This window comes from Mytilus edulis, chromosome 6 (assembly GCF_963676685.1).
Source record: "Mytilus edulis chromosome 6, xbMytEdul2.2, whole genome shotgun sequence".
NCBI classification, from domain to species: Eukaryota; Metazoa; Mollusca; class Bivalvia; order Mytilida; family Mytilidae; genus Mytilus; species Mytilus edulis.
This window is the reverse complement of record NC_092349.1, coordinates 40,269,734-40,846,449: the sequence shown is the minus strand read 5'-3', so window position 1 is coordinate 40,846,449 and position 576,716 is coordinate 40,269,734. Positions and strand designations below refer to the sequence as shown.

Genomic DNA, 576,716 nt, shown 5'->3' with positions numbered 1-576,716 from the left:
GGAGGGGGGTGTCAATACACAACAGCATAGTATGTATTGTAGAAAAGCAAAAAATTGAATACAAATTAAAATCATATAACCAATTCTAAGTTCTTTGAAACCTATTATGTGTCAAATATTTAACTACAATCCAAATTAAGACCTGTATCAGGCGTGAATATTTTTTGGCCCATCTGTTTAGGGTTGGACCTCTGTGGTCAGCATAGCATTTCATTACGTTTTGTTCCTTTAAAGTATGATGTGCTGTTAAACCACTGTCCATGGTTTGGCCGGTAGGGGAGGGTCGGGCATTCACAAAAATGTGTAACCCTGTCACTTACTCTCAGACAGGTGTATTACTTATATACATGTAAGTTATTTTTATAGGACTGCAAATTTGTTTTTGGGTTCATAGAATGGTATGATGTCACTCAGGGATGGGGTCGATTACTGTAATCTCATTCGATTAAATTACAATGGTTTAGTTATGTCACTTAGACTTTCAGATTTTTTACTTATATATACATGTATATAGATGCACGTAAAAAAGTTATATCTTCTTTTCTTGAATTTCTCAAGACTTCTTTGCTCTAATAGAATGTTTATTGTGTGTCACTTGCAGATGTCTTTACTTATCATTTAAGTGTATTTTCATGGACAATGAGAATCTCATGTGTCTGTTATCTTCAGAACACTGCTCATTTACAAGCCTTAATGAGCAATTTTGAAGGGCTTGTGGAATTACTTAAGATTTTTGCACAATTAGTTTCTTTGTTGAATTAATGAGATGAAACCTCTAATGAAAAATTATGAGCTAAACAAAGAAATAGTGTTTAAGGCATGTAAATCCCAAAACTTTCAACAAATTTTGAATCTTCTGTGAAAAGAAATTGGAATTTAGGTTATTAATACTGAAAGATCTTTAAATTAGATTTTCTACATGTGTGAATTTCTTCCCTGAATTTACCCTGATCTCTTTGTTAATGACAAAACAAAAGGAAATGAATGATATGAAAACATAATCTGTCACAGTCACCAGTATTTTATTTGTTTGTATCACTTTAATGTTAACTGTTGTGATTTCTAGCATATGAATGATTTTTATCTCTTTTTCTTCTTCATAGAAATAAAGGCTGACATGCCTCAAAGTGATACAGATTTTCAAAGATCAAGTGAGGCTTCAGGGATAGACAATCCAAATGTTAACTCAAGGGCTTTGCTGCAATATGGATCTGATTTAACAGAAACAAAAATCAAAAGACTAGATGAAATAATTTCAGAAGTACGTCAAAATCTTGAACTTGATCCAAAATTTCCAAAAGACCAAGTGCCAAAAGCTTCAAAACTAAGTATTGAGATTAAGTCTAGTTCTAATCAAAGTTTAGATGAAAGTGGTTCCTCTGATGACGAAAAGAGTGAAAAGTATTCAAATTTGAAAAATATCATGGAGAAAATGACAAAAGAAAGCCTTCCCAGAAAACCTGGAAAGAAAGGTTCTATTTGGAGTGATGATGTGTTTGGACAACCAGGAGAAAATCGCTATATTTGTCCTTCTTGTGGAAAAGGATTTTTTTACATGAGCCACTTGAGAAAACATAGCATGATCCATTCAGAGGTGAAACTGTTTACATGCCCAACATGTGGCAAAGGCTTTAACCAGAAATCTAATTTAAGGACACATTTGAGAACACATGCAGATGAAAAAATGTTTACATGTAATCAATGTGATAAAGGCTTCAATCACAATGCATCTCTACAGATTCATATGAGAACACATACTGGCGAAAAACCTTTTGTTTGTAGTGTATGCAATAAAGGATTTAGTCGAAAAAACACTCTTAAAATACATGAGACCACACATACACCTGACAAACCTTATGTATGTACTACATGTGGTAAAACATTTGGGAGACGTTATGTCTTGCAGAGGCATGTACTAATACATGAGGGAGAAAAACCTCACATATGTGAAAGATGTGGACGTGGATTCAGTCAGAGTGGAGATTTACAGAAACATATTAGAACACACACGGGAGAGAAACCATATGTATGTACCATATGTGAAAGAGGATTTGCACAAAATGGGGATTTGACAAAGCACATGAAAACACATGTAGGAGATAACCCTCATGTTTGTTCTGTTTGCAAAAGAGGATTTGATAAGCTTAATGAAATGCTAGAACATAAAGAAAGTCATTCTGACCAATTATTTTTTGCTTGTACTAGGTGTGGCAAGGAATTTAGTCAAATCAAAGAACTAAAAAGTCATAGATTATCACAGGCATGCAAGACATTTGAAGATACAGTTATAGTTGATGATGATGAAGTTGATCATGATAGTGATAAAGATACAGACGAAACATTAAAAGGACAAATTGGTGATAATTATACCAGTATCACACAAACCTCAAATGAAAAATTGTTGTTTGCTTGTGTTAAGTGTGGCAAAGAGTTCAGTCAAATGGAAGACATTCAGGCACACAAAATGTCACAAGAATGCAATCCTGATATGTCACCCATACATGTAACTCATAAGAGCAGCTGTGAAGAACTTGATGATGGAATAAATCAAGAACCTGTTGATATAATAGATACGTCAAGTAGTACATCAGATAATTCAATTGACATGATTGGCAATTATGAAAAAAATGATGATAATAATGATCCTCAGAATTCTGTGAAAAAAGAAAATAACTCTTCATTATGTGAAGAAAAGGAAAATGTTTGTGCTACTTGTGGAATGAAATTTACTGAGCTATCAATGTTACAAGATCATTTGAAGCTACATTCTGAGCTGGAAAAGTTAACAAGTTCATATGTAACTGAATCAGAAGAACAGTCTAATACAGATGAAGCTGAAAAGCCATTTAAATGCCATTTATGTGAGAAGTCTTATCAGGGGAAAAGTTCTCTTCAGGCACATATCAGATCCCATACAGGAGAAAGACCCTTCTCTTGTGAGACATGTGGCAAAAGTTTTCGACTAAAGAGAGATTTACATCGACATGACCAGTCACACAGTGGTGATCGCCCATTTGCATGTACAGAATGCAGCAAAAGATTCCGCTGGAACTGGGACCTACAAAAACATATGCGAATACATAGTGGTGAAAAACCGTTCTCATGTACAATTTGTGGCAAATATTTTAGACAAAATAGTACACTCCAGGCACATATAAGGACTCATACTGGAGAAAAACCCTACACATGTACTACATGCAGCAGAGGTTTCAGTCAAAGTTCAGACTTAACCAAGCACATGAGAACTCATACTGGTGAAAAAGCCTTTTTTTGTGAAATGTGTGACAAATCATTCAGCTTAAGACACAATTTGCAGAAACATATGCAAAAACACAACAAGTATAGACACCTATATAGATCAGATGCACAGGAGCTTGAGAAGACAATTGAAAAAGAAGAACAAGTTGATTAACTTGGTACTGCATTTAGTATGAAAATATTAAAATGATTCTTCAAAGATCATGTTGAATTAGAATATTTTCCTGGAGATTGTGAAATAACTTTTGTGTTTTTATAAATGTATACACATTTATGTTTGAATACATGTTTATATGTAAGAGTCAACTCTATGTCCAGCCTCAAAGGAGTAGGGGCATGAAGGCAAAGTTTTGGCCCACAAAAATGAAATATTCATCAACTATTTCAAATTTGCACATATTGTATGAAAATGCATAGAGAAAGGAAATATATAAGAAAACCTAAGATGTTTTATCTATTGATGTCACAATTACATCATAATATGAACTGTTTTCATGAAAACCGTGAAAAATACAGAGTAAATTCAGTTTTATACGACAGCAAAAAAATTTTGCAGTCCTATATTGGTATCACGTCATCGTTGTCAAAAACATTTGGTTACCGGACCATTACTTTAGTATAAATAAATAGAAATCTATGTCATTTGAATAATTTAAATTAGGGGGCGTAAAAAAATTGCATCAGCATAGGGCCATAAAGAAGAATTGGTTTGTTTGCCCAAACCCTATCTACCCAGAAAAAAGCTGCCTACTCAAATTCTTTTATTGTCCTGATTTGAAGAAGTTTTTTTTTAATCAGATAAGCATGAAGACTTATAAACACCCGATACTTCAATTTCATTTTTTGAAATAAAAAGGGAAAAAATGCCTACCTACCTACCCACTATCTCAACCTTTGGGTAGGGTTTGGGTAAATCAAAATATTTTTAATTGTGGCCTCGTGTATTGCACAAATGCCAAAATATTGATTATAAATTCAAATCATATAACCAATTCTAAGTTCTTTCTAAGAGTTTTTTTTTGTGTCAGAAACCTATTATGTGTCAAATATTTAATTACAATCCAAATTCAGACCTGTATCAAGTGCCACTATTGTGTCCATTTTTACCCCAACTGTTCAGGTTTGGACCTCTGCGGTCGTATCTAGCTGCCCTCGGCGAAGCAAATTTTTCAATTTTATTTCCATTGCTGAAACATTGTGCACCTTCAAGAAACAACAAATAGTTAAGCGTAATTGTAACTATTGATAAAATCTCACTAAATATAAGTTTCTTGCATAAGCAGATACTTTGCCAATTTAAACTATACTTAAAATTTAATGAAAAGCAAGGAAAAGAAAGAGATTTTACAAAATATACTAATTTCATCATGGTTTGTTACCATGATAACTCGTTATATGTGAATTTTGTTTTTTTTAATTTTCTGTCTACCTGATAACTAAGTCTAGTTTTAAAAAAAATATAGGAATACGGATGAAAACTTTTAGGAATAGGGCATTCAGGCCGAGCTTTGGCACAAGAAAATTACAATTATTTTAGATTGGCACATTATGTTTGAATATGGGGTCAAGAAATATAAATTAAACATTAAGATTTTTATCTGACAACAAATGTCTGATGATGTCACAGTTATGACATAATATGTACTGTTTTCACAAAAGTGATGATAAATACAGAATTTATGCAGTTTTCCATCATTATGAAACCTAATCTAAAATCTAAACCGTATTGCCCAGGCCCTAATCCTGTGTGTCCTTTCCTCAAATCTATGTCCTTTGAATTTGTGATACTCAAATATGTGGCCCTTTGTAAATTCAAATCTATGTCCAATTTATCAGGTAGGCTTCAAGTAATGTGACTTGACTTGGGACTGTGAGGCACACATATAATGCAGCAGGATTTAAGAGCTACCCTAACCTTATCTGGGATACTGGTCATATGCTGGTACCGTAATGTAAAAACACTACATAATAAACAACAGTAAAATCAGTTGGAAAGGGCTGGACTTATCAGATCACACAAATCAACTCACCAAAAAAAACCACATTAATCTATTTTACTGTTTGCTTCAACTTGACACTGTACATAAAATACAATAAACGAATTACATGATTTATGACTATTGTTTCTTTTTTGAGAGAAAATGGTTTTCTGATTTATCACATTTTTTTTTTTATAAAATTTGATAAGAAGGCTAATTAATATATATATATATATATATATCTAGCTAATATAAAAGATAACAAAATGTAAGTATATTTTACGAGAAACAAGAAAATGTAACTGCATTTTTAAAGGAGGTGAACAAGGTGTCCAAGATTCCCATATCCCTCCTCCTAATACTCCATGATAAAGAAGTGGTCAAAAAGAATTTACCAGTCTCTATTAGATTTGATTACTCCTGATGAATTTTAATCCATAAAAGTGCTTCAGATGTACACACTTTTATTGTGTTAATACCTTTTTCCCCATGTAAAGTTTTTTCAGATCTGCCAGGCAGTCTTTTTCGTATTTGATAAAAAAAATTATTCCTGCTGAGCATGACTTTTTATTATACCTGCTGAGCATGGAATTTTATGAAATTATCTAATAATGAATGAGGATTTACTTTAAACAACATCGTGTGCAACCGCAATATCTTTTGAAATCTAAAAATATTACATTTAAGTGAACCAAAAATGATTCTAAATACAAATATAATAGGTAAAACATCAGAAATATAAATAAAAAAGCGTGCAGACATTTGAAAGAAACAAAGAAAAAACTTGGTTGTTTTATATATTTTTTTTAATTCCCTTGTTTTTGTCAACTTTTGAGTACTGGTATATTAAATTAAATTTGAGAAGCACGTAACAGTCAACAGTTACTGGAAAAACAACTTTATATATTTGGTGAGATTATTTAAATAGATATACAAAAGCTTTTCTGAAATTATATTATCGTCCTTGCAAACTATTTCTGCAAAGAAAATGCAGTTGGTAAGCATCATAAATCATCATTTCCAGAAAAAATATTCTTTGAAGATGATATTCTTGCCTTCATCAATTAATGTTGTCTTGTATGGAGTGGTTGCGCTTAAAATGAGCAAGCAAGGGTACTATTAATTAAATTGCAGAAAGGGACAGCAATGCATAATTAAATGCTGACTATTCACACATATAAGCCTCATCAACAACAGTTTGTTGGATGGATGACAGTAGAGAACAGAATCTTAAACCATCAAATTGCTGCATAAATGCCATTCATGTGAGGCAAGCTCCTTTAAATTTATTTTCCTTTAATTTAAAATCCCAGATGACAACCAATATTGCTTAAGGGATACATCTTACACACAACTACAAGTTCCAAAAGTCTAATGGAAACACAGTTATAAATATCTTTTATAAACATATTTTCAAAATCTTCGTTATGGAATAACGAAGATGCATACTAGTATATGTATATGTCACACTTGATTTAGATGTTTAAAGTCTGTAAATTGTTATGTTTATTAGAATGATGTCAATACTATAAGTATTTTAATAGTTTTGACTTTGTAAATGGTAGAATTTTTGACAATGTCTTAACTGAGTTTAGTATATATTCATTTTACTTATTATTTTATTTGATGTCCCACCTATACATTAGTGTTTATGCTTCTGATCTGTTCATCATTTTGTCCTCTGTCTGTCCTGTATCAGTTAACGTGTTGGTTTAAGGAAAGTTAAAGTTGTGGTCAAATCAACTTGAAACTTAGAAAAATTGTTAATTATGATTTGAACTTTATGGAATGTATGTCAGATTTTTAGATAAGCATAAGGAAAATTATTAAAACCTATGAAAGAAAATCAAAACCAACAAAATTACTTAAACAAGTAAACATTATTACTTACATCTTTACTTATATACTTAGTCGTCCGAGATTACTCTGACGTCCAACGGCTGTTTTGTCAGACAAGCTATTACTCTGACGCCCAACGGCTGTTTTGCCAGACAAGCTGGGGCCGTGGGACGTCAGAGCTCGTCCCATATCAAAACGTGGATATTTGCCCACCCAAAATAGATGCGCTGCTTCGTCGCTTCAGGTGTCGATTAAGGGTCTTGGAATTATATAAATCGGACATCAATCTGTTCATTTTTCATTTATCTCTTCATTTATGTAAGTTTCACCTACCTGCCAACCTTTATTTTTCCATATTTTAACAGAGACCCATCGATTTCTGCATTTTGACTCACTTTCAAATGGACGTCAAGTTACGAGAGAGTTCGTGGCCTGGAGACTCAAATATGCAAATATTTATATTTTTTTCACCTCCTTTATAAGAGATCGATGTTTAACATGTAGGAGCCAACCACGATTGTTCACCTCCTTTACAGGAGATCGGTATTAAGCATTTAGTTCCGACCACGATAACTCTCGGAAGCTCTCGAACATTTAGATTACTTGCATCGTAAATGAACGAGATGTTACATTATGGTCATTTGCACTGTTTTCTCGTGGTCACGTGATAATCTTTGAAAATGAAAGTCAAAATGCAGAAATCGATGGGTCTCTGTAAAAACTATTAAAATATGGAAAAATAAAGGTTGGCAGGTAGGTGAAACTTACACAAATGAAGAGACAAATGAAAAGTGAACAAATTGATGCCCAATTTATATAATTCCAAGGCCCTCAATCGGCACCTGAAGCGACGAAGCAGCGCATCTATTTTGGGTGGGCAAATATCCACTTTTTGATATGGGACGAGCTCTGACGTCACATTGCCCCAGCTGTCTGGCAAAACAGCCGTTGGGCGTCAGAGTAATCTCGGACTATTATATACTGTTCTAGATTTCATGGAAATGAAACAAAGTGATGGATCAAAGTGTCCTATTGACACATAATTTTGTTTATTTTTCATATTCATGGTATTTTATGATAACCTCAGGGAAGATCAGTAGTACACTTAAAAAATTTGACTCTCTATACATGTAGATGAATTATTATTATTATTATTATTATTTACCTTTTTTTTTTAACGAAATTTCAACATCTAATTCATTCACATATATATTTTTAATTTCTGCATGTTCTTTAATATGTACAATTTTGATTTTAAATTAAAATATACTCAGATCGCACTAAATTGCTTAACGATTCTCTTCAAACACAGGACTGTTTTATTTAAAATCCTTCCGTTATTTTAAATTCCTTCAATTGTTGGATATTTTGAATGTTAAGTTGCTTTACCATTAAATAAATAAATACACTTCAGATGGTCAGTGTAGTTAAAAATCTGTTTCATTTACCTCTGCAAAAATGGTAATGTTTAAGAATATTGTATTTCAAACACAAATATAGAGTCAAATTTGTACATACGTAAAACAGGTACAGAAATGTTTTTTCTGTTAATAGCTAGTAACAAAATAAAATATCTACTGAATTTTTATACGCCCATTTATGATTTTATAAATTTGATTTTTTACGTTTCAGAGTCATGTGAATGTATTCATAAAAAGGAGGGATTATCCAGTGTTCATACAATGCGTTGAGTAGTTATCATGAATTTTTGTGACTGATTTATATCTATTCAGATAATATCCCTTTAGTTTTTCATGTATTCTGATATGACTGATTTTTTTTGGTTTAAATTCATTCTTTGAAAAAAGTGACGTGTGATAGGTTTGATATAAACATCAGATCTACAGTTTAAAAAATTGTTTAAAATTTACAAGTGGATAAGTTGTTATAACTTATAAAATGTCTACCTACAAAAAAAAGTTTCATTTCAAAGGTCAACTTGGTATTTTTTATTTTTTGAATTGTTAACAATTATTATTATACTTTGCGTTAAAATGCCAGATTTTTATTGGCTTATATGAGGGATATAATTTACGTGTTCCATGGCTCATCTCATATGGTATACCTATGTTTGTCCTGTCAAAACACTACTTAAGGATTCTCATTAAATTTTTCTGTCAATGCTATTATAAACTTTGATTTATATGTCAAAACTCAAGACAGTAATACCTTAAATTAAGCTTACAAATAAACATCATATAGTTTTGCCAGCCGATACTTGGGAGTTCATGTATTTTTACCGATTTCTCATGGATTAATGCATTTGGAACACAATTGGAATTTGTAAGCGATAATTTTGGTTATTTATAAACATTTGGAAGATAATGCATTTTAAGGAGATAAATAGGTGTTAGAATAGATTTTAGGCTTGAAGAGAGTGTTACAGTTACTGAAATATATAACAATTAGATAAAACTAGTAGTGTACATACAAACACATCTCTAAATTCTCTTACTTTCAATTAAAGAAAAGACAAGAGATAAAATTTCGTATTTATTATGAATATTAAAATGGTCATGCAGTGTATTTAATCGCAGGATATGGAAAGGTATTTTATTAATAATAAACAGTTTTTCTTATATTAAGAAATAAAAATTGTTTATAGAATTCAATTGACATCTATAGTCTTAGAATTTGTATTTAATTTATCAAATTCTTACTTTGTACATTTAATACATATGTTTTGTGAACATGCTGAAGATATAATAATGTAAAATGAATCTTGTGAGTAAGTTTTTTCTTCAATTTTTTTTTTTACATTTCAAAAGATTTTATTAGAATTGTACTACATGCCCCATTCTAAGCATGTATATATATCTTATATAAACAACTACACATGTATATGTGTAGAGAATTTATGCTTTTTGATTTGATTATATATCTTAATAGCTAGCCTACTTACCTTGTTTTTATACGACCGCAAAAATAGAAAAAAAATTGGTCGTATATTGGTATAAAATATTTGTTTGTTAAAAAATATTTGTTGTTGGTATCATGTTGGCGTCGTCGTCGTTGTCGTCCGAAGACATTTGGTTTTCGCACTATAAATTTAGTATAAGAAAATAGAAATCTAAAAAAAAGAAATTTAACACAAGGTTTATGACCACAAAAGGAAGGTTGGGATTGATTTTTGGAGTTTTGGTCTCAACAGTTTAGGAATTAGGGGCCAAAAAGTGCCCAAATAAGCATTTTTTGGTTTTCGCACTATAACTTTAGTTTAAGTAAATAGAAATCTATGAAATTTTGACACATGTTTATGACCAAAAAAAAAGGAAGGTTGGGATTGATTTTGGGGGTTTTGGTTCCAACAGTTTAGGAATAAGGGGCCAGAAGAGGGCCCAAATAAGCATTATTCTTGGTTTTCGCACCATAACTTTAGATAAATTTACTGTTACAAAATGATAGAAATTATTATAAATTAAGGAATGTATCTCCCTCATGCAAAGCTCTGATTCCTTTCACGGATTTGGCTATACTTTTTGGACCTTTTGGATTATAGCTCTTCATCTTTTATATAAGCTTTGGATTTCAAATATTTTGGCCACGAGCATCACTGAAGAGACATGTATTGTCGAAATGCGCATCTGGTGCAAGAAAATTGGTACCGTTAATTTTATTTTTAGTATATGTAAATACAAATCTATGAAATTTAAACACAAGGTTTATTACCTTTAAAAGAAGGTTTGGATTGATCTTGCGAATATTGGTCCCAACAGTTTAGGAAAAGGGGGCCCAAAGGGTCCATAATTAAACTTTGTTTGATTTCATCAAAAATTGAATAATTGGGGTTCTTTGATATGCCAATTCTAACTGTGTATGTAGATTCTTAAATTTTGGTCCCGTTTTCAAATTGGTTAGATCTACATTCAGGTTCAAAGGGTCCAACATTAAACTTAGTTTGCTTTTAACAAAAATTGAATTCTTGGGGTTCTTTGATATGCTGAATCTAAAAATGTACTCAGATTTTTTATTATTGGCCCAGTTTTCAAGTTGGTCCAAATCAGGATCCAACATTATCATATTAAGTATTGTGCAAAAGCAAGAAATTTTTAATTGCACAGTATTCAGCATTAGCAAGAAATCTTCAATTGCACAGTATCGTGCAATAGCAAGAAATTTTCAATTGCACAGTATTGCGCAATAGAAAGAAATCTTCAATTGCACAGTATTGTGTGCAATAGCAAGTATTTTCAATTGCACAGTATTGCGCAATAGCAAGAAATATCTAACTGCACAATATTTCGCAATAGTATGAAATTTTCAAATGGAGTATCTTTCTTTGTCCAGAATAGTAGTTGAATCAAGTTAAATCATTGTTTAATACAATATACAATGTATATTAGCTTTTACTACCAACTGATAAATTAAAACAATCTTCACCATTTAGTGAAAACAAGCACTTTTTTTACATTTTAATATTTTATGATGTATTTAAACGAGTAATTATATTTGCAAACTCCATTATAAATTTGAATTGAGATCAGTTTTGGAATTTGGGGGGGGGGGGGGGTCATTCATTCTGTGTCAGAAACCTATACTGTGTCAACTATTTAATCACAATCAAAATTTAGAGCTGAATCCAGCTTGAATGTTGTGTCCATACATGCACCAACCGTTCAGGGTTCAAGTTCTGCGGTCGTATAAAGCTGCGCCCTGCAGAGCATCTGGTTTCTACCTGTGGATTTCAGGTTATTTTAATCTTGATTGCCTTCTTTCACATTGGTTGCTCATTTCAGTGTATACAGCATGTGTATAAGAGATGAAAGTACTGGTTTTATATTCCTTGTGCATATCTTCTCGTTGTGTTTAACATATGTGTAAAGTTACATAAATATTGCACTTACAATGCATAAAAAAGAAGATGTGGTTTGATTGCCAATGAGACAACTCTCCACAAGAGCCAAATGACACAATAATTAACAGCTATATGTCACTGCATGGCCGTCAACAATGAGCAAAGCCTATACCGCATAGTCAGCAACAAAAGGACCCGAAATCACAAATGAATAACAAATCAAACGAGAAAACAAACTATGTTCATGGTCAGATGGAAGGAAGGTCTGAAGTATAAGGTGATTCCTAGAAACCACCCATTTTTTTTAAAAGGGATATAAAAAAACAAAAAAATCATTATACTATAATAAAAGGGGGATGACACGATCTTGGAATTGGAGGTAAAAAAATTAGGATGTGGGAAAATGGATTAAAATGTTGAAAGTGGGGAAAAACAAATTTTTTGGGATCGTATAATTGTATGATGTCCTAGTCGTCTGTTTCGTCGTCAGAAGACACATTTGGTGTCCGGACAATAACTTTAGTTTAAGTGAATTGATCTCTATGAAATGTTTTAGAAGGCTCAATACCAAACAATGAAGGTTAGAGTTGACTTTGGGGATTATGGTCCCAATTATTGAGGAATTGGGGGCCAAAAGTGGTCCGAAAAAAGCATTTTTCTATTTTCAGAATAATAACCTGTGTATAAGTATTTCGATTGCTCTGAAATTGTACTGTAATGTTCTATAGCTCAAAAGAAAGGTTGTGATCTATTTGGGAAGGGGGGGGGGGGGGGTTATGGTGACATAATTTTAGGAATTAAGGCCTAAAAGAAGAATGTGTGTAGTGTCTAGACAATAACTTGTTTGTGAGTGTATGGATGTCTCTGACATTGTACCGCAGGTTTCCATATCACAAAAGGATGGCTGAGGTTGCGTTTGGGGGTAATTGCCCCAAACATGCAGAAATTAAGGGCCAAAAAAAAGCATTTTGTGTTTCCGGACAATAACTTGTGTGTCAGTGTATGGATCTCTCTGACATTATACCACAAGGTTCCATATCACAAAGGGAAGGCTGGGGTTGAGTTTGGGGGTATTTGCCCGAAACATGCAGGCATTAGGGGCAAAAAACAAGCATTTTTCTAGTTTCCAGACAATAACTTGTGTTTAAGTGTAAAAGAGGGACGAAAGATACCAAAGGGATAGTCAAACTCATAAATCTAAAACAAACTGACAACGCCATGGCTAAAAATGAAAAAGGCAAAAAAAACATACTTTGAAATGGAAAGTTCACAATTGGAAAGCTGAAATCATCTCTTTTGTCATAAAGTTTTGTTTTCAACCGACCCTCATTGTCAATTTCTAGATGTAAGTCAAGATATGAAGCCGACTTAACTGTATCTGTAGTATCCTTTATCTCCAATTCAATGGGATAGATGCGTTCCACATAGTCACCAAATTTTGAATTGTTTAGTGAAAGAACGTCATCTTTATAGCGGAAAGTAGAGTTAAAGGATATTGCTAACTTCTTCCTAAGAAGTTCCTGCATGAAATCAGCCTCATAATAATAAAGAAACAAGTCGGCAAGTAGAGGGGCACAATTTGTTTCCATTGGGATGCCGACAGTCTGTTGAAAAACACGTCCTCCGAACGTTACAAATATGTTATCAATCAAGAAATCAAGCATCTTGATAATATCGGTTTCAGAGAATTTTTTGTTTGAATCAGAGTGATTCTTTACAAAGTATGATTTATCCCTCCCTAAGACAAGATACTTGTATCTACGTTGGCCATTCTTTTTTATGAAGCAAAGTAATACCAACTCTTTCAATTTGTCTTTTAGTTTGGAATGTGGAATACTTGTGTAAAGAGTAGAAAAGTCAAATGTTTTAATACTGTTACAAGATGAAAGAGTGTTAGATTGTATGTACTCTAAAAGATCTTTGGAATTTCTAAGTATCCACATCTGATTCACGCCACCTCTAGAATAGGCAGTTTTACAATAATTTTGAAGCCCGTCTTTGATTGCTGATAAAATAGATGTTAATAATTTAGAAAGACGTTTCGTGGAGCACTTGGAAGACCCAGCAATATACCGTTGTTTGTAAGGACACTTATGTAGTTTAGGTATCCAATACAGTGATGGCAGATCCAGTTCTTCATCTTTGGTTGAAATACCAAAGGAACAAAGAACAGACCTATGATTATCCAGGATTTCCTCTTTGGTAAGTGTCGTGAGGGTATATGTTGAGTTTCCAAGTGAATTGTCTATACCTAATTCGTTTATCAAGCAATTAATGTAGTGACTTTTACAGACAAAAGCGATGTTATTTGGGACTTTGTCTGCGGGGACAACAACATATTTATCGTGGAGGTCGGATAAGTGTTTAGCAACATTTGGGTCTTTAAAGATTGACGTAGCATGGGCATTGATGGACCCATTCAGTTTCTTAATTCTGATTTGTATTAACGACCTCACTGCCTTAATCCATTCGGATAGAGTGTCTACGTCTTCCTTTTCACGTTTGGTCCATTGCCTGGCATAATCCTCGACTGAATCCATCAAAATTTTAAAGTTGTATTTCCAATTGATGGATTTAGGCTCACGATATTTCGGACCTTTCGATAACACATTTCGCAGAGAAGTGTTATTAACCATGTTAAGGTCACCAGTAATAACGTGGCCAGCAGGATTATATGTGAATTGGGAACTAGCACAAGTGCAATCAGGAGGTTTAGACTTGAAGTCGTCAATATCGAGATCCTGCAAAACGCGTTTGTAATTGAAAATTTTAGTTGCAATAGGTTTGGTATAGGTATAAGAAATTATTGGTACAGACTGGTCTTTGAAATAAGGAGGTATTTTCGAATGAACTAATTTATGATGAAGGATATTGCCTTGGTTGACGCCATCGAGACCTTTGTTGGCTAAGGAAAGATTTAGAAAAGATCTTTTCTCTTTTTCATCTTTTCCAATGCGAACTGGCTTGAAAAGTCTGTGACTTGCAATATCCGAAATTATAGCTTGAAGTTTGTATTGGTTTGAATGAGGGTTTGTAACAGTGGATTCCAAACATAAATTGAACAGAGAATGAAGTTTTGAAAGGGGTAATGAATAAAGTTTCGTGCGAATGTGATGAATACCTAACGGCTTTTGTAAATATGGCAGCAAGTCATTAATAGAGACATCATGCAGAGAAGGTGATGTATAATGACGATGACCATGACTGCGTCTACGTCGAGGAGTCGAGTTGAAAATATTCATCACATTCACCGAGTTACACGAAGGACTAGATAGAATACCTATACCATCAATTTCGTCATTGCAGCCATACGGTGTTCCCAATTGTCTAATCCAGTAGTCTTCTTTTTGTCTACGGAGAGTCGTTGAAAGATTAGGATTGTTAGAGATATGGTATATCTGTTCGATAATGCGAACTGTCATAGAAACGATGGAATGATCGGGCTGATTGAAATGCTGGTATAGAATGTCGTTAGCATTGAGGTTAATGTCTGATCTATGACCGCACATACGTTTGTTTAGCCTTCCTTTCGTTTCACCGACGTATACCAATCCGCAAAGGTTGCACTCTAATCCGTAGACGACATTTATCGATTTACAATTCAGATCATCGTAACTTCTGGTAAAATATGACTTCTTGGTCAAATTGCTAGTGAATTCAGCATCTGTAATTAAAATAGCGCAAGTTTTGCAGCCTTTGGTCTCACATTTTGAAATGCGACAGTGTTGCACTGTGTCATCAAAAACCAAAATGTCTTTAAGGAGAACTGAACATGGCTGTATATGTGTAATATTGCTATTGTCACTAGGACGATGATCTGAATGAGTCGTGTTTGAGATATTTATCATGTCTGGTGATGAGGGGACACCTGCCATATCAGACGACACCGTGTCCATGGTGACGTCTGTTTCGGACCTTTTAATACTGGGCGACGTCCGAGCCAGTTTCCTGTTTGATCTTCGTAAGTTCATGCAATTGTAGTTTTGCTACTGGGCGGATGATGTCCTCGGGGACAAAATGTCCACCAGCAGAGACATCGACCCAGTGGTAATAAAAGAGGGACGAAAGATACCAAAGGGATAGTCAAATTCATAAATCTAAAACAAACTGACAACGCCATGGCTAAAAATGAAAAAGACAAACAGAAAAACAATAGTACACATGACACAACATAGAAAACTAAAGAATAAACAACACGAACCCCACCAAAAACTAGGGGTGGTCTCAGGTGCTCCGGAAGGGTAAGCAGATCCGGCTCCACATGTGGCACCCGTCGTGTTGCTTATGTGATTACAAATCCGGTAAATAGTCTAATTCGGTAGGTCACATTCATAAAAGGGAAGGGGATTGTAGTTACGACGTAAGGAACATATCCGATATCATTTGTGAAACGGTTATTCCATAACGGTGTAAGGATCTTTCTAAAATTGCACTACAATGTTCCATACTACAAATGAAAGGCTGGGATTGAGTTTTGGGGTTATTGCTTCAAGGGGGATTTCTTTCCCAATGGTTTTGAGGAGTTCATATTTTTTTTCACAGTTTTTCAAATTTCAAATTTTTATAAAATTTCAAGAAGAAATATTCAATTGCACAGTATTGTTCAATAGATTTGTCAGACCTTTGACCACATTTATTTTTTGTCAGAAACCTATATTATGTCAAAACTTTGATCATAATCCAAATTCAGACAGTATCAAGCTTGAAAACTGTGTCGAAACCTGCCCCAACTACTCTGCGTCGTATCTCGCTGCGCTCAGCGAAGGATTTTATTATTTTTATTGTATACTTTAGCAACCGATGAACTTTCAACAATGTTTTGAAACAGGTTGTATAAGACATCTCTTTGAATGTTTCAGTAAAACTTATCCAACAAAAGTGATTGTGAGTGTTCCTTGTGTGTACCTAGTTCATAACGAAAGATTTATTATAACAATTTTATGTTCATTTTTTTTTATTTCCTGTTTACAAAACTTTAAATTTTCTTACCCCAGGAGTAGTTTACCTTAGCCGTATTTGGCACAACTTTTTTTTAATTTTGGGTCCTCAAATGCTCTTCAACTTTGTACTCAATGAGTCTTATGTAGACGAAACGCGCGTCTGGCCTATTAAAAGAGGGACGAAAGATACCAAAGGGACAGTCAAACTCATAAATCTAAAACAAACTGACAACGCCATGGCTAAAAATAAAAAAGACAAACAGAAAAACAATAGTACACACGACACAACATAGAAAACTAAAGAATAAACAACACGAACCCCACCAAAAACTAGGGGTGATCTCAGGTGCTCCGGAAGGGTAAGCAGATCCTGCTCCACATGTGGCACCCGTCGTGTTGCTTAAGTGATTACAAATCCGGTAAATAGTCTAATTCGGTATAATATTAAAATATAATCCTGGTATCTTTGATAACTATTATCCTAAATTCATCAATTGGAAACACAACTTTAAAATTTTGATGGATTCAGTCGAGGATTATGCCAGGCAATGGGCTAAGCGCGAGAAGGAAGACGTAGACACTCTTTCCGAATGGATTAAGGCAGTAAGGTCGTTGATACAAATCAAATTAGGAAACTGAATGGGTCTATCAATGCCCATGATACGTCAATCATTAAAGACCCAAATATTGCAAAACACTTATCCTACCTCCATGACAAATATGTTGTTGTCCCCGCAGATAAAGCCCCAAACAACATCGTTTTTGTGTGTAAAACTCATTACATTAACTGCTTGATAAACGAATTAGGTATTGACAATTCACTTGGAAACTCAATATATACCCTCACAACACTTACCAAAGAGGAAATCCTGGATAATCATTGGTCTGTTCTATGTTCCTTTGGAATTTCAACCAAAGATGAAGAACTGGAACTTCTATTACTGTATTGGATACCTAAACTACATAAGTGTCCTTACAAAAAACGGTATATTGCTGGGTCTTCCAAGTGCTCCATGAAACCTCTTTCTAAATTATTAACATCTATTTTATCAGCAATCAAAGACGGGCTTCAAAGTTATTGTGAAACTGCCTATTCTAGAGGTGGCGTGATTCAGATGTGGATACTTAAAAATTCCAAAGATCTTTTAGAGTACATACAACCTTACTCTCTTTCATCTTGTAATAGTATTAAAACATTTGACTTTTCTACTCTTTACACATGTATTCCACATTCCGAACTAAAAGACTAATTGAAAGAGTTGGTATTGCTTTGCTTCATAAAAAAGAAAGGCCAACGTAGATACAAATATCTTGTCTTAGGAAGGGATAAATCCTACTTTGTAAAGGATCACTCTGATTTAAACAAAAAATTCTCTGAAACTGAATTTATCAAGATGCTTGATTTTTTGATTGACAACATCGTTATTATTAACTCTCTAGGTTTTAGTGTGGTTCCTTTTTATATATTTTACTGTGTAACGATTTTTTATACTGTTGTCTGCCTTTTCGTATTTTTTCTTTTTTATTATTCAATACATAAACTTTGAATAAACATGGACTGATGGGAAAAGAGAGAAGCCCGCTGCCCGGGAATATGTTCTAAATCATTAATTGGAAAGATAAGACCAATTGTAAAAGCAAGGTTGAAGTCATGATACACGAAATTTAAGGATATTTAGAAACTAACCAACTGTGATATTTATGTACACAATACCAGGCAGCCATTTCGACAATATATATATATATATATTGAATGAGTAAATATTTAAAAAAAAAATTAAAAAACGGACTAATAGAACAAGCGGAAAACACAATAATACCATCAACAACTCATTAAAAAAAACACGTAATAGTTATGATATTTAACAAATGCCAAGCGCGGTTTAATAATATTTTTTTTGTAAAATAGCAATTTAGAAATTAATATCGTTTGGATAATATTGCATTAAGGTTAAAATCGCTAATTTGTATTTGTTTCAAAAATGTCAACACATTTTTAAATGTGCTAGACGTATATTCTAATGTTAAAAAAAACACTGTGTAAATTCTAGAAAAATGGGCTGCAAACAAAGTCATTATGAGATGAGGTAAATACAATTTTAATGTATACTCCATCTAATGTTGTCTAATTGTCTTTCGTGTCATTTTTAAATCTAGTGAAAAAATACTCTTCTACATTGTAAGAAAATATTAATCAACAAAAATGTATAGAATCCCATTGTATTTCGAATTATGCAAGTCATTAAAATCTGAATGTGTCATTTTGAATACGGGTATCCTTGTCGGTTGATAGAACATCTTGACTAAAACTTGTCATATCAGTAGTAGGTTAGATAGTTAAATAACTTGCTGAACTTTATAATTGTTAAAAAGGGAAGTTTTAACTTTTAGAACCTGATTCACTTTGTCTAATTATATTGACTACAAGCCTGATTTATTTGCAGTACATTGCCAATTAAAGTAAGTAAAAAGCAAGCAAGGAGTGCCTATTTCGAAAATGAAGATAGGAAAATGAAAAAAACACCATTATCATGCGGGTCAGATATCATACGTAGGAAAGAGAGAACAGAAGACAAATCGGATATCGATACTTCACAAAATGAAAGTCAAAGCATCCGAAGGAGTGGTTCCTGTACACCAGATGATACAACCACGTATAAGCGATCAGTTGTATCACAGACCCGACACAGCTGGCCAATTTTATCACAGGGATTCGCACAGGTATTTGATATAATTTAATTTCCTTTTATAATAAAACACCTAAATGATTTCGTATTGAAAATATTATTATTATTAGTTTTTCTTCACCTATTATAGGATTTTATAGGGAAGAAAATAGAATTGGTTTTCATTGTTTTAAATCCCCAATATAGATCATTTATCTTATTTTGACCCAAATGTATGAAAATTAAAACTTCTTTTACATAAGAAATTAATCTTTAATTTTGTAACCATTACACAATAGAATTGTCAGTGAAACAAGAAATAGCTATTCAGGTGTTTTCCAATTACAGTTTACAGATATATATGTTATGAATTTCTTCATATAGGCATTCCAAATTTTCATTTGGAATATTATCTAAAGCGTTTCAAATCTGTTTGAATCAATGACATAACAAATTGAGATATATTTTATTTGAATTTACTTCTCAGAAGTTTCCTGATAAAAAACGCGTTAAAACAATTTGCAATCGTTCAATAAAAAATATTTATCTTATCACCCAAAGACTTTATACAATGGGGGGGGGGGGAGGGGGGGGAAGTTGCTTTAAAATAAAAATAAAAAAGAAATACAAAATAAAATTTAACAACGTTATTGTTCAATCCTTGTGAAATATTCATCAGAAAGGAATTTAAAGGACCATTTAACTTGAAAATGATTTTTTTCTCAACAGAATAGAGAACACTTAGGGAAGGGTTGCGATCCCGCCAACATGTTTTACCCTTCCACATTCTGTTTGTATGTGCCTGTCCCAAGTCATGAGCCTTTAATCCAATGGTTGTCCTATGTAACTGTGTTAGATTTTTGGTTTTCGTCATTTTTTCCCTCATAAATTAGGCCTTTGTTTTCTCGTTCGAATTGAATAACATTTGTGTATTTCGGGGCTATTTATAGCTGACTATGCGGTATGGACATTGGTCATTTGTGTGAAGGCCGTAGAGTGACCTATAGTTTTTAATATTTGTATCATGTAGTCTCTTGTGAAGAGTTTTCTTGTTGATTATCACACCACATCTAATTATGTATATAAACAGAAATGATCAGATAACTCAAGCAAAAGATTGTTGTAAAGGTATTATAATTTGAAAAAAAAAATCTATCTCAAAGAGCACGAAAAAGCACTTTCTTCAACCCTTCAGTACAGAATAAAATTTGATGAATGGTTTTGTCTTATCACATTGGAACGTAAAGATTTAACACAGTAAAATTGATTAGTGTACAAATTATTTTGTGATCACCCCTATAGCTTACCTGTACGATTCGTAGTCGTACTCGTACTCAGTCTCGGAGTCGGGTAGTTATTGTAAATCTCTACTTATCATGTCATACCTTTAGAAAAGCTAAAAAAAGTATCATTCCGGAGAACATATGATAAGTTTGATTGCTTCAGTTGTCTGAAAGACAACAAGAATTCCAATACACAAACAATAAATATAATAAACGTTTGTAAACTATGAAGTGCCTCAAAGTTCGTGTTGGTGACCTGTTTTTTTTTTAATTGATAGCAATGATTTACTACTTCACATTAAGCAATCCGGATTGTTTTTCATACTGATTATTAAACATTACATTTTCATGATAAGAAAATTGAATGAAAAAATAACAGAACAAAGTGATTTAAATGCTATACAATATTGGTATAACAAACAACAGTGTGAAAATTAATGCACAAAAAAACAAAGTATATGAGCTATCAAAGATACCAGGCTTATAATTTGATACGCAAGACGCGAGTTTTGTCTACATAAGAATCATCAGTAACGCCAAGATCAAAATAGTTATAAAAAACTAAACAAGTATGAAATTAAGTTCTGAACAAACAATCACACAACTATAAGAATTGAGAATTACCATCAACGTAACCTGTATTCAGATTGTCCATGAAAATTTAGGCTTGAAATTACATAATGATTGTATACGTGAGATAATCTCATCTAAATATCACTACCATAATGATGACGATGATGATTGTAAATTTTACTATTAGCTCTGAATCAATGTTCATGGTCTTTTAGGAGCCTTTTGATATCGGTTCAGATGTACTTGCGTACTATAGAGAGGACAAAGCATGGTATCCAGCTAAAATTTTGGCAAAGAAACCTATAGGTATTGTTACGAATCTTTCTGCTCCTTTAATCAATATTTTGGTAGTTATAAATATGACAAATAAGTTAATTTTAGTAATTTTATGTTTTATAATTTTTCATTATTTATATACTATATGCCATCTATTTCATCTCATGTTATGCATAGATTTTTGTTAATCTAGGTTTCAATTTCATTGTGCTAATCCCATTTTTTTGTTAACAAAAAAAGACAAATTATTATTAAAGCCAAAAAGATTGATTCGTAATAGGAAATAACTCTGCATGAGCATTTTGTTTTCTAAATCGAATGGTATTGCATTTTATTTCCTTTATTATGTATCAAATTAACAAGTAAGGTGATCCCATTTTCTTTATCTTTTTGATATTTTATAAGAATGTAAGAGCAGTCGTTCCTTGTTCATTTCGAATTTTTATTATATGGTTTTGATTCAGCTGATCCTTATCCACGTAATCTGTGTAGGTAGTCAGAATCGACAAGTTTTTACCTAAGGCTTCCTGTGCGATGATATTTTCTGTGAACCTATATTCTCTGAGACAAGTGTAAATCTGAAGTGGATTCTAATAAAACCTGCACAAGTTTACTAGTATTAGAGCCCATATCTTCGTGCAGTACTTCAATATTTGAAATATTTACTCTTTACCCCATGATTCCTTTTTGCAAACTTTAATCTGCATGATTTTTAGTATTACATGTACTATAAAAAGTCATATAACACACTTGAAATTGGCCAAACATACTCTTATTAAAAGATAATAATACTAAGTAAATTCTTTATTTATAGAGGGTAACTCCATGCAACGACAGTGTTTAATTCTCAAATTATCTTAACTAGACATGCATTCTGTCCTCAATTAACATAGAATGACTGCCTATTGTTATCTATAGTCCGTTTCTATGTATTTTGGCGTTTGTCTTTGTTTCAGTTCAATGTTTCTGTTGTTCCATTGTTTTCCTCTTTAACTGGTAGTTGACGTGTTTCTCTCGGTTTTAGTTTGTTACAAGTATTTGTTTTTGCTTCATCGACATATGAATATTGAACAGTAATATACTATTGCTGCCTTTATTTACACAATGATTACACATGAATTATTATGGCATGACAAAATGGGGTGACACAAACCGTTAAACTTGACACATGTTCATGTCTTTCGTACACAATCTGGTGTGCATGTACACTTCACACATTTTATGGTCATCTCTTACTGAGTTTAGATACGCTTCTTCTCTAACACTTTTACTCGACAATGGTATGTGTATCTTGCACAGCCAACGATTGATGAGAACGTGAATAAATTCATAGACACAGATCCATTTATAATTCCATCTTTTGAGCAGATCTTACATTGGTCATTTGTCTGTTCATATTCCAAAACTACACAAACAAGATTTCCTTGATCCCCACTTCCTCTATCAGTACTAGGCATGGTAAAAGTTACGCTATTCATGACATAAACAGGTCGCAAAATTTGCATTACATTACCGTTGAAGCCTTCTGAAAGGATACACATGTCGCAACACAACTGTTTTGCTGAATCTGTCTGATTTTATACAGAACATTTGATGAAAAAGGAAACATTAAATGCAATTATCTATAAATATTTCGGATGAATGATATCCTTCATCTATATGATTATGATGTTAAATCCTAAATAGATAGCAGTTTGATAATAAAAACAAATTATTTTGACTAATGGAACATGGCTGCGTACTTTAATATCCCAAATGAATAGAACCCAGAGATTTAAACTGGTATGATTTAAGAATTTTTAAGTTGGCAAAGGTAAAGTAACAGAGACTGTAGTTATGTACTATAAAAATGTTAAGCGCGGTACGAATTAAAACTACACCTATTTATTGATCCTAGCTGGTGCCAAAGTTTTTTGAATTTTTTACCCAAAAAGTTTCCCAAGTGAGTCTATCCTTCCTAGACCAAGCAGTATGGGGGTTTATTATTGTATTGATCAGTCGATTGAGATATGCCTTGGTATGACCAGTGAATATCAAATGTCGACTGAGAGGAAGCTCTGGGTTGCATTTATATTCGTTTATTTCTTTGTGAAATGGCTGTTTTGATTCGCCAACATACTGTTTACCACATTTCGGTTTTGGTTTGTGACCCGAATTTGTTTTTTTCTATCGATTTATGAAGTTTGAACATCGGTATACTACTGTTGCCTTTATTTACACTGTAGAAGATACAGATCATTTGAAGTCTTGCAATTGACATTGCAAAATCTATCATATTCCGTACCAGTGAATTAAAAAAATCTAGGTATTCACTATTTGTTAGCATGTCAAACATCGTTTGCTTCCGCATCTCTTGCAAGAGCCCCCAGACGAAATATATATGAATTATAGCCTGAAATGGCAACAATTAAGGATGTCTGCTGCTCTAATTTAAAATAACAAGGATTTCATGTGATTGCTTAAAATGAAAACAACTTTGATATTTAAAAAAAATGAAGTAATAAAATCGATAGTCTCGTGTGTAGTTTTCAAAATACGAGACATTTAGAAAATGGCGGGAAAAGGGTTTTCTTCAGACTTTACTATTTGTTAACATTGGAATTGTTTTTTACCCTTTAAACCAAGAAAAAATAACAAGGATTTCATGACAAAAATTCAAATGGTCATCAATGATCTATTGAACAGATTTATGAAGACAAAAGTGGGGTCTCGTGTAAAAAATATTTTAATACATTTGTATGGATAAAACCTGAGAAAATCGAAAATATGACAAGAATTCAAAAACATGACCAGCAGACATCCTTAATAAAGTTTTTTCATATTCTATTCATAAAACATAAATTTTTTTATTTATATAAGGAAGACGCAAATATGGTCTACTTACTATCGAATTCCAATTATGTAATGTAAAGTATACAGTATATTATTAAGTTAATGACAGGCTGACATATTTGTCACTTCAGGATATGTAGTACAGTATAAAGATGATCAATTTATACAGACCGTACCAAAAAAGTACATGAAAACAAAGTAAGTTAAATTAAGCTTTTATAAATAACACTGCAAGAAAGTCAAGATTATACATAGCCTCCTTTAAAGTTTTGTATGGAACCATGATTCCTTTGGAAATCAGGCTAAACATCTACTTATTTAGAAATATTGATTTAATTAATATACCAGCAATTTTTAAGCTGGAGAATTTGCCTTGCTTTTTTATGTTTTTTTGTGTTTTGTGTGGGGTTTTTAACTACATATATATATTCTTTAACATACCAGTATACAAAATTTCCTATAACAGTTATCTCCCTTTATATGGCTAAGTTGAAATATTGAGTAGAACAAACAATAGCATTTAGTATTCGTTAAAACAGTATAAAAATGCAATTAATCACTTGTCAATCTTTATTTAAACGAACAGTCTTGCACATTAATTGTTAGTCGATCTGTCTAAAAAGTTGCAGATTTGTATACTGTTATTTTACAATCCGAGATGGCGGTATACATATATAAATGAAAGTTTACTAATAACAACAATAAAACGACGAAAATGATATAGAGATAAGAATATGTAAACTTCGGACGGAGTGGGTGTTAATTGTTCCGAATCGGTAAACTTCGGGCTCAGCGTGTGTTAATTTTAGGCATACATGTTGCTAATATTATCACAGGTTGCTATGAGTGGGCAGGGCTTATGAAATGTAACGTTAACAACTGCCGAGTGTCCAATGAAATGAATATGTTACAGGCATTTTCTAAATTTAGGCATTTTGTAAAATGCCTGAACATTTTAGGCATTTTCTAAAATGACTGCAAGATTCAGTCATTTTACATAATGCCTAATTTTTCTAGGCATTTTACAAAATGCCTAGAAAAATTGAAAGGCATTTAACAAAATGCCTGAAATTTGTTTAATAAAATAAAATGTTAAAAAAAAACGATTGAAAAATTTGGTCAACAAAGCAGTTTTATGGTTGATAATTACTGAATGTTAAGAGTTTACATAAAAATTTTTTTTACTGAATTATTCCAAATTCACACAAGCACAGAGCTGGACAATTATTTGTTATTTCAAAAATGTTTGGATGACAGAACTGAACTGTTACACAATATTTGTCCTGATTTTTTGCAAATACATTGTTTTCCGTAAAATCTGGGTTTTTTTTGCGAATTTTAAGATTTTTACCACAGTTAACTACTGTTTTGTTAATTTATCAGATTGCAAAGACCCACGAATTTCCTTGCGGCAGTAAGCCTGACAAATAATATGTTCTTTTTATTGAAACTCAGATACTTATATTTGAAATACAACCAAAAAAAAGGACCTTGAATGGCAAAACCCATGCTAAAGAGATGAAAATGTTTGGTTGTGGATGTATAAATTCTCATTCTTTCTAAATGGGAACATTAAATATATTGCCGCATGTCAGTAAATTGCAGCACGCTCTGCACATTGAGAACCCTATGACCAATTGGATTTTTTTTTGTCCTTATCCAAAACACCGTTATTTCAAAAGCAAGTGGCAGTTAGATTTCATGTTCTTTACCCGTGTCAATCCACTGCAGAAATAACCAAGATGAATTATAAACAAACGGTTCTGGTCTTTAAAAATGCATGAAATATTTGCCACTGAAACAAACAAACACCAATCAGTCAAATATAAACAAACTTGTTCTCTGCTTCATATGTTTCAATTCACTATTTTAAATCTAGATGTTCTAAAAATTCATTGTAAATGTTATTCTATTGAAAGAACAATTTGTCCTTATGTCGTTTTGACAACATAATGATAACTTTACTACTAGTAAATAGTTATCAAAAGTACCAGAATTATAATTTAGTACGCCAGACGCGCGTTTCGTCTACAGAAGACTCATCAGTGACGCTCAGTTACTTAATACAGAGTGAGGACATACTTAACTTAGTTTCACTAAAAGGACATATCATATGATATACAAACCTTCCAATCTGTTTTTTTGCAAAATGAGTTAATTCTCGAATCATTAGTTATCATGGTTTAACTATTTCCGAGATGTTGTGTTTTTGTCCTTTTTTTTTCTCGCATCCCAATGATATCTTTTTTCTACAAATTGCCTAAAACTGGACAGGCAATTTGTTGAATTTTGTTTTAAAATTTCAATCATTTTACAAAATGACTAGGTAAATTTAGTCATTTTGTATAATGCCTGTCAAGATTAGGCATTTTGTAAACTGCCTGAAAACTCAGTAATTTTACAAAATGCCTAAATTTAGAAAATGCCTGTAACAGATACATAATATAAGAAAATTGCATAAAAAAAAAAATGTTTTATGTTTTTTATAAAAAAAAATTATATCTTTTTTTGGATAAAAGGACTGTTGGACTTAGTTTTAAATAGTAAGCACCGTTCCCACGGACTTGTAGTCAAAGTAGTCTATATCAGTTAACTGGGTTGTTCATACTAGTTTTTGTGCTATCCTGTTAACAATTTGAATAACGTATCCTTATTCCAATGCTGCTTATTCATAAAAAAATATTTAGTCCTATTTAAGAAAGGATTTAGGAAGTATCCTGTTTATGCAATTTCAAAATATTCTCCCAACTTTGTCGAAACTTTGGAAATATGAAGGACCAGGGAATCAACTATTTTTAGTATTTTGGAAAGAGAGATTTCTATTCAATTGATTTGTAAGCGAAAATGGGTGATTTTTATTATCGATCTATCACGACCATCGCAGGTAAATGAATCGAAGTCCGCCACTAAAACATCATTAGAACTGAGACAAGGACACTCTGGACTTCTAAATATAATTTAAAATGATAATCATATTATAGATTTTTTTGTCTTTTGAAAAATGATGTTTGCGCTGTATTTAGACCCCTCTACCACGAAATTTATGTTACATGCACACGTATATATGAATTGCGGTTTTTATCCAACGCAATCATAGGTTTGAACGTTGTTTTTAAGACTTGTTTATATTTTTCCTTTTGGGCTTGTATTATATTTTCCTTCGGGTTTTTTATGATCCGTTTATTCTATTTCGACTCTGGAATTTTCTTCAATTTAGGTAAATTATTTGGCCATCCGAATACCGTTTCGATCCCTAACATCACTGAAGATACATTAATTGTCGAAATCCGGATATGGTGTACAAATTTCTGCGTCTCATGTTTGCGGTATACCATCTTCTACGCAAGTTCATTGTTTTCAGTTTTGTATTAAACTAATAATTAAGATCCAGGTAACATCCCGATAACAGTTTATTAGGCAATCGTCAATGGCAGTAGGCAGGGTTTAAGAATATCAGTTCCACCGATAAGTCAAATGCGTTCTGTTACATTATATGATTTTCCCTTTTTTTGTCTTTTGGAAAAGTGCTGTAACTCCTCTACCAAAAAGTTTGTTCTACATGTACACGTATAAAAATTGCGGTTTTTATCCAATGCAATCATAACTTTGGACGTTGTTTTCAATTAAAACTTGTTTATAAATACATGTATATATAAACAAGTTCAACTACTCTAAATATCAGCACAACGATGTCAAATCTACAAATTTGCGGATAAATAAATATATCATCGAGTACTTTTAGTTGCTTTTATTGAGCGATACTCGAGTAATTGCTATGGAATACATCTTAACCTGTTGGTGACCTTCTGCTGTTGTTTTTTATATGGTCGGGTTGTTGTCTCTTTGGCACATTTCCCATTTCCATTCTCAATTTTAAAACACTGAAACAACAAAAATACGAAAATTACATTCTGTTTTTTTTATGTTTAACTCACGAAAAGACATCTAGATGAGTTTCTGGGACAAGGAATTATATACCAAAATAAATACATGTAACTCATTACCACCAAGTAATAAAAAAATCTAATCATTACACATTAACGAACACATATTTAAACTAGAGGCTTCACCTGATATGTGTGTTTCCAATTGATGCATGAAATAATGCAATTATTATACATTTGCTTTAGTTTCAGAGATATAAGCCAAAAACTGAATTTTACCCCTATGTTCTTTTTTTGGCAATGTCGGCCATGTTTGTTGGCAAACCGGTCATCGGACACATAATTGGGGCAAAGTTTGGATAAATTTGTCTCAGTACTTTCAGAGGAGAAGATTTTTGTAAAAGTTTACAAAAATTACGAAAATTTGTCAAAAAATGACTTTGAAGGCCAATAAATAACTTCTTTTTCAGGGGGTCAATTGACAATTTTGGTTGTGTTGACTTATTTGTAGATGTATACTTTGCTGAAATTTATAACTGTTTACAGTTTATCTCTATCTATAATAATATACAGGATAATAAAAAAAAATCTAAAAAAATGTCTTAAAATTTCCAAGGCAGGGGTAGCAACCCAACAACGGTTTGTCTAATCCGTCTGAAGTTTATGGGCAGACAGATCTCAAAATTGAACCAGGTGAGCTAAAAATGAAACAATAGTATTTGGTCATGAATCAGGAAAAATCATTTAATGCTTACAAAGCCTTCAGAATTAGACGTTTTCACTATTCTCCGTGGGGACCATAGGTTGCTTCGAAATTATTTTATTTGGAAACATTTTCTTCTCAACTATCATTGGGGACTGTCGGTTTTGCAATTTTGTAAGTGACTGTCTTACATACTAAGTATTTGCTCTGACAGTGACGATGTGACATTTGTTAGTATAGGTATAGCCCAAGTATTTTTGGAGGCAATTTTTAAAAATGACCATTTAGCACAAACGTCAGACACATGTGTATTTAAATTTCCGAAAGAAGTTATCAAGATGATCAGTTTTACATAAAGCAGGCATCAATATTCTAACAGGAAACCGATGAATCGAGTATTGTTTTGGTATTGGATAATCGATACTACAGGGCGATACTCGAATATTAGAGTACTCGTCGACTTCCCTAATATATACAATTAGCCTCCGAAAGCTGATTTTTTTCGAGCCTAGGTGGTCGAGAAGTTTAGCGCGACGGGCGTAGTGCAAGGCGATTTGGTGCCACGACATCTCAGTAGCATGAGTTCGAATCCCGGCATTTGAGATCACTGGCCACACTAAAGCTAATACCAAACGACTGACCATTACAATCATAGACCACAACACTGTTTGGTCTAGGGAAGAGGATAGACTCTCTCGAGAAAGACCCTGGTTAAGAAAATTAAAAATGTTGTCAGCAAATGGGATCAATGAAAAGGTTAAGTTCGATTTACGGCGCCGTGCTTTTCTTTTGGGTTATATTTCATTTTACTACAAAGTCTCTGTTGCTACGGACATCTTGCTGTACATTTTTCAACTCTAAAATTCAAGAATTATACCAGTTTAAATCGCAAAGTTGCCGAGGAGTTAAGCTTAACGCCTAATTTCACTTATTGCCGCTAACATATTCAGTCACGTCCATTGAGTATTGATTTTTGTTTTATATTATGATATTCAAGATTTTGGAAAAAATCAATAGACCAAAACTTTCCTTAACTTTTGAGCTAATTCCACATGCAAATCGAATTTTTATAATTATTGAAACTGATGAAGGCTAATAATTCAGTTTTCTATGGCCTATTGTTACCTTTCCTCGTCAGTAGAATCTAGAATTGTAACACAGTTAATGTTATATTTGGCATGAAGATGGAATTGATTGCAGATCTGTCTAAACGGATCGTAAGATACAGTCACAAAAATAATCATTTGATCACTAGTGAAGGTGATGCACGCCTGAAATCACATATTATATTGATAATTACTTTAACTTTGTTGGGCTGTTTCAAGTTTACAGTTGAATTTGAACAATAAATCTCGTGCTTGTACATAATATTTCACCTGTCAATTTAATTCGACAGTTATAGATAAACAGCACGTTACGTTTGCGCGAATTTTCATAATTTTGCATAAGAAAACAATCCACGTTTGCGTGTCCAGTAAAGTATTATTGTGGCCCTCAATTTGAAAGAGTTTTGACATTTTTAAAACTCGTGTTTTATTAAAGGTTTGAACTTATTTGGTCATTGAAGACGCTCAAATTCAAGCTTGAATATGAAATATCTATGAAATATGCCATAAAACGTCGCTTTCAGATGTTTTTGTCTAAAATGTAACCGTTCTGTGCTCAGTCTCGACCTTTATATACATGTATGTTATGTATAATGTCACCATTAAAGTCATATGAAACTTTAAATTAAAAAACATTTGCATGTCTTTTTTATAACAAAATGGTTTTCAATATTAAACTAATGTTCATATACTTTTTTCTGAAGAAAATTCTTTGATTTGTCCACATTTAGAAGAAGTTTACTTTTTATTAATTGCTTGTTTTCAGGAAGCAGCTCGCCGACATATTTTACGCATGCAAGGGACCTTACCGTAACCCTTCTCGTAAAATTCCGGTGATCGTAATACGCATGGATCTGTCACTGAAATAATCTTTTATCTAATTGTATATGTTATACACGTGCCCAATAACCATGCTTCTATGTTGATTGTTTACTATAAGATGGCAATCGGTAAACTACGTCTTCAAAACACGGTAATATATGAGCTGCCATATTTTCACAATCATAACAGACAGAGAGAAAAAAAAAACATGACGGTTATACGATATGTTTCCATTTTATTGACATTGATGTGTGAAAAAAACAACCAGACATAACAGGTTGAAATGTAAAAAATACGGACACAGCAGTCAACAATGTGCTATAATTTGAATCACTGTAAAACAAACAAACACGTCAGCAAAAATACCCACAAAAATACTTATAGACCAAGCACATTAGCAATAATGAAAGACAAGAATACAAAAATTTACCATAGCACAATAACACAATGTCGGGATGTATAAAATGGATTTTACCAAGACTAGACTTAATTATATGTTCTCTGTATTTCTTTCAAATGTAGAAATAGTGATAAATTATCAAAATCAGCGACCATACTTTCCAGTATCAGTCCACTACGCACCAGAAAATTGCAGGTATTGTTATTTTTAATAAAATTCGGGAAATATATATATATATAACAAGTCAAAAAGTGTACAACATCACCATTAAATAACTATAAAATGAACAAATGAATCCAGGTGATCTCAAATGACGACTTACGGGTAGGTCGGACTTGCAAGTGTAGTCACTTCGATGACCATTCATGCGTTTGTTGAATGGCTGCTCTGTATCGCCAACATACTGAATGCCACATCGACACTGAAGGAGGTATACAACATTCTGGGTTTTGCAATTTACATTGTAAAATATAGTGTACACAGACCCAGTCGAGTGGCAAGTAAATGTTTGAGTATTTAGTATTTGTTGACAAGTCAGACAACGTCTGTTACCACATGACTTGCACCATCCTGCAATTGAACAGCTTTTATTTGAGGAGACGTCAGCTCTAACAAATAAGTCTTTGAGACTTGCTGGTCTCCGAAAAGCTAAGACAGGAGGATTGGAAAAGATCTTGGATAATTTAGGGTGTTTGGTAATAGTTTGCCAATTGGCACGGATCAAACGTGAAAGGTTAGTAGAGGCTGGATTGTATGTTAGAACAAACGGGACTATTTGCTGCGCCTCTTCCGTTTGTATTGTAAGAGGTCATTGCGGCTGTTATTGTTAGCGCGCGCAAACCCCTTATCTATGTCCAATTTCTTATAACCTCGTTTTGTCAAAAATCCGCGAAGTTCCTGTAACCGTTTCGTGACAGCCTCCTCAGAGGAGCAAATCCGCTTGACTCTGAGAGCTTGACTGTACGGGATACTTTTTGTACAGTGTTTGGAGTGACAGCTTTGGGGAGAAAGGTACTGATGTTTATCTGTGGGTTTACAGTAGTGGTCTGTTGATATGACACCGTTCTTTATAGATGTGGTTGTGTCTAAGAAAGATATCTTAGAGTCGGAAATTTCATACGTAAATTTAATTGAATGGTGGGCATTGTGTGCATGTCTGACGAAATCATCCATTTTTTGTTGGGATTGAATCCATTTCATGTCAACATCATCAATGAAACGGAACCAAGACAAAGGTTTGGATAAAGATGCTGCAATATTTTGTTTTTCTAATTTGCCAATGAAAATATTTGCGTAAGACGGTGCCATTTTCGACCCCATCGATGTCCTGTTTATTTGAAGATAATGATCACCATTCAAGGTGAAATTGTTGCATTTCAGGACCAGAGTAAGCAGCTGGACTAAACATTCAGTAGGTGGTTCTAAAATGTTGCGCGAGTCCCATATTTCCCTACAAGATTGTATGAGGACTAAACATTCAGTTGGTGGTTCTAAAATGTTGCGCGAGTCCCATATTTCCCTACAAGATTGTATGAGGACTAAACATTCAGTAGGTGGTTCTAAAATGTTGCGCGAGTCCCATATTTCCCTACAAGATTGTATGCCGTCCTCATACAATCTTGAAGGGAAATATGGGACTCGCGCAACATTTTAGAACCACCTACTGAATGTTGACTCTTAAAATTCAAGAGTTTATCTAAAAATGAGGGTACTTTTTCTCAAAAATGAGAGTACTTTTTATATGGCCTTCTAAATACCGTTTCGATCCCTAACATCACTGAAGAGACATTTATTGTCGAAATCCGGATCTGGTGTACAAAAAAAGTATTGACACCTTAAGTTTGTGGCATAACATCGTGGCCACATGTTAATTGTTTTCTGTTTAGTATTAAATTAATATTAAGATCCATTTTGTTACATCTTGTGATCAATTTTATTTGGCAATCGCCAATGGCAGTCAGCAGGGTTAAAGAACATCAGTTGTTCGACCTGTTAGTCAAATGCGTTTTGTTTAAATGTACTTTTTCACTTTTTAGGTCTTTTGGAAAATGTTGTTTGTTCTGTTTTAGACCCTTCTACAACGAAATTTGTTTTACATGCACACGTATAAAAATTGCGGTTTTTATCCAACGCAATCATAGGTTTGAACGTAGTTTTCAATTTAGACTCGTTTATATTTTTTTGTTTGGGCTTGTATCATATTTTCCCTCCGGTTTATATGATCCGTTCATCCTATATTGACTCTTAAAATTCAAGAGTTTATCTAAAAATGAGGGTACTTTTTATATGGCCTTCCAAATACCGTTTCGATCCCTAACATCACTGAAGAGACATTTATTGTCGAAATCCGGATCTGGTGTACAAAAAAAGTATTGACACCTTAAGTTTGTGGCATAACATCGTGGCAACATGTTAATTGTTTTCTGTTTAGTATTAAATTTATATTAAGATCCATTTTGTTACATCTTGTGATCAATTTTATTTGGCAATCGCCAATGGCAGTCAGCAGGGTTAAAGAACATCAGTTGTTCGACCTGTTAGTCAATAGTTATCAAAAGTACCAGGATTATAATTTTATACGCTTACATAAGACTCATCAGTGACGCTCAGATCAAAATAGTTCAAAAAGCCAAATAAATACAAAGTTGAAGAGCATTGAGGACCCAAAATTCAAAAAAGTTGTGCCAAATACGGCTAAGGTAATCTACTCCTGGGGTAAGAAAATCCTTAGTTTTTCGAAAAATTCAAAGTTTTGTAAACAGAAAATTTATAAAAATGATCATATAATTGATATTCATGTCAACACCGAAGTGCTGACTACTCAAATGCGTTTTGTTTAAATTTTCCTTTTTACTTTTTTGGTCTTTTGGAAAATGTTGTTTGTGCTGTTTTTAGACCCTTCTACAACGAAATTTGTTTTACATGCACACGTATAAAAATTGCGGTTTTTATCCAACGCAATAATAGGTTTGAACGTAGTTTTCAATTTAGACTCGTATATATATATATATACAACTCGTCTAAACATCAACCCAACAATGTTAGATCTGTAAATTTGCTTTCGCAAATTTTTGGTTCTTCCCTCGCCGGGATTCGAACCCATGCTACTGTGATATCGTGACACCAAATCGCCTGCACTGCAGCCGTCCCGCTAGACCACACGACCACCTGGGCTCTCAAAAAAAGAGCTTTCGCTGGCCGTGTGTTACCTTTCCTCGTCAGTTTTAATCTAGCGGCGTACTACAGTACGTGATATATAAGGCATGAAGATGTTATTGTTACAGATCAGCTAAATTATCTATAGTAAAGGATCCTACAAATTAATGTAATATACCGTCACAGAAAATAATTATATTTATAAGTACGTCTGAGTCAGTGACAACTCTACAACAGATGTATCCATCGGATCGCCATCAATGATGGTGATACATGGCTGTGTACATAATGTATATACAACTCGTCTAAGCATCTCCATTCCTTATATATCATGTACTGCAGTACGACGCTAGATTAAAACTGACGAGGAAAGGTAACACACGGCCACCGAAAGCTTTATTTTTGTGAAGCCCAGGTGGTCATGTGGTCTAGCGGGACGACTACAGTGCAGGCGATTAGGTGTCACGATATCTGAGTAGCATGGGTTCGAATCCCGGCGAGCGAAAGCAAATGTACAGATCTAACATTGTTGGGTTTATGTTTAAACGAGTTGTATATACATGCTGGTGATCCGATTGATAAATCTGTTGTAGAGTTGTCACTGACTCAGACGTACTTATATATATTTATATATATATATATATTAAAGAAATTAATTTGGCAATAATTGGTCTTCTGAAAACTGACAACATAGATTTTTCCTTACTTCATTATCTCTAAAAACTAAAGAATTTGTTGTTTTAGAAACCAAACGTAGACGCGAAATGAACAATAGATTTTTGAGTTAATCTCTTGCTAAAAAATGTATATTTTGACAGCAAACAATGCGTGAAAAGGCTATTTTATGTCAAATTCGGAATTTCCGATAATGTTTATGACTTCATGTCGACATCTTAAGTACCTCTCTGCACTAAAGTTTCAAGATTAAATCAACTAGTTCATGTATCAATTAAATAAAAGCAATAGTGAGAGACTTGAAAAGGTTTACTTTGGTTGTATATATATTAGAAGATATGGTATGAGTGTCAATGAGACAACTCTCCATCCAAGTCACATTTGCAAAAGAAAAACAATTATAAATCAAAGTGCGGTCTTCAACACGGAGCCAAAAAAATAAGCTATGAAAGGCCCCAAAAATGACAAGTGTAAATAAACTCATCATATATACCAGGATTAAAATTTGTATATACGCCAGACGCGCGTTTCTTCTACAGAAGACTTATCAGTGACGCTCGAATCCAAAAAATGTTAAAAGGGCCAAATAAAATACGAAGTTGAATAGCATTGAGAACCAAGATTCCGAAATGTTTGCTAAATAAGCTAAATAAAACCATTCAAACGGGAAAACCAACGGTCTAATCTAAATAAAAAACGAGAAACACTTATGAACCACATCAACAAACGACAACTTCTGAACATCAGTTTCCTGTGTGCATTTTCAAGAACCCCTTTTAATACCACCTCCTTCAAAACGTATTCCAATAACCAACGATCATTATATAACAGTAAAGTGCCATCAGACGTTGTTCAAAACGAATTTCATTACGAATGAAAATTCACATTATAATCGTCGAACTCATAGTTCTATAGCTAGACTAGAACAAACAACGCTTAAAGCATGCACCATGACAAAAAAAAACCTACCATCTGTACATGTATGACACAATTAGATGATATTTGTAATATAATTGGAACAAGAAAAGGCAGAAAATGATTGGGTTTAAAATATTATAAAGTGCTCAAAACATTAACAACTGTTTAACAGCACAACATAAGAATAAACATAAAAAATAAGTTTATGAAGGATTTTGAATCGTTTAAAATATAACAACTATAACAGTTCACGATTAAGTTTGGTCTTATTGTTGATAAAGTTTTACTTTCGAATGGGACCTGTCAGCTTTCAAAATCTGCATTGGATATGTGTGCAGTTTTTCAAAATGTTTAAAACGATAAAAAAAAATGAAGTAACTGTGAACAACGATACCAACTCATTATTGATGTTAGTGTTCAACCCCACTTTTAACACACTTCACTGACAAAAGAAGCAGGAATACATAAAGTAAATAACTATCTTCGACAGAAAATTAGGTTGTTGGGGTTTGTTTTTATTATAATTCATGTTACCCTTTCCTGTATCTTCTTCCACGCAGAGCCATCAGCTCTTTGATTCATACGTTGTCCTTCAAATTTAAATATGAAGAAAAGCTAAGGCATGTAAATAGAGAAATGTTCTCAATTTGATACGTATATACTTTTATAACTGCTTTTTTTCTCTTCAAAAATCAAATATGCCATTTTTTATGTTTTTGGTTTGTTACTTATAATATAAAGCAATAAATCAACATGTTTAGTGTATGGAATGGTTGTGATATGTACACATTGGTTTGGAAGTTCTATTTGACTTTGTATTAATTTTTTCATGGCTCATTGGTTTTTGCGGTTTTGTCTGTTTTCATTGTACGTTAAGCAATAGGCAAACTATGTTTGAGTATCAAGTGTTTCACTGTACGTTAAGCAATAGGCAAACTATGTTTGATTATCAGGTGCTTTTGTCTGTTTAGCAGGTATCATATTTTCTTGACCTGTCATAGCTTTTTTGTCAATGTTTAGTTGTTTTGCAGTTGTTATATCCTCTTCAAAGATACTATAAGCGATAGTTGAACTATATTAGGGATATAGAGTGATTTGAAGTTGTAAATATCTATCTGGCAGGGATAATCTTACCTTGACCTCATGTTCATGGCTCATCGGTTAATATCAAGCTTTTTAGTGGTAGTCTATTTCTAAAATACTTGAAGCAATAACTTTATATCTGATGCATGAAATGATTGTAAGGTGTACATGTCTGTCTGGCAGGATTCGTCTAACCTTGACCTCATTTTCATGGTTCCTTTGTCAATATTAAGTGTTAAAGGTTTGTCCTGTTTCTAGTATACTATCATCAAAAGGTCACCAATAACTTGTGTATGAAGTGTTTGTAAGATCTACATGTCTATCTATCTGACCTTGTTATAGATGATCAATATGAAATCAGAAATGGTTAGTAAAGAAGGCGAGACATTACATTAATCTTGTTCATTTAATGTGAGCGGAAATTCAGTTGCACAACAGCTTTCGCTTTTTGGTTTCGAAAGAGATCAAACAAATCCTGCATACATTTGATTTTTAGAGACATTCATATTCTGTCTGCTGGTGGAGTTTTAATTCCTCGAGGATTTCACCAGCCAAGTAGTCAGCACTTCTGTGCTGACATGAATTATCATTGATATAGTCAAATTTATAAATTAACTGTTAACAAAACTTTTGAATTTTTGAAATACTAAGGCTGTTCTACCTCAGAAATAGATAACATTAGCAATGCTCTTCAACTTTTTAACTTTTTGGGATTCGAGCGTCACTGATGAGTTTTATGCAGACGATACGCGCGTCTGGCGTATTAGATAATAATCAACAAATTGATGCAACAGGTCTTCTCATATTGAACTTATCTTATAAACTGTATTATGCACGATGCTTCTGTATAGTAAGAAATTGATGAAATAAACAGTATAAAATAAAACATCGCTTACAGTTGATCGGGCGGGGCGGCCTTTTCTAAGCATTTTTTCTGGACATGTTGCAAATATACTTTCTTGGTTTTTGGTTTAATAATATTTTACTTTGTATCACTCAAATTATAATGGAAACTTCTAAACCTTGAAATTTAAAGATTTAACTATAAAAATAATTGTCGCTAAACAACAGTGTTAGACTCATGTTCACCGAATTGACTCAAATTCTCATAGTTGATTTAAAACAATGTAAAACATGTATCCAAATTATAAAAAGACTAAAATAAACATACATTCGTTTCATGTTTATTTTACTCTAGACGTCATCTTATTAACTGTTGAGTTGACCTTCGAAATCCTCCGAATGCCATTTAAGCGATATACACATAAATATAGATATAAATAGATACCAGACTCGTTCATTTGAATTTTAGTAGGTCTGTTTAGTTTCATATTATAGATTAAAAATGTATGTTTATCGTCGTTTTTACCTGTGTGCACAATGCATGCGGTATCCAACTCCAGCTGAGGTTTTTTTTTATTATAAAAATTGAAGTTCACATGAATTCGGATTTAATGAGGTCGAATTAGTCATCTACAAGTTAATAATTCATCATCGATGTTTCTTAGCTTATTTTGACAAAATTGGACCATATTGGCTGCTAAAAGCGAATTATTATTTTACTATTTCACATTCATTGATGATTGAACAAAAAAAAATTATTTTATTCAAAATGTTTATATACACTTAAAGGGGCACTAGCTACGAGTTACATAAAATTTATATAAATTTTGTTTATGTATCTCGTAGCTAGTGCCCCTTTAAGTGTATTTAAAAATTTTGAATAAAATCCTTCCAAATTTAAGCAATACATTTATTTTCAAATTCATTTGCATGAGAAGAAAATAACAGATGATCAGTCCGTTTCCTTGCATTAAACCAAAGAAGTTACCGCAGTTTAGTACGAATACTTTAAAAGAGTAATAAGATTTACCTTTTACCGGTTAAAACAAGTTTATACTATAAACGGGCAATTTTAGGGTTGGTAAGGTTGTCCTGCAAGAGAACTTTCTGTGCTGGTGACTTGGCCCTGACTGGTGCTGTTGTTTTTGTTTCAATTGTATCAGAACAGCAATAAAAACAACCGTTCTGTCGCTTAATTTTTCTCTGATACTCCCGAAGTACCATTTGATTTTCTAAAAAAAATCTTGAATTTTCAAAAACTAAGGATTTTCTTATCCTAGGAATATATTACCTTAGCCGAATTTGGCACACGGTTTGGCCTTCAATGCTCTTCAACGGTGTATATGTTTGACTTTATAACTATTTTGATCGGAGCGTCACTCATGAGTCTTATGTAGACGAAACGCGCGTCTGGCGTAATTACACAATTTAATCACCAGCCGAGTAGTCAGCACTTCTTTTTGACAATGAATTATCATTGATATAGTCATATTTATAAATTAACTGTTAACAAAACTTTTGACTTTTTGAAATACTAAGGCTTTTCTACCTTAGGAATATATTACCTTATCTGTATTTGGCACAACTTGTAGGAACTTTGGTCCACTATGCTCTTCAACTTCGTACTTTATTTGACCTTTTAAATTTCTTTCGATTCGAGCGTCACTGATGAGTCTTTTGTAGACGAAAAGCGCGTCTGGCGTAATTTCAAAATTTAATCCTGGTATCTATGATGAGTTTATTTATTGGTGTCTTCATAATTGAATTTATTTCACCAACGACTTTTAACAGGAGTTTAAAGACGGTATTTACTAGTGAAAGAGGAACGGCTTGGGCTCTTTTCAACAAAAAAACATCCACTTTTTTTTTTGCGGTGTTCGTGTTGCTCTATTTTTAGTTTTCTAGGTGGTTGGTTATTGACTTGTTTTTGTCTTTTCTTTTTTTTGTTCATGGTGTTATTTTTTCTGACTTACTGTTTCCATTGTCCGATTCATTTGTCTCTATTGTCCGTTTTCTAATTTCAATACTCATACATTTAATTTTGCATTGACTTGCTTCCCTCCAATCAGAGATGGGCAAAGTAACGCTTATACAGAAGTTCCTGTTGAATTTATTTAATTTGTTTACTTTAAACTGCAAGAATATTTAGAAATCGAAAATGAAAATACACGTGACGCTGACAGTGTTGTTTTCTAAGTTAAGACACCTCCCTGATTATATTATTTGAACCAAATTAATTTTCAACATATTATCCTTCTGAAAGAAAGACTTACTTAGAATATTAAACATATTTGTTTTATCACTATCCATTTTAATTGAATAAATTTATATATGTGGTTTTTTTTTTAGTTTTTTTTTTAATTATAAACAGGATTTTTCAAGATTCTTTGATGAAAAGAAAACTTCTACTGATGATCGGGTAAGTGTTAGTAAACTGAATATTACGATTGAGGAAAGGAAAATTCGTTCTGTTTGTTATAAACAAATTCTTACAAAGATGTACAAAAAGGGTACCATTACTTTTATTGTTAGCAAAAATCATTAAATAGATACACAAAGGGTTTGGTGTATCCACCGATGACAGAAAATCAGTACATGCACAGCAATAAAAAACCAAAAACTCTTCTTTAAATGTTCAATCGAAAGGCATTAAAGTGTCATTAGGTGTCAAATTCATGTTCACTGATTTCATTCAAATGATCATTTTATTTTTAGTCTGTTGTGACGTTTTGGGTTGCAATAAAAGTATTAAGTATTATATTTTAAATATGTATTACTGGTACTTAATTGAAAAAAAGGATCTCGTTACATCAAATTACTTAAAACCTTAACTGAATTCCTTCATAGATACAAAGATTGGATTGGAAGTTTTGCTGTTCATGTAGAAAACTAATTTTATAAATGCGGTAACACATCCTAATTTTTACAGACCCGAAAATTTAGATACTATACGCGTAAACTTACCGATCGTTTGAATAATCTCATTCATTTTCTGTTGTAGGACATAATAAAAATCGGTGCTGAAGTAATGGCTTATTTTAAAGATGATAAGGCGTGGTATCCGGCAAGAATTCTGGCAAAAAAACCACTAGGCAAGTTATATACATATATCTATCTTTATATTGAACATTGTTTCTTCGGAATGTCTATTTGTCCGGCTAGCCGGAAGAATATTTAAACATACCTATTTGAGCATGCACAAACGTTCAATACCGGTATCAACAGTAGTGTCGTGTGATATTGAAATAGACCCGGGTGAGGTGTCAGATTGCTAACGAGAGTGCAATGGAAATTTTGATAGTTGATGATCGGAACATAATATTATGATGTCCTAAAGAAAGTTACAGAAAATGTGATTGATTAAAAAACAAACTTCTTAAGGGCAGACCCAAGAAAAATAGCGTGTGCACGTAAAACGAGAGAAACGAATCGTGGAATCAAACTCATTTTCCGAAATTGATGATTTACCCCTATCACCATGTACTTGTATCAATGAAGGTACTAGTAATACGAATAAAATCAATTCACAGGAAAACGACTAAAACGAATATACTTGTATGCATTATTTCTAAGTTCCACTACAACAGAGATATATGAACATGATACGATATGCCTGAACTCGGTATAGTATACCAGGTTTGGGGTTTAAACCCCCTTTTTACCTCATTATGATTTATTTATTTTCTCAATATATTTTTTTTACTATCATCAAACCAGCCTTTCTTTGGGGACAATTTAACATGTGCCTATCCCTTTCTCTTATTTCTACGTGTTAAAAAACATCAAACATGTTGAATAAAAAATCTTGCAAAATCATTTGACGACTTCATTCAGTGGAACCAAACGTCAAGGAAATGATGAATTCAGAATCTTCTTTAGGAATTATACATACCCAATGGCCATTGAAGCCATAATCCTGCACCAAAAAGGTGGAATATTAAAAGAGGAGAGTCATTGTTGTCCCTTTCCCCCTTTAAATGACAAATAATCACTTTGATGAAAGTGTATTTGCATGTTTATTTTTTTAATTGAATGGAAACTTTTTTTCCCCAATTAATTGCAAATAGCAAAATGACTTTGATTAATAAGTGTATTTGTTGCATATCAATCGATGTTGATATTCTTCTTTTGGTCTCATTTGACAAGCTTATTATACTAACGGGGAATCGGCGTGTTTCATAGAACGGTCAGTAGAAAAATCAAAATTTAAAGTTGATACTTGATGAGTAATCTTGGCTGTATTTAGAAAAATATTTAGGAATTGTCGGCCCTTAATGTTGTTCAACTTCGTACTTTATTTGACCTTTTAATTTTTTTTTATTCGAGTGTCACTGATGGGTCTTTTGTAGACGGAACGCGCGTCTGTCGTTAATATAAAATTTTAATCCTGGTATATTTATTCCCATAATAATTCTGGTTTTTTTTTCTTCGTTTGTTCATTATAACTATTTTCCTTAATGTTTATTTGAGTTTATGATCAGTAACGTGGGCGCGATGAATTTGCAACAAATGAATTATAGTTCTAATGTTTATGAGTTATTTTTTCATAAATGTTTACATTGAAGGAAATTATTTGCCACTACATTCTCCATTGGATGCTACAATAATCAATTACCCAACGCATATTCATTATTCATGGTCATGTTATACAGTATGGCCAGAATAAAAACATAATATCAAAAAGCTATTTTTTCGGATGGCTGGACGAATAGACATTATTCTATTCGTCCGGCTAGCTAGACGAATAGCCATTTTTTTTTCTTTTGTCCGCCATCATAGTATTCATTTTCGGGTACTTTGATTTGGTTATAATATGAAAGGTATCCGGTCGTTCCGGCCCCAAACCGATCCGGCCCTAAGTCAATCCGGCCCAAAGTCGATCCGGCCCAAGTCGATCCGGCCCACGTCGATCCGTCCCCAAGTCGATCCGGCCCCATAATAAAATATGAATTAACTATATTGATTTTGGAGGAATTTGTCACACAAACTTTAACAGTATAAATGAAATTTGAAAAAAAGTGTCCGATCGATGATGGATGACAACAGGTCAGTGAAGTATTGGAGTACCAGTTAAAAAACTATTTTAAATCGATACGAAAATTAGTGTTATTGTGTCTGTTTGTATCGCAGTTTCTATATTTTTAAATTATGAAGTTATTTTCCATGGTAATTTTTACTTTGAATTTCATGGCGATTTTTATTTTATTCAGTTCACAAACAGAATAGCTAAATAAATATTTACAGTCCAATGGACCTATAAAACTTAACGCATCATTATGACTTATTTAATCAAATCATTAGTCTATAATTGGTTTGTTTATTCAACAGTTGTCTGCTGATTATGAACTAAGGTAATGCCACTCGTAATCACTTAATTCAATCCAATGCTGATTAATTAAAGTTACGTAATCTGTTTTTCAACAAGGTCTTTATAGTTTGATCTTCTGGTTGGTGTATATATATCATAATAATTATTTGTGTTTTTTTTATGTTACATCATAGGCTTCTATAACATATAAAAATATTCTATTCTATTCTATAACACTTTTTTTTGTAACATCGGATATGGTCAATATATTTTTCTTATTTTGACAATATTTTGAATAGTTGTGTGTAGATAAAAAAAAAAAAAAAAAAAAGTCATATGAGTATCCATTATTCTTTATTGCAACTGAGAAAACAACAAAACAATGACATTGAATGCACGTTTTCACTCTCTAAAATATAATATCAGCACTCTTTTATAGAAAAGATTCGGCAAATCAAACAACATTTCTCAATTTTAGAAATTTAAGAACTTAAAAAGAAAAACAAAGTTTATATGTATCAGCTTGGGGATCGGCTTGTACCGTTCATGTACATTGTATGTGACTATTTGTTATTATATGTTACACAAGATGAAAGACTTGTTAGGATCACAGTCAATTAAAAGAAAATGCTAATTAATTACTGCTGATTAATGTTGATGTCTGAATTCGTTTATATACGTTTTAATATAATTATACCCAATAATCTTGAAAACTTGTAATAAAGACATAATCAACCTAGTTGTTTTATACTCATCTAAAGAAAATATTTTTCAAAGGCCTTTTTTACCTTTTTTTTTACCGTACACCTTTAACATTATAATAAAAATAATAAACATTTATGAATTACAATTAATATATATTTATTTTTATTCCTTAGAAATATTTTTTTTTATTGGGGCCGGATCGACTTTACATATGGGCCGGATCGACGTGGGGCCGGATCGACGTGGGACGGATCGACGTGGGCCGGATCGACGTGGGGCCGGATCGACCCGAAAGCTTAAGAGAAGATTAAGATGCAATCTTTCAGAAACAGATGACTTTTTATAACCACGAAAAAATGGAATATCTAAACGCCTTTTTTCATATAAAAAATAAAATCATTAAAGAGATCAAAGTTTTCCTTTTAAACAAGTGAACGCTCAACATCTAATTGATATATATTTTAATTTGTGTAGCACAAGCTTAGAATATATTGGTCATTATTTTATCAGTGTCTTCGATGTCATCTGCCTAATAGATAGCCAGGAATATGATGACTTTTTTGTACTTCTGAAGAATATATTCAACATATGCTGCCTGATTTTCCAGGCATTTTAAACAACTAAACACGAGCATTACCTCTAACTAAATTTTTTAACAAAAAGTTAAATATTATAAAATTACGCTCATATTGGAATAGACTCCTACCTAATTCAAAGAAGACCAATATTGCATTTAAGTTAGTTATTTTGATAACTATTCTATTATATTAAGTAAGTCGTGCAAATTTGCTAAACGAAATTGTTCTGACGCCACGCGATTGGTGCTTAGAAAAACGGTCCTAGTTCTGTGCACGTATGTCCTGCTTCAATGCCTTTATACTTTACTTAATAGCTATCAAAAGTACCAGGATTATAATTTAGTACGCTAGACGCGCGCTTCGTCTACATAAGACTCATCAGTGACGCTCATATCAAAATATTTATAAAGCCAAACAAGTACAAAGTTGAAGAGCATTGAGGATTCAAAATTCCAAAAGTTGTGCCAAATACGGCTAAGGTAATCTATGCCTGGGATAAGAAAATCCTTAGTTTTTGAAAAGTTCAAAGTTTTGTAAACAGGAAATTTATAAAAATGACCACATTTATTTATTGATATTCATGTCAAAACTTAAAAGTGGCGAATATTCTAGATTATTGATGCACAAAATAGTGTAATTGATAGAAAATATACCTAGCATATATTTGGTGGATATTCCATATGAGCAAATTTGAGTTTATTTTGTTTAAATATGATTTTTGATAGGGGCAAGATCTTTTCTGTGAAGATATTTTAGGCACTTTTAAACTTGTGTTTTAAAACTGTTATTTTGAAGATATAAGTGATGTTAACTTTCATTGAATAATTAGCTGGTACCTTTTTTTTCTAAAAATTGACATTGTTGTGAACTGTTATTGTGAAAAAATGAACCCTTTTAACTTTTTTTTTCGATTTTTTATTTTTGAATTCACTATTTTCTTTTTTTCTCATTTAAGATCAATATTAGAATTGCTGTTATCGGTTATTAATATTTTAAAATTACTGTTATCTGTTTTGAGCTAAATAAAACTTCAGATTATTGCCCTGTTAATGGAACCTCTCTTATTCCCCTTTTGAGATAAGAAAACATAAAAATGATTTGAGGGATTACGATCCTTTTGCATAACCAACAAAATACGGTGTAAATATCAAATACCGATATAAAAAAGATTATGTGGAATGCTTGCCAATAAACAAATTTCTATCGGAAACCAAATGAAGTAGGTGTTATCAACTATACGTCACCGTACGACTTTCAACGATGGCCCGATATATCAAAATGTGAAAGGTTTTGCATAAAAATGGAGAGCATAAATATAGAATAAAGGACTTTTTTTACAACGTATTAATCACCACAAACAATCAGGTGAGTCTGAATACTTCTAAGTTGAGTTTAGAAAACAAATTCAGTGTAACCTAAGCATTCTGGATATTTTTTCTGTGATAAATTTGTACGATAGTGTAAATACTTTTCTTTTTTATTTAGCCAACTGAATCTCAGCCTTAATTTGTTTCTGCACGTTAGAAATCATGTGTCAAGAGCAGTTAAAGTTAGATCCTTTGTGCCAATGAAGTGTTTATTAAAAGAATGACAATAAATAGTGTGGCTTTGGGTTTTTTTTAGGGGGGAGGGGAAGGGAGAGGGAGGTCACGATGAAAGTTGCTAAGGATGGAATTTTTTTGATATTCTAAAAATTGTTGATAAAAAATAATTCGATGCAGATGATCTAGAACGATATTATTACAGCAGATAATAATTTTAACCTTGAAAACATTTTTCAAGGGGAGAAGGCGGAACCCCGTAAGATGTTAAACTTGTACTCTATAAAAGTAAATTGTATCTATTAGCTATTAAGCATCATTTGCTATACCTTTCCGCCTTGTGTCAAAATGAAATCACTGTAAGAGTGAATAATCGAAAGTTCAATAAAACACTCAAAGAAAAGATTTGAATATTTCATACAAGGGAAGACTAGAAATTTTGTCAGAGAATGAAGGCTAGATTATAACCTAGATAACACACACAAAAAGGTTAAGTTATGCATTTTTTTTATTCATAAATACAGTCTGTTTTCAAAGATTTCGGATAAAGAATTGAAGCTGTCAAATTCATTATCACCGATTTATCTCATATAAGATTTATAACAATGTATAACATTTATCGAAATTATAAAAAAGTCTAAAATAAACTATTTACATGGCAGGACCTTCGTTTCGTGTGTATTTTATTCTAGACGCCATATAACCGAGGGTAACATAATACCATATAAACATAAGCATTAATATAGATAGATATATTGACCGCGTGCAAATTAATTTTTCTATGTCTGTTTGATTTCAATTACAAGGTTAAACAAATAATTAAATTTTCGATTATCAGTCAATTAAATGATTTACCTGTGTTTCACTTTCACTGTTGACATATCTTTCATTTAATAATAATTACATTAGATGTATGTTTCATTATAATATTTTATTCTGATTGGCTAACTGCACATCACGTGTTATTCCGTAAGCAGTTGCAATGCTCAATAAGCTTTTCATTCATGATAACACGTGCTCCAACAATAAAGTGCACAGGTGAATTAAATAATAAAATATATAAAATTCGTGTTTTCATGATCATAGCTAAAAAATGTAATTATAAGTATTGAATGCTTCTTTTTGTAACTTTATAGGGTTGTAAAAGCGTTGACCGTGCGTACATTTTTAGAATGAAGCGCTTCCGCGCTTCATACAAAATGTACTTCGGTCAACGCTTTTACACCCCAATAAATTTACAAAAAGAAGCATTCAATTCTTAAGTGTAACATGCACTTATCATACATAATCCATCTCTAGCTAAGGGATTAAATGGAAGTTCACACGTATACGAATTCAATGAGGTCGAATTATTAACTTGCAAGAAAATAATTCATCATCGATGTTGCTTAGCTTAGTTTGACAAAATTGAACCATGCTGGCTGCTAAAAGCGAATTATTATTTCACTTTCATTAATCATGTTTTTTTATGATTGAACAAAAAAAGATCATTATTAAAAAACAATTTATGTATCTTGTAGCTAGTGAACCTTCAAGGTAGATTAAGTGTCCTACTCTCCTTTTTCATTTGAAAATGAGTGAACGAAAATAAAATTAAAACAGTAAGAAATACACCTTTAGTTAAATATCTGTTATAGCACGAAGCTTCTTGTGTTTCAAACACACCTTCTCTGTAGTAATGAGTCAATTACTCATTACAAAGGTATTAACTTCACCCATTTATTTCATTTTTTTAACTGCGAGTTCTCAATATTATAATATTAACCTTGATATGTTATGTAAAAAAATCAAATCTAAAGCCAGATATTTCATACATTTTTATGCTCCACCTACGATAGTAGAGGGACACTAGTTTTCTGGTCTGTGCGTCCGTTCGTTCGTTCGTCAGTTCGTTTGTCTGTTCGTTTGTCCGTCTGTCCCGCTTCAGGTTAAAGTTTTTGGTCAAGGTAGTTTTTGATGAAGCTGAAGTCCAATCAATGTGAAACTTAGTACACATGTTCCTCATGGTATATATAATCTTTCTAAGTTTAAAGCCAAATTAGACTTTTGACCCCAATTTCACAGTCCCCTGAACATAAAAAATAAAAGTGCGAGTTTTCAGGTTAACGATTTTGGTCAAGGTAGTTTTTGATGAAGTTGAAATATAATCAACTTGAAACTTAGTACAAATGTTCCCTATGTGATATTTCTAATTTTAATGCCAAATTAGATTTTTTACCCAATTTCACGGTCCATTGAACATGGAAAAGATAGTGCGAATGGGGCATCCGTGTACTTTGGACACATTCTTGTTTATGTTATACGTACGTTTTCAGGAGTCAGAGATGCAAATTCATGCTTTCAAAGATCAATATATTATCTTTCCGTGTATTTTTTTTCTGTTGAATTTATGATTATGCATTTTAAAGATCCAGAAGTATTTGCACTTACCAAAATCGGCTGTTTTGTTAAACGTATCTTTTATTTAAAATTTTACAGTTGTTTCGTAGCATCATACTACAAGTTGAGTATGAACAAGGGCGATAGTTGCAATAGGATACCAACAGTTTACATGGCTAGTCAGTTGGACGCTAATAAGTTGACCAAAGTCTATGAAAATTTTATTTTAAACCTTTATCTATTCTAACATAGTTATTGAGATTTTGTTGAGGATTTTATCACTTACTGCAACTAGAAAACATTTAGAATTTAATTCAAAACAGTTTAAAGAATTTCGCCAAAAAATACTATAAATTTCTTCTTATCCTATGTTAAAATCCATGTAATCTCCCTACCTATAGAAATGTAACATTTTTCTTAGTTTCTTCCACATGACTTTATAATGTATGATGTATAGATATATTTATGACAATAACTGTTGTGAGCACAAGATTCACTGCACAGTTTTAAAATTCTGCTAAACCAAAAATTTAAATTTGAACTCAAATTTTGCGGAATGTAGAAGTGGAAGTAAGAGCTCAAACAAACATGTTAAGCCCTGTCACGAGTGCTTGACACCAGTGATTGTCCTTGGTGGCTATTTGACATATTTGTTTTTGTTGAAATTTGTATTTTAAATCAGGCTGAATGTCTTCATTTTGATAGTTAGTATTTGTTACGGTTTTTGAAGGTCATACTTTGACTTGCAGTTGTTCACATCTAGTTACATTCCAGTTTTTATTAGTCATGTATGGAAAACAAGTCTAGGTCAATTTTTTATCCAGTCGAAATGTATTTGAGACAATGTATATAGTAAGGAAGAAACGAGAGGCACTAGTAGTAAGATCACCAAACCTCGATTATTTAACTGAAATAAACAAATCAAACGTTTATTGTCGTTATAAGTGTTGCTTTACTTTTAGCACCTTTTCAAACTGTTTCAGCTTACATATTATGTCGAGATTCACCAATTTAAGAGCCTAAATAAAATGATTCTATCTAGATATATTTTCATCTGATATTGGACGGAATATTTGAATTTATTTGAAAACCCTTATTAAACAGCCAAATGGATACACAGAAGAGAAAAATAAGGATCACAAATCCGATTTAATGCAATTCTCTGTCCAATTTTATTGATTCTGTAACGTTTGTTTCAAATAGAACCTCATTACCAAAAATAACCAGGTCCTTATCAGTACCCCTCCGCACATAATTAGGACAAGTATAAAATGAAAAAATGCACAGGTTTTTTTCACAAATAATTTTGTTGTGTGGATTTTGGTACAAAAAGCAGACTCCAGGTGTTTTTTCTGTTTTATTTTTTCATTCCTAAATTTTTTTTAAATGGGCACTTTTTTATTACGCTTCCTGAAACAGTTTAGAGGGTCACATTTTTAATTGTTTGCTTATAACCCATAAGAAACATAAACATCTCAACTGTTTCCTTCCATTCTTTATTCGAGCTCGTCCATATTTACATATTTTCAATGATCACCAGCACCAGTCAGGACCAAATCACCAGAACAGAACGTTTTCTGGCATGACAACCTTACCCATTGTGAATCTATTAAAAGCTTTCAAGTGGGCTACGAGGCAACAGTATACACAATTTTGTATACTTTTACACAGTGTATTTTGAATAACAGAGTATAAAAAATGACATTAGTAACAAACATAAACTTTAAGCTACTTCTTTACAAGCAGAAACAAATACAATGAAAGTATTCACTAAAACACCTTACAAATATAGATTTATTTCGGTTTTAAGCCAATGTTCCACAACCAAACTGTCTGTTCTACTTACCAGAGCACTTTGTACAATGAACAACCTGATAATAAATTGTTCAAATAAGGTCTTTGAAAATATTAGATATCGTTGGAAGTACTTGATAAATTGCTTTCTTGTATTTATGATTTTGAATCTGTTTAAAGCTTTGATTTTTCTACCCTACCCTTTTATACCACTTTGCCTCATATCATTATTAAGAAAAAAAAATCACACACCTGATTAAATGGACATTAAAAAAGTGAGAGTGCGAATATACATGTTCAAACACTTCTAGGTCATTTTTTAGTAACAACAAACAAAAGAACTATGTCAATTGGCATGATTTGATACTATAATTACCTTTGAATTTTTACTAGATAACATTTTTGTTCGTTATGGAAAAAGGTATAATTACAAAAATACTGAACTCAGAGGAAAATTCAAAACGGCAATCAAATGGCAAAATCAAACGACAAAACACATCAAACGAATAGACAACTGTCATATTCCTGACTTGGAACAGGCATTTTCAAATGTAGAAAATGGTGGATGGAACCTGGTTTAATAGCGATAAACCTCTCACTTGTATGACAGTCGCATCAAATTCTGATATTTTTACAACCATGCGTGAACAAAAGAGACATAATCGGTAAAATAATCAAAATATAATTACAGCAGTCATTACTGTGTTACAATCTCAAAACAAACAAACATTTACAAAAAAGCACAAAAAGCAAAAAATACTCATTGTTTCGCGTGTTTGGCGTCAGAAAATATAAACGTCACATAGGAAGAAATTTTGTCGTTCAATGTAACTATATTCAAAACAGTTATAATTTCACATGGGGAATGGTGATGTGCAGGGTTAAAAAAACAAAAGTTATGATAGAATGAATTTACGAATCCATATATGGTTAATACCACTACGCGAGTAAAATAATTTTGACGTTTGACGTTCAAAGTATTATCAAATCTATAATAAAACAATAACATAATGACATATAATAGAACAATAACACACTGACGGGATCTTTAATAGTACAGAGTCACGTTATAAGAACCAAAGAAACACAAAAAGTCGCAAATACAAAACACACCAGCAAAAATGAAAGATAATACAAACACATTGACGGGATGCATAAGTACCGAGCCACGTCAAATGGATATCACATTAAACAGATCAAACAGTAAAAGTAATATTAATAAATGAACAAAGATGAATAAAAGAACAATATAACACGTAGTTAAGGTGATAAACATCGTCAGTACGCAGAATCTATACATCAAGACCATCATGTATTATTTGTGAAGTTGATACGAAATATTTATCAACCAGGTCTTGGTACCTTCCGATGAACTTTACATACCCCTGGTTCATCAAATTTCTGCTCAGACACTAGTGACGTTTGACAAAGATTGTGTAGGAGCTGCAAGCTCTTGAATATCGAATAAGTTGGGAAATGTAAAACCCATATGCAGGTGAAGTTGGTATATTGCTACTTAGGTGGGGAAAATTTATAATTTCAAAATAAAAAGCGTCTCGTTTGTCACAGATTCTGGTACTGAGATTACTGTGGATGTCAAATTTGAGATGCAAGTCTAAAAATGAGGCGGAGGAAGCCGTGTCTGTTGTCTAGCGGATTTATTAATGAAACCCAATCAGAAAAGTTCGGATTGTTAATGGAAAGAACATCATCAATATATCTGAAACTGAAATTAAATAATCTGACTTCTTTGATGTTCTTGATTTTGACAAGTGTCTGAAGGAACTCCGATTCATATAGAAATAAGAAGAGATCGGCAAGGAGAGACGTACAGTTCGTTCCTATAGGAATGGAGATTCCGTTTATCAACAGGTTATCGGAATGACTATGGTTTTATGACTGTGCATAACTTATTGCTGACCTGTATTGTTATTAGTTACATGTTGTGATTTAAATCAGCAAAGACCCACCGAAACAACATCTGATACAAAAAAAAAATAATAATTTCGATATCTGGATGATATTTTGGCTCTCAATAATGACGACTTCTTTATGTACACTAGATTTGTCCTGTTGATATAACTATAAATAAAACTAATACTTTACAACAAATAGTGATGTCAAAGATACTAGGGTTATAATTTAATACGCCTGACGCGCGTTTCGTCTTCATTAGACTCATCAGTGACGTTCAGATCACAATAGTTATAATGCCACAAAGTTGAAGAGCAATTAAGACCCAAAATTCCAAAAAGTGATGCCCAATACGACTAAGGTAATCTATTCTTGGGATAAGAAAATCCTTATGGTTCGACAAATCGTAATTTTGTAAAACAGGAAATTTATAAAAATGACTATATAATTGATAGTCATGTCTAAACCGAAGTGATGACTATTGGTGATACAATCGAGGACGAAACGTCCAATAGCAGTGCCATCGATTTTATGTGGTGTAAATAGTTATCAAAGGTACAGGCTCATCTCGTTGGTGGCCTTTGGCTGTTTTCTGCCCTTTGGTCAAGTTTTGTCTCTTCCCCATTTCCATATCTCAATTTTACTAACTGTTGAGATTTTTTAAATTAGCTATGAATATATTTGAAAATTGGTTACACAATAACGTCTGATCACGATAATGGAAAATATTTCCTTTTTAATGCAGTAACTGTATTCAATACAGTATATACATTTGGCATTATAAAATCGTAGAGAAAATAATACAGAAACAGTTATGAGAATAGCAGTAACAACGTTTAACTTTACTGTAACAACATATATACTAGTATCCTATTCATTATTTTTAGGTTACCTCGTTCAATTCCATGATGACCAGTTTATCCAGATTGTACCAAAAAAATACTTAAAATCAAGGTAATACTTTCATATTTTATTTAGCATGGTTATAAAAGTGAAGCTGATGCTAACATATTACTATCAGTATCATCAGAATTATTTAAATTCCCTGCATTGTAAGGGTTCCAGTAACCAAGGAAGTTTCAGTTTGTGATTTCACATAACCTTGTTCTGCAAAATTTGTCCATGTGCTTGAAGAGATGGTAGGGATAATATCGTATGTGAGTAAAAATTAAAATCACAAAAATACTGAATTTCGAGGAAAATTGAAAATTGAAAGCCCCTAATCAAACTCATCAAACGAAAGGACAACAATAATCATATTCCTGACTTGGTATAGAATTTTCTTATTTAGAAAATTGGTGGATAAAATCTGGTTTTTAGCTAGCTAAATATCTCACTTGTATGCCAGTCACATACAATCATTATATCGACAACGATGTGTGAACAAAACACATTATGTAAAAAAGACAAAAATAGGGGAACAGCAGTCATTGTGTTTTATCTTAATCACGATAAAAAGTTAACAAACATTAACCATGGCACAATTGGTCTCTTAAAATATGTTCAGTGTTTTGTATCGTCTTAAAACTTACATATTTCCTAGCCTTTTCGAGTACGACATCCGGTTATTTTCACTGTTACATTTCCGTTAATCAATCATCAAAACGATTCTAGAGCAATATACAATTATGGCCCGTAGAAAAATGCGAATATCCCAAATTGTCATCACGATAAGGCTATTTTACTGTGAAACAACATTTAAGGGATGACAATTTTGAATCTACATCGCTTTTAAGGGGCCATAATTGTTTTATTACCGAACTAACAGTAGAAGGGCCTTTTGAAGCATTGAAAAATGTTTAGACCTACCTTACTATCTCATACACAATTTCAAGTTCAAGTTAACGTTCAAATATATATTTGTGTCTTAGAAATTTTTGTTTGTACAACAAAGTTAGAATCTTTTTGCAATATATTACTGGCCCTGAAAAGGACCGTTTATAAGAGATATATCATTGTCAGTAGGTGCATATAATTGTCGGCAGATGCATGTCTAAAGCCATCTTCGCTAGCCCAGGGTTACGATCCACTCTTGTTCTCTTCAGAAGAGAACGGTAGTGGATCGTAACCCTTGGCTAGCGAAGAGAAGAGAACGGGAGTGGATCGTAACCCTTCGCTAGCGCAGATGGTCTAAAGCTTTATTTCCTCTTCTCTCGACGGCTTCCTGTACCGTAAACGTTTACATTATGTTTATTCAAGCCTGTGACGTCATGTTAATGGGAGGTAACTCGAGTACAAGACAAGAAACTCGAAAGGTTATTCGACGGTGAATAATAGGGTAATTAATCCCTGGTGTACATTTTTAGGGTTATTCGTCCTTCCTTGCAATGAAATGAAAATTAACTGAATTATCCCATGTCACGTGATAACGTTTTACCGAATAGAATTGTTTGTAATATATGTAAGATATAACAAGAAGAGTTAAACTGTCTTAAATATTCTTCCAAGCTATTTTATATTTGCTAGATAAAATATACGAGTCTCGGGTCCAATACAGCTAACCTCGAATCTAAAACAGTATTAAAACAGATAACAGACAATTAATAACACTATGAAACAAAGTCAGTACTCAGAATCTATACTTCGTGACATCGTTTATTATAGTATTGAAGTTGTCAATATTTGGTAACTTCCGATGAACTTTTTTTTTTAAAGGATGAGACGTTCTTTGGCATGCCTCTGGTTCATCACCTTTCTGTTCATACACTTGTGACGTTTTACAAAGTCTGAGTAGTTGCTGCTTGCTCTTGAATAAGTTGTGAAATGTATATCCCATAAACAGGCTTCACTTATTTATCGATTTCGCTTTCAATTCAAATGTAAATTACTCACAACAAACAGTTTAAACATGAAATTATGAAGACTATTGCAGATACTAGAGGTATTTCCCTTTTCAGACAGGGTTACGGTATAGCATTCAAATAAAAAATAAAAAAGAAATAAATATTTTTTCTCATATCCTACTAAAATTGGACATCTTACAAACTTCAAGCTATAATTTCGGATATTGCAAGTCACAGACTTTTCAAGCCAGTTCGCATTGGAAAAGATGAAAAAGAGAAAAGATATTTTCTAAATCTTTCCTTTGCCAACAAAGGTCTCGATGGCGTCAACCTTGGCAATATCCTTCATCATAAATTAGTTCAATCGAAAATACCTCCTTATTTTAAAGACCAGTCTGTACCAATAATTTCTTATACCTATACCAAACCTATTGCAACTAAAATTTTCAATTACAAACGCGTTTTGCAGGATCTCGATATTGACGACTTCAAGTCTAAACCTCCTGATTGCACTTGTGCTAGTTCCCAATTCACATATAATCCCGCTGGCCACGTTATTACCGGTGACCTTAACATTGTTAATAACACTTCTCTACGAAACGTGTTATCGAAAGGTCCGAAATATCGTGAGCCTAAATCCATCAATTGGAAATACAACTTTAAAATTTTGATGGATTCAGTCGAGGATTATGCCAGGCAATGGGCTAAGCGCGAGAAGGAAGACGTAGACACTCTATCCGAATGGATAAAGGCAGTGAGGTCCTTAATACAAATCAGAATTAAGAAACTGAATGGGTCCATCAATGCCCATGCTACGTCAATTTTTAAAGACCCAAATGTTGCTAAACACCTATCCGACCTCCATGATAAATATGTTGTTGTCCCCGCAGACAAAGCCCCAAATAACATCGTTTTTGTCTGTAAAAGTCATTACATTAATTGCTTGATAAACGAATTAGGTATAGACAATTCACTTGGAAACTCAACATATACCCTCACGACACTTACCAAAGAGGAAATCCTGGATAATCATAGGTCTGTTCTTTGTTCCTTTGGTATTTCAACCAAAGATGAAGAACTGGATCTTCCATCACTGTATTGGATACCTAAACTACATAAGTGTCCTTACAAACAGCGGTATATTGCTGGGTCTTCCAAGTGCTCCACAAAACCTCTTTCTAAATTATTAACATCCATTTTATCAGCAATCAAAGACGGGCTTCAAAGTTATTGTGAAACTGCCTATTCTAGAGGTGGCGTGAATCAGATGTGGATACTTAAAAATTCCAAAGATCTTTTAGAGTACATACAATCTAACTCTCTTTCATCTTGTAACAGTATTAAAACATTTGACTTCTCTACTCTTTACACAAGTATTCCACATTCCAAACTTAAAGACAAATTAAAAGAGTTGGTATTACTTTGCTTCATAAAAAAGAATGGCCAACGTAGATACAAGTATCTTGTCTTAGGGAGGGATAAATCCTACTTTGTAAAGAATCACTCTGATTCAAACAAAAAATTCTCTGAAACCGATATTATCAAGATGCTTGATTTCTTGATTGACAACATATTTGTTACGTTCGGAGGACGTGTTTTTCAACAGACTGTCGGCATACCAATGGGAACAAACTGTGCCCCTCTACTTGCTGACTTGTTTCTTTATTATTATGAGGCTGACTTCATGCAGGAACTTCTTAGGAAGAAAGATAAGAAGTTAGCAATATCCTTTAACTCTACTTTCCGCTATATAGATGACGTTCTTTCACTAAACAATTCAAAATTTGGTGACTATGTGGAACGCATCTATCCCATCGAATTGGAGATAAAGGATACTACAGATACAGTTAAGTCAGCTTCATATCTTGACTTACATCTAGAAATTGACAATGAGGGTCGGTTGAAGACAAAACTTTACGACAAAAGAGATGATTTCAGCTTTCCAATTGTGAACTTTCCATTTCTAAGTAGCAACATTCCAGCAGCACCTGCATACGGGGTATATATCTCTCAATTGATACGATATTCCCGTGCTTGCATTTCCTATCATGATTTTCTTGATAGAGGGTTACTGCTCACAAGGAAGCTATTAAATCAAGAGTTCCAAATGGTGAAGTTGAAATCATCCCTTCGTAAATTTTACGGACGCCATCACGAGTTGGTTGACCGTTATGGAATAACCATTTCACAAATGATATCGGATATGTTCCTCACGTCGTAACTACAATCCCCTTCCCTTTCATGAATTTGACCTACCGAATTAGACTATTTACCGGATTTGCAATCACATAAGCAACACGACGGGTGCCGCATGTGGAGCAGGATCTGCTTACCCTTCCGGAGCACCTGAGATCACCCCTAGTTTTTGGTGGGGTTCGTGTTGTTTATTCTTTAGTTTTCTATGTTGTGTCATGTGTACTATTGTTTTTCTGTTTGTCTTTTTCATTTTTAGCCATGGCGTTGTCAGTTTGTTTTAGATTTATGAGTTTGACTGTCCCTTTGGTATCTTTCGTCCCTCTTTTATTACCACTGGGTCGATGTCTCTGCTGGTGGACATTTTGTCCCCGAGGACATCATCCGCCCAGTAGCAAAACTACAATTGCATGAACTTACGAAGAACTAACAGGAAACTGGCTCGGACGTCGCCCAGTATAAAAAGGTCCGAAACAGACGTCACCATGGACACGGTGTCGTCTGATACGGCAGGTGTCCCCTCATCACCAGACATGACAAATATCCCAAACACGACTCATTCAGATCATCGTCCTAGTGAAAACAGCAACATTACACATATACAGCCATGTTCAGTTCTCCTTAAAGACATTTTGGTTTTTGATGACACAGTACAACACTGTCGCATTTCAAAATGTGAGACCAAAGGCTGCAAAACCTGTGCTATTTTAATTACAGATGCTGAATTCACTAGCAATTTGACCAAGAAGTCATATTTTACCAGAAGTTACGATGATCTGAATTGTAAATCGATAAATGTCGTCTACGGATTAGAGTGCAACCTTTGCGGATTGGTATACGTCGGTGAAACGAAAGGAAGGCTAAACAAACGGATGTGCGGTCATAGATCAGACATTAACCTCAATGCTAACGACATTCTATACCAGCATTTCAATCAGCCCGATCATTCCATCGTTTCTATGACAGTTCGCATTATCGAAAAGATATACCATAGCTCTAACAATCCTAATCTTTCAACGACTCTCCGTAGACAAAAAGAAGACTACTGGATTAGACAATTGGGAACTGCAACACCGTATGGCTGCAATGACAAAATTGATGGTATAGGTATTCTATCTAGTCCTTCGTGTAACTCGGTGAATGTGATGAATATTTTCAACTCGACTCCTCGACGTAGTCGCAGTCATGGTCATCGTCATTATACATCACCCTCTCTGCATGATGTCTCTATTAATGACTTGCTGCCATTCATACAAAAACCGTTAGGTATTCATCACATTCGCACGAAACTTTATTCATTACCCCTTTCAAAACTTCATTCTCTGTTCAATTTATGTTTGGAATCCACTGTTACAAACCCTCATTCAAACCAATACAAACTTCAAGCTATAATTTCGGATATTGCAAGTCACAGACTTTTCAAGCCAGTTCGCATTGGAAAAGATGAAAAAGAGAAAAGATATTTTCTAAATCTTTCCTTTGCCAACAAAGGTCTCGATGGCGTCAACCTTGGCAATATCCTTCATCATAAATTAGTTCAATCGAAAATACCTCCTTATTTTAAAGACCAGTCTGTACCAATAATTTCTTATACCTATACCAAACCTATTGCAACTAAAATTTTCAATTACAAACGCGTTTTGCAGGATCTCGATATTGACGACTTCAAGTCTAAACCTCCTGATTGCACTTGTGCTAGTTCCCAATTCACATATAATCCCGCTGGCCACGTTATTACCGGTGACCTTAACATTGTTAATAACACTTCTCTACGAAACGTGTTATCGAAAGGTCCGAAATATCGTGAGCCTAAATCCATCAATTGGAAATACAACTTTAAAATTTTGATGGATTCAGTCGAGGATTATGCCAGGCAATGGGCTAAGCGCGAGAAGGAAGACGTAGACACTCTATCCGAATGGATAAAGGCAGTGAGGTCCTTAATACAAATCAGAATTAAGAAACTGAATGGGTCCATCAATGCCCATGCTACGTCAATTTTTAAAGACCCAAATGTTGCTAAACACCTATCCGACCTCCATGATAAATATGTTGTTGTCCCCGCAGACAAAGCCCCAAATAACATCGTTTTTGTCTGTAAAAGTCATTACATTAATTGCTTGATAAACGAATTAGGTATAGACAATTCACTTGGAAACTCAACATATACCCTCACGACACTTACCAAAGAGGAAATCCTGGATAATCATAGGTCTGTTCTTTGTTCCTTTGGTATTTCAACCAAAGATGAAGAACTGGATCTTCCATCACTGTATTGGATACCTAAACTACATAAGTGTCCTTACAAACAGCGGTATATTGCTGGGTCTTCCAAGTGCTCCACAAAACCTCTTTCTAAATTATTAACATCCATTTTATCAGCAATCAAAGACGGGCTTCAAAGTTATTGTGAAACTGCCTATTCTAGAGGTGGCGTGAATCAGATGTGGATACTTAAAAATTCCAAAGATCTTTTAGAGTACATACAATCTAACTCTCTTTCATCTTGTAACAGTATTAAAACATTTGACTTCTCTACTCTTTACACAAGTATTCCACATTCCAAACTTAAAGACAAATTAAAAGAGTTGGTATTACTTTGCTTCATAAAAAAGAATGGCCAACGTAGATACAAGTATCTTGTCTTAGGGAGGGATAAATCCTACTTTGTAAAGAATCACTCTGATTCAAACAAAAAATTCTCTGAAACCGATATTATCAAGATGCTTGATTTCTTGATTGACAACATATTTGTTACGTTCGGAGGACGTGTTTTTCAACAGACTGTCGGCATACCAATGGGAACAAACTGTGCCCCTCTACTTGCTGACTTGTTTCTTTATTATTATGAGGCTGACTTCATGCAGGAACTTCTTAGGAAGAAAGATAAGAAGTTAGCAATATCCTTTAACTCTACTTTCCGCTATATAGATGACGTTCTTTCACTAAACAATTCAAAATTTGGTGACTATGTGGAACGCATCTATCCCATCGAATTGGAGATAAAGGATACTACAGATACAGTTAAGTCAGCTTCATATCTTGACTTACATCTAGAAATTGACAATGAGGGTCGGTTGAAGACAAAACTTTACGACAAAAGAGATGATTTCAGCTTTCCAATTGTGAACTTTCCATTTCTAAGTAGCAACATTCCAGCAGCACCTGCATACGGGGTATATATCTCTCAATTGATACGATATTCCCGTGCTTGCATTTCCTATCATGATTTTCTTGATAGAGGGTTACTGCTCACAAGGAAGCTATTAAATCAAGAGTTCCAAATGGTGAAGTTGAAATCATCCCTTCGTAAATTTTACGGACGCCATCACGAGTTGGTTGACCGTTATGGAATAACCATTTCACAAATGATATCGGATATGTTCCTCACGTCGTAACTACAATCCCCTTCCCTTTCATGAATTTGACCTACCGAATTAGACTATTTACCGGATTTGCAATCACATAAGCAACACGACGGGTGCCGCATGTGGAGCAGGATCTGCTTACCCTTCCGGAGCACCTGAGATCACCCCTAGTTTTTGGTGGGGTTCGTGTTGTTTATTCTTTAGTTTTCTATGTTGTGTCATGTGTACTATTGTTTTTCTGTTTGTCTTTTTCATTTTTAGCCATGGCGTTGTCAGTTTGTTTTAGATTTATGAGTTTGACTGTCCCTTTGGTATCTTTCGTCCCTCTTTTAAGGGAGGGGCGAAAAGAAAACTGTGGACTTCTCCTATTGCAAAAACATGTAAACTAAATCGTGAAACTGACTCTTGTAAATCTATGTATGACTCTTCGAATCACACATCAATGTACATACGTAGGTTAAAAATTCTCAGCAATACACTAAAAAATTGAAAGCGAACAGAAGTATATTTCTTTTTGTCTTTGTATTTGAACCAAGAAGAAGAGAGGAAGAAGACAGTATAACTCGTAGTGCTAGTAGAACTATATATAACACTCTAACCAAAAGACAAAGGTGTTCATCAGATGTATCATCTATTCATTCATCAGACTGGGTGGAGCAACAACCGCGTAGATTTTCAGTCCAAAAACAAGTTCCTGAAAAGGTTTATGTAAAACTTTGATATATTATGATAGTTTTTAATCGCATTTAGAGCATATAATTTACCTCATACTTAAAGGTGCACTAGCTACGAGGTATAGAAAAAATCTAAGTATAATTTTTTTTTTCAGCCATTAATGAAAGTGAAATAGTGAAATAATAATTCGCTTTTAGCAGTCAAAATGGTTCAATTTTGTCAAATTAAGCTAAGAAACGTTGATAATGAATTATTCACTTGCAAGTGAATAATTCGACCTCATTAAATCCGTATTCACATGAACTTCAATTTAACCCCTTAGCTAAAGATGGATAACGCATGCATTGTCCGTGTACTGGTTATTAAAAGGACAAAAAATGTCAATATTGAAAGTGAAACAAAGGTAAATCATTTGATTGGCTGATTCGATCCACAACAAATCATTCTTATACAGGTAAAAACGATGAGAAATATATATTTCAAATCTATAATATCAAATTAAACAGACCTATAAAAATCCAATTGCACGATTTGCTTAATCTATTTATATCTATATTTATGTAAATATCGCTTATATGGTCATTTGGGTGTTCAACTCGCTAGTTAATTAGATAGGGTATAGACTAAAATACACACGAAACAAAGTTACATATTATCGAACTGATGTTTGGTAAATTGTTTATTTTAGACTTTTACAATGTTATAAATAAAATATGAGAATTTGAATCAAATCGGTGACCATAAATTTGACAGCTAGTGCCCCTTTAAGACTTTTTGGTAGTTAAAATTTTTGAAACTAGTTTACTCTTGTGACATTTTTAATCGCAAATATTTAAGCTACGTGTTGTATCATGGTAAAACAAAATATGATACGGTTATAGTGCACGTCAATCAAAACAAAGACCAATATAAATGTGAACAAGTACAGGTCTGCCTTGACATGTTATTTTATTTTCAGTTAAATAACAAAACAGTTTATATATATATATATAAAAGGAAATGACGAACAGTACGAGGAATATATAATGACTTCGAAAATGTATTTTAATGATACATTATACATTTTACTAGACACCTGTGTCAATATTTAATTCATAGTGTGCATGTTCCATGTACATTATGGCCAATGGGAAATCATCGATTTCCATGTATATTAAGAAAGCAAAGAGAATCAACTGAAATTGAGGTAGGCAAGTCAAGTTACGTTACACCTACTATTAACTAGTTATACCATTATTTGTTGTAAGTTTCATTTTTTTCAATATATCTTATCCTCTTGGCAACATCTGCTACGGGATAAAAATTAAATTTCAAGCTTCGATATTGTATCAGATGTTTAATTATTTGGTGTAATGTGTCTTAATAAAAACAGAAACACCTCGGTGGTATCACAGCCACGTGCTCACCTCGGGTCGAGGAGGTCATGGATTCGATGAAAAGCCCAGTAGCAAATGACTTGAAATTTGATCCGCTAAGCCCATGTTATATGGAAGTATTAACAACACTGGTCGACTCGGTGTAAACATAATTGGTTTGAGAATGGTGGAATAGGTATTCCTACGGACTGTTAACTTCTGAACTAGCATGTTATATAATCCAGCTCAGCATGTCGAGATAGTACAAAACAAGGTCGGCCGTGACCATAATTCTACGTTGTTCAGTCTCTGATTGAAAATTTCCCCATTGGCTATGATACCAGATCTTCTTTTTTATACCCATAGTCATATCACAATAACATATTCTACCCGAAATGTATGAAATATTTGTGACTGAACGTTTAACACTAAACCAAACAACCACCAATATCTTGATTACACCTTTAATAGTTATAGAAAAGGCTATTGTATTGATTTCTCCTTATAAACTAATCGAGAAAATCCAGAGCAATATAACATCTTAGTTTTCGAGTACTCCGGTTTGCACTTTTCATGTTGACTATTTTCGCAGTATAGTCTGGAATTTTCGATCATGCATGATTCAATGATGTAAACTATGAAATGTCAGGTGTCTTAACTTTTATTGCGAATACGAGAAAAAAAATTCTATGTAATCATTGTATCCGTAGATATCGAACAGTTACATTCCTTTTATTGTATAAATTTTTGTATTGTCATAATCATTAATATCGCAGTCCCACTAGGCCACAATCGCACTACGATCTGTGAAACACAATGCTGTTCAAGACCATAGTACGATACTAGCACGCCTATGCCGTTTTTCCTTCAGTTTCCGCACTCCATCATAATATTGATGACTATGTGCCGTGCATGCGTGGGTAAAATTAACAATTATAATTTTACATCAAAAATTAAATAAAGAAATAATAACTTGTTTTTGATTTTCACTGAACATATAAGATAAAACTATTTACAAGATGTTACAATTACATGATGTAGTATTGGTTGAGAACAGATGTTGGAATCTGTTCTTTGAAGGCTTCAACTGTGGTGTATCGGACATCAGTAATTGGTAAAAGGTTCCATTGAATGATTGTCCTTTGATAGAATGAAAATTTATATGAGTCTTTTTTGCCTGCATGTGCCTGAATGAGTGAATGTGGGTGTATTGTCTTGTTCGACTGTCTGATGGTATTAACAAGTTCGTGGGGTATATTGCTACTTGGTGGTGAATAATTTTAAATAAAAATATTAGTCTTGTTCTTGTTTTTCTAAGTTAAAGTGTTGGCCAGTTAAGATGGTTAAGCATGTTTGTCACAGAGTTGGTGTTATGGTATCGATTACATGTATACCTGCACGTCTTTTCTATTTGTGATTTTTGAGATTTTGTATGTTTGTCCCAGATGCAGCTACCATACTCTAGCTTTGGTCTCACAAGTGAGATATAGGCCTTTTCTGTAACAAACTGTGAGCTGAATTTAATGTTTCTTTTGATAAAATTCAGTTGTTTAGTTGCATTTGCTGTGATGTTATTTGTGTGTTTGTTAAATTTTAAATCAGTTTGTATTGTTAAGCCAAGATATTTAGTAGATGTTTCGTGTTGCAAAGTGTAACAATGTAAGATGTAATTTTATGAGAGAGGGGTTTTCTTTGTTGTTACTTGGAGGACTGAACACTTGTCCGGATGAGTCAGTCCTCTTCACACTTTGCTTCTGTTGTTAGGTCTTCTTGTAATTTTTCTGAGACATGTTTATTCTTATGGTTTTGTAAATGATGCTGTCATCTGCGAAAAGTCTAAGAGTGCCATGTTTTATATAATCATTCATGATCGTTTATGTACACCAAGAACAGCTTAGGATAAGACCTTGTACCGTTCACAGAGGTACTCCTTATGTGACATGTATTTGTTTAGATTTGGTGCCTTCCAGTAATACTGTGTGTGTGCGAAGTGTGAGAAAGTCTTTAATCCAGTTTAATGTTTTGTCGTCGACACCATAGTATTTAAGTTTATGAAGTATTCTTTTGTGAGGGACTATGTCAAATGCTTTGGCAAAGTCCATCATAATTACGTCTGTTTGAATGTTATCATTACTATATTTTACCAGTTCTTGTATGAATGATACTAACTGGGTTTCGCAAGATCTTGAGGAGCGAAACCGATGTTGCAGATCGTACAGAATGTTGTTATTTTCTAGATGTGCCATGATGTTGCTTGCTAATATGTGGTCCATGATCTTGCATAGGATGCATGTTATGTAATAGGCCTGTAGTTGATAAGGTTATGTTTATCTCCCTTTTTGAATACTGGGGAAACGTTGGCATGCTTCCAGTCATTAGGTATTTTTTCCGGTGTTCAGGGATTTTTCAAAGATTTATATTATTATGGATGCAATACCAGTACTTAATTCTTTCAGCACACTCCCATATATGCCATCCTCCCTGTGGCCTTGTGTGGGTTAATGTTTTCTAAAAGTTTTAGTATGCTTTTCTCTGAAATTTGTATGGTGTTCATTTTTGGATGGTTAGAAATTCCCATGTCAGGTATTGTTTCAGTGGATGATTCTGTTGATAATGCCTTCTGAAATTGGTTGTTTAGCAAATTGGCCTTTTCTTTGGTGTTATCAGTAAGTATGCTATTTTTTCTTAGTGCTGCAATGCCTGAACTGTCATTTTTCATGTTTTTGATGTAACTGTATAAGTTTTTATGTTGTCTTTTAATTATGTTATTATCTGGTTCGTTTACTGGGAGATCTAATATCATGTTCTCGATGTAATTCCAGTAAGATCTTCTCATATCTGTTTGAATTGATTTATTGAGACTCTTATACTTTTTCTTCAGTTGTTCATTTCTTCTGCTCTTTTTATGAAGTCGTTTAGCTTTGTTATTACGCCATGGTAGTTTTTTCTTGTTGGTAACTATTTTGTGTGGGATATTTGCTTCTACTGATTGTGTTAAAGCTTCTGTGAATGTATTCCATAGAGTATTTGAGGTTGATTCTTTAAATTGCTCTTTAATTTGCATAAGAGTGTTCCTAAATCTATTCTTATTTTACTCCAGTCAGCTTTGATGTATTGTAGTACTTTATTTGTTTGTTTTTGTTTCTTTTTAAAGATACATTAAATTTAGAATAGACAATGTCGTGGTCCGCATTCCCAATAGGGGGCATGGTTCCGGTCTTGTTAACTCTGCTTGGTGTATTCGTGAGTAGGAGGTCAAGTATTCGGTCACCTCTAGTAGGCCTATTTACAATTTACTCTAAAGAGTGGTCATTTATGATGTCTAAGAGTTGTGTGTGTGCAATTTAATTTCTGGTTTGCCTAGAATAATGCATGGTACTTCCCAGTCAATGTGGCCGAGATTGAAGTCGCCACCTAGCATCACAGTGTTTTTGTATTATTGTTGATGCGATTGAGTGAGATGTTTAGATTTTCAAGTGATATGCCATTGTATGAAGATGGTCTATAGTAACAGCCTAGTATAAGTTTTCTTGCATTTGTCATGTTTATTTCTGCCCATATGCTTTCAGAGTCTGTTTGTAATTCTCTAATTTCATCTGATAGTAATTGTGTTGATATGGCGATGAGGACACCACCGTAGCTTTGGTTATTATTTGATGGAGGGCGGTCTTTTCTATACACTGTGTAGTCGTTAGCTGGAAAGAATTTAGATGATAAAATATCGGCACTGAGCCATTTTTAAGTGCCCAATTTTATATCTGGTTGTACAGATGAAATAATTTTATCTAGTTCAGTCATTTTTTTTAAAGACTGAAAGTTTATTGTTAATATTTTCAATGGTGTTTCTTTCTTTTGAGCTTTCTTGACATAAGTTTGTTTTTATAGGTGACGATGTTGCTTTAGGTAAACCAGGATTCAAACTGAATGTTCTGATAATGGTGAGAATGAGTTTGATGTTTAAGATCAAAAATGGATAAGGAGAAGTTTGGCATACCACATTGTATGCACGCCCAAGATATATTTGATGAACCCATACATTGATATATATTAGATGACATGCCTTGACAGTTTGCATGATACCAAGCATCGCATGAATCGCAATATAGTGATTTTTGTTGCCATGTGACAGCTTCTCTACATGTTCCACAGGGCCATCTAGGTGTTCTGGGGCCTCAGTTTATTTCAGTGTCTCCTGATAGTGCAAGTAGTAGTAAACATAGATATGTGTTTGATTGTTTGGTGTACCTTTGATGTGATTTATCTGTAATAGCTCTCTGGTTTGTAAAATACACTGATGATATGCTATGCATATTACCAAGATAATTTAGTAAGTCAGCTTTTGTGTTCATTTGTACAGGTTGGTTGTACAATTTATGAAATAGTATTGATAGTATGACTATGTGGAGTGTTAATACATAAGCCATGACTACTACTTTTGAATGTCAGATATAGATATAGTTATAATTTGCAAAAAGATAAAGGGTGCACGTGTCTAGAAGTCAAGAACAAGGACAATTTACACAGTACCTGTTAGCTCAAAGATGTGTTAAGTCTTCGTTCCATGGGCTCCTCAGGGCTACAGGTTAGGTCGACAGATAGCCATATTAGTAAGAACTGTTGTAAAGTTCGGGATTTTTTAAGTGCATAGAAACCGGAAGTTTTTATTAACCGGATGTTTACATGTTTCTAAGCTTGTTGTGTAAAAAAAATGTGATTATTATGTTTTGTTTCAATGTGATTTTATGTTATCATGTAATGGATTTATAATAAATTTGGGAGGTTTTATATATAAAAATTCAAAAGGTCGAAAAACGCTCTTTTAACGACCTGAATACATACATACTACGACCATCATGCTCATTGTAATTTTCACATAAAATTTTAAAAGCTCTTCAGGTTTTGTTTGTCTGTATGTTATTAGGACCTCTTGTCCTTTTTCTCCAAAGGCCAAACCATGCTTGACACGTCTGTGTCATCCCTGTTATCGTTCACTTAAACATCGTCATTTGAGCTTGATGGACCAGCAATAGGTTGTGATTCAGGTTTGGTTGGTCGGTCCGACATCTCTGTTGGATCAGGATTCGTTATTATCAGAGCTCACTCTGCCTCTACATCTACCCCTACCTCCTCGCCCATGTGTTATGATATATTGTGGTGACATGACTGTGTTGTTTCGTTTGGAGAAATCTACGTATATGAGAAGTAGAAGGAATGATACAGTATAGATATGAAATACGATGTTGACGTTATTGCTGAGAATGTAGTAAGATTACGGTATGAACGCAGTATAATTGTGGTAAGAATGTGCTATAATCGCAGTAGAAGCGTGTTGCAATCGGAAAACTCGTGGTATGGTCTTAGTGAGAACGTGATGAGCGTAGTAAGATCATGATAATCGTAGAAAAAGTGTAGTGTGAACGTGGAATAATCGTGGCGCGATCGCTGTAGAAGCGCAATGACGACGTAGTATCATCATGAAAGCAACAAAAATTATGATTTTCATGTCGCTCATACCGCAATCTCACCACAATCTGAATTTTTTTAAGATCGTGGTGAGCGTGGTGCGATCGTGTTCTAGTGGGACTGGGGCTTTAGTCCGGCATCAATACCAAGAAACGGTTTTTGCATTGCTCCGTGATGCAGGTTTCCAAACTATTTTGGTTATTCCTGGGCGGCGAATGTCTGTTTATGACGGGTATTCATATTATGATATTTCACATTTGGAATGGTTTTTTTAAGTATATAGGTATTTACTGCTATTATTGCCAATAGTAAATATTTATTTCTCACCAAGTTGTGTGTAATTTACTTAATATATATATTCCGGACCATATGAGTATTTGGACCATACAATCATATGGTCCGACCATACGCGTATGAGTATTATACTCGTATGGTTATTAACGGGCCGGACCATATGAGTATTTTGACCATATAGTTTTTTTTCAAATATGCACTACAAACGTTTCAATAATACAATAAACTTTATCTAAGAAAACATGATGGTTACATGACAATGTATTAATTTAAAGGCTACATTAAAATTAAATATTGAAGCCAAAGTTAATTTTTATCGCTTATTACATTCTTGCATGTAGGCTTATGGTGACATTTACTTCCACACAGCAACATAACTTTTTTCGCATTTGCACGTCATGGTTGTGCACGATCCTTTTCAGTTACACCTTTGTTTGCAAGTGAAAAGATATCCTTCTTTGCAGCTGCGTGCAGTGATGTCGAGGTTTTGTCGTTATTCCGATGTGTCTAAGGTGTTAATGAAGCTCTAGATTTCAAATATCGTATATAATATGACTACAGTACACCATATTCATAAAGCAACTTATATAAAATATGTTCCTTGTCAATGACTTTTTGTGTAACAGTTCATTTAGAAATTTTTTGGAAGTTATCTTTTCAAGTCGACATATTGCTATTCATTCGTAAAACAAATCTGTAATGGACATCGGTATAAAATGTGTTTATTACAGTCTTGACTAGGTAGTAAAATTAACTATGTGGAATTTTTATTTAGTTAATCTCTTTATTATAAGATGAATATAATACAATAACCTATATAAAAACGTATTTTTTAAACTAGCTGCCAAATTCATGTACACCGATTTGACTCAAATTCTCATATTTTGTTTATAACAATGTAAAACATTTTTCCAAACTATCAAAAGTATAAAATAAACAATTTACAGGACATGGTTTCAATAAGATGTAGCTTCGTTTCGTTTAAATTTTAGCCAAGACGCGATCTAATTAACTATCGAGTTGACCTTCTATGCCCATACAAGCGATGTAAACATAAACATGGATATAAATTGATTAAGCAACTTGTGTAATTTGATTTTTATAGGTCTATTAAATTTTGTATTATAGATTAAAAATTTATGTTTATCGTCGTTTTTACCTTTAAAAGAATAATTGTGTGTGGATCGAATCAGTTAAACAAATTATTTACCTTTGTTTCACTTTCAATGTTGACATTCTTTTCCTTTAAATACCCGTACACGGACAATGCATGCGTTATTCTATCTCTTTCTGTGGGGTTAAATTGGAGTTTACATGAATACATAATAATGAGGTCGAATTATCCACTTGCAAGTGAATAACTAATTTTTCAATGTTTATTAGCTTAATTTGACAAAATTGAACCAATTTAGCTAATAAAAGCAAATTATTATTTCACTATTTCACTTTCAATAATCACGGAACAAAAAAAAATCATACTTTTGATATTTTATATATCTCGTAGCTAGTACCCCTTTAAGGAACGGTCATACCTATATGAGGAGTTTAGAAGTAGTCAAAGTAATCTGTAACAGAATGTTAATGGCCCCGACCATATGAGTATATACCCATATGGTCATGACCATACGCGTATGGTCAAAATACTCATATGGTCCGGAACATATACAATAACCTTTAAATTATTAAGTTGTGTTTATGAACACACCAGACAAAATTGTAAAAGCTATAATGGGAATAAATTACCTTAGCTGAATTTGGCAAAACATTTAAGAATTTTGTCCTCAATGCCTTCAACTTCGTAATTTGGCCTTGTTAATTTTTTTTATTCGAGCGTCACTGATGAGTCTGTTGTAGATAAAACGCGCAAAATTTCATTCCTGGTTTCTATGAAGAGTTTATCTACACAAGTAATCATCTTTTATTTTAATATTACATATCCATTGATAAAATTAACTTTATCGGAATCAGATGAAGTTATCTTTATTATTTTACAGGATATATTTAAAATTGGTTCAGATGTCATGGCCTTTTTTAGAAACGATCTTACATGGTATCCTGCAAAAGTTTTAGCCAGAAAACTGACCGGTAAATTTCTTTGTAGTGGAAAAGATGTATATGTTAGCGGCAATAAGTGAAATTAAGCATTAAGCTTAAATCTTAGGCAATAAGCTAACGCCTAGGCATTAACTTATTGCCTGAAATTTTCAGGCATTTAGCCTATTTCCTGAAATCTTATGATGATTATTCATCCTATTGCCGAACATAATTTAAGGCAATAAGTAAACTCAAGAATTTATGCATATTTAGTGATTTATTCTTAATATGAGGTCGTTTCTTAAATATATTTCTAATATTACATTGATAAATATACATTCATTTGACAGATCTTTAAATTTAGTAAGTTTATTTAGTAATTTAAGCAGTAAAACAACAGCATTAACTCATTATTTTTTCATGTTTTTTGTGGTATTACAAAATATTAAAAAGATGTTTTAAAAAGTTATTGGATCCAATTAAAAAGGGAGAAGATTCTTAAGATACTTTCATCAATAGGCAAACTACATTTTGTGTTTGGAAAGAGTGTCCGTCTGGTAAGATTCACATGACCTTGACCTCTTATTCTTGTTTCATTGGAACATGTTTTTTTTGTTGTTAATCTAATTTGCAGATACTATTAACAATACGGGTATCATTGTTGGTGTATTAAATGGTTGTTGTGTTTAAATGTTTGTCGATCAGTGTTGATATGAGCTTGGCCTCATATTCGTGGTTCATTGTTCAATGTTCAGTCTTGGTTGTTTGGTATATATCTTAGTTACGAAAAACATGAGCACTTATTTGGTCCATGGAATGATTTTAAGGTGAACACCTTTGTCTGGCATGGTTCATCTGACCTTGATCTCTTTACAAGGATTATTGATGATAATGGATTAAGTTAAGTGTTACGTGTAGTACGTGTTTATATTATAGATTCTCAACATAAAGTACGGAAGGCGAGACATTTCGTTCTTTTCAAGCACAAACTAATGAAATATTAATAATAAATAAATAATAATAAATACAATATTTATAGAGCGCATTAGATAATAACAAAAATTACTCTAAGCGCTTCACATTTAAAAATATATAAAATACAAAAAAATACATAAAACATAGATTACAAAGCACTATCTTAAAAGAAGCAAACAAGCATATAAAAATTTATAATTATTTTTTTTTAATGTTACTTACCTCAAACAAAAAAACCTAAATAACCTACAAACACTTGTCCGTGTGGCAGTTTAAGTAAACTCAGTCGAAAAACTTGAAGCTGTTTCTGATATATATATTTAACGACGGGTGCCACATGTGGATCAGGATCTGCTTACCTTTCCGGAGTACCTCAGCTCTCCCCCAGTTTTGGTGTGGTTCGTCTTGCTTAGTATTTAGTTTTCTATGTTGTGTCTTCTGTACTATTATTTGTCTGTTTGTCTATTTATTTTTAGCCATGGCATTGTCAGTCTATTTTCAATCTATGAGTTTGACTGTTCCTCTGGTATCTTTCGTCCCTCTTTTAAAAAAGGGTATGTTTAGCACGCCTAGGATACGTGGCAAATCCTGCATTTCTACCCAGCTTTACAAATATTATTTATCCGACACAATGAATGTTTATCACATAGTAATGGGATATTAATATTATAGGTTATCTGATCCAATATCATGTCGACAAATATATGGAGATAGTACCTGCAAAGCTTTTAAGATTGATGTAAGTACATATACCATAAATTTATCATATATTTAATATTCTGTTATTTCTATTATTTTTCACTTAAAGCTACTTATTATAAAAGATATAAAATTCATGAAATTTACAAAATTACAATATGTGCTTTTTGTATTCTGTTCTTATGTATTTTATTTTATTTATATATACACTACTACTTTCATTATCTATAGACCGATTGCTCTATCTTTATGTAATATTATACATGATGCATGTCTTTGTCGAGCCTTCGACTTTTATCGAAAAAGCGAGACATAGCGATCCTACATTCCGTCGTCGGCGTCGTTGTCGGCGGCGGCGGTGTCCATACATATTTACTCTGTGGTTAAAGTTTTTGATAATTTTAATAACTTTCTTTAACTATCCTTGATTTCTACAAAAATTGGACAGACGCTGGTTTATGATCATATCCAGAAGTAAATTTTGTAAAAACTAATTCCTGTTTTTCTGTATTTTACATATAAATGGACATTTGATGAAACATTACATTCACTCTGGTTAAAGTTTTTAAAAATTGTAATAACTTTCTTAAACTATCATGGATTTCTATTAAACATAGACAGAAACTTGTTTTTGATCATAAGATAGTATCCAGAAGTAAATTTTGTAAAAGAAAATTCCTATTTTTTTCGTATTACACTTATAAATGGACTTAGTTTTTCTGCTATGAAACATTACATTTACTCTTAGGTTAAGGTTTTTTTCAAATTTTAATAACTTTCTTAAACTATCCTGGATTTCTATTAAACATGAACAGAAGCTTGTTTATGATTATAGGATAGTATTCAGAAGTAATTTTGTGAGAAAAAAAATGCTGTTTTTCTGTATTTTACCTATAAATGGACTTAGTTGTATTGCCGGGAAACATTACATTCACTCTGTGGTTAGAGTTTCTAAAATTTTAATAAATATCTTAAAATATCCTGCATTTGTACCAAACTTTGATAGTTCAGGTTGTTAAAAGACGGACGAAAGATACCAAAGGGACAGTCAAACTCATAAATCTAAAACAAACTGACAACGCCATGGCTAAAAATGAAAAAGTTCATGATCAAAACCTAGTATTTAGAAGAAAATTTCGTTAAAATTTCGTTCCTGTTTTTCTATATTTTACTGATAAATGGACTTACTTTTTCTTTCAGTTAACATTACATATAGTCTGCAGTAAAAGTTTTTAAAACATTTATTAGATTCATAAACTATCCTGGATGTTTACCAAACTTGGACAGAAACTTCTTACAATCAAAAGATAGTATCTAGAGGAACATTTTTATTATTTTTTCCTCATTTTTGTAGAGCCTGTGACTAATAGCAAAAGTAGGCGAGACATAGGGTTCCACGGAACCTTCACAATTTTTTTTTTATCATCAATTATTTTTGGCTTTATATAAGCTTTCAATAGCAGCGTATCATATATTCATGTTAATTTCACCTGTTGAAACAATTTGTAAAACTTTTTTTTTCAATGTTTAATTATTTTTTTAGATATTTCGTCTCACTATTTTTAATATATACCACCTTTGATAAGTATTTAGTTTGCCTACAAACTTCACTTATCATGTACTATTAACAAGAAATTTATCAAGTGTGTACCCCTTACAACATAGTTTTTATATTTATCTGAATACGTTTCTTTATTTGATGCCATTTTTCCAGGGTTATAGTTATCTTTTATACTTGTTTTTGTTACTTGTCTTTTGATTGGATTGAGCTCTTGCAATTGATATTTTATAGTTGTTTTTTTTATGTTGTGATGCTAAACTACTATTTCAGGTAAGGGTGAGAGTTGGTGCCTGTTAAAATGTTTAAACCCGCTGCATTTATTTACACCTGTCCTGTGTCAGGATTCTGTTGTACAGTGGTTGTCGTTTGTAGATGTGGTTCATAAGTGTTTTTCGTTTCTCGTTTTCATACCCCCTCAACTAAACTTTAGGAGGCATATTGTTTAACCCCTGTCCGCCCGTCCGATCGTCCGTCTTTCCGTCCGCCCTTCCGTCCGTCCGTCACATTAAAGGTATATAGCTATTCCGCATAACGTCTCCTACAGTTTGAAGGCTCGAAATTTTTCCATTCGCTGTCTGTTTGAACATATCTTGAATGGGTGCATGTGGTCAGGGTGCTCTTCAACTTTGTATTTGTTTGGTTTTTAACTATTTTGATATGAGCGTCACTGATGAGTCTTATGTAGACGAAACGCGCGTCTGGCGTATAAAATTATAATCCTGGTACTTTTGATAACTATTTTGATACTTATTGGTATTTGCTCTTTTGGGAGATAGTTGAACTTTGTCATTTTTTGGAGGATTTACTTGCATAAGAGGAACGTTTTCTGATAACTCTTCCTAAAGTTTGATTGCTAGTATGTTTTCACTTGGCTGGTTGTTTGAACATAAATTGAAGGTGTGCATGTGGTCAGGGCTTTGATTTTTATAAATATTTGCCGGAAATAGTTGACAATTTTGGTGTATAAGCAGTTAAATTTTAAAATATTTTATTTTAAAATACCACTTTGTATCTGCGGAGGCATCCATTGTGTCTCCCAGACACAATAATGTCTCAAAGAAAGTCATACATTGACTTTGTTATAATGTAGATATTTCAGAGTGGAGTGCAGCACTTTGTCTTATTTGTGTTGGTGTCAATATTATGGTTAATAAAAGAATAGGAATTTTATTTTAACCACTGAAATATTTTTTTTTTAATTTCACATCATAACAATATATTCCAGTGGAAAGTAAAATCACAAAATTACTGAACTCAGAGAAAAATCAAATGGGAAATTCCATAATCACATGGCAAAATCAAATGACAAAACACATACAAAACGAATGGACAACAACTGTCATGTTCCTGACTTGGTACAGGCATTTTCAAATGTAGAAAATGGTAGATTAAATCTGGGTTCTAGCGCTAAACCTCTCACTTTGTACGACAGTCTCATCAAATTATGTTATATTAACATTGATGCGTGAACTAAACAGACTTAATAAATAAAAGAGTCAAAATATGGGTAAATAAAGGCAACAGTAGTATACCGCTGTTCAAAACTCATAAATCCATGGACTAAAAACAAAATCGGGATAACAAACTAAAACCGAGGGAAACGCATTAAATATAAGAGGAGAACAACGACATAACACTAAAATGTAACACACATAGACAAAATCCCACGAGAATAACAAATATAACATATATATATAACATCAAAACCAAATACATGAATTTGGGATAGACAAGTACCGCGGCACGTCTTACCGCAATGTGAATTTACACTCAAAAACAAGTGAAAACAAACGACACAACGTTATAATGTTATTCTCCTTGAATGAAAAGTACAGAATATAAAATTCTTAGGCTTAGATCATCATCCCGGTCTGTAGATAATAAGGACTCTTGTGAGCCAAACTATCACGACTATTCTGATTATGTGTTTTTTGTTTTATTGCCATGTGATTATGGACTTTCCCATTTGATTTTTCTCTGAGTTCAGTAATTTTGTGATTTTACTTTCCACTGGAATATATTGTTATGATGTGAAATTAAATACAGTGGTAAAATTTTCCGATGATATTCCAGTGGAATCATCAATCTGGATTTTTTTGTTTTATTGGATTTAGCAGTGGAATTCCAATGGTTCACTGAAATCCAAGGAAATTCCAGTTGAATTAACTGATACTCCAGTGGAATGTCCGATGAAGGACGGAGTATGGACAGTCAGAATAGTCGTGATAGTTTGGATAGGCTGTGTGTACCTGTACGATATGCTAATCCAGGCATTCTTTATTCCTCACAAGAGTCCTTATTATCTACAGACCGGGATGATGATCTAAGCCTAAGAATTTTATTATCTGTACTTTTCATTCAAGGAGAATAAATGTACTTCATTGTGACAATGACTAAAAGCAGGTGGTATCTTTTTTGTACGATCTCAATGGGCTCGTATAATGCTATGTCGTCCGAGGACACGTCTGGTTTCCGGACAAGAACTTTAGTTAGGGTGAATGGATGTCTATAAAATAGCTAGGACCATTTTCCCCTGAGTTCTTTTCATTCGATAAGATAGGTAAATCATGTTTTAAATAGCCCGAAAGTGCGAATGATAGTACATGAAAATACGTCACATCATCTATTTTCATACCTTGAACTGGTATTCCTACAAAAACAAGGTCAAGACTATTGATTTTTTATATTGATTTTGTTTAATTGTTAACACCATTTATGCGCATAAGGTACCATATCACGTTACTTGTCAAGAAGCCAAATAATTTCGAACAATTTCAAATGGGATGCTGTTTTTCTCATTCTGAATAGATGTATATCTGTATTTATACTGGTCTTTAAGGTTTTATCGTCTATAAGATAAGACAAGATACGATAATATATATTTTAACCGGACGACATCTTACATCATTTGATCATAGGACACCTTGTGTTACAAACACATGTACTATGGCCTTTTTCTGGCATTTTAACAAATGGGCCCTTCGTTGTGATACAGATGCAACAGCTTCTTGCAGTTTTACCTACAATCATGATTTGTAATGTAATTGATTTGTTGTGTGGTATTGTTTTATTTTCGGATGACTTATGTACCGGTGTAGGGACGGTGGTAAACATTTAAGTACTATAGTATCTACACAGTTGGTGAATTGGCGACAAAATTTCTGTTGACTGCATTTGTTAAATATAATTCCATGTTCAAAAAAGGTTTCGAAAAATTGTTTGTGTTGTTTTTAAACTTTTGTACAATGGCCTTATTTATTTATGTGTATATTACACACGCAACATTTGGGCTTCATTGCTATATACTCAATTTTCGTGTTATTGGTTATGTGCAGGCACCTACTTCAGTTTGATGGCAATTGTTCCTTGCATATATGTAATAAATGTAAACACATGAATAGAAAGTAAGTCAAGAGTATGGATAGTCATCGTAATGAACACAATAATCGATACATTATTTTTTTCTTTAATAAAATGATATATAGTCAAAATGACCCATAATGACTCTATGAATTGAGCAAACATCCGAAAAATATGATAGAAACATTAAAATTTAATTTTTTAACACAAAAAATGCAAAAAATCTAAGCGAGATTTGAACCCTATTTTAAAAACAATCTTTCCTTTGTAGTTCTACGCCCTTTTTTTGTCTTGATAAAATTTTATGCTCTACTGATGGAGCAACAGCGATGCTTTACCATAATTTTCTTAATGAGAAGCTATATAGGTACAATTTAGCGATGTTACACTTTTTTCATTAAAAAGTTGATTTTTATGTATTAAGGACGCACTAAACCAATTTCATTTTTGAGGGGAAAAGTAGTATTTTTTATTTATATTGTAGTTCGTTTCTGTGTGTATTACATTATAACGTTGTGTCGTTTGTTTTCTCTTATTGTTGAGTGTAAATTGACATTGCGATAAGACGTGTCACGGTACTTGTCTATCCCAAATTCATGTATTTGGTTTTGATGTTATATATATATGTTAAATTTGTTATTCTCGTGGGATTTTGTCTATGTGTGTTACATTTTAGTGTTATGTCGTTGTTCTCCTCTTATATTTAATGCGTTTCCCTCGGTTTTAGTTTGTTACCCCGATTTTGTTTTTTGTTCATGGATTTATGAGTTTTGAACAGCGGTATACTACTGTTGCCTTTATTTCTTACAACAATAACAAAAAACATAACTTTATTTTGCTTTGAAATGTCCTTCTGGGGGGATTCCTTACTTTTCCCACATAAAAACACACTAAATTCCGCATATTTGACTTCATCCTTTTTGAAGGGTTAAATTAACTATTAATAACACATATCATGATATATGAAAATCGAGATATTGATCAAAAAGCCTTTTTATTTTTTGTTTTTATAGTAAATTTTATTCTGTCAACACTTTTTGAAATTGGCTCTTCTGTGAAAAAGTTTCAGGGGAAATTGGCCCTATATCTTTTACAAGAAGGTTCAATACCACAAAAGAGTGGTTGGGATTGATTTAGGGGTTATGGTACAAACAGTGTAGGACCGAGGGATTAAAAAGGGGTCGAAAACCAGCATTTTTGTAGTTTACGGACAATAACTGTGTAAGTGTATGGCATTGTACAACAAAGTTCCATATCACAAAGGGAAGGCTGGGATTGAGCTTGAGGTAGTTGCTCCAAACATGTAGGAATTAGGATAATAAAGGGACAAAAAACAAGCCTTTTTCTATTTTTTTTTTTTAGATTAGACCGTTGGTTTTCATGTTTAAATTGTGTTACTCTAGTTACTTTTGGGGTCCCTTTATAGCTTGCTGCTCGGTGTGAGCTAAGGCTCAATATAAGCCGCCGTGCTTTGACCAATAGTAGTTTACTTTTTACAAAATTGTGACTGGGATGGAGAGTTGTCTCATTGGCACTAATACCATATCTTGTTATATCTATCTAATTCCTGCGGTTTGAAGAATAGTATAATCTAATGTATTTTTATCAAAGAAGTACAGTTTGGTGAAATGCTTGGTACATGCTCAGGATTTGAATCAAGAGTATTTTTATAGTACACGTACTTAAAAATATAATAATCAAATCATTGAGACCTAAAACATAAAATAATCAAATCATTAAGGCGCACTGACATAGGTGCAAAGAGCTTTACATATTCCTTGATTGCATATGATAATTTTTGCACCTGATCTAAGAGTCGTGCAGATCACACAGGTAATTATGATCAATAAGCTTCTACATTGCTTGCATTGAAATGCCGTAATTTCACTGTCATAGGAAAACCGATTTTACATGGTGCCATTTTACATAGATGACATACATCATTCAATTTCTTCATTATTCGACCTTTCGGTTATATAGCTCCACACTTTTCTACGTCTGTATACAACGCTAGCATTCAAATGTTTGACTTTGAGTGTCCTGGTTAAGGTAAGCATTAAAAGGGCTTCGGACGCACGTAATTGACTAAGAATTATTTCCATTTACTAGCACTGGGTCGAAACTTCTCCGCCATGGTGTCATCAGCGAAGTCAGTTAATTTAAACCGACATGGTTTATAACATTATTGTTTTTAATTCCCCGTTGTTTAATTAATAGTTATTCAGAAACTTATGTTTAAACACTCTCAGGCAAAACTGTTGATCTTAGATAATTTGGCTATTACTTTGATGAACGTTTTGTCGATATTGTTCCGAACATTCTATTTATTTACACATCCTAAGCTGGCATTTACATGTTAAGTTTGAGTGTTCATGATAGAGTTTAGTCCAGAAAAGCGCATCGGATGCACGTAGCCCGTTTGAGGTCCGAAGAACAGTATAAGTTTACTCGATGCTGAAGATTATGATTTAGATATTTGTTTTGTTATGTGATTAAATAACTCAGGTAAAGTGTATGTTGACAATTCTAGGCGAGTGATATTTTTTTCAAAAGACGCTTAGTAAACGATCGCGACCTAAGATAGGGATCATTGGTTTTTTTTGTTTGTTTAGATAACACATCGATCATGTGTTTTTCAATATCACGGGAGAAAATAACTTGCAGTACAGTGCTTCCATGAATATACAAGTATCATGAAAAACACTTTTTTTATGTCGAAAGTTGACGACATGTTAAGTGGCAGCATTAGACATTGAATGTGAATATAAACGCATAATCATTTTTAATTATATTTGGATGTAGTTATAGGGGGTTCCTTTTAAATCTAGTTTTTAGTTAGAGAAAACTATTCATATCAAATATTTTTTTCAATCCACGAGACTTTTCTGATAAGAAAAATATAAAAATCGCCCCTCTTTTGTTATAAGACATATGACGAAAGAGGAACGAAATATACCACAGGGACATTTAAACTCATAGATCGAAAATAAACTGACAATGCCATAGCTGTTCTTCAGATTAAAAAAAATAATGAGAAAATCGACAAAAGATAGTTTCCTAAGATTCGTCGTAAGTCATAGATAAGACCGAGTTTAGGATCGACTTAGGATCGACTTAGGACATTCTTCAGTTGCGTCTCGAAGCTATCTCAGTCGCATCTTATGTTAGGACGTCCTAAACATATCATATGTGCGAAATCCTAAATAGTTAAAGTTAAACATTTATTAGACACGAAACCAATTAATAAAATTGATTACAAAATTTTGTAATAACAAGTATTTAATGAAATGTATGATTTCAAATGTAATTAAAAATTATTTCTAAATAGAATTTTGATATAAACTGTAAAACAATTTGTTTTGAAATATGAATATTGAATTCGTAGTGTCATCGTATCGTAAAAACACGAAGTTCAATGTTTAAAATCATGCACAATTTCTTTATACGAGTTAATAACCGATCGTCCGTCTCTTTTCACCTTCATCTTCACATAAAAAAATGAGAAAAAATCATGCACAAAGTTAGGATGAAGATATGATGATCTTAAGACACCTAATTAGGTGTCCTAAAGTTAGGACGAAGACTGTGATATATCTTACGTAAATAGAGCTTCGAGAACACGACTTAGGACAAAGACTTGTCATAAGATCCTAAGATAGCTTCGAGAACATCACCCCAGGTCAACAACAGAAGATTCAACGCCAAAATAAAAAAGCGTAACTTTATTGTTACCATATTTATCCTATATATCACCAGCCCAGTAGTCAGCACTTCGGTGTTGACATGAATATCAATTATGTGGTCAAATTTCCTGTTACAAAACTTTGAATTGTTCGAAAAACTAAGGATTTTCTTATCCCGGGAATAGATTACCTTAGCCGTATTTGGCACAACTTTTTGGAATTTTGGGTCCTCAATACTCTTCAACTTTTTACTTTTTTGACTTTACAACTATTTTGATCTGAGCGTCACTGATGATTCTTATGTAGACGAAATGCGCGTCTGGCGTATTAAATCATAATCCTGGTACGTTTGATAGCTATTATCATTATTTATAGTTTTGGCTTTCAACTAGCTGTCAGTAACTGCGAGTACTCTCAAATCGTACTTTCTTGTTAATTTGATCTGTTAATAATCTTCGTAATGCTTTTTTGTTATTTAATGACAACATGTATCTGGTCTATGTACCAGCTTTGATTGTTTGAAATAACTATAAACTGTTACTTCTTCGTATTATGAACATCAAAATTATTTCCTTTTCTCCTTAAATACGATCCGGCACCTGTGCATGAAGAAACGAAGTTTTATCGAGCACAAGTTATATATTTTTATTGTTGATATTCACCCCACATATACCAAGTTTAATTACTTTTATTTACATACTAGAATTTTCTTGGTATTCCTTAACTTTATTTGGGATTATATATAGACAGAAGTATACTTAACAACAACATTATTTTCATTTACCTGTGTATAATATAAGGTAATTGTTTTTCAAAGTTGGTGATTTTCCAAAATTGTTTAACATTCCACAGCAGTTTTATACTTTTACTTTAATAATATGATTTATTATTTGTCATTAAACATTTACAATGTTTGTGGCAATACAAATTTAAACAAACAATAAACAACAAAATAAAAAACAAAATAATATACGAAAGTTAATCCATTAGACACAAAACCATAAGCGATAAATTTATAATATTACAATATTCAATATCCATGTTACAATAAGACCTCTGTCCTCAGTTCTAATGACCTCTTAATAAAAGTCCTTCATTAATAGATATTTACATAAAGAGAAAAAAAAGATTTATGCCTGCTTCATAGATCTGAAAAAGGCTTTTGATTCAGTATGGAGAACTGCTTTACTTTATAAATTATGTAAAATGGGAGTTGGCAGGTCTTTTTACATAGTTATAAAACAACAATACTTAAATACTAAATCATCTTTAAAATATAAAGATTATGTATCAGAATAATTTAATATTGCTAGAGGGGTTAAACAAGAAGACACACAAAGTCCCACTTTATGTAATGTCTTTATAAATGATATTGTAATTTTTTTTTAGGGAAATGATTTAAGTCCTCTTAAGCTTATAAATAGTAAGGTTGGGTGCCTTCGTTTTGCGGATGATATTTTAATCCTGTCACAATCAAAAGAGGGTCTTCAAAACAGTTTAAATAATGTTAAATGGCAACTCTTTTTGAATACAAACAAAACTAAATCCCTGATTTTTAGTCAGTCAAAACATAATAGTGAAACATCACATATTTACTATGAGAATAGAGCCATAGAGAGTGTAATAGAATATTTATTTTTGGGAATTTTGATAAAATGTAATTGGAAATTATCACAAAGTACTTTAGAGCTGACAATAAAGGCAAAAAAAATATTTTTTCCAATAAAATCCTACACTAAATCATTGAATAATCTACCTATAAAAGTAGAAATTATCTTTTTGATTCTTTAGTAAAACCAATTATGGCCAATCATTCAGAAGTAACATATTTGGATACATATATTTCTTTTCATCGAGCCAAAAACAGAGCCTTATCTTTAGGAAAATTAATCAACTTGATTTTATAGACAAAACCCCTACTGAAAATACGCATCTTAAATTTTGTCAATCTACTCTAGGAATAAGAAAAAATGCATCCAATTTAGGAACAAGAGTTGAATTAGGGAGATTGCCTATAGAATGTTTTATTAAAACACATACCCTTTTATATTTAGCCAAACTATATAATAATAATAGTAATCCATTGACAAAGGAAGCTTTTTCTCTAGCACAGTCTCTAGATTTGACAGGAACTCACTCATGGTATACATATGCAAACAATATTGTTGAAGAGACCAATGTTGACCTTAATATTCTTTCTACTTGTAAGGACATAAAAGATGTAAATAAGAAAAAAAAACGATATAAAGTTAAAAAAGAAAAATAGATATGAAGATTTAATTCAAACTACATTTCAAAACATTGATGATAAAAGTAAATTTTATCTTTATAAAAAACTTTAAAAAGATTACAAACTAGAATCTTATCTAAATACATCTAATTTTCAGATAAGGAGATTAATCACTAAATTTAGAGTAAGTGATCACTCCCTCTTGATTGAAAAGGGGAGATATTTTAAAATCCCAAGAGAGGAACGACTTTGCCATAAATGTAAAATACTAGAGGATGAGAAACATTTTTACTCTATTGTGAGTATAATAAAACTTTAAGAAATGACTTTTTTCAACACATATGCTTGGAATTGATAAAACTACTGGTAATCCTACATATTCTTTAACATCATTTACCAAGGACGAAATTTTACAAAATCATAAATCTGTCCTTCTTTCTTTTGGTATCAACATCAAAGAAAACGAAGAAAACTTGCCTTCATTATACTGGTTACCTAAATTACACAAAACCCCATATAAAGAACGATACATAGCTGGGTCTTCAAAATGTTCGACTAAGCATCTTTCTAAAGTACTGACTACTATTCTTTCTACAGTTAAAGATGGGCTTCAAAAATATTGTGATGCGATATATTCTACCAGTGGTGTTAACCAGATGTGGATTCTCAAAAATTCGAAAGATCTACTGCTTAACCTTCGATCACAATCTTTGCAATTTTGCAGCAACATAAAAACTTTTGATTTTTCTACGCTATATACTACTATTCCCCATGCTCAGTTGAAAGATCGACTTCACCATCTCATAAAACAGAGCTTTTTCTATAAAAATGGGAATCGTAGATACAAATTTCTTGTTTTTGGGTTACAATAATGCATATTTTGTGAAGAATCACACTGAATCTTCCAAAAAATATACTGAAGATGATATTATCAAAATGCTGGACTTTTTGATCGACAATATATTTGTTGAGTTTGGAGGATTTATATTTCAACAGACATTCGGTATTCCAATGGGTACTAATTGTGCACCCCTGCTGGCTGATTTGTTTTTGTACTCGTATGAAGCAGAATTCATTCAGAACCTTCTAAAAGACAAAAAGAAAAAGCACCTTGCGAAATTCTTTAATTTTACTTTCCGATATATTGATGATGTTCTATCATTGAATAACCCATATTTCAGCCAATACCAACATCTCATATATCCCAGTGAACTTGAAATTAAGGATACTACTGATACTAGAAGGACTGCTTCATACCTTGATCTTTTCCTTAATATTGACGTAGATGGACGACTTCACACAAAAATCTATGATAAACGGGACGATTTCAACTTCCCAATTATCAATTTCCCATTTCTTAGCAGTTACATACCCTCTGCCCCTTCGTATGGTGTTTACATATCACAATTGATACGTTATTCTCGTGCTTGTTCACACTATACGGACTTTATATACAGGAGTGTGCTCCTTACGCAGAAACTGCTCAATCAAAGTTATAAGGAGGACAGATTAAAATTGACACTCCGTAAATTTTATGGACACCATCACGAATTGGTGGATCCATACGATGTATCTTTGACCATACTAGCTAAGGACATTTTTACCACATGGTAGATTGTTGTTTGTCATTATGTCGTCTAATCTTTTAATTACCAAACGTGACTTATTCCCGATTGTGACTGTTTTGCTGAGTGTGAATTCGCATTACTATAAGACGTGTTACGGTACTTGTCTATCCCAAATTCATGTATTTAGTTTAAATGTTTAATGTTATATTTGTAATTCTCATCGGATTTTGTCAAATGTGTTGACTTCTTTTCTATTAAATTTATGTGTTATGGTAAATAATATTAATCAGCTCATTCATTTATAAGATTTCATTTTGTTCAACGCAATCAGTGCGATATTTTACGTTTCAAGTGAGATTCAAAACAAACCGTACATAGCTTTATAATATAGTCAATTGCTGCCTTAGTTTGCTATTAATAAATATTGAAATGTGCATTGTTATTAAGTGCAATATCAGTATTTAGTTTAAATGTAATCTTGGGTCAGTCCTAGTTCTATCTTATTCATTCAAATGACGTCATTTTTTTTATTTTTCATTTTTTGATGATCTGTTTTACAAATTCAAATGACGTCATCATTTTTTTTGTCATTTTTTACAATTTCAAATATGACGTCACTTGGCGTTGAGGTTTAAACATATTCGGATGTGTCTACATATTGTGTTGCAAATGTCTGGTTATGTAATGTATTTCAGTTGTTTCCTGTAATTAGTTAATATTTCAGTTCTATCATGTACAGCTTTTGTTTATTAATTTTATAAATTTACTGTTTGCAAAAGTATTAATTATTCTAAATGATAAGGATGTTCTGGTAACTAACAGAAAACCCTGGCCGTTTTTGGCACAACTTTTTTGATCTTTTAGTCTTCGATGCTGTTCGACTTTGTGCTTGTTTCGGCTTTCAAACTTTTGTATCTGGGCATCACTAGTAGATCTTGTGTGGATAAAATGCACTTCTGGCGTATTAGAATTTTCAACTTGTAACCTTTTGTTGGCTGTGGTTCGTGTGTTTCTTTGTCAATTAATTATATTCTCCAATTTATTTATATTGTAGTCCTGTAGTGTTGAGTTGTCATCTTAATTGACTTTAAAAGGGGAGGTTTGGCATGCCACAAAACCAGGTTCAACCCGCCATTTTTTTCTTTAAAAATGTCCTGTACCAAGTCAGGAATATGGCCATTGTTATATTATAGTTCGTTTCTGTATGTGTTACATTTTAGCGTTGCGTCGTTTGTTTTCTCTTGTTTTTGAGTGTAGATTGCGATAAGACGTGTCACGGTACTTGTCTATCCCAAATTCATGTATTTGGTTATGATGTTATATTTGTTATTCTCGTGGGATTTTGTCTATTGCTTGGTCCGTTTCTGTGTATGTTACATTGCAGTGTTGTGTCGTTGTTCTCCTCTTATATTTAATGCGTTCCCCTCAGTTTTAGTTTGTTACCCCGATTTTGTTTTTTGTCCATGGATTTATGAGTTTGAACATCGGTATACTACTGTTGCCTTTATGTAGTGAACATGATAACTTTAATAATTTAAATGAAGGAGAAAAAAATCATTATTTACTGAATCCATCATCGCCTTTACAAACAAATAAGTTAGGATCCTTCTTGAAAAAGTCATTAGAACTGAGGGCAAGGGACTCTTAACAGCTTGCTTGTTATAAATTTTGATGCTGTTTTTATTGTGTATGTTTGATATGTATGTATATATGTTTTTTGTGTTAATATATGTTGGTCACAAACTGTAAAGTTTATACGACGATAAAATATTTGATTTGATTTGAATAAAGAAGCCAATAATTCTAACCTGTCTACTAAAGGAAGTGGGGTTCAATATATAAAATATTTTTTTATTATCAGGTAAATGAATAAAATATTCCTCATCTAATTGTATATTGTCTGATATTTTCGTTTACCTTGCAATGGAGAATAAAATGAAATTCATCTTCGATGACTTTGCATGTTTTACACAGTCTTTGTTCTCGGGGAATATTGATATAACGACTATTTTCTATTTCAAGACCATGGTCACTTATACGAAGTTAAGTAAAAATATTTCTAATAGAAAAATCATTATTAAACAATAAGTAAAAATTTGCTTCAAGTGAAGATGTTAAGTTTTTATACAGATAAAGTTTGTTACTTTCTTCATTTTTTTCTATTTGACTTTTATATAAATCTTTATAAAAGTCATTTATCTTATTTCTAATTTCTTATTTTAAATGACTTACATCTGTAATATTCTTAAAATTATTTCCACTTTGTCTTGGAGGTTATTAACTGGTTAGAAATTTTAAACATATGTGTACAAAGAATATACATCATTTAAATCAAGGGATTTTATAAGTTCAAATGGCTCTTTCAATAATGGGTTTAAATTATCAATATTTAGTCTAGCAAGGCATAAAATAGATTGGGTTGTAATACAATTTTCAACTGGAAGTCTACCTAGTTCCAATCTAGCACCTATACTTCATGAGGTTTTCTTGGTTCCAAGAAGGTATTTACAAAATGATAGATGGATTTTTTCAAAAGGTGATTCATCAAAAAAGTTGAGATGCTCAATGTCACAATTTCTTTGGACGACTCTAAGCTTTGTCCTATGGTACACAAGGAAATAATTTATAAAGGATATTTCAGAGTTGTAAGGCAAAATGAACTTGACCAACTTATCAAAGAGATTTTTTGACACCGAAATAGGTAAAGATTCCAGAGAGGCTGTCTTTTCTCTAAGTTAAAAATAAAGCTTTACTGGCCTTCTTTGCCAGCTCTTTGGGACTATGTTTGAGGTTACCATTACACTTTAATAACAACCTAAAAATTTATATTCGGTATCCTTCTGTATTATGTTATCTTTAAGTTTTATAACAGGGAGAATTACCTTAGTGTGTTGTTGGATAACAATAGTTTTTTGTCATTTTGATATTTAAGGTAAGTTGCCAATCATCACAAAAGTTGTTAACTTTATCAAGTCTATTTTAAACCAACATTTAAACCAATATTGCACAAAGCTGTACTCTTACTAAAAAGGAAAATGATAACATTATATCGGAAATTTGTATTTATTTTAATTTATGTTCTTGTTACTTTTTACCAGAAAGTTTTTGTGAATTTATGATAAATAACGTCTTTGCTAACATGAGACAAACATTTCTGTATCTATAGAGAAGATAATATTTTGTCACTAGATTTCCATTATAAGTGAACACCTGCTTTATCAAGTTTATAACTGTTTTGTTATACACCACTCTTTCAACTGTTTTTGATAGCTTCAACATTCGCTTTAAAAAAAAAAACACGAATGTGAAACACACGAAAGAAATATTATTTTATGAATAAATTAGCACAATAATCTATTATATCATATAAAATACCAAAGCATTATAGGGCTTACAAAATATTTAAATGTAAAATTATTGCGAAATCTAGTTACAAATCATTTTGCGTTTTTAACATAGGGACCCGCCACAAACAGAAAGAGGAGCATCTACTACATTAGACGCAATTAACATAAAAATGTATAAAGGAAGTTATATTCCTAGAGATCCTATTGTCGAACATGTAACCGCAAAAGTATTCAAGATAATGGACCATGTACAAATTGAGGATGAAAAAGAAAAGTCGTTCCGACGTCTTGAACATAAAGAAGTAAGTAGAAGGAAGTAAAACTTGTGAACGTTGTTGTACGCTAGTTTTTATATTAATCTATACGTTTAACAAAAAATCAGAATATTTTCCATTCTGTTGTATTTGTAAGTATTCATTTCTAATGTATTTCTAACATATTGACATGCATATACTTCTGATCATAAGAAATAGAACGCTGTACCAAATAATATTTACTCGGTATAATGTTTTTAGAAATTCATACAATTTTTTTCTGCAAAACTCCCCTTTCATATGGACAAATAGAAAGGTTAAAAAACATAAAATATTGCTTAACCACCGCAAACTAAAGGGATACTTACAATCACAGAGATAACTTGTTCTTAAAAGGGAAGGAAGGCATAAATACCACATGCTGCATCTGTCCTCTTATATTTAATGCGTTCCTCAGTTTTAGTTGTTAACCCGGATTTGTTTTTTTCTATCGATTTATGAGTTTCGAACAGCGGTATACTACTGTTCTCTTTATTTTTTGGTGTCGCCCAGGCAAAAATATTCTTAATATAAAGTAATGACTAAAATTCGAATTTAATATTGGAGAAAATTGCAAACAATTAACTTTATCTCCTCATATTTTGATAAATATATTCGTTAACACAATTTTTATGTTTTATTTTTTCATAAGGAAATTATCAAAGTTGGCACAAAAATACTTGCCTACTTTAGAGATGACAAGAAATGGTATCCAGCAAAGGTTATTGGCAAAAAACCATTTGGTGAGACGATGGGAAAACAGTACAACGAAAATATCGAACTCCAAAGCAAATTTCATTAGGGGAGTCCATAAAGCTGACAACATCAAACGCTTTTACCCAACGGAAGAAGTAAAAAACAACTGCAATATTGATTTGAAACAGGCATTTAAAAAACATTACAAGGATGCTTAATAATTCAAAAAATTATTACATTGTACCTCCACGGGATAAACAAATTGGTCCAAATGTCTCTGTCTGATGCGTACGACAGCCCCACAACGGCCAGCCGCATGACAAACAATTATTTGTGCTACCTCTTAAATGAGTTATTTTTGGTTCGTCAATAGTTCATACTGTATTTAAAGTGTTTGTCAGTGAAACTGAAATATTCTTAAATCTTTACACATTAACAATACAATATTAATAACACTTGATAGCAGTTAACGCGCGCACAAGATCTTTTTTATGCCCCACCTACGATAGTAGAGGGGCATTATGTTTTCTGGTCTGTGCCTCCGTTCGTCCGTGCGTCCGTCCGTTCGCTTCAGGTTAAAGTTTTTGGTCAAGGTAGTTTTTGAAGAAGTTGAAGTCCAATCAATTTGAAACTTAGTACACATGTTTCCCATGATATGATCTTTTTAATTGTAATGCCAAATTATGGTTTTGACCCCAATTTCATGGTTCACTGAACATAGAAAATGATAGTGCGAAGTTCAGGTTAAAGTTTTTGGTCAAGGTAGTTTTTGAAGAAGTTGAAGTCCAATCAATTTGAAACTTAGTACACATGTTTCCCATGATATGATCTTTCTAATTTTAATGCCAAATTATAGTTTTGACCCCAATTTCATGGTTCACTGAACATAGAAAATGATAGTGCGAAGTTCACTTTTAAGTTTTTGGTCAAGGTAGTTTTTGAAGAAGTTGAAGTCCAATCAACTTGAAACTTAGTACACATGTTCCCCATGATCTGATCTTTCTAATTTTAATGCCAAATTATAGTTTTGACCCCAATTTCATGGTCCACTGAACATAGAAAATGATAGTGCGCAGTTCAGGTTAAAGTTTTTGGTCAAGGTAGTTTTTGAAGAAGTTGAAGTCCAATCAACTTGAAACTTAGTACACATGTTCCGCATGATATGATCTTTCTAATTTTAATGCCAAATTATAGTTTTGACCCCAATTTCATGGTCCACTGAACATAGAAAATGATAGTGCGAAGTTCAGGTTAAAGTTTTTGGTCAAGGTAGTTTTTGATGAAGTTAAAGTTACATCAACTTGAAACTTAGTACACATGTTCCCTATGATATGATCTTTCTAATTGTAATTCCAAATTATAATTTTGACCCAATTTCACGGTCCACTTAACATAGAAAATGATAGTGCGAGTGGGGCATCCGTGTACTATGGACACATTCTTGTTTTTAAAGGAATACGTAGCAAACGGATAAACAGTCTATTAACTATCTCAGGTTATCTCAACATGAAGGAACATTAAGCTTTATTGAAGTACAAATACATTAACTTTAGTTAATTAACAAGAACGTTCTATCAATTTTATATGTCCGAAGGCGCATTTCTGGATTAACTTCAGTAGGAACGATCAACCTGGAAACGAGAAAGCCTAGGATGTATTAAAACTTTAATTAAACTACAACAATACTAATGAACTGGCCAATACAGAAAACAGTAAAATAAATTTGGTCTATGAATTACTGATGCACATGTCCAACTATTTCGAACTTAATTAAATGCACCAAAGAACATTTCAACTAATGATATTTATAAAAAAAAAATGTCTCATTATTCTTTCACCTGAAGGTGGTGTGGTATGGGTGTCTTTCGCCATCTTGGATTGTAAAAAAACAGAGAACGTATGGTCCTCATTTTCAATCAGAAAGATGTAAAATTTGACACAGGAATACGGGCGTATGACATTTGCGCCGATTTTTTGAATTTTCATGCTTTCATTTGCTCCAATTTCATTTTTCCATTTGCGCCGATTTTATATTTGCCCCTTATTGGATTTACAGGTAAGCTAATACGTGTACATACAGTTAAGGTATATTGGTAAACTCTGGTTATAAACATAGGTTTTAGTTAATTTTGATTCATATTGCTCTGAACTTTGCTGTAACACGATGGACATATTGCACATTGCAACGAGCCGACGAGTCAATACTTTAACCATCGACGGCTATACACATAATTACGTAAGCCAGACAAATATATAAGAGTCGAAATCACAAGAAAGGAATATATTAGATGTGTCGCCTATAAATACCCAGCAACAACAGATTGATGGTTTTAATGCATTCCGTTTTTATGGATTTGAATGCTGTAAATAGATTTTCAATTCGTCATTTAAGTATAAACCAGAGTGTTTTTATCTAAGGATTTTACGTTTTGATTTTAAAGTATGTGAATATATCGTACAACTGGCTAACGGAAGAGTTCTATAATGTTAAATGAAAAATAACATGACTATGAATAAAATCTTGAAAAAAATCTTGGATGAGAGTTGTCTCATTTGCACTCATACCACATATTCTTATGTCTATCCACCTGTAATTAACCTGTAATTTACCTGTAAAAAAATCGGTGCAAATGAAATGCAGATCGGCGCAAATGCAAAACGCAGAGGAATACATGCAGCTAATATTTTTTCTGGAAAAGAACAAATTTATAAGATTTTAAAAATGTTACAAGTATATATTAGTTTTGCTTGATTATTAATGTTTTTGAATTGGCATGGTAAGGGAAGTTAACTCTGAAATATGGCATTTTCTGAAGGAATCTACATGGAAGTTGGCTTTTTTGTATTTAAACCGACAAAACTTAAAGTAACCCTATCTTTTCTTTTCATATTCTCAAAGCATGTTTTTAAAAATATCTTTTCGTATTTTTTTTTTACAATTCTCAATTTAGTGAATTTGGCTTTTTTAGGATATGTTGGGCAAATAAAAGCTTGTATGGATGTCATGCAATAAAATTTATACACATGATAACTAAAATAAGAAAGAGATTCATCCCTATGTCTAAACTTTGTAGGGATGACTTATAAAAAAGAACCGTTTTATATTTCTAACGAAGACAAACATTCTACTTATAGCATGGAATGTTCCGGAATCCAATAGTGGAATGCTACACAAACGTTTTTCCCAATTCTTTCATTTTGAATTGATTGATTGATTGTTGGTTGCTTAACGTCCAGTGGCAAATATTTCATACAGGTTCAGGACGAGAACAAGTTAACAATAAATACAATAGGTAGGTCTTGTCATAATAAAGGCCATTTGGGATGATTGTCTGGGATATTTGGACTGCCACTGGAAAATGAGGGTATATTGGATAGGGACAGACATTTTGCCTTTCAACAGGCCACATACGGACCCCTCAAAGAGTTGTTGCAAGGGTTCTTAACGTGCAAAGAGCATGGCACTCTCTTTACACGAGGCATCGGTCATTTTGAATTGATGGAAGTCAAAAACAAATAGTGTATTTGAGCTATGCTCCGATTCCGAACAAAATACTGGTGTTTTTGAATATCGCTATGAAGAGGTTTTGTTCAAATACATACATTTCTTTCTTTTATTCCAGGATATTTAGTCCGATATGAAGATGACAAATATATGCATATACTGCCCCCAAAGTACTTGAAGATATGTTAGATTTATTTCCTCTTGAACAGAACACTTCGGTGACAGTTAAAGATATAGAAATAATATATACTTTTTCAATGTCATTTGTTAAATCATAGCACACATATGATATGTCTGTCCTTATATATTAATTACTAAACTGTATTTGTATACCTGTATATTCTCACTTCATCATGTTTTCATGTTTGTCAATATGATTTTTATTTTATGTCAATTGGTCCAATTGTAAGTGCTTGGAAAAAAAGTCATCGACTACTGAATGAAATTTTAGATCGACTTACATTTATCAAAAGCCATAAGAAACCTCAAATAAAAAAAAAAATAATGCATACGTTTTTTTATAACTCAATGGATAGTTTTCATTGTAAAACTTATGAACATATACTTTTTTTCTGAAGAAAATTCTTTAATTTATTCATTTTTAGAAGAAGTTTACTTTATTTGAATTGATTCCTTCTATACAAAGGAAGCACTTCCCCCGACATATTTTCCGTATGCAAAGTAACCTCAGTGTGACCAATCTCGTAAAAATCCGGTGATCACAATACGCATGGATGTCCGTAAAATAAACTATTATCTGAATTTACATGTTAAACACTTGCTCAATTTCCATGCTTTTTTGCTGGTTTTTTTTCGATTGTTGACAAACAGGTGACAATCGTTAAACTTTAATTACCTGCCATATTTTCACAACAACACTGACCGATTGAAAAATAAATTAACGATTATACAAAATTTACACGAAAAAAATGATAAATACGTGCACAGAAGACTAAGTTTATGATGTTTTATGCATTGGTTCAAGAATTGGAAGAACTTTATTTTTCACCGGTCACTCGTTTCTTATGACTTTAAATAATGAAATGTATCCTTTGCATACAGACCCGTAAGCAGTCATTGTGATAATTCCTTCCCTCTAGAAAACATTAGGAAATTACCAAACAAAATATTAAAATCACAAATAAGTGGACAAACAGTATGACAATATACATATAACAATACAAACGACATTCCATATAATAAATTAGTCAACAAAATTCCCACTTAATCGTTCATGTAATCAAGTTCTCCTCAGTGCTAGGTTTGACCAAATTTGGTCAAGAAAGCAATGACATTGTGTATTGAATATATTCAGGAATATGTAAATTAAGGCAACAGCAGTATATCGATGTTCAAAAGTCATAAATCGATTGAGAGAAAAAAAAATCGGGTGACAAACAAAAACCGACGGAAACACACTAATTATAAGAGTAAAACAACAAAACAATAGAACACTGAAGTGCAACAAAAAACAAACAGAGCCGCCGTGGTGTAGTGGTTAGTGCATCGGACTACTAACACAAAGGTTCCTGGTTCGATTCCCGTCTGGGATGAAAGTTTCAGGGACTGAATTTTCGGCGCTCCCTTGACACCATTTGCGAGTATGGTCTTGAGGAAACGATGATAGTCCGTCGGAAGGGGACGATAAATGGCTGACCCGTTTAAGAGAGAGCCATATCTCTTGCACGTTAAAGACACCCTTGTAGATTTCGAAAAAGAGCAGGCTAATGCCGCTACATGGCAGCACTCGCAACCGAAAAGTGGAAAGGGATTAATATGAGTTGCAAAACTTGTTTCCCAATCCACTATAATTAAATATGTTCAAACTAAAAAACAAACGACACTGCAACATACATAGAAACGAATATTAGATAACAACGGCCATATTCCTGACTTGGTATAGGACATTTTAAGAAAAAATGGTAGGTTAAACCTGTTTTTGTGGCTAGCCGAAACTCGCGCTTTTTAGCAATGTTGATTATACCGCTGAAATGATAACATTACATGACGGGAATACAGTACCAATAAATAACAAAATAATCTTAAAATATCTGTCATTTTCCCTACAAAGTTTAGCCCTATTACGCATTTTAACGGGGATCTCACTGCTAACCAGTAAAAGTCTGAAATGGCCTATATCTTTACTCGACTGTACTGATTTTTACTCGACCAGTCTGAATTGGTCTGAAATTTACTTGATAATACTCGACTGTAGTCTGAACCATACTTAACAGTGTGAAAAGAGGGACGAAAGATACCAAAGGGACAGTCAAACTCATAAATCTAAAACAAACTGACAACGCCATGGCTAAAAATGAAAAAGACAAACAGAAAAACAGAAAAACAATAGTACACATGACACAACATAGAAAACTAAAGAATAAACAACACGAACCCCTCCAAAAACTAGGGGTGATCTCACTTGTACTCGACCAGTAATTAACCATTTTATACGAGTCTGAATCATGCTCGACCTAGTCTGAACAATACTCGATCTAGTCTGAACCATACGCGACCTAGTCTGAACAATACTCGACCAAGTCTTAACCAACCTAGACCTGTTATTTGTATCTATCAGCTGAAATTGGTCAATTAGGGAAATGTCTTTAAAAAATGAAATTTGAACAACTTGGAATTAAAAATGTATTAAATATAGTATTGAAATTCAAATTTCACAATTGTCAATCATAATATAACTTTAATATTCATCAACCCTTACATAGTTATATATATCAACTTTAAAATGAAAATAAAACAAGCTGATCAAATCATCTGAAAAGTGAATTGTGACTTATATTTCAATGTTACTCGGATTTTTTAATGTTTCAGAAGTATTTTATGGTAGCTGGACTATTATCCCCATTAACTTAAGCCTAGTATAGATTTATGGTGTCAGTTGAGTTTAGTTAATAATGCAGTAAATATTTTTTATTAATATATAATATTAAATAAAGCAACTTAATAAATTTTATTTTAAAAAATGAGACCTTTGTTTTGTTTTGTTAAACCGAGAATTTAATATAACCATGCTAATAGAATTTCAATAGCAATCCTTGATAACCTTTTTAAAAGAGGAAATGTGTTTCAAAGTAACAGTAAAAATTTATTTCAATTAAATTTTAGCAGTTTTTGTCAAATTAAAGACATGGCATACACCAAACACTTTAATATGGTTTAATTACCTCAGTACATGTGTGTTTTAGAGGTAAAAATAAAGCCCTATTTTCTTATTCTCCTGTATTACTCTGGTTTATTTGAAAGGCCTTGTTATTAAATTAATTAGGATGTTGCCATTTTGAATAAATGTTATTTAGAATTTTTTAAATACCTCTGACCAGGTGTGATCTTATTAATGAGTTTGCACAAAGCAGAGGTAACTTTATATTCACCACTAATTTTATCCCTTTTTGATATAAAAGAGGGACAATATAAATTATATTCAATATAAAAAAATTATCCCAAATTATCATAATAGATATATTTCTAATGTAAGGTTAAACAATTCATTGATTTTGTTGGCTGTTATTAAATATGTCAGTTAAGAAGAATATTATGTTAACAGTTAAAAAAAGTAGAGGTTATATTGTAACGAGTTTTAAGTTTCACTGTTCCCTTCTATGTAATCACGTTTGTACTGTACAGAGTTTATGATATTATGTATAAATTTTTCATGTTGATTATGTATTGTTATTATTCCAGATGTGATTTAAAAATAGCAAATGACGTCATGCTACTTTCATTTTTAATTATACATAATATATTGTTCTGGTTTCAGAATATTTAGATTATTAAGAACAAAAGTTAATATATAGTTAGAAAGTGTATTTATTATTGTTTAAAAATGCTGATATTTTAATTATGTAAAGGGGATAACCTGAACAAGTATTAGTTACGTACACAGCGTTGATTGACGTTAATCAGCTGTTTTTCTGACAACCGTTGTTTTAGTCAAATAACCTTATTTGGTTTATAAATACATACGTTTTTGGTATAAAACATGATTACTAAATCATTTTCTAAAACACATGTGATTAACATTGGTCATTAAAGTTAAATTGTTGTATTTATTAAGGAAAACGTCATTATTACATTGCATTTTAAGGCTTGAGTCGTCGTTTTACTTACATTTTGAGTAATTCTTCCTATTTAATATCTACTGGATGGTTGTAAATAACGATGTTTGAATGAGGCATTTTCATTTGGTCCATTGCTCCGAGGCAAAGATCTTATAGTTTAATCATAGCATTCAATATTCATGTTGGCCAAAAGCACAAACGTAACGTCGTCCACCATTGTTTACTTGCCGTAAACCGTCTCAATGTCGTAAATGACAATTGTGACGTCATTAGCAGGTGCGTTGCTACTTAGTATAAATAGAGGACACATTATTGTGTTTCTTCAGTCGTGAGTTGACTCCCGAGGTACACAGTACACTCGATAAAAATATAAAGCAAACGCTTAAGTCTCAGACTTTCTTTCATTCCCTATATATACTGAATAAAGACACACGCTCTTTCAAGGTACTATTTATTAGTAGTGACTCAGTCAATATTTTGAAAGCAGTCACGAATTATTCTTTTGAAATAAATATAAACAATATTTGTTCACAGAAATAAGCGACTCAGTAGATTTATAAGTTACATTAAATCCATATTTGTGAGACGCACTTCTCAAGGTCAAAACATGAGTGTGGACATGCATTAATGCTATTTCGTAATAAACGATTCAGTCGGGCGATATGCCAATAAAGCCGTATTTTATGATGGTCTCAATAATGAGCATAAACACATCCAATAGATAAATTAATATCAAATTACATTTATCCGTATATTGTACTAATATTTTATGAACCGGAATGCTTGACCAGAGTTATCCCTACTGTATTATTTGCTTGCTTAAATTTTTTTATAAAGTATTGTCTTTTGAATATTTGTTACATTAACCAAATGTTTACTGTTAAAATAAATAGTTTATTTTCATACCGTTTTAACTTTCATTAATTTAAAGGATTTTAGAAATACACCTGGTATCTTGCTTGTGTCAATAATCAGTCAAAAATAGTTGAGAAACTCACTCCAGTCGTAACGTAGAAAAACGTTACATTGGTGGCCAATGTGGGGACCCTTTTAAAATAAAGAGGGTTCAGAACTTATCTGGAGTGAAATAAAAATAATAAATTGTAGTAGTTAGATATAATCTCAAAGTTATGTCTAACGAAAATACGTCTAGACAACCTAGTTTTGTAATGATTTCTGAGATGGGCGAAGAAATGGCTACGTCCTCGGGACTTGGCTCACGACTCCCCACATCTTCTCTTGACATAGATAATGATATAACTAACAAAAGTCTTATAGATCTGACTCCATCAGGAGAGATCAAGATGCGGGTTAAAAATACAAGAAATATGTCCACTACCACATTTTCTGACTCTGATAATACTAGTTTAAATGTACATGACTTACGGCAGGAACTCATGGAGCATAGGGAAGCAGAACGTAGGATTATGGGACGGTCCGGATGGATCAAAACGGGTGTGTAGGCACCACGACTCCCCAAGAAAGAATGAACACAAATTATAATGTGGGGCAAGGACGAAACAGTATTGAAAACTCCCACTCAATGATGTTCCCTAATAATAATTACCCAAATAGAAATCAAATTTCATTACAAACCAATACCCATAACAAAGATAAAAAGCCCCCAAATTTTGACGGTACAAGTAACTGGCAAGATTTTCTTGTACAGTTTGAAATGGTTGCCGCAGTTAATAAATGGGATGACAATGCAAAGGCATTTGAGCTAGCCACAAGCTTACGTGGTGTTGCACAAGGTGTTGTTACCGAAATTGAACCCTTAAGACGATTTGATTATAATTATCTAGTTTCGTCATTAACATCCCGGTTCGAACCAGTGAACCAAGAGAATATGTACAAAGTTCAAATGAACTCATTCTATAGAAAACCAGACCAAACTTTGCCCGAAATGGCGCAAGAAATAAGGAGAATTACACGTTTGGCTTATCCAACGGCACCTATTGACATAAGAAATCAGTTGGGGAAAGACTGTTTTGTAAGGGCATTAAATGACCCTAAAATTCAACTTTCTATATTTCAAAGAGAACCGAAAACTATTGACGACTGTATACGATTCGGGGTCGAATATGAGTCATTTACTTTGGATCAGAAACGGACCAATAATTCAAAACAAGGCCTACGCAAGATCACAGAGACTGAAGAGTCTGATGATGAGCTAGTAACTCGTCTCTCAAAAATCAGTGATCAGATAGGGAGCCTCGCTTTCAATATTAATTCAGACAGAATTATAACTTGCTATTATTGTAATAAGAAAGGGCATATGAAAAGAGATTGCAGGAAACTGGAGTGGGACAAGAAACACAATTGTGTTGTAAAATCAGGGAAAATAGAACAAAATGCTATTTTTCAAAGTACTAAAAGTACTCAAGGAACTCAAACAGATAGACATGTTAGTTTCATGCCTTCGGGAAACCGATAAATGCTGGAGATGAGGATCGATCACCAGCAACAGATTTTAATGACTCAAGGTCCATATATTTCACTAAGACAAATAAATCAGAAAGTTTATTTCTTAAATGTCTCATTTATGAAATTAATATAAATTGTTTAGTTGACACAGGTGCAACTATATGCATTTTGCATCCTAGAAAATATGAGATACTGCCAGTTGAATTTAAACCTGAAATAAAGAAACATAAGACTAAACTATGTTTACCTGATGGGGGTTTCATTGATACTTTGGGTTATGTTGAATTACCTCTCCAGATAGGAAAATTCAAAGTAACACACAAATTCATTATAGCTAATATTGATGTTCCAGCCGTAATTGGGTACGACTTTTTGCACAAATATGAGTGCATTCTTGAGTTAGGAAAGGGTGTCCTTGCTCTAGGTCAAAATAGAATACAATGTATTAAAGAGAGTCAAATTGACTCTGTATTCAAGATTTCAATAGCTGAAAAATTAATTATTCCACCGAATACTGAAATTATCACTTCGGGTGTGATTAAAGGAGATGCCAGTAGCATAATGAATGCTATGACAGAATCATTGCCCTCTAAACATACTAATAATATATTAATTGCAAAAGCAGTGGTAGATCCAAGTTGTGGACAAATACCAGTAAGAATGGCGAACATTACCGAATTTGAGCAAACAATTCAACCCGACACACATGTTGCTATATGTGAGGCAGTTGAAGTCAATATTGACTCTAATGAGACTTATGTAGATAAATTGAGTAAAGTTAATTCTGTTGAAGAATCAAAAGAAATTTCCAGTCATTTAAAAGACTTAAAAATTAGAAGTAGTGAACTATTGAATGAGGATCAAATAAAACTTTTGAACGATCTTTTAATAAAGTATGATCAAACATTTTCCAAAAATAAAAGCGATCTTGGTAGAGCAAGTGCTATAAAGCATACAATTAGCACAGGAAACGCCAAACCAATAAAACAGGCACCCCGTCGTTTACCCCTGTCCAAAAGAGATGAAGTAAATGACGAAATACAAAGACTTCTTGATTGTGGAGTCATTGAACCTTCTAAAAGTCCTTGGGCATCATGTATTGTGCCAGTTACAAAGAAGAGTGACGGCAGTACGAGAATATGCATTGATTTTCGTCCTTTAAATAACATAACAGTACATGACTCATATCCTTTGATTCGCATCGATGATGCATTAGATGCTCTAAGAGGTTGCAAATGGCTGAGCGTCATGGACCTCTCTAGTGGTTATTGGCAAGTGGAAATGGACGAAAAAGATAAGGAAAAAACGGCGTTTACTAGTACCAAAGGGTTATTCCATTTCAATGTAATGTCTATGGGCTTATGTAATGGTGTTGCTACTTTTCAGCGACTCATGGAGTATACTTTGGCAGGACTTAATTGGCAAACCTGTTTAATATACATTGATGATATCATTGTATTTTCAGATTATTTTGAATCACATTTGACTAGACTCGGAGACGTTTTGGACCGTATTTCAGCTCAAGGTCTAAAGGTTGCCCCTAAGAAATGTTTATTTTTCCAAAATAAAGTTTCCTTCCTTGGACACATTGTTCCAAAGGAAGGAATTGCAGCTGATCCCGGAAAAATTGAAAGTGTTAAAATGTGGCCTATACCCAATAATATAACAGATGTCAGGAGCTTTTTGGGCACCTGTTCTTATTACCGTAAATTTATTCAAAATTTTGCTAATATAGCTCGACTTTTACACAAACTTACTGAGAAAAATTGTTCATTTGAATGGACTGTTGAATGCAACATAGCTTTTCAGAAACTGAAAGATGTTCTCGTATCGTCCCCAATATTAGGCTACCCAGATATGTCAAGAACCTTTATTTTGGACACAGATGCCAGTGGTTTTGGCATAGGGGCAGTGTTATCCCAAATTCATGATGGCAAAGAGATGGTAGTTGCTTATTTTAGCAAATCACTAAGCCAAGCTCAACGGCAATATTGTGTCACTAGGAGAGAGCTTTTCGCTATCATTTTAAGCGTAAAGCATTTCCATCATTATCTGTATGGAACCAAATTTTTAGTACGTACAGATCATGGTGCTCTTTCCTGGCTACTTAGGTTTAAAAATCCTGAAGGTCAAATGGCCAGATGGCTTGAGGTATTAAACACCTACCAATTTAAAGTACAACATCGCCCAGGTAAACAGCATGGCAATGCCGATGGCTTGTCACGTCGTCCATGTGTTGACTGTATTTATTGTACAAAACAGATCAAAACGACTCTGAGCTCTCTCAAGTTAAGTCTCATGAATCTTACAGGAGAACCAAGAACGTTTTGAGTCCGGAAGACTTTTCAAATGAAGACGATGTCACAAATACTTGGTTTAAGCATAAAACAGATAAGGAAATATCTGATTTTCAAAAACAAGAGTCAATTATCTCTCAGCTTTACAAAATGAAAGAAAATTTCAACGAGAAACCAAGTTGGCCTGACATTGCTGTTCAAAATATTCAGCTTAAAAAATATTGGTCTCAGTGGGATCGAGTCATAATGAAAAATGACATTTTATATAGAAAGTGGATTCATTCCACTACCGAAGAAACTATTTTACAATTGATAGTTCCCAATGAATTAAAACAAGAAATTCTTGAAATGTTACATGATGATGTACAGAGTGGTCACCTTGGGATAAGTAAAACTACAGCAAGGGTTCAAAACAGATTTTATTGGTTGGGTTATAAGCAGGATATTATCAAACACTTGCAAAATTGTCATGTTTGTAATTCACGCAAACAGTCCCCTACAAGGTCGAGGAGTAGAATGAAGCGATACAATGTCGGTGTCCCATTGGAAAGAGTTGCCATGGATTTGGTTGGCCCTTTTCCACTCTCTTATAAGGGGAACAAATATGCTCTAGTGGTCTCCGACTATTTCACTAAATTGGCTGAGGGGTACCCGTTGCCTGATATGGAAGCTCATACCGTAGTTGATAGTTTTATTAAAAATTTTATCTGTAGGTTTGGTATTCCACGCCAAATACATACAGATCAAGGGGGCAATTTGAATCCAAGGTTTTTAAGGAGTTATGCGAAAAACTACGCATCCATAAAACAAGGACAACTGCTTTTCGTCCACAGAGTGACGGACTTGTAGAACGATTAAATCGTTCTATAGAAGACATAATTAGTAAATATGTCTGTAAAAATCAAAGAGACTGGGACGAACAGCTGCATTGGGTCTTAATGGCATATCGTTCATCGGAACATGAAACCACCAAATTATCCCCATGTATGCTCATGCTGGGTCGTGAAATCGAGCTCCCAATAGATTTAATTTATGGACCACATCCACAAAGGGATGAATTTCCTACTGAAACTGAAGCAGCAAATTCTTATGTTCATAACCTGGAAACACTTATGTGGAAAATACAACAAAAAGCTCGTAAAAATATTATATCCGCTTGTGAAAAGCAAAAACGTCAATATGACATTAAAGCAAATCAAAATGCCTATAAAGTAGGTGAACCTGTTTGGCTTAACATATTAGCAAGAGTCAAACACATAAGCCCAAAGCTACAAAGGAATTGGGACGGCCCTTATATAATAACTGAAGTTATATCTGATGTTATTTATAGGATTCAAAAGAATCCTAGTTCAAAATTTCAGGTCGTTCATCACGATCGATTAAAGCCTTTTTATGGAAAAGTAGACGACTGGTTCAAAATACCAGAAACTAAGTCCCATTGATTCCTTTATATTGGAAACCTCTCTGGTCTTATCTGAAAAATGATAAAATAAATTTTATACTGATAATAATAAAACAAATATATTAATATATATATATATATATATATACCTTGTTCACACAATTAATGTGAACTTGTTGAAAGAGAATAAAATAATAGCTATAAGCAAGCAAATCGAAACTCTGGGATCCTCTGGTCATGGTATTTCAATTGTTCTGTATAAACAGGACATATATCTTTTAAATAAGATACTTATTGTACATGTTATAATTGCAGATGAATTATCAATGTTTTAAATGTGGAGCAGAGTATAGGAATCACCAAACTTTGATGAGGCACGTGAGAAATCACCACCCCAAGACTGTACTCAAATGTAACAGATGCCCCCATGTCCTGTCTGCGTCACTGAGGTATAGGATGCATAGGCATCAAACAGCTGTTCATGGATTGAAAAAGATGGACATAACAGAGGTGACAATACCAACTCTAATGGGTAGCCAGAGAAGTAAACAAAAAACAGACCTTGTGTCTGAGATAGTTAAAAACCCAAAAGAGAGTCAATCTGTGCCGTCAAATGAAATATCACCAGTCAGGTCACCCACCAATATAACTCTTGGATTTGATAGTCATCCGTCCGTTACACCAGTTAAGAAAGACCTTCTGGAACTGTTTGGAAGTCCCAAGAAACTACTATCACCATTACCTCCCACTCCTAAGAAGAGAAAGCTTAACGCAAGCACGGAGAAGAAAGATAGTAGTCATCTTACGTTACCTGATACGAAGGCAGTTGAGGAGGGCAAGAAGTGGCAACGCTTTCTTGCTCCTCCCAGCCTTTTTAGTAAGGACAAGGTTGCCGAAACCATTAGAAGTGTAAGAAAAGAAGCTGTAAGTAGTCCGACGTATGTTGGTTCTGTTTTACCATATGGATACGGTTGTGTCAGGAAACAAGAGAAGGTTGTTTTTCCTGACGGGACGGTGTACTCCCTGACTGCTTCCTGGGTAGCCGACCCAACACTGGCAATGCTACAGGAAGCAGGAGTGCAGACGTCGCCAGAAAAAGTAGAAGTCAGCGAAAAAGTAGAAGTCAGCGACAAGGAGGTGAATACCCCTCCTTTCTATAATGCCTGGTCAATTGGTGAAAAGTGTGTAGACACATCCGATCTATTCTCATCACAGTCTCCCACTAAAGATACTAAGCCAAATATTTGTGTTCTTGAACCTGTTGAAGAAACAATCATAGATTTGACAATGTCAGATGAGGAAGATTCAGGATCAGATACGTCCTTCGAAACAGACACGGCAGCAGAATCCGATGAATCCCATGTAGAAACCGTTAGGGTAGTGATTGAATGTGAAGACTCAGACATTTGAATTTTAAATTGTTAATTATATATATGTTGTATATCAGGGTATAAAATTGTGATTGTATGTATGATAGGAGTATGAGTTCTGTGAAAGTAAATTTGAAGTGCTATGAGGTTTAGAGTCTGTTCGGGACGAACAGATTTTCAAAGACGGGGGCAGTGTAACGAATTTTAAGTTTCACTGTTCCCTTCTATGTAATCACGTTTGTACTGTACAGAGTTTATGATATTATGTATAAATTTTTCATGTTGATTATGTATTGTTATTATTCCAAATGTGATTTAAAAATAGCAAATGACGTCATGCTACTTTCATTTTTAATTATAGATAATATATTGTTCTGGTTTCAGAATATTTAGATTATTAAGAACAAAAGTTAATATATAGTTAGAAAGTGTATTTATTATTGTTTAAAAATGCTGATATTTTAATTATGTAAAGGGTATAACCTAAACAAGTATTAGTTACGTACACAGCGTTGAATGACGTTAATCAGCTGTTTTTCTGACAACCGTTGTTTTAGTCAAATAACCTTATTTGGTTTATAAATACATACGTTTTTGGTATAAAACATGATTACTAAATCATTTTCTAAAACACATGTGATTAACATTGGTCATTAAAGTTAAATTGTTGTATTTATTAAGGAAAACGTCATTATTACATTGCATTTTAAGGCTTGAGTCGTCGTTTTACTTACATTTTGAGTAATTCTTCCTATTTAATATCTACTGGATGGTTGTAAATAACGATGTTTGAATGAGGCATTTTCATTTGGTCCATTGCTCCGAGGCAAAGATCTTATAGTTTAATCATAGCATTCAATATTCATGTTGGCCAAAAGCACAAACGTAACGTCGTCCACCATTGTTTACTTGCCGTAAACCGTCTCAATGTCGTAAATGACAATTGTGACGTCATTAGCAGGTGCGTTGCTACTTAGTATAAATAGAGGACACATTATTGTGTTTCTTCAGTCGTGAGTTGACTCCCGAGGTACACAGTACACTCGATAAAAATATAAAGCAAACGCTTAAGTCTCAGACTTTCTGTCATTCCCTATATATACTGAATAAAGACACACGCTCTTTCAAGGTACTATTTATTAGTAGTGACTCAGTCAATATTTTGAAAGCAGTCACGAATTATTCTTTTGAAATAAATATAAACAATATTTGTTCACAGAAATAAGCGACTCAGTAGATTTATAAGTTACATTAAATCCATATTTGTGAGACGCACTTCTCAAGGTCAAAACATGAGTGTGGACATGCATTAATGCTATTTCGTAATAAACGATTCAGTCGGGCGATATGCCAATAAAGCCGTATTTTATGATGGTCTCAATAATGAGCATAAACACATCCAATAGATAAATTAATATCAAATTACATTTATCCGTATATTGTACTAATATTTTATGAACCGGAATGCTTGACCAGAGTTATCCCTACTGTATTATTTGCTTGCTTAAATTTTTTTATAAAGTATTGTCTTTTGAATATTTGTTACATTAACCAAATGTTTACTGTTAAAATAAATAGTTTATTTTCATACCGTTTTAACTTTCATTAATTTAAAGGATTTTAGAAATACACCTGGTATCTTGCTTGTGTCAATAATCAGTCAAAAATAGTTGAGAAACTCACTCCAGTCGTAACGTAGAAAAACGTTACAATATAAGTATGGTTCAGACTGGTCGAATATTGTTCAGATCCGTAGTTAAGCTATGTTCACACTGCCGATCAGACCAACTCGATCAATCCCGATGAAGGCGGATTAAGCGATCGGGAGACTGGTCTGAATCAATCGACAAGAATGTTCGGGGTGGTCTACCTTAGTCGTCATCGATCTGACTTTCTACCCGAGAGTTTTTGACATGTCAGAAACATTCGAGTAAGGATCGAGAAGCCAGTCACTCGAGAGGAGTACCGGTCGAATTGATCGGGAAACGATCGAGTATGGTCGGAATACAAATAATTTACCGATCAGTACGCGATCATCTCAACCTTTGCTCGACTAATATCTGATTTTTCTCGATCAACGACAACCTGTGCGATATCTGCTCCAGATTAACTCGACCAATGCCCAAATTCTGTATGGTCACTGCGACTTCTATATTTTTTGCATCCCAGAACAACTCGATTAATACCCGATCTTTATGCAAACACATTCGACCACTCTTCGATCTCTACTCGGCCATACACGAGTATACATGACTACTCCACGATTTTCTAAACAATTAAACTCAAAGGCCGAAAACGAACCCACACAGCCATAGCGAAAAACGAAAGCCGACGAGAAGACAAACAGAAGTCTACATAACACAACAAAGAAAACTAAAAACTTAGCAACACGAAACCCAATAAAACTGGAAATGATCCCACGTGTTTCGGAGAGGAAGAAGATCCTGCATTTTGGCCCCAGAGGATTTTTCAAAAATGAAAGTAATTGTGCATTAAAATTCATTATTAGAGAGCTAATGAATAATTTAGCCTTCAAAGTTTGATGGGCTTTTTTTGTTTGACTTTCCATGTTTTCCGTATGTCCAGAAATTTTTGTAGTATAAAAAAATAAAAAGATGTGGTCAAATTGCCAATGAAACAACTCTCCACAGGACACCAAATGACAAAGAAATTAACATATATTTTTCACCGTACGGTCGAATGTTTACAAACAAAATTTTTTCATACGCTTTTTGACACAATTTTATAAAAAAAAAATTGAAACGAAAGATAAATGATTTTTATTTGAATTCACGATAGATATATGCCAACAGTTTAGAAAAGGTATCCTCCAGGGGATTGAAATTTTGTATTGGGCCAAATTTTGGGGAAATGTTTCACATCTGTATCCCCTTTTTGCAATATTATTAGTAAAACAAGCAGGTTGTGCTCTTCATCTTTTATATAAGCTTTGGATTTCAAATATTTTGGCTACGAGCATCACTGAGGAGACATGTATTGTCGAAATGCGTATCTGGTGTAAGAAAATTGGTACCGTTAATTTTATTGTTGCCATGGATACACCAAAAAGAATTATCAGATCTTTGGAAAATGCTGATTACAAACATTTGCACATATGACGCAAAATGTATGCCTGATTTGTAAGAAAGCAAGGAAAAGGGGATGGTAAAATTTATGTATATTGCTATCTAACATCAGAACTAATCCAGTGACAAATGTTATTTTGAAGAAAAGAGCAGTATAATTCCCAATACTAATCAGCGTCCTATTTACTTTCAAGAAGTGTTTATAACCATTAGGGTCCTCTTGTTCAGCTCCTGCAATTCTCTCATACTTTCATTTTAACATTTAATTAGAAACTTTCCAATTTAATTTTTCCTTTGGTGTTCAGTATTTTTGTGATAACAATTTATACTTCCCACACAGTGATCGCAGTGTAAGCGACTGCATCACCTCAATTTATCGGCACCCTTTGCTTTCTATCCCTTTTTATTCGTCTTCTATGCTCTCTTCAAGCTCCATCACAGCTATTAACTTGTCTATCTGAGCTCTATCCACCTTGCCAAACAATCCAACGTGTCACGGTACTTGTTTATCCCAAATTCATGTATTTGGTTTTGATGTTATATTTGTTATTCTCGTGGGATTTTGTCTGATGCTTGGTCCATTTCTGTGTGTGTTAGATTTTAGTGTTGTGTCGTTGTTCTCCTCTTATATTTAATGTGTTTCCCTCGGTTTTAGTTTGTTACCCCGATTTAGTTTTTTGTCCATGTATTTATGAGTTTTGAACAGCGGTATACTACTGATGCCTTTACTTTACATCCATACATATATTTTGAATTTATAATTTAACTCAGACCTTCTGTGAACTACTGAATTTAACCAAATAAACGGAGAATGTGTCCATGCATAGAACGCAGATAATGCCCCAGCTTGCATATTACGTTATAAAGAGTCATTACCCAAGAACGGTAAAAGTGACGCCACTTAAATTATAGCACTTGATCTATGTTTTATCTGCGTTTCATAAAATTTGGTTGAGCCAACATAAAATTAGAGAACGGAAACTGATTGTTGGGACGTACGTATACGTATACGTACTCACGGACGGACAAGGGTAACACTTTTAACACATAAAAATGCCTCCTCCGCTGCAGCGGGTGATATTAAAAGTTAGACGTTTTTATACTGAATTGTACATTCCCGACCAATGCCCGACTATCCCTACACGATCAAGTCGATCTGGTCTGGCCGAGATCAGGTTGAGATCGAGTATAGTTGATTTGGTCTAGGTAGTCGAATAAGATCGTGTAGAGATCGTGGATTGGTCGGAATTATCGAATATGCATTCAAAAAGTGGTCGGGTTGGAGTCGTGATGCAGTCATCAATGAGTCGTGAATGGTTCTTGTATAGTAGGATAGCAGTCGGGTAGAAGTCGTTAACTGGCCCGATCAAGAATTTGGTCACGCTTGGTCGTGGAAATTTGGACAATCTGGATCATCGAGTTGATCTGATCGGCAGTGTGAACCTAGCTTTAAGTATGGTTTAGGTAGCACTCCACAGTTAGGTGTGTAGTTTCGCATTTTGGCCCCTGTGGATTTTTCAAATATGAGAGCTAGTGTGCAATAAAATTCATTTTTGGATAGCTGAGTATTAAAATAGCCTTTGTATTGGGTTTATATGAACATCAAGATTATGTAATGTATGTAATATAGGCTGTTTTCTGTATGACAGTCCGTATTTGCATGTCCCTACCATACATTGGTCCGGCAATTATTGTAATGTTTTTTTCCAACTTTTTATCGCACGAACTTTGTGATTGGATTTTACGAAAAAATGAGGCGAAAGACACCCATTTTTTATTTGATCATTAGGAAGATTTATGAACACAGTTTTAAAAAGGTATCACTCAAAGGCATTGAAATTCTAGTTTGATCCAAATTTTGGGGGGATATGTGACATGTCCACCCCCCTTTTTGCAATATTTTATGGTAAATAAATGCAGAATGTTGCCATGGATACACATAAAAGGAATTAATTTTCACTCTTTTAACTTTTGAAAATCAAATCTATGGAATATACTGATTACATACATATGCACATGTACAACACAAACAGTTAGGTTAATGCATTAGAAATCCAGGAATAGGAGATGATAAAACATTTTGTGGCTCATTTTTAATTTTATTTTCTAACTGTGGAGTGCTACCTTATGGCACATCAGAAAGCACAGAAATGCACTTTTAAAGATAAAATTTACCACAAATCTTTAGTCTTTTATGTTCTTGATTTAGTTCTGAAGGTAAAAAATCTGCTAGGAATGCAATTTATGTTTATTTTATTGTTTACTGTCCTTAGCAACCAAATATACACATTTTGACACTTAGACATGTTGCGGTCTTAAATTTGTACTCAATTAGCTTCGCCAATGTAACCAAAGATTACGCTTTATATGTAGCCTCAGAATGTATCGCTTTATATTTTTGAATGCGAATAAGTCAAATAAACATTTTTAGCAGGATTTTATATTATAATTTGGCATTAATTAAATTTAATGATGCCAGTACTGCTAGAAATTTATACCCTGCTTGAGAGCTTCTAAACCAAGGTAAGGTATGCTATTTACAGCAAAATTGACCTATCAGTGCTTTCAAATACCTAAAAATTGTACAATTTGTCCTCTTTTAAGGTAATTTTATGATTTTAAATAAGATAATGGGAAAAGTTTTAGAAATTGACCCCAAAAATGAGACAGACTTGAAGTTTTTCACTATGATCCAGCATTTATTTTTAAATCACTTTTTGTCGCGTTTCAACATCAACTGCTAACCTTCATAAAATCTTTATTACAGAACCAATTTTAAAAACCAAGGTACCATTTTCATGGTAACAGCTAGTAGAACATAGAAAATATAATAAAAATTGAGGCAGGAGGGGAAAAATTTCACCTTCAGGTAGCACTCCACAGTTAGGTGTGTAGTTTCGCATTTTGGCCCCTGTGGATTTTTCAAATATGAGAGCTAGTGTGCAATAAAATTCATTTTTGGATAGCTGAGTATTAAAATAGCCTTTGTATTGGGTTTATATGAACATCAAGATTATGTAATGTATGTAATATAGGCTGTTTTCTGTATGACAGTCCGTATTTGCATGTCCCTACCATACATTGGTCCAGCAATTATTGTAATGTTTTTTTCCAACTTTTTATCGCACGAACTTTGTGATTGGATTTTACGAAAAAATGAGGCGAAAGACACCCATTTTTTATTTGATCATTAGGAAGATTTACGAACACAGTTTCTAAAAAGGTATCACTCAAAGGCGTTGAAATTCTAGTTTGATCCAAATTTTGGGGGGATATGTGACATGTCCACCCCCCTTTTTGCAATATTTTATGGTAAATAAATGCAGAATGTTGCCATGGATAATAGTTCAGACTATTTTCAATGGCAAAGATAAGGGTTTTCAGTACAGTTGAGTATTGTTCAGACTGGGGTCGAGCGAGTAATGTCAAGTAAAAGTCAGACCAATTGAGAGTGGTCGAGTAAAAATCAATACAGTCGGGTACAGATATAGGCCATTTCAGACTTTTACTAGATTGTAGTATCTGTCATTGTTATTGAATCGTACGCAATTTGACTGGATTAAGTTGTTATTAGTTAACCTTTAACTGGACACCGGACAAGCCATATTATTTTTATCAATGAAACTGAAGGTATGAAAGGTAAGAATTGCCTTTTCTTATATTTTAATTCAATTTACCGCATATAAAATAGAACTTTATTTATTAATAGCCTATATAATGTTATATTGTCGTAATTAATGAACTTGAAGGAAGGAAAAATGGGACAGAAGTATACGGTTTTCAATAAATGAATTATAAAATAACTTTAATCGCAGGCTGCTAAAATTGCATGGTGCATATCATCTGTCATTGTAAATTTTTCATATCTTGATTCAACCCTAATACAAATATATCCGACACTCTGCAAGTAAATAAAAATAAAAACATATTTACCCTTGATTGAATTGAATTGAATTGTATTAAAAATTTGCTTGACACATAACTTGTCGAAATACAACCATTAAATAAAATTATTATAACCCGATCTTGAAAATTATTTTCCCAGTCATTTGAAGTTCCTTGCTTTTAAAATGTACTAATCTTCTCCTGAATCGTCCGTATAATACGGGGTTGCATTAATTCAATGAAACTGTTTTTTTCGCTGTTTCCGATAAGTCTTTCAGTTACCTCCGTTTCATGCACAACATGCACAAAATGCACCGTGGTTTTTTTTCGACAACCAGCAATTTTTTTTAAATTTCACCACGCGATTCGTTTTAAGTATCAGGAATATACAATGGAACAAATTTTACACATGTAACGTCGAAAAAAAAGCGTTTGTTTGGATTTTTCGACGTTTGGACAAAATGGCTACCGTTTTGTAATGTTTCGTAGCATTTTATTCCTGTAAGACCCAAACATGCAGTTAATAAAAAAAAGAATCTAGACTTTATGTTCTTTTTGTGTATCTAACTTTTGTTTTGGTAAATTATGAATTACTTATTGAAATATCAGGTCAAAAAACCCGCATTATTTGCATGGACAAATGAAATATCAACTTGGACAAAATGGCTACCGCTTGAAAAACGACTGTGAAGAGATGGTTTTATAGAATCTACAATTTTTGAACTCACGAACAATGAGGCAAATGTTTGTTCTTTCGGTAGATGTTATAATTATCTCACATTTTTAAGACATTTTTAGCTATGTCTACTTATAAAACTACCTTTCAGCCGTTAAGTCAACGAAAAACGTCATTGGACATTTTTCTTATTCCAGCTTAATATGCAGCCACCCAAGTCAAACGAAATTAGACAAAAGAACGGCTTTTATTTAACCAAGAACTGACACACTTCGTTGCTTCTGCCAAGTTTCAGGAAGATCAGAGAATAAGAAATAGGATCACTTTACATAAGAGATAAAACAGTTGTTCAAAAATGTAACGTTGGACATCCGTTTTTTTTTTCACAATTGCTTTGTTGTTTTAATCCTCAAATATACTAGATATTACTAAGCATATAACCAAGAGCTATAAGAACATAAAGGAAAACATATACTGAATTAGTTTTTATTGTGGTTAGTGTTTGTTAACATTTTATTTTGTTTTGCGGAGGAAATTTCGAAGATTCTTTTTTAAATCATAGGGGTTGTAGGAACAGCGTGCGTGACGTTACAGTAGTATAAAATTACAACATAATAAGACACATTATAAATTCGAAATGAAAGAGCTTAACTATCACAAAATGAAATATTAACAAAAACAAGTACAAAAACGGAAGTGAAAAATATATATGTAATTATATACCAGGCATAGCCCTTAGTCTGTGTGATAAGAACAGAAAAAGACAGTCAATACATCATATTGCTGGGGGAAATTGGGAGCTATTTGAGAAACCAAATTGAACGTTTGCAGATGAAACACAATTATTCAATAAAAATTTCTGTTAGAAAATCATTTAAAAATTCTACACTTAATGTGTTGTAAAATTAATTACGAAAGGGTAATCGAAAAAATACTGGCAAACAAACGCAAACAGCCTTCTTTTAAAAAGATAAACCGAACAGCAAGCTAAAAAGGGTCCTAAAATGACAAGTGTACAAGTTTACCTTAACGTTTCTTCATATTTATTCACACTGTAGGAAGCGTTTCACAATTGATTTCTTTAAATCGTACGATTTAGACCTTTAAAAAATATTAAGATTTAGACATTTTGATAAATAGTAAGATGTATACGTAGATTTTACACTTACGAGTGTAGAAAGACGCGTTCCTGATTAATGTAAACAAGGAAAACACTTCGGATGCAGGAACTTTAAAAATGGGTTAAATATTGTTATTTAATATATCATCAAATAAAAAAAAATAACCATCTATACATTTGTACATTTAAGTGCCAAATCTGCCTTAGAACCAGGAAGTGGTGAAAACATGACAAAAACCACACTTAAGGAGGCTCGCGGGTATAAAAAATTCAGCAAAGTCTTTAAACCCACGAGCCCCCTTAAGCTTACATTAATTTAAATTCAAAATTAATAATGGTGCACGTTCATTTCCCTTTTTATTGCAAGATACAATTTGGTTGAAATGCACTAGAAATTACAAATTAAGGGGAGCAAACTCTGTAATTTGCTATCATTCTTACCAAATGATATCTATATGATATCCAAAATGAAAGACCTACCATTTCTAACTCAGTATGAAGCTAAATTCAAAATAGAATGCTGAGATCAGTGTTTTTTCCGGTTATGTTTTGATTTTTTATATTATACGATTTTCTAATATAATTCAAATTCTTTATTACCTTGAACTTTACAGTTCATCGGTGTATAGTTGACTCTCGTTGTCTGGAACTCGGTTTACTTGAAATTCCGGATGAGTCGGCATTTTCCTCTGTTCCCAAACTTTGTTCTTTATCCTACGATAAGAATAAAAATTATAAAATAGAGTTCGAATTTGGGCAGTGAGTAACTTACGATTCTAGATGAACTCTTTTATAACATGGCAAATTGCATTTTTCTTCCGCATATTTTTCAATAACAGCATTTTGTATACTTTTCCCTTTCCTTGCACCCTTAACAATTGTCTTCATAGGCAATTTGTACATTTTGAATTTCGTCTTAATGACTAATATTTTTGAGATGTTGGACAGGACTTGATACTCGAAAAAATATGGAAATGACGGCTAATATCAACGCAGAATGTAGCGTGCTCAATTTCATCCGCGTCAATTTATTTATGAAATGCACACAACTTCATTCCTACAACTGAACAACTGTCCCAACGTTTTTACATGTAAATTGGTGTTTTTCTGCCCCACCTACGATAGTAGAGGGGCATTAAGTTTTCTGGTCTGTGGCTCCGTTCGTTCGTTCGTCCGTCCGTTTAGGTTAAAGTTTTTGGTCAAGGTAGTTTTTGATGAAGCTGAAGTCCAATCAACTTGAAACTTAGTACACTTGTTGCTTATGATATGATCTTTCTAATTTTAGAGCCAGATTAGACTTTCGATCCCAATTTCACAGTCCACTAAACATAGAAAATGAAAGTGGGATTTTCAGGTTAAAGTTTTTGGTCAAGGTAGTTTTTGATGAAATTGAAGTCCAATCAACTTGAAACTTAGTACATATGTTCCCTATAGTATAATCTTTCTAATTTTAATGCCAAATTAGATTATTACCCAATTTCAAGGTCCATGGAACATGGAAAAGGATAGTGCGAGTGGGGCATCCGTGTACTTTGGACACATTCTTGTTCTAACTATTTCATTTTACTTCATATACTCAACCAAAACAGTACAGTTATGAAAAATAGAATAATGACATTTTTGTACTGACTTCATCAGCTCGGATATCAGCTGTCACCCTAACGGGCGCGCTTATCTTACTGATAAAGTCTGGTAACTGGTTACAGGCACTTGTACCAGAAAAAATCATATCTCATTACCTGAAGGTTAGGTTAGGAACATAAATCTGATTTTTGTTTCCGAGACAAGTTCTTGTGTGGATGATGAATAAAAGATTGGGAATTCAACCTCACCGTAATAGTTATTATATTGTTATGATATAAACATTTGTTTTCAGTATAATTTTGTTCGTTATCATATATTATGTAGATAATCATACCAGTTTTACAGGCAAATTTTCATTTATGTTCATCGTTCTATTATACTTTTCTAATGATAGTGCAAGTTAATAATGGACACTCCTCTGAAATAATTCGTTTTTCTAAAGATAGGATTTGAGAAGCATTCATATTTCTCCCGCTGTTGCTGCAAAATGTCTATGTTTGTAAAAATATTTTCATAAATACTCATTAATAAAATTGATATATACATATAACAAGCGATAAATGTTCTATTGTTTTAGAAAATGTAAAATGAACTGAACACGTATAATTTGTTTTTATTAATGAACAAGATATTGTTTACGTTAACCTCGTCTTCTTTGTTTTAAATTCGATCCAAAACGAAGGACACATGTCATATTGTATCTTCATAACTTGAACAAACAAATCGAAATAACACGTCACAGGAAAAGTAGACAAAAGGACGAGAACAACGATTATATATGTTTTAGTTCAAAAGTGTAGATTTAAAACATTACACATCCAATTCGTTTAATATATGAATAAAACTAAATATTTAAATTGTATTAATGTGTCTTGCAAATGGCTTCAGAAAACTTTTTAACATAGACATAAACATAGATCAATATTTTTGAACTAAGAGTAGTAAGACATATTTCAAGATCAAATATAAGTGTTAAAAACTGCTTTAAAAATCACATAGATTCAATTCTTTAGGTAGCGATTGAACGCTTACTTAGTTACTTTTGTTTTCTTATTATCGTCTATTTATTTAGATGTTCCATTTCAATGAATTAGAAGCATTGGAAATTATCGCAGTGTGAAGGAAACTATTCAAAGTTGAAATTGAATTCAATATTTTGTAAATAACTAGTAAATTGTCAATAACAATATTGCGATAATTCAGAATATGGCAAACGAGTAAGTATATTTTAAACAAACCTGTTTTTAAACGATATGTGTCTGCTTATAAAATATTGACATAATTGTAAGAAAGGAAAGATGACAAATAATAATTAACGATGTAAGATGTATAAGATTAAATACAAATAAAAGAACACTTATAACACGTATTTTAGATGATAACCCACGTCAGTACCTATAATCTTTATTTCAAGACCATCATGTATTGAATGTATGTGTGTAGTTGAAACGGAATGGTGTTCAACAAGGTCTTGGTATCTTCCGATGATTTTATTTTTAAAAAAAACGAAAGTTCTTAGACATAAACCCTCAGCTTTCTGCTTTGACACTGATGACGTTTTGTAAAGTTTGGGTAGCAGCTGCAAGATCTTGAATTTGAGTTTGGAAATATATTTTTCTAATTTTTGTGCTATTTTCCTGTCCGGTGTGAGAAAAGTATTTCTCCTTACTAGTGAAAAATCTGTTCTCGGCAAATAATTGGTTAAATTTTCTTGTTTTCTTATGAATTTTTTTATTGTGACGTCATGAAAAAAGGCGACCATGCCTGATGATGTCACATTAAACGTACACAAGTTTCCTCAAATCTTTGAAAAGGAAGGATACAAATCATAAGAGAAACAGATTCCACCACTGTAACTCGTGTATTACGATATTTATCCACTCTCAACAGTTAAATTTAAGTATCACTTTTATATAAAATTAAAGTATATTTGCCAATACACACAAGGCAACTATTTTATAATGCATATATTCTACCATATATAGACTATTGTAGTTCAGTTTGGGGAAATTTATTACAAAAAGATTCAGATAGAATCATAAAACTTCAAAAAAGAGTAGCAAGAATTATACTGGAATGCGATATTTCTATTCCATCTAATTTCATGTTTTCTTCTTTAAAATGGCTATCTTTTACCAAAAGAATAAAATACCAACAATCAATTCTAATGTATAAAATTGTAAATGGGCTAACACCTGATTACTTAGCAATACTAAATATTGATGATGTGCAACGCCACAACTTACGATCTGTCTCTAATAATGATCTTTTTGTTCCAAGACCAAATACAAATTTTTATAAAAAATCTTTTCATTATTCTGCAACCAAAGTATGGAATAATTTACCACTCGAAATAAAGAAATGTCCTAATGTGGAATTATTCAAGAAACATAGTTATAATCATTTTCTTGAAAATTATATGCAAGTCAACTAATTTGTTTTCCTCTAACAAAACTATATCAAATATTGTCATTTATTACCCTTTGTATATTTCAATGATTGAATTGTGTATATACTAGTAATATATATTGTAAATTAATGTATGAATGTATGAATGTTAACTGTATGCATGTATTTTGTTTGAGGGCCTCAATGAAAATTAGACTATTTCTAATTGAGTTACCCTCTTTAAATAAAGAATTTATTATTATTATAAAAAAATTTTATTATTATTTAAAAAGATCGGCAAGCTTTAAATGTTAAAATTTAACTGTCTCGAGTGGAGAAATCTCGTAATACACTTGTTGCAGTTGTGGAATCTATTTATTTAGATGTATATCCCATATGCAGATGAAGTTTGTATAGTGCTACTAATGTTGGGAAAATTGAAAATTTCAAAATTGAAATCGTTCCGTTTTGTCTATAGATTCTGGTACTGTTATGACCACATATGACTAATACGAGGTATTTGAGCCATTACTCAATTAAAATGTTTTGTGCTGTTTCATATAAACCAGACTGACTATTTGGAATCAAACCTTTCAAAGATAAATATTCAATAAAGTATCAATAACATGTATTTCAATTATTTTGCTTATTTGTGATATTTCAGTCAGTCAATTGTTTTAACATGATAATCTCCAGATTTTAAAATAAGCCGTAACCCTGGCTTTTTTCCCTTCATTTTCCACAAAAACAAGTTTCTATTGAAAAATTCAAAATATTTGCCACATACTTTACGTTGACATCAAAATTTTAATTTGAGTAGAAATATTATCTAAACCACAACATAAAGGAAATCTCATTTTCTGACATTTTGGGAATAGTGAATGCAACTTAAAGTGTATGCATAAATTGTTTTACTTTATAGTACAGGTAATGAATCATCAAAATTACTACCAAGAGTATGCCCAAAATGGCAATACTGTACAGAAAAACTTGTTCGCAGGTTTTTTGTGTGTTGTGAAAGCTGATTCTAAGTGACGTTTTAATAGTCAAGTGCATGGGTTTATGGTAGAGAATGGTTTTATTTTTCGTGAGATAACCTTTCATTTGATATCTGGAATTACTATGAAATTATAATTAATCAACCAAAAAGTATAAGATCTTCTATGATAGTATTGACATATTTTTAATTTGTTAAATGATCAGAAAAATACACGAATGTAAATTTTTTTCAGAAACATTAGACATATTGATATTGGTGAAGGCTTGGAATTAGAGCTACCAAAACGTTTGTGGACTGAGGATGTTCAAAACTTTCGCGTGTTTAAATGGGATGCAAGAAAGATAGTTCGAGAAGGTAGAGTATTTCATCCAGCTGAAAATGACTATTTGGTCAGTTCAATTTACGATATCAGCAACCAGGCATTTCGCTTTCCAGATGGCGAGGAGGAAAAGATATGGGTAAAGGTTAAACTTGATGAAGGGAAGGCAGAAGAAAATAGAGTATACAAAGCTGTTGTGATAGCAGATAAACAACCAACGTATAAGAAAGCATGGCTTAAGGTTAGTAAAGAATACAAGAGTACCAAACACGACTATGTTTCAGGGAAATATAAAACTGATATGTATATAGTTATATTATAATGTACATTAATATTAGTCCAAAACAATCCCAAAAAAGACAAAGACTATCACACAATTTTTGTCAAAATCCCAGCTGAATGAACCTAATAGATAACACTAAATAAAGGCAACAGTAGTATACCGCTGTTCAAAAGTCATAAATCGATTGAGATAAAACAATATAAAAAAAAAGAAGATGTGGTATAATTCAATGAGACAACTCTCCACAAGAGACCAAAATAACACAGCAGTTAACAACTATAGGTTGAACGAAAAACAAATATGTTACACATAAACAAACGGCAACCACTGAATTACATGCTATAAATCCGGGTTACAAACTAAAACCGAGGAAAACAACGAAAAATCACTTATAAGAGGAAAAACAACGAAACAACAGAAACAGTTAAGTGCAACAAAAAAAAACGACAATGTAACACACACAGAAACGAACTTTATGATAATAATTGTCATTTTCCTGACTTGGTACGGGAAATTTTAAGATAATATGGTTAATTGAACCTGGTTTTGTGGCTAGCCAAACCTCGCGCTTTTATGGCAATGTTAAATATAACACTAAAATGACACCATTACATGACAGGACAATAGTACAAATAAATGCAAGAACACTGAGGACAACGAAATAAACAATACAATAATACATTTCGACATACTGATAGTAATCAAAGTTACCAGGCTTATAATTTAATACGCCAGACGCGCATTTCATCTAAATAAGACTAATCAGTGGGGCTCAGATCAAAATAGTCAGAAAGCAAGTATAAAGTTGATGACCCAAAATTAAAGTTATGCCAAATACAGCTTAGATTATCTATTCTTAGTTTTTAGAATAATTCATAGCTTTTCAAACGCTAAATTTATTAAAAAAAAATTTAAAAAAAAGAATGACCATATAATTGAGACTCATATCAATACCGAAGTGCTGACTAACCACAGAATAAAAAATAGTACACGCAAAACAACATAAGACAGCACATAAAATCAGATAAAACAAACCTGAAGATTGAATAATACGAACATGTATGAAAACTCTGGAAATTCAAATGGTTGCAAGAATCCTAGTACTCACGCAGTATAAAAGTATCAGATTGACAAATAATTTATTTTGAAAATGTTAGATGACTAGTTTAAAACAAGTTGGTGAAATTTATTTTCAATAACTTGTGTGTGAGACGGGCCTGGCGAGATCCACTAATTAACAACAATAAAACATATTTTCGATTACTACTAACTTAGTCTTAATTCGATATCGACTAAGTAGTAACTAACCCAAACGTTTTGCTTGTACTTGGCACGGATAATTAAGAAGCGATTAAAATCTGTAAAATGTAAAGAAGTCTTTTTTCTTAACTTGTTTGTTTTTGTTATTAATAGAATTTGGTAATATTGGAAATATTTTATAGCATTTGTTTACTTTTGTACAATTTGTTAGGCTTGTGACTATGAAAAGGTTGACATGTGACTTAAAATTCATTTTGTTCCGAATGCACATGTACATCTTAAATGAACGCAGACGATTCTTTTGGCAAAAATCTCGACACACTTGAAAAATCTTGAAACGCGTGCATATTCTAGTTTTCTCCTTCTACTGTGTGAATGGTGGAAAGTTTTCACTCTGCTGTCTGCTTGTATATACATTGAAGGTGTGCATGTGTTCAGGGTTTTGATTTTTATGCCCCACATACGATAGAAGAGGGGCATTAAGTTTTCCGGTCTGTGCGTCTGTCCGTCTGTTCGTTCGTCTGATCGTTCGTCCGTCCGTTCGTCCCACTTCTGGTTAAAGTTTTTGGTCCAGGTAGTTTTTGATGAAGCTAGAGTCCAATCAACTTGAAACTTAGTACACTTGTTGCTTATGATATGATCTTTCTAATTTTAAAGCCAAATTAGACTTTTGACCCCAATTTCACAGTCCACTAAACATAGAAAATGAAAGTGGGAGTTTCAGGTTAAAGTTTTTGGTCAGGTAGTTTTTGATGAAATTGAAGTCCAATCAACTTGAAACTTAGTACATATGTTCCCTATAGTATAATCTTTCTAATTGTAATGCCAAATTAGATTATTACCAAATTTCAAGGTCCATGGAACATGGAAAAGGATAGTGCGAGTGGGGCATCCGTGTACTTTGGACACATTCTTGTTTATTGATATTTTATCTTTTGGGAGAGTTGAACTTTGTATTTATTTAGTATGTACTTGCTTAAGAGGTGCATAATGTTTCTGGATAACTCCTCCTACAGTTATGTTAGGAATATTTCAGTTTTCTGGCTGTTTTTACATATATTGCAAGTGTGCGTGTGGTCAGTGTTTAATTTTTATGAATAGCTTCTCTTTTGGAATGTAGTTGAACTTTGTAATTTTTGGAGTATTTTCTTGCATAGGGTTTCCGAATGACTCCTCATACAGTATACAATACAAGACCTATATGTGCTCCTATGCTCACCTTTGTATATTTCAAAATAACAATGTGCATCTGTAGGGGGCATCATTTGTTGTCCCACAGACACAATAATATCACAAAGAAAGTCATACTTTGATATAATACAGTTACGTCAAAGTGTATTGCGGAGGCATTACCTTGTCTAGTTTTTCTATCAATACTGATAATTAAAAAAAACTCTGGATAGCCTTGGATCTTTACTCGCTACATAATCGGCAAGACTGACGCGGAGAAGAGGTTGTGCTAGGTGTCTGTTGTGTTTTGTTTCGTAAATAAAGGCCACACAAGTATTCCGTTTTACAATAGTCATAAATCGAGTTAGTAAAAGTTTTCCCAAATACAGCTAAAGTCATTTATTCCTGAGGTAGAAAAGCCTTAGTATTTCAAAAATGCAGAATTTTGTAGACAGTTAATTTATAAACATGACCATATCAATGATAATTCATGTCAGCACAGAAGTGCTGAATACTGAGCTGGTGATACCCTCGGGGAATTAAAACTTCACCAGCAGAGGCATCGACCCAGTGGTTGTAAATAAACTCATCATAGATACCAGGATTAAATTTTGTATTAACGCCAGACTCGCGTTTCGTCTCCAAAAGACTCATCAGTGACGCTCGAATCCAAACAATTTAAAAAGGCCAAATAAAGTACAAAGTTGAAGAGCATTGAGGACCAAAACACATTAAGGTTTTGCCAATTACATCGTTCTCAATATAATAGAATTTTATGTGACTGTCATATAAGTGAGATGTTTATCCAGCTATAAAACCAGTTTCAATCCATTCGTTTGATATGTTTGAGATTTTGATTTTTCCATATGATTCATTACTTTTCGTTTGGAATTTTCCTCTGCCATCGGTGTTTTTGTGGTTTTACAGGTCACGTATTAGATGTGATATGTCGTAGTGCTCTTCTTTTTCGTAAATATCTAATGTATAAATAATAGAAATGAAACTGTATGATTCATGAAATAGATTTGCATGTCATAAATTATGTCATCACTCTCCTTTGAATACATGTATAACATATGTCGTCTTTCACAGCTTGGATATGTGTGCTTCAGCACAACCGCCATCGACACGTGCTGTATCCTATCTTATCCACAAAAAACAGAGTTTACTTGCGGTCCGACCGGCGGAATCTACACAGCTAGTAATGACTATAGAATACAGATATTTGTACCGGAAATGGCGCTTACGCATGAGGAACTTATGATGGTTGAGGTATTTTTAAGTATAACAAAAGAGAGGGTTTTAACTCGAATAGCCTTATATACACACAACAAAAATACATCGTTTTCACTAGTTTTCGTTTATATGTCTTTTGATGAGTGAAGACATTTCAATTGATATTTCATAGTGTGTCTTTCTATGTTGTAATATAAAATTATTGTTTCAGGTAAGGGTGAAGGTTGTTACCTTTTAAAACGTTTAAACCCGCTGCATTTGTTTGCATCTGTCCTGATGTTCAGCGGTTGTCGTTTGTTGATGTTGTTCATACGTGTTTCTCGTTTCTCGTTTTTTTTTATTTAGATTAGACCGTTGGTTTTCCTGTTTGAATGGTTTAACACTAGTCTTTTTTTTTAGTCCTTTATATCTTTCAGTTCGGTTTCAGCCAAGGCTCCGTGTTTAAAGTCCGTACTTTGACCTATTATAGTTTACTTTTACAAATTGTGGCTTGAATGGAGAAATTATATAAAATATGATAAACGTCAACAAACGACAACTACTTTAAACATCAGATTCCTGACATCGGCAGGTGCAAACAATTGCTGCTGAAGCATACTTTTGAAAATGGATTTTCTTTTCTGTATTTTTCTGATCGATGGACCTATTTTTTATTACAATCAACATTTATTGACAGTCTGGGCTGAATTTATTGTGGCATGTTAAATTGATAAACCTTCATAGATTGTTATGAAAGAAGCTTATCTACAAGACCAAGAAAAAGCAACATTCTTTTTTTCAATTCCTTAATTTTTAAGTCAACATTAAACTTTTATATCGACATCGGCAATCGGCGAGACAAAGGGTTCCCTGGAACCCCTCATAATTATTTGTTTGTAATACCGACTGTATAAGCAAGAATATAAAACGATCTTGTTGGGGCGAGCTCATATTCGAACTAATAATTTGTTTTCAAATAGTGTTTTTTATTTGAAAAATATAAAATAAATGAATAAGGAAGTAAAACTTCTTTTCCTCTTCAAAAAAGCTGTGATAGTTGTTATGTTGTACACTTTCCTTTGATGATCTCTTATCTTAAAATATCTACTAGTGAATATTTGTTAAGATAACAAACAGGACTTGATACTCGAAAATATAAACAATGTCGTCACTAATTAGTGCAGCATCGTCGTGTGTTAATGTCCATCCGCGTCAATATGTGTCATTGTAAAACACACGACTTCATTCATACAACTGAACAACAATCTTCAATTTGTATATTTTCGCGTTTATCTTAATGCAAAATATTTTTCTAAATCGACATGGACAGGACTTGGTACCAAACTCCGAAACAGTGGTGTCATCTGGCTACGCTTTTTTGTAGAGAAAGGGAATTATGACCCGAAAGATAACGCTGTATGGAGTTTGGAGCTGTGGTTTTTGATACTTCTAGGACGAGCTGATATTCGAGCTGATGAAGTCAGTATCATCAACAAATAAAATATCATTATTCTTTTTATCTGCAATTTTCCGTAACTGATAGGATTTTGTTTGGATAAAAATATGAAGTAAAATTAAATTTATACTATTAAACGAGAAGACCTCATTTTGTGTGTCGCTTCTTTTCCTTCCACAATAAATTAATCATCATGCCTCTGTGTCCTATAGGTACCATGCATTGTCGCATTTGTCATCCATTCTTTTGATTATTCAGTCTGGATTATTTTGGGAGAAAAACGAAAAAAACTGCGTCCGGATATTTTTCCGTCATTGGACGAAATTTTAAGTCAGACTAGACATCCGGTTTGCGTTTTTTTCTGTACGAATAACGTGTATTTGCTATCTGCTATCATTTTCAAGTTTACTATCCACAGTGGTCACTGAGTTTATTAAATAGAGAAGATCAATATGATATGTCAATGACCGCCGAGGATCGATAACTAAATTGAAAGTTGATAGTAAAAGGCAAATACACTTAATTTATAATAATGTATGTTCATTATACACGACAGAAAAACGCTAACATTATTGAAATCAATAGAAAAAAAAATTATAAGAATTTTGGAGGAAAAAAAATAGGAGCCGGGCTAGAAAAACAATTGTCATGTCCCAAAGTACCTATAACTTTTGATACCTAAATTCTGAAATTCTTCAGTCATAAAATCTTTTACAAAAATTCATATTTTGGAGGAAAAAAAATTAGGAGCCGGGCTAGAAAAACAATTGTCATGTTCCAAAGTACCTATAACTTTTGATACCTTTTCTGAAATTCTTCAGTCATAAAATCTTTTAGAAAAATTCATCGGGTCACTAAGTATAATAAACATGATAAATAGAGAGGGTCTATATATAATCCATCGGGTCACTAAGTATAATAAATAGAGAGGGTCTATATAATATATCAATGACTGCCGTGGATTGATTAGTTAACTTGAGAAAAAGGAGAAGGGGTTGAAAAACAATGGCCCTCTCCCCAAGTGCTTTTAACTTTTATTACCTTTCCTGAAATTCTCCAGTCATTAATTGTTTTACAAAATTCATCCTACAACACTAAAACATACTTTCAATTACGCTCTGGATGCCCGCAATTTCGCGGGTATGTTCTGGCATTTATCATCCTTGCTTAAAGTATTTCAGTTTGGGTTATTTTGGGAGGAAAACGCAAATATAGGCTTTCATATATCCGTCTATTGTTCCCGTCATCGGACAGACTTTTTGAGAAATATAAACGACTTCCGCTGCCCTTTAGGCCTGTTTTGAAATTAAACATAATTTGCATATTAAGTACTTGGGACAGAACAATTATTTTTTTTAGTTTTTCTGTATACTATGATCATACATATAGTATAAATAAAGTGAACTTGCTATTTATATATATTATCAATTCCAATAGTTTTCTATCCACGGCGGTCACTGAAATATTTTTGAATACTACATACATATATACTATGAATAAATTGTATAAATTTGCTATAAATTCCAATAGTTTACTGAGGTGACTTTTAATATATCAGTGACCGTTTTATATAGTAATTATAGTATGTATATATGTATGTTCATAGTATACAGAAAAACAGAAAGAATAAAAATCGGTATTTGGAAAAAAAGGGGGAGGGCCAAAAGAAATGTGCCCAGTCCCCAAGTACCTTTGACTTCTGATACCTCTCCTGGAATCTCCAGTTATATTTTTTTTACAGTTTACATACGCTCTATTTCCCCGCGATTTCGCGGGTGTGTTCTAGAAGGTAATTAAAACTTCATTCACGCGTACAAAACGTTGGGAAAGTTGTATGAATTAATTCGCATACATTTCATTGATACATTGACATGGTCCTTACCGATTTGTTATTACGAGTGAACGGCAATATGTCGACTTAAAAAAATAAATTCCAAAAATTTCTTAATGAACTGTCACACAAGAATCACTGGAAAATAACATAGTTTATATAAGTTGTCTTGTGAATATGATGTATTACAATCATGTTACGATATTTGAGATCTAGAGCTTCTTAAAAACACCGTAGAAATATCGGAATGGCCCAAGACCGTGGTATCACTGTAAGCAGCTACAAAAAGGCTAACTTTTCACTCGCAAATAAAAGGTGTAAACGAAAAGGATCATGCACAACCAAGACTTGCAAATGCAAAAAATATATGATACCATGTGGAAGTAAATGTCACCCAAGCCTACATGCAAGAATGTAATTAGCGATGAAAACCAACTATGGCATCAATATTTAATTTTTACGTAGTATTTGAAATATGAAATAATACATTGTCATGTAATCATCATTGTTTTTTAGATAAAGTTTTTGTATTATTGAAACTTTTATAATGTAATTTAAAAAAAAATACCTATATGGTCCAAATACTCATATAGTCCGGCCCGTTAATAGCCAAACACGTATAATACTTATATGGTCCGACCATATGAGTATACGCACATGGTCGTGACCATACGCGTATGGTCCAAATACTCATATGGTCCGGAACAGTTACAAATACTAGTGGTATCTGCTTGTCTGGTTCTTGTTTAAAACGGAGTAACTCTGGTCGTTCGATATTGAGAGCCGATTCACAGTTACGAAGTATTTCATGGTCCTTATATCCCCTTTGCTTAATTAGTTATCAAAGGTACCAGGATTATAATTTGCCTTTGAATTTACAAAGTGTATCTTTTAAATATTCCGTGCTGCTGTTGTTTCGGTGGTGGCGAATAGCTTCCCCTTTATAAATCCGGAGAAGACTGTTTGGTTATGCATAGACGTCCTATCTAAATATTGAAACGTATTAGTAGGTTTGGTGTAGCTCTTTATATCAAGGATACCGGTGTTCCTGAACCTCAAACCTTTATGTACGACTGTACAAATTTCAATAAAGGGTGATGATCATCTGCTATTTTAAAAAACTCCTCAACCTCTTCTCGTGATGAATGAGCTATTATAAACGCATCATCTCTATACCTTCCGTAAAATAAGATCTTATTTTTTTACTTATATTTTTCAATAATTTCATTGATAACTTCGAATGCTCTAATATCACAAATTTCTGGGCTGCATTTACTTCCCATACTAGCGCATATTTTCTGTACAAAGTATCGGTCATTAAATTCAAAATAATTGTTTTTCAACACTGTGGCTACTAACGATTTAATTGTTTCACAGCTAGGTAATTTTATCGGATAATCTTCTTTTACTGCACTGTTAGCTGAATAACTGTCAATTTGGCTTCAGAGAAAACCACAGAACTGCTGACAGTATTTTCATATTAAAATCTTTAATTAATAAATATATACACAACAATAACAAAAAAATATATGCATGCTTCATTGACTTAAGAAAGGCATTTGACTCTGTATAGAGGACAGCCCTTCTATATAAATTAGGCAAAATGGGAGTAGGAAAGTCTTTTTACAGAGTAATAAAACAACAATATTTAAATACAAAATCCTCTTTAAAATATAAAGATCACATGTCTGACTATTTTGACATTACTAGAGGTGTGAAACAAGGAGACTCATTAAGTCCTACTTTGTTCAATATTTTTATAAATGATATCACTAAAGGTTTGGAAGATGACAACTCAAGTCCATTGGAGCTTGTAAATAGTAAACTAGGCTCCCTCTTGTTTGCTGATGATCTGCTTTTACTATCAGAATCTAAGGAGGGTCTCCAAAATAGTCTAAATAAAGTGTCCATGTTTTGTGAAAACTGGCAGCTTTCTCTAAACATAAATTAAACAAAAAGTATGGTCTTTTCAACAACAAAGCAAAAGCCTGAAATATCTATACTTGTATATAAAAACAAAAAAATAGAGAATGTTATGGAATATCCTTACTTGGGTCTGCTGATTAAATCAAATGGTAATCTCAGTCATAGTACAGCTGAATTAACAAAAAAGGCAAAAAAGGTTTTGTTTTCTATTAAAACATATACTAATTCTCTTGGCAGCCTTCCTATCTGACACCTTAGTGAGACCTATATTAACGGTTCATTCCCTCTATTCCCACTTTTTATAAATCTGGTAAGAAAAGGTATAATTTCATGTGGGAATAGAAGGAAAACTTGTGCAAACAAAGGATTATACTGTACAAACATTTTTTAATCAACTGTTAATTGACCAGGTTTTTTTTTTATTAGAACAGGTAATAAGTTATTTTTGCATCTGTTTAAATTCTGGGTTTTTTTTTAAACAAGATAAATAATGAAGTAAAGTTAACAGTTTTCACCCATTATTTTATATCTTGATTATTGGTCCAAGTAATTATATTTTAAAAGTATACTTTTATTCCACATCTTAAGCCAACAGGAATCACCAAAAGCATTAAATTATCGTTTATTTAACTTTGGAGTTTGAGAAATATTTATTTTGGATGACCGGCAGATATCCTTAATTCTTAAATTTGGAACTTTGAACATGAAATCTCCAATAGAAACTGGAAGATGGCAAAACATAGAAAGAGAAAACAGAAAATGTGTATTGTGTAATTCAGATGCCATTGGTGATGAATACCATTACATTTTTAATTGTTCAGCTTTCGATAATTGTAGAAAACAATGTATTGCATTTTACAATTATTATTATAGAAATAGAACAAACACATTGAAGTTTTATGACTTAATGATCATGAATTCCCCAAAATGTACAGAACTGAACGAACTTTGTAAATTTATTAAGGAGATCAATAACAAATTGAACTTTTCTGGGTGAACAATTGTGAATGCCTCTATCTACTTTCATACATTATTTATTTATGTAATTGTATTGAAATATGTATAATTATCTCTATACCTTTCTGTAATTTGGTTTGTGAGAATAAAGATATATAATATATACATATAAGATTATACTTGGTTATAATATTATTTATATCATGATTTATTAGTAAAGCAGACAATTTTTTAAAGTTACAAATTCAAAGATTTAAAAATAAATCTGACTCCAATCTATTTATCATAATTTTTCTTCATTTTTAAGTACAAATTCAAAAGTTTAAAAATAAATCTAACTCCAATCTATTTATCATAATTTTTCTCTATTTTTAAGTATCAATTTGATGAAAAAAGAAACATATTACAAATAAACAAGGTATTATACCTAAACAGTGTACCAAATATGTTATGCTTTAAAAAAAAAATACAGGTAAATCTTAGGTGAAATTCTAATTAACCCTGATTGTTATAAAAACAAATTATTTATCAAAACATCTATTGTTATTTGCAAGTGGGAATAGAAGGAATAGTATTTTTAAAAAGTGGGAATAGGAGGAAGACACCATATTAACTTATAATTCTGAAATAACATATTTGGACTCATATATAACATATTTCAAAGCTAAAAAAAGAGCTTTGGTTTCTGGAAAAATTGTGGACCCATTTAATTTTATTGACAAGACTCCAATAGAAAACTTGCATCTTGGTTATTGCAAGTTTACCCTTGGCACTAACAAGAGTGCCTCAAATTTTGGTACAAGGAACGAATTGGGAAGACTGCCTATTGAATGTCATATAAAAACCCAAACTATTATGTATTTAGCCAGGCTTTTCACCTCAAATTTGAATCCCTTATTACATGAATCTTTTCAATTAACAAAAACTTTGGATTCTAGTGGCTCCTATTCATGGTTCACTTTTGAAAAAGATATTCTTTCTGAATCTAACATTGATATAGATAGACTAAAAACCTGTGATAATGTAAAACAATTCAAAAATATTAAAAGCTATATTAAACCCCAAATATACTCATACTACAACAACCTGTTGATGGATAAGTTGAAATCTATTGATGATAAAAGTAAATTAAATTTTCATAAAGGACTTGAGCCAAATCTATTGATCAAACCTTACCTCTCTAACCCAAACTTTGAATTTAGAAAATTAATTACAAAACTGTGACCATTCATTATTAATTGAAAAGCATTTTAAAATTCCTCGCGAAGAGAGACTTTGCAAAAAACTAGATGATGAGAAACATTTCTTAATAAATTGTTCTCATAATTCAAACATTAGATTAACATATTTTAATTGCATTAACAGAGAAAGTAATTCATTTGCTAATCTCACTGACAATGACAAAATTATATTTATACTTAACCCATCAACACCAACACAAGTGAATAAACTAGGATCCTTTATAAAAAAGTCAATGGAACTGAGGACAGGGGACCCTTTAATATTTACCTGAATTTGTGTATATATATTGAGTAACTTAGTTATTGTCTTTATTTGTTTTTGTTATTGTTATATGTCACAAACTGTATAGTTTATATGGCAATAAAACTTTGAATTGAATTGAATATAATATATATCTTTATTACCAAAGTCTATATAAACTATAGGTATACAATTAAAAAAAAGCATGCTGAAACTTTGGGTTAGGTGAATAAAACTTTTTACAGGTGGCATCAAGGTAGATTTAAATCTAACAATACCAACTGGTCAATTTAAATGTCCCTATTGTATTGTCAATTTTAAAAACAGGTTGAGCTATAGGTAAACTTTTACAGTAACACCTATAAGCAACTCACTGTAACAATAATGAGATATAATGTATAAGGTGTAAACATAGATCACTAATAATACAGGTAAGTTTTGGTCGATTGATTTTAATCCAAAATCCTGAATATAACACTAGACTGTAAATTTAATTATTTCTGTCTATTGATTCCATCTGGATGGAGGACACCCAGTGTTTTTATCCAAAACCTCTCCCGATTTTCTCTTTGCCTATTTTGCCACGTACAATCCTGTTCGATCACAAGGATCTTCATGTGATCAAAATCTTTCAGATTGTGATCTGGTAACCTTAAATGTTGACTGACAGGAATATACGGTTTTTTTGTGAGGTCACTCCTGTGGCCATTGAGGCGTTTGTGAAATGGCTGCATAGATTCACCAACATATTGGAGACCACATCTAGAACACTCAAGAACGTAAATCACGTTTGAGCTTTTGCAGTTGACATTGTAGAAGATCTTGTATGTCTTTTCTGTGGTCTTACTGTGAAATGTTGATGAATGCTGCAATTGGTTGCAACATTTGCAGCGCTTATCCCCACAAGGCTGACAATTACCTACAGTATGGTTAGGTTTGGAAAGGTCAGCACGGACAAGTATATTTCTCAGGCTGTTAGGTTGTTTGAAGGCAATCATGGGATATATATATCCATCTTAAATGTGAAATAAATAAATCATTCATTAACAAGTTCTGAAGCTATAAATCTGAAACCGTGCAAGTTGCACCAAAGCAACCAAAGAGTTTGCTAACTTTCAATTTAATTTATGTTGAAAAACCACAAATTTTATTTTTGCATGAAGTTTGAGTAGACATCCAAATAGCTATTGGGATTGTGCTGCTGGCTTGCTGTCTCATTAAAGTTTATCCCAATGCTCATATTTGAAATACATAATAAAGAAAATTAGATTTATTTCAATTTCAAGCTAAATGTTTATTAAAATGATGACTCTCATTCTTTTTTCACTGTTGTTTCTTCTACTTCTACATCTGAAAAAAAACACAAAATACCAAAAAATAAAATAAAATTGTTGTAATTAGTGTGTGCTGTTCGGTTGTTTCTATATATTTAAATATATAAAGCTTACTGGTAGTTTAAAATCAAGACAATAAATATCAAATGGATTAAAAAAAAATGTTATAAGTAGCTGTTCGCTGTTTTCATAGATTCTGTGACTCTTCCATAATTGCTATCTTGCAATTTGTCTAGTCTGTTTTGTAAAACCTCAAATATTGATCATTTTTTTTCCAGTCAAATTAACTAGTTAATTGTTTCAGTACAACATACATGAATACATTTACCTAGTAATTGTTAAGGCCATTTAAAGTTATTTATTCAAATATTACTATCAAATTGTTTTTAATTTTGAATATATGATTATGTTGTTTGGTTGCTGTGTCGACAACATATGACTAATTTCAATGTTTTCTCTATACCATATTTGTTTCATGATATGTCTATATAATTAACCACCTACCTGATACATTTCCCAACCTAATCAAGATCTCCCAAGTTAGACATCGGCATATCTATCATATCAGTAGATCATAGTCAACTAGGCAAGAATAATTCTGCATTCTACTTCAAAATAAATAAAATACTCAATTGAAATAATTCATATGTATCAAATGACTTTTAAAAATGTATATGAGTATTTGTATGTGCATGATTGTGTGTGTTCTCATATATACAGGTCACAAAAAGGACGGGCAATAACCATATAAAAAAATCAATGATGGGTTAAATGATATAATACGTCAGTAATGAAGCAACTAAACAATACAAATCTAACAAGAATGTGTCAATAAGTACATGGATGCCTCACTCACACGATCATATTCTACATGTATGTTTAGTGAACCGTGAAATTGGGGTCAAACATCTAATTTGGCATTAAAATCATAGGGAAAACATGAACTATATTTTAAATTGATAGGACTTCAATTTCATCAAAAACTACCTTGACCAAAAACTTTAACCTGAAAAGGGACAGACGGACAATCTAACAAACGGACGAACAGACCAGAAAACATAATACCCTCTACTGTCTTAAGTGGGGCATATAAATTCTTGGTTTTCTTTCTTAGTCAAAAATATTGTACGTGCAAAGCACAAAATAAATTATTTAGTTTTGACACAATTAATCAGATTATTTTTATTTTATAACACTACCTTATTGTAATGGAAATGGAAAAATCAAGAAAAAAATCTGAGCATTCAGAATATTTTTTTCCCAAATTGGGGATCAGTATACATTGTCAAACAAGAAATAGAAAAATCCAATGACAACATAACAAATTTCCATTGTATTATAATTAATAATTATATGAATTGTCCCTGTATCTTTTCCTTTGGTCATGTGGCCCATTATGTTTTTCGGGTTGTTTGTAACGGATTGCTGCTTTGAATTCGGCTAGCTTATTGTCATTATGGTCCTTTAGTTCTCCTAATTTTTTGTACATAATGGATCATGCTGTACCTGCACTTTTACTTGTAGTTCCAATTTTTTCTTTCGCCTCTCTTCTTGTAGTTGTTATTGGAGGCGAGGTTTTTTTTCCCAAACGGTTATGAAATTCTTGCAAATTGCCTGATTCTTACACAGACTCGAGCTCTCTTTTGACTCTTTTTTTAATTCAGTAATGAAGATAGTTGATATACGTATTCAACATTTTGAAGAACATTTTACTATTAACAATAACCACAATAAACCTATTCCTCGTACGTATCAAACATAAACTAAAAGAACTAGCCAAGAAAATTGTTTTTGTCCCAGCCGATAAAGCTGCTAATAATATTATTATTGTTTGACGTAAATTTTACATTGAGGTTCTGAAAAAAGAAATCACCAATTCACCAACATTCCAACTGACTCCATTTTCAGAAAACGACATCTGTAACAAACAAAAACTTTTAGCTACCGCTTTACAAGCAGAGTCAAATACAATGAAAGTCCCAACTATGTATTGGCTTCCGAAGCTACACAAAACACCTTACAAATATAGATTATTTCGTCTTCAAGCCATTGTTCCACTACTAAATTGTATATTCTTCTTACCAGCACACTTGGTACAATTAAAAACCTGATAATACATTGTTCAAACAAGGCCTTCGAAAAAAGTGAATTAATTACTTTTGGAGTGTCAAGAACTCGTTGGAAGTACTTGATAAATTGCATGCTTATATTGGTGATTTTGAATCTGTTTTGATTTTTCTACCCTGTATACCACATTGCCTCACATTCTCATTAAGAAAAAATTCACACACCTAATTAAATGGGCATTTAAAAAGTCAGAATGTGAATATATATATGTTCAAACTCTTTTCGGTCCTTTTTTAGTAGCAATAAACAAAATAACAATGTCTTGGACATGCTTTGATACTATATATGCCCTTGAATTTTTACTAGATAACATTTTTGTTCGCTTTGGGGATTCCGTATATCGTCAGATTATCGGAATTACAATGGGGACTAACTGTGCACCACTTATTGCGGACCTGTTTTTGTATTGCTATGAGTTACAATGTATGACAAAAATAAGCAAAGACCCATCGAAACAACATCTGATAAACAAATTTAATAATACTTTTAGATATTTGGATGATATTTTGGCTCTCAATAATGACGACTTCAGTATGTATATTAAAGAAATTTATCCTGTTGAACTTACTTTAAATAAAGCTAATACTAACAATGATCACTGCCCTTTCCTCGATCTTGATATCTATATCACTAACGGAAAGCTGAATACTAAAATTTATGATAAAAAAGATGATTTTTCATTTCCTATCGTTAATTATCCATTTTTAGATGGTGACGTTCCCTTGTCACCATCTTACGGTGTTTATATATCTCAACTTGTACGATTCGCTCGTGTATGTAACAATGTTTTAGATTTTAACGAGAGAAATGTATGTAATACTGAAAAATTATTACACCAGGGTTTTCGATATCACAAACTAGTCAAAACATTTACTAAACTTTATAATCGGTATAAGGACATCATTCGTAAATATAGCTCAACATGCAGACTTCTTATACGTTCAGGTATTTCACATCCAATTTTTTATGGAAATATTCTTTATAAAGCACAAATGTGAAAGTATTCACCTCAAAAACAAACAAAACCTTTGAATAGACTTATTAAGAAGGGATATAGTTACGACACTGTTGTCAGGTCATTAAAGATTGCATATTTTGGCGTTAATATTGAACACATTTATTCAAAAACCAGTAGTTGGCATGACACGGGTTATGTTCTTCTCATATTATGATGGTATGATACTAAACCCCTAACGGGAAGGATTGTGCCTGATGTTCATATGATGAAATCATAATCTTTCAGTCAGTTTAATTGAAGTCTGGAGCTGGCATGTCAGTTAACTGCTAGTAGTCTGTTGTTATTTATGTATTATTGTCATTTTGTTTATTTTCTTTGGTTACATCTTCTGACATCAGACTCGGACTTCTCTTGAACTGAATTTTAATGTGCGTATTGTTATGCTTTTTCTTTTCTACATTGGCTAGAGGTATAGGGGTAGGGTTGAGATCTCACAAACATGTTTAACCCCGCCGCATTTTTGCGTCTGTCCCAAGTCAGGAGCCTATGGCCTTTGTTAGTCTTGTGTTATTTTAATTTTAGTTTCTTGTGTACAATTTGGAAATTAGTATGACTTTCATTATCACTGAACTAGTATATATTTGTTTAGTGGCCAGCTGAAGAACGCCTCCGGGTGCGGGAATTTCTCGCTTCATTGAAGACCTGTTGGTGACCTTATGCTGTTGTTTTTTTCTATGGTCGGGTTGTTGTCTCTTTGGCACATTCCCCATTTCCATTCTCAATTTTATCTGTTACACCTGGTAGATAAAATAACTGCGTTAGTTTAACAGTTCCCGTTCACACGTACATTGTCTTGACTAAGTATACCATGGCTTATTATAACAATATATTCTTGTATTTGTTTTTATGTAAAAGTGGAAATCCTTATATAGACGTCATAAACGGCTACATTATAGAATATGACAAAACGGATAGAAATTGGGTCGTTTCAGTGATAAATTTCGAATAACATGTTTTGTTAATATTGTTTTTTAGCCGTTTTTTAGCCGTGTTTTAGTTATATATGTGGTCTGTTGTTGTTGTCCAATATGTATGCACTAAGCGTTCTCTTTTCACTTAATATATATTATCTAACCAAAGAAAGATGAGAAAGATTTAGATTTAGAGTAATTTTGGATGATATTGTCCTAATAAATTTCAGTACACTTTTGTATTACGTCAATTGGAATTATCTCCCTTATGCCATTGACGTAATAACAAGAAATAATTTGAGTTGCTTAAAGTCCTAATATTTTTCATTTTTCACAGTTTTAGATGAACTATCGAAATATATTTGGTTGATTTTGTAATCATAATTGAATTTAAATGTAATAATATGTAATATGAACAAAATCAGGATAAATTCGTTACACCGTGTGCAATTATCCTAATACGGAATTTATAGGGTCAATAAAATTAATCGGGTTTGGCTTTGGCTTCACCTTACCAGATATTAATTTTATTGATTCGATTAACTCTCGTGTTAGAACAACTGCACACTGTCTAACGTATTCTTGAATCAGTAAAGTATAATCATTTGCCACCAGTATATCAACAACAGTAATATAATAATTATGAAGAAGATGAAAAATATGACATCGTGATGATGGCGTATGAGTGTCCATAAACTTTTCATCACGATGATATTCAATCAGTTTTATAAGGTTCCATTTCGTGTGTCAAATAAAAAACTGCAGCTCTGTGATTGATATCATTCGAAATGGTGTTTAATGTTGCGAACGGACAGAAGTCAAAAACAATTTAAAGACTTTCCAATGTTAAAGTTTATAGTGTAACATTTTTGTTATCTGGTATTTTCAGGATTTTTATGTACTTTACAATGCCACTCGTGTTCTACAATGATTGACCGATATCGTCTACCTCCTATATTTGGATTTAGCCATTTCTTCATGATATATACATATCATGTTATTATCTTCAAGTCATGTGAAACCTCAAACAAAAAAAAATGATGCATATGATTTTTATAACTAAATGGATAGTTTGCATTATAAAACTTATGTACATATACTTTTTTCTGAAGAAAATTCTATAATTTGTCCACATTTATAAGAAGTCTACGTTATTTTAATTGCTGGAAGCAATTCGCCGACAATTTTCCGTATATGCAAGTGACCTTAGCGTGACCTCCCCGTAAAAATCCGGTGATCGAAATACGCGTGGATCTGTCATTAAAATAAAATATTTTCTGATTGTACATGTTATACACGTGCTTGATATCCATGCTTATTTGTTGATTGTTTACTATAAGGTGACAATCGGTAAACTTCGGCAATTAATGAGCCGCCATATTTGTTAAATCATAACAGACAGAGAGAAAAAAAATGACAATTATACGATATCTTTGCGTTAAAAATGATAAAATCGTGCACGGAAACAAAGTTTATGATAAATACATGCAATGGTTCAAGAATTGGATAACCAGTCACTCGCTTCATATTACTTTAACTCTATTCCGAGATAATTGCTTTTGTCGAGAATACATGATGTATTGTTTAAATCTGCCCAACTATTAGCATGATAAAGATCAAATATGGTAACTTTTATTTGTATTATATTTTGGACCAAATTATATAGTACTCATTGTCTTTCAACAGCTAGGAGTTTGTGTTGCTATGGTATGTGATCTACATTGTAAAGTTTATACTATTTTTCCCCTGCAGACAAAAGACCCAAACACAGAATATCTGACATACAAACTGGCAGAGAAACCAGCAATTCAGCCAATTAGCAACATGACACCGTCTCTTGCCGTCGATAGATTCAATCCCAAAAATGTTTTAAAACCATTTAAAATAAGACTTCCAAAACCAAACACAGCTGGTAGAAATGGTGATAAGATGGTTGTTATATGGTGGTTAGATGACGAGCCTCATATCTTCGATCCAGAAAAAGGAGATATTGTTGTGGAGGATAATGAAGACAATGTCATGATTACAGTCAACAAATTTAAAATGTAAGTGATTGGTGGTTAATCTTAGAATTTCTTATGTAACTTCATGTGTTCAGCAAAATGTTGTAAGTTCTAATATTTATCATCTGTTTGATAAAAAAAAAAACTGCAGAGACATACAATGAATGTTGTTTTCCTTTTGATAACTTTTTAAAACTTGGCTATTAGTACTGCTATTTCGGGCACTGAGTTGAGTGTTTAAAAGTGAATACAGGTCTATGTTGTGTAGTTCAATGATCCTACATTAGTCGTGCGTACAACTTATGTTCACCTGCTTCCGTTGAATTGTTTGCTGATTTGGATCTCCATTTTTTGAATTTTGATTTAATTTTCAAAAGACGCTCCCAATTTTGTGTAATTAACTCATACAGTTTTCAACCCATTTCATTGACACTTCACTGTAAGGTTTCAAACATACTGAAATTGTGCACCTAAGCCGGTCCTATTATATGATATGGGTTTGAGATTGTTACATGAGTTTCTGTGGATCTACATTATAATTTTCCGCGGTATACATGGTATATGAAAATAAAAGATTTTAGGTAATTGAAATAAATACATTTCTTATTAATTTTTGTGTAAGAGGAAGATGCCAAATATTTATAACAATGAATGTTCATTGTTTTATTATGCACAGAATGCGTGACCCGTATTTGGGGATTTCCCAAACCAGGTTATTTTTAGACATGTGTACAAGGTACCATGTTCTTACAACAGACTCGTCATAGGAACATGGGAAATATAGTTATTTTCTCATTTTATTCTATTTTAATTTGATTATAGTATATACAGTTATCATCATTTAGAAACTAATCATAATAAAGATATCTTTACTTTCAACGAAAGCGATCTCAGTCGGGAGTTTTTATAGGTAACATGTTTCAGAAACTGAAAGTGATTTTCAAACCTCTCAAATATCCACTTGGTGTTTGTTGATACATTGCAACTTTACTGCAACCAAACAGATTTAAATGAAAACATTTTGTCAAAGATTTGTCAGTTGTTACGAAAAGAACAATTTGCTATACTGTCTGAAGCTTTCTGGTTTTGAGTTGTAGTATGAAGCAGCTAAACAAATGTTCACAATATAGAGATGTTTAAGGCTGTTGTAATATTATAGTTCGTTTCTCTGTGTGTTGCATTGTCGTTTGTTTTTTGTTGCACTTCAGGGTTTCTGTCGTTTCGTTCTTTTCCTCTTATAGCGTGTATAGTTGATGTGTTTCTCTCGGTTTAAGTTTGTAACCCGAATTTGTTTTCCTTCAATCGGTTTATGACTTTCGATCAGCGATATACTACTGTTGCATTTATTTAAAGACCCTTTCCCATCTTATACATTTAATATTTTTACAAATGTCCTTTATAGCGCATACGGGTCATAATAAAAAAAAAACCATGCAAAACGATGTTATTTGGTCTTATTAAGGATGTATTCTTCTGACGTTTCAGTCTCGTTGAAATCTCGTTCTGAAATTATTTGCAAAACATGTGATAGAAGTAGAAAATATCAATGAATTTTTAAAATATTATAATCAAACATAACTCTGTGAAAAAATTATATATTTACAATAAATAGTTTTTGAGTGATTCAGTTTTCAAATTTAACGACCAATCAAGTCAGTCTTTTTAGCCACAATTTTGAGAAAATGGTTGAAGGGGACAAAAAATAATTTAACAAGAATCATGTACATCCCATATCATTTTTGTCTTTTCAAATTTCTTAGATATGTATTTTTTCAATCATTTATAACAAAAATGATGAAATAATATGCATTCTGTTCTTAAAAATCAGAAAAGTCACAAATTTACAAAATTGACAGCGTGGTAAATTTGACACAAAAAAAAACATCAAAATATGATAAAACTTTCTTATATTAACACCGACCTATAGTTTTTTTTATGTTAAATTTATTCAGATTGGTCCACATCATCTTTATTGAAAGTATGAACAAAAGTTTAATTGTTGAACTGTTATTTTTCTCACGATAATAGCCCAAAAATAGCTAAAAATTGATGAAAAATGGGAAAATCATCAAAATTGGGTACTTTCAAAGGGCCGTAGCAAAAAAAAGTAGTGCACCACCATGTGGTTTTTACTCCACCATTTATTTCTTTACAATCAGTCATATAAACCCCAAAATCAGGTAAAAAATGTTTAATTCTAGACATCTTTGGCTTCTCTTAGGTGTACATCCTTAAGTTAAAGACATTGAAAATATATCAAAATAACGCTTGTATATGTTAGATATGAATGTCTTGTGACACAGTATATACAGTTTACAGTATGAAATGTTATAAAAACATCCTTAATGTTTTCTTAAACCCTTGGATATAACCAGAATGAACTGTTATTTTTTACTATAAATCCTTTCATTATTCATATCGTTTGTTATTACGATTTGTCATTTTTTTATTGCATTTTGATACATACAAACATTTTATTTAATGATTTGAGAGGTGTATTTTGGTTTTATAATAAAAAATCAATGGTGTAACCAAACGACAAATTGGTAGGGTAAGAGTTATCTTTCGCAATATTTTAGCATTTACAATAGTTTCTCCCTTAGCAATGTTACCTTTAAGCATTTTATTCAAAAGAAAACAAACGTTTATGTTGAAATTTAGTGAAAAAATCTTAAAAGTAAGTAAAAGCTATATCGTAAATGTAAATAGTGTCCATGGTGTATCCTTATAAAAATCTTCTTTTTTTTTAAATTCTTGAACTTTGAATTATGAAATATATTGATTGTAGAAACATGCACCAGGAACAACATATAAAATAGGGGAATGGAACACCTATTTTGTAACTAAATCTTAGAATGCACCTTTAAATCATTGGTGGTACTGTCAATGGTGAAAACACTTTCATAAAATAACACCATTGACCAGTTTAGTAACACCACTGCATATATTATGACAATCAGCATTTTTTTGTGTTTCTTTCATGTGTAACAAGCGAAACATCATATTATTTATGAAAAACAATACTTATTTAACAATGTTTTAAAAGTATCGTGTATTACATGTACAAAGTTTTTAAAAACTGGTGTAGGCTGGTACCACCAATGACACTATTCAGTAACACTATTGACATATTTAGTTATTGATGTTATGTTATATAATTTGAGATTTATTTAGCATAAGAATTTTTTTTTCTTTTTCTTTTGCTTGGTCTTTGTTTTGTGTTTAATACTTAATATTTAAAGTACTGAAATATTATTATTAATAAAAGAAAAATTGGAAATTTGGAATTTGTTGTCAATGGTGATACTTTTGTGTTATTGGAGTTAAAGGTTGTATACGAAGGATAGGCGTTATCTAATCATTTGAAGTCTTCGACATTTTACGTTTATTCAGTTTACTATAAAAAACGGCAATAATTAGGACAGCTAACTTTTATACAACAATTTGTTTGATATTTAACAATAATATTTAGATCTTAAATACATGTTTTAAATTGGTAACACCATTGACACGATTCTATCAAAGGACGACCTAATTTTAAAATTGAAGGAACTCTTCATTTTTCCCATTGCATATTTCTGAATATAGTCGCTACCATACTTTAGAATAGAGGGACACATTAAAATGTTTTAAACAATGACATCATTTTTCATTTTTTTCATCAAAATGTGCATGTTTTTTTATAATGACCAATACGCGATTGTTTTCAAGCATCTGTACAACCTGATGTATTGCATTCTGCTCCCTTTGACGTCATTATTTGCTCCCTTATTTATTCATTGCTTACGAGTAAAAACATTGGTATTGTCTTTAAATTTAGTTGAATGACTTGTTTTTATGTAATTTTGAGACATAAAACAATAACCAAAACCCTGACTTTCTGTTGCAGGAAGCAATCAACAATGAAACCAGAACATGCAGGGTAAGTAAAAGGATCACTGGAATATAAAAATGAAATAAAAGTTTACCGATTCTAGTTATATTGATATTTACGAATATATATAAAAAAAAAAAAGAAGATTGCCAATGAGACAAATCTCCACAAGAGACTAAATGACACAGAAATTAACAACTATAGGTCCCGTACGGCCTTCAACAATGCAAAGCCCATACCGCATTAATTTTCTGATAATAAAATCAACATTAATACGAATAATATCAATGTTCAATGATCTAATTACAGTGTTGAATTGTAACCTTTTAGAATAAGTTTATTTAAAGGATCGTTTCTAAATTTCCGGCCACAGTAAACAACATTTCCGTAAAAATGAGGATGTGATATCCAGTTAGAAAAAAGTTCAAAACCAAATCGTTATATCTATGGAAGAATTTAGTAAAGGTTTAACTTTTAAGTAATTTTTGGCAACGAAATCCCTGGCTTAATAATTTACCAGTAACACATAGATTACGTTCGTTTAATTAAAACACGTCACAACAGACACGGGCATTGCGAATGAGTTGTGAAATATACACGCCGTAAGAATGTGTTAAAGGAACATCACCAACCAAAATTGAAAATTAACAATAGGGAGCGAAAAATCGTCTCTTTTGTCGTAAATTTTAGTGTGGAGTTTCCCGTGTAAAACCGAAATATCTAAATCTAGGAAAGGACAGTTATTACCGTTTAAATTTGATTTATTTAAAGTAAGTTCCTTTGAGTAAATTTCGGCAGTATGTATTAAGAAAAATCTTGATTATTAAACGAAAAAATAACATCAAGATAACGGTAAGTGTTGTTGGGTTTATCAATTACTAGAGCACACCCTCGAAATCGCTGGCATTTAGAGCTTGGTTGAAGAATTTTTGTAAAAGATTTTATAAATAAAGTGTATTTGCTATTAAGTATCAATTCCAAGTTTCTTCTCCACGCCGATCACTGTTATATTATATATAGAGTGTCTATATATATTAGGAGTATAATCATAGTATACATGCAGAATAACGGGAAAATAATAGTCCTGTCCCCTAGTAATTATGAAATTTAGATTTAAAGTTTATAACCGGAAGTCTTGTCTATGACTTAAAAGTCGGTCCGATGACTGAAACAATATCCGGACGCCATTTTTTTTTCGTTTTTCTCCCAAAAGATCCCAAACTGAATAATCATAAGAATGGATGAAAAATGCGAGTACGCGTGGTACCTATAGGACACAGAGGCATGATTAATTTATTGCGGAAGGTAGAGAAGCAACACACAAAATGAGTTCTTCTCGTTTAACAGTATAGAGATGCAATTTAGATGGCTCTTTACTGAGTTTGGTAATAAACTGTGATTCATAACATTACAAAAACAAGTCTGCTTTTAAAGAGGCGCAATTAATGCCCATAGAAATACCTACAACCTGTCGATTTACTGTGTTGCCGAAACGAACATAACTATTATCTAGCAGAAAATTAACATCTTCAATCATCTCATCACACCTCCAGTAAGTATATCTAGCATATTTACCTTTCTCGTTAGAGAAGAAGGCTTTAAATTTGTTGCAGGAAATATATTTGTATTCAGATTTACCAAACGCACATTTCATTAAATAGGAAAACTTTTGTTTGATAAAATTGTGTGGAAGTGTAGTATAAAAAGTAGAAGAGTCAAAACTGTCAACAGAATCAAAAGGACCATCAAAAGCGTAATTTATCTAAAACATTCAAGATTTTTTTTTACTCCAAAAATAGTTAATTCCACTATTTTCATATATTTCATTACAATAGTTTATGATAAGCTCTTTGGTAGCAGTTAAGGAGCTTGTTATAGCACTGAAAGATTTGTTTTAATATTTTTTGTGTAGTTTAGGTAATAAATACATAGTAGGCACCTTCAAATGTTCAGAAGTTCTAAGCCTTTAGCTGTGATGTGGTTATGATATGTTTGTTTACTATATGACTCTCTGTGGAGCGTATGGACTTGAATGTAGAATGTAGATGAATTCAAAATTTCATTCTTAAGAACGTTTGTGTAGTATTTACCACCACATTGTTGGCTGCTTTGTTGGCCGGTACAAACACAAACCGCTTTGAAAGTTCAAGATTTTTTTTTTTTATTAAAGAAGTATATCAAGTGACGACGAAACAAGACCATACACGACTGGAAAATTCATGTAGTGTCGATATCTTATAAACGGCCCTTTTCAGGGCCATCTTTATTTTACAAAATGAGTCAAACTTTGATGTACATACGCGAAATGTCAATAGACACAAAATAGTTTTCTAACGTAACTGTTTTGACAATCTGTTACAATATTTTATTTTTAATAGTAATATGTTCGTTCGGTATAATAAAACAATTATGGCCCGCTGAGGAGGTGAATATCCAAAATGGTCAACCCGAGTAAGGGTTATTCCACGACGGCTTTATAAATATATCAAATACCATTGTTTAGATGTATACCTCTGTCGTTCATGTTTTAGTATTAGCATTTCTTTAAGCTGCATGGAAACTGAGATTGCAAATTATCAGTAAATATGTTATTCATAATATTATAAGTTATCTCTGCATTATCTAATTTATTTAATTGTTCTCTGTATTCTGTCATATTTGTCATATATGTATATATCTTGTATTATGTTAAAGCAATGTTGTTGCTAAAGCAATAAAGATTCATTCATTCATTCTGAATTTTGTCTTTCATATTCTGTTTCGGTTAAAAGACTTCTTGCAGCTTATGCAAAAAGGTGAAGCATTCGACCTCCTTTTTTAAGGATGCTTAAAACTAAAACATTTTGAAAGCCAGGGATGTAGAAGACTTAAAAGGACAAATTGATCTAAGGTCAACTGTGTCGTCTGAAAGAGTTGGAATCTTAGTTTCTTAATAATTTTATAGTTCATCTACGGAGAATTTAAGTAACGCTTATAATTTAGTACGCCAGATCTGCGTTAATTCTACACAAGACTAATCAGTGGGACTCGAACCAAAACAGTTGGAACGCCAAATCAAACACGAAATAGAGAAGCATTGAAGACCAAAACTTTGTGCGTAAAACTGATGCATTGGGTTAGAAAAATCTCAGTGCTGTCAAGGATCAAGTTACCATGTATTGACAGTTATGTAGAGAAAATGATCGTATTTGGCGGGAAATTGATTTAAAATAAGTAAAACTGATTTATAAAAACATATGTTTCAGTCCATGCAGTCTTGCAATTATGACTAATGTTTATGTATAGAAAAGTGAAAACAGGCTGTTCTCTTGTTATTAATAGTAAGAAATTCTCCGTCAAAAACTTATGTATTCGTCACATTCGTATACGATTTTATATTTTCTCGATATTTACTTATAAATTTGTCAAATGTACAGTCTAGAAAACCAATTTTACAATTTTATGCTAGGTCATTCTTGTAGTTAATAAGTCATTTTAATTTTTATTTTCATAGTTTAGACTTTGTTCCTGGTACAACACCAAGAAAAACAATCCCGGTATCTAAAGAAAGCGCTGACAAAAGGTAAGTAAGTGATCAAGACTATATTATGTATCCTATTGATTGTTTAATGTCTCGTTTCTTATTCAAACTAAATCCGATGGTGTGCAAATTAATCACTCTTTGAAAAGACCTTCAAATCAATCAAAAAGCACCACAGCCGTAGATTTCAAAATTAAAGTCAAATTTCGGTAAATATTCAACAACAAGATTGTCAATTTGTCAACTGAGGATGAAATTAAAGTTTTATCTAAGAGTTTTAATGTTTGCCCAACGCCCAGTAACAAAGATAATATGAAATTGGAAGATGACTTGAGTATTTTTGCCAAAACCCTCAGAATTAAAGATTATTTTGGTGACAAACCAAATGACACCGAGGAAGACTCCGACAGTTTTGACTCGGAGGAAGAAATCAGAATTTGCGCTTTCAAAGAAGAGTTTAACGATTCCAAAACCTAGCAAATCTTCTACACTGTAAAAAGTTATCGACAAAATCAAATTGGATGTTCTTCATCTAGCTAAAAAAAAAATACTCGTTTTATATATTTCATATTTTATAACACCGTTTCTGACAAGAAAACAGTACAATCGACGAGAAACCAATATGATTTTGTGATAAAACCAGCAGATAAGGGACGTGTCGTTGTTATAATGACAAAACTAACTACATGGCAGAAGCAGGATGTCGGCTCTCTGATGAGAGATTATATAAGAAGCTTGACTATGATCCTACTTCTAAGTTTAGTTACAAATTATCACTGCGTTACAAACCATGCACAATGACAGCCACATATATAAGGATATGATCGGATATTTAAAACCAAAGAACCCCAAGACTGATCGATTGTATCTTCTTCCCAAATGCACAAGGTTAACAACGCTGGTAGACCTATTGGATCTGAAAACGGCCACCCGAGTAATAAAATCTCGGACTTTGTAGACTTCTATTTAAGAAGTAAAAAAATTTCCTTCTCATATTCAAGACACCACAGATTACCTTCGTGAAATGGAATCCATGAATCTTCTTCCACCGAAAACACTCCTTGTCACTTTAGATGTCACCTCGTTGTGTAAAAGGATAGTATACATCATGATCACGGAATACAATTGTGCGAGGAAATATGGGACACGAGCAACATTTTAGAACCACCTACCGAATGTTTAGCCGAGCTGTATGCCCTGGTTATGAAATGCAACAATTTCATTTTAGATGGGGAACATTCATTATAAACGGGACAGCGATGGGGACGAAAATGGCACCGTCTTACATCATTATTTTCATGGGAAATTTAGATAAAAGGACAGTCTATTTGAAGTTGTGTGTGATAAGGATGAAGGCCGTTATAATTATACGTTTCGAATGCGAATTAAACTAATTCGAATTAGTTAATGCGAATCGAATTCGAATTACGTGTGAACTCAGCATAAGAGAGAGTTGTCCCCCCTTTTGCCAGTAGTTTGCATTTTTGTTTGTGACGTCATCTTTGTTTGATTAAAAAATGTAGAAATGGAAGCTTATGTTTTTTTCTGTGTCCGTATGTAATCGCCTCCATCCATGCTACCAGAGTTATTCCCCTAGTCTGTAATAGTAAACACCAGTCAATTAAATTCATATTTGAAATTTCTTAGTCTTTTTTGGACGCAACTACATTTATAAAGGACGGTGTCGTATCAACAGACCTTACTATAAAATTACAGATAAACAAAAGACATCAGTACCTTTCTTCCCAAAGCTGTCATCCAAAATGTCCACTCCAGCACTGAGAGTTTAGCGGATTTGCTCCTCTTAATAGAATATCACTAAACTGTCACAGGAACTTCGCGGATTTTTGACGAAATTATATTAAGGGGTTTGCGCGTGCTAATAATGACCACCGCAATGATCCAGTAATCCATCATTTACTACATAATAAAATGCATGTCAGGAATATGAAAGTTGTTGTCCATTTATTAAATGCGTTTGAGCTTTTGATTTTGCTGTTTGATCAGGGACTTTCCGTTTTGAATTTCCTCAGAGTTCAGGATTTTTGTGATTTTACTTTTTAAAGTATAAACAGAAAAGTCGATTTAAAACTCCCAAATCTTGAACATCATTAGATACTCCATATACGTAACTGTGTATATGTAATAATTTGTACAATGGAAAAAAAACAAGCTATCATATGTACAAAAGTGCCTCGTACATGTTATAACATGTACAAAATATTGCTTAAAAATGGTTTAAACCTGTACAAAATTTGAAAATAAATTTAAAACAAGCAGATTAAACATGTACATAAAGAATAATAATCAAAAATAAAAAGCCCTATCAATTGATGGAATTGGAATTATAGCGTTGTCACCTTGGGAAAGAACAGTTAAACTAGTTTCCGTGTTCTTTGTTTAGTCATCAGCTTGTACAGTAAAGTCTGCCTTAATTTTCGAAAAAGGACGAATTTTCTTATCCCAAGAATAGATTTCCTTAGCCGTGTTTAACTATTTTGATCTGAGCGTCACTGATAAGTCTTATGTAGACAAAACGCGCGTCTGGCGTATAAATTTATAATCCTGGTACTTTTGATAACTATTGGCACAACTTTTGGGAATTTTGGGTCCTCAATGCTCTTCAACTTTGTATTTGTTTGGCTTTAGAACTATTTTGAATTGAGCGTCACTGATGAGTCTTATGTAGATGAAACACTCGTCTGGCGTACTAACTTATAATCCTTGTACCTTTGATAACTACTTGACTTACATCTAGAAAAGAAAACTTTATGACAAAAGAGATGATTTCAGCTTCCTATTTGTGAACTTTCCATTTCTATGTAGCAACATTCCAGCAGCACCTGCATAAGGATTATATATCTCCCAATTGATACGATATTCCAAGGCTTGTATTTCCCATCATGATTTCCTTGATAGAGTATTGCTGTTAACAAGGGAGCTTTTAACCCAAGAGTTCCAAAAGGTGAAGTTGAAATCTTCCCTTAGTAAATTTTACGGACGCCATCACGAGTCGGTTGACCGTTATGGAACAACCGTTTCACAGATGATGTCGGATGTGTTTCTTATGTCATAATTACAATGCCCTTTTTCTTTTCACGAATGTGACCTACCGAATTAAACTATTTATCGGATTTGTAATAACATAGGCACCACGACGGGTGCCACATGTTTTAGCAGGATCTGCTTACCCTTCCGGAGCACCTGCGATCCCACCCAGTTTTTGGTGGGTTCGTTTTGCTTAGTCTTTAGTTTTTTATGTTGTGCTTTGTACTATTATTTGTCTGTTTATCTATTTATTTTTAGCCATTGTGTTGTCAGTTTATTTACAATCTATGAGTTTGACTGTGCCTCTGGTATCTTTCTTCCCTCTTTTGTACCTGTTGGCCAGAAAGCCTGAAATGCTGACTAACTGTGAGAAATGTCTTCTTAAAGATATCACTCCTATTGTAATTGAGGCGTTAGTGGAAATGATTCTTTGACTCACCATAATATTGTAGGCCAAGAAAGTAAATAAAATTCATACTTTTCCGGGTCACATTGCAAAATATTATAAAGTTATATTCGGTTTCTTAACTGTGAAAAGTTGATAAGCGATGCCTCTGTAAGCAGCGTTTGACGCGTTTTTCATTACACGAACAACATTCTCCTGAAATACTCAGACACTTCAGCCCGCACCAGGTGTTTTCTCAGACTATTAGGTTGCCTAACAGCTATTATTTGGGCCCGAGAAACCTCTTGGAAAGTTTAAAATTCTTTTTAACTGTTTTCCAATGCTCACGAATGACACCAAAGCTGTTTTGAGAGATGGGGATAATTTTAGACACACTGAGTCCTTTATCTTTTTTTTGTATCTTTGTATTTTAACTGTTTACTCCTTGTGGTAGGTAGTTGCATTCTGAAAACCTTTTTCGAAAAGTTCTGTGCTTATAGCCACTTTTCCTCAAGCGGGTTTCGGAAACATTTTGCAGAAGATGATTTTCTTTCAATTCCCCTTGTAATAGCACTATCATTTGGATAATTTATATCCATGATGTAATTTGATAATAATGGTGTCTCATGTTGATACAGGTGCCACATTGAATAGGTATTAGATATTCTTAGAAACTAAGGCTTCAACTTCCTCAGACAAAGTTTTTCCCTGTTTTATAGGGGTGTTAGCGGTGCTAAAGGGGGAAATGAATTGTACGTATTTTGTTTAAATATACAAATTAACATTCATTTGAAACTTTCATCTTGATTAAATCCCTTGATTTAGTGCTCATGTCACACACTTTCTGAAAAAAAAGCTCATTCATATGTCATCAAAGCAATAGAAGTGAACATCAGAAAAAAAATTAGGTTATACTTTTTTTAATTGAACGTTTTGCTTTTTTTAATTAAACGTTTTGCTTTTTTTCTACGAATGAGATATTCCTCATTGTAAAGAAAAAGACTTATATTGTTGTGTTGTTTTTTGTATACTGTTGTTTGTCGTTTTGTCTTTTTCTTTTTTAGCCATGTCGTTGTGCTTATTTCATGGATGTCTACGAGTACTCTATTACTCAAGTATCGCTTTATAGTACCGAGTATCGAATACCAAAATGTTACTTTTTTCTTTTAAGGAAAATGGGCGAGCAGAAAGCAGGAATGAAATTTGCCAAAGAAGGGTAATATTTTTGTTAAATCAATGTGCATAACAATCTGTTTGTAAAATGTAAACATCAGTAAAAAAAAATTCTGGTGGGTACTCTTAATGAATGGTAAAAGAACATTTGTTTTTAAAGAGTTAACTATGCTAAGAATGTTGTTATTTGTCATCCTAATTCCAACCAAACCTGCAAAACGATGACACCTGTTTTGAGTTTGTTGTCCAATAAATATCGACCAATTACTGGATAATTGGTTTTATCGGTAATTTGTACATTTTTCCTTTGAAGTGTACTCGCTGATAATGTCAGTATCAGTGGACAGGCCGTGATATGAAAATTATTGGGTTAGTGCGCAAATTACATGCGCGAATGCAACGCGTAAGGATCTACTTTTCCCTTTCATTCACAAAATTGCGCGTGATTTTTTTTCGCAGAAACGCACGAGATTTTTGGCGAATGAAACACTTGACAATGACATTGTTTGAAATTTAGTTTAGCCTTTTTGAACGATGGTTGTTAAAATGTGAACAGAAAATGCATGAAAAAGCCGATAGACTTTTTAAAAAAAAAATGCGTTATCTATAGCTATAATTGATATATTAAGTACAACTAACATATCGTCCATGATGTTCCAATCCGAGTTTTTATTCATACAATACCAATGCATAGCCTGGTGCTGTTCCAAGCTATAGTTTTCTTTTTCTGTTTCCTGAGAAGTATTCGTTTTCCCTGTTCAGTCACTATAAAGTGTTACAATTCATATTTAAACGCAACACATAAAATAGTGACCAAAAAGGTACCGCTATCGCATGAGAGAAGCTAGAAAAAAATGAAATTTACGCATTTTCGACATTTTTGTGGGACCATCATATACAATTTTAAAAGATGTGGTTTCCTTGTCAATATAAAGACAGATATTCATAGAACAAAGAACAAAAAAGTGAACTTATTCATATGCGGATCTAGGATAAGTTTTAAAAAAGGGGGTAACCGGGGGCACCATACTACATGTATAAACTTAAAGGTCTGTTTTGACCAGAATTGTAGCCTTTATAAGGGGACCCGGGTGGCTGTGACCCGCGTCGCCTACCCCTAAAATCGCTTTTGAAATTAAAGGTAACCACAGGGCCTTTAAACTCCAAGTTTCATATTTCTGGTCCGTGTTGAAAATAGATGAACAAGACTTTGACAAAAGCAAGAATTATAAGCTAAAAGTTTAGTGACGTCTATTAAAATGTTTGAAATAATTATGAAGTAGACAAGAAATGAGCTTGTTCAGATAATTTACAAATTACAGTTAGCTTTATACAATGCCTCCTGAAATGTCTCCTCACATAGTCCAAATAATTATGACGAAAAAATATAATAGCCTTTCAAGACGTCATAATTATTTGGACTACTTACAGTGCGTTCTTAAAATCATTTGAAATCAATGTGATCGTTTCCATGATGAACACTGAGCGAATAATGACAAACGTAATTTTATCCACTAAACTAAGTATTTCGTGTTTTTAAACCCGGGATTTCGGGATCAGGAGCCCTCCTATCCCCCCCTCTATATTGATACTTTGTGAAAAATAAAAAAATAAATGACTTACCGGTATGCTACCATTATATTTGCCATAGTTAGAGTCAATGTCCAAAGCAGAATATTAATGAAACACATGCGATAATTCCTTTTCAATACTTTGTGCAAGAAAACGCCATGTCATGTTTACTGCACTGTGACAAAATTTCAAATGACGTAATGCAGCCTGTGACGTCAAGGGTGATTCGCCGTGATTCGACGCGAAACAGAAGTTCGTTTGTTATTTTCTCTATTATTGTAGTGATTTTAATTTTTTTTTAAATTACCGATAAACAGAATAAAGGACTTTTTGTTTTTGATACTGACTTTATCACAGCCTTCGGGCTCACCTGATATTTTACTGTGATAAAGTCAGTATCAAAAACAAAAAGTCCTTTATTCTATATGTACACATATGATTTAATAACAAAACATTATTTAGAACATTCATGCATGTCATGATTTGATAACCAAACATTATTTAGAACATTCATGCATGTCATTGTGAAATGAACCTGCCTTTTTAATTTGACGGGGACTAAAATATAACAAGCTATTAAAACATCATATCTTTATTTTACGCAACATTTTAAAACAGTAAAAGGCTATACATATAATACTACAAAATTCATACATGTACGTAGTAAGGTAATCAAAAGGCATCAAATGAATTGAAAAACAGAGATATCCATATTATCTAGTTTCGATTCAAATGGATTTAAACAGTGATCATTTGGGGATATTTTTGGCTAAGTTGAAAGGTTGTCTGGCATCCAAGTTGACAGAAGTTGATAAAAAGGAGATGAACAATTTCAGAGGGAGGGGGGGGGAATAATAAAACACGATTCTTAGACGATAAACACAATTATACAGGCATTGTGTGACGTCAACTTTATCTGAACTAGTTCTCATTTTTGGTTCGGGGCCATCTGAACACCGCCTTCTGGTGTGCGACTTTCTCGATGTGTTGAAGACCCATTGGTGGCCTTGGATTGTGTTCTGCCTTTTAGGTCGGGTTGTTGTCTCTTTGTCGACTCATTCCCCGTTTTTAAATTCTCAATTGTATGTTAAAATATTTCTAAGGTTCAATTTCTATGAATGATTTGCCATCGTCACCTCTGACCAGTACATTATACAGATCATATAAAAAAAAAAGGTTTTGGTATGATTGCAAATGAGACTAGAGGCACGAAAGTTCCAGAGGGACATTCAAAATCACAGATCGAAAATAAACTGTCAACGCCATGGATAAAAAAGAAAAAGACAAACAGACAAACAATAATACACAATTCACAACATACAAAACTAAAGACTATGCAACACTAACCCAACCAAATCTTTAATGGCAATGATAATGCATACATTGTATAACAGTACAGTTAATAATATCAAAGTAATGAAATAACAAATAAAAATGGATTTAGATAAAATTAAGAATGGAAATAGGGAAAATGTCAGAGAGATAACAACCTTAACAAAGAGCAGATAGCCGAATGGGCCTTCAACACAGCTAGAAAATTCCAAATGAACCAAAATAAAAAAACATACAAGACTAATAAAGGCCAAGGGCTCCTGACTTGACACAGACGATCTCAGAATAGGTAACAAAAGAAACTAAGCAAAATTAAAATGATACATAAATAAACAAATGACAACTCCATACCTCATATGCTGTGGATATTTCACCATATGAAGGTGCTTTTTTTATTATAAGAAGGTGCTTTTTTAATTATAAGAAGGTGCTTTTTTAATTATAAGAAGGTGCTTTTTTTATTATAAGAAGGTGCTTTTTTATTATGTTTTGGTGCTTTTGTATTATATGAAGGTGTCCCTTTTTTCATATTTTATTAGCAATTTGCCCGTCTTTGTTTTCAAATCATGTCACACGCCACGCTTCCGGTTAATCACGGAAACAATCATCACATGATAAAAGAGGACCTTCTTATAATAAAAAAAGGACCTTCTTATAATAAAAAAGAACCTTCTTATAATTAACCAGAACCTACTTATAATAAACAAGCACCTACTTATAATAGAAAAGCACCTTCTTATAATAAAAACAGTACCTACTTATAATAGAAAAGCACCTTCTTATAATAAAAAAAATCCCAATCCCGTAATAGAAAGGCGCCTACCTGGCTTCTAATTTATCAACTGCGTTTTCGGAAAATTTTGTAGAAGTGGCAATTCTTACCTCTATTTCTCCTATTAGTTCAACAGAAAAAACGTAGTTTTACCTTTACAAAAATGTATGCTTATTTCGAAGGCAGATTGTGAGCGTAAATTAACGGTGACCCCATTTTTTTATTTCCTTCTTTTATTGAGAATAAGATAAAGTTCATTTATAGAAAAATATAGAAAACAACAGGTGTTACAAAATGAAAGAAATCTGTTTATTATATTGTCATTGACATGTCACAGCATGATTTTTAGAGACACATATTTTTCTGATGAGGTGTATTTGATTTTGATCAAATGTTCTGTAACAAATTCATTTGTAAATCTCTGGCTTGTATTATTATTTTTAACTTATGTATTAATGAAAAATGAATATTGTATATTTTTGAAATATGTGTATACTTTTAAAAAAATAATAACTATGAGAATGCAAAAATGTAATTGTTTAGGCTCAATAAACATTCAAGTAAATAAAATTCTAAAAACAAAAGACTTATGACAAAAAACAATTCACATATGTTCTTTAAATTGTCAAGGTCTCAGAGTAAAAGATAAAAGACATAGATTATACTTGTGGATGAAATATCAAAAATGTAATATTTTGTTTGTTCAGGAAAGTCATTTCACTGAAGATTTAGAGAAAGACTTAAATTCTGAAATTAAAGGTTAACAATATCATAGCTTTGGAACCTCACAGTCCAGAGGAGTTTCAATTTTTATTAATAATGATTTAGAATGCACTCTTGGTCTTTGAATATATATTATAAATATATTCAAAGACCAAGAGGGCAGGCTACACTTAATAAATATTGAAATCGAAGACAGTATTTACACTTTAGTAAATGTCTATGCACCAAATATACCTAAAAACAGAAATATTTTTTCAAAAAAGTTAAAGAAGTAATTACAAAAAATAGTTTAGGAATGGTTATAATTGGAGGAGATATGAATGATACTTTAACAAAAATAGATAAAAAAAATAAAGTGTCAACACAAAAATTAAAACAAACAAAACCAGTTTTTAGCCTTAAATCTTTAATTAAAACTCAAAAGCTAAATGATATTTGGAGAGAGATTCATGGCAAGGAAATACAATTCACTTGGCGACGTAAAAATAATTTAAATGAAGCATCTAGAATAGATTTTTTCTTAACCTGTCCTGAAATAAGAACTAAAATAGAATCTACTGATATTAGGCCAGCTATTATAACTCATACAGACCATCAGGCAATTTCTATAAAAATAAAAGGTCGATCAGACCAAAAAGGTAAAGGATACTTTAAAATTAATAATAGTATTTTAGAAAAAGAATATCAAAACCTTATTAAAATTCTGATCAAACAATATGAAAAGAAAATTTTACTCACCAATGATATTGGGGTCAAGTGGGATCTTTTTAAAACCGAGGTAAGAGACTATACCATAGCATTCTGTAAAAGAAAAGCACAAAATAATGTTAAAGATATACATATTTTAGAAAACAAATTGAAGAAATTAAATGAGGGTATAAACAAAAAATGTAAAATAGAGGATATTAATTCTCTTGAAGAGGAAATTAATATTATAGAAGAAAAACTTGGTAAATTATATGATTCAAAAACAAAAGGAGCACAAATAAGATCCAGAATTAAATGGGTAGAAGAAGGCGAAAAAAACACCAAATTCTTCTTGGGACTAGAAAAAGCTAGGCAAACAAGAAAAACCATTACAGCGCTCAGAGACAAAGAAGGGGTGATACATACACATCCTACAGAAATACTTAATATTGAAAAAGAGTTTTATGAAGAAATCTATAAAAGTTCAAATCCCGATAAAAATTCTATTAAAGATTATGTTATGAATACAGAATGTGATCATGTCCTAACAGATAAAGAAAGCGATAGTATGGAAGGTTTATTAAGCACTCAAGAATGCACAGATTCTTTATTTAAAATGAAACTTAATAAAGCCCCTGGAATTGATGGGTTAAGTGTCGAATTTTATAGAACTTTTTGGGAACATCTTAAAGAGTTTGCAGTCAAAACTTTTAATCTTTCATTTGATTTAGGGGAGTTAACAAATTCACAAAAATTAGGAGTTATTTCCCTTTTACATAAAAAAAAAATGATCCTCTCAGTTTAGACAATTATAGACCTATAACATTATTGAATGTTGACACAAAATTAGTTGCTTATTCACTTGCTCAAAGGATAATTAAAGTATTACCACAAATTATTCATGGAGACCAAAATGGGTATGTTAAAAACAGATACATAGGATATAATATTAGACAAATTCAAGATATCATAGATTATGCAGACAAATTTAATATAGAGGGTGCCTTATTATTTTTAGATTTTTCGAAAGCATTTGATTCATTAGAATGGGACTTTATGTTCTTTGCTTTACAAAAATTTGGATTTAAAAATTCTATGATGAGATGGATAAAACTTTTATACACTGACATAAAAAGTTCAGTTTTAAACAATGGGAGTATATATCGTGGTATACGTCAAGGCTGCCCTTGCAGTGCGATAATTTTTGTTATTGCTGTTGAGATTCTTGCTTGTAAAATTAGGCAAGACCATAACCTAAAAGGATTTGAAATCAAGATAGATGGAAAAACCCACACTTTAAAAATAAGTCAATTAGCAGATGACACTACTCTTTTTCTCAAATCAAAACAAGATATTTCAAAAGCTCTTAACATGATTGAAAAATTTGGATCACTTTCAGTATTAAAACTTAACAGATCTAAAACAGAGGGTATTTGGCTAGGGAAGCAAAAACATTGTAAAGAAAAATATGAAAATATTAACTTTACAGAAAAACCAATTAAGAGTCTCGGGATATATTTTGGGCATAATAAAAAAGAGTGTCAAAAACTAAAATTTTGATAAACAGCTAGAAAAGACTGTAAAAATTATATCAAACTGGAAAAAAAGAAACTTAACCATGATAGGAAGAATAACAGTTATTAAATCTTTAATTATTCCTATAATCACTTATTTGGCTACAGTGTCAACCTTAAGCAAAGAATACTTGGACAAATTTAAAAAAAATCATATATGAATTTTTATGGAACAATAAGACAGAAAAAGTTAAACGCACCGTATTAAGCTATAACCAACTAGCTGGTGGATTAAAAATGGTAAATATAGATAAATATATAGAATCTATAAAGATAGGTTGGATAAAAAGATTAACTGCTGATAAATTTCTTAATTGGATGGTTATACCAAAGTTTTATCTTAATAAATTTGGTAGCAATCTACTTATCTTAAGGATGAATACTAATAATATATATTCTATACCGGGTACTAAAGAGCTACCAGAATTTTATCTTGATATAATTAAAGTATGGTTAAAAAATAAAAATAATAAAACTAAAAATCCAAATAATTACAGACTTATCCGTCAAGAAGTTATTTGGGGAAATCAATTAATTAAATTTCAAAAGAAAACACTCCTTTTTCAAAATTGGATAGACAGTAACATCATTCATATAAATGATATCATTGATGAAAATGGAGTTTTTTCAGAAAAAATTATAAGTTTAAAGTTAAAAAATAAATCAAACTGGATAGCTGAATTCTCAAGATTGAGAAAAGCAATTCCAAAAGAATGGTTAAAAATATTAAATGAAGAATGTTCAATAAAAACTAGTGTTTTAATAAATAACTCACTATATATAAGTGAAAAAAATAATTGCCAACATAAACTAGAAAAATTAGATTCAAAGAAAATTTATTCAATTTTAATAGAATATGATAAAGAAGTTCCAATAGGATATCATAAGTGGAATAGAATTTTGAAATGTGAAAACATACAAATTGAAGCTCAATATGTGCAAAAATTTATTCATTATTACTTAAAAGATAATAAACAGAAATTGTGCAGATGGAAATTATTACACTTTATTCTTCCAAACAAAGTCTTATTAAAACAATGGAAAATAAGCCATAACTCTACTTGTAATTTTTGTAACGTTACAGAAGACTATAAACATTTTTTTGTAACATGCCACTTTTTAGATGAGTTTTGGGGAGAAATATATAAGATACTTGAATTAGTTAAGATTGGTAGACACATTCTCACTGAAAAAAATGTAATCTGGGGATATAAAATTAATGATGAACATTATTATGAAATAAACTTTCTACTTACAGTTATTGTATTTACTATTCACAAAATACATTATTTGTCAGAATATAGAACACAAAATATCAACATATATAATGTTTTTAGGTCAGAATTTAAAATAGGATTATTATTACAAAAAAAATATATTAATATTGAAGGTAAAGGGATACTAGAAAAGATATATTCTTATATTTGACAGCATTATTGTCAGTATTGCAATATTTTATGTATTTTACAGATTTCCTTGTACTTCAATTGTTTGATAGATGGGTTTTTTTTTCAATGAGTTTTGAAAGTGAAAGTACAATTTAAATTTAAATCTATATACTGTAACTTTATATTATACATAAGATATGCAAATTATGCTTAATACATTATGAGAACAAGATTCTTATGTAAACCTACCTTCCGTGGCTAATTCATTTAAATTTGGCAAGCACGTGGTGAAAGTAATTATAATCCACACAAAAAATAACAAATGAATTTACCGTTATAGGTGGCACGGTAGTATTTGCATTCCAGAATTTCGGTTGCTCTTTTGTGTACCCTACTTTAGGTAAATGTATCTAAACAGTGTGATTGGACAAAAAATACAGTATCAACTGAACATACTTTCCCAAACTGAGGGATGAATCAGGTGTAGAAAAATATGAAATAATTTTACATACAGATGAAAATGAATTTTGGAGAATTTTTTTAAATTTTGTATCCACTGCACCATAAAAGACCTAAAATTACTAGTGGCCTTCGGTTTCTAAAAATAGCAAAGAAAGTAAACGGTCATGATACATATTCAAATTCATTTCTGAATAGTAAAATGAAAGTACTTCAGTTAAGTGTGAATGTAGATTTTTTTGCAGTGTTAGAAAGTGGTGAAAATTCTAAAAAGGCTATCATTATCCCTATGGGCCAGGAAATACTACCGTGCCACCTTAAGGGGGATATATATTTTTACACTAAATCAATGAAGGAACTTTTTTTACCTATGCAATTTGTAAGTTTATCAATAAAAAGTTGATTAAGGGCAACTATGATAAAACAAGCCTTAAATTCCACCCCTGAGAGTAAAAATTGCTGATTCAGCAAATTTTGCCTAATCTGTAGGTAATAATGTAAAAATTTTCATAGAAAGTAGAACTTCATTATTTTTATGTAACTTGCAATACATTTTTAATTATAAATGCTCGCTTTAACTTTTCGCAGTGTCTGACACATGTGCAACCACTGAAATTTGAGACGCGACATTCTACGGTTGCATGTTCATCCTATTATTTTCACCGAAATAAATAAATTGCATAATTTCTTATTTTTTTCAACATAAGTACAGCTATACTAGCTTTCTTATGGTTTAATTAGTAGTTCTCATGTTACATGACACCAGTAGGAGCTTTTGGGGAACCAGTAAGTGGTTAAGGGGTCCTTACTTATTCATTTAGCTCTCATATTGGTATGAAATAGAGATAGAAATAGGGGTTTCTGTACATTGAATAGACATTATTTTTGACATAGAATGTATTTATGATGCTATATCAGCAAGATTAAATGGTTTATTCATTTTCCATGCGAATACCATTAGTTGTTAAGATTTTCTGACAGTGAAAAGCACAATAAATGCAAATTGATTATGTAAGGGGACATAATTTAACTTAATGCATACATGAGAAATAGACAAACAGTCAACTTAGAGATGTATTCTTGTACATGTATTGTCAAACAGGTTAAGGAATAATAGTTAACTGCAATCTAAATAATAATAATAATAATAATACTTTATTCAGAAGCAATACAGCTTATAGAATATACAATTTTACAATATTTTGTATCAGTGAAATATAAATACAATAATTATACACAATACATGTATGGCGGAGAATGAAAATAAATTCATATGATAAATAATTAATACAACTACATATTACGAATTTTTTCAATATTAAACAAAAATTTACCTAAATTATTAAGTTCTTTCACATTGTGAACTGATAACAACTGTATAAGTTTAAAAGTGGATGGATATTGCCAATAATATTTCTTAATGTATAGTTTTCTTACATCACTATATCTATTACATTCTAGAACAACATGGTATTCATCTTCTACGATATTGTTATTGCACATAGTACATAATCTATTTTCTCTATCTACATTGTAATATCTGCCTGTTTCTATGTTGAGGCTATGGGCGGATATACGATATTTACATATAAAAGGTTTATATATTTGATTAACAGGTCTATCTAAATAAAATTGCAGTATATCTGTGTCATATATATATCTATAAAGTATACATTTTGATGAATTATTAAAAAAAGCATTAGCATCAGCAATAAAGGTATCTTTCATTCTTTGTTTTAACTCATGTATGAATATATCAACATTATTTACGCTTTGTTTTAGCCATACATCATGAAAACCATATCTACATAAAATATCTTTGACTGAACATGCCCAATTCGATTTGTCATTGGGTTTTTTAAATGAACTCTCCAACATATCTTCATAACATGCTTTAAGTATACAGTTATCAGTATTTAATAATTTAAACCAAAACTGAATCAGTCTTTTTTGTCTTTCATAATACATTGGATAACGTCCCAATTCACAGTAAACCATGTTATTTACAGCAGTTTTTCTAACCTTTAGAATTCGTTTTAAAAAATATAAATGTACTTTCTCTATATCATCAGCTTTATGATTACCCCACACTTCACAGCTATAATTAAGTATACTAGATACATAAGTATCAAATAAGGACAGTAACGTTTCACAGTTATAATATTCATCTACAATTTTACTACATAAAGCAAAAACAGCTTTTCTTCCTTGATTGGCTAACATTTTTTGTGTATGTAAAAAACTGCCATTATAATTAAAAAGAATACCCAAATATACAAAACTATCACATATATCTATTTGGTTGTTATTCAAAAACCATTTTTCTTGACTTTTTACACTACCTCTATTTCTAAACACGACCACTTTAGTTTTAGACATATTAATATATAAACCATATTCCTCTGCAGAAGAGTTTACAGTATTTATCATATTTTGCAGATCATCTATGTTCTCACTAAATAAAACAGTGTCGTCTGCATACATAAGTAAAAATAAATTTAAGGATTTCAATTCATATGACTGACAGCCATTACTGATTAGCTCTACTTCCATATCATTGACATACAACGAGTATAATAAAGGGGATAAAGATTCCCCTTGCATCAAGCCAGTATTACAATTAAAAAAATCTGAAATTTTTCCATTACACTTTATACTAGTTTTCAATTTAGAATACATAGATTTAATTACAGTAAGAAGTTTACCAGTAACGCCACATCTAACTAATCTCAACCACAATTTTACATGAAAAACACTATCAAACGCTTTAATATAATCGATAAAACAGCAATATAAGCGTTTACCTTTTCTTAATGACTTAGAAATCAGGGAATGAAGACAGAAGATGGCATCAGAAGTGCCGTATCCAGGACGGAATCCAAATTGTGCATCTGTCAGAGTGTTGTTAATCTTGCACCATGTTATAAGTCTTGAATTAATCAACGACGTAAATAGTTTTCCTAAATGTGACACCAACGAAATACCTCTGTAGTTTCCAGGATCGTCAGGATTTCCTAAAGACTCTTGTTGTATTGCCCTCATAATCTGAAAATGTTTAAAGTAATGTAAGGCATGCTGTAAAATGTGGAATGGACTTTAATATCAGTTTTCATGATTTGGTGATTAAACTGTTTCTTTTACTCAGATTAACCATAAACAGAGTTGGCAATCCAATAATTCCTCCTAAATCACCATGTTTGACTTCTGTGTTGATTTGAAACATCATATATTTGGGTTTTGTTCACTTCTTAAGTAAAAATGGTAAGATGAAAAAATGTGAAAATCTGCCAGATGGGGTAGGGATGTAATGTTTCATTTTTTTTTTTATAAGAAATGAGTGCAGACTAGTATTCTTTATTGTAATATGTTCCAAAGTAAGAAGTCTATGCATCATAGGTGTCATGACTGGTTTCAAGTTTGTTATGTCTTGGTTAAGGTGGCACGGTAGTATTTGCATTCCAGAATTTCGGTTGCTCTTTTGTGTACCCTACTTTAGGTAAATGTATCTAAACAGTGTGATTGGACAAAAAATACAGTATCAACTGAACATACTTTCCCTAACTGAGGGATGAATCAGGTGTAGAAAAATATGAAATAATTTTACATACAGATGAAAATGAATTTTGGAGAATTTTTTTAAATTTTGTATTCACTGCACCATAAAAGACCTAAAATTACTAGTGGCCTTCGGTTTCTAAAAATAGCAAAGAAAGTAAACGGTCATGATACATATTCAAATTCATTTCTGAATAGTAAAATGAAAGTACTTCAGTTAAGTGTGAATGTAGATTTTTTTGCAGTGTTAGAAAGTGGTGAAAATTCTAAAAAGGCTATCATTATCCCTATGGGCCAGGAAATACTACCGTGCCACCTATACCGGACAACAGAGAAATACATTAAACCACAAATCAAATTCGGAACACGCTTAAATAACCCGTGATTCTGTGTTTATCCCCAACATCTATCAGATAGTTACAATATATATATATAAAGTTCATATTCAAAGTTATAATTGTAAAATTATAGAGAATTAATGTATTTAATGATAAACAATGTATAATGACAAATAATATATAAACTAACAAAATTATAAAAATACTACCCGAAGATACCCTGGTCTTAAGGTACTAACAAACAGGGATCTTTACTGAAATAGCTGTACCAGTGAAGAAATCTGTTAACAGCATGTGATATATTGTTGTTGAATAAAAAAAAAAAAAGGACCTTCTTATAATAAAAAAGAACCTTCTTATAATTAACAAGAACCTACTTATAATAAACAAGCACCTACTTATAATAGAAAAGCACCTTCTTATAATAAAAACAGTACCTACTTATAATAGAAAAGCACCTTCTTATAATAAAAAAAATCCCAATCCCGTAATAGAAAGGCGCCTACCTGGCTTCTAAATTTATCAACTGCGTTTTCGGAAAATTTTGTAGAAGTGGCAATTCTTACCTCTATTTCTCCTATTAGTTCAACAGAAAAAACGTACCTTTACAAAAATGTATGCTTATTTCGAAGGCAGATTGTGAGCGTAAATTAACGGTGACCCCATTTTTTTTATTTCCTTCTTTTATTGAGAATAAGATAAAGTTCATTTATAGAAAAATATAGCAAAATCCTATTCCAAAATAAAATTTTGATTTAGACCCGCGAGCAAATATCTTATTGCGTGCAGATATGCCAATATGCTCGGCAACACAAAGGCACCCTTTTCTATTTGTGTACTACAAAGCAAGAAACATATATACAAATTACACGTTGGCTGTTTGCTTTACAGATTATCAACGGCTATTATATAACACACTTCTTCTGAGAGTTATAATTTAAGCCTTTGTCAGTTTTCAGATTGCATGGATTAAGCCTGGTATAAATCACCGAGAGATTAGAGACGATGCTAAAATTTTAATGAACATTCACCACGTTTGTAACATACTGATTTTTGCACGGAAAGAATCAAACTTCAAGTTTGCTATCAGAGTAGAATGCATCCCAGAATACAAAATTTCAGCAATGAAACAGAAAAGAGCACATGAACATCAATTTACAGAAATAACTGATTGTCGATCTAAAACTGTTCAGATTCACGAAGATGAACGACTTCGTCTAAACTATGTTGTCAAAGCTGAAATTCAACCACAGTATACTTTCGTGTACAAAGGATCTTTTGACACAAATTTTGCTCTGTTGGCAATCGATCTACCAAAAGGTGGACGTATTGGAGCTTTTGAAAACATGCAGTTCGACCTAACGTCAGACAAGTTTGTAAAGATACGAATTCATCAAACCAACCTACCACTATTGAAATTGTCAAAACTGAAAATTCCTAACAAACCGGTCGAAGGTAATACTGGAATGATATCATTGTAAACTATATTGTTTTACTTTAAATTATAAGTTAAAGAAAGCATTTTTTTTCCCTTTTTAAACTCATTTGGTCCAAGGATATCATATCAGCTTTTGTCATCAGTTTGCACCTTTTGCAAGCGTCTGTGACTCTTTCTAAAAAGAAACTAGCGAACAATTATTAAACTTACGAGTATTTTTAAGATATTGTGTGAAAAGAGTTTCCGGACGTTATGTCTTCTTTTTGAGAACCTCCGAACAGAATGGAAGCAAACGTAAAGATATTGACGCCGTGTCGGTTTTGTTTTAGCGTTGCTATACATTTGTGCCATTTTGCTTTTCTATTCAATATATACTAATCAAATGTAGTTATTTTGGTTTCTAACGAAAAATATAAAACGGTTTCAGAAAAAAAAGAAAAAAAAAAGTCAAATTCGTCTGAGTGGCAGATCTTTTTTACTAACCTCTGCATAAATTAACGACAAGCTTTCCATGAAGATATGTTCCTTTGAAGTTCCAAAACAATTTTTTTTATCAAATATTTAGTTTTCTTTGAAACGCTTATGTGAATTAAGCTTTGATTTAGAATACGGACAAATGAAATGAAATGAAACAATCCGAGCAAAAATGTTTATATAGAGGTTTTGTTATATCTATTTTGTTGCCTGTGCTAAATTTTGTTTACTATTTGAGCAATATATATCCAAGGGAGAGACATGACTACCTTGCAGAGCCGCTGGGCTTTTTGGCAGTCGTGAAGTATTATAAATAATAACTATGTAGTCTCTTTTATATGTTGCAGTTGTAAGACTGATATTCTGTATCGGATAACCTAGTCACATGTTAATTGGGTGAACTTCAAAGCTTATTCTGTAATTTCAGAGATATACTCTCACAACATTAAGTCATCTATATTAAGAAGAGAAATGTGGTATGGTTGCAGATTCTATATAGAGAATTCTTTTGATATTGTTTGTTTTTAAAGAAAATTCTTTAGTTTTTGACATAAATTATATTTATCTTTTTTGATTTGCAGAAGGAGATTCTGAGTTCTTTGCCGACAGCAGTTTGATTGTTCTTTCCAAACATTTAACAAATAAGTTGCACGAAGTTGGGCAATTCGGCAGAGAGCTAAAAATACCGACTGCCGTGATAATTGGTTTAGAAGAAGAGTTTAAAGTTCACACCACTGGTTTTCTTCACAAACTTCTTCAGTTTTGGCTTGATATGCCAGAGACTCAAGAACAAAGTAATATGTTTACGTTTCTTTTAGCTGCCATAGATAAATCCATGCAAAGCATCAATACTAAATGGACAACAAAAATCATGATTCGTGTTCACAAAGCGGGGCGTGCGCTGACGGATGATGATTTCAAAGGGAAAAACGTCACAGAAGCTGACAAAAGTGGGGAATTTTCGGCTCAGGCATCCAAATAAATCAAAATTACTTGTTGTTTATATATTGAAAATTAAGAGAGTTTTATTTTCATATGTTAGTGCGTGTTATCTTAACTCTACCTGTTTGCCTCTGTCTTTCTAAAAAGCTTGATAGAATGTAGATATATTGAATTATTCTGTAAATTATCTTAGTAAAATAGGAAGAATATATTAGTACTAGATGCATGCCTCCATAACAAACTGTATATGATAATCTTTATAGTTCCCGGGAGAGAACATTGCAGGTAACGTCGATAGGCCCAAGACAACAATGAATGATCCCGCGTGTCGTTGTCCGACGAATATAGTTCCTTTAATTAAAGTGTATTTATTCTTATTTTTTCTAATTGCCTTTCTCAGTGATTTCTTAGTTTTTATGGGGTGGAAATGAAAGAAGAGGTGAAATACATTTTTGGATGTTGTATTTAAACTGATTTTGATATGGAAAGAGTGATAAGCCAAGTGCAAAAAGGTAATATTTACAGTTTTCGGAACATCTCTTGACTTGTCAATAGGGGTATAGATGTGTATTGGCTAAATTTGTAAAAGTGATTGCTTCAATCTTTCTGAATTTTGGATATATTTTTGGACTAGTCCTATACATTACACACACAAAAGATTTGACAATTACGCATGGTGCAATTTTTTTAATGAGACAAAATTTTATAAAGAACTGATAGTGGAATTAATTGTGGTCTGTAGCTGATATCATTTTTAAGGAAGAAAGGGGGTCTTCCTCCATCTTGGATTTTGTAAAAGCAGATAACAATCGGTCAAGATCCTTAATGAAATGTGCAAATTTAGAGAGTAATATGTACTTCGTGTGTAAGACTTTAAATTTTAATATAGAAAAACAGGTGTTTTATCATTTTTACGGCTGTATTTTACAACGATCAGATTATTTTCGTTTTATTCATTTTTTTTAACATTTGCCGTATAAGGGTAGATAACTCAGATACAATGGAAGTTAATTCGATAAAATAACTTTTGTTACAGAATGTGTTGTGAATTTACTTATTTTTATTATGTAGCAAGAAAATGAGTACCGTGACCCCATTATCTCATTATCTTATCTGCAAGCATATTATTAGAGCTATAGTCTCCTATTTCATTATAAAATTATATGATGTAGTTTTCTTTTTATCCCCCAAGTGCTTGGGTTTTCTATGCACAACCTATACAAAATCTGACAATTTTATTCTACCCGTATTGTGAAAAAAAGCACGGTGACCCATACTTTTTATTATTTTTGTGAAAAAAAAGCATGATATAAACTTCATTTTGACAAATTATCAAACAATTCAATGGATTTAAATTAAGACCCCCACCCCTCCCCAAACCCATCTATCTTGAAAGGTGTTCGTTTTAACAATTTTCGAACTATCTGGACCCTTAAAGGAAAGTATTTTCAAAGATTTCAACTTGATAATCTGATAAGCTTCCGACGTAAATTGATTATAAACAAATAAATAAATGGTTAGATTGCATTTTTGTTTTATTTATGATTCATTATACCTTTCATTTGAGCCATGTCTGGTGGTTAACTTTGCCGTATGGAGCTGTCGAGGCCTCCAAAAGAATATACGGTGGACACGTAAGAAAGTTTAATGATATCAACTTTGAACCCCTTCAATTCCTAGAAGGTTTAAACCCCAAAAAAATCATTCCAGTGGGGTCTGCTCTGATTTATTACCTTTCATTTGAGCCATGTCCGGTGGCAAACTTTGCCGTATGGAGCTGTCGATGCTTGCCGAAAGAATATACGATGGACACGTAAAAAAAATGATAATATCAACTTTGAACCCCTTCAATTCCTAGAAGGTTCTAACCCGTAAAAAACTCATTTCCGTGGGGTCTGCTGCGATTTATTACCTTTCATTTGAGCCATGTCCGGTGGCGAACATTGCCGTATGGAGCTGTCGAGGCTTGCCGAAAGAATATACGGTTGGACACGTAAAACAAATATGATAATATCAACTTTGAACCCCTTCAATTCACAGAAGGTTCTAACCCAAACAAAAATCATTTCAGAAGTCTGCTCAGATTTATTACCTAACATTGCGCCATATCAGGTAAATAAATTTGCTGTACGCAGCAGGTGAGGCTTTCCGAGACAATGTATTTCGATAAACACATAAAAAAAAATAAACATCTATTTTGAACCCCGTCAATTACAAAAATGTTCTACAACCCCCTTAAAAGTATTTTGGTGGGCCCTGATCTGATTTGATACCGTAGTTGTTGTGGATTCTAATCCCCCAACTATGTATTACCGTTGGCCCTGCTCCATAAAAGTCGTGGTGATTCACTTTCTAGTTCAGCTACATCACCGATATTCACTTGTCCATTAAGTTTTCCTGTAGCTCGAATATATTGACTTAATCTGGTAAGATATTCGTTAGAACAACGTTTTGCAACACATGGTTTAATATAAGTCCTTTTCTCTCAAATAGTTTGTTTTCTATGACCGTGTTAAGTTCTTGAGTATTCGCGTTGTGTAAGTCATTTTGCATCTCTGCTATCCAAAAAATCCTTCAATATAAAAGATGAGATGGCGTTAATGATTTGGGATACCTTAAAGTTGCACTTTGTAAATACAGCTGTTTCGCAAACCACGCCTCTTTTGAGGGAGATTTAGGATATTCATAGAAAATTAATTTTGTTTACATCCTCATTCCCAGTTATGCTCTCTGTGTTCGATCTCACAGAGACATAACTTGGGAATGTTACCATGCAGTAAACATACATGTGCATATTGTTTACATTGAAACCTGTGGTAACCCTTCATTCGAGGTAGGGGGTAGTTAAGAAAATAAGTGTTAGTTTAAACTCTGAAAATTTCAGGGCATATAAACGTTGAAAATATGCCGCACATCCCTATATTTTGACCTTTGAAAACAATTGTAGTGCATATGAAATTTCAATTCTAGGGTAAGATTTTTTTCAAAACTTCATAGTAAAAGTGATACAGTTTTAGCCGTGAAAGGAGTTCCTATGGGAAATTGCATTGTCAATATTTACAGAAACGCAACCTTAAGTCTGACGATATATATATGTTACAGGCATTTTCTAAATTTAGGCATTTTGTAAAATGACTGAATTTTTAGGCAATTTCTAAAATGCCTAAAATTGGCGGGCATTTTGTAAAATGCCTAAAAAAACCTAGTCATTTTGTAAAATGCCTGAAATTTTTAATGGAAATTTCACAAATTGCCTGGTCTGTTTCAGGCAAATTGTGTAAATATAAAATACATGAAATAGATAATAAAAATATATTGTAAAGCTATACAAAAGGGTTGAGTAAAATATAAATTAATGATTATTTTTTTTAAATGTAGCCATAATTGTCAACCCTTTTCCAAAGTGTACAAAACATACACTTTGTCTGACCCGCACCCTTCCTCAAAAAGTGGACATCAACCATTTCAGATTTCAAGACAAGAATCAATCATTCTTAATAAAAAAGAAGATCCTGTCTATTATTGTTCAGTTTCATATAAAAATTTGCATTGCAAATAGATTGAAAAATATCTGGCTGTTTTACATTTTTTTTTTTTTTAAAAAGGCGTACGGTAAAATGTTGATTGTTTAACCCCCTCCACCCAAGTGTACGTTTTGTACACTTTGGAAAATTGTTGACAATTATGGATGACCCCTAACCTTATGGCTGTTGTGACTGGAAAGGAAGAGCATGGTTATCAACTGGGAATTAAAGAAGGAATACTACGTGGACTACTGTCTGACAGTAACTTTATTGCTATTCAATCTGTAAATTATGATAATGAAATATCCTTTAGAAAAGCTGTCAGTAAAGTTTCTTTGTGTGATGGTCAGGGTTACACAAAATGTGGCTGTAGTGCTAGTGGTAAGACTAGATGTAACAGTAAACGTTGTCTTTGCAAAAAGTCGGGACAAATGTGCAATAAAATTAACGGTATCAATTTTCTTGCACCAGATGCGCATTTCGACAATACATGTCCCTTCAGTGATGCTCGTGGCCAAAATATTTGAAATCCAAAGCTTATATAAAAGATGAAGAGCTATAATCCAAAAGGTCCAAAAAGTATAGCCAAATCCGTGAAAGGAATCAGAGCTTTGCATGAGGGAGATACATTCCTTAATTTATAATAATTTCTATCATTTTGTAACAGCAAATTTTAATAACACAGAAAATCCGTATTTTCATGCCAGTACCGAAGTACTGGCTACTGGGCTGGTGATACCCTCGGGGACTAATAGTCCACCAGCAGAGGCATCGACCCAGTGATAGTAATAAAATTAACGGTATCAATTTTCTTGCACCAGATACGCATTTCGACAATACATGTCTCTGCAGTGATGCTCGTGGCCAAAATATTTGAACTCCAAAGCTTATATAAAAGATGAAGAGCTATAATCCAAAAGGTCCAAAAAGTATAGCCAAATCCGTGAAAGGAATCAAAGCTTTGCATGAGGGAGATACATTCCTTAATTTATAATAATTTCTATCATTTTGTAACAGTCGCTGTCATCCAAACCTTACATGTAGCAACAAATATTTGTCAACTTCACTGTTTATGTAAATAATTCAATAACAAGAGGCTGTCACAACGACAGCAAACCGGATTTATTAATATTTATTTGTGTCCTGGCAATATCACAAGAACCATTACTGATGAATGGTGAAAGTGAAAATCGTCAATATCAAATTTGACCTCCATTTTGTCATCAGTATCAACATCTTAAAATTTGAAAAGCTTAGATTGAATGGTTCATGAGTAAATGCAACAACGTGAATGGAAACGCCATTTCACAATCTTTCAAGAACCACAACTCCTGAACGGTAAAAGTCAAAATCATCATTATTGAACTTGACCTCTAATTTGCCATCAGTAACAACATATTAAAATTTGGGAAGCTTTGGTAAAACAGTTCATGCGTAAATGCATGGACACGACTGGAAACACCATTTTTCAATCTTTCAAGAACCATAACTCCTGAACGGTTAAAGTCAAAATCGTCATTATTGAACTTGACCTCCATTTTGTCATCAGTAACAACATATTAAAATTTGGGAAGCTTAGGTAGAACAGTTCATGCGTAAATGCACGGACACGACTGGAAACTCCATTTTTCAATCTTTCAAGAACCATAACTCCTGAACGGTAAAAGTCAAAATCGCCATTATTAAACTTGACCTCCATTTTGTCATCAGTATCAACATCTTAAAATTTGAAAAGCTTAGATTGAATGGTTCATGAGTAAATGCAACAACGTGAATGGAAACGCCATTTCACAATCTTTCAAGAACCACAACTCCTGAACGGTAAAAGTCAAAATCGTCATTATTGAACTTGACTTCTATTTTGTCATCAGTAACAACATATTAAAATTTGGGAAGCTTTGGTAAAACAGTTCATGCGTAAATGCATGGACACGACTGGAAACACCATTTTTCAATCTTTCAAGAACCATAACTCCTGAACGGTTAAAGTCAAAATCGTCATTATTGAACTTGACTTCCATTTTGTCATCAGTAACAACATATTAAAATTTGGGAAGCTTAGGTAGAACAGTTCATGCGTAAATGCACGGACACGACTGGAAACTCCATTTTTCAATCTTTCAAGAACCATAACTCCTGAACGGTAAAAGTCAAAATCGCCATTATTAAACTTGACCTCCATTTTGTCATCAGTAACAACATATTAAAATTTGGGAAGCTTAGGTAGAACAGTTCATGCGTAAATGCACGAAAACGACTGGAAACTCCATTTTTCAATCTTTCAAGAACCATAACTCCTGAACGGTAAAAGTAAAAATCGCCATTATTGAACTCGACCTTCATTTAGTTGTCAGTAACAACATATTAAAATTTTAAAAGCTTTGGTTGAACGGTTCATGAGTTAATGCACGGACAACATTTGATTGCCGCCCGACCGCCCGCCCGCCGTACATCCCCAAATCAATAACCGACATTTTTGTCACAAAAATCCGGTTAACAATTAAAAGTCTGTAACTGTTTAAATTGCATGCTTTATTTAATGATAGAATAAAAGTATCTATTTGATATTTCAAGTCGTTTAATTTTGAGTACATTATATTCAGTTTGAGTCTTTTAGGCATTTTGTAAAATGCCTTACAATTTTTTCAGGCATTTTATAAAATGCCTGAAAAAAATAGTCAATTTGTAAAATGCCTAAGTCATGCAGGCATTTTAGAAAATGCCTAAAAATTTCAGTCATTTTACAAAATGCCTAAATTTAGAAAATGCCTGTAACATATATATACGTGGGTGATTGTTAATACTTGCAAATTAGGCTCATTTTTAAAAAAGTCACTAAGACTGAGGGCAGGGAGTCCTTGATATAATTTGAATCTCTTATATATATATATCTATATATATATATTGATTTAAAAAAAAAAGACAAATTATAGTTCAAAGTGTGTCCATTGTTTATTTTCATTGTTTTATGTAAACTGTATATTATGTATAATGTTTTAAGCCATTGGTCCATATGGGCGTAAAGTGCTTTTCAATAAAGATAAAAAAAAAAAAAAAAAAAAAGTTAATTATAGTTTCAATCTCCGTGAATTATGTTGTCAAAGATTGTTCGCTAACAAGTGCCATACTAACAGCTTTCTTCAATTAATTAATGTCATTTTGGTTAAACCAATTAGATGTTCCCATTTTCCGCCATACCACGGGGCTCTTTTCGGAATGAATTTCCAGTTGTTTTGCAAATTCAGCTAACTTTATACATTGTAGTTCGTTTGCTGCGGCTCGGGTTTAGGTGCATTGTGCCTTTTGTGGGAATAAATAGTGTTTGCCAATATAAATGCTTAGATAAAAGAGTGTAATGGCAAATCAGCTACAATTTCCAAATGTATAGATCGTATATATGTGCATTTGAATAAACATATTTATACCTTCCGTTGTGTTGATGTATCCTTGGGGTGAAGAGGTCCAGCAAAATCTATATCAGTTGTGCTAAATAATATGTTGTTTTTTACTCGATCATTTGGTAGCGATGGTGGTTCCGGTCTTTTATACGGTTAACCACTTTTTTATTGGCATTGTACGCATTTACGTAAAACACTGTTCACACATCGATTTGCTGGTAGTCAGTATGATTGTCTTACATGTGTCATTGTCTGTCCGACTCCTTCGTGTAGATTTCTTTTATCTACGTCCGTTATAACAAAATCTGTAATTTTGTGGTTCTTGAGTAATACCATATAACGGGTTATTTTCGCTAGTGTCAAATTTCGCAATTTTCATTGAATAAGGTATACGAAATATTTTAGCGGGAATTATTTTGGCGGATTCAAAACTTTTATTAATATCTTTGCATGTACATTTAATAAAAAATTGCCGGGATTTATTTTGACGATTTTGTTCTATCCGCGAAAATAAGCAAGAATTTACACCCCGCGAAAATAACCCTCTATACGGTAAAAAAGGAAACTTCCCGTTTTCTTCAAGAGATAAATTTTGTATTCTGCTTTTAAATCGTATGATTCCATTTTCATATATATATAAACGTTACTGTTGCACAAGCGTTAGTGATTTAGTTTCCCAATCAATGAAATATGTTTTAGTTTCACGGACCTTCATTGTTGTTGGTGTGTATCTTTGATCCATGAGTTTATAACTTTATAGCTAACGAAATATCCTCTTTTGTTAAAATTCTCTTGAGCTTCCTGTCACTTTATGAACTCTACGTCGATATGGTCGGTTTTTTTAGACAGTTAATTACGTAGTTCAAGACGTATTCATTAACAGTCAAAAGTTTCTGTAGATTAGAACACCTTAGCATAGCTATGATCTGTGATTTTCGCTGCGTATAGCTATTTTGTCAATATTGTGTCTCACTGTTTCTGTGAAATTGAATAGATGAGTGCTTATCTCAACATGTCCTGTCCACGTGACATTTCGCTCGTCCGGTATCTGCTGATGTCCATTCATTCATACTGTTGAATCTTCAAATTGCGACAGTAATTCCACCTGTTTGTAGGTTATATGGGTTCATTTCTGTGGGTTCATATATATTTCCATTCCTGAGTTTCCGTTATATTTAAAGAACACTTGCACGATTTTTAAAAACTTTTGATGAGAAAAGTAGAACTATTTGACTATTGCTCCAAAACACTACTCTTTTAATGCCTAAGTTTTCGATTATATCTTTTGAGAGTCGTGTTCCGAACACTGCAGCTATTAATTCTAATTCGGTATTAATTTCAAAGGTGCAACACGGTTCTTTACGATAACAAGTATCGACACTGTCCCTTTACTCAAGTAAACGGAAGCTCTATACGCTATCTGATTTGCATCAATAAACATATGTAGACTATATTCGCTAGTTTCCTCATCATAGTTTGCAAAATAGTATCTCTGTAATTAAAGTTTTGAAGTTCTCTTTAAGATGTCATTCTTTAAATCGTGCATGTGTTTTCAGTTTCTTTCGGTTGTGTCTCGTCCGATGCATATCCCTTTTTTCTAATTTTTGAATAAGTATATTTGCTGTAATAGTAATCGATCCGAGAAGTCCTAACGGATCACAATTAGTGGAAGACTGCCGCAAAAGTGCACGTTTTGTCAATTGACTGTCCTCATGTAATTGTTTCGTTTCGGCCACACTGAGTGTATCTGATATTGTATTCCAACGCATACTTAATATTTTCGTGTCCTTGTCTGTAACTAGTACTTTCCAGATTGGGCACACTCTCTGAGTTTGTCGCTATTCGACATCCATGACCGTAAGTTAAAGCCTCCCTTTTTATCTCACCTGGCCCGAGGGGTAAAGTGATCTTTTTTCACCACTTGGCGTCCGTCGTCCGTCGCCCTGCGTCTGTCGTCCGTAGACTTTTACAAAAATCTTCTCCTCTGAAACTACTGGACCAAAGGAGTAGGTTCAGTAAGACCCCTTTTTGGCCCCAAAATATAGCAGTTTTAGAAAATTGTGAAAATGTAATCTCTAAGCTATATTTTGTAAAGTAAAATGCTTCTGCTACATAAATATGAGCTGTTTTTGCCACAAACAATGCACAAATATCGCGTTCTAGCATCATTAAGTCATGCTAAATTACTGAAATCTTCAAAATTTTAGCATTTTGGTTAATTTTTAGACGGTTTTTGTCTAAAATGAAAGTGGCCGCATTCGTGTTCATCCATAATATTGCAATGTAAGTTGTATTTGATGATAAAACAAAACATATATAAAGATTGAGGATGAACACGGATGCGGCCACATTCATTTTTGACAAAAACCATCTGAAAAGTGACGTTTTTTGGCATATTTGATAGATTTTTCATATTTAAGCTTGAATCAGAGCGTTTTTAATGACTAAATCAGTTAAAATCTTTCACATAAACTAATCGAATCAATTGAAAAAGACACTTTAGTGTTTAAAAAGTGTCCAAAAACTTTCGTTAGATGAACCTGAAATTTGAGGCCAAAATCGGCCCTTACCGGACCTACTCCAAAATTTAACTTAATTTGGCCTGGGGTATCTAGTTTAATAAATGTGTCCGATGATCCGGCCAAATAACCAAGATGGCCGCCATGGCTAAAAATAGAACATAGGGATAAAATGTAGATTTTGGCTTATATCTCTGAAACACCAAAGCATTTTTACAGGAATAAAATTGTTTATTAGGTCAAGATCTATCTGCCCTGAAATTTTCAGAGTAATCAGAAAACCCGCTGTTGGGTTGCTGCCCCTGAATAAGTAATTTTAAGGAAATTTTGCAGTTTTTGGTTATTATTTTGAATAATATTATAGATGGAGATAAACTGTAAACAGCAATAATGTTCAGCAAAGTAAGATCTACAAATAAGTCGAACATGACCAAAATTGTCATTTAAAACGAAACTTGGCCACAATCATCATTGGGGTATCTAGTTTAAAAAATGTGTCCAATGACCCGGCCAACCAACCAAGATGGCCGCCATTGCTAAATAGATTAGGGATAATATGTATATTTTGGCTTATATCTCTGAAAACAAAGCATTTAAGCAAATCTGACATGGAATTAATTTGTCTATCAAGTCAAAATATATCTGCCTAGAAATTTAAAAACAAATTAGGCAACCTGTTGTTGGGTTGCTGCCCCTGAATAAGTATTTTTTTTGGAAATTTTGCAGTTTTTAGTTATTATTTTGCATAATTTATAAACTGAGAAAAACTGTTTACAGCATTAATGTTCAGCGAAGTAAGATCTACAAATAAGTCAACATGACCAAAATTGTCAGTTAACCCCTTAAGGAGGTATAGCTCTTTATAGTAAATTTTATACAATTTTCGTAAATTATGTAAATTTTTGTAAACTTTTTCAAAATGTTTTCCTTTAATAAATCTGAGGTAAGTTCAATATAGATAGAGAAAATTGTAAACAGCAAGAAGTTCAGTAAAGTGAGATTGACAAACACATCATCATCACCAAAACACAAGTTTATCATGAATTGCCCTTTAAAGTCAAGTTTTAACAATTTTCTAAAATTATAGTAATCTTTTAAACAAAAATTTCTCTTCTAAAACTACTTTGACAAAGACCAAACTAGGCCACAATCATCATTGGGTATTTAGTTTTAAAAATGTGTCTGGTGAAACCGCCCACCAACCAAGATGGCCAACATGGCTAAAAATAGTACATAGGGGTAAAATGCAGTTTTTGGCTGATATATCTGAAACCAAAGCATTTGGAGCAAATCTGACAGTAGTAAAATTGTTCATTAAGTGAAGATCTGGCTGTCCTGAAATTTTGAGACAAATCAGGCAACCTGTTGTTGGGTTGCTGCCCCTGAGTTGGTAATTTTAAGAAAATTTTGCAGTTTTTGGTTAATATTTCCAATATCATCTTAGATAGAGATAAACTGTAAACAGCAATTATGTAAAGCAAAGTAAGATCTACAATTAAGTCAACTTTACCAAAACGATCAATTGACCCCTTAAGGAGGTATAGCTCTTTATAGTAAATTTTATACAATTATGTAAATTATGTAAATTTTTGTAAACTTTTTCAAAATGTTTTCCTTTAATACTTCTGAGGTAAGTTCAATATAGATAGAGAAAATTGTAAACAGCAATAAAGTGAGATTGACAAACACATCATCATCACCAAAATTGTATCATGAATTCTATTCTCGTTTATAATTTGTGTCCTTTTATTTGTTTTATTTTCTGCTTGCACATAGATCAAGGTAAGCGACATAGGCTCTTTAGAGCCTCTAGTTATATAAGTGGCTAGTTATTGGTGCCTATAAACAACCTAGCATGCCAGACAGTAAATTTAGTACTGACTTTAACTTAACAACAGACAAAGTCATTAAAAAGTATGATAATGTTTTGATAATGGGTGATTTAAACTTCAATATGCTTGATGACAATAAAAGCTCAACTTTAAATGATTCTTGTGATATTTTCTGTATTAAGAACATTATTAATAAAGCAACATATTATAATAGAAATTCGAAACCAACTCTTCTTGATGTAATTTTAACTAATCAAGAAAATAAATGTGGTAAAAGATGTAATTTTGGATGTGGCTTAAGTGATGTTCAGAACCTGATTGGGGTTCAAATAAAATGTGAACGACCTAATATCAAACCAAAATACAGAAAATGTAGAAGTTTTAAAAATTTTGATGTAAATGATTTTTTATCTGATTTGAATGAGTTAAATTGGGATGTTGACCCTCATAATAACATAAATACTGAGTACGAAAACTTCAACAAGAAGTTTATTGAAACAGCAAATAAACATGCACCCTTTAAGGAAAGAAAAATACTATCTAAACAGATACCATACATGAACAAACAGTTAAAATCTGCAATTTATAAAAAGAAAATGCTGTACAACAAATTTCAAAAAATGAATAACAGCAAGACATGGGATGCATACAAAACACAAAGAAATTTTGTCACTAAACTTAAAAAACAATCCATAAATAGATACTTCATAGAACGCTGCACAGGTGGTCCTAAGTCGAAAGATTTCTGGCCAACAGTTAAGCCATTCCTTTCAAACAAAGGATGCACCAGCCAAAAAGAAACCATACTGCAGGAAAACAACAAAATCATTACGAACCAACAAGAAGTTTCTGAAATTTTTAATGACTTTTTTGTTAATGTTGCAAAAAACATTGGTGACAACAACATACAGGTGAATGACAAACACCCAAGTATAGAAGCTATAAGTAATAAATACTCAAACGGGTCAACATCAAATAAACTTATTTTTCAGCCTATAAATGAGGAATTTGTTTCTAAAAGAATTGGTAAAATAAATGTTAAAAAGGCTACTGGTATAGATGGTATATCACCAAAAATTTACACGCTGCTAAACCTGTAGTGATTAAACCTATCACACAGCTTGTAAATTTATCATTATCCACTTCCATTTGTCCAGACTCATTAAAAATTGCCCAAGTGGCACCTGTTCACAAAAAAAACCAGTGTTCTTGAAAAGGGTAATTATAGACCAGTTAGTGTTTTACCTGCTATATCCAAAATTTTTGAAACAGCCATAGAAAATCAACTTACTAAATACTTTGATGATATTTTCGCGCTGCTAAACCTGTAGTGATTAAACCTATCACACAGCTTGTAAATTTATCATTATCCACTTCCATTTTTCCAGACTCATTAAAAATTGCCCAAGTGGCACCTGTTCACAAAAAAAAACCAGTGTTCTTGAAAAGGGTAATTATAGACCAGTTAGTGTTTTACCTGCTATATCCAAAATTTTTGAAACAGCCATAGAAAATCAACTTACTAAATACTTTGATGATATTTTCGACCATTTTCTTGCGGCATTTCGAGCTGGTTATGGCTGCCAGTCAACATTACTCAAAATTTTGGAAGATTGGAAAAAGGCACTGGATAACAATAAATATTTAGCGGCTATATTATTAAGTAAAGCCTTTGACTGTCTCACACATGATTTACTTTTTGAAATTGGAAAAATACGGCCTTAGTCGATCTGCTCTGGAATTACTCAAAAGCTATCTGACTGCAAGAAAACAGTGTGTAAAAAAGGCCAGAGTATCAGTCAAATGCAAGATATATATAAAGGTGTTCCTCAGGGATCTATACTAGGCCCTGTATTATTTAATGTTTTTATAAATGATATTTTTCTTTCTGTCAAACACTGTGATTTATACAACTATGCTGATGATAACACCCTCTCAAAAACAGGTACTACTTTGGAATCAGTTATTAAACCCTTAGAGGAAAATAGTAATTCCCTAATCTCATGGTTCTCTTTCAACAAAATGCAGGCAAACCCAGAAAAATTCCAGGCAATTTCCATAGGTAAAAAAACACACACTCAAAATATTACTTTCAACCTAAATGGATTCAACATAAAATGTGACGACGAAGTGAAACTTCTCGGTGTAACAATAGACTTTAAACTGGATTTCAACACTCACATCTCAAATATTTGCAAAAAAGCTGCATGACAACTAAACGTTCTAAAAAGAATTGGCACTCATCTCACCAGACTTTCAAAACTTACAATATACCACTCATTTATCATGTCAAACCTCAGCTACTGTCCTCTTACATGGCACTTCTGCAGTGAACAAAACACTAAGAAAATAGAAAAAATACAAGAAAGAGCACTCAGATTTATTTATGACGACTACACAAATTCTTACAATATACTTCTTGAACAATCTAAACTACCAGCACTAAAAATCAGAAGATTGAGAACCGTGGCATTAGAGACATATAAAATAATAAATAAATCAAGTCCAGAATTCCTACATAATTTAGTAAACATTAAAGAAAATTCATATAACTTCAGGTACAAAGGCTTTATAGCAGATATACCACGGCCAAAAACAAGAAGGTATGGTAAGAAAAGTTTTAGTTATGAGGCAGCAAAACTCTGGAACTCCTTGCCAAATGAGGCAAGGAGCTTATCAACTTTTAGCCAGTTCAAAAATGTTATCTCCACCTGGTGTTTTTCAGAAAAATGTACATGCAGTTCTTGTAAATAATGTACTTACTTGCTGCCCCATAACTTGATCTCGAAGCCTGCTGTTTTTTTTTTTTTTTTTATGTTTTATCTTTTTGCAGTTATTTTTATTTTTTAATTAGCCATTTATTTCTTTTGCTTATGCATTACCTTTGCTATAGCTGCATGCAGTCTTTTGTTTGTGCTTAAAGTGTTTAAGTTTGCATGTGCTACTCTTATATAAATACTATGTGCTACTATATATGTGCTGATATTAGACATTTGTTTTAATATATCTTGCTTAGCTTTTATTCTGCATGTGCTATCTATGTATTAATATATATATATGTGATGTCTGTATGTTTGTGTTGTATGTGTATCTGATGTTATTACATGTATGTTTTGTTTATTAATATCAGTCGGTTAAATAGCTCTTTTAAAGAGCTCATGTTCTTTGTTATTATGTATATATGCAACCCGACTTTAAATGAAGATTACTTTACTTTACTTGACTTTACTTTTAGTTATGTAATTCATTCGATTCATTGAAGAAGACTCAGTTTCATAACCGCGTGGACAACTGCAATACTTATGTTGGTAATAATACTGAATCATTTACTTTTCATTGGTTTGTCATTGGCTATCGATAACATAGATTTTATGCTCACTCATGTCTATCAGAGGCCTTCCAGTGGGGATATGAATAGAATAAAAGAGTAGGTGCACGAGAAGAAAAAAATGAAGTTTAAGTATCAACATTAAAATCTGCTCAATAGATTTAGTCCTCTATTTATTTGTATTATTTAATTTAGGCGTTTAGAACCTTTGTTTGATGCTGCAATTTAAATATGTATAAAACATACGATGTGATAACTGGGCGTTGTAGTCGAACATTCATCTAATCTGATCCAAGCAATTCATAACCTGAGAGCGCCAAGAAATGGTCATGTCCTCGCTGTTTTGAAAATGATTCTCTTCAACTGCTGCTTATTCGGAGTCCATGCTTGTAAGTTCATTATCAACATGTAAGTATTATTGTAGAGTTGTAGCTACACTGTTCGGTTTCATCGATAGACCACGATCGCACCACGCTCACCACGATCTGAAATAAATAAAGATCGTGGTGAGGTCGCGGTATGAGCGGCATGAAAATGTAAATTTTCGTTGCTTTCACGATGCTACTACGTCCTCATTACGCTTCTACAACGATCCCGCTACGATACCACGTTCTCACAGCGCTTATTCTGCGACCTCACTACGCTTATCAAGATCTGTCTACGCCCATCACGTTCTCACCACGACCGTACCATGAGTTATCCGATTGCAACACGATCTTACCACGCTTCTTCTGCGATTATAGCACGTTCTTACCACGATTATACCGCGATCTATTCTACGCTCTCAGCAATAACGTCGTGTTCCATATGAATACAGTTCCATTCCTTCTATTTCTGATTAATACGTTTTCTCGAAAACAATAGTCATGCCACCAAAATCTACTAGAACACGTGGGCGTGGTGGTAGGGGTTGATGTAGAGGCAGAGGGGGCTCTGATAGTAACGAATCTTGATCAAGTATTTATGTCGGACCAACCAATCCGACGTAAATTAAAACCTATTGTTGGTCTATAAAGCTGAATTGACGATATTTTAGTGAACGATAGCAGAGATGACACAGATGTGTCAATAGATATAGCAAGATGTGGTATAAGTGCCAATGAGACAACTCTCCATCGCCAAGTAACTATTTTTAAAAGTAAACCATTATAGGCCAAGGCACGGCCTTTAACACGGAGCCTTGGCTCATACCGAACAGCAAGCTATAAAGGCTCTCCAAAATTACTAGTGTAAAACCATACAAACGGGAAAATCAACGGTTTAATCTCTATGAAAACGAGAAGCATGGTTAAGCCGTAAGACAAAATGAACAACAAGTCCCAATTACATACAGAAAAACAAAACCGTGGGTATTTAATATATTTAATGTGAAAATGACAATGAGAATGATGATCGTAGTATGAACGTAGTCAAGTCGTAGGAAGAGCGTGATGAGGACGGCAAGGGCGTGCTAGAATCGTACTATGGTCGTGAATAGCGTAGTGTAGTCGTAGTGGAAGCGTAGTTGGGTCGCAGTGAGAACGTGATGGTCGTAGTGAGGTCGTAATAACGTCGCAATGAGATCGTAGCGCAGTTTCTCCGAATAGAATCACGCTTTCGCTACGCTCTCGCTACGATGGTACAGCGACCTTTGCGATCTTACTACGATCTTAGTGCGCTCTCACTACGCTTCTACTACGATCTGATTTCGCCACGACCGCATTACGATTGTTTTGAACATGTTCAAAGTTAGCCACGCTCATCACGATCTTGAAGCCTCACCAGCACCGTACGGCAAAGTTCTTTACCGAACATGGGTCAAATGAAAGGTAAAACCTTAGAGAAGGCCCAATTGAAATGTTTTTTGGAAGTTAGGCACATTCAGGAATTGTTGGGGTTCAAAATTAATGTTTAAAACAGAATACGTGTCAACCCTACATTATTTCGGTAAGTTTCCTTAGTTGCGTACGGCGTAAGTTATTTATAGGATATGGCTCGAATAATGACTCAAGGAAGGCCTCGTAGAAATATTTGTTTACACCATACACTCAGCCTCAGTCAGCCTCGACAGTTCTGTACCAGATCTGGATCAAATGTAAGGTTACAACTTAGGGAAGACATCATTGAAATGGTTTTTGGAAGTAATGCCCATTTCGGGATTTTGGGGTTAAAAATAAGCTGTTAAAAAAGTACGTGTCCAACCTACATTCTCTTGGAAAGCCTTCCAGCATCAGTTTCGCCTCTGGAAATGGCTCATATAAATGGTAATAAATCAGAGCAGACCCCAAAATGAAATGACTTTTTGGGGTTTAGAACCTTTTGGGAATTGAAGGGGTTCAAAGTTGATATCCTTATTTTATTTTACATGTCCAACGTACATTCTTTCGGCAAGCCTCACCAGCTCCATACGGCAAAGTTCGCCACCGGACATGGCTCAAATGAAAGGTAATAAATCAGAGCACTTGCCCACTGAAATGATTTTTTTGGGGGTTAGAACTTTCTTGGAATTGAATACACCTGCGCTTTCTCAATAATATCAATAATTATAGAAAACTTCATCGGCTCTTACTCAAAATATGTACAATTTTATGTTAAGAGGGTCCAGAAATCTATTGACAGCTTCCGAAGTGCTAATTTTTAACCTTTCTTAGCCGGACCAAATCACTTCTTTACCTTAAAATTCATGACTGTAATTTCACTCCCCTTCTTGCCATAGTGTTATCTCTGTATGTTCGTTCGTTCGTTCGTTTGTATGTGTATCCATCCATTTATACTGCATTGACGACGTTGAAGTCAGATCGACTTGAAACTAGGTACACATGCTCATTAAAATATGTACTTTTTTTAATTATTCACGGAAAATAATTATGAGAGCAAATCATCATATAGACAAACACTGTTGGTTTTTTCAAATTCAATTCGTTTACTTTTTATTCTCATTTCGTATCAGTAAAATATATCCATTATGTGATTGGGGAGTATACGCTCCGTTTTTAGTAATTTGTTTGCAATCCTTAATTTGTGTTTACGATCTCGGTTAAGAGTTTGGAAGACCTCAAAATATGGTTTACATTATTTCCTAACTAGTGTCTTTTCAGATAGAGTTAAATACGTAAAGGGGCGCACTTTTCTATCTATAAAAATGTCGTACTTGACTTTCAGCCTATGTCATCTGGACTTTAGCTGGCCTGGTTAAAACGAAGAATTCCAAAATAACTATATTTTATTACAACTGAGATCTCATGGCAACTCTTATAATACAATTTCAAATAAATGCATACAATATATTTCACAATATATAGTTCATCATACATAGATAATATTATCAATCTGTAATATATGAAATGTTTCTTTTGTTTAACGTAATACGCAAATATTTCTTTTCTGGAGATCAATCCTGCATCGGTACGATTTCAATATACATGAAACAACAAATATTTTCATTATGTTCTGTTGCGTTGTCAAGGTAAACCAAAGCGACAAACAAAGATTTCTCTAAACTTCGTTGAATATTAAATATAACCAAATAACAGAATTAAACTTTACTACGAATAAATTATGCTTCAAATTAACAAATCTCCTGTAAACAAATTCGCATGTAATAATGAATATTAATGAAATGAATAACATTTAGGGAATTAATGTTTACTGTATATTTTCACTTAAAAATCATCTATATTAATCGTAATGTAATAAACTAAAAACGCTCATTTTAAATAAATAAAATTAAGTAAATAAAACTAAATTAAAAAGTAAATGTGAAATGTAATTTTCATAAAAAGAAGGCTTTAAAATATTAAATATGAATTACCTGGTTAAAACGAAGAATTCCAAAATAACTATATTTTATTACAACTGAGATCTCATGGCAACTGACGAATAGCCCAAAACACTAGCTTAAAAAGGTCGTTGCTCATGTGCTTAGGGATCCCTGGTTTTCTTTGTTTTACCAATGAAAATTATCGTTACATTATTTCGTAGCTGACCACACCATTTTAATTGGTCACTCATAATTTTGTCTTGTCAACCTAGCTGACACTTTCATCTAAATTATTGATTTTTGTATACCTATGTTGCGACAATCTATGTAATTTTGACAATAGGCCTAATTGCCTACACTCTTTCTTTTATTCAAAATATAGCATGTATGATTAATGAATGAATAATTATCAATATTAGATGTTATAGATATATTTTGAAATTTCGAATTTGCAAAATAAAAAATATAACAAATACATATATATAATAACATATAGTGTGTGTTTATATAAGGGGAATAAATAGTTCGTTAACAAAGAATGTTCCTTTGCTTTTTGTGTGTTTTCGCTGTGAATTTGCTGATTTAAGATCCCCTATCTCCTCTGTTTTTCTATTGTATTTAGATATTTTAACTTTTTACGATTTTCTGGGACGTTCTTCCTTTACTGATTTATATTGATGCAGACATTTATCAATGCTCTTCAACTTCGTACTTTATTTGGCTTTTTTTGAAACTTTTTTTTGGATTCGAGCGTCACTGATGAGTCTTTTGTAGACGAAACGCGCGCCTGGCGTATATATAAAATTTAGTCCTGGTATCTTCTATGATGAGTTTATTATGTAACAACCACACTAGAAAGTACATTAGGCTACAAACGATATTGGTGTTTAGTGTCCCTTCTTATTTAATATGATGGATATCTCTAGTCATTTAAAGGTTAAAAAACAATATTGACCTTATTAGTAGCCGGATTTTGTTTTTAACAGAACGTTGTTTCATTATGAAGTTTTGTGATTTTCTCATATACCACATTATGATTCTTTGACAAGTTGATTCTCAATGTATTCTTGATTGGTCGCTAGGGTTGGTTGCTAGCTTGAGTCTGGTTACATAACCATATTGTATACGATTGTAAGGTTTGTTGGCCGTTTCTGTATTTTTTTAAATTGTGATCTGCACAGATTAAAATTAATAATATCAACGACTTAATCATAAAATGAGTCTTTCTCGTGGTTTTTTTTTCTGATATCAAACACAAATTTTGCAAACCTTTATATATTTCCGTATAAGCATACATTTTTCAGCAACAGTTTCCAAAGCAAGATATGAAACCTACCACCAGTCACGTCTCAGTCATTACAGCTGAACGGACGTGCTGGGTCAGCTCTCCTATACCTGCTATCTTCGATAAGCGATAACTGATAGATGGATCAACGACTTACTACTTTCAATGATAGAAATGCAATCTAACGCTACTTAAAGCTTTATCTGCGTAAATACACACGTCAACATACACTCCAAAACCGATTATGGATTTGTTTGCCGACTAACGTCCGAAGGCTGTCACCTAGTTGTTAGATGATGGACCTCCAATTCACTGTCTCACAACTATGGTCCTGATAATGCTTCCTGTCAATGTTATTACTACGTCTGAGACTCTCGGACCAGTACTCCATCATCGTGGTAAGAGGGCTGCTAAGCTGATCAGTCTTATCCGGCCCTGAAAGCAGCCGTTGTTAAGGCAGTAAATAACACCAAAATAGTCAATAAACCAAAAGATCTCACAAAAACAAAAACGGCAGCCGTCCTGTTCCAACTTTCCATCGTCACGCATGAAAATATTTAAACGCTCACCAAACGTCTTTTGAGATCTGGCCGACCGTTCGAGGGCTGAAAAGCCAGTCATGGTCGTTAAACACTTCTATCATCAGAAACCTCACCCGCAGTTTAGTAAATACTACTTCTGTTGGATGTAGCCTTTCGATAGTACAGAGTAAAACCCGTACGCACATTGAGTCAACGGGGTTTAATCTTAGAACAATATTCCTTTCCCTCTTTTTATAACGTTGTAAGATAAAAGGCGGATAGGTGAGATAAAGACAAAACTAAAGTTTAACTTTCTTTCTAACATTTCATTTTCCTAAACGTGTGTGTCCAACGTCAGTGAGGAACGTTGTCCTTAGTTATCGTTTGTCATATTGTAATACCCCTCCCCTTATTTAAAGAATTGCGTGTTAATTTTACGAATTTACAGTTTAAGAATATTACTACAGTAACAGATGTGTATTCGCCGATCTTGCTATGAATTTTCCCCATTTAATATTTTCATCGTTGAAAACGGCATCAAAAATCATTCCTTTATCTCTGATTGCTATAAGACGTTTTTCCTGTACAGTTGTTGTTATGGTGCTCTCTTCGAGGTCCGTGTTCCTGGTATAAATAGTAGGCAGCTCGATTATATTGAGATCGATCGTTAATACTATGTCCGAGACTTACCCAGTCTTCGTGATAAGCGGGCTGCCAAGCTAACCAATCTGGCCCTGAAATCAGCCGATGTAAAGAAACATTCCAATCGAACAACGATGATGTAAAATGTTCAATTCTTGGTCTATAGAAGATGAACAACACTTCATCTTCTATTGTCATCGTAACTCGGTTTGGAGATATAAACTACTTACTGATCCTGCTTATCCTCTACGCATAAATGAACTTCCACCAAATGCTGCCTTAAATGAACTGTTATATAAAAAAAACGTTACATATGCATAGCGAACATTATCTTGGACTGTGATCGTATCCGAAGAGAAATTCTCTAACTTTTAACTGTTAGATTTTCTTATTATTTAGAAATTCGTCCAAAACTATTTGTTATCTATTTAAAACAAAACTGAGTTTTAATTTGTCCTATTAGTTTTGAAACAAAAAGTAACATCAAACAACCTCATAAATAATTTCCTTAAAAATATATTTCATATAGTCTGAATTAAAAAATCTGAAATAAGACCGGCAAAATAGCAAATTTCATATAGTCTGAATTAAAAAATCTTAAAGAAGACCGGCAAAATAGCAAAACTCTATCAATCGCTTGACCTTTAACACGAGACAAAATGTGTTATTATCATTTTTGAAAAGAATTAACATGTGGCGAAGATGTATGAGATAATGAGACAAATATAATCATGAAATAGTTCTTAATACAACAAAGGATTCCACAAAAGATTGTCGATGTTCTTTGCGATATAGTTAGTTTTGATATTGATTTATTGCTGATGTTTAACGCCACGTTTGTCTATCTTTAACATGTTTCTTCTAGTTTAGTGTTTTTACCACATGTATCTGCTAGCAACATTCCGTACAATTCGAAAATGCTCAAATTAGAAAAACAATTGCCAAAAAGTTTGCACTAGCTTAAGTGTGTGTAATACTTAAAGAGCATATGGTCCGAGAACACAGTTATTCGTAAATTACACGATTCGCCCTTTATATATATGTTGTGTACAAGTTGTAATTTGTACAGAAGTTTTGTACAAGTTGTCAGTGTTTTGTGACCTGCTGAACAAAAATGGATGATGCAAGCACACAGTCTTATGCTCCGCATACTTCTGTCAATTTTTCACAACTTCATGAACAGTCTAATACTGAGCATTGATACAAAAACATTATAAGACCACACAAAGATTTTGTATAGATATGAATATGGTATAAGGAACAAAATTAAATTAGAATTTAAACCATTCAGGTATCCTCATTTCCAGTTTGAAGGCAATTGATAATAGCACTAAATGTTAGGCTGACGTATATTTTTTTGAATTGAAAACATTACACTAGTAAATTTTATAAGTTAAACCCGTATCACCTGTTGCAAGAAGGTAGGTGCCAAAAAACTTATAACTTGTACAAAAACCCTGTACAAATTATAATTTGTACAAACTTACATCTTGTACACAACATATACACAAATAAAAAATTAAACATGACCCACACAACAAATAAAAAATTAAACATGACCCAAATGAATAAGTAATTCATGAAAATTACAACTCCCAGATACAAAAAAAAATAATTAAAAAAAACCGTAACATTAACATATATAGGATAAGAACGTGTTTACAAATGCATTACAAGTAACATGTATTGGTTTATGTTTAGGCCCTAAACACATTTTTTAGAGTGTAGACATTTATGCTTTTACACAAGGTCATGTTTTTCTCTGACTGTTTATGACGTCTTTGCACGAAACTAATTGGATGCTGGATGTGTACGGATTGATAACTAAGTCTTAAATGCATGATTTTTATTAAATGTTAGAGGCTTTGAGCTAGCTGCTTGTTAACTGTGAGTATTCTCAGATCTGTACCTAGTATCATTTCTTGTTGGGATGTACCCCGCCACGTCCACTTGTATTTTTGTCCATCTGATGAGTTAAACGAGTTCAGCCTTTTTTTATAGTTCGTTCTTATATTGTACTGTTATACCAGGTTAAAAGGGGATGTGTGTGTGTGTCCCGATAACATGTTGTATGTATGTGCCTGACCCATGTCAGCGTTGTCGTTGCAAATTTTTTTTGGTTCAATTTTTACATACATTAGGTCGTTATTTTTCTCGTCTGAATTGTTTTACGTGTGTTATTTTGGTCTCTTTTGGAGAGCTGTCTCGTTGGCAATCACACCACATCTTCTTTTTTTTAATATATTTTATATATATGCTTTTTTAATCTCCTGATGACTATTATATTTTTTGGATGATACAGTAACAAATGCACTCCATAGCGTTATAAAATATGAAATAAAAATATGCATAAACTTTTTACGTTTCCATAACTGATTGTTGTTTTGTCAGTGGGTTCCTCCTTCACAAAAAAAACTAGACACGCACTAGAAACTATCACAATGCTTAACACATTTTATACCTGTTCATAAATAACATTCAAAGATACTTAGAATTTCTAGTAAAAAAAGTCCCAATGAATGTAACTCAGTCGTTTTTTTTTGTATGACTTCACCATTCTTCAACAATAGCAAAAAGACCGTGCATGAAAAAAAAACACCTCCGCCTGTCAATTTTTCTAATAAAAATCAAAGCTAAAACTTTAAAGGAGTAGGTTCAGTAAGACCCCTTTTTGGCCCCAAAATTAAGTAGTTTTGCAAAATTGTGAAAATGTAATCTTTTAGCTATTTTTTGGAAAGTAGAATGCTTCTGTTACATAAATATGTGCTGTTTTTGACAAAACAATGTACATATATCGTGTACTAGCATCATAAAGTCATGCTAAATTACTGAAATCTTCACAATTATAGCATTTTAGTTAAATTTTAGACGGTTTCCGTCTTAAATGAAAGTGGCCGCATTCGTGTTCATTCATAATATTGAAATGTAAGTTGTATTTTATGATAATACATAACATATATAAAGGTTGAGGATGAACACGGATGCGGCCACTTTCATTTTTGACGAAAACCATCTGAAAAGTGACGTTTTTTTGGCATATTTGATAGATTTTTGATATTTAAGCTTCAATCGGAGCGTTTTTAATGACTGAATCAGTTAAAATCTTTTACATAAACTAATCGAATCAATTGAAATAGACACTTAAGTGTTTAAAAAGTGTCCTAAATATTTCGTTAGATGAAACTGAAATTTGGGGCCAAAATCGGCCCTTATCGGACCTACTTCTTTCTTAAAACTGGATTGGACACTTAACATGCTTACCTTACTAAACCTCATTACTATACTAACAAAAAAAATGATAACTATTTCAATATACGATGGTATGAATTTTCTTCCTGGTTATGAAAGAACGATTCTTTTTATAGACATGAACGCGGCTGTCAAAAAGAGCACCCCTTTTTCATAATAATAGTAAGTTTACGTTACGTTTGCGATCACCTTTGTGAAACACTCGTAGGTAAAATCTTACGCTTAACGTAAGTTTAATCGTAAACGCAAGTCGTACGATTCTTTGTGAAACGATAGCCTGCCTCATACACTGCAGTGTAGACCGTGTTTCTCCTCAATTCCGTCAAGGCGTTATTATCTTATTTTATAGCTGATGTTTCTCATTTAAACAAATCTTTTTACCGGCTCCTCCTTTTTTTCAGCTCACCGGCCCGAAGGTACAAGTGAGCTTTTCTCATCCTTGGTGTCCGTCGTCGTTAACTTTTACAAAAATCTTCTCCTACTGGGCCAAATTTGACCAAACTTGGCCACAATCATCATTGGGGTATCTTGTTTAAAAATGTGTCCGGTGACCCGGCCACCCAACCAAGATGGCTGCCATGGCTTAAAATAGAACATAGGGGTATAATGAAGATTTTGGCATATATTTCTGAAACCAAAGCATTTAGAACATTTAGAATGGGGTTAAATTGTTTATCAGGTCAAGATCTATCTGCCCTGAAATTTTCAGATAAATCGGACAACCTGTTGTTAGGTTGCTGCCCCTGAATTGATAATTTTAAGTAAATTATGCCGTTTTCGGTTAGTATCTTAAATATTGTTATAGATAGCAATAAATAAACTGTAAACAGCAACAATGTTTAGCAAAGTAAGATCTACAAATAAGTCAACATGACCAAAAAGGTAGTTGACCCCTTAAGGAGTTATTGCCCTTTATAGTCAATTTTTAGCAATTTTTCGAATTTTTTTGTAACCTTTTACAAAAATCTTCTCTGAAACTACTAAGACATACTTAACCAAACTTGTACACAATCATCATTAGGGTGTCAAGTTTAAAAATTGTGTCCGATGACCCTGCCGCAAACCAAGATGGCCGACATAGTTAAAAATAGTAATTTTTTTACTCATATCTCTGAAACAAAAGTGTATAACTAGAGCAAATCTGACAAAGGATTAAATTGTTCATCAGGTAAAGATCTATATGCCCTGAAATTTTAGACCAATCAGCTTCGTTGTTGGGTTGATACCCTTGAATTGGTAATTTTAAGAAAATTTTCCCGTTTTTTTGACATAGTCGGTATAATTTCGGTTTGTGCCCTTTAATCTTAAGGACGCTTAACTATGGCAACAGAAAACGCATGCTCGAAAATCCTTTCTGTGATTGGACAAAATGCTGTCATGTTGCGTGATTTGGTTGTGTTTGAAAAAAACGTCTCATTAATTATATCGTGATGGAAAGCAAGTGAAAAACTATTTGAACTAGACCTTACAAAGATTTATATTTTATTAAAATAATTATTCTCTTTGCATCCTTGACAGCTGTTTATGTGGGACAATTATATAATTTTTAATGTAAACTTTGTTGAACGAACATGACTTTTAGAACGCACCTACGCATGTGAGATTTCCGTGGGGTTTTGGTGAATGTAAACAGAAAGATACGAGGACCGAGAATACGGAACACAAACAGAGAAAACGTTATTTAAATGGTATCTTTGTGCTTCTGAAGGTTATCAAAATGATAGTTTTAAACATATACTCAAAATTAAATACGTCGGATATCTTTTTTAAAGATAGTTCTTGTTGGTTATTATCTTCCATAATATGATAGATAGAGATACATTGAAAACAGCAATAATGTACAGCAAAGTACATTAATTATTGCTAAGAAGAAGCCATCATGACCAAAATGATCAATTGACCCCTTAAGGAGTTATTGCTTTTTAATGTCAATGTTTACCATTTTTACAAATGATTACAAATTTATGTAAATTTTTACAAATTTGGTTACAAATTTGGTAAATTTTTACACATTTTGTAATTTTTTTTTACACATTTTGAAAATTTTTACACAAAAGTTTTCCCGGCCAAGTTCATCATAGGATAAAGTTAATTGTAAGCTGCAAGAATTTTCAGTAAAGGAAGTCTACAAACGCATCACCATCACCAAAACTCAATTTTGTCATCTGTGTCCTTTTTTTAATATGCACATAGACCAAGGTGAGCGACACAGACTCTTGAGAGCCTCTAGTTCTAAAAGCAAGTAATTGGTTTGAAATCAATATAAAGTACACAATTTGCAAAATTTCTTCATAGAAGGTACTATATATAGTATTGAAAAATTTGGATCGTTTACAAAAAAATGTATATACGTATTGTAAACATTTGTAAGTGTTTCTTTTTTTTTCAGTCTTTTCTGTATTTTTTTAAATTGTGATGTGCAAAGATTAAAATTAAATAGTATGAAAAATGTTAAACAACGCCGCAATCATAAAATGAATCTTTATCATGGGTTTTTTATGATATCAAACACAAATGTTGCAAAACTTTAAATATTTCGAATGATCATACCGTTTTCAGCCAATAAGTAATTACATACAAGTTTCCAAACAAGATTTGTAATCTACAGCAGTTGAGTTAATACAGAGTACTTCTGTTTGATATATACATCTCGACAGTACTGAGTAGAACCCGTACGTACATTGAGTCGATAGGATGTATTCTTAGATGCCACTTTTCCTTTCTCTCTCATTGAAACGTTGGAATATAAAAGGGGAATGAATGGTTGAGATAAACAAAAAACTTTTTAAGTTTAACCTTCTAGAATTTCATTTTCCTTTAGGTGTGTGTCCCACATCAGTGAGGAACGATGTCCTTGATTGATTAGCTATTGTTCGCCTTACAAGCTATCACCCCCATAGTCAGCTACAAAAGGCCCCGAAATGAGAAATGCAAACCAATGCAAGAAAACTAACGGCCTGATTTATACATTTACACAAAACAATGGACGAAAAACAAAAATAATATACAGCATTAAACGACAATCACTGGATTCCACACCATCTCTTTTAGCCCACATCCTATCCAGGCCGTTCTTAAAATTGTTGCCCATGGATTACCATAGATATCCATCGGATTATCAGAAAGGAAGATAGAGGAAACATCAAATAACGCAATTCACCACTCCAAGTACGAACGTGAAGAAAAGAAACAGATACAAAAGGCTTACTGGAGTTATATAGAAGATATCGTCACAGCAATAAAAGCAATGAAAAACCAAATTGTATAATACGCTGGTAGTCATAAAAAAACAAAAAGAAATCAGATGAAAATCATATACTATACGCTGAAATCAGATGGCGTACTTTATGAAGATTCGTTCATGATAAAGCCAATATCAAAACCAGCAGTTCAGAGATGCAGCATTTTAAACGTGGTTATTTCACTCTCTGACGTCATGCATATATGTGTTGTCAAGACGTTGATAACAAAACAAATTGTGAATGCGTAGTTCCTTACATGTTTTACATTAATTTCTTTAAAAAAAAGCCATTTGCCAATGTAATAAAAAGAATAACTAATTGAAGAATTAAAATATCGAAAAATCAACATTCGTTTCCATCATTCTACGTAAGTTTTCAACGTTTCAACCCTTTGACTGCAACGCTCTACCTTTGACTGCTAAGAATCGGCCCGGTTTCGTACGTTATCAAACAGCGCCATGACAACCCTTATAAGAATTGATAACGTCACGCTATTGTGCATGGTACCTGCATATGATTGCTCGTTTTGATGCCGTCGAAAAATGCCACGACCCATTAAAAGGAAACCCTGGAAATTATTTTGAAGAATATAAAATTCATCGTTTGTGTTGTATGAAATAAACCATAATTAGTTATAATGACAACAACAGTTTTAAATATTTATGGGTTTTATTTCGATTGACATCGGTAGAAGTGTGACGTCTTTTGCGTCACTTTTAAATTCACGACAGGTTCCCGTTCTAGAACAAACTCTATGTGTAATATGTTTTATTAAAATCAAATGTTCGGATTTGTGTACCAAATTCCATTGTCAAACTTTAGAAAAAAAAATTAAAAGCAATAAAAAAACTTCAGGCTTTGGAAAAGGTTGTTTTTCTGATTTTGTTCTACATCCTACATGTCTATAGTCTTTACAATATCAAGCATAGTCACAGCAAATAGGTATTTCATTCATTTCGGTGAATGATAGAGCTGAGAATATAAATTTATTTGTGAAAATTGCCACTATGTGAAGTTTACAGATTACAAATTTTCTATGTCTGGTTTTACTTTTTAGTTGGTGATAAAATTGAGAATGGCAATGGGGAATATGTCAAAGAGACAAGAATCCGATCAAATATGTTAAAGGATGGCTGCTTAACGTCAAGTGGCAAATACATATGCATACATTAAGGACGAGAACATTATGAATATTTACTCTGCTTTGTACTAGAACGACGCTGCTGAGCCGGATGTGTAACATGCTAGTTCACAAGATAACTGTCCGCACTACCAGCACAGGATGACATACCATCTTACTCAGACACATTATCCTGACTCCGAGCCGACCAGTCTTTGCTATTACTCCTAAATACCACGTGCTTAGTGGAGAAGCAGCAAATATCAATTATAAAGTCTTTGATTCAAGGACCTCCAGCATTCGAGACGAATGCGCTAATACGAGACAATGGAGGTGGTGTTTATATGAAATATATAGTCTAAAATATTTATATTTCAATTCTTTCTTTTATTTTGCAAAATTCTAAAAATACTAGTATAACGTGAAAAAGATGAAAAAAAAGTGTAAACAGGATCTCTCGGCAATTCTGGAAGTGTGTTATGCATTTTTTGTCTCCCCTTTTTAATCCTCCACCCACACACACATATTTCAGTCCTTTGCTACCTTTAATTTTATGCTGATAACACAAATAGAAAATATTAGGAATGAAGGTTTTAAAGCAACGGGAGATACATTAATACTCCACTTTTAGCAATTTTAAATCAGAAAAATCGATATTAGAAATTCAATCAGTATCCATATATATTTCTTTTCATAAATTAGGTTTAAAAATACCATTGAATGATCATATTTGTCAGATCAGTTCATGTTGTACCCTGTCCATATGTACTTTTTGATAATGATGCTAAACTATGACTGTCGTAAAATGTCTGCCTGTGAATATGGAAAACAACATTGTGTATTATCTTCTGATCTTTACAGGTCATGAACTTTACTAGGAATAATGATACTATTTATGTCTCCATGTCAATTTGGTGGTACAAAAAGTAAAACGCTTTTTGCAGAGAAAAACATATATCAAAAGTGTTTAAAAAGTGGTCAAAATCTTTCGTCAGATGAACCTGAAATTTGAGGCCAAAATCGCTCCTTACTCCTTTGTCATTTTAAAAAAATAATCTTTTTTTCCGCCATTTTTTTTAGAAAATATTTAAATTCGGAAACCTTTATCGATCAGTGTCTTATACGCTTTCATGCATGCTCAGTGGACGTAAGTGAAGTTTAAGATACAATTCGTTTTAAATATAATTACATAATTAATCTAAATCAATCAGCATAGCAATGCAAAATTTGATGAATCGTCCTTATTCTTTATTTTTGTCGAGGTTGGAGTGCAAATGCATGGATGCAAAAGTTTTTTTTTTTTGTGTTAATTAGACAAAAACTTTATTCTGTTTCAGTTAACTGAAAACAATTGCATTTCAGTCACATACAGGAAAAAGTACTTTTTTTATTGAAAAATGAGAGTTAAATTGTTTCCCTTATTTTCAATGAAAACAAAGTTCTCTTTTCAATTTAACTTCTAAAATATTTTTTTTTGGACATTTGAAATCAACCAATATTTATTCATTACTAAAAAAAAATGAATGGGCGGTGCGCCTTCAAGTTTATCTTCATTTGTTTATAAAAATTCTAGTCAATCGTTAAATCTTCACTCAAAGAACAAACTTTAAAAGATGAACATTTATTTATCTATGAAATAAACTGAAAAACGCTTTGCAGTCCTAATATTATCAAAAACTTACGAATTAAATTTCGTTGATAATTAAAGCAATCTTTTTTTTTAAGATTTCAGATTCAGTTTTGGTGGATAGTCTCATATTGGTAATATCCTTAAATTTATATTTAGATGGTCATATCATTAAACAACTACAGTGTGGAAGTAAAAAGATTAAATTAAATAAAGTAAAATGCATAATTTTTTTTATCCATAATCATGATTTTTAAGCATAAGAAAAATCTAACAGATATATGTTACTAAAAGCGGTAACACAGGAGAGAAGGAAAAACTCATGATTTTTAGGCATAAGAAAAATCTAACAGATATGTTACTAAAAGCGGTAGGAGAGAAGGACAGATGAAAAAAGATAAAACAGATATTGGTGCATATTTTGACTATACAACATGCCACTTACGGACAACTCAAAGAGGTTTTGAAGTCGCAAGACTTTCTAAAGTGCATGAATCTCCCTTTTGGAGTTTTCGGTTTTGTGTCCATCTTTAAACATTCGGTCAACACCGTGGACTAAAAGGACAGATTGAAATGGGACCTATTCTTATATTTTATCATAATATGGCACTTATGTAAAGTAGAAAAGTCCATGAGCCCGGTAGCAGAACTCTGAACAACGGATGTATTCTTTCTAAACCAGCTTGCTTGGCGAATTCTCTATGACGTCAAGGAACAACGTCACAGCGGAAAACAACATCGGCTTTGGGCCGATCCTTAGCAGTCAAAGGTACTGTTTCTGCATCGGCCAAAATCGATCCTATGGCAGAAAGAACGTTAAAACTTGCACATTTGTTTTCAACATTTAACAATGGATTTAAAATTTCAAAATTCGTTTTAAAAATTCGATTTTCAACAATCAACATTTGTTTTTAACATTCAACATTCTACAGTAGTTTTCAACATTTAATTTTCAACAACGGTTTTAAAAATTGAACATTTTTTTTCAACATTCAACAATGGTTTTAAAAATTCAACATTTGTCTTTAACATTCAACATTTTATACGCTTTCATGCATGCCATGCTCAGTGGACGTAAGGCCTGTGAAGTTTAAAGATACAACCCTTTCGGCGCCAAAACGACATTTTTGTCGTTTACCGCTAGCACGCCAAAACGACATTTTTGTCGTTTTTAAGTAGAACATACGAAACATTAAAAACGTATATAAAAAACTTCATTTGACTGCCGAAACCATATTAGGTTTAAAGAAAAATAATTGACTTTGTTCTGTTATTCAAGAATAAACATAAAAGTCTCAAATTATATATTGAATTTTGGGGTTGAAAACTATTTTTGTCTGAGATAATGTGCAACTTTTTACACAATCTATACTCCAATTATAAACTTTGTATGCCTTTATTTATTAAATTAACTGAATGAAATTAGCTCACATGGTTGACTGTAAAAAAAAAAAGTTGTTATGTTATTTTTAAATTGTAACGTTTATCTGAATGACGTCATCAAAACTGATGCTGTGTGTGACGTTTATGCGTATTTGAAAGTGGCAGGTACTTGATATTACTGGAAACGCTTTGCAGTAAAACCATTGAGTTTTTACCGATTTTTACAATGTGAAGTGTTACAGATCGAAAATCATTCGATAATTTGTTTAATAGTTTGTTGTTTATTAATTTATTCAATAAAACTGTTAGTTTAAATTTAGAAGGTTAGCTCTGCAAATATAGTCGGTATATATATATAGAATCCGGGAATATCTCTTTTTAAATGCACTATTTTACACCTCATATTTCTTGAGAAATTTAGCCATCTTGGGTTGGCTTAAACATGGATTGACTTCACTAGTTTTAAAAACAACAAATATTTAAGTTATAACTTATAATGAATAATTTTGACAATGCTGGTCTTCTAAAATAATTTCTGCGAAAACCAAATAAACTTGACCCGGATTTTTGTATTTATCATTCTAATACTTAATTATGGCATACAATCTGCATACTCTGCCTTATGTGTCCATGTGTCTCACTTTGTTGTCAATTCAATATTAGAATACATATTCAATTTTGAGTTAAGATCGTGTTTTGATTTACCCATCACTTACTGCGTATTTTTGGATTTATTTTTGTCCTTTGTTACTGTGTTGGTTTTTTTTGGTGCTTGGTCCAATTTTGACAAGTCAAGCTTTTTTTTAAAAGTTTTTTTCTATCTGTTCTAATATTAAACTGGTACCCGACATGTCATGCTCATCTCATTTTACATGTTTCACATTGAATTATATTGTGACCAATCGTGCATACATAAAGAGAGGTAAAAGATACCAAAGAGATAGTCAAACTCACAAGTCAAAAACAAACTAACAATGCCATGTCAAGAAACACTAAAACTGACCAAAAGACAAGTTAAATTTACACAGGCAGAAAAGAATACCAAAGACTGAGCAACATCAACCCAACCAAAAACTGGGGGAGATCATATATGCATAACTATTGTATAAGGCAGTACGACGACCCGTATTTTAGAGCCTTGTCCCGATGACTTTGGTGGCTATAAGTGACTCATTTGTAACCATACGTACAGCTATTATGACTTATTATAACGAACAGTTCAACTCTTTCAAAAATAATAGTGGTGCCAAAAGAAAATTCTGAATTGTTTATTTTAACAAACATTATTGTTAAAAAAAACCAGCTAAAGAATAAAACAATATATTAACACGGACGGCAGTGCATAATTCTCTATATATAAATTACATACAAGCTAATACTAGTACTGACAATTCAAAACCAACACACGCAATTGATATACGAACTTGTTTATATACAGCAGTTAGCATGCAGATCAGTCCATCTGATCCATTAAAATTATTACATTATTGTCGTAATTTTGAATCGTTTTTGTCGTTACTAAGAAAGACTAAACAAGACTGCAATCTAGCTACTTCGTATGACTAAATATGAAAAAGATTAAGATATAATCAAATAGATCTAAGGAAAAAAGATGAAAATATAATAACATATAATGAGGCATTATTGTCCCAGTCCAGTCGTTGTTTTCGTTAGTATTTGAGTTGGTTTTGTTTTTATTGTCTAAGCGGTTGTGTTCGTTAATATCAGATTTCTAAATTTTAATTTAGAAAGTGAATGGTATAACAAATATGTGTAGCCTCCAATAATTTATTCGCAGTCAATTTATACTTTTTTTTTTTAGACTGTAAGTTGACCTCTATATATCTTTGTAAATTTGTTTGTGTACTGGAGTTAAAGTCTCATTTTCACTGAGTCTGGAATGCATGGATCTCTTTTTAAAATTTAGAGAAGGACTTTTAATATAAGTCGACCAGTTTGTGATTATATTTGTGCATTTATTAAAATCAAATTCATTACTTAAAGAATTAATCTCAGTAAAAAGGAAAGTACGTTGTCCGTTATTATGATTGGAGTAAACTATTGGTACCAACATTTACCTCTTTTATTTCAAACTTCAAACTAACTGTGTACATGTACAATGTACACAGTTAACATTTACCTCTTTTATTTCAAACTTCAAACTAACTGTGTACAAGTTTGAAGTTTGAAATAAAAGAGGTAAATGTTGGTACCAATAGTTTACTCCAATCATAATAACGGACAACGTACTTTCCTTTTTACTGAGACACTATATATTAGACACTAGATATCCTAATGTAGGAATCAATGAAGGAAAATAGTTCAAGCATTTAGGGCTATATCGATTTTAACGACATTCCTAAATAAACCCTTGCCAAAAGAATGTGTATTTACGATGAGATCGTTTCTCCTCATTGTCTGCCGAAATCACACCCATGAAAAAGGGGTTTATATAAGATTTTCGATGTCAATGATCGCAACAAGAAACATAAAATTATTTGAGCGACAGGCCCCATTTCATGACAAAACTGAGGTTAGGTCAGACATGTATTTAGAACAGCAAAGTATTTCTTAAAACTGTACCTGCAACCATTTGATTTTCTGGGGGGGGGGGGGCTATGGTTTTTTTTTCTGGACAAATTTTTTTTTCCACCTGCGGCGAAAAACAATCTGTTTTTTTCGCGACAAGTTGAAAACAATTTTTTTCTTTCAATTTTAGCATTACATATAGTGGCAGCTGAGGGTGAAACAAACATTTTTTTTTTCTCAGAATCAAAAACAAATTATTTTTTCTCCATAAACTGGAAACAAACTTTTTTTTCCAAAAAAAACCATAGCCCCCCAGATAATCAAATGGTTGCTGCCTTATGGTGCGAGTTACACCATGTTCCCCTAACTACACGAAAGAAGGCGAAATAAAATTGCCATTTAACGATGAACGAACATATAAAACTTTCTTGCACATTGATCTTTTTACCGATTTCACAAATTACGATGAATAACGACAACCTTTTTCACGGCTGCACGTGAAAAAAAAATGTCAAAACATGTTGCACGAAAATAACCCTTTACACGTACCACCCTCTATATCAAAATACAGAAATTGAGCTATAGTTTCAGCAATATATCTTCATTGATAATGATATTCATCATGCTATAAGATTCTTCATTTATTTCCATATTGTCGGGTGTTTTAAATAGTATTCTAGAAAAGAATAAAAAAAAAACCTTCGAATTCTAGCCTGAAAATTAAACAAAAATCACTGGAAATACGCATTCGCTACGTGAACTCAAGGTAATTCAAATATGGCCGGAGATATGGGAAATTTCCCCGAATATATGAGATGTCCAATTAATCGATTACGGAGGATAGCGTGCATGTGCTTGTACGCTACGTTACGTTACGTATCATTTTAGTAACGTCTTTAAAATATGTATGGCAACGTAATCATGCGAAAAAACAACGTCTCGGCGCTGAAAGGGTTAAATATAATTACATAATTATCTAAATCAATCAGCAATAGCAATGCAAAAATATTTGTTTTTAACATTCAACATTCTACAGTAGTTTTCAACATTTAATTTTCAACAACGGTTTTAAAAATTGAACATTTTTTTTCAACATTCAACAATGGTTTTAAAAATTCAACATTTGTCTTTAACATTCAACATTCGTTTTCAACATTTAAAAATAGTTTCCAACATTCAAAATAAACATTCGTTTTCAACATTCAATTTTCAACATTCAAAATTCGTTTTCAACATTTAAAATTCGTTTTCAACATTCAAAATTCGTTTTCAACATTCAAAATTAATTTCCAACATTCACAATTAGTTTTCAACATTCGATTTTCAATTTTCAACTTGGTTTTTAAATTTAACTTTTTGTTATCAACATTTTGAACATTAGTTTCAACATTCAATTTTCATCATCATTCAGCATTCAATTTTCATCATTCAACATTTGTTTTTAAAAATTCAACATTCGTTTTCAAAATTCGTTTTCAACGTTCATTTTCAACATTTATTTTCAACATTCAATATTCGTTTTCAACATTCAATATTAGTTTCGAAAATTAGTTGTTAACATTTGATTTTCAATTTTTAACAATGGTTTTCAAATTCAACATTATTTTAAATTTAACATTCTAAATTGGGAACATTTTTCAACTTTCAAGATTGGTTTTCAACATTTTAAACATTCGTTTTCAACTTTCAATTTTCAACAATTCAACATTCGTTTCCAAATTAGTTATTGAATTGAAAACGAATGTTTAATTTAAAAACAAAGTTGAATGTTAAAAATTAAATGTTTAAAACGAATGTTAAACGATAAAAATTCGTTTAAATATTCGATTTTCAACTGTCAAATTAGTTTTTTTAATTGAAAACGAATGTCGAATTTCAACATTCGTTTACAACAATCACTTTTCATCATTTCACATTCGTTTTTGAGATAAGTTTCCAACGATAACAATGATTTTAAAAATTGAACAGTTTGATTTTCAATTTTCAACATTCGATTTTCAATTTTCAATATTGGTTTTTGAATTTAACTTTTTGTTTTCAACATTGAATATTCGTTTCAACATTCAACTTTCATCATTCAACATTCGTTTTTAGAATTCGTTTTCACCATTAATTTTCAACATTCAATATTCGTTTTCGACATTCAAAATTAGTTTCGAAAATATGTTTTTAACATTTGATTTTTTAACAATCAAAATCGATTTTCCAAATTTTCAACATTAGGTTTCAACTTTCAATTTTCAACATCAACACTCGTTTTTAACAATCAAAATAAGTTATTAAATTGAAAACGAATGTTGAATTTTAAAAGCGAATGTTGAATTTTAAAAGCGAATGTTGAATTTTAAAAGCGAATGTTGAATTACAACAACGAATCGACATTCGTTTTCAACATTCACTTTTCTTCATTCAGCATTCGTTTTTGAGATTCAACTTTACTAACGATTGAATTTAATTTAGTTTTTCAAAATTGAAAACCGAATATTGAATGCTGAAACTAATGCTGATGTTGAAAAAACAAATGTTGAATTTGAAAACCTATGTCGAAAATTGAAAATTAAAAGAATGTTGAAAACTTATTTTGTATGTTGGAACGAATTCAATTAAAACATTTCACATTCCTTTTTAATATTCAACATTCGTTTTAAAAATTCGATTTTCAACTTTCAACATTTGTTTTCAACATCATTTCCATCATTTGGCATTAGTTTTCAATATTTGATTTTCTATTTTCAACAATGGTTTTAAAAATTGAACAGTTTCTTATCAACAACATTCAACAATGGTTTTAAAAATTCGACATCCGTTTTCAACATTCAATTTTCAACAGTCGTTTTCAACATTCAAAATTAGTTTTCAAGACTCACAATCTAGTTTTCAATATTCTATTTTCAATTTTCAACATTGGTTTTTTAATTGAACATTTTGTTCTCAACATTGAACATTCGTTTCAAAATTCAATTAAAAATCAAATGTGGAAAACTAGTATTAAATGCGATTTTCAACTTGAAACGTTAGGTTACAATGTAAAATTTTCAACAGTCGATTAACATTCAACATTCGTTTCCAACATTCTATTTTATACACGAAACATTCGTTTTTAACATGAAACATTCGTTTTTAACATGAAACATTCGTTTATACAAAACTTCAAAGGTGTTTGTATTCTGCTATCTCTGCATCTTCTTGTGGTCTCGTATTGTATTTTCTTGTAGTGTCATAGTTGGAATATTATTTCTGTAGTTTCAGTAGGATGCAATCTTTTGTTTGAGGGATACTCATATAGCAAATCTCAATTACAGTCGGTGTGGCAATTTGTAAGGAAGAACCTGCCTGCCCGACAATGAATGTGAAGCGAGGGTGATGAGACTGGCAGCCAGGTAGTGCAAGAGTCTGCCTCGGGGATACCCCATGTACTAGTGAAGTAGCAGGGGGTCTATCAAACTGGCACTGGAATAAATTTGATAAAATTTGTCCCCGAAATGCTTTGGGATGAATGAAATTTTAGAAATAAATGACCAGTGATAAAATTCCATTAAGGTCCAAAAACTTAGATGAAAACAGATCAGTGCCCCCCCCCCCCCCCCCCCCCCCCCCCCCCCAACCAAGGATTTAGGAGTTAGGATTTATTCCCCTTCAATAAAGTCATGAGAAAGAAAGAAAAAAAATAAAAATGAAAGTTATATTACTTAATGTATTACTTATGATATTTAGCATTTAAAGATTAGAGGTTGATGTTAAATCTGCATACTTGTTGGGAAATCAAGCATGAGAATTTTATAAAAAAAATGGTGTTAAAAACATAAAGTGATCCTATTAAAATAAACAGTATCCAAATTTTGAAAATGTAATAAAAAATGATATTCAGTTTTTCAAATTTTTAAAAATGCTATACAAAAATGATATCCAGTATCCAAACAAGATTAATTCAAAATTTTACATGTTGAAGATAAACATTAACATGTTTGAAGATTCAAATATTTACATGTTATTGAGAATACTATCATTATTAAGTCAGTACTTCAATGATGAGAATGATATAAAAATCATATTCAGTATATTCTATGATTAGACAGCTATAAAAATGATATTCAGTATATTCAATGATTAGAATGCTATAAAAATGTAATTCAGTATATTCAATGATGAGAATGCTTTAAAAATTATATTCAGTATATCAAAATGATAGAGTGTTTCAGTATCAGTTTTTGAATTGCAACAGCTGCACCAGATTGGTTGGCAATAGATTTGAACATTATAAGAAATGCATTCAGTATTCAATTCAGAGTGGGGGAGAAACTGTCTGTATAACAATCTGCTAGTTAAGAGCGAGGATTACACGAGAGGTGAGACTTTGTATCTCATTTGTAGATGTTTGTATGCAAAGGTATGCATGGGGATATTCCATGTGCTAGTAGATTACCATACAGGCTCAGAACTATAAATTCCTTAGAATTTATCCAAACATGATATATTTTCCTAAACAAATTTGTTAAAAAAAATGCCACTCTGTTCAGTATTGTGTGAGTAAAAAGAAAAGTTTAAAATACATATACTCTACAGTAAACATCACTATATCCCAAAATATTAATATCTTAAACATCAAGAAGAAGATATAAAAAATCTCAATAATATCTAAATTAATAGGAAAACTGTATAGATCCTTGGTTTTGACATATTCTAAATGTAAAGTTGTATATTTAAAAAGTGTATGTTGTCCAATTTAAGGATTCAAATTGCTGGAATTAGCTACATCCCGAGAAAATCGCTATAACTTCTGGACTGGTTGGGCACTGATGAAGCTGTAGTTTGTCCTCACGATTTACGGAGTAGGTTTATAATTTTGGTTCACGATCAGTAACATACTTCTGGAATGTTTGCACTGGCACTGATGAGGCTGTAATACACAATAAGCTAATTATGCTACATGCTCTGATTGATAGGTTGGAGAAATAATATGTCCACACAGATAAAGGAACTGATCTAAATAAACACTTATGTCCATGTTGAAATGCATTTCAAAAAAGTGAATATCTGCCATGTCTGTAATGTAATCCTGTTTGAAAACATGGGATCATTCTGAACTTGATAAATGTGAGAACCAGTTTCTGGCAATGTTCATGCTCTGTAGGTTCGACTGGGGTACAGTTGAATAAATGTAAAGTTTAATAAACAAATAGTGGAAATTATTTGTCCATGCCAAGTAATGCCACATCCAAAGTAAATGAAGAACTTGATCATGTTGATAATGACTAATCCTTTTGTTGTAAATCTGGTGAAACCAAAGCGCATACAGGACGTGTTTATGTCTCCATTTCCTCGGTGTTAAAATATGCAATATTGAAGTGAAGAAAGGTGTCAGAAATAATATATTTGTGTGACTTATTTAGAATAATTCAAAAACTGAATAAAATTATACTAAAAGTATCTTTATCTAAGATCATAAAACTACTAAATAATTATTTGCAGAAAGCATGAAGGCAGGGTTTATATAAAGACAGCAAGTAAAAATAATTAATATAAAAAAAGAAATAAAAATAAAATAAAACATTGATCACTATATACTAATCCAATAATAAAAAGAAAAAAAAATCAGCATAGGTAAAATTCCAAGTGGCTGTTTTCTAAATGATATTTAAATTAAAGAATTGAATATTTTTTTTCCAATCTCTAGTTGTCTTCGGACATTAATAATGCAAAGAAAACTCCAAGCACCATACATCTGTTTATAAGAAATAAAAGTTCAAACAAATATACTTGTCTAGAACAGTTGTGTAGAATTTACGTAAAGCCAGTTTAATATATAACACTCATGGAAATCTCTGTATGATCACAAATTATAGAAGGATCTGATGATATATTAGATTCTGCTCGATCGCATAATACTCTCTAACACAGAAACATGGTTAAAAACTTCACATGAAAAACTACACAAGTTTCCAAACATATAAACTAGATCAGTTGTGTATAAGTTAAAAAGATCCAAAGCTGGAATAAACAAGATAGTTCATGTGGCAAATAGATATCTAAAATTAGTATGGTAGCAGTTCAAAAATAATGCAGCCACATTGTGTGTCCAGTCCAGTTGAACAAATTGAATAATACCACTGTAAAACTCCATCAACTAGTCAGGCTGCTATGAACAAAGAAACTGATTATACAAAGACCATGCAATTGGCTTTACACACATATTTGGTACATCTACCATCCAAGGGGAGGAGACTGACCTACTTACCCTCAAATAATATACTATTAATTGTGTAATAAGTATCAAAGAGATCTGGTATCATATTCTGCTTTCCTCTCCTACAGGGATTGTTTGTTACATGTATCTGATTAAGAAAAGATTAGTGTGCCTCCTATAGGGTGAGATTCAAATTGTAACTTCAAATTGTCAAATGTTAGACTAACTAACCTCAAGATATAACAAGTCGTCTCTGTGTGTAAATCTTTATCATAAAATTAATTACTTGTAAACTGAAATGGCTTTTCTGTTTGTATAAACAATACTTATATATATAACATATAAGAAAATATTTTCAAATTCAATTTTTCTACATGAAACATTCGTTTTCAACATCAAATATTCGTTTCCAGCATTCAAAATTTGTTTTTAACATTCGATTTTCAATTTTTAACACTGGTTTTCAAATTATATATTTGTTTTCAACATTCAACATTTTCGAAATTGATTTTCAACATTCAACATTCGTTTAAAACTTTCAAAAATGGTTTTCGACATTCGTTTTTTAACTTTCAAAATTGATTTTAAATATTCATCATTTGTTTTCAACTTTCATTAATGGTTTTCAAATTAAACAATTTGTTTTTATCCTTTGAAAAAAGACTATCTAAGCCCTCCATTAGATATCGAAGATGACATCAATCTGGAAAAACTTTTGCTACAACCTTTATGTATACAAAGTCTATGCTTTAGTTGAATTGAATGGACTTTGAAAGACTTAGGGGTCTCACCCTCAGTTAGGTTTGCACTATTTAATTTGAATATCCAACTTGCACTTTGGCCGCTCCGTAAACATAGAAGACAGGGGAAGTGAACAAAAATTCCTTTTAATCACGTTTGTATCTACGTTAAGCTACATTTCTGCATAATATTAGAAACATTGAGGGATGAAGGGGTCTCATTGCCCTGTGCCCTTTTTCTTAGATATCGAAGATGACATTATTCTCAGAAATCCTTTTGATACAATCTTTATATAGACAGAGTCTATGATTTTCTTGAATTTTATGGACTTTGAAAGACCTGGGTTCTTATCCTCATTGAAGCAGTCTCCAGTAGGTTTTCACTATATAATTTGAATATCCTACTGGCACTATGGGCTATACCCACATTCCTTTTATTCACGTTTGTATCTACCTTTTATCTAAATGTCTGCATAATATTAATATTGAGAGATCAGTGGGATCTCATCATTGCCCTGTGCTCTTTGTCCTGAAATTTTGACAATTTAAGCCCTTGATAGATGACATAATTCTCATTGATGTATGTCATTGATATCGAAGATGACATATATAGAATCTATAAATTACTCCAATTGTAAGACTAGGGGGTTCTTACCCTCATTTAAGCGGTCACAGATAGGTTTTCACTATATAATTTGAATATCCTACTGGCACTGTGGGCGCTCCCGTATACATAGAAGCATGAAGTGTACCCAAATTCCTTTTAGCCCTCCGTATTTAACGAAAATGACATAATTCTTGTAAATCCTTTTGATACAATCTTTATATATACAGAGTCTATAAATTACTCCAATTATATGTACATTGAAAGAACAGGGAGCCTGTCATTTATGCGGTCTCAGGTAGGTTTCACTATATAATTTGAATATCTAACTGTATGGGCGCTCCGTAAACATGAAAGACATGTGTTCCTGAATTCCGTTTATTCAAGTTTGTATCTATTTATTATCTATTTATTATCTAAATGTCTGCGTAATATTAGAAAGAGTGAGAGATCAGGGGAGATTTCACCATTGCCCTTTGTCCTTTGTCCTGAGATTTTGACAATTTTAGCTGAAAAGTGACAATCTTAGCCCTCCGTAGATTTCAAAGAGGACATTATTCTGGGGAAAACTTTTGCTACGACCTTTATATATACAGAGTATAATTTTCTTGATTTTTATGGACTTTGAAAGACCAAGCGGTCACAGGTAGGTTTTCACGATATAATTGGAATATCCTCCTGGCAATATGGGCGCTTCGAAAATATAGAAGCATGAATTTGTACCCAAATTCCTTTTAGCCCTCCGTAGATAACGAAGATGACATAATTCTCGGAAATCCTTTAGATACAATCTTTATATATTTTAACGATTTTTCCCCTTAAACCGAGTGGTAAGTTAAATTGAATAAGGAGACTCGATCGAACATAATTTGCATGGATCCTTTGAGTTGGTATATGGTTGAAATAATAACTAAGTCAGTTAACATTTCATAGGTATTTTATATAAGATCTATATATAATCAAATATTTACAATTGATCATAAAAACATACATTCATATTTATCAACAATTTGCCGTAATCATCTTTATTTATAGCCTAATATAGGTCAGGAAGGTTGACCTCAATTTTCTATAGGGTTTTGACTGTTTCCGTAGGTTAATAAGGTTGAACTAGTATTGTCACGGCCAGGAACCATGTACCATACGTTGAATATCTATGAAAAATTATTGTACGCACAAGACCCTGTAGAGGTCTTAAAGAAAAACAAACAGCCAGGCTGTTTACAGTTTTTAAGGTCTTTCCCCTACATGGGAAAGACATTATTGTTTTTCTAATGTTTTTTTAAGGTCTTTCCTCTCCGCGAGGAAAGACCTTATTGTTTTTCTCCTGTTTTTTTTTTTTTTTTTTTTTTTTCATCCAGCATTTGTTTAACATGACCTCCCCTTGTTTCTATTGGAGTTATCAAGACCAAATATGGACCATCGGTAGACCTCATCATGAAGTATTACCAGATGAGGCTGTGTAGGATTTCATCGTCCCCTTTAGAAGTTATCTCCCTTTTATTGGTTTTTTTCGACATGGCCCCCCCTCGTTGTTTTTGAAGATATCATGACCTTATTTGGACAATAGTTAGAAATCATCATGATGTGTTACCATATGAGGCTGCTAAGGATTTCATCATTCCCTATGAGAGTTATGTCCCCTTGAAGCAATGTCTTTCTTTTACATTTTTTTCAAAAAGTATTCAAGATAGAATCCATTTGAAAACGGCAACATGTACAAGACCAGATGGCAATGTTAATTAACATATACAATCATTTTGTTGTTAACCCTTATAAGGAGTTATTTCCCTTGAAAAAATATAAACAAGTTTTGAAAAATTGTATCTCGATAACCGGAAGTCGTAAAGACTTGGGACCTACACCAATAATCTTAAGTTTATGTGACCTTTAATTTGCACCCAAGGTCAAAGGTCACCGAGTGCAAAAAAAAATTACGCTGCAATTTCAAGCTTTCATATTAAGAAAACGATAAGAGTTTGCTGCATACTTACAGCGTATAAAATGTTCCTCTCAACGAGCTCTACATTTTATACACTGACCTCAAAAGAGTCCGACTGTCTGTTCAAAAGTTACGACGGGATGATTCTTAAAAGTATAGTATTGTGTGTATATCTTTTTTAAGGTAACAGATATCAACCTACTATAAACTGCAAAGATGATCAGTAGTTCAAGACCTTCAATTTGAGGTCAATGTCAGGTCATGATGAAATTTTACCTTGACCTTCACATTTTACTATGACCTTGACCTTGTAATATTTGAAAGGTCAAGTGGTCCTGAGTTGAATGGTGATAGTCCCATGTCTCTACGACTTCCGGTTCTCAAGTTTTGTATTGCATCATATATTTGATGATTAATTGTGACCTTGGTGAACTTTGAAATTGTCCCAATTCTTTTTCTATAATGTTGTCCTTCAACTGTAGATCATTTATCATTTAACAGATTTGAAATATCTATTGTCGTTTTAGAGATAATGCAGTTTGAAGTTTTTCGAGCGGAGGCATGTATTTCTGAATCATCAAGAGCTTACCACTTAAAATGTTTTAGAAATTGAAGAGGTTGACATAGTTATATGTTTGACCAAATACCAAAAACATTCCATGGAAAAAAACACCAAAAAATCAATTTGAAATTTTAAGTTTTGCATTGACTTTGTAAGTTTCATAACTTCTATTTATATAGTTGATATTGCATCATTATTTGCACTTTGTCAAATGGGGTCATCTGATATATCAAATTGAAGGTCTTAATAAACTCTACTTAAAAAATGAAAATTTAAAACCCCCTTTTCATCCCAGGGGACGGGTGGGGTCATTTAGTGCAAACATTCAAATTTCTCAGATGGTAAGGTTGTCGCATATCAAATGAAGGAACATAAAGCGTACATTTCAAATTTCAAATTGACGTCTCCCAAAAATGGGTTGGATGGGGTCATTGAGTGCAAAACATAAATTTTCTTTTAAGATAGGGTTGTTGTATATCAAATGAAAGGTCATGATGTGTATATTTCAAATATCAAATTCCTGACCTCAAAAAATTAGTAAGATAGGGTTATTAAGTGCAAAAATCAAACTTTCTAGAACATGGCGTTGTTGCATATCAAATGAAAGCTCATCCACTCTATGTTACATATATAATAATTCCGATCTCAAAAATGTAGGCGGATGAGGTCATGAAGTGATAAAAGTGAAAAGTTTCAGAAGGTATGCTTGTCGTATATCAAATGAAAGGTCGTACAAAGTACATTACGAAAACATCACTTTTACAGGAAAGACCTTTCAATTGTTTTACAAACAATTGAGATACTAGTTAAGGTCTTTCCTCTCCGCGAGGAAAGACCTTATTGTTTTTCTCCTGTTTTTTTTTTTTTTTTTTTTTTTTTTTTTTTTTTTTTTCATCCAGCATTTGTTTAACATGGCCTACCCTTGTTTCTATTGGAGTTATCAAGACCAAATATGGACCATCGGTAGACCTTGTCATGAAGTATTACCAGATGAGGCTGTGTAGGATTTCATCATCCCCTTTAGAAGTTATCTCCCTTTTATTGGTTTTTTTCGACATGGCCCCCCCTCGTTGTTTTTGAAGATATCATGACCTTATTTGGACAATAGTTAGATCTCATCATGATGTGTTACCATATGAGACTGCTAAGAATTTCATCATTCCCTATGAGAGTTATGTCCCCTTGAAGCAATTTCTTTCTTTTACATTTTTCTCAAAAAGTATTCAAGATAGAATCGATTTGAAAACGGCAACATGTACAGGACCAGATGGCAATGTTAATTAACATATACAATCATTTTGTTGTTAACCCTTATAAGGAGTTATTTCCCTTGAAAAATATAAACAATTTTTGAAAAATTGTATCTCGAGAACCGGAAGTCGTAAAGACTTGGGACCTACACCAATAATCTTAAGTTCATGTGACCTTTAATTTGCACACAAGGTCAAAGGTCACCGAGTGCAAAAAAAAATTAAGCTGCAATTTCAAGCTTTCATATTAAGAAAACGATAAGAGTTTGCTGCATACTTACAGCGTATAAAATGTTCCTCTCGACGAGCTCTACATTTTATACACTGACCTCAAAAGAGTCCGACTGTCTGTTCAAAAGTTACGACGGGATGATTCTTAAAAGTATAGTATTGTGTGTATATCTTTTTAAAGGTAACAGATATCAACCTACTATAAACTTCAAAGATGATCAGTAGTTCAAGACCTTCAATTTGAGGTCAATGTCAGGTCATAATGAAATTTCACCTTGACCTTCACATTTTACTATGACCTTGACCGTGTAATATTTGAAAGGTCAAGTGGTCCTGAGTTGAATGGTGATAGTCCCATGTCTATTCGACTTCCGGTTCTCAAGTTTTGTATTGCATCATATATTTGATGATTAATTGTGACCTTGGTGAACTTTGAAATTGTCCCAATTCTTTTTCTATAATGTTGTCCTTCAACTGTAGATCATTTATCATTTAACAGATTTGAGATATCTATTGTCGTTTTAGAGATAATGCAGTTTGAAGTTTTGCGAGCGGAGGCATGTATTTCTGAATCATCAAGAGCTTACCACTTAAAATGTTTTAGAAATTGAAGACGTTGACATAGTTATATGTTTGACCAAATACCAAAAACATTCCATGGAAAAAAACACCAAAAAATCAATTTGAAATTTTCAAGTTTTGCATTGACTTTGTAAGTTTCATAACTTCTATTTATATAATTGATATTGCATCATTATTTGCACTTTGTCAAATGGGGTCATCTGATATATCAAATTGAAGGTCTTAATAAACTCTACTTAAAAATGAAAATTTTAAACCCCCTTTTCATCCCAGGGGGAAGGGTGGGGTCATTTAGTGCAAACATTCAAATTTCTCAGATGGTAAGGTTGTCGCATATCAAATGAAAGAACATAAAGCGTACATTTCAAATTTCAAATTGACGTCCCCCAAAAATTGGTTGGATTGGGTCATTGAGTGCAAAAAATTAATTTTCTTTTACGATAGGGTTGTTGTTTATCAAATGAAAGGTCATGATGTATACATTTGAAATATCAAATTCCCAACCTCCAAAAATTGGTTGGATGGGTTTATTAAGTGCAAAAACCAAACTTTTTAAAACATGGCGTTGTCGCATATCAAATGAAAGCTCATCTATTCTGTGTTACATATATCATACTTCTGATCTCAAAAATGTAGGCGGATGAGGTCATTAAGTGTAAAAAGCGAAAAGTTTCAGAAGGTATGCTTGTCGTATATCAAACGAAAGGTCGTACAAAGAACATTACGAAAACATCACTTTTACAGGAAAGACCTTTCAATTGTTTTACAAACAATTGAGATACTAGTTTTTTCTTTTTAAGGTCTTTCCTCTCCGCGAGGAAAGACCTTATTGTTTTTCTCCTGTTTTTTTTTTTTTTTTTTTTTTTTTTTTTTTTTTTTCATCCAGCATTTGTTTAACATGGCCTCCCCTTGTTTCTATTGAAGTTATCAAGACCAAATATGGACCATCGGTAGACCTCATCATGAAGTATTACCAGATGAGGCTGTGTAGGATTTCATCATCCCCTTTAGAAGTTATCTCCCTTTTATTGGTTTTTTTCGACATGGCCCCCCCTCGTTGTTTTTGAAGATATCATGACCTTATTTGGACAAAAGTTAGATCTCATCATGATGTGTTACCATATGAGGCTGCTAAGAATTTCATCATTCCCTATGAGAGTTATGTCCCCTTGAAGCAATTTCTTTCTTTTACATTTTTCTCAAAAAGTATTCAAGATAGAATCGATTTGAAAACGGCAACATGTACAGGACCAGATGGCAATGTTAATTAACATATACACTCATTTTGTTGTTAATCCTTATAAGGAGTTATTTCCCTTGAAAAAATATAAACAATTTTTTTTAAATTGTATCTCGAGAACCGGAAGTCGTAAAGACTTGGGACTTACACCAATAATCTTAAGTTCATGTGACCTTTAATTTGCACCCAAGGTCAAAGGTCACCGAGTGCAAAAAAAAATTACGCTGCAATTTCAAGCTTTCATATTAAGAAAACGATAAGACTTTGCTGCTTACTTACAGTGTATAAAATGTTCCTCTCGACGAGCTCTACATTTTATACTCTGACCTCAAAAGAGTCCGACTGTCTGTTCAAAAGTTACGACGGGATGATTCTTAAAAGTATAGTATTGTGTGTATATCTTTTTAAAGGTAACAGATATCAACCTACTATAAACTGCAAAGATGATCAGTAGTTCAAGACCTTCAATTTGAGGTCAATGTCAGGTCATGATGAAATTTCACCTTGACCTTCATATTTTACTATGACCTTGACCTTGTAATATTTGAAAGGTCAAGTGGTCCTGAGTTGAATGGTGATAGTCCCATGTCTCTACGACTTCCGGTTCTCAAGTTTTGTATTGCATCATATATTTGATGATTAATTGTGACCTTGGTGAACTTTGAAATTTTCCCAATTCTTTTTCTATAATGTTGTCCTTCAACTGTAGATCATTTATCATTTAACAGATTTGAGATATCTATTGTCGTTTTAGAGATAATGCAGTTTGAAGTTTTTCGAGCGGAGGCATGTATTTCTGAATGATCAAGAGCTTACCACTTAAAATGTTTTAAAAATTGAAGAGGTTGACATAGTTATATGTTTGACCAAATACCAAAAACATTCCATGGAAAAAAACACCAAAAAATCAATTTGAAATTTTCAAGTTTTGCATTGACTTTGTAAGTTTCATAACTTCTATTTATATAATTGATATTGCATCATTATTTGCACTTTGTCAAATGGGGTCATCTGATATATCAAATTGAAGGTCTTAATAAACTCTACTTAAAAATGAAAATTTTAAACCCCCTTTTCATCCAAGGGGGACGGGTGGGGTCATTTAGTGCAAACATTCAAATTTCTCAGATGGTAAGGTTGTCGCATATCAAATGAAAGAACATAAAGCGTACATTTCAAATTTCAAATTGACGTCTCCCAAAAATGGGTTGGATGGGGTCATTTAGTGTTCTTTTAAGGTAGGGTTGTTGTATATTTAAGGTCTTTCCCCTACATGGGAAAGACCTTATTAAGGTCTTTCCTCTCCGCGAGGAAAGACCTTATTGTTTTTCTCCTGTTTTTTTTTTTAAGGTCTTTCCTCTCCGTGAGGAAAGACCTTATTGTTTTTCTAATGTTTTTTCTTTTTTTTCTTTTTTTTCTTCCAACATTTTTTTGGCATGGCCTCCCCATGTTTCTTTTGAAGTTATCAAGACCAAACATGGACCATCGATAAACCTCATCATGAAGTATAACCAGATGACCCTGTTAAGGATTTCATCATCACCTTGATAAGTTATCTCCCTTTTATTAGTTTTTTTCAACATGGCCCCCTCTCGTCGTTTTTCAAGATATCATTACCTTATTTAGACAATAGGTAGATCTCATCATAATGTATTACCATATGAGGTTGAATAGGATTGCATCGTCCCCTATGAGAGTTATATCCCCTTGAAGCAATTTCTTTCCTTTGCATTTTTCTCAAAAAGTATTAGAGATAGAATTGATTTGAAAACGGCAACATGTACAGGAACAGATGGCAATGTTAATGAACATATGCAATCATTTTGTTATTAACTCTTATAAGGAGTTATTCCCCTTGAAAAATTGTACATAATTTTAGAAAAATTGTATTTCGAGAACCAGAAGTCGTAGAGACTTGGGACTTTCACCAATAATCTTTAATTCATGTGACCTTTAATATGCAGTCAAGGTCAAAGGTCACTGAGTGCAAAAAAAAAAATTACGTTGCAATTTCAAGCTTACATATTAGGAAAACGATAAGACTTTGCTGCATACATACAGCGTATAAAATGTTCCTCTCGACGAGCACTACATTTTATATGATAAGTTCAAAAATGTCCGACGGTCTGTTCAAAAGTTACGACGGGATCATTCTTAAAAGTATAGTATTGTGTGTATATCTTTTTAAAGGTGACAGATATCAACCTACTATAAACTGCAAAGATGATCAGTAATTCAAGACCGTCAATTTGAGGTCAATGTCAGGTCATGATGAAATTTCACCTTGACCTTCGCAGTATACTATGACCTTGAACTTGTGATATTTGAAAAGTCAAGTGGTCCTGAGTTGAATGGTGGTAGTCCCATGTCTCTACGACTTCCGGTTCTCAAGTTTGGTATTGCATCATATATTTGATGATTAATTGTGACCTTGGTGAACTTTGAAATTGTCCGAATTCTTTTTTATAATGTTGTCCTTTAACTGTAGATCATTTACCAATTAACAGATTTGAGATATCTATTGTCGTTTTAGAGATAATGCAGTTTGAAATTTTGCGAGCGGCGACATGTATTTATGAATCAACAATAGCTACCACTTAAAATGTTTAAGAAATTAAAGAGGTTAACATAGTTATATGTTTAAACAAATACAAAAAACATTCCATTGAAAAAAACACCAAAAAAATCAATTTGAAATTTTCATGTTTTGCATTGACTTTGTAAGTTTCATAACTTCTATTTATATCGTTGATATTGCATCATTTTTGTCACTTTGTCAAATGGGGTCATCTGATATATCAAATTGAAGGTCTCAATAAACTCTTCTTAAAAATGAACATTTTAAACCTCTTTTTCATCCCAGGTGGAAGGGTGGGGTCATTTAGTGCAAAAATTCAAATTTCTCAGATGGTAAGGTTGTCGCATATCAAATGAAAGAACACAAAGCGTACATTTCAAATTTCAAATTGACGTCCCCCAAAAATTGGTTGGATGGGGTCACTGAGTGCATAAAATATTTTTTTCTTTTACTATATGGTTGTTGTATATCAAATGAAAGGTCATGATGTGTACATTTGAAATATCAAATTCCCGACCTCAAAAATTGGTTGGATGGGGTTATTAAGTGCAAAAATCAAACTTTTTAGAACATGGCGTTGTCGCATATCAAATGAAAGCTCATCTACCCTGTGTTACATATATCATACTTCCGATCTCAAAAATGTAGGCGGATGAGGTCATTAAGTGTTAAAAGCGAAAAGATTCAGAAGGTATGCTTGTCATATATCAAACGAAAGGCCGTACAAAGAACATTACGAAAACATCACTTTTACAGGAAAGACCTTTCAATTGTTTTACAAACAATTGAGATACTAGTTTTTCTTTTTTTTCTTCCAACATTTTTTTGACATGCCCGCCCCTTCTTTCTGTTAAAGTTACCAAGACCAAATATGGACCATTGATAGACCTCATCATGCAGTTTTACCAAATGACCCTGTTAAGGATTTCATCATCCTCTTTAGAAGTTATCTCCCTTTTATTGATTTTTTTCAACACAGCACCCCCTCGTTGTTTTTAAAGATATCATGACCTTATCTGGACAATAGGTAGACGACATCATAATGTATTACCATATGAGGTTGAAAAGGATTTCATCGTCCCCTATGGGAGTTATATCCCCTTGAAACAATTTCTTTCCTTTGCATTTTTCTCAAAAAGTATAAGAGATAGAATCGATTTCAAAACGGCAACATGTACAGGAATAGAGAACAATGTTAATGAACATGTACAATCATTTTGGTATTAACCCTTATAAGGAGTTATTCCCCTTAAAAAATTGTACATAATTTTAGAAAAATTGTATTTCGAGAACCAGAAGTCGTAGAGACTTGGGACCTTCACCAATAATCTTTAATTCATGTGACCTTTAATATGCAGTCAAGGTCAAAGGTCACTGAGTGCAAAAAAAAAATTACGCTGCAATTTCAAGCTTACATATTAGGAAAACGATAAGACTTTGCTGCATACATACAGCGTATAAAATGTTCCTCTCGACGAGCTCTACATTTTATATAATAAGCCCAAAAATGTCCGACCGTCTGTTCAAAAGTTACAACAGGATGATTCTTAAAACTTTAGTATTTTGTGTATATCTTTTTAAAGGTAACAGATATCAATCTACTATAAACTGCAAAGATGATCAGTAATTCCAGACCTTCAATTTGAGGTCAATGTCAGGTCATGATGAAATTTCACCTTGACCTTCACATTATACTATGACCTTGACCTTGTGGTATTTGAAAGGTTAAGTGGTACTGAGTTGAATGGTGGTATTCCCATGTCTCTACGACTTCCGGTTCTCAAGTTTGGTATTGCATCAGATATTTGATGATTAATTGTGACCTTGGTGAACTTTGAAATTGTCCCAATTCTTTTTTTATAATGTTGCCCTTTAACTGTAGATCATTTACCATTGAACAGATTTGAGATATCTATTGTCGTTTTAGAGATAATGCAGTTTGAAATTTGGCGAGCGGCGGCATGTATTTCTGAATCAACAACAGCTTACCACTTAAAATGTTTAAGAAATTGAAGAGGTTAACATAGTTATATGTTTGACCAAATACCAAAAACATTCCATTTAAAAAAAACACCAAAAAATCATTTTGAAATTTTCATGTTTTGCATTGACTTTGTAAATTTCATAACTGCTATTTATATCGTTGATATTGCATCATTTTTGGCACTTTGTCAAATGGGGTCATCTGATATATCAAATTCAAGGTCTCAATAAACTCTACTTAAAAATGAAAATTTTAAACCTCTTTTTCATCCCAGGCGGAAGGGTGGGGTCATTTAGTGCAAAAATTCAAATATCTCAGATGGTAAGGTTGTCGCATATCAAATGAAAGAACATAAAGCGTACATTTCAAATTTCAAATTGACGTCCCCCAAAGATTGGTTGGATGGGGTCATTGAGTGCAAAAAATAAATTTTTCTTTTACTATAGGATTGTTGTATATCAAATGAAAGGTCATGATGTGTACATTTGAAATATCAAATTCCCAACCTCCAAAAATTGGTTGGATGGGGTTATTAAGTGCAAAAATCAAACTTTTTAGAACATGGCGTTGTCGCATATCAAATGAAAGCTCATCTACCCTGTGTCACATATATCATACTTCCGATCTCAAAAATGTAGGCGGATGAGGTCATTAAGTGTAAAAAGCGAAAAGTTTCAAAAGGTATGCTTGTTTTTCTCCTGTTTTTTTTTTTTTTTTTTCATCCAGCATTTGTTTAACATGGCCTCCCCTTGTTTCTATTGAAGTTATCAAGACCAAATATGGACCATCGTTAGACCTCATCATGAAGTATTACCAGATGAGGCTGTGTAGGATTTCATCATCCTCTTTAGAAGTTATCTCCCTTTTATTGGTTTTTTTCGACATGGCCCCCCCTCGTTGTTTTTGAAGATATCATGACCTTATTTGGATAAAAGTTAGATCTCATCATGATGTGTTACCATATGAGGCTGCTAAGGATTTCATCATTCCCTATGAGAGTTATGTCCCCTTGAAGCAATTTCTTTCTTTTACATTTTTCTCAAAAAGTATTCAAGATAGAATCGATTTGAAAACGGCAACATGTACAGGACCAGATGGCAATGTCAATTAACATATACAATCATTTTGTTGTTAACCCTTATGAGGAGTTATTTCCCTTGAAAAAATATAAACAATTTTTGAAAAATTGTATATCGAGAACCGGAAGTCGTAAAGACTTGGGACCTACACCAATAATCTTAAGTCATGTGACCTTTAATTTGCACCCAAGGTCAAAGGTCACCGAGTGCAAAAAAAAATTACGCTGCAATTTCAAGCTTTCATATTAAGAAAACGATAAGAGTTTTCTGCATACTTACAGCGTATAAAATGTTCCTCTCGACGAGCTCTACATTTTATACTCTGACCTCAAAAGAGTCCGACTGTATGTTCAAAAGTTACGACGGGATGATTCTTAAAAGTATATTATTGTGTGTATATCTTTTTAAAGGTAACAGATATCAACCTAATATAAACTGCAAAGATGGTCAGTAGTTCAAGACCTTCAATTTGAGGTCAATGTCAGGTCATGATGAAATTTCACCTTGACCTTCATATTTTACTATGACCTTGACCTTGTAATATTTGAAAGGTCAAGTAGTCCTGAGTTGAATGGTGATAGTCCCATGTCTCTACGACTTCCGGTTCTCAAGTTTTGTATTGCATCATATATTTGATGATTAATTGTGACCTTGGTGAACTTTGAAATTGTCCCAATTCTTTTTCTATAATGTTGTCCTTCAACTGTAGATCATTTATCATTTAACAGATTTGAGATATCTATTGTCGTTTTAGAGATAATGCAGTTTGAAGTTTTTCGAGCGGAGGCTTGTATTTCTGAATCATCAAGAGCTTACCACTTAAAATGTTTTAGAAATTGAAGAGGTTGACATAGTTATATGTTTGACCAAATACCAAAAACATTCCATGGAAAAAAACACCAAAAAATCAATTTGAAATTTTCAAGTTTTGCATTGACTTTGTAAGTTTCATAACTTCTATTTATATAATTGATATTGCATCATTATTTGCACTTTGTCAAATGGGGTCATCTGATATATCAAATTGAAGGTCTTAATAAACTCTACTTAAAAATGAAAATTTTAAACCCCCTTTTCATCCCAGGGGGACGGGTGGGGTCATTTAGTGCAAACATTCAAATTTCTCAGATGGTAAGGTTGTCGCATATCAAATGAAAGAACATAAAGCGTACATTTCAAATTTCAAATTGACGTCTCCCAAAAATGGGTTGGATGGGGTCATTGAGTGCAAAAAATAAATGTTCTTTTAAGGTAAGGTTGTTGTATATCAAATGAAAGGTCATGATGTGTACATTTGAAAGATCAAAATCCCGACCTCCAAAAATTAGTTGGATAGGGTAATTAAGTGCAAAAATCAAACTTTCTAGAACATGACGTTGTCGCATATCAAATGAAAGCTCATCTACCCTGTGTTACATACATCATACTTCCGATCTCAAAAATGTAGGCTGATGAGGTCATTAAGTGTAAAAAGTGAAAAGTTTCAGAAGGTATGCTTGTCGTATATCAAACGAAAGGTCGTACAAAGTACATTACGAAAACGGTCTTTCCTCTCCGCGAGGAAAGACCTTATTGTTTTTCTCCTGTTTTTTTTTTTTTTTCATCCAGCATTTGTTTAACATGGCCTCCCCTTGTTTCTATTGGAGTTATCAAGACCAAATATGGACCATCGGTAGACCTCATCATGAAGTATTACCAGATGAGGCTGTGTAGGATTTCATCATCCCCTTTAGAAGTTATCTCCCTTTTATTGGGTTTTTTCGACATGGCCCCCCCTCGTTGTTTTTGAAGTTATCATGACCTTATTTGGACAATAGTAAGATCTCATCATGATGTGTTACCATATGAGGCTGCTAAGGATTTCATCATTCCATATGAGAGTTATGTCCCCTTGAAGCAATTTCTTTCTTTTACATTTTTCTCAAAAAGTATTCAAGATAGAATCGATTTGAAAACGGCAACATGTACAGGACCAGATGGCAATGTTAATTAACATATACAATCATTTTGTTGTTAACCCTTATAAGGAGTTATTTCCCTTGAAAAAATATACCCAATTTTTGAAAAATTGTATCTCGAGAACCGGAAGTCGTAAAGACTTGGGACCTACATCAATAATCTTATTTTCATGTGACCTTTAATTTGCACCCAAGGTCAAAGGTCACCGAGTGCAAAAAAAAATTACGCTGCAATTTCAAGCTTGCATATTAAGAAAACGATAAGAGTTTGCTGCATACTTACAGCGTATAAAATGTTCCCCTCAACGAGCTCTACATTTTATACACTGATCTCAAAAGTGTCCGACTGTCTGTTCAAAAGTTACGACGGGATGATTCTTAAAAGTATAGTATTGTGTGTATATCTTTTTAAAGGTAACAGATATCAACCTACTATAAACTGCAAAGATGATCAGTAATTCAAGACCTTCAATTTGAGGTCAATGTCAGGTCATGATGAAATTTCACCTTGACCTTCACAGTATACTATGACCTTTGTGATATTTGAAAGGTCAAGTAGTCCTGAAGTGAATGGTGGTAGTCCCATGTCTCTACGACTTCCAGTTCTCAAGTTTGGTATTGCATCATATATTTGATGATTAATTGTGACCTTGGTGAACTTTGAAATTGTCCCAATTCTTTTTCTATAATGTTGTCCTTTAACTGTAGATCATTTACCATTTAACAGATTTGAGATATCTATTGTCGTTTGCAAGATAATGCAGTTTGAAATTTTGCGAGCGGGAGCATGTATTTCGGAATCGACGACAGCTTACCACTTAAAATGTTTAAGAAATTGAAGAGGTTAACATAGTTATATGTTTGAACAAATACCAAAAACATTCCATGGAAAAAAACACCAAAAAATCAATTTGAAAATTTCAAGTTTTGCATTGAGTTTGTGAGTTTCATAAGTTCTATTTATATAGTTGATATTGCATCATTTTTGGCACTTTGTCAAATGGGGTCATTTGATATATCAAATTGAAGGTCTCAATAAACTCTACTCAAAAATGAAAGTTTTAGACCCCTTTTCATCCCAGGGGGAAGGGTGGGTCATTTAGTGCACAAATTCAAATTTCTCAGATGGTAAGGTTGTCGCATATCAAATGAAAGAACACAAAGCGTACATTTCAAATTTCAAATTGACGTCCCCCAAAAATTGGTTGGGTGGGGTCATTGAGTGCAGAAAATAAATTTTCTGATAAGATAGGGTTGTTGTATATCAAATGAAAGGTTATGATGTCTACATTTCGAATATCAAATTCCTGACTCCCAAAAATTAGTTGGATGGGGTTATTAAGTGCAAAAATCAAACTTCTAGAACAGGGCGTTGTCGCATATCAAATGAAAGATCATCAAGTCTTCATTACCTATATAATACTTTTGATGGCGGATGGAGTCATTAAGTGTAAAAAAAGCGAAAAGTTTCAGAAGGTATGCTTGTCGTATATCAAACGAAAGGTCGTACAAAGCACATTACGAAAACATCATTTTTACAGGAAAGACCTTTCAATTGTTTTACAAACAATTGAGATACTAGTTTTTTCTTTTTTTTCTTCCAGCATTTGTTTGGCTCGCCCTCCTACCGCTTCTATTGGAGTTATCAATACCAAAATTAAACCATCAATAGACCTCAACATGAACTTTTACCAGATGAACTTTTGTAGGATTTCACCTTCCCCTTAAGAAGTTATCTCCCTTTTATTGATTTTTTTCAACATGGTCCCCCCAAAATGTGTTAAAAGATATCACAACTTTATTTGGACAATAGGTAGATCTCATCATAATGTATTACCATATGAGGCTGCATAGGATTTCATCATCTACTTTGAGAGTTATATCCCCTTGAATCAATTTCTTTTATTTGTATTTTTTTCAAAAAGTATTAGAGATAGAATTTAATTGAAAATGACAGCATGTATTAGAACAGATGGCAATGTTTATAAACATAAACAATTAATTTGTTATTAACCCTTATAAGGAGTTATTTCCCTTTAAAAATTAAAAATATTTTTTCAAAAATTTATATTCGAGAACCGGAAGTCATAGAGACTTGTAACCTTCACCAATAATCTTAAATTCATATGACCTTTAATATGAACCCAAGGTCAAAGGTCACCGAGTGCAAAAAAAATTACGCTGCAATTTTAAGCTTACATATATCATACCAAAAACATTCCATGGAAAATAACGCCAAAAATTCAATTTGAAATTTTCAAGTTTTGCATTGACTTTGTAAGTTTCATAACTTCTATTTATATAGTTGATATTGCATCATTATTTGAACTTTGTCAAATGGGGTCATCTGATATATCAAATTAAAGGTCTTAATAAACTCTACTTAAAAATGAAAATTTTAAACCCCCTTTTCATCCCAGGCTGACGGGTGGGGTCATTTAGTGCAAACATTCAAATTTCTCAGATGGTAAGGTTGTCGCATATCAAATGAAAGAACATAAAGCTTACATTTCAAATTTCAAATTGACGTCTCCCAAAAATGGGTTGGATGGGGTAATTGAGTGCAAAAAATAAATGTTCTTTTAAGGTAGGGTTGTTGTATATCAAATGAAAGGTCATGATGTGTACATTTGAAATATCAATATCCCGACCTCCAAAAATTACTTGGATAGGGTTATTAATGCAAAAATCAAACTTTCTAGAACATGGTGTTGTCGCATATCAAATGAAAGCTCATCTACTCTGTTCCATATATCATAATTCCGATCTCAAAAATGTAGGCGGATGAGGTCATTAAGTGTAAAAAGCGAAAAGTGTCAGAAGGTATGCTTGTCGTATATTTAAGGTCTTTCCTCTTCCCGAGGAAAGACCTTATTGTTTTTCTAATGTTTTTTTTTCTTTTTTTTTTCCTTCCAGCATTTGTTTGGCACACCCTCCTACCGCTTCTATTGGGGTTATCAATACCAAATTTGGACCATCGATAGACCTCATCATGAACTTTTACCAGATGAACTTTTGTAGGATTTCATCATCCCCTTTAGAAGTTATCTCCCTTTTATTGATTTTTTTCAACATGGCCACCTCTAAATGTTTTAAAAGATATGATGACTTTATTTAGACAGTAGGTAGATATTATCATGATGTATTACCATATGAGGCTGCAAAGGATTTCATCATCCCCTTTGAGAGTTATATCCCCTTGAAGCAATTTCTTTTATTTGTATTTCTCTTTAAAAGTATTAGAGATAGAATCGAAGAAGAGATGGCAATGTTTAAAAACATAAACAATTAATTTGTTACTAAGCCTTATAAGGAGTTATTTCCCTTTAAAAATTATAAATATTTTTTGAAAAGTTCTATTTCGAGAACCAGAAGTCATGGAGACTTTGAACCTTCACCAGTAATCTTAAATTCATATGACCTTTAATATGCACCTAAGGTCAAAGGTCACAGAGTGCAAAAAAAAATTACGCTGCAATTTCAAGCTTACATATTAGGAAAACGATAAGACTTTGCTGCATACATACAGCGCATAAAATGTTCTTCTCGACGAGCTCTACATTTTATACAATAAGCCCAAAAATGTCCGACCGTTTGTTCAAAAGTTACAACGGGATGATTCTTAAAAGTATAGTATTGTGTGTATATCTTTTTAAATGTAACAGATATCAACCTACTATAAAGTGCAAAGATGATCAGTTATTCAAGACCTTCAATTTGAGGTCAATGTCAGGTCATGATGAAATTGCACCTTGACCTTCACAGTATACAATGACCTTGACCTTGTGATAGTTGAAAGGTTAAGTGGTCCTGAGTTGAATGGTGATAGTCCCATGTCTCTACGACTTCCGGTTCTTAAGTTTAGTATTGCATCATATATTTGATGATTAATTGTGACCTTGGTGAACTTTGAAATTGTCCAAATTCTTTTTCTATAATGTTGTCCTTCAACTGTAGATCATTTATCATTTAACAGATTTGAGATATCTATTGTCGTTTAAGAGATAATGCAGTTTGAAGTTTTGCGAGCGGAGGCATGTATTTCTGAATCAACAAGAGCTTACCACTTAAAATGTTTTAGAGATTGAAGAAGTTAATATAGTTATATGTTTGCCCAAATACCAAAAACATTCCATGGAAAATAACGCCAAAAATTCAATTTGAAATTTTCAAGTTTTGCATTGAATTTGTAAGTTTCATAACTTCTATTTATATAGTTGATATTGCATCATTATTTGCACTTTGTCAAATGGGGTCATCTGATATATCAAATTGAAGGTCTTAACAAAGTCTACTTAAAAATGAAAATTTTAAACCCCCTTTTCATCCCAGGGGGACGGGTTGGGCCATTTAGTGCAAACATTCAAATTTCTCAGATGGTAAGGTTGTCGCATATCAAATGAAAGAACATAAAGCGTACATTTCAAATTTCAATTTGACGTCTCCCAAAAAATGGGTTGGATGGGGTTATTGAGTGCAAAAAATAAATTTTCTTTTAAGATAGAGTTGTTGTATATCAAATGAAAGGTCATGATGTGTAAATTTGAAATATCAAATTCCCGACCTTCAAAAATTAGTTGGATAGGGTTATTAAGTGCAAAAATCAAACTTTCTAGAACATGGCGTTGTCGCATATCAAATGAAAGCTCATTTATTCTGTGTTACATATATCAGCTACTTCCGATCTCAAAAATGTAGGCGGATGAGGTCATTAAGTGTAAAAAGTGAAAAGTTTTAGAAGGTATGCTTGACATATATAAAACGAAAGGTCGTACAAAGTACATTACGAAAACATCACTTTTACAGGAAAGACCTTTCAATTGTTTTACAAACAATTGAGATACTAGTTAAGGTCTTTCCTCTACAAAGGAAAGACCTTATTGTTTTTCTTCCGTTTTTTTAAGGTCTTTCCCCTACGTGAGGAAAGACCTTATTGTTTTTCTAATGTTTTTTCTTTTTAAGGTCTTTCCCCTACGTGAGGAAAGACCTTATTGTTTTTCTAATGTTTTTTCTTTTTTTTCTTTTTTTTCTTCCAACATTTTTTTGGCATGGCCTCCCTATGTTTCTTTTGAAGTTATCAAGACCAAACATGGACCATCGATAAACCTCATCATGAGGTATAACCAGGTGACCCTGTTAAGGATTTCATCACCCCCTTTAGAAGTTATCTCCCTTTTATTAGTTTTTTTCAACAAGGCCCCCTCTCGTTGTTTTTCAAGATATCATTACCTTATTTGCACAATAGGTAGATCTCATCATAATTTATTACCATATGAGGTTGAATAGGATTGCATCGTCCCCTATGAGAGTTATATCCCCTTGAAGCATTTTCTTTCCTTTGCATTTTTCTCAAAAAGTATTAGAGATAGAATTGATTTGAAAATGGCAACATGTACAGGAACAGATGGCAATGTTAATGAACATATACAATCATTTTGTTATTAACCCTTATAAGGAGTTATTACCTATGAAAAATTGTGTACAATTTAAGAAAAATTGTATTTCCAGAACCGGAAGTTCTAGAGACTTGGGACCTTCACCAATTATCTTTAATTCATGTGACCTTTAATATGCACCCAAGGTCAAAGGTCACAGAGTGCAAAATAAAATTACGCTGCAATTTCAAGCTTACATATTAGGAAAACGATAAGACTTTGCTGCATACATACAGCGTATAAAATGTTCCTCTCGACGAGTTCTACATTTTATACAATAAGCTCAAAAATGTCCGACCGTCCGTTCAAAAGTTACAACGGGATGATTCTTAAAAGTATAGTATTTTGTGTATATTTTTTTAAAGGTAACAGATATTAACCTACTATAAACTGCAAAGATGATCAGTAATTCAAGACCTTCAATTTGAGGTCAATGTCAGGTCATGATGAAATTTCACCTTGACCTTCACATTATACTATGACCTTGAACTTGTGATATTTGAAAGGTCAAGTGGTCCTGAGTTGAATGGTGATAGTCCCATGTCTCAACGACTTCCGGTTCTCAAGTTTGGTATTGCATCATATATTTGATGATTAATTGTGACCTTGGTGAACTTTGAAATTGTCCCAATTCTTTTTCTATAATGTTGTCCTTCAACCGTAGATCATTTATCATTTAACAGATTTGAGATACCTATTGTCGTTTTAGAGATAATGCAGTTTGAAGTTTTGCGAGCGGAGGCATGTATTTCTGAATCATCAAGAGCTTACGACTTAAAATGTTTAAGAAATTGAAGAAGTTGACATAGTTATATGTTTGACCAAATACCAAAAACATTCCATGGACAAAAACACCAAAAAATCAATTTGAAATTTTCATGTTTTGCATTGACTTTGTAAGTTTCATAACTTCTATTTATATAGTTGATATTGCATCATTATTTGCACTTTGTCAAATGGGGTCATCTGATATATCAAATTGAAGGTCTTAATAAACTCTACTTAAAAATGAAAATTTTAAACCCCCTTTTCATCCAAGGGAGACGGGTGAGGTCATTTAGTGCAAACATTCAAATTTCTCAGATAGTAAGGTTGTCGCATATCAAACGAAAGAACATAAAGCGTACATTTCAAATTTCAAATTGACGTCTCCCAAAAATGGGTTGGATGGGGTCATTGAGTGCAAAAAATAAATGTTCTTTTGAGATAGGGTTGTTGTATATCAAATGAAAAGTCATGATGTGTACATTTGAAATACCAAATTCCCGACCTCCAAAAATTAGTTGGATAGGGTTATTAAGTGCAAAAATCAAACTTTCTAGAACATGGCGTTGTCGCATATCAAATGAAAGCTCATCTACTCTATGTTACATATATCATACTTCCGATCTCAAAAATGTAGCCGCATGAGGTCATTAAGTGTTAAAAGAGAAAAGTTTCAGAAGGTATGCTTGTCGTATATAAAACGAAAGGTCGTACAAAGTACATTACGTAAACATCAATTTTACAGGAAAGACCTTTCAATTGTTTTACAAACAATTGAGATACTAGTTTTTCTTTTTTTTCTTCCAACATTTTTTTGGCATGGCCTCCCTATGTTTCTTTTGAAGTTATCAAGACCAAACATGGACCATCGATAAACCTCATCATGAGGTATAACCAGATGACCCTGTTAAGGATTTCATCATCCCCTTTATAAGTTATCTCCCTTTTATTAGTTTTTTTCAACATGGCCCCCTCTCGTTGTTTTTCAAGATATCATTACCTTATTTGGACAATAGGTAGATCTCATCATAATGTATTACCATATGAGGTTGAATAGGATTGCATCATCCTCTATGAGAGTTATATCCCCTTGAAGCAATTTCTTTCCTTTGCATTTTTCTCAAAAAGTATTAGAGATAGAATTGATTTGAAAACGGCAACATGTACAGGAACAGATGGCAATGTTAATGAACATATACAATCATTTTGTTATTAACCCTTATAAGGAGTTATTACCCTTGAAAAATTGTGTACAATTTTAGAAAAATTGTATTTCCAGAACCGGAAGTTGTAGAGACTTGGGACCTTCACCAATAATCTTTAATTCATGTGACCTTTAATATGCACCCAAGGTCAAAGGTCACAGAGTGCAAAATAAAATTACGCTGCAATTTCAAGCTTACATATTAGGAAAACGATAAGACTTTGCTGCATACATACAGCGTATAAAATGTTCCTCTCGACGAGCTCTACATTTTATATAAAAAGCCCAAAAATGTCCGACCGTCTGTTCAAAAGTTACAACGTGATGATTCTTAAAAGTATAGTATTTTGTGTATATCTTTTTAAAGGTAACAGATATCAACCTACTATAAACTGCAAAGATGATCAGTAATTCAAGACCTTCAATTTGAGGTCAATGTCAGGTCATGATGAAATTTCACCTTGACCTTCACATTATACTATGACCTTGACCTTGTGATATTTGAAAGGTCAAGTGGTCCCGAGTTGGATGGTGATAGTCCCATGTCTCAACGACTTCCGGTTCTCAAGTTTGGTATTGCATCATATATTTGATGATTAATTGTGACCTTGGTGAACTTTGAAATTGTTCCAATTCTTTTTCTATAATGTTGTCCTTTAACTGCAGATCATTTACCATCTAACATATTTGAGATATCTATTGTCGTTTTAGAGATAATGCAGTTTGAAATTTTGCGAGCTGCGGCATGTATTTCTGAATCAGCAACAGCTTACCACTTAAAATGTTTAAGAAATTGAAGAGGTTAACATAGTTATATGTTTGACCAAATACCAAAAGGATTCCATTGAAAAAAACACCAAAAAATCATTTTGAAATTTTCATGTTTTGCATCGACTTTGTAAGTTTCATAACTTCTATTTATATCGTTATTATTGCATCATTTTTGGCACTTTGTGAAATAGGGTCATCTGATATATCAAATTGAAGGTCTCAATAAACTCTACTTAAAAATGAAAATTTTAAACCTCTTTTTCATCCCAAGTGGAAGGGATAGGTCATTTAGTGCAAAAATTCAAATTTCTCAGATGGTAAGGTTGTCGCATATCAAATGAAAGAACATCAAACGTACATTTCAAATTTCAAATTGACGTCCCCCAAAATTGGTTGAATGGGGTCATTGAGTGCAAAAAATAAATTTTCTTTTACGATAGGGTTGTTGTATATTCTTTTTCTTTTTTTTCTTCCAACATTTTTTTGACATGCCCGCCTCTTGTTTCTGTTGAAGTTATAAAGACCAAATATGGACCATAGCTAGACCTCACCAAGATGTATTATCAAATGACCCTGTTAAGGATTTCATCATCCCCTTTAGGAGATATCTCCCTTTTATGGATTTTTTTCAACATTGCAACCCCTCGTTGGTTTTAAAGATATCATGACCTTGATTGGACATAATGTAGATCTCATCATGATGTATAACCATGTGAGGCTGAATAGGATTTCATCGTCCCCTATGAGAGTTATATCCCCTTGATTTTTTTTTTTTTTTTTCATCCAGCATTTGTTTGACATGGCCTCCCCTCGTTTCTATTGGAGTTATCAAGACCAAATATGGACCATCGGTAGACCTCATCATGAAGTATTACCAGATGAGGCTGTGTAGGATTTCATCATCCCCTTTAGAAGTTATCTCCCTTTTATTGGTTTTTTTCGACATGGCCCCCCCTCGTTGTTTTTGAAGATATCATGACCTTATTTGGACAAAAATTAGATCTCATCATGATGTGATACCATATGAGGCTGCTAAGGATTTCATCATTCCCTATGAGAGTTACGTCCCCTTAAAGCAATTTCTTTCTTTTACATTTTTCTCAAAAAGTATTCAAGATAGAATCGATTTGAAAACGGCAACATGTACAAGACAAGATGGCAATGGTAATAAATATGTACAATCATTTTGTTGTTAACCCTTATAAGGAGTTATTTCCCTTGAAAAAATATACACAATTTTTGAAAAATTGTATCTCGAGAACCGGAAGTCGTAAAGACTTGGGACTTACACCAATAATCTTAAGTTCATGTGACCTTTAATTTGCACCCAATGTCAAAGGTCACCAAGTGCAAAAAAAAATTACGCTGCAAATTCAAGCTTGCATATTAAGAAAACGATAAGAGTTTGCTGCATACTTACAGCGTATAAAATGTTCCTCTCGACGAGCTCTACATTTTATGTAATAAGCCCAAAAATGTCCGACCGTCTGTTCAAAAGTTACAACGGGATGATTCTTAAAAGTATAGTATTTTGTGTATATCTTTTTAAAGGTAACAGATATTAACCTACTATAAAGTGCAAAGATGATCAGTAATTCAAGACCTTCAATTAGACGTCAATGTCAGGTCATGATGAAATTTCACCTTGACCTTCACAGTATACTATGACCTTGACCTTGTGATATTTGAAAGGTCAAGTGGTCTTGAGTTGAATGGTGCTAGTCCCATGTCTCTAAGACTTCCGGTTCTTAAGTTTGGTATTGCATCATATATTTGATGATTAATTGTGACCTTGGTGAACTTTGAAATTGTCCCAACTCTTTTTCTATAATGTTGTACTTCAACTGTAGATCATTTATCATTTAACAGATTTGAGATATCTATTGTCGTTGTAGAGATAATGCAGTTTGCAGTTTTGCGAGCGGAGGCATGTATTTCTGAATCAACAAGAGCGTACCTCTTAAAATGTGTTAGAAATTGAAGAGGTTAACATAGTTATATGTTTGACCAAATACCAAAATCATTCCATGGAAAAAAACACCAAAAATTCAATTTGAAATTTTCAAGTTTTGCATTGACTTTGGAAGTTTCATAACTTCTATTTATATAGTTGATATTGCATCATTTTTTGCACTTTATCAAATTGGGTCATCTGATATATCAAATTGAAGGTCTTAATAAACTCTACTTAAAAATGAAAATTTTAAACCCCCTTTTCATCCCAGGAGGACGGGTGGGGTCATTTAGTGCAAACATTCAAATTTCTCAGATGGTAAGGTTGTCGCATATCAAATGAAAGAACATAAAGTGTACATTTGAAATTTAAAATTGACGTCTCCCAAAAATGGGTTGGATGGGGTCATTGAGTGCAAAAAATAAATTTTCTTTTAAGATAGGGTTGTTGTTTATTAAATGAAAGGTCATGATGTGTACATTGGAAATATCAAATCCCGACCTCCAAAAATTAGTTGGATAGGGTTATTAATTGCAAAAATCAAACTTTCTAGAACATAGAGTTGTTGCATATCAAATGAAAGCTCATCTACTTTATGTTATTTATATCATAATTCCGATCTCAAAAATGTAGGCGGATGAGGTCATTAAGTGTTAAAAGCGGAAAGTTTCAGAAGGTATGCTTGTCGTATATCAAACGAAAGGTCGTACAAGGTACATTAGGAAAACATCACTTTTACAGGAAAGACCTTTCAATTGTTTTACAAACAATTGAGATACTAGTTTTTTCTTTTTTTTCTTCCAGCATTTGTTTGGATCGACCTCCTACCGCTTCTATTGGAGTTATCAATACCAAAATTAAACCATCGATAGAGCTCAACATGAACTTTTACCAGATGAACTTTTGTAGGATTTCACCATCCCCTTAAGAAGTTATCTCCCATTTATTGATTTTTTTCAACATGGTCCCCCCAAAATGTGTTAAAAGATATCATGACTTTATTTGGACAATAGGTAGATCTCATCATGATGTATTACCATATGAGGCTGCATAGGATTTCATCATCTAATTTGAGAGTTATATCCCCTTGAAGCAATTTCTTTTATTTGCATTTTTTTCAAAAAGTATTAGAGATAGAATTTAATTGAAAATGACAGCATGTATTAGAACAGATGGCAATGTTTATAAACATAAACAATTAATTTGTTATTAACCCTTATAAGGAGTTATTTCCCTTTAAAAATTAAAAATATTTTTTCAATAATTTATATTCGAGAACCGAAAGTTATAGAGACTTGTAACCGTCACCAATAATCTTAAATTCATATGACCTTTATTATGCACCCAAGGTCAAAGGTCACCGAGTGCAAAAAAAAATTACGCTGCAATTTCAAGCTTACATATTAGGAAAACGATAAGACTTTCCTGCATACATACAGCGTATAAAATGTTCTTCTCGACGAGCTCTACATTTTATACAATAAGCCCAAAAATGTCCGACCGTCTGTTCAAAAGTTACAACGGGATGATTCTTAAAGGTATAGTATTGTGTGTATACCTTTTAAATGTAACATATATCAACCTACTATAAAGTGCAAAGATGATCAGTAATTCAAGACCTTCAATTTGAGGTCAATGTCAGGTCATGATGAAATTTCACCTTGACCTTCAGAGTATACTATGACCTTGACCTTGTGATATTTGAACGGTCAAGTGGTCCTGAGTTGAATGGTGGTAGTCCCATGTCTCCACGACTTCCGGTTTTCAAGTTTGGTATTGCATCATATATTTGATGATTAAATATGACATTGACGAACTTTGGAATTGTCCCAATTTCTTCTCTACAATGTTGTGCTTCAACTGCAGATCATTTATCTTTTAACAGATTTGAGATATCTATTGTCGTTTTAGAGATAATGCAGTTTGAAGTTTTGCGAGCGGAGGCACGTATTTCTGAATCAACAAGAGATTAACACTTAAAATGTTTTAGAAATTGAAGAGGTTAACATAGTTATATGTTTGACCAAATACCAAAAACATTCCATTGAAAAAAACACCAAAAAATCAATTTGAAATTTTCAAGTTTTGCATTGACTTTGTGAGTTTCATAACTTCTATTTATATAGTTGATATTGCATCATTATTTGCACTTTGTCAAATGGGGTCATCTGATATATCAAATTGAAGGTCTTAATAAACTCTACTTAAAAATGAAAATTTTAAACCCCCTTTTCATCCCAGGGGGACGGGTGGGGTCATTTAGTGCAAAAATTAAAATTTCTCAGATGGTAAGGTTGTCACATATCAAATGAAAGAACATAAAGCGTACATTTCAAATTTCAATTTGACGTCTCCCAAAAATGGGCTGGATGGGGTCATTGAGTGCAAAAATAAATTTTCTTTTACGATAGGGTTGTTGTATATCAAATGAAAGGTCATGATGTGTACATTTGAAATATCAAATTCCCAATCTCCAAAAATTGGTTGGATGGGGTTATTAACTGCAAAAATCAAACTTTTTAGAACAAGGCGTTGTCGCATATCAAATGAAAGCTCATCTACCCTGTGTTACATATATCATACGTCCGATCTCAAAAATGTAGGCGGATGAGGTCATTAAGTGTAAAAAGCGAAAAGTTTCAAAAGGTATGCTTGTCGTATATCAAACGAAAGGTCGTACAAAGAACATTACGAAAACATCACTTTTACAGGAAAGACCTTTCAATTGTTTTACAAACAATTGAGATACTAGTTTTTTCTTTTTTTTCTTCCAACATTTTTTTGACATGCCCGCCTCTTGTTTCTGTTGAAGTTATTAAGACCAAATATGGACCATCACTAGACCTCACCAAGATGTATTATCAAATGACCCTGTTAAGGATTTCATCATCCCCTTTAGGAGTTATCTCCCTTTTATTGATTTTTTTCAACATGCCCCCCCCCCTTTGTTGGTTTTAAAGATATCACGACCTTAATTGGACATAATGTAGATCTCATCATGATGTATTACCATGTGAGGCTGAATAGGATTTCATCGTCCCCTATGAGAGTTATATCCCCTTGAAACAATTTCTTTCCTTTGCATTTTTCTCAAAAAGTATAAGAGATAAAATCGATTTGAAAACGGCAACATGTACAGGAACAGATGGCAATGTTAATGAACATGTACAATCATTTGTTATTAACCCTTATAAGGAGTTATTTCCCTTGCAAAATTAAACATAATTTTAGAAAAATTGTATTTCGAGAACCAGAAGTCGTAGAGACTTGGGACCTTCACCAATAATCTTTAATTCATGTGACCTTTAATATGCAGTCAAGGTCAAAGGTCACTGAGTGCAAAAAAAAAAATTACGCTGCAATTTCAAGCTTACATATTAGGAAAACGATAAGACTTTGCTGCATACATACAGCGCATAAAATGTTCCTCTCGACGAGCTCTACATTTTAGATATTAAGCCCAAAAATGTCCGACCGTCTGTTTAAAAGTTACAACGGGATGATTCTTAAAAGTATAGTATTTTGTGTATATCTTTTTAAAGGTAACAGATATCAATCTACTATAAACTGCAAAGATGATCAGTAATTCAAGACCTTCAATTTGAGGTCAATGTCAGGTCATGATGAAATTTCACCTTGACCTTCACATGCATTATACTATGACCTTGACCGTGTGATATTTGAAAGGTTAAGTGGTCCTGAGTTGAATGGTAGTAATCCCATGTCTCTACGACTTCCGGTTCTCAAGTTTGGTATTGCATCATATATTTGATGATTAATTGTGACCTTGGTGAACTTTGAAATTGTCCCAATTCTTTTTCTATATGTTGTCCTTTAACTGTAGATCATTTACCATTTAACAGATTTGAGATATCTATTGTCGTTTTAGAGATAATGCAGTTTGACATTTTGCGAGCGGCGGCATGTATTTCTGAATCAACAACAGCTTACCATTTAAAATGTTTAAGAAATTGAAGAGGTTAACATAGTTATATGTTTGACCAAATACCAAAAACATTCCATGGAAAAAAACACCAAAAAATCATTTTGAAATTTTCATGTTTTGCATTGACTGTAAATTTCATAACTTCTATTTATATCGTTGATATTGCATCATTTTTGGCACTTTGTCAAATGGGGTCATCTGATATATCAAATTGAAGGTCTCAATAAACTCTACTTAAAAATGAAAATTTTAAACCTCTTTTTCATCCCAGGCGGAAGGGTGGGGTCATTTAGTGCAAAAATTCAAATTTCTCAGATGGTAAGGTTGTCGCATATCAAATGAAAGAACATAAAGCGTACATTTCAAATTAAGAGATAACTGTATTGTATTTGAAGCTTTAAGGACGTCCATCGGTAGTTTTACTGTCGCAAATTTAGTTTACCTGGCGACGCGGAGCGTAAAATCTTCATTAAAGAAAATTCCGCGAAAAGATGTTATCTTCTTTGGTCCCTACACTAGGTGACGTCATAGGTATGCTTCCGGCGTCAAACATAAACACCGGGTGTTTTCTGGCTTCTGTGCCGCTTCAAAGTGTAATAAAATTTGATAAAAAGAAGATTTTTAGGCGAAACAAGTGAGTTTTTTGTTTATTATTGTAGAAATAACATGTCAACACATTCCGAAATTCCAAATGTCGGCTTCCTTAGTTACAGACAAGGAGATAGAGAATTTTACGCTTGCTGTCATCCAATCAGAACAATTGTTACAAAATAATTGCATTAGAATTTCAAATTGACGTCCCCCAAAAATGGGTTGGATGGGTTCATTGAGTGCAAAAAATAAATTTTCTTTTACTATAGGGTTGTTGTATATCAAATGAAAGGTCATAATGTGTACATTTGAAATATCAAATTCCCAACCTCCAAAAGTTGGTTGGATGGGCTTATTAAGTGCAAAAATCAAACTTTTTAGAACATGGCGTTGTCGCATATTAAATGAAAGCTCATCTACCCTGTGTTACATATATCATACTTCTGATCTCAAAAATGTAGGCGGATGAGGTCATTAAGTGTAAAAAGCGAAAAGTTTCAGAAGGTATGCTTGTCGTATATCAAACGAAAGGTCGTACAAAGAACATTACGAAAACATCACTTTTACAGGAAAGACCTTTCAATTGTTTTACAAACAATTGAGATACTAGTTATATTTATTTTCCTTACTTAAAGAGTCGTAATGCTCATAGTTGATAAAGAATATGTATTCTTATACATAAATATTGTTGTAGTTATAGAAATTCATAGTAACATCGGTTTTGTTACAAACGTTATAACGGTTAGAGATGTGTATTGTAATTTTATACATATCTATGACATTGTCATTCTTTGGAATGTGACATAAACAAACAAGGTAGATAATCTGGATGCAATAATCGTCGTTCTCGGCGTACACAAGTCTTACCAGCTTAAATGAATAGTCCATAGAACACACATAATCCTAGGAATAACTTCATAACAATTTTAATAGAAGGTGACAGCTGAATTTACAAATAGACGGTCAAGAGTTGATAACAAACTGACGTTGTTCCAATCGAAATCTAGACGGCACAATATTCATGGCTGTTTCATGCGGCTGATCACTTAGAAAACTCGTATCATAATAAACGAGACATGCTTAAATTCCTTTCCATGTCTAGAATATAATTATACAAATTTTCCGAATATGAATACGGAATAAAGAGATATTTACAAAAGTCTGTTCAGGTAGGAAACGGAAGTATGACGTTTCCCGTAGAAATCAGTTTCTGATTGGCTGATTGGTTGTTGAGGTAACCATAGGGGACCTCGTGAGAAGCACGAGGATATTGCACGTAAATATTATTATAAAACATCATGCACAGACTGTGTTAGGCAGTCTGGCTTCAAGACTAACGTAAATATTATTATAAAACATCATGCACAGACTGTGTTAGGCAGTCTGGCTTCAAGACTCAAGGCGGAAGCTAAAAATAAAAAGAACTGCTAGGCGGAAGGCAAGAGCAGTTTTAATTATTTGTCTAAAAGAGAAACAAGGAAAGGTTTCTATAGACGGAATATTTCTGAAAGAGAAATTAATTTAATATACAAAGAGGGTGAATTTTACTTACACTTAGTTACGTAATAAATTGTGAACGGTGTTCGTACATAACAATTAAGGTTCAGAAGTACAAAAGTTGAATTTAGATATAAATTCAGCTAAAAACAAATAAAGTATTATTTAAGGAAAAATATATGTATATTTATTTCCTATAGAAAATTCCTGAATATAAAGGAATTTAGTTACTTGTCCGAATTAAGGCAACAGTATAAATTATTATCGTACAAATAAATAACGTATCGAGTTAGATACTTTATAAATTGTATAGAGTTATAATATAGAATATTACTACGTCATAGCAACCGTCAGTTAAAGAAAGAAGACTGTCCGTTATTTCCATATCTATATAAAGGTTCCGAGTATTTTTTCCGCAGAAAAATACATGGTGCAAGAGGAGCAGGCAGCTACCCAGAAATATATTGACAATAATAAAACATTTTTTATTCATAATATATTATAAATATTTCATATACGTAATTAATAAATTATATATTGTATATCCAACTTTCTCATTCATATTCACCAAAAGCCAGAGACTCAACGATCCCATATAGATAACATAATGTTGTGGCTATATTAAAGGTTCTTCTTGTATTTAGTAGTCTTGTCTGGATAGTTCAGTCCTTTCTTGTATATTGGTGTAACTTTGACCGGTAAAACTATAAACAGTCAAAGTCCCACTATTATACGAATCGTTTTATCACACGGTTTAAGGTACACAAGAACTAAGCATAGCCCTACGGCGTTACATTGGTGGCAGCGGTGGGATATATCTTTGAGTAAAGCTTTTAGATCTGGTGGTGAATTTTATAATAATAATGGATGAAAGTTCGGACATAGTTACGTTCGGTCCTAGCACAAGTACGGTAGAGGAATAAGATACAGAACGGCATAATATTGTTGATACAGAATATAATTTAAAAGACAAACAGGAACAGAGAGATGATTTATTAGAATTATTCAAGGGACAATTGAATGAGTTTAACCATTCACTGGTCAGAGGCTTTGATGTAATGTCAAATCAGATGCAAAATTTAATAGGAATAATGTCAAGGAAGACTGACGATTCTCAAGACATGTCTAGAAGACAAATGGCTGACCCAATAAATAGAGTAGAAGCAAATTCTAATGTAGAAAACAGACAAGAAAAAAAATATTGCACACAGTACGCCTTACCAAATACGCGATGTTAATAGCAATAATTGGAGAGACTCAATGCAGGAAAAGTCAAAAATGAAACCACAGAATTATGGCGGCAAGGAGGATTCAGAAGAATATTTAACACAGTTTGAGTTAATTTCTGAACTTAATAACTGGGGTTATAAATCAAAGTCGCTTTATCTAGCCGGTAATCTTACGGGAGACGCAAGAGGACTTATTAACGAGTTAAATGAACATGACCGAAGAGATTTCGATGCAATCGTGAATGCATTGAAAAACCGATTTGGCTCCATTCATAAAGCTGAAGTATTTAGAAGCGTGTAAAAGGCCGCAATGAGAGTATACCCGAGTTGGCCCAGTCTATAAAGAAGCTAACTAGAAAAGCCTATCCTAGTGCTAATTTGGATGTCACAGAGACACTGGCATTAGATTATTTTATAGATGCCATACCATTTAAAGAAATTAGAATAAGGCTTAGGGAAGTCAGTCCAAAAACGGTGGCAGAGGCAGAAAATATTGCTGTACGATTAGACGATGTACACATGACAGACCGAAGTAGAAATTGTAATGTCAAAGCTATAGGAGTAGAGACAGAGACAAACGATTTAAGTAAAAAAATAGACGAGTAAATAAAGAAAATAGACAGAGTATCTAATGAAGTTGAAACATTAAAATCAAAAGAGACAAGATCTCAAGAATTTAATGGAAACAATAGGAATTATGATATAGAACCAAGAGCACAAGGTTCATGGTCCAAGTTTAACAAAGGCAACAATTTTAATAGAAACGGAGGAACAAATAATCAATATACCCCAAGAGGCCAAGACAAGGGTTCAAATAGATATGACCAGAAACAAAACAGCAACCAGGGAAACTGGCAAAGATCGACTTTAGGGGACAAAGATCGACAAACAGTGCAGTTCCCCCAACGAAGATTTTAAGAAATTGTTGTGATAAAGACGAAGGATATTTTGTAGCAACTAAGATTATGAGTAATTATGTGCCTATGCTAATAGACACAGGCGCAAATATTACAATTCTTAGTAAGCAAATTTTTGATGATTGGAATCCTTCATGTAAACCAGAAATAGAACCTGTAAAAATGAATATGTTAACTGCAACAGGTGAAAAGTCACCGTTTCATGGGAAAGTAAAATTAAATATACAAATTGGTAGATGTTCATACGAACATGAATTTTTATTAGCAGAAATAAAAGATATTAGGGATGGATTTTCTAACTAAGAATAAATGTGATTTGATGTTAGGTAAAGGTTATATGATGCTATATAAAGAAAGAATACCATGTTTTTCTAATTATGGAGATACACAAAATACGTGTTGTAGAATTAGTTTGAATAACAATGTGATAATTCCCCCGGAATCCGAGATGATGGTGTCGGGGAAAACAATAGACGGAATACCAATGAATTTGTCAGGAATTGTGGAACCTGATAAAAATTTTATAGAAAAGACTGGGATATTAATAGCGAAGGCAGCTGTTAATCTGAACAATGGTCTGATACCTATGAGGTTAATAAATGTTAGTGAAAATCCTTACAAACTGTATGAAAATACCGTTATAGCAAACTTTGAAGTCATAGACAAGATTGAAATACCAAGTAGAAATGTTCGAACTTCAAAAACTCAAAAAGTATTGGAAGATGTTGATCAACTACCGGAATTATTAAAGAATTTATACGACGAAAGTAGTAAAGAATTGTCAAATGAACAGCAAGTAAAGATTCGAGACTTGTTGATAAAACATAACAATGTATTTTCCATGACATCGCAGGATATAGGAAATACCAGCATTGTTGAACACACGATAGATACAGGAGACGCAAAGCCTATAAGCTGAGGCCATACCGCATTCCTTTGTCAAAGAAGCTTAATTGATGCGGAAGAAGAAATCCGAAATATGGCTGAGATAGGGATAATTGAACCATCTAGTAGTGCTTGGTGTGCGCAAATAGTAATGGTTACCAAGAAGGAGGATAGTATTCGCTTCTGTTGCGACTTCAGGAAAATTAACCACGTGACAATTAAAGATTGTCAACCATTGCCAAGAATAGACGATTCGTTAGCAGCTCTGAGTGGTTGTCGATGGCTGAGTACCTGTGATTTAAAAAGTGGTTACTGGCAAGTGAGTGTTGCAAAAGAAGATAAACATAAGACCGCATTCGCAATAGAGGGTGGGGGTTTTTGGCAGTTTAAAGTGATGCCGTTTGGATTATGCAATAGTGGGGCTACGTTCGAGAGATTAATGGAAAAAGTATTGGCAGGGTTGTCTTGGAAGATATGTTTACTATATTTAGACGACATTATTATCTTTAGCAAGACATTTGATGAACATATGGACCATATTGACCAAGTATTTAACAGATTGGGAGAAGCAAACTTAAAGTTGAATCCAAAGAAGTGTCATCTTCTCAGAAAAGAAGTAACTTTTCTAGGACATACAGTTAGCGAAAATGGAATCGCGACAGACGAAGAAAAGATAAAGGCAGTAAAAGACTGGCCTATTCCTAAAAACGTGAAGCAGGTTAGAAGTCGTGTAGGACTCTGTTCGTATTATAGGAAATTTGTACCTAAGTTTGCGTCTATAGCTAAACTGCTACATAAATTGACGGAATTAAATACGAAATTTATATGGGATGAAATATGTCAAATGTCCTTTGATACTTTAAAACAAGCTTTAATCAGTTCTCCAGTTTTAGCTTTTCCAGAGAAGAAGGACTTTTTTATTATTGACGCTGACGCTAGTCAGTACGGAATGGGATCTTTCCTATTACAAATACAAGATGGGGTTGAAAAAGTCATTTCTTATTTAGTAAGACGTTTTCAAAACCGGAGAGACAATACTGTGTCACGAGAAAAGAGCTGTTTGCAATGGTAGCTTCCATTAAGAATTTTCACCATTATCTGTATGGTAGACATTTTCTAGTACGCACTGACCACGGAGCTCTTAGATGGCTCATGAACTTTAAGAATCCGGAAGGTCAAATGGCACGGTGGCTAGAGGTACTAGGCACCTACGATTTTGAGATACAGCATAGAGCAGGAAGAATACACTCAAATGCTGATGCGTTAAGCAGACGTCCGTGTCTGGCAACTAGTTGTAAATATTGTAACAGAATAGAGAGTAAATCTAAGTCTGTAGATCTTACAAATACTGCGAAAGACCATGCAGTCAGAATTTTAAAGAAAGAATCTATAACAAAAGTATCTTTTGAAAAAGTTACGTCAAATCAAGCTGAAACAGAATTACAAGATTTGTCCTTTGACAACGGAGTAATTCAGCAGAACCGGGTAAAAGAAAAAGAATGGTCCTCGCTTAGCGAAGGAAAAGGAATATTTCAGGTTGTCTCCCTTGAGAAACCAATATATCAAGAAAGTGTCGACCCATTTAACAATGGGTTAGCTACAGATGCATGTCCAATAAAACGAGTGGTCCATAATAAAGATACAACAAGTAAATTAAAAATCAAACGTAACATGCACATTGACATTCCCGTGAATGTAACAACAAGAAACACGACTAAGAACAGGACAGAAGAATTGCCCGAAGAGCTCAAGGGTGAAATTACACCCGAAAAGCTGATACAATCACAAAAAGAGGATTCAGATATCAAGGTCATCAGTGACTATAAAAATATCAACGTAAAACCAGGATGGCAAGACATTTCAAGACATGGAAATAAAGTAAAGTCATATTGGAATCAATGGGATTCTTTAGAGTTCAGAAATGGTATTTTATGCAGAAAATATGAAAATATTCCAGGAAACGAGGTAACATGACAAATAGTACTGCCAAAAGCGCTTAAAAAGGTTGTTATGGAACAGCTTCATAACAATATCACAAGTGGTCATCTTGGGATAAAGAAAACACTAGCAAGAGTAACAAACAGATTTTATTGGTATGGGTTAAGGTCCGACGTGGAGTACTGGTGTAAGACTTGTGACATTTGCGCAAGTAAAAAGGCACCACAACGAAAGGCCAAAGCTCCTATGAAACAATATAATGTAGGCGCACCACTAAGAGAGGGTGGCTATTGACATAATGGGACCCTTACCGCAAACCAAGAAGGCCAACAAATACATAATGGTCATAGGCGATTACTTTACAAAGTGAACCCAGGCGATAGCAATTAAGAAAATAGATGCCATAACAGTCATGCGTAAACTTATTGATCACTTCATAAGTGTTGTAGGAGTACCATTACAAATACACTCAGACCAGGGCTCATGTTTTGAATCTGAAGTTTTTCAACAGATGTGTAAAATAATAGGTATTGAGAAGACGAGAACCACATCTATGCATCCATCGTCAAATGGTATGATAGAAAAGGCCAACAAAACAATACAAAATATGCTATCTGCATTTGTATCGTCACACCAGAAAGACTGGGACGAATATTTACAACCGCTTATGATGGCATATAGATCCGCAGAACATGCAACAACAGGGGTATCACCATGCAAGATGATGTTTGGCAGGGATGTTACGATGACCCTGGACTTATTAATAGGTAGACCTAAAGAAGAGAACAATGATGGCATAAATTACTCTACTTACGCAAAAAGATTACAAGAAAAAGTAGAGAGCATACACAGCTTTGCTAGACGACGGATTTATAAATCAAGTGATTTAATGAAAAAATGTCATGACAGAAATGTCAATCACATTTCTTATGAGGTAGGTGACGCCGTGTGGTTGTATGAACCTAGACGCAAAGTAGGTTTTTGTCCAAAGTTATATAGACCATGGAATGGTCCGTTTATTATAACAAAGAAATTGAATGATGTAATATACAGGATTCAAAAAGGGCCAAAGAACAAGCCAAAAGTTATACACCATAATCGCTTAAAAAGGTATAACGGAAAGGAGAAACCAACATGGTTTAAAATTACATAAACGCTATATTTATGTTATTCCTAAAAGACAAACAAAATGTCTTTTTGTTAGCGCAAAACGCAGTTAGTTATCATATTTATGTTGTGGTTCACTATTGTACATAGTTATTATATATATAAAGATATGTTTATTTAGATTATTTTTTTGTGTTAACGTATGATACAAATTAGTCCTAATAGTTTTTAAATACGTGGTATGTGGAGTAGTTATAGAGATATATTTATAGTATGAAAATCGGGTAAATTCCGAAACATTGTAAGCACTGATTGTAAGTCGAGAAATTTTAAGATAAACTCTAACAAAATTGTTTTACGATCTATTTATAGTGATACTCATATAGCCCAAAAATCAAAAGTTATTGGTGGTAATTTATTAAAAGTATAACAAAAACAGAAGGACGACAAACGTAAAATGCAAATCCGTATTTTTGGGGTTATTTTGTACCCTTGTTGTGGCCTCAATTCCTCTTTCATCAATATCACTCATGATCAGCTACGTGACGAGGGCAAGTTCAAGGTAATTTACCGAGATGTGACGTCATACTTAACGTGATCATAACGTCAAGTCAGTGCTGATTTGACGTCCATACTGTTAAGATGAGCGCCTCAAAAGAAAAACAAATGCTGGTCTGCAAGATTTGTGTTGACAGGGACTTTGCATTCCGTTGGCAGATAGAGAAACACATTATGGAGTTGCATAGCCCGTACGGGTTCGAATGTACGGTATACAAGAAGATATTTGAAAAAAGAACACCAAAACATGGAGCTTGTGAGACGGTTGATGCAAACCAGATTTTGATAAACAAGCAAACTGGAGAAACGGGATTGAAGATTAGAGACGAGTACAACAAATTCAAGGAAGAACACGTCCAACAGAACATTACAGTGGAAACCAGGCAGGGAAAGACTCCACCAAAAAGAAAGATCCGTTCATTTGGGTCCGCGAGTAGGGGTCGCTCTCCTATTAGGAATACTGAACGCAGAGGACATAGTAGATCGCCAATCAGAAGAAGGCGGGAGGAACCTGTCCATTCAGTGAAGTCGGTGGTACCAAGGTTAGTCAGTCCGGTCCATACAAATCAGACCAGTAGCGACACCAGAATAGTACTCAGCCAGTCTCCCGGAGCCGATGCTAATTCAGGACCGCCCGCAAAAGCTAGAGCTAGGTCCAATTCCAGCTCGTCAAGCTCTTCATCAAGCAGCAGCTCGTCCGAGGACTCCATTCACGCTGAGGCAGGGGGCGTTTCCCCTCCAGCTAGTACAAGATCTGGCCCGTCAGACCAGATCTTGTCAGACATGGTAAAGGAAGCCGTAAAGAGAGTCCGACGATCACAGGAGAATAGGGTCATTTTGAATGTAGGCGGGACGAAAGTCGAAACGTCTAAGGAGACCCTATCCGTCGTGCCAGGGTCGTTATTTTGGGCCCTATGCCAGGAAACTCTCCCGGAGAGTCCGCTTTTCCTGGATAGGGACCCTACACATATAAAAATGATTCTGAACTATCTAAGAAACAAGGAGGAATTTTCTAGAAGTATCCTGCCCAAAGATAGAAGATATCTGGAGGAAATATTGTTAGAAGCCAGGTATACTACCAGTTAGAAGAGCTAAAAAAGCAGGTAGTCCAAAGGATTGAACAATTATAAAAAGAACACTTTAAATTTAGATACAAACAATCATATTGGAGAAAATAAATATATGAATGTCGGTAATTAATGCTATATAAATACATAAAAATTGTAAAGAAAAAGATTACTGAGTATTTGTCTTTTATATATTCAAACTAGAGTCTAAACCATAGTAAAAATAGAATTCCAATGAATCCCTCACCATGATAGTCGCATGTCACTTCAACTATGGTAAACTAACATATCTAATGTACGACCATTTGGGGGCCAAATGCCAAAGGTTGACGGGGGTAATGTCACGGCCAGGAACCATGTACCATACGCCGAATATCTATGAAAAATTATTGTACGCACAAGACCCTGTAGAGGTCTTAAAGAAAAACAAACAGCCAGGCTGTTTACAGTTTTTATATTTATTTTCCTTACACAAAGAGTCGTAATGCTCATAGTTGATAAAGAATATGTATTTTGATACATAAATATTGTTGTAGTTATAGAAATTCATAGTAACATCGGTTTTGTTACAAACGTTATAACGGTTAGAGATGTGTATTGTAATTTTATACACATCTATGACATTGTAATTCTTTGGAATGTGACGTAAACAAACACTGTTTAGAACAAGGTAGATAATCTGGATGCAATAATCGTCGTTCTCGGCGTACACAAGTCTTACCAGCTTAAATGAATAGTCCATAGAACACACATAATCCTAGGAATAACTTCATAACAATTTTAATAGAAGGTGACAGCTGAATATACAAATGGACGGTCTAGAGTTGATAACAAACTGACGTTGTTCCAATCGAAATCTAGACGGCACAATATTCATGGCTGTTTCATGCGGCTGATCACTTAGAAAACTCGTATCATAATAAACGAGACATGCTTAAATTCCTCTCCATGTCTAGAATATAATTATACAAATTTCCCGAATATGTTAATACGGAATAAAGAGATATTTACAAAAGTCTGTTCAGGTAGGAAACGGAAGTAAGACGTTTCCCGTAGAAATCAGTTTCTGATTGGCTGATTGGTTGTTGAGGTAACCATAGGGGACCTCGTGAGAAGCACGAGGATATTGCACGTAAATATTATTATAAAACATCATGCACAGACTGTGTTAGGCAGTCTGGTTTCAAGACTCAAGGCGGAAGCTAAAAATAAAAAGAACTGCTAGGCGGAAGGCAAGAGCAGTTTTAATTATTTGTCTAAAAGAGAAACAAGGAAAGGTTTTTCTATAGACGGAATATTTCTGAAAGAGAAATTAATTTAATATACAAAAAGGGTGTCTTTTACTTACACTTAGTTACGTAATAAATTGTGAACGGTGTTCGTACATAACAATTAAGGTTCAGAAGTACAAAAGTTGAATTTAAATATAAATTCAGCTAAAAACAAATAAAGTATTATTTAAGGAAAAATATATGTATATTTATTTCCTATAGAAAATTCCTGAATATAAAGGAATTTAGTTACTTGTCCGAATTAAGGCAACAGTATAAATTATTATCGTACAAATAAATAACATATCGAGTTAGATACTTTATAAATTGTATAGAGTTATAATATAGAATATTACTACGTCATAGCAACCGTCAGTTAAAGAAAGAAGACTGTCCGTTATTTCCATATCTATATAAAGGTTCCGAGTATTTTTTCCGCGGAAAAATACATGGTGCAAGAGGAGCAGGCAGCTACCCAGAAATATATTGACAATAATAAAACATTTTTTATTCATAATATATTATAAATATTTCATATACGTAATTAATAAATTATATATTGTATATCCAACTTTCTCATTTATATTCACCAAAAGCCATATAGATAACATAATGTTGTGGCTATATTAAAGGTTCTTCTTGTATTTAGTAGTCTTGTCTGGATAGAACAGTCCTTTCTTGTATATTGGTGTAACTTTGACCGGTAAAACTATAACATGATAAACAGTCAAAGTCCCACTATTATACGAATCGTTTTATCACACGGTTTAAGGTACACAAGAACTAAGCATAGCCCTACGGCATTACAGTATGAAATACTTAAAAGGGTTGGCTTATAATAAAATATCTATATATCTTATTTCCTAAAACAAGTAGGTTTCCAGAAAACCTCTTTCATATTATTGCATCGATAGAAGGTTGATTAAGTGGAACGATGGTTGACGGGACTTTCCCGTAGGTTGAAGGTTGACTTTTGCAAAACAAACAATAGCCATGTGCTAGAAGGTTTAAGTTTTTCTTAAAACAATTAAAACCTGCGTACCATACTAATGGTTGCCTTTGGTTCAGACATTCTGATTTGGGTTTACTAAATATATTTATTGCTACGAGAAATGTGACTGCTCTTGCAGACGATAGAATAATTCTAAAGTTCGTTTTGTCAACCTTCTATTGATAATTTTCCGGTCAATGGATCGAGGTACGAGGTGACATTCCAAAACGTTTGTTATGTTCACAGGCAATCTCGTGTTGCAGACCGCCAATACACAAATAAACTATGGCACTGCTGGTATTTAGACGATTACGGCTAAAACACAAGTTATTACATTAAGAAAATAAATAAACAAATAAGGTAAATGTATCGCATCATGTATCATTGAAATACAATGCCAACCAACCGTGAATATTCTGTACGAGGTGACATTCCATCGTAAAAAATAGCGTTGCGAAAGCGTAAACAAAAACAGCTGACTCATAAAATTACTACTGTAAACTATGGATAACACGATATCCATTAATTTAATAATACGATTACTAAATCGTAACAATATACAAGGTCTTTTAATTACTCCAATTATATGTACATTGAAAGAACGGGGAGGTCTGCCTGTCATTTAAGCTGTCTTAGGTAGGTTTCACTATATAATTTGAATATCTAACTGGCACTATGGGCGCTCCGTAAACATGAAAGACCGTTTAGTCACGTTTGTATCTATTTATTATCTAAATGTCTGCATAATATTAGAAAGAGTGAGAGATCAGGGGAGATTTCACCATTGCCCTTTGTCGACAAACTTTGTCCTGAGATTTTGACAATTTTAGCGGAAAAGTGACAATCTTAGCCCTCCGAGAAGACACTGCCTGCCAATCAATATGGCAGACAAGGCTAAAAATAGAACTCAGGGGGGGGGGGGGGGGGGAATGCAGTTTTTGACTTATGTCTCTGAAACTAAGGCAAAAGTATAACAGAAGACATTATTCTGGGGAAAACTTTTATACAACCTTTACATAATATACAGAGTCTATGATTTTCTTCAACTTTGAAAGACCAGGCTATCGTTTCACAAAGAATCGTACGACAATCTTAGATCGTACGTCGGTCGTACGTCAAATCGTAAGTTTTTGACCGTTTCATAAACAATCGTAAGTCGAAATTTATCGCAAGTTTGATCGTAAACTTACGATTATTAACAGGCAGTCGTAAGTCAAATCGTAGGGATTTTACCTGTCGAAAATTTGTTAAAATCAACAACATTACATTATCTTAAAGAAACATAAGTGTCATTGGATCATTAGAATACATGTATTTATGTAATATTGTCCAATCATAAGTAACTGAAACTTTAAATTTCTAAAATAATCGTATTTCTCAGATCATTCAACGCAGCATCTTGCTTCCAATAGTCCAAATATTTGACCATAAAAAACATAGAAGTGAGTGAGCTAGCACAACACTATAAAGTCTAACAATATAAGGAGGGGATCGGTACGTCATGCTACGGTGCTTGTACATAACTGTGTACTAAAGTACAGCAAAAAAAACAAAAAAATTATTAAAGCCTATTTACTAGTTCTACAGCATTTATCACTCATGATTTACACGGACTTTATGAAGATAACAATAAATACATATGTCAAGCTTTTTAATTACAATTCTAATTAAGACCCCCTCTAGTCTTAAGTCCCCATTTTCTCATCTGTCCTGCGGTTATACACTACAGAGGAGGACGATGCTCTTTATTGATAGACAAATAATAGTCCAATAATTGAGAAAACAATCATTTATAAGTACATGAATGTATTAGTATGAATCCATAGTTTCAATGTAATTTACTAATTACACCAGTTGCCATGCGCTCTATCAGGTTCGCGTTTTTTTAGGTATAAAATGTATGCTTCAACCCCGTAATCAATACCTGCTTGGATCTTTCTAATAATTGTTGGTTTGAAAACTATGATAATTCACTTTGCCATTATGGGATTGTTTATGTCTATAAATATACTTATCAAATTTCATTTTCAAATTAAGAATATTGTAAGAATCCTAAATTTTCCAATCCTAAATATGTTTAACGATTGTCCCCTGTTTGTCAACAATCAACAAAAAGCATGAATATTGAGCATGTGTTTAACATGTACAATCAGATAATAGTTTATTTTAAGGACATTCATGCGTATTGCGATCACCGGATTTTTTTTACATATTTTCAAAAGTTGTTAATCATTCGTTTCCAACATAAAACATTCGTTTTCAACATTGAAAATTAGTTTTCAACATTGAAAAGTAGTTTTCAACATTGAAAAGTAGTTTTCAAACCTTGAAAAATTAGTTTTCAACATTTGATTTTTAGTTTTCAAACAATGTTTTCAAAAATTCAAATTTCGTTTTCAACATTCAAAATTCATCTGAAACATTCAATTTTCAACATTTAACAGTTTCCAACATTTTTGAAATAAGTTTTCAGCATTTAAAATTAGTTCGTAAAATGAGATTTCACAATTTAGGTAGCCGATAGTTTGAACTTTCAAAATAAGTTTCCAACATTTAAAATACGTTTCCAGCATTTATAAAATAAGTTTTCAACATTTCAAATTAGTTTATAAAATTTGATTTCACAATTTAGTTAGCCGATAATTTGAACTTTCAAAATAAGTTTCCAACATTTAAAATAAGTTTTTAACATTTGATTTTACAATTTTCAACAACAGTTTTCAAATTAAGTCTTTTCAACAACGGTTTTCAAATTAAATCTTTTCAACAACGGTTTTCAAATTAAATTTTTTAAAACAACAACGGTTTTTAAATTACATCTTTTCAACATTTGATTTCACAATTTTCAACAACGGTTTTAATGAGAGAAAAAAAATTTGAAAACATTCGTTTGATTATTGATTTTTTCAATTTTCAAATTGGTTTTCAAAAACGGTTTTCAAATTAAATCTTTTAAAACAACAACGGTTTTCAAATTACATCTTTTCAATATTTTGATTTCACAATTTTCAACAACGGTTTTAATGGGGAAAAAAATTTGAAAACATTCGTTTGATTATTCGATTTTCAATTTTCAAATTGGTTTTCAACATTCAACATTCGTTTTCATCATTCAACATTCCTTTTCATCATTCACCATTCGTTTTCATCATTCAACATTCTTTTTTCAAATTCAATATTCGTTTAAACATTCGATTTTCTTATTTTTAAATTTTTAAATTCAAAATTTGGTTTTTAACTTTTAATTTTCAACATTCAATATTCGATTTTCAAATTTCAAAATTGGTTTTCAACATTCAACATTCATTTTCAACATTCAACATTCATTTTCAACATTCAATTTTCATCATTCAACATTTGTTTTCAAAATTCAACATTCGATTTTTAACTTTCAATATTTAAAAATTTCAAATATATGAATATTAGTTTTCAACATTCTATTCCAACATTCTGCGTTAGTTTTCAATATTTGATAATCAATATTCGATTTTCAAATTTCAAAATTGGTTTTCAAAATTAAACATTCATTTTCAGCATTCATTTTATTAACATGAAACTTTCTTTTCATCAAGAAACAATCTTTTTGCAATATTCAAAAGCAGTTTTCAACATTCGATTTTCAATTTTTAACAATACAACAATTCGTTTCTTACATTTAATTTTCAACTTTCAGCATTCGTTTTCAACATTCCACATTTGTTTCCAACATTTAAAATTAGTTTTCAACATTCGAATTTCAATTTTTAACAATGGTTTTCAAAATTCAACATTTGTTTTCAACATTCATTTTCTTAACATGAAACATTCGTTTCAACCTGAAACTAATACTAAAAATTAGTTTTCAACATTCAATTCTCAATTTTTAATAATGGTTTTCAAATTTAACATATATTTTCAACATTATCAACATTACTTTAAACATAATACATTCGATTTCAACAATTAATTTTCAACTTTCAACATTCGTTTTCAACTTTCAAATTTCAATATTCAACATTCGTTTTCAAAATTTAAAATTAATTTCAAACATTCAAAATTAGTTTCAAACATTCAAAATCAGTTTCAAAACATACAAAATTAGTTTCAAACATTCAAAATTAGTTTCAAACATTCAAAATTAGTTTCAAACATTCAAAATTAGTTTTCAACATTCGATTTTCAACATTTATTTTTAACATTCATTCAAACATTCAATTTTCAACTTTCAATATTAGCTTTCAATATTGAACTTTAGTTTCCATCCAACATTTAAAATTAGTTTTAACAGTCGATTTTCAATTTTAGACAAGGGTTAAAAAACATTACATTCGTTAACACTTAAAATTGTTGAAAATTGAAAATTTGAATATTGAAGACCAATTTTGAAAGTTGGAATCGAATTTTAAATTTTAAAAAACGAATGTGAATGATAAAATTAAATGTTGAAGACGAATGTTGAATGTTAAAAAACAATTTTGAAAGTGAAATTCGAATGTTGAAAACAAATATTGAATGTGAAAACTTTTGTTGAAAATTATGAATCAAATGCTAAAAACTTATTTTGAATGTTGAAAACTTATTTTAAATGTTTAATATTGAAAAAATCTAAATCCTTGACAATCTAAACCCTTGAAAATCAATTGTAGAATGTTGGAAACGAAAAACGAAAAAATGTTGAATGTTAAAAGTTAAAATTCTAAATAAGTTTTTAACATTCCATTTTCAACATTCAACATTTAAAATTAGTTCTAAACATTCAACATTCGTTTTAACATTCGATTTATAACTTTCAAAATTGGTTTTCAACATTCAACATTCGTCAACATTCAAATTTCATATTTCAACATTCGTTTTTAAAATTCAACATTCGTTTCGACATTCAATTTTCAACATTCAACATTTGTTTTAAACATTCAATTTTCAACATTCAACATTCGTTCAATAATTTCAAAAATTGAAAATCGAATGTTGAATGTCAGTCATTGTTGAAAATTGAAAATCGATTGTTAAATTATGTTCACAACAAATGTTGAAAACTAATTTTTAATGTTGGAATAATCCAAAATGTTGAAAAATCAATGTTGAAAATTGAAAATCGAATTTTTAAAACGAATGTTGAATTTTGAAAACGAATGTTGAAAGTTGAAAATTGAATGCAAAAAATATTGAAAATAAATGGTTGGAAACGAAGGTTGAATTAAGGAATAACAGTACTGTAGGTGAAGAGTTGCCACCGTCAATTGTAGATTTGACGGTCGCAAATGCAGTTTTACTGGCGACGCGTAGCGGAGACAGTAAAACGGAGATTTGCGACCGTCAAATCAAAATTGACAGTGGCAACTCTTCCACTACAGTACTGTTATTCCGATTCTAATGCATTACAAAAAGAAAAAATGCGATAAAACTTGAAAAAAATGTCTAAATTTGTCAAATAAAAAAAAATCCGCGAAACTTCATGAATTTTTGGCACAAAGACGTCATGGCTAAACGTGACGTCATACAAATGAAAACTTACAAACTGGAGGTATTACCTGTACGCTTCAAATTCGGATAAAATTACATTAAAACGGCGAATTCGAGGTAGCTGTAGTTTTATTTTCGATTATATAGTAGTAATCGAACATTTGTTGATTTATCAATTCGAAATGGCGGGTCCCTCCTTAGTTATGCCTGGTCAACTGTGGATTTGACGGCAACTTTTAGCCAATGAAAAAAATTGTTACATCCAAATTGCATTAGAATGTCGAATTGAATGTTGAAAACGAATGTTGAATGTTGTAAATTGAATGTTGAAAACGGATGTTAAATGTTGAAAACAAATGTTGAATGGGTTGAGAACCAATTTTTAATGTTTAAAATCAATCGCATGTTGATTGTTGAAAACAAATGTTGAATGTGTTGAGAACCAATTTTGAATGTGTAAAATAGCATGTTAAAACAAATGAAAAATGTTAAAAGCAATAAGAAATCCATTGATGAAAATTGAAAATCGGATGTTGACTAATATTGAATGTTGGAAACGAATGTTGAAAATTGAAAGTTGAATTTTTTTTTAAACGATTGGTGAGTGTAGAAAACTGAATTTTGACAACACATGTTGTGGATTTTTGAAAACCATTGTTTCGAGTGTTAAAAACTAATATAGAATGTTGGAAATAAAATAGATACCAGGATTAAATTTAGTATATACGTCAGACGCACGTTTCGTCTACAAAAGACTCCATCAGTGAAGCTCGAATCCAAACAAGTTAAAAAGGCCAAATAAATTACGAACGTTTGCCAATTACAGCTAAGGTAATCTATGCCTTAGTAAACGAATGTTATAAATGAACCGCGTCGGATAGAAATCGACCTTATGCAAACAAAATCTCAATTTGAGTTTTGTTCATATTAATTTTGAATACAAAAAACCGTTTTACTCTAGCTTTCTTCTTTCGCTATTTCAAAGTTGTGACGGCTACATATATTTAACTTCAAAATCTCACGACAACGTCGTGAAATTAGCGTTATCGTGCATTAATTTTATTCTTTATCGATCCTTTTCTCGTTATAGAGAGAGACACGAAAACATGCATTTGAATGCAATATTTAATTTATTTTATAAGATTGTTACAATGAAAACTTAAACGATTCTCTAGTTTTCAATCCGACTGTAACCAGTACATGTGAAATGTTACTCCTCTGAAGCACGAGGACAACATTCGTCACGGAAATTATACTGGACAAAAGGACGCACGTACAGATAACGCATTCTCTCCTCTGTCAGCCCTGCTGGCTGAATAACTTCTGGAAGTGTCTTGAGCAACTCCGGTACGTTTGTGCTTTCCTTCAGCAAAGCCAGTCTTTGGATTTCATATAAAACCCCACTAAAAAATGTGAAGGCATATATTATGTTGGATTTCACAAATACAGAGTTAAAATATACAGAATCGTCTAAAAGTATACCAATTTAATTTTTCATAATTTTGTTTCTCATGTTATGAACATGTATAACAGTTTTTACAATTTAATTTCATTGAAATTGAAAACGTTTTACAACAAAAATCTATCCAAATAAACTGTGACAATTCTGCTTCTATTGGTACCTAGTACATTACCGACAAGAAATGTCCCCACAAATTTTTTTTTTATAACGTCAGAAACTACCTGTATGAAAACTTGTGAAACTTTATCGTAACGTTACTCAGTTTGACGTCGAATTGCATAAGGTCGATTTCTATCCGACGCGGCTCAAATGTTAAAACTTAAAAGTTTAAAATGACTGTTGAATGTTCAAAACTAATTTTGAATGTCCACAACTGCAAAAAATGTAATACGATATTTTCATAAATTTTGATATTTAAAGTGCGATGCTTACCGAGCTTTTAAAATAATTAAAATTTAACTTTTGAGAATGGAAAAATATCGTAATACACGAGTTGCAATGGTGGAATCTCTTATCCTTCGTCACAATAAAATTACAACCAATCATTTGCTGAGAATAGATTTTTCGCAGTGATGAGAAATATTTTTCTAACACCAGTCATTGTATATCAATTAGCTTTAATTTGTTGTATAATTGTTCCCCGCTTAATTAGGAGCTGACGGGTTGCAGCAGTCCATTCCATTATTCAAAATTGGCCAATTTCTAATTTCCACGGTTTTTTCGGTAATTAGGTCCTCCGTAACCCCTCTTATGGTCATTGCTGCACATATGGTTTATTCTCAGTGTATTCCTCTATCAATAAGCTTTAATTTGGTGTATAATGTTCCTCTTTAATTAGGTCTGACGGGTTGCAGCAGTCCATTCCATTATTCACGAAATAATATTTTTTCTGGAACTTTAAGACTTGACATATATATCAGGGGCGGATCGTCTAAAAAAAGGGGGGTTCCAACGCCTGTATATTTAAATGAAAATATTTTCCACTTGTATGTATACTACTGAATAACCATTAAGCATGTAAAATATATTCACATTATGTACAAAGGGAGATAACTGTTATTCTTTAGTAAATAGTTATCAAAAGTGAAAGGACTACAATTTTAAACGCCAGACGCGCGTTTCGTCTACATAAGTGACGCTCAGATCAAAATAGTCAAAAAGCAAGAGTGTTATACGCCAGACGCGCATTTCGTCTACATAAGAATCATCAGTGACGCTCAGATCAAAATAATTAAACAGTCAAAGAGTAAAACTCTTGGAACTATCCCACCAGAATTTAAAACTGTTTTACATTTTTTGTAATTATGACTTTTCAACAAAAGCATTTATCAGTAGCGTCTTGGTCTTGGGGATTCTAGTTTTATTGGAAATATTAAATCTGATAAAAATGTAATTCTTGAACATGGAAAGGAGAAAGTCCAGATACACAAATAAATGGATTAGTATCAATCTTACAAATTTACTGAACATGTGTTTATCCTCAAGACTTAAGGATCTATTTAGGTAAATATTTATGAGATTCGTTGGGTCCAAAAATATTTTTCCAAAAATGGCTGTAGCACAGTTGACTTTGCAATATTGAGCAAGGATCAGGATCCTACCCTCAGTAGAATATTTTTGTATCTCCTCTGATCTAATTTTTTTATCGGACTATGTACAGATTTCCTAAAATGTGATATAAAACAATATATAAATAAAAAGGACTTTAATAATGAATTTATGAAAAAAAATCACAACAGATGGACTGATCTGTCATATGTATGAAACATTAAACAAAGTGAAAAATAAAGATTTTAAATTTTGAAATCACCCACTTTGTAAAAAATGAAAAAAGGCATAAATGAAGCTTCAAAATCATTCATTGAAATTCAAGATAATGTAGCCTCTAAAACATGTATAATAAAAGTTCCAATAAAGCATAAGAAAACTAAATAAAAAAGAAACCCTTCGTAATTAAGATATTTAAAAAGTAAGATTTTAGGAATTTAGGAAAAAACTAAAACATAAACCCTTTGATAGAAATTTGAAACAGCAATTTTTTGAAACTGTAAAATATTTTTTTTTAAAAAGCAAGTAAAAAGAAAAAGAAATCCAATTTCAACAACAAATGATTGAAAAACTATCAAATCTTCAAACTGAAGACCCTCAACAATTTTTGGAAACTACTCAATTCTATAAGAAATAATATAAATACCATAGAATTGATATGAAATCAGATAACCTAACAAACCATTTCTTTGGAACAAACCTTGCGATAAAGCAGAAGATGAGATAAACCATTTTTTGAAAAACAAAGAGATTAAATGAAATAACTGATTGTCCAATAACATTATCAGAAGTAAATAAAGTTATCAAATCCCTTAAAAATGAAAAAATCCCCTGGACCAGACAGGTGATTTAATATTGTAGTCCAGTAACTTTTAAATGCTACACAAAATTATATGACCTTGTTCTTGATTCAGGATATTCCCCATAAACATGAAAATATTCTCTATTCTAGTGTCAATATGTAAATCTGGAGATTCCAAAGACCCAAATAATTACAGAGGAATATCTCTTATAAATGGTATTGCCAAAATATTTAGATCAATTTTAAATAACAGAATAATTGCTTTACGTAAGCCAACAAAACAAATACATAATGGTTTCTTTTTTAATTTAAATATTTATTAATCAATTTCAATACATATATGGAAAACAAAGGAGTAGGTCCGGTAAGGACCGATTTTGGCCTCAAATTTCAGGTTCATCTGACGAAAGATTTTGACCACTTTTTAAACACTTAAGTGTCTATTTCATTTAAATCAATTAGTTTATGTGAAAGATTTTAACTGATTTAGTCATTAAAAACGATCCGATTCAAGCTCAAATATGAAAAATCTACCAAATATGCCGAAAAATGTCACTTTTCAGATGGTTTTTGTCAAAAACGAAAGTGGCCGCATCCGTGTTCATCCTCAACCTTTATATATATTATGTATTATCATAAAATACAACTTACATTTCAATATTAAGGATGAACACGAATGCGGCCACTTTCGTTTTACCTGAAAACTGTCTAAAATTTAACTAAAATGCTAGAATTGTCAAGATTTCAGTAAATTAGCATGACTTTATGGTGCTGGTACCCGATATATGTGCATTGTTATGTCAAAAACAGCCCATATTTATGTAGCAGAAGCATTTTACTGTCCAATAAATAACTAAAAGTTTACATTTTTACAATTTTGTAAAACTGCTATATTTTGGGGCCAAAAAGGGGTCTTACTGAACCTACTCCAAATTTAGTCAGGAACAATTTGGATTTCTTCCTAAATTAAGAACTACAGATAGTCTATTTGTATTTAAAACTTTGAAAACTAAGGATTTTCTCATCCCAGGCATAGATTACCTTAGCCGTATTTGGCACAACTTTTTGGAATTTTGGATCCTCAATGCTCTTCAACTTTGTACTTGTTTGGCTTTATAAATATTTTGATATGAGCGTCACTGATGAGTCTTATGTAGACGAAACGCGCGTCTGGCGTACTAAATTATAATCCTGGTACCTTTGATAACTATTTGATTAATAAATATTTTTAAAATTTAAATAAGAAACCATTATATATTTGTTTAGTTGATCTACGTAAAGCATTTGACTCTATTTAGGGAACAGCTTTATTATATAAAAATTTGTCTTAGCGTATTGGCAGTATCAAGTAATAAAAAATATTTATTAACCAACTAAGTACATTATAACCAAAAATGACTGTTTATTAAAAATTACATATTTTCTGTAATGGTCATGTTTTTTTCTGTAATGGCCCTGTTTTTTCTGTAATGGCCCTGTATTTTCTGTAATGGCCCTGTATTAATAGTCTGAATTAAGCCCAGTTGGGGTTTTTAATAAAGTTAATAAAATTAAGTTTATTAAAATGTTAATAGTATAATACCTTTTTGTATTTTATTTAGTAACCAGCAATTAACATTAAAGAACCATATAAAGGGATCACTGTTCATTTTATTTTTCGACACATATCTTTTTTTTAACTTAATATCTTAGATATTTGATATATTTAAAAGCTTTACTTACCATGGTGAAGAACAATTTTTTTTTCAAACTAAACTGTCATTAAATATGTTAACACGAGGTCCCGGGAACAATAAAGTGCACTGGTGAATTAAATAAAAAATTGATAAAATTCGTGTTTTCATGAGCCTAGCTAAAAAAAAATGTAATTATAAGTATTGAATGCTTCTTTTTGTAACTTCATAGTGTTGTAAAAGCGTTGACCGTGCGCACATTTTTAGAATGAAGCGCTTCCGCGATTCATACAAAATGTACTTCGGTCAACGCTTTTACACCCCAATGAAGTGACAAAAAGAAGCATTCAATGCATTTTAACCAACTAAGTACATTATAACCAACTAAGTACATTACAAAAATGACTGTTTATTAAAAATCACACATTTTCTTAGTGACCCTGTTTTTCTGTAATGGCCCTGTTTTTTTTCTGTAATGGCCCTGTTTTTTTTATTTTATATCAATGATTCTGATTGGATGACATTAAGCGTATAATTCTCTATCTCCTTGTCTGTAACTTAGGAAGCCGACATTTTGAATCGCTGAATGTATTGACATGTAATTTCTACAATAATAAGCAAAAAAACTCACATGTTGCACCTAAAAATTTTCTTTTTATCAAACTTTATTACATTCCGAAGCGACACAGAAGCCAGAAAACGCCCGGTGCTTATGTTTGACGCCGGAAGCATACCTATGACGTCACCTAGTATAGGGACCAAAGAAGATAACATCTTTCGCGGAATTTTCTTTCATGAAGATTTTACACTGAAATGATGATTGAAATTTAATTATGAACTTTTTTTACATTAGAATCGAAATAACTGTATTGTATTTGAAGCTTTTGCGGACGTCCATCGGTAGTTTTACTGTCGCAAATACCCGTTTACCTGTCTCCGCTCCGCGTCGCCAGGTAAACTAAATTTGCGACAGTAAAACTACCGATGGACGTCCGCAAAAGCTTCAAATACAATACAGTTATCTCTTCAATCTATGCACAAAAAGGATCTAAAAATTAAAATGTTACACTTTAACAAACGACAATCACTAAGTTACAGGTTCCTGACTTGGGACAGGCACATATACAGAGAATGTGGCTGGGTTAAACATGTCAGCGGGATCCCAACCCCCAACCTCTAATTGGGACAGTAGTTAAACATAAGAACGAATTATAAAAATCAGTTGAAAAAGGATTAACTCATCAGATTGTTAAAAATACAAATACTACAAATAAGTGGACGTGGTTCGGGTACTTGTTCATCCAAACAACGAAAAGACACTAAATCTATTTGTTCCTCATCATCTAACAGGTCCATTGTGTGTTTCTTTTAAGTCAGGACATGTCTTTTTTACACCCCTTAAGACGATACACAAAATACAAATTTAATATACTAGTACATTGTCAAAAATTGGAAAAGACTGAATAGGGAATGTGTCAAAAAGACAAATGTATTTCTTTTACAAAAATTAGTTATGTTATCCTTTTATGGATTATCAAGTCACATATAATCACTTATTTTTTATTAGAAAAAAAAATCTAAAATAGAAAGTGAACAGAAATAAAATAGGATAAAGACTAATACTAATCTTCTTTTTTCTTTTTTTTTTTTTTTTTTTAAACTTCTGTCATGTTGAATGTCAGTTTTATGTAAAAAGCTGATGAGCTAATGTACGAGTAGACGCAGCTGCGTGCATTTTTGTTTAAATTCACTGCATGATCTGCGATTTATCATCGAATCTGGAAAGTCGAGATATGTTGAGATTAATATATAGTCTTATATTTGACTTTGTATTTTTCTTTAACTTTGGTTTTACAATATTTGCATACACTTTATTAAAGTTTCAAAATTATATCTAAACCTTACAGCAATTCTTCTTAAGACATGCTATATTTGTAGGACTCTAAAGTGCGATGGGGACGCTAAAGTACGATGGTCACGCTAAAGTGCGATGGTCTTCGCTAAAGTGCGATTCCTCCATACGCTAAAGTCCGATGGTCTGCGAAAGTATAGACGAACGAAACGTAGATGGATTATGACGTTAACAGTCGTTTATACAAACTAAAAATGAACACGCCGGAAGATATTGCGTAAATTATTAATTGTCGGCTGAAACGTTAGTTGTACATTGCAGGAAAATATAACATGGATGTATAGTCGCTACAAAAAAAAGGAGAAAATTAAGTTCGGCAAACATCGCTTTTCTCTTTCATTTAAATTAAACAAATTAATGTTACATATTCCGACAATTATCGAATATTGTATCTGTAATGTAAAAAGGACGATTGTTTCCATTAGTGATAGACTACAACGTGTGAACGTTAAGCTACACAAATTATCACAATATTTAATACGCCCGAATTGTCAGAAATTCATTTACAAGACATATAGTATTCTGTGACACCCAAATTACTTTTTAGCAATTATTATGTGGTCGGTCTTTTAGAATCATTCACTTAAGACTACGGTTAAATTAAAATGCCTTTCACATATAGTATACCTTATAATACTAGGTTATACAAAAGGACTATTTTTACATTAAGTGTTCTTTAACGCGTCTTATAAAGCCCTCGAACCTATTGGTCCATCGCACTTTAGCGTGATATGCCATAGTACTTTAGCAAACAAACAACCATCGCATTTTAGCGCGAGACACCATCGTACTTTAGCGGACACCATCGCACTTTAAAGTCCTACATATTTAAAATATTTATCATTAATTTAATGTGTTTATGTTCCTTTACTTTCCCCGACTTCGAAAAACATGAGCAAAATGGCAGAAGGACACATTGTTCTGTCAATATAACAAAATTTACAATAGAAATTTTAGAAATTCTGGGTTAAAAAAAAGTAAATTAAAATAAAACAGGAATATATTAGAGAAATAAAAAAAAATAATTGACTTTAATGAATTGTATTAAAATATTTTGAATTTTTCATTTTTTTTTATTGCTAACATCGGATAAAAAAAGTCCTTTTGTGTGGTCATTAGGCAACATTGTGGTTGCTAGGTTGCTATTTAGAACTTCTTAAAATGATAGATCAAACAATAATAAATATTCAAGTGTTTGGTAACACATTACCTTTCATTTTAATAGATTCAGAAGTCTTTTCCTAAGGCAATTGCTTTAAAGATGGATATTATAGTTCATTTTATAAAACTCGTTGCTAGGCAACCAAATAATCACATAAACACAAAATGTTCAACATTTTTTTAAGTCACTATGCATAGACTAACCATGGATTGAATATTAAGTCATTTGAAGAGGGGGCAAAAATGGCCTTGTCCTTTCCGCGAACCTGTATGTTTTATTGACGTCAAAAATAAAACTCTACGGAAACGCATTGTTTGCGTCATAAACAAACGGTCATAAACAAGGCGATATACTGTCAGTGGCTATATATATCACATATGAATATACAGTCAATGCAATTTGACTTCTTAAATAAGACAGCCTCGCTTTCTACCACCAATCTTTTTAAATGTACATGTATATATAAAAACTTGGGAATTTAGAATTTGATGCACAATGCAGTCACTACGTTACCGCTTGATACTAGTACTTTAACCGAGTAAATATAAATATATCTTAAATGTGTAGTAAAATTTGAAAGCGATAGCAAAAGATTATGAAGCAATTTTTATCAATTTTACTGTTCAAGTCGACGCTTGTAGTGTATAAACGAATTGTTTGAACGAATCGTGCATTGTTGAAGACCCTACATCAATTGTCAAGACGTAGAACAGGAATAAAAGCCCTGTTTATTGCTAAGTTGATTTTCTAAGGGTGACTGGGGAAACGAAATATGGTCACTTGGTCTTCTCCCGACCGGAAGTAAAACGCTTGCCGAAATGGGGCGTCCATTTGGCTGTGCGGATGTATCAAGTTCGCAGTCACGTCCGATCAGAATGGGGACGTAAAGTCCGATGCCTCGTATAAGAGAGTGCCACGCTCTTTGCACGTTGAGAACCCTTGCAACAACCCTTTGAGGGGTCCGTAGGTGACCTGTTGCAAAGGCAAAATTTCTGTCCCTATCCAATAAAACCCTCATTTTCCAGTGGCAGTATAAATTCCCCCGACCATCATTCCGAATGGCCTCTATTATGACAAGACCTACCTATTGCATTTATTGTTAACTTGTTCTCGTCCTGAACATGCATGACATATTTGTCACTGGGCGTTAAGCAACCAACATTCAATCAATCAATCAATTCTATTCTATGTGCGATTGTGTCAATTGTACATTTACTCCATGTCCTTTTATTTTGCATACCTATTAATAAAAGAATAGGTTCAGTGACTTTAAAAGACTATATCAATAACGCAGAAATTTCAATATCAAAAATTCATGAATGTACCATTTTTAATAGAATTCATAAGACATGTTTTACCATGGTATTGTCAGATTCTCTTTCTTTTCATGTCATTCACATGCAGTTGCTAATCATTTATTAAAAGCTTGATATGATTACAAAAGGGACATTTATTAGAAAAAACATTCTTTTTAATGCCCGTGCTTTCAACCTGTTTCTAAGCCTTGTACAAATAACATTGATATTTTGAGACAATGTATGGTTATTCTATATGTATAGCATACACCTTATCGCTATTTGTCCGCCATTACTGGATATCACACAGGTTCCCGCAAAATTTTGACGACATAAAACAAAATATCTGACGCCACAATGGAAAAGTGATTGTTGTTTGCGTCAAAAGTTTCAGAGACTCCAGAGGCCGGGTCAGCCGGGATTAGCGATAAGGTGTATTGATTATAAAATATAAAGATAAGAAATCGAAGACTGAGATGTCCATGAACAGTAAAGGAAGAATTAACAAAGTATTAGGATAGAAATGAACCGTCAATTATTTATGGAGAGTATTCTTATTTTAAGTTATATGGTTCGCTACTGACCCCCTACGGATCCATAGCGGGTTAGTAAAATCCATAGGGGGTGAGGCTTTTTGTAAGAACCGGTCCAAAATGGAACAATTTGTGTCTTCAGTGCTTTCTGCAGAAAATGGATTCGAATCTAGGCCGAGTCCCCTATGGATTTTATTCACCCTCTATGGTTCGTAGGGGGTCAGTAGTTAACCGTATAACGAATTTATCGTACGCTTGACTTTTCTGCTGCGTTTTGTTGAAAAATAAACAATGAAACGCAACAACATTAATAGATGACGTCACAATTAACGCGACATGAACCCCATATGAAATTTACTAATCTCCTACGGTGTCATAGGGGGTCACCCCACGTGACGGCGTTAAACCAATCACAGCGCGATAATTTATCCGCGGTGCGATAAGATATAATATGTACATTCACTTATATATAGCCAGGCCAGTATATATGTCTCTGGCCAGGCAACATCGCAAATGTATCATTCTGTTCATAAAATTGCAGACAGTTATAAATTCCCAATGTTAATAATATTTATAATGGATGAAATATAATTACAATACTCTAGTTCAGGGAAACAATGCGCATGTGCAAGATCGATCGTGATTTTGCGTTATCGACTAATTAGATACGAGATTTGATAAACTGGGCCGGAGCATTATCAGTTTATTGATTTATTAAATAAGAACAATGTCTATTTATTCACACATGTCTTTAATGTAGAACAATGACCACGGTCATCTGTAATGAAACATAAAACATTATAAGCAATGATAGGCACAGTTCAGTCCATAGTTATAAGTAGCAAATGTACATAGGCAATTATAACCCTCTATCTCCCCTTAAGTTTTTGGTTCCTGTAATGTTCCATTAAAGGTGGCAAATACTTGTACACTGTAGTATGACTAAGATGATATTCACACTAATCTCTGTTAGTTGAAATGCGAAACGAAAATTCAAAATGTCAATGTCATGATTGTTAATCCATACTATAATCTGAATGCCAGGCAGGTGGTCTACTAGCACGACTAGATTTACGTTGTGGATTAAGTTCTGTCGGAGTAATAATCAACGGAGGAGTGTTGGTGGTCGGCTGTGTTCCTTGGTTCTCAAATGGCGTTTCTGTGAATTCCAAACGACGGCGCTCAGGATGTGTGTTTTCAACTCTAGGACTTTTGGATGAAGAAAGTCCTGTCTTGGGCGTTTCCAGAATGTGAAGTTTTTGCTCGCTAGGCAAATCTTGTGAATAGGTGAATTCTGGTGTAGAGCTGTCCTTGGAGTCTGAAGTTGCCTGACCAAGTGGATAATGCCTCTCACGAGTAGAATCTTTGGGGTCTTTGGGGGTTTCCATTAATGTATCAGATGTCGGTTGAAGTACTTGTTTGGTGTCGAATGATGACGGGACAGGTACATTCTTATAACAAAGGTCATCTTGTATAGTCTTTGTTGTTTTGATGCCCTTGACAGGAACGTACTTCCTGAGAAACTTCCTGTTGCGTAAAGTTACTCTTCCAGAGCCATGAACCTTTACAGCATATTGATCAAATTGGCGGACTTCAATGATGATGCCAGTTTTGTCCCATTTGAGTGGGTAATGCCCTATTTGGTTCTGAATACGCACACAATCGCCAGTTGCAAGTTGGGGTAATCTTTTTGTATGTTCTGATAAGCGTTCGCCCTGTTTGATGTGGCGGTTTCTTAAAGCTTCTTCACGGGCATCTAACGTTTCCCTCCAAGTATTGTGAGGAGAATATCTTCCTGGTGGAATCGGAATGAAATCCCTAATTGGATGACCAAAGACGCACATTGCAGGGGAAAGTTTTGTGTCTCTGTCAGGTGTATTTCTGTACTGAAGCATGGCCCGTTGGAATGCATCCGTGTCGAGATCACCTTTAGGACCAGTGTTATCAGCAATCATGCGTTTAACAGTTTTTACTCCAACTTCCGCCCTGCAATTGCTATGAGGGAAAGATACTGACGATAGGCGATGGTGTACACCCCAGTCACGAAGAAACTGTTTTGTAGCAGTAGAGGTAAATTCAGGACCACCGTCAGATGCTAGTTCGTCAGGAATTCCAAAAGTGACAAATGTGCGTCGAAGACAGGTTATGAGTCCGGCTGCTCCATTTGATGATCTTTCAACAATTGGCCAGTTTGAGTATCGGTCAACTATGACAAGGTAACAAATCCCTTTGTATTGAAAAAAATCAGAACAAACGCATTGAAACGGGTAGTCTGGTGACATCAGAGGTGTAGGTGGAGCACTCGGGTTAGAAGGTGCTATCCGATTACAATGGTTGCATCCGGCTCTTTGTGCTGTAATGGCAGGGGTAATACCTGGCCAAAAAACTGATGACTCTGCTCTAGAAATCATTGCTGTTACTCCTTGGTGAGCTGCGTGTAAAGCAGACAACACTTCATCTCGGAGGCTGGGGGGGAATGATGATTCTGTCCTTGTATATTATAACACCATCAATAGTGTAAAGGTGTTCACGGAATTGGAAGTATTCCCGTAATTGTGGAGGAAATTCATGTCGAAATTCAGGTGTACCAGACTCAATTAAGTTGATAAGTTCATTCATATTGTCGTCACTTGCTGTAGCGGTACGAACTCTGTCCCAAGTAACGGATTTGACTGCAAGCGAATCAAGCGAGGATACGGCTGATATGAAGACACTGTTATCTATTTCAGTAGCATCCGATTCTGAATCTGTATGATGTATGTCGGATAAAAAAGATGTGGCAGGTGGCAACGACATTGTACTATTCTTGATGGCTGCTATGTCATCTAAGAGAATAAGTTTTTCAGGGTCCCCAGTTGGGTGACGTGACACACCGTCAGCAGCATGATGTTTGACGCCTGGTATATGAATCATCCGAAAACGATATCTGAGTGTTTTCTCTTTCAAATTTCGAAGGCGTGAATTCGATATGTCTTCTAAAGATCTGTCACTGAATATTTTCAGGAGTGGTTTATGGTCAACAGCTATAATAAGATCGTCGCATCCCAGTACAAAATACCTCGCTTTGTCCAAAGCGTCGACAACGGCTAGCGCTTCGCCTTCTACTGGCGCATAACGGGATTCAGCTGGATGTGTAAATCTACTCCCGACAAGAGTTATTCGCCATCCTGTGTTACAACAAAATGGTTCACTTCCTTTGCAGGAACAATGTTTCTGAAATAGCCAGAAGCCGATACCAGTTTTTGACCAATCTGTAGCAAGACATGTCGGTTTACTTTTATCAAAGATGCGAACACCCTCTTCTATTTCGCTTATGATAGCAGCTTTCGATTCCTCGAACAGTTTGTTGATGTGTTCATCCCAGAAAAATGGTGTTCCTGGTTTCAATAATTGCCTGAAGGGAAGCATCTTATCAGCCATGCTGAAGGCGTAGGACACTTGATTAACAAGACCAAACCATGATCGTACATCCGTAATATTTCTAGGTGTTGGGAAATCTAGGATCGCTTTAAGGTATTTCATGCAAGGACGGACAGTGTTGGACGTGATCTCAAATCCAGCGAATTCTACAATATCTTGACCAAATATGAACTTCTCAGGATTAAGAGTGATGCCATGACGACCACAAATATCGAGCCATTGTACAGCTTGAAAAAAAGCTTTCCTCAATTGAATCAGCCCATAGGAGGACGTCATCGACACATTTGGTTTTGTTTGAAATGTCGGCAACAATTTCATCATATCGTCTTGTATAGGCGTCGCCTGAAGCTATGTACCCTTGCGGAGCCGTCTTGTAACGATATCTGCCCCAGGGTGTAATGAAGGTAGTCAGATGGCGATCTTCTTCAGGAATTGGCACACTATGATAGCCGTTCCAGGCGTCAAAAACTGTTTTCCTCTTTCCATTCGGTACTGATCTAGCCTGGTGGAAAGGTGAAGGCGTATGGTGTGTTTCACGTGTTGCATGCACATTAAGGGGTTGAAAATCAACAGTGCGACGTGGTTTTCCATTTTTCTTGGCACAAACGACCATTCTATGGCACCATGTGACAGGTTCTCCAACTGGAACAGGTTCCAATACGCCAAGTCGTACGTCTTGATCAAGACCAGCTTTGACTTCCTCTTTCCAGTGGATTGGTACTGGAACTGGAGTGTGATGAGCCACAGGTTCAGCTTCGGGATCCACCATCAATCGCATTGGTGGTCCATCCATCAGTGGCAATGGCTGGTGATCACATGTATTGAAGGTACTAGATTTATAATAGTCCATGAGAAATTGTTTTATTTTTTCGAGGTTGTCTTCAGTTGCTGGATAAGGTACGTTCCTTGGCATTGGAGCCGGCAGCTTCCGTTGAGGACAGTTACAGGTGGTATCTAGGCTGTTAACACTTCCGATGTTGTTTGTGATGTTGTGAGAGTTCTCAGTACCGAGAGTTTGTTGCGTATCGTCAATTTCACCAATTGTTGGAAAGCTGTCGGAGATCATTCGAAGAGCAATGCAAGCTTCTCTGCTGATAAATAGTTTATCAGAGTTGTCAGTAACATACGTCATTTGCCTCGTTTCGACATGTCTGCCTTGATCATCTCTATCTGAAATGCGGAGTGTGGTTGCACCAAGGATCGTGATACCTTTGTTGTTGGCAGCATGCATTTTCATATTGACAGGGATTAATTCAGTCTGATTTATTCCTAGTCGATGGATGACCTTGATACCGTTAAGGCAGCTCTGGCATCCTGTATCCGCCATGGCAGAAATTGCAACAGTGTTTGTTCTTTTTGTCATGTTGAAACCAAATGCTTCATAATCTTCCGGTAATATTCTTAAAACAAGGTTGACGAAGGGTTGTGGTTGCGATGCCTTGCTGATCCAGGTATCTGACAGATTATCATAAAGATGATGGTCTATGGCTAGCGTTCTACCATTTATTTTATATGAATCGCTGGATATGCTACACAGTGAATCAAAAACAGCACCTTCACAATCGTCTGTATTATGCGTAGCTGTACCAGTTTTTGATTTTTCCTTGCTCCTACAAACCTTTTCAAAGTGGTGTTCACGGTTGCAGTATCCACACTTATGGCCATATGCAGGGCAATCTGATTTACGGAGACGAGCTGGTGCACTTTTGCCGTGTCCCTTTTTGCCACAATATGTACAAACTTCATTTTTGTCCCTCACGGCTGTCTGTTTTGCCTTTTTATAAGAGCTGCTAGCTGCTTGAACTGTTTGAGAATCAAGTAATCTAGATGCAGAACGTTTCCCTGAATCTTTTGCTTCAACGAATTGAGTGACTTCTTCAAGGGTCATGTCTTGGTTTTTGTCACCGAGGAGATCTAGTTGAATTTCTGGATCGGAAATGCCTCGTGCAAGGACGTCGCGAATAATGGTGTCTGTATAGTTCACATCTGTGTTACATGTAGGGCACTGTATGAAGAATTTGCAGACACCAGCTTGTCCTCGCAAACGTGCGCAAAAGCTACGCACTGGTTCGTCACGGTCTTGGCGCATATTATGAAGTGTGACTCTGGCCACCATCGTATTCTCTTCCCGAACAGCAAGTTTCTTGATTGCGGCTAACACTTCTTGCACAGGTTTGTTTGTTAGACTACCCCCTGCTGATCGTGTCAGGTCCTTGCGTAGCTGCTCATCGCAGCATTCTAGAAGCTGAACTACCTTGTCACGGCCGGCAATTTTCGTTGCTTCAACATAATCGGACCACCGTGATTCAAAATATGCCCATTCCTCACTAGTTCCAGCTGTTGAAATAACCGGTCTTTTCACTTTTTCTACGTTCGCTGCTGTGACTGGTCCCGGAGCGTGTGTTGTACTATGAACAGTGATGAGTACAGCTACGATTGCTGCATCAAGATCGTCAGTGACATAATCACATCCAGGTATTGGACACTGTACTGCAGGCATTCTCGTATAAGTGGTGTTCCTCACAGGTCTTCAGTAATTACTGGCCGTGGTCATAAATAAGAACAATGTCTATTTATTCACACATGTCTTTAATGTAGAACAATGACCACGGTCATCTGTAATGAAACATAAAACATTATAAGCAATGATAGGCACAGTTCAGTCCATAGTTATAAGTAGCAAATGTACATAGGCAATTATAACCCTCTATTTATCAGATCGGCTATGGCAAACGAAATATACAATATATGACAAACAAAAGACAGCAGAGAACAGAAGTTACAGAGTATACAATAATTTTATGATAATATATGTGATCTAATTTTCCAAGCTGCATTTAAATAATTGTATAGTTTTACTGTCAGAGTTTTAGAATACATTATATAACTTGTGCCGATTTGGCCAAGGACAGAAGAATAAATATAAAATTCTATACGCACATATATATATAAGTAGTATATATTGTGTGGCAGCAGCAAATATTTTTGCCACGTTGACAAAAATTTTGCCCCCGTCAGCAAAAATTGCATAATATATTTGTTGGATAATATCAAAATATTGATTTTTAATTTGTAAAATATAAAAGAATGTTTTTATTTTTTTTTTCACTGCATTAAACAATTTTAATGCATTACCAATCAATTTAACATTGTTGATATGCTGGATATGGAAGTAGTAAAAGTAAATTGAACATTTAAAAAAAATTTTCATTTCATTAAACAATTTAACGCATTACCAATCATTTAAATTGTTGATATGCTGGATATGGAAGTAGTAAAAGGAACATTTAAAACAATTTGAGAGCTTTAATTTGATAAAAGTTTAATTGGTAAATATAATAATTAACCCTAACCCTAACCCTAACCCTAACCCTAACCCTAACCCAAACAAAAATATCATACATTATAAATTATTATTATTATTAATAAAACATGGATGAGATAGAATCATGTGAAAATATAGCCAGACTTGATAACATATTCGATATAATATATGCAAAGTCAGTTTTTGACATTCTGAAGAAGGAAAATCAAGTGGAACACATAAGTGGAGGAAATGCATGGGATTTTTTTTATCAAGTAGAAACAGATAAAGTGTACACCGATTTTGTTAATTTAGTCAGACAATCAAATATTCCAGATAATGTGAGAGTCTACTATCAACTTACATTTTTACAATCAACAGATTGGAAAAATACTATATTGAAAACACCGCACAGAGCATCTCGCATAATAGATAAAGTTGAAAAAATGATAGATTTGGAACCTATTTTTAACAATGGAAAATGATGATTTAGATGAAAAACTTAGGAATGTATATTACAATACAGCAAATGGGGGAGCATACCTAAGTGCTGAAAAAATTTATCAAACGTTGAAGACATCAAGAGATGGAAATGTACCAAGCGTATACAAGATCAGGAAATGGATGGAAAAAATAGACGACTACAATTTACAAAAACCTGTAAAACGTAGAATTAAAAGAGTGAAAATAATTGTATCGGAACCGTATGAGCAATACGATGCTGACCTTATGGATGTATCCAACATACAGAAATATAACAATAAGACACGTTTCCTGTTGGTTGTTATCGATATTTTCACACGGTTTTTATGGATTTATCCATTAAAAAACAAGTTTGGGAAGACAGTAGCTGATGCATTTGAAAAAATCTTCAAACATGGTAAAATCCCTTTGAAGGTTTCCACAGATGCGGGAACTGAATTCAAAAACAAAGATTTGAAACGTGTGTTTAAAAAATATGACATTTACCATCATGTCTATTTAAATTCCGACAGTAGTAAAGCGTCAATAGCAGAGAGGGTCAATTTGACATTTCGGAGGATGATGTTCCGATATTTTACAAAGCATAGAACTTATAGCTATCTCAATGTTCTACAAAATTTGGTAGCAAGTTATAATGCAACGCCACATAGAAGTTTAAATAATACAGCTCCAAAAGATGTGAATGAGAAAAACAAATATGATTTGTGGGCATATATGTATATTAAAACTCCACCCAAAGAAAAACGAATCAGAGAAAAGAAAGAAACATTAAAAGTACAACGTAAAAGAGGGAAACAGTTTCATTTTAAAATCAATGACATGGTAAGACTGAGCCATTTGAAGAAACCGTTTCAAAGAGCTTATCAGCAACAGTGGACCTCCGAAATATTTAAAATATATAGACGATTTCTAATACATGGGAAAATCTTTTATAAAGTACAAGATTTTTTGGACAAGGAAGTTGTAGGCAATTTCAATTATACAGAGTTGCAGCGTGTGAAAAAGGAGGCTGACGCATTGTGGTTTGTTGAGAAAGTGCTTAAATGGCGAAGGCGGAATGGTCAACGTGAGGGTTATGTAAAATTCCAGGATTGGGATAAACGTTTTTGTCAGTGGATTCCTGAGAGAGATATTGTTGACTTTTAAAATGAGCTTTTACATGGTCATTAACAGTAACAAAAATTTAGACATTTACCCACATAACAGACCACACAAATTCCGTACATATCTTCAGACGCCAATAGTGATGAAATCAAAATGGAAAGTCGCATTAGTTGATATTAAATTATCATCAAATAATGATCTATATATATATGCAAACATATGCGGTGATGTAATAGTCGATGGTAACAAACAACCCTTATTGAAGCGAATATGTTGCTGCTCTCAAACTGAATACTACCACTTTGATCAACTTGCATACATTCCAGTGGTGAAAAGTGAAATAAGAGACATTGAATTCTTTATTACTGACATGCAAGGGAGTCATGCATCATTTTTAAAAAATCCAGTGTCGATTACACTGCACTTCAGGTCGTATCCATACTTTGCATGATAATCATGGAATTGAACAATTCTCAATATGTGCTAGACCCTAGGACATGGATAATGTACTATGAAAATCTAGCGAATGACAAACATCACAATTCATATCTTAATAATTCATACAGAAGAACTATCCAGAGTGGTGGTTCCCTCACTAATTCAGCAGCTAGCTTCATGGAACCAATCACATTACCACAAAGTAAACCACATGCGCAATCACCCATTAAACTTGTAACACATGCACAGCAGCAGGTGGAAAATGCTAAGTCGGAAATTAGTCGAGCTGTGAAAAAGATAAAACGCAAACGTGGGAAGTTACAAAACAGTAATAGAAAAAGCCATAGAGGGGAGCAGAAGAAAACGAAAAAGACAAAGAAAGGAGGAAGGAAAAATAAAACAAACAGTAAGAAAGGAAGTGTACAGAGTGTGAAAAAAAGATTAAAGAATCAGCTAATTGAAAAGGATATTTTCCAGTAAAATTCAAAATGGCTAAAATAAATCCTGAAACATTTCATGAGCTGCAACCAAGTCAGTTGTCTTTATTCAATCTACCAGGTCATCAAACTGCAGTCACAAGAATCACATATGAACATATTCGACCAGCTGCAACTTTTACAAAGACATCGCCAATAGAGTTTCACATATCTGGTGGAACAGAGTATCTAGACTTAAGTAAATCAACAATGCATGTACGTCTAAGACTTAAAAGAGGAGATGGAACCATAGCAGATAGCAGTGACGTTAATTGCGGGCCTGTGAACTATGTTTTGCATGCATTATTTAATCAAATAGATGTTTTAATTCAAAATAAAATTGTCACATCTTCAACAGGATTTTACCCTTACAAAGCTTATATGCAAACTTTATTGAAATATGGGAAAGAAGCTAAAGAATCGCAGCTCTCAAGTCAATTATGGATAGACGATCATCAAGGAACATTGGATGATGCAGATTGTAACACAGGATCAAATCTTGGGCTCTACAGAAGAACAGCATACATAAAAAATGGTAAAACTGTTGATCTTGAAGGAAACATTTTCCATCCCCTGTTTTCAATGAATCGTTACATATTAAATCAAGTAGGAGTTACTGTGAAATTCTACAGATCGAGACCAGAATTTTATCTAATGTCGGTTGATGAAGATGCTGATTATTACCTTGAGATTGAAGATATGTATCTATCAATAGCAAAGATCCACGTTCACCCCGGCATTGTATATGGCCACGATTCTATACTCAGGACAGTAAACGCTAAATATCCCATTGTGCAAAATGATGTTCGCACAATTTCACTTCCAGCTGGTCAAATAAGTTTTAACTTCAACAACATATTCCAGAATAATAGACCCAATAAGGTATTGATAGCCTTTACGGGGAGTCAAAACATAGCAGGTGACTACTCACTATGTCCGTGGACATTCAAACATTGCCACCTAAGTGAAATAAATCTTAAAGTTGAGGGAGTGCCAGTTTCCGGGAATCCTGTCAGAGTAAAATTTGACTCGTCAAGTGGAGAATCATCCATTGTTGCATTTCGCAATCTATTTGAGGTTGCTGGGAAAACTCTGCAAGACTGTGGTAATGGATTAAACAGAGACAGTTTTTCTGAAGGATATGCCTTGTATGCCTTTCAACTGGAACCAATTTTTGAAGGTTTAGATTATTTAACATTGAAAAGGAATGAACGTGTCAATTTGGAATGCACATTTGATTCTCCCCTCACTGAACCAACAACTATAATCATTTATAGTGAATTTAGTGGATATTTTGAAATAACTCAAACTCGAGACATCATAATTCAAGAATGAACACTATGCAATTGGAGTGTATGATTAATTGTGATGAACTAATGAAGGATAAAATTGTTGGTATATTTGCAGCAGATCAGATACCTAAGATAGTGAGAAATCGACCCATGGGATTTATTTGTAACACTGAAAATCATTTTGAGAATGGTGCACACTGGATCGCCTTTTTCATAAATGAGGAACGAAGAGGGATATTTTTCGACAGCTTCGCACACTCTCCCGATTATTATTCACGTCACTTCTTAAAATTCTTTGAACACAATGCGATATCTCTGGAAATAAATCAAAAACGATTACAGAGTGAGAATTCATCAGTATGCGGTCAATATTGCATTTTCATCTTATCACTCTTATGTAGAGAGTATGATCTAACTAACATTCACGATTTTTTCAGTGATAATCATCAAGCAAACGACATCTTTGTTTTCAATGTGATTGGTAAAACCTATTCACACTGCATATGAAAAAGTGTTTAAAATGATGAGACACATGGTAACAATCATCATTCGAGCAAGAGGTGATCATCATGAGTTTGGTGAAATTTCAAACACCCATGACTTCAATATGTGTCGGTCCAACGGGTTCAGGAAAAACTACATACATTAAAAGATTATTAGAGAACGCTCAGGAAATGTTTACAATACCACCTCAGAAGATATACTACTGTTACAGCATATGGCAAGATGTCTTCGATGAATTGAAAAAAACTGTCTCCAACATTTCATTTCAACTGGAACTGCCTGATGAAAGTGATTTTCTTGTTGATAAGGATATACACACATTATGGATCATTGATGATAAAATGGATGAAGTAGTGGACTGTAAACTGATGCAGAAGATTTATTGCGTTTTAAGTCATCACACCTTAACATCAATTATTTTTATACTACAAAATTTATATCAGAAGGGGAAGGTTATGCGATCAATCAGTTTGAATTCTCACGTCTTTTTTCTTTTCAAAAATGGTAGAGATTCACTGCAAATACAATCTTTAGCTCGACAAATGTTTCCAGGTCAAGTTCGCTTTTTCATGGACGTTTACCAACGTGCAATTAGCAGACCATACAATTGCTTGATAGTGGATATAGCACCAGGTTCAAACCCTGAATATCAGTTGCGCGCAAATCCTTTTCCGGGGGAGGACACGATTGTTTATCAACCAAAATGATTTTAAAAGAATCAAGTAGAAGCTTCCTTAAATTATTGGCGAACACTACACCTGAACAATCTGCTCAAATCATAAAAAGCACGGACCACAGACAATTACAACTATTAGTAGAAATAGTATTCAACTGTCTAAAAAGCGTCATACCATTGTCTGAGAGGGTTAAAAGGAATCTTTCAACTTTTGCAAAGTTCATTCGTGCTGTGGTAGTTAATAATATAACACCTCAGTTGAGGAGAAAACGTTTACTGAAGATAATTGTTATTATTCCAACATTGATATCATCTTTTTTCAAATACTATGACTCGGGAGTTAATACTATTACCCAAGGAGAAATATGAAAGATTGATGAATATGTCCAACCAATGTGAAATTGTTAATGTGAAAGAAAAAGAAAAGGAATATGATGGTAAAGATAGTGACAGTATAAAAACAGAAATAAACCTAGAAGAAGATGTAACCAAACAACATGGTAGTGGTCAGGTTTTGCAAAAAACAGAATTGAAAAATTTAAAAGAAACTGTAGATCGATCAAAATCAGACAATCAAGAGGAAAATAGGATGGATGTTGATGAATATGATGGTGCAGCAGAGGGTAAAGCTATCAAGATGTCTCCTGAAAAATTCTTAAGAAATGTGGAAAAATCGCAAAATCGCAAAAGATTAAAGAGTAAATGGTTATCATTTCATTTGTAATGAAGAAGTGGATTATTTAAAACTATTGGAGACTTCAATCAATCACTTGTATTTTTCTTTAAATTTGTCTATATTTATATATGTATATAATATATTGTCTATTTGTATATTTACACTGTGTACCTTTAAATTTAATTAATAAAATAAATATTTAGATAACATATGTTCGCCTATTAGTTCTAGTCCACGATCGCGTAGTATATATAAAACGTTGAAAGTGCTATTGATATCACAATTGTCATGGCTGATGATCATTTCTGCGAGGATTTATTGCGTCTTTATCCTGACAGTAACCCTCAATATCAACAGCAGTTGCGAGAGTTAAATGATCGATTGAGTGTTGATAATGACAACAGATCAAATCTTACGGTTAAGGTCTATTCATGTTATTATTGTAAACTTCTGTTTGATCACCCTTCCAAACTGAAGAGACACCAGAGAAACAGTTGTACATTTCCATGTCGACAATGTGATAGACATTTTGATTCAGCGGAAAATTTGTTTAAACATAGCAACATCGATCATACAACTTATCAGACTGGTTCAGGAAACACTGATTCAAATTCACATACTACAATCAAACATAAAAGTGTGGATAAGTCTGCTCTCTTGGGAATAGCACGAGCTCGTTTCATTTATCCGAATGAGGATAATGGGGAAAAGTATGATCTTCTAGCATTTTTATCTGGAATTAAGCATGAGGTAAAAACTCATTTACAAGAGATGTGTGATGAACTCGGTCATATTAAGTGGTATATGAATTGTCTTGTGCAAATGATCAAGCCGAATGGAGGTGAAGGTGGTAATGATTTAAAGAATAATGCACATTTTATCTCGAAGACATCGAATCTAGTTGATAGAGCAAATATAGATGATGAACATGATATTAATGTGACATATCAAAAAATATTCAAAAGTTTTGATGAGTATATACGAAATGGGAGCGGTTGGTCATTAGATCATATTAAACACATTGAGATTAATACAGCTAAATATAAACCTTTAGGCGGTGGATCGTATATACCCCTACCAAGAACTCTTGCTGCAACCAGAGCGTTACTCAACATAAGAAACTTAGATGAAAAATGTTTTGTATATGCTATTATAGCATCCATACATCCTACGTGTTCAGGTGACCCTTCTAAAGTGCATCACTACATCCCATATGAACATGAATTGAACATGGAAGGTATACAATTGCCCGTTGCACCATCATTTGTGAGTAAATTTGAAAGGCAGAATAACATTTCAGTAATGGTGTTAGGATTTGAAGAGGGTGAATTTTTCCCCCTCCATGTAACAGGTCTAAGAGAAGCTCATCATGAAGTTGACTTATTGTATTTGAAAAGTGGGAATAAAAGTCACTGGTGTTTGATTACAGATCTCAATAGACTTTTATATCGAACAAAATGCTTGGGACGCAGTCATAAGTATTGCAGATTCTGTTTATCAGGTTTCACCAGTGAACATACTTTAGAGAAACATATAAAATACTGCTCAAAATTTGAAGCTCAACATGTGACATATCCCACCAAGGGGGTAGACGATATACTAACATTTCAAGATCACGCCAAACAGTTACAAACATCATTTGTTATTTATGCTGACATGGAAACATTTTGCGAACCTATGGTTACTGAAGAGCCAGAAGATAATCGAACCAGCACAACGAAATTAACAAAGTTGATACCATGCGGGTACGGTTATCAAGTTGTTTGCATCGATGACAGATACACTCAACCACCTAAAATATATAGAGGTGAAAATGTTAGTGAACACTTCCTTCATAGTCTTCTTGACGAAAATAAACGTATAAAGGCTATTTTGAACAATCCTGAACCCTTGTGCATGACTGTTGAAGATGAGGAAGATTTTCAATCAAGTACACATTGCCACATTTGCATGGAAGAATTTACAGATTCCACTATCCGCGTTCGAGACCATGCACATGTTTCAGGTAAATTTCGTGGCGCTTCATGCAGAGATTGCAATCTTAATTTTAAAGAACACACATTCGTGCCAGTTATATTTCATAACCTGAAACAGTTTGATGCACATTTAATCTGTTCCTCGATAGGTATTTTCAAGAGTGAAGAAATTGGCTGCATAGCCACGAATGCAGAAAAGTACATCAGTTTCAACCTATCCAATCTGCGCTTTATCGATTCATACCAGTTTTTGAATTGTTCACTAGAGGAATTGGTATCGTCAATGTCTAAGGAGAATCCGAAAGAAACATTTAAACATTTTACAAAAGAATTTGATGATGATAAGCGGATTGCTCTTTTGTTGAAAAAAGGAACATATCCTTACGAATACATTGACAATGCAGCAAGGTTCAATGAAACTGAATTACCCTCTATAGACAAATTCTACAGCAATTTATCAGAGAAAACAATTAGTCAAACCGAGTATGAACATGCGCAACGGGTATGGAATCAAATGAATATTAAGAATATAGGCGAATATCACGATCTTTATCTAAAAACTGACGTTCTATTATTAGCTGATGTATTTGAAACTTTCAGGAAGAAGTGGATAACGAACTATTCCCTCGACCCTGCAAATTATTACACTCTTCCAGGGCTTTCCTGGCAATCTGCATTGAAAATGACTGGTGTGAGACTTGAGCTATTGACAGATCCTACAATGTGGCTCTTCTTTGAGCAGAGTATACGAGGAGGTTTAACAATGGTGAGCTGCAGACATGCAAAAGCAAACAATCCCTACTTGAGCAATTATGATCCAGCTTTACCAACTTCATACTTGATGTATGTAGATGCGAACAATTTATACGGTTTAAGCATGAGCATGCCATTGGCTGTGGGGAAATTCCAGTGGTTGTCAGAAGAGGAAATAAACGATTTCAATGTCTTAAATGTATCCAATAACGCTGACATCGGATATGTCATTGAATGCGATTTGGATTACCCAGATAACTTACACGATCTTCACAATGATTTTCCTCTTGCAGTTGAAAAAGGAGTGATAACAAATGAAATGCTTTCACCTCATTCACGTCATCTGTATGAGCAAGCAAATGATGATGGGAAAGAATACCAACCGAGCACCAAATTGCTAGCTACTTTGAAAGATAAAAAGCATTACATCTTGCACTATGTGAATCTAAAGTTATACCTCAAACTAGGTTTGGTTTTGAAGAAGATTCACAATATAGTTTCATTTGAACAGCGTCCATGGTTGAAACAGTATATTGACTTCAATACCGAAATGAGGAAAAAGGCTACTAGCAATTTCGAGCAAAAACTTTTTAAAAATGGCAACAATGCTATTTTCGGTAAATCAATGGAATCGTTGCGGAAACATATCAACTTCTCTCTCTGTCATAGGTGGGATAAGTTTCAAAAACTTACTGCAAAATCATCATTTAAAAGCTTTAAGATATTCAACGACCACTTGTGCGGCGTGCTACAAACCAAAACAAAAATTTTCTTCAACAAACCAATTTACCTAGGACAAATGATTCTCGATCTGTCAAAGGCGCACATGGTTGATTACTACTACAACCACATGAAAAAACTATACAAGGAGAATGTAACATTATGTTACACAGATACTGACAGTTTCATTATGCATGTGAGAACTGATGACATATATAGAGACATGTCGTTAAACAGTGAGCTATATGACTTTTCAAATTATCCAGCTGATCACCCTCTTTACACCAAAGACAGGAAATCGATTATTGGTTTATTCAAAGATGAATGCAAGTCCATTCAAATGGTGGAATATATCGGACTAAGAGCAAAAATGTATAGTTTTATCACCGCAGACGACAAGGAAACTGTAGTAGCAAAGGGTATTAAAACCCGAAATGTTAGATTCGAACAATATAAAAACACCTTGTTCAATTGTTCTCCACTACTCTCGCATATGTACACTTTGAGAAGTTTCAACCATCAGATTCACATGGTGAAGGTTGTGAAAAGTGGACTATCACCATATGATGACAAGAGACACTTGCTGGATGATAATGTGCATTCGCTAGCATATTTTCATAGAAAATTAAAAGAAAAACATTAATACAATTGTAAATTGAAAAAAAAATCCATATCCGTAATAAATTCAAGAAAAAGAAAACACACTGTACAATAATTATATAATATTTTATTTCATGTAAATAAATATATGATTTTATAATAAAATATATCAACATATTTAAGTTTTATCCGTTTGCTATCAACCTGGGGAAGTGAAATACATAGGGCAATGGGGAGTAGCATGGTAAAATGGCGACTTTAACTTAAAAACCCCAATGAAAATACATAACTTTAAAACCCAAATGGACCTTCAAACAAACTTCAAACATAATGACAATAGGACAATGGGGAATAACACCTTCAAACATTAAGGCAATAGGACAATGGGGAATAACACCTTCAAACATAGGACAATGTGAAATAACACCTTCGAACATTAGAACAATGGGGAATAGCACCTTCAAACATTAGAACAATGGGGAATAACACCTTCAAACATTATGTCAATGGGGAATAACACCTTCAAATGGGGAATAACACCTTCAAACACACCAGTGAAATACATTGGACAATGGGGAATAACACCTTCAAACACGATGAAAATATTACAAATAAATTTTAGATTAAAATATAAGAGACATATTCTTTGGTAAATTAAACACAATTATGAAAATGGGGAATTACACCTTCAAACGCACCAGTGAAATACATTGTGCAATGGGGAAAAAGACCTTCAAACACGATGAAAATATTACAAATAAATTTCTTAAATTTTAGATTAAAATATATGAGACATATTCTTTGGTAAATTAAACACGTGAAAATCGCATGTTTAATATTTTCCTTAAAATATCGGAAAAGTTCTCCCTATTGAACGAAAGTCCGAGTGAATTTAAAACAGACCCTGGGACGTTCTTTAAATGAATGAATATCTCTTCAGATGTGAAATGGCTGCATTCCCTTATCATTTTATTTAATTGATATCTTTGATCAAAAATTTCCTCGGCAGCATTAAACACATCTAATTCGGCAAATCCAGGATTTAAAACAAATTGAAAGTCTGCATAATCCATAAAAATAATTAAAATTGGTGAGGGAATTTTACAAAAAAAATCTCTCATTTGAATATCACATTTTGTTGTTAATTTATTATAAATACATGCAACAGATAAAGTTCTTAATGAAGGTGGAGCTGACCGCTTTCGTTTTTCACTCAGTGTCTTTTTTTCTACTTCTTCTCCCATTGTCCTTTTTCTGTTCTGATTGGCTAAAAGAAATAAATAAGATACATAAACTCTAGTAAAATAGTTTTCACATCATAAATCTACAGATACATGCATGAAAACAAATGAACAAAGTGCGACACCTGTATTAAGAAATTGGATTTCATAATGGAGATTTCTAAAATAAATGAAAAGGATGAATTGAGTAGTGCAAATGTGGAAGAATATTCACTTAAAATGACAGATGAGCATGATTACAATTTTATCAATATGGATACAGCTGAAATCAGTGACCAGTTTCCACAACTGCACTGGCTTGGTGCAAAGATGAAAATTGTCGGATTGTTATTCTGTTCGATAACTCTAGCAGTTATATTAATAAATGGGCCATTAAACAGTGAAAATGATCCTCCATTCATATCTGATGATGTTAAACGAAACAGTAGCGGAAACGATTTATTTTGTAATAAAATGGACACTTTTGCTTTATCTGAAGATATTTTTGTAAATACATGTATATTGAATAGTGAACTGTTTGTATTATTGAGAAATGATCCTCTTAGAAATGAGATCGCTTTAAATCAAAGGCAATGGTTTTATCTTAAAGCGAGTATTTCACATATTGATAAATCAATCTTTGATTGGAAAAATGTTGCTAAGTTATAAATGATTTCTATCCTAACTATTGTATATAAGAACATATTAGAAACAGAATAAAAATTTGATCACTTACTGGTGTTATCTTCACTCGCCATCTTCAACTGCTTCAGAAAGTATGAATCCAGCTCCAGCTGTTTTCTTTTTCTTCTTTAGCCCCTTGAACGGGCCAGATTCTGCTGCAACAATCACCTTTCTGACGTCCGACTCTGACACTCCCGCCTCCTCATCGCTATCGCTGATAGCAATCACCTTTCTCTAAAATAAGAATATCATAATATAGAAAATCATCTTAAAATTTTAAAGTTATTTCAATGTTTTCAATTTTTTTTTTTTTTTTTTTTTTTTTTTTTCTTTTTATGGTACATTTAATTGGATAATTACTTTAAATTCATAAACTTGAAAATTATAACTACTTATTTTGATTTACATAGAAAAAAAAAAACAAAAGTTGTTTTACCTTTCTTTTCAAAGTAACTTTTTTTACTTCTTCTTCTTCTACTTCTTCTTCTTCTTCTTCTTCTTCTTCTTCTTCTTCTTCTTCTTCTTCCTCTTCAACAACTATAACCTTCTTTTTCCTGCTAGGTTTTTGCAGCTAAAAAAATTAATATATAATAAAAACAATTGAACGTGTAAGAAATCATATAAATCAACGTTTGCTGTGGGAAAGAAATTCGTATTTATTAGCGGTTGAGAAATTTACCTAGAAACAAAAATGTTGAAATATCTGCAACTGAACGTTTATCAAAACATTTTTTACTTGCTATCAATAACTTTGAAAATTAATACTAACAGTGGTGAAATCAACCCAGAAACAAGTGAAATATCTGCAGCTGAACGCAAGCCGCTTGTAAATACTCTCTATCAATAACTTACTTTTAACTAAAACGTTTGTTGTATATTAAACCTATAAAGTATATATTTATGTTCAATTATTTGCTGTTGAAGGATAATTAGAACGTTTATCATATAGTTTTTACTCGCTTTCAATAACTTTGAAAATTATGTGTACTTACTAGCAGTAGTGAAATTTACGAAAAAACATATAAGGTGAAACATCTGCAGCTGGTGCTTTTATTAAACACTCGCAATATCTTACTTTAAAATAATTTTGTAGATCGCTCCTATTTCTTAGAGAATAAAATATATATCACGCTCAACTATTTGCTGCTGAACGATAATAATTTAGCTATATGTTCATGTAAATATTTACTGCTAAATATTAGAAATCACTAACCTGTTTTTTTATTTCTGCCTCAGCTTTTAAAAGAACTGGCTTCAGATTGCATAGCTCTTTAAACTCATCAGTCCCAAGAGTTATGCTTCTGCTACTTGTTAAACTGCCTATGTGGATATAAACATATCCCTTGTACGGTGTAACCGCAATGTTCTTCTTTCTTCCAAAATTCAACTCAGCCCGCTCTACTTCTCCACCAAATCCCCTCATGTACTCAACCTGGTTCATCATTTTTATCGCTTTATGATAGAATTGAGTGTACCGCGTTAATAAAGGAATAAAGCTTCCGTTTCATTAAATTATGAATAATAGTTTCCAACACTTATTTACTCCTAAAGGCTCGCCAACCTTCCATTATCCATGTTACACCATTTTATTAATTCATATGTAATTTCAGTGTAGATCTGTCCCGATCGCGATTTTTCATGTCAGATTGATCTCCAATATTGCGGCAGTATTTGGATAATACACCTTCTGTTTACATTAAATCTTAGTTCATCAGTTTAAATATAAAGTGTTTATCACCTTTCAAATTTGAAAAGTGATCATTACTCAATAAATTTTGATTGTTTTTATTTAAGATCAATTATATATTATAGATTTGTTCGAACCGGATTTTGATGGTTATTTTTTACATCTCATTACTATTTTTTCTCTCTATATATAATTTTTCCTTCATTAAAACAAAACCTATTTTCTTTTCTTTTCTTTGGATCATATTTTCAATGGTAAATCGAGTTGGATTTTGACGATTATTTTTACATCTCATTACTATCTCCTTTTTTTTTCTCTCTCTCTCTCGCTCTAATTTTTTTCATCGTTAAAACACCTTTTTTCTTTTCTTTGGATCATAGTTTCAATGGTGAATCCTATCTCCTTTTTCTCTCTCTCTATTTTTTCCTTCGTTAGAACATAAGCGACTTTTTTCTTTTCTTTGGATCATCTTTTCTTTGGATCATATTTTCAATGGTGGATCATATCTCCTTTTTCTCTCTCTCTCTATTTTTCCCCCTACATGCTACTTTTTTCTTTTCTTTTCTTTGGATCGTAGTTAATTGTTTTGCTCATGACTTTTTTGCAGCTAGCTAATTTTTCCCATGTGTAAATATTTCATTTGATAAGATTTGAGATTGAAGCTTGTGGATTACCATCTTTTATAATTAATAGTTGATAAAAATGTTTTAAGCAAAGTTTTTGTTTTGCAAATTTCTAGATATGCTCTTTTCTTTTCTTTGGATCATTGTAAATGGTGAATCTTGTTTTGTTCATGACTTTTTTTTCAGCTAGCTTCTTTTTTCCTGTGTAAATATTTCATTTTCTTGACAAGATTTGAGATTGAAGCTTGTGGTTTGACCTCTTTGAAGAGTTGTCTCATCAGCAATTAAACCATATTTCTTTTATAATTAATAAATTTAAAGTAGATAAAAATTAATTAAGCAAAGTTTTTGTTTGCAAATTTCTAGATGATATACAAATGGTGTCAACTGGTAATCATCCACATTGATTGGGGTAGCAATGCAGTGGGAAAAGTTTAAGAAAAGTCTAATTTATTAACACATATCAAATACAAATACTTTATTCCATGAAACAACATAGTAAGTTTCAAAACAAATCAAGTTTTCTGCACTATTTATATAACAATTGTAAATAATATAAACAAGAGAACTATCAAATGAAATTTGGTTATAAAAAACTTACATCATTTGTAATGCACCATTTTTTTTCACATAAAACATGTTATAGAAAGCACCATGACAGCGGTTACAAATCAAGAATTTTTATATATTTATCTCTAGGTTTAACTTAATCATATAGCACTATAAAAAGTAATAAAAACAAAAGAAAAAAAGTTTAAGCAAACACAATATGATAAAATATGCGATAATATGTTGTAATTAAATTTGGATGCTGTAAATTCTCATATGAAAAAATTCCAAAGATGAAAATGATGATAAAGTAAACATAAAAACAAAAAGTTCTCCAAACATTATATACATATATATATTATTTACATATATACAATAATACCAATCATATTTGTTTTTTAATTTAATTTATTTCTATTACAAAACTAAACATATGTAAATGGAAAACTAAAAAGAATAATTTAATGAAAGGAATAGATTAATAATGAACTTTAATACCAGAGAAAGTAGATTATTTAATGAAAAGAATAGATTTATAATGAAATTTATGGTTTGAATGAGCATGAAACATATAAACTAAGGTGAATTTATAAAAACAAACTACATGTATACTACTATTTACAATATAATAAAATGAGAGTAGAGAAATGCGAGTATAATCAAAATCTTTTCTTTAATTAAAATAAAGTGTAACTAATCCAAATAAATCAAATGAAAGAAAATTGAAAAGTTTTGGTGATATAATTTTTCATAATATAAGTAGATTTGTAGAATACATCCTCATCAGTGATTATTAAAATTTAGATAACAGTGTATAAATAAGTTTATAAAATTTAGAAAAAAGATTATAAAATTTAGAAAAAAAAAAATAAAAAAAATATAAAATTTAGAAAAAAAATTTAAAAAATTTCATAAAATTTAAAAGTTTAGAAAATTAATCATAGGTTAGTCTCTGTGGCCGAATAGATATCCTGTTTGATCTTCTCAATATTCTTGGTGGTTGTTGTTGTGCTGGGGCTACTCGTCTGTTATTTTCACGTGGTGGAAAAAAATAATTTATAATTTCTTGAAGCCTTTCATAAATTGCGATGAGGATATATTCTACAAATTAAAAAGTAGTAAATACAGAGATAGATATTAACTTAAACAGTTTTTTTTGCAGACTTATCCACACTTTTATGTTTGATTGTAGTATGTGAATTTGAATCAGTGTTTCCTGAACCAGTCTGATAAGTTGTATGATCGATGTTGCTATGTTTAAACAAATTTTCCGCTGAATCAAAATGTCTATCACATTGTCGACATGGAAATGTACAACTGTTTCTCTGGTGTCTCTTCAGTTTGGAAGGGTGATCAAACAGAAGTTTACAATAATAACATGAATAGACCTTAACCGTAAGATTTGATCTGTTGTCATTATCAACACTCAATCGATCATTTAACTCTCGCAACTGCTGTTGATATTGAGGGTTACTGTCAGGATAAAGACGCAATAAATCCTCGCAGAAATGATCATCAGCCATGACAATTGTGATATCAATAGCACTTTCAACGTTTTATATATACTACAAGTTCTATGCTTTGTAAAATATCGGAACATCATCCTCCGAAATGTCAAATTGACCCTCTCTGCTATTGACGCTTTACTACTGTCGGAATTTAAATAGACATGATGGTAAATGTCATATTTTTTAAACACACGTTTCAAATCTTTGTTTTTGAATTCAGTTCCCGCATCTGTGGAAACCTTCAAAGGGATTTTACCATGTTTGAAGATTTTTTCAAATGCATCAGCTACTGTCTTCCCAAACTTGTTTTTTAATGGATAAATCCATAAAAACCGTGTGAAAATATCGATAACAACCAACAGGAAACGTGTCTTATTGTTATATTTCTGTATGTTGGATACATCCATAAGGTCAGCATCGTATTGCTCATACGGTTCCGATACAATTATTTTCACTCTTTTAATTCTACGTTTTACAGGTTTTTGTAAATTGTAGTCGTCTATTTTTTCCATCCATTTCCTGATCTTGTATACGCTTGGTACATTTCCATCTCTTGATGTCTTCAACGTTTGATAAATTTTTTCAGCACTTAGGTATGCTCCCCCATTTGCTGTATTGTAATATACATTCCTAAGTTTTTCATCTAAATCATCATTTTCCATTGTTAAAAATAGGTTCCAAATCTATCATTTTTTCAACTTTATCTATTATGCGAGATGCTCTGTGCGGTGTTTTCAATATAGTATTTTTCCAATCTGTTGATTGTAAAAATGTAAGTTGATAGTAGACTCTCACATTATCTGGAATATTTGATTGTCTGACTAAATTAACAAAATCGGTGTACACTTTATCTGTTTCTACTTGATAAAAAAAATCCCATGCATTTCCTCCACTTATGTGTTCCACTTGATTTTCCTTCTTCAGAATGTCAAAAACTGACTTTGCATATATTATATCGAATATGTTATCAAGTCTGGCTATATTTTCACATGATTCTATCTCATCCATGTTTTATTAATAATAATAATAATTTATAATGTATGATATTTTTGTTTGGGTTAGGGTTAGGGTTAGGGTTAGGGTTAGGGTTAGGGTTAATTATTATATTTACCAATTAAACTTTTATCAAATTAAAGCTCTCAAATTGTTTTAAATGTTCCTTTTACTACTTCCATATCCAGCATATCAACAATTTAAATGATTGGTAATGCGTTAAATTGTTTAATGAAATGAAAATTTTTTTTAAATGTTCAATTTACTTTTACTACTTCCATATCCAGCATATCAACAATGTTAAATTGATTGGTAATGCATTAAAATTGTTTAATGCAGTGAAAAAAAAAAATAAAAACATTCTTTTATATTTTACAAATTAAAAATCAATATTTTGATATTATCCAACAAATATATTATGCAATTTTTGCTGACGGGGGCAAAATTTTTGTCAACGTGGCAAAAATATTTGCTGCTGCCACACAATATATACTACTTATATATACGTTGGACATGATAAAACAAAATGATATTCGTCATCCAAAACATTCATATTGCAACACATACAAAATCTATTTTTTCTTTTAGTATTAAGATCACGACCTACTTCAACATTTAATCTAAGTGTGCCGCTACGCAATTTTAATAATATAGCTACATTACAATGAAAATCTAAGTATATTTTAAAACCAAATACTAGTTTATATCGTTATAAATACAAAGTTGGTTACATTCTTCTAAAGCTTAAGATTACACTGACTATTTTGACCGTTATGTTAATTAATCTTAATTACAAATGGAACGGTTTGATATGTCACCTGACTTTGAGTGTTACCTTCACGCAAAAAATGACAGATTCATGCTGTGATGTTCACTTAGCATGTATATTGAAGAAGGTACGGGTGCTATTTCATTACCATATCTTAGGCACTGATCTTAGGTCATACAAATAAAAGTCGATCAACACCTAGGCCATATAGTATCATAAAGTTTTACCTTAAACTATTAATCTCACCAGGCGACAGTTAGACACAATTATTATACCCTTAATAATCATCGTTAGGTACCATTAAAATATATGTTCAAAATCCTAGCCCAAATTGCATGCGTGTATTAAATTTACATAAAGTGTATTGTGCTTCTTTCAAATGCATCAGATATTGACAACTATTGAAAGGAGGGGGATCTGGGTCATTCAGAATTTTATTTTGACATATTGTGAATACCTAATTAATTTCAATGAGGTTTAATAAGATCTTTAACAGAATAAGATACTTCAAATTTTTGTTGTATCTTCAAAAAGTAGATTTTCACACACATATTTATATATATATAGTTTGGCATTTGATTACATACTTTTAATGAACAGTTCTGTCGTTTATTTATTTTTGTTTAAGAAAATTCACGTTAATAAATATTGTTATATTACAATTACTATAGAAAAAAGACCCCACCCCCCCCCCCCCCCCCCCTAATGCGGGGTTCACACATTGCCGATTATTGCTCCCGTTTGAGATCAGACAGCGATACGACACGAAAAGTGAAAGAAGTCGGATTAGTATCCTCAATTATCTGGAATGTCCTATTATTGTCTGAACGCAGTCGTTTTAGTTCGTAACAGATTCCTACTGGTCGGGAAGAGTCCGAATAGTTCGGCAAAGCACCCCGACAGTTAGGTGCGTCCCGTAACATTCGGGGGAACTCAGCCGATTTTGTCTAGTCGGATTACAATCGTGCCTATGTCGTGACAGATTCTGCTGTATCGGATCGAATTCCTAACAATGTTCTGTGTATTCGGGACGGTGTCCTGTGGAACGGGAATGATCTGGAGAAGTCCCGACAATAACAGAATACAATACGACTGAGACCAGACAAAGCCGTTTGCAATACGATAGAGCGGACCGTGATAGGATTACGTTCCGACAGTACCTGATCATCCCGATTATGCCGACAGTTTTCGAACGGATAACTTCCGTCAGCGTCGGTTCACTGTCTTGTCACTATCTGATCTCTGTCGGATTACATTCGGTAGAATCGGGACGCAGTCGTGACAGACTCGGTCGAATTTTACCTGGCGAAAGATACAAATCGAATTTCCATCCACGATTTACAGGATCTTGATCAGACTTTTGACAAATTTTAATCGGGAATGGTCCTGTCAAGGACGGCAGTAAAAATCGTGAATGTGTGACCCCAGCTTAAGACAAAAAAAATATTGTCGTCTTGTCGAAAGCAAGGAGGTCTTTAAGTTTTATGAGTGAAATAACGGCCAACTTGGATCTTTTTACATATATCCTTCTTTTTGACAAGTTTCGCGACAGTGATACTTAGCGATTCTAAATTCCGTCGTCAGTATTTACGCCGACTACGTCAGCATTTAGGTTCAATCTGTGGTTAAAGTTTTGTTTAACATCAAAATCGTTGTCAAACATTATAGAATTACGGGAAATTGGGACAGAAGCTTCTTAATGTCCAACATACAGTATCATTATTTATTTTCATTTTTCCGTATTTTACTACTAGATGGACTTCGTTTTTCCTGAACAGTTTATTTCATGTTTTGTCTGAGGTTAAAGTTTTTCATGCAGACGAGTCACCAATAACCGTTTTGTTTAATCGTCCAGTTGCAAGTTAAATGCATATCCATGCAGGTCAAGATCATGATCATGATATATGAGTGTTGAAACTGTTTTGTTCTACATTGCGCTGGACTTTTCACTTGTTTGTTCAAAATGCAACAGTCAGAGTTAAGACATTGTATATATATCTTATTAGTGGGTGTGGCTTTCAAGTTTGCAAAGAGTTTTATTCCATATGACGAACTGAAGCTGTAGGAACTTATTTTATTATGGTTAGAACAAGGAACGTGTACACTGTTCCAAGCCTGAGGTTTAACGATCAGACTATTTATACAATATTGAAAACATAAAATTTATGAAGCCATGGTTATTTTTTATGGAATACATCGCATAATATCATTCATGATATCGACTATGTGTTATAATCAGCAACAACGTTTCAAAAAGCTCTGTTTTACATAACAATCATATGGTTTAAATTGTTTATCTATATTCTCCCGAAACAAACTAAAGAGAATAAATTATGTGTAGTTTCACCGTTGTATGATATACTGTTTTGGCAATTAATGTCATTACGCCAGCATGTTTCTGGAAATTATTCCCAATCGCCAAAGACGATATTTCTGCACATAAACTTCCTCAAAGTTCTTAAGAGCTTCCCGGGACTTGAAGAACCTCGTTCCTTCTTTATCAAACATTTCGTTTTAGCTATTTGCAAGCCGTAATTTTCAAGTTTCCGTCAAATTTCTTTCCAAAATTTCACCCGTAATTTTCAAACACTTAGGTCTCAAAATTGTTTACAATATTTGTTATTTTACTTTATTAAACATAAACATAAACAAATAACAAACAGATGACACTTCAACGGCACAGGGGGCACGTGTTCAGGTCACCAAAAAAACATTTAACATAATTTTATTGCTGGTGTCCATTTTATTATTTCCATTTGATAAAATATAATATAGTGTTATTGCATGAATATTGGGGACTATTGTCCCGAGTAAAATTTTATATTGCACGAGCTTGCAAGTGCAATATATGTTCTATACAAGGAACAATATTCCCAAATATTCATGCAATGACCCTTTTATTGTATAGCAATATAATATTTGAAAGTAAAAACTGGTTTAAACTAAGACTTTGTCGTTGATGACGTCATGAATTTTAAAGATTTATTATATTGCTATGCAATAATAACCAGTATTATTGCATTGCGATATAATATTTCCCACAGAAAGTAACCAAAAGTTAGCGTGCAATAAATTCCAATAAATCTTCAAAATTCATGACGTCATCAACGTCAAAATCTTAGTTTAAACCAATTGTTTACTTTCAAATATTATATTGCTATACAATAAAAGGGTTAGTGCATGAATATTGGGGAATATTGTCCCTCGTAGAACATATATTGCACTCGCAAGCTCGTGCAGTATAAAATTCTACTCGTCATAATATTATTTTCATTGGATAAACTATATTTATCAGTAGTTATTATTAGAACTTGCGATGGTAATTTTTATCTTTCAGATATAGGAGAAAATAAAAAAAGAAGAATCAGAGGTAGAGTAGAAAAATTCAGCATCATTGAAGGAAAATTATATTACAATGGTGGCAACAAGAAAAAGACAGAGATCAAGCTAGTTATGATATCTGATTAGAAGAACACAATTCTTAAACTATCCCATGACGACAATGGATCACAATGGATGCCATCTTCGGATAGAAAAAAAAACTTTCTATTATATATCGGAAAGGTACTACTAAGAAGAAATGAGGCTGGATGCCAGGTATTATATCAAAAGATTCATGGAATGTCAGCAGACAAATAAGAAAACAAAAACATCAGCAGCAGAAATGCAACCAGTCGAGTGTCCAAAGAAATCATGGCGAAAAATTGCGAACGATCTGGTTGGTCCCTTTAATGAAGAGAAAGGCCAACACTTTTACAGCTCTTTGTAAGAACCAGGCAGAGTGCGATATATAAGGGTTTCAGAATTTTTCTATAGATTGCCTGGTAGAAGCATTCCTTGAATACTGCTCCAAAAAAAAGTTTGAGTGGGAAAATATGAGTAGTTGCCATGGTAACGGAGACTCTATTTTTGGGTTGTTAAGCGTGGTAAAATCTTTCAAAAATCACCTTAATCACTACAATTCAGAGCCTGATATTTAATAGAATCAAGTATATTTTATCAAGTTTCATATGTAATGTTGATACAACTTGGTTTAAACTTCATTTTAGTTAAGATTGCATGTAAATCAAATTTGTAAATTTTTTGAAAAATTTTGGCAAAAAATGTATATTTTCAACTTTTCTGAATTTGGGATTTTTGCGAAATTATCAAATTTTCTCGGGTGTTTTTAAGAAAACTGCTAATGTGTACAGCATAGTTAGCACTGTAGTTATGAAGTTTGGATACTACTTTACCAAATTAAATAGAAAAATTCTTGGGACCTTTTTCAGTTTGATCACCATAGCAACCAATTTTTTCCTTGGAAACGGAGTTATTATTTGCAGAATATAGCAGTTTAAGATCTTAAATGTCCTGAATTGTTTCATAACCGATAAAAAAATACATAAAAGCTAACGCAAACTTTAAATTACTCTCGTCAAGTGTTGTTGCCTTCAATTGTTACCATGGGAACAAAGATTATCCGTAGCAACATCCATCTAAAAACTGCAGGAAATGTAAAAAAAAAAATACACAAATTGAGGGTGTTTATTTTCAAATTGGAATATGACTTTATTCTTAGCTTCACTCTCAGTCTTGTCTGATGTTTTTTCAGACAGTTTAATAAATGTAATATATTATGTAACATTGGGGTTGGAGAGTTGGGAAAAAGGTGGGTATATTATTTTTTTCAAATGTTTCATACAATTTGATCCGTGAAAAGATAATTGCGTTTTGTCGGAATTAATTTCGAGTTCATAATCTGATAATCAATTTTTAAAAGTTAACAGATGATGAACTTCATTGGATTGCAATAGCCGGGCAAACCTAAGGCAAGATTAATGGCCCTTGTAAGAAAATTCTTAATTTTTTAGAGCACACACAAGTTTGAGATGTTATCCCACAAGCATATTTAACAAACTTGACCTGTAACATAATAATAAGCTTACAAACCAAAAATAGAATCATTTGGTCAAAGCATTTCTAAACTGAATCTGAAGTGTGCTGGACGGGCGGATAGACGGACAGACAGATTGAACAAATATTAAGTCGGTGGGGACTTAAAAATAATATGGTAATCGTTGATATTAGAAGTCCAGTATAATGGAATCCTCTTAATAAATAGCTATTAGTATATCATTAATAACTCCTTTGTTGTAGTACTATTCCGCAATTGGAATTCAGGATCTCCGAGAAAGATGAATAGATACATCTGCTAAGTTAGAATTGTGCTACCGGGTAAAATGATTATGCTATTAACGGCAAAATTATCAAAACAAAATTATTGCTCTAAATGCTTTGGTTTTTGAGTTATAAGCCAAAAACTGTATTTTATCCCTATGTTCTATTTTTAGCCGTGGCAGCCATCTTGGTTGGATGGCCGGGTCACCGGACACATTTTTTAAACTAGATACCCCAAAGATAATTGTTGCCAAGTTCGGGTAAATTTGGCCCAGTAGTTTAGAGGAGAAGATTTTTGTAAAAGATTACTGAAAGATTTACGAAAAATGGTTAAAAATTTACTATAAAGGGCAATAACTCCTAAAGGGGTCAACTGACCATTTCAGTCATGTTGACTTATTTGTAAATCTTACTTTGCTGAACATTATTGCTGTTCACAGTTTATCTCTATCTATAAAAGTATTCAAGATAATAACCAAAAACTGCAAAATTTCCTTAAAATTACCAATTCTGGTGCAGCAACCCAACAACCAGTTGTCCGATCAATCTGAAAATGTAAGGGCTAATAGATCTTCACCTGATATACAATTCATCTCCGTCAGATTTGCCCTAAATGCTTTGGTTTTTGAGTTATAAGCCAAAAACCGAATTTTACCCCTATGTTCTATTTTTAACCGTGGCGGCCATCTTGGTTAGATGGCCGGGTCACCAGACACATTTTTTTTATCTAGATACCCCAAAGATGATCGTTGCCAAGTTTGGGTAGATTTGGCCCAGTAGTTTCAGAGGAGAAGATTTTTGTAAAAGATTACTAAGATTTACGAAAAATGGTTAAATATTTACTATAAAGGCCAATAACTCCTACAGGGGTCAACTGACCATTTCAGTCATGTTCACTTATTTGTAAATCTTACTTTGATGAACATTATTGCTGTTTACAGTTTATCTCTATCTATAATAATATTCAAGATGGTAACTAAAAACAGCAAAATTTCCTTAAAATTACCAATTCAGGGGCAGCAACCCAACAACGGGTTGTCTGATTCATCTGAAAATTTTAGGGCAGATAGATCTTGACCTGATAATCCATTTTATCATGTCAGATTTGCTCTAAATGCTTTGGTTTTTGAGGTATAAGCCAAAAACTGCATTTTACCCCTGTGTTCTATTTTTAGCCATGGTGGCCATCTTGGTTTGATGGCCAGGTCATAGGACACATTTTTAAAACTAAATACCCCAAGGATGATTGTGGCCAAGTTTGGTTAAATTTGACCAAGTAGTTTCAGAGGAGAAGATTTTTGTAAAAGTTTACGGACGCCGGACGACGGACTCCCAAGTGATGAGGTCAGGTGAACTAATAACAAATATACGGAACACTGAGGAAACTTCTTAATGGAAAATCCCTAAGCAAATGGCAAAATCAAAACCTTAAATATATCAAACGAATAGATAAAAACTGTCATATATTACCGACTTGGTACAGACATTTTCTTATGTAGAAAATGGTTGATTAAACCTAGTTTTATAGCTAAACCTCTCAATTTTCCTCATAAGGATCTATGAAAGTTTCAAACAAAAACTACCCAACCTCCACTACTCCCCCAAAATGCCACAGTGTATATATTTAGATTTGTTGAGTCTTCTCAAGGAGCAAAGACAGGACTGAGAGTGAGACAAAGCAAAGCATGCAGTTATATTCCCATTAGAAAAATTAACATTATCAAACTTATTTATATATAATTTTTAACATAAAACTATATTATATATCTTTTGATTGGGAGTTGGTGATATTTGTTACCATGGCTACTGTTGTAATAATACTTAAGGATTGCAGTTATGAGTTAAGGTATATATATGCTTCTATGTATTTTTAGCTCACCTGGCCTAAAAGGCCAAGTGAGCTTTTCTCATCACTTGGCGTCCGGCGTCGTCCGTCGTCCGTCGTCCGTCGTCCGTCGTCGTCGTCGTTAACTTTTACAAAAATCTTCTCCTCTGAAACTACTGGGCCAAATTAAACCAAACTTGGCCACAATCATCATTGGGGTATCTAGTTTAAAAAATGTGTCCGGTGACCCGGCCAACCATCCAAGATGGCCGCCATGGCTAAAAATAGAACATAGGGGTAAAATGCAGTTTTTGGCTTATACCTCAAAAACCAAAGCATTTAGAGCAAATCTGACATGGGTTACAATGTTAAACAGGTGAAGATCTATCTGCCCTGAAATTTTCAGATGAATCGGATAACCCGTTGTTGGGTTGCTGCCCCTGAATTAGTAATTTTAAGGAAATTTTGCTGTTTTTGGTCATTATCTTGAATATTATTATAGATAGAGATAAACAGTAAACAGCAATAATGTTCAGCAAAGTAAGATTTACAAATAAGTCAACATGACTGAAATGGTCAGTTGACCCCTTTAGGAGTTATTGCCCTTTATAGTCAATTTTTAACCATTTTTCGTAAATCTTAGTAATATTTTACAAAAATCATCTCCTCTGAAACTACTAGGCCAAATTAATCCAAACTTGGCCACAATCATCTTTTGGGTTAGTAGTTTCAAAAATGTGTCCGGTGACCCGGCCATCCAACCAAGATGGCTGCCATGGCTAAAAATAGAACATGGGGTAAAATGCAGTTTTTGGCTTATAACTCAAAACCCAAAGCATTTAGAGCAAATCTGACATGGGGTAAAATTGTTTATCAGTTCAAGATCTATCTGCCCTAAAATTTTCAGATGAATCGGACAACCCGTTGTTGGGTTGCTGGCCCTGAATTAGTAATTTTAAGGAAATTTTGCTCTTTTTGGTTATTATTTTGAATATTATTATAGATAGAGATAAACTATAAACAGCAATAATGTTCACCAAAGTAAGATTTACAAATAAGTCAAAATGACTGAAATGGTCAGTTGACCACTTTAGGAGTTATTACCCTTTATAGTCAATTTTTAACCATTTTTCGTAAATCTTAGTAATCTTTTAGAAAAATCTTTTCCTCTGAAACTACTGGGCCAAATTTAACCAATCTTAGCCATAATCATCATTGGGGTATCTAGTTAAAAAAATGTGTCCGGTAACTCGGCCAATAAACCAAGATGGCTGCCATGGCTAAAAATAGAACATAGGGGTAAAATGCATGTTTTGGCTTATAACTCAAAAACCAAAGCATTAAGAGCAAATCTGACAGGAAGTAAAATTGTTGATCAGGTCACGATCTATCTGCCCTGGAATTTTCAGATGAATCGGATAATCGGTTGTTAGGTTGCTGCCCCTGAATTGGTAATTTTGAGGAAATTTTGCTGTTTTTTTGTTATTATCTTGAATATTATTATAGATAGAGATAAAATGTAAACAGCAATAATGTACAGCAAAGTAAGAACTAAAAATAAGTCAGTATGACCAAAATAGTCAATTGACCCCCTAAGGAGTTATTGCCCTTCATAGTCAATTTTCAACAATTTTCTTAAAATTTGAAGATTTTCAATAACATTTTCCACAGAAAGTTCTGTTATAGATAGAGATAATTGTAAGCAGCAAGAATGTTTAGTAAAGTAAGATCTACAAACACATCACCATCACCAAAACACAATTTTGTCATGAATCCATCTGTGTCCATTGTTTAATATTCACATAGACCAAGGTGAGCGACACAGGCTCTTTAGAGCCTCTAGTTTATAAAAGTTTGGAAACAATTGAGAACATGGAATTTCCTATACTGCAGAATTCAATAAATAATATCTGTGTTTCCAAGGGGAAAATACGTTAATATGGTGATGAAATTCAAGAGAGCAACACGCAATATTCTATTTATTTTGGTCAAGTAGTATTCAAATTTTGTTACTACAATGCTTGCATTTTTATATGCTTTACATATTTGCACTTTTCGGAAAAACACACGAAAAAAATTGATAATTTCATAAAAACTCCATATTTCAACAAAAATGAATATATGTGTTTTTTAGTATATTTTTACAAAACAAATCTAACAGTCGATTAAACTGTTATCTTTACTAAGCTCTGAAGCTAAACCCCCAGTTATATCGATGTTATATATGAAATTTCTGAAAAAAAAGTTTGATTCTATTCATAATCAGGCTCTACGACCAAACGTTATCGTTTCAAGAATCTACATGTATGATTTTTTTTTTTAAATAAACCTACCCCCCTTTTTTCCCAACCTATATTACATTTTTTGAACCTTCTGAGAAGAACAGAAGAGATTGTGTGGGAAGAAAAACATGCTGTCATATTCAAATTTGAATATCAACTCTATATATGTATTTTTTATTACATAAATCCATTGATAGATTTTAAAATAGATGTTGCTATGGATAATATGTGTTTCCATGGTAAGTATTGAAGTCAGCAACTCTTACTGATGGTGATTTAGAGTTAACGTATGCTTTTATGTATTTTTGTATCGGTTATGAAACAATTCAGTACATTTAGGCTCTTAAACTGCTATATTCTGCAAATAATAACTCCGTTTCCAAGGGAAAAAAATGGTTGCTATGGTGATCAAACTGAAAAAGGTCCCAAGAATTTTTCTATTTAATTTGGTAAAGTAGTATCCAAACTTCATAACTACAGTGCTAACTATGCTGTACACATTAGCAGTTTTCTCAAAAACACCCGAGAAAATTATATAATTTCGCAAAAATCCCAAATTCAGAAAAGTTGAAAATATGCATTTTTTGGCAAAATTTTTCAAAAAAATTACAAATTTGGTTTACATGCAATCTTAACTAAAATGAAGCTTAAACCAAGTTGTATCTATGTAACATATGATAATTAATGAAAAATGCTTGATTCTATTCGTAATCAGGCTCTGAATTGTAGTGATTTAGCTCATTTTTGAAAGATTTTCCACTCTTAACAACCTAAAAAAAGAGTGTCCGTTACCATGGCAACCACTCATATTTTCCCACTCAAATTAATTTTTTGAGCAGTTTGTGGCTACTGCTTCTTCTAGGCCATTTATAGATAAAATCTGAAACCCTCATAAATCACGTGTATATGGCACTCTGCCTGATTCTTATGAAGAGCTGTACTTTAAAACATGGTTACCTAAGATGAAGTGAACTTGGAAACCGAAGAGTCTACCCGACCAAAGAGGCTATGTACCCTCAAAAACAGAAGGAATAGAATTTATGAGTATTTTCCTGTTAAAAAGTTATCTTATGTATTAAGGTGGCTCGTGGGTACAAAAATTTCAGCAAAAAAATAAACCTTTATTTTTTCATTATAAATTTTATTTAGTATACTATTAGTTTTTACTTTATGATATGGTACAAAAATCAACCAAAAAAATGATTCAGTTTGGCCCAAGATGACTTTTAAAATGTTTATATCATTGAAAAAGCTGTAAATTATCTCCCTTTGGTTCAAAAATGCCATTTGTTTGCATTAAATTTGAAATATCTTTTTTAACTCATCGGTGACCTATATTTTTTATCATTGTTTTCAAATAAGCTGTACATAAACTAAATAATTGTAAAATTTAAGCGATTTCTATAATTAGGTTATTTTTTAATTTTTTTATTTCGATATTACCTCTATTTCTCCTATTAGCTCAACAGAAAAAAAGGACATCAACTAAAATGACGTTGCTAACGTAAAATGTTATTTTCGCGACTATGACATATCGGGAAAAGATGCATTTTTCGACGGATTTTTATCATTCAAATTGATTTAATTTGAAAACAAGTGCATGGACCCCTATTTTTTAAAACGACATTTTGTTTTATTTTGCAGGAAGATAATGTGAACCAAATTTGATAAAACTGTAAACAGTGCTATTTTTTAAATTTCGACCCAGAACTTGCAGCTGAAATTCTTCAATCTCTTTTTACTTCAATATGGGAAGAAAAAATAATACCTGACGATTGGACCAAAGGCATAATAATAAAGTTAGCCAAGAAAGCAGCTCTAAGAGATAGTAACAACTGACGAGGTAATATAACTCTCTTGTCGTAAAATCATGGCCAAAATTATTATCCAACGAATAATAGATGCAGTTGACAAACAGCTAAGAGAGGAGCAAGCAGGATTCCGTAATAGTAGAGGGTGCATCGATCAAATCTTTGCTTTACGTAAAATCATCGAACAATGTACAGAATGACAAAGACAGCTCTACATCAACTTTGTGGATTTTTAGAAGGCTTTTGACAGTATCAACAGAAAGACCTTGTGGCGAATACTCAGATCATATGGAATTCCAAAAGAAATAATTGAGCTCATCAAAAGTTTCTACAGCAATTTTATTTGCAGTGCAACATCTGATTTGAGGTTAAAACAGGAGTTAGACAAGCCTCTCCTGCCAGTTCATAGCCTCTACACTGTCAAGACTTCTACAGTGCCTCCCCGCGACAGTGCATGGTAACTGGGATCTAGCATCTCAGGCTTTACTGTAGAGGATCTTGGAGCAGCAAGGGCCCTAAAGATGCAGAGTGTAGGACCACCGGCGTGTGGACACGCCCTTACTCTCATTAACCTTGCCCTAACTATGGGTAAATAGCCGATTAATTGAAGATCGTTAACTCAGGAAGGTAATTTATCTAGGAGAAAAAACTCCAAAATGAAAACGGGCAGATAATGGTTCGTCAGACTTGGTCAGCAACTTATCTAAAGGAAGGAAACCTCGATCAAAAATCCCTGGCCCTCCAAACAGGGGGTTCAACATAGGGCCAACAACCATATCCTATAAAAAGATTTATGTTACGGAAACAGCAACAAAGGAATCAAACAAAACCGCTGTGCGAATAGGCCTTCAAGAAAATAGTATAATTGTCAGTGGTGAAAGCCGCAAGAAGCTACTGGCAGGAATGAAGTGCTGAGCTCTAAAGCAAAAACCAGAATAGGATTCTGGAACGTACGTACTATGTATGAAACTGGGAAACTTGCACAGGTCTCATCGGAAATGAGGCGATATAACTTGCACATTTTGGGAGTTAGTGAGAGCAGATTGACAGGCTCTGGTAAAATGAAGACTGACACAGGAGAAACAGTTCTTTACTCAGGCAGAGACAACCATCATTTTGAAGGGGTAGCCATCATCCTCGAGAAAGGCACTGAGAAGGGACTTATTGAATGGAAACCTGTAAATAGTAGATTAATAACAGAAAAATTGAAAGGAGTGCACACCTTTATACAATGCACCAACAAATGACAGTGATGAAGCTGCAAAAGACACCTTTTACGAGCAACTTCAAGCAGAAGTGAGATTGGTACCATGTCATGATCTTCTAGTGGTGATGGGTGATTTGAATGCCAAAGTGGGAAACAACAACACTGATATGGACAGAATAATAGGTAAACATGGATGTGGTACTATAAATGATAATGGAGAAAGACTAGTAGAATTATGTGCAGCTTACAACCTGGCTGTAGGAGGAACACTCTTTCCACATCAAGATATACATAAGTTAACACGGTGTTCTCCAAATGGAAGGGATAAGAACCAGAAAGACCACCTTATGATAAATGGTACTTGTAGACGTTCATTACTCGATGTTAAAGGTAAGAGGGGAGCAGATGTTGGTAGTAACCATCACCTTGTTACTGCAAATATTAAGATGAAATTGAGAAGTACAGCACGTAAAACACTTGTCCCTACACGTTAAGGCGAGTGTAATATTTGAAAAAGACGTCTAGTTAAGGACTTTAATGCACCCACCTAACACACGGCTAATTTCTTTTTTAAATGAAAGAATAATGATTTAACTTTGATTTTTGCCCGGTCGTCACAAAATCGTACGGTGCAGTTTTTGTAAAATAAACGTTTATTTCAGAAATAAGTTGAAAATTATAAAATTACGACATGTTTTTCAAGCAAAGGAAATTAGTCGTATCTCTTCTTTTAGACAGAATAATTAAGTGAAATAGATTCTTAAAATAATGAAAAACAATATTTACAACTGTAAGTCCGCATGCATTTGCATTCCTTCTAAATATTTGACATTTTGTACGAAAATTTTTTATAATCCTGACCTTTTCGGATCTACAATTAAATTTTTATTAAATGCTTTTGCACTCTATCCGTTTTAGAACACACCAATTACTCACCAGTTATCGTTTTTTCATTCAAAGTCAAGACTTTATCTCTACATTTCTTAAAATCACGAATTTCTGTAATTTTATGATGTTGGGTAAAATCACTATAGTTTCCGGAATCCCTTATCTATTTCGTTATCGTTTTTTTACTGAATATATTAGTCGATTTCCGTGTACTTAATAGTGCTATTAGAGTAAGATAAATCATATTTAAACGGTTCTTTTTCTATCTTTAACTTCAGTGTAGCTTAAATAGATATAAAATCGTCCGAAATTAAGATCAAATCAAAGTAAAACATAGTTTTTGAGTTCTGTAGAATTCACCCCTTTCTAAATAAGGAATCGTATCGGAAAATTGTAGAAAATCTTCCGAGTCGTGTCAAATTTTCACAGTCCAGTTCACAATGAAACCCTTTCTATGCTAAAAAGCAAAAACTATCCATTGATTGACACAGATGTATAGTCTGTCATGTATTTACTACATAGAAACTATGTAGTTAAACACTTAAATGAAGATACAGTTGTATTGACGCAGTGGGAAAACGAAAAGATGAAGTTTACAGAAGACTGGTCGATGAATATGAAAAAAATGAAAACATCCCATTTGAAAATACAAAATATCATAAGAGTAGCTATAAATATTTCAAAAGTAAGCACAACCTATCATCTTCTGTTTTGTCTGTACAATGACTTTGTACTACATGACTGTACCAATTCTACCGACCAGTCTCTTCTAATATATCAACGAGGGCAGAAGATCTACAACTCATTCTGATTTGTCTCGGTTTGTATATTTTGCAAATATAAAGTATAAAGCTTATAAGCAAGTTACACAACTTCATAAGGTATCCTCTGAGGAGCAAACTCAAGCTGTATTGAGTGTTACTACATATATCCCCTACAATGATCTGATTTGCAAAATAACTCATGATAATTATACTATTAAATATTTATACTGGTATCGAGCTTGCATCGCTAAATATTTGCTACAAAATTTGAAATCAGAAAGTAAAGAGCTATTTAATTCTGAACACAAAACAGCTTTTATTAACATTTCGACGATTAAAGATGACGTGCCTGTACACAAAGAGGTATTCTGGTTGACAACTTTAATTACTTGATCAGTTAACCGGGCTTAATTTCTGCCCGAGGATCTCCGCCGAGAAAACTACACAGCATATTATCAGCTTCAACAAAAACTAAAAATATATGGTCAATTTATAGATACATGTATACAGCCTCAACAAGGCCAAGGTACATCCAATATTGTATACAGTAGCTCTATAATTTTGTCTTATGCCGTAATGGCGGAAAATTACCCGTTTAAAATGACTGTGATATACAGTCTGTCAAATTTAAAGATCTGAGCAGTGACTGCGAAACTGGTTGCAAGCACTTTATGCAGCTACTAGTATTTTACGGAAGAAGATATAGGGTAAAGTTGTAATCCAATCAGATGAATATCCATTATCTAAAAACATTTCACTGGATTATTCAATTGAAATTATGCCACCTGCTTTAAAAACATTTCTGTATTGTCTTTTGGATGATGGCGCATCTGCGGCAGTTAATAAAGCATACGATATTCCTATTGACAAAGTTCTTAGATGTATGGCTTAAGTAGACTGTATATTATCTATAAATATTTTACTCTTTTTCATTTAGGCTTATCATTACAAATGCACCGAATTTATGGACATCTTTGATAATTATTAACAAGTTTGACTGATCAGGAGATAAGAAAAATTGAAAATGGGGCATACATTCTACATGGCATTATTTTTCTTCTGGGGGTCAAAATTTTATCCAAGATAATGTCGATCTAACTACAGAAACAATAAAAGTTCTCCGTATGACTTTGGTTGGCTAAAAGGCAACATCGGACCGGTATGATGTCATCCAACTTTCTACAAGATTTGATCTGTTTACGCATTGGTTTAGGTATAGGGGGAGGGTTGAGATTTCCAAAAAACATGTTAAACCCCGTCGAAATTTTGCGCCTGTCCTAAGTCAGGAGCCTCTGGCCTTTCTTAGTTTTGTATGATTTTTTATTTTAATTTCTTGAGTATATTTCGAAGCTTAGTATGACGTCCATTATCATTTCAAACTAGTACATTTTTGTTTAGGGGGTCAGCGGAAGAACGCCTCCGGGTTTGGGAGCTTCTTGTTGCATTGATGACCCATTGGTGGTCTTCGGCCGTTGCTTGCTTTTTAAACGGGTTGGTGTCTCTTTGACAAATCCTTCATGTCCATTCCCAATTTTTAATTCAATCTGTATATAGTAGATCTTGTGTCCGCTTTGAGCAAAACCTCTGCTGTACTGATATATGCCCATGCCAAGGAAGTTGTCTTTGTATGGATATGTTGACCGATAAGAATGATGAGATTACAAGTTAAAATGAAACTATAATATTCCGATATCGCAATATTCCGACACCTAAATGGTCCAACATCCCATTGGTCCGAGGTTTCGATCATTTAGGTTATACGCTAACGGTATTTAAACATAAGAAAGCCAAATAAAAGGTTCAATATTAAGATGACCTTATCCTCCGTTTGAAGCGGTGAAACAAGATATAAAAAAAAAGTAATACTTAGTGCCATAGTAGCCGAACGTCATCACTAGAAAAAAAGTACAAACTACTTTGTCAAGTATTGTTTGATTAATTAGATATCTCAAGATACACGGCGGCCGACTAAAGTAAAATCAAACACAGTTTGACGTACAACGAGTGATCATATTTTCCTTGTGATGTTTTATATTAAAATTGTCAATTTGTTGATATAAATATACTAGTAGCACTTTACTCATTTTAGTAATGTTAGTTAGTACTCTTATCATATCTGATTTAGTGACGTAAATGAAATTGCGGTATGATCCAGACTCAACATATTGCACTACAATAATATAAAAATCTGCCTATGGTTGTCTGATCTTGAAGCGGTTGGCAGGCTTTCAAACTAACAGGAGACCATACGCTTCCTCAATTTTAATGTACAGCTCATCATGGGACTTTTCTGAACAATTAAAAATACGTCATATGTTATATTTTCCCCATGCTTCAAATATTTTGTTTCGAATTATTTATATCAAATTTGCAGTTATGTTTGTAAATACGTGCATCAAATGATCTGGAGGTATTATAAGATTTAGATAATGCAAGGGCGACTACAGATACATTTGTGTGACTTAATGGTTGATTTTCAAAGACTCCGAGAAAAAACATTACGTAACATGCGTTACCGTTAAAATCAACCAAAATTAATTAATACTGTGATTGAAATATATTTTCCCAACAACAATACAGTATTCCTATAAAAATGTTCCGTTTTTGCATTTGTTTTGACTCGATTTTTCTACTGGAAGTATCCGTGAATTGAAATTGCACCCATGACCTTTGACCTCGATTTAAAAAAAAATGCACCATAATTTCTTTTGACGACCGTGATATTTAGAAAGTACACATTCTTAGCTTTCCAGTGATATATAATTTAGCCGTGTGTTAGGTAGGTGCATTAAAAATGTAAATTTGGCTCTCATATCACTCGCCTAGTTATGATATTGAAAAATTACAAGATCATAAAGTTAAGCATGCATTCATCCTTCAATTGAAGAACCAGTTTCAAGCTCTGACAGATAATCCTGACATGGTCCCATCAGAACCAACAGAAATCAACTCAAAATGGGATCAAATAAGAACAATATTTGAAACAACTAGCCAGGACTGTCTGGTTTTAAACAGGTCAAAAAGATGAAGAAATGGATAACACCAGGTACTTGGAAGGTTACAGAAGAAAGACAATCTAATTAAAAACCGATCTCTCATCGCTCCTGTTTCTGATATGTCGCGTGGGAGATCTAACGAAACCGGCTTTGAGGTCACATGTGAGTGAACTAAAAGTCATGAATTTATAAAGATATGCAAATGAGTTGACGACCTATTAATAAGCCAATCAAAAAAGTTTATGAATTATTATGACTGACGATTTCGTCGTAAATAAAATGAGTTACATCCCTTTGCCTTACGTTAAACTTCCAAGATCGTGGAAGACTCAATTTCATTGGTCGAAAAAGACACACCTACGAGGTCACTCACATGTGACCTCAAAGCGGGCTTCGTTAGATCTCCCACGCGACATATCAGAAACAGGAGCGATGAGAGATCGGTTTTTAATTAGATTGGAAGAAAGACGGCATATGAATAAGAAAATACACGACACAAAATCAGAAAGGCTACAAGAAAGACACAAAGCAAGTTATAGAGTATTAGATAAACAAATTAAGCGAATGAATAGAGCAGACAAAAGAGCTTACATGGAAGACCTTGCTAAACAAGCAGAAGAGGCAGCCGATAAAGGTGAACAGGGAAAAATTTACAAGATAACAAGAGAAATCTGTGGTAAATTTAGAAGCAATAATGATGTCCAGATAAAAGACAAACATGGAAGGCTATTGGCAACAGAAGACGATCAGAAAGCCAAATGTGCAGAACACTTTAAAGAAGTACGCAACAGACCAGCTATAGATAAAGAAGCAATTATAATTGAGGCACTTCAAGATTTGGAAATAAATACCAACTTACCAGAAAGACAGGAAATAATAATAGCAATAAAAGCATTAAAAAATGGAAAATCACCAGGGCAGGACAATTTAAATGAAGAACTTTTCAAAGTCGACCCAGAACTTGCAGCTGAAATTCTTCAATCTCTTTTTACTTCAATATGGGAAGGAAAAATAATACCTGACGATTGGACCAAAGGCATAATAATAAAGTTAGCCAAGAAAGGAGCTCTAAGTGATTGTTACAACTGGCGAGGTATAAGTCTCTTGTCAATCCCAAGTAAAATCATGGCCAAAATTATTATCCAAAGAATAATAGATTTAGTTGACAAACAGCTAAGAGAGGAGCAAGCAGGAAAGTTTTCTGACTGGTTCTTGTTTATCCGACTTTGTTTAATGCAATTATTGCACATTTGGAAATAAAGATAGTTTCATTTGATTCTTTGTCTGTTGTTCAGCCCTAATCTGATATCAGGTATCCCGATGGTCGAATAGGGCTGGGGCTGGGGCGAAGTACTGGCCACTACACGTCCCGGTGGTGTCGGAATTCGGGTCCATTCACGTTCGCACCCTATCGCCCCCTTTCACTTTCGCACCCTACACGTTCGCGCCCATTTTTTATTTGTTTTGTGTTTAATGATAACTTTGTAATCAAAGTTTGGCAAGTGTATTCCTATAAGTATATTTGTTGTCATTGTCCTAAATTAGAGTGAGACAAGGTGTTTTTTTTTGTGATGAATAAATCTTAATCTTGTTTTTGTTAAGTGTCAGATTGCTAACTTTTATTTCATTGTTTCAAAATAAAGTGAGACTATGACAACGTATTTGTTTGTGTTGAATACATTTTAATCATGTTTTGGTAAGGGCATTGCTATGATTTTTTGTTTCATTGTTTCAGATCAATGGGGCCAAGCTGTTAAAATCTTTTGTGTTTTTCATTTATAATCTCTGTCTTCAATGTTTTTACTCATACCAAGCTAAATACAGTATTTACATCAAATCAAGTCTCGGTTATTGTATAGAAAGGTATATACTATGAAAATTAGAGAGAGGGGCTTTGCCCCAAGCTCTTATTTTCATAGTATATACCTTTCTATACAATATCCAATTTAGCACATATTTACAACTTGAGTAATCCTGTAATTAGTCTATTGATATGTTTTGGCTGACTGGATGCAGCTCATTTACGTAGTTTTGTAAATCAGGCGCGTAGCTCCCTATATATGCTAACACGCAGTTGCGTGCACATCGATTCGACATGCAAAAAAAAAAAATTGGCAAAATAAAAATTTATAAATTGAATGTTAAAGGAAACACCTATGTTGTCACTTTTTTAATTGATGAAATATCATTAATTAACGGCATTTGATTTCAAAATAAAAGTTTTATTGGAGATTATGACAAAATCGGACAGTAACTTGTATCTTTTACAAGATTTGAATTTGTAATAGACATGTAGTTTTGGAGCACATTTTACAGTGTAAGGTTCATCAGTTTGGAATGAGATGTACCAATCGGCATTAGAATTATCAGAACCCTTCGATATCGTTGAAAATATAACGAGGCGATGTGGTCGACAGACTACCGGAGCCAATCACCCTGCAAACACGCCAAAACAGTATTGGAAAGTCTCATTAATTTTTGCGTTCATAGACCATATGATAAGGGAACTGGAGGGTGGAGTCGCGTCTGGTATTATCAGAAATTGCGTCTTTGCGCTGTATCTGCTTCTTATTGGTGTAGGCAATAGGTAAGAAATATAACAAACGAACAAATCTCAACATTGTCTGAGACATACGAAACTGACCTGGCATGTAATTTTAACGATGCCGAACACGTACGATGGTTTATAACATCTCGCGAGTGCTACCATGGGGATCTATCAGTGTACTACGTATGTTGAAAACAAATGTAAGATCAACAATAAACAACGACAGTAACTAGCATTACTGCATATTCATCGGGATTTCAGTGTGAATATTGACAAAGTAATAGAGAATATAAAAAAAGAAGATGTGGTATGATTGCCAATGAGACAACTGTCCACAAGAGACCAAAATCACACAGACATTAACAACTATAGGTCACCGTACGGCCTTCAACAATGAGCAAAGCCCATACCGCATAGTCAGCTATAAAAGGCCCCTATAAGACAATGTAAAACAATTCAAACGAGAAATCTAACGGCCTTATTTATATAAAAAAAAAATGAATCGGAAAAACAAATATGTAATACATAGACAAACGACAACCATGCACTGAATTACAGGCTCCTGACTTGGGACAGGCACATACATAAATAATGTGGCGGGGTTAAACAAGTTAGCGGGATCCCAACCCTCCCCCTAACCTGAGAAGTTTGTTTCTGCCTAGACCCGAAGAGCAGATTTTGGACAATTTTGAGTAAATTCTGTATCGAAATATGTGTTGTTTATGTATTACTCTATTCAGAAGATTTATTAATAGTTTTACATTCATAAATTTTGTACAAGTCCTATCTACATATAGCTCCTCTTTTAACCGTCCTATGACCGAAAACCGAAAAAAACACATTTTTCTGCATAAAAGGGTCCAAAAAAATTTTCGCCTCGCACCGCTCGGCAGTACTTGCTTGCACATCGTTTCTTTCTAGCTACGCCCCTGTAAATCGACTCACTATGATATCATTGTAAAAAAGGCCCTTGACTTAAGAATGTAAAGAAGGTAGCTGCTGGTGTAAGTTTGTTTATTGATATAAACGAAGCGTTGTTTTACTATACATGTACTTATTTACATGGTAAGATGACAAAATGAATTGACCAAGAGTAGACAATTCTTAAATTGCAGTGAAAGCTTTACATTCTTGAAAACATTTTTTTAATTTCACATAAAACCTAAAACTATCTTAATGCAAACAGTTGGATCCCCTCCCACATCTTTGGTTGAAACACCTTTTAAAAATGGCTGGATCTGCCCCTGGTATGTACCCATAGGTAGTCTAGTGGATAGTTTATATGCATGAAATATTTGTCACTAGACATTAGGCAACCAATTATCGACCAATTTATGACTAAATATATCAAATTGCTTTATTAATAATTTCCCTTCAAAAGATTCATGGTTGACTCTTTTTGTGTACAGGGTAATTGCATGGAAGATAAAGGATTACAAATTTTAGATTGAGTTGTACTTTAATCAAGGTATAAAGCACCATTATTATTACTCTTTATTTAAATGAAAGAAACTTTTTTAATTGTCAAAACAAAATTTAGATCAAAAGATTGATTAGTAGGATGTTAAAAATCTTTTTGAAAACTAATTACAAACTATTTGGTTAAATTTGGAACACATCATTTATTTCAAAATAGCCAGTAGCAATTTTTGTTCTAATATCTTGATTACAATACAATGAAATCTTACCCTTGTGGTCATTCATGCGTAGTTACTTAGTACACAGAAAAAGTATGTACTATGAAAATTAGAAGGCAAATTCAAGCAATTTGATTGGACGAGAAGTTGTAAGTATGTGCTAATTAAAAACAACAATCTTGATTTTCTAATTATTCAACTAGAATTTGATTTAGAATTGGGTGCGAACGGACTTTGGGGGCGAACGTGCGAGGTGCGAAATTTAATTAAAGCATTGGAATGGGAAAATTTAGAAATAAGAAGGAAAAAAGCTAGATTAACTTTGCTGTATAAAATAAATTGGGGGTTAGTTGAAGTTCCTAAGGACAATTTAACAATATCTGATAGACGTACTAGGGGGAAACATAAATTTAGGCAAATATCAACAAATAAAGATTTCTATATTAATAAATTTTCATTTTATCCTCGCACTATTTCGGACTGGAACTCACTACCTGAGGCTGAAGCAATACGTATGTCTGACACCCTGGAATCCTTCAAAAGTGGCATATCCACTCTAACACTTGAAGGATCCACAACAACTTATTAATTAAACTATAAAGCCACTGTACATAATGTATAATGTATATATGTTATTGTTTAACGATTTTTCTTTGTCATATTATTTTCAAATTTAGTCCATATATACATAGCACACTATAGTGTGTGATAACATTGTGTGAGGGAATACGACGTTTGATGTACCACTGTTTACTCCAGTGCAATTTATGACTATACCACTGGATCAATCAGAATTATTTTTTTGCAGTGTTTTAAGAAATGATTTTGCTTTGTTGTCGCGTATTATTTGTGAAACATTCAATGTTTTAAAAAGGCGAATTTTCTTTATAAAGTCAATGATTATGTTGACTTTTGAAGGCCAAACTTTCTACAGCCTTAAATACGCTAATGAAAGATCCAAAAACTATACCAATACATAACGACATGTTTATGAAATTATAACAAATCTATTGGTTAACAAATTTTTACTTGTTATTGCAAAATAATGAACTTAATATATCTGACATTTTCTCCCTACCCAGTTTACCCCTATACATTTTCATGATGTGGACTGGTCATTGTTATTGAATCGTAGGCAATTTGATTGGATTAAGTTGTTATTAGTTTACCTTCAAAATTGTTTATGCTTTTCATACATGACTATTGATTAATTAGAACGTGCATGAATGTGTACGGTAACTAAAATGACACTGGACGAGTCAATATTATGTTTTATCAATGAAAGTTAAGGTATGAAAGGTAAGAATTGCCACTTATTCGATTTTCACAAATTTTCGGAATATACAGTTTAAAGGTTATTTTTTTAAAGCCTAATGTGAAAAGTAAAGAGAAAGTTTACAAATAATACGTTTTGTTCCATTAAACAAGTCATTTTCGTAAGAGAAATACCGAAATATATTTTACGCACGACTACGGCAGGTAAAATTATAATTTATCATAATAAAAAAAAGCATTTTTCAGTCTCATTGGAATATGTTGATAACAATTAATCCCAAACTTAAGAAGTAAGTAACTAAAGTCAAAATATGTCCGATCTGCCTATTTCTGCACATCAAACGTCAATACGATCGTTTTAAAGTCAATTTCGTCTACCTCACAAAATCTTGTTAGGCACTATAGTTCCGGGAAGTTTTACACTCCTACCTAGGAGTCTACTCCCGTATTCGGAAGAAGAAGAAGAAGAACGTGTAGGGTGCGAAAGTGTATTGGGCGCGAACGGACCTCATACCTGAACTACCGTGGTGTCGTCGCCGAATCCCTCCGTTACAACTGATTCCACCAGTTTCAACATTTCGGCAAATGTTAACATGCACCTAAGAGGCTACAATATCCACTGCCTAATAAAAAATGAATCCACCAAAAAACATTTATTAAGAGTGATGGCTTCTGTACAAATCGTCCGTTATCTGTCATATAACATTATCTCTGTAGCTGGTTCTGGGATAGATTGACCGCCAAATACGACAGGTAATAAAACTAAAAAATGAAAAGTTTTCTAAATTTTTTAGTAAGTTGCACCAAGGAATACTATACAAATCCTTGGTTGCACACTGGTAATGATTTAAAAAGTTGCAAAGGGTAAACATATTTGGATTATTGTTGAAGTCTACATGATGTTCGTGTTTTTTGTTCATTGATTGTGAAAAACGGTGAAAAACTGCAAAATGGCAATCCAATGAATACATGGAATACCTACTCGATGATTTTCATGACTTACATAAATAAACTTGAACAGGTTTGGGCAACACCCACAGACACTTTTTTCAATTCATGGGGTGGTTTAAGAATGGCTTTACATAAAGGCACTGGCTTCGGTTACATGGAAATGTAACAATAATAAAAATATTATTGTTACATTGGAGACTAATAAACGTATTTACATTTTTGGTATTTAGCTGTATCTTGCCTCCGAATGACCTTAGATCGACTGTGAATCACCTATTGACGTCAAGCAACAATCACTTTTAAATTGTGACGTCAAATATTTTAAATTATGATGTCAAAGTTTACGGGAACCTGTGTGATTTTACGTAATGGCGAACAAATTTGCATACAAGTGTAAATACGTCTATTGCCGGAATGTATTGTTGGGTAAGGAACCGATTAATTACGAATGTAACAATAATTATTGAGGCTACGGTTACATGGCGTTATTGTTACATGAAAAACAGCTATGTACCATGTGTCAATGGGGCTAGTAATATGTACTAATGATAATAAAAATTAAAGACATTTATTTCATATACAATAATTACATACAATTTCTTGATTTTTTTTTAATTTACAATGACAGTCAAGTTCTACATATCCAGTCATTGAAGTGGTTTTTGGAGCATGTTCAAGTCCGACAAATTTTTGATGAAACAACTCCAAGCAATATTCTTATATAGGTATATTGGTCAAAAAAGGAAAAAAAAAAACCTTTGGTTTGGGTGAGCTCCATCTGATTTTGAAACGAAATTACGTCCTCCATGGACGAGATTGAGGATGGATACATCATCGTAACATGTATACAGAAGCAGTCTGCACATAAAACTTTTTCAACTACTAGTCCGAAGACCAATATTCTGACATTTTTCTTATTTGGCCAAACAAAGTTTTGCAAAAACTTACTAGTCCGAATGAAATTTTACTAGTCTGGGGCATCCGACTAGTGGCTAACCGTGCAGACTGCAGAAGTTCATAGTATTTAAGTTCACAGTTAGCAAACTTTGCTTTTGATGTATATATGAAGTTGTAGGTTTGTGTCTTGATATTGTTTCAGTTTCGTTTCAAACGCATCTCAAGTTTTAATGTTTTCATCCAATACAAAATTGGTAAATAGGAATCTCTTTGTCCATTGTTCAAAGTATAATGACAGTTATAAAAGTAGCTGTGCAGTTAAATACTTAGAAGGGCACACTTTTCTGAGCCTGAGTTCTCAACAACAAACCATCATGAACTATATTTTTCGCCTTTGGCACACTGTACTTATCTGAAGTAGTATATCTTTAAGAACATCAAAACCATTAATACGTAAAACTATTTAAACACCATTTGTTGAATAATGATATTTATTATTTATCATTATAACAATTATTATTTAGTACATATGAAAGAATTAAGCAACAAAACTATAGAAGATTTTAAGTTTAATGAATCTAGCGAACATTGCTGTTTTTCATGTAACAATAACGCAATGTAACTGTAGCCTCAATAATTATTGTTACATTCGTAATTAATCAGTTCCTTACCCAACTTTGCATTCCGGCAATAAGTCTCCAATGTAACAATAATATTTTTATTATTGTTACATTTCCATGTAACCGTAGCCAGTGCCTTACATAAAGGTCAAACGGTCCATATATACCACTCTTTTCATCACCACCACAAGCGAAGGCTTTACTAACAGTACAGTTTAACCGAAGGCATCGCTTTCCTGAAAGATGGATCATGTATCGGGCCATCGGCGGTGTCTGTTCAAAAGCACCCTTTTCATAATCCATCAAACAAGATGATGCCGATTCAGCATCATAGACTTATGTGTGAAGTCCACAAAAAAGTTATTAAGTTTAGAAACTGATGTTATCTCTAAAGCAGTCATATTGTCCCATGCATCTCCAAGTTTCTCTTCAAGTATTTGAGTTCTATATTCCTCTAATTAGGTATTAAATTTAATTTGTGTCACAGCCTTGTCAGACATAGACTTTAGTTGAAGTAATGTTTAACAATATTTGTTTATTAACATCATTTTCACAAAGTTTACCAGCTTCAGTATAATGTCCTCCAAAATTTCTTTAAAGGTACAAAGTGTTTCACTCCTAGACTTTGTTTTTAAAGTAAATGTCTAAGCCCTAGGACCCAAAGTTTAACATCACAGACACATGAAAACCTTCATATTTTAATTTCCACAAACTTTGAGGTTTCGTCACTCAAGAAACAGATATTTGTTTTACCGCTTTGGTCTTTTGCTATTTGCATTTGAGACAAAACCAATCTTTAAATATTTATGTTATTGACAGTTGAAGTACTGGGAAGCTTGTTAGCTTTATAACCTAGCAAATTTAAAACCGCTTTTATTACTAGACTCACACGACTTGTTAAGTTGTTATTCAAAAGTTCATACACACATTCTTGTGTCTCTTTTGTGTATGATCCAGGTTCCTCATCATAAAAATTGAGCTTCTTCTGCTTCTTATCATTTATCAATAACCGTAAGTACTCATTTTCATCCCTTTCATCTTTTCTTTCCTTTTCCCATAATCTACCCTGTAATTAAATTAGAGATCCGTTTATTAGTTGTATCCCGTAAGACCACAGGCACTTGTCTCAAATTTTTTATATGGCTTTATATCAAGTAGAGTTATTTAATTTCAATATAATAATAATAATCGAGCCTGTGATGAGTTCAATATTACTTTTTAATTTAAATAATGGGTATTGATATCAAGCGACATCCAATTTTCACAAGTTGTTAATAGTTATAGGAAGATGTGGTATAAGTGCCAATGAGACAACTCTCCATCCAAATAACAATATATAAAAGAAAACCATTATAGGTCAAGGTATGTATAAATCTATTTCTTTTAAGGTCAGCACTCACAATGTGTAAATTAAAATTTGTCAAAAAAAAAAATTGACAAAAAGAAGATTGTCAGGTGAAATGTGTAAGTGTTTTATTAACCGTTTTTTTGTGACAAAAATGTCGGTTATTGATTTGGGGTTGTACGGCGGGCGGCCGGGCGGCATGAAATCAAATGATGGGCAAGCACTCGTACTATTCAGGCTTATGAAATGTCATCATTTAAAAGCTCTGGGTTAGGAAGATGTGTTCAACCCCTAGCCACAAACGAAAGAGAGTGGTTAAGCAAAGAGAAATAAGGTACAAAAAACCATCTGCTTAAAACATGCTGTCATCAGTTATGTATTTGTTTAAACAGTGAACAATTATAAAGGAACAATGATCATTCTTCCGCTTACAGGTTTCTCCAAACTTTCAAATGTAAAATATTCATACAAAAAATCAACAGTCTATATATTAAGCTCACCTGGCCCACAGGGCCAAGTGAGCTTTTCCCATCACTTGGCGTCCGTCGTAGTCCGTCGTCCATCGTCGTCGTCCTTCGTCGTTAACTTTTACAAAAATCTTCTCCTCTGAAACTACTGGGCCAAATTAAACCAAACTTAGCCACAATCATCATTAGGGTATCTAATTTAAAAAATGTGTGGTGTGACCCCGCCAACCAACCAAGATGGCCGCCATGGCTAAAAATAGAACGTAGGGGTAAAATGCAGTTTTTGGCTTATAACTCAAAAACCAAAGCATTTAGAGCAAATCTGACTGGAGTAAAATTGTTTATCAGGTCAACATCTATCTGCCCTCAAATTTTCAGACAAATCGGACAACCGTTGTTGAGTTGCTGCCCCTGAATTAGTAATTATAAGGAATTTTGCAGTTTTTGCTTATTATCTTGAATATTATTATAGATAGAGATAAACTGTAAACAGCAATAATGTTCAGCAAAGTAAGATACAAATAAGTCAACATGACCAAAATTGTCAGTTGACCCATTAAGGAGTTATTGGCCTTTATAGTCAATTTTTAACCATTTTTCTAAAATTTTAGTATTCTTTTAAAAAATCTTCTCCTCTGAAACTACTGGGCCAAATATAACCAAACTTGGCCACAATCATCATTTGGGTATTTAGTTTTAAAAATGTGTGGTGTGACCCTGCCAACCAACCAAGATGGCCACCATGGCTAAATATAGTACATAGGGGCGAAATGTAGATTTTGGGTTATATCTCTGAAACCAAAGCATTTAGAGCAAATCTGACAGGGGATATGTAGTATATCAGGTGAAGATCTATCTGCCCTGAAGTTTTCAGACAAAACAGACAACCTGTTGTTGGATTGCTGCCCCAGAATTAGTAATTTTAACTTAAGGAAATTTGGCAGTTTTTGGTTATTATCTTGAATATTATAATAGATAGAGATAAACTGTAAACAGCAATAATGTTCAGCAAAGTAAGATCTACAAATAAGTAAACATGACCAAATTTTTTAGTTTACCCCTTAAGGAGTTATTGCCCTTTATAGTCATTATTTAACAATTTTCATAAATTTTTGTAAATTTTTAGAAAATGTTTTCCACTGTAATTACTGGGCCAAGTTCATTATAGATAGAGATAATTGTAGCAAGAAGAATGTCCAGTAAAGTAAGATCTACAAACACATCATGATCACCAAAACATAATTTTGTCATGAATTTATCTGTGTCCATTGTATAATATGCACATAGACCAAGGTGAGCGACACAGGCTCTTGAGAGCCTCTAGTTAGGAAATTTCTTTGTATGAATATAGCTTCTTTTATGATATCAATCAATCAGAACTATGTATTCAATCACCTATTTTTATGCCCCCCTTTATGGGCATTATGTTTTCTGGTCTCTGCGTCTGTCTGTTTGTTTTTTGGTTGGTTCGTTCGTTCGTCCATCTGTCCAGCATCAAGATAAAGTTTTTCGTTGAGGTAGTTTTTGATGAAGTTGAAGTCCAATCAACATGAAACTTAGTACCCATGTTCCTTATGATATTTCTAATTTTAAGGCCAAATAAGAGATTTTACCCCATTTTCACACTCCACTGAACATAGAAAATAATATTGCCAATAGGGCATCTGCCTACTTAGGACACATTCTTGTTTAGTCCGATATTACTGTGACGTCAAATGGCTGTTTTGCCAGACCAGCTGGGCCCAAGCTTGTCTGGCAAAATAGCCATCAGACGTGAGAGTTAAATCTCTGACTAATTCTTGTTTTATACTAAAAAAACAAGCATGAACAATTACTATACTCACTTTCTTATGTGAAAGAAATCAAATGATGGGCAAGCACTCATACTATTCAGGCTTATGAAATGTCATCATTTAAAAGCTCTGGGTTAGGAAGATGTGTTCAACCCCTAGCCACAAACGAAAGAGAGTGGTTAAGCAAAGAGAAATAAGGTACAAAAAACCATCTGCTTAAAACATGCTATCATCAGTTATGTATTTGTTTAAACAGTGAATATTTATAAAGGAACAATGATCATTCTTCCGCTTACAGGTTTCTCCAAACTTTCAAATGTAAAATATTCATACAAAAAATCAACAGTCTATATATTAAGCTCACCTGGCCCACAGGGCCAAGTGAGCTTTTTCCATCACTTGGCGTCCGTCGTAGTCCGTCGTCCATCGTCGTCGTCCGTCGTCGTTAACTTTTACAAAAATCTTCTCCTCTGAAACTACTGGGCCAAATTAAACCAAACTTAGCCACAATCATCATTGGGGTATCTAATTTAAAAAATGTGTGGTGTGACCCCGCCAACCAACCAAGATGGCCGCCATGGCTAAAAATAGAACATAGGGGTAAAATGCAGTTTTTGGCTTATAACTCAAAAACCAAAGCATTTAGAGCAAATCTGAAATGGGGCAAAATTGGTTATCAGGTCAAGATCTATCTGTTCTACAATTTTCAGATGAATCAGACAATCTGTTGTTGGGTTGCTGCCTCTGAATTGGTAATTTTAAGGAAATTTTGCTGTTTTTGGTTATTATCTTGAATATTATTATAGATAGAGATAAACTGTAAACAGCAATAATGTTCAGCAAATTAAGATTTACAAATAAGTCACATGACCGAAATGGTCAGTTGACCCCTTTAGGAGTTATTGCCCTTAATAGTCAATTTTTAACCATTTTTGGTAAATCTTAGTAATCTATTACAAAAATCTTCTCCTCTGAAACTACTTGGCCAAAGTAATCCAAACTTGGCCAAAATCATCTTTGGGGTATCTTATTTAAAAAATGTGTGATGTAACCCGGCCAACCAACCAAGATGGCCACCATGGCTAAAAATAGAACATAGGGGTGAAATATAGATTTTGGCTTATATCTCTGAAACAAAAGCATTTAGAGCAAATCTGACATTTAGTAAAATTGTTTATCAGGTTAAGACCTATCTGCCCTGAAATTTTCAGATGGATCGGACAATCTGTTGTTGGGTTGCTGCCTCTGAACTGGTAATTTTAAGGCCATTTTGCCATTTTTAGCTCACCTGGCCCAAAGGGCCAAGTGAGCTTTTCCCATCACTTTGCGTCCGGCGTCGTTGTCCTTCTTCAACCGTCGTCGTTAACTTTTACAAAAATCTTCTCCTCTGAAACTGCTGGGCCAAATTAAACCAAACTTGGCCACAATCATCATATGGGTATCTAGTTTTAAAAATGTGTGGCTTGACCCCGCCAACCAACTAAGATGGCCGCCATGGCTAAAAATAGAATATAGGGGTAAAATGCAGTTTTTGGCTTATAACTCAAAAACCAAAGCATTTAGAGCAAATCTGACATGTAAAATTGTTTATCAGGTCAAGATGTATCTGCCCTGAAATTTTCAGATGAATCAGACAACCCGTTGTTGGGTTGCTGCCCCTGAATATGTAATTTTAAGGAAATTTTGCTGTTTTTGGTTATTATCTTTAATATTATTATAGATAAAGATAGACTGTAAACAGCAATAATGTTCAGCAAAGTAAGATTTACAAATAAGTCAGCATGACCGAAATGGTCAGTTGACCCCTTTAGGAGTTATTGCCCTTAATAGTCAATTTTTAACCATTTTTCGTAAATCTTAGTAATAACAACAACAACAACAACAACAATACTTTATTTTAAGAGGGTTACACAGTTAGCTATATAACTAATCTTCCCTGAGGCCCTCGTAATGAAAAATCAAACAAAACACAAACATATACTAGTACATTGCATACATACATTAGCATAAAAAGTCAAGTGTGAAAATAATGTTCAATACAACTTGATAAAATGTGATGAAAAAATAAACATGATGACATGATCAGTTTTTTATATTATTTATACAGTTAGGTTGATTTCAATAAATGATCTGCTATTTTGTATTTGAAAGAATTAATATTTGTAATATTTCTTAACGGTATTGGCAAATTATTCCACAAGTATGGTCCAGAATACATAAAAGATTTTTTGAATAATTCTGTTTTTGGTTTAGGGAGTATGAGGTTTCCTTGAACAGCATTTCTCAAGGGGTACGGATTTCTGTCTGAAACATAATGAAACTTGTTAGTAAGATATGATGGGGCATCATTATTAATACACTTAAATGTCATCACTAACTTATGATATTTTATTCTCTGTTCAACTGTCATCCAGTTTAAGTGTTTGAATAAGGGTGCAGAAGGAGCGAATGGGTCTGTTTCTAGTATTAATCTAGCAGCCCTCTTTTGTAATTTTAATATCCTTTTTAAACCCTCACTGCTACAACTACTCCACACTATACAACAATAATCAATAAGTGGCAAGATATAACCATTATAGAATAATTTTCTGCAGTCTAGATTTAGAAATTTTTTAATCTTTAATAGTAGATATAGTCTAGATGATATTTTTGAGCAGATCAAGTCAATTTGGGTTGTCCATGTGAGGGAAGGGTCAATTTTAATGCCTAAAAGACTTTCGCATGTGGAAGATTGTATCACTTGATTGTTAATAGTTAAACAACTCTCATTGTAATGTGGCATTGCTCTTTGCTTCGTTCCAATAATCATATATTTTGTTTTATTTTTATTGATGAACATATTGTTATCATTGCACCATGCCTCTACACCATGTAAATCTTCTTGTACCTTTGACTGAAGAGTTTGATAACAATTACCAGAAAGATGTAAGGTTGAATCATCGGCATATAAATCAGTGCAACAATTTTTCATATAAATAGGAAGGTCGTTGATGTATAATATAAACAGAAGGGGGCCTAATATGGAGCCTTGGGGAACACCATACTTGATATGAAGTTTTTCAGAATGAGCATGTCAGTAATCTATTACAAAAATCTTCTCCTCTGAAACTACATGGCCAAATTAATCCAAACTTGGCCACAATCATCTTTGGGGTAATTAGTTTAAAAAATGTGTGGCGTGACCCGGCCATCCAACCAAGATGGCCGCCATGGCTAAAAAGAGAACATAGGGTTGAAATGTAGATTTTGGCTTATAACTCTGAAACCAAAGCATTTAGAGCAAATCTGACATGGGGTAAAATTGTTCATCAAGTGAAAATCTATCAGCCCTGAAATTTTCAAATGAATAGGACAACAGGTTATTGGGTTGCTGCCCTGAAATAAGTAATTTTAAGGAAATTTTGCTGTTTTTGGTTATTATCTTGAATATTATTATAGATAAAGATAAACTGTAAACAGCAATAATGTTCAGCAAAGGAAGATTTACAAATAATTCAGATGACCGAAATGGTCAGTTGACCCCTTTAGGAGTTATTGCCCTTTATAGTCAATTTTTAACCATTTTTCGTAAATCTTAGTAATCTATTTCAAAAATCTTCTCCTCTGAAACTACATGGCCAATTTAATCCAAACTTGGCCACAATCATCTTTGTGGTATTTAGTTTAAAAATTGTGTGGATTGACCTGTCCAACCAACCAAGATGGCTGTCATGGCTAAAAATAGAACATAGAGGGGAAATGTAGATTTTGGCTTATATCTCTGACACCAAAGCATTTACAGCATATCTGACTAGGTAAAATTGTTTATCAGGTCAAGATCTATCTGCCCTGAAATTTTCAGACAAATCAGGCAACCTGTTTTTGGGTTGCTGCCCCCAAATTAGTAATTTTAAGGAAATTTTGCAGATTTTGGTTATTATCTTGAATATTATTATAGATAGAGATAAACTGTAAACAGCAATAATGTTCAGCAAAATAAGATCTACAAATAAGTCAACATGACCAAAATTTTCAATTGACCCTTAAGAAGTTATTGCCCTTTATAGTCAATTGTTAACAACTTTTTTGTCATGTTTTTAGGAAATATTTTCCACTGTAATTACTGGGCCAAGTTCATTAAAAAGAGAGAAATAGTTGTAGCAACAAGAATGTTCAGTAAAGAAAGATCTACAAACACATCACCATCACAAAAACACCATTTTGTCATGAATTTATCTGTGTCCATTGATAATATGCGGTCTCACTAATTAGCAACAACAAGCGTCAACAAGCGACAAGAAGCGACAACAAGAATTATTTTAGCGACAACAAGCGACAAGAAACTATTTAGCGACAAGAAAACATTTTTTTTTAATTAAAATTAATTATTGCAATTAATATTAAAAGAATATGCAAAAGAAAATAATTTTAGCGACAAGAAAGTTAAAATTGATAGAAAAAAATGAAACATTATTTACATAATATTTTATCATCTATTATGAATAACAGCCAGTATTACGTTTAAGGTGGTATGGGAGTCTAAAATAAAAATGATAGAATTTGTTCATACTTTGCCAAAACGTTGTATCTATTGATACATGTTGAAAAATATAATAAAAATGATAGGTCACCGCGCATTTTCTCAAGCTACAGGACGGGACGAAATGACACATTTTGTATGGATTATACAGGAAAAAACACCATTTTGTGATTAGAAACTAAACAAAATGATAGAATTGTTAAATACTTCAGGAAAAGATAGCTTTCAGACACTGCTTTGAGAATATCAAAAGAAAAGATAGGGTCACCGTACGTTTTTTCCGGATAAAATACAAAATAGGAAAATTCCATACAGAATCCTTCAGAAAATGCACTTTTTTAGAGTTACCTCCCCTTAAAATGCCAATTTAAAAAAAAAAAATTAAAACAACCAAAAATAATTAACATTTGCAAAAATATAAATATTTAGAAGTTATATTCTTATAAATGAAAATGTACATTAAACATCTGCATTCCTGCATCAAATTTTGCTAACTTGATGGAAAATCTGGACCTTTGATTCTCTGTTTTTTACAATCCAAGATGGAGGAAGACACCCATACCACCTTAATTATTGTATTATGAGATTTCTTTTCCTTGTGTTATAGAACATATTATTTATCTTATAATTTGTTTTTTAAAACTCTTTTCGTGCAATATATATTAAGCTCGCAAAATGAATTATTTGTGCATCATTGTCCTGAAAATATTGACACAAATTGTGAAATACAAAGAACTGAAATCAAACAGGAGGAAAAGAAAATTGAAATGTGAATGTTTTCATCTTTTTATTTGTTTACTGCCTCATTAAACGATATTTATCATGTTTATGCATATTGATTGAAGATGAAAGGAAATTAATGACAATCTTGAGTTTTCAACAGGTGTTCACTATTTACAATGATTGTATATTCTGGCACGTGTAATTGTATAGTCTGACGCGTGTACAAAGTTGAAGGTGTTAATTGGATGTTATTCTAGCAATAAAACAGGGGACACACGACTCGTTAATCTCATTTGATGTTCCACATGTTTGCTTATCAAAATGGGACCACCATGTACAAAATGTATAAATATTATGTTAGATAGGAATGTACATATTACTATATAATGACTAAAAATAATAAAAAAAAAAAAAATAAAAAAAAAAATATATGGACCCCAAGGTAGAACCACGTCCTCGTCGTGGGGTCTGGAAACACGCTTAAATAATAAAGATGGCAAAGCGTGGCTGAGAGTTCTATAAATAAAGCATCGAATTGACATAACAAGAGTACACTTAGAGCATAGTATTAAGCAAATGAATCAAAATATTATATTCCATTATGCCCGCTCCATATATATCCATTCGTTTATTCATACTTTGACTTTGATGAAAACAGATACATACATTATCTTATACATATTCTTCATATTTAAAAATTAAAAAAAAGAAGCTCAATCTCTTTCTTCTTCACAAATGTTAAATTTCTTCATCTACCAATATACTAATATAAACTTCACAATCTCTTTCTTCATCACAAATGTTTCATTTCTTTGTCTATCTATACAATAAAACATTTTAATTAGACATATCTGCTCGTATATTTAAAAAAAACATTAAATACAAATTTCTTTATATCTAATAAAAAAAATGTTTTCTTGTCGCTAAATAGTCTTCTTGTCGCTTGTTGTCGCTAAAATAATTCTTGTTGTCACTTGTTGACGCTTGTTGTCGCTAATTAGTGAGACCCATAATATGCACATAGACCAAGGTGATCGACACAGGCTCTTGAGAGCCTCTAGTTTTATCTGGCAACTGAATATCAGAAAATGTCAAAGATACAATCTATTATCTACATGTAGATTAATCTGCAGGCTGTCAATTTTCTAAAGAAAAAACGTCTTGTCTAAAAAAAAATGTAACCTAAATTAGCTATTTCAGCATGTTTTAAACTAGGCTGTAATTGAAACTAGTTACTATTGGGGGGAAAAATGCCCCTGACTGGTACATTTTTGTCTCGCCATGACAGAGTCAAAAAGCGAGATATAGGTATGCTGTTGTTGGCGTCAACAATGTATTAGTTTGTGATTAGGTCTAGTTTATGGTGAACCACAAGTGGTAGGTCAATTATATTTGGTATGCAGTTGTATCAGCATTGGCACATCTCCTTTCCATGGAGAAAATTTCTTTCCACCCCCTTAGTCATGGTCTATTGACTTTGAAACTTTTGCTTATTTTACATGTATTAGTTTGTGATTAGGTCAGTTTATGGGGAACCACAAGTGGTAGATCAATAATATTTGGTATGTAGTTGTTTAAGCATCGGCATATCTTATTTCCATGGAGATAATTTGCCTCCGCCTCCTTAGTCATGGTCTATTGACTTTGAAAATTTTTCTAATTTATCATGTATTAGTTTGTGATTAGGTCAATTCAAGGGGAACCATTAGTGGTAGGCCAATGTTAATTGGTATTCAGTTGTATAAGCATTGGCATATCTCATTTAAATGGAGATTGTTTAGCCATGTAACTCTGACATGGTCATGGTTCATTGACTTTGAATATTTTCATAACTTGTGTAAGATGTTAAATAAAATTGAGAATGGAAATGGGGAATGTGCCAAAGAGACAACAACCTGACCATAGAAAAAAACAACAGCAGAAGTTCACCAACAGGCCTTCAATGTAGCGAAAAATTCCCGCACCCGGAGGCGTCCTTCAGCTGGCCCCTAAACAAATATATACTAGTTCAGTGATAATGAATGCCATACTAATTTCCAAATTGTACACAAGAAACTAAAATTAAAATAATACAAGACTAACAAAGGCCAGAGGCTCCTGACTTGGGACAGGCGCAAACATGCTAAAGTATTTCTATTTTGATTTCAACATTTGTATAATCAAAATTACAAAAAGGCGAGACATATCTCTGTGATAATAGTTTATTATATAACTTCCCCCAATGTAGCTGACCAAATTCAAAATTTGTTTTTGCCAGAAGATACTTTTTATTGTATTTCAAGTGATGCAGCATCATACATGTACAATTGTAGCTTGGTAAATATCTAGAAAGAGATATCATCTTATCACAGACATATTAGAAGATGTTGTATGATTGCCAATTTGATAACTCTCCTGGTCAGATGTAGAGATTATGCCTTCAACAATGAGTAAAAATCATACATATATAGTTAGCTTTAAAAGGCCCCTAATTTACGAATCGATGAAATGTAAACAATTCAAATGAGAATTATATTAACTTATACCCTGATTTATGTACAAATGTACAAAACAATGAAACAAAATACCAAAATGATATACAGCAACAAATGATATTCACTGAATTGCAGCTAGCTCCTGACTTTGGGACAGGCACATAAAGATAGTGGAGAAGTTGAAAATTTATAATCAAAATCCAGTCAGTTATGAATCTTATTTACTGAGTCAAGTTATTGAACTTTTATTAATTTTAGAGCAGAGAAAGAAGAGGATGATTGAATAATAACCAAGCGAATTTAGTGAGAGCCTGGAATAGAATTAGATATGCCAGCAAGTGAAAAGAAGTCCAGGAATGGGCCTTTGTCCTGCAAAAAGAAGTCTTCAACCTCTGAGGTACAGTACATGTAAAATCATTCATATATTTCTAAAAATAAAATTTGAGATGGAAATGGGGAATGTGTCAAAGAGACAACAACCCAACAATAGAGCAGACAACAGCTGAAGTCTACTACTGGTAATTAATACAGCGAGAAACTACTGCTCCTGGAGGAGTCCTTCAGCTGGCCCCTAAACAAATATGTATACTAGTTCAGTGATAATGGATGTCATACTAAACTCTGAATTATACACTGGAAACTAAACTTAAAAATCATACAAGACTAACAGAGGCCAGAGCCAGAATGTCTTGATCCCATAATTAAGAGAGTGTAATTAACACTTGCTGTGATATTACCTGTTGTTAGATTGTAAACCAACAAGTAGCTGCTTGAATAAATTTTTATTTTACTTTTGATATGTATACATGTGTTAAACATGGCAAGTTTTATGTGGCATTGACCTCATTTTCATGGTTTTGTTGGTTTATTAGCTGATCCTATATAAGCAGTTGTAAACTATATTTAGTGTATTAAAAGATTGTAAGCTTTGAGGCATAGTAGTCTGTCTGGCAGAGTTCATGTGACCTTGACCTCATTTTCATGGTTCAATGATATTGTTTAAAAGTGTATTCTAGACCAATCATGATAAATATATAAATTTATAGGAGAGACATTTCAGGATTTTTTTTATCAATATGCTGCATTATGCTGCATTAATCTACACGTTTTGTTTTTAAATTTCAGTTTCACAAGTTTCTAATGCAATTTTCCTGATAAATAATGAAACAAAATATCAGGTATTTGCATGTATTACACAGTTTTCATAATGTCTCTCTTATTATTTAGGATAACTATATTTGGTATGTGCGTACCTTGCAAGCAAGGTGCATACCTTTCAAGGTCCTCATGCTTGTCTAGACAGTTTTCACCACTTGACCTTGATCTCATTTCATGGATCAGTGAACAAGGTTAAGTTCATATCTCAGATAATATAAGCAATATTTGATGTATTGATTGAAAGTTGTACATATCCAACTGGCAGATGCCTCTGGCCTTGACCTCATTTTCATGGTTCAGTGGTTATAGTTAAGTTTTTGCGTTTTGGTTTGTTTTTCTAAAACTGAATGCATTAGGTTTACTTTATTTGGTGTATTGAATTATTGTAAGGTGTACATGTCTATTCGGCAGCTGTCATCTGACCTTGACTTCATTTTCATGGTTCAATGGTTAAAGTTAAGTTTTTGTGTTTTAGTCTGTTGTTCTAATGCTGTATGCAACTTTATTTGGTGTATAAAAATGTTTTATGATGTACATATCAGTTTGGTATGTTTTATTTGACCTTAACCTCATCTTTATGGGATATTGCTCAATGTTTATTTTTTTTCAGGGTCTTTTTCTAATACTATAAGCAATAGGTCAACTATATTTGGTGTATGGAATGATTGTTACGATGTATTTTCAGTTTGGTTTATTTGACCTTGAATACCATGCATAGATAATGATTACCTTAGCTGTATTTGGCACAACTTTAGGAATTTTTGGTTCTCAATGCTCATCAACTTTTTAATTGTTTGGATTTTAACTATTTTGATCTGAGCGTCACTGATGTCAGTCTTATGTAGACAAAAAGCATGTCTGGCGTATCAAATTATGAGCCTGGTGCCTCTTATAACTTGATGAACTTATTTTCTTGGATCATGTTAAATGTATGTGATAGCAAAGCTTTATATTTAGGACTATTAAGGTAGATAGGGTGTCTTCCTCCATTTTGGATTGTGAAATACCAGAAAACAAGGTCTAGATTTTTGATAAAATGTGCAAATTTTGAGATTAGTAGGTAATTCATGTGTAAGATTTTTCATTATGATATAGAAAATGCCATGTTTTATCATATTTAGGGTTGTATTTTACCAAAAAACAAATACTTGTGTTTGATTCATTTTTTTCAAACTTTGCCAAATAAGGGGAGACAACTCAAATGCAAGGGCAGATAATTCAGATAGTGTTACTTTTACAATAGAATGTGTTAGGAATTTACCCATTTTATTATGTAGCAAGAAAACGAGTCCGGTGACCCTATTTTTTCTTCTTCTTATCTGAAAGAATATTATTGGAGCTATCTTCTTATATTTTATCTCAAAATTCTATGGTGTAGTTTTCGTTTATGACTGAAAATTGGGTTTTCCATGCATAATCTATACAAAATCTGACAATTTTGCACAACCTGTAGTGTGAAAATAAGTCCGGTGACCCATTCTTTTTATTAATGTTCTTAAACAAGCAGGATATAAACTACATTTTGGCAAATTATTAAGAAATTCTATGGATTATACTTTAGACACCCCATCTACCTTAACAAAATAGCAATGGTAAGTAATGAAGACAAGACATTTCATCATTTGCATTCTTGTTTATTAAAAACATGATATATTCCAGTTTACAAACAATAACTCATAAATGCTATGAACAGTTTTCATGAAACTGTTGTGAAGTACTTATATCTATTGATTTGAACTCCTTTTAGAATTTTTTTAATTTAAGTTTAAAGTTAAGATTTTACGTTTCTGAGTTGTGGTGTTTTATTCATTAAATATTCAAAAGGTGGATTTTCCAGTTTTGGATAATAAGTCAAAAGTGCTATTAAAATAACTTACTTTTATTTTTTTTTTGTATAAATTTTTGAAGCATACATTGTATATCCTATAATTTATTGTGCTTTCATTGATGATAGAAAATAGTCATGTATTATTTTAAATATTATTTTTTGCCATAATTTCAGGTACAGAATCAGAAATCAATTTCCAGCTTTTTTCAGGTATCTATTTTATATTTTTGCGATACAATTGCTTTCAAGCAATCTGTAGACTTATACCATTGACTCAGGGCCATGCCCTCACGTCAACCGTTTTATTCTAAACATCAAGGAACATCTCAGATTCTTGAGATTGTCTTGCTTTAAATGGTATAAAAAACAAAAGGATTGAATTTAAACAACTGTCCTATAATGTTCTTCTCATAATCTTCATGTGTCGATATTTCCCTTGACTTGTATGTGATTTTTAAACAACATGGAAAATCAGAATAAAGCAGTATTTATATTTAGAGTTTTTATAAATTTAGAAACACTTCAGAGGGAATTCCCCAGTTTTGATAACATGGGAGAGTTCATTGAATTCTGATAGATAAATCTATTTCTGTCATGTAAGAACTGAAGTGGAGTTTTCATATATGTCACCGTTATGAAACTGATATCTGATATTGTACTTCCATAAAGAAATGGAGGTTGTTTTAATAACATTTAATATACGCTACAAGTCGCAAGTCTAGGATTTGTTTATGTAATTATGCGCATGCATATAGTTTTCTTGACTTGAAGGTATCAGATTGAATGGTTGCTCTTGATTCCCCACTCCATTGATTATTTGAAACTCACGAGATCTTTTCTATGTCTGTCTGCTATTGAAGGTTATTGTTGTTGCATAATTTTAAATCATATGCATCATTTAAATTAAAATAAATGTAGTCTACAACGTAAAGTATAACTAAAACACCCCTTCAGCCAAAATGGAGTCTTCCATATTATTGCTACGAGTTGTCTCCCTTCCGTAAGTAACTTTCGTCAAAAGACAATATGTCGAGAAAAATTAACTTGTTCTCAACTTCTGTCGATAGACGTCATATTATATTAAATCCGATCGCAATTTAAACAGAGAAATGTGTATTGAAAAGAGTCATGCCCACTGACCCAAAGGAAATTAAATATTTAAAGAGTTAGGAATAGGGGTTCCACCTGTACAATTCACGTAGGAAAATAGGTGATAAGGTACGAAGTAAAATACCTTCTCTCACTCTGAGTGACTGCTGTTGAAAGTCAATTTGGAATTAACAGTACAAAAATAAAAGACAATAAGTACATTGATTGTTCATACACTTGTATCAATAATTGTCTATTTTTAAAGTTGAATAACTTTTCAGATTACGTAAATTACATTTTACAAGTTTTTTAATTTGCTTTCATTCTTACTTAATTTTTATGGCTCGCAACAAAGTTGTCTGTGCTATATAGTTTTACCCTTGTCTATCATTCCGTCATTCCGTAATTCCATAATTCTGTCATTCCTTCATTCCGCAACAAACCATTATATGAAGTTTCATTCTAAACGCCTTCAGATATTGGGCTGATTTTTGTTATGTGAGTTAACCATGATGAGTTACAGATCAAGTTTAAGTTTTATTCCGCTCCCCTCATTTTTGCCGAAATTATGGACTATGGACTTTGATAAATTGTTGAAAAACACAGTTATACAGATTTTTTTTTAAACGCTTTAGTATTGGGATGATTTTTTGGCATGTAAGTTACTCATGATGAGTTACAGATCAAGTTAATGTTTTGTTCCACTCGGCTAATTTTTGACAAAATTACAGACTATGGACTTTAATAAATCGTTGAAAATCACAGTTAACGTGACGGTACCCAAATTGCACCTATTTTGACAGTTTTTTTAACTACGTTTTTTTATGATGAAGAAAAAAGTTTCCATTTTGTGTTTATTTTGTAGCCATATCCTTCTTTACTATATAGGTACACCTATTTGATTTTCGATTCATATGGAATCATAGAAAAATTGGTCTGAACTAACCTCCAAATAAAATTGAGAAAGGAAATGGTGAATATGTCAAAGCGACAACCACCCGACCATAGAGCAAACAACAGCCGAAGGCAACCAATGGGTCTTCAATGTAGCGAGAATTCCCGCACCCGTAGGTGTCCTTCAGCTGGCCCCTAAAATATGCATAATAGTACAGTGATAATGGACGTCATCCTAAACTCCGAATTATACACAAGAAACTAAAATTTAAAATCATACAAGACTAACAAAGGCCAGAGGCTCCTGACTTGGGACAGGCGCAAAATTGCGGCGGGGTTAAACATGTTTATGAGATCTCAACCCTCCCCCTATACCTCTAGCCAATGTAGAAAAGTAAAAGAATAACAATACGCACATTAAAATTCAGTTCAACAGAAGTCCGAGTCTGATGTCAAAAGATGTAACAAAAGAAAATAAATAAAATGACAATAATACATAAATCACAACAGACTACTAGCAGTTAACTGACATGCCAGCTCCAGACCTCAATTAAACTGATTGAAAGATTATGTCTTCATCATATGAATATCAGGTACAATCCCTCCCGTTAGGGGTTTAGTATCATACTATCATAAAATATATGAGAAGAACATAACCTGTGTCATGCCAACATCTGTTTTTTTAGAAATAAATGTGTCCAAACCATCAATGATTCTGTAATTTATGAGGAGTACCCAAATTGCATCCATGCTTAAATTCGCATCGTCAGAAGTTGAATAACAGAGCTTTGGTTATTTTTTCAAATATTTTGAACAATTGGATATTTGTCCATGCTTACTCTTCTTTTTTTAAGAAATGAATACTTGAAACATATTATATTTTCTAATTTTAAAAAGATGACGTTTTGATGACGTCATGCGACGTTATGGTACATTTTGCTTTTTCAGTAACACTTCATCTGTTGATAAATACTGTGAACGTTTTGTGTATATCTAAATATATTTACCTATTTTGAAAGACATGTATAGTATCAAATCATAAAAATTCAAATTGTTTAGTCTCTGGGAGATCTTGTAAGATTTCCGCTGCTATTTTTGCTAAATAGGTGCAATTTGGGTACTTGTTGCAATTTGGGTACTGTGACGTTATACAGACTTTTTTCTAAACGCTTTCAGATATTGGGCTGTTTTTTGGTATATGAGTTACTCATGATGAGTTTTAAATCTAAGTTTAAGTTTCGTTCCACTCTGCTTATTTTTGCTGTAATTTCAAGCTTTTGACTTTGATAAATTGTTGAAAATCACAGTTATATAGACCTTTTTAACCGGATTTTTGTGACAAAAATGTCGGTTATTGATTTGGGGATGTACGGCGGGGGGCCGGGCAGGCGGGCGGGCAGGCGGGCGGGCAGGCGGGCGGCTGCGCGGGCGGCAATCAAATGTTGTCTGTGCATTAACTCATTAACTATTCAACCAAAGCTTTTAAAATTTTAATATGTTATTACTATACGGTCAAGTTCAATAATGGCGATTTTGACTTTTACGGTTCAGGAGTTATGGATCTTGAAAGATTGAAAAATGGAGATTCCAGTCGTGTCCGTGCATTTACGCATGAACTGTTCTACCAAAGCTTCCCAAATTTTAATATGTTGTTACTGATGACAGAATGGAAGTCAAGTTCAATAATGACGATTTTGACTTTTACCGTTCAGGAGTTATGGTTCTTGAAAGATTGAAAAATGGAGTTTCCAGTTGTGTCCGTGCATTTACGCATTAACTGTTCTACCAAAGATTCCGAAATTTTAATATGCTGTTACTGATGACAAAATGGAGGTCAAGTTCAAAAATGACGATTTTGACTTTGACCGTTCAGGAGTTATGGTTCTTGAAAGATTGAAAAATGGTGTTTCCCGTCGTGTCCGTGCATTTTCTCATGAACCATTCAACCAAAGCTTTTGAAATTTTAATATGTTGTTACTGATCATTCTGATGACAAAATAGAGGTCAAGTTCAATAATGACGATTTTGACTTTTACCGTTCAGGAGTTATGGTTCTTGAACGATCGTAAAATTGCGTTTCCATTCACGTTGTTGCATATACTCATGAACCATTCAATCTAAGCTTTTAAAATTTTAATATGTTGATACTGATGACAAAATGGAGGTCAAATTTGATATTGCAATTTTCACTTTCACCATTCATCAGTAATGGTTCTTGTGATATTGCCAGGACACAAATAAATGTTAATAAATCCGGTTTGCTGTCGTTGTGACAGCCTCTTGTTTCTAAATGCTTTCAGATATTTGGCTGATTTTTGGTATATGAGTTACAAATCAAGTTTAAGTTTCGTTCCACTTGGCTAATTTTTGCTGTAATTTTGAGCTTTTGACTTTGATAAATTGTTGAAAATCACAGTTATATGGACCTTTTTTCTAAACGCCTTTAGATATTGGGCTGATTTTTGGTATATGAGCTAACCATGATGAGTTACAGATCAAGTTTAAGTTTGTTCTGCTCCTCTAATTTTTGCCTAAATTAAAGGTTTACAACTATGAAAATTGTTGAAAATCACAGTTATACAGACATTTTTCTATACGCCTCCAGATTTTGAGCTGATTACTGATATGTGAGACTACCTTCATGTTTGTGTCCACATGTGTTATTGAAATTGCAGATTTTTCAATTTTTTGAGATGGGGCCATCGGTGTCGCTTTGAAAAATCTAGTTACTCATATGCATTATAACAGTTATATTTTAACATAGATGATTCCTGTGTTGTAATTTTTCTTAGAAAAAAAATATAATAAAAGTATAATAATTAATTAGTTCAGCAAGTTTTAAAGATTGAAATTATTATCATAATGACTCGCATGAATTAATCCTTATGTTTGCACAACCACCCTGATTACATGCTATAAAACTGTCAATGAAGTACAATTTATAGCCTGGGGAAAAATATTGTAAATCTCCTGCTTAGTTAGACATAATTGAAATGGAAACCGTCTGCATCTTGTGGATTAGAAGTCAGAACTTTTGATTAGTTTGTTAATTTTTTTTATTCTCTAATCAAATTATAACCAATATATATTTAAAGTGTCAAAAAGGGGTACATGTATCTATACATCATAATTTTTGCTGTAATCAATTAAATTACGATTTCATGTAATTGCAAATGTCTTCAATTACAGATTACTTTCGATTACTGGGAAAAATGTAATCAATTACAATCCATTTAATTACGATTACAATTTACGATTACCCCATCCCCGGAGTGACCCAACATAACTATCAAACTTCTTGTGAGGGAACTAAAACCTTTGCCCCAGATTAAGAACCTGTTTTTGGGGATATTTTAACTTTTCCATAGACTTTCCAATTGAAATCATACAATAGCTATTTTTCTCTAATAATGAGAGCTTTAAAAATCTCTAAAGCCAATCAAACATTTAATTTGGCTGTGTAAAAAATTATTTTCTAGTGACAAAACTAACACACATTGTAAGAAAAAGAGACAATAATAACCATTATAATATACATGAAATATATATATATGTTCCAGACCGTATGAGTATTTGGACCGTACGCGTACGGTCTGACATATATTAAGAAGTTGGTCAAGTTTATTAGATAAAAATGCATATAACAGATCAACATAACTTAACTCTCAAATTAATATAAAATAGTTCAATTTTAATTGAAATAAAAACTTTATATTTTAACTTTTTAAAAAATTCACGCTAATTGTACTTTAAAATCTTTTAATCTCTTCTTGTATTCAGCATGTCGATCTGTAATATATATTAATTGAATTTTGATCACTGAAATTGAAGATATCAAAGTAAACATAATGTGAGAGGACAATTGTTTTAGAATATTTAGCAACTTTACAAAAAAATGCAAATGCAAAGGAACATGCATGAACTGCAAACATGATAATGTAAAAAATATTACGTAACTTGTGTCACCTTGGGCGAGAGTACCAAAATAGGACTCAGATATACAATTAAACAAATATTTAATTATACCCCTGCTTTGAAAAAAAGGGGGTATACTGTTTTACCTCTGTCTGTCCTTCCTTCAGTCCGTCAGTCCGTCAGTCTGTCAGTCAGTCCGTCCGTCCCATGAATATTTTTCGTCACCGAACACTTGTTTGATTTTACACATGATAGCCAAGTTGAAAATTTTTTGTCACATTTTTCTCAAGAACTACAATACAAGGATTTCTGAAATTTGGTTTAAGGGTTAATATAAGTCAGCTATACCGTGTGATGTGTTTTCAGATTCATCACTTGACAACTTCCTGTTTACCGAACACTTGCATATTTTTACACAATTAATATTATCCACTTGCAGCGGGGGTATCATCAGTGAGCAGTAGCTCACGGTTTCACTTGTTTCAATTGTTCGTTTGTTCATTTTATCCATCTAATTGTAATAATAACAATTTGTAAAACTTAAAATAAAGATTGTGATAAATGTTTGTTTAAATTTAACCCATATGATCCAATAACATGTATAATCAGCTCGTACTGGACCATACGCGTATACTCATACGGTCCGACCATACGAGTATATGTATACGGTCCGGACCGAATACTCATATGGTCTGAAACATATATATATATATATCATTAAAGACAACTTCAGATTATATATGCCTCATTTATTTATCTGACCGTCCTTTTTATTCTTTGTCCTTCTATCCCACTTCAGGTTAAAGTTTTTGGTCAAGGTGGTTTTTGATCAAGATGAAGTCCAATCAACTAGAAACTTAGTACACATATTTCCTATGATATGATCTTTTAATTTTAATACCAAATTAAGAGTTTTGACCCCATTTTCACGGTTCACTGGACATAGAAAATAATAGTGCAAGTGGGGCATCCATGTACTATGGACACATTCTTGTTTTAAATAAGACAATAACAATCAAAACCAAGGAGTAAACAAAGACTCTCAAAACTAAAAGACATTTACACCAACAGTTATAAATAATAAATAAGAAACAACATGAGCTCCACTAAAAACCAGGAGTGAAATCAGGTGCTCTGGAAGGGTAAGCAGCGTATATGGCACCCGTCATGTTATTTTTTTTATCAGTTCATTAATGATGGGAGGGTATATGACTGAGGGAGAATGTCAGATATGATTTCTGACACTTTTGTCATAATGGCCTATCAGCTCATGATGGTGACCGTAAAATTTCTTGAGTGATGACCTTAATTTTATTGATTCATAGCCCTGTCTTAGCAACTTTTGAGAAAGCAGTATTCCTCGTTCAACAAAATCAACATACTTTGAGCTAGCTCTAGAGTAACATATCAATTGAGAAGCATGTACTCCATATGCTGGTGCCGCTGGGATGTTGCTACACAGAAATGGAAAGTTGACTATAGGAAAATTAAAATCATCGTGTTAGTCATAAATTTTGGTATTTAACCTACCATCAGTAGTCATTTCGAGAAAAAGGTCTAAATATGAAGCAGATTTATCTGTGTCGGTTCACTTGGATATATTAAATGTAAGTGATCAGTGAATTTATTATAAAAAATTTAGAGACAGTACATCATCAACATACCGAAAGGTGAAATTAAAAGACTAAGCTAATTTCTTTTCTCCTTTCTGAAAAAGCCCTTGGATAAATTCTGCTTTAAATTATATCAACATGCAATAAGAAGATGTTGTATGATTGCCAATGATACAACTATTTACTAGAGACCAAATGACATAGATGTTAGTACCGAAAGGTAACTGTATGACCTTCAACATCACTTGAACCGTTCTAAAGTTATACCCCTTTGCAAATGAAAAAATTGCAGAATTTTTTGTTTCCTTTCTCTCACTTTAATTTGCCTAAAAAAATGTTATTTAATTACACACAATGCTTATTACCACAAAAAATTTTCACTGAAAAAATTAAAACTATCTTTACCTTTTGGTACTTGCAAGCACTTAGATTAATGTTCTTCAGTTTTATCCCTTTATTGGGATACGATTGCTTTCAAGCAATCTGTAGACTTATACCGGTGGCTAAGAGCAATGCCAGCACGTCAATCGTTTTATTCTAAACGTTAAGGAACATCTCAGATTCTTATGATTGTCTTGCTTTAAAAGGTAAAAACAAACAAAGGGATTGAACTAAAACAACTTTATAATGTTCTTTTCATAATTTTCATGTTTGATAATTCCCTTGACTTGTATGCATGTTTTTAACAACATGAAACTGATATTTGAGATTGTACTTCCATAAAGAAATAGAGAACCAACTAGGTGGTATAGGGAAAATGGTAGTATTTCATTTCCCAGCATTAGGTTGGCCTTTTTGTGTACCCAAGACAGGTGAAGGAAGTCAACTTAGGAGCGCTGTGATTAGATGTAAGGGTACAATATATTTTTTTATTTATCTACGAATAACTGCAGTGTGTAATTTACAATATAAATTTTAAAACCTATTGAAATATTTTCTAGAGGATTATTTGAAAAGGCTTCCAAAATTTCATAAATTTGGTGTAAAATGACGGTGGGCATGAATAACATAAACAAGCTCCGTTGGAAATTGGTCATGATACTATTTGGCTTCAATTTTTAAAATAGAGTAATAAAGTACTAACACCACACATAATTGTTTTATCCAGGTTTTTATCATAAAAACTGGTAAATTTAGAAAATGTTTGTATTGTCGCCTATGGCAGAATAAATAGTACCGTTTTCCCTTTAATAAACATTTAATATACGTTCTTGCTCCAGGGTTTGTTTTGGAAATTATGCGCATGTGTATAGTTTTCTTGATTTCAAGGGGGTTTAGGTTGAATGGTTGCTCTGGATTCTCCACTCAATTACTTATTTAATAACTCATGGGATCTTTTCTATGTATGTCTGCTATTGAAGGTTATTGTTGTTGCATAATTATAAATCATATGCATCATTTAAATTAAAATAAATGTAGTCCACAATCGTAGAACACCCCTTCAGGCGAAATGGAGTCTTCTATATTATCGTTTCGAGTTGTCTCCCTTCCGGTAGTAACTTCTGAATCATATCAACACGTCGAGTATTATCTTGTTCTGTCAATAAACGTCGTATTATATTAAAAACGATCGCAATTGAAACCGATTAATGTGTACGGAAAGGAGTCATGATCACTGACCCAAAGGAAATTAAATTTATATTTAAAGAGTTAGGAATGGGGTTCCTCCTAGAATTAACGTAGGAAAATAGGTGATAAGATATGAAGTGAAATACCACAGGCACTAGACGTTCTGTCAATAGTATAAAGATATTGCCTGTGGAAATACCTTCTCTCTGACACTCTGAGTCTCAGTGACTGCTGTGGAAAGTAAACTTGGAATTGATAGTACAAAAATAAAAACACAATAGGCCTAATTACATTGTTCATACACTTTTATCTGGGATTGGCTATTTTGTAACTATTTTACATGTGCAGTTGAATTAGTTTTGAAATAATATTATCCAGCTACATGTAAACATGTGTCAATGAAACAACGGCAATCGTATCCCTCAGAGCAATCTGCTCTTTGATAACTTTATATGATATGCAAGCTGGGGCATCATCATTTATTTTTGTCAGGGAAGGGCTTTTATATATGGGTAAGACTAAAATCTAAAAAGAATGTGTCAACAACAGAATTCTACTGTGATTGGCCAATATTTTTAACTATACCTTTACATGATATATAAATAAAAATGACTGGTTATAAATTTCATGTATCTGAAGTGCTTTTCTTGATAAATATTCATTAGGAAGTCTGAACGCTTGATATTTGAAAGCCAAGAACCAAAACAGTTGAAGAGCTCTATTGATCACCAAAGATGGACATAAAAAAAAACCAAAATTCATCTAAGGTCATCTTTTACTATGGGAGTTAAAACCATAGTTTATAATTTAAAGATGATTTAATGGACAATTTTAGAAAGGTAATATACTGAAGAAAAATATTTGAAAGTGCCTGGTGATTGATATGATGATTTATTGATAAAAATTTAATGGCACTGGCTACGGTTACATGGAAATGTAACAATAATTAAAATATTATTGTTGCATTGGAGAGTAATAAGAGTAGGTGTGCAGTTAAATACTTTAAAAAAGTGAAACCATTGAACTATATTTTTCGCCTTTGACAGTCACACTCCTAATCTTGAGTAGTATCTTTAAGAACATCAAAACCATTAATACGTAGTAAAACTAATCAAGTTGTACACCATTTGTTGAATAATAATATTCTATTATTTATCAGTATTAAACTACAAGTATTGTTTAGTACATATGAAAGAATGAAGCAATACAACTATAGAAGATTTAAGTTTAATCAATCTAGCGTACATTGCTGTTTTTCATGTAACAATAATGTAATGTAACCGTAGCCTCAGTAATTATTGTTACATTTGTAATTAATCGGTTCCTTACCCAACTTTGCATTCTGGCAATTAGTCTCCAATGTAACAATAATATTTTTATTATTGTTTCATTTCCATGTAACCGTAGCCAGTGCCAAATTTAATTATGACTAGATTCCCTGTTTTCCTTCTGTCACTTTTAATTATTACTCTCTAATCAGACAAGTACACTGCAGCTTTTACTTGCCCTATGATAACTTTCGTCTGTCACTAGCAATTGGACAGCCTTTAATGTCAACCCTGCTGTAAGGAACTACTGCAACCAAGCTTTTGTTTAAAGGGGCACTAGCTGTCAAATTCATGGTCACCGATTTGACTAAAATTCTCATATTTGATTTATAACAATGTAAAACATTTATCCAAACTATCAAAAGTCAAAAATAAACAGTTTACAGAGCATGGGGTAGATAATATATAGGTTCGTTTCCTGTGTATTTTAGTCCAGACGCCATCTAATTAACTATCGATTTGACTTCAGATGACCATATAAGCGATGTAAACATAAATAAAGATATGAATAGATTAAACCAACATGTGCAATTGGATTTTTATACGCCCGTCAAAATTTTGACGGGACGTATTATGGTATACAAATGTCCGTGTCCGTCCGTCTGTCTGTCCGGCGTAAACATGTTGCACCGTAACTTGAGAACGACTTATCCAAATTTCATGAAACTTAACATAGTTGTTTCTTATGATGGTCAAATGATCTGTATACTTTTTGGTGAAAATAAGATTTAAACTTTTTAAGTTATGGCACTTTGTAACTAAAACAGGGGTGTGTTTTTTTCACATGTCGCACCGTATCTCAAAAACGATTCTTGATTATGGCTTAAAACTTTAAACACTTCTTAGTTATATTAATCTTAATATCTGTATACTTTTTGGTGATGATTCAAAATTTTATTTTTGTGTTATTGAGTATTTTGTAAAAAAGTGGGAGGTTTTTTTACATGTCGCACCATATCTCATAAACGATTTATGATTATTGCTTAAAACTTTACACATGTCTTTGTTATATTAATCTAAAGATCTGTATACTTTTTGGTGATGATTCAAAATTTCATTTTTGAGTTATTGAGTATTTTGTAAAAAAGGGGAGGGTTTTTATACGCCCATCAAAATTTTGACGGGACGTATTATGGTATACTAATGTCCGGTGTCCGTCCGTCTGTCCTTCCCTCTGTCCGTCTGTCCGTCTGTCCGTCTGTCCGGCGTAAACATGTCGCACCGTAACTTGAGAACGACTTATCCAAATTTCATGAAACTTAATATAGTTGTTTCTTATGATGGTCAAATGATCTGTATACTTTTTGGTGAAAATAAGATTTAAACTTTTTGAGTTACGGCACTTTGTAACTAAAACAGGGGTGTTTTTTTTCACATGTCGCATCGTATCTCAAAAACGTTTCTTGATTATTGCTTAAAACTTTACACACTTCTTAGTTATATTAATCTTAATATCTGTATACTTTTTGGTGATGATTCAAATTTCATTTTTGAGTTTTTGAGTATTTTGTAAAAAAGGGGAGGTTTTTTTTTACATGTCACGCCGTATCTCAAAAACAATTTATGATTATTGCTTGAAACTGTACACACTTCTTTGTTATACTAATTTAAAGATCTGTATACTTTTTGGTTTGATTCAAAATTTTATTTTAGTGATATTTGTAAAAAAAAAAACAGGGTTGGGGGGGGGGGGGGGTTTCACATGTCCCGCCGTGTCTCAAAAACAATAAATGGTTATTGCTTAAAACTTCCTCAGAAACTATTTATGTTTATTGCATAAAACTTCCACACAAGACGTCGGGCGTATCATGCGCTCATGGCACAGCTGTTTATTTTTACATGTTGTGCCGTATCTCAAAAACAATTTATGATTATTGCTTAAAACTTTACACACTTCTTTGTTATATTAATCTAAAGATCTGTATACTTTTTGTTGATGATTCAAAACTTTATTTTGGAGTTATTGAATATTTTGTTAAACAGGGGCGGTTTTTTTACATGTCTCGCCGTATCTCAAAAATAATTTATGATTATTGCTTAAAACTTTAAACACTTCTTTGTTATATTAATCTAAAGATCTGTATACTTTTTGGTTTTGATTCAAAATTTTATTGTAGTGATATTTAGTTTTTTGTAAAAAAAAAACAGGGTTGGGGGTTTCACATGTCCCGCTGTGTCTCAAAAACAATATATGGTTATTGCTTAAAACTTTCTCAGAAACTATTTATGATTATTGCATTAAACTTCCACACAAGACGTCGGGCGTATCATGCGCTCATGGCGCAGCTGTTTATTATAGGTCTGTTCTATTTTATTTTATAGATTGAAAATAGATGTTTCTCATTGTTTTTGGGGAAGACGGCTTCAAGCCGTCAATCCCCAATGGGGTTGACCAGAGTGACATTCCCTCACATCATTCATTTTGTTTTTATACCCCCGCTTTAAAAAAGGGGGGGTATACTGTTTTACCTCTGTCTGTCAGTCCGCCCGTCAGTCCGTCCGTCCGTCAGTCCGTCCGTCAGTCAGTCCGTCCCATTAAACTTTCGTCACATTTTTCTCAGGAACTACACATCCACCCTTTCTGTAATTTGGTATCAACATTTATATATGTCAGCCATACGGTGTGATGCGTTTTCAGATTCATCACTTGACAACTTCCTGTTTACCGAACACTTGTCTGATTTTACACATGATAGCCAAGTTGAAAATTTTCGTCACATTTTTCTCAGGAACTACAATACAAGGATTTCTGAAATTTGGTTTCAGGATTTATATAAGTCAGCTATACCGTGTGATGCGTTTTCAGATTCATCACTCGACAACTTCCTGTTTACCGAACACTTGTATGATTTTACACATGATAGCCAAGTTGAAAATTTTCGTCACATTTTTCTCAGGAACTACAATACAAGGATTTCTGAAATTTAGTTTCAGGATTTATATAAGTCAGCTATACCGTGTCATGAGTTTTCAGATTCATCACTCGACTACTTCCTCTTTACCGAACACTTGTATGATTTTACACATGATAACCAAGTTAAAAATTTTCATCACATTTTTCTCAGGAACTACAATACAAGGATTTCTGAAATTTGGTTTCAGGATTTTTATAAGTCAGCTATACCGTGTGATGCGTTTTCAGATTCATCACGCGACAACTTCCTATTTAAAACTTGCATATTTTTACACTATTAATATTATCCACTTGCGGCGGGGGTATCATCAGTGAGCAGTAGCTCGCAGTTTCACTTGTTATAGTGTGGAAAACCCCCCAACAAATCTTACTGAGAATGATGAGATGGGGAGACACAAATGAATAAATTGACTTTAAACACTTTTTTTACACATTTCCCTTCTGTTTCTCTCGAAATTATCGTATATTGAGCTCTCCTTTAAACTATTTACGTTTCTTTTACAATCCGGAAAAATCAGTATGACGAGATATTCTAAATATATCCAACCTACATTATATTTTATAGTGACGTCATTGTTGGAATGCCACACTACGCATAAGCAGGGATATCCTTCACTGGTTATTTAAATCATTCTCAAAGATTGTGCACTTATTAAAAAATAGTATTTGTTAAATTTAAACATAATGATGGTTGCTTAAATTGATTCAAACATCAACATGCAATACTTTAATTTGTAGGTCAACAACTTTCAAAGTAACCAAAAGTCCGAGGGCCTACATGAGATTGGAAAGAGAAACGAGCTTTTCCATTTTTTTTCTGTAAAACTCTGTTATGAGAATCTTCCTCCAATTCAGGAGCACCTCAATTTATGAGCTAATTATCCACTAAAATAAACACTTAAAATGTGACATTTAGTATATGATAAGTAGTCTTCCATTAAAACTAAATTTTGTGTACCAACATAGTCATTGTAATAGTAACAACAACAAAAATACAAATGTTGCATTTTGTAGTTTAAACCTATTTATTCATGAAATTTTACAAATATTTCAAAATGTAGGATTTGGAAACAGGCTTCACACAGTTTACATCAATCATATTGTTATTTTTATTAGTACCTGTATCCCTGTGATGAGAGATGTAACTGGGAACTTTATCGATGGAAATTTAAAACTGAATAGATTTTTCAGTCCTAACTTTCTTAAGAAAAAAGTTAAAAATCTTAAGAGTACTGTCACAAAAAGTGGAAAATGACCTTAGCCTGCAGTTCAGTCGTACACTATTAAGATTTCAAAAATAATTGTAGTTGTTGTTAAATGACAGAATTCAACTAGTTGAATTTTAGATAATTAACTATCAACTTTAATTGAATGTTTAGATTTAGAAGATGCAGATCTCTTACATTGGTCTAAATTTAATCCTAAACTAAAAAAACGAAATTACATTAAACAACAATTGATTGCAATAGTGTCAACCTTCCACATGTTCTAGCTGTTCTTTTTTTCATTCTTTTTATGAAGACTATCAAAAGATACCCCCCCCCCCCCCCCAAAAAAAAAAAAAAAACCAACATGAAATAGAAACAAGGGCCGTCTTTCCCCTCCGAGCTATTCAGCTCTTTGATTAACCTTATAAGAATGATTTTATATGCATCGCATTAGTAATCCAATGATTTACCGTAGTTTCACTTTCATTGTTGACATTCTGTTTCTTTAAATAACCAGTACACGTACAATGCATGCGTTGTCAATTTCTAGCTAGGGGTTAAATTGAACATGAATACAGATTTAAAGAGGTCGACTCATTCACTTGCAAGTGAATAACTAATTATCAATGTTTCTTAGCGTAATTTGACAAAATTGGAACGTTTTTGGCTGCAAAAATGCGAATTGTTATTTCAGTTTCATTATTGATTGAACAGAAAAAAATCAAACTTTAGATTTTTTATATATCTCGTAGCTAGTGCCCCTTTAAATGAAAATTTTTCCTTTAATTTGGAATGCCATTTATCACCATCACAACTTCAGTGGCAGTCAATCTTACTAAACAAGAAATTTTTTAAAAAGAGAATGAAAAAACGCTTTATTTCAGCAAAATGTTATGCAGTCAATTGCAGATTTGTAAAAATATAATTGTGAGGCACAAACTGTTTTGATTTATTTTTCAGCCATCTAAAAAAAATTCAGCAACACCTTCTACAAGCAGCTTGTTTTCTAAAGTTGGCCAAACAAGTATTGGCAAGTTAACATTAAAGAAGGGAAGTACAAGAGTAGCAGCAGATTATTTGAACTCTGGAACAGATCGACCAACAGGAAGTTGTACTGAAGTTATTGAAGGTGAAACAAGTGCTGCGGTTAAATGTCTCAGTACAAAAGAACATTGTTCTTCTTTCAAAACGGAAACTCAAGCAGATAGAATGTCTTCAAACCAATCAAATTTTACTGTTGTTAAAACTAGCTTAAACCAGTTGAAAATTGATTTAAATCAAGGTAACAAAAGTAACAAATTCTTTCAAAATGAAGCAATTGTTATCCCAGAAACACAGGTTTGTCTGTTAGAAAGTACTCCAAAAGTCAAGGGTCAAGCTGATGAGGGAATCATTCCTGATACTCCACAAAGTGATAAAAATGATGAACCAGTAAAAAAGAAATCTTTTGGAAGAAGCTTTCTAAGCAGTGGGGCTAATGTTTCTGAAAACCCATACATTCTAAAGAAAGAACATTTAAAAAAGCAACCGGTTTCTAAAGCTAGAAAAGGCTTGATATCTTTTTCTTTTAAGTTTAATGCATATGAAAAACAGGACAATGATACAGAAAGAGAAATAAATGTTCAATGCGAAGCAAACACATGTATAGAGAATGAAATTGAAGATTCATGTAGTTTACAAAACAGATTCAGTACACATGAAAGTGGCAGTCAATTATCTGAGAAGGTTACACCTACAAAAGTGTATCAAGGCAAAAGGTCTTTTCTGAAACGTATGTCAAAATGTGGGAGTTCCCCAAACTCAAAAAGATTTGTTTATTCAAACTTTGGTGCAAACAATGGAAAAGATAAATTGATGTCTAAAAATGTTAGAGAGCATATGACAGGAAGTAGAACTGTTATAAAATCAACTGTTGATGGAAATATAAATGATGAAAACCAGGAAGTTGGATATGACCAGAACTTTCCCAGTAAACCTGAAGAAAATCACAGTAAGGAAGAAAAAAACCTAAAAGAAAAGCATAGTCATGATATATACAATAGAATAGCGGACCAGAAAGAGAATAAAGATTTATCCAGCCAATCAAATATTTCTAAATGTTTACAAAATGAGACTGGGTCATCATTTTCATATCAACTGTCATTGATCAGAAAACAGAAGCCAGTAGTTTCAGAAATGAAAGTTGATGAAGATGACTGCTTATGTGCAATATTGAATGAATTAGATAATGATAACAAAGAAAGTTCAAAGATGAAATCTTACCAGCCACCTGTTATGTCTTTAAAAAAAACCAGAAATTCAGGACTAGGCAAATTATCATGTAAAGAAAAACCTGAGATAAATGAAAGCTTAGAAGAATCCTTAACAGAAGATGACATAAAGTTTCTGGATAAAATTGATGAGAAAGTTCATCAAAAAGTTAACAAAGAAATTCAGATAAGAGAAGATATGGTCAGTAAGCATGGCATGAAAACAATTGAAACTACTTTCCTAAAACAAAATTTTGTAACAAAGAAAAGATGGAAAGACAGGAAACTTTCAAACAATCAGAAAACAAAGGAATCTGACTCTCACAGTGCAGATGACATCATTCCAACACAGTCAATTGTTGAGATTTTAAGCCAGTTAGGGAAAGATGACATTAAGGAAATAGGAGATATTCCAATTGGTGGATTTTCAGACCAGTTAGAAAAAGAGAAATTGTCAAAAGAACTTGGAACACAAGCTAAAGAAAAGTAAGATTTAATACCATTTCAATGTTATATTTAACTTGCTTATATTTAAAAAAAACCACCTAAAACTTAAGTACAGTACAATTAAAAGGAATAGGTTTCCATACTCCAAATATTGCAATGACAAATGAATGATTCCCCATGTCACATCAGAAAACTCTAATATCCCTTTCTAAATTCTTGATGAAAATTGAGAGGGCTCTCTCCAATTATTGAACAAAACTATGTCCTATGACTGCCTGCAAACCAAAATGGTGGACATGGCTAAAATAGAGAAGGGTAAAATGCAAGTATTGGCCCAAGACCACAATTAATGACCCGGCTTTTCGTTGTCCACGAATATAGTTCCTTTTAATTAGAGTGTATTTTAATTTTTCTTTCCCTTCCTGACTCATTTCTTAGATTTTTTGGGGTGCAAATGAAAGAAGAGAGTTGAATTAAATTTTTGGATGTTGTATTTAAACTGATTTTGATATGGAATGAGTGATTAGGCCAAGTGCAAAAAGGTAATATTTACAGTTTTCGGAACATCTCTTGATTTGTCAATAGGGGTATGGATGTGTATTGGCTAAATTTGTAAAAGTGATTGGTTCAATCTTTCTGAATTTTGGATATATATTTGGACTAGGACTATACATTACACACACAAAAAATTTGACAAAAGTGCATGGTGCAATTTTTTTAATGATGCAAAACGTTATAAAGAACTGATAGAGGAATTAATTGTGGTCTGTGGCCTATTGTCTATTATTTTTAAAACTGTTATAGATAGAGATAATCTGACAGTTGAGCACTACCTATTGTCTATTTAAGGTAACTCGATACCAAATGGCGTATCTCCCGATTTCCAAAATTTTTGGCATACGTGTACTTTGAATCGAGTTACATCGGAATATGTAATAAAAGATGGGGGTCACCATTTTTGTTTTTTTGTTATTTTCATAGGAAAACATCAATTTTGGCGACAAATTTACTTAGGTAAATAGGGGAAATGCCTTTTTTTGAGCTTACCTTTTTAGATTTTCGAATGGATGGCTATTTTCTTATATACGGAGAAAAACAAAAAACTAACATAATATCCAGGATTGCATAGTGAATCCATACACATATAGAAACTCATATGTCACCATCCTTGTTTTTGAAATAAATGGCTTCAAAGTTGATCGATAGGCCTAGAATTTGACCAAAAACGTGTGACGTTATGGTGTACGGAATATATAACGTTCTTCCTTCTCAGAGAAATGGAGAAAAAATATGTGTCGGGATCTGAATGAGTATATTTTATTTTCATTTCCCCTGTCGACTGTCGTGAAGTTCCTAGTAATGCAATATAAAATTCTACTGAATCAGATATAATTTTATTTCGTCCTGCACATGGAATTTCACTCATATGAATTAATATTAATATCGCCTGATTTTCATATCAAATGAGCATATACTTGAAACTTGCGTGAACAGGTTCCATGTGAATCTTATGATAATAGTTCATGCATAAATCACCATAATTTTGTACACGTTAAATACACGTAAATATTTGAAATAAAATTATTCAAACAAAAATCTTTGTTCTAAAATTTGATGAAAACCATAAAAAATACCTTCAGATTTTTGTTAAGTTTGCGTGAAAATTAAATGAAACATTTCACGTGAGATTCATCCAATTACTGATTTTAACTCCATCATATTAGACAGTGGTGGTATGTATCATCACTGCATCCCGTGATGCAGAAATATAGTATTTTAAAAAATTTGATTCATTTAACAGTTTTTTAATTGCTCGGTTTGATGGTTGTTTAACGTTCAGTGGCAAATAGTTCATGCATGTTCGGGACGATTCTAGTATACCATTTTGAAAACAGTTGTTTATGAAAGACACATTTGATGCACCAGTAAAAAAAGATTAAACATTCTGTTATCATTGTGAAAATTATGAGGAAAAATAATGATCCTGATAAAATACACTTTCCAAAAAGTAAAATAACAAAACTCCAAGAAAATTTCAAAACGAAAAAATCTCTTATCAAATGACGAAATCAAAAGCTGAAAAAAATCAAAAGAATGATAAACAGCTGACATATTCTTGGCTTGGTACATACAATACATGTAGTATAGTGTACTCTGCGTGGTGTAAATGTGTTACTTGTTTGCTCAGCAAGTCTGAAAAACCTTGAAAACTGTTAACCCGAATAATTCAGTTGTTATATTCCGCTTACTACATTAAGTAAGTAGGAGAGATCGATTACGGGGAGGGACTGAATTATTCGGATTAGCAAACTGTATGCAAAATTTCACAAATTTCAACATTCTGTCATTTGTGAAAAATTATTTACATAACAAATCTTGAGATCATATATGCACTCTTTATATAAGTAAAACAACTGCGAAATTTAAAAGTTCCAGCTTGAAATTCAACCTGTAACAGATGTAAGCCGTAGTCTGTACTCTGTGTGCCTTTGTATTTTATCAAAATGCGTAATCCAGCAACCTGTCATGAAACAAAAAAGAAAATCCAGACGATATGCGCACCCATAATATGAGTAGTAACACCAGGTACATACTATGTCATAGTTTTAAAGCTGAACCAAATGACTGTAGTCCTAAATAATTAGCCGAATTACCCTATATATACTAAGTGCGGGATTAACGGTCGAACGGACAAATGTTAAACACTATGATGATACCTGCTCTATAAGTAATTTGGTGACAATGCATATTTTTGAATATGCAGTTCATATAATGGAATGGTAATTTGGAGATCTGAAATGTAGTAGCAATGTAAAAAGGCTAGCATTTCCTTCATTTCGTCTTTGATGGAAAGTTGATTAATTGGAAATTTTACCGCATCTCCTTATATTTCATTATGGTTTGAATTTTCTGGAAAAGAGCAAAAGTTTTAAGACTTCAACTAATATTTACCAAGAGACTGAAATGTTACTGTGACAATTATACTACACATACTCAAAATTTTCCAACGTTTACTAAAACTACAAATAAGAAGTGTAAAGATTCTATTCCAATTAGCATTAGTCACGATTTTCTTGATGTCTTCAAGGTGTTGATGTCGTTTAATTAATGCCCAGCTGTTGCTATCTTAGGCAGCAACCATTTGATTTTCTGGGGGGGCTATGGTTTTTTTTTCAGTGCAAACTTTTTTTTTTCGCCTTCGGCGAAGAACAATCTATTTTTTTAGCGACAAACCGAAGACAATTTTTTTCTTTCAATTTTAGCATTACATATAGTGGCAGCTGAGGGTGAAACAAACAATTTTTTTTACTCAGGGTCCAAAACAAATTATTTGTTTCACCAAAACCTGGAAACAAACTTTTTTTTCCAAAAAAAACCATAGCCCCCCCCAGAAAATCAAATGGTTGCTGCCTTATCAATTGCATATCACATATCTCCATTTATCATTCTATCAGACAACTTTGTACAAATAACATGTACATGTACACAAATTTTTATTTTTTTTATTAGGGCCCCGCCTTTAGGTGGGTCGCCCTATAGTGATCAGTCTGTCCGTCCGTCCGTCCGTCCATCCGAAACTAGAGAACCATTATGATTTCATACTTTATACTTTACATGTTTATTAACCACCACCAGAGGGTGTGTCATGATGTATGTACAATTTCCTAGGTCAAAACCTTTAGGTGGGTCGCCCTATAGTGATCAGTCTGTCCGTCCGTCCGTCCGTCCGTCCGTCCGTCCGTCCATCCGTCCGAATCTAGAGAACCATTATGATTTCATACTTTATACTTTACATGTTTATTAACCACCACCAGAGGGTGTGTCATGATGTATGTACAATTTCCTAGGTCAAAGGCGGGTCGCCCTATAGTGATCAGTCTGTCCGTCCGTCCGTTGTACCGTACGTAACACTTTAACTTTGTGTCCGCTCCATATCTAGAGAACCATTATGATTTCATACTTTATACTTTACATGTTTATTAACCACCACCAGAGGGCGTGTCATGATGTATGTACAACTTCCTAGGTCAAAGGTCAAGGTAAAAAAACTTTGGTTTCAGTTGACAACCCTGTGTCCTTTGGTGAAGATCGTGTCCGCTCTATATCTTGAGAACCGTTATGATTTCAAAGTTTATACTTGACATGTATATGAACCAACACCAGAGGGTGTGTCATAATTTATGAACAACTGCCTAGGGCAAAGTTAAAGGTCAAAATCTTTGGTTTCAGTTGACAACCCCATGTCCTATGGTAAAGATCGTGTCCGCTCTATATCTTGAGAACCGTTATCATTTCAAATTTTATACTTGACATTTATATAAACCAACACCTAAGGGTGTGTCATAATTTATTTACAACTTCCTAGGTCAAAGGTCAAGGTCAAAAACTTTGATTTCAGTTGACAAACCCATGTCCTATGGTAAAGATACAATTTTTTAATGCACACTATTCACAGCGGGGCCCACAGAGATGGCTCCCATCTCAATGATATCTAGTTTGTACTTGTACTTTTACAAATAAAGTCTCATGTTACCCCAATTTCCATAATGAGCAAGCGGTAACGTAGATATTTAGTTTTGCGTAACTGTTCAATTTTGGTCTTCCTCGCGGTCTGCGTTTAAACTTTGTCAAATTTTTTGAAAAAATTAGAGGCAATGATTTAATTTTAACAACTAAAGTTCCAAGTGACAGGTGTAAATTGTAGGATTGATTGCTTTGATTATTGGTTGGTTAACGTCCAGTGGAAATTATTTCATGCATGTTCATGAAGAGAACAAGTTAACAATAAATACAATAGGTATAGGTTTTGCAATAGAGGCAGGGCATCCGCGATGATGGTCGGGAACATTTTAACTGACGCTATACATGTATATATATACGTGTATACTTGTTCTAAAAACTAATTTTAAGAAAGAAACTTTCCGGGCCTTTTCCGACGCCTAGACGCAAGTGGATACTCGGGGCTGGCTTTATTCAGACTGTAACGGAACCTGAATTTTATTATTATTATTTTATTTCTGCCGAATCAAGTGCCCATGTATTTTTCAGCCTTCGTTAACTTTTTAATGCTTCATTCCGATGTTGCTGTCAGTCCTGAGTAGACCTGGTTTATACTATTACAAAGCTGGCACTGTATTTTAAAATATTTCCAAAACTATATCGAATTTACTCTGTACAGACCAATGAATTTCAGAGACTGTTTACACATGGAACACGGGAAAAGTTATTTGGCTAAATAACCACTTTTTTACATTCCATACAAACAAACTATTTTCTGTATGATTTTCAACGTCTGTATTGTGCTTTTCCATCTAATTATATCCGTATTCTCATCCAAATAAATTTTAATTTTGTCCGAGCGGTGTTTTTGATGACCATTTTAAAACAAATTAATAGTTGTAAAATTCCCTATTTTTTCACTCATCATCCTAAGCTTTTATAAATTAGATTTCTACTTTCAAAACAAAATTTCATGGGGATACGGTGTGAATTATGAATAAGTACTTATTGCAAAAATAAACCAAGGTTTACTTTTATAAATTGTTATTTGGATGGAGAGTTGTCTCATTGGCACTCACACCACATCTTCCTATATCTATACCAAGAATAAAAATAAAGTGATAAAACTGTGTCTATAACAGAACATATATAGATAAAGCATGCAGATGCTTAAATATCAAAGAAACAGAATATTTAAAAAGTAAAGTAATACTTTTGAAAGATTAACAATGAGAAGATTGATTGCCGGAAAACGATAAAACAGTCTATGTCAAATAACCGCTACGTATTGCATCAAAACTCTCTGCACTCTGCATCTAGGGAAAGTTACCGTTAAAAATGTCACACAAAACCCGCTGCATTGGCTTATAGTGCGGTGACAGAAGTGTAAAAAGTCGTCTAGATCGCGAGTTTAATCTCCCCAAATAACACACGGCTAGAAATGGTCTTAACTTAAAGACAAATATGTCTTCTTTAGTTTTTGCCCTGTCGTCAGAATTTCGTACGGTCACTTTTTTCTAAAAAGTTGTTTTAATGACTGGTAGTATATTGGAGAGTTTCAACCCCCCTTTTTCAAAATGTAAAAAATGGGTATGTTTGCTTACATTTAATTGAAATCGTTTTTCCTGAAGCTATTTTTACATGTCAAAATATGCTATTCAGTATTTTATTTTCTTCTAATCTATAAAATTTGTGAAGTTCAGACTATTTAAAATTGAGGTAATTTTAATTGCATATTCAGAATCAAACTTTAGGTTCTTCTTCATAGTAGTAATAAAAATTATCCCATAATATTTTAAGCATATAGTATTTAATAAAACTAATAAGTGATAAAAATTTCGGAACCAAAATATGAAAAAAACCTTAAAAAATCAATGGAAAAAGAATGGAGTAAAAATCTTCAATTTCAACACGGAACTCAATCACTTGCCTTCCGTCCCATTTTGTGTTTTAGTCAATAATTTGCTCTCAAATGATATATGAAATTACTACCTTTTTTGCTATTATATACACATATTTTCAATTAAAGTGCACTGATATATGCCACATACTTTGTTTGTATATGTTTATATTCTATGTTTTTTCATTATAAAACATCAAATATACTTTGTCAGAAAAGTCTTATTGTAAAATCAAAATAATTGACGGATAGTTTCAGTAAATATTCCGTGATATGTCAAGTCCTTTGCAAAAGAGGGACGAAAGATACCACAGGGACAGTCAAACTCATAAATCTAAAACAAACTGACAACGCCATGGCTAAAAATGAAAAAGACAAACAAACAACAGCACACACGACACAACATAGAAAACTAAAGAATAAACAACACGAACCCCACCAAAAAACTAGGGGTGATCTCAGGTGCTCCGGAAGGGTGAGCAGATCCTGCTCCACATGCGGCACCCGTCGTGTTGCTTATGTGATAACAAATCCGGTAAATGGTCTAATTCGGTAGGTCACATTCATGAAAGGGGAGGGGATTGTAGTTACGACGTAAGAAACATATCCGATATCATTTGTGAAACGGTTATTCCATAGCTGTCAACCAACTCGTGATGGCGTCCGTAAAATTTACGAAGGGATGATTTCAACTTCACCATTCGGAACTCTTGGTTTAATAGCTTCCTTGTGAGCAGCAACCCTCTATCAAGAAAATCATGATAGCAAATGCAAGCACGGGAATATCGTATTAATTGGTAGAGTATACCCCGTATGCAGGTGCTGCTGGAATGTTGCTACTTAGAAATGGAAAGTTCACAATTGGAAAGCTGAAATCATCTCTTTTGTCGTAAAGTTTTGTTTGTAACTTGCTCAATTAAGTCCAAAGAACAGACAAAAGTCGTTAAATTTTATGTAGTGAATAAAAAATATGCTAAAAAAACCTCGATTGAAATTTTAAGTCAATTTACCAGTTTAGGGAAGTCGACTTTTGTATCTGCATTGCATAAAAGATTGGATGAGGGGAACATCAAGATGTTTCATGCGATAGCTGTTAATTTGAAGAACTCCGTGCAGGAAGTTTGACGACATACAATTATATGACTGTTGTCCCTCAGTTTCGGGTATTAAGTGTACACGTTCTAGAATGCAGTCGTTCATCTGGAGCGCTTGTATATTTTATTGGAACAAAAATTTTTAGAAAGATAAAAAATTACTCAAGTTTGAATCAGATGAGCGTATTAAAAATGTTTTATCCGTGTCAGATAAAGTTAAAGTTGAAATAGTTTCCCGTCCATCTTTTAAACTTCAAGCACTCTGTCATTTTGGTTGCATTACAAAATATTTGCTAAAAACGAAAACAAATAAATCCAAACCCGTGGAAGCAGATATTTCAGAACACGATACTGCTTTTACTTAATATTCTATTTTGGCTATTGACAACGATTTAATGGTCATTCCTCATGGCATCGTTACTTGATAAATATAGATCATTTCTTCAGGCTGATTCTAATTTAAAATATTCTACATGCAAAATGCAGTCTAAACTCATTTATTTCTATAGAAATTCAGTTGTAAAACAACTTCAACAAGTTCAAGGCAAATATAACATATTATTTAGTAGCAAATTAACTATTTTAGATGCCATATAAGCTTGTAGTCAATTGAAATCTGACCTCAAAATCTCAATGTCAACTGTAATAGACACAAATAACGGACAGATATTTAATTCCGCTGCAAGTTTACTTAGAAAAGACATCGAAACTCTAAAGAAGACTACCCAACTTTGGATGAATTGTTTCTTCCTTCTTAATTCAGTCAATGCCTTCGTATTTATTGCAATTCATTCTATGGTTACTGAATGAAACTGCATACAGCCTAGACTATTCTCAGGAAATGGCACCTACAGCCTAGACTATTCTCAGGAAATGGCACCAGAGAAATTGTGGACATGCTAAGCAATTGTTGAGGCAATCTATTTTATTTTACTCCTTTTCATTTAGTATTGGCTTTACAAATGTACCGTGAGTTTGGTTCAAAACACCTTGTTGAAACATTGAATGCCAATGGATTTTATGCTTCTTAAAATAAAGTGCGACGCTATCTAATGTGTTGTGAACCATGAAATTGAGCGAATTCAAGATAGTGTGTAATTCTCGTATGATATTTCCCCAGCATCTTTGCAGACAAGCATATGGATGTCATCACACCTTCCTAAACCCCCTCATAGATCTCTGTTAAATCTTGGATGAATTGATAGGGATGTTTGAAGCTGGTAATTTTTAGGAACAAATGTCTTCGGACTTCCTACAATACCTTGTCTGTACTTGTAAAGAAATAGTTATCAAAAGTACCAGGATTATAATTTTATACGCCAGACGCGCGTTTCGTCTACATAAAACTCATCAGTGACGCTCAGATCAAAATAGTTAAAAAGCCAAATCAATACAAAGTTGAAGAGCAAAATAACGTGTTTGCTATGAGCAGAACCTTTCATGTGCAGACCTGTGGCCATGAGTGAAATGTGTAGAAATATTAAAACATGTCAAAATGTTAGAAATAATTATAAATTAAGGAATGTATCTCCCTCATGCAAAGCTCTGATTCATTTTACGGATTTGGCTATACTTTTTTGAACTTTTGGATTATAGCTCTTCATCTTTAATATAAGCTTTGGATTTCACATATTTTGGCCACGAGCATCACTGAAGAGACATGTATTGTCGAAATGCGCATCTGGTGCAGAAAAAATGGTACCGTTATTGTTATTGTGACAGTTGATGAAAATGAACATGATGGATATAAGGGTTGATTTGGTATAAAGCTTGTTGCACTGGTACACACGAATCCAGTCCCGAGGTTAGGGGATTGTTGGCGTGCCCTTAAAAAAGTTAAACCCCGCCACTATCTGTATGTGTCAGTTTTAAGTTACGAGATGGTAATGCAGTGTTTGTCGTTTGTTTCTATATACTATATTGGTTTCTTTATTATTTATTTTGTACATTAATCAGGCCGTTTGATTTTTTGTTTGTTTTACATTATTCGTTTCGGGAATTGAAGACTTTGCAGTATGACTTTTACTCATTGTTGAAACCCGTACGGGACCTATAATTGTTTTATGTCTCATTTGGTCTCATTTGCAATCATATCACATCTTCTTTTTTTATATGGAATACTTTTGAAGTCTGTCGTACGTTGCAAGGGAAAAAAAGGGGGGATATAGTTAAAAACCTATAATGTAATAGATATTAACCAGAGTTAAATACACAACAAAAGATAATACTATGGTAGCAGTAATAATTGTGAAAAAAAAACAAAAAAACAACGAGTAGTCTATAAAAAACCTGAAGTATCCGCAAATTCAATTTGAGGTCATATTTGACTGTAGTGTTCTATGGCTTTGGTTTGATACCTCACCCAATATGATAGTTTAAAAAATAATTTTAAAGTATTGTCCTGCATGACACTTGATTTTTACCTGAAATTGATATTTTTCATAAGGTTTAGGTGCTTTTAACATTTTATAGGTTGAAAACTTGATTTTTGAAGTTTTGTTTATATAACGTCGTTTTAGGATTTCCAAAAAAATCTCAATGATTAAGGTTTATGTATAATAACAAACATTACTAAAGCCAAAACAGTATCATTTGTATTTAGGTAGAGTTTAGAAATAGAAAAAAAATGTCAAAATTGAAACCCACCCAAATTTTCATTTTTTTTACATATGACCTTTGACCTCAATTTAAAAAAAATGTGACCATATCAAGTCCTGACGACAGGCATATTATCATAGTACACGATTTCCTCTTTCCAATGATATAGTATGTAGGTGTGTGTTCGGTGGGGAGATTAAATTCCAAAAAATCTGCCTTCAGTTACCGCACTATTATATGTGTGAATGTTATTCGATAACGTCAGGAACGATAACTCATGGCGTAACGTCATTTGCTATTGTGTTACCTTAAGTCAACAGCCAAGGGACTTCTTATAGGAGTGATTGCCCTGGAATTACAATTTTTTTTCATTTTTGCATTTTATCTTTAAAACTATAATATAGATAAATAGGAAGAAACTTCAATTAGCAAATTAAGAGCACATTTGTTTCTAACCTAAACGATGTAAACGATTACGCGCATAGTCGTTTAATCCATTTGTTTCTTACATTTTTTGGTCAATGTTGACATCGTTCACATAAACGATGTACGCGCAAAATAGTCGCGTAGTCGTTGATCGTTTATCGTTGAGACGTGTAAACGATATATTTGTTTCTGCATCTGTCGTTTAAATAATTACAAGCACGTGTTGTTTTCGCAAAGTCCTGGTTATTTATTTCCCGCACTTTTACCTGTTTGTTTACAGTGCGTGAGTGTAATCTATTTCTGTCTGACTACGTGGGGTCTATAAAGTTTATTAAACGATGTATTTGTTTCTAGCAGCTTAATGTTAACTAAACGATAGTCATCGATGACAAAATTTCGGGTTAGAAACAAATGCACTCTAAAACTTATCAGCAAGATAGTAACTACAAATAAGCTTCATGGCTGAAATCATCAGTCAACTCCTTATCTGAGTTATTGCCTTTTGATTAATGTTTTTAACCAATTTTGCGTTTTTGAGATGATCTTTTGAAACACTGCTAGTACTGCTAGTGAAAAAACATCCTTACTTATTTGTTTGGGTATGATCAAAGACAGGTTTGTTAAATTTCTATAGTAAATACATTGAAATATGGAGATTCATGTAAGACACACCAAAATGATTATGTTGAATAATTGTGTGCTATAAATACTGTTGCCTCATTATTCTTTTTTTTTACAGAGATGTTATGCAGCCAGTTTGTGTAAAATTTGGACGACATAAAGTTGACAGACTTGATCGTCACAGGTACAAATGTATATTTTCAGACCACAAAAAATTTCATGAGGCCTGCAATTTTTGTCTCACCTGTGATAGGCGAAAGTAGTCACATGAGAAGTACAATCAGGTGGAAATGTGAACTATTTATATATTTATTTTGACCCATCTGTCTGTCAGTCTTTCAGTCCTGTTACTGACATCCCAATTCCTCTAAAACAACAAAACAGAATTTCATGAAGAACATACTATATAGATATGCATAATGACAGGAAATTACATACATGTGATTCTTCTGGCGGGAATCAAAATCTACTGATTTTTAGACCCTCTTCCGTCCATCTCGTTAATATTTGAAAACTTCCGCTTTTTGAAAATGTCAACCTCGTAAAATATTCAGTGCACATTTCATTTGAAAAAATCGATACAGACAGAGAAAAAGTCTGAGAAACTCGAAATTGATATGGGAAAAGTCTGAGAAAAACAAAAGTTTCCTGTTATTGATTTTGTGTCAAAAGGTTGTAAATTTAGGTGTTTAGGATTAGGCTGTATATACAGCAATAAATTAAAGATACTATGCAATTAGCTGGTGATCGCCTAGATAGCTATAGTTAAAGACACAAACCTGGGTGATTAGAAGTGAAATACTGACATAGGATTTAATTGTACAAGTTGTATAAACAACAATTTAATTTGATGCTGTTGAAAACATAAACCATTAAACATTTACTGAACCTCAATGACAAATAAAATCAACTCAAATATGATATTTATGGCTTGTTTTCTATCCAAGCCAATGTAATATCTATATAAGTATAGTTGTTTTGGACAATTCTAAAATTTTTGGATTTGACAAAATGCAAACTGTATGTTATCACCAAATACCCCAGCAGCAAATAAAGAAGACAAAGTATCTAACCAAAATCAACTCTGCCTGGAGATCTGATTTCAAATGGTGCAGATCCAGTTCCAAAGGTCAAGACCATGCTTACTACCGGTACACTTCATGCAAAGCTGACTAATGACTTGACCAAACTTATGAAGACAGCTACCCACCAGCAAGCCTACAACTCTATCAAATTAACACTTTCTGTTACAAGCATGTTCAGAAGTGGTACCAAAGTTGGCAATGTAGCTTAATCAGAGGTTCTTTTTGCCAACTATGTATGATGGCTGATCACTTTATCTTGAATTATACATAATGAATAAATATTTGAAAACCCCTTATATATATATAAATCATCTATTTTCATCAAGGATATTGAAGGTGTATAAAGGTATGGAAATATTGTTCTTTTAACAAAAAAAGGAAGATATGCAGTTTAAACACAAAAAAAACCCATTGCGTACGTCAATAAAAAGGTCGATAAAAAATCTCCAGTTATGAGGCCCAAACTCCAGCTGAAAAATTCCAAATCTCCAGTTGTGTCTTGACAACTCTGTCACATGTCTGAAATTATGATTCCATTTTTGTCGAGCTTTCGATTTTAGTCGAAAAAGCAAGACATAGCGATCCTACATTCCGTCGTCGTCATCGTCAGTGGTGTCCACAAATATTCACTCTGTGGTTAAAGTTTTTAAAATTTTAATAACTTTCTTAAACTATACTGGATTTCTACCAAACTTGGACAGAAGCTTGTACTATTTTTTCTTTGTACCAAAACTTGGAGACAGAAGCTTGTTTATGATCAAAAGCTAGTATCTAGAAGGAAATTAAGTTAAAAATTTGTTCCTGCGTATCTGTGATTTACTTATAAATGGACTTTTTCTTCTAGTAAACATTACATACAGTCTGCTGTTAAAGTTTTTAAAACATTTATTAGATTCCTAAACTATCCAGGATAATTTTTACCAAATTTGGACAGGAGCTTCTTACAATCAAAAGATAGTATCAAGAGGAATATTTTTATTGATTTTTTTCCTTTATTTTTGTTGAGCATGCGATTTACAGCAAAAATAGGCGAGACACTGGATTCCATGGAACCCTTACGAATTTTTTAGGAGTTTTGCCGCTGTGTTAGTTGAACAATCAGTCTTCATCAGTAGTTACACTGATAACTGAATATTATCTTTCAAAATCAATGATAGTGTCTGGCTAATTTGGAATTGTTCATTTGAACACACTTTTTAGTTTTATATACAATATTTGCATAAGCAATCATTGTAACAAAATTGTTTAGATCCATTGTTAAATTCCAGAGTGACTGAAAACTTTAATCTGATCTGATTGTTAAATTTGAATTATTTCTTAAGAATAATCAGTAAGGCCAAAAAAAAATATATGTCTGTTTCCTGTTTCCCGACCGACCCTGACTCAAACCCCCCGACCCTAGATCTTTTTATTCAAATCCGGAAAAAATCGTTTCTGGTCCGGAAAAATTCATTTCCGGTTCGATCCAGGTCCGTATTTTACTATGCCCAAACAATCAAAATAATAATAATAATAATAATAATAATAATAATAATAAATTCTTTATTTAAAGAGGGTAAACACAGTTAGTTACAATCACTAATCTTCCCTGAGGCCCTCGTATACATGTATGCAATACAAGTAAAAACAAAATGATAATAATAAGAGAAAAAAGCAAACATACAACATATAAACACAATTGTATAGACATAATACATTTTGTAGTTCAATGTACATGTACCATGATTAAAAGATATAAAACAGTTACATATCGCATGTAGTAAATAGACCTAGAATATACAAATCATTAAAATCATACATTCTAAGAGTAATAGTTGCAATCATTTCAGACTGAATATTGGGACTGTCTCAAGTATTGTTTTATAATTTGTTTAAAAGAATAAGTGTTTTGCACTTTACACATTTCATAAGGTAGTCCGTTCCATAAAACTGATCCAGAATAAGCAAAAGATTTTTTAAACAGTTCAGTTTTTGGCTGCTCCCAGCACAAATGTGCTACAATTAAGGTTTAAAAAATGTCAGCACTGGGAGGATTATTCAATTAAAGCTTCTTTAAAGGGATTAAATCATTTTGGGGTACAGGACCCTAACCAAACATGACATGTAACCGACTGCAAATCTGACAGGGAGTGCAAAAATAAATTAAAAAAAAAAAAAAAAAAAAAAAAAAAAATCCCGACCTACCGACCCTGATTTATTTGCCTTGGAAGCAGGAAACAGACATATATTTTTTTTTGGCCTAATGAACAATTTCAATTTAGTCTTTATATCATTTTATTTTCTAAATTCAATATCTTCGGTATTATAAATTAGGTAAAAAAGAGGTTTGAAAATAAATAAACATGAATATCTATTGCAAGACTTTTTTATGGTAATAATATTACATGTACTTATTTATGGAAGGCAATACATTACAGAGGCAGATTTAGAGGGAGGTGACCCCCGTCCCCCTGGGCCCCCTTTTCTGGGAAAAATTTGGTTGCTTATATAGGGAATATGTATCCATTATTATTGAACTAATATACATATTTGTTTAGGAGCCAGCTGAAAGACGCCTCTGGGTGCAGGAGTTTCTAACTACATTGAAGACCCATTGGTGGCCTTCAGCTGTTGTCTGCTCTATGGTCAGGTTGCTGTCGCTTTGGTACATCCCCTATTTCCATTCTCAATTTTGATTTTACAATGTTTTCTTTTTGAGAACCATTAAATGGAATGAAACAAAATATGGCATGAATGTTCCTAATAAGATGCTACCAAATGTTGTTACTTTGTAGCCAATCAATCATCCAAGATGGTTGTCAGTGGGGAACTTAGTTTAACAAAAGTTCCTATGGGAAATACATGCAAATGCTTTTTCTAGAGGAGCAGTGATTGGAATGAAACCAAACATGGCATCAATGTTCGTTATGATGTGCTGTTGAGGACTTTTATACTTGTATCTTTATGGATTTAGATATACTGTAAACTGAAAATATATCAAGAAAAGAAGATCGTCAAATAAGTCAACATGAGCAAAATTGTTGCCTTGGGACAGGTGCAAACAAATGCAGCAAGTTTGATATAGTCTATATTGTTTATTTCAGAAATGGAAATGATTTGTGTTTACAGTTAACAGATGTATTTACAAAGAAACAAAAAAACTGCATACTCTCAGGATTTTGGTTTGTATGATTTAAATTTGCAACTTATTATTCAAAGGAGTAGGTCCCAAAATATAACAGTTTTACAAAATTGTTAAAATGTAAACTTTTAGTTATTTATTGGACAGTTGAATGCTTCTGCTACATAAATATGAGCTGTTTTTGACAATACAATGCACATATATCGGGTTTTAGCACCATTAAGTCATGCTAAATTACTGAAATCTTCAAAATTCTATCATTTTAGTTAAATTTTAGACGGTTTCCTTGTAAAACGAAAGTGGCCGCATTCGTGTTCATCCTTAATATTGAAATGTAAGTTGTATTTTATGATAATACATAACATATATAAAGGTTGTGGATGAACACGGATGCGGCCACTTTCATTTTTGACAAAAGCCATCTGAAAAGTGACGTTTTTTGGCATATCTGAGAGATTTTTCATATTTGAGCTTGAATCGGATCGTTTTTAATGACTAAATCAGTTAAAATCTTTCACTTATACTAATTAAATCAAGTGAAATAGACACTTAAGTCTTTAAAAAGTGGTCAAAATCTTTCGTCAGATGAAACTGAAATTTGAGGCCAAAATGAGTCCTTACCGGACCTACTCCTTTACTTTAAAAAAATGTTAGTGGTATTGCAGTATAAATGTAGCGCCTGTATTCAACAAAGGACAAACCCATACCATATAGTTGTAGGGCTAGGCCCTATCAATACAAATGTAAAACAATCCTAAAATGAAAAACAATGACCTCATCTATGCTGAAAGCTTTTGAAAGAAAAGCAAATTATGGCAGACAGCAACCAACTCATAAATGCTTTGAACATTTTTCATGTAACTTTGGTGAATTGTTTACATCTTTTGACATAAGCTTCCTTTTGATTTTTTTAAATTTGATTTTGTTAAATTTTACGTTTCTAAGTTGTGGGATTTAATTTATAAAAAAGGAGAGATTTTCCAGTTTCCAACCAATATCCTTAAAGTTCTTTGATCAGATTTCATTAAAACTCTGGTGACTGATTTATATATAAATAAGCCCCCTTTAGTTTTATTATAAATTTCCTGATATGACATTGTGAAGTTTTTGAACTTCATTCTTTTAAAAAGCGAGGGGCTTATCATGTGCTCATTTCGCAGCTATTTCTTTCTTTACAAAGAACTGCAGTAAATGCAACTCCCAAGATTAATGTATTCAGAATGAGCATGACGTAATCAACTGATAGATGGCGAAACATTGTTATCATAAATGTTAGCTTAATTTGCCAAGGGTGGAGAGGAGGGTAGTGGATCATATCCCTTGGCTAGCAAAAGTTATAAGAAAACAAACACAACTATGGGAACTGGCCTGAAAGAGGGCAACTTAGTTTTGTATATGAATTGGACCTGAAGAGTGCAACTAAGTTTAATTTTGATATACCCCCCCCCCCCCCCCCAAAAAAAAAAAAAAAAAAAAAACAACAACCAAACTATGGGATCTGGCTAGGAAAAATACAACTTAATTTTTTTTTATATCAAAACTAACATACATAACTATTAGAACTGCCAAGGAAGAATGCTTCAAAGTTTTGTTTTGAGATAAAAACAAAAACTATTATTATGATAATTTGGAAAGTTTCATTCGTTTAAACAATCACCCAATGGTCATGTTTATTTATACTGTAGAAAATGAAAATTATTACATTCATTAATTATTATACCCCAGTTTGACAGTGGGGGGTATACTGTTTTACCTCTGTCTGTCCGTCTGTCAGTCCCTCTGTCAGTCCATCATTCAGTCCCTCCGTCAGTCCATCAGTCCCTCTGTCCCATGAATATTTTCGTCGCATTTTTCTCAGGAACTACAATGCAAGGATTATACCCCTGCTTTGAAAAAAGGGGTATACTGTTTTACCTCTGTCTGTCCGTCTGTCCCATGAATATTTTCGTTGCATTTTTCTCAGGAATTACAATGCCAGGATTTCTGAAATTTGGTTTCAGGGTTTAAATAAGTCAGCTATACAGCGTGATGCTTTTTCAGATTCATCACTCAACAACTTCCTGTTTAGCAAACACTTGTATCATTTTACACATGATGGCCTAGTTGAAAATTTTCGTCACATTTTTCTCAGGAACTACAATGCCAAGATTTCTGAAATTTGGTTTCAGGGTTAATATAAGTCGGTTATAGCGTGTGATGCGTTTTCAGATTCATCACTTGACAACTTCCTATTTACCAAACACTTGTATCATTTTACACATGATGGCCTAGTTGAAAATTTTCGTCACATTTTCCTCAGGAACTAAAATGCCAGGATTTCTGAAATTTGGTTTCAGGGTTTAAATAAGTCAGCTATACCATTTGATGCGTTTTCAGATTCATCACTCGACAACTTCCTGTTTACTAAACACTTGTATCATTTTACACATGATGGCCAAGTTGAAAATTTTTTGTTGCATTTTTCTCGGGAACTACAATACAAGAATTTCTAAAATTTGATTTCAGAGTTTATATATGTCAACTTTACGGTGTGATACAGTTTTAGATTCATCACTCTACATCTTCCTGTTTACCGAACACTTACATATTTTTACACTATTAACATTATCCACTTGCGACGGGGGCAGTAGCTCACAGTTACACTTGTTATTATTATTACAAAACTAAATGCATTGGTTGGTGCAAAACATGTGCTTCTGATTATTGATAAAGACATTTGCAAACATGATGAGGGTCATTTGACAAAACAAAAATTTATAAATTGTCTTTTTTTTTTTTTTTAACTTTTAGGGCAGATACACATGTTTCTGAAAATGATATTGTAAATATTGTTGGAAGTTTTGATGGAGACACCTATCATATCACAGACAATAATGGCCTAATTGTTGTAAACCCTGATCTACTTCTATCAGGTACAACAGTTGTATCAAGTGTCTTTTGTATGAGAAAGTAAGTAGTCTCATGTTTTGTCAACAATTGTTTTAACTTTTGCTAATGTCACAGTTTGATAGGAACTACTTGTGAGAGTTCAAGGATATTTTCTATAAAGTTGCATTACTATCAGTACAAATCATTTTCTATTGACTTTGAATTAATTAGCAATTTTCAGTGTTAATTGTTCTGATTAAGTTAGATTAACAAGAACTACTTGTGATAGATTAATGATAAAAATATAATAGATAAATAGACACTTTAAAAATAATAAAGATGATTAGCATAGCAAGATCTACTATCAAGTAAAATTTAGTGACTATAGTTGGTAGACCACCTTTTATAAGGAGTAGTTGCCCTTCAAAGAGGATTTTTTTTTAACCCTTTTTTGTGTTTTGAACAAAAACTGAAGAAGATAGAAGGATACTAAACAGAATAAAGGATCAGTAATACAAGATCAACAAAGTACTCTCAGATCTGTTCATTGTGTCTTTTTGTGTCGGGATGTATAAGGACATGGCCACGTCCACTTGTATTTTTGTCCATCTGATGAGTTAAGCCTTTTTCAACTGATTTTTGTCGAGCCTGCAACTTTTGTTGCAGAAAGCTCGACATAGGGATAGTGATCCGGCGGCGGAGGCTACGGCGGCGGCGGTGTTAGCTAACTTCTTAAAAGCTTTATATTTTAGAAGATGGAAGGCCTGGATGCTTCATACTTTGTATATAGATGCCTCATGTTACAAAGTTTCCGTCAGTCACATGTCCAATGTCCTTGACCTCATTTTCATGGTTCAGTGATCACTTGAAAAAAAAGTTCAAATTTTTTGTAATGTTGAATTCTCTTTTATTATAAGTAATAGGATAACTATATTTCATATGTGCGTACCTTGCAAGGTCCTTATGTCTGTCCGACAGTTTTCACTTGACCTCGACCTCATTTCATGGATCAGTGAACAAGGTTAAGTTTTGGTGGTCAAGTCCATATCTCAGATACTATAAGCAATAGGGCTAGTATATTCGGTGTATGGAAGGACTGTAAGGTGTACATGTCCAACTGGCAGGTGTCATCTGACCTTGACCTCATTTTCATGGTTCAGTGGTTATAGTTCAATTTTTGTGTTTTGGTCTGTTTTTCTCATACTATATGCAATAGGTCTACTATATTTGTTGTATGGAATGATTGTAAGGTGTACATGTCTAGCGGGCAGATGTCATGTGACCTTCACCTCATTTTCATGGTTCAGTGGTCAATGTTAAGTTTTTGAGTTTTTGTCTTTTTATCTAATACTATATGCTATAGGTCAACTATATTTGGTGATATTTTATGATCTTTATGTCAGTCGAACAGGTTTTATTTGACCGTGACCTCATTTTCACGGTTCATTGCACTGTGTTAAGTTTTTGTGTTTTGGGCTATTTTTCTTAAACTATAAGTAATAGGTCAACTATATATATTGTATAGAAGCATTGTTAGCTGTACATGTCTGCCTGGCATGGTTTATCTGACCTTGACCTCATTTTCAATGTTCATTGGTCTTTGTTTAGTTATCTTGGTTAATGTTAAGTTTATGTGACAGTTGTTTTAAAGCTTAACCAGTGATTTTGCTAGCGCTCGTCACTTTCGTATTTTACGAAAGGGTTTTCTCATTGACGAAAGTATTTCAAATCAATTTCGTCACTTTAATTTTGAAAGTGTAAAAATTTTTTCGCAATAGTCTATAAATCTACCTGTCTTCATGTTTTTGACAAGTTTATGACCTCCAGGTAATTAACATTTTCAACAGGTGTTACAAGTTGTGATTACAACTAATCCGCTTATCGCCATCAGATGGGTCACTTATCCGTTATTTATTAATTAACCCCATAATTGAATGACCATCATAATTATTTCCCCAGGAAAATCAGTCAGTCGGCATTTCAACAACCAGGAGTATAATTTCGTCATTTAATCAAAAATGTAACAACCCGGACAGTTCGCATTTGAATTTCAATATTTCCCAAACGATCACAATCTGAAGTTAGTTTGTCGTAGATTCGTCATTCGAAGGCATTTTCGTCATATTTGATTTACATTTTCATCAAAAACTTTCGACAATTTCCATTTAAAATAAAGAACTTTCATGTGTTTATTCAAAAAGTTCACGAGAAATGTTTTAAACAGGTGCTTCCTGTATTGTGTTCTACGCATGCGTGAAAGTATCCTTTTGACTATTTATAGACATTGAAAAAAAACGTAAAATTCGAAATCATTTAGAATCAATTAAACGAGGGACAAATATATATCTCTTACTAAAGGAATTTAAATCGAAAAATAATAATTTCCCGATGAATCCGGACTCGTTTTGAATTTATTATCCACGTGTCACTTCCCGTATTCGTTTCATTTTAAAACCGAAAGTAGTAAACGTGATCTATTGTTGATTTGTTTACAACCTCCTTTCAGTCATTATAATCGTTCCAAAAAGGATATAATACATTTCCAACTTGATAGAAATGATATCCAAATATCGACTTAGACGTTTTATAAGGATAATGATTATGCAGTGAAATAATCATTGCAAATTAATTTCTGCTGTGATTCCTTGTTTAAAAAAAATAGAATCCAACTTTTGTTGTTCAGGAATGACCCCTGGAATAAACTGAAGAGAAATTGTGAACTAAATTTGTGGATTCCATGTCAGAATCTTTCATAATAATGGCCAATACAGTCAAATCATACAATAACTGCCAATCATGCTGGTGCCTCAATCCCTTAAAATCTGACAAAGTCAAAAGATGAAGCTAGTAATATACATCATTGTTCTATTGCTTATACACAAAATAAGGTTGATTTTAATAGCGCGCAAAAGTGACTAAAGCCCTCAAAATCCTAGCTTAAACCCTGGCTTAACTTTATACTTAAAGACTATCAACATAATATCAATGATTAGTATAGAAGGCGAGACATTTCAGCGTGTGCACTCTTGTTATAGTTCATTCTTATGTTGTACTGTTATACCACTGTCCCAGCTTAGGAGGAGGGTTGGGATCCCGCTAACATGTTTAACCCCGCCACATTATTTATGTATGTGCCTGTCCCAAGTCAGGAGCCTGTAATTCAGTGGTTGTCGTTTGTTTATGTGTTTCATATTTGTTTTTCGTTCATTTTTTTATATAAATAAGGCCTTTAGTTTTCTCCTTTGAATTGTTTTACATTGTCTTATCGGGGCCTTTTATAGTTGACTATGCGGTATTGGCTTAGCTCAGTGTTGAAGGCCGTACGGTGACCTATAGTTGGTAATGTCTGTGTCATTTTGGTCTCTTGTGGACAGTTGTCTCATTGGCAATCATACCACATCTTCTTTTTTATAAAACCGATATTTTTGTCATGAATGCCGTTCCTTTCTTCAATGTTGAAGAGTTTACTTTGTTAAATGTGCACATATACCAAGGTGAGCAACACAGGCTTTTGATTTCTAATAGAATGAAGACAGAACAATAAAAAATATCATGTCCATTAAAATACACCCACTTAAAGTCTTAAAAAGGTTAAATCAAATGTTTAAAGTCCTTTCTAGCCTGGACATTATCTGCTTCCTTATTATGGCTGTTCTATGTTTAATGATACATTTGTAATAGATGCTTTCTTGTCTGTCCTTAATCTAGCTTTGCAGTCTTTTATTGCAAATAGGTGATGAAGTGGCTCTGGACTTGTACATCCCGTCATTGTGTTAATGTTCTATAATAATTCTCATATTCTTGTCTTTTGTTTTTCACGGATGTTTCCACTATATAGTTCAGGGGCGCTTAGTGGGCCTATAATCGGCCGGCACCCTATTGCCCCAAAAATGCTATTGTACTGACTCATGTGTTTCAGAACTTTTGGTATAAGGCAAATTTGTGGAAATGCATATGCCCACATGTGCTCCCAAGAAATTGTCAGTGCATCTACTGCTAGGGCCCTTTAATGCTTAATCTGAACACAAAACACTGGTGCTTTGTGATTGTCTCCCAATGCAAACAATATTGAAAAAATTGTTTGAACCACTTGACCGTAGAGTGTCTATCTGTTAGGAATATTTTGTTGTGTGACAACTGATCTGCCAATATATTCCTTCGACCTGCTATGTGAGCTGACCTTATAACTATTTTTTTTTTGATTGCCATTTGCCACAGTCCCTAGTCTTGTAGCATAGATCAATTGATCTGGTGCTCCATTGTTTGTTCACATAATGAACTACTGTTGTATTGTCGCTTTTGATCAAAACATTTTGCCCCTGTAACTTGCGTAGAAATTATTGTACTGTGTAATGTACTGCCTCTAACTCTAAAAGATTGATGTGAAAAATTTTTTGGATTTCTGTTCATTTGCTCTGAAAAATCTGACCCTTCATGTGACCCCCAAAACCATCTGGGTCAATATCCCTTATGCGCCTCCAATTGAGGAACACAAAAGCTGTGTTTAAATAAGAAATCGCGGTGTAGTGATATTAGTAGATATAGGAAGATGTGGTGTGAGTGCCAATGAGACAACTCTCCATCCAAACAACAATTCAAAAATTAAACCATTATAGGTTAAAGTACGGCCTTCAACACGGAGCCTTGGCTCACACCGAACAACAAGCTATAAAGGGCCCCAAAATAACTAGTGTAAAACCATTCAAACGGGAAAACCAACGGTCTAATATATATATAGACATGTTTTTATTTTTAGACATGTTTCTATTTTTAACAAGTGACTGAGCTTAACCATTTTTGTTAGTTTGAAAAGTAGATGAACATAAAATAAATATGTAAAATCTATGGTGCTATGAAATGTGTTCAAAGTTTTAATTTTCAAAGAACTTATTGTGTTAAAAAAGGGATTTTTTAACAACACGAGGAGCCGCATCACAGATGGATTTTCATGGGTATGCTGTAAATTTAAGTTTTTTTTTTTATCTCACTTAGTACCCTGAAAATTTAACCACATATGTGAAAATGTCTCAGTTTCGAAACAAGCCATTATACATATCCAAGTTTACAATATGGACTGAGTAACAGGAAAAACGTTTCCATTGCCACCTATTGACAATAAATTCATGATATTGACCCATCTGTGGTTATTGTTTCATTGACTGACCCCTGGTGAAGTGAGTTTCCCCTGGCTGTGTTGGCTCTGTCTAACCACCAAATCAAATGACTTTTCATGCGTAGTGTAAATGATGTTTGACAAAGTAGGTCTCTTGATGCAGTGGCTCGATACTTGTACATTTAGTCATTGTGTTCAATGATTATTCTCGTATTCTTGTCTTTCCTTTTACTAGTGTGCTTTGGTGTTTCTTTGAAACATATAATGTGACTCTGTACTTATACATCCCATTATTGTGCTATTGTAAAACATATTGTGTTCATGTCTTTCATTAAAGCTAATGTGCTTTTTATGCCCCACCTACGATAGTAGAGGGGCATTATGTTTTCTGGTCTGTGCGTCTGTTTGTTCATCCGTGCGTCCGTTCCTCCTGCTTCAGGTTAAAGTTTTTGGTCAAGGTAGTTTTTGACGAAGTTGAAGTCCAATCAACTTGAAACTTAGTACACATGTTCCCTATGATATGATCTTTCTAATTTTAATGCCAAATTAAAGTATGGACCACAATTTCACGGTCCACTGAACATGTAAAATGATAGTGCGAGTGGGGCATCCGTGTACTATGGACACATTCTTGTTCTATATGCCTTTTTATGTTTCTTTTATTCATATATGATGTGGCTTATTATATACTTAGGGTCATTTTGTTATTGTAAATTTGTGTATTCTTTTCTTTAATTTTTATGCCCCACCTACGATAGTAGAGGGGCATTATGTTTTCTGGTCTGTGCGTTCGTTCATTTGTTCATTTGTTTGTCCGTCTGTCCTGCTTCAGGTTTAGTATCGAATTCATAACAGTGTGGCTATGGACATTGATTGGCGCACTTTAATATCCCATTGACTGGGACAGATTAGGTGAACGATCGTCTATAATGCCCATTGCTCACGACGTCCTTAATATAAACATTTAAACCGTGGGGTCACCAAAGGTTCTCAACGCCTATATAAAATAATTCGAAATACTAATCAGGAATTTGTGTTTTGATTTATATTGATTAATTAAACGTCCTTTACTTGTGTTTTTGTTATGTTTCGACAATCAATTTTCATAATAAGATATCGCAAAGCCATGTTCTTTCAGAAAAAAAGAATGACTTACTGCATGCATGTATTGATTGATTATCTTTTTCGGATTTAACAATTTCGATTGTCGAGTTATGTAATCTTTTAACTTTTATCTGGTCTAATTTTATTTTAGAACGAATGCATAATCCACTTTCAAAAGTTGTGCAAATACGAAACATAAAGACAAAATATACTTCTGCCCTGTCTTTTTCGTACTTGAAAGTTATTGGATAGTAAGAAAGCTATTTGGATTAAACCTTGTGAAATTTGCATGCATTTACGTTATTGTATTGGCAAACTGTATCATTTGGTGTATATAGGAAACTTAAACCGTTCTGCTATACTGCTACTATACTTGTGAAAAACACTTGGCAACAGAAACGCATTCATCTTATCTATATAAAAAAAATCGACCCAATTTACATAGAAATGGACGTCTTCGTGCATTTTTGATCGCAAATAAAATATGTTCCGGACCTTATGAGTATTTGGACCATACGTGTATGGTTGGACCATATTAGTATACGTCCTTGGTATACCCTTATGGTCATGATATATGCGTATGGTCCAAATACTCATTTGGTCCGGAACACATACATGATATTCTGTGCGTTGTCGGTCGTCTATTTTTTTCTTTTGTTGATGGATTTGACGTCTTTCTGTGAGTGATTATTTGTTCATGACTTAAAACTTACTTGCAAATAATTTAAAAACAAGACTTGATTTATAAAAATGTCCAAACAAACCATGATTTTTTTTAAAACATACATCACCTCCATTGCAAAAGGCTAAAATTTGCCAGGTCTTTAATTTCAACTAAGTGAGTTGACTAAATTAATGTTGCGGACCATTTTCTAATTTTCATGCAGTATCCCTATTTTTGTTCTCGCTCATCTTTTATGTTTGTTTTTTTCATCCCAAGACCTCTTGGAGCTTTCATTTTATAAAGTGTGTATTTTGCTAATGGTTGAAGGCCATACGGGGACCTATAGCTTGATAACGCCTGTTGGTCCCTGGAAAGAATGTGTCTGATAGTCTATCACACTTCATATTTTTATTTTAACATGCAGTTATATCTATGATAAGAATGAAAATTGAATTGTCATTGAGACAAAAACCCAACCAAAGAGCAAAAAAAAAAAGAAAAAAAAGCCCAAGGCAACATGTAGATCTTTCGTATCAAGGGAATTGCTATAAATATATTTATTTCAGGTTAATAGTATTAGGCCATACTCAAGTTATAAAATAGATCTTGTCGTCAACTTTTGCAACCAGCTTCTATGTTTCTATAATGCACTGTTCATCTTTTTTGGGCTTCGACTTTTCCATTGGACAGACAATTTTGTTTTCGACTGTTTTAAAAAGATGCATTTTTTTACAAAATCATACAAGTAAGGAGTCTCTGGCCTTTGGTAGTGTTGTATGTTAATTAATGTTTGTTTATTTATTTGTTTAGGAAATAAGTATGACGTACATTTTCACTGAACTAGGACACTTTTTATAATAGTTTTCCGATATCGCTCGGGCTAAAATAATCACAAATATAATGCCTACCCATGCATTGAAAAAAACGGGTATAAACTACGCAGTGCAGCTTCCAACAAGAATATAAGATTTATTGATTTTCAAAATGCGACCAAAATTAAAAATTTGCTCGCAGCGGAAAAAAATCAACATTTTGATTTTCATAGAAATAAAATAATTGTTATGATTTACACACCGTTACTTTTTCCAATATAAATATTCGAACTATTTTGTTTGTTGTTTCCTTTATAAATTTACATCATTTTTAAAAAGACCACGCGTCTTCGATATTTAGAAGACTATAAAAGCGATGTTCATTATCTTTCTTCTGCTGTAAGTTTAATTTAGTTATTTTGTGTCATAATTGCCATCTCGTATGTTTTAAATTTGAATAAAGAAGATTCAGGTTGTCTTATACGTCAATGATACACACAAAAAAACACGATAACAAATAAAATAAGGTGCAACATTCATTCTCCATGAAAAGAATACATCACATGGATGTAATTTTTGTAAGAAAAATACCAATTTCGTGAGAAGTTGTGTGTTGGACTTGAAGAGCCAAGGCAAACTGACAAATATCTGAATGAACGAATCGATTTATGGTATATAAAAAAAAAAACAAAGCCCACATGGTTAGCATTGAATAAATACAAGGCCACTCTTAAATGATCACAACGTAGAAGTTTTTGTTCTCTTAATCAATAAGATATTTTCTGAAATTTTTTTTTACCATGAATAAACTTTTTTTTTATTATTATTATTTATTGATATCAGCTCTGGACATTAATATTCTTAAAAGTGAAACTGTTGTAAGTGATGGTATAACAATTATTTGAAATAAATTCCTTAAATGATTTGTGAAAAGAAAGTTTCATTTTATGTATCAGAATTTGTAACAAATGATTATTTAAATCCCCACTTGAAGGCCTCCGATAGACTGAGTGAGCATAAAATCATCGCCCACGACAAACAAGTTAAAGGTAAACTTTTCAGTACAATTACTAATAAACGTTTTACTGTCGACCACACTGTTATGAATTTCGTTCTAAGTTTTTGGTCAAGGTCAACCAACTTGAAACTTAGTACACATGTTCCTCATGATATGATCTTTCTAATTTTAATGCCAAATTAAAGTTTTGACCCTAATTTCACTGTCCACTGAACATAGAAAATGATAGTGCAAAGTTCAGGTTAAAGTTTTTGGTCAAGGTAGTTTTTGATGAAGTTGAAGTCCAATCAACTTAAAACTTAGTACTCATGTTCCCTATATGATAAGAACTTTCAAATTTAAATGCCAATATTAAAGATTTTACCCCAATTTCATGGTCCACTGAACATGGAAAATGATAGTGCGAGTGGGGCATCCGTGTACTATGGACACATTCTTGTTGCTAAATATGTTTGGTCTTTATGCCATTTTGTGCTTCTTTGTTACATATTTGTTTGTTTTTATAGTGATTTAAGATTATAACACATTGTTGACTGCTGTACCCTTATTTTTGACATTTTTGTCGAGCCTTCGACTTTAGTCGTCGACGGCAGCGTCCACAAATATTAACTCTGTGGTTAAAGTTTTTGAAATTTGAATAACTTTCTCAAACGATCCTTGATTTCTACCAAACTTGGACAGAAGCTTGTTTATGATCAAAAGATAGTATCCAGAAGTAAATTTTGTAAAAATAAAATTCCATTTTTTCCGTATTTTACTTATAAATGGACTTAGTTTTTCTGCCGGGAAATATTACATTCACTCTGTGGTCAAAGTTTTAAAAATTTTAATAACTTTCTTAAACTATCCTGGGTTGGTACCAAACTTTGACAGAAGATTGTTTATGATCATAAGATAGTATCCAGAAGTAAATTTTGTAAAAAAAAAATCCATTTTTCTGTATTTTACTTTTAAATGGACTTAGATTTTCTGTCAGGAAACAATACATTCACTCTGTGGTTAAACTTTTTTTTAAATTTTAATAACTTTCTTATACTATTTTGGATTTGTACCAAACTTGGACAGAAGCTTTTTTATGATCAAAAGCTAGTATCTAGAAGAAAATTTTGTAAAAAACTAAATCTGTTTTTAGCTCACCTGGCCCGAAGTGCCAAGTGAGCTTTTCCCATCACTTTGGATCCGGCGTCGTCCGTCATCGTCGTTAACTTTTACAAAAATCTTCTCCTCTGAAACTACTGAGCCAAATTAAACGAAACTTGTCCACAATCATCATTGGGGTATCTAGTTTAAAAAATGTGTCCGGTGACCCGGCCAACCAACCAAGATGGCCGCCATGGCTAAAAATAGAACATAGGGGTAAAATGCTGCCCCTGAATTGGTAATTTTAAGAAAATTTTTGCTATTTTTGGTTATTTTCTCGAATATTATTATAGATAGAGATAAAGTGTAAACAGCAATAATGTTCTGCAAAGTAAGATTTACAAATAAGTCAACATGACTGAAATGGTCAATTGACCCCCTAAGGAGTTAATGTCCTTTACAGTGAATTTTTAACAATTTTCATAAAATTTGTAAATTTTATAAACATTTTACACTGAAACTACTGGGCCAAGTTCATTATAGATAGAGATAATTGTAAGCAGCAAGACTGTTTAGCAAAGTAAGATGTACAAACACATCACCATCATCAAAACACAAATTTGTAATGAATCCATCTGCTTCCTTTGTTTAATATTCACATAGACCAAGGTTAGCGACACATTTTGTATTTTACTTTTAAAGTGACTTCGATTTGCTGCGAAACAACACATTCACTCTGTGGTTTAACTTTTTAAAATTTTAATAACTTTCTTATACTATTTTGGATTTGTACCAAACTTGGAAAGAAGCTTGTTTATGTTCAAAAGCTAGTATCTAGAAGGAAATTTTGTTTTCTTCTAGTTAACATTACATTCAGTGTGCAGTTAAATTTTTTAACATTTATTACATAAACGATCCTGGATTTTTACCAAACTTGGACAGAAGCTTCTGAAAATCAAAAGATAGTATCAACAGCCAGGAATATTTTATTGATTTGTTTCCTCATTTTTGTTGAGCTTGCGATAAAGAGAAAGAGTAGGCGAGACACTGGGTTCCGCGGAACCCTTACAAATTTTTACTTAATATGTCTGTATGTTTTGTTATCACATTTCATCAATATTACTAAATTTGATGCAACTGTCATTCAAGTGAGAGGTTTATCTAGCTTCAAAACCAGGTCTTATCCATCAATTTCTACATAAGAAAATGCCTGTACCAAGTCAGGAATATGACAGTTGTTATCCATTCGTTTGATGTGTGAGCTTTTGATTTTGCCATTTTATTACAGACTTTCCTTTTTAAATTTTTCTCAGAGTTCAGTTTTTTTGTGATTTTATTTCCAGTAATGTAGTAAATGTAATTGAATAGGCCTCATAAAAAGTTGTGCATTAGGGATCATTTCTATGCCTGATGCTATTAAACCCAATAGAACCAAATAATCCCTTGCTGTATTTTGCCCCATCATTAAATTTTGTAGTGATATTTCTAATTTGGTCAGTGTATCTGAAGTTGGTGACACAATTTTTCCTTTTGAAATTGAAAAGTGCTCATGTTATCGATGGAGCTCAGATCAAGGATGATTTTTCTAAATTGACAATGAACCCCAACTTTGTTGAGTTTTTATAGGTCTAATACATGTAATACAAGACTGTATTGCTGCATATTTATTAGTAACCAGTCGTATATATGTTGCTAGCCTTACATTGTGAATTCTTAAATGAGCGGCTTTTATTGTTACAATCTTTGTAAACACCCTTGGATGTGATTGGCTGAACCATAGTGTTACAAACTGATACATTTTTCCCTGTATATAGAAGCTTAGGTATTTTCAATGTGATTTGTTAATGGGTACATGTAGATATGCATCCTTCAGATCGAGAAACAAAGCCCAATCTTGAGGTTTTACTAAATTTAGGGCTCTTGGCAAAGTGTTTATTTTGAAGTGCTAGATACTGGTTGAGAGGATTTAGGTTGATTACTGGTCTCTAGTCCCCGGTTTTCTTGGAAACAAGAAAAAGTGTACTGTAAAACTTGACCTTTTTTGGATTGAGGTACTGTCTCTTTTGCACCCTTTTCTAACAATGAGTCTCTCACTGATAAAATGATAGGAAGACTCTTTCCATTGACTTGTGTCTGCTTTATATCAGCTGTCCTATGACTTGTGTCTGCTTTATATCAGCTGTCCTATGATGTTTTGTCTGATATTCAAATTTGTTACCTTCTTTTAAAAATTTTAAAATCCATTTGTCGTCTGTTATTTTTATGCCCCACCTATGATAGTAGAGGGGCATTATGATTTCTGGTCTGTCCATCTCCGTTAGTTCGTTCGTCTGTGCGTCTGTTCGTCCATGCATCTGTTCGTCCCGCTTCAGGTTAAAGTTTTTGGTCAAGGTAGTTTTTGATGAAGCTGAAGTCCAATCAACTTAAAAACTTAGTACACATACATGTTCCTTATGATATGATCTTTCTAATATAAGAGCCAAATTAGACTTTTGATCCCAATTTCACAGTCCACTGAACATAGAAAATGAAAGTGCAAGTTTCAGGTTAAAGTTTTTGGTCAAGGTAGTTTTTGATGAAGTCTAATCAACTTGAAACTTAGTATGATATGGTATGATCTTTCTAATTTTAATGCCAAATTATATTTTTTACCCAATTTTACGGTCCATTGAACATGGAAAATGATTGTGCAAGTTGGGCATCCGTGTACTTTGGACACATTCTTGTTTTGCATTCTTTAACAAAAAAACGCTGTTATTTTTTCCCATTCTTCAACAAAAAACTCAACCGTCCCTATATCAGTATCTGGGGAAGTAGCGCTAAAATCTTGGCGTCACGAACAATTCTTTTATTTGGCACTTGAAGAAAAGCTTACACAAGGTTTATTTGTTGAGTTCTGTGTTGCCTTCGCCCCTGACTTCAAAGCTGCTGGTTTTGTTTTTTTTGAATTAAATTACCCTTTTTTAAAACCATAGTAATTTTTGTCGAGCCTGCAGAAAGCTTGACATAGGGATAGTGATCCGATGGCGGCGGCGTTAGCTATCTTCTTTAAAGCCTTATATTTTAGAAGGTGGAAGACCTTGATGCTTCATACTTGTATATAGATGCCTCATTTTAGGATGTTTCTGTCAGTCACACGTCAAATTTCCTTGACCTCATTTTCATGGTTCAGTGACTTCTTAAATAAAAATTAAGATTTTTTGTAATGTTAAATTCTCTCTTATAATAAGTAATAGGATAACTAAATTTGGTATGTGTGTACCTTACAAGGTCATCATGCCCGTCAGACAGTTTTCACTTGACCTCAACCCCATTTCATGGATCAGAAAACAAGGTTAAGTTTTGGTGGTCAAGTCCATATCTCAGATACTATAAGCAATAGGTCTACTATATTTGGTGTATGGAAGGACTGTAAGGTGTACATGTCCAACTGGCAAGCGTTATCTGACCTTGACCCCATTTTCATGGTTCAGTGGTTCTAGTTAAGTTTTTGTGTTTTGGTCTATTTTTCTTATACTGTATGCAACAGGTCTACTATATTTGGGGTATGGAATGATTTTAAGGTGTACATGTCCAGCTGGCAGATGTCATCTGACCTTGACCTCATTTTCATGGTTCAGGGGTCAAAGTTCAGTTTTGAGTTTTGGTCTATTTTTCTTATACTGTATGCAACATGTCTACTGTATTTGGGGTATGGAATGATTTTAAGGTGTACATGTCCAGCTGGCAGGTGTCATCTGACCTTGACTTCATTTTCATGGTCCAGGGGTCAAAGTTAAGTTTTTGAGTTTTGGTCTTTTTTTTCTAATACTATATGCAATAGGTCAACCATATTTGGTGTATGGAAATATTTTATGATCTATATGTCAGTCACGCAGGTTTTATTTGACCTTGACCTCATTTTCACGGTTCATTGCTCAGTGTTAAGTTTTTTTGTGTATTGGTCTGTTTTTCTTAAACTATAAGCAATAGGTCAACTATATATGTTGTATGGAAGAATTGTTAGCTGTACATCTTTGCCTGGCATGGTTCATCTGATCTTGACCTCATTTTCATGGTTCATTGGTCAATGTTTAGTTTTCTTGGTTAATGTTAAGTTTATGTGACAGTTGTAATAAAGCATCATATTTAGAACGATCAACATTATATCAATGATTAGTAAAGAAGGTGAGACATTTCAGTGTGTGCACTCTTATCATCAGTACTGGATTCTTTCCTCTTAAGTAGAAAATGAATGAAATGAAATAAAGTCAACTATACAATGCAATGGTTACTTAAACAATGGAAGTATTTTATAAATTTAAACAATTATATGCATTTCATTTGGTATTTAATGATATGTATTGAACAGCTCCATGCTATTTCTTAGTCTCTTAATATTCTGTCTATCCTATATTGGTATCCATCACATATTACACTTTTATTTCCTTTGTTCGTTTCAACAACATTGATGTCCATGATGAACCTAAGTGAACATAGAAAGAACTTAAACATTAATTCAGCATTCATTTCTGTTCATGGTTTTAGTAAGTATTATTCCAACATTTTTGCTTAAATGGGCGTCTGCGTTAAGATGTCCCCTAGTAGTTTAAAATTTTTGGCTAAAATGTCCTGCTCCCAACTGGAAGATTGTACTGCCATATTACACTTGATTTAATTTCTTTTCAGAGGTGTTTTAAGCGAGAAATTCAAGGTAAATATGTGTCAGCTACTCAGATTATCATTGTATTAATGTCTTCTACAAACAAATTGTTTTCATAAGTATTTCTTCAATTTAATTCTTCATTTATTTTAAGAGGATTGTCAAGATTTCTTTCCTTTACAACCTAGTCTTGTAGTGTTACATCTTTTAGCTCACCTGACCTAAAGTGACAATGTGAACTTTCCTCATCACTTGGAGTCCATTGTCAGTCATTGTTAGTTAACTTTTACAAAAACCATCTTTGAAACTACTGGCCAAATTTAATCAAACTTAGTCACAATCATCATTAAGATAGCTAGTTTGGTCAATATCCTTAATTGATTTTCCATAGGCGATGGTAAAGTTTTTTCCTGTAGCTCAGTCCATATTATTTTCATGGTCAAAGTGAGATTACTTTTTCCGTAAATTAGCATTCCCTGAAAATCCTTTCGTGATGCGGCTCCTTGTGGTAAAAAATCCCCTTTTTAACACAATAAGTTCTTTGAAAATTTAATACTTTGAACACAATAGCTCCATAGTTTTACACATTTATTCTATGTTCCTTTACTTTCCAAATTAACACAAATGGTTACACTTAGTCACTTGTTAAAAATAAAGACATGTCCAATGTCACTACATTGAAATTTTTTGTTTACACACAACTTTTGAGTTCTACATCTTGAGGCACATTAGGAATATTGACCCATAATGAATCCATAGTTTTGATCTTCCCAAATATTCATATGTGATCTTTATCTGTGTGACTTTTTGAATAAAACTGTGACTTTTTGTCCGTTTCTGAAAAAATAAAATAAAAAACAAGGTATTAATTAAACTTGAAATCAACATCAAATTTAGAAAACCTGAATTACTTCTAACTGCTCAATTTCATGATGTCAGTTAGATTATTTTTTAATTAATGTTTCTATCATTTTTTCCTTCTCCGTTGAATTTTTTTTATCAAATATAAATGAAGAAGAAGATGTGGTATGATTGCTAATGAGACAACTCTTCACAAGAGACCAAATGACATAGAAATTAACAAATATAGGTCACTGTACAGTCCTTCAACAATGAGCAGAGCCCATACCACATAGACGGCTATAAAAGGCCCTGAAATGACTATGTAAAACAATTCAAATGAGAAAACTAACAGCACAAAAATGAACGAAAAACAAATATGTAACACAAACAAACAACAACCACTGAAATACAGGCTCCTAACTTGGGGCAGTTACATACATACATAAACCTATTTATTATGATTTAAAGACATATTGTGCGTTATAACTTACCTTAATAAATAAATTACAAACACTTGATAGTATGACATAACCTTTTCATATTATGTAAACATGAAAACTTGAGAACTAAGCTTATCCCATGCATCTGCTCCATTGTAAGATTTCACTCTTTATAAACCTGTCACTAAGCTCTCCATAAATTATTTTAAATTTGATTAAGTTGATGTTAGTAATTTAGATGCAGACTCACCAATGCCATCATACCAAAACAATGTAATGGTTTCATTATTATGCTTCTGTATAATATTAGATGGTAAGATTCACACAATCAGACTATTTCATCATGTATTTTGCACTCAAGTGCCAAAATATTTGACTACTGACATTAGTAGAATACCTGATAATTGATATTATACAATTATAGCCTTTGTATGAGGTCGATACTGTATACTTATTGACTGGGTATGAGTGGAATAGTAAGTTTATTGTCCCTAGGAGCAACTATTGTCCTGAGGCATAGCCAAGGTCAATAGTTGTATCATTTGATTTTGTTGGAATGTTATAGTTGTCATATCGTTTTCTAGACACATGAGACAATAACATGTATTTGCAGTAATTTCATTTTGTTTTTTATTGGTTTTTTTTGGCACATTTTATGTATTTTCTTCAAATAATCGATAATAAATATATTTTTTAAGAAAATCTTTTAACAATATCATTAAATTCATTACATGACATCACAAAGTATAACTTATATGTTGTTATTGTCAGGGAGACCATATAATATCTATAAAATCCAAACAAAATTGAATGATGAAAAAAAAAGAGAATGTATTGAACTTACGATTTTGTTACAAATATGGTCGGAAATTAATAATATAATATTTATAGCCTATGTATTAGTTCAATACAGGATATATCGACCCAAAGAAGTGAATTGACCTCCGACTTGGTCCTCAGTCAATATATCCTAGTATTGACCTCATACAAAGACTATAATTGTATAAGATGTTTGTTGTATCTAAATTTATTGTATAACTGCTTGTAGTTAGTAATAGTTTTCATGTAAAATTAGAAGATTGTAAACATGTTTTTCAGGGCTGTGATAAAGGAAACCAACAGATGTTGTATGGAAGTATCATTCATTTTGTGTTTCAGCAGGTAGGAAAAATATATTGGCACAATTCTTAACATCCTTAAACATGTTCTTTTTCTTTTACACTGTACTAGAAAACACAATCACAAAATTTCTGATTTCCAATACCACATATTGTAAACATGGTCAGCACAGAAGAATGGAATGGAATGGAAATGGGAACTAGAAGTAAGATCTGAAAAATCTGAACTAATGATTATTAACCATAGTGAAGCATCACTAAATAGAAAGGATTCTACTTGGTCAAAATTATCTCCCCATTAGGCCAGTCAATTTTTACAATAGTAAAAATAGAAGCCATTGTAGGGATAACGCACTGCCAATTTAGCAGACATAGCACAATTACAATCCTTATATGCAAGTTGTATTTTAAAATACAAATGTATCTACTAGCAAATTGGTGCTTTTGAAAGATCAATCTATTATCTTTCTGTGGATTAATTTTCAACAAAATTTATGCTTATGCACAAAAAAGATCCACTTCAATTTGAACCTGTAACGATCAATTGTTTTATGAAAATTTGTCTTTAATTCAAAACTTTTGAAATATCTTGAAGCTTCATACTAGAATTGAAGTATAGAAGATGCATAAAATTCTAAAATATGCATCTTTTAAAGCCCATAGAAACAGATATAAACCATTCAGATATACAAATTTTGCTTTTTTACCTTCTCCAAAAGGTCTGGGTTTCTGCCTGTAAAGGGAGGCAGACATTCAAACTTATAAGTAACAAGTTGTAAGTTAAAAAATAACTTGACAACTCCATGGCTAAAAAAAATAAATAACAGACAGTCATTCCGCAACAAACCATTATACAGACTTTTTTTCTAAACTCCTTCAGATATTGGGTTGATATTTGGTATGTGAGTTAACCATGATGAGTTACAGATCAAGTTTTAGTTTCGTTTCGCTCCACTAATTTTTGCCGAAATTACGGGCTTTGGACTTTGATAAATTATTGAAAATCACAGTTATACAGATTTTTTTTCTAAACGTCTTCAGATATTGGGCTGTTTTTTGGTATGTGAGTTAACCATGATGAATTATAGATCAAGTTTAAGTTAGTTTCCGCTCTATACTCCTTCAAAGTTTTAGTTGATTTTTAATATGTGAGATTACCATCATGTGTGTTCACATGTGTTGTTGAAATTGCAGTTTTTCAACTTTTTGAGACGGGGCCATTAGTGTCGTTTTGACGCATCTAGTTTTTATTATAGAAATATTTCTACAGAGGAGTTCTAGAATAGCAATTTAAAATCTTGATAGATATGTTATATATTTTAGGTTTTACAGAAGGGATTGACATTGGAGGAACAAATTTTAAAGGAAGCCACTAACATTGTACAGCAAGCAAGGTTTTTACATGACATGTAAGATTATCCACATTGCCTATTAAGATGAAATGATACAGAAGCAATTACGATAATATTAAAGTCATATGAAACGAGAGAGTGGTGAAAATAATGTTTATCCAATTCTTGAACTAACGCATGTATATATCATAAACTTAGTCCTCTGTGCACGATTTTATCATGTTTTACGCAAATATATGGTATAATCGTCAATTTTTTTTCTGTCTGTCTGTTATGATTTAACAAATATGGCTGCTCATTAAATGCCTTGTTTTGAAGCTGAAGTTTACCGATTGTCACCTTATAGTAAACAAATAACAAAAAGCATGGGTATTGAGCATGTGTTTAACATGTACAGTCAGATAATTGTTTATTTTAATGACAGATTCATGCGTATTGCAATCACCGGATTTATACGAGGAGGGTCACGCTCAGGTCACTATGCATACGGAAAATATGTCGTCGAAATTGCTTCCTGGAAGCTAGCAATTAAAAATAAGTAAACTTCTTCTAAATGTGGACAAATTAAAGAATTTTCCTCAGAAAAAAGTATGTGCACATACATGTAAGTTGTATAATGAAAACTATCCATTTAGTTATAAAAAACATATGCATGATTTTTTTTAATTTGAGGTTTCATATGACTTTAAGTATAAATATGAAAATCTTTCAAAGGTGAATGTTTTATATGTTAAGTTTTCAAGCTAGAAAATATTTATAGATTCGGTTTATCTTGTCTGGTTTAAAGTACAAATGAATCAGTTTGAGCAATTTTTATTTAATGTAGCTTACATGATTTACCTGTATTTACCTGTAAAATAAATGTGTGCAAATGTACAAGAAATTTTAATTCAAATTTACTCTAAAAACTGATCAACTGGTAAAAAGTAAAATCTCAAAAATATTGAACTCAGAGGAAAAAAATATAGTAAAGTCCCTCATCACATGGCAAAATCAAAAGCACAAACACATTAAACTAATGGTTTAATTACAACTGTCATATTCCTGATTGGTGACAGGCATTTTCTTATATAGAAAATGGTCGATAAAACCTGGTTTTATAGCTAGCTAAATTAATTTAGCTCCTGGCTTGAGTAAAAAGTAATTATCCTGAAGCAAGTGCAGTGAAATGATAAAAACAATTTGTACAATCCTTTGATCCAAATATGATTTAACAAAAGCTGTGAACACACAATTGTAAATAACACTTGTTTTATAAAAAACTTTGATCGTAATTCTACTTACTGACAATTCATCAGTTACTTGTTCTACACATTGTTTCCATCGTTATTATCATGTGTTCTGAAAAGAACACTAAAATTCATTTGTTAGAAAAGTGAAATGAAGTAAAGGGACATAATCAAAGTTTATACAACAGTAGATTATCTTCAATGTAAATTATTTCCCTTTAACTTCAGTAGATCAGAAATTGCTATAGAAAACATATCCATTTTCAAGTTTACAAGTACAGATTGAAACAGAGTTGTCAAGTCATAACTGGAGATTTTTTGTTGACATGTATATCAATGCTTTCACTGTTAATTTTTGTCACGCCTTGACGGAGTGTAACAAATGTAATCTTGGAGTTTCAGATCAAGTTTAAGATTTGTTTCTGCTCGGGCTATGGACTAAGATAAATTGTTGAAAATCAAAGTTATACAGAATTTTTTTCTAAATGCTTTCAGATATTAGGATGATTTTTAGCATGTGAGTTAACCAAGATGAGTTACAGATCAAGTTTATGTTTTGTTCCGCTCTGCTAATTTTTGCCGAAATTACGAGCTATGGACTTTGATAAATTTTTGAAAATCACATTAATACGGACTTTTTTTCTAACCTCTTTCAGAAATTGGGCTGATTTTTGGAATGTGAGTTATTCATGATGAGTTATAGATCAATTTTAAGTTTCATTCCGCTCTCCTAATTTATGCTGTAATTTCGGTCTTTGGACTTCGATAATTTTCGAAAATCACAGTTTTACCTTTTTTCTAAATGCTTTCAGATATTGGGCTGATTTTTTATATGTGAGACTACCATAATGTTTGTGTCCACATGTGTTATTGAAATTGCAGATTTTTCAACTTTTTGAGACGGGGCCATTCATGTCGCTTTGACACATCTAGTAAAACAATTTATAAAAATTCATTGTTGTAAATTAACAAACTTCGTAGTGTTATGTGGTATCTAGAAACAAAAAAATACATGTTTTAAAGTGTCTTTATTTTCATGGTGTGTACGGTTCGTTATCATTACACTTATTGCAACAATATTGTATATATGTCAATGAATTTTGTATGTATTAAGGAGGTTCGCTACTCAGTTTCAAAATAACAAGCTTTTCATAATATAAGTATATCTTGATAGAAGATTATTAAAGGAACCAAAAGAGCAAAAAAAAAATATAGGCCAATATTGTTGTTTTCGAGATATTAGCCAGTAAAATTTTGGCGGGAAAATTTTCTCTCTTGATTTTTCATAGCTTTATCATTGACATGTTTACACTCTGAAAAAATAACAAAGATTTTATACTACTTTTACAGATGGCTTATATATAATTATTATCATACATGTAAATGATTTATAAAAAGAAAAATTTGTTGAGGCATTTAAATGGTTAAAAACAGAGGATTTGGAAAATCTGACAAAAATTCCAAAATATGACAAGCGAACATCCACATATTAAAAACAAAAATATAAATACCACCATAACAGCATACAGCAACCAATAAGAACAGTTGTATTATTGAAACATTCTTGGATGTATTTTGTACATGTAAAAATTTTCATTATCTATACGAAAGTTTAAATTGGTAGTAAATACAATAATTCAACATATACAAATATCACTGGCTGAGCAAGCTGAAACACATGTACGATATCCAATTTGATAGCATTTTTTAAAACGTTTAGCATATGACTTTCAATGAACTGTTACACCACTGTCTCATGTTAGCGGAAGGGTTGGGTCCGCTGTTACATGTTTAACCCAGCAAAATTCTATATGTGCCTGTCCCAAGTCAGGAGCATGTAATAAAGTGGTTGTATATTTGTTTTTTTGTTTCTTATTTTGTGCATAAATTATGGGGTTAGTTTTCTCCTTTGAATTGTCTTACATTTGTCATTTTGGAGCGATGACCTGTATTTGTTCATTTCTATGTCATTTGGTCTCTTGTGAAGAGTTGCCTCATTGGCAATCAAAAACAATCAATGGATTATAGGCTCTTCGTCTGAATCTCAGAGGCGGATCCGAGGGGGTCATGGAATACAATAGAGTTACCTTAAGGCTGAAGAATATGTTTATACAATGAACGTGTAACTTTAGCTTAAAGGTGGCACGGTAGTATTTCCTGGCCCATAAGGGATAATGATAGCCTTTTTAGAATTTTCACTACTTTCTAACACTGCAAAAAATTCTACATTCACAGTTAACTGAAGTACTTTCATTTTACTATTCAGAAATGAATTTGAATATGTATCATGACCGTTTACTTTTTTTGCTATTTTTATGCCCCACCTACGATAGTAGAGGGGCATTATGTTTTCTGGTCTGTGCATATGTTCGTCCGTCCGTCCGTTCGTTTGTTCGTACGTCCATTCGTTCGTTCGTCCGTCCGTCTGTCCCGCTTCAGGTTAAAGTTTTTGGTCGAGGTAGTTTTTGATGAAGTTGAAGTCCAATCGACTTCAAACTTGGTACACTTGTTCCCTATGATATGATCTTTCTAATTTTAATGCCAAATTAGAGATTTTACCCCAATTTCACGGTCCACTGAACATAGAAAATGATAGTGCGAGTGGGGCATTAGTGTACTGAGGACACATTCTTGTTAAAAACCTAAGGCCACTAGTACTTTTAGGTCTTTTATGGTGCAGTGAATAAAAAATTTAAAAAAATTCTCAAAAATTCATTTTCATCTGTATGTAAAATTATTTCATATTTTTCTACACCTGATTCATCCCTCAGTTTGGGAAAGTATGTTCAGTTGATACTGTATTTTTTGTCCAATCACACTGTTTAGATACATTAACCTAAGTAGGGTACACAAAAGAGCAACCTAAATTCTGGAATGCAAATACTACCGTGCCACCTTAAGCCATCGTTTATAAGTACAGTTTCTTTAATGTGGAGATGTAAAGATAAATAATTTCTGTTCATTTATCATTATTTTTTGTTTATAACACAAATGTGAACCTTGGTTTGACATTCTGTCTCTTTGTCTCTCATACCACTCAAAAGCATTTTTATTTCATACTTATTTTCCGGAAAATATACGTTTCCTACGTATTTGGTTTAATTTTTTTAAAACTCATATTTCCGGTTTGCTTGCAGATTTGTAAACATAAAATTTGTATTATTTATATCCATAGGTAAGGCCACACCAATTTAATTTCTTGTTCTACGGATTTTTGGACTCCAAAAATTGGGGCGAGCGAGCGATTTGAAAATTTTAATAAAAAAATATTTATTTTGCAAATTTTTGAGGCGAAGCTTGAAAAGTAAAGGCGAGCGACTGTACCTTCAGACTGAAGTGTCGGTAGGTAGGAAAAATATTTTATTTTATCAGCCAAAATACAGTTTAAACAAGCAGTTACACTAAACCAAGTTTCTTGTAAAGACAAAAAAACATTTTAAAACAACAAACACTGGACATGCTGAAAACCAACTTCAAATGAACAGGCATTTTCAGATAAAAAACTTTTTAACCAAAACTGAAACTTTAACATAGTGTCATTATCCAATTTATGACATAAAATATGGTATAATTATTAAATACTGGAACACTTATAAACAAGGAATGTCATTATGACTAGAACTGTTTTAAAGAAATATATTCAGACATGTATGCTTCTTGACTAGAATGTTTTCATGAGTAGAGTATTTTCATCAGAAAAATGTAGATATTAAAGATTTATACGACAATGTATTATAGAGTGTATTTTTATTGCGAACCCTATCTTAGTTTTCCATAGATTCACCTGCAAGTTACCTGTCCATTTAAACTTTTGGCAGTTCTATTGTCCCATCTAACAAATACAACAGGTATTGTTCTCTGTGTAGTTTATTCACTCAGACCTTTAAATTTCTTCTAGGAGAAATATATCACTCATTGATTAATCTACCTGAGTAAAAAATTGAACTGTCAATGAAGAAAAAATACTTATACCAATACTAAGTAAGGACTCACAAAACTGCATGTGGTGTTGTATTTATTCGATACCTGGAGTAACTCGTTTTTAATGTGTTCAATATTACATTTGTAATACTGATTCAAAAATTAAAAGTTGATTTCTGATCAAATATTCAATATTTTTGTGTGTTTGATAAATAAAAAATTGAATATTATTATTTTTAAATTAAGGTCTTCATAAACATAAGTCTATAAATGAACAACAACAAAAACATGTAAATTCATTGGAAAGTACTAAAAAATGTGTCTGAAATAAACTTTTTAGTATTAAACCAGATTTTATATTGAACAGATTGAAAATATATTAATGATAATATTGAATAAATACAATATTGCATACAGTTTATGTGAGTTATTAGAAGTATTTCAATAAAAAAGAAGATAATTTTTTGGTCAGGTAAATTAATCAATGAGTGATATATTTCTCCTAGAAGAAATTTAAAGGTCCCAGTGAATAAACTACACAGAGAACAATATCTGTTGTATTTGTTAGATGGGACAATAGGACTTACAAAAGTTTAAATGGACAGGTAACTTGCAGGTGAATCTATGGAAAACTAAGATAGGGTTCGCAATAATAAAAAAAAAAATAACCATTGAATCTTCTTTAATTGAAAAAAGGCAACTTGAAAAAAAAAGTATTAAGACATTCGACTGTTTTCATATTTCTAATAATATTTAATTATATGTGATAAGGTTATATTTTTGACAGGCTTTAAGGGCATCCGATACAGTTTCTCGATATAATGTCATTTTTATAATTTTGAAATATGTTGTAGGCCTTGGCGAGTTATAAAATAAAACACAAAATAGAACATAGGTCACAGTGCTTGTTTTCGAGAAAATTGAGGCTGAAAATTGGGGATTTGTGCAATTTTGTAAAAAAATTGGGCAATGTTATAAAAATTTTGGAGCAGATATTCTTAGTCGTAAATTATTAAGATCGGGTTCAATCTGAAGCTGTGATAAGTGGCAATAAAGAAAAAAATAAATCACTACACGAATAACTATAAAATTATTCAAGTCTTGCTTGATATTGCGGACCAGATGCTCAAAGTGGTATTTTTCTAAACCTAAAAAAATGGGAAAAAAACTGTTTCTGAAAATGTCATTTTTATCATTTTTCTGCATAAACTGCATTTTTTCATGCTTTCGCCAAATCTCAAATAAAAAATATAGGTTACCGTGCTGGATTCCATGATAATCGCGATTCATCCTAAAAAACTGCGTCACCCCTTTGTTACCTCAACGTTAGCGCTAAAGTGCACGACCTCGCTGGCAGACAATTTCGACGTTATCGCTTCAAATTACCGGCGACGTTTTTCAGATGTAAATATTGCTTGTAAAGTACTATCTATAAATTGGTAACATTGTTTTCGGAAGTAAAATCATGTGAATTACAAATACCTCTCTGTGTTTGTGGTCTAAGTGAGAAACATCTCAAGAAAAGTTATTACGGACTGTTGATAATTTTTACGGCTTTCAAAAGTTAAAGACTCAACAATTTAGAACATGACATACAGGTACATTTACTGTACACACTCGTATATTATTTCATACTGTATGATGACCTCTAGATGTTGTTCTTTGTTTTGTTTTGTTTGGTTGGCTGCTGTTTCATTACACATACTTCTTAATATCCTTTATTTTACGTTTTTATCACTGAGAAAATCCGTTTTTGTTGATACAAATTTTAAAAAAGTTAGCGTCGATTGGACAGTAATCAAATTTGACGCGCATTGCAATTTGAATTAGAATTTACGCTAGGACGTAAAACATTTCGAATGCGAATTAAACTAATTCGAATTACGTGTGAACTCAGCATTCTCCTGCAAACGGAACTTCTTTTTTTGTACATAAATTGCAGCACATAAATTATGCCGTTACTTTTCTCGTTTGAGTTGTTTTACCTTGTCATTTCGGGACCTTTTATAGCTGACTATGCGGTATGGGCTTTGCTCATTGTTGAAGACCGTACGGTGGCCTATAGTTGTTAATTTCTGTGTCATGTTTGTCTCTTGTTGAGAGTTGTCTAATTGGCAATTATACCACATCTTCTGTTTTATGTGGTCAGAAAACAGAAGCAAAATCTTACAAAGGAGAACCTTCAATTTGCTAATGGATGCTTTTGTTCAGACAGAGAAACTATAATTTTGAAATTTTTGATTTGGCTAAAAAACGATTGAATTAATAGCGAGAGGACTGGATATATTACGATTAGTTGCGATTAAAATCATTCTCTCATAGCGTAATTTTATTGGTAAATAACTTTATATTTTTTTCACCACAACGCGTACATAAAATACCGCATATCCATTCCCCTGTCTGTCCTTCCGGACTTCTGGTTAATTAGATTTTTCAAGTGTACAATTCTTGCCAACTTTCTATAAAACTGATATCGTATGGACACGTTCGAAAATCAGTGCATATCAACTATTCTTTAAAAGAGTTATGCCATTTGGAAATATTAATTATATTGAAAATTGCATTGTATTTTCTGTCATTTTGTCATTTCTCTAAAATATCTATAAAAAAAATAAAGAAAATAATAAACAGCTGTGCTTCGAGCGCATGATACGCCATTCGTCTTATGAACAAAAACCCAACATAATATATGTTTTTAAAATAACACGGGGGTTGTACGGGAAGTCATGCTAGGTATATCCTGACTCATTCATTATTCTTGCTCAATAGGAAGTTTATATATCACAACATGTTTTATATGATCCCCAAATTGAAGCTCAATAAAAATTCAAGAACTCAAAAATGAATTAAAGAATCATCACCAAAGTATACAGATCTTAAGAATAATTTAACTAAAAAGTATGTGAAGTTTTATGCAATAATTATAGATAGTTTCTGAGATACGGCGCGACATGTGAACCCCTACCCCCTTTTTGTCATAAACTCAATAACTCTAAAATCAAATTCTGAATCATTCTCAAAAGTATATACAAATTCTTCAGAGTTATATATTCAAGAAGTTATAAAGTTTTGAGCTATAGTCATAAAACGTTTTCTAGATACAGCGCGAACTGTAAAAAAAACTGTTCTAGTTACAAAGTCCTGTAACTCATAAAGTTCACCAAAAATGATACAGATCGTTTGACCATGGTGACTGAAAAAAACAAACATGTTCAGTTTAATGATAATATGCTGTACCATATTTACGACGGACAGACGGACGCGGGCATTTTTATACCATTATGTCCCGTCAAAATTTTTACGGGTGTATAAACATATTGTTTGCTATTGCCTTTTGTTAGATAAACTACGTGCAACGTGGAGGAAATAGAAACTTTGTTCTTTTATAAAAGTTGTATCATTGTTTGTATTAGCGGCATACCATTATTTTTTATACATAAATAAATTGAATAAATTGTTCAGAAGACCTTTTCGTGTACATACATTTTCGGTATTAGTTTTAAAATATCAATGGTTTTCTGTGCTGTAATAAAAAATCGGATCCTGACCAAATCGTGGATGATGAATGATAATAAAATTTTAATTGACATGCATGATATTAGTAACACCAAAAGGGTCAATCGTCTTGAGATTGCTCACTATACGATATTTGTTGAAGATCTCAAAGAAGCAGTAATGTGTTTTATTTCTTATTATGTTATTAGACTGTCATCCTGGTAGAATCAAATGCACTGACTAATATTAATGGCGTAGAAATTAGCATGCGGGAGAAACAGAAATTGGATCATGGAAATTCCGCATTACGTTTCTTATTACGGAAAATGACACGCATTACGTCCCGCAAAAAGTGACGTTTTGCGGGAATTCAAACGCTTAACGTCGCGCCAAGAGTTAACTCCCTTGAAACTGTATCGGATGCCCTTAATGAAAACCAAAGAAATCTAAAGTTTGGGGTGAAATCTATAGCACCCCATTAAAAGTAAACGGTCTGTACTGAAATGTTTTTAATGCATAAAAAAAATTGGCAGCATAGCTCCTAAGGACATGTTTTAATTGAATTCACACAGGCCACACAGTTTGGGTATATTTAATATTGTAAGAAAGAGAATAATTGCAATGAGTGGGGCAGCCCCCTTATCCTAAAGGAGCATACTCATTGCAATCGAAGATAGATTTAATATAGAGAGATTATATTTATTTTTCAAGCTAACCATTCATTTTCTCTACATCTTTGTGTAGTTAGGGTTGCTTCTTATTGATTTGGCATGATCTATATCCATTAACATTTCAAATGAGCCCTTCCTCCGTACAGGCGTGTTTACAGATATCCATGAAGATTTAAGTCACGGAGGAGTGGTTTCATCTTTGTCGTCTTCACAACGATTTGTACAAAACATGCCATACTTCAAGCTGCTGTCGAATTATTTAACCACTGAAATAGGTTCCATAAAGTCAGGCTCCACAGATTCTGTACCCGATTTGTTTGAGACAGAATGGTTATCGTGTCAGTTATGAATATCCTCTACATCATCGTCAATGATATCATCACACATCATTACATGTGCCTGAATCTGTATAAACAGTTTACTAATAAACTTTTTTGTTTGTTATTTGTCTTAAAATTGACACGAGACGACATCGTAAAGTACTCCTCCGTGACTTCATGGATACCTGTAAACAATTTCCATGTGCTTTATCATTAAATGGTCACATGAACGCTTGACGGGAAGCTAAGAAAAACCGAACTTGAAATGTGTAATTGACCCAGACTTTAAATCATTTCCGGAAAAGACCCAAAGTTCCGGATCGCGTCAATAGAAGTATTAAAAAAAATTTCTTCAAATATAAAGCAATAAAATTTTCACAGTCGGGAGGATTTTCAAGGGTCGGTCGGTAAACTGCAAACAAACAATATTTTAATTTAAGCCTTATATTTTTTTTTTGTAAACATAAAATAGTAGGTTTTGACAATATTAAAACTTGATTTATTACTTGTACTTTGACATTTCTTTAATTTATGAAGTATTTTTCCCTGTTCACCAATAAATAATTGAATAATTAGATTTGGTATATGTATGTGTGCCAATTAATGAGACAATTCTCCATCCAAGTCATAATCAGGTTGGGAACAACCCCTCAATTTTATAAATAACCTTTTTATGAGGGGTCAATATAAGTTACAATATATTTTTTTTGGAAATAAAACTTTTTAGTACAAAAGAGCTCATATCTTCTTAAAGAACTATATATCTATCTGGTATTAAATGGTCAAAACATGCCCAAGAATTTTGTAATATTCCTGGACTTAAACCATGTTAACACATTTACTTTAATATTATTCAAAATAAATAATATCATAAATAATTCTCTTTAAGAATATAGTAATGTTGTTTAAAATTATTTAAATATGATGTATTTCTCCTCTCTTTTAGTTAATTTTTGTAAGTTCTTCAAAGGATTTGTATAGTAACACTATGCAACTCCTTGGTATTTCTTCAAGTTTCTTTTTTTACAACAGTAAAATTACCCCATATGTGCCCTTCTGAGGGATAATAGCAAATACAGGTTATAGTACCTACGGCAGAGCTTTGACCCAGACCAAACAGCAAGCTATAAGTGTACACAATTCGAACAGGAAAACCAACGATCTAATTTATATATATACAAACGGGAAAATACCAAATAATATTTATGAACATCAACGAACGATATCTAACTGCTGACCGACAGGCCCCTGAATCAATCAGGACAGGTGCATAAACATGCAGGGGTATGGATAGTTTTGTATCGCCAGCATATTGCAGTTGAAGGCATTTCTTTCCGAAGTTCTTTGAAGTTTATTTCTAACAACGAACATATTTTGATAGGTAATCTAAGTAAGGGGGAAGGAAACCAATGTTTTGTTCTGTACAGGTATTTTCTTCTGTTTTCTATTTATCGGAGCACTCCCATTTGGGATAAATGGGTTTCATGCTGTATCAAATATCACAGACCTTGACACAGTGTACTTGGGTGCTTATATGTTTAAAATCGTTATAAATACATGTTAGATTGTGATTATAAAAACAAGTGCAAATATCTGTTTATATATAATATTTACAAAAAAAACGGTGCGGGAAATGGACACGATTACATTTCCGGATGCGGGAAGCGGGAATATAAAAAAAATAAAAAATTCTGCTTTGAAAAAAATAGGTGCGGGCGGGTCCGTCGAAAAAGGAATTAAATTGGTGTGGCCTAACTAGTTTTACACATGAGATTTACACAAAAACAACTGACAAATGGTTGCAATAGTAAAGGATGTCCCATACATTTATTTTCATAACTATAGTATTACCAGAATCTAAAACATAGAGAATATACATATGTTTCTCACTTTTACACTCGTAAATTTAAATTTAAGTCGAGTTTACAAATTTCTGTCTAGCATATTCTATAGATTAGTCTAGTCAATATCACTGCGCATTATTCAATTTTTGTCTGAAATGCAAGCTAAATATTGTCCTACTTTTACTAATATATTTTGCTTTTGTTTTGTTTTGTTTTCTACATTTCAGTCTCACAATTTACAATTACTGCTCACATCTTTGTAACTCTAAAACAAAGATTATTGCATGAACACAGACCTTGCTAAATTTTTTTTCAACAGTATAACAGTATCACAATGTAAGGGATAATTTATATTGTTAACATTTGTTATTTTTCAATGTTTTCCTTTTGTATATATGTTATGTACATGTATGTTTTGTGTTGTACTTTATCTCGTCTAGTTTTGAGTGTCCTATTAATCAATGCATATGCCAGCTTTTGGTTTCGAAGGTCTGTCCAAAGTGTACATCATGTGCTTATGTTTCACTATATATGTTTCACTATATCACACGGGTTATGTTCTTCTCATATATGTTACGATGGTGTGATACTAAACCCCTAACGGGAAGGATTGTGCCTGATGTTCATATGATGAAATCATAATCTTTCAGTCAGTTTAATTGAGGTCTTGAGCTGGCATGTCAGTTAACTGCTAGTAGTCTGTTGTTATTTATGTATTATTGTCATTTTGTTTATTTTCTTTGGTTACATCTTCTGACATCAGACTCAGACTTCTCTTGAACTGAATTTTAATGTGCGTATTGTTATGCGTTTACTTTTCTAGATTGGCTAGAGGTATAGGGGGAGGGTTGAGATCTCACAAACATGTTTAACCCGCCGCATTTTTGCGCCTGTCCCAAGTCAGGAGCCTCTGGCCTTTGTTAGTCTTGTATTATTTTAATTTTAGTTTCTTGTGTTCAATTTGGAAATTAGTATGGCGTTCATTATCACTGAACTAGTATATATTTGTTTAGGGGCCAGTTGAAGGACGCCTCTGGGTGCGGGAATTTCTCGCTACATTGAAGACCTGTTGGTGACCTTCTGCTGTTGTTTTTTTCTATGGTCGGGTTGTTGTCTCTTTGGCACATTTCCCATTTCCATTCTCAATTTTATTATAAGTTTTGATAGTTTTGACTGATCAATGTTTTTAACATTAATCTGTAAATTTGTAAACTATAATATTAATCACAAAATAATCCTCCCTTATCATAAAAAATATTTTTTTCCTCAGTAATATTATACAGTTTTTGTTACTGGTTGCTGGAATTGAGCAAAATCCAGGTCCAGATCAGAGTAACAAAAAGAATTTGAAAATAGTACACAATAAAGTGTGTAGCTTACTTCCTAAGTTAGATCTCATTAACAATGAATTACATGAGTATGACATTTATATTTGTATATCAGAATCTCATCTTGACAAGTCAATTACCGATGACCAAATTAAATTAAATGGGTTTCATAAGCCTATTAGGTTAGATAGAAATAGACATGGTGGAGGTGTGACAATTTATGTGAAAAATAGTCTACATTTTATTATACAGAATGACATATCTGTAAGCAATCTTGAGTTGCTTTGGGTTGAAGTGAGGAATTATAGTAATGAAAAATTTTTAATTGGTGTTTTATACCGGCCTCCAAACTCAAATTCTAGTATATGGGACTTATTTAATGAGTCAGTAGATAAAGCACTTGATTGTAATTTGCCAATTTTCCTTTGTGGTGATTTCAATTGCGATATGATGTCAAACACAAGTAACTCTTTTAAAAAGTTACTTAACCTTTTAAACTTAGATAATGTTGTTTAGGAGCCTACCAACTTTACAACCCAAACTGGAACTTGTATTGATTTATGTGTGACTAATCGCAAGAACTTAATTAAATCAGTAACTGTTTTTACACCGATATGCAGTTCTCATTCTCCTGTTTCAGTCGAAATTTCATTTAAAACTTTTAAACAACACTCATTCGTGATTTTAAGCGTGCAGATTATGAAGGTCTTAAAAACCAGTTGAACAATACTGACTGGGATGATGTTGTTTTTAATTCAAATAATATAAATGATGTTTCTATGAACTTTGTCAAAACATTCGAAAGTACTGTAAATAGATATATACCTACTAAAACTATTACAGTAAGACCAAATGATAAACCTTTTATGAACAACTTAATAAGAAACAAGATAAGACATCGTAATAGAATTCACCACAAAGCGAAAACTTCAAATAATCCAGATCACTGGAAAAAATTCAGAGAAATTCGTAATGAAATTATCAGCTTAGCTAGAAAGGCAAAAGAAGATTATAAATGCAAACTGACATCTCAACTTATTGACAAAAATATTCCTCCTGGTAAATGGTGGCGCATTTGCCAAGTCTGTGTCAAATTTTACTAAAAATAGAGAGTCCCCCCCTTTTTTGGAACATGATGGCCAAATTTTTATGCCCCACCTACGATAGTAGAGGGGCATTATGTTTTCTGGTCTGTGCGTCCGTTCGTCCGTCCGTCCGTTTGTTCGTCCGTTCGTCTGTTCGTCCTCTGTCCCGCTTCAGGTTAAAGTTTTTGGTCGAGGTAGTTTTTGATGAAGTTGAAGTCCAATTGACTTCAAACTTGGTACACATGTTCCCTATGATATGATCTTTCTAATTTTAATGCCAAATTAGAGATTTTACCCCAATTTCACGGCCCACTGAACATAGAAAATGATAGTGCGAGTGGGGCATTCGTGTACTGAGGACACGTTCTTGTTATTCATCTATTGGACAAATCAGAGATCCTGATGACAATTGGGGCCCCTGGGAGCCTCTAGTATCTTGTCCACTTATGTACACATCATTGATTGTTATATTTAAGTGACATATTTTGATTATTTTAGGTACAAATCTAATACAACAGAAGGAGAGGTTCTAGAAGAAATAAAGAAATACATCCCACAGATGAAGAAATGGTTGGACCAGTACACAAATTTTGCCTCTGCATGTTCCCAAAAGTATATATTGTAGTGATATTTTGAATATGAATAATAGAGTGAATTACTGTTTTATTGATTTCCCTAATCTTTATGTTTGTGACCCACCTACCACAAAGGTCAAATAATGCTTTGCTTTTTTTTTTAACCTTCATGACCTATGGACCTGGCAGTTTTATTACTGGGTTTGTTGAATCTTATAGATTTGTGGTGATTGCCAATGAGAAAACTCTTCACAAGAAACGTAATGACACAGAAATTAACCATTTAATATATCTGTTACAACAACTGCTCTATCTTGTTCAAAATTATCAGGATTTTACATAAACCCATAATAAGACACATCAGTGACGCTCAAATCAAAATATTTATAAAGCCAAACAAGTTGAAGAGCATTGAGGATCTAAAATTCCAAAAATGTGCCACTTCCACCTTACAAGGATATCAAACATTTTATCTAGAGTTATGGGACTTTTAACATAATTGACACTACTTGTATGCTTAAGGGAATCTTCATGCATAATTTTCTATGAAGCCATATTTTTTTGCTTCTGATTGGATGTCTTCTAAATGTTCCATTTTATTTTGGAACAATTTCAATATGTCTATTAAACATTTTATAAGAAATTTTCTTTTTGAAGCACCAAGTCTAGGCCCACATGAACCTACATTTAAATAAAATTTCTTTGTGACATTTAGAAGAGAAAGGTGGGCAAATCAAATATTACCAATGCATAGTTGTTGAATTTGTGAGAACCTTTTTTTTTTTGCAGAAAAGAAGATCTGAACATTACGAAAGTAACAGATATTGAAGAAAATATTTGGTGTCCAAGGTAAGCTTTGTCATAGCTTTTTGATGTTCCTAATCTCTTAAATTTACTCAAAAACAAAGGACATTTTTTTAGGTGATGGACCTATAGATAAACTAGCACTTAAAGTTAGCAGCTATTATTACATGGCGTCTGTAGTCTGTAAATAATGTAAGATTTTTACTCTGACATTAACTTGGTAGGTTACGAATTCCTGAAATTATAGCCAGTTGAATAAAAAAAGATGATGTAGGAATAGAGACCATATTGACATAAGTTCTTATTAAAAAAATTTGAAAATTGTTTCATCTTTCGAATTTCCCTATACTTAGAAAATAATTTTATTCATGGGTATTAATTTTGTTGTTTGAGCAAAAGTTACATGTTTGTGGGTTCTAAAATTCGTTGATTTTTTGTTTTTATTTCACCTGTGTGGCATAGGGATTACTATCGAATCGTAAGTTTTTCCCCGTTTCATAAGCTATCCTTAGTAGAATTTTATTGTAATTTTTATCTCAAACTTACGAGTGTTAACAGGCAGTCGTAAGTCAAAAAGTTAGACAATATACATATAGTGTCTTGAAATATGAAATTTATTTGTATGAGGCTTAGAAACGGGAAAATGCGAGGTTCTACCGAGCATTTTCATGTTTCGTGCCGAATACAAATAAATTTCATATTTCAAGACACTATACGTATATTGTTTTTATACTGAAATCGATAAAAAAAAAAAAAATAAAATAAAAATATGAAATAAATATTATTAAAAAAAAGTGTTTGGAATTTCCCCCTTGGGGTACTATTTTGGGGTATTTCCCTATGAGCGTAGTCTAGGCGGTAAGCATTGACAATTTAAGGAATTAGAAAGGGAAAATGAATTTAATTAATAACATTTGATAAACATGGTATATAAATTACCAATTTGAAGACATAACAGGTTTAACTTCATAAAAGTTTGACCATTGTTACTACACGTTGTCATGGTTGTGACGTGACGTTGTAAGTAGGCGGGGCTTATAGGTGAGTTGAGGTCATTGACGTATAAAGCTAACGTTTATACGTATAGCTTTATCTGTATAGTAAAATAGCTGATTGCAGTATAATAGTGATTTAACCTGTTGAAATCAACATAACATTATTGTACAGTTCTGTTTAATGAACAGAATATAGTATCAATGTTAGTTTGCATCAATCATAGTGGAAGATATTAGCAAGCAAAATGGAGGGAATTGTGCAAATGATGATACAAGTATAGAAATTAGCACAAAGCATCCTTATTATATACTTTTTAAGAAAAAATTGCTGGCCATAAAAAAAAATCATTTTTCAAGATGGCCACCCTTTTCTAAAATGGCTGTTTTTTTCGGGTTTAAAAAATCTATTTTTCTGGAAAAAAAATTCTTTGACCTTCTTTTAAAATAAAATAATATCAGATTTGGTGGCTACCGTCTTTTCATGTGACATATATACTAGAAGTGAATAATTTACATGTTCAGGGTTTGCGCATGTGCGAAAATGTCACAAAAACATTTGAACTATTCATTATATACTTAGCACTTTGGGATTTTTAATTTGGTTATGAACCGTTTGATACCACTTTTTAAGGTTATGATACATATGTGTTTAACAATTTCGCGCATGCGCAGACTATTTATAGACATAAAAAGAGATTTTTACGCACTATAAGGGCACAATGATGTAAATCGTTGTTCATCTTACAGATGAGGATTTGCATTTTGTAAACATATCTTTGTCATCATTTCATTCCTCTAAACATCTAGGCTCTTCTGTTCAAGTTCGTGTTACTTTTATGATGCCACTGTTTGAAAACACGTCTTTTCAGGTGCAATGATCAAGCATTCATTGAATAAGGTGAAAAAGGTGGTTAATTTTCTAAATCCCAGGCAACCATAATCATAGCTGCAAATTAACCACCTTGGTATTGGTTAAGCTATTTCAGTGGGAATGGCCAGATTTGTACGGAGAAGATAAGTTTATCGTCATGTTTGGTGGATTGTACATTACAATGACTTGTTTTAAAAGTCTGAGTAAAATATTGCGTGATAGTGGATGGACATGTGCCCTCACTGAAGCCGATATTGCAACACCTAAAATGGCGATTCTTTTCATATATGTTCAAATATAATAAGAACTAAACACGCACATCGATGACAGCATGTGTATTGATTGAATTGATAATGCCAGCTTCTAAACGCGTAAACGCCGAACATATAACCCATGACTCTGTGACGTTTAAGTATTTGATCAACAGGTGTAAGGAAAGAGAGTCTTCTCGACCACAGTTTAATTTCTGGCGTTCAATTATGAATTAAGAATTTCTTGTGCTTTCGGTAGTACGCCCATTTCACAAGTCATATATCGTACTTTACAAACAGTCCATACTAAGCAGGATACGTATTTTGTTTGTCTTGATCATGTTGATTATTCTTGATGGTTACCGATTGCGATCCATTTCCGAGGTATGGCATCCCTTCACGAACATCACCCACAGGTGGCAATGGAATTTGCAAGTGGTAATTTTACTTTGCGTAAGACCAGATAGTTGTTTTCTTATATCACAACTGATCAGGCACAAAAACAGAATAATGCAATTGTGAAGGGCGATGTTGGTGCCATACGTTTAACCAAATATCCCTTTAGGACGATGGATGATAGCTGGACCAGAAGTCAGTAGACTGGTAGATGAATATTAAAGATCTAGTGGTTTGAGTCATTCTATAACAGATAAACAACATCATGAAGACTCTAAGATACACAAAAGTATTTCTTCAAAAAGCTTCAAAGGCTTTCCAAAGTGATGAACAAGTTTGGAAATTCATTTCTAGAAGAGTCTTCAGATTTGTACACAATTGGCTCATTTATGGAAGTTTTGGATTCGGAAGCTTGTAAGATATGTATATAAACTCCAAGATATTGGGTCCAAACAATACGGATATCTTTTGAAGCAAATGCAAAACGAAAGAGAATATGCTTTTTATAACCAGATATAAAGAACAATTCCTTATAAAAGGCGTAAAATGAAACTGGAAATGTCTTTGTCAAAAACAAAGCTGGAGAACCTGAAAAGTAATTGTGATCTCTTTATTTTAATTTAATTTCTTGTCAAAGTAGACAGTTTGACTTTGAAGATTTCGTTAGCCATGAACACAAAAATGCTCCCCCATCTTTGTCTCAGAATGTCACTTTAAACAGTGGTATAAAATCGCAGCAAGGAGGTATGCTTGAAATATTTTGCAATTTCCCATTAACTGATCCAAATTCTGATGCATATGTCGTTGGTGGAGCAGCAATGGTTTATTCGAGGCCACCATTTGGGGAACAAATATCTGATGATTATGCAAATGATGTCATACTGCCTTATAGCTTAAAATCTTGCAACGATAGGTATCCAAGAGTAGACATTGTATTTGATGTTTATTAAATGAATGATTTAAAGGCTTGGACGAGAAAAAAGTCAAAGTATTGGTGCTAAACGGAAAGTTGGTGGTACTGGTAACACGCCAAGTTTTCTCTGTGAAGATGACAACAAAACGGATTTGTTCAAGTTTCTTGCCGACATAATTTTTTAGTGATTTATAAAAATGCTTATGTTACTCAAGGTAAAAATATTCTTTGCCATTTCAATATGGATAATTCCCAGCTATCCCCTTACCATGAAGAAACAGATACACGAATGATTATTCATGATAAGCATGCTGCTAAAAATGATTGTTAAAAGTAGAACTAACACTGATGTAGTAGTATTTCAAATTGCAGCACTCGCAAGATAAGGTGTGGACAAATTGTAAATAGGTTTTTGAAAGAATATACGGTAGGCTTTCTATGGCTTCCTCTACATGTAATAGCAAATTCGTTTGGTCCTCGTGTAGCTGCTCTACTTTTCTGCCATGCATTTAATGGGTGTGACACTGTGTCGGCATTTCATGGTAACGTGAAGAGGTCAACTTGGCACACATAGAAGTATTCCCTGATGTCACAGACTTTTTTTACCCCGCTTTTGTATTAAAACACAGACACAGACATTGACAACATAGAAGCATTTGTTTGCATCATGTATTGCAAACTCAACATTTGCTGTTAAGGAGGCACGATTTGAATCGTTTGCAAGGAAGTAGCGGCTTTATGATGCTACTCTGCCTACCAGAGGTTCTCATCCGGATCACATCAAAAGAGAAGCATATCAAGTGAACATGTTTGGGCTCATCCGGATTTATGCATTCGACAATGAAAGTTGGAAACCAAAATGAATTTCTTTGGCTGCCATGGCATCCTCGTGTCAGGATTTTTTTAACATGCAAATGCAAGAAACAAAGCTGTGTGGGTAACTGTAAATGCTACCGTTCTGGTCTTCCTTGTACAGGTGTGTGTATTGGTCACTGTCAGATAGTTATAAGATAGTCAATCTGTATTTATGCATTTGAACCCGACAAAGACCGTGATATCTCTTGTTAAGTTGATAGAAATGATAAAATTGACATGTTACCCGTTGTTGCCGCCATTTCGGAACCGGAAGTCACTTTTTTCTTCGTGTATGTATTGTTTTATCGCACTTTACGAACTTTAGTTGAAGTTTTATCAAAACTTACATTGGATTATACATATAAAACAGCTTTTAAAGGATTTACAGAATGTAGCCAATTGGATATGACGCCATTTCCAAATGGGCGGTGGCCATTTTGAAAAAATGAAAAAAATTGATGGCCAGCAGCGGATTTTTTTTAATTATCATTTAGTCAACCTATATACCAAATTTCATGCTTGTATCACGATTTGCACAATTATGTTTATAATATCTCCACTATCATAAGTAACTGAAGTTTTAAAATCCTGAAATAATCATCAATTTACCATTCCAACATTTGAGTTAATTTTAAATGAAATAAAAGGAGCACCTTAAGCTTGCTTCCAAAATTTCGAAATCTTTCACCATAAAAACTTAGAATTTAATAAAAATGGATTGAAGTAGCACAGCACTAGGGACATCTGCTTTTAATTAAGGGGGGTTGGTATGATCCTGTTCCATGCAAATTGGTACTTAAAATTCTCAAAACAGAAAATTAGAAACTTTTATTTACTAGCTCTTAAATCTGTTTCACACACTGCATTAAACACCCCAATTGTTGTGTTCAACAAGGAGTTTATGGAGTTAACAATAAATATTTATGTCAAGCTAAAACTGCAATCATGCCCTAGAATTCAAGTCTGAGGATAAACACTGAAGCGGAGGATGGTACTCTTTATTTAATTTACTTCTTTATATATATAAATTACGATTGTTTGCAAATAAACAACATTCCAGAGTTTGAGAAATTTGAATAATTTATATACATGACTGTAATGGTAGAGTTATATCGTCGCTGGGCTTCTAAAATGTTGTAAATTACAAATTTTTCAAGAAAAAAATATCTCACAGACTTTGAAAATTTTGGCAAAATGCATGCTTCCATGCGGGGGACTTAGTTTAACATAGAACCCTATGGGAAGGAAATGCATACAATATACTTCTTTTAGGCTTAAATTAAAATATTGTTTGTTTGCAGTTTACCGACCGACCCTTGAAAATCCTCCCGACTATGACAATTTTATTGCTTTAAATTTGAAGAATTTTTTTTTAATACCTCTATTGACGCGATCCGGAACTTTGGGTCCTTTCCGGAAATGATTTAAAGTCTGGGTCAATTACGCATTTCAAGTTCGGTTTTTCTTAGCTTCCCGTCAAGCGTTCATGTTACCATTTAATGATAAAGCACATGGAAATTGTTTACAGGTATCCATGAAGTCACGGAGGAGTACTTTCGCTGTCGTCTCGTGTCAATTTTAAGACAAATAACAAACAAAAATGTTTATTAGTAAACTATTTATACAGATTCAGCCACATGTAATGATGTGTGATGATATCATTGACGATGATGCAGCGGATATTCATAACTGACACAATAACCATTCTGTCTCAAACAAATCGGGTTCAGAATCTGTGGAGCCTGACTTTATGGAACCAATTTCAGTGGTTAAATAATTCGACAGCAGCTTGAAGTATGGCATATTTTCTACAAATCGTTGTAAAGACGACAAAGATGAAACCACTCCTACGTGACTTAAATCTTCATGGATATCTGTAAACACGCCTGTACGGAGGAAGGGCTCATTTGAAATGTTAATGGATATAGATCATGCCAAATCAATAAGAAGCAACCCTAACTACACAAAGATGTAGAGAAAATGAATGGTTAGCTTGAAAAATAAATATACTCTCTCTATATTAAATCTATCTTCGATTGCAATGAGTATGCTCCTTTAGGTTAAGGGGGGCTTCCCCACTCATTGCAATTATTCTCTTTCTTACAATATCAAATATACCCAAACTGTGTGGCCTGTGTGAATTCAATTAAAACATGTCCTTAGGAGCTATTCTGCCAATTTTTTTTATGCATTAAAAACATTTCAGTACAGACCATTTACTTTTAATGGGGTGCTATGGATTTCACCCCAAACTTTAGATTTCTTTGGTTTTCATTAAAGCCTGGAAAAAATATAACTTTATCACATATAATTAAATATTGTTAGAAATATGAAAACAGTCGGATGTCTTAATACTTTTTTTTCAAGTTGCCTTTTTTTTCAATTGAGGAAGATTCAATGGTTATTTTTTTTAAATAAAAATACACTCTTTAATAATTGTCTTATAAATCTATAATATATACATTTTTCTGATGAAAATACTCTACTAATGAAAACATTCTAGTCAAGAAGCATACATGTCTGAATATATTTCTTTAAAACAGTTCTAGTCATAATGACATTCCTTGTTTACAAGTGTTCCAGTATTTAATAATTATATCATATTTTATGTCATAAATTGGATAAAGACACTATGTTAAAGTTTCAGTTTTGGTTAAAAAGTTTTTTATCTGAAAATGCCTGTTCATTTGATGTTGGTTTTCAGCATGTCCAGTGTTTGTTGTTTTAAAATGGTTTTTTTTCTTCACAAGAAACTTGTTTTAGTGTAACTGCTTGTTTAAACTGTATTTTGGCTGATAAAATAAAATATTTTTCCTACCTACCGACCCTTCAGTCTGAAGGTACAGTCGGAAAACAGCAAACAAAAATATTTTTAAGGTTGGCCTTAGAGAACCACTAAATGGAATGAAACCAAACATAGTATGATATGAATGTTCCTTATGGAGTGCTGACCAAGTGTTTTTACTTTGTTGCCGTTCCAACATCTAAGATGGCCGCCAGTTGGGGGGACTTAGTTTAACATAGGACCCTATGAGAAATGCACACAAAAGTCTTCTTCTAGAGAACCACTGAACTGAATGAAACCATACATAGCATGCATGAATGTTCCTTTTCTTATGCGGTGCTGGCCAAGTGTTGTTACTTTGTAGCCAAATTTTATCTTTTTATACGACTGCAAAAATTTTAATTTTTTGGTCGTATATTGCTATCACGTTGGCGTCGTCGTCGTCGTTGTCCAAATACTTTTAGTTTTCGCACTCTAACTTTAGTAAAAGTGAATAGAAATCAATGAAATTTTAACACAAGGTTTATGACCACAAAAGGAAGGTTGGGATTAATTTTGGGAGTTTTGGTCCCTACATTTTAGGAATTAGGTGCCAAAAAGGGCCCAAATAAGCATTTTCTTGGTTTTCGCACTATAACTTTAGTTTAAGTGAATAGAAATCTATGAAATTTTGACACAAGGTTCATGACCACAAAAGGAAGGTTGGGATTGATTTTGGGAGTTTTGGTTCCAACAGTTTAGGAATTAAGGGCCGAAAAAGGGCAAAAAAAAGGGCCCAAATAAGCATTATTCTTGGTTTTCTCACAATAACTTTAGTAGAAGTAAATAGAAATCAATGAAATTTTAACACAAGGTTCATGACCACAAAAGGAAGGTTGGGATTGATTTTTGGAGTTGAGGTCACAACAGTTTATGAATTAGGGACCAAAAAGGGGCCCAAATAAGCATTATTTTTGGTTTTTGCACCATAACTTAAGTATAAGTAAATAGAAATCTATGAAATTTAAACACAAGGTTTATGACCATAAAAGGAAGGTTGGGTCTGATTTTGGGAGTTTTGGTCCTAACAGTTTAGGAATAAGGGGCCCAAAGGGTCCAAAATTGAACTTTGTGTGATTTCATCAAAAGTTGAATAATTGGGGTTCTTTGATATGCCGAATCTAACTATGTATGTAGATTCTTAATTTTTGGTCCCACTTTCAAATTGGTCTACATTAAGGTCCAAAGGGTCCAAAATTAAACTTAGTTTGATTTTAACAAAAATTGAATCCTTGGGGTTCTTTGATATGCTGAATATAAAAATGAACTTAGATTTTTAATTATTGGCCTAGTTTTCAAGTTGGTCCAAATGGGGGTCCAAAATTAAACTTTGTTTGATTTCATCAAAAATTGAATAAATGGGTTCTTTGATATGCCAAATCTAACTGTGTATGTAGATTCTTAATTTTTGGTCCAGTTTTCAAATTGGTCTACAATAAGGTCCAAAGGGTCCAAAATTAAACTAAGTTTGATTTTAACAAAAATTAAATTCTTGGGCTTATTTGATATGCTTTATCTAAATATGTACTTTGATTTTTGATTATGGGCCCAGTTTTCAAGTTGGTCCAAATCAGGATTCCATATCAAGTATTGTGCAATAGCAAGAAATTTTCAATTGCACAGTATTGCACAATAGCAAGAAATATCTAATTGCACAATATTGTGCAATAGCAATTAATTTTCAATTGGAGTTATCTTTCTTTGTATAAAATAGTAGTTGATAATATATGTTGGAAATTTGCCAGACATGACTATGATGTCATTTTCTATTTTTATTTGCCAATAACTTTATGTAAATAACTTCATTGGAAATTTGCCAATATAAAATGTTGCTGATGAGTGGGGGGTGTTTAAATTTTTCTCATTTCAGATTTCATAAATAAAAAGAAAATTTCCTCAAACAATTTTTTTGAGAGGATTAATATTCAACAGCATAGTGAATTGCTCAAAGGCAAAAAATAACTTTTAAGTTCATTAGACCACATTCATTCTGTGTCAGAAACCTATGCTGTGTCAACTATTTAATTTTAGATTTAAAAAGTTTGAAGAAGAAATCTTTAATTGATTTGTAAAATCTTGACATTTGTTTTGTGTAAAAAAAACCCATGTAATGTCAAAAATTTGATCACAATCCAAATTCAGAGCTGTATCACGCTTGAATGTTTTGTCCATACTTGCCCCAACTGTTCAGGGTTCGACCTCTGCGGTCGTATAAAGCTGCGCCCTGCGGAGCACCTGGTTGGTTATTATCTTGAATAATATTATAGATAAAGATAAACTGTAAACAGCAATAATGTTCAGCAAAGTAAGATTTACAAATAAGTCAACGCGACTGAAATGGTCAGTTGACCCCTTTAGGAGTTATTGCCCTTTATAGTCAATTTTTAACCATTTTTCGTAAATCTAAGTAATCTTTTTCAAAAATCTTCTCCTCTGAAACTACTAGGCCAAATTAAACAAAACTTGGCCTCAATCATCATTGGGGTAGTTAGTTGAAAAATTGTGTCCGGTGACACGGTAATCTAACCAAGATGGCCGCCATGGCTAAAAATAGAACATAGGGGTAAAATGCAGTTTTTGGCTTATAACTCAAAAACCAAAGCATTTAGAGCAAATCTGTCATGGGGTGAAATTGTTTATCAGGTCAAGATCTATCTGCCCTGAAATTTTCAGAAGAATTGAACGCCCAGTTGTTGGGTTGCTGCCCCTGAATTGGTAATATTAAGGAAATTTTGCTGTTTTTGTTATTATTTTGAATAATTTTATAGATAGAGATAAACAGTAAACAGCAATAATGTTCAGCAAAGTAAGATTTACAAATAAGTAACACGACCGATATGGTCAGTTGACCCATATAGGAGTTATTGCCCTTTATAGTCAATTCTTAACATTTTTCATAAATTTTTGTAGATTTTTCGAAAATATTTTCCACTGTCATTACTGGGCCAAGGTCATTATAGATAGAGATAATTGTAGCAACAAGAATTTTCAGTAAAGTAAGATGTACAAACACATCAACAATTTTGTTATGAATTTATCTGTGTCCATTGTTTAATATGCACATAGACCAAGGTGAGCGACACAGGCTCTTGAGAGCCTCTAGTTTTGAGTAATAGGATAACTATATTTGGTATTTGCGTTCCTTGCATGGTCCTCAGACAGTTTTAACTTGACCTTGACCTCATTTCATGGATTAGTGAACAAGGTTAAGTTTTTGTGGATAAGTCCATATCTCAGATACTAAGCAATAGGTCTGGTCCGAGATCACCATTGTCGTCCCTTGATTTTCGTTGTCCACAAATATAGTCCCTAGTGTTGAGGGTTGGTTACTTGCCATTAATTTTTATACCCCTTCCAAATTTATTTCTCCATGTTCAATGCCTCAAATTGCAAGGAGGGGGATGAAATTACACTGTAAAAAAATTTGGGTCCAGAATTTTAAAGGAAAGTAGTGATTTGGTCCAGCTGAAAAAGGTTGAAAATGAGCACTTCGGAAGCTGTCAAAAGATTTCAAGACGCCCTAAACATAAAATTGTCCATATTTTGAGTTAGAGGCGATGAAGTTTTCTATAAATTTGATATAATTTGTCCCAAAAGTAGTACAACACACTGTAAAAGTTTCTTTGAGAAAGCGCAGGTGGGATTTTTTTTATTTTCATTTATGTTCTAAAAGAAATGCACTACGAATTAATTGTGTTCTCGGACCTAAGAGGTGAAATCTGTAAATATAGAATTTGTACTCTGGCAACTTCCCTTAATGATTTGATGGTGTCAACTTGTCAAATAGCATGAAACTAAAGGATTTAAACTTTTATTTTATAGAATTTCTGCAAAAACGACCAATTTTGGCATTTTATTGTCAAAATAGGCATTTTATAACTTTTTCAATATTGATGCATAAATGGCATCCTGACTTTCTATCTGACAGGTTTTAATGTGTCAATATTTGTGTTTCTATGCCTTTATCTGCTTCTTTTACTTATTTATGAACTCTGAATCTACAGAAAAGAAATTTATCTCAGATAAAATGTGCAAAATGTGTTGTATAAATGACCCTTGTCTAACGCCTTGTTCGGATGCAGTCAATAGTGGGGAACTTGGTATATAAAATTTGATGTCCATATTAGAGACCTCACTAAATTTGTATCAAATGCACTTTACAATGTCTATTGTACCTGTTTCATTTCACATAATATATTTCTTTTCTTCTGTAGGATAGCAAGTGGTTTAAATATAAGCCTGTTGAGAATAAATTGCATGCAAGTTTTTCCCTAAAAAGGCAAAAATCTTTGTTTCAGCCCATACTGCTTGTAAGAAAAGTTAATTGCAAGAGTCTTTTTGTGTTCAGATTTGTTGTATCATGTCACATGAGTATAGAAATGATAAAAAAGACACAAATTTTTATTTCTTATAGCCTCAACATGCACTTTTTAATGTAAATATGTGGCAAGGCCTAAATTGACCCTAAATTTTTTCCAGTCTTACTTGGCCTAAGACCCTTTTAAACTAATATGATATGTTATTTGTAACTTTTCTTTCCATTTAAAGTACTTTAAATACATATGTAAGGATTATTTATAACCAAAAAGCTTCACAAATTTAAAATTGCTGGAAAATATTACATCTTCATGTAAGGCTCCCCTTCATTGAAAAACCTAAATTTTTAGGGGCAGGCTCATATAAATTTTACTTTTGAATAATTATGCCAAGTCTGATAAATCAAATGAGTACTCTATTGCTTTTAGTACATGATAAGTTATATATTAAGGCATTTAAAAAGTATTTTTTTGCAATATTTTAATTTTCAAAGCCCCAAATGTTGATAGTTGAAATTTTTCAATTTTAACGTCAAAATTTTACACGCAAAGATGAGTATAGAACTTAATTTAATGTCTACAATATACATCCTATTGACATGAAACTTTGTAAGCAGTGTTATAATACATTAAACTTTGTTCATACCAAGTTTTTTTAAGATTTGTCAACTCTTTCTACCCTATTAGGTCCGAGATCACCATTGTCGTCCCTTGATTTTCGTTGTCCACAAATATAGTCCCTAGTGTTGAGGGTTGGTTACTTGCCATTAATTTTTATACCCCTTCCAAATTTATTTCTCCATGTTCAATGCCTCAAATTGCAAGGAGGGGGATGAAATTACACTGTAAAAAAATTTGGGTCCAGAATTTTAAAGGAAAGTAGTGATTTGGTCCAGCTGAAAAAGGTTGAAAATGAGCACTTCGGAAGCTGTCAAAAGATTTCAAGACGCCCTAAACATAAAATTGTCCATATTTTGAGTTAGAGGCGATGAAGTTTTCTATAAATTTGATATAATTTGTCCCAAAAGTAGTACAACACACTGTAAAAGTTTCTTTGAGAAAGCGCAGGTGGGATTTTTTTTATTTTCATTTATGTTCTAAAAGAAATGCACTACGAATTAATTGTGTTCTCGGACCGTCTAGTGTATTTGGTGTATGGAAGGACTGTAGGGTGCACATGTCACATTTTTTATACTATATGCAATAGGTCAACTATATTTGGTGCATAGAAATATTTTATGATGCACATGTCAGTCTCACCACTTTTATTTGACCTTGACCTCATTTTCATGGTTCATCGCTCAGTGTTAAGTTTTGTGTTTTGGTCTGTTTTTTTTTTTTAAAACTGTAAGCAATAGTACAAATATGTTTGTTGTATGGAAGAATTGTAAGTTGTACATGTCTACCTGGCATGATTCATTTGACCTGTTGACCTCAATTTCATGGTTCATTGATCAATGCATGTTTATAGTTTTCATGGTTAAGTCTGTTTCTTAGAAACTATTAGCAATAGGTCAACTATATTTAGTGTATTGCATGATTGTGAGGTGTATATGTATTTCTTGTTTGGTTTATTTATACAAAATTCTCAGAAATGATCCTGAATATGTTTAATTGTCATGTGTTCCATGTTTGCATTGTATTCTGATCTTTGTAAATATTTTTTTAGGGTAATAGTTTCTGTTTGATGTGATGTTGTACTATCTCATTTTAATTGTCTGTTGTTTATACTTTATCTTTTCTTTGGTAATCTATTATGTAATAGGGAAATGTGTGTTAACACCTAAGTAAACATCCAACCTCATTTCTTCTTGCAAATTCCTTTGACCTGACAATTAAACCATCCTGATGTAACTTTTTGCCCTATATTTCAATTTTGCTAATAAATGTGTCAGTGAACAAAATCCTCAAAGTCACACATAATGAGTTCATAGTAATTTCATAGTAATTTTAATAATTTAATTACCCCTGATTTCTTTCAGAACACACCATTTGAACTCATGATATGTAAAATTAAGGATTTAGTGCTCACATTATTATCAACCTAATTTTTCCTGCTAAAACCTATCTTGTAAATAAACTCCTGGGAAATATTGTGTAGCAATGCCATTGGTATCCATGTTTGAATTAAACATAAATCATAATTTAATTACAACTTTTATTTTATATATATGTTACAGTAAATAGGTGAAATTAGGAATTACACGTAATTACTAAACATTTCAGTAAATACCTGTAATCACTAGTCAATTTAGTAATTACATGTATTTACTAGTTGTTTCAGTGATTACAGGTATTTACTGATTTTTTTTGTCATTTTTACAGCTATTTACTAACTTGATATATTTGTTTAAAAATTAAAGACATAATTCAAGATATCAAAATTTTAAGGGGTAGGGATTTTTAGGGCTTACTTAAGGATGTACTTAAGTGAAGTTTTGGAATTTGTGTCAAATGTTCGGACTCCTTGGTGTTTTTCCATACAATACAATGTAAAATATTTTGCCCCATAACACCCCTTTATTTTTTCATATAAGACTTAATAGCTCATGAAAGGTCAATTACCACAATTTTAGAAGATTCTTAATTTTCGTTCTTTTGTTTTAAGACCTTATAATACCAATGCAAATATAAGGTAAAAGTCTGAGTCAGCCTTTTCCCGCCATATTTTAAATCTCAAATATCTCAAAAAGGAGGTCCATGACCTATCAATATTTTTTGCTTATTTTTATCCTTAATTAATGCTCTACCAGCTTATGGTATCAATTTTAACTTCTTAATTTATTAATTTTCACCTAACCTCACCTAAGTACATCCTTAAGTATCAAGGATTATAAGGCACATTAAAAGTGCATACTCTTCAGTGTTTGTGAATTGAAACTGGAAAATGGTTAATCTATAATACTAAAATTACGAGGTCCAATTTGTCAGCCGTCATCGGGTAAAAACGACAAATCAAAGAATTCAACTCTATATATAACTAATATAGGACAATGGTGTAGATTAAAAATTACACCACTCCAGACCCTTTTGTTTTCTGCATAATTAATATTGCCAATCATTAACAAGTTCCGGGTCGAATCCGATACCGATACAAATAGTATATTCAGCTATTACCTTATCTGTACGTTCCGCATTTGACAGGCACACCACCAAACGGTGTATTTAGGATTTTGCTATATACACGGGTCATAATCAAAGGACTGACACTACTAAATTCAATCATTGTCAAATTGTTCCCTATTGTAGTTTTATTCAGCAATCAGCAAGACTTTCTAAGATAACTAATATAGGACAATGCTGTTGATTAAAAAATACTCCATTCTTCGCTCTGTGGTTATATTTTTAAAATTTTGATAAGTTTCTCAAATTATCCTGGATTTCTACCAAACTTGAACAGAAGCTTCAGTTGTTTATGATCAAAGATAAATTTCAAGAAGTAAATTTTGTAAAAATAAAATCAAGTTTTTCCGTATTTTACTTATAAGGGGACTTAGTTTTTATGCCAGTTAACATTACATTCACACTGTGGTTAATTTTTTTTCAAATTTTAATAACTTTCTCAAAATATCCTGGATTTCTACCAAAATTTGACAGAAGCTTGTTTAAGATCATAAGATAATATCTAGAAATAAAGTTTGTAAAAATAACTATGCTTTTTCGTATATTACTTATTTAAACGGACGATTTTTTTCCAGTTAACATAACATACACTCTGCAGTTAAAGTTTAGATTTCATAAACCATTCTGAATTTTAACAAATTTTGATAGACAGAACTAGTCAAAAGATAGTATCTAGAGGAAAATTATAAATAATTTTTTTCCTATTTTTGTTGGGCCAGCGACTCACAGCAAAAGTAGGTGAGACAATGGGTTCTGCAAAACCCTTAAAATTTTGATAGCTGAATACTCACTGATTTTCTTATTAGTATTACCATAACTTTTGGTCAGTTGACCATATTACAACATTGTTTTAACAGTTAGTAAATAGGTGTAAAAATTCATTCTAAAATCAGTAATTACTGGTAATTACTGGGCAGTTCTAGGAATTACTTGTATTTACTAAGTGCATCGGGAATTACATGTAATTCCTAAATTTTAGTAATTACATGTAATTCCTAATTTCACCTATTTACTGTAACATATATACAGCACAATTATAATTTGGCCCTTGGGGAACCTACTCAGCTGAAATTTTAAATTTTTTGCTCCATGCCTAAACCAAGAGCCTAACTATGTGCATACTGAAAAGTAGCAAAGTATAGACCCCTAGCTTGATATCACACCAATTCAATTGGAACGATGGTTCAAAAATAAATGCATGAGGCTATTAGGAAGCCTATGAGGCTATCATGCCTAGAGGCTATCATGCCTATGAGGCTACGAGGAAGCCTATAATGAGACAATGATGAAGCCTATAAGGAGGCTATGAGGAAGCCTAGTAGTGTTGATGTTGAATTGGTGTTGGAATGAATTTGTATGAAATTTGACAGTTTATCCCCAGAAATTCTTGGGGGATGAGTGAAATTTTTGAAACAACCAGTGATAAAATTTTATAAATGAAATCTATAAACCGTGCTGAGATTGATTCCCCTGTCATGGCAATATTGAAGGTGAAAGGAGGGGTCGGTGGGAAGCAAGTTTTTAACTAAAACACTAATTAGAGCCAAGATTATTCTTATAACTGCTTAATCTGCATTTAAATAAATGGATACTCAAGGCAGCATACACAGGTTTTTAATACACAACTTCTTAATGAGATACTCCTAAGTGGGAGGAGTTAAAACTGCACCCAGATTAATGTATCAAGAAACAAAGGACAAAGGAAGCCAAATGCCACAAGTGGTCACTAATTAACAAGACATGTATATTTGTATTGGAATTGATGTAATTAGACCTCCTGTTAAGAACATGTGATAAACTTCACATCTAACTGATTGAGATATGATAATAAATCTGTTTCATCTCAACAGCAAAGAAAATACACATCCTGGGAAAATCCTAAAATAATGACTACTGAGTGTAAAGAAAATCAAACTATGTATAAACATAACTTATATAACATATAAGTACCTATATGTTCTTGGCCTCATTTTCACGGATCTTGTTAAGTTTATGTGATAGTAATAAAGCTTTTGATTAAAGTCACATGAAACGAGTGACTGGTGAAAAATAATGTTTATCCAATTCGTGAACCAATACATGTATATACAATGTATCATAAACTTAGTCTTCTGTGCACTATTTTATTATTTTTTATGCAAATATATCATATAATCATCAATTTTTTTTCTCTCTGTCTGTTATGATTTAACAAATATGGCAGCTCATTAAATGCTGTGTTTTGACTCCGAAGTTTACCAATTATCACCTTAAAGTAAACAATCAACAAAAAAGCATGGATATTGAGCACGTGTTTAACATGTACAACCAGAGAAGTGTTTATTTCAGTGACCGATCCATGCATATTGCGATCACTAGATTTTTACGAGGTTCACACTAAGGCACTTTGCATACGGAAAATATGTCGGTGAATTGCTTCCTGGAAGAAAGCAATTAAAAAAAAAGTAAACTTCAGAAAAAAGTTGATGTACATAAGTTTAATAGTGAAAACTATCCATTTTGTTAAAAAAAACATATGCATCATTTTTTTTAATTTGAGGTTTCATATGACTTTAAAGACTATCAACATAATATCAATGATTATTAAAGAAGGCGAGACATTTCAGCGTGTGCACTCCTGTTTAAATTTAGAATTTAACAAAGGTTTTGTAATTCACTGGGGCTGCATATTTATAGATCCCAAATGAATATAGCACCCCTGCATTTTAAATTTTCTAGAATTTCATTTACAAAGGTAAATGAATAGCAACAGAGACTGCATAGTAATTTGATCAGTAAAATAACTGAAGTTTGTATTTAAATTATTGGAAGGTGTAGATGTCAATCTAGCAGGGTTAATATGACCTGAACAATTTTTAACTGGATTATTGTGACAAAAAGGTCAGTTATTGAATTGGGGATGTACAGCGGTTGGCGGGGCGACGGGGCTGCAGGGCGTGCGGCAGTCAAATATTGTCTGTGCATTTACTCATAAACCGTTCTACCAAAGCTTTTCAAATATGTTGTAACTTATGACAAAATTGAGGTCAAGTTCAATAATGGCAATTTTCACTTTTTCTGTTCAGGAGTTATGGTTCTTGAAAGATTGAAAAATTGCGTTTCCAGTCATGTTGTTGCATTTACTCTTGAACCATTCAACCAAAGCTTTTCAAATTTTGATATGTTGTTACTGATGAATAGAGGTCACATTTGATATTGTTGATTTTCACTTTCACCTTTCAGTTATGGTTCTTGTGATATTGAAAAATGCCAGGACACAAATAAATGTTAATAAATCCTGTTTGCTGTCAGTCTGACAGACTCTTGTTATATGATTCATTCATCAATGTCAAGTTTTAGTGATTAAGTCTGTTTCTTTGATACTGTGAGCTATAAGTCAACAATATTTGGTATCAGTATGTGATGATTTCATTGTTTCACAAGGTCATGTTTTTCTCTGACTGTTAATGACGTCTTTACACTCAATCCGTTGGATGTTGGATGTGTACAGATTGATATTTTAGTCTTAGATGCATGATTTTTTTATTAGTTGTTAGTGGCTTTGAACTAGCTGTCAGTTAACCGCGAGTACTCTCAGATCTGTTTCTAGTGTCTTTTTGTTGTTGGGATGTACAAAGTACCCGGCCACGTCTACTTGTATTTTTAGCTCACCTGGCCCAAAGGGCCAAGTGAGCTTTTCTCATCACTTGGCGTTCCTCGTCCGTCGTTTGTCGACGTCGTCGTCCGTCGTTAGCTTTTTCAAAAATCTTCTCCTCTGAAACTACTGGGCCAAATTTAACCAAACTTGGCCACAATCATCATTGGGGTATCTAGTTTAAAAAATGTGGCTGGTGACCCGGCATGGATAAAAATAGAACATAGGGGTAAAATGTAGATTTTGGCTCATATCTCTGAAACCAAAGCACTTAGACCAAATCTGACATGGGGTAAAAATGTTTATCAGGTCAATATCTATCTGCCCTGAAATTTTCAGATGAATCGGACAACCTGTTGTTGGGTTGCTGCCCCTGAATTGGTAATTTTATGGAAATTTTACTGTTTTGGTTTATTATCTTGAAAATTATTATAGAAAGAGATAAACTGTAAACAGGAATAATGTTCAGCAAAGTAAGATTTACAAATAAGTCAACATGACGGAAATGGTCAGTTGACCCCTTTAGGAGTTATTGCCCTTTATAGTAAATTTTTAACCATTTTTCGTAAATCTTAGTAATCTTTTACAAAAATCTTCTCCTCTGAAACTACTGGGCCAAATACTTCCAAACTTTAACTGAATGTTCCTTAGGGTATCTAGTTTGTAAATTGTATCCGAAGTTATGATCTATCAACAAACATGGTCGCCATTGCTAAAAATAGAACATAGGGGTCAAATGCAGTTTTTGGCTTATAACTCAAAAACCAAAGCATTTAGAGCAAATCTGACGTTGGGTAATATTGTTTATCAGGTCAATTTCTATCTGCCCTGAAATTTTGAGATGAATCAGACAACCTGTTGTTGGGGTGCTGCCCCTGAATTGATAATTTTAAGGAAATTTTGCTGTTTTTGTTTATTATCTTGAATATAATTATAGATAGAAATAAACTGTAAACAGCAATAATGTTCAGCAAAGTAAGATCTTCAATTAAGTCAATTTGACTAAAATTGTCAATTGACCCCTTAAGGAGTTATTGCCCTTTAAAGACTTTTTTTCACAATTTGTTCATCATGTTGACTTACTTTAAAAAATCTTCTCCTTTGAAACTGCTGTATCAATTTCAGCCAAACTTAGGCTAAATGAGTTTCAGAGTATCTAGTATAAATTTTATATTTTATTTCCTTGTATGTCAAGAAACATAGCTCCTATGGCTAAAATAGAACATAGGAGAAAATGATTATTTTTTTTGGCTTTTGAAGAAAATAGGACGATCCAAAAAACATTTAAATAAATTGAAAAGCCAAAATTATCATTGATGAGAGATTTAACCAAAAGAATTAAGGTGAGCGATTCAGGCTCTTGAGAGCCTCTTGTTTATATAAATAAGGCTGTTAGTTTTCTTGTTTGAATTGTTATACATTGTCATTTCGGGGCCTTTTATAGCTGACTATGCGGTATGGGCTTTGCTCATTGTTGAATTACAGTGACATATAGTTGTTAATTTCTGTGTCATTTTGGTCTCTTGTGGAGAGTTGTCTCATTGGCAATCATACCACATCTTCTTTTTTATTTTATCTGAAACTGACCTAGACCTGGTCATTGATCATTTATTTTATTTGATACATGTTTAAAACCTTGATCTGAAAAATTCCAATGTAAAATTCAATCATGATCAGTAAAGCAATTTTGTTTAATTTTAGATATGGTGTGAAAGGAAAGATAGATTTAACGGTAGAAATACAGGCAAGTAATCTATAGTACATAATAAAATCTAGCCTGTAGAATTTGTATTTTAGCACCCTTCAAAAGGAGGGGCAAGTGTGATACTGTTTTCCAATTTCCTTATGTCTTAGTGACTGTATTTTCTTATAACATTTTTCTCAGCTTCTAAAAGTTAGACCCAGCTTATTTATGACAGGTTTTCAGTTTTCAGCACCGTCAACAATGTATTAGTTTGTGATTAGGTCTAGTTTATGGTGAACCAATTCTTGTAAGTCAAAGATATTTGGTATGCAGTTGTATTAGTATTGGCACATCTCATTTCCATGGAGATTATTTGGCCACGCCCCATCAGTCATGGTCAATTGACTTTGAAACTTTTGCTTAGTTTTCATGTATTTGTTTGTGATTAGGTCAGTTTATGGCGAACCACTACTGTGGTGAGTTAATGATAATTGGTATTCAGTTGTATAAGCATTGGCATATATCTCATTTCCATGGAGATTATTTGGCCCTGCCCCCTCAGTCATGGTCAATTGACTTTGAAATTTTTGCTTAGTTTTCATGTATTTGTTTGTGATTAGGTCAGTTTATGGGGAACCACTAGTGGTAAGTTAATGATAATTGGTATCCAGTTATATAAGCATTGGAATATCTCATTTCCATAGAGAATATTTGGCCCCACCCCTTCAGTCATGGTCTATTGACTTTGAAACTTTTGCATAGTTTACATGTATTAGTTTGTGTTTAGGTTTGTTTAAAGGGAACTACTTAAGATAAGTCAATGGTATTTGGTATGCAGTTGTATGAGCATTGTCACATCTCATATCCATGGAGATTTTTTAGCCATGTACCTTCAGTTATGGTTCATTTAGTTTTTATGCCTCATTTATGTTTCCTGGTCTGTGGGTCCGTTTGTCTGTTTGTCAGTCCGTTTGTCCGTCCGTCTGTCCAGCTTCAGTTAGTTTTGGTCAAGGTAGTTTTTAATGAAGTTGAAGTCCAATTAACTTGAAACTTATTACACACGTTGCCTATGATTTCACAGTCCACTGAACACAAAAAAATGATAGTGTGAGTGGGTCATCCGTTTACTATGGGACACATTCTTATTTCTCATTCTTGAAGATATAACTGGTTATTGTTAAAAAGAAGATGTGGTATGACTGCCAATGAGACAATTCTCAACAAGAGACCAAATAACACTGAAACTATAGGCAAGGGTTAGGAAAGTGTCATATTTGCCAGTCATGTCCTAAGATGAAAGCTATTTGTCCTAAACAAGTAATTGGGATTTAGTACAAAAGTTGTTTTTTCACAAATCATCAACTCTGATTTAAAAATTAAACCTTTTTTGATGCAGGAAAAGTAAGTTTTCCTGAGTAACATATGTGCTCTATTTACTATGTCATACGCATGCATGAAATTGTCTTCAGCCAAAATAATATTATTAATAGTAAAATGCAAATTGGTTTCATGCTATTATCTTTTATATTCAAACGCTTTTAAAGGTAATAAAATTTTAAAAGACAGTGATTTCCTGTCAATTTGATAATCCCGAATTATTCATACTTTAATTTTTTTGCAAAACGTCCGGTTTTAATTTCATCAAATCGAAAGAAATGTTAGCAATGTCTAAGAAAATTTTTTCAGTCATTAAAATCATTTCAATTTAAAACTGTCAATAGCTGTTGCCTTCCCTTAACTGTTCTTGAAGGTAATGGTAAGACATTAACTTAGTAAATGCGATGAAAAACAGCAATACAAGTTTGTTGATGCTATGAATCTAGTCAAGTTGACATCAATATCAACAATTTAAAAAGGGGAACCAACTTTTCAATCATCTCAAAATGAAAAATTTACTGATCCTTGACTATAGGTCACCTTAAGGAAGAGTTATACCCCTTGGAAATATTCAAATTATGAAAAAAGTTAGTGCTCTCACTGGTACAATTCTTGTCAGATTTTGAAAAAAATTATATTATAGGTAAATTAATAACAGCAATATCTCTAACAAGTTTTACAGTTGTGGACGATTTTCTCCTTGCCAGAAAGGTCAAATGAGATTTTCTCATCACTTTTCATCCGTCTTCGTCCGTCGTACACAAAACTTCTCTGAAACTACTGGACTAAATTTAACCAAACTTAGCCACAATCATCATTGGGGTATCTTATTTAAAAAATTGTGTCTGATATCTGGGCCCAACAACCAAGATGGCCACCATGGATAAAAATAGAACATAGGGGTAAAACGTAGATTTTGGCTTAAATCTCTGAAACCAAAGCATGAAGAGCAAATCTCTGTGGTGTAGTGGTTAGTACATCGGACTTCTAACTCAAAGGTTCCTGATTTGATTCCTGTCTGGGATGAAAAATTCAGGGACTGAACTTTCGGCGCTCCCTTGACACCATTTGCAAGTATGGTCTTGAGGAAACGATGATAGTCCGTCGGAAGGGGACGTTAAATGGCTGACCCGTGTTAAGAGAGAGCCATATCTCTTGCACGTTAAAGACACCCTTGTAGATTTCGAAAAAGAGCAGGCTAATGCCGCTACAAGGCAGCACTCGCACCTGCAAAGTGGAAAGGGATTAATATAAGTTGCAAAACTTGTTTCCCAATCCACTATAATTAAATATGTTTAAACTAAGAGCAAATCTGACAATGGAGAAAATTGTTTATTATGTCAAAATCTACCTGCCATGAAATGTTCAGAGAAATCGGACAACAAGTTGTTGGATTGCTGCCCCTAAATTGGTGATTTTAAGGAAGTTTTGCAGTTTTTACGCCCGTTTACAGGACATATTATGGTAGATATACAGTTGTCCATCTGTCTGTCTGTCTATGAGTCTGTGTGCGTCAACATGTTAGACATCAACTCAAAAATACTTTAACCAATTTGCATGAAACTTTGGTGAATGGTTTATATCTATTGACGTGAGCTCTGTTTCCTTTTTTATAAATTTTAGATTTTACGTTTTTGAGTTATAGGGTTTTATTCATTAAAAAAAGGGGGATTTTTCAGTTTTCCATCCATAACTCAAGAATCCTTTAACCAACTTGCAAGAAATTGTGGTGAATTATTTTTATCTATTCACATGAGCTCCCTTTTGTTTTTTTATAAATTTTTGATTTTTCGTTTCTTAGTTATGGGGTTTTATTCATAAAAAAAATGGTGATTTTCCAGTTTTCAGACAAAAACTCAAAATGCTGTCATGAAACTTGGTGAATTGTTTATATCTATTGATGCAAGCTCCCTTTTGATTTCATAAATTTCTAATACTGTAAACAGGGAAATTTTCGCGGTAGTTTAATTTTCGCTATTTTCGCGGTAAGCATTGAACCGCGAAAATAAAACGACAGCGAAAATATCAAGTAAACTCTTTTTATTCAATTTAATTTTACAAATCATGACTTAGATGGAGAGTTGACTCTTTGGCACTCATACCAAAGCTTCTTATATCTACATAATGTGGATAGAATATCTATAGGACTATTGTATAACATTGATTTTTATAGACGACACATATATAACTGAAATCATAACTGTATATCGTAATGAAAAGCAATGTTAGAAGTCATGTCTTTAACTCAAATCAGTAATCTCATAAGCGATCATTATGTATATTGTTATGTAAACAACACGCTTTACCATTATGTTACACGTGTCAATCAGTAATAACGTATCACCTCGTTGAATCTACTACACAGATTAATCAGATCAAACGATCATTAATTAGCATTAATCCTGACAGCATTTTATTCTAATTCAATCCTAATTAGGTCTACTTTTCTGATATTGTGTATGTCACGGTTTTTACAAGCAAACATGACAAACTTTTAATCTACTTTAACATTAACATGATTAATAAACCGAAAACAAAAGATTTATGATTGATTTAATAACTTGATTAGGGATATATTATAGCTGTTCACTTTTGAAAATCATTTATGAAAATATTTATATAGACCACAGGGAAATCGCGAATTCTAAACGGCGCAAACTAGGATTGTGTCACTAAATCGCGAAATAAAGACGGCGCGAAAATTTCCCGGTTTACAGTATGATATTGAGAATTAATTGAACCTTATTTGTTTATAGTCTGACAACAGATTAAGTATTGCACAATATCAATTCAATTCATATAACCAATTTCAAATTCTTTGACTGCATTTATTCAGAAACCTATAATATTTCAAATATTTGATTTGCAGTTTTTGGTTAACTAGAATATTATTAATATTTAGTGTTCAGCAAAGTAAGATATACATGAAAAGATAATGTGACAACAGTTGTCCCCTTATTATTTCCCTTTAAAGTAAAATTTAACAATTTTTCTTTATTTTTTGTAATCATTTGCAAAAGTCTTCTGAAACAACTGAGATAAATTTAACAAAACTTGGCCACAATCAGCATTATTTTATCTTCATAAAAATGGGTCTGATGACCCAGCCTGCCAACCAACATGGCAGGCATGGCTAAAAATAGAACTTAGGGGGGAAATGCAGTTTTTGACTTATATCTCTGAAACCAAAGGAAAAGTATAATGGTTACATTATTTCATGCATCAATTGTAGATAAAATTACCAGGTGAGTGAAACAGGCTTCTTGGAGCCTGTAGTTAAAAAGAGTTATGCCCCTTGGAAATGTAAAATAAGTGCAAGGGGGAAAGAGTTACACCCCTGAGAAATATAAAATAAGTGCAAAAGGGAGCTCAATTAATTTTAATAATATGAGCCCCAAGATTTAGAGAAAAAAATATAAAATATAAAAAATTATTGTATTGGTATACCAGTGTAATTAATAGATATATGCATGAATGTATTTTGTAGGAACTAGATTTAAGGTACTTCACTACCTTTATAATTTCAGATAAAGAATAAAGAAAGATATGAAAAGTGTATTGTGCCATTAGAATTAAAGACTGGTAGACCTTCCTTTTCTATGGAACATAAAGGCCAGGTTTGTGAGAATATAATCCAGTGATTACTATAGAGATATTGTTCATATCATTTCAGTTTTATGAGAAAGGAGTAAATATTTGTATAGGACCTGAAAATTTCTTTAAAGTCATTAAAAGGAGTAGGTCCGGTAAGGACTCATTTTGGCCTCAAATTTCAGTTTCATCTGACGAAAGATTTTGACCACTTTTTAAAGACTTAAGTGTCTATTTCACTTGATTTAATTAGTATAAGTGAAAGATTTTACTGATTTAGTCATTAAAAACGATCCGATTCAAGCTCAAATATGAAAAATCTCTCAAATATGCCAAAAAACGTCACTTTTCAGATGGTTTTTGTCAAAAATGAAAGTGGCCGCATCCGTGTTCATCCACAACCTTTATATATGTTATGTATTATCATAAAATACAACTTACATTTCAATATTAAGGATGAACACGAATGTGGCCACTTTCGTTTTACAAGGAAACCGTCTAAAATTTAACTAAAATGATAGAATTTTGAAGTTTTCAGTAATTTAGCATGACTTAATGGTGCTACAACCCGATATATGTGCATTGTATTGTCAAAAACAGCCCATATTTATGTAGCAGAAGCATTCAACTGTCCAATAAATAACTCAAAGTTTACATTTTAACAATTTTGTAAAACTGTTATATTTTGGGGCCAAAAAGGGGTCTTACCGGACCTACTCCTTTATCTTAATTTATCAAAATTTGAACAGTCAGTTTCATACTCAAAAATTTAAAGTTGAATTTCCTCTGCATGTTCCAAGTACTCAATTTAATATTCTATTTTTTCAGACGAAATGAGGATTTGTAAATTTTCAAAGAAACATTCATTGAGTACTGTAAATTCAGAAATTATTGCGTGCATTTATTTTTGCGATTTTGTCATTTTAGACTTGAATGCGATTTTAATTTTTACGATTTTGAGAAAAATCCTGTTAAATTCATATAAAATATTTCAAAATGCGAGTTTAAATTATTGCGTTTACAACTCAGTCGCATTTTTATCAATAATAAAAACCTCGCATTAATTTCTGAATTTACAGTATCAAATTAGTTTGTCTTTTTAAATAAGTATTAAATTCAGAAATTTCAAAACAAGGTTTGTCTGCTAAGTACTATAGTAAATTTAAAGAGAATTCTTGTTTGCTTAGAGTGGGAATAATGTTTCTAACTAAAGAATGTGAATGACAAGTCTTGTAAAGGACAGCTACACCTTGCATATTAAAATTCGACTCCTACGATCTGTCGTTTTGATGCAAATCACCAACATTTTCTTGCACTGCACTGAATAATGTACAACTAAAATTTATCAGGTGAACTTAAAATATTTATAAATACAGCCCCTTTACAATTTTATTTTCTAAATATATCAGTTATTTATAATTTTATTTTCTAAATATACCGGTATGTTCCCACAAGGGTGACTGGGGAAACGAAATATGGTCACTTGGTTTTCTCCTGACTGGTAGTAAAACGCTTGCCAAAGTGGGGAGTCTGTTTGGCTATGCGGAATGTTTCAAGTTTTCAGTCACGTCTGGTCAGAATGGGGATGTTAAATTTGATGCCTCCTGTAAAGAGAGTGCCACGCTCTTTGCACGTGAAGAACCCTTGCAACAAATCTTTGAGGGGTCCATAGGTGGCCTGTTGCCAGGCAAAATTTCTGTCCCTATCCAATATACCCTCATTTTCTAGTGACAGTCCAAAATTCCCCGACCATCATCCCAAATGGCCTCTATTATGACAAGAACTACCTATTGTATATATTGTTTACTTGTTCTCGTCCTGAACATGCATGACTATTTGCCACTGGACATTAAGCAACCAACTTATATCTGTTGACTGAAGCTACCTTTCAAAAATCAATCAATCAATAAATCAATCTAAATATATGTGAGACTTAAAATTGAACAAGGATTTAATAATATATATTTACTAAATAAATCCTAGGCCTTGACTTGAATTGATATCAAATTTGAATCCTTCGTAATTATGAAAAAAATCTTTTTTTAGCTCATTCTTTCTGATGAAACTGTGAGCTTTGGCCATCATTTGGCATAGTCTGTCATCATCTGTCAGGTGTAAACTATTTCAAACATCTTCTCCTCAGAAACACCTAAACCAATTCAAACTAAACTTGAACTGAATGATCCTTAGGGTATCTTCAATAAATTTTGTGTTTTATTTTCTGTAGCCATGGCTAAAAATAGAACATATATGGGGTAAAAAGCTGTTCTTATGGCCCATTTATGGACATTATGTTTTCTGGTCTGTGCGTCCGTCCGTCAGTTTGTTCGTCCCGCTTCAGGTAACAGTTTTTGGTTGAGGTAGTTTTTATACGCCCGTCGAAGACGGAACATATTATGGTATACTGTTGTCTGTCCGTCCGTCCGTCGTCCACACTTCGGACAATTACTAAAAAAATGCTTCCACCAACTTTTATGAAACTTTGTTGAATTGTTTATATCTATTAACATAAGATCCTTTTTGATTTTTATAGATTACAGATTTTTCCATGTTAGGTGTCACACCACCAATAACTCCCCTCCAATTTAGAACGTATGTGAAAGTAGGCCTACTCGGACAAAAAATAGTGCATTTGATGTCATTGTTTACTTAAACTAACCAACAAATTGGCAGAAATGAAACTTTTGGTGAAAGAGAAATATATTAAGACCATTTTGAGTTAAAATTTACTTGTTTATGAGTTTGCATTAAAAATTGAGGATTAATGCACTCCATAGTATACTAATTTAAGATTTCCAGAAAACCAGGGGTTATTTTTAGTGGTACCTCTATTCGGAAGACCTTTTCTTTTTTATGTGATTTTAAACATCTGTTGAAAATTGGCATGCAGAAAGCTGATACATGTACGATTCAGGATATACCTGCTACCTGCTTTCTATGAAGTTAAACTTAAGGTAAAATATTTAGAAAGCTGTGAAAATTTCAAAATTTGGTTGAACAGATAGGGACTTTTAATTGGTAGTATGACACCTGTTATGAAGCTTTATCTTTTAAAAAATGTGAATTTTCAAGTTTTCGGAAAATAACTCAAAAATGCTTCCATCAACTTGAATGAAACTTCGGTGAATTGCTTATGTCTATTGACGTATGCTTCTTTTGGATTTTTATAAATTTCAGATTTTACGTTTCTGTGTTTATTAATTAATTAACCCTTTCATCCCTGACGTTGCTTTGAGGCATCGCCTGACGTTGGCCCGACGGTGCTTCAACGTATCGCATCGCCTGACGTTGACCCAACGATGCTTTCAGGCATATTTTTTCGGTATTTTTAAAATGAGTTTTATGACGAAATGACGGGGCGTATGAATGGTAAAATGGCATAGTCAATGAGCCTATTTTGAAATTTTGTTTAGTGTAATTGTACGATTTAAAATTTTAAAAAAATACAGTTGAAATGTCATTCACAATGGGAGAATTAATGACGTCCTCCGTGGAGCAACTTATGTACAACGGCCGTTTATTTCCATTTTATACGTTTTGAAAGAGGCCTTCTCATGTGAAAAATTGGAAATGTTTATTCTGTGACCTCATTTGCATATCAATGCGGATTTTCAGGGGTCATTTAATACAACATTTCATTGCCATTTTCAGATTCGGATGCGCTAACCTTATTGTTCCTTCGTTATTTCTTCATTTGTGCCTGTAAATGGCCATGACAAACATTTATTTAGTCTAAAAATGAGACCGCATGCAAGTTTCCATTTGTGTTTTGTTTTTCAATTCTATTTTATAAATATATTGGCCTTTGAAAACGGCCTTCAGTTGACCAATAAAAACGTGGATTCCGTTCTTACGTCATAATATCATGTGAGATGTCATGTGCTTGCAGTAAAAATAATGTGCATTTTTCGAAGTTATGAACACAAAATATACACCAGACTGAGAGAACATTTTTATGTGAATGGAACAAGGTATTGAATCTTTCTAATTGTATCTCTTCAGACATTTAAGAATGTGCAAGTCTTTGAACTTACACTCCCAAGTTTGCAGACCACAATTTTTAAAAGTCCAGTCACACTCACAGCAGGATGAGTAAAAATAAATTATAAAATACACAAGCTAATAATACATGTGTATGTCCAGAATTTTTGCTTTGAATAAAATGGAAAAAGAGTTGATATTTTAACAGATTAAATTATAAAGATTGTAGTTAGCTGGTATTGCAAAGTACATGTAGCTATAGAGAAGAACAATAATTTAATGGTCTTTAATGTGAATGGAAAAGAACATGTTTACCTCCAGCTCCAGATTAAAGACATATATATATATTTTTTAATTTATACCTCAGAAATTATAGGGAACTATCTTATTAATGTCTTATTTATGGAGGGCTTTGGGGGGAAACAAAACATTTTATTTTTTGAATTTATTGACTTAAACACCAACCTAATATACCCTAGGTACTAACTACAGGAAAGGAGTGATCTGAGAGACTGTACTTCTGAAATATTGAGTCTTTTCATTTTCAAACCATAGAAAATAATACTTCAAGTGACATATTATATGATGTTTTATAATGAAACAAATTAAGCAAATAAAATGTATAAAGGAAGACTTTCAATTCAAATTTGAGACACCACAGATACTACAAAAGTCTTATATTTCCAATAATTGGAAAACAAATTAACTGTTTTCACATGAGATATAAACCAGCTGAAGGGGGGATTTTCCAGTTTTCGGACAATCATAAACACTTTCACAAAATTTTATGATATTTTGGTGAATTGTTTATATCTATTGACTGAAGCTACCTTTCAAAAATTAAAAGTGAATTAACATTTATAGGTCACCATATGGCCTTCAACAATGAGCAAAGCCCATACCGCACAGTCAGCTATAAAAGACCCTGAAATGACAAATTTAAAACAATTCAAATTAGAAAACTAACAGCCTAATTAATGAAAAACAATAATCATTTAAAGCATAAAGACAGGCTAAAAGGACAACAGGCATATCATGCACTTATAGCACAGCTCTTTATTGATGAAGTTGAAGTCCAATCAACTTTCTTACAAAGGGTAAAATATATTCATTGGGTGAAGTTTTATCAGCCCTGAAATTTTCAGATGAATCCAATTTCCCATTGTTGTGTTACTAAATAGGTGATTTTAAAGAAATTTTGCAGTTTTTGGTTATCTAGAATATTATTAATTAAATGTTCAGCAAAGTAAGATCTACAAAAAAAGATAATGTGACAACAATTGTCAATTGACCCCTTAACGAGTTATTTTCCTACAGACAATTTTACACAATTTGCTTATCATGTTTTCTAACTTTAATCTTAAAAAATCTTAAAAAATCTTCTCCTCTGAAACTACTGAACAAAATCTAACCAAACTTAAGTCCTTAGGGTGTCATGAATAAAGTTGTGTTTTATTTTCTGTTTCATCAAAAAAGAGCCATTGTGGCTTAAAATAGAACATGGGGTAAATGCAGTTTTCGCCTTATATCTCAAACACTAAAGCATTTAGAGCAAATATGAAGTTGGGTAAAAATGTTCATTAAGTCAATGTTGGGTTGCTGTCACTAAATGGTAATTTTACAGAAATTTTGCAGTTTTTGGTTATTATCTCGAATATCATTAATGATAAAGATAAAACTTCAAAAGCTGAAAATGTTCAGGAAAGTAAGATCTACAAATAAGTTTAATCTGACAAAAAATATCAACTGACCCTTTAAGTAGTTAATGCCCTTTAAAGACAATTTTTCTCAATTTGTTCATCTAGTTTGCTTACTTTAAAAAATCTTCTCCTTTGAAACTGCTGAATATCAGCCAAACTTGGAATGAATGAATTTCAGAGTATCTAGTATAAATTTTGTATTTTATTTCCTTACATGTCAAGAAACATAGCTACAAGGCAAAATGGAACATGGGGTTAAATGCATTTTTTTGTTTTTGAAGAAATGGAATTTTTAAGCCACTCATTAAAATATATTAAAAAGCAAATATAATCATTGATGAAAGATTTAAGGGTAATGATTCAGTCTAGTTTTTATGCCCCACCTACGATAGTAGAGGGGCATTATGTTTTTTGGTCTGTGCGTTCGTTCCTTCGTTCGTCCGGCCTTCTGTCCGTTCGTCCCGCTTCAGGTTAAAGTTTTTGGTCAAGGTAGTTTTTGATGAATTGAAGTCCAATCAACTTGAAACTCAGTACACATGTGCCCTATGATATGATCTTTCTAATTTTAATGCCAAATTAGTGTTTTGATCCCAATTTCACGGTTCACTGAACATAGAAAATGATAGTGCAAATTTCAGGTTAAAGTTTTTGGTCAAGGTAGTTTTTGATGAAGTTGAAGTCAAATCAACTTCAAACTTAGTATACATGTTCCCTGTGATATGATCTTTCTAATTTAAATGCCAAATTAGAGTTTTTATGCCCCACCTACGATAGTAGAGGGGCATTATGTTTTCTGGTCTGTGCGTCCGTTCGTTCGTCCGTCCGTCTGTCCCGCTTCAGGTTAAAGTTTTTGGTCGAGGTAGTTTTTGATGAAGTTGAAGTCCAATCAACTTCAAACTTGGTACACATGTTCCCTATGATATGATCTTTCTAATTTTAATGCCAAATTAGAGATTTTACCCCAATTTCACGGTCCACTGAACATAGAAAATAATAGTGCGAGTGGGGCATTCGTGTACTGAGGACACATTCTTGTTACCTCAATTTCACGGTCCACTAAACACAGAAAATGATAATGCGAGTGGGGCATCCATGTACTATGGACACATTCTTGTTTAATAATAAAAAGTGGAAGTCCATTCAATTGAAACTTAGTACACATGTTTCCATAGTTATGATCTTTCTAATATTAATGCCAAATTAAAGTTTTGACCAAAATTTCACAGTCCACTAAACTTAGAAAATGATAGTGTGAAGTTCAGGTTAAAGTTTTGGTTAAGGTTTTTTGTCAAGGTAGTTTTTGATAAAGTTGAAGTCACATCAATTTGAAACTTCAATTGAAACTTAGTACACATGTTTCCATAGTTATGATCTTTCTAATATTAATGCCAAATTAAAGTTTTGACCAAAATTTCACAGTCCACTAAACTTAGAAAATGATAGTGTGAAGTTCAGGTTAAAGTTTTGGTTAAGGTTTTTTGTCAAGGTAGTTTTTGATAAAGTTGAAGTCACATCAATTTGAAACTTAGTACATGTATACATGTTGCCTATGATATGATCTTTATAATTTTAATTCCAAATTAAAGTTTTGACCCCAATTTCATGGTCCACTCATGGAAGTATTATATTGACAGGAACTCCAACAAGCGGACTTCAAACGTTTATAGTGTGATGCCGCAAAATCGTTAAGTATCTGTTAATTAACTCGACATGTCTTATGGATGCATGGGTTCCGATCAAATTTTTGGAACCTCGTGAATGGTCATAATTACGGAACATAACGAAATAACCGGATGTGTACTTAATTGTCAAGGAAATTACATTTACCGACCATGTATATGACAAATATGTCAGTTTTTACGGGTTTTGCTGCTTAAAAACAAATAAAATGAAAAGAAACGAAATCACCACGACTGTGTTCCCCAAATGAAAAAAAATAAAAAAATGAAGAGTAAAAATACTCACAAGCCATAAACATTTCAGTTTAAGTTGCAATCAATTTTAAAATAGTTAGATTTTTATTCATGAGAGAGCCGCTGTCTAAACACGCGTAACTGTTATATACATATATGCATGATAGGCTTGAAAATCATAAAATTCTCATGTAAAGTAAACGGAAAAGTTTTTATCAGTAATTATTATCGCGTTTTGACAAATATTCTAATAAGTGTATAATGAAAGAATTTCCAACAAAAATTTAATCCAAAAGTTGGCCGGGAGGAGACGGTATGAAAGGGCTTTGATCCGAAAAAAATATCATATATTTTGATTTATTGTTTACTGAAGGTCCAATGGCAAATATTTCATGCAATTAAACAAGAAACAGAAACATAAATTGCTTAGCATACGGCGTATAAGATGTTTCAGAACTATTAAGCTTTTAAACACATAAATAAATTCTAATTTGGTTTCCATGAAAAGAAAAAAAATTAAACTGCTTAGGGCCCATCATGGTGATCCTTCTTTTAATGCATCAAGAAATATTAAAAGCCATCCGTAAAAAATAAATCTGTCAGACGTCAGATTGAGTAATCTCGGACTAGGTTGAATGTTTAAGATTTTTTACAACTTTGGAATTATCATAAAAGGTGTAACAATTCATCTGCATGTCTCGTAACTTGATATTGCTATGTAGAGGTCATCACATGCGTGTAATAATTTTTTATTAACCTCTTTTAGTCTTTAAAACATATTTGATAAATAAGTTAACAACATTTGCCGATAGAGAAAACCATAAATATTTGTGTAACACTCGATATAAGTTTACAATCTTTAACTTAAAATTTGAGTTATCTGGCACCATCTGGTACACTACAAGCACATCACATTATTTTCTGCAAACACTCTACTTCAGAATCATTTAAATTTCATAATCGGATATTTCCCGATTTCCAAGTTCCAATGATTAAAACATACTCAACAAAACTAAAAATAAGCTTGCCCTCTTTCTGAATGCAGTTAATTTTCTTATGCCATTCTGTTAAATATGGACCGATCTTTTCAGTGTTGTTCCTCATTTATTGAACGGAAACAGGTGTTGTTATTCATGTGGCGATTCACAAATAACCACGGGAGTTTCCGTGTTTATTTACATTGGTAGGTAGATAAGACAATGGATATCAAATCACGTGATAAGACCAGCTTCAGTTAAAAGAACAGGTGAAGGCAGCATCACAGATACCCCACAAAGGAGTTATCACGTACTTGACAAACTGAGTCGGAACCTTTATTTTCTTAAAGAAATCAGTGGGATGGGAATGTGCTAATTTTTCGTTGGAGTTCCTGTCAATATAATACTTCCATGGTCCACTTAACATGAAAAATGATAGTGTGAGTGGGGCATCTGTGTACTATGGACACATTCTTGTTTTTAATGGGTTTTTGCTGATTTTAGTTATAGATTTAACTTGCAACAATATAAAAAGAGGTCCATAATAATTGATAGTGGGTCCCCATTCCAAAAACTTGACAATATACAGAATCTCCATAGCAAACAAAAATGTTATCTAATAAATTTCCAAGTGCAGTTATCTTATCAAAGCAGGTCTTATTGACATATAGTTTTTAGCTCACCTGACCTGAAAGTGAGCTTTTATTATCACTTGGCGTCTGTCATTGTCTGCTAACCAACATGGCCAACATGGCTAAAAATAGAACATAGGCGGTAAATGCAGTTTTTGGCTTGTATCTCTGAAACTAAAGCATTAAGATTTAATTTGACATTAGGTTAACATGTTCATCAGGTTAAGATCTATCTGCCCTGAAAATTTCAGACAATTCAAACAATCCATTAAACCAAACTGAGTCTCAATCATTTTTAGGGTATCTAATACTATTGATGATTTTAACCTTCTTTTTTTACATGATTTCCAAAACCACAGTAAATACTGGAGAGCCTCCAGTTTTGTTTGTTGTTAATAAAAAATTACTTAAAAGAGATTGAACATGCATATTTGCATTCTGACTTTTTAAATGCCTATTAAGTAAGGTGTGTGAATTTTTCTTAATGAAATTATGAGGCAAAGTGGTATATAGGGTAGAAAAATCAAAACTTTGAACAGAATCGAAATCACCAATATGAGCATGCAATTTATCAAGTACTTCCAACAAAATTTTCAACATTCGAAAAGTAATTAATTGCACTATTTTCCAAGGCTTTATTTGAAGAATTCATTACCACTACCAGGTATTTGATTGTACGAAGTGTACTAGTAAGTAGAATAGACAGTTAAGTATGGTGGTGGAACATAGCTTGAAGATGATAATAAATCTATATTTGTGAGGTGTTTTGTGCAGCTTTTGGAATTAGGTACATAGTTCGAACTTACGTTTTATTCAGTTATATTATGTGAAACACATGTTCAATATCTGGGATGATTTTCAACAGACCTAAATATAATTAAATACTCCACGGCGATCTATTTGTATTTGTCACCACCTTGAATATGTATTTTAACTTTGTATATTCAATTCAATCTGATTACAATCCAATGGAATTGACGATCACACCTGTCACAGAATGGATTGTTATGAAACTTGTGTGCATGAGCTAATCTTCAGGACCATGAAGTTAATCTAAAGAAAAAGTTAGATTTTAGATTTTAAATTCTGTATTTTACTGATAAATAGACTCACTTTTTAAGTCAACATATATACCTGTTTATTTTACAGGTTACTCTGTACAGCATGATGAGCTCTGATAGAAGACCAGATTCTAGTCAGGGTTTGTTGTTACTTCTGAGGTTTATATTTACAGGTTACTCTGTACAGTATGATGAGCTCTGATAGAAGACCAGATTCTGGTCAGGATTTGTTGTTATACCTGAGGTTTATATTTACAGGTTACACTGTACAGCATGATGAGCTCTGATAGAAGACCAGATTTTGGTCAGGGTTTGTTGTTATACCTGAGGTTTATATTTACAGGTTACACTGTACAGCATAATGAGCTCTGATAGAAGACCAGATTTTGGTCAGGGTTTGTTGTTATACCTGAGGTTTATATTTACAGGTTACACTGTACAGCATAATGAGCTCTGATAGAAGACCAGATTTTGGTCAGGGTTTGTTGTTATACCTGAGGTTTATATTTACAGGTTACACTGTACAGCATGATGAGCTCTGATAGAAGACCAGATTTTGGTCAGGGTTTGTTGTTATACCTGAGATTTATATTTACAGGTTACTCTGTACAGCATAATGAGCTCTGATAGAAGACCAGATTTTGGTCAGGGTTTGTTGTTATACCTGAGGTTTATATTTACAGGTTACACTGTACAGCATGATGAGCTCTGATAGAAGACCAGATTTTGGTCAGGGTTTGTTGATATACCTGAGGTTTATATTTACAGGTTACTCTGTACAGTATGATGAGCTCTGATAGAAGACCAGATTTTGGTCAGGGTTTGTTGTTATACCTGAGGTTTATATTTACAGGTTACACTGTACAGCATGATGAGCTCTGATAGAAGACCAGATTTTGGTCAGGGTTTGTTGTTATACCTGAGGTTTATATTTACAGGTTACACTGTACAGCATAATGAGCTCTGATAGAAGACCAGATTCTGGTCAGGGTTTGTTGTTATACCTGAGAGATCTTGTCCAGAAAGTTATTCCTGCTGATCATCTAAACATTAGGGGTAAAGTACAATTCTTTTCAACAAACTTGCATGCATGAATTGATAAAAAGTATGAATTTGTAACAAACTAAGGGAGCTACCATTTGATTTTTATGGGGGGGCTAGGATGAAAAATTTTGTCCTTCTTTTTGTTTAGTTGTAATCTCTGTCCTGCCTTTTTATTTTTAACTCTATTCGGTCCTGCTTTTTTTTTTTTTTAGTTTATCCTGACTTTTTTTACATAAATTGTCATCCTGACTTTTTTTTTTTGCAAGTTTCTCATCCTGCCTTTTTTTTTTACTCAAAACTCCTGTCCTGCCTATTTTTTTCAAATTTCATCCTAATTGTAGGTTTGATACAATTGAGAAATGAGATGGCGTATTATCTAAGTGATCAAGTATCGAAATCCACAACAAATGATGGTCAGGCTTCATATCACATCGGCAGGTTACCAGATCCTATCAACAACCAACGAGCATGTCTGAAATGTGCCCAACTAACAAACTGTTGTATTTATCAAAAGTAAGTAAATACTTATTGTTAAAGCTTAAAGCTTTTCCAAAAATGTTGTAAATTCTTAACCGAACAAATTTCGTCAAGGTTTGCCATAAAACTTCCCAAATTGAAAATAAAAAATCTATTGGAAAAAGTAAAATAACAAAATTACAGATTTCCGTTGAAAATTCAAAATGGAAAGTCCCTAATCAAATGGCAAAATCAAAAGCTCAAAAACCTTTAGACTTTACTTATAAATTACACAAACACTCTCTACAAAATATTTAGGCCTAACTCTTCAATCAAATTTAAAATGGGACAAACATATAGATAACATGACATCAAAAGCAAACCAGTCCCTTGGATTTATTCGTAGAAACCTAAAAATAGCATCACCGAAAGTTAAAGCTCATGCATATAAAGCTCTTGTCCGACCAAAATTAGAGTACTGCTCAACAATTTGGGACCACATCAAAAACAGCAATCCCTACAAATAGAAAAAGTTCAGAGAAGAGCAGCACGCTTCTCATGCAACCGCTTCCATAACACCAGCTCAGTTACTGAAATGATGACAGATCTAAATTGGTACCCACTCGAAATTAGGCGTTTACGATACAGACTTGTTTTCTTTTACAAAATTATTCATGAAATTGTTGCAGTCCCTACACATAATCTTTTGATCCCACTAGACAATAGAACCATACATGGCAATCCACACTCATTAAGGTAAATACAAACATCTAAAAACAGTTATAAATATTCATTTTATCCAGGAACTGTTATAAATTGGAATCATCTGCCACAACAAATAGTATCATGCAGTACTGTAGAGGGATTCAAGGGTAAGATCTCAGAATCTGCTCTCATCCCCATAGTCTATCCCTAACTATTCTGTTATCAAATGTATATAGTTTTATAACAATTTATATTTTTTCCAAATGTACATACGTTATGTTCATTTTTTGATTTTGATATTTTTGATTTGTTGTTGCTAAATTAGTGTAAATTATAAATTTTATAGTCGACGCCCGGCAAATAATCTTCAATAATTGAAGGATCGCTAGAAACCTTAAGATTGATTGATTGTTGGTTGCTTAACGTCCAGTTGCAAATATTTCATGCATATTCAGGACGAGAAACCTAAAGAAGAATGCATCAAACAAATGGATCACAACTGTCATATTCCTGACTTGGTGCAGTTATCTTCTTATGTAGAAAATGGTGGATAAAACCCGGTTTTGTAGCTAGCTGAACCTTTCACTTGTATGACAGTTGCATCAAATTCCATTATATTGACAATGATATGTGATCAAAACCAACAGCATAATAAGTAAAGGTGTCAAAAATCACTATAAAAGCAGACAAATAAGTTTATATTACTTTTATAATTTGTTGTGATGTTGAGAAAAAATATAGTATTATAATACTTATTAAATAACTCGTACATTAAGATAATATCTATGAATTAGAACCGTAGTTTGGAGTTCACACCATTTGAAATCAAAAATATTGTTCTTGTGAGCTTAGGATTACTTTGATTGTTTGATGTTTATCTTTTCTTTGGTCAGTTTTAGTCTGTAATGTAATAGGGAAAGGTGTGATAACACCCAATTAACCAACAAAACTGATATCTCCTTTGACCTAATAATTAAAACCAGTTTGATGTAAGTTTCTATCCTATATTCCAACTTTTACTAAAATATGTATCATTGAACAAAATCTTAAAAGTCCCACAAATGATTTGTTAGTAATTTTAATAATGATTTAGTTACTGCTGATTTCTCTAATAAATTTGAACCATTGCACAGGGCATTTGAACCCATGATATGTAAAATTAAGGATTAAGTGCTCATATCAACATTATTGATAATTCAAATACATATTGAAAAATAACTTTTCATTATTTTTATACCTTTATACAATTTTTAAAAAAAAGTTGAAAATTATTTTTTACATTTATACTTCCTTTAACTGTATTACTATATTTTTATCATAGTCTAATTTCCTAGCTAAATGAAAAATATTGTGGTTAAAGGCTACATAGCCAATGGTCTCAAACATTTAAGAATTACATTAAATTCTAGTGTTTGATGATTGTAGTATTTTTTCTCAAAAGGTAAAGCCCATAAGACGGAGTTACACAAATTTATAAAAATCTGCATCTTTTTCATGACCTGCATTTTCATCGTCACAGGTTGACAGGTATGCATTGGAGACTAATCATGGTTATTGCAGGAATACAGGCTTGGGTAAGGATCCAATTAATTAGGAATGTAACAATAATAATTGAGTCTACGGTTACATTGCATTATTGTTACATTAATGCACTTCATAATTGACTTGAATTTTTATTTTTAATTGGGGTTTGAAGCTATTGAACGATTTTGGATATATATGGAAATTGAAGGTGAATATAAAATCAGTAATGGGCGGTAATGAAATCATACTACAACCTCACACTTGCTTTGAACAACAAAAAAAATGGTCAAAATATAAACATCGCAACAAGGATTTTTATATACAAATCCTTGATCACGTACAAGAGTAAAAAATATTTTCAGCTGAAAAGAGACAGACATTGAAAGTTTCTTTAACTTCAAAAAAGTATAGTACAGAATGGAATTGTACAGTATGAAATACAGACGTGCATATTGCACTTGTTTGTGATTGCTGATTGGTTTCACCAAGATTTGCTGGACTAAAACATGCTCACAAAAACAACATATTGAATTTTTTGAAACTGTAATAATGCAAATAAAAATTTTAAAAATTGTATGCAAGTTTTCAAGTTTTATTTTAATAGATATTACTAGTCCAAGCATACATTGAAGTGTAATGTAACAATGCAATGTAACCGTAGACTCAATAATTATTGTTACATTCATAATTAATCGGTTCTGTACCCAACCTTGCAATCTGGCAATTAGTCTCCAATGTAACAATGATATTTTTATTATTGTTACATTTCAATGCTCTTCAACCAATGCTCTTCAACTTTGTACTTGTTTGGCTTTATAAATATTTTGATATGAGCGTCACTGATGAGTCTTATGTAGACGAAACGTGCGTCTGGCGTACTAAATTATAATCCTGGTACCTTTGATAACTACATTCCATGTAACCTAAGCCAGTGCCTCTTTTATATATATTCATCACTAATTTGGCTCTTGGGGAATCTCAGCCTAGGAGGCTATGAGGAAGCATATAATGAGGTGATGATGAAGCCTATAAGGAGCCTATGAGGAAGCATAGAAGTGTTAATGTTGAATTGGTGTTGGAATGAAATTGTATGAAATTTGACATTTAAACCCCACACATTCTTGGGGGATGAGCAACATTTTTGAAACTAACAGTGATAAAATTTCATATATGTCCATAAAACAGATGATAACAGCTGTGTCCTGGAGGATTTGTGAAGTAACCTTCAATCAAGGCATGAAGAAAAGATGAATTTACAATAGAAACACTTTATTAAAATGATTAGTCAAACAATATCATACAGAAACTTTGTGAAAACATGCACATGAAAAACTTAAATTCTACCTAACTTTAATACTTTGATCTGTTTTAATATATATATGCTGGCTATCAGATAATGTATCTGATACAACCACCGCCCTAATATTTTTACCAAGAGATCTAATAGCTACCCCAATTCTAAAAATTAAAACTATGACTATTATAATGACTTCAGTTGAAGCCACATATAACCAATACATTTTTGTTGAGCCTAAAAGTCGCAGAAAGCTTGACATAAGGCGACGGCAGCGTTAGGTAACTTCTTAAAAGCTTTATATTTTAGAAGGTGGAAGTCTGCCTGGATGCTTCATACTTTGCATACAGTACCTTTTGTTACAAAATCCCTGTCTGTGATATGTTCATTATCCTTGACCTCATTTTCATGGTTCAGTGACTACTTGGTAAAAAAAGTTAAGATTTTTTGTAATGTTAAAGTCTCTCTTATTATAAGTAATAGGATAACTATATTTGGTATGTGAGTACCTTGCAGGGTCCTCATGCCTGTCAAACAGTTTTGACTTGACCTCGACCTCTTTTCATGGATGAATGAAGGTTAAGTTTTGGTGGTCAATTCCATAGCTTAGATACTATAAGCAATAGGTCTAGTATATTCGGTGTATGGAAGGACTGTTAGGTGTACATGTCCAACTGGCAAGTATCATCTGACTTGACCTCATTTTCATGGTTTAGTGGTTATAGTTAAGTTTTTGTGTTTTGGTCTGTTTTTCTTAAACTTTATGCGATAGGTCTACTATATTCAGTGTATGACAGGACTAAGGTGTAGATGTCTAACTGGCATGTGTCATCTGACCTTGACCTCATTTTCATGGTTCAGTGGTCAAAGTTAAGTTTTTGAGTTTTGGTCTTTTTTTTCTAATACTATATGCAATAGGTCAACTATAGTTGGTGTATATAAATATTTTATGATCAATATGTCAGTCACGCAGCTTTTATTTGACCTTGACCTTATTTTCACGGTTTCAGTGTTAGGTTTTTGTGTTTTGGTCTGTTTTTCTTAAATTATGAGCAAAAGATCAACTATATTTGTTGTATGGAAGAATTGTTAGCTGTATATGCCTGCCTGGTATGGTTCATCTGACCTTGACCTCATTTTCATGGTTCATTGGTAAATGTTTAGTTTTCTTGGTTAATGTTAAGTTTGTGTGACAGTTGTAATAAAGCTTTATATTTAGGACTATCAACATGATATAAATAGTAAAGAAGTGAGACATTTCAGCGTGTGCACTCTTGTTTAGTTTAAGTCTGTTTCTGAGAAACTTAGCAATAGGTCAACTATATTTGGTGTATTAAATGATTGTATGGTTTACATGTATTTCTAGTTTGGTTTATCTGACCTTGACCTCATTTTCTTGGATCATGATAAGTTCATGTGATACTTGTAGTGACATTTATATTAAAAACTATGAACATAAAATTAATGGTTAGTAAAGAAGGCAAGACATTTCAGCATGTTGTTAATAAAGCTGATGAAATATTATCCCTCCATAGGTTTCTCATTGTTTGGGTTTAGATAATGGTTCCAAAAGAAGTCAGTCATAATTGCACCCTATACTTTATTTGCATTCTATGAAATTAGATAAAGTATTCTTTAAACTTTAGGTCTATAGAGCAAAGAAATTTGAACTCATCTATGGCAAGTCTGGTTCCAAACACCTTGTGTCACCTTCTACAGGAACATTTAGACTTCTATGTTCACTGGTGCCTTTTGTTGGACCTAGAGAGTAAAGCCAGCACAGATAAGGGAGGAGTCAGTGATCTGTGGTGTAAAACAGGCCACCAAAGGTAAAATATATAAATACTTTTCTTGATATGTATGTTATTTGTCATTATGTATGTTGATAGTTCAATAACTTGCATCTGTCAATAATACATTTTTGATACAAAAATACACAATTTACACTCCAGATACTTAAATTTAATGTTTTAAAATGTTGTTTAAGAATTGATTCACTGTTGACATCTAGTTACCAAGGAGCCACCATTTTGACTTGCTGAAATCAGTAAATGTGCGAATAATGCAATAGAAAAAAAAAAGCAACACGTACCTAAAATTTTTTTGTTTTAATGCAATATAAAATCCAGTTTAGAAGGTAAACGCAATGAAAAATCTTCAGATTTGGTATTTTCATTTTTATGACATAAGGTTTTGAAATCTTTAATGCGCCAAAAACATAATGGAATTCACAGAATTTGTACTTATTTTGATTTTGTACATTTGATCTCTGATACCTTAATTCTATTTGTTATGCCTCAGAATAAGAATAAAGGTTCTATAGGGTTTTTCAATTGGATTTTTGCTACACAGTGAAATTGACATAGCATTTGTGCATAGATTACAATAGGTATATTTAAACAGCCATTATTATGTACATCATGGAGTCTGCGCTAAATACAGATATATCAAGAATTTTATCACGGTGTTGTTTACAAAGGGAAAGAAACATGTCATAGTAAAATATTATTATTACATACATGAAAAAAGGATTTTTACAGCAAATTACCAAATCCTCAAGTATGCAGAACTTTTCAAGATATATGTTTAAAAAAAAATAAAGCTACACATTCAAACAAACACAAAACATAAAATCTTAAAACTTAATTGTAAACGTTTAAAAAATGTGCATTTAAATGGATTACTCGAAAACATTTTAAAGAAACAATAAACATGTACATGTATCATGTTTAATGAATATACATGCTGCATTGTGAATGTGTAACAAATGACTGGACCGGAAAAAACATTAACACAAGGGTTATCCATAATATATGTGTAATGCAGGTCTCAGACAGAGCATTCACTGTGACTTTCCTGGCTTAGGGCTTATATCCTGTTCACCTTCGGCTCAGGGGCAGGGCTTTCAAAAAATAAAATATTTGAGCCAGCCTGACATTTAACGTCTTAACCCCATTTTTATGCCCCATCTATGGGCATTATGTTTTCTGGTCTGTGCATCCGTTCCTTTGCATGTCCATTCGTTCGTTCCACTTCAGGTTAAAGTTTTTGTCAAGTTAGTTATTGATGAAGTTGAAGTCCTATCAACTTGAAACTTCGTACACATCTTCCTTATGATATGATCTTTCTAATTTAATACCAAATAAGTGTTTTGACCACAGTTTCACGGTCTACTAACTTAGAAAGGATTAGTGTGATTGGGGTATCCGTGTACTATGAACACATTCTTGTTATCCTGTAAGACTTAGTAACAAAAGGCAATTATGGTAATCAGTTGGCCATCATATATACAGTCTGCCAAAAGTTAAGCACCACCGAAATATAACTGGCAATATTTTTTTAACTATTGCAAAAAAAATATTAATGTTTGGTGTTATGAATTACCTTTAACATACACTAAATAAATTCATTACGACCAAAAAGATTGCACTCCGATAAAGCAGTCAACCAACCTTTTATCAAAGGTCATATGTGCGTTTATAAATACACTGTTTCTCCAGGTGGTCCTGTAAGTGTTCGTACATTGGTCCGTCGACTTTATAGAGGCAAACGAAGAGCACGTTGTGGTGTATAGAGACCTGTACCTTCAAGCAGGCACTCTACCGTCAGGTTTAAATGGGATAATGAACATCTATGCTTGAACATAAGAACCTGACAAAACACTCATTGGTCAGATGGGAGTCAGTTTCCTTTACTGCCAGAAGACGCCATAATACGAATTTTGCAGGGGAAAAAAACGGCGTAGACCAAAATCAACATTTGCACAAGGACTGCATGCATTGCTGGTTGTGTTCCAGTACGGAGTTGCTTCTTGTACCGTTATAAGCTGGGTATGCATATTCTGCAGGGTAACATAAACGGGCAGACATACAGAGATTTGGTGCCTTAACATATTGTAGTCCGTCATTTTAGTAATCCCCCACTTGCCTCAACATTGTCAAGACACTTGTACCTAAATGACAACGCTATACCACGCAGGGCAAGAATTTTAACCGAGTCCAAAGAGCAACCAGCCATTTACACTAATTTTTGGCCTTCCTTGACACCATGCATGAACCCTATCAAACATGTCTGAGATGCCATTGTCGGAAATCTCAATCGCAGAGATTCACCTTTACAAAAGTTTGTCGATTTAAAAGTGGCATTTGTTGTTAAATGCAACAGATTTCATCAACTAAAGTTTTGAAGGCTTGTACCGAGAAAGATAGGTCGTGTTATGAAACTGTACCGGAAATGAGGTTGTTACACATGCTATTGACTCAAATATTGACATTAAATTTGCCAAACATAGCAAAGATTATGTGTAGAAAATTTTAATGGTATTGGGTGATTAATTGTTGTAAAAAAATAAAATCACAGTGAAACTTAAATTCCATTTCTTAATTGTGTAATTTACACTATTTCTATGAACGAAAAACCTATATGCATAGAACCTTCATAAGTGACCAAAATTATATTTGTGGTTTGTTTATGGTATACATTAGCAAAATTGCTATATGATTGTTTTCTATTTTTCGAGGAACAATTGATTTTTTAAATTTGAAAAAAAATCGATGCAATAAAAGTAGGTGGTGCTTAACTTTTGGCGGACTGTATATAACCATTGATTGACAATGACATTTAAAAAACTCAAAAAAAAAAAATTCTATAAATTCAATGTTCGAACGTAAACTGTAAAATAAGACAGTGTGCAACATTAGCATACTCATATCTGCCTTAGATTCTTTATTTGTGCAAAATGATGTTGTAAACAACACCACTTTCATTTTTAAAAGCACATTTTCCTAATACCTGATGTTGAGATTAAGTAGATCTTTCCACATTATTTCTTAGAAAATCCTCAAAATGAGCGTTAGTTAAGGTATCAATGATAATTTGAGCCTTTTTAGCTCACCTGACCTGAAAGGTAAAGTGAGCTTTTCTCATCAATTGGCGTCCTTCGTCCGTCGTCCGGCGTCCTGCGTCCGTCGTCCGTAAACTTTTACAAAAATCTTCTCCTCTGAAACTACTGGGCCAAATTTAACCAAACTTGACCACAATCATCCTTGGGGTATCTAGTTTAAAAAAATGTGTCCGATGACCTGGCCATCCTATCAAGATGGCCGCCATGGCTAAAAATAGAACACAGGGGTAAAATGTATATTTTGGCTTATATCTTTGAAACCAAAGCATTTAGAGCAAATCTGACACGGGGTAAAATTGTTCATCAGGTCAAGATCTATCTGCCCTGAAATTTTCAGACGAATCAGACAACCTGTTGTTGGGTTGCTGCCCCTGAATTTGTTATTTTAAGGAAATTTTGCAGTTTTTGGTTATTATCTTGAATACTATTATAGATAGAGATAAACTGTAAACAGCAATAATGTTCAGCAAAGTAAGACCTACAAATATGTCAACATGACCAAAATTGTCGGTCAACCCCTTAAGGAGTAATTGCCGTTTATAGTCAATTTTTAACAACTTTTCGTCATTTTTTGCATCTTGTACAAAATTCTTCTTCTCTGAAACTACTGGGCCAAATTTAACCAAACTTGGCCACAATTATCATTGTGGTATATAGTTTAAAAAATGTGTCTGATGACCCCGCCTACCAAACAAAATGGCTGTCATTGCTAAAATTAGAACATAGTGGTAAAATGCAGTTTTTGCTTTATATCTTTGAAACTAAGACATTTAGGGCAAATCTTTCAAGATTTAAATGTCCATCAGAATAAGATCTATCCCCTCTCAAAATTTAAGATGAATCTGACAACCGTTGTTGGGTTGCTGCCCAAATTGGTAATTTTAAGGAAATTTTGCAGTTTTTGGTTATTATCTTGAATACTATTATAGATAGAGATAAACTGTAAACAGCAATAATGTTCAGCAAAATAAGATCTACAAATAAGTCACCATGATCAAAATTATTAGAGGTCCCCTTAAGGAGTTATTGCCCTTTATAGTCAATATTGAACAACTTTTCGTCATTTTTGTTACTTGTACAAAAATCTTCTTTTCTATAACTATGGGCCAAATTCAACCAAACTTGGCCACAATCATTACTAGGGTATCTATTTAAAAAAAGTGTCTAATGATCCCGCCTACCACCCAAGATGGCCACATCAGTAAATACAGTAACAGGTGAGGGACACAGGCTCTTGAGAGCCTCTAGTTTGTCTTGCTTGACGGAGTCGATAAGCGAGATATAGGTATGCTGTTTTCAGCGTTTGCTTAGTTTTCATGTATTAGTTTGTGATTAGGTCGTTTTATGAGGAACCACTAGTGGTAGGTTAATGCTATTTGGTATTCAGTTGTATTAGCATTGGCACATGTAATTACCAAGAGATTATTTGACCCTTGCCCCTCAGTTATGGTTTATTGACTTTGACATTTTGCTTAGTTTACATGTATTAGTTTGTGTTAAGGTTTGTTTAATGGGAGTATTTTTATATATAAATACATTAATCTTATAGTTGTTGCATAGTTCCGTATTTAGTGTTGCCTGGGTACAAAACTTTGGTATACTTGAAATGGCTTGTCAAGACAATGGGTCCCCTGTGGGTATATAAATTATTCTTGAGATAATTAACAATTCATTATACATTGTATAAGGAGAGTATAACCTTGAGGAATAAATCCTTCAGTGCAATGAAAATGTAGCCTGTAAAAATAAATATGGACTTATAAAACTCAATTATTTACCTTGAAAGTCAAAGGTCAAAAACAAAATATCAATTATTTGGACCTTGAGAGGAAAGGTCATGATAATATAAGACTGATATGCTATTTTAAGATGATGATATGATCTCTCTAATTTAATGCTAAAGTAGAGTTCTGACTCCAATTACAAGGTCCACTGAACATAAAATATGTGCATGCAGGACTTGGTTTAGAATATAGCATTGGTTTAATAATTTCGATAACTCTCAAACTTAAAGAAAGTTATTTCATATTACTGTCGTGAAGTAAAGAAATTTTAGAATTTACAATCGTGAGTATCTTGTATAAATACTAGTTTTAAGTGACCTGATTTTTTACCTTTTCTTATTTCAATCAAATTCACTTGGATAACTGTTTGATTATTACAAAACATTTGTCAACTAAATTTTGGGTATAGATGTTTAACTTGATAATGGATTATTCTAACATGACGTCCTTCAAAAGCTTTGAGTACACACCCATGGTAAAATATGAATACATTGTTTTGGGTTGTTCCAATCTTACTCCCAGGTCATATCTTTTTTTTATGAATTAGCTACCAAAAGTCATAGAACAATGACGTCAGAATAAGTCATTTTACAGAAAAACACACGCTTGTGAAACCAAAAATTGTCACACAAGGAAACGTAAACAAACATGCTTAAATGTGTTATAAGCCATTTTTTAATACATATAAGACATATAAGTAAACTTATCATTTATATTCATCTAAATCTATTGATATACGTTATTGTAAATGTGTCGACAATAAAGACAACAACACTCATGTTTTTACCGCATAGTATATGTTTATTGGGTCTAGATGTTTCGCCTAGTAGATAGGCATCATCAGGACAATTATACAAAGAAATATGACAGTGAAGTATGAATCTTGCGGTTTAGCGGTTTAACCGGAAGTGTAAGTTACATAATAGTAGTTATGGTGACGTTATATAAATAGAAAGTGAAAGTGAAAGTAAATTAAAATAGAAAATATATAAATAGAAATGTTAGTGTTTTCTTGAATGGTAACAGCATCTCGTGTGGTTGACATCTATCCCGTTCTGTGTAGTTAATCTCATGGGAGGTCTTTGTTGGAATTGTACGTTGTAGTTATCTAATAATCATGTCAGTGAATTCCAAATTGGACAACACCTCACTGTTCATTCTGTACAGTCAACTGGCTTCGCTCTGTGACCCTCGAGTTACTGCTTCAAATTGCGTTGGTAATGGTGTGAAGTGTATGATCGTCACACATTTTGGAAATTAAAATAGTGGTAGATCCGTAAATATTTAATTATGAGTTGTGTTAATGATTAAAGCTTTTGCTGTGGTTTGATGTTGAATTTGTAAGAGCTTCCAGCAGGTTTCTTCTTTCTAAACCGGTGGTAAGGTATTGTAATGGTTGAGACTCTGTTAAATCTTTATGTTAATTTTGCGTAGTGTCATAAATTCAGGTAGGTGGTCTTGATTTCTTATTAGTGTTATCAGCGGTTGTAGTGGTTTCTTCCTTCTCTTCTTGGACAGTGCCGAATCTTGATCATTTTCAGGAAAAGATCGGGAATCTTGGTATTGGTCGGTAGTATCATCCATGCTGTTGGTCAAAAGTACAACGCTAGTGTGGCGAAGGTGGATCCTTGCGGATGCAGGGGTTCACAAAAAGTAAACAGTAAAAATATAAGTGAACCAACACCTGAAATGGTGATTGTGCGGTAGGGTAAAAACGCAAAAATTTTAATTATTTCCTTTCATCATGTTCATTGAATAATATAAAATGTTAAATATATGCAGATGATTCGCATGACTCCATTTGGAAATTGTATTGGAAAAAAAAAGTTGAAAAATCCTGTGATTTAAATTGTATTTAGAGAACAAGAAGGTAGCTGTATATAATCCTGTCATTTGAATTGTATTTAGAGAACAAGAAGGTAGCTGTATAGATGGATTGAGATTATCAGATCATCAAGTTAATAATGGATATTGTTTGCTGACATTTTCCAGACACCAAGATAAGCAAAAGTAGGTATCACTTTACTCTTTTTATTTATATACCGGTAATTATATTTGTCATAGAAATTCTAAGCATATCTGCCAACCTCTGAGACCTTCAAAGAGGAAGATCTCCCCCTCAGCTATGACAGCTGAGGGGGAGATTTTGCACGAACGACATTTTCATGTGAAATATATTACCTGTTTATTTATCCATCTACAAAACACATGTAAGAGTTACTAGATATACTTTATTTTTATAGAAAACATTTGCATCCCATTAGGACAGCTTTCAAGTTCCTCTGTATAATGACAATGTCACTGATGGTGCACTTTTTGTATGTACATTCTCATATCCTAAAATTATATGTTCAATACATAAATTTCAATTCAAACATTGTATAGAAGTATAGCTCTCTTAAATGATTTTCAAAATATATAAATAATTTTTTTGTCCTTAGACATTATCCTTTTATGATTATTTGTTCAATTTATATTTAATTTATATTAAATATGAATTATCAATTCACATTATTCAAAGGAGGGAAACTTCAAACAGGATTAAACAGGAGAAGTAACTCGAAATTTCTTTGAAGTTCAATAACATTGCTTGAAGCAAAAGTCGTTAATGATAATTAATTAATACTATGTTTGACACCAAGCTGTCATGTGATCCATTTAATTTCACATGGTCAGAGATTTACAGGTAATAACAACCCTCATCAGTGACACAAAAACAAAATAAATGAAGACGGGTCATTCAAGGATAAAATCAAATGTCCAAACACGGGAGATTCTATACTCCTGCGCAGAAGGGTACCGTGAAGCGGGAGATTTTCGGAATTTCACCATTTGAGCAGGAGTCTCCCGCTCAAAATGGGATGTTGGCAGGTATGTCTAGGTGGCAATCCTACTGTGCGTCTGTCTGATCTTGTAAACGCTCTCACTTGTTTAATTATTATCCAAATAAGGTGGTACCTATTACCTTGACTTAAATTAATTTGGCTCGTTTAATTTTCATAAAATTTTGACAAAATATTTTCTTCAACCCTTTGACAAAAATTTCAATAAACTTGTACCAATCACTTTCTCAGAAAAATTTGGTTGCATATACATGTAAAGCAGTTTTGAAAAAACACTTATTTTGATCATCGATAAGCTTAACATTTCCTTAACTATACAACGTAATGAAAACATTTAGATGATTTTACAAAGTTATCTCCCTGTAGTGTTAGGTACAACCTTAAATTAGCAATTGTATCAGCATAATATGCATTAGACAATTTAGAAAATCAGTCGCAATCAATTACCAGTTTCACTTGTAAAGAAATATATATTATGAAAAATTTTAGATTGTTGATATTTTGTAAAACCATGCCTTATTCATGCCTTGTTTTTACTGTAAAAAAATACTAAAGTCAGTCCATTCAGAACTTCACCTTTACATTTGACCATCATAGTTGACTATCCATTTTGTGCTCGTTTCATAAAGTTTGTGCTTGAAACGTTTGGTTATCAAACTCAGTAGGTCTTTGGACGTGCCCTATCTTTTAGTAATCATCACTGACCTTGACTTTGTTCTTGATAGTAAAACCTTGTCCAATTCATGTCTGGGTCATATCTTTTGTCCCTTAAAGTTTTGGTCAACCTAACATGGTATACAGTTGAACTGTTTCATTATCAGCTAAGAGTATGTTGTATACCAAAGTCAAATCAATTTAATCTTTCTCATTTGACCCCTATGATAGTTAAATAGTGTCTGGTTTGTGTTTTCATACTGTCTTTGTCACTGACTTGCTGTATCATTGATGTATACTACACATCCTTTAATTTTAATTTGGTTATGCTGTCATAGATGTTGGGGGATTGTAAGTTACCAAGAATTCAGGATAAAGAGAACTAATTGTATATTTAAATGAACCAGTAATTATCTATATTTTATTAGGTTATATTCCACTAGTATTAACATGATAGGTATAGCTGTACAGGATTACATGATTATATCAACAGAAAAGACCAATCATTTAGCTCTATGCAATGGTACTGTTGTTGGTATTACAGAGGAAAGTATTGGCATTGCTATTGAAAGGTAATTCTGTCTGTTCTTTATCTATGAACTTCAAATTGACAGTCTTTCGTCATTCATAAGGTTTGTCATACACTGGCTTTAAAGGGCAGTAAAATCCATTTTGGAAAATTGTATTTATGACTCAATGCATTTTTCAATATTCTGTTTGGAAAAAAAAACTTCAATGTATTTCAATCAATTGCTTGTTAAGGGGACATAACAATGTAGAATATCCCGTTTTTCAATTCTGTGTTCATGATATAGTTGGGCATAGGAATTGGTCAAACATAAATTTGATATTAGAATACATAAAAGGCTTGATTGCACAAGATCTTGTTTTTCTCTGACTGTTAATGGTGTCTTAAACTGAATCCATCAGATGCTTGATGTGTACTGATTGATACTTCAGTCTTAGATACTTGATTTTTTTAATAGTTGAAATTGCTGTCTGTAACTGTGAGGAGTACTTTCTGATCTGTATGTAGTGTTTTTGTTGTTGTAAAGGATGAGGAATAGATAAATACACTGCTTGCATCCATTTCATTTACATTTTGGTGGATATTTGTTTCATTGGCAATCATACAACATCTCCTTATTTTTAATTAACAATAAGTATGATGAATAATTATATTAAGATGTCATAATGAATTCTTAAGTATGTCCTCAACAATGAACAAATCCAAAAGAATGGAAAAAACATTTTGATGGACAGCAATTATTAACAAACATTAAATTGCATGATCCTGGTTTGGAATATGCATATAAAGAATGTGGCAGTAATGTGAGTGCTCAACTCTTTTCCTTACCTAAACTGGGACAGTTGAGTAATAGAATGAAATAACAAAAGACATAATCTTAGACTACTCACAGTTACTGAAAGCCAGTTTGAATATATTAATAAGAAGATATAGTATGATTGCCAATGAGACAACTCTCCACCAGAGACCAAATGATATAGAAGTTAGCAACTATAGGTCACTGTACAGCCTGCAACAATGAGCTAAACCCATTCTGTATAGTAAGCTTTCAAGGGTCCCGAGTGAGAAATGTAAAACATGTTTGAAGGTACCATGCCAACCTCCCCTAACCTGGGACAGTGGTGTAACAACCCAAGAACAAACTATTCAAAACAGAAAAAAGTTGATATTTATACATTTGTGTATATATATATATATATAAGGTTAATTTTGTTTTGTTCATAATGTTTGAATAATCTTCCCTTAATTTTCCTAAAAATTTACTTGTATACTGTGGATTCATTTATTTTTGTGGGTATCAATTTTTGTGGATTCAGTAAACATTGCATTTTTGTGGATATTTAATTTCATGGTTTTGCCAAAGTCTGCATACAAGCCTATAAAACATTGTATTTCGTTGAACATTTTAAATCCACTAAATTGATATCCCACAAATAATAATCAATCAACAGTAAGTAAATTTTTTTTCATTCCCTTAAAAGTGCTAAAAGTTTTGAGATGTAAAAACTTGCCTTTAAAGATTTTTTCTCAGGTTAGCTCATAATTTTTTATTAGATTTCAATGTTTCATCTCATAAATTTAACAGAGAAACGAATAGCCAAAAATCTTAAGTAATTGCAAAAGGCCTTCAAAAATTTCCCTTTGAGGGCTTGGTAAATGAGCAGTATTCGGAAGAAAACAGAGAAACAAGATGTTTCATTGTTCATGAAATAACACTTAAGGGGGCTCCCGGGTCTAAATCATTTTTTGTCGAGCCTGCAACTTTTGTTGCAGAAAGCTCGACATAGGGATAGTGATCCGGCGGCGGCGGCGGCTACGGCGGCGGCGGCTACGGCGGCGGTGTTAGCTCACTTCTTAAAAGCTTTATATTTCAGAAGGTGGAAGACCTGGATGCTTCATACTTTGTATATAGATGCTTCATGTTACGAAGTTTCCGTCAGTCACATGTCCAATGTCCTTGACCTCATTTTCATGGTTCAGTGACCACTTGAAAAAAAAGTTCAAATTTTTTGTAATGTTGAATTCTCTCTTATTATAAGTAATAGGATAACTATATTTGGTATGTGAGTACCTTGCAAGGTCCTCACGTCTGTCAGACAGTTTTCACTTGACCTCGACCTCATTTCATGGATCAGTGCTCAAGGTTAAGTTTTGGTGGTCAAGTCCATATCTCAGATACTATAAGCAATAGGGCTAGTATATTCGGTGTATGGAATGACTGTAAGGTGTACATGTCCAACTGGCAGGTGTCATCTGACCTTGACCTCATTTTCATGGTTCAGTGGTTATAGTTAAATTTTTGTGTTTTGGTCTGTTTTTCTCATACTATATGCAATAGGTATACTATATTTGTTGTATGGAATGATGGTAAGGTGTACATGTCTAGCGGGCAGATGTCATGTGACCTTGACCTCATTTTCATGGTTCAGCGGTCAAAGTTAAGTTTTTGAGTTTTGGTCTTTTTATCTAATACTGTATGCCATAGGTCAACTATATTTGGTGTATGGAAATATTTTATGATCTTTATGTCAGTCGCGCAGGTTTTATTTGACCGTGACATCATTTTCACGGTTCATTGCACAGTGTTAAGTTTTTGTGTTTTGGTCTATTTTTCTTAAACTATAACATGTATAAGTAATGGGTCAACTATATATGTTGTATAGAAGCATTGTTAGCTGTACATGTCTGCCTGGCATGGTTCATCTGACCTTGACCTCATTTTCAAGGTTCATTGGTCTTTGTTTAGTTATCTTGGTTAATGTTAAGTTTATGAGACAGTTGTAATAAAACTAAGCTTTATACTTAGGACTATCAACATAATATCAATGATTAGTATAGAAGGCGAGACATTTCAGCGTGTGCACTCTTGTTTTTTTTTAAATATAGGATTTCGCTATTTTTAGCTCACCTGCCCAAAGGGCCAAGTGAGCTTTTCCCATCCCTTTGCGTCCTGCGTCCGGCGTCCGTTGTTAACTTTTACAAAAATCTTTCCTCTGAAACTACTGGGCCAAATTAAACCAAACTTGGCCACAATCATCATTGGGGTATCTAGTTTAAAAAATGTGTCCAGTGACCTGGCCAACCAACCAAGATGGCCGCCATGGCTAAAAGTAGAACATAGGCGTAAAATGCAGTTTTTGGCTTATAACTCAAAAACCAAAGCATTTAGAGAAAATCTAACATTGGTAAAATTGTTTATCATGTCAAGATCTATCTGCCCTGAAATTTTCAGATGAATCGGACAACTCGTTGTTGGGTTGCTGCCCCTAAATTGGTAATTTAAAGGAAATTTTACTGTTTTCGGTTATTATCTTGAATATTATTATAGATAGAGATAAACTTTAAACAGCAATAGTGTTCAGCAAAGTAAGATTTACAAATAAGTCAACATGACCGAAATGGTCAGTTGACCCCTTTAGGAGTTATAGCCCTTTATAGTCAATTTTTAACCATTTTTCGTAAATCTTACTAATCTTTTACAAAAATCTTCTCCTCTGAAACTACTAGACAAAATTAATCCAAACTTGGCCACAATCAATTTTGGGGTATCTAGTTTAAAACATGTGTCTGGTGACCTGGCCATCAAACCAAGATGGCCGCTATGGCTAAAAATAGAACATAGGGGTAAAATGCAGTTTTTGGCTTATAACTCAAAAACCAAAGCATTAAGGGCAAATCTGACATTGGGTTAAAGTTGTTTATCAGCTCAAGATCTATCTGCCCTGAAATTTTCAGATGAATCGGACAACCCGTTGTTGGGTTGCTGCCCCTAAATTGGTAATTTTAAGGAAATTTTACTGTTTTTGGTTATTATCTTGAATATTATTATAGATAGAGATAAACTGTAAACAGAAATAATGTTCAGCAAATTAAGATTTACAAAAAAGTCACATGACCGAAATGGTCAGTTGACCCCTTTAGGAGTTATTGCCCTTTATAGTCAATTTTTAACCATTTTTCGTAAATCTTAGTAATCTTTTACAAAAATCTCTTCCTCTGAAACTACTGGGCCAAATTAATCCAAACTTAGCCACAATCATCTTTGGGGTATTTAGTTTAAAAAATGTGTCTGGTGACCTGGCCATCAAACCAAGATGGCCGCTATGGCTAAAAATAGAACATAGGGGTAAAATACAGTTTTTTGGCTTATAACTCAAAAACCAAAGCATTTAGAGCAAATCTGACATTGGTAAAATTGTTTATCAGGTCAAGATCTATCTGCCCTGAAATTTTCAGATGAATCGGACAACCCGTTGTTGGGTTGCTGCCCCTAAATTGGTAATTTTAAGGAAATTTTACTGTTTTTGGTTATTATCTTGAATATTATTATAGATAGAGATAAACTGTAAACAGCAATAATGTACAGCAAAGTTAGATTTACAAATAAGTCAACATGACTGAAATAGTCAATTGTTCCCCTAAGTAGTTATTGTCCTTTATAGTCAATTTTTAACAATTTTCATAAAATTTGTAAATTTTTACTAACATTTTCCACTGAAACTACTGGGCCAAGTTCATTATATATAGAGATAACTGTAAGCAGCAAGAATGTTCAGTAAAGTAAGACGTACAAACACATCACCATCACCAAAACACAATGTCATGAATCCATCTGCTTCCTTTGTTTAATATTCATATAGACCAAGGTGAGCGACACAGGCTCTTTAGAGCCTCTAGTTTTCTAGCAGGTCTAGCTCTTATTTCTAACTTTTATTCTTTATGAATTGTATACCTCTTGTTTGGACATGATCAACAGATGCCTAAAAGTCAAATGAATAGACTTGGATGGAGAGTTGTCTCATTGGCACTCATACCACATCTTCTTATATCTACAAATACACTATACTTTGAAGTTTTTGTCATGTGCAGTTTGATTTTTGTATCTAATAGTATACCCATTATGATATAATATATATATACCTGTGCCTTTTTAAATCAATTTGTAGTGAAAGTTTACAGAGAATTATAACATTAAAAGAGGAGATATTCAGACTAGATAGATACAGTAGCTTTAGTACAGCCAGTATTTTGTATTCAAACTTGTCCAAACTAATGATGGATGAACCTCGAAGGTAAGATAGTCTCCAAAAAAAATATGTCAATTGGACATGCTTTGATACTATATATGCCCTTGAATTTTTACTAGATAACATTTTTGTTCGCTTTGGGGATTCCGTATATCTTCAGATTATCGGAATTCCAATGGGGACTAACTGTGCACCACTTATTGCAGACCTGTTTTTTTATTGCTATGAGTTACAATTTATGACAAAAATAAGCTAACCCCCATCGAAACAGCATCTGATAAACAAATTTAATAATACTTTTAGATATTTGGATGATATTTTGGCTCTCAATAATGACGAGTTCAGTATGTATATTAAAGAAATTTATCCTGTTGGACTTACTTTAAATAAAGCTAATACTAACAATGACCACTGCCCTTTTCTCGATCTTGATATTTATATCACTAACGGAAAGCTGAATACTAAAATTTATGATAAAAGAGATGATTTTTCATTTCCCAATCGTTAATTATCTATTTTTAGATGGTAACGTTCCCTTGTCACCATCTTACGGTGTTTATATATCTCAACTTGTATGATTCGCTCGTGTTTGTAACAATGTTTTAGATTTTAACGAGAGAAATTTATGTATTGCTGAAAAATTATTACACCAGGGTTTTCAATATCACAAACTAGTCAAAACATTTACTAAATTTTATCATCGGTATAAGGACATCATTAGTAAATATAGCTCAACATGCAGACTACTTATACGTTCAGGTATTTCACATCCAATTTTTTATGGAAATATTCTTTATAAAGCACAAAGGTGTCGGTATTCACCTCAAAAACTAACAAAACCTTTGAATAGACTTATTAAGAAGGGATATAGTAACGATACTGTTGTCTGGTCATTAAAGATTGCATATTTTGGCGTTAATATTGATTCACTTATAGGGTCTTTGCATCGGAACTATGCACATTTATTCAAAAACCAGTTGTTGGCATGACACGGGTTATGTTCTTCTCATATATGTTATGATGGTATGATACTAAACCCCTAAGGGGAAGGATTGTGCCTGATGTTCATATGATGAAATCATAATCTTTCAGTCAGTTTAATTGAAGTCTGGAGCTGGCATGTCAGTTAACTGCTAGTAGTCTGTTGTTATTTATGTATTATTGTCATTTTGTTTATTTTCTTTGGTTACATCTTCTGACATCAGACTTGGACTTCTCTTGAACTGAATTTTAATGTGCGTATTGTTATGCCTTTACTTTTCTATATTGGCTAGAGGTATAAGGGCAGGGTTGAGATCTCACAAACATGTTTAACCCCGCCACATTTTTGCGCCTGTCCCAAATCAGGAGCCTCTGGCCTTTGTTAGTCTTGTATTATTTTAATTTGAGTTTCTTGTGTACAATTTGGATATTAGTATGGCGTTCATTATCACTGAACTAGTATATATTTGTTTAGGGGCCAGCTGAAGGACGCCTCCGGGTGCGGAAATTTCTCGCTACATTGAAGCCCTGTTGGTGACCTTCTGCTGTTGTTTTTTTCTATGGTCGGGTTGTTGTCTCTTTGGCACATTCCCCATTTCCATTCTCCATTTTATTTGTAAGAGCATTCATTAACATAATCATTCAAGAGCATATACTTGTTAGCCTACTATGTAAGACGGACATGGATAAATTAAGATTTTGATTTTCTAAGACTATAGTGAAATTTTGTAGCAAAAGTAAACTTTTTCTAGTTGTATAATTACAAAGTTTATTAGCATCACCATATAAATAACTGAGGCCCATTGTTTTCTGAATTTTTTTTTACGTTCTGCTAATTTTTGCTTTGGACTGAGATAAATTGTACAAAATCACAGTTAGGCTTAAATTAAAATATTGTTTGTTTGCCCTTTACCGACCCACCCTATAAATTTGTTCCGACTGAAAATCTTTTATTTGTATTTACCAGCAATATTTTATTTAAATTTTTTTTCGTTCCTATCGAAAATCTTATATTTGTATTTCCCGCTCAAAACTTTTTTACCAGAATCCACGGGTTTTATCTTAAGCCCATTTGGTATCACGTTAGCGTTTGGCATGAACACTTGCATTTAGAGATTCAAAGCATTTCAATGTTTTTTTCTATGGTCGGGTTGTTGTCTCTTTGGCACATTCCCCATTTCCATTCTCCATTTTATTTGTAAGAGCATTCATTAACATAATCATTCAAGAGCATATACTTGTTAGCCTACTATGTAAGACGGACATGGATAAATTAAGATTTTGATTTTCTAAGACTATAGTGAAATTTTGTAGCAAAAGTAAACTTTTTCTAGTTGTATAATTACAAAGTTTATTAGCATCACCATATAAATAACTGAGGCCCATTGTTTTCTGAATTTTTTTTTACGTTCTGCTAATTTTTGCTTTGGACTGAGATAAATTGTACAAAATCACAGTTAGGCTTAAATTAAAATATTGTTTGTTTGCCCTTTACCGACCCACCCTATAAATTTGTTCCGACTGAAAATCTTTTATTTGTATTTACCAGCAATATTTTATTTAAATTTTTTTTCGTTCCTATCGAAAATCTTATATTTGTATTTCCCGCTCAAAACTTTTTTACCAGAATCCACGGGTTTTATCTTAAGCCCATTTGGTATCACGTTAGCGTTTGGCATGAACACTTGCATTTAGAGATTCAAAGCATTTCAATGTTTTTTTCTATGGTCGGGTTGTTGTCTCTTTGGCACATTCCCCATTTCCATTCTCCATTTTATTTGTAAGAGCATTCATTAACATAATCATTCAAGAGCATATACTTGTTAGCCTACTATGTAAGACGGACATGGATAAATTAAGATTTTGATTTTCTAAGACTATAGTGAAATTTTGTAGCAAAAGTAAACTTTTTCTAGTTGTATAATTACAAAGTTTATTAGCATCACCATATAAATAACTGAGGCCCATTGTTTTCTGAATTTTTTTTTACGTTCTGCTAATTTTTGCTTTGGACTGAGATAAATTGTACAAAATCACAGTTAGGCTTAAATTAAAATATTGTTTGTTTGCCCTTTACCGACCCACCCTATAAATTTGTTCCGACTGAAAATCTTTTATTTGTATTTACCAGCAATATTTTATTTAAATTTTTTTTCGTTCCTATCGAAAATCTTATATTTGTATTTCCCGCTCAAAACTTTCTTACCAGAATCCACGGGTTTTATCTTAAGCCCATTTGGTATCACGTTAGCGTTTGGCATGAACACTTGCATTTAGAGATTCAAAGCATTTCAATGTTTTTTTCTATGGTCGGGTTGTTGTCTCTTTGGCACATTCCTCATTTCCATTCTCCATTTTATTTGTAAGAGCATTCATTAACATAATCATTCAAGAGCATATACTTGTTAGCCTACTATGTAAGACGGACATGGATAAATTAAGATTTTGATTTTCTAAGACTATAGTGAAATTTTGTAGCAAAAGTAAACTTTTTCTAGTTGTATAATTACAAAGTTTATTAGCATCACCATATAAATAACTGAGGCCCATTGTTTTCTGAATTTTTTTTTACGTTCTGCTAATTTTTGCTTTGGACTGAGATAAATTGTACAAAATCACAGTTAGGCTTAAATTAAAATATTGTTTGTTTGCCCTTTACCGACCCACCCTATAAATTTGTTCCGACTGAAAATCTTTTATTTGTATTTACCAGCAATATTTTATTTAAATTTTTTTTCGTTCCTATCGAAAATCTTATATTTGTATTTCCCGCTCAAAACTTTTTTACCAGAATCCACGGGTTTTATCTTAAGCCCATTTGGTATCACGTTAGCGTTTGGCATGAACACTTGCATTTAGAGATTCAAAGCATTTCAATGTTTTTTTCTATGGTCGGGTTGTTGTCTCTTTGGCACATTCCCCATTTCCATTCTCCATTTTATTTGTAAGAGCATTCATTAACATAATCATTCAAGAGCATATACTTGTTAGCCTACTATGTAAGACGGACATGGATAAATTAAGATTTTGATTTTCTAAGACTATAGTGAAATTTTGTAGCAAAAGTAAACTTTTTCTAGTTGTATAATTACAAAGTTTATTAGCATCACCATATAAATAACTGAGGCCCATTGTTTTCTGAATTTTTTTTTACGTTCTGCTAATTTTTGCTTTGGACTGAGATAAATTGTACAAAATCACAGTTAGGCTTAAATTAAAATATTGTTTGTTTGCCCTTTACCGACCCACCCTATAAATTTGTTCCGACTGAAAATCTTTTATTTGTATTTACCAGCAATATTTTATTTAAATTTTTTTTCGTTCCTATCGAAAATCTTATATTTGTATTTCCCGCTCAAAACTTTCTTACCAGAATCCACGGGTTTTATCTTAAGCCCATTTGGTATCACGTTAGCGTTTGGCATGAACACTTGCATTTAGAGATTCAAAGCATTTCAATGTTTTTTTCTATGGTCGGGTTGTTGTCTCTTTGGCACATTCCTCATTTCCATTCTCCATTTTATTTGTAAGAGCATTCATTAACATAATCATTCAAGAGCATATACTTGTTAGCCTACTATGTAAGACGGACATGGATAAATTAAGATTTTGATTTTCTAAGACTATAGTGAAATTTTGTAGCAAAAGTAAACTTTTTCTAGTTGTATAATTACAAAGTTTATTAGCATCACCATATAAATAACTGAGGCCCATTGTTTTCTGAAATTTTTTTTACGTTCTGCTAATTTTTGCTTTGGACTGAGATAAATTGTACAAAATCACAGTTAGGCTTAAATTAAAATATTGTTTGTTTGCCCTTTACCGACCCACCCTATAAATTTGTTCCGACTGAAAATCTTTTATTTGTATTTACCAGCAATATTTTATTTTAATTTTTTTTCGTTCCTATCGAAAAAATCTTATATTTGTATTTCCCGCTCAAAACTTTTTTACCAGAATCCACGGGTTTTATCTTAAGCCCATTTGGTATCACGTTAGCGTTTGGCATGAACACTTGCATTTAGAGATTCAAAGCATTTGATTGAAGTCGATGTTGAAAGTATAACGAACGTTGACCTTTATACTTGAAGAGCAGGGTTCATTCAAAACAGTTTGTCCAATAAATATCCATTTATAAATGCGATGTAAAATACGTGACATTTGAGTTTCAAGTCTTTTGGATTTTTATTGATAACACCAGGACACATGAAAATTTAAACACTCAGTCTCTAGGGTTGCAAGTAAAGTAAGATGAATGCTCTGTTTTAGCTTTTTAAACTGGTTGCATGATGATGATGTGGAAAATGCACTGCCGGGCAGTGGCTTTATATTTTAGTCAAATATTTTTTTTATTTCACAGATATCATCTCTGATAATTTCAGTTCAAATTTTGATAAAATTGGTAGAATGTCAGAATAACACATGCTATAGATGAGGGGTAGGATGGTCCTGATCCTGAAATTCCGGGCTTTAAACCACGAAATCCTGAGCTCCCAAATTTAAATTTCTGCATCCCGAAATTCGAAAAAAAACAATTCCTGGAAATGCTGAAATCCCGAGCTTAAAAACACCCGATCCTGGAGTCCCGATAAAGGTCCTACCCCTCCCCCTAATAGATTGCACATTGTACAGCTGTTTCACAAATCATGCTAGGGAGATATATATGATATCAATAAATCTTTCGGTCAAGTTATGCGTACAAGGTACATGTGCATAGTACAGAATATCAGTGCAAGTAAAAACTCTTAAAAGTTCCAGGCATATAATTGTTGAAAATATGCTCGAGCCCTATATTTTGATATTTGAAAACAAATAGTCACATAGTAGTGCATATGAACTAACTTCACATTCTACATGATAATTGTTTTCATAACTTCCTGGGACTATTCAGAAACTTTAATAAAAGTAAAGATCAGTAAAATTGATTATTCTTAAAACAAAAGCAATATATACAGACTTTTTATCTATAAGCCTTCAGATATTTGACTGATTTTTGGTATATTTTTTTAACCATGTTGAGTAACAGATCAAGTGTAAGATTTGTTCCACTATGCTTATTTTTGCTGAAATTACAGGCTTTGGACTTTGATAAATTGTTGAAAATCACAGTTATACAGACTCTTTTTTATAAAGCCTTCAGATATTGGGCTGATTTTTTTTTAATTTTTTTTATACAACTGCAATAATTAAAACATTTTTGGTCGTATATTGCTATCACGTTGTCTTAGTAGTCATCAGTGTCGTCCGAAGACCGATGGTTTACAGATAATAACTTTAGTATAAGTAAATAGAAATCAATAAAAAATTTTAACACATGGTTTATAACCACTATTGGAAGCTTTGGATAAATTTTGAGGGTTATGGTCCCTTCTGATTAGGAATTAGGGGCCCAAATTAACATTTTTATAGTTTCTAGACAATAACTTGTGTTAAAGTATATGAATCCCTCTTAAATTATACCACAAGTTTCCATACTACAAAAGGATAGTTATGATTGACTTTTGGGGGTTATGGCTCAAACCATATAGGAATTAGGGGTAAAAAAGGGGGAAAACAAAGGTTTTTCTGGGTAAAGGACAATTAAGACAATTTAAAGAACACTGTTTGATTACCTCCCTTACACTGCTTGTAAATTATGTATTAAGAAATTATGATTGTCTTGAGGTGTCAATTTATTTTTAGCAGTTACTATTAATTTATATTAATTTTAACCATGACTCTGTATGTCATTTTATATTTTAAAACTTTTATGATGCATTTAAATTGGTAATTATGGTTGCAAACTCCATTAGAAATTTGAATTGAGATCCTGACATATCTTGAGGGAAAGAATTTTTTTGTGAATAAGGGAAAGTGGAAGGTGAAAAAAATTGATTGCACAAAAGCTAAAAACCGGGGTAAAGGCAAAAATCTGATTATAAATTTAAATCATATAACCAATTTGAAGTTCTTTGACTACAGTTAAGAAACCTATTATGTGTCAAAAATTTAATTACAGTCCAAATGCAGACCTGTATCAAGGGTGAATATTGTGTCCATTTTGGTCCAACTTTTCAGAGTTGGACATCTGCGGTCGTATCCAGCTGCCCTCAGTGAAGCAATTTATTGTACAGTAGTTAGGCTTTTACAAATCCTATACATCACTACCTGACTATGGTGTTAAGGGGTTTGATATATAATACAAAAACGTTGAATAATTGACTACATTTTATCTCCTACCATGGTGGAATAAATCATAAATTGTTTATTACAATGTATATTGAAAACCATTAAAATTTCAACCCATTTACTATATTATAGTCTTTTAGCTTTACCATAACAATTTCTTTTCAGAAAAAGAATATTTGTTCAGCCTTTTCCTTATTGGAATAACAACTAGAGATTAGCTATAGTTTTGTTCCCGTTAAACATGTCTACCTAGTCTTTTACATTCATTGCTGATGTTGAAAGCAGTTCTAGAAGCAATTTGAGACATTTTTTGTTCAGTTGTTGATATGTATTACAATTAGTATGTAACAATAAATTTAAATTATGAAAATAATAAAAATCATGTTGTTTTCCAGTGATAATCTTAGAAAACTAATTATAGACAGAAAGTCTCCAGAATTTGCAGCTAAACTATCAAAAATAGAAATAGAAAAAGGTGAGAACAGTTCAGATTTTTTTTATTTAAAATTTATTTCTAGCTTAAAAAAACTTGTTGGGACAAACAGCTTCTAAATAGGTTTCCATTTTTGTCGAGCCTGCAACTTTTGTCACAGAAAGCTCAACTTAGGGATAGTAAGCCGGTGGCGGCAGCGGCATTAACTAACTTCTTAAAAGCTTTATAAGTTACAAGGTGGGAGACCTGGATGCTTCATACTTTGTATATAGATGCCTTATGTTATGAGGTTTCCGTCTGTCACATGTTCATTGTCCTTGACCTTATTCATGGGTATGTGACTACTTGAAAAAAAAAGTTAAGATATATTTGGTATGTGCATACCTTGCAAGGTCCTCATGCCCGTCACACACTTTTCACTTGACCTTGACCTCATTTCATGGATCAGTGAACAAGGTTGAGTTTTGGTGGTCAAGTCCATAGCTCAGTTACTATAAGCCATGGGTCTAGTATATATTTGGTGTATGGAAGGATTGTTAGGTGAACATGTCCAAGTGAAAAATGTCCTCTGACCTTGACTTCATTTTCATGGTTCAGTGGTTATAGTTAAGTTTTATTATGCATTATGCGAGCACCCTAGATTTGTGTTCTACCCAATAAATGCTGAAATACTTGCCATTGTTATTTTCTAGCTGGCTACTATGTTATATATAACTAATTGGACACGTTTTTAATACTTTTTATTCTGGATTACAAAAAATATGACCAGAAAAACCTTAAATGATCGTCGAATCAGCCAAAAGTTTTGAAGTTACACATAAGAAGTAGTGCTCATTAAGAATCATTGTGTAGTCTATTATGACCTGTGCTTTTGGCTAAGATGTCAAAGAACAATTGTATGAAATATTTAATCGACGAAAATCTCTAAAGACAAGTAGTTTATAAGATTTCCCAAATGGCAAAAGTCGTAGGAATATTGTTTGTCATCAATACGTAGTACAACCACGTCAGTAGTCTATTTATAAGTTCAACTGTTCATGCTGTTGGCGGCAATTTCAAATAAGAAGACGAAAGTTTCGTATATTTTCAATTTAGAGGCAGGGGTGCAAATTAGCGGTGATCCGAGGTCCGCGACCTTCCACTTTTCTACGTGGAAATTCGACTTGGTTTCAAGCTACGCCCGACGGAGTCAACTTCCAATTGAAAGAAAATAAGAAATAACTTTGCAAACCTTTTCACCAAAGTCTCCAAATAAACTATCTAAAAACTAATTTTCATCATAATTCATGACAGCGATGTTCATTTTGTTCAACCGCTAGCTTTATACGGAAAATCGCCGACAAATAATGTGTAAATTCGATTAAAATCGTATCTGATTGACAAAAACAACATTGTAAACACAATAACAATGGCTACCGTGAAGATAAAATTTACAATATCGGATCCGATTCCGGAAGCGGATAAGGGTAATTCCGGGTTTGCGATCTTCTACAAAAAAATACAGGCAGGTGACAAAATACATCTATGCATGGTAGATGAATATAAACACTAGAATTGAAAACCAAAATATATGTAAAAGAAAGAAAAAGCAGAAAATATTTTATACAGACACTCAAAATTACTTTTTATGCCCCACCTACGATAGTAGAGGGGCATTATGTTTTCTGGTCTGTGCGTCCGTTCGTCCGTCCGTCCGTCTGTTTGTTCGTTCGTCCGTCTGTCCCGCTTCAGGTTAAAGTTTTTGGTCAAGGTAGTTTTTGATGAAGTTGAAGTCCAATCAACTTGAAACTTGGTACACATGTTCCTTATGATATGATCTTTCTAATTTTAAAGCCAAATTAAACTTTTGACCCCAATTTCACGGTCCACTGAACATAGAAAATGAAAGTGCATGTTTCAGGTTAAAGTTTTTGGTCAAGGTAGTTTTTGATGAAGTTGAAGTCCAATCCGTTCGTCCGTCCGTCCGTCTGTTTGTTCGTTCGTCCGTCTGTCCCGCTTCAGGTTAAAGTTTTTGGTCAAGGTAGTTTTTGATGAAGTTGAAGTCCAATCAACTTGAAACTTGGTACACATGTTCCTTATGATATGATCTTTCTAATTTTAAAGCCAAATTAAACTTTTGACCCCAATTTCACGGTCCACTGAACATAGAAAATGAAAGTGCATGTTTCAGGTTAAAGTTTTTGGTCAAGGTAGTTTTTGATGAAGTTAAAGTCCAATCAACTTGAAACTTAGTACAAATGTTCCCTATGATATTATCTTTCTAATTTTAATGCCTAATTTTATTTTTTATCCAATTTCACGGTCCATTGAACATGGAAAATGATAGTGGGAGTGGGGCATCCGTGTACTTTGGACACATTCTTGTTGAAAAAATTTTAATGTCAAAATCCAATACAATGTGACAGCTGGGAACAGTATATCTAACAATATATATGTTCATGGTCACAGTATAAATTTTCTTTATCAATGATTAATGATGATAATGCATGTGAGATGTGTAAACATATTACTGCAATTTTGAAGGGTCAATTAAAGTAGCTGGAAGTTTCTTACTTTACTTTCACAAATAATGCAACTATATTATATAATACCTAAATGTAAGCAAATCATATGATATATAGGTGACGTCCTTTAGGCCACTCTACCCCTTCCTGTTTGATAACTTGGAAACGGTCGAGATCCCCACCCCTGAACCATATATTCAAGTATAGGACAATATAATAAATCAAATAAAATATAAGGGGAGTCCCTGGAGTCACACACCCCCTCTTGTTTGAGAACTTGGAAACGGTCGAGATCCCCACCCCTTAAGGTGGTATACGAGTCTAAAATAAAAATGATAGAATTTGTTCATACTTCGCCGAAACGTAGTATCTATTGATATATGTTGAAAAATATAATAAAAATGATAGGTCACCGTGCATTTTTTCAAGCTACAGGACGTGACAAAATGACACATTTTGTATGGTTTATACAGGAAAAAACACTATTTTGGGATTAAAAACTAAACAAAATGATAGAATTGTTAAATAAAAGTATTAATATTTCTAAGTTGTATTCTTATAAATTGGTTCTTTTCAATGAAAATTCACATTTAATATCTGCATTCCTGCATCAAATTTTGCTAACTTGATAGAAAATCTGGACCTTTGTTTCCCGTTTTTTACAATCCAAGATGGAGGAAGACACCCATACCACCTTAACCATATATATTCATGTTTATGAAAATATGAAAAATCAAATGAAATATATAAGGAGAGTTGCTTGGGGTCACCTCACCCCTCCTGTTTTAGAATTTAAAATCGGTCGAGATCCCCACCCCTAAACCATATATATTCATGTATAGGACAAAATAACAAATCAGATGAAATATGGAGGAGTCCTTTGGGTCACCCCACCCCCTCCTGTTTGAGAATTTGAAAACCATTGAAATCCCCACCCCTCAACCATATATATTCATGTATGGGACAATATAATAATTCAAATGAAATTTGGGGGGAGTCCCTGGGGTCACCGTACACCCTCCTGTTTGAGAACTTGGAAATGGTCAAGATCATCACCCCATAAACTTTAATACTTATGTATGGGACAATATAACAAATCAAATGAAATATAGGGGAAGTCCCTGTGGTCACCCCACCTCTCCTGTTTGAGAACTTGGAAAACCCCACACCGAAACAATATATATTCATGTATGGGCCAATATAACTAATTGAATGAAATATAGGGGGAGTCCCTGGGGTCATTCTACCCCCTCCTGTTTGGGAACTTGGAAACCGATATTATCCCCACCCCTTAACCATATATATTCATGTATGGGACAATATAACAAATCAAATGAAATGTAGGGGAAGTCCCTAGTGTCACCCTACCCTTCCTATTTGAGAACTTGAAAACCATCGAGATCCCCACCCCTTAACCATATATATTCATGTATGGGACAAAATAACAAATCATTTACATTTACTTTCGGCAGGTCAGTCAGACCTCACCTTTGATCCCTGTAGTAGTGAACATTTGTCTGATTCTTGTCTCATAACTTTTGTACTATAGAACACAAACTCAGTTTTCTTTCCAGGGAAACCAGTCCATTCATACTATAACATGTTCGTACTAAGTCAACTTGTACTACTAGCATTCAACTAAAACCAACGTTAACTACCAAGCAGAACAACTGCAATCATTGCAAACTTGTACCATAAAAAATATGCATTGATATATGCATTGCTTTTGAAACTTTGATAACATATAAACTATTTGCCTTAATAATTAATTCATTAGATAAACATAAATGTACTATATATCAATGTTTAATGTTGAAGCAACATTGCCACAGTTTTCATAATTACGTTTGCCTTGGTTTTGGGTTTTTGGTTAACTGCCTTCAGCGCTTACAGCGCTTTGATCTTATACTGTATGCAATAGGTCTACTATATTTGGTATATAGAATGATTGTCAGGTGTACTTGTCCAACTGGCTGGTGTCATCTGACCTTGACCTCATTTTCATGGTTCAGTTGTCTAAGTTAAGTTTTTGAGTTTTGGTCATTTTTGTTGAGCCTTCGACTTTAGTTGAATAAGCGATCCTACATTCTGTCAGCAGCGGCAGCGGTGGGCGTCCACAAATATTCACTCTGTGGTTAAAGTTTTAAAAAAATTTAAAATAACTTTCTAAAACTATCCTGGAATTGTACCAAATTTGGACAGAAGCTTGTTTATGATCAGAAGATAGTATCCAGAAGTAAATTTTTTAAACATAAAATTCCATTTTTTCCATATTCTATATATAAATGGACTTTTTTTCGGCCAGGAAACATTACATTCACTCTGGTTAACACAGATCAAGTTTGAAATTGGGTGGCATGACTTCTACTAGCCATGAGTTATACCCCTTTGTAAACATAGAAATTGCTCAATTTTTTTGTTTCTATAAAAAAAGAAGATGTGGTATGATTGCCAATGAGACAACTGTCCACAAGAGACCAAAATGACACAGACATTAACAACTATAGGTCACCGTATGACCTTCAACAATGAGCATAGCCCATACCGCATAGTCGGCTATAAAAGGCAGATCAAGTTTGAAATTGGGGGGCCTCACTTTTACTGTTCAGGAGTTATTCCCCTTTTGAAAATGAAAAAATTGCTAAATCTGTCATTTCTGTTCTCTAACTAATGATTGCTTCAACCAAATGATATGAAACTTCTATAAAATGCTTGAAATCATAAAATGGTCTTAATTATATGAATCCTGCATCTGTATGTGCAAATTCACTCATGCATATTTACAAGCAGGAGCATCTGTGGCGCATATACGCTAAATTGCAAGTACTAATGAATGAGTTCAATATGCACTTAGCTTGTTCTGCTTCACTCTGTTAGTTGTTGTTTACCTAAAACAACAATAAGTCTCATGGCCACAGACCACAATTAATTCCTTTATCAGTTCTTTATAACGTTTTGTATTATTATAAAAATTGCACCATGCACTTTTGTCAATTTTTTCTCATCACTTGGCGTCCGTCGTCGTTGTTAACAATTTTTCAAACATCTTCTCCTCTGAAACTACTGAATGGATTTGAATGAAACTTAGCATGATTGTTTCTTAGATTATCCTGCACAAAGTGTGTGCTTCGATTTTTGATCCGTCAAAAAACATGGCCGCCGTTACTTAAAATAGAACATAGGGGTCAAATGCAGTTTTTGGCTTATATCTCAAAAACGAAAGCATTTAGAGCAAATCTGACAGCCCTGAAATTTTCAGATGAATCAAACAAACCATTGTTGGGTTGCTGCCACTTAATTGGTAATTTTAAGGAAATTTTGCAGTTTTTGGTCATTATCTTGAATATTATTATAGATAAAGATAAACTGTTACAGCAAAAATGATCAGCAAAGTAAGATCTACAAATAAGTTAATATGACCAAAATTGTCAATTGACCCCTTAAGGGGTTATTGTCCTTTAATGACAATTTTTCACAATTTGTTCATCACATTTGCTAACTTTAAAAAATCTTCTCCTCTGAAACTACTGAATGGATTTGGATGAAACTTAGCATGGTTGTTCCTTAGATTATCCTGCACAAAGTGTGTGCTTCGATTTTTGATCTGTCAAAAAACATGGCTGCTGTTACTTAAAATAGAACATAGGGGTCAAATGCAGTTTTTGGCTTATATCTCAAAAACGAAAGCATTTAGAGCAAATCTCACGGGGTAAAATTGTTCATTAGGTCAAGATCTATCAGCCCTGAAATTTTCAGATGAATCAAACAAACCATTGTTGGGTTGCTGCCACTTAATTGGTAATTTTAAGGAAATTTTGCAGTTTTTGGTCATTATCTTGAATATTATTATAGATAAAGATAAACTGTAAACAGCAAAAATGATCAGCAAAGTAAGATCTACAAATAAGTTAATATGATCAAAATTGTCAATTGACCCCTTAAGGGGTTATTGTCCTTTAATGACAATTTTTCACAATTTGTTCATCATATTTGCTAACTTTAAAAAATCTTCTCCTCTAAAACTACTAAACCAAATTCAACCAAACTTAGGCTAAATGAGTTTCAGAGTATCTAGTATAAATTTTATATTTCATTTCCTTGTATGTCAGAAACATAGCTCCTATGGCTAAAATAGAACATAGGAGAAAATGATTTTTTTTTTGCTTTTGAAGAAAATAGGACGATTCAAAGAACATTTAAATAAATTGAAAAGCCAAAATAATCATTGATGAGAGATTTAACCAAAAAAATTAAGGTGAGCGATTCAGGCTCTTGAGAGCCTCTTGTTTGTGTGTGTAATGTATTGTACTAGTCCAAATATATATCCAAAATTCAGAAAGATTGAAGCAATCACTTTTACAAATTTAGCCAATACACATCAATACCCCTATTGACAAGTCAAGAGATGTTCCGAAAACTGTAAATATTACCTTTTTGCACTTGGCCTAATCACTCATTCCATATCAAAATCAGCTTAAATACATCGTTCAAAAATTTATGTCACCTCTCTTCTTTCATTTCCACTCCAAAAAATCTAAGAAATGAGTGAGGAAGGGAAAGAAAAAAAAATTAAGGAAAAACACACTAATTAAAAGGAACTATATTTGTGGACAACGAAAAGCAGGGTCATCAATTGTGGTCTTGGGCCTCATGTACTATACAACATTTATCTATGACTAATATGGGGTCAAAGTCCCCAATTATGGTAGAAAAATCAATAAAAAAAAAAAAAAAATCAGGAAAATTTCCCGAATTCTTCATTCTACTAATGAACACAAAATCATTAACTTTTTTTTCAGATCTACTTTCTGTTCCGGTCTTGTTTGCATGAGACTTTGAATAAAATGTATATTTATCAACATATCAACAAATATAGGACGGAATTCAACACCCAATCATTTTTAATAATTGTTTGATATGAAAAAAACGTTACCTGATAACAGCGTTTCTTTGTTTACATTGAATATGACGTCTTAACTTAAATAACGTCACAACTAAATCCCTAACAACAGAACCAATACCGGAAACGTTACGGTATTTCCATTTCTATTATCAACATGTTTGAATTTAAAAAAACTGAATACAGACTTTGTCCCCATTTACAGGTAATGCCTGCCTCATATTATTGATTCTATGAATAAAAATGGAGGTGTTTCATTTTGGAGAAACCATATGCTAGCCATTATCAATAGTAAAATATCATGTACAAAACTTTTCATAATTATTTCTAATTTTATTAACATACTATTACTAAGACATAATTGTATAAACACCCCTCCGGTGGATCGATATCCTTGCCGTGGTCGGGGGGCTTGCGTGTCTCAGTGACCCCAAGAGCTATGCCAGCTGGAGCTTCGTCTCCTGGTAGGGTTACCCATGGTGGACAGGTCGAAGGGTAGAGACCAGACTAAAGTGATCCGAACATCGTGAGATGCCCGATGTTTTAAATAAAATAGGCTCTCCAACCCGTTTGCCGTGGGTTGCTACCCGTGTCGGTGGTTGACGAGATCCTTGTGGATGAGGGCTATAGCCAGACTCCTTACGGTCAGAAAATACCCGGACGGACGAGACATAGTTCAATAAGCTGCTTTGGCTTCGATATCATCTAAACGGGAGGTCGGATGGACCCGGTTCGATCAATCGGCTGGTCATGTCGAGCCCTTCAGTTAATCCTCAACAATAAGCTTTCTTGTAACAATTTTCATAATATACATATGTATTTTAAATTAAGCTATTTATATTTCGGATAACTGAAGAAGGCGATGGCTCATGGGGCAATCAAGTGGTACGCTTTCTTTTTCGCTTGATGGATACGCTCTGCTTGAGTATACTATTCTTGGAACATCTGGTGCTTTCCGCAGTGGATCTTAGGTGCTGATTTTGAGGACCAGCTACATTATATTTGGAGCTCGTTTTCAGCATTAGCACTTGATCCCGGTTCGCCACGGAAACACAGCATCGCCCTTGTAGGCACTCCGAGGTGGGTGGATGACAAGAATGGTGAATCTTTCTCCTTTCATATGGCACAACAAAACAAACCCTATAAATCAGCTTTAGTACATAAGAAAAGAAAATGTGATGATTCAGAGCCCTGTCGGGAAGATGACAGTTGGCCCAGATTTATTGTAATAAAAGGAACAGATGAAAAACCAATTTCAAAAATATCGCCCTTTGTTATTCACAAACAAATTCAAAGCGTTGCTGGTACTGTCAAAAAAGTTTCAAAAATGAGATCTGGCAATTTGTTGGTTGAATGTTCCAACAAAAGTCAATCAACAAATTTACTTACAATGACTACAATATCAAACTTTCCTGTTTCTGCCTCTCCTCATAACAGTTTGAACAGCTGTAAGGGGATCATTCGAGACAGAAGTCAATACCTTGGTGACCTCACCGTGGAAGAAATCGGTGAGGAACTTTCAAGCCAAGGTGTAACTGATGTTATTAGATTTCAAATTAAAAAGAATGGAAATATAATCAAATTAAATACATACCTTTTGACCTTTAGAACTCCAACTCCTCCTCCATCTATTACTTTAGGTTGCTTCGGAATCAGAGTTGACATGTTTATCCCTAACCCAATTCGATGCTTTACTTGTCAAACGTTTGGTCATGGAAGCAAACAATGTCGTGGTAAGCAGAGATGCTTCAAGTGTTCTGACGAAGGACACGAGGGAACAAACTGTAACTCTGAATCTTCTAAATGCGTAAACTGTGGTGAATCCCATTTTTCATCGTCTAGAGACTGCCCTGTTTACCTTAAAGAAAAAAATATTATTAAAATTAAAACAGAAAGAAACATCAGTTACCCAGAAGCTAAACAGATAGCTTCTGTTTCGAGTGATCTCCTTGTTTCAAACAGACCATCATACGCCAGCAAAGTTGTCCGCTCATTCAGTCACGAGAATACACAAACTCGCATGACTTGGCCAATTGATGCGGACAATTTCACAATGCTGCCTGTTGAAACAGAACCTACCGATAAAATATTAATTCCAAGAAAACCAAAATCTTCCAAAACCAGTACTCAGTCAACTCAATCTTCCCTACAGCGCTCAATATTATCACCAAAAAAAAAATGAGAAAAAGAAATCAAATAAAAAAGAAACAGTAGAAATACACAATTGGGTCGGTGAATCTGTCTGGGATCTTCCCAGTGACATAGATGATTCTTCCACCTCAAAAAGTCTTCCTTCATCTTCATCTAAGAATGTACTTCTTCGTCCAGTACAAAGTCTACTAAAGCCCCATCTCCTCTTCGTTCTCCAGAAAAGAAGGATGTCCAAAAGAAGCCAGTAAATACATCCTCTCAGAAGTCTTCTGATTCGAGATCGCGGGGTAGGGGTGGAGGCGGAGTAAAACCAGCTGCATGTGGTCCCGGAGATCGGCGACTCTCCTCGCACAACAGATTTTCAACACTTGTTGACGAAACTGAAATGGAAACCGAAAGTGTTCCGCCACCCGAAAGATCACAATCTCAGGGTGAGCGAAATAAGAATGCTGGAAAACTCGACAGCATTCGCCCTTCTTTTATTAAATAATGACAAATATCATCCAATGGAATTGCCGAGGTCTTAAAATAAATCTTCTTGAGTTAACACTTCTAGTTCAGTCTTTTTTACCTATTGCATTTTGTCTTCAAGTAACTCATCTAAAACAATGTATCTTTAAAAGGATACAATATGTATAGCACATTTTCTAAGGTAGATGAACGTGCTGCAGGCGGATTATCCATTTTTGTGAAGGACAACCTCATTCATAGCACAGTCCAATTACCACGGATCTGCAAGCAGTTGCAATTCGTTTATCATTAGACAAAACAATTACATTATGTTCAATATATATTCCACCCAATTCAATTATAGATAAAGCAAAACTCAAAAACCTCACTGATCAATTACCCTCACCATTTATACTTATGGGCGACTTCAATGCTCACAATCCATTATGGGGTAGCAAGACTCATAATGCCAAAGGTAAGATCATTGAGGACTTTGTCTCTCAAGAAGGATTATGCATTTTTAATGATGGATCTAATACGTATCTTCATCCTGGAAACGGGTCTTATTCTTCTATTGATATCACTATTTGCGATCCCTCTCTGCTTCTGGCGTGTTCATGATGATTTATGTGGAAGTGATCACTTTCCAATAGTACTTGAACATCTTTTTACCTCTGCCCAACAGAAAGTACCACGTTGGAAACTTGACAAGGCGGACTGGTCCTTGTTTGAGAATCTCTGTCAAGCGGAACTTCAGTCAAAGATGTTTGAGACTGTGCAAGATCCAATTTTAACTTATAATACAGTTTTAACGTCAATTGCTGACAGAACTATTCCTAAGACCTTGGCAAATCCGAAACATCCCAGCAAACCATGGTTTGATGACGCTTGTGATCAAGCCATAGGTGACTGTAAAAAATCTGAAAGACGGTTCAATCAACAACCAACGACGGAAAACTTGAGTAATTTCCGTATTTTTCGCGCTAAGGCACGGCAGACTTGTAGGCAAGCCCGACAAACATCCTGGAAAAAATTTGTCTCTGGGATTACATCTTGCACTCCGATGACAAAAGTTTGGAATATGGTAAATAAAATAAAATGTAAAAATTCTAAAGCCACTGTAAAACATTTGAAAGACGGCAATGATTTATTAACATCTGAAAAGGATATTGCCAACAAGCTTGGTGAAACTTTTGCGAAATCTTCTTCTTGTAACAACTACAGGGAAGACTTTAAAAAAGTTAAAAAAACAAAAAGAAAAAATTAAATTTAACTTTAAATCAAAAAATGGTGAAAATTATAATAAACTATTTTCTCTTGAAGAACTTAAAACATCTCTGATGCCCATGATACAGCTTGTGGGCCTGATAATATTCACTACCAACTCTTAAAACACTTGCCAGATTCCTCACTAGAAGCTCTCTTGCAGCTCATGAATAACATCTGGGAATCTGGTGATTTACCATCAATCTGAAAGCTTGCAACCGTCGTGCCTATTCCAAAACCCAGTAAAGATTATACGGATTATATTAATTATCGACCAATTGCTCTTACCAGTTGTGTCTGTAAAACACTCAAACGGATGGTCAATGATCGCCTTGTTTGGTTCCTGGAATCAAATGGGCTATTAGCCAATATCCAGTGTGGATTCCGACAGGGCCGCAGTACTCTTGATCATCTTGTTCGATTCGAATCATATTGTCCGTAATGGTTTTGCGAAAAATGAACATGTGGTGTCGGTCTTTTTTCGACCTTGAGAAGGCCTATGATACTGCATGGAAATATGGTATTTTAAAAGATCTATTTGATATGGGGTTGAAAGGCAATATGCCAAATTTTATTTCTAATTTTCTCTCTAACAGACAATTTAATGTTAGAGTGAATTCGACCATGTCTGATCTCTATGATCAAGAGATGGGTGTCCCTCAGGGCAGTATTTTATCTGTTACACTATTTAGTCTTAAAATCAATAGCCTTGTTGAAGTTTTAAAAAGTAATATTGAAGGTTCATTGTACGTTGATGATTTTTTAATCGGATTTTTGTGACAAAAATGTCGGTTATTGATTTGGGGATGTACGGCGGGCGGTCGGGCGGCCGGGCGGCAATCAAATGTTGTCCGTGCATTAACTCATGAACCGTTCAACCAAAGCTTTTAAAATTTTAATATGTTATTACTGACAACTATACGAAGGTCAAGTTCAATAATGGCGATTTTGACTTTTACCGTTCAGGAGTTATGGTTCTTGAAAGGCGGCAATCAAATGTTGTCCGTGCATTAACTCATGAACCGTTCAACCAAAGCTTTTAAAATTTTAATATGTTATTACTGAAAACTATACGGAGGTCAAGTTCAATAATTGCGATTTTGACTTTTACCGTTCAGGAGTTATGGTTCTTGAAAGATTGAAAAATGGAGTTTTCAGTCGTGTCCGTGCATTTACTCATGAACTGTTCAACCAAAGCTTCCCAAATTTTAATATGTTGTTACTGATGACAGAATGGAGGTCAAGCTTAATAATGACGATTTTGACTTTTACCGTTCAGGAGTTATGGTTCTTGAAAGATTGAAAAATGGAGTTTCCAGTCGTGTCCGTGCATTTATGCATGAACTGTTCTACCAAAGCTTCCCAAAATTTAATATGCTGTTACTGATGACAAAATGGAGGTCAAGTTCAATAATGACGATTTTGACTCTTACCGTTCAGGAGTTATGGTTCTTGAAAGATTGAAAAATGGTGTTTCCCGTCGTGTCCGTGCATTTTCTCATGAACCATTCAACCAAAGCTTTTGAAATTTTAATATGTTGTTACTGATGACAAAATAGAGGTCAAGTTCCATAATGACGATTTTGACTTTTACTGTTCAGGAGTTATGGTTCTTGAAAGATCATAAAATAGCGTTTCCATTCACGTTGTTGCATTTACTCATGAACCATTCAATCTAAGCTTTTCAAATATTATTATTTCAAAATGTTGATACTGATGACAAAATAGAGGTCAAATTTGATATTGATGATTTTCACTTTCACCATTCATCAGTAATGATATCATCTGATATTGCCAGGACACAAATAAATGTAAATAAATCCGGTTTGCTGTCGTTGTGACAGCCTCTTGTTAATATGTTACAGAGGCAAAAATATGAATAACATAGAAAGACAATTACAATTATGTCTTGGAAGAATTGAAAAATGGGCCTCGGAAAATGGTTTTAAATTTTCCACTTCAAAAACTGTCGGGATGCATTTTTGTAACAAAAGGAAATTGCATCTTGATCCAGAACTCACTTTGTACGGCAACCCAATTAAAATGGTTGATGAAACTAAATTTCTTGGGTTAATTTTCGATAAAAAGTTAACCTTTCTACCCCATATCAAAATGTTAAAATCAAGATGTTTAAAAGCATTAGATATTTTAAAAGTTGTCGGCAGTACTGACTGGGGTGCTGATCGCAACATTTTACTTAATTTATATAGATCTCTAGTTAGATCTAAACTAGATTATGGCTCTATAGTGTATGGCTCTGCAAGGAAGTCCTACATACAGATTCTTGATGCTGTGCATCACCAGGGTTTGCGTCTCTGTCTTGGCACATTTAAAACCTCACCAGTTGAGAGTCTGTATGTAGAGGCTGATGAGCACTCACTCTCTAACAGACGTTTGAAGCTTGGACTTCAATATGCTGTCAAACTAAAAGCCTATTCAGGTAATCCTGCCTACAGCTGTGTTTTTAATCCGATTTATGAAGATATTTTTGCAAAACATGAAAATAAAATTCCTCCGTTAGGTATAAGTTTAAAACCACATTTAGCTTCTTTTGATTTAAAATCTGTTGCTCAAGTTAAAATTTGCAAATGTCCTCCATGGGAACTTCCCAAACCAAAAATGATATTTGATCTCCGTGAACACAATAAAAATAAAACAAATCCTCTTTTAATTCAGCAACACTATGCTGAAATTAAAGCCAATTATCCAGATTTTTCAACTGTCTATACTGATGGATCAAAAGATGGCGACAGAGTTGCATCTGCTGCTGTCTTCAGGGACAGAGCTGCAACTCTCCGTTTGTCATCTGATGCATCCATCTTTACTGCTGAAGCAGAAGCAATAATTTTGGCTTTGAAATTTATTGCTTTTTCAGATAAATCCAAATTTATTATATGTTCTGATTCACTTTCATGCTTACAAGCTATACAAAATACTAAAATTAAAAACCCAACAATTCTCCAAATTTTATATGTAATGAGGAATTTAAAAAAATTTCTGAAAGAAATAATATTTCAATGGGTTCCGAGTCATGTTGGAATCCTTGGAAACACAGCTGTAGACCTTGAGCAAAGCATGCCCTGGGTGACCCTTTATCTAACTGTGATATACCATATACTGATTTTAAATCTAATATTAGAGAATATGTTTTTAATATTTTAAAAAATGAATAGAGTAAAAAAAATGATAATAAATTACATGAAATTAAACCTTATATAGGTAAACCTTTTAATAATTTTATGTGCAGAAAAGATCAGTGTATTATTTCTAGATGTCGTATTGGTCATACTAGAATAACACACAAGTATCTCTTAAAAAAGGAAGATGAACCACAATGTGTACCTTGCAACTGCAAGTATACTATTAAACATGTTTTAATTAATTGTATTGACTTTGCTGATATTCGTAAGAAGCATTTCAATGTCAATAATATGTATGATTTATTTAATAATGTTCCATTTACAAATATTGTTGCATTTTTAAAAGAAATTGGAATTTATTATAGAATATAAAAATGTTATTATACATACCCGTAGCCAGGGGGGTTCGGGGGGTTCGTCCGAACCCCCCCTTGAAAACAAATAAGCACTGTTAAAGTCAATGTTCTGTTCGAATTGTGACTGTTAAAGTCGAGTTTGTGAGTCCAACCAACCCCTCCTTAAAAATTCCTGGCTACGGGCCTGTTATATTAAAGTCGTTTTTAATTTTTATCACGTTATTTTACTCATATTGATTTTTATTTGTAAATAATCAATTTGCTTTAGTCTAGAATTTTAGTATATTGAAGGACTTTTTGTCTTATTTTAAAAATATGCTTTAAATTGTAAAAATATTCGAATAAGCTCTCGCCCCGATATAGCCTTTTTGTGCTAATGCGGCGTAAAGCAACCAACAATCAATCAATCAATTGTATAAACACTATACAAATATCATATTTAGAAACAATTCTAAAATACATGAAATAACCATAATTGTATCATTTGGCTTTCTAGGGGGCTTATAATAACTCATTACAACTTACAATGAAAATAATTAAGATAACATAACTCAAATACACTACCTACCTGGTACTCATTAATTGCCTTACTTAAGCACCTGTGGTAGAGCTTGGACAGGTGAAATTTATTAAAACCTGTGGTAGAACCCAACAGGTAAAAATTCTTGAAACCTGTGGTAGAACCCAGACAGGTGAAAAATGAAAAAAAAAACTGTGGTAGAACTTATGTTGTACTGTCCCAAGTTAGGAGAGGGTTGGGATCCCGCTAACATGTTTAACCCGCCACAATCTGTATATAAGTGCCTGTCCCAAGTCAAGAGCCTGTGATTCAGTGGTTGTCGTTGATGTGTTACATATATGTTTTTCGTTCATTTTTTGTACATAAATTAGGCTGTTAGTTTTCTTGTTTGAATTGTTTTACATTTGTCATTTCGGGGCCTTTTATAGCTGACTATGCGGTATGGGCTTTGCTCATTGTTGGAACCATACGGGGACCTATAATTATTAATTTCTGTGTCATTTGGTCTCTTGTGGAGAGTTGTCTCATTGGCAATCATACCACATCTTCTTTTTATATAGACAGGTAAAAAACATTCAAACCTGTGGTAGACAGGTGAGCATTAAAAACAAACCTGTATAAGAACCTGTGGTAGATCCCAGACAGGTGTTTTTTAAATGAGAATTCCTGTGTTTGATCCCACCAGGTACAAATAACTAACTTAATTATGACACTTAAATTAAAAAATACCTAAATTATTCATAAGATGTATTAATAAATTGGGGAAAAATAATACAAACAAAATAAAAAAAGACAACATAATGTTATGAGTAGCCCCTTTTAAAAATAGATAAAAATTGAATAATGAGAAATTTTAGGTGAAGTTGGGGATAGTGGTTGGGCTGAATTAATTTTCCTTGAATAAAAATTGACTGTTTACAGTGCAATGCTCAACAAACACCTGACCCCCTTATCAAAATTATATACAGATGCTTCTCTTATGACACCCATGCTGTGATTATGGTGTTTCCTATCTATGACCTATAACTCATATAGATCTCAATTTCCTTATTAAACCATGCTGACATTTTACAGTAAATAAAGATAAACTCAGAGAAAGGGTTGACCACAGGAGTTTGTAAAAATATGTATTAACTATAATTTAATTATTAAATTCCCATGTAATGTAGGTTCTTGGAATTTTGTCTTCATAAAAATATATAATCAACATTTTTGTGATGAACTTTTCTGGTAATATGAACATTTTCTCTATCTGTTTTTTTTCAACACATGTCACTACAAAAATGGAGTTAACCTTTTTTGTTTTCTATATGTTTATTATTAGCTAAACACTAATGTTTCAAGGGGTTATAGAGATCAACATTGTTTTAATGATGATTTATTTTATAGTTAAAGGAATATTCAAGTCTCTGAATAAGCCACAGAAGACAGCTGTGTTAAAGGTAATTGTTTATTATTATTACCTGTATTATGTAGCTGGAATTTGTGATTATGGCAATTTTGATTTAGATATGTTTAATAAAATGATATGATTTATAAAAGCAATTACTGGTAAGTTTTATCTGGTTTGAAGTGGTTATGTTTTTTAAAGGGCACTAGCTGTCAAATTCATTTTCACCGATTTGACTGAAATTCTAATATTTGTTCTCCCTAATATATATCAGAATATCTTGTGTATTTTAGTCTAGACACCATCAAATTAACTATTGAGATGACCTACAAATACTTCCAATGGTAAAATAACCTCATACTATTGGAATTTTTTTAGGTCTGTTTGATTTCATGTTAAAGGTTAAAAAATAACTGTTGGATCGAATCAATCAACTAAATGGTTCACCTTAATGTTTCACTTTCAAAGTTGACATTCTTTTCCTTTTAATGTCCGAACACAACTTATGCATGCATAACTAATCCCGGGGCCCTAATCCCTAGCTAATGGGTTTAATTAAAGGTCACAGGAATACTGTTATAAAGAGGTCAAATTATTCATTTGCAAGTGAATAATTCATCAGCAATATTTCTTGGCTTATTTTGACAAAATTTAACCAAATAAACTGCTAATTTGAATGATTTTTTCATTATTTTACGTGTTTAATGATTGAACCAAACATAATAACATTTTTATATTTATACGCCCGTTTATGGGACGTATTATGGTATACAGTTGTCCCTCTGTGCGTTCTTCTTCAACATGTGGGACATTAACTAAAAATTACTTAAACCAATTTGCATAAAACTTTGGGGAATTGTTTATATCTATTGAGTGGGAGGATTTTATTTTTAGCTCACCTGGCCCGAATGAAACCCTCTTGTGACGAGTTCTTCAGATATGCTAGTGTAATAATAATCTAATGCATGTATCATGTATAACAAAACATGTATAAGGAATTGTACATAATTTATCAAATTCTCAAATAAATATCTCTGGTTGGCAACCACTGTTCTGCATGTAATTGCTGCTTTAGAAACCTATTTTTAAATGTGGAGAAATGCTCTCTTCAGTTGGACTACATGTACCTGCACTGAATTTATTTTGCTTTTGGACTGTAGTCCCCATAAAATAAAATTTAATACATTGGTATGCAAAACAAGTATTATGAGTACAGAATAAGATGAAAACTCAAACAGTGTTGAAAATAAATAATAGGGTTGATGCCTATGCAAGATGCATACAATTATATAATCCTTACATTTTTTTTTTTATTGTCTCCCATATTTACTCTCTCTTTCATGTGCATGCAATGTCTGTTCAGTGTTCAATGGAGTTGTGCTGTATTTTATATTATTATTATTTCATTGTTATAACAAAAACTTTTGTAATCATTGTATGAAATTTAAAACCCGCTAGGGTCGATCATAATTTTTATTCTTATTCTTTTACATTTGTAATAACAATGTAAAACATGAACTTAACAAAAAAAAAAAAATAATAACTCTATTAGGGGTTTTTGTTGTTTGTCAACAGAAAATGACAGCCCCCTATATGGGTAAATCTAAGGGTTTGCTTTGATTAAATACGTATGTTTGTCAACTTTTTGAACTCAATATATGGTCATAAATCTTAACAAGTTCGTGCTTGTGTCAATTTCTTTAATCCAGTCATGTTTTATTGTAAAAACGTTTTCCATGATTCTTGCACTTATGATATCATTCACAGTCCAAATTTCTTGACAAAGAGTCCACAGTTTTCTTATGACAGAAATTTGTGACATACTACGCTGGATTTGCATTCTTGGACATTGCGTACTCGGAACCCAAAGCCTCCAAAACATACAACTATATTAAGTAGCAACTTAAATGTTCTTCATCAACTAATAGAAGTTCCTGAGAATGTTTCTTGCACAAATGTTTGAATGTCAACGCATATTTACGTTTCCTACTTCAAGTTTGTAAACTCTAGAAGTTGCCATGTTTTCTCCTCCATTCTGAAGAGAGTTCAAGTGCTACCATTGGTCAAGAATGATGAATTAGGATTTTTTTACTTAAAGAAGGTAAAACAAAAGGTTTTCTAGAAAAATAGGTATTTTCAAACTAGAAAAAACAGTCATTTTAGAAAAAGGCTGTTGTCATCTTGAAAAATGATTAAAAAAAATTTGGCCAGCAGTTTTTTCTTAAAAAGTGTATAATAATGATGCTTCATGCTAATTTTCATGCTCAATTTTTCATAATTTGCACAATTCCTTTGATTTTGCTTGCTAATATCTTCCCCTTTAAGAACAAAAAAAAAAACAAAGTTTTTTAGTTTATTGCCCTTGGATAGATAATTATAATATATGTACAACGCGAGGGATATTGGATTTTTGGTGGGGTCCATTTGCTTGAACTAATACACATTATTGTTTATAGTCCAGTTTAAGCCTCCTGCCTTGTGCAGGATTTTTTCACTGTGTTGAAGACCCATTGGTGGCCTTCTGCTGTTTTCTGGTCTTTGGTTAGGTTGTTGTCTCTTTGACATATTCCCAGTTTCCATTCTCTATTCTATATTGCTTAATATATGGCAAATGCCTTTTCTGCTGCCTTTCAAGCTCTGATTGATATTTAATGCAAAGCCATTTGTGAATATTTTTTTATATTCTAGGTGTTAATGAGCAAAGATTATGTTTTGATTAAAGGCTATCCTGGCACAGGTAAGGCTATTATAAGGTAATCAATGATATATATACATGTAAACAATAATAGTATTCTATTTAGACAATTGCAAATCAGTGGTTCCGATATTTATTGGATCTGGTGCAATATTAGCCACATTTGTTGTAAATGATCATGGCATTATTTAGTGCTACGCCTTTTATATATCGTCGCTGGGCTTCCAAAATGTTGTAAATTACAAATTTTTCAAGAAAAAAATATCTCACAAACAGGCTTTGAAAATTTTGACAAAATGCATGCTTCCAAAATGTTGTATGTAAACTTGAACATTTTTGTGAATAGCAGTGAAATAAAAACTTTGACATTTCTGGATTATCCGAGAACTTAAATTATTCTCACAGAAATAAAGAAATGTATAATTATTTTATTCCCAAAGCCATTATACAACAATGTTCAAGTTTTCATACAACATTTTGTAAGAAAACTTTACAAACAAATGACATTGGCAATTTTGTAATATGTCTTATTTCAAACAGTTTGATTGGTCTAACTGTATGCTATTTTGTAATACCAAAGATTTCCTCCCGCCCAGACCATTGGTGTCAAAAAATATTTATACAACATTTTGGAAGCCCAGCGAGGATATATTCTATTGATAGCTACATTGATAGTGATTGTCCAGTTACACACTTTACATATCCTCTAGATATTCAGATATCAATATTTTCCCATAAAACTATATGACAGTCTGTCTGAGTGTCTCCAAATTAAATGTCCTGTTTTACCCTTTTATTTAATTTTGCTTTTAATCTTATCAAGTTTTGTCTCATATCTTGAACACTGCTATAGATGGAGAAAATCTGATGGAGCAAAAATGTTCATAATAATGAGATATACCTCTTGTCCCTTCACATAAACTGTCCAGGGACGCTTCCAGAATATATGAAAGAGGGGACCTGGAATATAATGTTTAGCTTAAAACATAAAATAATAGTGAAATGCACTAATGTAAAGGTTCCAGACTTGGAGCATGTATATTTTATAGTTAAAGTGTCAGGGTTTGATATTTTATGCCTTATTTATTATGCCCCTTTTATGGGCATTATGTTTTCTGGTCTGTTCTTCTGTCTGTTCGTTAGTCCTTTCGTTCGTCCGTCTGTCCCGCATCAGGTTTTTGGTCGAGGTAGATTTTGATGAAGTTGAAGTCCAATCAACTTGAAACTTAGTACACATATTCCCTATGATATAATCTTTCTAATATTAATGCCAAATTAGAGTCCACTGAACATAGAAAATGATAGGGAGGATGGGGCATCCGTGTACTAGGGACACATTCTTGTTTATGCTGAATTCTCTCCATTAATTGTCTATGATATATTGAAATGATTGGATGGATCTTAACACCAATTGACCAATAATGAGAAATTTCAACTTCTAGGGTATAAGGGGTTACTTTACATTTCAATAGTCCTAGTTGAGGATTTCATGAACTGGAGGTTCCGGTACCCTTGTATGGGGAAGGTCAGAAGTTCCTGGATTTCAACAATTTAGCATCAAATTATGAAGTATTATAAGAGACTCCATGATAGACAAATTGTTGAAAATAGTCTGCCTTTGGATCATTCAAATTATGTATTGATTAACATGTGGATATCAAATCTTTGGAAGAAGTTGTAAATTCAGTGAAAGGTTTATATGAAACGGGCATGAAGAATGAAAAATAAATCTTGAACGATAGCTTTTTCTTAACTTTTATATATACCCATTTTGTTAAAATATTCTTTTTCACTGTTTTTGGTCTTTTGGAAAATGTTTTTTGTGCTGTGTTTAAACCCCTTTACCAAGAAATTTGCTTTGTATTCACACATATAAAAATTGCGGTTTTTATCCAGGCCAAAATAAAAAGATTGTATGTTTGCCCAAACGCGACCGACCCAAAATAAACCGGCCGACTCAAATTCTTTTTTTGACGTTTTTTAGAAGAATTTTTTTTTTTGGGTTCCTTTTCGTGTCCGCTCCGTCATTGTATAAAACTTAATATTTGTCGTCTTTGCGTTTGAAAGTAACTGTGAATAAGATTAAAAGAAAGCGCATAAGAGACGCAGTTAATCGATCTTCGATATTCTCTGTTTTTATCTTCTGATTTAACGAACGTAAAGAAGTGAAACATGTGAAGTGGCACAGTTTTTTTTACGCTGTAGTTGTCTGTACTACCAAACCCTTACCTATATGCTCAATGTTAATTTCATCGTGTAATCGAATATCTGATAAGAATATTCAGATAGATTTGTTAAAAACCATGTGCAATCCGGCGAATATTTCAATTCAATGTTACTCTGACAGGAATGTTGCTGTTTGGGAGAATTTGATTAAACTATAATTGCTCACAGAATCAGAAATATACTCTTTCTGAATAATTTAGTGCAATATAAATCCCTTTTGAAAAGAAAAATCTGGCTTTTGTCAGAAATATTTTTTTCACATGTGCAAAAGTAAACACATGTTATGGTTGGATTTTTATACAAATTTGCGAGGAAGCCTCTAGAATCATGACCTAAAAATGAATAGTCTTCAGAAAACGTTAACTTTATGCAATTATATTTTATCAATAATGATTATTTTCAAAAACTTAAACTTGATTATTGAAAGAAATAAAATTATAACAAATACGTTTTTAGTTTGGAGATTCTACAGAACATGTTTTGATCTATTTATAGCCAAATTAGTTTACCTGTGTGATAATGTAAAATATAAATTTGTTTTCAAAACATAAAAAGACAGAAACTATGGATGGTAGATAATAATTCATATAAAATATTTTAGGACATTTAATCTATTTTAAAAGATGTAGGATTTAAAAACTGCAAACAAATTAAATCATTACATAGTCAGCTGATATTTTTTTTTACACAAACTTGTTGATGTAACTGTTGAAAATCACTTCATAAATCCACCAGCCCTTTCACACATTTAGCAAATGTAAAGGTTATAAACATCTCAGGATACAAATCATAAAGTAGACTAATTTATTTATAGAGGTTTTAAATTCATGGCTTTTGGTTGACTCTACAAAGGTTTGACGAAAAAAAAAGATGTACTGTTTTAAGATCTTTTAATATTTTCATGCAAATTCTGAAAAAAAAAGAATTTGCCTACCTACCTACCCACTCCCAGTCATCATGGGTCGGGTTTGGGCAAACTGAAATAATTTCAATTGTGGCCCCAATGCAATCATAGGTTTGAATGTTGTTTTCAATTTAGTAGATATAAAAAGATGTGGTATAAGTGCCAATTAGACAACTCTCTATCCAAGTCACAATTTATAAAATTAAACCATTATATATATAGGTCAAAGTACGGTCTTCAACACAGAGCCTTGGCTCACACTGAACAGCAAGCTATAAAGGGCCCCAAAAATTACTAGGGTAAAACCATTCATATGGGAAAACCAACGGTCTAATCTATTTAAAAAACAAGAAGCGAGAAATACTTAAGAACCACATCAACAAACTACAACAACTGAACATCAGATTTTTGACTTAGGACAGGTGCAAACAATTGCAGAGGGTTTAAACATTTTAATGGTACCAAACATTCACTCTTATCTGAAACAATAGTGTAACATTGTATTTATAATACCCCGTTCTAGATAGTCAAATCTGACCCCTTCCAATGCAAGGCGAACAAAAATGAACCCCATTTTAGACATTAGCTGAAATTGCAACCCCAATTGTGGGAATATACCCTGTATCATATAAATAGTGAGTACGGCCATGTGGAAGTGTCGCACAAAACAACCATTTCATGTACAGATCACCTAAACCTTTTTGGTTGTTTAAAAAAGGTGTCCAAGTCACCCAATCGAATGGGGGAATTAGTATAAAAAGAAATCAGAGTATGTGTTTAATTAATGAATATGATAAATTGCCATATTCAATACAAAATAGCAGATTACGATAGTTTTTTTGTTGTTTTTTTTGTTTGGAAAAGGGGGAGGGGGCATACACCAATTACGCCCTTACCTGGACCTGCCCCTGGTGTCAGAAGATTTCTGACAGGAGGTACCATCTTTTGGTATGTATAAAACTCACCCATGCATAGTACACACACCCCTTTTCACCCTTGAAACTTAAGGATAAAGTTTCATCTCATGCTTTACACGCAGGGACTCACTAAAATATGTCCATTGAAAATTATAAAAAAAATTGGACAAATTTAACTGTCCTGTTTGATTAAGGGGGGATAATGAAAACATTGTTGCAGAATAAGTAACTTGGCAAACAATGATTGATTTTTAGCTCACCTGGCCCAAAAGGCCAAGTGAGCTTTTCTCATCACTTAGCGTTAGACGTCATCATCTGTTAGCTTTTACAAAAATCTTTTCCTCTGAAACTACTGGGCAAAATGAAACCAAACTTGGCCTAAATCATCCTTAGGGTATTTAGTTTGAAAAATTATCTGATGACACGGCCAATCAACCAAGATGGCAATCATGGCTTTAAATAGAACATGGGGTGATATACAGTTTTTGGCCTTTAGCTCTGAAACTAAAGCTTTTAGAGCAAATCTGACAAGGGGTAAAAATGTTCACCAGGTATCTACTATGATATTTTCTGAGGCATCAACTGGTTGCTGGCTGTAAATTTGTTATTGGCAGTTTTTATGCCCCATTTATGGGCATTATGTTTTCTGGTCTGTGCGTCCGTTCGTCAGTTTGTTCTTCTGTCCCGCTTTAGGTTCAAGTTTTTGGTTGAGGTAGTTTTTTGACGAAGTTGAAGTCCAATCAAATTGAAACTTAGTAAAAATGTTCCTTATGATATGATCTTTATAATTTTAATGCCAAATTAGAGTTTTAATCCAACTTTCACAATCCACTGAACATAGAAAATAATAGTGCGAATGGGGCAACTGTATACTAGGGACACATTCTTGTTGGTTATTATCTCGAATATTATAATAGCTAGAGATCAACTGTAAACTGCAAAACTGTACAGCAAAGTAAGATCTCCAAATATTAGTAATCATGACCAAAATGGTCAATTGACCCCATAAAGTGCTTTTACTTTATAGCCAAATTTTATCTTTTTCTTATATGATTTCAAAAACCCAAGTAGAGTCAGATGAGCGATACAGGCTCTTAAGAGCCTCTAGTTAGATGGTTAGGTTCCATGAGCGATACAGGCTCTTAAGAGCCTCTAGTTAGATGGTTAGGTTCCATTGCTCCTATGTGTAACACTGGACTTATTTTATTGAAATAAATCTCTGTATTACTGATGAATTATTACAGCAAGGATTTTGATATAACAAACATTTAATAAATTTTATCTTTACAAGGACATCATTCGTATATATAAATCAACATGCAGACATCTTATACGTTCAGGTATTTCACATCCAATTATTTATGGTAATACTTTTTACAAAGCACAAAAATGAAGGTATTCACATCAAAAGCTAACCAAACCTTTAAACAGACTTATTGAGAAAGGATATTGTTAAGATACTGTTGTCAGGTCATTAAGGATGGCATATTTTGGTATTTATATTGAATCACTCATAGGGTCTTTGCATTAGAAATAAACACATTTATTCTAAAAACCGTTGTTGGCATGATACAGGTTCTCATATATTTTGTGATGGTACAATACTAAACCTCTAACAGGAGGATTGTGCTTGATTTTCATATGATAAAGACATAATCTTTCAATCAGATTAATTGAGGTCTTGAGCTGGCATGTCAGTAACTGCCAGAAGTTAGTTGTTAATTTATGTATCATTGTCATTATATCCCCGCTTTAAAAAAGTAGGGGTATACTGTTTTACCTCTGTCTGTCCATTTTCCTTACATTTTTCTCAGGAACTACTATACAAGGATTTCTGAAATTTGATTTCAGGGTTTAAGTCAGCTATACTGTGTGTTGGTTTTCAGATACAATTCACTCAACAACTTCCTGTTTACCGAAAACTTGTATAATTTTACGCAGGATAGCCAAGTGGAAAATTTTTGTCACATTTTTGTCAGGAACTAAAATACAAGGATTTCTGATATTTGGTTTCAGTGTTTATATTAGTGAGCTATACCATGTGATATGTTTTCAGATTCATCACTCATCAACCTCCTGTTTACTGAACACTTGTATAATTTTACTCAGGATAGCCAAGTTGAAAATTTTCGTCACATTTTTCTCAGGAATACAATACAAGGATTTCTAAATTTTGGTTTCAGGGTTTATATAAGTCAGCTATACCGTTTGATCTGTTTTCAGGTTCAAAAGTAAACAACTTGATGTTTACCGAAATATTTCTGCAGGGGTATCATTAGTGATTCACAGTTTCACTTGTTTCACTTGGTTTCTTTTGTTACATATTCTGACATCGGACTCAGACTTCTTTTATACAGAGTTTTACAGTGCATATTACTGTGTGTTTTATTCTACATTGGCTGGAGGTAAAGGGGAGGGTTGAGATTGCACAAAATCATATTTTTGGTTTTTAGTCAGATCCTGTCTTTTATTGGACCACAGATGAATTATCACGTTGTGATTGGTTAAATGCCGTCACGTGGTGACCCCCTATGAGATCGTATGGGGTTAGTAAGTTTCATATGGGGTTCATGACGTGTTTCATTGTTTATTTTTCAACAAAACGCCGCAGAAAAAGTCCAGCGTCCGATAAATTCGTTATACGGTTAACTACTGACCCCCTACGGATCCATAGAGTATGAATAAAATTCATAGGGGACTCGGCCTCCAGCCTCATCCCCAATGGATTTTACTCACCCTCTATGGATCCGTATGGGGTCAGTAGCGAACCATATAACTTATATTAGGCTGTGTTAAGCAGCTTAATAATCACCCCTTCCCCCTTGTATCCCCTGTTTCACCAAACACCCATGTTTTCCTTTGAAAGGGGTCATTCCAAAACCAAACAGACTGACTCATACTGTTTACTGGTTATGTTGTAATATTATATTCTCAAGTTTCCCAGGATGCTGTACGGGACAGGTCACATGTCTACACATCAATTCAGTTGTGAAGAATTGAGGCAAATACATTTTAAGTTTCCTTTCAGTAAAGTTTCATATTTCAAGATTATTTTTATTCTTGGTTTCATATATTTTTGTTCAAAATGCTTTTTACACAGCTGCCAAACAAATTTGGGGGTTGTATAATGCTACCAATTGTCATCGTCATCCCAAGGGCAGGAAAATAACTAAAGTTTAGGTGGATCTCTTTGAAATTTAAGCAAAAGGTTCACTACCACAAAAAGAAGGTTTGGATTGTTTTTGGGCCATCTGTTCAGGGTTGAACCTCTATGGTTGTATCTAGCTGCTCTTGGCCAAGCAGTTTGTTTCAGTTTTTAACCAGCAAAGATATAAAAAAGAAGATATGGTATGATATTGCCAATTAGACAATTCTCCACAGAGACAAAATGACACAGAAATTAACAACTATAGGTCACAGTACAGCCTTCAACAATGAGTAAAACCTTGGACAACAGCTTATTGAACCCGTGTGAATTTTTTTATTAGTAGGTGAGGGATTCAGGCTTCTTAGGAGCCTCTTGTTTCTTAACCATGTATAGCAATTGTCTTCTTTTATACTGTTGTGAAATATACATGATTATTACAGGTAAAACAGCAACAATAGTAGCTGTAGCTAGAGTACTGAATCTGCTAGGCCTGTCTGTCCTGTTGACTAGTTACACTCACTCAGCTGTAGATAATATTCTGCTTAAACTTATGAAGGTAATTTATATTAAAATAGACCGGTAACCAAACTTGGTCACAATCATCACTAGAGTATCTAGATTAAAAATTGTGTCTGATAACCCTGCCTGCCAACCAAGATGGCCAAGATTGCCAAAAATACATTTGGCTATTATCTCTGAACCTAAAGAATTTAAAGGAAATCTTACGTGAGCTAAAAATGTTTATCAGGTTGAGATCTATCTGCCCTGCATTTTCAGATGAATCGAACAACCGGTTGTTGGGTTGCTGCCCCTGTATTAGTAATTTTAATGTAATTTTGCAGTTTTTGGTTACTATATTGAATATTATTATAGATAGAGAATACGGTAAACAGCAATAATGTTGAACAAAGTAAGATCTACAAATAAGTCAACATGACCAAATGATCAATTGACCGCTTAAGGAATTATTGCCCTTTATAGTATTTTTAACATTTTTTCGATACTTTTGTAATATTTTACAAAAATCTTCTCTTTTGAAACTACTGAGCCATTAACCCATACTTGGCTGCAATCATTATTTGCTTGTTTACTTCTGTCCAAGTTTAGTAGAAATCAAGGATTGTTTTAAAAAAGTTATTATAATTTCAAAAACCTAAACCACAGAGTGAATATTTGTGGACAACGCTGAAGATAATATAATATTTTGTTTGTTATAAGATAGTATCCAGAAGTAAATTTTGTAAAAAAAAAACCTGTTTATCCAAATTTTATTTTTAAATGAACTTAGTTTTTCTGCTAGTTAACATTACATTCACTCTGAGGTTAAAGTTTATAAAATTTTAATAACTGTTTTAAAATATTCTGGATTTCTAATAAACTTGGACAGAAGCTTGTTTATGATCATTAGATAGTATTTTTGGAAAATGACGCTATCAGCGGCATGTTACTGATACCATTGACCAGAACTTACGGAAGTTGATTATTTTTTCTGCCTTCCGCACTCGGTTTCATATTTACTATTTTACATACTAACTGGAATCTGCTTGTATTACGCTACACTCGAACAAAATGTTGTAGTCGGACGGGAACCAGTTTACATACTTTTCTTTTATTTACAAAAAAAAAACTTATTTGGAGCTATCCCTTTGTTATATTTTTCATATTTATTTGAGCTTCAACTTTTATGCACATGTCTTACAATTGTAAACAATCGGTATGCATAAATAGATCCGTTTTGTTATGGTATTGGACTTTTTACACTCCAATGATCAGCAATTGCTAGAAAAAATATTTCTCATAAATAATGTCAGCTTTTCTTGCCATTTCAACTTTACAATCATTAAAAAAGTAATAATCGGAATCATCTTGATACTGGTCTTTATCCAGATTTACGAAGTTTTTAATTTTTCGGAAATTAGTAATACGGTTATTGTAACCCACATGGTGCGTATGAATCTTTGTTTACAAAGTTACAGCAGCAGAGTCTGTAACTGTATCTGTATGAAATGTGAATAAATTGTCAATACCGATACTGGCTTTAATACTAAGGTTTGAGAGAGCGCAGCCGATTTATTGACGGGGCGCGGGAACAGATTTGAAGCTCACTACGATTGATGCGTGCACTACAGGGTCTTCTACAGTTGATTCCACGTGATCACTGTCTTACAAAGAACGAGTTTGAATATTGCACGGTGTTTTACTTGGTTCTCTTCGGACATGCTTTTTTTGAGGAATTTGTCTGGTACCAGCGGGAATCAGCCCCTCAACTACTTTTAACATAAATATTATTTTCTGGCTTCAACACCTTGTTTGTCTTGTCTGGAGATCTTGTAGTTCCAGTTTGGCAAGCATTTTGGAGATGTATCCGTCCTCTCTTGATTAGTAATCTCTGGTGATAAATTTTGCCGCCTGGCGTTGTATCCTTTCAAGCTTGTTTATTTTTTATACCGTGCAGGGGTCCCATACTATGGCTCAATTTTAAATTATAAGATCCATTCCTAAAGGTCTAGACCATAGTTCTAATCTGACAGATATTTCAATAACTGGAATGCCACCAAGGTTGAGTATATGGTGACCCACGATAACAGCATTATCTCTATTGAAATTGTGTTTAATACCATGATGGTTCAATATCATTAACTTAAATGGAGACAGACATTTGACCTGAAAGAAGGTGTGGGAGTGCAAAATCAAAAACTAACTGACTATGATATATGATTAAAGAATGAATAGCAATTATATGGGTCAAGGGAGTTGTTATAGAATAACAATATGGCAGAGAAGTGGTTTCAAGTTTCATATAGACATGAAATAAAATTCAAAGGAGTATCCCTATTGTCTAATCTTCAAGGTGAAATAGAACTAGTAAAACAATATTATACTATTGTCTAAATCTACAGTAATAGAATTTGCTTCAAGTTACAGAAATAACTAGGTCACTAGTAACTCATTTGATAAGTATATGGGGTATTAGAGCTTGCTTACAACAGGCTCTTTATAATCATTTGGCTTGAAAAAGATTCTTAAGTAGTCTGTATTCTTGATTTAGAAAAATGTAATTGCAAAAAAAAATCACATTACTTAGAATACTTTAGACCATTCAGGTACATGTAGTCTTTATTTATATGTACAAAAGAACAGCCAGTAGTCACTGGATATTGTAGATCATTTAGGTAGTCTTGACCTATTTATTTGTACTAAAAACAGCCAGTAGTCATGGGATACTGTAGATCATTCAGGTAGTCTTGACCTATTTATTTGTACAAAAAAAAAACAGCCAGTTGTCATCTTCACTTCACTTTACACACACACACATATACTAATATCAATTATATGCTAACGAGACATGTTGCAATGTTAAACTAATGACTGTATGTGAAAATCAAGACTTGCATAAAAAATATCCCAAGATTAGAGACAGTGGCATCATTTTTCCTCAGAGCTTTCAGCTCTTTGATTAATAATTTTCTCCCCTTTTTTGTTGACCTTGCAACTAACAGCAAAAGTAAGCGAGACACTGGGTTACTTCTGAACCCTTACACATTTTTTATATTGATTACACCGTTGGTTTCCCTTTTGAATAGTTTTACACTAGTAATTTTTGGGGCCCTTAATATCCTGCTGTTCAATGTGAGGCAAGGCTCCTTGTTGAAGACTGTACTTTGACCTATAATGGTTTTACTTTTATAAATTGTGACCTGGATGGAGTGTTGTCTCATTGGCACTCATACTACATCTTCTTATATCTATGTAATGATTCCTTTTGTTTGTGTAAAAGATCTATATATAGCTAGCGAAGGTTCTTTATTTATAATTGATAATTGATAAACATTCACATAAAAAATTATCACATTCTGTTAAAAGTGAAATAGTATTGGTATTTATTAATAATTTTTTTTCACTACAAAATAGTCTTCAGTTTCACTTTCAGATCTACAAAATATTTTGTTGAAATACACAATACCATGCGGTGCCCTGCCTTTATAAGGGCTGTGTCAAAAACATATATAATTTCCAGTATTTTTGACTTCTTCAGCATAATATAGAGTTCCTAAGACTTGGGAAGACCAGTAAGATACACCCACAGATACAGAGATTTTCAGCTGATCTACTGACAAAGAATCTTCAAACTGTTGGTGATCTCAGACAATTCTACAGTCAACAGGTAGTTTGCACATTAGAAACCATTGCAGTCTTATTGCTCCTTGATGATCAAATTTATTATGCCTCATTTATGGGCATTGTATTTTTGTCCATCTGATGAGTTAAGCCTTTTTCAACTGATTTTTATAGTTCGTTCTTATGTTGTACTGTGATACCACTGTCCCAGGTAAGGGGGAGGGTTGGGATCCCGCTAACATGTTTAACCCCACCACATAATTTATGCATGTGCCTGTCCCAAGTCAGGAGCCTGTAATTCAGTGGTTGTTGTTTGTTTATGTGTTACATATTTGTTTTTCATTCATTTTTTTTACATAAATAAGGCTGTTTGTTTTCTCGTTTGAATTGTTTTACATTGTCTTATCAGGGCCTTTTATAGCTGACTATGCGGGATGGGCTTTGCTCATTGTTGAAGGCCGTACGGTGACCTATAGTTGTTAATGTTTGTGTCATTTTGGTCTTTTGTAGATAGTTGTCTCATTGGCATATCACATCTTCTTTTTAATATTATGATTTCTGGTCTCTGCGTCCGTTCGTCCGTCCAGCTTCAGGTTAAAGTTTTTGGTCGAGGTAGTTTTTGATGAAGTTGAAGTCCAATCAACTTGAAACTTACCATTTATCTTGTAACTTTGAGTAACAAAAAAGATCAGGAAGACAACATTTACAAAGTCTACTCCTTATTTGAGTTAGATAGATAGATACTCTACATAACAAAGATGATCAGGAAGACAACATTTACAAAGTCTACTCCTTATTTGAGTTAGATAGATAGATACTCTACATAACAAAAAAGATCAGGAAGACAACATTTACAAAGTCTACTCCTTATTTGAGTTAGATAGATAGATACTCTACATAACAAAGATGATCAGCAAGAAAAGGTCTACAAATAAGTAAATTTTGCCAAAATGATTAGTAGACTTTTAAATAGCTGTATTTTGCATCCTCTATTGATCTTTGATGCTCTTAAACTTGGTTCTTTTGTTGGCCTTCTTAAATTTTTTGGATTCCAGCGTCACTAATGAGTCTTTTGTAGACAAAACGTGAGTCTGGCGTAAATAAAAAAATTAATCCTTGTATCTATGATGATTTCATTTATATTATTTACCCTCAATTGAAAATTAATTTACTTCTAATATTTAAAAAAAATAATTTAAAGATTGAGAGAAACTACTTTCAGAAAAAAATATCAGTAAAACACGATAAACATTTTTTTATCATGAATTTTATTCTATAAAAATGAAAAGATGTGGTATGAACCATAAACCAAATTCTTAGAAGTTAACAACTATAGGTCACCATACAGCCTTCAACAATATGAAAATCCCATACAACATAGTTTTAAATTTAAAATGTTTTGAAATAGCAAATAAAATTAAAAAAAATGAAACGAAAACTATTAAATGGCCTGATTAATGAACAAAACAATTAACGAAAAACTAATATGATATACAACAACAAATGACAACCACTCAATTTACTTGTATATATTGGGATGCAGTCATCAATGTTATGGTTGTCCTAAAATAGAATGACAAAAGATACATGTTTCCACTTAAAAAATGAACACTGCCTTCTGACATGTCTTTTTCTACTTCATTTTTTGTAGAGAATAGTGGCGACTAGTTGTTTGGGTACAAACCATCCAGTGTTTACACAGAAAAAGTTTGATGTATGTATAGTAGATGAAGCATCCCAAGTTTTACTACCAGCATGTCTTGGCCCACTGTTTTGTGCTGACAAATTTGTTCTTGTTGGAGATCCTAAACAGTTGCCACCTGTAATGCAGAGTAGAGAGGCTAGGTAATGTTCTAGTAGCCCTTTGGCTACATCTTTAGCAATTGTTGCCACTTAAAAGGGAATGACAACATATTGCAATATAAATATAAAGAAACACTGTTTTTGTCTTTCATTGCAGGCAGGATACCAGACATAGAGACTCAGGGACAGTGTCAAAGGCGTAAACTATTTATATTAACCTTTATATATCAGAAAGAAAAAGACCTGGATGGTTCATATTTTGTATACAGATGCTGTATGTTAAAAAGTTTCCGTCTGTCATATGTCAATTGTCCCTTACCTCATTTTCATGGTTCAGTGACTTCTTTGAAATAACAGTTTGTTTGTTAAGTGAAATACTCACTTATTAAGAGTTATAGGATAAGTATATTTGATATGTGGTACTTTGAATTGTCTACATATCTGTCGTGTAGGGTTCACCTGACTGGCAAGTTTTATCTGACCTTGATGTGGTTCATTGTACAATGTTTAGGTTTTGTGTTTTGGTCTAGATATTATAGACAAAATATTGTGGACACCTACCACACTGATCCTGACTAGACTTCCTGTAAACAATTCATTTATGAGACCACGATTCATCTACCAGCAAAATGATGATGTGGTACCCAGCTGATCAACCTAGCTCTAAAAGCAGTCATTGTAAAGGCAGTAAATATCAGACCTAACTGAAATAGTCAATTACAAAATCAATCTAGCAAACAAAAATGGTCACCTTTTTTCCAGCTTGACCACAACAAAAAAATTTTTTTTATCCTGCAATTGGGTGTCCTACTATACAGATACAGCCCTACAGATATCGCTAAGCTGTATCTGTATACTATACAGATATCGCTTTAAAGCTCCGCCCACTGCCGGACTGAGTATTGTTTGAACCTGTGTGACCTCAGAATGTGTATTCCAGTTGCATTCCAATGACGATGACAATTGTCAATTTCAAAACTTAAATGTGTATGATTGTGTTAAAATCAACCATGTCAATTTCAGCATGCATGTTTAGGTGAATGTCAAGTCTGAAGTGTAGGACAACTCGTACACTTCTGTTTCAAATTTGACAATGTTTTGTTATTTGTTTTTACTGTTGAAATTAATTGTTATGTTAAAATAGATAATTATTCACCTTGAGCGATGTATTATTGTTGACCATTCAAGATTCTTTTTTGCGAACCTGTCTTCAGTGTAATGTGTGATTTTGATTTTACTACGCGGGCCTCAAGAGATTACAAATCGAAAATAAATTCTAAATATGTTAGTTTTTGTGTCTTTCAAAACACAAACAATATACAGAACTAATTGCAGGATAAAGACAATAACTGTTTAGTGTCTTTAAATATCAGCTGTATTTGTACTCGGCTCGAAACAGGTGTAGTAGCTTGCTAAAAGCTCGCATACACCTTGTTTCCTAGCCTCGTACAAATACAGCTGATATTTAAAGACACTAAACAGTTATTGTCTATATATGCTCATTAAACACCCTTCCGCATCGAGCTAACCATGCTTGGGCTTACCAGTCATTCAAGGTTGTTAAAAAAACACTAAGTTATTGTAAGGTGTACATTTCTGTCTGGCATGGGTTATCTGATGGTGACCTCATTTCATAGATCATTGATATGTTAAGTTTATGTGATACTTGTAGTGAAATCGTCATATTTACAGACTTTCAACATGAATTCAAATAGACAATGATAAGCTGCACTCTTGGATTTTTTTGCATAATAAAGAAATTTATTAAAGGTAATACAAATTTTGTAACAGTAATATTGACATCATACACATTCAACAATAGAAATACTCAGCAACTTATAAGCATAGTTGATAAAGTTAAAGTTGACGTATGATGAATTTTGCTGTAAAGCTCCTAATCTTCAAGGTATTTATTTAAACACAATCCTAGCTTTCAAATATTTAAGTTTGAGTGCTCCCAATGAAGAAAAGTATTCAGCTTTTTATGCCCCACCTACGATAGTAGAGGGGCATTATGTTTTCTGGTCTGTCCGTTCGTCCGTCCGTCTGTTCGTTTGTCCTTCTGTCCCGCTTCAGGTTAAAGTTTTTGGTCAAGGTAGTTTTTGATGAAGTTGAAGTCCAATCAACTTGAAACTTAGTACACATGTTCCTTATGATATGATCTTTCTAATTTTAAAGCCAAATTAAACTTTTGACCCCAATTCCACGGTCCACTGAACATAGAAAATGAAAGTGCATGTTTCAGGTTAAAGTTTTTGGTCAAGGTAGTTTTTGATGAAGCTGAAGTCCAATCAACTTGAAACTTAGTACACATGTTCCCTAGGATATTATCTTTCTAATTTTAATGCCTAATTATATTTTTTATCCAATTTCGTGGTCCATTGAACATGGAAAATGATAGTGTGAGTGGGGCATCCGTGTACTTTGGACACATTCTTGTTATTCAGTAGTTTTATAAAGTGTTTATTTCATTTACTAGCACTAGTTCATACCACTGCTGGTTGACTGGCTCCCTGAGGGTATCATCAGCACAGAAAATTAGTTGATCCTTTGTGTGTCCCCTTCTACGTCCGTCCCTACATCCCCAAAATTAGTTTCTGATCTCTAACTTCAGTTTGCATCTACCAAATGTTATATAACTTATACACAATAAAATTGAGAATGGAAATGGGGAATGTGTCAAAGAGACAACAACCCGACCAAATAAAAAACAACAGCAGAGGGTCACCAACAGGTCTTCAATGTAGCGAGAAATTCTCGCACCTGGAGGCGTCCTTCAGCTGGCCCCTAAACAAATATATACTAGTCCAGTGATAATGAACGCCATACTAATTTCCAAATTGTACACAAGAAACTAAAATTAAAATAATACAAGACTAACAAAGGCCAGAGGCTCCTGACTTGGGACAGGCGCAAAAATGCGGCGGGGTTAAACATGTTTGTGAGATCTCAACCCTCCCCCTATACCTCTAACCAATGTAGAAAAGTAAACGCATAACAATACACACATTAAAATTCAGTTCAAGAGAAGTCCAAGTCTGATGTCAGAAGATGTAACTAAAGAAAATAAACAAAATGACAATAATACATAAATAACAACAGACTACTAGCAGTTAACTGACATGCCAGCTCCAGACTTCAATTAAACTGATTAATTCAATTAAACTGAATAATTCAATTAAACTGATTAATTCAATTAAACAATGCTTATTTTACACAAAATACAGATTAAGTTGGACATTTGGAGGCATGACTTTTACTGTTCATGAGTTGTATCCCTTTTTAAATATAAAATTTTCTAATGTTTTTCAATTCCCTTCTCCAACTTTAGGTTGCCTATATCAATTCAACTATCGCCACCCTGCCCATAATTATTTATTGACCAATGAAATTGCAGATGCGCACACGTATTTTTGTTGCCACAACAAGACTCAGAAAAACAGTGACGTGTGCCTGAAACTGTCTGAGTGTACAATAATGGTAAAGGGTTGTTCTTAAGGTGTTTGTAAAACCGACAGTTGATATGAGGAACGACTTCAGGACGGTATACGTTTTTTGCCATTTCCAAAGAAATCAAACAACATGGAAAATTGTCTGAAATGGATAAAGGCCTGCAGAAGACCACACTCACAGCACAGTTCAATGTTGAACGGATAACCAGAGCAACTTACATTTGTTCAAAGGTATACTAAAACGACTTAAAATTGACAGAATTTAACCTTATGCTTGTTTTGAATAATACCATTGATCAATATTGTCCCTTATTCCCCCCCCCCCCCTTCTTTTTTGTATGTGCCTAAAGTCCTAAGTCATGTACACACACGACCACCACACTAATTTTCCATGACTATACCTAAAAATAAATATTTTGTCAAGAGATTACACGACTATACCTAAAAATAAATATATTGTCAAGAGATTACACGACTATACCTAAAAATAAATATATTGTCAAGAGATTGGTTTCAAATATGTAAGCATTTATTATATGAAGTCCTTCCAGTGTATTTTCCAACCATGTTTCAGTGACCATCTTTGTATCTTCCTCCACTATTTGGATAACTTTTGTGTACACAACACTTATTTAATGATGCCTTGCATACACGAGAGAGGGTTAAAAGTCTTTGATGTAAGTCAATTGACAAAAAGAATTATTTCCTTCATGAATTTATGAAAGCTATCTCTATGCATAAAAGTATGTTTAGAATAAGGGGAACTGCCCTCACTTCTATGTATACTTTCTTTCTTTTACCAACCTTTAGGTCTTTGTCTCGTAATATATGGAAAACCCTTTTTCTAGGAGCTGTGCTGGTGAAATTTTTTAGATATTTGGACTAAGTTTGTTTTTTTTTTTTGGGGGGGGGGGAGGGGTGAACAATGGAATTACAGATTAACTGGAAAGAGGTGTTCTTCGTCCTGGAGGTAGAATATTATGCATATATTTTCCTTGCTTGAGGGAGATATGAAGATTTGTTCACCCAAAAAAATCATATTTCACAAGGGCAAATCTTCATAACTAATACAGTCAAGGGATATGAATGTTTTATTCCACTATCTTTAAATCTAACCCGATCAAAATATATTTATATTATTTAAACATTAGCCATGGGAAACATCCCAACAAACGTTCTGATGGGAATATGAAGTTTTATTAGTTTCAACCAATTAAATGTTGATTTCGCTATCAAAATCGACATGCAGTGGATTAATAAGTAATATTTAGGCCATAGAAATGAAAGATATTTGTGAAATACACATTGTGACAAACAACTAATTGTCTCATTGGCACTCAAAGCAGTTTGACCCAGGGTTCCATGTTGAAGGTTTTACTGTGACCATATTCAATACTTTTGGTCTTTGCTGGAGATTTCTCTTTGAAAATGAAAGAAAATGGTGTATAAATTATGAACTGCATTTATGATCTGATTAAAAAATGTCTCATATTTTCGTATAAGTCTTTTTGATACTTACTCATCCTACTGAATTGACATCAGGTTAACTTTGTTATCAGAAAGAAAGAAAAACCCTTAAAAATTACATGTGTCGGATAGACCTTCATTAGAACGCACATATTTTAGGTACACATGCAATTTATGATGTTGATTATTTGATTTAAAACAAATCTAAGCTGCTGTTTTATCATTTAAATGATAAACCAACCAGTAATACAGTGTGCAATATTTTAGCTTCTCTGTTTCAGCATTTTGTCAACAAAATTGGGCCAACAGAAGAATATCCTGACCCAATACCATTTGATGGACGAACTTCAAAACCAGCAAGAAAAGTCTTCACCAAAAGAGTGATTGAAACCCCAAAAGCTGCACCAAACAGACAAGTAAAAAGAAAATTGACCTACGGGTACATACAAATTTTATGAAAATATGTCCCTTATTAATACATGTATAATAATTGATCATATATATGTAACCCATATTCATAAAAAAAAAAAAAATTCTCCAGTCATTAATATTTATCAATACTGAACTATACTGTGACTTTACCAATAAACCAAAATATAAAGCATAATAAAGCCATTACAGGTTGTGATTGTTTTTATAATAATACGGTGACATACATCAGGGGTTGAAGTCATAAAAATATGCTCATTGCTCGGAGCACAAAAATCATGCTGGAAAGTTTTATGGACTACATGTAACATCCTTAAGTTTTCTTGTTTGAATTGTTTAACATTTGTCATTTCGGGACCTTTTACAGCTGATTATGCGGTATGGGCTTTGCTCGTTGTTGAAGGCTGTACAGTGACCTACAATTGTTAATTTCTGTGTCATTTGGTCTCTTGTGAAGAGTTGTCTCATTGGCAATCACACCAGATCTTCTTATTTTATATCTAAAGGTTGTACAAGGCAATATTTCAAGAAACTATTAACACTAACAACATACCTTAATTTATTTCATGAAAGAAGAGCAGAAGAAAAAAGTAAATGCAGAAATATATGACACACTAGCTTTGTATAAAAAATAACAGTAAATAAAATAATATACCTTTATCATTATTCATGATTTTTTTCTGAAATAACCCTTTCCTATTTCAAAGGTCTTTTACATATATATTTTTTTAAATTAAAAATCCCTCAGAAAATTTCACAAATTCAAGTTGTCTCCCTTTGACTAATTGATTCTTGTTATTTCAGTGAAACATCAGAAATACAAACAACAGAAATATCACCAGATTCCAACAAAGAAAATATACCAGCAGATTCCCACTAAGAAAACACTGTCGCTATACAAACAGAAGGAGGATGTAAGTTGAAATATGTGATATTTGTACAGCAGAGGATGACAATGATTACAAAATCAGTCCTTTTCAGGACTACCAAACTTTCTCAAAAAGATGTTTTCATTTGTTGATGGTTCAATTTTTTGGTACACAATGATAAATAACAGTGATCAGTACTATTTATTAATACAGTAAATATGCAAAGTGATTCAATGTCATAAAATTGTGAATTGAAATGGGGTATGCGTCAAAGAGACAACAACCCAACCAACAAGCACAAAACAGCATGTACACCAAACAAATGCATTATAATTTTGTCGAAAAAATTAATCTAGGTATAAAATAAGTGCTTTTTTTATTGTCGACCTTGTATTTAACTTTGAAATGATTTTTTTTTTTATAGTTTTCTCCAAATTTATTTATTCATATCACTTTCAGAATTGAATTAACTTTTAAAGAGCTGAAAATTGTGATAAAGTACAAATCGTACAGATTAAAAAGAATGTTCTACGTAAAGTCAGCATGAAGGGATTCTTTTAAAATGTCCCAGGCTTAAAAATAAGAACATGTACCATATAAAATTGAGAATGGAAATGGGGAATATGCCAAAGAGACAACAAACCGACCATAGAAAAAAAACAACAGCAGAAGGTCACCAACAGGTCTTCAATGTAGCGAGAAATTCCCGCACCCGGAGGCGTCCTTCAGCTACTTGTATATACCAAAATGACACCAATTTAGGTGGTACCCAACACCTCGACTAAAATTAATTTGGCTCGTTTAATTTATATAATTTTTTGGCAAAATATTTATTTTGATCCTTTGAAAAAAATATAAAAGTTCCAAAAAACTTCAACCAATCACTTTCTCGAGAAAAAATGGTTAGATATATAGTAGTTTGACAAACACTAATTTTGATAATTAAAAACTTTATATTTCCTTAACAATACAAGGTGATTAAAAAATTTAGCTGAATTTACAGAGTTAATTCCCTGAAGTGTTAGGTACAACCTTAACTTCCAATAAAATAATTAAAAAAATTATGCTCAAACATCCTGCAAACAGATTTCTATCTTAAAAGAAACAATTGTTGAATTAATGAAAAAAAAGCTTTACCCTGAGCACTTTATACACCCTTATGGTGCATACAGAAATATAACATTAAAAAAAGTTAAAAGGAATTTGTGCTATAGTCTGGAAACTGCACCCCTTTTCTTGTAACGAACAAGTGTGGACACAGATCAGCATTGTTCCCAAAAACAAAATTTGAACTTGATATGTAAATTGTCATATTAAAACTAAATATCAAATCAACACAACAGTAGTCAGACATGACTAAAAAAAAGTGCAGAAAATTGATTAATTGGGTGATTTTTCCAGGTCTAAGGATCATAAAACTCTGCAAAATATCATCAAATCAGAACAAAATGTAAACTTGGTCTGTAACTTGTAATGCATGGTAAAACTATAAACCAAATAACAAATCAAAATTCTTTAGTATGACAAAACAATAATGGAAAATTTATTTCTTGTATGTTTTTACTTAGTCCAAGAACCATAACTCTGCAAAAAATCACTATTGAGAAAGTTTACTTAAGTAAAGTTAAGGATTTACTAGGGTGAGGAGGTTTTTGGTTTTTCTTGTCAATTTTCGGATTTCTTACGTTTCCCCTTAGACACAGGGTTAAATATTTTGCCCCATCACACCCCCCTTTTTTTTTATAGAAATAATTAAATGATCATTAACAAAATCTAAGCACACTGAAGATTTCCTTTCTTACAATTTGAGACCCAAATAATACCAATGCTAAATATAAGGTAAAAGTCGGAGAAATCCTTTCCCTGCCATTTTTTTAACATCAAATACCTTGATTAGGAGTTCTTTAACCTATAAAGTTTTCAGCTTATATTTTGTTCCTTAAATAATGCTTTTCTAATTTATTTTATCAATTATAAATTGTACATTTTTTTTATGTCACCTAATACATAATTTTTGTACATTGTAATATAAATAAGAAGATGTGGTATGAGACAACTATCCTTATAAATGATTGATCATATATAGTTTTTTTTTGATTGTCAAACATGAACTAAATTAACCTCCAAGAAACTTCTTACACACTAAATCAAATGATAAATGTATATGATCAAGATAAAAGTCTGCAAGTTTATTAAGAATGTCTTGCATTACAGCTTTGTCTGGATAAATTCTTTCAATATGGATGCATGTCCTTCTTAGTATATACTACAAAATCACAAATTTGTGAACCTGTTACAAGTAATTGACCTTGTACCTGAATAAAATAATCATGATTGCTTTTTAATCTAGGTCCATTTTCAGACACCTCTAAACAAAAGTCTGCACCCTGCATTGCATCAGTGATTAGATTATCTCTTTGGCTAAATGGACATTTTATCTCCATAATTCCAGTTTCACCATTGTCACATATTTTGTCATCTGGAGTAGCACCAATAAAAGGCTACTTCCGATTAACTACAAACCCACAATCATGAACATGATGGCCAGCAGTTTGAACATATAGGTTTCTTGCTTTAAGTTCATTGTTTCTTCCATAGGATGTTGCTTTACTAGTGAAAGGCTTTGGCTTCATTATGGAAAGAATGAACTTGTCATTAATTGCAGCTTTTCTTTTGACAATTCTGTGAAAGTTTGAAGCTATTATCCTCTTTTCTCTTTCCTTGAACCACTTTTCACATTGAGATTGTTCTCTGGTCTGTTCTTCTATAATGCTTACTTCATCATATGAAATAGTGTCTATCAAAAGGTGGTATCTTTCTGATAAAACAGATTGAACATTTTCTTTCGAAAAAAGTAAATCTCCACAAACCGTTTCCACTTGAACTATCTCTCTCTCTGAATAAAAGTCTGCCTAAAAAGAAAGGGGGATTGTTAAAATTTTACTAATTTTAATATTTAAGGAATAACTGTAATATTTTTTCTGTCTATGAAGCAATAACATAAAAACAATGGTGCAAACTGGTTTTTTTAATTTTTATACGCCCGTCAAAATTTTGACGGGACGTATTATGGTATACAAATGTCCGGTGTCCGTCCGTCTGTCTGTCCGTCCGTCGTAAACATGTCGCACCGTAACTTGAGAACGACTTATCCAAATTTCATGAAACTTAATATAGTTGTTTCTTATGATGGTCAAATGATCTGTATACTTTTTGGTGAAAATAAGATTTAAACTTTTTGAGTTACGGCACTTTGTAACTAAAACAGGGGTGTGTTTTTTTTCACATGTCGCACTGTATCTCAAAAACGTTTCTTGATTATTGCTTAAAACTTTACACACTTCTTAGTTATATTAATCTTAATATCTGTATACTTTTTGGTGATGATTCAAAATTTCATTTTTGAGTTTTTGAGTATTTTGTAAAAAAGGGGGAGGGTTTTTTTACATGTCGCGCCATATCTCAAAAACGATTTATGATTATTGCTTAAAACTTTACACACTTCTTTGTTATATTAATCTAAAGATCTGTATACTTTTTGGGGATGATTTAAAATTTCATTTTTGAGTTATTGAGTATTTTGTAAAAAAGGGGGAGGGTTTTTTTACATGTCGTGCTGTATCTCAAAAACGATTTATGATTATTGCTTAAAACTTTACACACTTCTTTGTTATATTAATCTCAAGATCTGTATACTTTTTGGTGATGACTCAAAATTTTATTTTTGAGTTATTGAGTATTTTGTAAAAAAGGGGAGGGTTTTTTTTACATGTCGCGCCGTATCTCAAAAACAATTTATGATTATTGCTTGAAACTGTACACACTTCTTTGTTATACAAATTTAAAGATCTGTATACTTTTTGGTTTGATTCAAAATTTTATTTTAGTGATATTTGTAAAAAAAAAAACAGGGTGGGGGTGGGGGGGGGGGGTGTTTCACATGTGCCGCCGTGTCTCAAAAACAGTAAATGGTTATTGCTTAAAACTTCCTCAGAAACTATTGATGATTATTGCTTAAAACTTCAACACAAGACGTCGGGCGTATCATGCGCTCATGGCGCAGCTGTTTATTAAGTGTGCACCACATTTTTTTTATGTTATTTAGAATAGAAAGATGAAATATATCAGTTTTTCTTATAATTTAATTCTAAGTTCCATTTTAAACCGGAGTAAACCATGAAAAAAAGTTGATGACATCATGGTCACATGACTAAATTATGTCTATGAGCTGATAAACAAAACAACATCTACCAATCAGAAGACATGTTGCATCCAAAATTATTAAATTATATTCTGATCTGTGTGAAACTGAAGAAAAAAAATTAAGAAATTCATATTCAAACTTTTTTTCAAATAAAGAAAAAATATGCCCCACCACAAAACATGAATGGTTGGAGTCTTAGCACATGACAAACACAAATTATTTTTTTCTTGTAACAAACATATTTAAAAGTCACAAGAATCTAATGATATTTTTTTATATTTTAGGGGCTGACCCAATTGATATTTTGTCTCTAACAGTGCAAAAGGAGATTTTGGAGAGAGACCTTGCAAGAAAAATATTAGAAAATGAAAAGCTAACATTACACAATGCACCCAGGAAATCACATAAAATGTATCAACAGAGGGAAAGGTCAATCTTTTCATCAGAAAACTTTACCAAAGATGATAAACTTCTGATATATTACTGTGGCTTTAACAACTCTGAGTTTAATGCAGTTTTTAAGTTTTTAGTGCCAGATTCTTCAAATTCTCCCTTAAAAATGTCAAAGAATATGAAGATAAAGATAAAAATCAAGGACCAGCTTTTTTTTACATTATGTAAATTGAGAAATAATTTGGACTTTACAGATTTGGGATACAGATTTCAAATATCTACCCAAGACTGTAGTTCACTTTTTTTTGACTGGATAAATTTCATGTACTTTAGGTTTGGAGCAGTATGTATTTGGCCGCCACATGACTTTATTATTAAAAATATGCCTGAAAGTTATAAAAAGGATTTTCCTAGTACTTTGGCAATAATTGATGGTACTGAAATCAAAATACAGAAGCCTTCTTCTCTGCATGCACAGTCACAGTCATATTCTAATAACAAGTCTACAAACACTTTAAAAGCTTTAGTTGTAGTAGATCCTAGAGGGTCACTTTTATTTACATCATGTTTATTTTCTGGTGCTATATCAGACAAAGATATATTTGAACAATCGGGATTAAAGAAGATGTTACAAAACTTAGTACAACATATGGTCATATTAACGAAGGTGATGGTATAATGGCAGACAAAGGTTTTAATATTCATAGAGAAGTTGAAGAATGCAACTTAAGTTGAACTCAAGCAGATGCACTTTTAACAAAGAAGATTGCTGCACATCCAGTACATGTTGAGGTTCTGTGAAGAAGTTTAAAATAGTTGGACAAAAAGTACCTTTATCCTTGTTTGGACGTGTTAACCAGATTTGGAATGTTTGTTGTTTTTTGACAACTTTTAAAAAACCTATTATTCGCTGAAATAATTACATGTATTTTAGTTCAATGAACATGTCTGTTTCTTGTTCATTTTTTCAATTAAATGAGAATTTAGCTAATTCATTTTTCATTATCGAGGGGGATAGGACCTTTATCAGGACTCCGGGATCGGATGTTTTTAAGCTCGGAATTTTGGGATTGGTCCTATCGGGATCTGGGAATTATTTTTACGAATTTCAGGATGTCGGGATTTAGATTTCTTTAAATTCGGGACCTCAGGATTTCATGTTTTTAATCCCCGGATTTCGGGATCAGGACACCTCCTATCCTCCCTCATTATCATATTGCATTAACCATTTAAGTATAGCATTCACTAGTTCAACCAATAACTTGAAACAAAAGAAATGTACACCTTTCAAGTATTTAATACACAGTGGCGGTTCCAGAGGGGGTTTCCGGGCCTTAGTTAGATTCAGCATATCCAGAACCCCAGAGCTTAATTTTTGTTGAAATCAAACAAAGATTAATTTTCGACCCTATTTTGGACCAACTTGAAAACTCAGTTCATTATCAAAAATCTAAATACATGTTTATATGCAGCATATCAAATAACCCAAAAAATTCTAATTTTGTTTAAATCAAACCAAGTTTAGTTTTATGTAAACCAATAGGAAAATGGGACCCAAAATTAGAAATCTAATTACACAGTTAGATTTAGCTTATAAGAGAACCCCAAGAATTAAATTTTTGAAGAAATCAAGCTAAGTTTAATTTTGGACCCTTTGGACCTAAATTTAACCTTTAGAAACACAGTTAGATTCAGCATATTAAAGAATCCCAAGTTCAATTTTTGATGAAATTGAGATGAAATTGAACTAAGTTTAATTTTCGACCCTTTGGACCTTAATGTAGACCAATCTGAAAACGGTACTTAAATTTAACCTTTAGGTACACAGTTTATAGCATATTAAAGAACCCAAATAATTCAATTTTTAATAAAATCTAACAAGTTATACAAATTATTAGAAAAGAATTGTTTATAATTTTAATTTAACTTACTTGAGTATTTACTTAATGCACTTTCAAGTGGAAAGGGTCCATAACTTTTGTCCTGCATGACTGCTGTGTTGTGTGCTAGATAGCTAATGGGATAACCTTTTAAGCTGTTCAGATATGAAATGTCTGATTCTTTTACTTGGAATTTCCTGCAATCATAGACATTATTTTAAAAATATTACTTATTGTACTTCGAACAAACAGTTCAAGACATTGTTAATTATAAATGGAATATATATATATCACCTGACAAACATTTGACATAAAGTGCCATTAACTAATGTTGTACTTTTTGTACATGTACATGTTTACGTAACATTCATGAATAAAGATTCCTGTAAATGTAATAAAATGTAAAATTTTATACAGAGGCGGATTAAGTGGGGGGGCCCAGGCCCCCCCCCTCCTTTTGAGAAAAAAATTATATAGGGAATCACTGAAGCGTGACTAAATCAGGCCCCCTCTTAGGCAGCCAGTGGGCCCCCACTTATGAAAATTTCTGGATCCGCCACTGCTACACACTACATTGTATTTTACCATGTCAAGTCTATAAAAAAAAATTCTGTGCTTTTCATTTTGATTTTATTGAAAAATAAATTACGATCATCCCTTTTTGTCGAGCCTGCAACTTTTGTTGCAGAAAGCTCGACATAGGGATAGTGATCCGGCGGCGGTCAAAGTTAAGTTTTTAAGTTTTTAAGTTTTGATCTTTTTATCTAATATTATATGCCAAAGGTCAACTATATTTGGTGTATGGAAATATATTATGATCTATATGTCAGTCCCGCAGGTTTTATTTGACCATGACCTCAATTGCACGGTTCATTGGACAGTGTTAAGTTTTTGTGTTTTGGTCTATTTTTCTTAAACTATAAGTAATAGGTCAACTATATTTGTTGTATGGAAGCATTGTTAGCTGTACATGTCTGCCTGGCATGGTTCATCTGACCTTGACCTCATTTTCATGGTTCATTGGTCTTTGTTTAACTATCTTGTTTAATGTTAAGTTTATGTGACAGTTGTAATAACGCTTTATACTTAGGACTATCAACATAATATCAATGATTAGTAAAGAAGGCGAGACATTTCAGTGTGTGCACTCTTGTTACGATGTAGTCGTAAAATCTTCTGATAGATCAGATTTTTTTTTACATGATTACAGAAATAAAGTTTATTGAAATTTTACACTTCTTATTTCAGTCAGTTTTAAACTAACTTACATATTTGGAGCAGGATCTGCTTTTTACCTTTCAGGAGCACCTTAGTCTTAAGTTTTCTATGTTGTGTCTTCTGTACTATTATTTGTCTGATATCTTTATTTTTTTTTATCTATGGCCTTAAGCTTGTCAGGTTATTTTCGAACTATGAGTTTGACTGTCCCTCTGGTATCTTATTCCCTCTTTTGCAGACGAAATTAAATTATATTGCAATGCATGGTAAATAAAATGTACGGATATTATCCATATCAGTTGATGTAAGTTGACAGATTTATAAATGTGTTCAAATAATGAAGGGCCAAAAATCAAGTGACACAATCCAAACTACAACTTCATCTGTGTTTTGTGAAAATCAGGCAAAGTAAGCATCATGTTTGAGTTTCATAATACAATATAATGCTGAGGGAGACTTAAGTTTATGAACAGAAACAACAGATTTCGCAATCTTTCTATCAATAAAGGGGTATAACTCAAGAAAGGTAAAAGTGACACCACCTAGTTTCAAACTTGATCTGAGTTTTGTGATAATGATTTGATTTTTGGCACCACATTTGGGCTGTTTCGTGGCGGCCAATTTTATTGATAGAGGAAGCCGGAGTGACCAGAGAAAACCACCAACCGTCAATAGGAAAACTGACAATCATAGTCAATTAGATTGGAGTCAAGTGCACCTGTACGAGCGGGGTTCAAACTCACAGCCTCAGTGATGACTGGCTAGTGATTACAGTAGTAACTACTTAAACCACTCAGCCACTGAGGCCCCTTTTATGATAATGAGCATTGTTTATAAGTTGTACATAATATTTGGTTGACGCTAACTTAAGTAAGAGAATGGAAACAACATAAGAGAGTTGACAAAGGTACACTTAACTCCCCCTTTGCATAGCAGGTAGTCATTAAAACAATATGTTAACTTCACACTATGTTTCTTATTACTTTGCTCTTACCTATTGTCAATCAATGAATTTTTCAATGGCTTTCTTTTTCTGTCCATCTTTGGTTTGACAATAATCATGCTTGGAGTAGGAACAGCTTTAATCTCTTTCCCACGTGGCTTCCCCCATTGCTGTGGTAAACTAGTGCAGCATAATTCTGCAGGTGGCTCTGTAAGACCCATCATGTGCCATTGAACTAATCCTTGTATTAAGCCCACAATATAAGGAACAGCATCCACTCAAACTAATAAAATACATAAACATGAAATGTGTTATTTTCATGCCAAAATATATAAATACATGTACATGTATAACATGTAAAAGGGGCAAGGTTGGCAAAAAAAGAGGTCAATACTAGTATTGACCATGCCAGTGGTAAATACCAGGAAATACTGGTAAATACTGGTTGATTGAAATTTTTAATGGTCATTTCTATAAAAACCACTCTCTTCCTGGCCATGGTCAATTACTGTCACTGTCAGTAATGAAATAATGAAAGTGTTCAAGTCATATTTAATGCATTCATTTCTATTTTTATTTTAAATTCATATTTATACATATAATAAACAGTGATTTAAATTGATACATTAGTACATAATATTAAAGTAAAAGATAAAAACTGTTTCATCCCTGCAAAGGGTACTCATCAGGTGGCATTTAGAAGGCTACCACTACAGTTTTCTTTTCCTTTATTTCTTTTCTTTTTTTTCTCTTTTTCTCTTTTATTCTTTTTTTCTTATAATATTTTATTTTTTTCTTATTCAAATATTTATATACCAATATATTATGTATATTTAAGGGGATATATATATACAACATAATTTAGTGGATTATCTTCGTTAATCCTACAATTTGATTGTTTGCCTTCACAAGGGTATATGGGTCCACATGCATGTACCCTCAACAGTCCCCCCCTCCAAACTAAAACAAAATTAGGTGCAAAATATATGGCATGTGAAGATCTTGAATAAAAATATACATATTATATGTCTTAGTGCATCGATTCCATCTTACACCAGATTATGAACATACATTTGGAAATTAAAATAAACATAAATGCACAAATGTCTCATTATAATAAACTTTCGAACATGTTTTATCATAGATCAAAACTGAATTAATTCTTTCCTGAATTATATAACAGATTATGAAAATATATAAAAAAAATACCCCGAAATAAATAATAATCATGGGGGATAGGATGAAAATTGTAAATAAGGTAGCACATGAGTTTTGATAAAGCAAATGGCAGGCTGGGCATGCCAAAAATGGTGTAATAAAATAAAATGTGCGTTTCTCGTAGGAAGGCGTCCCTGAAAAAAATTAAAATAGCCTTGCCAGACGTCATAATTATTTGGACTAGTGCGTTTCCTATTACCCTACCCTCCCTATTTTGTAAGCTCAAAAATAGCTTACATTGTACCTACCCTAAAGGTTATTTTATTTTTCAAGAGGCATTGCACACGGTTAGTCAAAATGTCTCTCCCATAGACATGATGGACTCAATGTAAAACCAAAAAAGATGGAAAGGGGGGGGGGGGGGGGGGTTTAATCCTTCCCTGCCATATATTTTTCAAAGAAGTAACAGGAAAGATGCATATAACTTGTTTTTGACCTCTGGATAAATTAATACAGAAAAGGGGAGCTCTAAAAGAATTGAAAAGCTAGCCACATACCCAACCCCAACCCTAAAAAATCAAATGGTATTTCCTTTACAACAGACAAAACCATTGTCATGAATAAATAAGCAAACAAATTTTTTTTTGTATGGCACTGTTTCTTAAAAATCACAAAGAAGTGGGACAGTTCCTCTTATTTGACAATATGAATGTATCCCTCGCTGAAATATTTGAAACCAGTCTGCTTACATTTCAAAGATACTCCAACTGGAAATTGTTTGGCAGATCACACAAACTTGCCGCACTATAAGGCTTGGCGGTCGCCATCTTTTCTGCTTTGTTTGTCTGAGTCTCCGTGGCAATAGCTAATTAGCATAAATGGGCCTAGCATAACCCAATATGGGCGATAGGTGAATTGTTATAAAACTTTTACACACTGATTGTTATCATGAAAAACAGATTGTGTTTGAAATTTGTTAGTGGAACTTGCTTTAAAAGCTTTTTACAGCTCTTGAGTTATACCCCTTTATAATTAGAAAAATTGCTTAATCTGTCATTTCCTTTCTCTAACTTTGGCTTATATCTCTAAAACCTGAGTATTTACAGCAAATTTAATATTGGGTAAAAAAAATAGTATATTATGTCGAGATGAATCTGCCCTGAAATTTTCAGACGCATGTTTGGTTGCTGCCCCTTAATTTGTAATTTTAAGGAAATTTTGCAGTTTTCAGTTATCTTGAATAAAAATTACCTTTGAAACTACTGGGCCAACTAAAACCAAACTTTGCTTAAATCATCCTATTAAGGGAAGGTATTTAGTTAAATTATGTCAGACTCCTCCCATCATCCTACATGGCTGCCAAAATATTTATTTAGAACATGGGGGGGAAATTCAGTTTTTGGCATATATCTCTTAAACATAAGCATTTAGAACAAAACTGACATTGGTAACAATGTTCATCAGGTTACGATCTATCTGCCCTAAAATTTTCAGACAAATGAGGCATCCTGTTGTTGGGTTGCTGCCCCTGAATTGTTAATTTTTAGGAAATTTTTTATTTTTTTGTTATCTTGAATATCTTATAGATAGAGATTAACTGTAAACAGCAATAATGTTCAGCAAAGTAACTTAAGTAAGATCAAGTAAGCATGACCAAAATTGATAATTTACCCCTTAGGAGTTATTGCTCTTTAAAGTCAATTTATCACAATATTTTGTAAATTTTTGTAATCTTTTGGGCCAAATTAAACCTAGCTTGGCCTTAATCATCCTTTGGGTATTTCGTTTAAGGTGTAATACCACAAGATCATAGTATGTCACTTCTGGTTGCATATTAAAAAGGGTAGAATTGAGTTTGACAGTTGTATGAAATGAATCCTGCATTTCATCGCAGTAAACAAATATTCTTGGTCATAAACTTATAAATCTTGGGTGTTTCACCATTTGTTTTTAGAGTAAAGCCTCCTAATAAATGGAAATATTGCTGAAAGATTAGTTTCTGTTCTCTAACTTTAGTTTGCCTCAACCAAATGTTTTGAAACTTGTGCACAATGCACAGATCATGTTCAAATTTTAGTAGCATCCCTTTTACCTTTCTTAGTTATGTGCCTTTATAACTTTATATGATATGCAAGCAGGGGCATCATCTGTGTCCCATGGACCGTTCCCCATTTATTTTATTTGATGTTTCTAAATAATATTTTTGAAACTTGAGGTTGTGAAAATTTGATTGGTTAACTTCCAAGTATGGTTATTTTCTTATATGCAATGGAATGTAAGGTGAAATATTGTCTATAGTATTGGACAGGTTAATAGTTACCAATGGCAAGTATTTCTTGATTTAAAACAATTAGAAAAGCCATATATATATGCAGCATTAGCCTATTTGGCCGGCTGAAGTTTTATATTATGTATTTAATGTAACGATAGACTTTATATTCAGGTTGCACTATAATAAACAATTCTTCTTCTTATTCTATATAGTTTAATATTTTTATTGTAGGGGTCTAGGTATGGATTTGAGTTTATTTGACAAGTTAGATGGGGTAGGAGGTACATGTGAATTAAATCTGCAATACAGAATGAACAGGTAAAGCATTTTAAGCAAACTGATATAACTCATTATACTGCAATCAGCTATTTTACTATACAGATAAAGCTATACGTATAAAAGTAAGCTTTATACGTCAATGACCTCAACTAACCTTTAAGCCCTGCCTACTTACCAGAACTACTGTATTTCATCAACAACGTCACGTCACAACCATGACAGCGTGTAGTAACAAATTGAATGGTCAAACTTTTATGAATTTAAACTTGTTATGTCTTCAAATTCGTAATTTATATACCATGTTTATTGAATGTTATTAATTAAGTTCATTTTTCCTGTTTAATTCATTAAAATGTCAATGTCTTACAGCCTGGACTACGGTCATAGGGAAATACCCCCAAATGGAACCCCAAGAGGGAAATTCCAAACACTTTTTTAACAATATTCGTTACATATTTTTTAATTTTTTTTTTAATTTTTTTATTGATTTCAGTATAAAAACAATATAAGTATAGTGTCTTGAAATATGAAATTTATTTGTATTCGGCACGAAACAGGGGAAAAGCTCGGTAGAACCTCGCATTTCCCCCGTTTCTAAGCCTCGTACAAATAAATTTCATATTTCAAGACACTGCGTATATTGTCTAAATATAGTCATCAATACTAGTCATAGCTAGTACCAAACTTGGACAGAAGCTTGTTTATGATCAAAAGCTAGTATTTACTTTCTAGAAGGAAATTTTGTAGAGCATTTTAAGCAACCTGATATAACTCAGTATAGTCATCAATATTAGTCATGGCTAGTACCAAACTTGGACAGAAGCTTGTATCTACTATCTAGAAGGATTTTTTGTAAAAACGTATTTCCTCTGTTTTGGTATATTACTTATAAATGTTTTTCTTCCAGTTAAATTCATAAATCATCCTGGATTTTTACAAAAATCGAACAGAAGCTTCTTACATTCACAAGATAGTTTTTAGAGGAAATTTTTTTGTAATTTTTTCCCCATATTTGTTTAGCCTGAGACTAACAGCAAAAGTAGGCAGGACACTGGGTTTCCCAGAACCCTAACAAATTTGTTAATGTATTGTTGGTGTGAAGTCTCATAAACAAAAGTAATAAAAATCAATAGATAACTTATGAGTTCGATGCATTTCCGTCAAAAACTTTGGTTTTAGTTAACATCATTCAGGTGTATAGGGGCTGTGTGACTTCTGTTCCCATGTTGAGCAAGTGGTTAGAAAACTAGGATGCTATATTGCATGAATTATTTGGCAAATTGAATTCTCATAATTAACAATCAGACCTGCTGTTATTAGGGAATTATGATTAAATACCTACAGAACAAACATTATTTCTGGTTTATCCTGCACAATGATGATCACTAAGACACTTGATGAACGTGAATAGTGCAGGAATATATATATACCCTCTATCTGGTAAATGACATCATAAAGGGGTGCATAATTGAGGAGTTTTTTTCCTGTGAAGGACAAACTCGAAAGTGGTCTATTAATCCTTTATATTTATTGTCTTTAGGCAGATTATGGCACTGAGTAATGTTCTGGTGTATGATGGATTGTTGCAGTGTGGTTGTGATGCAGTAGCTAGTGGTCAATTACAGATGGACACTGATCATATTTCAGAAATTTGGTTAAATCAAGTATTCAAGGACACCCCATACAAAGCTACCATCTTTATAGATACTTCAGGGGTAAAGGCATATTCTACAGTCTTAAAATGAATTAAATTTAAATTTGTAAAAGACCTTTGCTATAAAATTCAGACAGTCGGTTAAATTTTCTATAAGCTAGATTGTGTTTAAAGTTTTAACTTACATTTCTAGATATGTAACAGTGTCATATGAAAATTGTAGACACAATTATTGAGATAATAAAGTAACCCACTTTTTCTTATTTCAAATTTTTCTGATTTTTCATTCCAGAGTAATGGGACTTTAACTCTCAAATTAAAGGCATTTTGTATACTCTTAAGTATATCCTTCTGCATGAACATTTTACTACTTTTTACAGCTGATGACCGTGAGGGCATTCTGGTGTATTGCTATCGCCTAGACTTCCATTACGTAATATTCGTTTTGGGTTTTTAACAGATCTATAAACATGATGAATACGTAGACGTTGTCAAGTGTAAACTAACATTCCTTATCGTTTGTTATAAATTCATTTCTTCAATGAATACTCATCAAATACTTTTTAAAGAAGATAAATTGATAATATTAAAATGTTTTGATATATGTATGTACATATAAGTGAAAAATCCTTAATATCTATGCACACACATGCGGAAGAATATTTCAAGAACGTTTGCAATCTTAAGGAACGATAACTATGCATGGATTATTAACATTTTTTGCGGGAAAATACGAATGCCTACTCAAATCCATTCTATTAGAAAAATCGAATTATTACAGAAGAGTGATGTATCCACCATACACTTGCACTGCACTATTATTAATATAGTAGAATAGAATGATATACAAATGAATGAAAATTATATAGACATGTTATAGATTTATTTTTCATACATTTATGTTTAAATCAGCGCAATAGTCCAGTCAATCTAGCATACATTTGACCCTAAACTTGAAGTGATTGCAACAGAAGATTTTTAAGTTTTAATCATTATCATTATATCACAAATATACACAGAAAAAAGTCCCATAAAATCTAACTTGATGAAAACTAATTTTAATGTTCCTATGGAGATTTACATTGATAAGGGAGATAACTCTGCAAAAAAAAAGCAGAAATATCAATAAAATTTGGTACAAAATTATAACTTAAGGAGGCTCGTGGGTACAAAAATTTCAGCAAAAAATTAAACCATTATTTTTTAATTACAAATTTTATTTATTACACTATTAGTTATTACTTTATGATAAGGTACAAAAATCAACCAAAAAAATCGATTCAGATTGGCCCCAGATGACTTTTTAAATGTTTATATCGTTGAAAAAGCTCCAAATTATCTCCTTTTGGTGCAAAAATGCCATTTTTTGGCATTAAATTTCAAATATCTTTTTTACTCATTGGTGACTTATATTTTTATGCCCCACCTACGATAGTAGAGGGGCATTATGTTTTCTGGTCTGTGGCTCCGTTCGTCCGTCCATCTGTGCTTCCGTTCGTCCATCCGTCTATGCGTCTGTTCAGGTTAAAGTTTTTGGTCAAGGTAGTTTTTGATGAAGCTGAAGTCTAATCAATTTGAAACTAAGTACACTTGTTGCTTATGATATGATCTTTTTAATTTTAAAGCCAAATTAGACTTTTGACCCCAATTTCACGGTCCACTGAACATAGAAAATGACAGTGGGAGTTTCAGGTTAAAGTTTTTGGTCAAGGTAGTTTTTGATGAAGCTGAAGTCCAATCAACTTGAAACTTAGTACACTTGTTGCTTATGATATGATCTTTCTAATTTTAAGCCAAATTAAACTTTTGATCCCAATTTCACTGTCCACTGAACATAGAAAATGAAAGTGGGAGTTTCAGGTTTAAGTTTTTGGTCAAGGTAGTTTTTGATGAAGCTGAAGTCCAATCAACTTGAAACTTAGTAAACTTGTTGCTTATGATATGATCTTTTTAATTTTAAAGCCAAATTAGACTTTTGACCCCAATTTCACGGTCCACTAAACATAGAAAATGAAAGTGGGAGTGGGGCATCCGTGTACTGTGGACACATTCTTGTTTTTTATTTCATTTTTATACGACCGCAAAAATTTTAATTTTTTGGTCGTATATTGCTATCACGTTGGGGTCGTCGTCGTCCGAATACTTTTAGTTTTCGCACTCTAACTTTAGTAAAAGTGAATAGAAATCAATGAAATTTAAACACAAGGTTTATGACCACAAAAGGAAGGTTGGGATTGATTTTGGGAGTTTTGGTCCCAACATTTTAGGAATTAGGGGCCAAAAAGGGCCCAAATAAGCATTTTCTTGGTTTTCGCACTATAACTTTAGTTTAAGTGAATAGAAATCTATGAAATTTTGACACAAGGTTTATGACCACAAAAGGAAGTTGGAATTGATTTTGGGAGTTTTGGTTCCAACAGTTTAGGAATTAAGGGCCAAAAAAGGGCCCAAATAAGCATTATTCTTGGTTTTCGCACAATAACTTTAGTATAAGTGAACAGAATTCAATGAAATTTTAACACAAGGTTTATGACCACTAAAGGAAGGTTGGGATTGATTTTTGGAGTTGAGGTCACAACAGTTTATGAATTAGGGGCCAAAAAGGGGCCCAAATAAGCATTATTTTTGGTTTTTGCACCATAACTTTAGTATAAGTAAATAGAAATCTATGAAATTTAAACACAAGGTTTATGACCATAAAAGGAAGGTTGGGTTTGATTTTGGGAGTTTTGGTCCTAACAGTTTAGGAATAAGGGGCCCAAAGGGTCCAAAATTGAACTTTGTGAGATTTCATCAAAAATTGAATAATTGGGGTTCTTTGATATGCCGAATCTAACTATGTATGTAGATTCTTAATTTTTGGTCCCGTTTTCAAATTGGTCTACATTAAGGTCCAAAGGGTCCAAAATTAAACTTAGTTTGATTTTAACAAAAATTGAATCCTTGGGGTTCTTTGATATGCTGAATTTAAAAATGTACTTAGATTTTTAATTATTGGCCTAGTTTTCAAGTTGGTCCAAATGGGGGTCCAAAATTAAACTTTGTTTGATTTCATCAAAAATTGAATAAATTGGTTCTTTGATATGCCAAATCTAACTGTGTATGTAGATTCTTAATTTTTGGTCCAGTTTTCAAATTGGTCTACATTAAGGTCCAAAGGGTCCAAAATTAAACTAAGTTTGATTTTAACAAAAATTAAATTCTTGGGCTTATTTGATATGCTTTATCTAAATATGTACTTTGATTATGGGCCCAGTTTTCAAGTTGGTCCAAATCAGGATTCCATATCAAGTATTGTGCAATAGCAAGAAATTTTCAATTGCACAGTATTGCACAATAGCAAGAAATATCTAATTGCACAATATTGTGCAATAGCAATTAATTTTCAATTGGAGTTATCTTTCTTTGTATAGAATAGTAGTTGATGATATATGTTGGAAATTTGCCAGACATGACTATGATGTCATTTTCTATTTTTATTTGCCAACAACTTTATGTAAATAACTTCATTGGAAATTTGCCAATATAAAATGTTGCTGATGAAGCTTTTCTTCCTTATCTTATCTAAAATGTTTTTAGATAATGTATGTTGGACATTTGCCAGACATGACTATGATGTCATTTTCTATTTTTATTTGCCAATAACTTTATGTAAATAACTTCATTGGAAATTTGCCAATATAAAATGTTGCTGATGAAGTTTTTTTTATTGTTTTATACAATAAACAATGTATATTCACTTTTACTACCAACCAATCTTTACCATTCAGTGATAACAAGCACTTTATTTTACATTTTAATATGTTATGATGTATTTAAAAGTGTAGTTATTGTTGCAAACTCCATTAGAAATTTGAATTGATATCAGTTTTGGAAAAAGGGAAACGGGGATGTGAAAAAAAAGGGGGTGGGGGGGTTTAAATTTTTCTCATTTCAGATTTCATAAATAAAAAGAAAATTTCTTCAAACATTTTTTTGAGAGGATTAATATTCAACAGCATAGTGAATTGCTCAAAGGCAAAAAAAACCTTTTAAGTTCATTAGATCACATTCATTCTGTGTCAGAAACCTATGCTGTGTCAACTATTTAATTTTAGATTTAAAAAGTTTGAAGAAGAAATCTTTAATTGATTTGCAAAATCTTGACATTTGTTTTGTGTAAAAAAAAACCATGTAATGTCAAAAATTTGATCACAATCCAAATTCAGAGCTGTATCACGCTTGAATGTTTTGTCCATACTTGCCCCAACTGTTCAGGGTTCGACCTCTGCGGTCGTATAAAGCTGCGCCCTGCGGAGCACCTGGTTCTATTAAGTATAGGATGAAGTTCATTTATAAAAAAATATAGCGAAATCCTATATATTAGAAAAAAAAATTGATTTATACCCAGGAGCCCCCTTAACTGCTTCTGTTCAACCAGGAACATATATATTGACGGGACTTGACAATTCCTGATTGTAGTCGATTTTATTGTCGTGCCATCGTGAATAAAGATAAATAACGGAAACAGACATGTGTTTAAAACGGACTCACTATTATCCTAAAAAATTTCGGATATTTAGATAATATCAATAAAATGTCATTCAAACTAGTTTTATAGTGATGCTAGTGTATCAAACTTGTATTCTGTCACTTCAAATTTGTTAAAATCGCAAGCAGTTCATCACAGAACTGTGCAGAATGCAAACAAGGTAATAAAAAATGATTTACAAATTCCCAAACTATAATAAAACACTTCACATCAAATAAATCAAACTTTTATTGTAGTAATTTTATATGACAAAATATATATATCTTCTAAATGATAAAAATTGTATTTATCTACGAATATTATGTGGTTTATTTATTGAGTAATTCCAATATTTTTTCAGTCAGATGCTACCGAAATCCATAAATAACGGGAAGTCTCGGGGAGTCCGAGATTTTTTCAATTTTACACTGAAAAGCGTATCAGATTCATTTCCCGTTAGGTATACTGTTCCCAGGTTCAACAGAATGTATTGATTCTTGATATTTTAGCCATCTTTAGAGTATAACAAACAACTCTAAAGATGTTTTCATATCTTTTATCAAGCAACAACCTAGATTTCATAATTCATTTGTTGACCATTTATTAGATTTTTCAACATGTCAAGGTAAAGAATCTCAAATTGAATAAAAACAATTAAGCATATATTCTTCTTTTTGTAGTATAAATTTTCTTTAAACAAGGTAGATGCTGAACAAATATAATTTACAGATATAAACAATACCAAATATTCATATTATTTTTTCAAATTGGTCACAAAGCCATAAATTTGCAATGTCTTTAATGGAAAATGTGCAAAAAAAATTTAAAAAACCAATAACACTTTGGTTTTGTACATTCTTGAGCAGAACATTTTATAATATAGTCAAATATTAACTTATAACCCCATCAAAGTATCATATTTCACATAAATTTTAAGAAAATCAACCAAAAACTGACAAAAATAGACCCATTTTTACTGAGTTATCTCCCTTTCCAATGTTAATTTCCATAAGAAAGATTTTTATGCCCCACCTAAGATAGTAGAGGGGCATTATGTTTTCTGGTCTGTGGCTTTGTTCGTCCTTCCTTTCATCCGATCAGGTTAAAGTTTTTGGTCAAGGTAGTTTTTGATGAAGTTGAAGTCCAATCAACTTGAAACTTAGAAGACATGTTCCTTATGATATGATCTTTCTATTTTTAATGCCAAATAAGAGTTTTGATCCCAATTTCACGGTCCACTGAACATAGAAAATGATAGTGCGAGTGGGGCATCCATGTACTGGGGACACATTCTTGTTTGGGACTTTTTTCTGTGTATATTTGGGGCTTAATGTTATAGATTACATCTAAAACATTTTCTGTTGCAATTAGTTTGAGGTTCAAGGACTACAAATGTAGTAACTTTTTAACAGGTAAATTTTGCACTAACGTTATGTGTTTTGTCGTGCAAAAACATATTTTTTTCGTGCAAATGTAGGATGAATTTACACAAACGTAATGCGCTGTTGTAGGGCCATGCTCCTGTATTCAAAGTCTATTTTATTTTAAACCTTTAAAACTTTTACATAGATTACGATTAGGATGTCACATGTACAACTACCTATAGCCATAGACAATATAAATACTGTCAACATATTACATTAAGATACTGAATTGTAATCAATGAAAGAATCATTTTCATAACAGGGTAGACAACTGCAACACATATGTATTAATACTGAATCTTTTACCATTAACTTGTTTGTCATTGGCTATCAATAATAGTGATTTTACGCTCACTCAGTCTATCAGAGGCCTTCCAGTGAGGATTTTTTTTAAATAGAATGAGTAAATGCAGGTACATCAGAATAAAAAAGAAAATTAAAGTATTCAACATTTAAATCAAAACACGAGGTTTAGTCCTCTGCTAGTTATTGAAATTATTTGATTTAGGTGTTTGGAACCTTTGGCGACCCCAAAAAATATTTTACCCAGTGTCCTCCAATATTTAACTATTTCTCAAACTTAAAATTTACAAAAGATTTAGAATTTTTGTTACATGAATATGTATTTTTACAGGTGCAAGCAGGGGAGTCTAAAGATAATTCTGGTATGGTTGTTAATTTTGGCGAGAGTAAAATTGTACAAAAACTTGTCAGTACATGTCTTAAGGTATGGCTTGAGCATCAAAAGTTTCTTGTTGAACTTATAATCATATCCAATACTGTATATTGTGCTTTAATTAATAGGGCTTTCACATTTAAAATCATATGAAATGAGTTTCTCTTAATTTTTAGCTCACCTTGCCCAAAGGGCCAAGTGAGCTATTCTCATCACTTGGCGTCTGGTGTCCGTTGTCGTCGTTAACTTTTACATTTTGAACTTCTAGAGAATCACTGAATGGAATGGAACCTAATCTGGCTAAAATGTTCCTTATGAGGTGCTGACCAAGTGTTATTACTTTATAGCCAATCCATCATTTGAGATGGCCACCTGCAGGGGACTTAGTTTAACATAGGACTCTATAGGAAATGCATACAAATGTCTTCTTTTAGAGAACCACTGAATCACTGGGGTAAAGCTGATGACCGTAACTGCATTCACGGTCATCCCAAGATGTCGGATGATAAATTAGGTCAGTTTCTGTATTGTCTGTTAAAGTGTTTCTATGTCATTTTCTTTACAAATCATACATTGAAACGATGTAAATTTATAAAAGAATCACTCGGAAATCACTAATTACTTCTGAGAAATGTGCATGAAACGGGAAATTCAATTTGAAAAAATCCCCAAGATGACCGTTAATCACAATCGAGATGACCGTAACAGAATCAGCGATTCATAACAAGGCTGACCGTAACTACTTTTAAGATGACCGTAATTTGTAAATGATGACCGTAACTTTTAAAGGATGACCCTCAATTCTAAGAAATATCTGTATTTATATAACTATCTTTTTGTATCAAATGATTTATCGTGTTGGTATACACATATTAATATGAGAGTTTTATCCTATAGGTAGAAGAAAATAAGACGTGCTTCAAATGCAAAGATTACCATATGTATCTTTTTTACAGTAGAGGGTTTAATTTTTAAAATGAATTTGCCAAAAGACATGCAAATGAACAGGAAGGGAAAACATGCTACAAAGGCGCGATAAAATGACACCTTACAAGTATAATGAAAAAAAAGCGGTGGACAGCCTTCAACTGCTCGACAAAAGATTTTGTGGTTGTTTCTGGGATTCCTTTTAATGACATATAATAAATACACATTCTTAAAAATGCCAAAAAATTGCATGTACATCCATTGATATTATATCGCCTTTGTTTCGTTTTGTCGTGCAAATAAAATAACAGAAATATTTTGAAATGTCATTCGAATAAACTAGTGAAGGTGAGCTCCAGCAAAGTAGATCCATAAAATAGTATTGTACGAAAAGCGTATCACAAGGCGGAACGTTGTCAATTTGTATATATACAGAAATGTTATTCATACAGTCAGGATTCTACTTCTTCAAAATTATCTCCCCATTACGCCAGTTCATGCTTACAATCATAGAAATGGAAGCCATTGTATATATAGGGATGACGCTCTGCCAATTTTGCTCTTGAAAACTGATAAATTTATCCACATAGCACCATTACGATCGATCGTAATATGTTAGTTATATTTTAAAAGACAAATGTATCTACTAGCTAATGAGCATTAGTTAATGATCTTGTCTGCATTGATTCAACTTAAAAATATTGTCTGTTCGGATGTCAGATGGAATTTTTGAAAATTCTTAAGCATTTAAAAAAATTCTTATCAAATATTTCGTGGAAGGGCAGACTAAACATTTTCAGTGGTTGAAGATTATAAACCCTAGTTATCACACACAAGAAAATCATATTTTTTTGAAGATATCCATTTTCATCATCCAAATTAAAAGACTGTCGTCAAGTACTTTTAGAAAAAATAGCTATTCGAATACACCTACTCTGTTTTTGTGATTCATTAGATAGGTATCTCACTTGACCCTTATATTTCATCTTTTCGTCCTGTCATTTTTTTTACGTTATAAAGTCAACCTGTAGCTTTGATAGAATCTGAAGCGAGATACTATATAAAATACTCTTGCTTTGTACGTTTTTAAGACAAAATATACACCCCAAACATGCCCTAACATAAAAAGGTGCACTCGATTTTTCTCTTTTCGATACAATCGTTACCTGTTTTGGGAATTTTTTTCTTGATTCACATAATGGAAGGGCAGACACGAAAATTTCTGAACTAAAAGATTAATATGTTCTCCGTCCGTGATAAAAAAAATCGTAGGTTATGCATTTTCTACATCCAACTTATAGATACTATATATAAAAAAGAAGATGTGGTATTATTGCCAATGAGACAACTATCCAGAAAAGACCAAAATGACACAAACATTAACAACTATAGGTAACCGTAAGGCCTTCAACAATGAGCAAAGCCCATACCGCATAGTCAGCTATAAAAGGCCCCGATTAGAACCATGTCGTCGACTTGATATCTTATTGTTTTGCATTACTATGTAATAGATACATTGAAAACTTATGCAAATGGTGTTTTTAAAATAAGAAAATTGTCGTTTTATTTGTTTCTATTAACTTTTTAAAATTTTGATACTATATCAAATATTACAGTTAACATTTAACGCTTTCTCGATAAACACAGAGCTTCGATTATTTTGTTCTATTTCAAAAGTGTTTCCGCCTGCATATATCAAGACAAATTAAGATTTTAATCTGCTTCCTCTGGAACCATACACATGGGCTCGATTACCAAATATTCGTATGTATTATTAATGTTTTTAATGCTCCATTTATTGGCAATATGTTTTTCTGGTCTGTGCGTACGTTCTTCCGTTCGTCTGTTTGTTTGTCCGTTTGTCCAGCTTCAAGTTAAATGAAATTGAAACTTAGTACACATTTTCCCTATGGTATGATCTTTTTAATTCTAATGCCAAATTACAGTTTTATCCCATTTTCATAGTCCACTAAACATAGAAAATGATAGTGTAGATGAGGCATCCGTGTACTAGGGACACATTCATGTTTCTTCAAATTTTCGTCGTATCGCTGTCAATTTTTGTTAAAATTTTAACGTCGATATCAATAAATATTTCATTGTTTATGAGAAATATGCAATTTACTATCATTGTTATAAATCCTAAATATGGCCAATTATAGTATAGTTAAAAAAAGGAAATTTATAAAACCTATTTATATCCGCTAACCGAGCCCCTATTGAGATCGACAAACTCAACAAGAAAGCTTTGAATACAATACGGATATTGATGGTCATCCTATAAAAGTTACGGTCGCCTATATAAATTACAGTCAGTCTTTACAAATTACGGTCATCCTTTACAAGTTACGGTCATCTTTTTACCAATCACGGTCATCCTTGTTTTATGTTACGGTCATCTTGAAAATATTTTGATTATGATTTACGGTCATCTTAACGATTTTTTCAAATCGAATTTCCCGTTTCATGCACATTTCTCGGAAGTAATTAGTGATTTCCGAGTGATTCTTTTATAAATTTACATCGTTTCAATGTATGATTTGTAAAGAAAATGATATAGAAACACTTTAACAGACAATACAGAAACTGACCTAATTTTTCATCCGACATCTTGGGATGACCGTGAATGCAGTTACGGTCATCAGCTTTACCCCAGTGTGAATGGAATGAAACCAAACATGGCATGAAGGTTCCTTATGAGATGATGACCAAAAATTTCAGAAAAAAAATAAACATTTGTTTTTTTATTACAAATTTTATTCATTACACTATTAGTTATTACTTTATGATGTGGGGAAAAAATCAACCAAAAAAGTCGATTTCGATTTGGCCCCCGATGACTTTTAAAATGTTTATATCATTGAAAAAGCTCCAAATTATCTGCCTTTGGTGCAAAACTGCCATTTTTTGGCGTTAAAATTGAAATATACTTTTTAACTCATTGGTGACCTATATTTTTTATTATTGTTTTCAAATAAGCTATACATAAACTAAATAATTGTCCATTTTATGCGATTTCTGTAATTTAGTTCTTTTGTTATTTCGATATTACCTCTATTTCTCCTATTAGTTCAACAGAAAAAAAGGACATTAACAAAAATGTATGCTTCTTTTGGAGGCAGATTGTGAGCTAAAATGAACGGTGACCCCATTTTTTAGCTCACCTGTCCCGAAGGGACAAGTGAGCTTATGCCATCACTCGGCGTCCGTCGTCGTCCGTCGTCTGTCGTCGTAAACTATTTCAAAATCTTCTCCTCTGAAACTACTGGGCCAAATACTTTCAAACTTTAACTGAATGTTCCTTAGGGTATCTTATTTATAAATTGTATCCGAAGTTTTGATCTATCAACAAACATGGTCGCCATTGCTAAAAATAGAACATAGGGGTCAAATGCAGTGTTTGGCTTATAACTCAAAAACCAAAGCATTTAGAGCAAATCTGACATGGGGTAATATTGTTTATCAGGTCAAGATCTATCTGCCCTGAAATTTTCAGATGAATCAGACAACCTGTTGTTGGGTTACTGCCCCTGAATTGGTAATTTTAAGGAAATTTTGCTGTTTTTGGTTATCTTGAATATTATTATAGATAGAGATAAACTGTAAACAGGAATAATGTTCAGCAAAGTAAGATTTACAAATAAGTCAACATGACGGAAATGATCAGTTGACCCCTTTAGGAGTTATTGCCCTTTATAGTCAATTTTTAACCATTTTTCGTAAATCTTAGTAATCTTTTACAAAAATCTTCTCCTCTGAAACTACTGGGCCAAATACTTCCAAACTTTAACTGAATGTTCCTTAGGGTATCTAGTTTGTAAATTGTATCCGAAGTTATGATCTATCAACAAACATGGTCGCCATTGCTAAAAATAGAACATAGGGGTCAAATGCAGTTTTTGGCTTATAACTCAAAAACCAAAGCATTTAGAGCAAATCTGACATTGGGTAATATTGTTTATCAGGTCAAGATCTATCTGCCCTGAAATATTCAGATGAATCAGACAACCTGTTGTTGGGTTGCTGCCCCTGAATTGATAATTTTAAGGAAATTTTGCTGTTTTTGTTTATTATCTTGAATATAATTATAGATAGAAATAAACTGTAAACAGCAATAATGTTCAGCAAAGTAAGATCTTCAATTAAGTCAATTGACCAAAATTGTCAATTGACCACTTAAGGAGTTATTGCCCTTTAAAGACTTTTTTCACAATTTGTTCATTATGTTGACTTACTTTTAAAAAAAATCTTCTCCTTTGAAACTGCTGTATCAATTTCAGCCAAACTTAGGCTAAATGAGTTTCAGAGTATCTAGTATAAATTTTATATTTTATTTCCTTGTATGTCAAGAAACATAGCTCCTATGGCTAAAATAGAACATAGGAGAAAATGATTATTTTTTTTTGGCTTTTGAAGAAAATAGGACGATCCAAAAAACATTTAAATAAATTTAAAAGCCAAAATAATCATTGATGAGAGATTTAACCAAAAGAATTAAGGTGAGCAATTCAGGCTCTTGAGAGCCTCTTGTTTTAATTTCATTTTTCTATTAAGTATATGATAAAGTTCATATATAAAAAAAATATAGCAAAATCCTATATTAAAAAAAATAATTTGATTTATACCTGCGAGCCCCCTTAAATAGCAGATTTATCACTGTATTGTTATGAATCTCATTTTATAACCAAACTCAGTAAAGACATGTGATTGTTACATTTGGTTGATACATTCAACAATACCTACCATTATCTTGATATTTTTTTTGTTAAATAATCCAGAGTCCTCTAAATATACTACCTGTACTGAAATTTACCTAAAGGAACTTACTTGACTAACTCTAACATAAACAGCAGTAGTTGTCCATTTCTAGATTTAGACATTTCAATTTCTGAAGGGAAACTCCATACTAAAATTTTGGACAAAAGAGATGATTATTTTATTTTTTAGATGTCGATGTTACTTTGGCTCCATCATTCAGTGTTTATATATCTAAACTCATTCATTATGTCTGTGTGGGTAGTGATGTCATAGTTTTTAACAAATGTAATCAATGCATCACTGGTAAAGTATTAAGTCAGGGATTTTGTTACCATAAATTACTTAAAACTTTTACTAAAATCCTTCAAAGATACAAAGATTTGATTAAAAAAATTTGGCTGAAAATTTATTTAAAACCGTATTTCACATCCTAAATTTTACGATTATACTGTACTAAAAGCAAGGAAATCACTATGTGATCCTTGTAAACTCATCAAACCTTTAAACAAACTTATTAGTAAAGGTAATCTTAATAATGTTGGTATTAGATCTTTGAATATCGTCTAAATTGGCACAAAAATAGATTTTGTCATCAGCAAATTAAAACATAACTAAATTTGTATTCTTTTTGAAAAGGATGTATGAATAAACATCCACTTTCATTGTGTTTATTGAAACATATACATGTATATACAGTTGATTAGTAATTTGTTTTGGATAAATATTATCAAATAATTTTTATCATATCCATATCAACCTAGGGACACCAATTCAATCCAAAGAGCTCTGAATATTGGGGCCCCATTTTTAAATTGGCCTACATTGAGGTTCGAAGTGTCCAAAACTAGACTTTCATTTATTTCATATGCAGAATCCTATTGTGCATTTAAATTAGTTATTTTGGGCCCTGTTTTCAAATTAGTCTATATTAAGGTTTGAGGTGTGTGAAATAAAACTAGGTTGGATTTCAACTAAAAAAAAAATGTTTTTGTTATATACTTTACCTAACCATGTTGTTAGATTTTGAATATCAGTTAATACTAGGTAAATTAAATATCCAATTTCAAAGGAGTAAGTTCGGTAATGGCCATATTCGGCCCCGTTTATAAAATTGAATGGTACAAGATATAATATGTTTTAAATTGTTTTAAAGACATGTGAGAAAGTAAAATATAACTATTTGTGTCCAAGTTTTATTCTACAGCGTTGGTTTCTACATCCAAAATAGGCTAAAATAAGAGTTTTTATCGAAAATTGCCAAATTGGCCGGATTTTAACCAAATTTAGGTCCAGTAAACATAGAGCGCAGTTGTCGACAAACTAAATATTTTAGTTAAACATGTAAAATGTCATTACAAACATTGTGTTCAAAGAACTTTTTTGTTGACGTATGCACTCTATGTTTCCTGTCCAATAATCAATGTAAAATTTACCAATTTTCATTGATTTTTCATGGAAAATACAAATAAGTACTGTTTGTGACGTCATTAGTAGAACGCAGGAATGTAATTTTTGTTGAGCCTGCAACTTTTGTTGCAGAAAGCTCGACAAAGGGATAATGATCCGGCGGCGGCAGTGGTAGCTCACTTCTTAAAAGCTTTATATTTTGGAAGGTGGAAGACCTGGATACTTTGTATATAGATGCTTCATGTTACGAAGTTTCTGTCAGTTACATGTCCAATGTCCTTGACCGCAAAATTTTTGTTATGTTGAATTCTCTCTTATTATAAGTAATAGGATAGCTATATTTGATATGTGCGTACCTTGCAAGGTCCTCATGTCTGTCAGACAGTTTTCACTTGACCTCGACCTCATTTCATGGATCAGTGAACAAGGTTAAGTTTTGGTGGTCAAGTTCATATCTCAGATACTGTAAGCAATAGGGCTAGTATATTTGGTGTATGGAAGGACTGTAAGGTGTACATGTCCAACTGGCGGGTGTCATCTGACCTTTACCTCATTTTCATGGTTCAGTGGTTATAGTTAAATTTTTGTGTTTTGGTCTGTTTTTCTCATACTAAATGCAATAGGTCTACTATATTTGTTGTATGGAATGAGTGTAAGGTGTACATGTCTAGCGGGCAGATGTCATGTGACCTTGGCCTCATTTTCATGGTTCAGTGGTCAAAGTTAAGCTTTTGAGTTTTGGTCTTTTTATCTAATACTATATGCCATAGGTCAACCATATTTGGTGTATGGAAATATTTTATGATCTTTATGTCAGTCGCGCAGGTTTTATTTGACCGTGACCTCATTTTCATGGTTCATTGCACAGTGTTAAGTTTTTGTGTTTTGGTCTATTTTTCTTAAACTATAAGTAATGGGTCAACTTCATATGTTGTATAGATGCATTGTTAGCTGTACATGTCTGCCTGGCATGGGTCATCTTACCTTGACCTCATTTTCAAGGTTCATTGGTCTTTGTTTAGTTATCTTGGTTAATGTTAAGTTTATGTGACAGTTGTAATAAAGCTTAGCTTTATACTTGGGATTATCAACATGATATCAATGATTAGTATAGAAGGCGAGACATTTCAGTGTGTGCACTCTTGTCAACTAAAAGGCTTATTTCCTATCTAGTCAATGTATTAACTAAGAGTCATCGTGATATTGGTTAATAAATCCCAATTTGAAATTTAAGGTAAAAAGGAGGGCCATTTTAGGGCCTTATCGAACCTACTCCTTTTTAAGAATCTTTGATCACAATCAAAATTCAGACAGTTTCAAGCTTGAATGTTGTGTCCAAACTTTCCCAACTGTATTGCAATGCCTTGGACGAGATAGAAAATGTGATTTTGTGTTTATTCAATATCAATAATAATTTTTTCAATCTCTTCAAAATAAACACTAATTTAATAATAAAAAGTTTATTTTTTAAAAACTTAAGTATTGTTCTTATCAAATTTGCATTTTTTAGCTTTTATTTAGTTATAGAATACCTTTGAGAATTCCACCATTTTTAGGTTTTTTTTTGTCAAACACACAGAAAAAAGAAAAAAAAGAAAATGTTGAAAATTTTGTCAGAAATCAACTTTTATTAATGTTTGAATCAGTAAAATTGAGAATGGAAATGGGGAATGTGCAAAAGAGACAACAAACTGACCATAGAAAAAAAACAAAAAAAAAACAGCAGAAGGTCACCAACAGGTCTTCAATGTAGCAAAAAATTCCCGCACCCGGAGGCGTCCTTCAGCTGGCCCCTAAACAAATATATACTAGTACAGTGATAAGTAAATGAACCCCATACTAAACTCCAAATTGTACACAAGAAACTAAAATTAAAATAATACAAGACTAACAAAGGCCAGAGGCTCCTGACTTGGGACAGGCACAAAAATGCGGCGGGGTTAAACATGTTTGTGAGATCTCAACCCTCCCCCTATACCTCTAGCCAATGTAGAAAAGTAAACGCATAACAATATGCACATTAAAATTCAGTTCAAGAGAAGTCCGAGTCTGAGTCAGAAGATGTAACCAAAGAAAATAAACAAAATGACAATAATACATAAATAACAACAGACTACTAGCAGTTAACTGACATGCCAGCTCCAGACTTCAATTAAACTGACTGAAAGATTATGATTTCATCATATGAACATCAGGCACAATCCTTCCCGTTAGGGGTTTAATATCATACCATCATAACATATATGAGAAGAACATAACCCTTGTCATGCCAACAACTGGTTTTTGAATAAATGTGTTTAGTTCCGATGCAAAGACCCTATAAGTGAATCAATATTAACGCCAAAATATGCAATCTTTAATGACCTGACAACAGTATCGTAGCTATATCCCTTCTTAATAAGTCTATTCAAAGGTTTTGTTAGTTTTTGAGGTGAATACTGACACCTTTGTGCTTTATAAAGAATATTTCCATAAAAAATTGGATGTGAAATACCTGAACATATAAGAAGTCTGCATGTTGAGCTATATTTACGAATGATGTCCTTATACCGATGATAAAATTTAGTAAATGTTTTTACTAGTTTGTGATATCGAAAACCCTGGTGTAATAATTTTTCAGTAATACAGAAATTTCTCTCGTTAAAATCTAAAACATTGTTACATACACGAGCGAATCGTACAAGTTGAGATATATAAACACCCTAAGATAGTGACAAGGGAACGTCACCATCTAAAAATGGATAATTAACGATAGGAAATGAAAAATCATCTCTTTTATCATAAATTTTAGTATTCAGCTTTCCGTTAGTGATATAGATATCAAGATCGAGAAAAGGGCAGTGGTCATTGTTAGTATTAGCTTTATTTAAAGTAAGTTCAACAGGATAAATTTCTTTAATATACATACTGAAGTCGTCATTATTGAGAGCCAAAATATCATCCAAATATCTAAAAGTATTATTAAATTTGTTTATCAGATGTTGTTTCGATGGGTCTTTGCTTATTTTTGTCATAAATTGTAACTCATAGCAATACAAAAACAGGTTCGCAATAAGTGGTGCACAGTTAGTCCCCATTGGAATTCCGATAATCTGACGATATACGGAACCCCCAAAGCGAACAAAAATGTTATCTAGTAAAAATTCAAGGGCATATATAGTATCAAAGCATGTCCAATTGACATAGTTTTTTTGTTTATTGCTACTAAATAATGACCTAAAAGAGTTTGAACATATATATTCACATTCTGATTTTTTAAATGCCCATTTAATTAGGTGTGTGAATTTTTTCTTAATGAGAATGTGAGGCAATGTTGTATACAGGGTAGAAAAATCAAAACTTTGAACAGATTCAAAATCACCAATATAAGCATGCAAATTTATCAAGTACTTCCAACGAGTTCTTGACACTCCAAAAGTAATTAATTCCACTATTTTCGAAGGCCTTATTTGAACAATTTATTATCAGGTTTTTAATGGTACCAAGTGTGCTGGTAAGAAGAATAGACAATTTAGTAGTGGAACAATGGCTTGAAGACGAAATAAATCTATATTTGTATGGTGTTTTGTGTAGCTTCGGAAGCCAATACATAGTTGGGACTTTCATTGTTTTTGGCTCTGCTTGTAAAGCGGTAGCTAAAAGTTTATGTTTGTTACAGATGTCGTTTTCTGAAAATGGAGTCAGTTGGAATGTTGGTGAATTGGTGATTTCTTTTTTCAGAACCTCAATGTAAAATTTACGTCAAACAATAATAATATTATTAGCAGCTTTATCGGCCGGGACAAAAACAAATTTCTTGGCTAGTTCTTTTAGTTTATGTTTGATACGAGAAATAGGTTTATTGTGGTTATTGTTAATAGTAAAATGTTCTTTAAAATGTTGAATACGTATATCAACTATCTTCATTACTGAATTAAAAAAAGAGTCCAAAGATTTTTTGTCAGCTTTTTCCCGTTTTATCCATTTCATACAGTAAGTATGGAGTGAGTCGTGGATGATATTACGACACTCATTCCAATTAATAGTTGATGGGGGACGATATTTAGGTCCTTTACTGAGGAATGATTTTAACTCTCGGTCTTGAACGATGTTAAGATCTCCTGTTATAACATGAGAAATGGGTCCATAAATATATTCTTAGGTACTACAATTACATGAAGTAGGTGTATTTTCACTGATATTAACATCTTTACACAATTGACTATAATTAAACACAAATTTCCGGGTAGATTTCTTGTAAATGTAACAAATAAGAGGTAGCTCAGTATTGTCAAAATATCCAGGAATTTGTTCTTTAACAGAATGGTCGTTAAATATACCGGCAATATTTACAAAATCAAAACCTTTATTGACATAATTTATTTTAATAAAATGTTTTTTATGATCTTCAGGGCGATCAATTTTGGGAAATAGTTTAGAATAACAATATGCCATAATAATTTGAACAATTTCATACTTAGGACTGCTATATGAAATTGTGTTGCAATCCTCCAAAATTTTATTTAACTTATTAACCGGTAATGAACAGAGTTTTGTTAAAAGATGATGTCTGCGGTTGTTTTTTTGAAATAGAAATTAGGTCCGAAATATTGGTATGATTGGTCCGAAATTTTCTTTGATTGCGATTTGTTCTACGACTGTGAGAACGGTTTTTACAAACAGTTTTAGAAACTATATCCAAAATGTTAACGAATCGGTTCTAGATATATTACCAATTCCCATGATATTATCATTAAGACCGAGAGGGTAGACTGTCTGTAATTTTTTAATCCAATTTAATTCAATTATTTTCCGTGATCGTACAAACTTTGAATGAGATTCACCAGGCTGCTTATTTACTACTTCTAAAGGTTGAACTGCTAAATATTTAAAAGGATGGTTGTGCTTCTTAAGGTGTTGGTAAATGATACTTTTGAATTTATTGGGTCTTTTAAAACCATACAGATGTTCTTGAGTGCGTTTAGATAAATATCGTCCAGTTTCTCCTACGTACTGAATACCACATCCCTGTTTGTTTCATGTGAGTAAATAAATGATACTGTTTGTTTTTCAAGTTATATCAGTTTCAAAATTCAAAGAAAATGTGCGACCATTAAACGTGGACATGTAAGTCATTTTGTGGCATGACACTTATCGATAGAAGGGTAACCATGATTTTTATTGTTAAAAATGTTAGCGATCAATATTTTTAGATAACCGATTTTGAAAATTGAGACGTGTAGATACCCTTTGAACAAGTTTAGTATTTAATATTTTTCCATTTCTTAGCTTCATAATTGTTTTTTGTTAGTGAATAATATAATAAAGGAGCAAAGACTGGCGTCCAGAATATAAACCATATGTTTACATTCAACAGATTCAAAATATATTATTGATATTTAACTAATACAAAATCATATGCAGTTTTTAATGTTAAACATGTTATTTCTATCTATTTAGCAGATATTTTTTTTACTCAGTTTAATTAATCAATGAGTGACATATTTCTCTTAGAATAAATTTAAAGGTCCCAGTGAATAAACTACATAGAAAACAATAGCTATTGTATTTGTCCAATCGGACAAAAGAACTGCCAAAAGTTTAAATGGACAGGCAACTATCAAATGAATCTATAGAAAGTATCATAGGGTTTGCAATAACAAGTTCTAGATTTATGATTTGATTTCAATTTGTGTTTTGTTTACATTCAGGGAGGATTGCTGTCTGAAGATATTGGTGTCATTGCCCCTTACAGACATCAAGTGAGAGTGATTCATGATAGTTTATCTAACTGTGCTGTAGAGGTTAATACGGTAGATCAGTATCAGGGAAGGGATAAAGAACTTGTGATTATATCATTTACAAGAAGTTATAAGGAGAAATTATCTGAAAACTTTAAGGTATGAATAATGTCTGTATTCATCTAATTGGTTTTATAGTAGCCATAACCCATTTAAGGCATTAAGAAAAATGCACCTTCTACTTTAAGTTTAGATATCAGGTCAACAGACAATAAAGCTGTAAAGTATCTGAAAGATATCAGGTCAACAGACAATATAGCTGTAAAGTATCTGAAAGATATCAGGTCCACAGACAATAAAGCTGTAAAGTATCTGAAAGATATCAGGTCCACAGACAATAAAGCTGTAAAGTATCTGTAAGATATCAGGTCAACTGACAATAAAGCTGTAAAGTATCTGTAAGATATCAGGTTAACTGACAATAAAGCTGTAAAGTATCTGTTAGATATCAGGTTAACTGACAATAAAGCTGTAAAGTATCTGTAAGATATCAGGTTAACAGACAATAAAGCTGTAAAGTATCTGTTAGATATCAGGTTAACTGACAATAAAGCTGTAAAGAATCTGTAAGATATCAGGTCAACAGACAATAAAGCTGTAAACTATCTGTAAGATATCAGGTCCACAGACAATAAAGCTGTAAAGTATCTGTAAGATATCAGGTTAACTGACAATAAAGCTGTAAAGTATCTGTTAGATATCAGGTTAACTGACAATAAAGCTGTAAAGTATCTGTAAGATATCAGGTTAACTGACAATAAAGCTGTAAAGTATCTGTTAGATATCAGGTTAACTGACAATAAAGCTGTAAAGTATCTGTAAGATATCAGGTTAACAGACAATAAAGCTGTAAAGTATCTGTTAGATATCAGGTTAACTGACAATAAAGCTGTAAAGAATCTGTAAGATATCAGGTCAACAGACAATAAAGCTGTAAACTATCTGTAAGATATCAGGTCAACAGACAATAAAGCTGTAAAGTATCTGTAAGATATCAGGTCAACAGACAATAAAGCTGTAAAGTATCTGTTAGATATCAGGTTAACTGACAATAAAGCTGTAAAGTATCTGTTAGATATCAGGTTAACTGACAATAAAGCTGTAAAGTATCTGTAAGATATCAGGTTAACAGACAATAAAGCTGTAAAGAATCTGTAAGATATCAGGTTAACTGACAATAAAGCTGTTAAGTATCTGTAAGATAATAAGTCAACAGACAATAAAGCTGTAAAGTATCTGTAAGATATCAGGTCCACAGACAATAAAGCTGTAAAGTATCTGAACAATATCAGGTCAACAGACAATATAGCTGTTAAGTATCTGTAAGATAATAAGTCAACAGACAATAAAGCTGTAAACTATCTGTAAGATATCAGGTCCACAGACAATACAGCTGTAAAGTATCTGAAAGATATCAGGTCAACAGACAATAAAGCTGTAAAGTATCTGTAAGATATCAGGTCAACAGAAAATACAGCTGTAAAGTATCTGTAAGATATCAGGTCAACAGACAATAAAGCTGTAAAGTATCTGTAAGATATCAGGTCAACAGACAATACAGCTGTAAAGTATCTGTAAGATATCAGGTTAACAGACAATAAAGCTGTAAAGTATCTGTAAGATATCAGGTCAACAGACAATAAAGCTGTAAAGTATCTGTTAGATATCAGGTCAACTGACAATAAAGCTGTAAAGTATCTGTAAGATATCAGGTTAACTGACAATAAAGCTGTAAAGTATCTGTTAGATATCAGGTTAACTGACAATAAAGCTGTAAAGTATCTGTAAGATATCAGGTTAACAGACAATAAAGCTGTAAAGTATCTGTTAGATATCAGGTTAACTGACAATAAAGCTGTAAAGAATCTGTAAGATATCAGGTCAACAGACAATAAAGCTGTAAACTATCTGTAAGATATCAGGTCCACAGACAATAAAGCTGTAAAGTATCTGTAAGATATCAGGTTAACTGACAATAAAGCTGTAAAGTATCTGTTAGATATCAGGTTAACTGACAATAAAGCTGTAAAGTATCTGTAAGATATCAGGTTAACTGACAATAAAGCTGTAAAGTATCTGTTAGATATCAGGTTAACTGACAATAAAGCTGTAAAGTATCTGTAAGATATCAGGTTAACAGACAATAAAGCTGTAAAGTATCTGTTAGATATCAGGTTAACTGACAATAAAGCTGTAAAGAATCTGTAAGATATCAGGTCAACAGACAATAAAGCTGTAAACTATCTGTAAGATATCAGGTCAACAGACAATAAAGCTGTAAAGTATCTGTAAGATATCAGGTCAACAGACAATAAAGCTGTAAAGTATCTGTTAGATATCAGGTTAACTGACAATAAAGCTGTAAAGTATCTGTTAGATATCAGGTTAACTGACAATAAAGCTGTAAAGTATCTGTAAGATATCAGGTTAACAGACAATAAAGCTGTAAAGAATCTGTAAGATATCAGGTTAACTGACAATAAAGCTGTTAAGTATCTGTAAGATAATAAGTCAACAGACAATAAAGCTGTAAAGTATCTGTAAGATATCAGGTCCACAGACAATAAAGCTGTAAAGTATCTGAACAATATCAGGTCAACAGACAATATAGCTGTTAAGTATCTGTAAGATAATAAGTCAACAGACAATAAAGCTGTAAACTATCTGTAAGATATCAGGTCCACAGACAATACAGCTGTAAAGTATCTGAAAGATATCAGGTCAACAGACAATAAAGCTGTAAAGTATCTGTAAGATATCAGGTCAACAGAAAATACAGCTGTAAAGTATCTGTAAGATATCAGGTCAACAGACAATAAAGCTGTAAAGTATCTGTAAGATATCAGGTCAACAGACAATACAGCTGTAAAGTATCTGTAAGATATCAGGTTAACAGACAATAAAGCTGTAAAGTATCTGTAAGATATCAGGTCAACAGACAATAAAGCTGTAAAGTATCTGTTAGATATCAGGTCAACAGACAATAAAGCTGTAAAGTATCTGTAAGATATCAGGTCAACAGACAATAAATCTGTAAAGTATCTGTAAGATATCAGGTTAACAGACAATAAAGCTGTAAAGTATCTGTTAGATATCAGGTCAACAGACAATAAAGCTGTAAAGTATCTGTTAGATATCAGGTCAACAGACAATAAAGCTGTAAAGTATCTGTTAGATATCAGGTTAACTGACAATAAAGCTGTAAAGTATCTGTTAGATATCAGGTTAACTGACAATAAAGCTGTAAAGTATCTGTAAGATAATAAGTCAACAGACAATAAAGCTGTAAACTATCTGTAAGATATCAGGTCAACAGACAATGTAGCTGTAAAGTATCTGTAAGATATCAGGTCAACAGACAATATAGCTGTAAAGTATCTGTAAGATATCAGGTCAACAGACAATAAAGCTGTAAATTATCTAAGATATCAGGTCAACAGACAATATAGCTGTTAAGTATCTGTAAGATATCAGGTCAACAGACAATAAAGCTGTAAACTATCTGTAAGATATCAGGTCCACAGACAATAAAGCTGTAAAGTATCTGTTAGATATCAGGTCAACAGACAATAAAGCTGTAAAGTATCTGTTAGATATCAGGTCAACAGACAATACAGCTGTAAAGTATCGGAAAGATATCAGGTCAACAGACAATAAAGCTGTAAACTATCTGTAAGATATCAGGTCAACAGACAATACAGCTGTAAAGTATCTGTAAGATATCAGGTCAACAGACAATAAAGCTGAAAAGTATCTATTAGATATCAGGTCAACAGACAATACAGCTGTAAAGTATCTGTAAGATATCAGGTCAACAGACAATAAAGCTGTAAATTATCTGTAAGATATCAGGTCAACAGACAATAAAGCTGTAAAGTATCTGTAAGATATCAGGTCAACAGACAATACAGCTGTAAAGTATCTGTAAGATAATAAGTCAACAGACAATAAAGCTGTAAACTATCTGTAAGATATCAGGTCCACAGACAATAAAGCTGTAAAGTATCTGTTAGATATCAGGTTAACTGACAATAAAGCTGTAAAGTATCTGTTAGATATCAGGTCAACAGACAATAAAGCTGTAAAGTATCTGTTAGATATCAGGTTAACTGACAATAAAGCTGTAAACTATCTGTAAGATATCAGGTCAACAGACAATATAGCTGTAAAGTATCTGTAAGATATCAGGTTAACTGACAATAAAGCTGTAAAGTATCTGTTAGATATCAGGTCAACAGACAATAAAGCTGTAAAGTATCTGTAAGATATCAGGTTTACTGACAATAAAGCTGTAAAGTATCTGTAAGATATCAGGTCAACAGACAATAAAGCTGTAAATTATCTTTAAGATATCAGGTCAACAGACAATAAAGCTGTTAAGTATCTGTAAGAATAGAGAATTATCTTTTGCATTTCAGTGATGTCATTGTCAGAAATGTCAAACATGGACATTGAATAGTCTATGATAGTTTACATGTTTATTGCCTTGCACATGAAATTTTTGAAAGACCAACCTAAGGTTGAAGAAAGTTATCCATTGTGACAAAGAGTTTTATAATGAAAAAAATTGCCAGTTATTTCTTTTGCTTTTTGTCTCATTGTTCTATGATTTATTTGATTAATAATTCATTCCTGTTTACAAAATTACCTATTTAATAATATTTTTTGAGGTGTATATCTACAGTTACAAGTAGAGGAAGTGGATACCTAACTCAGTATTTATTGAAGGAGACTTCTGTCTTTACATTAGTGCAGTGTAGATATACAATGATTCTTTCAATTGTTCACAGTTTAATTTATGTTTACAGTCAGGAGACTTATTAAAAGATGTAAGAAGATTGAATGTGGCAGTTTCCAGGGCAAAGAAGAAGTTGATTATGGTTGGTGACTATGTGACATTACAGACTTATCAACCTTTGGCAGTCATACTAGACCTGATGAAGAAAAATGATCTCATATCCTTTTATAAATTATGGATGAGGTTCTTAAGTGTTGAAAGGGTAACCGTGTGTTTGCTATATTGTAAAATACATTTGGAGTTAAAAATTGTCTAAAAGTTCAGTTCAACCTATTGCCAGGACTTTGTATGACCTCCATCATTTTTGGATTGATTTTGGGGGTTGTGGTCCTAACAGTTAAGGAATGGCTTATTCTGAATAGGGGACCAAAATGGGGACCAAATAAGCATTTTTCTAATATCCAGACAATAACTTGTGGAACGGTGTATGGATATCTCTGAAATTATACCACAAGGTTCCATACCAGAATGGTTAGGATTGGCTTTGGGGGAGGGGGGGTTATGGCTCAAACCGTTTAGAAATAAGAGGCATAAAAGGGTGAAAAACAAGGGTGTCCTGGTTAATGGAAAATTACTTTTAAAAGTAAAATGTTCAGTTTGGATTAACTCCCTCACACTACTTTTAAATTATTAAACGGGTAATTATGGTTGCAAACTCCATTGGAAATTTGAGTTAAGATTATAACCATATCATGTCTGAAAGATTTATTTTTTTTGGAAAAGGGGGAGGGGGAATTTTTTAGGGGGATGGTGGTAAAAAAGAAATTGGGGGGGAGGAGAATTTTCTCAATATTTCTAAAATTTAAAAGAAAATTTCTTCAATTTTTTTTTATTCTCAACAGCATGGTGTATTGCACAAGAGTATATCATATATTCAATTCTAAGTTCTTTGACTACAGGCATTCTGTGTCAGAAACCTATTATGTGTCAAATGTTTAATTACAATCCAAATTCAGACCTGTATCAAGCACAAATATTGTGTCCATTTTCCCCAATTGTTCAGGGTTTGACCCCTGCGGTCGTATCCAGCTGCACTCAGCAAAGCTATTTATTTAGTTTGTATAAAGGCATCAGCATCATTTTCTGTAGTGTTGTATTTTCTCATTTTATAAGGTTTTAATATCATTTCATTTTATTTAAGTTAATTTTTAGATTTTATCTTGCTTATCTTCAATCTTACATATAATGTATTTATAGCAAGATGTTTTCAAAGTAGATTTTTTTGAACGCATGTGTTAATTTAATCAGAATCCAAATCCAATCAGCAAACCTCAGGCTATGCATTTTGTCTCTTGAGGTTTCGAATCGGCTGATTTGTGACACATACAATTTTGATATATCAATACAATTGTGCACCCAAAAGTTCTAAAATAATGATAAATTGAATTTTTAATTAAGTTATACTATACATATGCATCTTATTTTATTCCAATAATCTAAACGGAGAGTACGATGCTTGACAATAATACACGGATTTAGTTTTTGTGGAGCCTGCGACTTATGTTGCAAAAAGCTCAACATAGGGATAGTGATCCGGCGGCAACGGGCAATGATAGCTGTGATAGCTTACTTCTTAAAAGTTTTATATTTTAGAAGGTGGAAGACCTGGATGTTTCATACTTTGAATATTGATGCCTAATGTTACAATGTTCCAGTCTGTCATATGTCCATTGTCCTTGACCTCATTTTCATGGTTCAGTGACTACTTATTAGTTTATTTCTCATCATGATTAATAAGAAACTTTATTTAGTATGTGTGTAGCTTGAAAGGTTCTCATGCCTATCTGACAGTTTTCATTTGAGCTGGACCTTATTTCATGGATTAGTGAACAAGGTTAAGTTTTCGTGGTCAAGCCCATACATTAGATACTATAAGTAATAGGTGTACTATATTTGGTGTATGGAATGATTGTAAGCTGTACATGTCTATCTGGCAGGTAACATCTGACCTTGAGTCAAGTTTTTGTCGAGCCTGCAACTTTTGTTGCAGAAAGCTCGACATAGGGATAGTGATCTGGCGGCGGCGGCGTTAGCTAACTTCTTAAAAGGTTTATATTTTAGAAGGTGAAAGACCTGGAAGCTTCATACTTTGTATATAGATGCCTCATGTTACGAAGTTTCCATCAGTCACATGTCCAATGTCCTTGACCTCATTTTCATGGTTCAGTGACCACTTGAAAAAAAAGTTTAAAATTTTTGTTATGTTGAATTCTCTCTTATTATAAGTAATAGGATAGCTATATTTGGTATGTGCGTACCTTGCAAGGTCCTCATGCCCGTCAGACAGTTTTCACTTGACCTCAACCTCATTTCATGGATCAGTGAACAAGGTTAAGTTTTGGTGGTCAAGTCCATATCTCAGATACTATAAGTAATAGGGCTAGTATATTTGGTGTATGGAAGGACTGGAAGGTGTACATGTCCAACTGGCAGGTGTCATCTGACCTTGACCTCATTTTCATGGTGCAGTGGTTATAGTTAAGTTTTTGTGTTTTGGTCTGTTTTTCTCATACTTTATGCAATAGGTCTACTATATTTGTTGTATGGAATGGTTGTAAGGTGTACATGTCTAGCGGGCAGATGTCATCTGACCTTGACCTCATTTTCATGGTTCAGTGGTCAAAGTTAAGTTTTTAAGTTTTGGTCTTTTTATCTAATATTATATGCCAAAGGTCAACTATATTTGGTGTATGGAAATATATTATGGTCTATATGTCAGTCCCGCAGGTTTTATTTGACCATGACCTCAATTGCACGGTTCATTGCACAGTGTTAAGTTTTTGTGTTTTGGTCTATTTTTCTTAAACTTGAAGTAATAGGTCAACTATATTTGTTGTATGGAAGCTTTGTTAGCTGTACATGTCTGCCTGGCATGGTTCATCTGACCTTGACCTACTTTTCATGGTTCATTGGTCTTTGTTTAGCTATCTTGGTTAATGTTAAGTTTATGTGACAATTGTAATCAAGCTTTATACTTAGGACTATCAACATAAAATCAATGATTAGTAAAGAAGGCGAGACATTTCAGTGTGTGCACTCTTGTTGTGTATTGGTTTGTTTTTAGCTCACCTGGCCTAAAAGGCCAAGTGAGCTTTTCTCATCACTTGGCGTCCGTCGTCCGTCGTCGTCGTTAACTTTTACAAAAATCTTCTCCTCTGAAACTACTGGGCCAAATTTAACCAAACTTGGCCACAATCATCATTGGGGTATCTAGTTTAAAAAATGTGTCCGGTGACCCGGCCAACCATCCAAGATGGCCGCCATGGCTAAAAATAGAACATAGGGGTAAAATGCAGTTTTTGGCTTATACCTCAAAAACCAAAGCATTTAGAGCAAATCTGACATGGGTTACAATTGTTAAACAGGTGAAGATCTATCTGCCCTGAAATTTTCAGATGAATCGGATAACCCGTTGTTGGGTTGCTGCCCCTGAATTAGTAATTTTAAGGAAATTTTGCTGTTTTTGGTTATTATCTTGAATATTATTATAGATAGAGATAAACAGTAAACAGCAATAATGTTCAGCAAAGTAAGATTTACAAATAAGTCAACATGACTGAAATGGTCAGTTGACCCCTTTAGGAGTTATTGCCCTTTAGTCAATTTTTAACCATTTTTCGTAAATCTTAGTAATATTTTACAAAAATCTTCTCCTCTGAAACTACTGGGCCAAATTAATCCAAACTTGGCCACAATCATCTTTTGGGTTAGTAGTTTGAAAAATGTGTCTGGTGACCCGGCCATCAAACCAAGATGGCCGCCGTGGCTAAAATTAGAACATGGGGTAAAATGCAGTTTTTGACTTATAACTAAAAACCAAAAGCATTTAGAGCAAATCTCACATGGGTAAAATTGTTTATCAGTTCAAGATCTATCTGCCCTGAAATTTTCAGAGGAATCGGACAACCCGTTGTTCGGTTGCTGACCCTGAATTAGTAATTTTAAGGAAATTTTGCTGTTTTTGGTTATTATCTTGAATATTATTATAGATAGAGATAAACAGTACAGCAAAAATGTTCAGCAAAGTAAGATTTACAAATAAGTCAACATGACTGAAATGGTCAGTTGACCCCTTTAGGAGTTATTGCCCTTTATATTCAATTTTTAACCATTTTTCGTAAATCTTAGTTATATTTTACAAAAATCTTCTCCTCTGAAACTACTGGGCCAAATGAATCCAAACTTGGCCACAATCATCTTTTGGGTTAGTAGTTGAAAAAATGTGTCCGGTGACCCGGCCATCAAACCAAGATGGCCGCCATGGCTAAAAATAGAACATGGGGTAAAATGCAGTTTTTGGCTTATAACTCAAAACCCAAAGCATTTAGAGCAAATCTGACATGGGGTAAAATTGTTTATCAGTTCAAGATCTATCTGCCCTGAAGTTTTCAGATGAATCGGACAACCTGTGTTGGGTTGCTGGCCCTGAATTGTTAGTTTTAAGGAAATTTTGCCCTTTTTTTGGTTATTATCTTGAATATTATTATAGATAGAGATAAACTATAAACAGCAATAATGTTCAGCAAAGTAAGATTGACAAATAAGTCAACATGACCGAAATGGTCAATTGACCCCCTTAGGAGTTATTGTTCTTTATAGTCAATTTTTAACAATTTTCAAAAAATTTGTAAATTTTTACTAACATTTTCCACTGAAACTAATGGGCCAAGTTCATTATAGATAATTTTAAGCAGCAAGAATGTTCAGTAAAGTAAGATTTACAAACACATCACCATCACCAAAACACAATTTTGTCATGAATCCATCTGCTTCCTTTAATATTCACATAGACCAAGGTGAGCGACACAGGCTCTTTAGAGCCTCTAGTTTACAAGTACTATAAGAAATATGTCAACTATATTTAGTGTATGCAATGATTGTAAGGTGTATATGTCTGTCTGGAAGGTATCATCTGACCTTGACCTCATTTCATGGTTCAATGGTCAAAGTTAAGTTTTTAAGTTTGGTCTTTTTATGCCACACCTACGATAGTAGAGGGGCATTATGTTTTCTGGTCTGTGCGTCCGTTCGTTTGTCCGTCTGTCCTGCTTCAGGTTAAAGTTTTTGGTCAAGGCAGTTTTTGATGAAGTTAAAGTACAATCAACTTGAAACTTAGTACACATGTTCCCTATGGCATGATATTTCTAATTTTAATGCCAAATTAGAGTTTTTACACATTAAGGCATTTTCACAGTCCATTAAACATGGAAAATGATAGTGCGAGTGGGGCATCCATGCACTTTGGACACATTCTTGTTTTCTAATATTATATGCAATAGGTCAACTATATTTGGTGTTTATGGAAATATTTAATGGTGTACATGACAGTCTTGCGGGTTTTATTCGACCTTGACCTCATTTTTAGCTCACCTGACCCGAAGGGCCAAGTGTGGTTTTCCCATCACTTTGCGTCCGTCGTCGTTGTTAACTTTTACAAAAATCTTCTCCTCTGAAACTACTGGGCCAAATTTAACCAAACTTGGCCACAATCATCATTGGGGTTTCTAGTTTAAAAAATGTGTCCAGTGACCCGGCCAACCAACCAAGATGGCCGCCAGGGCTAAAAATAGAACATAGGGGTAAAATGCAGTTTTTGGCTTATAACTAAAAAAACCAAAGCATTTAGAGCAAATATGACTGGGGTAAAATTGTTTATCAGATCAAGATCTATCTGCTCTAACATTTTCAGATGAATTGGACAACCTGGTGTTGGGTTGCTGCCCCTGAATTGGTAATTTTAAGGAAATTTTGCTGTTTTTTGGTTATTATCTTGAATATTATTATAGATAGAGATAAACTGTAAACAGCAATAATGTTCAGCAAAGTAAGATTTACAAATAAGTCAACATGACCGAAATGGTCAATTGACCCCCTAAGGAGTTATTGTCCTTTATAGTAAATTTTTAACAATTTTCATAAAATTTGTAAATTTTTATTATCATTTTCCACTGAAACTACTGGGCCAAGTTCATTATAGATAGCGATAATTGTAAGCAGCAAGACTATTTAGTAAAGTAAGATGTACAAACACATCACCATCACCAAAACACAATTTTGTCATAAATTCACATAGACCAAGGTGAGCGACACAGGCTCTTTAGAGCCTCTAGTTATGTTTATTGGTCAATGTTCAGTTTTCAGGGTTAAGTTTGTTTTTTAGATGTTATAAGCAATAGGTCAACTATATTTAATAAGCAGATTGATTGTAAGGTGAACCTGTCTTGTCTGTCTTGCATGGTTCATCTGACTAATTTTCATGGTTCATTGGTAACTGTTGAGTTTTTTGGTAATGTCTGTATCTTAGAAATTATAAGCAATAAATCAACTACATTTGTTGTATTAAATGATTGTAAGATGTAAATGTATTTTTCGTTTGGTTTATCTGACCTTGACCTCATTTTCTTAGATCTTAATACGTTTATGTGATATTTGATATCAGTCATGGTCTATTAACTTTGAAATTGCTTAGTTTTCATGTATTAATTTCTGATTAGGTCAGTTTATGGGGAACTATTAGTGGTAAGTTAATGATAATTGGTATGCAGTTGTATAAGCATTGGCAATTTGGCATATCTCATTTCTATGGAGATTATTTGGCCCACCCCCCTAAGTCATATGGTAGTCTATTGACTTTGAAACTTTTGCTTAGTTTTCATGTTATGTATTAGTTTGTGATTAGATCAATTATACATGTTATAGGGAACCACTAGTGGTAGGTCAATGATATTTGGTGTGCAGTTGGATTAGCATTGGCACATCTCAGTACCAAGGAGATTATATGACCCCGCACCCTCAGTTATGGTTTATTGACTTTGAAATTTTGCTTGGTTTACTTGTATTATAGTTTGTGTTTATGTTTGTTTAAAGGGAACTTCTTATGATAAGTCAATGGTATTGGGTATGCAGTTGTAGATAAGCATGGGCACATCTTATTTCCATGGAAATTATTTAGCCATATACCTTCAGTCATGGTTCATTGACTTTGAATATTTGCAAAACTTACATGTTAAAGTATTGATATTTTAATTTCAACATTTGCATTATCGAAATTACTAAAAAGCGAGTCATATCTCTGAGATAACAGTTTATTTTGAAAATGAGTTATTTTGGCAGCTAGTTAGTTTCAAGTTGACAAATTGAAGACCCTTAGCCATGCATTCTTATAAAGCTTTATATATCAGACAGTAGAAGATCTAAATGCTACATACGCAGACATTTGTCTCTGAAAAGGATTACTTATGTTGCACTTTTGATTACTGTATACATATTTTTATTTTCTTTAACACAAGACATCGTCACACTATCTGAGCTGGAACTTTGAAAATCTGTTCTTGATGAATAATTCTATTAATATTAAGAATAGAATATTGAAGAGAGAATAACTAGCATTTACAGGGATTTGTTTGTTTTTTGATGATTTGATCAACTTCTAAAGGCTGATGTTGGAAGCTATGATTTTGAGTATACCTTGAATTGATTGCTCAAAATAATGAGGACAGAAATCCACTTAAAGGAGAAAACAAAAATTGAACACAGAGGCTGTGAGATGCTAGTCAGAAGGTGTAACAATGGAAAATCATTTTTAAATCTGCCCATTGTAATAGGCGCCATTGATATCCAATTATATGTGTCCATTCATCTATCTGATTATTACCTATTGTATGTTTTGTTGATTTGTTCTCATCCTGAAAATGCATGCTACAGTACAGTTTTCGCGAAAGCCATCCCATACTCCATACACCGAGTTTTTTCCTGGTGTTACACCAGGAAACTCCGACATCACTCCCTAAATTCTCGGAGAAATTTGGGAGTATTCCCTCCGACTTTGGTGTAAATCCGTTACCTTTTGTTTATTGTATTAGCGACATCTCTCCCAGTCTGGAGTGACGCGGTGTCACACCAGGTAATTAATTGCCCTAATCCTTCTGATCTATGCCGGCAAGCGACAGTCAAGGTATGCGAGATTTCTTATGTAATTAAACAATTGCATTTCCTGTCTATTGATTATCAGTTTATATCTGATTGCTTGAAACATTGAAAGATTAAATAAAAATCAAAACGTTGTTGTTAATTCTTTTAATTGCACTGACTCTGTACATTTAAATCAAGTTTTAAAAACAAACTATATTTGATTTTGACTTCCGTTTTTTATCAGTTAATAAATATTTAATTTACTAAAAGAAGTATAATTGTGTAACAATAAACAGAGACTAACGCTGAATAAATTAAGGCAGTGTTAAGAAGAATTACAGGTCTCAAAATTGTTTATACAAGTAAAAATGAAAGTATTATTAACTATCTGTTATGCTAATAAGTCTACGCAATTTCCATTTTACGATTACAAAATAAAAGTTTTAAAAAGCAAAAGGTTGTTATTAATGCTTACAATTGCATTAAAGTTTTATAAAAAAAATCTATACTTGATTATGATCTCGATTTATTTTATCGGTAATTTATATAACTTAAGTTATGAAAAGAGACATAATTGCGTAAAAATAAACGGAAATTAACGCTGAAGGTATAAAATGTGAGAAAGAAAGAAAATAACGTTTTAAAACTTGTATATGCAATATGCAAGAAAAAAAGAAAATACTATTCACCATTCCTTATGCTTATTAAGTCTACGGCATTTTCTCTTCACGGTTTGTTAGCACTACTTTAGGATAAAATAATACATTTCGGCTACAACAGGATTACTTCTATAGCTGCATCAACTCGTCGTTGCATAATATTCATTTACGCACAATGAATGTAAACTTTTGTGTTGTATTTAGAAGAGTGATCTTTAAATATTTTTAAAGCAATTAATTGCCGTGGGAAGAAAATACGCATCTCAGTGATCAACAGTGCGTAGTTGAACTTGAACTTGACTTCGCTCACAATATTGAATGCTAAAAATAGTGACATCAATTTTGTCCACGAGATTTTTATTTGGCGGGAAATAGTATTATGTAACAGTAAACTCAGGTGACCTTTCTGGATAACCGTGGGAAAGTTCATTCAAGGTTTAAACTTGCTTTGTAAAAAATTGACATAAATGTGTGTGCGTTAAGATTGAGGCTCTAGAAGGTCCTTTTACAATAGATTAACCGGATTCTAAATTATATTCCTTTTCTGAATAAACCAACATCAGTCTTTAATTTTTACGTTTCTCAGTCAACAGAGGACATAAAACCGGACATTATATATTTATACGTCCATAGTCAACACTATATATTAATGGTAGATGAAAACAGGATGCATGTCGTTCAGTTCCTAATGGGCGTTGGTAGAGATCCTCTGTGAAAATTTGTCGATATCGTAAAAATCCGATCCACAATTTGTTTTTTTTTACATATTTCTTTCTTGAAATACGATATAATTTCATTTGAATATTCTATTTTATAAATTGTTGAAATACTTCTTTTTATATTTCGCCGAGGATTTTAACAAGCAGTTAAATACGGACGGATTGCGCTAATCCAATTTTATTTTAAATAATTAAAGATCAATAACAGATCATTACGGATAAAAACACATGATTTTTTTCTCCATATAAATAAATAAGGTTGTGATTATTGTGTTGTGTCTAGGCGGCGAATGTATCTCAGTATTTATGAATATAGGGCTGCCACATTGCATACATACAAAACTATTTGTCACTTTACAGTTTCTTTTTTAAATTCAAATATTTCAAGTCGGTAATCTACCGAGCTAGTGAAACATAATATTTTACATTTCAAAATAAATTGAAAGTTTTAAGCAGAGTTCACTTGTTGATCTGATAAATTAACTCTTGGGTTTAATTTAGATTGAACATATAACCGTAAAAACATCATTCTGTTTTAAGCCAGTTGATATTTATTATATAATATTGAACTATTAAGGAACCGAATATTGCTCACTCATAACCGTAAAAACATCATTTTGATTTAAGCCAGTTGATATTAATTATATAATATTGAACTATTAATGAACCGAATATTGCTCACTGAGTAGGTCATAAAAGGTTCTGATTGTGGTAAAATCATCTTTGTTGAAAAAAACAAAAATTATGACCGGATCGGACTATAATGAAAATACAAAATAAGTGTTTTATTCGTATTTTTATACGTTGTACGTTGCTTGTCATAAGACAATGACATGGGCATATACATACAAAAATAATTATCTTATTTTAAATAAAAATGTCACACTTTTATCTGACAATGAAAGGACATTTAAATACCGTATTTTAAAGAACACAGGTGCAATCAAGATCGATTAAATGTACAAAGGTAATAAATCTGGCTAATCCGATGATGTTGTCACGCGTCATTAATTTTCAGTTCATACGATGGGCAATAAACCAATTAACAGCCACGCGGTGTTGGGAGGGAATCTTTGGAGGAAATTGGGAGTATAATCCGTGATTCGCGGTGTCAATCCGCTACACACGGAAATCGGTGATTAGAGTTCGCGATTACATACTCTCTGGGCGTACTGTATATTTGCATCTGTTCATTACTGTAATAAGTTAAATCAGTTACTTTCTATAGTGCTCACAAAGGTTCTTTAATTGTAATAATATAGTTTGCCATTTTGTTCACTTACTGTAATATTCATCAAATATGCAAATATTTTTTGTACAAATGTATTAATGTAATATGCAAATATTTTTTGTTCAAATGTATTAAAACATAATTTATTCAGCAGCGTTTTTTACATAGAGGTTTTTAGTTGATTTCCTCAGCTTTTTAAATTGTTTGTTGCTTTCTTCTTCATTGAGGGGGATATAACCTTTATTGGGACAACGGGATCAGGTGTTTTTAAGTGGGGAATTTCTGGATTGACCCTTTCAGGATCCGGGAATTCTTTTTACGAATTTCGGGATGTCGGGATTTAAACTTACTTAAATTTTGCACCTCAGGATTTCGTGTTGTTAAGGTATTTCAGGAAATTTTCATAAAATTTGTAAATTTTTACTATCATTTTCCACTGAAACTACTGGGCCAAGTTCATTATAGATAGAGATAATTGTAAGCAGCAAGAATGTTCAGTAAAGTAAGATGTACAAACACATCACCATCACCAAAATACAATTTTGTCATGAATCCATTCAAAAGTTCTTCCTTTGTTTAATTATATAATATTCTCATAGACCAAGGTGAGCGACACAGGCTCTTCAGAGCCTCTAGTTTTTTTTACAAAAAACTCAATTACTCTCATCACCAAAAAGTATATAGATGTTTAGATTAATATAACTAAGAAGTGTGTTTAGTTCTATTTAATCTGATTTTTTCAGATGAATCAGACAACCCAATGTTTGATTGCTGCCCCTGAACTGGTACTTTTAAGTAAATTTTGCAGATTTCGGTAATTATCTTGAAAATTATTATAGATGGAGAGAAAAAACAGCAAAAATATCCAGCAAACTAAGATATACTAATAAGTTAACATGACCAAAATTGTTAATTGACCCATTAAAGAGTTATTGCCCTTTAAAGTAAATTTTTACAAAAATCTCCTTCGAAACTAACTCACATGCTCCCAAACAATGATGAGCGAAGCTAGGGGTATATTCCTGAATAATATCCACTAAACGACAAACTTCTCGGAAACATTTACCAATAAATTCCGATCCTTGATCACTAACAATAGTTCGACAAACTCCAAATTGCGTGACTAATTTAAAAAGAGCATTTTCGACTGTTGACGGATCAGTGTTGGGTATCGGCTCTGCAAACATGTATTTACTAAATAAGTCAATTGCAGTAAAAATATAAGAATTGCCACTTCGAGAGACGGGGACGGGTCCATATTGAAGGTCCATTTCCCAAACTTTAAAGGTGCACACGCCGGCGTAGGAAATGAAGTAATTGCAGCTTTAGTTTTTAGTGTGGTATTTTTCTTGCTATGACATTCATGACATGAACGAATATAATCAGTTACTTTTCCACTCAAATTCGGATAATAGTACTGTTCTTGGATTAAATCAAGAGTATTTTGTATACCGCAATGTCCGCATAACGTCGAATCATGATGTAGTTGAATTATTGTTTTTAGTGAAATTTCTTGGCATAATTAGTCATTTTTCACTAGTATAAGTAACCTGCGTTTCATTAACGTCAGTGCTGTGTTCAAATATTTTGTCCGAATCCTGTATATCATCACTTGCAGTGCTGTCTGGATCTTGAGTATGAGAACTTTCAGTGCTTTCATTTAAACATGTTGCCTCATTTTGAGAAGTAGCAACAAATGGAAGTTTTTAACGACCTTGACTGGCTATACAGCCCTTGCACGGTCGGTGAGAAGTAGCACTATCAGTACTTTGATCGAATAATTGGTCCGATTGTTGTAAATTAGTCAACTGAGTGATTTGTTGATAAACTTTGTCGAACTGGTTCAACTGATCAGAAATCGATATTTGAGTGCTTTGATTTACAATCTGTCAGTTTATTCAAAGGTTCTGATTCTTTTTACTACGTTATATTTCTTTCGTGGGTAACTTTGTATTAATTGTCGCGGTTTACGTTTCTTTGCTACATGTATACACTGCTGATCAATGTCTTCAGTGTCGACATCATATTCATTGTGTGCCTGTAACATTACATTTTTGCGTGGAACACTCTTTTCGATCGAATACATCGGAACTGGCGCAGGCAAACAGATATTGTTCAATTGTAAACTTTTACTGTCGCTAGTATCCGAGTCGTGTAATAAAGTGGTCAATTGTATACCTCCTGGAACAATTATTTGACCTGTATAATCCGGTTCATATGGGAAGTACGGATCTTGCTCGTCTGGACTTTCAAAGGCGTTACTATCCTCTTGCGTGCATCGTGACAAAGCATCCGGAACTTGCATTTCCCTCGCAGGTTTGTATTGAATTTCAAAATTATATTGCTGCAAAATAGCAATCCATCGAGTTGGTTGCTAAATAGCGGTTTCAACACTTGGTGGTCGCATTCTATAACAAACGGCTTTGTTCGTAGGTATGATGAACATTCTTAAACGGCGGTAACCATGCCAAGTAATTCTAGCTTTGTTGGGCCATATGATTTCTGCCATTTACTAAGTTAACACGAACTTCATCAGTTCGCTCATTTTCTGATATAGCACGTAACCAATCCCCTTACAACAAGAGTCTATAGCAAGTCTAAATGATAAATTGAATTTTGGAAAAGCCAGCATAGGAGAATTCAGCAGGAGTGATTTAACATTCTGAAATACACGTTGCTGTTCATCGGTCCAGCTAAAACGTTCGTATTTCTTTAAAAGTTCGTATTTCTTAAAAAGTTTCGTCAGAGGTTCCATTTTAGCACTGAAATTTTTAATTTATTTACGAAACCAATTAAATAGACCAACGTAACTCTTTCACACTTTTCGTTATAGGGTAATCAACGATCGCCTGGACACGGACCGGTGGCGGCTTAATTCCCTTATTTGATACTTTATGACCTAAATATACACACGAGTTCAGAGCAAAAGAACACTTTTTGGGTCCCAGCTTTAAACCAGCATTCGGAAGTCTTTGAAAAACTTTCCGTAAATCTTCAATATGCTGATCGAATGTTTCCGATGCAATAAGGATATCATCAAGATAGCACAAACATGATTTAAAAGTTAATCCTTTAAGAACTTTATCCATCAACAGTTGAAAAGATGCTGGAGATGAGCTCAGTCCCATTGGTAATCTTAAAATGTTGAAAGTACCAAAAGTTGAAAACATGTATTAAAGGCTGTGTAACGTTGGTTTATTCCTTTAATGCCAACATCCTTTGATCTATCGACAATTTACCTGTAAAATTATGTTCGCGTTCGAGGAATAGGTGCAAGTAGTTATCACAACAAAAGTGCATGCCTATCAAAACAATCACACTAATTAAACAGAAAGGTAAATTCAAGGTAGCTAAATCACATTCTTGTTTGTAAAGTTGTTAAAAAAATATTTTTTGCTGTAATTGCTTGAACCAATATGCTCTTCTCTAAAAATAAAACTTTAAAAACTGTTGCATCACAAAGTCCTTGACTTGGATACTTTTTTCCAATATTTCACGTTTAATAGTCTATTTCAAGTGTAAAGTTTAGCTAATTGTGAAAAGTTACATTTTCCATTCTTTAAATATTTTTTTTAATAAAAAGTAATAAAAAATCATGATAATTTTAACCCCAAAATTACTTTTTTTTCTAATCATATATGTGATAAAATGTTGCAATTTTATCAAATTCTCCAATTACTTTTTACATTTAAATAGTTATGAAAACACCTATTGTTCTTTAAAACATCTATTGAAATATTTTTGTTGGCGTTCCAGGAATAGGTAACATATAAAAAAAATGTTGGCATTCGAGGAAGACACCGTAACGTTGACTGTCTTTTGAAATCGGTAACAGAAAATATCCAGATGATAAGTCTATTGAAGTTAGAAAATTCGGTGTTTTTGTAGAAAACGATTCAGTGAGATCTTGTAAATCAGAAATTGAATAAGAAAAGTGTTGAGTCATGGGATTTAAATACCTAAAGTCACAACAGAAACGAAATTTTGACAAACTAGTCTCTTTCAATGAAGCGTTTGCTAAAAATGTCTTTTTGATACGTTCTTTTCGACACAAGTACAACTGGACTTGTAATAGGAACATCTTCTGTTTCCACTACTGGTGCAATTACACCTTGTCGCAAAAGTTAATCTAAATGATGTCTTAGAATATCCTTCTTTTCAGGAGTTAAACGATATGCACGTTGATGTTTCGGTTTAAAGTCGGGCTTCAGACATATTTGGTGTTTGACCACATTAGTAAAGCCTAAGTCAGGGTTTTCCTCGGTTACAAATAATTCTTTATTAGAATGTAAAAATTCAATCTATGTCGATTTCTGTACTTCAGTTAAGTATTCGGGAATATTAAAATAAGAAATAAATTTAGAGTCGATCTCAGTATCTTTTATTTTCCGGTTCAGGCGACAATTGAATATTTTGAACAAAATGAGTGTCATTATTTTCACTCAAAGGCATACATACATGGTTTAAGCTAAAATCTGTCTTTTATTCAAATGTACAGTTTCATTAGTAAAATTCAATATTTTAATCGGGACTTGTTTCTCTCGATTTACTGTCACTGCAGCTTTTGATACTAGGACTTCTCGGTCTTTAGATATTTTAGAACTACATATACCTTGCATTCCCTATTACACTTTTCCATTGACGTGTCCCCAAATAAGGACTTCTGAATTCGGAGGTATAGAAGCGGGACTTTGAGTTAAAACCTTGAAATGTTTAGATTTTATGCGACAATCACTAAAGTCAAGAACGATATTCTTGGAATATAAATAATGAGTTCCTAAAATTAAAGGATGCGATGTTTGCACTAAAATATATACATGAATCCAGTGCTTTCCTTGTATGGAAAGCCAACGGGGTCAAAATTCTTAATTCGTAATTTGTCAATTCGTAACTTGTAACTGTGTAATTTCTAAATTGTTAATTCGTAAAATGTTAATTTGTAACTTGTTACTGTGAAATTCATAATGCTTAATTCGTAAATTGTCAATTTGTAACTTGCACCTTTGTAGTTCAACATTCTTAATCGGTAAATTGTCAGTTTGTTACTTGTAACTGTTCAATTTCATAATGCTTCATTCGTAAATTGTCAATTTGTAACTTGTATCTTTGTATCAAAATTCAACATTCTTCATTTGTTAATTGTCAATTTGTTTAAACTTGTAGATTTCAAAATTCTTTATTGGTAAATTGTCTTTTTGTATATTGATGTTTTGTAACTTGTAACATGTGACTTGTCGATTCGTGAATTGTCGATGTGTGAAATGTCGAAGTGTTAAATGTCATCGTTCTATTATGCTAACGATCATTATGACGACAGATGGCGCTCGGCTTCTTCTTCTTTGTATGAGCCTCCTGTAAGTAGGAGCACCGCCATATGGAATATATACCAAAGGAGTTTAAATCAATTATGTACAGCGCATACATATAAAAGATAACAAATAGATAAATACATTGTTTGTTTTATATGGCATGTATAACAGGGGCTCGGTTTTGCATTGAGGTAACCTCGTATAAACATGTTTGTTTACTGTACTAGTCACCAAACCTGCAATGAGGTGTGTCACTTCCTTTTTTAAGGTATATAGATGTGTCGCTGGAACGGGCTTCCTTATGAACTTCGCAAATATATCACTGTCACTTGGCAAGAAATTTCTACTTAATATTTAACCGGGTCAAAAACAAGACTAAAAACATGAAATATAAGGGTAAGAAGACATATCGCCACCTAGACAAATCGGCACACAAGTCCTGAGTAATGAACAGAAATCAGGAATCTGGTGTACAGTAGTTGTCGTTTGTTTATTTAATTTATACGTGTTTCTCGTTTCTTTGGTTTTTGTCGAGCCTGCAACTTTTGTTGCAGAAAGCTCGACATAGGGATAGTGATCCGGCGGCGGCGGCGGCGGTGTTAGCTAACTTCTTAAAAACTTTATATTTTAGAAGGTGGAAGTCCTGGATGCTTCATACTTTGTATATAGATGGGTCATGTTACGAAGTTTCTGTCAGTCACATGTCCTACGTCATTGACCTCATTTTCATGGTTCAGTGACTACTTGAAAAAAAAGTTAAAATTTTTTGTAATGTTGAATTCTCTCTTATTATAAGTAATAGGATAACTATATTTGGTATGTGCGTACGTTGCAAGGTCCTCATGCCCGTCAGACAGTTTTCACTTGACCTCGACCTCATTTTATGGATCAGTGAACAAGGTTAAGTTTTGGTGGTCAAGTCCATATCTCAGATACTATAAGCTATAGCTCTTGTATATTCGGTGTATGGAAGGACTGTAAGGTGTACATGTCCAACCAGCAGGTGTCATCTGACCTTGACCTCATTTTCATGGTTCAGTGGTTATTGTTTGTGTTTGTGTTTTGTGTTTTGGTCTGTTTTTCTTATACTATATGCAATAGGTCTTCTATATTTGGTGTATGGAAGGATTGCAAGGTGTACATGTCTAGCTGGCAGGTGTCATCTGACCTTGACCTCATTTTCATGGTTCAGTGGTCAAAGTTAAATTTTTGAGTTTTGGTCTTTTTTCTAATACTATATGCAATATGTTAACTATATTTAGTGTATGGAAATATTTTATGATCTAAACAGTATATTAGTTGTGCAGGTTTTATTTGACCTTGACCTCATTTTCACGGTTCATTGCTCAGTGTTAAGTTTTAATGTTTTGGTCTGTTTTTCTTAAACTATAAGCAGTAGGTCAACTATATTTGTTGTATGAAAGAATTGTTAGCTGTACATGTCTTTCTGAAATGGTTCATCTGACCTTGACCTTAATTTCATGGTTTATTGGTCAATGTTTGGCTTTCTTGGTTAATGCGAAGTTTATGTGACAGTTGTAATAAAGTTTTATATTTAGGACTATCAACATACTATTAAGGTTTATGTACCCTTCTGTAGCCATTTTTGTACGAACTTTTCAAACTTCAATTGTATCAAAACTACAGATATAATGAATAATAGAGATAGGCCATTTTGTACATATTCCAAGGGGAAACTTGATGCAAAGCATTATTTTTTACTGTTCCATTGCATTTAATAGAAACAGAGGACTTTGTGGCAAATAAATCAAGATTTTTATAGAAAATCCACAGCCTTTATCCTCGTCCTTTCATATTTGGCAATTTGATGACTGATAGATATAGGATTATTGCATGCAGTGCTAGCATTGATTTCCTTAAAACAAGTTTATAAATGTAGTTTTTGGTTAAGACAAGTATAAATATGGCCAAAATCAAGTACACCTTTTAGGGTGCGCTCGACTTTAGTGACTCAGCACGAGGTGTTTAGGAATTTACAGGTTACTTAGAACTTTTTGTAAAAAATAAACACTAGCACATCATAGAAAATCAAGTGAGTAATTTATGTTTCAAATTTTATAACAAAAATCTCTGTATTAAAGGCTGTGGATTTTCTATAAAAATCTTGATTTGTTTGCCACAAAATCCTCCTTTTCTATCAAATGCAATGAAACAGTAAAATATAATGCTTTGCATCAAGTTTCCCCTTGGAACATGTACTAAATGGCCTATCTCTATTATTTATTATATCTTTAGTTTTGATACAATTGAGGTTTGAAAAATTCGTACAAAAAAGGCTACAGAAGGGTACATTAACCTTAATGATTAGTTAAGAAGGCGAGACATTTCAGTGTGTGCACTCTTGTTTTTATATAGATTAGACTGTTGGTTTTCCCGTTTGAATGGTTTTACACTAGTAGTTTGGGGGCCCTTTATAGTTTGTTGTTCGGTGTGAACCAAGGCTCCGTGTTGAAGGCCGTGCATTGACCTACAATGGGTTACTTTTATACATTGTTATTTGGATGGCGAGTTGTCTCATTGGCGCTCATACAGCATCTTCCTATATCTATAAAAGATGTTTAATGATATCATATAAGTACTTTGCAAAACAAACTGCATGAATGACAAATTATTTTAAATGAGTCACTTAGTTAATGCATACTATATATCAAAACTGTGTTGAATATGCACTATTTTGGAATAAAATCTAAAGGAACCAGAAAACTAATCGAGGCCCTAAAATTTGAGATATTGTCAACCGGAATGCGAGAAAACCGCATATATTTAAATGGTCAGGTCAATAATGGGATATCATATCGTCAATATGGGACCAGTTCACATCTACAATCATCAATAAGCTTGAAAGAATACAGTGACAACCTGTGAGATTTATAACAGGAGAGTACAAATCCAGAGAAGTTGGTTGCGTCTCAAACACGCTCACCAAACTGAAACTACAAGACTAACAGACAAGACGCTCAAGACAGAAGCTTATATTTCTGTACGAGGTGGTCGCAGTGCTATAGAACCAGACAATTAAAAAAAAAAGCTCGTCCAAAAAGAACAATAAACTGCTGTCAAGGGCCCGATTTAACAATTATCAGTCAAGAAATGTTGTGAACAAACATGCAGATAAAAAACTACTATCAGTTTAATTGAAGTCTGGAGCTGGCATGTCAGTTAACTGCTAGTAGTCTGTTGTTATTGATGTATTATTGTCATTTTATTTATTTTCTTTTGTTACATCTTTTAACATCGGACTTGGACTTCTCTTGAACTGAATTTTAATGTGCGTATTGTTATGCGTTTACTTTTCTACATTGGCTAGAGGTATAGGGGGAGGGTTGATATCTCATAAACATGTTTAACCTCGCCGCAATTTTGCGCCTGTCCCAAGTCAGGAGCCTCTGGCCTTTGTTCGTCTTGTATGATTTTTAATTTTAGTTTCTTGTGTATAATTCGGAGTTTAGTATGACGTCCATTATCACTGTACTAGTATACATATTTTTAGGGGCCAGCTGAAGGACACCTACGGGTGCGGGAATTCTCGCTACATTGAAGACCCATTGGTGGCCTTCGACTGTTGTCTGCTCTATGGTCGCGTCGCTTAAACACATTCCCCATTTCCTTTCTTAATTTTATCTAAGTGTAAAATACAACAATATTCTAACTCATTGTTTGTAAAAACAGTATTCGAATAGAACCACATTGAAGAAGCGTAGTGCGTACACCGAGCGTTGACAGCCGTTCAGAAACTACTCTCGGGCATCGTCAATACATCGACGGCGCTCTCTATACCTTTGCATTAAAGCCGGTATTTGTATCCACAACGTTCTCCTACAGATACAGATGATACAAGATCGAAATATACTAGGAGGTGTCCCCTCTGTACATTTTTTAATGACCATGATCGTTAAACTATGAAACTGGGTTTTTTTTTTACTACACTAGCGTCACCTACGTGTCACCTACATCAATTAGAGAATGTAGATGGGGAATGTGTCAAAGAGACAACAAACCGACCTTAGAACAGAAAAAACTTTTAAACAAATTGACGCCCTCTCCCTCTGACTTACTCAGAGAAAATATCTTGCAATATCGCCATTTGCATGAAAGAGGCTATTATCTCTTATATGCTTACACTAATTATACCCCACGCAACGAAGTTGTGGAGGGTGTAATGTTTTGACCCGTCCTTCTTTCTGTCTGCCTGTCCGTCCGTACGTCAGTCCTGTTTCTAGCCATCGCAACTGCACTCAAACCACACAACAGATTTCCACGATAATAAGGACATACTAAGCAGATTTGCATATCGACAAGAAATTACAATTCATTTTTTTTCTAGAAGTTACGCCTCTTTGAACTTATGAGCTTCGGTATACCTCTGCAACAGTTTATCGTCGCAACTCCTCTGAAACCACACCACAGAATTTCATGAAACCTTGTAGATAATAAGGACATACTATGTAGATGTACATATCGACAGCAAATTATGATTCATTTTTTTTTCTTATACAACTTTTTTTTTATCTTACAATTATTTTATTTCTCAAGTGACAATGTGGGGACGGTGGGCATGTGAGCGCGCTCACTAAGGTTCTTTAATTTTATTACTCCACGAAAATATTTGCACATTTATTTGGGGTTTGGCCAAAGGAGTATGTATTTGTAAATTTTAGAGTAAAATGATAGCCTGGGATCCTGGCCGACAGAAGAGGCAGGCGGAATACAACCTGGGTTGTCAATAGGATATAAGGATTACATTGCAAATATTTTTTTATTTTATATTTGACATGCAAATTTAAAAAAAATAGGTATATTGATTAACATCGTGAATCATTTCAGTTAATTAACGATTGACCACATGACCGTGTAGATTTAGTAAGGTTGACGGGCTATAAGGAGGTGTGGCACCAGGTGGGGTTCATATCGGGAGTACGGGGCATTAAGCAGCTGTCGAGATCGAGGGACTCGTGAATATTTTGGTCTTTTTGGTTGTACATTTTTATTGTAGGAAATCTGGTAGCAGCAATTTTTAAGCTTCTTGACTAGAAATATTCAGTAGGCATATATATCAATACATAAAATTGAGAATGGAAATGGGGAATGTGTCAAAGAGACAACAACCCGACCATATATAATAACCGACAACAGCAGAATAGAATATATATGTCAGCCCTTATCTGTCAGAATAAAATGGTCCGATAATAGCATTTTATGATTAATAGAAATCGTTTATTACTAGTACCTGGGTTTTTCAGTAATGATGTAGCCTTTTAAAGCCGACTATATGGTATTAGGTTTTGTCATTGATGAAGGCCGTAGGTTGCCTATAGTTGCTTACATCGACTTTATTTGTACTTCTCATTGGCAATCATACGGTTTATTACCACATCTCCTTTTTGTATATACCTGAATAATCCAGTCGTAATATTCCACTGACCAACGACTATTTCATTTACCCCGTAATTAGGAGAGATCAATTACGTTGAGGGACTGAACTAGTCGGGATGTTTTTTTATATAGATTCCGTTCTCGAACGAAAGTCCACGTCAGTAAACAAAATAACACTGGCCATGGGATCCTGTAAACATGCAATTTTTTTGTTGCTTTTTTTAGACGCATTTGCTGTTATTAATGGATTAAAATTACTTAAGTATAAATTCACACATTGAGGTACTCCGACTTACAGGAGGATTATACACCGAAGAAGATCCCGAGCGCCATCTGTCGTCATAATCATTGTTAGCATATTAATACAACGATGACATTTAACACTTCGACATTTCACACATCGACAAGTCACATGTTACAAGTTACAAAACATCAATATACAAAAAGACAATTTACCAATAAAGAATTTTGAAATCTACAAGTTTAAACAAATTGACAATTAACAAATGAAGAATGTTGAATTTTGATACAAAGATACAAGTTACAAATTGACAATTTACGAATGAAGCATTATGAAATTGAACAGTTACAACTTACAAGTAACAAACTGACAATTTACCGATTAAGAATGTTGAAACTACAAAGGTGCAAGTTACAAATTGACAATTTACGTATTTAGCATTAAAATTGTGACGGGCGTGTAAAAACGCAATGAAATTGAAAAAAAACCCTCTTAATTAAAGGTCAATAAGTTTTATTAGGATATCGGCCAAGTCTATTTATTTGTATATCTTCTTGACTTCCTAAATAAAGGCAACAGTAGTATACCGATGTTCAAACTCATAAATCCATGGACAAAAAACAAAATCGGGGTAACAAGCTAAAACTGAGGGAAACGCATTAAATATAAGAGGAGAACAACGACACAACACTACAATGTAACACACACAGAAACGGACCAAGCAACAGACAAAATCCCACGAGAATAACAAATATAACATCAAAACAAACTAAAACTGAGGGAAACGCATTAAATATAAGAGGAGAACAACGACACAACACTACAATGTAACACACACAGAAACGGATCAAGCAACAGACAAAATCCCACGAGAATAACAAATATAACATCAATCCAAATACATGAATTTGGGATAGACAAGTACCGTGACCCGTCTTATCGCAATGTGAATTTACACTCAAAAATAAGAGAAAACAAACGACGCAACGTTAAAATGTAACACATACAGAAACGAACTATAATATAGACGTTACGCTCGATGTTCGTACCTCATTGGAAATTCGGTGTAGTTGGCAAGATGCAAGTCCAAAATATATAATTGTGTGATATCATATTCATTGCTATAATACGTTTTTTAAAAGATAACGATTTTTAAAATAAAAACGAAAACGATTTTTAAAATAAAAACGAAAAAAATAATTGTTGAAACTATGTTTTATGCTGCATGCGACGAGCTTCATTTTAAAAAAAACGGCGATATTTAGGTTGTCCCGCGTAACATATTTCATTTATTGTAACCACTAAACTATGATTTTCGTCAAAACTATTTAATATTTTGAAAAACGTTTTTTTTCCATTATTAAACAGAATGCTTCCTTCAGTCTTTTGTGCATTTTTTATGACGTTATGATGACGTCATAGAAAAAAACGCCTTCCACACTACAATGGCAAATTTGTCCCGCGGAAAAAAAATTGGGATTCCAGATTTGAGAATCAAAAAACATTTATCTAAAATGAAAAAAGTTTTAGTATTTGTATTTACTACATCAATGTTAATTTGCTTAATTTTATGAATTTAAAGACAAATATCCTGAAAATTGATATATGGTAATTTATGAGCGAGTTTTCATAGGCTTACAAGTTTGTCGCAACGCCATTTTTTGACGTGAAAACGAACTCAACTCAAATTTACGTCAATTGTTCGCTTATAATGGTAGAATTTTATGATTTTTTTAAATGTTATTTTTCTTAATTTTTCAAAAAACTAAAATACATCAATTTTCGATAAGTAGTTAAAAAGCACCGTCGATTTTGCGGAGTCTTACAAGAATGTCGCACTTGCTTAAAAACAACGTTTCAGTCGAATTTTCGGTTGGAACGTTATGAAATATTCGCGACGTTGTGTTACGGTGCGACATGTTTACGCTGGACAGAAGGATAGACGGATAGATAGACGGACGGACGGGCGGACAGAATGACTTATAGATGGAGGAACGGACGGGTGGAAGGAAGGACAGACGGGCGGACGGACGGACTGATGGAAGAAAGGACAGACGGACGGACGGATGTATACATTAATAAGTCCTGTCAAAATTGTGACGGGCGTGTAAAAACGCAATGAAATTGAAAAAAACCCTCTTAATTAAAGGTCAATAAGTTTTATTAGGATATCGGCCAAGTCTATTTATTTGTATATCTTCTTGACTTCCTAAATAAAGGCAACAGTAGTATACCGATGTTCAAACTCATAAATCCATGGACAAAAAACAAAATCGGGGTAACAAACTAAACTGAGGGAAACGCATTAAATATAAGAGGAGAACAACGACACAACACTACAATGTAACACACACAGAAACGGACCAAGCAACAGACAAAATCCCACGAGAATAACAAATATAACATCAAAACCAAATACATGAATTTGGGATAGACAAGTACCGTGACCCGTCTTATCGCAATGTGAATTTACACTCAAAAATAAGAGAAAACAAACGACGCAACGTTAAAATGTAACACATACAGAAACGAACTATAATATAGACGTTACGCTCGATGTTCGTACCTCATTGGAAATTCGGTGTAGTTGGCAAGATGCAAGTCCAAAATATATAATTGTGTGATATCATATTCATTGCTATAATACGTTTTTTAAAAGATAACGATTTTTAAAATAAAAACGAAAAAAATAATTGTTGAAACTATGTTTTATGCTGCATGCGACGAGCTTCATTTAAAAAAAAACGGCGATATTTAGGTTGTCCCGCGTAACATATTTCATTTATTGTAACCACTAAACTATGATTTTCGTCAAAACTATTTAATATTTTCAAAAACGTTTTTTTTCCATTATTAAACAGAATGCTTCCTTCAGTCTTTTGTGCATTTTTTATGACGTTATGATGACGTCATAGAAAAAAAACGCCTTCCACACTACAATGGCAAATTTGTCCCGCGGAAAAAAATTGGGATTCCAGATTTGAGAATCAAAAAACATTTATCTAAAATGAAAAAAGTTTAGTATTTGTATTTACTACATCAATGTTAATTTGCTTAATTTTATGAATTTAAAGACAAATATCCTGAAAATTGATATATGGTAATTTATGAGCGAGTTTTCATAGGCTTACAAGTTTGTCGCAACGCCATTTTTTGACGTGAAAACGAACTCAACTCAAATTTACGTCAATTGTTCGCTTATCACTGCTCTTATAATGGTAGAATTTTATGATTTTTTTAAATGTTATTTTTCTTAATTTTTCAAAAAACTAAAATACATCAATTTTCGATAAGTAGTTAAAAAGCACCGTCGATTTTGCGGAGTCTTACAAGAATGTCGCACTTGCTTAAAAACAACGTTTCAGTCGAATTTTCGGTTGGAACGTTATGAAATATTCGCGACGTTGTGTTACGGTGCGTCATGTTTACGCTGGACAGAAGGATAGACGGATAGATAGACGGACGGACGGGCGGACAGAATGACTGATAGATGGAGGAACGGACGGGTGGACGGACGGACAGACGGACGGACGGATGTATACATTAATAAGTCCTGTCAAAATTGTGACGGGCGTGTAAAAACGCAATGCAATTGAAAAAAACCCTCTTAATTAAAGGTCAATAAGTTTTATTAGGATATCGGCCAAGTCTATTTATTTGTATATCTTCTTGACTTCCTAAATAAAGGCAACAGTAGTATACCGATGTTCAAACTCATAAATCCATGGACAAAAAACAAAATCGGGGTAACAAACTAAAACTGAGGGAAACGCATTAAATATAAGAGAACAACGACACAACACTACAATGTAACACACACAGAAACGGACCAAGCAACAGACAAAATCCCACGAGAATAACAAATATAACATCAAAACCAAATACATGAATTTGGGATAGACAAGTACCGTGACCCGTCTTATCGCAATGTGAATTTACACTCAAAAATAAGAGAAAACAAACAACGCAACGTTAAAATGTAACACATACAGAAACGAACTATAATATAACAATGGCCATATTCCTGACTTGGTACAGGACGTTTTTAAAGAAAAAAATGGCAGGTTGAACCTGGATTTGTGGCATGCCAAACCTTCCCTTTTATAGCCATGTGAAATATAACATTAAGATGACAACTCAATACTACAGGACTACAATATAAATGAATTGGAGAATACAATTGACAAAAAGTCATTTTTGCTATATGACTTTTATATATATGTTTGAAAATAATAGATAGAAATTGATAAAAAGAACTTCAAATTCGTCATTTAAGGGCAATGCAATAACTCCTTTAAGAACTATGAGAATTTTATAGTAAATGGACAAATGGTAGAGCTCAACATTTTGAAGATAATCACCTGGCCCTTTCGAATTGTCTATGTCTACGGCTGTGTTTAAATAATTGACATCATGCACTTGCATGTCCCCTTTGTTTATTTCTTAGCCATGACGGCCATCCTGGTTGACAAGCGGGGTCACAGTAAACTTTTTAAAACTAGATACCCTAATTATAAAAAATTAAATTAAAAAAAGACATATGATTTTAAATAAGGTTTGTTAAATGCAGCATAGTAATTTTAGATGTGAAAATTTATGTAAAAAATTGTATTGAAAGATAATGAACGACAGTCGACCGCTTTTTGTACTAAGGCAAACTGGGATTAATTTTATATAATTATTTTGACAGCTAAGACGAAATGAGAATAAGCCGTGCCAAGTGATGAAAAAAAAACTTTTCCTGTTGGGTCAAGCGAGCTAAAAACAACAAAGATTTCCAAACAAAATTACACCGTTCTTGAATTTAAAAAAAAATGTGTAACAACTGAAATTTTCAATTATAATGTAATGCGATTATGATTTTTTTTAGTTGACTAAACCGGGTTATGCATTGTGAAATCTATGACCAAACCGGGTGGTAAACATTGACGAAACCGGCCATTTCCATTTTGACATGACCCATTTCTTTCGTTCCATACTCAGAAATACAAGTATAATGACAAGTTTTGCAATCTCCGTGTCAGTATCTATCATCTCGTATCTTTCTTTCCGTACAATGTGAACAATTTAACGAGAAATTAAACAATTTCGAGGCAAGGTTTACTCAATTCGTCATTTTGACGTGCATTTTTACTTATTTCTCCGTTAATATAGAACGGTTGTAGAAAATATTGCATATCACAATAGAAAATAGTTGTATATGTATATATCTTCTTCGATTTTTAAAAAAAATATAAGAAAATAAGGAGAAACCTATCTTTCTTCTGTCTATTAATGCTCCGTCATTGTGCCGGATGTTAGATACCATCGAGTCCGATGATATTTTGCCGGTGTGGTTTAGACACAGTGGTTGTTCTCTATGATATGATCTTTCTAATTTTACAATTTTAATGCCAAATAAAGGTTTTTACTCCATTTCACGGTCAACTGAACATAGAAAATGATAGTGCGGATGGGGTATCCGTGTACTTGTTTTTTGTTTTTAGTGATTGAGAAACGGTAATCAGTTTATCAACTGTTGGAAAGATCTTACGATATGTACGAAATTACTACTTGGCCAATTTGGGATATATTATTCGAAAGCATGACATATGAAACATCTTTTGAAAGTGTTAACTGAATGTTGAAAATTTGAGATAATAACACTATACCTATTTTATCAAATTTAAACTTTATGCCCTTTTTAAGAACAAGAGAAAAGATAAAATAAAAATATATCTATTGTAGCTAGACATTTGGTTCCAAGGCAATAACTTGGAGATGAGCACATGCTTCGGTGCAACAGGACGCTTCTGCTTGACTTCCTCAAACTTTTGCTTAAAGCATTTATTTGTTCCAATCGTTGTTCAGGCAAATGACATATATCATCTCACAACACAGGCACATAAAAATACTTACCTCAGGACCCCCAGAAGGAAAATGATTTATTTTTTTAATTTGGGCGTGTCAAGCATTTCGAGATCGAGTGCTTAAACACAAAAATGTCAGGGTGGTTCACAGGTATTTTTTTCTACCTGGCTACGACAGTAAGACAAAAACATGATAGCCCCTAAGATTAACAAACAAACTAGACATGATACTTCCAGAGAATACTCAATATATTTGATTCGGTAAGGGGGCAACTTTGACCAACCGGGCCCCCAATGTATCCGTTCTAGTTTAAACTCCGGTCTAGGTACCAGAGAAGTGTTTGGGAGAGTGAAAATCACCGTTCTAATGTACTGAAATTTCCAGCGCCCCAAGTCAGAATCGAACCCAGGACCTTCAGCACTGTAGCCATCGGTCTTAACTTAATCACACTTAACCCTCGGACCATCGGACCATTGGACAGTCGGACTATTGTACCCCTTCTTGATTTTGTTACAAAAACTAATTTAAAGACTTGGCCCTTGAAGGGCCACATTTTCTTTCGAAAGGAAACGTTGATAAGAGTAATGACGTTTTTATAGTGTTCGTTTGTATAATATTGAAGAACTCGATTTGCATTTAGGATGTTCAACTCTTTTTAGGCTTATAATTAATGCACGTTTGTTGACTGCTGCAACTAACTGTCTTTCCGGTGCAATACATTGCAATGGAATCTGTGAAATTGCATTTAAACGTGGTTATACCAGTAAGAAAACATGCCCTATGGGACAGAAATTAGATTATACTTCCAAAAATAACTACAGCGATAGTTTATATGCCAGAATCAGATATTTAGTGTGTCTGTCAGTAAACGCATTATATGATCTCGTGAGGGTTAAAAATGTGTAGAAAGCAGTGCCAATACAAAAGATAGTATCAGACATATATTTTTAGCTATAATAATTATTGCATTACGCAAGTTATATGCGGAACTAATAAATAACTATGAATTCATTAGTTCTGATTTTCACAAGTGTATTTATAATAATATGACGAACTTTCACCGTGTGTGTGTGTGTAATAAAGGCTGATCATACAGCTACAGTACTTTGTGCTAAATAACCTGTATTCAATGTAAAATCATAATTCAATCAGTGATTGACGTACTTCAAGATATGATTATGTCTCGATATACAAAAGAAATATAGTGCGATCTCATTCTGGATACATTGAACTTGTTATGCATTGTTGTAATTATACTAGAGGAATTTGTTTTTACGCATAAACATCTTTCCAGTGGATTAATAATATGTTTTGAAATAATCAGACAGGCGTACATTTCTGTGTGCTCTTCGAATCATCTTCTTAAACTATAAATAAAAACATGTAATTAAGAACTCACTTTATCTTTGCAGATAATTTGAATTACATGCCAACTGTGTGAAGCTAAAATATTGGAGAAAAAGTACACAGAGTTATTATAAAACATACATTTATGTAAATGCCACGGATAATTGTAATGATTTTTGTCTGAAGAAAACTGACCGGCTTTTGGTCTTTTCGTCGTTGTTTTTTAATGTTGTGAAGTTAGATGAAAGCACGTCCTCACGTTTATAACTGACGGTATACAACATTTAAATGGTTTAATTACACTGTTATCTATGGATTTAGTCTTTCCATATTTTTCCATATATGTTTGTGTCGACAACAGAAGCATGTGAATTTCGCATGAAACTATTTATCAAAACAGCTGACATGAATTTATATTCCATAAATGGGTATTATTTTATTGCGAGATGTTCTTTAATCAAACGTATTTAAATGTTTTCAATTCTACCACATACTTTGGAGAAGATGTGATTCGCAACATTTCAACAACTAAATCTACATCCGAATTTTTATCATGGCCACCCCAAAACCGGAATATAGTACATGGCATTATTTTGTTAACAATTAGTGTTGTTGGATGTACGTTTAATTCATTTATGATCATTTCTATTGCTCCCAATCAGCGCTTACGTTCTGTACGTAATATATTGTTGCTGCATCTTGCTGGAGTTGGATTATTAATGTCAATGTTCCCAACATTATTTATAGGAGTTATTAGTTTATATGGATATTGGATCGGAGGAGAGGTCACATGTAAAATGTTGGGATTTTTTATAACAACTTTCACTTCCGTTAGTATCTGGACAATTGCTGCGTTAAGCTGGGATAAATATCAAACGATAGCTTCCCCACTTCATCATTCACTATCAGCTACTATACGTAAAATGACGTTTTTGTTTTCCCTTTTCTGGATTTTTGCTATACTATTGTCTGTCCCTCCCGTGTTTTTTAACAATAGACATATCAATCATCATAGTATCGACTCCTGTTACGGCGACTACTTCAAGTCTATTGGAAGTTGGTACGTTACGACAGTATTCTGTGGAATATACTTTCTGCCCTTTTTAGTTTTGTTATATTCTTATACACACATATTTATAATAGCTAGAACACAAAGCAGCCGCATAGCAGCAACTATGATTAGAATGACGTGTGTCGTTCAAGCACCTATTGCATTTGCGGGTCAGTCAAATAATGGTATTTCACCGAGTATAAAAGGGACAAAGGCAATGATGACGATACTTCAGTTAGTGGGAACATTTACATTTACTTACTTTCCGTATGCTATTGTTATAGTAATTCGTTCGTATTGCACTTACACTTGTATAAATTCTGTGTTATCTTTGGTTGTGATTACATTAAATCAAGCAGCTCCAGTGACGAACGGGGCTGTTTACGGTCTTAGAAATAAGATTTTACGTAATTCATTTTCTCGGTACATACGACGAGAATTTCGCCATATGTGCTATAAAGACAAACGGAGGGGCAGTATAAGATCTCGAACATCATCATTTCGGATGTCTTTTAGAAAGACTATTCAAAATGGTAGCCATGAATCTTTCCGCCGTACTCAATCTTTGAAGGTTACACACCTAAGTCCAAGCAGACCATCAATGCTGAATCTAGTTCAAAAACAATCCTTGCGTAAAACTCAATCATTTTCATTTGCTAATGGTCACACGTTATCCTGTCATGAGGAGAACATTTTAAATGTACCCGAAGAGAATTTCGAAGAATCAGACTCAATTGACCATATAATATCGATACCAGAAACAAAAGAACCAAATAGACACGCCGATACGATACTAGATAAAGAAGGAGAAGCAAATAAATTTGGATAATCACTGGTCTTACTTAGAGATGTTCTTAAATCAGTATGTGTTCGACAGAGAAATGTATATGCAGTTCATGTACTGTTATGTGGTAAGGAGTTCTGTTCATTCCAAATGTTCATATCGATAAGAAATTAAAAGAGTATATGAACATTTGTTTTGTGTTGTATTTAGTCAGTATGACTGATCTGTGTGTATTCCTATCATTTCTTCTAGCAACAGTATGAGGTATTTCAAATATCATGTTTTTGTTTAATTTAGAAACATTTATCTCAAAGGAATGAGCGTTTATACAAAACAGCCCTGTTCAACATGCATTGTTTCCTTGTGCTATGTAATCTGTTTGTCTGCAAATTCTTTGGATCTTCAGCAAACTCAAATGGCTGATGGAATTTTTCATTTTCAAATAACTGTTTGTTTCTAGAAGAAGTATCAAATTCTTATAATTACATCATAAATCGTTGGACTGCTAAAAAACAGAAAGGTTGGTTAGGTTTTATGGATGTTTTTGCATTTAACTTATAGAGTTCGGTATTTTTGTTACGACTTTTTACAAATCAATCGATATTCGTCAGTTTCTTGTCAAGAGAGTCATGTGTCGTTTTATTGGCACATACATCATCACTTTAAAAACACAAAGTGGCCGTTATCTTCCAATGTGGAGTGTGTATAGGCCAATTAATAAAAAAAGACGATGTCCATTTACAGTAAGATATTAGTCTTTTCAATGTGCAAGTATTGTGCTCACTAGGTCCGTCGATTTCTGCTCGTTAACCTTAACGGAAATCTGCTCTTAAACTATACTTTGATACAAGATATCTTAGGGATATTTAATTTCAAATGTGTCCTTATGACATAGCCGACATGGCTAGAAATAGAATATCGAGTTGAAATTTGGGTTTGTCTATTATTTAGAAAACCGTTATATGGAGAATGTCTGACAGCAGAAAAGTTCCGAATATGTTGATGCTGTCCATTTTGGCCAAAAAAAATGACCTACGACTCCCAATATTTCCACCTTACAATGTAGTACCTGAACAAAAAATATAGATTTAGGCCAGGAAAGAAGCATGAACAGCAAAAATTATTACCAAAAAAAAATCAAAACTTAACCAAAATTGTCAGTCGACTGCTTTTAAAGTTATTGTTATCAAATGACAAAGTTTTTTTACCACCGATGAGCATCTTGCACGGTCAGTAGCAGTGTGATAAGAATTAATAATATTATAAATTCTTTATTTAAAGAGGATAACTCAATTAGAACTAGTCTAATTTTCATTGATGCCCTCAAACAAAATACATGTATACAGTTTAAAACATTCGTACATTCATATATTAAAATGCAATATATATTAGTAAAATTGAGAATGGAAATGGGGAATGTGTCAAAGAGACAACAACCCGACCAAATAAAAAACAACAGCAGAGGGTCACCAACAGGTCTTCAATTTAGCGAGAAATTCCCGCACCCGGAGGCGTCCCTCAGCTAGCCCCTAAACAAATATATACTAGTAGTATAATTATATACAATTCAATCATTCAAACATACAAATGACAATAATTGTTTAAGTTTCGATTAAATTTTCGTATGCTTACAACAAAAGAAATAAAACAAATTATTCGACTTGCATAAAATTTTCAAGAACAATGTTTCTTGAATAATTCCACATTACGATTTTGAGTGATAAATTATTGTATACCTTGGTTGCAGAATATTGTAAAGAATTTTTATAAAAACTTATATTTGGCTTGGAATAATTAGATCATTTATATAATATCAGATCATAAGTTGTGGTGTTGCACATCATTAATATTTAGCATTGATAAGCAATCAGGCATGTCAGGTGTTATACATTAGAATTTTATACATTAGAATTGGTTGTTGGTATTTTATTCTTTTTGTAAAAGATAGCTGTTTTAAAGATAAAACATAAAACTAGATGGAACAGAAATGTCGCATTCAAGTATAATTCTTGCTATTCTTTTTTTGAAGTTTTATGAATTTTTCTGAATCTTTTTGTAATAAATTTCCCAAAACTGAACTGCAATAGTCTTTATATGGTAGAAAATATGCATTATGAAACAGTTGTCTTGTGTGTATAGCCAAATATACTTTAATTTTATACAAAAGTGATATTTGCGATGAGATAGTGTTGTATACTCTGTAACTACTGTTCTCGTCTTTTGTTTGTCATATATTGTATATAATTATGTTCGTTTGCCATAGCATGTATATGCTTCTTGTAAATAAAATATTCATTCAATAATCAAGTCGTTTGAGACCAATTATTCATATGCTGACCTGAGATTGTTGATCGCAAGCTTATTAAGTTTTAGCCGAAGTTAACTAGATTGTGACTTTGAGTGAGGATATTTTATCAACCTACTGAACTAATTTTTTGCCTACTATACTTACTTTAAAATCACTGGTCTGAGTTTTAGCCTCATTTATACTATACTTTGGCCGACTCCGTGGATGGGGCCCAAGTATAGTATATGTTTAAGTAATTCCGGTAAATTCTATCCCTGATGTCTAAAATACTCATACGTTGAGTCCTCGGTGTGGAGGGGGGGGGGGGGGGGGTAACAATAAATACTAACAGTTCGAAAAGTATAATAACTCTAACCCTAAAACTAACCCTTACCCCTCAGGGCAGCAAGTCGACAGGTCGATAAGTCAGCAGGTCGACAGGTCGATAAGTCAGCAGGTCGACAGATCAGCATATGAATATTTGGTCTTTTAAAACGATTAGATTATTCAGTGAGTCAGAAGGTCTACATGTTACGGAAGCCGATAAGGGCCATTCAAAAAAATAAATTTATGTCGTAATTTGGACATATCATTTCGTTATAACGATATCGCTATGTCGTAATTTGGACATAACTTGTCGTAATAACGACATGTTATGTGGAAATAACGACATCGCTATATCATTATAACAACCTTAGTCTTGTACTTTGTGAGCATTGAACCAATATGGGAAACAACATTTTCATCTATATTTATCAGAATTGAATCAAACTTGATATACATGTGCACTATAAGGTCCTATTCAAGTGTTGTAACTTAAAGTCACAAATTGGTTAAAACACATGACTGCCAAGAGACTTTAAAAATGTTCAAACTATTCTTCTCAAGAACACTAAAATGACTGAGTTTAAACTTAGTATAAATATATATTGTGTACCTAGTATCCGATGTCTTTAATAAGAGCTGTTGCGTTTAACATGATCCGAAGTTAAATATGGCCGCCAGTGAGGACAAAGTTTGTATCAAAACCCTATTGTGAACATATTCATTTTCTTTTTGAGAATGATAAACACTGAATTCAATCAAGCTTGATTGATATTAAAGTTCTTCTTCCGTTAACACCCATATATCACAACCACTGATAATAATCATATTATTAAATAAATAACAAAAAAGAGTAAAGTGCAATACCACACGACAGAGCCGAGGGCTGGTTTAATAACAACCATTATATATTTTTATTGTATACAAATTTCGAATCAGAACGAAAAGTCATCATATATATATATATATATATATATATATATAATGTCTAAAAATAGCAACAATCAACATTCAATCTAATTAAGCGTGGATCAGTTTGTGAAAATAAACTGATACAGTTACTGAATTAAAATTATATAAATGTCTAAGAATATAACTAAAACACACTAATTGATACATTAAAAAGTTCTATTAGATGTTAAATAGAAATACGCAATATTTCGCTAAACAAATTAGCTTCATCAGGCGTGTGCATCTCTCAAGGTGAAATCGGATGCATGACAGAAAAATATTTTTGTAGCTTAATCTATACAAGATTTGAGGGATGGGTGTAACATATTAATTCGGTCATAAAATATGTTTGTAGCTACAACTACATGAAGTTGGAATAAAAGTTTAACACATTTATAGATGTTCGATTAATTGTATGAATTTTTATAAATTAATTTGTATGATTTCAAGATAACTATGGTTTTGATTTGCTTTGAAATCTTTTTTCGTCTCTCTCATTGAGTCCATCAGGTTCAAGAGTTCGTAACTGGTGCATCCAAAATCTCTCTCTTTTTTGTCTTCCTTGTGTATCCCAATTTTGATTTTTCTCAATGATTTGAAATGTGATGTTTTCAAAATCATGTCCTGCTCTTAAAAGGTGTCTTGTAATTGGGCAGTTCCTTTCTTTTGTATAAAATGACCGATGGTTATTTAGTCGGATGTTAAATGGGGTTTCTGTTTCACCAACATATTGTAATTTGCAAGTTCCACACGTTAGAACATAAATGCAATTTTGCGTTTTGCAATTTGATGTTATAAATATGTTGTAATTTTTCTTTGTGACTGTGCTGATGAACTGGGTTTCTATATTGGCGACTTTGCAGCACTTACAATTGCCCCTTCCGCATTGTTTATAACCTCCGATTGTTGATATCTCCCGTTTAGATACTTTGGATGATACTAGAATATCTTTGAGGTTTTTTGGTCTGCGGTAAGCCATAACGGGAGGTGATGGAAAAATCTCGCTTAAGGAAGGATCATTTTCAATAAGACGCCAGTGTTTGTGGACAATTGATGAAATATTTGTCAGATGAGGATGAAAGCTAACAACAAACGGGATTTTATTTGTCTGGGCCGTCTTTTCTTTGTATTCAAGTAGGTTTGTTCGTTCTTTTTCGTTTGCTTTTCCGAAAGCTTCTGAAATACTTTTGTTCTTATAACCTCTTGATTTGAGTTGCTGTCTGAGTTGCCCTAAACGATGGTTTAACTTTGATTCCGATGAACAAATCCGTTTTAACCTGATGGCTTGGCTGTACGGAATGCTCCGGGAGCAGTGTTTCCTTCCTTAAGCGAGATTTTTCCATCACCTCCCGTTATGGCTTACCGCAGACCAAAAAACCTCAAAGATATTCTAGTATCATCCAAAGTATCTAAACGGGAGATATCAACAATCGGAGGTTATAAACAATGCGGAAGGGGCAATTGTAAGTGCTGCAAAGTCGCCAATATAGAAACCCAGTTCATCAGCACAGTCACAAAGAAAAATTACAACATATTTATAACATCAAATTGCAAAACGCAAAATTGCATTTATGTTCTAACGTGTGGAACTTGCAAATTACAATATGTTGGTGAAACAGAAACCCCATTTAACATCCGACTAAATAACCATCGGTCATTTTATACAAAAGAAAGGAACTGCCCAATTACAAGACACCTTTTAAGAGCAGGACATGATTTTGAAAACATCACATTTCAAATCATTGAGAAAAATCAAAATTGGGATACACAAGGAAGACAAAAAAGAGAGAGATTTTGGATGCACCAGTTACGAACTCTTGAACCTGATGGACTCAATGAGAGAGACGAAAAAAGATTTCAAAGCAAATCAAAACCATAGTTATCTTGAAATCATACAAATTAATTTATAAAAATTCATACAATTAATCGAACATCTATAAATGTGTTAAACTTTTATTCCAACTTCATGTAGTTGTAGCTACAAACATATTTTATGACCGAATTAATATGTTACACCCATCCCTCAAATCTTGTATAGATTAAGCTACAAAAATATTTTTCTGTCATGCATCCGATTTCACCTTGAGAGATGCACACGCCTGATGAAGCTAATTTGTTTAGCGAAATATTGCGTATTTCTATTTAACATCTAATAGAACTTTTTAATGTATCAATTAGTGTGTTTTAGTTATATTCTTAGACATTTATATATATATATATATATATATATATATATATATATATACAACTCGTCTAAACATCAACCCAACAATGTTAGATCTGTAAATTTGCTTTCGCAAATTTTTTGTTCTTCCCTCGCCGGGATCGAACCCATGCTACTGAGATATCGTGACACCAAATCGCCTGCACTGTAGCCGTCCCGCTAAATATATATATATATATATATATTATAAATACTAGTATTTCAATACACACAATCATAGTAAATCAATCAATCTCTTAATGCATGATACAAAATATCAAATAGCATGGATGTAAAAATTAACGTGACCTATCGAGTAGACCCTGTCGTGCCGAATGATTTAACTGCCAAATCACACAAACAACTTAACCTAAACGCCATCTATGGGCAGACAATTCAGAAGAAAATAATTTCATTCTAATTCATAAAATCAACCGACTGAAATTATATTTATTTACTCTATATGTCTGCACATGATAGAACTTTATTTTATAATCAATTCGAATAGAGCCCATATAAATGGTGAACAATTCAGGCTCCTTGGAGCCTCTATAATATTTGGCATGTATGTAGCAAAAATATGTGTTTAGTACTCGAAGGGTTATGTGTGCTTTTGCAATTGCTTGTCGTCCTTCATAGACCGTAGTTACCGTTTACTTTTATTTCTATTTAAATATTACTATTGCCTTTACTAGGTATCAGTCTCCACATTGTTGGTTGCTGGTAATAATCGACAGACGCCAAGTGATGACAATACATGTAGCTATCAAAAAAAATATTTTCATTGAGAGGACACAACTCAGATTATGGTCAAACCGATAATTCTGAAATTTTCGGCAAAGGTCGATTTTGTCATGATGAACCCTCGACAGATTTGGGATAAATGTAACGGTTTTCGAGATATTATCAAAAAATCAATGTATGCCCATTATATTCTACTTATCAAGTAAGTAACAGCGGCTGTGCTTTTAAGGAGTAAAACATCGACGCACGCCTTTTGTAAAGGAAACATTCAATACGAAAAAATCAAACTTATTTTGAAAGAATTTTGCACAGTAGTTTCGAAAGAGATTTAAAAAAACACTTACGACAGACGACGACGGACAACAAGCGATAGTCTTTATTGGGGAAAGCTTAAAATTCATCTTATTCAGAACCTGCAATGGAAATTGAGGACTTCATATTTTACACAAATCTGTACATGCCAAACATAATTAGAGGCTCCAAGGAGCTTGAATTGCTCTCCTATTCAAATGGGTCTCATTAGAATTGATTATAAAATAAATTTCTAGTATGTGAAAGTCTCGATGTGCAAGTAAATGACTTTAATTAAGCTTGATTGCATATAGTGTTCATTATTCTGTCTAAAAAAAGATGAATTTGTTTACGCTACAAACTTTGCTTTTACTGACGACCATTTTGAATTTCTTATCGCTGCAAACAGCGAAAAGTTAAACTCTAAGGTTGTCGTTATTATCACATAGCGGTCAGGAGTCTGTAATTCAGTGACTGTCGCTTGTTGCTGTAAATACATATTTGTTTTTCGGTCTTTGTTTGTACATCATTAACACCGTTTTTTCTCGTTTGAATTAGATTGTTAAACATCTGTCATTTCGGGGACTCTCCCTCTGGTATCTTTCGACCCTCTTTTATAGCTGACTAAGCGGGGGCTTTTCTCATTATTGAAGATATTATGATGACCTATAGCTGTTAGGTTCTGTTTCATTTAGTCTCTCAGACTTGACAATAATAATACATATTCTTTTATATATATATTGTATTCGACCATCTGGATACCTGATATCAGATTAGGGCTGAACAACAGACAATAAATCAAATGAAACTATAGTTATTCACAAATGTACAATAATAGCATGTAAAAAATGTATTTCAAGTCGGAAATAACTAGAGTGAGAAGAAAACTTTCTTAAATGAAGTTCAAAATTAAACGGTTTCAAATAGAAAATGAAAATCAAGTGTTCCCAGATTTGTCTTAAAAAGTAAATTTACTTCGTGTTTTTAAAGTAGTTAAATTTGCACCTAAAAGTGTGGTGACTGATTGAGGCGAACTGCACCGAAGTGATGGTTATCTCTAGCCTCATGTGGAATGATACTTTTTGGAGAGTAGTTGGAGGCCTGTGGAAGGCCGACTCCGACGACTCCGACTGACTAACAATGATATTCCTTAAACTGTCATTACTCACGATAACGAATATTCTTTAAACATTATAAATCAAAGTTAAATACTAAAACAGTAAAATTAAAAATCCTTACTTTAATTTTACTATGTTTAAATCAAATTAAACTGAAAATAAACATCTAAATACTAAATATAAATCTGTCCAAATTAAAGGGAATTAACCAGTCACATCTATTACAATATATAGCGATGTCGTTATTACGACAATAGCGATGTCGTTATTACGACATAGTGATGTCGTAACTACGACATGTTATGTCGAAATTACGACAAAGCGATGTCGTGATAACGACATGTTATGTCGAAATTACGACATAGCGATGTCGTAATGACGACATGTTATGTCGAAATTACGACATAGTGATGTCGTTATTACGACATGCTAGCATTATTTTCTTGAATGGCCCTTATCGGCTTCCGTAACATGTCGACATTTGATTAAAATTTTCCTTAACATTTTTTTTATTTGGGCATTATTTGTTCTTTAAGAATCAGTTATCACTATTTGCTTCCACTGAACTGCACTTGCGCTGTGCGGTGGTCGAAGTTCTTATCTTAGCTCGTAGAAAAGGTCACGCGTACGGGAAATAATTTGATAACAGAACATGTTTGGAGATTTTGATAACATAAAGGAAGAAATATCACGTACAGTTGTTTTTATATATTTTACATAATTTTCCCCCAATTTATGTTGAACAAAAGTAGGCGAGACACTGGGTTCCTCGGAACCCTTGCAAATTTGTTTATTTGATGTTTCATATGACTTTGAACTTGCAATGTGGTCATATTTTGTTGTTGTTGCTCCGCAATGAAGGCCTCACTGTGACTTTAAGATAATGATCAACAAGAAAGCGCTGTTAATTTGCTTTGTGTTTTGTTTTCTTGCTGTGTAGTCATTTGTAGAGACATTGTCTTTGACCATTGACCCATATTAAAGTCAAGCCGTGTCCAATTCGTGTCTTGTACATAGACATTGTTTACAGCAAACTTAATCAAATTAAGTATACAGTTGCAACTTGGCCTAGGGTGTGTCATATACCAAAATCCGATAAATCGGACCTTGATTTTTACCTTTGACCTCTATGATAGTTCAACAATGTGTGATTTGTGGCCTGCTCGTAACTTTTGTACGATAGACCTTTAAAAGGTTGTCCAAACTTGGTATGCTGCTATCATGGGGTGGTGTGCGTCATAAATTAAAGTCCTTCTTTGACCTGTGTCCCTTATAACAGTAAACTGCGACAGTGTCTGATTTGAACAGGGTGCATTGCTGTGTATCGTAGCACTTTGATTAAATCTTTGAATGCAGAAGCATCTTTTTATTGGAATATGATAAATACTGGAATTAGGTCTCTCTAAAATTGACCCTTGATCCTTATACTGAAAGCCCTATTTCTAAAAATGTAATGTATCTATACTGAATTCCACAGCAGCAACTAAAACGCATGCAGGGGTTTTACTCTTACTATGCGGACAGTTAAACAAAATACAATTTTAAGAATACGTCTGCTGTATTTTTGTGTATGTATTTGCGTTCTTCTCGATGTGTTCGTATTCATTGTTTTCATCTGGATAATATCCGTTTGCATTCGCCAGATAACACAGTTTCTAAAGTTTTAATCTGTGTTGCATAGCAATCGATTATTTTGGTAATTTGTCTCTTGCACACATGTATACAGGTATTTGGCATGTTGCATAGAGGAACACAGCCAGTCGAAAAATAAAAACTGGTATTCATGTCCGCTGCCTGGAATATATTCGTATAGTAACATTTTAAACCAATTTAACACAAACCTCTTATATCATGCCGTTATCGTCATTTGTTGTTATAGAGAGGATGTGATGACATAAATAGGGACATTTTTTTCAATTAATTTTAATTGTTACGGCTGAGCAGAATATTTTCATGTGAATTTATGATGAAAAGCGTCCTTGCTAAAAGGGGCCAAAATTGTAAAAGTTTTCAGTGTTTGCAGGGGAGGTAATATTTTACGACCAGATTTCTCACTGGGAGTAGAATAATGACGTAAATTTTAACGAAGATGTAAAAAAAATGAAAGATTTGTCTGCTTGTAAATGAATGCCACACAGAGTCAACCAATAAAAGTCATTATTTTTCAATATGTTATCAGTTTTAGGATTTTAGATGCGAAAACATAGTTTAATTGAACTCTATTTAAGTCCATATTTCTCTATGTGTTTGATAATATTTGAATATATTTACAATTTAACACGGGCATATAAAATATGCATGCTGTATAAAACTTCATCTTTCGTTTTCGCCAATGAATAATTCAAAGGATGTAGCAAGTAATCCTCGATAATGTCAATTATAGCCAAACAGTGATTCTCAGGATCAGTTAATGTATATGGTTATTTTGGGTTATTATATAGGCTCAAACTATTATGAATATACATGATTAATTAATGTCAAATGTACAAACTTGCTTCATTCTAATTACAATTCAGACAAACAGAAGTTTTCGGTTTGTTAGCTGTTATTCTTCCTAGGTAATTGACTTAGTAGCAGCTATATTATATTAATCCTGTCCTTAACAAAAATGTTATTTTTAGTATAAATATCAAAGATGATCCGTTGGAACAAATTAATTACTTTCCGCTAGGATTGATGTGAAGTAAGCAACCGGTTTGTTATTCGATATAACAGACCCAGCTGCTATCAGACGGCTCGTTATTCAAATTTCTTAGTTGAAATAATAAAAAATAAATGAATATTCGATAGTAATGTTTACAAATCTGCAAGAACCAAGTATGCTCTAATGAACTCAGGTCTACATGGAACCATGGACTCCTATATGGCTTGGAAGTCCTCACTCTTACCAAAGCTCAAATGGAACTATTGGAAAAGTTTCACAATAAAACTCTCAGATCCAAACTATCATTCTCTAAAAGGACGGCTATTCCTGCCATTTATTTACTACTGGATGACCTACCTGTAGAAGGAGAAATCCACAGAAGAAACTGACTCTCTTACATGCAATTCTGTCATTTGACAACTCTAAATTAAAGTAAATTCTTAAAAGACAAATATCCGTCAATTCCAAAAAACCTAAAAGCTTCCTTATATTACTGCTACAACAATACAACCTGCCAAACATTATTGACCCCAATAGAAAACTGCCTTCAAAAGAAGTTTTATGGAAAAAAAAACCTGAGATCCACAATCAAAGATACTGGACCTCTGAACTACAAGAAACGGGATATACAAAATCCTCATTATGATTCCTAAACACAACCATCTTAGAGATAGAAATTGTTCATCCAGTCTGGGATTTCGCATCACAAAGCTTATTAGTCGTACGGAAAACCATGATCAAAGCTCATATGCTCACTGGTACATACTTGGTACAGGCCGACAAATACAAATTTAGCCAATACAAGATAAATGCAACATGTCTGCTGGGTCATAGGTAGGACGAAGATTTAACGCACGTCTTAAAATTTTTCCAGCTTTAGGGGAAACTCATATGAAGTATGTCCTTCCTCTCAAATGCCTTGTCACAAGTATCATAGGCTGAAAAGGATAGGAACAACCCTTTAACATCAACCAACACATTGTAGCACTTTTGCTTGATTTTTCAGTTTTCGGCAATCTGAAAAAGACTAGAGACCTTGTTAAAGGGTTGTTTCTATCCTGGACAAAATGTTGAGACGTGCGTCAAATCTTCGTCCTCCCTATGGCACATGTGATTTAAACCGTTGGTTCCATGTAGACCTGAGTTAATTAGAGCATACTTGGTTCTTCTTGCAGATTTGATGCGTTCCTCTAAGTTGAAATCACATTCCTTTCTAGCTGTTAGTTTTATACCCAGATGTACAGTTTCTTCCGAAGCAGAAATTACCTTTCCTGACATGTTCCAGGAGTATGGCTCGGGATTTTTTAATGCTTTATAGTGGATAACTTTGGATTTAGTTGGATGAATAGTATACTGATGTTGATTTGCATATCTTTGTAGAATATTAAGCATCACCTGAAGTTCTTCTGGATTTGAGCTCAGTAGTGCTACATCATCAGCACACGATGGTGCACCACAGTATATTGTGCCTAATATAAAGCCTAGGGAGTTTTCTTCCAGTTCTTTGAGAAGATGTTCAACAAATATTTTATATAGATGGGTTGATAGAATACCCCCTGTTTAACTCCTTGTTGGATGTTAAAGCTGTCACTTAATTCTACCTCCCATTTGACTTTGGAGGTAAGTCCGCTGTAGAAGTAGCCATACATCTGGGTGTGTTCCACGATCAAAAAGCTTGTCAAGATGGTATGTTGAA

At 32.9% G+C, this 576,716-nt stretch overlaps 13 protein-coding genes and 3 long non-coding RNA genes across 21 annotated transcripts in view; 12 read left to right on the top strand and 4 right to left on the bottom strand.

Moving 5' to 3' along the window:
• Positions 1-5,370, top strand: part of LOC139527641 (zinc finger protein 271-like) — a 23,087-nt gene extending 17,717 nt beyond the window's left edge. For all 3 annotated transcript variants that reach the window (XM_071323177.1, XM_071323179.1, XM_071323178.1), the window contains one exon: positions 1,104-5,370. In XM_071323177.1, coding sequence (XP_071179278.1) covers positions 1,104-3,412 — 2,309 coding nt within the window. In that variant the 3' untranslated portion in view covers positions 3,413-5,370. The remainder of the gene's footprint in view (positions 1-1,103) is intronic.
• A 13,436-nt stretch (positions 5,371-18,806) lies between these two features.
• LOC139526395 (uncharacterized) lies at positions 18,807-22,470 on the top strand. The gene is made up of 4 exons (XM_071321538.1): positions 18,807-18,898; positions 19,256-19,532; positions 21,549-21,639; positions 22,424-22,470. Exons 1-4 carry the CDS (start codon positions 18,867-18,869, stop codon positions 22,468-22,470), a joined length of 447 nt encoding a protein of 148 aa, XP_071177639.1. The 5' UTR covers positions 18,807-18,866.
• A 2,099-nt stretch (positions 22,471-24,569) lies between these two features.
• Positions 24,570-41,123, top strand: LOC139527640 (uncharacterized). The gene is made up of 4 exons (XR_011665405.1): positions 24,570-24,639; positions 31,479-31,551; positions 40,403-40,450; positions 41,033-41,123. It is a non-coding gene; the product is annotated as an uncharacterized lncRNA (long non-coding RNA).
• Positions 41,124-53,140: 12,017 nt separating this feature from the next.
• On the top strand, positions 53,141-92,828 carry LOC139527638 (uncharacterized). Its single transcript, XM_071323176.1, has 7 exons — positions 53,141-53,204; positions 61,134-61,296; positions 70,376-70,466; positions 72,063-72,129; positions 87,951-88,140; positions 88,784-88,874; positions 92,451-92,828. The coding sequence occupies exons 3-7, from the start codon at positions 70,403-70,405 to the stop codon at positions 92,519-92,521; spliced, it is 483 nt and encodes a 160-aa protein (XP_071179277.1). The 5' UTR covers positions 53,141-53,204; positions 61,134-61,296; positions 70,376-70,402; the 3' UTR covers positions 92,522-92,828.
• Positions 92,829-115,339: 22,511 nt separating this feature from the next.
• Positions 115,340-171,142, top strand: LOC139527637 (uncharacterized). 2 transcript variants are annotated; one of them, XR_011665404.1, is made up of 11 exons: positions 115,345-115,472; positions 117,876-118,203; positions 121,768-121,947; positions 136,685-136,977; positions 140,825-140,857; positions 144,303-144,371; positions 148,934-148,978; positions 162,288-162,790; positions 163,829-164,670; positions 164,861-167,291; positions 170,778-171,142. XR_011665404.1 is itself a non-coding variant. In XM_071323175.1 (9 exons), the coding sequence occupies exons 1-9, from the start codon at positions 115,462-115,464 to the stop codon at positions 164,227-164,229; spliced, it is 1,863 nt and encodes a 620-aa protein (XP_071179276.1). In that variant the 5' UTR covers positions 115,340-115,461; the 3' UTR covers positions 164,230-165,714. The 2 variants fall into 2 exon arrangements, 1 of the variants encoding a protein (XP_071179276.1); XM_071323175.1 differs by lacking the exon at positions 170,778-171,142 and having other exon boundaries at positions 115,340-115,472; positions 163,829-165,714.
• LOC139526089 (uncharacterized) lies at positions 130,644-131,487 on the bottom strand. Its single transcript, XR_011665123.1, has 2 exons — positions 131,381-131,487; positions 130,644-130,892 (listed from the first exon to the last, which is right to left on the bottom strand). It is a non-coding gene; the product is annotated as an uncharacterized lncRNA (long non-coding RNA).
• A 66,514-nt stretch (positions 171,143-237,656) lies between the features above and the next one.
• On the top strand, positions 237,657-238,289 carry LOC139526394 (uncharacterized). The gene has a single exon (XM_071321537.1). The coding sequence runs from the start codon at positions 237,657-237,659 to the stop codon at positions 238,287-238,289; it is 633 nt and encodes a 210-aa protein (XP_071177638.1).
• A 23,743-nt stretch (positions 238,290-262,032) lies between these two features.
• On the bottom strand, positions 262,033-263,427 carry LOC139526393 (uncharacterized). Its single transcript, XM_071321535.1, has one exon. It carries the CDS (start codon positions 263,425-263,427, stop codon positions 262,033-262,035), a length of 1,395 nt encoding a protein of 464 aa, XP_071177636.1.
• Positions 263,428-264,617: 1,190 nt separating this feature from the next.
• On the bottom strand, positions 264,618-266,936 carry LOC139526392 (uncharacterized). Its single transcript, XM_071321534.1, has one exon. The coding sequence runs from the start codon at positions 266,934-266,936 to the stop codon at positions 264,618-264,620; it is 2,319 nt and encodes a 772-aa protein (XP_071177635.1).
• A 1,278-nt stretch (positions 266,937-268,214) lies between these two features.
• On the top strand, positions 268,215-269,369 carry LOC139526391 (uncharacterized). The gene has a single exon (XM_071321533.1). The coding sequence runs from the start codon at positions 268,215-268,217 to the stop codon at positions 269,367-269,369; it is 1,155 nt and encodes a 384-aa protein (XP_071177634.1).
• An 884-nt stretch (positions 269,370-270,253) lies between these two features.
• Positions 270,254-271,576, top strand: LOC139526390 (uncharacterized protein F54H12.2-like). The gene has a single exon (XM_071321532.1). The coding sequence runs from the start codon at positions 270,254-270,256 to the stop codon at positions 271,574-271,576; it is 1,323 nt and encodes a 440-aa protein (XP_071177633.1).
• A 2,101-nt stretch (positions 271,577-273,677) lies between these two features.
• Positions 273,678-277,481, top strand: LOC139526389 (uncharacterized). Its single transcript, XM_071321530.1, has one exon. It carries the CDS (start codon positions 273,678-273,680, stop codon positions 277,479-277,481), a length of 3,804 nt encoding a protein of 1,267 aa, XP_071177631.1.
• Positions 277,482-278,558: 1,077 nt separating this feature from the next.
• Positions 278,559-283,352, bottom strand: LOC139527636 (ABC transporter F family member 4-like). The gene is made up of 4 exons (XM_071323174.1): positions 280,556-283,352; positions 279,779-279,913; positions 279,395-279,576; positions 278,559-278,705 (listed from the first exon to the last, which is right to left on the bottom strand). Exons 1-3 carry the CDS (start codon positions 280,784-280,786, stop codon positions 279,406-279,408), a joined length of 537 nt encoding a protein of 178 aa, XP_071179275.1. The 5' UTR covers positions 280,787-283,352; the 3' UTR covers positions 278,559-278,705; positions 279,395-279,405.
• A 24,992-nt stretch (positions 283,353-308,344) lies between these two features.
• Positions 308,345-541,660, top strand: LOC139529102 (DNA replication ATP-dependent helicase/nuclease DNA2-like). 3 transcript variants are annotated; one of them, XM_071325377.1, is made up of 33 exons: positions 308,345-308,617; positions 321,912-322,050; positions 324,814-324,849; positions 340,130-341,904; positions 353,123-353,188; positions 357,173-357,250; positions 360,001-360,159; positions 374,538-374,562; positions 376,893-376,955; positions 378,236-378,321; positions 392,656-392,769; positions 393,522-393,581; positions 413,416-413,458; positions 418,303-418,392; positions 428,804-428,874; positions 429,640-429,686; positions 430,016-430,187; positions 435,300-435,482; positions 442,249-442,350; positions 444,266-444,409; positions 449,313-449,438; positions 456,938-457,017; positions 473,652-473,704; positions 476,341-476,389; positions 483,983-484,098; positions 487,579-487,707; positions 489,313-489,506; positions 507,981-508,067; positions 509,569-509,743; positions 516,251-516,343; positions 529,075-529,263; positions 533,973-534,121; positions 541,256-541,660. In XM_071325377.1, the coding sequence occupies exons 2-33, from the start codon at positions 321,982-321,984 to the stop codon at positions 541,281-541,283; spliced, it is 4,851 nt and encodes a 1,616-aa protein (XP_071181478.1). In that variant the 5' UTR covers positions 308,345-308,617; positions 321,912-321,981; the 3' UTR covers positions 541,284-541,660. The 3 variants fall into 3 exon arrangements, with proteins under 3 accessions (XP_071181478.1, XP_071181477.1, XP_071181479.1); XM_071325376.1 differs by lacking the exon at positions 428,804-428,874 and having other exon boundaries at positions 429,569-429,686; XM_071325378.1 differs by lacking the exons at positions 428,804-428,874; positions 533,973-534,121; positions 541,256-541,660 and having other exon boundaries at positions 429,569-429,686; positions 516,251-516,281; positions 529,075-529,227.
• Positions 493,842-502,146, top strand: LOC139529104 (uncharacterized). The gene is made up of 3 exons (XR_011665751.1): positions 493,842-494,822; positions 495,617-495,726; positions 500,170-502,146. It is a non-coding gene; the product is annotated as an uncharacterized lncRNA (long non-coding RNA).
• A 20,357-nt stretch (positions 541,661-562,017) lies between the features above and the next one.
• LOC139527635 (histamine H2 receptor-like) lies at positions 562,018-564,645 on the top strand. The gene has a single exon (XM_071323173.1). It carries the CDS (start codon positions 563,070-563,072, stop codon positions 564,501-564,503), a length of 1,434 nt encoding a protein of 477 aa, XP_071179274.1. The 5' UTR covers positions 562,018-563,069; the 3' UTR covers positions 564,504-564,645.
• The last annotated feature ends 12,071 nt before the right edge of the window (positions 564,646-576,716 follow it).

Bases quoted from the DNA above. Each gene is read 5' to 3' on its own strand.
- LOC139526395 (XM_071321538.1), top strand. From the start codon at position 18,867: ATGGGCTGCAAACAAAGTCATTATGAGATGAG. The intron at 18,899-19,255 runs GTAAATACAATT...ATTTATTTGCAG, and splicing joins CAAAGTCATTATGAGATGAG to TACATTGCCAATTAAAGTAA. The intron at 19,533-21,548 runs GTATTTGATATA...ATGGTCTTTTAG, and splicing joins TATCACAGGGATTCGCACAG to GAGCCTTTTGATATCGGTTC.
- LOC139527638 (XM_071323176.1), top strand. From the start codon at position 70,403: ATGGCCTTTTTTAGAAACGATCTTACATGGTATCCTGCAAAAGTTTTA. The intron at 70,467-72,062 runs GTAAATTTCTTT...TTAATATTATAG, and splicing joins TTTAGCCAGAAAACTGACCG to GTTATCTGATCCAATATCAT. The intron at 88,141-88,783 runs GTAAGTAGAAGG...TTTTTTCATAAG, and splicing joins GACGTCTTGAACATAAAGAA to GAAATTATCAAAGTTGGCAC.
- LOC139527637 (XM_071323175.1), top strand. The intron at 144,372-148,933 runs GTAAGTAAGTGA...TTTTCTTTTAAG, and splicing joins AAAGAAAGCGCTGACAAAAG to GAAAATGGGCGAGCAGAAAG. The intron at 162,791-163,828 runs GTAATACTGGAA...TTTGATTTGCAG, and splicing joins TCCTAACAAACCGGTCGAAG to AAGGAGATTCTGAGTTCTTT.
- LOC139526394 (XM_071321537.1), top strand. From the start codon at position 237,657: ATGGATTTTCTAACTAAGAATAAATGTGATTTGATGTTAGGTAAAGGT.
- LOC139526393 (XM_071321535.1), bottom strand. From the start codon at position 263,427: ATGATTTCTAGAGCAGAGTCATCAGTTTTTTGGCCAGGTATTACCCCT.
- LOC139526392 (XM_071321534.1), bottom strand. From the start codon at position 266,936: ATGCCTGCAGTACAGTGTCCAATACCTGGATGTGATTATGTCACTGAC.
- LOC139526391 (XM_071321533.1), top strand. From the start codon at position 268,215: ATGGAAAATGATGATTTAGATGAAAAACTTAGGAATGTATATTACAAT.
- LOC139526390 (XM_071321532.1), top strand. From the start codon at position 270,254: ATGGCTAAAATAAATCCTGAAACATTTCATGAGCTGCAACCAAGTCAG.
- LOC139526389 (XM_071321530.1), top strand. From the start codon at position 273,678: ATGGCTGATGATCATTTCTGCGAGGATTTATTGCGTCTTTATCCTGAC.
- LOC139527636 (XM_071323174.1), bottom strand. From the start codon at position 280,786: ATGATGAACCAGGTTGAGTACATGAGGGGATTTGGTGGAGAAGTAGAG. The intron at 279,914-280,555 runs GTTAGTGATTTC...TAATTTTTTTAG, and splicing joins AGGCAGAAATAAAAAAACAG to CTGCAAAAACCTAGCAGGAA. The intron at 279,577-279,778 runs GTAAAACAACTT...TTCTTATTTTAG, and splicing joins AAGTTACTTTGAAAAGAAAG to AGAAAGGTGATTGCTATCAG.
- LOC139529102 (XM_071325376.1), top strand. From the start codon at position 321,982: ATGCCAGCAAGTGAAAAGAAGTCCAGGAATGGGCCTTTGTCCTGCAAA. The intron at 509,744-516,250 runs GTAAAGGCATAT...GTATTTTTACAG, and splicing joins TCTTTATAGATACTTCAGGG to GTGCAAGCAGGGGAGTCTAA. The intron at 534,122-541,255 runs ATCCTTTTATAA...AACACAAGACAT, and splicing joins ATGAAGAAAAATGATCTCAT to CGTCACACTATCTGAGCTGG.
- LOC139527635 (XM_071323173.1), top strand. From the start codon at position 563,070: ATGTTCTTTAATCAAACGTATTTAAATGTTTTCAATTCTACCACATAC.